The sequence below is a fragment of the Schistocerca piceifrons genome, chromosome 1, assembly GCF_021461385.2.
Source record: "Schistocerca piceifrons isolate TAMUIC-IGC-003096 chromosome 1, iqSchPice1.1, whole genome shotgun sequence".
NCBI lineage: Eukaryota > Metazoa > Arthropoda > Insecta > Orthoptera > Acrididae > Schistocerca > Schistocerca piceifrons.
Window position 1 is genome coordinate 956,826,739 of NC_060138.1, and position 576,716 is coordinate 957,403,454.

The following is a 576,716-nucleotide window of genomic DNA, read 5'->3' on the forward strand; positions in this document are numbered from 1 at the left end:
GTTACTACATAAATAATTATGATTTTGGATGGGTGACACGTTTAGCATATAATATACCAAGCAGTTCATTAACATTTAAGACATGGCATGGCCGGCTGAAGGAAATACGGCGATCTGGATCGTTGCTTAAAAATTTTAGTAGCCTTGATCGCAATAAAAAGTAAATTTGCTGATTAGCAGTTTCAGTTGATTAACAATCATCTTCAGATCATGCTTAATAAAGAAAACACATAAACTAGGAATATAAATATACTAAAACTGGAAATACGAGATGGTAAACTTTTATTAATAAATTTGTCACATGATACGGCGAGCAGGTAATGACTCAGGTTGGGATTAATAAAGGAAACATCGCATATTTAGATCTCATTTGGGAAACCAACAGGAAACCTAATTATGGATTGCCACACAATTTTGACGCCTGTACCTTCTTTTTCAGTAATAAAGCTCATCAACAAATTGCGTTAGAAGACAAGGTTGGGTTAGTTTCTCTAATCAGAAAGTATGAAAAGGTCTTATAATATAGGAAGTCACTGCCTATCCGACTGAGTAATTGGTTCGCTCTATTGTCCTGACAGTTTCAAGATACCTAGCAAACACACCACAGTACCAAGAACGTAAGAGAACGATCTACCAAGTGGTTCAAATGGCTCTGAGCACTATGGGACTCAACTGCTGAGGTCATAAGTCCCCTAGAACTTAGAACTACTTAAACCTAACTAACCTAAGGACAACACACACATCCATGCCCGAGGCAGGATTCGAACCAGCGACCTTAGCGGTCGCGCGGTTCCAGACTGTAGCGCCTAGAGCCTCTCGGCCACTTCGGCCGGCGGTACCCTAGAACCAGAACTACTTAAATCCAACTATCCTAAGGACATCACACATATCCATTCCCGAGGCAGGATTCGAACGTGCGACCGTAACGGTCGCGCGGTTCCAGACTCAACCCAATTTTATCATGGCAGAAAAACCCTGATGCAGCCTGTCTACTATTGCGGCCAGAAAGGACGGAGATGGCACAACCGTGTGCAGTGGCATACAGTTATATCAAAACTGCCGTCTGATGTGAGTTGTAGCTACTCAGACAGTTAATTCAGTGTGCAGTGGGAAACAGCGCTAATTTAAGGTATTGACATTTTTGTCTGTTGAATCAAAGTCTTTAATCCAGTAACTTAGGATACGCGTTATCTACGTGAGTAAACCTTCTCTGCTCTTAGTGATCCGTATGTTTGAATTGCTGCTGATGGTAGACCACAGATGATTTTTTCGATTTTTCTGTATTCACATACCTTGTAGCAATTATACTGTTCAATTACTGATTGCACTGCGCTGTGCTGTATTTCATTCGAAATTTATTTTATGCTATTACCATGACAGGAAATACTTGTGTGGCACACAGTAAACTAGTGGATTAGTATGAAGCGTTTTTCCATTGTTTAGTTGATCATTTGTTTCATTTTCTCTTTCCGCGTGGTTATCATAGTTACCAGGGAGGCAACCCGCTACGACCGTTGCCACCTTTATACCGATTTCAACAACTTCGTCGACGACCTCGTGGTGTGATTTCTGTCTATTAACAAATACTATTTACACATTTTTCTGTTGTGGATGAAATTTAATGAGTTGCGTGACATGCTTCCACCAGAGAAGATATCTTTTAACATAATCGTTACTGGACAACGTTGATTATATAAAAGATCATGTATTAAATAAGCTGTATTGTTTCGTATCAGGCCGGCCGGAGTGGCCGTGCGGTTCTGGGCGCTACAGTCTGGAGCCGGGCGACTGCTACGGTCGCAGGTTCGAATCCTGCCTCGGGCATGGATGTGTGTGATGTCCTTAGGTTAGTTAGGTTTAATTAGTTCTATGTTCTAGGCGACAGATGACCTCAGAAGTTAAGTCGCATAGTGCTCAGAGCCATTTGAACCAGTTTTTCGTATCAGGAATGATTGAATGTAAGAGCGAATCAGTAAGTTCGACGTTAATTAGAGTGCATATAGTGGTTCACAAGACCCTCTGTAGTGCTCTTTTCAGATAGTCCTTTGATGAATGTTGAAGAGATCCCAATTCCATCCAACTCGAAAGATAATTTAACAAGCTTTGTGTCTGTCCAGTCGATCAAATTCCATTCCCGGAACATCTGGCTAACGCTCAGACGACTGGCTAATTCGTAAAGTTATCTCGACACGCAGTAAAGGAATACAGTAGTTAGATAATAGCAGTAACCTTCGCGTCCGACTATCCTCACAGCCAAAAATAGCTGACACTGTGGTGTCGAGCACACGTGTTGTAACGTTATGTGATTGCCTTATCATTTTAAATCGTTCACTAATCGAGCAGTCGCTCGGCAACAGCTACAGTTAGCAAATAATGTTGCGAGAATGTAAAAGGTGAACGTTTTGTGACGTAGCGTGTTTATTGTCGAAGCGCCGTCAAAGATGCAGTGAGTTAATGACTTTGAAAACCGCGGCGCGAAAAAGGGACAGAAGAAGAACACTTTTACACGTTCTTTTGATGTACGAGATATTCTCGATCAACAGTTACTCAGTTATTCATTTTTTTTTCCTCTTGTCTCTTGTAACCTGTGTCGGACGCCCATGTCTTGACGCCCTATTGTAATTGTTGAAAATAGTATTATTTTAGTTTAAATTAAAAATTGAATACTAAAAGTGCAATAATGCATAGCAGTAGATTTATTGTGCGACGTGTATGTGAAAACGTCGAAGGAGTTATTTTCATTACGAGAAGAGAAGTGCCAGTCAAAACGGCATCCATGTTATATCCTTCATTGCAGTGTAAGTTCACCTATTAATTGCCATAAACTCAGAGTTAAATGGAACAGGTGTATGGACTATTTATTTAGTATAGAATCTATGTCTCACTCCTTCATGAAGTTATTTAATTTTCTTTATGTTTGTGCGAAATAGAGAGTTCACAGTCACGAATTCTTTCGTCGAAATCGGACGGAAGTAGCATGCGGCGAAATATTTTCTCCGCGCCATATTCCACTGGTAAATGCAAGATGATAAACTACGGTCCCTTAGGAAATTCATGTTGAGCTATCCAAAAATAATTATATTTTGAATAGGCGTTTACTCTCCTCTGCAATGCTACTTCTGACTGATCAGACGATCCAACAAGAAACAGCCGCACACGGTCGGCGTTCGCAAATATATTTCCATCGCTGATTGTAGCTATATGTTACAGCACAAAAGTAAACATATTGTTATAATTAGCGACTACGAACTGTATGTTTATGTATACACATTACGTAAACATATCGTTGTAGTGTGTAAATAAAGTAAAAATGAGAAGAATTAGAAAGCTTTGGCTCAGGTTTCACGCAATGAAAACCTCAGCACTCAGGTGCACTGTGTTCTTCAAACACGATTGCTTGCCCACTGCAAGAAGCAAACAGAACCCTGCTTTCTTATGCACTGTCGGCGAGACAGTTCTATTTGTTGAGCACGCTGATATGCACACGGAGTAACTGCGCGGAGACTGTGCGACCCCGTACCAAATGGTGACGTCACCGGCGGTTGCTTGCGCTTGCGTGGAAGCGTGGCCCGGGGCCGCCGGGAAGGGAGCGGGCGAGCACGGCGCATGCGCGGTGACTCTGGGCCCGGCGTCCGGCGTCGCGGCGCCCCAGTGGCGCGTCTTGTGGCGCGCGGAGTGGTTGCCGCTGGGTGAGGTGGCGCGCGAACGGTGACCGGCGACCGCCACTGCCGCGAGAGTCACGCTCGTCCGTACAGTGCCTCAAGGCGGGCCGAGGGCCGCGGCGTTGGCACGCTACAGGAGGTAGGCAAACGTCTCCACAGCGTAGAAGCGGCTCTAGCGCCCGGTCGCAAACAGGTGGTTTGTAGCCTGCTGACGCTCATTTCGGCATTCCATGAATAGAAAACAATCTTGACGAAGTGAGACTTAACAAAGATTCAGGCATTACAAAATGATGTTGCAGCCTGGATCTAGCTCAGTCCCTGATTGAAATCCGCAGAATGAGTCATAAAGTGCCGTCATCCCATTCTAATCGTTTGAATTTGTTTGTTGTCAGATATCTACAGAAATTTTTTAAATGAAATGACAATAGATAAGCACAGGTATAATTGGACGATGTGCGTGACGACATAAACTAGGATCAGAAACTGCGACAGTTAGGAATTATCAGCTAGGTATTGCATCGCTAGTGTTCTGTGTACGTTTATCGCTTCTTATTATTACTCGCGTATATTTAACTGAAATGAAGTAAGTGAGAGACGAGGACAGACGATTGCATTAAATACCGGGAATTATGGTATAACTGTAGAATTTTTCAGATATTTCGTAAGACTTCTAACACATTAACGTTCACTTACCTAGAACGTCACAAAAAGTAAAGCTCCAGGAACTCCAATGAATTTTAAATGTTTACATTTCTCTAAATCTTGCGTTCATGTATCAATTCGGATCTGCAAATTTTCCTTAGTCATTGTACTATATTTGCGTAAGCTATGCTTTGCAATGTGTAATATGAAATCCTTTCGTGTTCAGTGATTCCCTTTACAATACTTTTCTATGCAGACATTAGCAACCTCTCGAAATAGCATGTTCGGCTAATGAAGAAAATGAAAATCCTTTAAGCGATTTTAGAGCAACAACAAGAAGTTTGTTAACATATCATTTTCGTTTTCTTGACTGATGTCTGTCAATAGTAAATTCTATGAGCTTAAGGACTCATATTTCTACATGCCTTTGACTTAGAAAATACAGTAGAACTGCTGGATAAAGGGTTTTTATGTGTCAAAGATGATTTTTCCTTTACCATTATTATCAGTGTTAACAATATGAATTTTTAATTGCAGCCCTAGCAACAGTGCATGAGTTTTGTATTTCCTAGCACGACACTGATTGTGTTGTGACACTACCGTATATAAACTCCTTAAACACCAAATCCGTTACTGCTGTGTTTCGGGATGATTCTTGTATATATTAAAACTTCCAGAGTTCTTACTCTGAGTACACTGAACAGTAACAATAACACCACCATAGAAACAACGTCATCAAAAGAATGCGTGAAAGTGAGCGATTTTTGTCGGTCGTGTAATGTAAATAGAAACAAAACTTTATCCTGAACTGTGACATCTTCTTGAGTGTTGTCAGATCTTATAGCCGGTCTCACCTCCATCCTTTGAAAAGTAACAATACTAAGGAATAATACGAGGGATCGCTATATACGTGTGTATGTAGTAGAAATATAATAACTTGTGTCTGATAAGAGCTTCCTCATGCATTGTTACTAATGCAGTTGGTAATAACCTTTCACAATATGTAAGTAATTGAAACGAGGTATGGCGTTGTAGTAATCAAGTCACGTCGAGAGTGTTTGTTGTTTTTCTATACACATCGAGATCGAGGCGTTCATGAGGCAAGATTCGTACTCGGGAGGATCCGATCACATTTGTCTATGTTTTCGTCTTAAGCTGACGTCAAATTTCCGCCACCTTTCTCCTGCACAAGCTCCGCATGTAATGACATCTTAGTCGACTTTACGTCTACCATTTAAAAAAGTTGGGATCTAGTCAGTTGCTTTACATTTTAAAATTTTGAGTTAAATTATTTTTTGTTTCTACCGAATCCTTCTACCAGGTTACAGATATGTTTTAAATTTTTCAGCTGAATTTAACACAAAAATTTACTCTCAATAGGAGATCTCACTTCCCCAAAGAATGTCGCATTCAAAATTACGAGTTTCAGGGCCTAACTTATGCATCAGTACCTCCTTTAAAAAGTACGTTGAGACTAAAAGTTAACAACAATGTACGATATTTATATTTAAAAATTTTTGAGGTGGTCATGAGTCGGTAGTGTACGTTATTGGAAGTGCTTTGATATTGGTAAGAGTGTGCTAAAACTTATTTTCAGGTTCTGGACCCTACTACACATCTGTACATCATTAAAAAGTTTGTTGTTAATACAATGCAACAGAAATCAACGAGTATCTCAGAATATTTTTTTCGGATGGAAATAAGGTACACCCACGCTCCTACCCCCTTGGCAATGCGCGTTGTGGAAAATGTCTTGGTTTTGCTGTGGAGAAATCCATTCTTAGGGCGTCGGGGAGGGGGGGGGGGGGAGGAGGGGGAAGAGCTGCTTGGAGCATCAGAAAAATCGCATAAAACTTAAATCTTCATGAATCGACGGGCAACTGAACCGCGCTCTTAGCGCATCGAAATCGAGTGTCTTAACCACGTTTCTACATCACTCGACATATTGATTTAATTTTGATAGTTGTTCACTGCAGGTAGTGGCGTCTCTTCGGCCCCTTTGCATAACTACATTTTTCTCGTACTCTTGATCCCGATAAATCATGAAGATATGATCCACTCTCGAATCCCTCTTTGCCAGGAAAATGATTTCAGCATGTACATAGATGTGTATATATCATATATTGTGTATATCCTAACGTTCAGTCTGCCGAATGTTAATGCACTCTGTTTCACATTGCACCATACAGCAATAGAAGTTTCGTGTGTTGCTTAAACTGAACAAAGCACTTGTGAAACAAATTTTACTACGAAACCTTTTGCGGTGTCACCGTCTTGCAATTGACACACCAGACTTAAACGAAGTTCGATCAATTGTTATCTGGAACATGAAACTGCCACTTCAGAAAATGAAGATTTTAACGCCTCGTTCGCGACCGTGTCACTAAAGGAAGAGCTCAAGCTTAGGTTGTGGAAAAAATCGGCTACGTTCCTTTTAAAGCAACCATCACGGCATTGGTATTAGGTGGTATCAGGAAAGCATGGACAGCTGAAGCGGTTTGCAGCGTGCTAATTTGAGTACCCGACCTCAAGATTACGAGCTCCGTGTCTCATACATCGTTCGCTCAAACTTGGAGCGCACGCCATTGATGGATTGTGCAAGCAGACCAGTAACACGACCAAATAGTGGAATGGTTTTCACAAGTGGTGCTCCACATGATTTCCTCTCCTCTCACTCGCTAAAGGTAGATTAAATACTTTACAGTGGTATCTCAAGAGCGAATTGTTAGTTGGGTTTTGTATTGCAAGCGATTTTCAGCTAAACAGGAAATTATTTCCAGAATTTCATACAGGCAAAACTCTGTTAAAGAAACTTCCTGTCGAATGTACTGTCAGGTATATTTATTCGTGGAAAAGGAGCTGTCCTGCAATTGTCGAATGAATTTCATCATGATTAACCGATCAACATATCTGGAGAGAGAGAACAAAAAGACTTTCTTCGTGTAGTTGAACTAGTTAACGAAATGCGACTTTTCTTTACATCTGACGCGATGTTTTACCGAAAGATAGTGAAGCACGTGCCGTAACACGCAAAACTGCGTCGTAAATCGGTTCTCCATACTCGTAGAGTTCTTTTTATCCGCGACAGCATTTTCCATGCATATAAAATACCATGATTATGTGGCAGTATGATGTCAGTGAAAGAAGTATCTTCGCATTTAACCGGAATTTTTAATACAGAATACTCAGTCGTTTGAGAACAACACATGTGTACGTGCTTTGCTTTGTGTTACCACTCTTTTGACTACTTTAATGTCGTCCTGAATCTCTTAATACTTTGCGTTAATGTTTTCTTCTGTCTGTACGAGTAAATTTAACAGTCACCTTGTGCTGATATTTGTCATTTCACCCCTGCTGCTTCTTGCAATCAGATGCTAAATTCTCGTGTTCGTATTAAGGCGGCGCATTAACCAGACGTTTATTCTTGGAAGGGTGATTCACTTTCTGTATTATTTAATATCATTCTGTGTAAAAAGCGTCAAGTACTTTTTCCGTCGTTTTGTCTCCGTCTACGTTCCATGTGGATTAAACGTAAGTTTTTAGAAATGTCTTTCTGATGGTGTATGGATATCTGATGCTACTATAGTTCACACAGACAGTGAAGCCTTTCTTCACTCTAGCCGAATTGTTTCAGGTATTATCCTCTTTACCGATATCTTGTGCATACATCATTAGTATCAGAGGAGCATAATTTTAATATCCTTGCAGCTAATGTAATATGTAAAAAACTTCGAAACTAATTCTGAAAAACGGCAAAACCTCTTTTCTCAACTATGACCTGCCATTAGATTTTAATTGATGTCTTCTCTTGGACTTTTGTAGCGCTAATTGTTTATCTAATCACCATTCAGTTTTCTGTTTACTTGTCACCGTCCACTCGAAGTAGGTACAGCATACACCATGTCTGCATCTACAATGTACGAGAGCTGTTCACAAAGGAACGTGTCCGATCGGTCTCGAAATGGGGAGCACAGTGAAAATCAAAAATTTTTTATTCGCAACAGTTAGCCACACCTTCCATCTACCTCTCTAAATAGTCGCCGCTCCGACTTAAATATTTGTCATGGCTTTGTACAAACTTTCCAGCACCCTCGTTGCAGATAGCAGCCACCTGTGCTTTCCGCCAATTCTCTACGATGGTCGGCCTTTAGTTGTCTGTGCCAAAATGTTGTCTTGGTAGCCAGCGGTTCATGTGAGCAGAGATGGACAACGGAGGGAGCCAATTAAAGGCTGTATTGTGAGTGACCAAACACTTCCCATCGAAAACGTCGCAGGAGCGTCTTCATTGCACCTGCAGAATGCGGCTGAAGATTGTCTTGAAGAAAGAATCTGACACTGATGTTATGTGGGCTGTATAGCTTCAGACGGAATCTCGCGCCGGATTCACATACTTGGCGGGAGACACTGTTGTTTGAGGCATTTCTACGTTAACAATTTGCACTCTAGACTAAAAAGAGGGAAGTGAAGTAATCGACAGTCACACTAAAGAAACTGCCCAACACATCTGTGCAAAGTTCCATTGGATTTTCACAGTGTTTCCATTTCGCTCCTAATCGGACCTTACTTTCCTCATTCGCCTCGTATTTTCATTTCGTATTCAGGGGGAGTTTATCGGAAATTAAACTGAAATATACTTTTAAAGGAATAATTTAGTGTTACGATTGTGATTGCGTTTGATGATCGTATGGCATCCCATAAAGTACAAAAGAGCTAAAATGGATCTACGCTGCTATTGCAGTTGGCTGTTTTGCCAAAGATATTTGGTTCACAGCTTATAGCCACACCAAATTTTTTCCGGGGGGGGGGGGGGGGGTTGGCCTAGGACGATTTCGGTACGGGCTTTTTCCGCCAACAGTGAAACTGTTAACCATGCTACGATACTGACTCACGAAACACCCAAGCAGCATGAAACGGAGTGATCAGCTCCTCACTCGTAGCCAAGCGTTTTATTTTAATGTACGTAGCGGTAGTACGACACGCGACACCATATACCTACTGAGGGTGGAAGGTCTCCAAGGTAACTGTGACGATTAGTATGAGAGACCTGCGTGAAAGACGTTGTTACGCTGTGATTCCGTTTGTAATGAGTCAGAAGGATCGGTGCGCGTTTGTAAATTTCGAAATCGTTGAGGCTTGGTACTGCAATTAGCCCGCTTTTAGATCGACATTTCCAACTTCTAATTTATCATCTTCTTACCAGTTTATTTCTCCTATTACCAATGGAAATAAAACATCTGCAAAGTCAGTGAGGTGGCATTCTAGCGTAATCTTCGAATGAAATGGCGTCATGATCAGTCTATTAACCTCACATACGGGAGAATTAGAGTTCAAACCCAGTTCAAGCATCCAGATATGTAGTGTGTGGTTTGTGGTTTACCGGCTAACAACGGTAGAGTTATCAGTGTCCTTAAAAATATTAACAGGAATGAATGTGGTTAATATGTGACAATACGAGGAAGAGTACGTTCTATGCATACACCCGTACTCTCTCCCAAACTCACTCACAATCATCCGCACATTCAAAATATCTCGCATCGAGATATTATTTGTTTCTATACTTTTTTCCTATCCGAGCATGTGATCCATGCACGACGCTCTTGTCGTTGACGGGACGTTAAGCCTTGAAGTTCCGTATTTTCTCGCATCTGTAACTGTTTTATCAAGATTTAGCCATTACGCTATGCAAGAACTCGCCAACACAGGGATCGATTTAGCGAGTGACATCGAAGAACTTAGTTGCTTTCCCTTCTAGTGAACTTCTCGTTGGCGGGACGTTAAACGCTAGTCTTTCTTCGTTTCCAGGCCAGTTATTTGAGAATTATCACTCAGCGTTTCGTAGACAATCTAAATTTTTATCTCTAGGTTCAAATGGCTCTGGGCACTATGGGACTTAACTGCTGAGGTTATCGGTCCCCTAGAACTTAGAACTACTTAAACCTAACTAACCTAAGGACATCACACACACATCCATGCCCGAGGCAGGATTCGAACCTGCGACCGTAGCGGTCGAGCGGTACCAGACTGTAGCGCCTAGAACCGCTCGGTCACTCCGGCCGGCTTTATCTCTAGGGAACTGGATGGTGGCAATCTTCCAGATGTTGAGTTAGAATTAAGGCTACAAGTAACCAGAGAATCAAGTCTTTCATATAAAATGACGTATTTAATCTTATAAAATTTAGTGTGATTAAATGGAAAGCTGTTATGGAAAAACTACGCATGAAACATAAGATTAATAAAGGTCACATTTATTACTGTGAGTTGTAGAAATATCATTGCTTTTATTACTCCAAGAATATGAAGCTTTCTTTCTCCCCTGCGACTTACATAGCGAGTATTACAAATCCACTTTTACCGGAAAACTATGCGACCAAGTATTTTACGAAACATGTTTTTGGCAAATCCGTAAGTATGCATTTCGTAGTCCAAGTAAAATTGCCTGGAATATTATTAATAGGATATAACCGACGTCTTCTTAAGAAACAGAAACTGAAACGTGGTGAAATGTTATTTATCATCGATCAGAAGCGTAAAAAAGGAAAGTAAACATATCCCTCAATGTCCTTCCACCGATAATGACTTAGGATCAGAAAATATTTCCTCACGAGGACAGGATGAACAACAGATAACGGAAGAAACATATACTGTGAAAATAAGATTTGTATCTTGCACGCAAAAAACGAATGTATCTCGTGTCATTTTAGCTTAGAACATTTTGTTTCTTTTTAAGTTAGATGTAATCTTTTCATTAGATGCTAATAAATGATTGAAAATGTACAAATTTATCTGTCACTGTATCTGTTGTTCAACGTCATTTTCTGCCTGTCTCTAAGCACAGATTGTCACGCATCTGACTGACTGCGTCATATTCATAGGAAACAAAAGATTGGCAGACAATAATCGATGTTCCGGGACAGTTGTAAATATTTTTATTTTCAAGGAAGCATTATTCGTATTAAGAGACAAACAGAGTAGTAGCAGGAACTAACTTGATGACGTGGATCTACTGAATTAGTCGGTGGTGTGTGAATTATAGTAAGAGGCACATGGTGCAGAACATAGTGTGCATACAGTAAATATCCCAATGGTCATATACGTAAAAATGATATTAGGCAAAAATTTCTGCGGTATGTGTCATGAACAATAGTAAGAAAAACTTACTTTGCGGTAGCTTCGGCTTTTATCCCACACCTCGACTTCAGGACTAGCAAGGAATCTCACAGAAAACAGATAGCTATTTATGGGATTTAGTTTTAAAAAGTTTCATAAAAAACGAGTCATCATTTGCGGATGAGAGGACATCTAATACATTAGATTTTTAAGAGAACTAAATTATCAGAGTGAAAGCAGCCGGTGGTCTATTGAAACGAAAAGTGGATTCGCACTCCTTACACTGCCGTGTATTAAACAGAGGTGGTACCCAGGGCACTGGCATGTAAACGCGTAGCGTGCCGCAGTGCTCCACTTGCAACAATACCGAAATGCATGCCGTCTCTCCCTGCGTTTCGTGGAAGCAGAAAGGTGTTGCCAATCTGTCCAGCCCCTTGGTTCGCCGTACCAGGTAATATGAGCTGTCAGTCATTTAAGGAGGCATATGTTTTCTAGTAGTTCGCTGTGAATGAATTATGTTGAGCGCAATACAGAGTGCTCTAAAATAACCCTTCAAACGTCTAGTACTTGCAGAGGGAATTAAGTATACAATATTTTCAATTGGAACCCAAGACCGGAAACGTACCGTTCCCAAGCTACAGCCGTTTGAAAACGTGTTTGATAGGTAGGTACGCAACAGGGTAGGCATGGTGGGGGCTGCTTACGTCGGGTCGGTTAATGTCATTTAACGTGTATCCTATCTCTCTGACCTTATTCAAATCTGAGTGTTAAAGCAACACTCCTGTAGAAACAGAAGAATGTATCGTGGTACGCGATGTGGTCGCTGCAGAACAGACTGTAGACACCAGGTGTGATATAGTGTGTACCACATCATTCGTAGGTATAATGTGTGCACCGAACTTGGCGGTCGCCACATCGAATCTTAATTGTAGTGGATCAGAATGCTAACCGTCCTTTGAAAAGGACAACAACGGTTTAAGGGTAAACGACAGTGTTTGTGAAAACCGATTAAGTTTACTTTTTGTTTGTTTGGCTCTTAATGAATGGAGATTATAAAACAAGTGATGTACTGGGTCAAACCTAATGAATTCCTTGTAAAAGTGGTCGCATTACCCACACTTTTTGAAGTGGTTATAGCACGGAAACGATATGTTTATGGGAATGTGGTCGAATTCAAAATCTTATCTACTCAGTCTCCTCTACAAATCCTAAAAGTTTGTGAACACCCGTATAAAGAAGTAGCAAGACAAGCGGTTTCACTTGTTGAACAACCATCTTCAGATGAAGAGCTTCTAACGTAACTGCTATCATAAACAATATAATTATAGTAAACTTTATTAGATTATTACGTTTTAGTACTTATTACGTATTTAATCAAATAGTTTATGACAGGTTCGGTCACTCTACCCGAGAAGACCGATGGACAAAATAACAAACTATTTATATTTGATACAACGTTAACTGTGCATCAACGAAAGATACTAGGAACTTTCTATATCGATTAATTATGCTATTTCAGTCTTCCGTTACGAAATATTATCACTGCCCTTTGTTTGATAAGAGGACATTCAGCGAACCGAGAAACAAAAGTTGAAAAAAAAAAAGACACAATCCCATTAATGAGTCGTTTGCGAGAAACATTTTCTTGTACGTCTCAGTATTGTTATGCATTGATCCACTCCTTACATGGAGTTGCACTTGTATCACATGTTCTAAGCGTATTAGATTCGCCGAACTATGTCTTTATAATAATAAACTGGTATTAAGAAATGTTTCGTTAATCCTCGAAACCTCGAACTTATTTGGTCAGGAAGACTGCTGAGGACGGTCACTGATACTGTGGAATGGTAGCAGCTTCCAAGTGGTTGTAGTGATGGTTTCGAAGACAACCATAAGCCGCAAGTATTACGGACCGTCGGATCACGATACACACGCAGTTCAGCGGAGGTGGAATACTTTGGCTATCGTATGGCTTTGCACCGATATTGGACCTTTGACAACTTCGGTGCTAACTCATGGGGACTGCCATTTATTCACTTCTATGACAGGTTGTCGAGTGTTGTTTTGTCTTAAGAACATTGTTGGTTTCGTACCTTATATAATAATGAAAAGTCAGGCTTGGAGATAACAGCAAAATTGTTCTTCTAGCTGCCACGACATTCTCAGTTAATCGTCTCGTAGTAAGTCTAGTGATCCTAATTAAAAAGCAGTTGAATTTATTGTATTTATTTAAATCCTCCGGTATATTGAACTTAAATGTTGAGGCGGTACTAGGTTAACACAAGAAATTCGTTTTTTTTAATGAAAAGTCAGGGTTAGAGGTAACAGCAAAATAGTTCTTCTAGCTGCCACGACATTCTCAGTTATTCGTCTCGTAAGTCTAGTGATCCTAATTAAAAAGCAGTTGAATTTATTGTATTTATTTAAATCCCCCGGTATATTGAACTTAAATGTTGCGGCGGTACTAGGTTAACACAAGAAATTCGTTTTTTTGCGCTCGGCGCTTTATGATTTGACGAAGCTGGAGGAATGGTGAAGATACGAGTTCCATTTCAGGGAAGCGTGTGGGTTACTCTACCATCAAAATTTTAGTTTTTTGAGATTGCAGTAAAATGCCAAAGCCTATTGCAGGTATCGTAGTTCTAAAAGACAACAATCGACTTCCTTTCACCTATTTTTCCTGTTATGGTACCGTTCGAATAAATATGATGATGACGTATCGTTAACGCAATCCCCATGGCGATTCCGACGTTCTAGCACAGATCTCCTGTATGACAGATGTAATGACCAGTTAGAAAGCTGCAAACGGGACACAGTGATGGCGTTAATATTCATGAAATTTTGCCGTCATAATTTGAGGTAAGCCTTTGATTTTTAGCTATCCATCGTCTTCTGAAACGTCACGAACCAACTGTGAAAGTGAGATGAATGTACACCGACGGAAAAAGAAATTACAGTGCAAAGGAGGAGTTGTGCGAGCCGGCCGAAGTGGCCGTGAGGTTAAAGGCGCTGCAGTCTGGAACCGCAAGACTGCTACGGTCGCAGGTTCGAATCCTGCCTCGGGCATGGATGTTTGTGATGTCCTTAGGTTAGTTAGGTTTAACTAGTTCTAAGTTCTAGGGGACTAATGACCTCAGCAGTTGAGTCCCATAGTGCTCAGAGCCATTTGAACCATTTTTGAGGAGTTGTGCGAGATAAATGAAAGTTAGTAGGCGTATTTCTATACCTGAAAGATGAGGTCTATTCAAATTTCTCGACAGTTTGCTGTAAATACGCGCTGTAATGTCGTAAGCATTAGTTGATTTGAGATTGGACGTAGTCAGTTGATGTTAGTCAAGAATGTGTTTATGACGACGAAGACGCCGTTATCAACAGCCTACCGAGTTTAAATGAGGTCTTATAATGGGAACACGAAAAGCTGCATGTTCCTTCCGTAATATTGCAGAATGACGTGACAGGAATGTAGCCACTGTACATGACTTCTGGCAGCTGTGGTCACGGGAAGGTACGGTCTCAAGAAGGCCAGGCTCCTGATGGGCAACCGATAGGCAAGACAGTCTTGTTCGACGTATGGCTGTGGCCCATCGTACGGCGTCTGGTGCAGAGATTCGAGTTGGTACCGCAATGACACAACAAACAGTTACAAACCGGTTACTCAAGAACAATTCATAGAAAAAGTCCTGAAGCGTGCGTTTTACTGATCCCAAGCCACCACCGTTTGCGACTTCAGTTGTGTCAAGTGAGAGCTCATTGCAGACCAGAGTGGAGGTTTTTTTATATTTTCTGATGAAAGCCGGTTCTGCCTTGGTGTCATTGATGGCCGTGTGTCGGTTACAAGCAGACTAGGTGAGCGCCTGCAACCAACCTGTCTGCAGGGTAGACGCACTGTACCTACACCTTGATTTATGGTCTGCGATGCAATTTCATATGCAGCAGCAGCGCTCTCCTGGTCATCCCACGCGTTTTGGCATCAACTTTGTACGTCACTCTGGTAAATGTAAATGTCGTGTGACTAGAGCCTCCCGTGGGGTAGACCGTTCGCCGGGTGCTAGTCTTTCGATTTGACTCCACTTCGACGACTTGAGCGTCGATGGGGATGAAATGACGATGATTAGGACAATACAATACCCAGTCCATGAGCGGAGAAAATCTCCGACTCAGCCGGGACTCGAGCCTGGGCCCTTAGTTTTGACATTCTGTCGCATTGACCACTCAGCTCTGGTGATTAGACCTGTATTGCTTTCATTCATGAACAGCATTCTAGGGAATGAGTTCCAATGGGATAACCCTCGTCTGCATATCGCTGTCGTAACCCCACATGCTGTACAGATCTGTCTCCAATCGAGTACGTATGAGACATCATCGGACGACATAATGCGTGCACGTTTGCTTGCTTGCAGTCAACATTCTGGCTGTTACACCGTTTATTAATGTACGGAAGTTTCACATTTCTAATGGCTTTCCTCACGCTTACATTAACCTACTTGCAACTCACTTAAAAGTGTAACCTAGACAAATTTAATCCCATAATTTCATTGCTCTATATAAGTAACATCTTGGCGTTGTGATTTTTTAAGTGTATATACATTTCGAAACTACAGATTCACGGGGCAGAATATCCCAGATTATTTTACTGCATCGAAACGCCCCGAAAACTATGAAACGTTATTTATTGTGTTGATAGTCATCACTTACATAGTACGTCAGATGTCAACTACTGTGTAGAGAAATAAAAAGCTGTATTGCACCGTCATAAATCTGTTTTCATTTAACCGCAAACGACACTTGTTCAAATTCAAACAACGATCACATGGAGCCTGAGCCGTCACATACAACCATTAATAAATAGACAAATTCATTCAAACGCGGTTAAGCTTTTGAGGGTGATCCGCGTGAAGAACTCCCTAAAACTGAAACCAGAGGTGACGATAATGACATAGTGTAAACTACACCTACATGAACATGATTATTATTCAACTGACATATTAGCGATTTTTTTTAGGGTTCATAGAACCACATTCAGACCATTTCCGCACCATTCCACATCTGGATAGCACGAGGGAAAAGTGAAAAACAAACTATTTTCGTGTGAGTTCAGAATGTGTTTGTCATTTGCGCCTCTGTAAGTGGTAGTCACCAAAATGGCTTGGATTTCAACAGAAAAAGTTGTTGCTTGTAATTTTGTGAAAAAATCTTACAGAAATGAAATTCTTCGTCCTACCGTAACACGTTAATCTTATCTGTCCACTATCTTTTTTCGTGGAAATACAAAAGGAGCTGACCTTAGAATTTTTTCGGTATTCTCCGTTAGTTGTGCTAGGTGAGGATCCAATACCACGTAGAATACTCCAGAAGAGGACGCGCAAGCATGGTGTAGGCAGCCCCTATAGTAGATATGTTGTTTAAAAATTGATTAAAAAGGATCTCGAGCGCAAAAAAACACTTTATTTGCAACGGTTACTGATTTCGGTCAAAATGTGACTATTTTTGGGCAATTTATACCATTATGGTAGGCGGTGGTGGTGAACGGAGCAGTTGTTTTGTCTCCACGTGTTCTGCCAATAAATAGCAAACTTCGGTTCACCTACGCCACAGTAATTTCTGTGTGATGCTTCAAATTTAAGTTGTTCGTAATTTTAATCCAGAGGTATTTAGTTGAATACAGAACTTTGAAGTTTGTCTACTTTACTGCGTAACGAAAATGTAACGATTTCTTTTTAATACTCAAATTGAAGGACACACGCTTTCTTTTCGAGGTCAACTGATACTTACCGCAGCATGCAGACTTTTTTTTGCATCAGTCTGAATGCTTTGGTGTGACCTGCCCCCAGTTCCTTTCTTGTGACATTGATTTAGTTTCAGAGTAGCAATTGCAACCTACGTCTTCAATTAAAAGCCGATCTCCGTTCTCCCCGTTTTTACCCGCTCGCTATAGTAGCATGGAAGTTATCATCACATGTCTTGTCATCCTCACCCATCTCCATGGAAGTGTTTACGTATGTTCATTATTTCGCCTTTTCTGCGTATAATCTCATTTCTTTTCAATACACCTAGTTTTCGATGTCCTTTGGTAGCACGACATTTCAAAAGCTTCGGTACTCTTATTTTCTGGTGTTCCCGAAGTCCACGATACACTACCATAGAATTCTATGCGTCTATGTTTGATACAGGTAGAATTTTTCTGGTAGGAGCGTCCTCTTTGTCGGTGCTAGTAGGCTTTTTTAGTCTGCCTTTCTTCGACTTTCATGTGCTGTTTTGTTTCCAAGTAGCAGAATTCAAAAAATGTTCAAATAAAATGTTCAAATGTGTGAGTAATCTTATGGGACTTAACTGGTAAGGTCATCAGTCCCTAAGCTTACGCACTACTTAACCTAAATTATCCTAAAGACAAACACACACACCCATGCCCGAGGGAGAACTCGAATCTCCTCCGGGACCAGCCGCACAGTCCAAGACTGCAGCGCCTAAGACCGCTCGGCTAATCCCGCGCAGCAGCAGAATTCCTTCACTTCGTCTACTTTGCTGTCGTCAATTTCGAAGTTACTTTTATCGCTAATTTCATATCTGCTGCTTCTCACTACTTCCATGCTTCTTCGGCTTACTGTCAATCCATATCCTATATTCATCAGGTTGCTCATTCCATTCAACATTCCTTGTAATTCTTCTTCACTTTCACTGTGGATAGCAACGTCATCAGCGAACCTTATCTCTGACTTCCTTCCACGCTTAACTTTTGTCTCACTATCGAACCTCTCTTTCTTTTCCGTCATTGCTACCTCAATGTATAATCGGACAGTAGGGGTGGTCTTCCTCTTTTATTTTTCCCTCTTGGTTCTTGTAAATACTCCATACCAGCTGAATTAACCGCTTTTATCTATATTTTTCATAAGTTTTTCAGAGAATTTTAACCATATTACACCGTCTTATATGGTGTTACGCCTGTTCTAGAGCGGCAAATCTAATGAACGTGTTTTGATTTTTCTTCAGTCCTGCTTCCATTATCAAGCGCTACTCCCGATTTGTTTCTATGGTGACTACACCCGTCATAAAGCTAAACTGATCGTCATTTAAGAGCCCCACGATTTTCTTTTCCGTGGTTCCGTATACAAGGCGTTCAAAAATATCCTGCGTTTTGGGGAGAATGGACCAGAGAAAGACAAAAATTTCCAGTCAACAAGGGCTCTAAAATTCATACGCTAAGCATTGTTAGCACATGTTTTTCTCCTCTACTGTGAAACACATCTCTTCTTCAGCAAGCTCATTGCTATCACGAACGACCTACAGACTGTAGTAAGTAAATGAGGTCACATCCCTCTTTCATTGTCCATGCATACGGCACCTGTTGGCGTTGTTACTGTAAACAGTATTCACAATTCCGGGAAAAAGCAGCGCTTACACGAGTTGTAATGAGGAACTAGTTCGTGCTCTAGTAAGATCTTGAAGTGCTTTAATATTTCATTTTTATCTTAGCAGTTACCACCATAGTGGAAGCCTGTTAATCTATATGAGTAATGACAGACGTAATCTTTTTTCATGGTCTGGCAGATGGGAACAACCATCGAACCAGTGTGATGTATGGTGAAAAATATCCAGAACGCTTAGTTATTCAGCTATCTTTTCCAGCGACTAGCATCCTCTGGCTCTTTAGCACCAACAGCGGCAAATTGTGGCTTACCTCGCACCATTCCCAAAATGCCGTAGAAGAGAGAATACTTTACGGGCAACGAGTGGAAAAATATCCTTTAGTGTGAACTCTCCTCAATGAACAATGGTTCACCCATACGAAGTACATGTCCAGAACCTTCGTTCACAAGAATGCACTTCTGCTAGTGGGTACTGCAAGGATATAATGCAGATCCACTTTTGACAACAGTGGACTCAAGCATATCTACAGTTGCTTGAAGCAAGCCGTCACCGCAAATTTTCACATAATGTATGGGCAGGAATTATTGGTGATAGACTGACAGGTCCTTACGTACTAGAAAACAGGTTGACCGGCATATGGTATCGTAAGTTACTATAGAACAACTTGCATGTCCTAATAAAGGAGATACCATTACAAAAACAGCTTGAGATGTGGTTTATGCATAATTGAGCCCTAACCCATTCTCTCCGAAATGTCCGCGAACACCTCCTAGACACACTCATATCAGACAACACCTCACAGAAACACCCAGTGTACAATAGATTGGTCGTGGAGGGCCAATGTGTTAGCCATCTCGTTCCCGCAATCTTAATGCTTTGCATTTTTGGTTATGGCGACACTTGCTACCTTTTTTCCTATTACTTATGTTCAAACACAACATGCACGCGTCATTGATACATGCCAGTGCATCCGTGACCAACCTGGAGTTTTTAGAGAGAGTATATAATTGCCTAAGACCTAGGACAGAAGCGTGCTCTCCTTTAGTGGTGGCGCACAAGTGCAGGTCGTATGCAATAGTAAGCAGATTATGTAGTAACCTCTGCACAAGCCCCAAACCATTACAGAGCTTCCACCAGCTTGAACAGTCCACTGCTGACATGCAGTGTCCATGGCTTCATGAGGTTGTATTCATACTCGTGCACGTCCATCCGCTCGATACAATTTGAAACGAGACTAGTCCGACCAGGCAACATGTGTCCAGTCATCAACAGTGCAATGTCGGTGGTGACAGGCCCCGGCGAGGCGTAAAGCTTTGTGTCGTGCAGTCATCAAGGGCACACGAGTGGGCCTTCGGCTCCGAAAGCCCATATCGTTGATGTTTCGTTGAATGGTTCGCACGCTGACACTTGTTAATGGCCCAGCATTGAAATCTGCAGCATTTTGCGGAAGGATTGCACTTCTGTTACGCTTAACGATTCTCTTCTGTCATCTTTGGTGCCGTTCTCGCAATACTTTTTTCCGGCAGCAGCGATGTCGTTCAAACTCACCTAAATCTTGATAACATGCTATTGTAGCAGCAGTAACCAATCTAACAACTGCGCCAGACACTTGTTGTCTTATATAGGAGTTGCCGATGGCAGCGCCGTATTCTGCCTGTTTACATATCTACATCTACATCTACATCTATATTCGGCAATCTACCTGATCGTGTGTGGCGGAGGGTACCGTGAGTACCTCTATCGGTTTTCCCTTCTGTTCCTATCTCGTATTGCTAGTGGAAAGAAAGATTGTCGGTATGCCTCTGTGTGGGCTCTATTCTCTCTGATTTTATCCTCATGGTCTCATCGCGAGATATACGTAGGAGTGTGCAATATACTGCTCGACTCCATGGTGAAGGTATGTTCTCAAAACTTCAACAAAATCCCGTACCGAGCTACTGAACGTCTCTCTTGCAGAGTCTTCCACTGGAGTTAATCTATCATCTTCGTAAGGCTTTCGCTATTACTAAATGATCCTGTAACGAAGTGTGCTGCTCTCCGTTGGATCTTATCTATCTCTTCTATCAACCCTATATGGTACGGATCCCACACCGGTGATCAGTATTCAAGCAGTGGGCGAACAAGTGTACTGTAACCTACTTCCTTTGTTTTGGGATTGCATTTCCTTAGGATTCTTCCAATGAATCTCAGTCTGGCATCTGCTTTACCGACGATTAATTTTATATGGTCATTCCATTTTAAATCACTCCTAATACCTAATCCCAGATAATTTATGGAATTAACTGCTTCCAGTTGCTGACCTGCTACATTGTTGCTAAATGGTTAAGGATCTTTCTTTCTATGTATTCGCAGCACATTACACTTGTCTACACTGAGATTCAGTGGCCATTCCCTGCACCATGCGTCAATTCGTTACAGATCCTCCCGCATTTTAGAACAATTTTCCATTGTTACAACCTCTCGATATAATACAGCAACATCCGCAAAAAGCCTCAGTGAACTTCCGATGTTATCCACAAGGTCATTTATATATATTTTAAATAGCAACGGTCCTACGACACTGTCCTGCGCTACATCTGAAATCACTCTTCCTTCGGCAGACTTCTCTCCATTGAGCATGACATACTGCGTTCTGTGATCTAGGAACAAATCACACAATTGGTCTGACAGTCCATATGCTCTTACTCTGTTCATTAAACGATTGTGGGGAACTGTATCAAACCCCTTGCGGAAGTCAAGAAACACGGCATCTACCTGGGAACCCATATCTAAGGCCCTCTGAGTCTCGTGGACGAATAGCGCGAGCTGGGTTTCACACGATCGTCTTTTTCGAAACCCCTGCTGATTTCTACAGAGTAGATTTCTAGTCTCCAGAAAAGTCATTATACTCGAACGTAATATCTGTTCCAAAATTCTAAAACTGAGCAACGTTAGAGATATAGGTCTATAGTTCGACGTCCCTTCTTGAAAACAGGGATGACCTATGACTTTTCCAATCTTTTGGAACGCTACACTCTTCTAGAGACCTACGGTACACCGCTACAAGAAGGGTGGCAAGTTCCTTCGCTTATTCTGTCCAAAATCGAACTGGTATCCCATCAGGTCCAGCGGCCTTTCCTCTTTTGAGCGATTTTAATTGTTTTTCTATCCCTCTGTCATCTATTTCGATATCTACCATTTTGTCATCTGTGCGACAATCTGGAGAAGGAACTACAGTGCAATCTCCGTTTGTGAAACAGCTTGGGAAAAAGACATTTAGTATTTCGGTCTTTAGTCTGTCATCCTCTGTTTTAGTACCATTTTGGTCACAGAGTGTCTGGACGTTTTGTTTTGATCCACCTACCGCTTTGACATAAGACCAGAATATCTTAGGATTTTCTGCCAAGTCAGTACATAGAATTTTACTTGCGAATTCGTTGAACACCTGTCGCATAGCCCTCCTCACACTACATTTCGCTTCGTGTAATTTTTGTTTGTCTGCAAGGATTTGGCTATGTTTATGTTTGCTGTGACGTTCCCTTTGCTTCCGCAGCAGTTTTCTAACTCGGTTGTTTACCCACGGTGGCTCTTTCCCATCTCTTACGATCTTGCTTGGCACATACTCATCTAATGCATATTGTACGATGGTTTTGCACTGTGTCCACTGATCCTCAACACTATCTGTACTTGAGATAAAACTTTTGTGTTGAGCCGTCAAGTACTCTGAAATCTGCTTTTTGGCACTTTTGCTACCTTCTACCTTTCCTTCCTTCCTACCTTTTTTAGTATTTCTGTTTACGGCTGAAATCACCGATGCTGTAACCGCTTTATGATCACTGATTCCCTGTTCTGCGTTACCTGTTTGAAGTTCGGGTATGTTTGTCATCAGAAGGTCTAATATGTTATCGCCACGAGTCGGTTCTTTGATTAACTGCTCAAGGTAGTTTTCAGATAATAGACTTGAAAAAATTGCACAGGATTCTTTGCGTGACCTTCACCCAAATTATTTCACGTTTCCGATCTCCGTAAATTTCCTTCGATACTATTGCACTTTTGATCGCTATAAACACGCCTCCCCCTTCAGTGTCCAGCGTGTCCCTGCGGTATACATTCCAATCTGAGTTTAGAATATCATTACTGTTACATCTGGTTTCAGCCTACTTTCCGTCCCTAGTATTACGTGGGTATTGTGACCGTTTATTAATGAGAGCAGCTCTGGTACATTTCTATATACGCTCCTGCAGTTTACTATTACCACATTAATATTGTCATTCCCTGTTGCTTTTTCCTACTGCTACCTCGTCACGTCTCAGGAGGCGTCTTGACAGGCCTAGGGAGGGAATTCTCTAACTTAAGAAATCGACATGTGCACTCCACACGTACTCCGATACCCTTGTAGCCCCTTCCTGCGTGTAGTGCACGACTGACCTATTCACGGTGACCCTACATTTCTCCACCCGATAGCGGAGGTCGAGAAATTTGCACCCCAGATCTCCGCAGAATCGTCTGAGCCTCTGGTTGAAGCCTTCCACTCGCCCTCCAAACCAGAGGACCGCGATTGGTTCTGGGAACGACACTACAAATAGTTAGCTCAGCTCTGTAATTGAATAAGCATGTCTACACCAGTTTCTTTGGCGTTTCAGCGTAATTCCTAAGTGACATACACTGCTGTTATCCTGTCTTTTCCTCCACAATTTTGTACTTGGCTTCTTTCGTCAGTCAACTGAATTGTTTCTTCTGTTACCCAAGGTTTTTTGGCAGTTACCTTCCTTGTACATACGTTCGTCTGCCCAACTTATATCATTATCCTTTTTTACGGTTGTCCATTTCTCTTCAACTGAACTGCTTATTGTGGTATTATTTATCGCAGTGTCAATAGTATTAGCGACCTTCAAACGTATCTCACCTTTCCTCAGTACTTAAGTATCTCATTTCCACCTACTCTGATTCTTTCATTGCTTGTTATTCGTTCTACCGTTCATCATTACTAAATTGTCATTGGAGTTGATATGTAGTCCTAGGTAGGCCATAAAAATCCAATGTCTGATTTTGTAATCTCTATCTGAGACTGAGGTAATCCACCTGGATTACTCGCATGTCTGCTAGGCATTTGTCACATATATCTCCATTTCTTGTGATCTTTGAACACTTCGACAAACTAGAAGAACTTTTGCATGGTCGCTAAGAGCGAGGTTCTTTCAATGTTCATCGAGGTGGCGCAGTGGTTAGCACACTTGACTAGCATTGTGGAGGCCGACAGTTCAAACACGCGTCAGGCCATCCAGATATAGGTTTTCCATGATTTTCCTAAATCGCTCAAGACAAATGCCGGGATGGTTCCTTCAAAAAGGGCACGCCCGATTTCCTTCCTCATCCTTAAAACAATCCGAGATCGTATTCTGTCTCTAATGACCTCGATGTCGACGGGACGTTAAACACAATCTTTCTGCCTTGTCCTTGCAATTTTCTCTTTGGATACAAGTTTTAATACCCCATAATTTAAAGCAGTTAACTGGAAATTCATTCCAAAGTATCATATATAAGAATTACTTAAATAAAATTTAGAGCTTGTGAAAGGAAAACGGATGAGACTCACGGATGAAAAAGTGCTAACTATTGTCAGCCAGTCAGTGCATTTGTTCTAGAATTCCTCGCACGGTGATGTGCATGGCGTGCGAGGCAGAAAAGCTTCATGATTTGCGCCTCGCACTGCGGCAAAGGCGAAATGAAATACGAAATAATGGAAGAATAAATTTTGACTATAAACGTCATCTCTTCGCAGCCACGAGGCGTTTTATTACAGCTAACATTGTTCGAACCGATGTTTTATTTATTTTACTAGCGAACAGTGTCCTGTTACATTGGCGTAATTAAATTCGCAGCGTGACTCGCGGACACATTGCCATGTTGGGTTTCTGCCGTGCGTTACACGAACACGACCTCTGCTGTCATGTTTATTGCCCTATCCGCAAGTGCTGCTGAAGAACCTGTCGGCTCCGAATGCAGTTGAACGTTCCTGCCGTGCCCATCGGCTATTTTTTTTCTATTGGAGCTAGTAAGGTACTGATGTAGAGCTTCACCTGTTTTGACACAGGAGTTCCCTTTGTGATGAAAGTGAGCTATCGTAGATACAATAACATAACGTCGGATATAAATTTTCTGAAATGTGGACGTATTAACTGTAACTCTGTTCAACATCATTTTTATGTTCTTCTTCTTAATGCCGTATGTAGAAAAAAAAGGAAGAGAGAGAGAGAGAGAGAGAGAAAGAGAGAGTTGGACCACTCTGTCTTCCGAGTAATAACTTACAGGACTTTTACCTAAGACATTTCTAATAATAAATAATAAAGTTCACTGCAGTCAAAACTAGCGTAAATATTACTCCGGCTGTACATTTCTGTGGACTGTGACTAAACATTTCCCTTGTTTAGCTGGTTCATGTGTGTTCCCGTCACTCGTACTTCACAATTACTTTTTTCTTCTGAATGTATACAACATATACCACGATGAAATAAGATCTTTCTTCATAAATCCAGTTGTTAACATAATTCATTTAGTAATGAAACTGTTTAATCATATTGCAACTATATGTATTTGCAGTAATAAATGTGATTTTCACCTAACGTTTGAATATAGTTGTTAGTATTAAATTTTTCCGTGTGTATGTGCTGAATCACTGCCAAAATCGTTTATGAATTTTAATTTTTGTCGTTTTCTTCATTTGCCTCTATAATGTTTACAGCAGGGAACTGTTACGTGAGAGAAACCTTGTGAATTGGGGGTCCACTACTGTTTAATGTTTATGTTCCTTCCGGGAAGGGTTCTAGGCATTCCATATGGTTTAGCTAACGGAATATACACAGTACAAATCGACGTGCTAAAATGACTGAATACTTGAAAACGGCGTTTTACATTTGTAATTATTATAAACGAATGTACTACTGGAAACATTACGATGTACCGAAGAAACATTCTGTTTCATTTACACATTTGGTGTTGTACCTAGCGTTACCAGTAATATTTTTCTACATATACGTAAATAGGTAATTACTCGATATCGGAACAAATGTTTTTGATGTTCATATCTGCTTACAAACAACTACAGTTTATATTTTATGTACATAAAAGAGTAAATTTCGAACACATGTAAACACTTACTTCCACTGTCAAAATATCACATTATTACTATAATCATTTTACTACGAGTAAAGTCAGTGAAGAGTGTAAGCAGTTTTGATAGCAATAATGGTGGTACCCACTTTCGCTGCGAGTCTAAGATGGTGGAAACATATACCTACACTGGATGATACTGCCTCACAAGGAACGCCTTGTGTGTGAGTTCACAGCTCAATCTTTAGTAAGGCTCACTTAAAAGTGTTAACATCTATGGTAGGAAAAATTTTAGCTGCTAATGGTTCACCATACGCATCAGGAGTACGACAGAAAATGAGTGTTCCGGTGGTGTGGAGATCAACCGTCTATGGGATGTATATACTACACTTCACAAAATGGACACAGACCACAGTCATGAAACGTTCAAATGAAATTATTAACTTGCTCCATGAACACCAAATGAAAAATGATGGGCACAGTGGCACAGTGATCACAAAGCTTCGCACCGTCAGCTCCTTGTGAGTTACAAATCGTGCAGTGCTTTCAGCTAGCAACCACTCTTACAGAATGCATGTGGAATCATATTGGTATAGCAGCGTGATAAGAACTGATGGGATGTGATGGCATGCAGACGAATGCGAATGCAAATCACTCTGTCGTGGAGCTTATTGTGAAACCATCTATCTTTTAAGGCGTAGCAGTAGATAGGTACGGAAAAAACGAACGTCCTGATGCTGAATTTGTCCAGTGCTCCCAAGTTTTACCAATTGTATTGTCACACACTTTTCAAGAGGGATAGTTTGCTCTGAAGGCGTCTGATTTCATACGCTGACCGGGAATCAAGCAAAAGGAAGGTAGTAGGAGTTAGCCACAAAATTACAGGTCCATATCATTAACGTCTATATATAGCAAGATTTTTGAATATATATTGTGTTCGAACATCGTGAATTACCTTTAAGAAAACAGTTATTGACACACAGTCAAAACGGATTTAGGAAACGTCTTTCTTATGAAAGAATACTAGCTCTTCATTCACACGAAGTGTTGAGTGCTATTGGCAAGGGATATCAGATTGATTCCGTCTTCCTAGATTTCCTGAAAGCTTTTGACACTGTACCTCACTAGTGACTTGTAGTGAAATTGCCTGCTTATGGAACGTCGTCTCGGTTATCTGACTGGATTCAAGACGTCCTGTCAGAGAAGTCACAGTTCGTAATAACAGACGGAAAGTCATCGAGTAAAACAGAAGTGCTTTCCGACGTTCCCCATGGTAGTGTTATAGGTCCTCTGCTGTTACGTATCTATATAAAGGATTTACGAGACAATCTCAAAAGGTCGTTTGCAGATGAGCTGTCGTTTATCGTCTAGTAAAGTTATCGATGGATCAAAACGAATCGCAAAGAGATTTAGATACGATGCCTATATGGTGCGAAACTTGGCAATTCACCCTAAATTATGATAATTGTGAGATCAACCACATGAGTGCTAAAAGGAAACCGTTAAACATCAGTTACATAGTAAATATATCAAATCCAAAGGACGTAAAGTCAACTAAATACTTGGAATTAGAATTACAACACATTAAATTGGAAAGAACACATAGAAAATGTTATGGGGAAGGCAAATCAAAGACTGCGTTCTGTTGGCAGAACTCATAGAAACTGTAACAGAAGTACTAAAGAGACTGTCTTCACTCAACTTGTCCATATTCTTCTGTAGTATAGCTGCGTGGTCTGAGAGCCTTAACAGGTAGGATTAACGGAGTAAATCGAGAAAGTACAAAGAATGGCAACACGTTTTGTATTATCGCGTAATAGGGGAGAGTGTCACTGACATGATACAGGATCTGGAGTGGTTATCATCAAAACAAAAGCGTTTTTCGTTACACAGGACCTTCTCACGGAATTTCAGTCAACAACTTCTTCCTTGGAATGGGGAAATATTTTATAGACACCTACCTACATTGGGAGAGCCGATCATCATAATTAAATAAGGGAAATCAGTGGTCGCACGGAAATTTAACAGGTGGTTGTTTTTTCCGCGCGCTATTCGAGTTTGGAACGATGGAGAGTTGTTCTGAAAATGGTTCAAAGAACCCCTCTGCCAGGCACTTTAGTGTCATTTGAAGACTATTCATGTAGATGTGGACGTAGACATAGATGTAGAAAATCAATTTATTTTGACTAGCTGTTGGGCAATAGCAGTTGCAGTTCTGTTACACCCATTTCCCCACTTTTTCTTGCTGTGACATAAATATTCCATACTACCCTCGCAAGATCACGCACGCGAAGAACAATTACAGGGGGACAGAGCATCTCGAACTTCTCGCACCACAAAAAAATAACTTTCCAGCCAATTGACCATCCATGTTAATAGTTGGTATGATTGCATACGAATAAATTAAGGCATTGATGTTAATTGACCTTGATACAACTCTCTTGGTACCTATAATTTCCAGGTATGCTTTCGTATGCATTTCCTCTTAAAATCCCCGCCGGCCGCGGTGGTCTCGCGGTTCTAGGCGCGCCGTCTGGAACCGTGCGACTGTTACGGTCGCAGGTTCGAATCCTGCCTCGGGCATGGATGTGTGTGACGTCCTTAGGTTGGTTAGGCTTAAGTAGTTCTAAGTTCTAGGGGACTGATTGATGACCACAGCAGTTGAGTCCCACAGTGCTCAGAGCCATTTTTTTTAAAATCCCGACTGGTCGGAGTTGAAAAGAAAACGATGAGATAAGTTTGTTTACCTCATCTACAAAGTTGTTCGTAGAATCTGAAATTTGCTTTGCATCGTCAGGTTGATGCATTGTTTGAAATTTCGTTACCTTACGTCTTACAATTTTATAGCATACTTTGAAGCTACGCAGCCACCCACTGCTTCCCATGAAATCGCTGTACTCTGTGTCGGACGCAATTTGTTGGGCGTAAGGTAGTACGTTACAATCATGCACATCCTGTAAATTGTATCGATCATTCTTGAAACACGAAAACACCAGTTTTTGTAATACGTGCGCCTGGTCCTCCGTTGAATATCTGTAGTTTTTCACAAGCACTATATGGTCATATTTCTGTGGACTTATTCGAAATCTGTTCATAATTGTTTCTATACTATGCTGCCTAAGATTTTCCATTTTTATAAAAACGTTTAGTACTCATCCCTTGAACAACGATTGTTCTTTCCTGTGTTTCACCGGAGACGAGATTTGTGGCTCATTGTCCGTAAAGGATGATGTACTACGTGGTTCGACACCTGTTTCAACATCACTTTCACCTGTTAAGCACGAATCGTTATCATTGTACACCTCATGTACAATGTCCGCGCAACGGAGCGTGTACGACACTACATATTCCACCATCTCATCTTGCAGAAACGCTAATATTTCGTCTGACACTTCTCCTACTCTGCGCAATTTCTTGGGTTCCTTTCTGGCGAGATGTCGACTTTGGCAACTGTTGTGAGTGTTCCTTTCTTTACTGTTGCCATTGCTCTGCTTTGTATCAACACCACTAGCACTGTACCACTGTTGTGAGTTACTCGTCGACCGAGCACTTCAACTTCTCTCCGTAGCCGACCGTAAACATTATTGGACTTTTGAGGCCTCGCACATACTAGAGTCCTTGTGAGGTGATTTTACCAGGATCGTTGTCGATTTTGATAACTTCAGTAATTTAATACAAGGAGTACAGCGACGAATATCAAGGAATTCTCTTTTCTGGAAGTATGTAACTCATTGACGCTATCGACTACGCTCGGGGAGTGAACAGTCAGTATCGGTTTCTCATAGCGGATCCACAACCACATCTACACTCCGCAAGCCACCTTACAGTGTGTAGTGGAGGGTACTTGGTGCAACACTGTCACTTTGCCCTCGTACTGTTCCAGTCGGGAATGGTTCGCATGAAGAACGATTTCTGGCAATCCTCTGCGTAGACTTGAATCTCTCTCATTTTATCTTCATGTACTTTTGTCCTTTTCGTGAGATATACGTAAGAGAAAGAAATAAATGCTTTGAGTCGTCTGGGAACGTACGCTCAAATATCTTTAACAGTAGGCCATACCTTGATGCAGAACGCCTCTTCTGCAGCGTCTACGGCCTGAGTTGCGTAAGCAGCTCCATGACGCAGCCGGGATTACTAAATGAACTTGTAACGAAACTTGCTGCTCTTCATTGGATTTTCTCGTCTGTCAATCATATCTTGTACGGATCCTAGACTCCGTATGCGTACCCCAAGATATTTGATGGATGTAACCGTTTCCAGTGAGTGTGCTGCAATCTCTGGTAGCGGAAGAATACATACCACTCATGTGTTCATCCATACAATGACGCTCATAGTGGTAAACATTACAAATAAACTAGTATATTTCATTATACTCACCTTTCATAGCCGTTTCTCATGATGCGTACGTATTTCAATTTTAGCGCTCATACAAGAGTAACGTTAGCTGTAAAACTCATGAAGTGTAATATACTGTTCATACCGGCTTGCACATTTAAATCACGTAGAAATCGTTGGAGGCAATTACATTGCGTTACCATTCCGTGTTGCGACAGCCATGTCGTATTTCAAAATCAAGAACAACATGCACCCTGTAGCTATGTAGGACTAAATTCTGTAACCCGAATGATGATTATTTGATTTAGAGTGCCCAAGAATTATGTTATTAATCGCGGAAATACTGTGAAATCATGTTTTAAGAAAAGAGAAACTGAAGCTTTTTCTTAAAAAAAAAAACCGTCTTCGGTAGTCTACAAGAAGCCGCCTTACGATATGTATGTGAAGGTCTTGTGTACAATAATCATTTTCTCCTTTTCATGTTCCATTGGCAGATGATGCACAAGAAAAGACAATTGTCAAAAAGACTCGGCATTAGCTGTAATTTATCCAATATTTCCCTCTTTTTTAACTCCGGAGATGTATGAGATGCAGCAAATTGTCGCCGTCTGCATCTACACGATAACTGCAGAATTTACATTTACGTGTTTGGCGGAAGACTCGTGGAACAGCTTTTAGTCTGCTTGCTACACTTAGTTTTATTTAGTCATAGCATTATAAATCGCATCCGGACAGATACTCCTAAATAATTTACGGTGGTTACAGTTTCCACTGATTTACCACTGATAGTGCCATCTAACAACAATGTGTCTTCCTATCTGTTTATACGAAATAAGTTACATTTATATATGTTCAGGGCCAACAGTTAGTTGCTAACTAAGCGCCGATCTTCTGCTCGCCTGCGTTTGGCTAGAGAATTCTGGAGGTGCGAGTTTCCTATTTACAAATCTATCATTGTAAATTGCCTCACTGAGTTTCCGAAGTTGTGCATTTCCTGCACACTCCTGGCAGCGCAGTTCTATCCTTTTCTTTTGGCAAGTTTTGCGGGAAGCACACAGATCCTCTGTAACTATGATTAACTTCTGAGATGGTAAAGAAACTGCAATTTTTATGAGAAAACTTTTTTGTTGGAGGAAGCTGCGAATCAGAATTCGCTATATTACTCTCGGACATGACACTGGTTTCCCCCTGAAGGATGAACTTCGCTTGCTTTGGACGATGCATAGTATATCACTGACTTCTCTACTGATTCATGTACAGCGGAAAATGTAACTCAGATTAATGAAATCGAATCATTCTATTTTTGTCAAAGTTTCTATAACCTTACATATGTGTGTGTGTGTGTGTGTGAGAGAGAGAGAGAGAGAGAGAGAGAGAGAGAGAGAGAGAGAGAGAGAGATTCATTTTAGTTATTCAACTCGAGGAAAGAGGTTTCTTGGAATTTTAAATACAAATTATCTGTGCTGTATGACACCTTCATTGGAAAGAAATAGGAGTTACGACGATTCTCTAGAGACAAACAATAAGTTCGGAATTCATAAATTTGGGTTTGGACATCGGCTGTATCGTTTTCCCCGTACGTTATTTTAGGGAACAGATGACGTTAAATTTCTGTGATCCTAAGAGGAATGAGCAGCGGTTCCTCTCGAGTCTGATTCCACTGGATCAACCACTGAGTCACCATACTCGACGCCTGTCGTGTGTCCTTTACTCTGGAGCTCTTGCACGCGTATGCGTTGTTGCAGCTCTACCACAGAATATTGTAAAATCGCGTTCCCAGCTGTTGGCTAACATACACCCACTATCCTCGTCTGATCTTAAGGGGCCTAAGGAATCGAAATCACTCCTTATTACACGCATAATTCGACCTTGTCTGCATGATCACAAGGGAATAGATCCGTAGTGATGATAGGTTAATAGAAGTAGGTAGCACAACTCTGCTGAAATAATAGAAGACTACAGCCTATGAGAAACAGGTATAATTTCAAAAGAAAAGGAGGGACCGCAATTACATCAATAATGAAATTCATACAATATAAAAAGGCTCGAAATATATGGCAAAGGTGCTTTGAAGCAAGGCAGTGATTACATGACCGAGAGACTATGCTCGGTCAGTAGAGAAATACTGTAAATATTTATTATTAAAGTACACTTCACAAAAGCGAGTAACGGAACACATAACTATAGGTGACAGAGAGAGAGAAAGTCTTATTATGAAACACGGCGGTAGAATGAAGTAGTTTACCGCAGAGGCTGCATGGAGACGTCGGCGGTACGACGGCAATTGCAATTGCGAGTAGCCATTGTACTCTCAAATGGTCAGGTTCTCGTAAATAGAGGACAGCAGGACGATGGACTAATTCTCCGACCAACCGGTAGTACTAGATCTATCCATTGGGGTATGCAGCACACAGATAGCTATCTCCACATGGCAACTTAACGGAAGGACCACGTGCTTTGAACTGACTGTACTAGCCACAGAAACACGTGCAGACTTCAGGAGAACTCGGGTCCCAATGAAGCTGAGCTCTTGCTTAGGTTTCAGAGGAAACTACAGATTGCGCGGGAGGTCCTACTTTTCATAGTCAAACTAATACTGTTCATTTGCACTGTTTTGGACAGACTACAAGGTTATGTTGGGTCGGCTTCGTTTAACTGTCAGCACCGCTTCTCTGGCGCCCTTCGTGTAACTGTACGCGAAGTGCCCTTAAAACTAGGCATCTTCGTGAACGTTAGCGACTCTAGAACTAATAGCAACGACGAACAGCAAAATTTCTGGTCAATAATCATTTACCGTAATATGAAACATCTTATTTTATACTTCTCGTCCGTCATTACAACACCCAAAAAGTCACAAATACGACCCGGAAAATGATAGAAGAACATCTCGCCGAAGTGATCATGCCATGCATACACGGGACAGTATGGAAGGGCAGTTAACGAGATGATCAAACGCGCAGCGCAACGGAGTAACTAGGAAACTCGTTATCAGCCGTGGAATGTTACAAGTTTGTTCCCCTTTAGAACCAGCAGCAATCAGTTTGCCGTAGTACACGGACGTCCTTTTGTGTCTGCAACACTGTTAGCTTGCTGCGACAGCATCGACGTGAAGCTTTTGTGCAGTTAACAAGTGTATAGTTGTCTGAGTAAAACTTGATGCTCATTCCGCAGTACTCCGCTACAGGTGCGGCGAGAGCTCTCCACAGTCCATCGATGTTGCCACCGGTGGTCAGCAGAAGATGCACATGCCAGTTAATCTGGGTTCAGGCTGCAGCGACGCACGGATGCACGTCAAGTCTTATGAAGTGCCGCATCACGACATTGCAGCAAGTCAAGGACACGTTGCTTCACGGTCTCAACGAGGACCATTTGCGAACTTCGTGCTACCATTCTTCCACCAACAAGGCGATATCCTTTTTCCAACAACAAAATCCACGTCCACATGTAACCGGTGCCACCCATCGTGCTCTCCAAGGATTACATAAATTATCTGGGCCAGCACGATCCCCAAATCTGTTGTCCATTGAGCATGTTTGGGACTGGATGAAACGGTAACGTCTGAAAGACCGGCAGAAGATTTCTCCCAAGTGAGGCACAGCTGGAAATTGCCTGGAAGACCATTCCGCAAGACTACGTCCATCTGGTCTACTAACGTCTCCTCGGGAGATGCTTATGGCTCTGTCGATGCCATCGCTTGTTGTCCACGTCCTCAATGGTGCGTCAATAAAATTTCCCTCTGCAAAGTCGACGAATTCCTGTTCCTTTTTCATTTTACAGCAGTGTAACTCTTAGCTAGTATTAATTAATTTTAAACAGAAATATCTTTGATAGTCTTGTGAACTTTAAGCTTGCTAAACTCCTGTCCAGCTGTGACGATAATAGCTTTCCAGCCTTGTTGAGTGTTGTTTGTTAATGGATGGTGCGGTACTAACAGTTAATAATTAATACATTTATTACTTCGTATTGGTAAGCTTTACAGCATGAGCTTCTCCATTGGTCCAAGTTTTGATGTATTAAACACAGTTCTTTAATATTTGCACCCTTGGTCAGCTGACGCAGGTCTATGTGTCAATCGGCTTCTCTCTATACTTTGCATCGCGTGCCATCTGTGGTGGTCTGAAGTGCATGCTTCATCCCATCACTTACTTTCTCAAGGGATACAGGCATTGATGGTACATAAACTCGGTCTTTCATAAACCTCACAGAAAAAATCGCAGGATTTTAAATCCGGCAAGCGAGATGGCCATGGGAGAAGGTTGTCTGCAGTTGCAGCACGTTCAATCCGACACTGAAGAGCAAGACAATTAAGAAGCTCTCGTACATTTATATGAAAATGGGGCTGAGCACTATCCAGCTGCAAAATGTAATCATCATAAGGGCGTTCATATGGGGTAACAACCACGTTTCCAATATGTCCCGGAGGGAGCTACCTGTCACCATTGGTTGTTAAAAGGAACATTGGCTGGTGCTTTATCAATATAGGTGGTTTCTCACTTCACCAGGTACGGATATAGCGTGTATTCACCTTTCCACATACATGAAAGTGGCTTCATCACAGATGATGAATCTTTCTGTAACAACACCAATTTTAACTGCAGCTTCTCGTAAAAGTCAGGCCTTTTCACTTAATCTGCTGATGTAAGGGCCTATACACTAATCCCACTTTGTACAGTTTAAGACACAGGCACTTACGTAACGCGTTCCACACCATAGTCTTTGGCAGCCCTTGCTTACTTTAATACAAGACTTGCGATGACTTTGGTGAAGATCCTCACGCAGTCTTTCGACGTTCGCAGCAGATACATGAGGTCGATCAGAACTCGGTTCCTTACCAAGGCATCTGGTTTCCACGAGCTGTCGGCATCACCTACCTAAATTACGCTCGTGTGATGAGGCTTTCCTAAATCGTTCACGAAACTCAAACTGCTCTGTAACCACAGGTCTGGTCACCTGAAAATAGAGCACACAAAAAGCTTTTTCCTTGTAGCGACACCATCTTGGAAACAGACGCTACGCCTACGCAGTAAGCACGAAAAGCGAACAGCGGGTAACGCGTCAATCACTTGGAGAGTTGCAGCTGTTTATGCTGTAAAGTTTCCCCATATAAAGTAACAATTTGATGTATTATTAGATTTTGAAGGCGCAACATTCATTAATAAACGCCCTGCATTAGGAAAAGTGAGATATGTGATAAATTGAAAACACAGTTCTTGAAAAGAGTTTTAAGCTGCTTAAAGGATGTCATTCAGTTTGTAAGACTGATACTCGTTTGTTTACTACACGCATCAAAAAAAAATTTTGCTTCGCCCCAGTTCCTAGAACTCCACAAGACAGACGACCGTGGATACTGTATCACAGACACAGTCTCTTTGACAGTTCAGAGATGTCACTAAACCTGCCCAAAGATGTAAAGAAACATGCCTAGGCAGCGCGAATTAGACGGAGGGGGTCCGACAGCCAATCAGTTCCAGCCGTTCCCCCAGGATGGAGGTACACGTCTCGTGTTGTCTGTAGTTCAGCCATGCCTAGACGGTCAATACCTATCGCGTCCGCATTGTTACTTTGTGCCAGGAAGGGCTCTCAGCAAGGGAATTGTCCAGGCGTCTCGGAGTGAAACAACGCGACGTTGTCCGAACATGGAGAAGATACAGAGAGACAGGAACTGTCGATGACATGCGTCGCTCAGGCCGCCCACTGCAGTGGATGACCGCTACCTACGGATTATGGCTCGGAGGAATCCTGACAGTAACGCCACCATGATGTATAAAGCTTTTCATGTAGCCTCAGGACGTCGTGTTACGACTCAAACTGTGCGCAAGAGGCTGCATGAGGCGCAACTTCACTCTCGACGTACATGGTGAGGTCTTTCCTTGTAACCAGGGCACCATGCAGCGCGGTACAGATGGGCCCAACAACATGCAGTATTGGCATCACGTTCTCTTAACCGACGGGTGTCGCATATGCCTTCAACTAGACTACAGTCGGAGACGTGTTTGGAGTCAACCAGGTCAGGCTGAGCGCATTAGACACACTGTCCAGCGAGTGCAGCAAGATGGAGATTCCCTGCTGTTTTTGGGTGGCATTATGTGCGGCCGACGTGCGCCGCTGGTGGTCATGGAATGAAGAAGTATAATCCTTTCAAGCCGGTTGCTGTGGCCGAGCGGTTCTAGGTGCTTCAGTCCGGAACGACGCGGATGCTACGGTCGCCGGTTCGAATCCTGCCTCGGGCATGGATGTGTGTGATGTCCTTAGGTTAGTTAGGTTTAATTAGTTCTAAGTCTAGGTGACTGGTGACCTCAGACATTAAATGCCATAGCGCTTAGAGCCATTCGAACCATAATACTTTCAGGATGGCTGGCATCGAAGATTTCGACAGGCTTAAGCAGCAACTCTCGTTTTAAAATGTGAACAACATGACAAAGTGGATCCAAGTGTGTTACAAGGCACAGAGAGGAAGAATATTGAATGATACCCAGCAGCGAAACTTGGTTTCACAGATTATAAAATGGCATTCTCCCAGAAAAGATAGTCTACATGGGTTGTTACTTTGTTTCTATTACAAAATAATGTTCAGCTTTTAGTTAGCCCGGGCTTAGAGTTTTATAAACTACTACAGTTGAATATAGGACCGCACACGTATGCTGATATGAATGTGGTGCTACACTTCCTTTGCAACTTTAATTTTAATCGCTTTTCCTGTTTACGGAAGGGTTTCTCTAAACTAAAACTCCTCATGTGCATGCCTCATTTTCTCTGATACCCGACGATCTGTTTCGCAGTGTAGTGAACGCTTGACCTCTTATCTATTACCAGAAGTAATTTAAGTAGTTTTCGCAGGTCTAAACCAGATGACCACAGCCAGTCGTAGGGACAGTTCTATAAAATGTGTTTCGTAAAAGATGAAAGGGAATAGAGGATTTTATAGAATATTATGTTCATAGTTAACTGAACCTCAAGATGCACTACGACAATATCTATTCATTATATCTTTTTCAATTTCTTTATTATCCTCACCGAATATTGGAAAACGATGAACAGTGCAACATAGCACTCGTTATTTATACAAGTGTTATTTTTGAGCTAATCAGCGACACAGACATATGCCTGTATTTGATGGGCAGTGAGCTACAAATTGTACCATCTGTGCTTGTATTACACATTTAGGACGCAGACTGTAAAACGAATCAAGTTTCAAAAACTTCTCTCATGTCCCTATGTTTAAATTCTTGTTAATATTCATCCCATTATATGCTTCGATGAAGAACAAAAAGTGTAATGTCTTTAGAATATTTATTTCAACTGAAGAAGGAACTACATGTAGGGGATTTAGTGGCGTGTGGATATGAATCTTGGATTGCGATGAATTGGTAATAAAGAAACTGGAGGCGCTATAAATGTGATAGAATAAAACAGCGTTGAAAATTTAATAAACAAATGAAGTATTGTTTTTAGTATCAGCCTGAATTACTTGTAACTGGCGAACGTATTGTACCCTGATAAACGTGGTGTAATAAATTAGATGAGGAAACGGAACGACAGAAATACGTAGGAGTAAATGTGAAGTTATTTAGAAGAAAGTTAACAGAGGACTTTGGACTCAGTATGTATGTAGAGATAATGGTAGAAAATGATTTATGTGAATAAATACAAACGGATGAAAGATATTATGCTGCTCGACATTCTGATTGCCTGTAGTAAGCGCATGGCTTAGGACGCCTTATAATCGCTTATTTATACAGAGTGTAAAGGATATGATTTTAGCTGTTTCTATTGCTGACTCAAGATGGTATACTGAACAGCATTGGATTAGTATTTATGTCATTTGTAGACTAATATATATAGCTGTTACGAGTAGTATGTTTTTAGGTTGGTTAGAACTTCCAAGTGTGTGTGGTAAGAGCAAACCATCAATGCTTATTTTCCCCTTGGCAGCAGGTCAAGCGGTGATGCGTGAACACGTGGACACAACACTGTAGTCTACACTGATGTGGGTAGTCCACTTAGTGGCGAAGATATGATCAAGCGGAAAACATCAGGTCGTAAAGTTTGTGAGTTATTTGTGGGAAGATTGACGCAAAGGAAAAGCAACAAACACACTGTACATATTAAGTTACCACGTATAAAAATGTCTGCACTTATACACGTTGCACACTGTGTACACTAATACGCATGTTCCTTTGAAAATACAGCGGCATAATGAAAAGATCTGCCAAACTTAACACTTGCCCTTTAAAGTACGCAAGCAGTCTCTATGCGGTACGTGTCTTGGAGAACTTCTAACGGAGGAGATGGCCGTTTAATTTACCTTCTTCGACTAACACAAGGAAGGGTATCATTATCCCACCTTTAACAAAGTTCAGGGGTTAATAGGAGCTCCGCAAAGTGGGAGCGCGCCGTGAGCAAAGGACACCCGATCTCGCCTGGCGGTGACGTTGCGACTACCGTTCCTGAACGTACTGTGAAATGCTCGTAGGAGTGTCGGCATGAAATGTAGTGCGTTGTACTGATGATAGTCCAGAGGTATAGTTCTTGTTAACTTAAGGCAATCTTCAAAAAGGTACCATGCTACCCATATAGCGGAAATCTTTAATGGACATTCGGTTTATAGATCTTCACGTAGTAAAATGTTGTCACAGTGTGTACAACTTTTAAGTAAAGCATGGAGGAAATGGCCCAAAACATGTCAAGGCTTTAATAAGAAAGTCAAATGAATAAATTAATCAATGTACCAGTTGCTGTTTTCCGTCAGAGGAAAAAGTGGGAAAGGTGACTGTGATAACTTAGAAGTACTGTGATACTGTTCTTCGTCAAATTTTATAGGAACCTAGTTTTCGAATACTTCTGTAAACGCTAAATGGAAACAATGTTTAGTTTTAATGATTTTACTATGAAAAATACGATGAAGTAAGTGCAAAGTAGTACAGAATTGTGATTAATGTCACAATAATGATTAGTAAATTGCTCTATCAAATTAGCATATTTCTGTGCGATCTTCACTTCCATTCGATCAAATAAAAATGGTATTTTTAATGATACGCTGCACACATTTCATGGCGCATCATCAACCTCTAACATGGTTAAGAGGTACTGTTGCTTAACATTGTAGGGCTATATACCTGCACTCGGGCTTAAAGCTATAAAATCGTTAATAGTAATATGTAGAAAGGAAATATTGTAATGGCAGAGAGTTAAATGAATGATAAAAAGAGTCGATTGATTCTCTTTTGTGGTAAATGTTTATGTCCAACATGGAAGAAAACGTCCCTGAGCACACTTTCTTCACATAGCATTTATGTTGAATAGTAAACTCTGATACGCAAGTAGATTTCGTCTTTTCAGATTTCTGAAAGAAATTAGACATAGTAGCTGATTATTGACCTATAGAAGAGATACCCTCCCATCTGGTGACGTTACACCCAGCAATTTGTCGATGCGTTCAAAAAAACACCAGACATCATGAGATTCATGTGAAGTATAAGGTGGAGTAAACAAGCACGGCTATGCACTTTTCTCGTAAAAAGTATTGACAGAGGTGAAACAGGAGATAAGTGGCTGAACAAATCGTCACATTGGCACCGTACTTCATCAGAATTCCGTGCAACGCCATCGCACACGTATCACAACATGCGAAAGTTCTGAGCTCTCGCCTTATCCTCCCTTTATGCATATCTCACGCCTCTTGACGCCCCTGTCATGGAGGTGAGGACCGTGGTGAGTAGCCTTGAAATCGCGCAGTTTTCTTATGAATGGCCAAAGAAAACATTTCGGATACACCACTGCTCAGAATCAACACGAAAGGTCTCTCTCACGCAGGATGTGTCATAAAAGGCGTGAGTCAAATCACCACTTTCCGTCGGGCGTCCATTTTCACAAATTTCTTCAGTGCGATGCGTTACAAGACGATTGCTTGACAACTTTTGATGCTGTTGACCCTCCCTCCCCCCCCCCCTCCCCAGGCGATCCTACACTTCTCAAAAAGGACAACACAGCTCAACAACAACACTGAACGTGTTCTCAATCCTTCGGAGTGTAATGTGACCGCGATTTTTATTCTGGCATACAGGATTGTATCACTAGGGACCGTTCAAAACCATTTGACGAAATCTGAGTGTGGTCCAAATTAGAAATGGGTTTCGCGCCCTGCTGTGGCATGTGCAGCGAGGAGTGAGACACTGCAGATTAATGAATAACACGGCAGTGTGTCCATCCCTTCAGTACAGCAGCAACCTCCGTGCCACATGCGCACCTTTGTTGTGCACTTCAAAAATTTCCTTGCACAGACGCACCCATTCAACGCCTCCTAGGTGCCTGCGGTACAGGTAACGCTTTAGACATCCCACAGATTTCGCATATGGGCAGCGTGCACTACGTGAATGATGTAGCGCCACTCACCGTTTTCTTTGATGCATAATAAAATAATTCTGCAGGCAACTCTTGCATGGTGTTGTGTGTTTCTTTCCTATGTAACCATCGTTCTTTGCAGTACATGGTACGGGTCTTGTTTATAACGACATGTGCCTGAGGCTCTGGCTTACTTAAGTGTGGAGGAATTGGAATGTGTGTTTTGTTGTACAGAATTCCGAGATGATAGGTCACATCGATATATTGCTAACGTGCTAGTTGTCGCGGTGGCGGTTATGGGAACTGCTCATTCACTTGCACATTGTGTAACCAGGTTATAATTTGCCAGACAGCACGTGCAGCGGGGTACGGAGTAATGTCAATGGATACCCTCTCAGATGGGTCATACTTGTCCAAGAAGTACCAGTATGACAAGTTCCATATTTATCAATGGTCGATTCACTACTCTGCGAGGCGAATCAGTTATATGAACGTGTGGTTTCCGTGCTTTCCGACAACTCCGAAAAAACAGACACCACGCAGAATCTCCAGCTGTGAATCACTCACCTTCATTGCGGATGAACAATAGCGTTCGACCTCCTGTGAGAATCTCGAACATCGAGGGCATCGACGGGGACTGCAGCTAAGTGGCGCTAGGTGAGAGTGTGGGTTGACCAGGAGGCGTGTTGGGATAGAGCGGGCAATTGCGATAAACACTGTTTCCATATGGCCAGTGACAAACGCAACTGCCTAGTAAGTAGGACATTATGAGTTCGAGTCCCGACCTATCCTACATTTTCGCTCATCGCCACTGATTCCAGATGAAGTCCCTAGGAACCTGGCATCAACTGTTACTTCCCTTTCCTTCCCTTACTCCACCCCCCCCCCCCCCCCCACACACACACCGCACTCAATTTACATAATATATATCACAGCTGCGGATTCCTCCTGGTGGTTTTACGGACATGTCTCAAAGAACAGTCACCATGCTCTAATGTAAAGAAATATGTTCGTGATTCCTACCTATGTATAAGGTCAATAATCATTGAACGTGAAATGCCCTCATGCTGAGGTGTGCATATGAGTGAGAGACAGAGAGAGAGAATGAGTGCGTGCTCGTCAGAGCAGCAGTTGTGGATTTGAGAGAGGCACAACAAGTTCTGAAGAAACACAGATGAAGCACATCATTCTCCATGAAGTAAGAGAAATGTAAGTGTTAGACTGAGGTACAGAACCAAGAGCTATTACATTTCAGCGTTTAGTTTCTGTGCACAAGAATGTTTTAATTTCATAAATTCTATCAACACGATATTGTAAGCTAGCAACATGACATATTAATTAGTATTAAGTTCATATCTTCATCACAAGACTACAGATTGAAGGACATCTTTTGGCTCAAGAGTCATACTCTGAAAGGGGCAATAGACTCAAAGGACTGCCTTAAAGAAAAATTGTGGAAAATAAAATTAACTGGTCGATTTCGGTTGATGCTGGAAGGAAAGAGATAGCAAAATAAAATCAACAGTGACAAACATTCCCAAATAAAGTAAAATGAAAACTAAATAAGAGTTACAGAAAGTGGAATAATACCTGCTGCACGGCATAACTAGAAACGACTGGAAAATTTGACTGAATTACTGATATATCACATGATGGATAATCAAAAGAGATGAAAGAAGGGGAAAAATAAATAGATAATAGTTGGTGCTCCTGAAGAACGTTCCACTTTGCAACACAATTTTATGTGCAACAAATATTAAAAGTAACTGAAATATTATAGATCATTGGTAACTGGACACATGTAAAATCATTTGGTAGCATGTAATGTAGTTCTGTAGGGATTTTGAAAAAATGAACTCTACAGATATGTTACTCACTGAAAAGGATAACACTGGTAGATAAAACGGGCCCTGGTGGGCCAGTTCGTAGTGACCGACTGCCGTGTCATTTTCTACCAATAGCGTCACTGAATGCGGTTTGGAGATGTGTGGTATGAGCACACAGCTCTCCCGGCTATTATCAGTTTTCACAATCTGGTGCCACCACAACTCTGTGAAATAGCTACTCAGCTGTCATTGTGAGAGTGAATGACACTGTTCCATCACTTCCACTGGGATTCGAACCTCTAACATCTACTTGGCAATCAACTGCGATATCCACTCAGGTTCCGAGTCGGGCAGTAGATGAAACGAGTGATGGGAGGGGGTGCTTTGTGGAACAAGTAATAAGACATTCAGTGGCTTAGAGGTAGTACTCTAAATTAGTGGTAGAATTTAAAATTCTAACAATAGAATATAATATGCTTTGCTATACATGTCCATCACATATAATTTAGAATGATGAGTGTTTATCTGGATATAAAACTTTAGGCTGACATTACAAACAGAAGACTGTAAACAAAAGGAATTAAACAACTAGCCATTAAAACTGCTACACCACGAAGATGAAGTGCTACAGACGCGAAATTAAACCGACAGGAAGAAGATGCTCTGATATGCAAATGATTAGCTTTTCAGAGCATTCACACAAGGTTGGCGCCGGTGGAGACACCTACAACGTGCTGACATGAGGAAAGTTTCCAACCAATTTCTCATACACAAACAGCAGTTGACCGGCGTTGCCTGGTGAAACGTTGTTTTGATGCCTCGTGTAAGGGGATAAATGCGTACCATCACGTTTCCGACAGTGATAAAGGTCGGATTGTAGCCTATCGCGATTGCGGTTTATCGTATCGTGAAATTGCTGCTCGCGTTGGTCGAGATCCAATGATTCTCAGCAAAATATGGAATCAGTGGGTTCAGGAGGATAATACGGAACGCCCTGCTGGATCCCAACGGCATCCTATCACGAGCTGTCGAGATGACAGGCATCTTATACGCATGGCTGTAACGGGCCGTGCAGCCGCGAAGGGGTCCCTGAGTCAACAGATGTGGACGATTGCAACACAACAACCATCTGCACGAACAGTTCGACGACGGTTGCAGCAGCATGGACTATCAGCTCGGACACCATGGTTGCGGTTACCCTTGACGCTGCATCACAGACAGGAGCGCCTGTGATGGTGTACTCAACGACGAAACTGGGTGCAAGAATGGCAAAACGTCATTTTTTCGGATGAATCCAGGTTCTGTTTACAGCTTCATGATGGTCACATCCGTGTTTGGCGACATCGCAGTGAACGTACATTGGACGCGTGTATTCATCATCGCTGTACTGGTATATCACCCGGCGTGATGGTATGGGGGTGCCATTGGTTATCCGTCTCGGTCACCTCTTGTTCGCATTGACGGCACTTTGAACAGTGTTCGTTACAATTCAGTTGTGTTACTACCCGTGCCTCTACCTTTCAATCGATGCCTGTGAATCCCTACATCAGCAGGATAATACACGACTGCATGTTGCAGGTCCTGTACGGGCCTTTCTGGATACAGAAAATGATCGACTGCTGCCCTGGCCTGCACATTCTCCGGATCTCTCACCGATTGAAAACACCTGGTCAATGGTGGCCGAGCAACTGGCTCATCACAATACGCCAGTCGCTACTCTTGATGAACTGTGGTATCGTGTTGAAGCTGCATGGGCAGCTGGACCTGTACACAGCCATCCAAGCTCTGTTTGACTCAATGCCAGGGCGTATCAAGGCCGTTATTACGGCCAGAAGTGGCTGTTCTGGATACTGATTTCTCAGGATCTAGGCACCCAAATTGCATGAAAATGTAATCACATGTCAGTTCTAGTATAATATATTTGACCAATGAATACCAGTGTACCATCTGCATTTCTACTTGGTGTAGCAATTTTAATGACCAGTAGTGTACAATTGCAAATGGTTGTAAGATGACTACCCCGTTTATTTTTATCTCTCACGGCCAGGTTTACTCTCTCGCTACGTGCCCTACTAAAATCCCCACACTTGGCTTTGAAAACCATCACGCTCAGTTAGTTGTAATAGATGTGAAAAAGATTGGAAGGAGAGACTTAACTTCTGAGGTCATCTGTCCCCTAGAACTTAGAACAACTTAAACCTAACGAACCTAAGGACATCACACACATCCATGCCCGAGGCCGGATTCGAACTTGAGATGACTTCGTAGAACTGAAAGGTTTATTGTCTCTAGTACAAGGTACAGTACACGTTCCTAATCTTTCTACGCACACGTTCTGACGTTTGCACTTATTTCGACTTGCTTTTAATTTTCTTAGGTAACCAAGGTAACCACTGCTTCTACCGATCTTTGCTAACGACTCGTTTCTAATATTGATGAGTCCTCTATCCTGTGCACGAACCCTCTAGTATTTAATGGATTTATCGAACTTCTTCCTGCATGTGGGCAAGCATAGTCTAACGACGTCTGGCATCCAGCCACTATTCACCACTACTTCTCGCCTTCCCACGCCACCCATAACGGTTGGCACCAAACCGAGCTTCCCGATCACAGGAGGTTTCCCAGGCGGCAGTGCTGCTGCGCTAAGCAGCTACGTGTAATGTACAGACATCGATACTCAAGGAATATTTATATCTGTAACCTTGAATGGTCAACATTGTAGCTCAACGTTTGTGGATTGAAATTTTGTGCTGAGTGCCTCTATACATACTTGTCTATTAGTGAAAGCTATCTGAGAAATTTTTGTGTCTGAAATCTAGTGTAAGCGTTTCGGGAGCTGACTCCTCCAGAGGGCTGTGTTGGGTGTTGCAGAAGTGGGCAGGCGGCGGACCGCGGCATGCGGCCTCGCCGCTGGTGTTGGCTGCTCCTGCTGCTGCTGACGACCGCCACTGCCGCCGCCTCCGCCGCTGCCGCCGCCACGTTCGACATACGTAAGTATTTCATTATGTATTTACTGCTGCTAACAAACGGCACCTGCTCTCTCGGTACCTGTTGAAAGCTGTATGACACAGATTGTAACTGTATAGATATTCAAGCATGTATTCACAAACCTATTTTTTAATTGTGAATAAATTTGCTACAGCAAGAAGATCTGTCGTAAGACCCTACAACCTAATTAATAAAAATACCCAAACCATGTCAATTTGAGTGCCTAGAACCCAGTACTTTGGAGCAATTGGTGTTCCACCGCCAGAATCTGTTCTTAGCTTTTGAAGAAAAACTACATATAAGTATTCACTGTAACTAAACACTGTAGTACCACAGTCAGAGTGCTTACGATTTACTGTAACCAATGTTGCACTATCGACTGTACTGAACGTCTTTCTGGCAGGAAATAGTTTTCTTTTCTGAATGTGAATTGATCACCATGGTAAATTATCTGGTATCACATCGGTGGCTGCACATCCGGTGAGTGGTGTGTTCCAGATTCTAGTACTGCATCCCTACCAGACTCATCAGGTGACATATCTCGAGGCTCTCAAAGAAGGGTTCTACACCGTCTCCTCACTTGTATGCACAAAAATTTTGTTCTTCACTACTCGCATCACTGAAAAGGCCACGTCATGCTCTAGTCATTATCGCTGGTGATGTTTCGGTGTCTGCAGTAGCCGTTAAAACTTACTTCTCTGTATTCCTGATGAAATACTTTGACTACTATAGGCTTAACGATCCCGTTCGTGATCTCTTATTTTATGATATTAATCTTGTAAAACTTTGGACGCATTGTTTGCTAGAATAGCAAGCAACTACCAGCATTTTCATGGCGCATTGTTTCATATAGAGTGTCGGATCTTATGTCCACTCCCAGTATATTCATCACATTTAAAATAAATTTTGTGGAGGCGTAGCTACCAGTGCACAGGTATCCGTCTGTGTGTTTATGTTGTTATGTGGGTACTCCTCTCACAACAAGGAATGTGTTGTTGTTGTTGTGGTCTGTAGTGCTGAGACTGGTTTGATGCAGCTCTCCATGTTACTCTATCCTGTGCAAGCTGCTTCATCTCCCAGTACGTACTGCAGCCTACATCATTCTGAATCTGTTTAGTGTATTCATCTCTTGGTCTCCCTCTACGATTTCTACCCTCCACGCTGCCCTTCAGTGCTAAATTGGTGATCCCTTGATGCGTCAGAACATGTCCTACAAACCAATCCCTTCTTCTAGCCAAGTTGTGCCACAGGCTCCTCTTCTCTCCACTTCTATTCAATACCCCCTCATTAGTTATGTGATCTACCCATCTAATCTTCAGCATTCTTCTATAGGACCACATTTCAAATTTATCGTCCATGTTTCACTCTCATACATGGCTACACTCCATACAAATACTTTCAGAAACGACTTCCTGACACTTAAATCTAAACTCGATGTTAACCAATTTCTCTTCTTTAGAAACACTTTCCTTGCCGTTGCCAGTCTACATTTTATATCCTTCCTACTTGTACCATCATCAGTCATTTTGCTCCGCAAATAGCAAAACTCATCTACCACTTCAAGTGTCTAATTTCCTAATCTAATTCCCTCAGCATCAGTTGTTTTATTTCAACTACGTTCCAATATCATCGTTTTGCTTTTGTTGATGTTCATCTTATATCCTCCTTTCAAAACACTGTCCATTCCGTTCAATTGCCCTTCCAGATCCTTTACTGTCTCTGGCAGAATTACAATATCATCGGCAAACCTCAAAGTTTTTATTTCTTCGACATGAATTTTAATTCGTACTCCGAGTTTTTCCTTTTGTTTTCTTTACTGCTTGCACAACATACAGATTGAATAACATCGAGGATAGGCTACAACCCTGTCTCACTCCCTTCCCAACCACTGCTTCCCTTTCGTACCTATTGACTCTTATAACTGCAATCTGGTTTCTGTACACACTCCGGCTGGGGTGGCCGAGCTACAGTCTGCAACCGCGCGACCGCTACGGTCACAGGTTCGAATCATCCCTCGGGCATGGATGTATGTGATGTCCTTAGGTTAGATAGGTTTAAGTAGTTCTAAGTTCTGGGGAACTGATGACCTCAGAAGTTAAGTCCAATAGTACTCAGAGCCATTTTCTCTTCGAACTGTAAATAGCCTTTCGCTCCCTGTATTTTACACCTGCCACCTTCAGAATTTGAAAGATCGTATTCCAGTCAACATTGTCAAAAGCTTTCTCTAAGTCTACAAATCGTAGAAACACAGCTTTGCTTTTCCTTAATCAATCTTCTCAGATAAGTCGTAGGGTCAGTATTGCCTCACGTGTTCCAACATTTCTATGGAATCCAAACTGATATTCCCCGAGGTCAACTTCTACTAGTTTTTCCATTCGTCTGTAAAGAATTTGTGTTAGTATTTTGCAGCGGTAACTTATTAAACTTATAGTATGATGATTTTCACAGCTGTCAACACCTGCTTTCTTTGGGATTGGAATTACTATATTGATCTTGAAGTCTGATGGTATTTCGCCTTTATCATACATCTAGCTCACCAGATGGTAGAGTTTTATCAGGGATTCCAATGCTATCAGTAGTTCTAATGGAATGTTGTCTACTCCCAGGCCTTGTTTCGACTTATCTCTTTCAGTGCTCTGTCAAACTCCTTACGCAGTATCATATCTCCCGTTTCATCTTCATCTACGTCCTCTTCCATTACCATAATATTGTCCTGAAGTACATCGCCCTTTTATAGGCCCTCTATATACTCCTTCCACATTTCTGCTTTCCCTTCTTTGACTAGAACTCGGTTTCCATCTGATATTCATGCAAGTTGTTTTCTCCAAAGGTCTCTAATTTTCCTGTAGGCAGTTTCTATCTTAACCCTAGTGATATATGCTTCTACAACCCTACATTTGTCCTCTAGCCATGCCTGCTTAGCCATTTTGCACTTCCTCTCGATATCCTTTTTGAGACGTTTGTATTCCTTTTCGCTTACTTCATTTACCGCACTCTTATATTTTCTCCTTTCTTCAATTTATTTCTTCTGTTACCCAAGGATTTCCACTAGCCTTCGTCTTTTTATCTACCTGATCCACTGTTGCCTTCACTATTTCATTTCTTAAAGCTGCCCATTCTTCTTCTACCGTATTTCTAATGCTCTCTCTGAAACTCTCTACAACCTTTGGTTCTTTCACTTTATCCAGGTCCCATTTCCTTATATTCCAACATGATTGCAGTTTATTACGTTTTAATCTACAGTTAATAACCAAAAGATTGTGGTCAGAGGCCACATCTGCCTCTGGAAATGTCTTACAATTTAAAACCAGGTTCCTAAATCTCTGTATTACCATTATATAATCTATCTTTAACCTTCCAGTGCGTCCAGGCCTCTTCCATGTATACAACTTTCTTTCATGATTCTTGAACCAAGTGTTAGCAATTATTAAGTAATGTTCTGTGCAAAATTCTACCAGGTGATTTCCTCTGTCATTTCTTCCCCCCATTCCACATTCATCTACTACTTTTCCTTCTCTTTCTTTTCCTACTATCGAATTCCAGTCTCCCATGACTATTAAATTTTCATCTCCTTTCACTATCTGAATAATTTGTTTTACCTCATCATACATTTCAACAATCTCTTCGTACCGAGCGGGGTGGCGCAGTGGTTAGATATTGGACTCGCATTCGGGAGGACGACGGTTCAATCCCGCGTCCGGCCATCCTGATTTAGGTTTTCCGTGATTTCCCTAAATCACTCCAGGCAAATGCCGGGATGGTTCCTCTGAAAGGGCACGGCCGACTTCCTTCCCAATCCTTCCCTAATCCGATGAGACCGATGACCACGCTGTCTGGTCTCCTTCCCCAAACCAACCAACTAACCAATCTCTTCGTCATCTGCGGAGCTAGTTGGCATATAAACTTGTACTACTGTGTTTGATGTGGGCTTCTTGTCTATCTTTGCTACAATAATGCGTTCGCTATGCTGTTTCTAGTAGCTTAGCCGCACTCCTACTTTTTATACATTATTAAACCCAATTCCCCATTACCCCTATTTGATTTTGTATTTATAACCCTGTATTCACCGGATCAGAAGTCTTTTTCCTCCTTCCACCGAACTTCACTATTTCCCACTATATCTAGCTTTGACCTATCTTTCTCCCTTTTAAAATTTTCTAACCTACCTGCCCGAATAAGGGATCTGACATTCCACACTTCGATCCGTAGAATGCCAGTTTTCTTTCTCCTGATAGCGACGTCCCCGTGAGTAGTCAGCCCTGAGATCCGAATGGGGGACTATTTTACCTCCGGAATATTTTACCCAAGTGGACGCCATCATCTTTTAACCATACAGTAAAGGTGCATGTCCTGGGGAAAATTACGGCTGTAGTTTCTCCTTGCTTTCAGCCGTTCGCAGTACCAGCACAGCAAGGCCCTCTTGGTTAATGTTACAAGGCCAGATCCTTCACTCATCCAGACTGTTGCCCCTGCAACTACTGAAAAGACTGCTGCTCCACTTCAGGAACCACACGTTTGTGTGGCCTCTCAACAGATACCCCTTCGTTGTGGTTGCACCTACGAAATGGCTATCTGTATCGCTGAGGCACCAAGCCTCCCCACCAACGGTAATTTCCATGGTTCATGGAGGGGGGGGGAGGGCTTCTTGAATTGTTAAATTCTTATATTTGTACATCTCTTGTTATGAGAAGAGTATCTAATTTGTCATTCTTGTAACGTACCGATGATACTTTAAACTGGCAAGGAATCTCCAATGTTTAACCATAACACACTTAACGACTGAAGTATGTATATACTCTATACAGTTTACTAACTTCCTTGATCGTCTATTTTTTTTATTACTCTGCGCCACTAAACCCATACTGTCTGTTGCACTGGCAGTACACTATATACAACCCTGGAATCATCTCCAAGTTTCTCGTGTTATGACTTGACTCGAATTGACGAAACTTCAAGATTTTAGAACATTCCCGCATGGTGAAATGCGGTTAAAATAAATTATTCTAATAGTTATCAGGCATATTGAGTTATTAGGTGTAATCACTGAGAATATTTTTGGTTTGTATGTTGCTACGCTACAATTCAAAGACAAAAGAAAATAAAGACGAATTGATTATATCTGTAATAGGGATTTGCAAACAGACCAAAAAAATTAAAGTTTCTTTTGAATGTTGGTTTTTAACAGAATCGAGTATCTAGTACGATGGGGTATCGGTAGTTGCATGTTAAGGTAACTTATTATCTTCCCGAAGAAATCACAGCTCATATGAAAACTTAAGACCCTTCATCTAGTGGCAGACATGAACTGCTTATCAAAAATGATTTTATAGCTGATTTTAGAGACCCAATAACCGACAGAGGATACAGATAATTATTATAATATGTTTATAAATGTTATAGGTACAGCCGCTACAAACTAAAAACTGATATTGTACACATAAAGCAGAGGTACTGGCCCACACATGAGATAGTGGTGTTGTGAGGACACAGTAAACATTCCATTCAATTATTTCTGATATCTAAATTCGTATGTTATTTCCCCGAAGACGTTCCCTGAACATGATTTCGACGTCTGATACTAATCGTTGAAGTATATGGTTAGATGCATGTCAACAAATTAATGAAACATGTCTGAAACATCATTAGAGCGTTTCTTACGAATAGGTGGGCACGATTAATATTTGTAAAACCACCCAAAATTTCAACGAGCAGTACCGCGCAATGGAACGAGTTTACCATGTATGCCTAATATATTGTGGTTACATTTAAAGCGAAGCTGTTTACAGAGGATCAGTGTGGTCCATAATTGTCGTATGGCAGTGAAACTAGATAGAGAAAAAATACTTTCAGTTTGGCGACCAGGTGCAAATCTGACGCTGTGAATACGAGGAAGACGAGGGCAGAAAAGTTCAAACAAGTGAGGAAGTACTAATTTTCTTTTTATTATTAACCACCGCTTACAGAATTTGTTCAATTTGAGCACCGGAAACGTCGACGAGATGTTGCATTCGTAAAATAACGTGTCCAACAGTTGCTCGCAATAGTTACGGTGGAGTCTAAGCAACGTGTTCTGTATGCCAGCCTTCAGATCGGGTGGAGACCGAACATGTTCCTGGTAAAAGCGTTCTTTAACATATGCTCAGAGCCAAAAGTCACATGAATTCAGCTCATGTGAACTTGCAATCCATGGAGCTGGAAAGCTCTGGAGATAACACGTTCGTGGAAGTTGCACTAACAAGATCTTTTACGTGGCGAGTGAGATAAGATGTGGCCCTGTCTTGCATGAGAATAGTAGTTTCCACACAGCTGCGCTGTTGCAAAGCAAGAATCCCATATTGCACATGGAAATCCCAATAATGTATAGACGTGACGATAGACGTGACACGCCCTATATGTATAATCCCTTCAAAAGTTAATGGACGGAGAACAGAGATGCTTGTGTATCCGAACCACACAGACACATAAGGCGAGTGCAATGGGTCTTCGTGCACAACACGTAGTTTAACAGTACCCTGAATTCGGAATTTCTGTGTATGCACTGCACCCTACAGCGTAAAATGTACCTCGTCATTCTATAAAATACTGTCCGGCCACATGTCATCAACTTCGATCAGTGCCAGAAACCGAAGAGCAAATCCAGAACGTTGCTGCGGATCGTGAGGTTCCAGTTGCAAACATAAATAAAATCTTAGTGGTTTCGTGAAAGCGAAAAGTCAAATATAGCGTCTAAGATGGATCTGAAATTGTTTCATCATTGTGAGGCAATCGAACCAGTACCACATACGAAATTCACTACCGAATGACTGTAAAAGCCTACACATAGTGCTGTTATTGCTACATCTGCAAGGCTGTTAATGGCCAAGCATAATACGCTAGGTGCCGAAGACTTCCTACTTCTTCCAACCTTATACGATACTGCTCAGGGGTGAAGAAAAATTCTGTAACTAGTACGGGTTCCCATTTACAAAGATACAGATTTCAGATAAAAAATTACGTACGTAATAACCTTACAATTAACTCATGCTTTTGCAGTTCAATACTTGTCGAAAATGTTTTGCGACATCCGCAACAGCTCATTAATTGCTGGAGATGTCAGCAAGTGTGTACGTGTTTGTTTGCCAGAGAGGGGACGGGGTGGATGTGGAATCACCTACACAGAAAGCGAAGTCACACAATCCGAATTCACTACCACTGGCGTCTTCCAGAGATCACTTATTCCGAAGATTTTGCGGATGCAACGTCGGCACATACGTCGTGGATTCACATTTCATTCGCCGTTACGCTGGTTGGGTGCTGAGCTTTCGCACCGAGACGCTGGGATAAAGGCAGCCCACTTGTCAGTGCGGTGTCGATACTGAAGTTGTTGGAAAGAAAAACACGACCCTTATTTTGCATTCCCCTCCAGCGAGGCATTCGAACGGTGGGCACTCAGCCGTAAAACCAGAAAGATAACAGCCCGAATCTCAGTGGAGTTGTTTTTCGTCCCTGCGCGGTTTTCTGTCCTTCCTCCTGAAAGTGACAGTCCAAGATATCACCAAAGAAGGGGGAAAGCTGCAGCAGTGTCGACTTCACGTTAGCACAACATTTAACAGAAGTTAGACACGATATTCACCCATTGTACGTTATGTTTTTACTTCATTCTGCCTCTGTAACATCGAGTAAGAATAATGTTGCTGTGATGTTTCCTTACGGAGTATTTCTTTCCTGTTACAAACAGTTTAACACCAAAGCTTTCTGGTTTCACGTAAGTACATTTGTGTAGGAAGCGCAGACAGTCCGAAATTAATTACATCGCCGAGGTTTTAAGCCAATTCCCATAAATCTATTACGGCGTGTTACGGCTGACGAGTTCAGAATCGATATTGGTGATCGGTTCAGGAAAAACGACGTGAAAAAATGATTTGCTGCAAAAACTAACTCTAATAACGACCAAAATAACACTGTTCTGGGTAGGAGCTGAAGGTAGTAATCGGTACTGAGAATTTCCAGCATGTTACTGCGAGTCATTCTCATAAACACTCTTAATATTCGGAGAAATCATTCATCTCTTTCGTAGGCAGCGCTCTTAAATATGTGGATGACCATTGCTTATTTCGTCCATAAATCCGATATTTAATTAAGAGGGTGTCTAAAGGTTTCACTGTACGCAACGAAAAGCGTTAAAATACGTGCTTGTTCGTTTGCGTGTGTATGGAGAGGGACAAGTGAGAGGCGCCGTATGTCTTCGAATTAAGATGAGGCAGATTTGCATTCTGCAGCCGGTCTAACCTACTGAGTCTAAAAAATCGTGGCGCCTTGTAATTGTATAATGCACAAACATCATTTGTTGGACCTTGAAGAAAGCTTAAAGAGAAAAGCTTGTGATGTTGGTCCAAGCAGACTGAACATAAGCATATGAAACATATTTGCAGTTGCAAACATGGACGACATTCAGTTCTATAACTGAATGACGACTTTGAAAATCAATGCCGATCGGGACTTGAACCCGAATTTGCCGCTTGTCACGAGCGGTCACCCTAACGACTTCGGCTATCCGGGTTTTCGCAGTGTCGTCAGTCTATTATACAGCTGAAGGTTGTCCATATTCGTAACTGCGAATGCGTTTCATGTATTTCGTAACAGCTGCACTCTGTGCAGTGGCTCTTCCTTCGGACTTGCATGCACTGCAATATCATATGAGCAAAAGCAGCTAGTGCAAAATTGTTTACAAATGTTTCAAAACGTTTTTTGACGCAAACTCTTGACTGCTTGTCACGATAGGGTCAATGGTCAACAAGTCTAGTGACAGAGAATGTTTAATCATGACTACTGCGAGGAAGGTGACTCGAAATCGCTAACATCGTAACTGAATTTGGAGACGGCTTTAGCAAAATTATTATTAATATTCGCCTTAATTACATTTCTTTCATTAAGCGGAAAATTAGTTCCCGATTTATCTGATGTAAATTAAACATTCAGAAGAAGGCAACACTATGGACACCGCTCAACGTTCCATTCACACATATGACAGTGAAGCATAAACTGTTTTCTAAACTAAACCGCAGTAAATGGTTTAAATGGCTCTGAGCACTATGGGACTTAACAGCTGAGGTCATCAGTCCCCTAGAACTTAGAACTACTTAAACCTAACTAGCCTAAGGACATCACACACAGCCATGCCCAAGGCAGGATTCGAACCTGCGACCGTAGCGGTCTCGCGGTTCCAGGCTGAAGCTCCTAGAACCGCTCGGCCACACGGCCGGTGTAAAAGGTTCTCGCATGTATTCATGCCGTGATAAAAGTCCAGCCGATAAAATACTTACAGGTGGTAAGATGCACAATATTTAAAAAAATCAAACACACACACACACACACACACACACACACACACACACACACACACACACAGCTAAATTGTTCGTATCGTCCTTAGGAGCCGGTGACGAACTTGTCACAAGCTTCCCGCTCAGACGCACGCTGCCGATGAAGTGTTGACATTTAGGTGACACCTGTTTCGGAGCTATCTATGTCACCACTGGATGGTGTGTTAAGTTCATGCTAAATGATCACATACAGGGGTTACCAGCAATGATATCGGTGCACCGGAATGAAAGCTTGAATTTTCATATAACAATTAGGAATGCCACCTAGTCGCACATACAAAATTACCATGATCCTATGCTCACATAAATCCGTAGTAATTAAATACTGTGTGATTACTGACAGTGCGAAAACAATAGCAATAATCAAAAACTTAAAAAACCAATATCGTTAATTTACAAATGACGTAAAAATAAGAAATCCACGCTGGTGTTAGCGCGGAAGCTAAACCCGCCGTACCAAGACGATTCCCACGAAGTATCCCCATGGGAAAAGGGGAGGAGGTCACGTGCGCAAAGGCTACGGGTGTTGAGCTGTCTACAGAAATCATCTGATCCAGAGGCAGATGCAAGCCGTACTGGCTACAATAAAATTACAGGTATGAATGGGTCGCAGTAGTGCGTAAGTGAATACGGCATACAGCGTGTAGAAGATGTCTGTAATTCGCACTGTGTGTCAAGAACTACCGGAAACGGGGCATTTAAGCAAAACAGCGACAACGAAAGTCAAGTAGATGGGCTGAGTCAGAAGACCATGATTATTATTTTGGCTATGGGATGAGACAGAATCTGTAATATCGGCAACCACTTAGGGTATGCGATAACCAGGCTTCAAAATAATCCAGTAGAAATGAAATACTAAATGACCGCCATATGAGGTACCCGTAAAGTGCTGTATGCAAAGTGTACATTCGTCATGTAATGTGACTATTACACGTGGGATAGGTTACCAATAAGGCTTGGGGGTAATATTAAGGTACCTGCAGATTGTTCTATTATAAGCTACTACATGTCAGCACATACACATTTTATTTATAAACCAACCAACTTGGTAACCTGCATTGTTTTCCTCTGGCTTACGTGGACTTATAATATACCATCAAAAATACTACAAATCATGGCCAGCTGACTGTAATTCCTATTTTCGTAGGTAAATGTAGATTAACATCAACTAATACGTCCATGATTCAAGAAATTTTACTGCCTAAAGATATGAATATATAGTTTGTACGTCACCATTATACGTTATCCGTCTTCCAATTTCTTATTACTAAGAAAGATAGCATTGGAATACAACCGTTTGTCTGCTAATTTCTCCCTCCCTCTCTCTCTCTCTCTGTATATATGTGTGTGTGTGTGTGTGTGTGTGTGTGTGTGTGTGTGTGTGTGTCTGTGTCTGTGTATGACATTCTGGTGGATACATTCAGTATCTCAATAACGGTCCATTCAGTATCCTCAACGATGCCTATGACAGGATGCGATCGAGAAGACTGGTAGCAGCTGACTCCATGGTGTGCAAATCTCCCACAGGACTCCATTTAGTCTGAACTGTATTGCTTTCGAATGATGACAAAGCCACGCTCATATCTACGTCGTTGAGCGGTACTCGCCTGCATTTCCAACTGTGAAAGACAACAGAACACGCATCATAGGTTCCATTTGATCCAACTTAAGAGTGGATCAGGGCGTCCCGAACTCGATTCCCGGCGGGGTTAGGAATTTTCTCTGCCCGGGGACTGGGTGTTTGTGTTGTCCTCCTCGGCCCATCATCATTCTCGAAAGTGGCTACATTGGACTATGTACAGTATGGGAATTTGTAGGGACGCTGATGACCGCGCAGTTCGGCGCCCCACAGACCCAACATCAACATCAACTTAACCGTCTTCCTCAAAAGACATCTGCCCGAACTGTGTTCTGTTGTAATCCGCTGTTTTTTCCATTTCACGAATCGCCTATTGTGCTGACGATACGACAGCCATGGTAAATCCAAATAAAAATGAACAAGGTAAATAGTTAACGGTTATGATAGTAACGTATATATTATAATTAGGAACAGAAAGTGAGACGGAATAGGAGTACCCTGAATAAATAATCTTGTACATCAGCAACTAGAAATGAGCAGATTGCTTAAAATGTCTCACAGCAATAATTATGTTGTAAATGTGAACAGGGTTATTTCCTGGATTTTCACGAACTATATGTTTTTAAGTGCCTAACTTGTATTTTTTATTTCTTATTTAGAAAACAGTTAATATCGATAATGTTTTTTGGGTTTCTCAAAGTTCCCCACGATACGCAGCACTATTTCCGAAAACATTTAGTATGCTAAAATATTCCTCTTCTTCTGTTGTCCCATGTCCATGGAAACGTTTGGAAATAATTTACGGAATATGCAGAAGGGTAGGAAAAGTTGTGCGTTTGGTACCACATTTGAAATCTAGATGTTACATATTTTTAACAACATTGGATTTCGCTTTGCATTTTTATGGCGAACGGCGCCCACGATTAATGCGGCGTTGATATCTACGCTGTTGTTGACATATGCAAATGACTGCCCGATAAAATGTGTTTGTGATGCACAGTACACTTATCTTTTTTGAACGGACGCATACGTGACGAAACTACATATGAAAAGCTGAGTTCATAGGATGTGAGTTCGATAATTCTTTTCACGATTTTACAGGAACTCTGTTGGTTGTGGCTGTTCGATGTCTATGCGATGTTATACAGGAGATGTTATCAGTCAGCGATAGACAGAACATTTATAAGGAAGTAATTTATGAGCGACTAATTCTGTGTAGTGGGTGGAGACACTGGAAATGTTGCCTAGTTTAGAAAACTCGTTCTGTGAGAAACAAGTGGATACGTAAGGAAATCACAGCTTGTGTTTCAACTAATATTTTAATGTATGAAATAAAATTTTAGATAGTGACAGAATCGCGACAGTGAAGTAATATTTTCATGTATGCATGAATTCGAAAATATAGGAAGAAATTAGATCTGATGAGATAGAAAATATCATAAGACACCACTGGTAGAACATTTACTTTTTATGTAGTTCTATGATGTCACAAAGCTGCCTAAAGGTAGTACCCGTGAAGAAAGCACCGATGTTAAGAAATAGTTGCGTAATATGAAAAACCTCTTAATCACATATTCAAGTAAAATGCACAGAGAAATATATTTAAGTAATTAAAGACAAATATTGTAATTAGTGGGGTAAATACTATTACTATTGAATACATGAAATGATATTACGGTAACAGCACCTACAGAATTGCGCTTATAAGGAGAAGAAATCAAGTACAGTCTTCTCCCTATCTTTAACGCCAACATTTTTGCACGAAACTCAGTACTATCCAACGAAAATATTGTTTTAATACTCAATATCGCTCTCGGAATAAGCTTCCATTCTGTGGTTACTTCTATTTCTCGGAATATTCATTCTTCCAGCGAAGTGAGATCTGTGCTTTTTCCAAGAAAAGGTAATCTCAACTAAAATTCACTGAAGAGAAATATATCACTTAGATAATTTATGATATGTACTCTTCTCATAGATAAAAATATATTCACTGGTTACACGTAGACATATGATTATATGGTATTACACGCTACTACAGAATCACATGAAAATAATATCTACTGAATAGTTACATTGTTCGTTCCTACCTCATATTTAATTTGTTGATATTCAAAAGGAACCAGAGGTAATGATAAAGTAATTTTTCATCCAATAAAACTTCTCCATGTGGTCATAAACTCCCATTCAAATTCTTTTACCTTGGCTCCAAGCGCTAGAGCCTACGCTAAATCTATGTAGCACTCTTAGACTTGGTCCTCCTTCATCTGCGAATTTCATTTTCGACATATGGAAAACATTATCTCGTTGGTATGATATATTGTTCTTGCTGGTTATGCAGAGACTGTGGGCCAAAAACTATAGTAGGTGGAAACTTCATTTGTGGAAACCCTTATGTGATCATGCTTTGTCTTTATCCATTTCATCTCGCAATGATGGTTATGGGCATTTTGTATTTGTTTAACTATTATGAGTGATACTAATGACGGGTTGGAGAGGAGAGGAAGCACGGATATTGATAGACTGTTGATTATATTAAGATTATGATGAAGAGTCTAAATTCCAAACTGTAGCTTTATGCTACCCAAAAATTTGCATGCAATCCACAGAGTTTGTCATCACCCTGAAATGCAGTTCTTTTTCTTAATCACCGAATGACAGCCCTATAATTAAATGTGGAGAATTTTTTGGAAAGATTGTACGATAGCAAGAATGCCATATCACAAATAAATTTGGTTCGACACGATATTTTGTAATCCAAAACTAAGCCTGTTACCCTATAGCTATGCCCGACAATAAAACATATACAAATGTGTTTAATTTTTAGATACCCTCGTCTGTTGTCCAGTAACAGGTGCTATTAGTAATACCACTTATTTCATTATCCCATTAAGTTCATAGTTTTCTGATCACCATTATTTAGTTTATTCAATCTGTCTGCTGCAAATGAAGTGCCATCGAGCTACCCTCGTTCACAGTCATTATATGCTCGAATCCCGGGGTATAAGCATGTCAACAGCGTTCCCATTATAGCAATCGGCTCTATGCTTCAATGTACTTTCAGAAAAATCCACTTTCCTGACATGGCAATGGACGGTCTCATAGATCTCAGCTGCATAAAACATAGCTGGGAAGGTAATACATATTGCCGCAAAGTTGAATGTTTTGTAATTCCCTCAGTGACTTTTGTGAATACTGTGACCGCAGTATAATCAGAGATCCACTATGCACGGCTGCTCCTAAGTACTGGTTTGGGGTGCAGCACCCTCAATACATGCTGGCTGTGACCTACCGCAACTTCCTAGAATACAATCTTAACCAAAGTATGGTTCTGAGTGCCCACATCGCCACAAGAACCACTATGGTTACCTGTCATTTTTATACAGGCTATGATCGTACGAACCGCGATCAATTAAATAAAGACCGAGACGATTAGTTGGTCGAATCTCTTCCTAATGTTACTGGGAAATCAACGCATTCTTTTACCTACATCAGAAGTTGCCACAGTCGACTCTTTGTCCTGATTTCTGTACAGACATCATTTTGAAGTATCCTAAATACGTGTATTTGACCCGTTATTCTTACTAAAATAGGATATCTCCAGTTCCTATTGGCTTGTTTCCGTAATGCCCTCAAACGAAACTGTTGGAAAAAAAAAAAAAAAGCTGCTTGTTGCCACCGGTAGTAAACTTTGTTCTTCTGACATCAGATGTGGTTAGGCAAGTTGAAATTATTGGGCCAGCATGCCGTCACTGTATCCCACCAGAAATACAAATACACATTGACAGGATGACTGACGTTATGCATCCGGATTAGTCTATTGACAATCCACTCAGATAGTTGACAAGATTAGTCATTTCCGTAGATCATGAAACTTTTGTAGAATTGTTGGCACCGTGTACACGCAGATGGAATGTAACTTCGAAGAATAAAATGTAATATGATAAACTATGACTTGTAGGTAGAAAACCGCTGTTAAATGCAGAAGCTGACATATGGAAAGATTGCATCGAAGGTAGGTACGATAGAGATGAATAGACTGGAAGTGTGGCGTAAGTGGGAAAGGAAGTTGATTTGAAAGAAACAAGTGCTCCAGTAATCCAGTCAGTATATAACACAGGACTGAATGTTCTGAGCTCTAAGTAATCTTAAGTCGATGCCATGCTTTCAGAGTTACTGAAACCTGCGGGATGAGCAGGAATTAGGAGGTTATTTGAGTTGGTGACAAAAATCTATGACACAGATAGCCTACGATTATATTTCCTGGACTTCTTAACATTAGAGCACTGAAAAATGCACGTGTAGATTAAGGGAAAATTATCGGAGGATTACTGTGATACATTATGCTTGTAAACAACTGATCAGAATATACACCGAAGAATAGAAAGAACAATTGAAGTTGTTTAGGACGAGGAACAGTTTGCTTCATGAAGAAAAAAGTAGCACAAAATCAATTCTGTTACTCCACTTAGCAATGGAAGGCAGACTGAACAAAAATCAAGAGGCGTCCTAGTAGTTTCGGACATAGAGAAAGTCTTAATGTTACAAGGACTAACCAGTCCACAATTTTTAGAAAACTGATGCTAAACGACAGTGAGAGACAAATGCCAAACGACATTTCAAAACAAAAGTGGGGATACTTAAGGCCGTAATTCACATATGAAAAGTTTATGTTAAGAACAGAGGCCAGCCTATTGCTATTACTGTTCGACTAGTATACCCAAGAAGTAGTATACGATCCGCAGGAAACTTTCGGAAGAAGAGTAAAACTTCGAGAACAGGTGTCAGTGCTAAGATCCACATACGACGTAGCCGGATATAAGACTTGGACAAAATTTGTAGCACGGAATACGACTAAAGGGCAAAAGCGAAGCCGAAAATGATGTCTTAGAAAAAAGAACGACGATACTTTAACATCAAAATTGGGAACAACATAGTAGTGTACATAGTGAAGGATTTCAACGCTGTAGAAAAATAAGAAGGTCGAAACGAGGATGACAGCAGAAGTAGACTGATAGAGGCGGAGATAGCTGACCCAAAAAAAGTATCACTACTGATGTTAGATGTTCATGTGGCACTGAGAAAGAAGCTCCTGAAAGTGTGAATTTGGATAGCTCCATTACACAGAACTAAAACCTAGACCACAGGAAATCCGAAGAAGAACCTGCAAATATTCGAAATCTAGTATATCGAAAAATGTCAAATATTAAAAGGATAAATGAGGTAAGAAGTCAGTGGAAGATGCTTACCTTAAGAAGTGACACTCCCCACTCGTTGCTGACACAGTGGCACAAAGAGTTGTATATGCGAGTGTCTCCTATCACACAAAAGCATGTTAAGCCAGGTAAACGGCTGCGTTGTAGCAAGCGGCATTTAAAATTTGAAGAATAGAATAAAAGTTTGAGCAAACACTGGACTGCGATAGCCAGCTTCATCAAAGCTCACACGAAAAATGTATTTTATTGTAGGTTTCATCTGACTGAATCGTGTTTTTTGTTAATGATCTGCAACCAGAAAGCAATAACGACACAGCATGTTTGTGAGTGCCAACGGCCTTTCCGCAGTGCTAACGCTGTTTCCCGTCAGATCACCAAAGTTAAGCACTGTCAGGCTTGCCTAGCACTTGAATGGGTGACCATCTCGGTCTGTCGGGTGCAGCTGGCAAGCGGGGTGCACTCAGCTCCTGTGAGGCCAATTTAGGAGTTATTTGATTAAGAACTATTGGCTTCGGTCACTAAAACTAACAACGGCCGAGAGAGCGGTGTGGTGACATAAAAGAACTCCTCCCGAACAGGGCATGAAGGCCCAACGGTACCGACCGGCCGTCGTGTCATCCTCAACCCATAGGCGTCGCTGGATGCGGATATTAAGGGGCATATGGTCAGCCCACCCCTCTCCCGGCGGTATGTCAGTTTCCGAGACCAGTGGTTTGTTGACCACATACCTCTTTATTTAAGCGTCCAGTTGTGGCAAGCAACTGAAGTTGACACGGCGGTCGAGAAGTACGGTTGGACCTTTCGAGGCCTGTTTGGAAGGAATATAGAGTTTATGTTCTTGAGTAACAAATACAAAAAATCTTTTTCGTAAGGATAATGAAAGATAGTAAAAGAAGTGCTCGTAGTGTGGTCATAAGGGTATTTAATTGTTGGTTCAGTACATGGTTTACAGGGACCATATTGTCAGGTAAATCCGATGTCATATGTATCGAAAGTTACTCTTCCATATGAGGTTGAGCATCAAGTGACTTTATGCAGTGTCGTCGAGATCATCCGACTGCTGCACGGAAGACCCGAGTTCGATTCCTGAACCTACATGACTTTGTTTTCTTGGTATAAAGAATGGAATGGAACCGGCTGAGCTTCATGTCAGTACTTGACAAGCATTTTTAGCTGAATGCGCGGAACCTATGTCGAAAGCTGATGTTAATGACTGTGAAAGCGGTGCGCCGATCACAAGCCCCTGCTCTTTGAAGACTACAGTTTAGACATGAACATAAACTTCCGCATAGATAACGCCAGTAACGCTTTCATAAAACTTAAGAAAGCTCTCACAAGGACAGACCTAGACCAAAACCTGAGAGGCAGAATTGTAATATCTTATACTCCTGTGTCCTTCTGTATGGCTCTTAAGGATTGAGATAAAATATGAGAATAGCAAGGAATACCGAGGCTTTTAAATATAGTTTTGTCACAGAAGGCTTAAAATACCGTGGACAGCAATACTATCTGACATGGAAGTACTGTGAACACTACCCCAAATGTTCAAATGTGTGTGAAATCTTATGGGACTTAACTGCCTCATCACTCCCTAAGCTTCCACACTACTTAACCTAAATTATCGTAAGGACAAACGCACACACCCATGCCGGAGGGAGGACACGAACCTCCGCCGGAACCAGCAACAATAAACAAACAGCGAAAAATTTGAACAACGATTAAGAGAAGAAAAACTGCACACCTAGAACACGGAACACCAATCTTGTTGAAACTCAAACGTATGCTACTAGAGCTGATAATAAATGGTGAGACCGATGGTAGAAGAAGCAAAGCGAACAAAAATGTATTGATTAGATTGTGTAAATCTGAAATTTCCTGAATCTAAATCATGAGATTCAGTGCTGAATTTAATGTATGTAACCGATTTACTAACTCTGTCATTTATTTAGGCCCTAGCAGTGAATCTATAGGTGGTGGAACTGACGTAATACTTATCACGGAAATAGATTGAATGTCTTTCGTAATAAACCACAAAGTACACTTAAATCTTGAGTTTATCGAAACAAATCAAAAACCTGAAGATATGAGTGTACTCTGTAGTTTATTACAAAAGACAATTGGAGTTTTACATTACTAAAAAAGCAATAATGTGATTCCGATCTTTAGTATAATGTACTTTCCGAAGAAAAATGCGAACTAAAACTCTGACCTGACGAAGTTACTAAATGAAGTTGAGTTGCTTAATAACCGCGCCTCTGACTTTATGAACTGATTTGCAGCCGGACTATGATGATCACCGTGACTGTTTTGTCTGCAATAAGAACCTAAGAATTCCAAAGATCTAAGGAAGCACTGTCGAATATAAGACAGTCATACCTATCTTGAGTTTGAAGTACAATACTCTCGCTTGTCCTAATTGCCAGAGCTGTAAGCTACGCTTACGATAATCTTCAGTGTAATGTGAGCAGAGTGGGGATGGTGACACCTTGGCTCCACAATAAGAAGTTCAGCACTACAGTTGTGTGGCTGAGGATTGAAACTTTGGACCCCAGAGGACTGCACCTCATGAGAGCATAGCCGCAACTCTTGCCATCGTCTCCTGTCCACGACTTGTCTGCATCTTATATTTTCTAAGTCTCCAAAAATAAGCTTTCTCCTTTCTTCCTGCCAAGAAAATGCGTAGACGAGTCCCCTCGACAGCTAATACAGGCTGCCAGTGGCATAACTGTTTCTTTGATAAAATATCACACCAAGGAACGGGGTAACATCCACAAGCCAATGAATTAAATTACAAGCCTTATTTTGTAAAAAAAAAAATGAAAATAAATAAAAATTACACCAGAATCAGTGCTCTTTAGGCCGCCTGCTAGCCTTGCATTACAGGCCTTCAGAAAACGGTAAAAAACTGTCTACGAGTCTAGGCGCTGACGTCGTTGCGACTTCTGAACGTGAGGTAGGTCAGGGCTGTTTTGTCATGTGTTTTGGAAAATACATTAGATGTTTTTCTGCTCATGTATTTTTTTTAACAAGCTCCTACCCCCTACCACCTACTGACTGAGTTCGATCTTCTGGAAAGAAGCCTTTCTTATCTTGGCTGTCGTGCTATAAACCAGACAGTGACCTCTCTGCTAACTCATCTTTTAACAAAGTGACTTTCACCCCCAAACATGCCGAGGATGCTACAACTGCACTTCTTCGCCTTGTGTTTCTATGAAGGCTGGTATGCCGACAGCTCCGTGGCTCGTTTTGCCAGACCTTGGGAAATCTCGCCTGCCTCACTTTCACGTCACTTTTCACTTCCAAAAACTCGCCCATAAGGCAAACTGATATACCCGATATGATGTTAGATTACAGAAGGTTAAGAAGAGGAAGTGAAATCAGCTCATACAATTACTGTGATATCATGATTCCCATTAAACTAATTCAGTTCCCCTCCAGTTGCACAATTAAAAGTGAATAAATGAACAGAGGCGAGCCAAAGTGCTTGCCACAGTTTTAGGTAAAATAAATCAGTGGGCAGGACTACAAAGTGCGTATACCATATCTCATAGAACAGAAATGCATGGAGTGGTCGCCAACGTCATTTAAACGTCTGGCTTGGTAGCTGCGTGGGCTCCACGGCCTATTGCTAAGCAAAGGGGCCCAGGTTTGACTCCAGGTTGGATTAGAGATTTGCTCCGATTAGGGACTGGTTGTTGTCGTGTCCGTGCAATCGTATCACCGTAATTGACATTACACTGTTAAGTTGGTCGAATCACAGTAAGGAAGAAGAAAAAAATCGCCTCATGGATAAGCAGAAGAACAAGAAAAAGAGCAAGAAGCTGTGGCCACCTCTCAATTTCTCTACATCATATAATAGTATGGAACACCTTCAACAATCCCTTTGATGTTCTCTCAAACCTTCAGTCAGAAGGATGGTCATACAAAAACTTTACCTCAAGTGTCTTTCGCCCACACTGGAATTTAGTTGCGGTCTAACTGATATATCTGAAATTCTTACTGAATAGCAATCCTAATAGGCGGTTGTTTATTTCGGGGAAAACCTGAGATTGCTATTGATGCTGCGGTGACAGAGCTGAAGTAATAAGTACGCACTCTACTTTCAGAGACGTATAAAATTCTGCTTTGCTTTAATTGTTACAAAGATAACAGTGAAGTCAAATCATCTGTGTCCGACAGTTCAGTAATCTCGAGTCCCTTTGTTCATCTGCAAGTTACATGATGTAGTGTCAAAAAACGTGACCGCGGTTCTCGCTCTCTGCATTACGCGTGTTGTGACAGGAGTGGAAATTTCATGTGTTTTAACTCCGGAACAATCTTTGCCCATCGTAAAACCATTGCAGCCATTGAAACCAGAACAGCCACGTTCATACTTGGAGATAACCACGAGCCCTGTATGTGTGTGTGGGGGGAGGGGGGGGAGGGGCAGACATTGTCTCGTTTGAACCACCAGGGAGTGGCGGCCCGCGCTGCGCGTTTGACTCTGCACTTTCGCGGCAGCCGCTAAAGACAACAACCGGCCGGCGCCCCCCGCCGGCAGAGTCCGCGTATGACTGCGGTGGGCGGTCACCGATCGATGTTTCCAATTAACCGAGTCGCGGTGGTGGCGCGTGCCCAGCACAATGGGACGCTTTGCTGGCGTCAGCGGCGGCCGTGCCCAGCGGGTTATCGGGCCAGCCGCGGATCCGTTACACTGCACGCTCCTGCTTACCGGCGCAGGGGCTCCGCCGCGGCTGTATGTAACATGAACCCTCTTCCTGTCGAACTGCTTAGGTAGACCACATGGGAACACAGGCCACTGGCCTCTAACCTCAACATACGAGCGTTGCCACAATTTAAATCATCAGGCTTGATCTCATACTTAAAACGTCGAGAGCTTCCGATAAATAATTATTTACACAGAGGTAACAAAAGTCCTTGCATAGCGATATGCAGATTAACAGATGGTGGTAGTATGGCATACATGTGTTATAAAAGGATAAGACATTGACGGAGTTGTTATTTATATTCAGGTAAATCATGTGAAAAGGTTTCCGATGTGATAATCGCCGTAGGACGGGAATTAACTGAACGAGGAATGCTAATTGGAGCTATATGCAAGTAGTAGTAGTATGGTATTCTGCTTTACAGTAGGTCTTGTCATGAGTTAAGCCTCTATCACTTTTGTCTGTCCATAGCCAGTCTCTTCATTTCTGAATATTTGTGTCCTCTGATATTGTCCAGCATTTGATATCTTCTTTTTCCTCTTCCCCTCTTCCCCTCCAGTGTTCCTTTTATTCATTCCTTCAATAAACAGTCCCTCCTCAAACAATGTGCAATCCAGTTCCGTTTTCTCTTTCTAATAACTTTCAGCATATTTCTTTCTTCTTCAACTCTTCTTAATACTTCTTCATTCCTTACTCGGTCTTCCCATTTCACTTTTTCCATTCTTCCCCATATCCACATCTCTAGTGCCTCCAATCTTCTTTCATCTTTCTTCCTCAATGTCCAGGTCTCTGCACCATACAGTGTAACGCTCCAGATGTAACATTTGGCAAGTCTTTTCTTCATATCTTTTTTTAGTGGTCCGAAAAGTAATTTCTGTTTCCTCTTGAACCCTTCTTTTGTCATTAAAAGTATTTTCCTAATTTCTGTTGACCAATACATATGATCCATTTTTACGCTTCGCAAGTAATTGAAGTTATTCACTTGCTCTATATCCTCTCCCCTTATTTTCATATGGCATTTTCTCCCCTTTTCTCCAATTGCCTTGCTTTCGTTTCCTTCGTGTTAATCTTCATTCCATATTCGTTCCATCTCTCTTACACTCTGCCGGCCAGTGTGGCCGTGCGGTTCTAGGCGCTTCAGTCTGGAGCCGCGTGACCGCTACGGTCGCAGGTTCGAATCCTGCCTCGGGCATGGATGTGTGTGATGTCCTTAGGTTACTTAGGTTTAAGTAGTTCTAAATTCTAGGGGACTGATGACCACACATGTAGAGTCCCATAGTGCTCAGAGCCATTTTCTCTTACTCACTCTGCCATCACAACCATGTCGTCTGCAAATCTTATACATTTCGCTCTCCGACCCCCTACACAAAATCCTCTCCTTCCATCAAAACCTTCATTAATAATTTCCTCCAGATAATTATTGAACAGTGTTGGTGATTAGCAACAACCGTGTCTTACGCCTTTTCCTAGTTCAATTTCTTCACTCATCGCACCTCTTGCTCATGCTCTCTGGTTCAAACACAAATTTCTAATTAGCCGTCTATCCCTCCAGTCAACTCCATGCTTCCTTAGAATTTCGATCAATTTGTTCCATCTGACACAGTCAAAAGCCATCTCAAGATCAATGAACACAACATACACTTTCCTTTTCTTCTTCATGTAGCTCTCCCCTATCTCACTCAGGAACCCAGTGGCATCCGTCGTTCCCACTCCTCGCCTGAAGTAAAAGTTCAAAATGGTTCCAATGACTCTGAGCACTATGGGACTCAACTGCTGAGGTAATTAGTCCCCTAGAACGTAGAACTAGTTAAACCTAACTAACCTAAGGACATCACAAACATCCATGCCCGAGGCAGGATTCGAACCTGCGACCGTAGCGGTCTTGCGGTTCCAGACTGCAGCGCCTTTAACCGCACGGCCACTTCGGCCGGCCGAAATAAAAGTGTTCATCTCCTATAACGCAATTCCGGTTTCCATATAGCCTTCTGTTGAGCACCCTCATCAAGATTTTGGCTGCTTGCGATATCAGGCTCACTGTTCTATTTTCTCACACTTTTTGCTGTTCTTTTTCATTTCTATAGGTTAAGATACTTTCTGTGAAGTTCTTCTGCCATTTTCCTGTGATGTATATTTGATTACACAATTCAGTCAACTCCATTTTCCATTCTTTCTCAATAAGATACTTTCTGTAAAGTCATTTAGCCATTTTCCTGTCATTTATATTTGATCACTCAATTAAATCAACTCCCTTATCCCTTCTTTCTCCAATGACTTTAATGGATCCGCAGGAATCTCATCAATTCCCATTGCCTTTCCATTTTTCATTTCATTCATAGGTGCTTCAATCTCACTAGCTAGTATTGCATTTCCATTGTCATCAACTGCAACTTTATCTTTTTTTTCCATCCCCCGCTCTTCTTCACTTGGTCGGCTGTGTGCAGCGTGTAACCATTCTATATATTCTTCCCATCGTCTGATTCTTTCTCGGGGTTCACTCACAATTTTGCCGTCTGCTGCCTCTACTTACTTTAGTCCATTGTTTGTTTCTCTTTTCCCTGAATGTCAAATCCATTGCTTCTTTGTACATCAAATCATATTTTACTTTTTTCTCTAATTTCTCTATCTTGTCACACTTTTCGGTCAGCCATTTCTCGTTTGCTTTTTCTGTCTCCCTTCTTAATTCATTTTTTAACCTCCTGTAGTTGCACTTCCCTTCTTCTGTGCTTACAGTTTTCCATCTCCTGCGGTCATCCATTTTGGTTATCATATCTGGTGTTACCCACTCTTTCTTTACTTTTTTATTCTCCTTGACTCCAAGTTTTTCCGTAGCTGCGTTTTTGATCCCGTTTTTAAAACGATCGCATCTTCCTTCTGTGCATTCCGTTTCCTGTCCTTGCATTATGATTACACAATATGCATTCTCTAATTTTTCACAATTGCCTTTGTCTGTCAGTTTCTCAACGTTAATGTGCCCTCTCTTCTGTCCTTTCCAGGTACTTTCCAATTTAAGTAGAACCTCAGCAACTACTAATACAATGATCTGAATAAACATCTGCATGCACGAGACATTCCAATTTGGAAATCGTAAGGGAGTACAGTATTCTCATATTCACAGTGTCTAGAGCGCGCCGAGAATACCAAATTTCAGACATTATCTGTCACCATAGACAATGCAGTGGTCGATGGCCTTTACTTAACACCCGAGAGCAGCGGAGTTTGTATAGAGCTATCAGTGCTAACAGACAAGTAACAATGGGAGAAATAACCGCAGAAATCAATGTGGGACGTACGACGATTGTAACCTTTTGGATAGTAAGGCAAAATTCGGCGTTAATGGGCTAACAGCACAACATAGCCTCCAGCGCTTCTCTTGCACTCGTGACCATATTTGTAGGATTGTAGATGACTGGAAAAGCGTGGCCTGGTAAGAGGAGTCCTGATTTCAGTAGGTAAGAGATTATGGTAGGGTTCGAGTGTGGTGCAGACCCCACGAAATCGTGGACCCAAGTTGTCAACAAGGCACTGTGCAATCTGGTGGTGGTTCCATAGTAGCGTGGGCTGTATTTACATGGAATTGAGTGGGTCCTCTTGTCTAACTGAACAGGTCATTGACTGGAAACGTTTATGTTTGGTTTCCTGGGAATAATTTGCAGCCATTCATGCACTTCTTGTTCACAAACAAAGATGCACCATGTCAGGACATCACTGCTCACGATTGGTTTGAAGAACATTCTGGACAATTCAAGCGAATGAGACTGCTACACGGATCTCTCGATATAAATCCCATCAAATATGTATGAGACGTGATCGTGAGATCGGTTCGTGCATAAAATCCAGCACAGGAAACACTACTTTGGGTCTTCAGGTATCAAAACAAATTACAATACCCTTAATGGTAATGTAACAGTTCTACACATACTTCATCTTTGCTGAGCACTTCAACAAGTCGATAATTAGATGTACACACACAGTTAATTCTCATCTTCTGTTTTGATAAATTTCCACCTTTTCGCCTGTATTCGAAAAACTTTCTACGACTCGGAGTACGGTAGTGTAAATTTTAATGTTAACGATAACATATGCAGAGATGCATGGTGGATATCACTGGGAAGTCTTTAAAATTTGGCTCTCCCTCCGTTCGTCTAAACTATCATAAGCTAATTTTAGGATGGTCTCTTCAGTGTGTCTACAGCCAATTTCTTTTTCACATTTTTCCTCGGTCTAAAATTACCACAACATCAGTGGGAGCTTGATATGTAAACTCTTTTCTCTTTTTCCTCGCACGACCAGCAATCACGTAAATCACTCATTGTACACAGATGATCAGTCACTCCCCCTAGATAGCCTTTCATAATAAGGTAACTGTTGCTGTAATCTTCAGTCCGAGGACTGGTTTGATATAGCTCTTCATGCTTGTCTCTGTGTGACTACTGCCGTCAGATCCATCCATCTGATCTTCAGTACTTATTTAAAAAATCGCTACTACTCTATCCTTGAGTGAACCGTTTACAACCGAAATTTTACTTTTGTTTAGAAGACCACGCTTCAGCTAAATACCTTAGTAAGTGACGTCCGAGCATTTAAATTTGTATTCTGTGATTGACCTTGCGCGAGTCGATATGAAATCGAAAGCATGATATCATTCTTTTCTCGTGCAACTAAGCAATGGCTTCCTTTGCCTTCCACTAGGAGGTATGTGCGCGCTCTATCTCGCCAACTTAACTGGCGATGCGCGTGGGATTGTCTCAGTCGTTTAACAATGATATCTGCAGAATGGCCATACAAGGACAACTGCCCCTAGTTATGTGAGGCATGGACGCTATCAGTTGAACATCATCTTGAGTGGGTGTGTGTGATCCTCGATTCTATCTACATTTACGCGCCCAAGACCACGTTGCTCAAATATGGTGACAGACGCCTGGAAAACAGGTTTACTATTTGGTGTCTACAGAATTCACGTTCAAAGTTGATTACTGAATAGTAGTCATCGGCGCTTGTTGGACTTGTCTGGTGAGTCCCTTAGTGCTCGGAGCCGCTAATGATGTCATAATGATCTTCATACTACATATGTGTTTTGGTTTGACTTAACTCCCACTTTATTTAGAGAGTTTACTGGTTTCCATTTGGCCAAATGACATTGCTAAAATTCTTTATTGGGTTTGAGGCTTATTGTTAGTTTATCAGTATTATTTGTTCTGGTTTTGTCCAGTTTATTTTGTGCTCAGGGTTAATGCAAATTGTATTTTAATATCTGCTGTTTTAGTTAAATCGATCTGGGAAGTATTGTTTAAATTACATATACCCATTCGTTTATAGAATTAGCCTGAGTTATTTGCATTCTACTTAAAGAGTTCCAATACTATTTCTCTTATTTACCTAAAGGCCTTTCTTTATATTGTTTCTAGCTGCTCATTAATCATTTTGATCCGCTGTGCTTATGTGTTTTAGCTTGATGTACTTTTTGGAACATGTGTTAACTTAAATCTCTTCTGTGTGTTCTATTAGTGACTAACTTCGTACTATGCGGCACTGAAATTATTTTTTAGGTAGAAGCTCTTCACCATATCATGCTCTCAACTACATCTAAAAATTTCTCGAATTTCAAGTATTAAATGTTCATTGCTCAGTTTCGTACTGCCATATGACACTGCTAAATTTCACAATTGTTCAAAGAAACTGGTCATTTCTGGGTGAAGCGTAGTTTTTCTGTGACCTGGTGCCTTAATGCTCGCAGCTCCTCGCTTGTTAAAGTATTACAGTAATAAGAAATTTATATTTTCAGAAGTGCATTTGTTACTGTTGCCAATATGCATTTTATATCCTCTCTGGTTCGGCCACCGGCGCTTACTTTGCTGCCCAAATTAGAATAATCATTAGTTGCAATTACAAACGTCATTAGTTACTTACAGTGACTCATATACCAGTCAAATTCCGTATTATCGCCTGAATCATTTGGACTACATTCTATTTTTTAACGTTTATTTATATTCATGTTACAAACTCCCTCCATCCCACCCCGTTTGTGGACGGAGAGTGGCAACTTCGAAATCTTCAGTGGGAATCCCCGTTTTTTATAGCAGATTACGATTCTACTGAAAAATATTTTGTCTGAAGCATTTTCTTCAGTGGGTACACAGTCGTAATTTATGGCATCTACTCAATGGCACTTGAATATCCAATGGCATGTGGGATCAAACCTCCACACTGCGCGTGTACGATAGGCCAGCATTTCATAATTTCTAATTGGAAATCCCATTCGTAACGTTCTATTCCTCCGACATATCGAACTTGAGACTACTTGATGCGCCATTGTGGCCGTGGCTCGAGGCTAACGTTACTCTACTTTTCCAGTTAGAATAATAGTTAAAACGCAGTACCGCCAACTTCAATACGTCTTCACGGCCTGTTGGCGCTTGCTGGTACATCTTGTCTTTTAAATACCCCACAGAAAGAAATCCTGCGAAGTCAAATCTGTTCACCTAGTGGGACAATTAATAAAGCCACCTCTGCTGATCCATTGGCTATTCAAGGGTCATTCAGTATCATGTCGTAAATTACGATTATGTAACCATTTCTAGATTCCTCCGATTACAGCTCTATCAGTGGCGAAAAGAAGAAAATGCTTCGGACAAAATGTATGTAGATTTTGCGGTAGATTAGAGTGTGCGCTAAGAAACGGGAGTTCCCATGGAAGATTTCAAAGTTGCCCCCCCCCCCTCCCCCCGCACCCACTCACGGGGTGAGGTGTCGGACCGAGTGCGGTGTCGTTGGATGACCCACTCCGAGTCAAAAAAACTGGATTTATAACTTTCTCTGATCACATGTGTAGTTTTCGAGATATTTAAAGTCTTCAGTCAAAATTAACACCCTGTGTATGCTATGCCCGTCCCATTATCGGTGGGGTCAGCGTGTCTGACTGCCATGCTGTGGGCCTGGGTTCGATTCCCGGCCGCGTTGGAGATTTTCTTCACTCGGGGTCTGGGTGTTGTGATGTCTTTATAGTCATCTCAACATCATGAACCATGGACCTTGCCGTTGGTGGGGAGGCTTCCGTGCCTCAGCGATACAGATGGCCATACCGTAGGTGCAACCACAACGGAGGGGTATCTGTTGAGAGGCCAGACAAACATGTGGTTCCTGAAGAGGGGCAGCAGCCTTTTCAGTAGTTGCAAGGGCAACAGTCTGGATGATTGACTGATCTGGCCTTGTAACATTAACCAAAACGGCCTGGCTGTGCTGGTACTGCGAACGGCTGAAAGCAAGGGGAAACTACAGCCGTAATTTTTCCCGAGGACATGCAGCTTTACTGTATGATTAAATGATGATGGCATCCTCTTGGGTAAAATATTCCGGAGGTAAAATAGTCCCCCATTCGGATCTCCGGGCGGGGACTATTCAAGAGGACGTCGTTATCAGGAGAAAGAAAACTGGCGTTCTACGGATCGGAGCGTGGAATGTCAGATCCCTTAATCGGGCGGGTAGGTTAGAAAATTTAAAAAGGGAAATGGATAAGTTAAAGTTAGATATAGTGGGAATTAGTGCAGTTCGGTGGCAGGAGGAACAAGACTTTTGGTCAGGTGATTACAGGGTTGTAAATCCAAAATCAAATAGGGGTAATGCAGGAGTAGGTTTAATAATGAATAAAAAAATAGGAGTGCGGGTTAGCTACTACAAACAGCATAGTGAACGCATTATTGTGGCCAAGATAGACACAAAGCCCATGCCTACTACAGTAGTACAGGTTTATATGCCAACTAGCTCTGCAGATGATGAAGAAATAGATGAAATGTACGACGAGATAAAAGAAATTGTTCACGTAGTGAAGGGAGACGAAAATTTAATAGTCATGGGTGACTGGAATTCGTCAGTAGGAAAAGGGAGAGAAGGAAGCATAGTAGGTGAATATGGGTTGGGCGGAAGAAATGAAAGAGGAAGCCGCCTTGTAGAATTTTGCACAGAGCATAACTTAATCATAGCTAACACTTGGTTCAAGAATCATAAAAGAAGGTTGTATACCTGGAACAATCCTGGAGATACTAAAAGGTATCAGATAGATTATATAATGGTAAGACAGAGATTTAGGAACCAGGTTTTAAATTGTAAGACATTTCCAGGGGCAGATGTGGATTCTGACCACAATCTATTGGTTATGAACTGTAGATTGAAACTGAAGAAACTGCAAAAAGGTGGGAATTTAAGGAGATGGGACCTGGGTAAACTGAAAGAACCAGAGGTTGTACAGAGTTTCAGGGAGAGCATAAGGGAACAATTGACAGGAATGGGGGAAAGAAATACAGTAGAAGAAGAATGGGTAGCTCTGAGAGATGAAGTAGTGAAGGCAGCAGACGATCAAGTAGGTAAAAAGGCGAGGGCTAATAGAAATCCTTGGGTAACAGAAGAAATATTGAATTTGATTGATGAAAGGAGAAAATATAAAAATGCAGTAAATGAAGCAGGCAAAATGGAATACAAACGTCTCAAAAATGAGATCGACAGGAAGTGCAAAATGGCTAAGCAGGGATGGCTAGAGGACAAATGTAAGGATGTAGAGGCTTGTCTGCCTACAGGAAAATTAAAGAGACCTTTGGAGAGAAGAAAACCACTTGTATGAATATCAAGAGCTCAGATGGCAACCCAGTTCTAAGTAAAGAAGGGAAGGCAGAAAGGTGGAAGGAGTATATAGAGGGTTTATACAAGGGCGACGTGCTTAAGGACAATATTAAGGAAATGGAAGAGGATGTAGACGGAGACGAAATGGGAGATAAGATACTCCGTGAAGAGTTTGACAGAGCACTGAAAGACCTGAGTCGAAACGCGGCCCCGGGAGTAGACAACATTCCATTAGAACTACTGATGGCCTTGGGAGAGCCAGTCATGACAGAACTCTACCATCTGGTGAGCAAAATGTATGAGACAGGCGAAATACCCTCAGACTTCAAGAAGAATATAATAATTCCAATCCCAAAGAAAGCAGGTGTTGACAGATGTGAAAATTACCGAACTATCAGTTTAATAAGTCACTGCTGCAAAATACTAACGCGAATTCTTTACAGACGAATGGAAAAACTGGTAGAAGCGGACCTCGGGGAAGATCAGTTTGGATTCCGTAGAAATGTTGGAACACGTGAGGCAATACTAACCTTACGACTTATCTTAGAAGAAAGATTAAGAAAAGGCAAACCTAAATTTCTAGCATTTCTAGACTTAGAGAAAGCTTTTGACAATGTTAACTGGAATACTCTCTTTCAAATTCTAAAGGTGGCAGCGGTAAAATACTGGGAGCGAAAGGCTATTTACAATTTGTACAGAATCCAGATGGCAGTTATAAGAGTCGAGGGGCATGAAAGGGAAGCAGTGGTTGGGAAAGGAGTGAGACAGGGTTGCAGGCTCTCCCCGATGTTATTCAATCTGTATATTGAGCAAGCAGTAAAGGAAACAAAAGAATAATTCGGAGTAGGTATTAAAATTCAAGGAGAAGAAGTAAAAACTTTGACGTTCGCCGATGACATTGTAATTCTGTCAGAGACAGCAAAGGTCTTGGAAGAGCAGTTGAACGGAATGGACAGTGTCTTGGAAGGAGGATATAAGATGAACATCAACAAAAGCAGAACGAGGATAATGGAACGTAGCCAAATTAAATAGGGTGATGCTGAGGGAATTAGATTAGGAAATGAGACACTTAAAGTAGTAAAGGAGTTTTGCTATTCAGGGAGTAAAATAACTGATGATGGTCGAAGTAGAGTGGATATAAAATGTAGACTGGCAATGGCAAGGAAATCGTTTCTGAAGAAGAGAAATTTGTTAACATCAAGTATAGATTTAAGTGTCAGGAAGTCGCTTCTGAAAGTATTTGTATGGAAGTGAAACATCGACGATAAATAGTTTGGACAAGAAGAGAATAGAAGCTTTCGAAATGTGGTGCTACAGAAGAATGCTGAAGATAAGGTGGGTAGATCACGTAACTAATGAGGAGGTATTGAATAGGATTGGGGAGAAGAGAAGTTTGTGGCACAACTTGACTAGAAGAAGAGATCGGTTGGTAGGACATGTTCTGAGGCATCAAGCGATCACCAATTTAGTATTGGAGGGCAGCGTGGAGGGTAAAAATCATAGAGGGAGACCGAGAGATGAATACACTAAACAGATTCAGAAGGATGTAGGTTGCTGTAGGTACTGGGAGATGAAGAAGCTTGCACAGGATAGAGTAGTACGGAGAGCTGCATCAAACCAGTCTCAGGACTGAAGACCACAACAACAACAACAACAACACCAACATCATCACAGAAACGCAAGTCGCCCAGTGTGGCGTCAGCTAATAAGACCTGCACCTCTGCAGCCCAACTTCCCTGGATGGGAGCTCCCGGCCTTCAGTTCCATACGATCATTTCTTTTTTATAAAATCTGTTACCCTTTCGGCTTTGTGTTTCTGCTACGTATTCACTTACTATTCCCACAGGAGCTTACCGTTTCTCCAAAATTCTCTTCAATTTTCTTATATGTCGCATCTTATCTTCGTGCATGCTTTTACGTATTTGCATTTCCACTCTACCCATATCTTCAGTCTCATATCGTACTTGCTACCAACCTCATATCTTAGATGTCTTCATTACCTTTTTCTTGCGTTATTCACTGCATTTTCTATTCATTCCCCTTATTCAGATTCAGTATTTCCGGTTTTCATACTAGGAAATACTTTTGTTTTATTTTTATCTATTTCATTCTTTGCTGCCTTCCTTATTCGTCCCTCAAGAAAGTCAACAGTGCTCTAACACTTCTTTTGAAACACTCCACTATCAGTGGTTGTTTCAGTTTATCGAGATATCATGTCATTTTTCCTACATTTCAGCAATCTCTGCAAAATAGGGTGCACTTAATGACCGGTAACTTATGATGAGAGTTCATAGCTGCTCCGATTTACGTAAAAAAACAAACTATTACTGTACTTGATTATTTTATTATAAGTAAACTTCAGGTATGATTTACATGGCAATGGACATTAATACGAAAACATATGGCTGTAGAAACGTGTAAACAGTATGCGAATAGAGAACATGCGGTTACTCCTCGTTGATGTTGGAATCATCGAGCTCTTTACCGTTGTGGAGACTCTGTGTGGTATGGTTGCTGACTGTACAACATCAAAGAAATAGAAATTTTCCATTCCAAAAAGTCGGTACCAGAGGTATGATCTGGACTTCAGTACATTTACATGCAGTTCTACTTATTATAAGATTTATTTGATCTATGACTGCGTAAGACTCAACTCATTCTGGTATGAAATTCAAGTAGCTTTACGTAGTCATCCTTGTACCATTACATCATGTTCACGGTAACGTGAACATAAATTTCAGAAACAAACCGACCTGACCCAGAATGGAGCGGTGAGTGAGATCTTAAAAGCTGAAAGTTTCTATTCTGTTAGTTAAATTGTGAATTAATGCGAGGCCACGACAAACTTACACTTCTAGGGTAAGTTAATAAAACCAAATCGTAGTAATAAAAGAAGAGTGAAGGCAATTAATTGTTGCTATCATAGAACAACAAGTAAAGCTAAACCATACCGACACCAGACGAGCGAGTGCAATGCTCGTTGCTTCCATAAAATAGTAAGTAATTTATCCTTGTATTTGGTCATCCGTGTACAATTAAAACGCCGACACGGTGAAGTTAACCAGATGGGTATGCAACATGATGTATTTATTTTAATTGGCTACCTAACAAAGAAAAGATGTAGAACAGGTTAATGGAACTTAAATTTTAAGTCAAGTCTCCGCATAATAGGAGTTAATTCGGTGGGTATACTTCATGAATTTAACAACAGTTTAATAAAGAGCCAAGCTATAGAAATATTCATTTGAATTGGACAAGAATGATGTTAACGTAATGGGAGGTACAAAATTCACGTTGAAGACTGGTTGGGTAAGAAAGCACAATGATGCTTGGCTGTGTACCTTGCAAATTCACAGAGTTAAAGAATAAAACAATACAGTTCACAATAAATGAAATCGTCAAGACAAGTAGATTATTAAAAACACCCATTTCTTCAAGAACAGCAAATTGTCCTGAACAGCACCAGATGGTCGCTAGGACGTAATCCCTCAAAATAGCCTCCCCAGACAGTATCCGGCCGTTGATTCCGTCTCACTTCCTTGTTGCTGCTTTTCAGTTTCCCATTTCAGAAAACTCAACGACGGGGGGGGGGGGGGGGAGGGGGGGAGAGTACAACCGACGATGACGGCTCTTGCTGTTGTCAAAGTTACGGGTAAAAAATGCTGGTAAAGCCATGAAAAATCAGGGGATAGGACAAATAGCTTCCTTCCTCTTGTGTACAAGATTTATATGTCAAGAACGCTATCTAGAGCGACGCAGTGTTATTGGCTGAACCGAATTTTTAGATCGAACACAACACTCCCACCCTGATGTATGGTGCCACGGTGTCTTGCTCTTTGATGTTTGCGCTAATAGTGTCGTGCTCATTTATCCTCTGGATGCAGTAGGGCGGTTGCGGCGTTCATTGACAACAAGGTGTGCAAGCGACACACCGGCTTTAAAAACCCGAATACCACATCGCTACCTCACTTCCGCCAAAACTGCCCGTATCTCCGAGGAAGGAGATCGTAACCTAATAACACAAGCTGCGAGATGGTCGCGAATAAAACAGTGACCCGAATACAGAATAAATTTCCTTTACTTTATGTCTATGGTCACAAATTTTTATGTCATCAGACTACCGGTTTCTGTCTATAATGATCATCTTCACATCTGCTTTCCAAAAACTTGTCATTTACTGTACTGCAACCATAGTGGCATCGTCAAATGTTACAAAGAAAATCAGCACCAGCATCGTCAAATACACTCCTGGAAATGGAAAAAAGAACACATGACACCGGTGTGTCAGACCCACCATACTTGCTCCGGACACTGCGAGAGGGCTGTACAAGCAATGATCACACGCACGGCACAGCGGACACACCATGAACCGCGGTGTTGGCCGTCGAATGGCGCTAGCTGCGCAGCATTTGTGCACCGCCGTCGTCAGTGTCAGCCAGTTTGCCGTGGCATACGGAGCTCCATCGCAGTCTTTAACACTGGTAGCATGCCGCGACAGCGTGGACGTGAACCGTATGTGCAGTTGACGGACTTTGAGCGAGGGCGTATAGTGGGCATGCGGGAGGCCGGGTGGACGTACCGCCGAATTGCTCAACACGTGGGGCGTGAGGTCTCCACAGTACATCGATGTTGTCGCCAGTGGTCGGCGGAAGGTGCACGTGCCCGTCGACCTGGGACCGGACCGCAGCGACGCACGGATGCACGCCAAGACCGTAGGATCCTACGCAGTGCCGTAGGGGACCGCACCGCCACTTCCCAGCAAATTAGGGACACTGTTGCTCCTGGGGTATCGGGGAGGACCATTCGCAACCGTCTCCATGAAGCTGGGCTACGGTCCCGCACACCGTTAGGCCATCTTCCGCTCACGCCCCAACATCGTGCAGCCCGCCTCCAGTGGTGTCGCGACAGGCGTGAATGGAGGGACGAATGGAGACGTGTCGTCTTCAGCGATGAGAGTCGCTTCTGCCTTGGTGCCAATGATGGTCGTATGCGTGTTTGGCGCCGTGCAGGTGAGCGCCACAATCAGGACTGCATACGACCGAGGCACACAGGGCCAACACCCGGCATCATGATGTGGGGAGCGATCTCCTACACTGGCCGTACACCACTGGTGATCGTCGAGGGGACACTGAATAGTGCACGGTACATCCAAACCGTCATCGAACCCATCGTTCTACCATTCCTAGACCGGTAAGGGAACTTGCTGTTCCAACAGGACAATGCACGTCCGCATGTATCCCGTGCCACCCAACGTGCTCTAGAAGGTGTAAGTCAACTACCCTGGCCAGCAAGATCTCCGGATCTGTCCCCCATTGAGCATGTTTGGGACTGGATGAAGCGTCGTCTCACGCGGTCTGCACGTCCAGCACGAACGCTGGTCCAACTGAGGCGCCAGGTGGAAATGGCATGGCAAGCCGTTCCACAGGACTACATCCAGCATCTCTAGGATCGTCTCCATGGGAGAATAGCAGCCTGCATTGCTGCGAAAGGTGGATATACACTGTACTAGTGCCGACATTGTGCATGCTCTGTTGCCTGTGTCTATGTGCCTGTGGTTCTGTCAGTGTGATCATGTGATGTATCTGACCCCAGGAATGTGTCAATAAAGTTTCCCCTTCCTGGGACAATGAATTCACGGTGTTCTTATTTCAATTTCCAGGAGTGTATATATAAATAACAGCATATGCGAGAGTCATCTTGTCAGCAGCACTACTGTTTATATATATTTCACGATGCTGGTGCTGACTTCATGTTTAACATTTGACGATGCCACTATGGCTGTAGTAGAGTAGGACATGTTTTTATAAAACAGATCTGATGATGGTCCTTATAGGCCACAACCGGTAGTTTGATGATAAAAAATTTGTGCCCATAGACGTAAAGTAAAGGAAATTTAACCTAATAAGATTAACAGACTGCTTTCTTCTGATAGAATAAACTACAGAGATGTTTCCAGCAGCACATTACCGCAGCATGGAGGGTGCAAGGCTACCTACCCAAGCACACAGGTCTAGTGCCCTCACAAAATTACCACGTAATAGCTGTAGAAAATGAATTAATATAGCATAATGACATGTAACAGTAACATCACATAGGTCCATACTAAATGCCACCAAATAAACAGAGCTTAATAGCCCTCCAAGGTAGCGTCTATGCCAAGCAAGCCAACGGGGTCTACAATTCCCTTCCGATACTATTAGTTAATATTACAAAAGCACAAGAATGTCTTTAAATACTACAGTTTTTTGCCACTGATGTTACCTGCGAAAAAAGAAAATAGTATAAAATTTGTTTTATCCAGTGCATATAAACGTTCCTAATCTGAAAAGTATTAGCATAATAACGCATTATCCGTAATATGGTTCTTTTAAAAAGTGTTATATTAATTAGGAAAATTACATGAAAGTACAATCCATCCCTCAATGGAACCGAACAGAATGGCTAATGTGACACTGTGTAGAGGACTGCTACAATCTGACATCCTTTTTGAGTATGTGTGACAGTGGAAATTGAAGGATTTTGTGTCGAATATTGGGAACGTAACATACCCAAACTAAACTCCGACTTGGATGCATAAAGAATGTTCATCGCAATGTTTCGAAGGAAAGCAACGATTTTATCGTAAGATCTTCCTGAGAAGCGTAAAGAACCGTTATTCACTAAAGACTGTGCAGCTGTTCTGCTACTTTAGTAGTAAATTCCACAAAATAATAAGCTTATTGCCCGAAAATTTGAAACTGGCCACTTATGATTCTAGCAGAGCGGCCCTAAATTCTTTCAAAAAGGAAGATTAGAGTTTAACGTCCCGTCAACTGTGTGAACATTAGAGATGGCAAACTCTTTCCTTGAAGATGACATCATAAAGGTCCCATACAAGAAGCACTGAACAGAGAAACCACAAGTACATACGCCATATACCGGAAGCGGGTTGCAGAGTATAGAAGTAGGTGAACAATTCTTTTCCTTGACATTCAACTGATTCTGGTTTTATTTAATAAAACAAAAAATGAACCATACTAAATTACGCTCTTTTGTAGTTAATCTACCATCTTAATTCATAAAATTTCGATTCACTGATATTATAAGCACAAAAATTGAGAATGGGACGTACTGATCTTCTTGTTAGCAGAATCTCGGGAGAGAACATCCAAATTGAGTATGTCGGTTATTCAGTCTGGATAAAGCGTTCTCATACTTGTCTCGTTGGCGTTGTGCGGCACATACCTGATAAATTGCTCATCCGTAGTCTGACAAGCAGATTCTATGTAGGTTTGGTACCCTCGCTGTCTGCCATATCCTGTGCGTTGAGATATAAACGCTTTTCAGTCACAGTATAATCGTTTTTAATCAATATCCAGTGAGTAGTTTTGCATAATACAGCAGTGTGTATATATATACTATTAGATATTTAAAATTAATACACACAATCTCAGTGACCATACCTAACCTTTTCTAAGTTTCTTTGAATGCTAATGATTGTGGTTCTCGCTTATCACATTGAAGGACGAATGAAGGAACAGACATTTATTTAATAAAAGTTTTTTACACTTGAATTCCGTTGATATGGTCGGCTAAATTTACTGGTGATAAGTGAAATTTGGAGTTACTTTCGGTTCACTGCCTCAGCATTACTCTCTTTCCATTTAACGCGTTTTACTTGCTTTCTATTTGGAGTGGCTTTGGCCCATTACAGGATAATTAACTAAACGCTTTGCTGTACCGATCGACGGTGTTTTACCATTATCCAACTTTTTGATAACGTCAGTAAGGACGCATGCATGACTGAATCAAATCATAAGAGATTCAGGGCAGTTCGTTTCAACTCAACTGCCAGTTATCTATGTACTTTATCAGAAAACCGTTCCCACATTCGTTTGTCCCTCGAGTAGAAAATATATGAGTGTGACTACGCTCTTTGAAGCATCTACAGTACGAGCTGTATACGACCCTCAAACTATAAAATTGGTTTTAGCAGATGTAAACGAAGATTTTAGATTTCGAAAGATAGATGACTTATAAAGGAATACCGAGATTCAAATACGCAGCTATCCACATTTCACGGTCCCGCCTTCGTGGCAGAATAAATCCTAAAATTCAGTTATAACTCTTACATCTTCATAAGATCGCATCGTGCTTCTCTTATTTAGATTAGGAAACAAAGAATACACGAACATCATTTAAAAATGCCACATTTCAGGACAATATGAAAAACCAAGAGAATTCGGAGAGGTCAGGCAGGTGTTAGAACAGGAGTCATAAGAAACAACACGCCACCTTCTGTAACAACCCGTGAGAGAATTTAATTGTCCTTTTAGCGGAGTAGTGAAACATCGAGGAATCGTTGGTGAGGACACATATGGTGTTAGATGTGGTGCAGCTATAGACCAACGACTAACAGCCAGAAGGCGCTACATTTTCATAAAAACTAGGAGACTGAAATTCATTCCCAGGAATCAAAACAGTGACTTTAAAGGTCACCATGTAAAGAAATTAGAGTACGTGCGAATACAGGAAAAACACATTTACGAATAACGTGGCAAGGTCCAAACCAGAAAATCTTTACATCAAAATTTTAACATCGAGATGTGTTAATAACAATAGGAAAATTGTGACTTTTTAGTAAAAAACTATGAAGAGCTTTTCAACGTGTTGTAACTCATGTGTATAATTATACTTAACACCAGAAGAGTACTCACCTTCAGAACTATATATTGATGGGCTGAAAAATAAAAAGTTATCATAGAAGGTGGTATATTGCCTATAATATGTGGAAATGAAGCGACGAAATGACCGCTGAATGCTTACACAGAATTAGGGAAGAATGGTGATAAAAAAGGAAGGAAAAAATACAAGCAAGGCAACTGGGAACTAATCCTCATTCACCTACCGTATAAGAAAGGACAGAAAACAGATGCCAATTATAAAGTCCACTCCTTACCACTTGTCGCTTACAGGATCGTTTCGAAAGCAAGACTGCTGTATGTAGAAGAACAAGCACAACATACAACTGTCGACAAAGGAGCTTAATTCAGGAAAACCAAATACTGCACAGAACAAAAAGTCAACATTTCTTTTTTATTGAACGAGGTGGCGCAGCAAGAAGGCGCTAGACAACAGTTCAACTCCCTGTGTGGCCATTCATGTTAAGGTTTACTGAGGTTTCCATAAATCGCTTATTGCAAAATGTTTCAAGTCGACACTGACGATTTGAGTCACCGTCCTTTTCCTTGCCGACTTTGCTTCTAAAGACTACGTCGTTGATCGGACGTTATGCTGCGATCTTACTTCAATTATTTTCTTTTTGCATGGGTCTGTACTCAAGATGAACATTTTAAATGAAATCATGTTTCCAGCGAGGCTACTATAATTAAGCTTTTTTAAGTTTTTTTGCACGTCTCTTCTGGCAACATTCGATGACTTTGCCGTTTTCAATTGCACCAGGACGCCAACAAAAGAATCTTTATGCCATTTTGGTCGCTAGAAAATTACTAAGTAGTCGTAAATGAGCAACGAAACGAAAATTCTAAATAAAATAGCATCTAAACAAAATCTGCTTAATTTAAGAAAAAATTTTCAATCTAAAGACGATGACAATTATTACAAAAACACGTCTCTTTAACGTAGTTACGAACTTTATTGAATATTAAAAGGCGTATGTTTCTATAGATAGGTTAAATAATTGGAATTAGGGATACAAGGACGCTCTACCAATCACGACATCCAGAGGTATGTTCCTGCTTCTTATCCCGTCCAAATTTATTTATGCAGTTACTTCATCTGGCAAAACCAGGACCTTCAGGCCGTAATTTAACTAGACTCCTTTAGTGAGTAGGCCTAAACACTATAATTTGTGTGATACGTGTGCAATATATAATTATAACGATCTTAATAATTATACTAATGCCCCTATGTATTGTGAACAGTTTCCTCATTATTTTACTATCGAATGTGAGTAGTCTCATCTATCAGAAACGTATGACAACAGAACAAGGCAATAAATGTGGATAAACACTTGGAGGGTCAGAGGAAGAACAAGTAGGGTAAGATTAGAAGTTGAGATGGAAGGAAGAAGACATATATAAAGAGGGAAGGTGTGCCGAAGGTAATAGATGAGGCTTTAATCTCCTCTTGAATGCTGAAGGGTTTTATATAAGATGCAAGTAACAGGATGATCTTTTCCATAGTTGTATGGGTGAAATGGAGAAGGAGATGCAGAAATATTTAGTGTTGTGCAAAGGCATAGACAAGATACTAGACGAATCCGTTCTCGTTATGTAGTGGTGGAACCATGATCGGTATCAAATATGTGACATAAGGTATTAAGTACTACACTGACTAAGAAACCCATGAAGTAGACAGAACTTGTGAAAATCGCGCTGCCTGTCTCGTCGCACCCAATCTGGCTCCGTATACGGAGGGCTGATATGATCACACAACCGATTGTTGCATATAATAGCTAACTCAAAGCGTTCATTTCAAGCTTAAGTTGCCTCAAGCTGCCACAATTTGAAATACTCGCCATTAAAATTGCTACACCAAGAAGAAATGCAAATGATACACGGGTATTCGTTGGACAAATATATTATACTAGAACTGACATGTGATTACATTTACACTCAATTCGGGTGCATAGATCCTGAGAAATCAGTATCCAGAACAACCACCTCTGGCCGTAATAACGGCCTTGATACGCCTGTGCCTTGAGTCCAACAGAGCTTGGATGCCGTGTACAGGTAGAGCTGCCCATGCAGCTTCAACACGATACCACAGTTCATCAAGAGTAGCGACTGGCGTATTGTGATGAGCCAGTTGCTCTGCCACCATTGACCAGATGTTTCCAATTGGTGAGAGATCTGGAGAATGTGCTGGCCTGGGCAGCAGTCGAACATTTTCTGTATCCAGAAAGGCCCGTACAGGACCTGCAACTTGCGGTCATGCATTATGCTGCTGAAATGTAGGGTGTCGTAGGGATCGAATGAAGGTAGAGCCACGGGTCGTAACACATCTGAAATGGAACGTCCACTGTTCAAAGTGTCGTCAATGCGAACAAGAGGTGACCGAGACGTGTAACCAATGGCACCCCATACCATCAGGCTGGGTGATACGCCAGTATGGCGATGACGAATACACGCCTCCAATGTACTTTCTCCGCCATGTCGCCCAACATGGATGCGATCATCATGAAGCTGTAAACAGAACCTGGATTCATCCGGAAAAATGACCTATTGCCTTTCGTGCACCCAGGTTCGTCGTTGAGTACACCATTTCAGGTGCTCTGTGATGCAGCGTCAAGGGTAACTGCAGCCATGGTCTCCGAGCTGATAGTCCATGCTGCTGGAAACGTCGTCGAACTGTTCGTGTAGATGGTTGTTGTTTTGCAAACGTTCCTATCTGTTGACTCAGGGATGGAGACGTGGGTGCACGATCCGTTTCAGACATGCGGATAAGATGCCTGTGATCCGGACTGCTAGTGACACGAGGCCGTTGGTATCCAGCACGGCGTTCTGTAATACCCTCCTGAACCCACCGATTCCATATTCTGCTAACAGTGATTGGATCTCGACCAACGCGAGCAACAATGTCGCGATATGATAAATCGCAATCGCGATAGACTACAATCCAACCTTTATCAAAGTCGGGATCGTGATGGTACGCATTTCTCCTGCTTACACGAGGCATCACAACAACGTTTCACCAGGCAACGCCGGTCAAGTGCTGTTTGTGTATGAGAAATCGGTAGGAAACTTTCCTCATGTCGGCACGTTGTAGGTGTCGCCACCGGTGCCAACCTTGTGTGAATGCTCTGAAAAGCTAATCGTTTGCATGTCACACCATCGTCTTCCTGTCGGTTAAATTTCGCGACTGTAGCACGCCATCATCGAGGTGTAGCAATTTTAATGGCCAGTAGTGTACAACACAACAGTGGAAATCTGGCTGGACTAAAGACTGCAGTAATTTTATGTTTAAGCTGAAGTGGAAATGTTTTTCTAATTTTTTGGACATTTTGGAAGGTGTAATAGTTTGTTCTTCCCAATTTAGATCCTCATCGAAGGTTATGTCAAAAAGTTTTACCATTTTTTTAAAAATGGAAGTTGGGTACCACTGGGAAGTACTGCAGGGGCTGTTCTTCGGAACATTTTCGTTGATCAGCTTCCCTTGACAATGAGGATGACCTGTAACTTCGTAGTGTAAGACCTAGATTTTGTGCCGATCGAGGTGCAGATCAAAGATCGTCATTCCATACTTACTACAGCAGGAACAATGTCCTTAGGTCTTGCACAACACCATCATCATTTAGTTATAAGAGTGAAGACAGATGAAATATCTTTGATATACAAGGACAAAGGCAATGGAACAAGGACGGAATGGTAAGAGATTCTAGAGAGCACATTTTCCAGTAATGGCTTCTCCGACCCACGCATCACATACTGACATCTGTTTTCGAGACGGCAATCGAACAATGTTATTAAACTATTGGAGAAATACAGTTGTTTGATTTTAATACGTAATAAATTCTAAGAAAAATAGAATAAAATAAAAAAGACGCACCACGAAGAAATATTCCAAATGCGACAGGAATCAGCAGATGTGATGTACATGCACAGTCAAACAAATGACAACAGTTCCAGATAAATAGGACGAGTTATTCTAGAGAAAGAACTTCGCGAACTGAACAAGTCAATAACGCGTTGGTCCATCCTGGCCCTTACGCAAGCCGCGGTGGGTAGCCGCGCGGTCCTGGGCGTCTTGCCACGACTCGCGCGGCTCCAGCCGTTGCAGGTTCGAGTCCTCCGTCGGGCATAGGTATGCGTGTTGTCGTTAGCGTAAGTTAGTTTAATTTAGATTAAGTAGTGTGTAAGTCTGGGAACCGATGACCTCAGCAGTTTGGTCCCACACGGTCTTGGCTCTGAGCACTATGGGATTTAACATCTGTGGTCATCAGTCCCCTAGAACTTAGAACTACTTAATCCTAACTAACCTGAGGACATCACACACACAGCCATGCCCGAGGCAGGATTCGAACCTGCGACCGTAGCAGTCGCGCGGTTCCGGACTGAGCGCCTGAACCGCTGGACCACCGCGGCCGGCACACGGTTTAATCACCGCCCTTATGGAACCAGGTATTCGGCTTGGTACTGATTGATAGAGTCATCGGCTGTCGTCCTGAGGAATATCGTGGCAGATTCTGTTCAATTGCTGCGTTAGATTGTAAAAACTGGTTGGAGGGCGCTGCCCGTACTGTTTCAAACGTTCTCTCTCTCTCTCTCTCTCTCTCTCTCATTTTGTTATTGTTATTTGGAGTGTATGATGAAATCAATCACGCCAAAACATTTACTGGAACTAAGCAGCGTTAAAATGATGACTTAAAGTCTGTACATGGGATATTTGATGTCGTCAATCACTTTTGAAAATGATTTTGCTGTACTGTGGTGTTTTTCCAAGTCTTATGGATAAGTATTCTGAAAATTTTTGAAATAATCCGTAGGCTGTTACTGACCAGTGTACTCCAGGTCTTTAGATATCACGGAAATACGCTGATCGGCCTATACGCAACTGATTCTTTTGTTATCATTCTTGGGTATCGACTGAATTAAACGTTCTTCCATTCATTAGGATACGTACCGTTACGAAGAGAGGGAGTAAAGACGAGTGTAAGACTGAATTATAGTATCTTCTACGTTTCTAATCATAGCTATGCTAACTTCATTATACTCATTGTCTCAGAAGGAATTATTATGACTGCTTTCCGTACTATGTTTGTACAAACGTGGTTTAAAAAAATACTCGTCAGTCGAGAAACTTCTATCTTGTAGGTGATCAAATAACAAAACATGAAAAATGATTGCTGTTTAAGAAAAAATCTTTTAATTCCCCTGTAGAAACTTGAAAAGCAGTGCAGATTTCTGTGCTTACTATGCCAAATCGGCTCAGATCTTACCACAGTGCTGTAGAATTCGACTCGCCGCATACAGCCGAGCGTACATGTCTGATTTTGGCGTTGCGCAATTTTTGCTTATCTTTGTTACGCTGCTTCATATATGCTTGACATGGTTCTGTATTTGGATTTCGCATCAATCTTCTATCTGCAGAATCGCGTTTATTCGTTACCTAACGTAGTTCTCTAGTCAGTCACAGTGCATGAACTCTATTGACTGTGACAAAACGTTTGGGAGCATGTTTGTTGTACAGTGCAATACGTGTGCAACTTAGTTCCCTGACTTTGCCGTCCAATGTCTGCTCCTTGCCTACATCTTGTCTTGCAGTATCTGAACAGTCGTTTTTTTAGGCGTCAAGGATGAATTGCTTAAAGTTTCTGTGGGTTATTAAGTGAGATTTTTTCTAGAGGTCTGCAGTGAGCACATTAAAATTAACATTTTGTCATGAGCAGAAAATCTTTCAGCAGAAGTGTGACTGACTGAATTACTTAGACTGTCCTAATTGTTGGTACAAGGGACGTCGATAAGTAATGCCACACTTTTTTTTCTTATCTCATTCCGGCTGAAAGAATGCAGAATTTTCTGTGGAGCATGTGGAATATTCCCGCGCCAGCCCTTATAGTTTCATGAAGTTGCGATACTTGGCGGCTCTATATGTAACCTTGAGAATGGAGTCTGTAACGGAGATGAGTTCCAAGGAGATAGCTGTCATTGAGTTTTTTGGCAGGAAAATCAGAGAATCGCAGATATTCATAGGCGCTTCCAGAATGACTATGGAGACTTGGCAGTGAACAATAGCACGGTAAGTCGTAGGGCGGGGTGTCTATCACCATCGCAACAAGGTCCCACAAACCTGTCCGGTCTCCCTCGTGCCAGTCGGCCGTACAGAGCTCGTTCGAGGTGATCGACGAATGAGAGTCAAACACCTTGCCGCACAACTGGACCTCTCTGTTGGAATTGCTGACACTCGTCCACCAGTTATGGTACGAAAAGGTATGTGTCCGCTGCGTTCCTCACCGCCCAACAGAAGACCATAAAGAGTTACGAAGGTTCACCTGTGCTCAGTTGCTTGCACTTTGCGAGGCTGAGCGTGACAATTTTTTGTCGGAAATCGTCTCAGGCAATGAAACATCGGTTAATCACTTCAAATAGGAAACAACATGGCTATCCTTTCACTGGCCATACCGCTTCTTCTCCGAAGATGAAGTTCAGAGCCCTAACCTCACCTGGTAAAGTTATGGCGACGGTCTTCTGGGACTCTGAAGCGGTTATTCTGCTTGATATCCTCCCCCATGGTGCAAAGATGCGCTATGAAGTGTACTGCGCTACCCTCAGGAATCTGAAGAAACGACATCAGCGTGACTTTTTCATGACAACGCAAGGCCTCGCACAAGTCTGGACGCCTGAGAGAAGCTCAAAAAATTCATCGGACTGTTCTTACTCATCCACTCTAACACTGTCAGGGTCTCGCACCTTCCGACTTCCATGTGTTTGGCCCAATGAAGGAGGCACTCCGGTGGACCACGGTATGTGGATGACTAGGAAATTATTGATGCAGCAAGACGTTGGTTCCGATGTTGGCCAGTAGATTGGTGCCATGCTAGCATGAGCAGTAATGAGACGTAAAGCTGTCGCTTTGAACGGAGATTAGGGCGAGAAATAGGGTTTGGTGGAGAAATAAAACCAACCTGCTTTCAAAGAAAAATATGTTGCATTACTTACTGAATGTCCCTCATATTATAACTATAAGTATGCGGCTATGTGGCGGGTCATGTATTGGACCCAGAGTGCAATACTCGTCGTCAATGGAGAACATTATCCTTAGATAGATTGCAGAGCGAATTTTTCACTTAGTCCTGTATTTGTGTCGCCCGTAACGATCACATCTTCGCATTGTGGCACTGTCAAGAACAAGGCTAGTTGAAAGGTGATAAAGGATTGGTTTCTGAGTGATATCTTGATTACTCCAACTAAAAATTTCTGATAAATTTGTTTCGAGAAGCAAGAGCTCCGCTCCTGTTTCACCGTTTGCACCCCATGTACTTACTGCCTCCTGTCTTAGATCACAGCGATAACACGCACACCCACCACCACAACGATGAGTTACTCACTCGATCGTCAGAACCACATAACCAGTGTACGGAGTCGTAGGAGATGTTTGATTTGAGCCATGTCTCAGAGACGAGAATAACCTGGAAGTACAACTGGTGGAAGAGGTCGAAGAACTAATCATGAAGAGCAGTTATCGACTGCAGGTAGCCGTGAGCGACAAGCAGTTCATAGATATACCTCATTTTCATCGGCTGGGGGCTGTCCCGGGCTGAGCCTACCAGCCGGGCGGAAGGCACACAGTGCCCGGTATTCGCTAAGCAGATATTCTGCAACGCTGACTATAGCAGCGGTTGTCGCGGTCGTGATTTGATGATGTTATAAACTGACGTAAAAAACAATCATAACACCAAGAAGGTGTTAGGCGACATAAATGAAAGTTTGTAGGCGTGTCTCTACATCTGAAAGATGATGTCTGTTCAGATTTTGCGGCAGTCGAATAAGAGTGGCGTAAGTACCGCCAGTATGAGAATGCAAATCAGTTTTGCTTTAAATACATACTGTAACGGTCGTGAGCGTTAGTTACCTTTGAGATTGGACGCTGCGAGTTGACGTTAGTAAAGAATGCCTTTAGTGCGACAAAGACGTCATTATCAACATCTTACTGAGTTTGAACGAGGTCGTGTAACTATGTTACTAGAAGCTGGATGTTCCTTCTGCGATACTGCAGGAAGACTTGGCAGAAATGTAGCCAATGCAGATGATTGCTGGCAGCGATAGTTACTGGAATGTACAGTCGCAAGAAGTTCGGTTTCCAGGCAGCCATGTGGCACTACCGAGAGGGAGACTCATAGTGTTCGATGTATAGCTCTGGCGCATCATACTGCGTCTGTAGCAACAATTTGGGCAGCAGTTACCACACACTGATACAAAGAACTGTCAGAAATCGGTTAATTCAAGGGCAGCTCCGAACCAGACGCCCTGCAACGTGCATTCCACTGACCCCAAACCACCGCCATTGCGACTTCAGTGGTGTTAAGTGAGAGCTCATTGGAGGGCAGGGTGGAATCCTGTTGTGTTTTCCGGTGAAAAATGGTTCTGCCTCGGCACCCGTGATGGCCGTGATTTGGTTACAAGGAAGCCAGTTGACTTGTCTGCGTCCTTGACACGCTGGACATGCAACTGAGTTACGGTCTTTGTGGCGATTTTGTATGGCAACAGGAACACATTCGTTGTTATCCCAAGCACTCTGACAGCAAATCTGCACGTCAGGCTGGTGAATCGACCTGTTGTGTTTTCGTTCATGAAGAGCATTCCGGGAAGCGTTTACCAACAGGATAACGCAAGCCCACATACCACCCGTAATGCCCTGCAGAGCGTCGACTTGTTGCCTTGGCGTGCTCGATCACCGGATTTGTCTCCGATAGAGCACATAGGGGACATCATCGGACGACAACGCCAGAGTCGTCCACAAACAGCATTAACCGTCCCTGTAGTCACCGAACAAGTGCAACATCCCACAGACTGACATCCGGCAGCTGTACATCACTAAGGATATACGTTTCCACGCTTATATTCAACATTCTGGCGATTACGCCGGTTATTGTCGTACCGTCATTTCGCTTTGGCCATGACTTGACCCACGTATAAATTAACCTGTGATCTTGGAATGTTAATCACTTTAGTATTTTAACTAGACAAATGCATTCCCAAAATTTCATTACTCTAAATTACGTTTTAGTGCAGCGATTTTTTCTCCTTCTAGCATCTTCTAGAAGACCTATCGATGATTTTATGGCGATGGATTAGGCCTCATACCAGAAGTCAGTAGAGTAGAGACAGACATCAAGTATTAGTTGCATGTTGGAATTGTTTGTTATACCAAAACTCGAACCAGGAACCTTAGCTTTCGTGGACAGTGCACTACCAATTATTCCAACTGCTTACGAATGACAGACCAACCAAAATTTTGGATTATCACATGCTCCCACGAAGGACCATTTCAAAGCTGCTGAGCACTACGTTTGTGAGCCGGTTCGTGAAGCAAGCGTGAATAGAGCAGTTAGTAACACATTTCCCAGGGAAGGCATGTTAATCCCAGAGGGACGTAGAATATCTCTTTACCATTGTTGTGTGATTACTTGATCACGTAACGATGGCAATGTGATATTTTCTGTACTTACATATTTACATCAGCAATGTAGACTTTTCGAAGTGTCTGTCGTACATACACATCCGTGAAAATATTTTCTGTACTTACAGATTTACATCAGCAATTTAGACTTTTCAAAGTATCTCTCGTACATACACATCCGTGAAAATAAGGATCTCCGTTACTAAAATCGACGAATTCTGAGAATTTTTTTGAGTGTGTGACCTATTCTTGATATAGTATTAAGTACCTGTACTTCATCTACTGCTATAGACAAATCACCACGATGACTACTTGCAGTGTGACATCAAAGCTGTATATCATCTATTCTATGATTCACCGTAGATAGCCATTAAAGTTAAATTCTAATTATTGTAGCCTGAAAATGCCTTGAATTACTGTGTAGTTTTGTCGTCCAATAACCAAATGAGCTACCACAACTGTTAGAAAGCGGGATACGGTCCAGGAACTAAATTAACAAACGTGATCAACTACAAGTAGTAGCCCTTATTGACACCACACGTGGTTTTCGTCGTACTTTATGAAAAGATCACACTTCTAGAAAAAAGATCTTTGTCAATTCGCAGTCAGTCACGGTCTATCCTATGTGGACGATTACCGTGTAGAGTAGTGGTCTATATAATCTATTACGATTTAGTTCGTCTGATAACTTCTGTAAGTTTAACTTGACCAGTGTTAGTTTGAGCAATGCGGTAAGATTAGAGAATAATACTACGTCAGGATAATCTTATGCCAGGTTTGCGGCACGTCTGCGTCGGTCAGTAATATGACGTTAGCGTTATGTATTGTCATTTTATACAGCTGTCTGTTGATATGTTACGATACAGTTATTCGATCTGTTGATTCATCGACCATTCAAACGTGTCATACACTATCTGCGAGCGATACAATTACAGTCTACATTTAACTAACAGAGAAAAATATAGCACAATTTCCAGAAAAGATAAATGTCTTCGTTCCATTGGTCACCATGAAAAAATTGAGGCGGTTACGCATGACTTCACATTTCTGTTAACATCCTCTTTGACTCGTTACGGAAGTTAAGGATTGGTATCTTGTCCAAAGTTATCACGGATATATCTATTTTTAATGTCTTCATTTGAAGTATATGTCCGAATAATTCGTATTATGTAGACTCACTTCTTAATTAATGGGTTTTTGTTGTTGAGTTTCTCAATATTTACATGGTAATCTTCTGTTCTTTGTAAGGCGTATTAGGAAAAAGTGGTTAATAGCAATTTTAACTGCCATTCTGTGACGTCAGTCTCAGTGACATTAAGTATACCGTCGGATCTCCTGCAGTACTACGTAGAAAATCCGAAACCTGAAAACTTTATCGATATTTGGGAGTACCATTGTTCAATAGAAATATCCATTTGAACTTGCTGAGAAAGCGCTACAGTTCTACAGAACTTACGCGAAAGACCCACGAGTCACATTCTTGTGATCTCGCCTATGTTCGACGTCAAAGTGCAATAAACATTCACAGACAGCAGGTGGCAGCACTATCAGTGGGGGGGATATAAAGTGAGTCGATGTGACACAGACACAATTGTAGTCTTTATCGCAATGCGGAAATAGAGCAATTTATATGACTTCTAAAAGGCAATGATCATTGGCATTTGGACCAAGTGTGGAAGCATTTCCGAAGCACCCAAGTCTGTAAATTGTCTGTCTCCGTGGTTGAAGTATACCGTACATGACAAAATGGTGCTCTCCAAAACCGACGTCGTGGCAGCTCTGATGTAAAATGGGCCATAGAAGAAAGGGGTGCGGAGAAGTGTTCGGCCGAATGGTGGCGCAACTGTTCAGCAACTGACTGCCTACATGAACAAGGGGCTACCAACAGCGTATTCTCAACGACCATTCAGCGAACGTTGCTGCGTATGGGCCACCGCTGGAGGCGCCTGATTCACGCACCTATGCTAATTGAATTTCATCGGTGACGAACGGAGCTGTACGTCCACTGAGTGACGACAGGTGGCCTTTTCAGATGAAGAACATTTCGCGCTCCATAATACAGATGGCCGATTGCGTGTACAGCGTGAAACGTTTGAAAGAAAACACAATGGAACAATCACAGAGGTCTCCAAGCCGGAGCGTTATGATACAGCAAATATTTTCGTGGCATTGCCTTCGTCATCCCGTCAGTCGCGAACGCACAGTGCATCAACGCCAGTACGCATTAGTGTTTGGAGACGATGTCCACACCTATGTGCAATTAGTTTTTCCCCGGCATGAAAGTGCCTACCAGCAGAACAATGCAACGTGTCACACAGCCGCCAGTGTACGTGCGTGGTTCGAGAGCACCAGGACGACTTTACCGTACTCCCCTGGCCACCAAACTCGCCGAATTTAAACACAATCGAGAATCTGTGGTACCACGTCGATCGGGCTCTTCGTGCCATGAACCCTCAAGCGAGAAGTCTAGCGCAGCTGGTCACGGCACTGGAGTTTCCATGGCTCAGCTTCCGTATCCATACCTTCCCGAACCTCACTGACTCTCTTCCTGCATGTCTCGCAGCGATCGAAACTGCAAAAGATGGTTACTCACGCTTCTGACAGGAGGTCACGTTAATATGACTGGAGAATGTAGGACTAGCACATTAGTAGATTCCTGAACTAACTATAGAAATATTTCACAGTACAAAAGTAGACCTAAGATAGTTGAGAGGCCCCCGCACTGAAGCAGACGAATATATAAAGGTGAAAGAGTGAGGCCGTCATACGATGTAAATCAGCAGACAAGATAAACATGCTAAGACGCTGACGACATAACTACCTCCTTTCGACTGCAATACGTTGATCCAAAGGTCGTTTAAAAATCTATAACGCAAAACTGTGACGTATCATAATTGACAGTGTAGACCTATAGTTGACGTAATAGGTAGAAATCGTATACAAGCTTAATGTAATTAAAAGATAAATCTATGACAAAGAAGACGTATAGCCAACGCTCAAATAAAAGAAATTCCTGAATACACACCACAGGAAATTGGAATTACCGTACGAGGAAAGGTAGCAACTACTAAAAATTTACTCATTGTGCTTCTACGCTATAATAGGTAGAATAGATTAGTAAATTTGTAGGTGATTTGGGGATGTACAGGATGCAAAAACTAATACACCTCTATCAGTCATAAGGGCTCTAAGGTGTCTGGGGGCACCGAATCGAAGTGAACTTGGTAGGCATGTACATGTACGTTATCAAATGTAGCTTCAACTCCAAGCAGTGTTCATAAATCGTAGCGGTTGACGAGCGGTAGCGTGCCAGTCTCTCCACAACCCATGGCCAAGTTTGAAGTGAGTGAGAGATATCTGAAGAACGATCTGTCCAGAGCACCAATGGACGACATGTGCATCGATGGAGGCCTGGACAGCAAAAGCAACATGAAGGTTGATGTTACCTTCTTTTACACATAACGTCAGATATGTCACATTAACACGTCAAATATGTAATGGCTCCTGTCAGTTTTTAAGGAATGCAAAGAAGAGGCATCTACATCTATATCTACATGGATACTCTCAAAATCACATTTAAGTGCCTTTCAGAGGTTTTACCGAACCACCCTCACAATAGTTCTCTATTATTCCAATCTCGTACAGCACGTGAAAAAACGAACACCTATATCTTTCCGTCCGGGTTCTAATTTCCCCATATTTTATCATGGTGCTCGTTTTTACCTATGTAGGTTGGCATCAACAAAGTATTTTCGCATTCAGAACACAACGTTGGTGATTGAAATTTCGTGAGCAGATTCCGCCGCAATGAAAAACACTCTCATCCTGGAAGAGTACACGACATCACTCCTCGTGGTTCCAGATACGCTGTTGGCACCATGTCAAACGTCTAGTGGCTAGTGTTGCTGCCTCTGTATCACGGAGTCTCGGCTTCGATTCCCGGCCGGATTCGGGATTTTCTTTGCGCGGGCTGGGTGTTTGTGTTGTTCTCATCATTTCATCATCGTCATCATCATTATCATTCGTGACAGTGGCTAGATTGGATTGTGTAAAAATTGGACTCTGTAAAAATTGAGACTTTGCACGAGCAATTATGGCGGCGCAGTTGAACGCCCTACAAACCAAACATCATCATCACCATCGCAAACGGTGTTGCCGACGTGCGGTTGTCGATGGAACACAACATACAGATACTACTCCCATGCAGTCGCCGCGCCAATGTGGACAGTGAGAATGCGTGTCCTCGATTCCAGTTAATTATGGTTGGAATTGCACCTGGTAATTAATGTTGGTCCCCTTCTCGCTTTTTTGCACAATGTAGCCATCACTACGGCTGTAGTTGACCGTGGTCGACCATCTCCTCTGCATCGAGCAGCGGTCCCTGTGTTTCAGATCTCTCCCCATGCAAGTGAAATAATGCTGTAAACAATACAAAATTCCTTAGTTACACTCGTCACCCTTCATCCTTCTTCCAGTTTCGTGATTATTCTTCCCTGTGAGAAGTCAGCCAAATGCTGCCTCCGTGCCATGTTGTGATGAAGAGCACCACCACAGAAAATGGTTGAGTGCTGGTGATGGATATACATTTTCTTTTCCCGTTACTTCAACTGACTCGTGTTGTGGTCCAGTCCCATTTGGCGCTGTAGTCAAGTTGACCTCATTCCATGTGACGTCTTAATTTCCGTGCGTAATGGGGAGACCTCTGGCAACATCCCCCCACTCTTCATTTGTTTTCACCGAGTTGTTAACAGGCTATGTTACTTTATTTGCCTCCCCCTTACGTTTTGGAGAGTAATATCGATTTTAACAGACTATAGTAATAAACTGAGGCTTCAAAATGTCTAGAAATCTAGAAACTTTCGACTAGATAGAATATTTGGCGAAATTCGTACTGATTTGCAACAACATTTGAATCTGCAAGTGTTATTGCAAGTCTGGCAGACGCAAAACGCAATAATCCAGTGATAGAGATGAAGCGTTAAAACTGAGATAAATACACAGTGGAACTGTAGACAGATATTATAATAGCGGAAAATACCAATTAAATCTAAGGTGACCAAAGTTATTGAAGCTGCAATACTATTTCTTTTCCACGATTCAGTCAATCAATGACAGAATCTTATCTGGTTGTCATACATTACATTTATTCAGTAAATCAACCTAAGCTCTGTACGTTTCAGTTCTTTCCTCTTGAGAGAGGATAATAATAGACCATGAATAATTGTTTTGTATATAGACAAAACTTCTTGATCACGATTTATCATTACATAATCAATTTGAAGTAAAGATTTTTGTACCTTAAATGAAACATTTTCCTTAGAAATTAACAAGCCCCTCTCTTTCTAAAATATTCTGTTGGTAACTGTATTTAAGGTATCTTTTCATGTAAACAAGAAATGGAACTCTCAAAATCTCGTTGTATAGGCCACGGCGCCCCTCCTACTGTATGTTAAAGGTATTTTCTGTTGCGAGTATGTTTTCTACAAGCACGTCTAAAATATTTCCAGAGAGTACTAGCTGAATTTAGGAGCAGAAGACCTGCACCAAATTTTACTTCATGGTTCCGCTAAAAGTGAATTCTCTTGATGGATATGTCCCGAGCTTTTACCGTAACGACCTGTTCTTCACTCGGCACTCAAGGAGATCAGCCGATATTGCAGGAGATGCGCCAAGAGCTCTTCTTCTTCTGCGAGAAGGTAGATGCGTCTGTCTGTTCCGTGAAGATCTGTGCATTATTCAGCGGAACGAAACTCATTTTACGCCTCCCTTAACGTGCCTGTTCACTATGTTAAATTGTATTTTTCATTCATAGGAAATATCTAAAAAATGTCTTGTCTGTATTTAAATCATAAAATTCCCGGAAGATGATAACTTTTGAATTCGTAATCCAGTCTCTAGCAGAACAATGTGACTGGTGTTCTATGTATATATAAGTATTTGAAATCTGCACGAAGTGTTTTGCAATAATGGGACTTCAGTGACATATTAAATCGCAAAATAATTTAATATTTCTATTGGAAAAAAATGTCTGTGAGCATTGTCAGTCGTTGCCTAATGCTCCCTCTAAAACTCTCAACAACCTTCGATTCTTTCAACGTATGCAGTTCCCATGACCTTCATTTCCTATCTTTTTGCAACTTATTCAGTTTCAATTTACAGTTCATAACCAATAAATTGTGTGAAATTTCACGTCTGCCCCTGGAAATGTCTTACGATTTAAAATCTGGTTTCGAAGTCTCTGTCTTACCATTGTATAGTCAATCTGAAAGCTTCCGTTGTCTCCGCGTCTTTTCCACACGTATAGCCTTCTTTCATCGTTCTTAAACCAAGACTTAGCGATGATTCAATTATGTTCTGTGCAAAACTCTAACAGGCGGCTTTCTCTTTCATTCCTACTATTTTTCCTTCTGTTCCTCAGATTTTCGTCTCCATTTAGTATCTGAATAATTTCTTTTATCTCGTCCTTCATTTCTTCAATCCCTTCATCATTTGCGAACCTAGTTGGCATATGAACTTGTGCTACTGTGGTGGGTGCGAGCTTCGTGTCTATCTTGCTTACAATAAAGCGTTCACTATATTCTTCATAGTAGGTTACCTGCGTTCCTATTTTCTTATTCATTAATGGACCTACTCCTGCATTACGCCTGTTTGACTTTGTATTTATAACCTCATATCCTCATATTCACCTGACAGAAGAGAATCGTAGCCTTCCAAATGAGATGTTACAGAAGAATTTAGAGAAGTGGGTGGACTGATAGAGTAATGGATGAGGAGCGTCTCCGGAGAACTGACGAAGAAAGGAACATATGGAAAACACTGACGTAAAGAAGGATCCTAACCATAGGACATCTGTTAGGACAACATGGGTTAACTTCCATGGTACCAGAGGGAGCCGTAGGGGGTAAAAAGTGTAGAGGTTGACAGAGAATAGAATACATCCAGCAGATACCTGAGGATGTAGGATGCAATTGCTATTTTGAGTTGAAGAGGTTGGCGCAGGTTAGGAATTCGTGGCTGACCGCGTCAAAACAGTCTGAAGGCTGATGACTTAAAAAAAAAAAAAGAAACACTTGACCAGATGTTTCTCCTGCTACCGTACTTCACTAATTCGCGCTTTATCTAACTTTAAACTATCCATTTTCCTATTCAAATTTTCTAACCAATCTGTCCGATTGAGGGATACAACGCTCCACTCTCCGACCGTAGACTGCCAGTTTTGTTTCTTCTCATGACGTCATCCTCCTAAGTAGTCGTCACCCGGAGATCCGAATGGAGGCTATCTTACCTCCGTAATGTTTTACCCAAGACGGTGCCGTCATCATCATATGTGCATACAGTAGGGCTGCATGCCCTCGGGAAAAATTACGGCTGTAGTTTCCCCTTGCTGTCAGCCGTTCGCAGTATCACCACGGTAAGATCGTTTTGCTTGATGTTAAAAGGCCACATCAGTCTATTATCCACACTGCTGCCCCTGGAACTACTGAAAAGGCTACTACATATCTTCAGTAAACACATGTTAGTCTGACCTCTCAATAGGTACGCTTCCGTTGTGGTTACAACTATGGTACGACTATGTGTATCGCTAAGGCACGCAAGCTTTTCCACCAATGGTTCTTGGTGGGGGGGGGGGGGGCATGAATGCCTTTGTTGGAGAATGCCAAGTTATTTGTCTCCGGTGAGTCTTGGATATTTCTATTTTGCACTTAACAAAATTTCCATCTCGAGCAGAGTACCATGTATGCGAAACATTTGCAAAGACTGTCGCGGATCAGGCGGTTTGTTAATCACTGAATCAGCCACGCATCTGTGTTGGTTCGACTGGTTCACAAGACGGATGAAAAAAAATCTTTTATCACTTTCAATATGATCGTGCGTAGAAATCTAGAATAGACGTATTTATATTTATCTTTTATTATTATGAGGATGTACACATACGCCATGTTTGTTATTGGAGATAAATGTCTATCTCCGACGAACACTGTGTCGACAACGTAATTAATTCTGCCTGACCTGCCCTCGTTTCAAGAGATATTATGTCGTCCATTCATGAGTGTATGAGATGATGTCATAATTAAGAGTAGAAACATGTAGAGTAACTCGGACAAATATGCAGCTATTTAAAGTGATGTGGCTGTTGCAAAGCATGACTGTTGTTTCACGAAAGCAGAACTTGAGTAGCTAAGTTTCTTATGTACACGCTCAACGGGGCTTCAGATGGAACCACCAGGACAGGGAACTTGCAAGTACGAAACGGCCGAGCTGAGGCGCTGGAGGCTACCATAATTGATACTTGCTTTGTGTACTAAAGTAAATACTACAGTGTTTCAAGAAAGACTACGATATTTTATTTATTTTACATCTTATTGATTCCTCTAGTATTTCCCACTTGTGTTAACGATACTCCCCAAGGGACTCCGATTTCGGGGGGACATGGTTTAATCCGAAGGGAATAATGTAACAGTTCGATTTCTTTATGAAACTGGTTCCTGTAATCAGTAGAAAAGAAAAAGTCAGAAATCTGATGCCTGTACCTTATGTCCATCACCGCAAAAAATATCTGTCACTTTCAGTGCCGGGAAGCTATGGAGACATGACCTTCAGGTAGAGAATTTTTTGTGTGTGTTGCCAGTAATATTTAATGCGGTCTGCCATTAATTCCTTCCTGAAACCACCTCTTCATCTGAGAATACCACTTGTAGCCTGTATCCTCAATTAACTGCGGAATATATTAGAATCTCTATCTTATAGTTTTTACGTTTGCAGCACCTGGCAGTATCATGAATGTGATTTCCTGCTCGCTCCACACATGTCGTCTCACCCTACCCCTTCTTCTTGTCAGCATTTTCCATAAGTTACTTTCCTCGCCGAGTCTGCGAAGAACCACCTCATTCCTTACCTTATTAGTCCACCTAATTTTCGACATGATTGAGATATCACCACGTCTCAAACGCTTCGATTCTCTTCTTTTACGATTTTCGCACTGTCTATGAGTTACTACAATACAATGCTATATTCGAAATCACCATTCTAAGAAATTTATTCCTCAACTCCCGGTCGATCTTTGACAATAGAAAGTTTCTTTTGGCAGGACTACCCTGTTTGTTGTGCTTGCTCTTCTTTTTATATCCTTATTTCGTCCGACGTGTTTTATTTTGCTTAGAAGATAGCAGAATTTCTTAGTTTCACCTACCACTGGGCTTATCACTAGTCTCATATTCGTATAGATTATACGAGGGCAGTTCAATAAGTAATGCAACACATTTTTTTCTGCAACAGGGGTTGTTTTATTCAGTATTGAAATACACCCGGTTATTCCCCAATATTTTAGCTACACAACACTATTTTTCAACGTAATCTCCATTCAATGCTACGGCCTTACGCCACCTTGAAATGAGGGCCTGTATGCCTGCACGGTACCATTCCACTGGTCGATGTCGGAGCCAACGTCGTATTGCATCAATAACTTCTTCATCATCCGCATAGTGCCTCCCACGGATTGCGTCTTTCATTGGGCCAAACATATGGGAATCCGACGGTGCGAGATCGGGACTGTAGGGTGCATGAGGAAGAACAGTCCACTGAAGTTTTGTGAGCTCCTCTCGGGTGCGAAGACTTGTGTGAGGTCTAGCGTTGTCATGAAGATGGAGAAGTTCGTTCAGATTTTTGTGCCTACGAACACGCTGAAGTCGTTTCTTCAATTTCTGAAGAGTAGCACAATACACTTCAGAGTTGATCGTTTGACCATGGGGAAGGACATCGAACACAATAACCCCTTCAGCGTCCCAGAAGACTGTAACCATGACTTTACTGGCTGAGGGTATGGCTTTAAACTTTTTCTTGGTAGGGGAGTGGGTGTGGCGCCACTCCATTGATTGCCGTTTTGTTTCAGGTTCGAAATGATGAACCCATGTTTCATCGCCTGTAACAATCTTTGACAAGAAATTGTCACCCTCAGCCACATGACGAGCAAGCAATTCCGCACAGATGGTTCTCCTTTGCTCTTTATGGTGTTCGGTTAGACAACGAGGGACCCAGCGGGAACAAACCTTTGAATATCCCAACTGGTGAACAATTGTGACAGCACTACCAACAGAGATGTCAAGTTGAGCACTGAGTTGTTTGATGGTGATCCGTCGATCATCTCGAACGAGTGTGTTCGTACGCTCCGCCATTGCAGGAGTCACAGCTGTGCACGGCCGGCCCGCACGCGGGAGATCAGACAGTCTTGCTTGACCTTGCGGCGATGATGACACACGCTTTGCCCAACGACTCACCGAGCTTTTATCCACTGCCAGATCACCGTAGACATTCTGCAAGCGCCTATGAATATCTGAGATGCCCTGGTTTTCCGCCAAAAGAAACTCGATCACTGCCCGTTGTTTGCAACACACATCCATTACAGACGCCATTTTAACAGCTCCGTACAGCGCTGCCACCTGTCGGAAGTCGATGAAACTGTACGAGACGAAGCGGGAATGTTTGAAAATATTCCACAAGAAATTTCCGGTTTTTTCAACCAAAATTGGCCGAGAAAAAAAATGTGTTGCATTACTTATTGAACTGCCCTCGTAAGTAAGTAAATAAATGTCACCTGGCCCCAAGAACAGACAAAATGTTATCTTTTTTGGCTGGCGTGTCACAGTCGCTGTTTATTTTTCTATTAGTTATACAGCTGGCTTCACTAGGTTGACTGGAGTCTATTAGAGACATCCCCACTTTCAAATTAAAAACGCAAGTCGAGGTGGCGTAGTTTTCCTTGGTTTTCCTAAGTCACTTCAGGCGAATGTTTCAACAGTATCTCTGAAACGGAAGTACTTATTTTCCCCCACCCCCAATCCTGTTATTGGCGGGGCGTTATCCCTTCTTTCTTTTCCAGAAAAATCTGCCGTGTTCTCCACAAACTGAAGGCCGTCGCTGCTTACCTGGCAGTAGTGACGCTACGCACCTTGCTGCTGATTTATTAAAATATGACTAAATATTCGGAATAATAATATCAAGTAAATACTAAAAAATGAATATTTTCAATTCGTTTGTTTTGAATCAAGACCTTCTGTACCACACAGAACAGTATAAATAGGCCTATGCATTTTTAAGTTTACCTCCGGGGTTTCTCCGACAGTTGCATCTCGTTCTGAGTACTCCGGTCAATGTTCGTTATTTCTGACAGACATGTTGGTCCACTTCCTGTGTCGTTTATGCACAGTAGGTGCTCAGTTTGCGACGTGAACTTTTGCAGAAGCCCTGAACATTAATTCCATTTGGCGTTCGTGATATGTTTTGCATGACAGCAACTGTTACTTAACACATGGGTGAAATTGAATACTGGAATCCATTTTGGTGATCAGAGACTTTTCTAGAAACAAATTACTTCCTCAAGAGGTGCCTGCAGCGTTAAGGGACTCATTAAGACCAATCTCAGCGTCTAGCGGAGACAGTACCAGTAGATGCACCGCGTTCACTGCGCAGTTATTCGATTACGGAGGTCATTTGTTAGGCGCCCTCCAGATGTGAACTTCCTGGGGGAGGCTGCCAGATTGTCGGCAGCTCGCGTGCTCGGCGTCATGCGTGCTGTGTGTTCTCCCTTGCCCTCAGGGAGGGAGAGCGGGGAGGCGTAGCATGACGGGTCGGCTTTCACGCACCGTGCTCGCTGAGTGACGTCCTGGCGCGATCATCAGTGACACCATCTTACGCCTGAGCCTCCCTTTTAACATGTATGCCACGTCAACTCGATGACTAACCCGAACGGGGTGTTGCTGCTTGGGCCCAGATAGTGATTTTACGGTTAAAGTATTGTCTGGCCTCTTTCAGACACACGTACCAGGTAATAGCAAAATGTTTTTGTAGTGTGGTTGAGATCTGTATGGTATTCCAGAGGGAATTGTCAGTATTCAAGGATATGATAGAAACCATCATTCGAAGGAAGAACCGAAAATGCGTAAGAGTTATGAGCACTTGTTTGGAGAAGTCACACTAGCGAAGATAAACAAGTGTTCACAGGCCTTACCGTAGGCACTTTAGACCAATGTTTACTGGACATATTTTTCTTCTTTTGGTTCATTCTATTTCCTCCCAAAATATAGAAAGCAAAGAGGTCACCGTAGTAGGAGTTTGTTCCACAGTATTAAAGACGAAAAAGTGCTCACAGCTCTTCAGGTAAGTATTTATTGTAAGGTGTGCATTTCAGAGTCTATGTTTGCTTTGAATGATCGTTCCTGAATACTGACCATATCTCCTGGGAATCATTGTATACAATACCGAGTGAGGTGGCGCAGTGGTTAGCACACTGGACTCGCATTCGGGAGGACGACTGTTCAGTCCCGCGTCCGGCCATCCTGATTTAGGTTTTCCGTAATTTCCCTAAAATCGCTCCAGGCAAATGCCGGGATGGTTCCTTTGAAAGGGCACGGCCGACTTCCTTCCCCGTCCTCACTAATTCGATGAGACCGATGACCTCGTTATTTGGTCTCTTCCCCCCAAACAATCCAATCCCATTGTATACAACGTTTTTTTGGCACGAATACAAGCCACCTTGCATTACTCATATAGGCTCTTAAACTCATAACTGTCGTGGAATGTCGTACATATTCCTATCTTTCTTCCTTCCTGAGCTCGATGTTTCGTGTCCAAGTCCACGGATACACTCGATGTTGTGAGGGTAGTGGATATTTTGATGTTAGCTTCTCAACGAATATCTGAAAATATTGCGTAACATTAGTTTATTCTCCGGCTGCTGAGAAAACCTCATACGATGCCATTCACACTAGTTCACGGCTTAAGAAGATTATCGTCCATATCGGCAACTACAATTCAGTCAAACGAATACACTGAGGTAACACGTGCGACACCTACTGACTGCAACACACGTTAACTGAAGGAGCTTCTTCTGGCAGGACGACAGATGACGTTCGTGTAGCGTTAACCGTGTTACACGTCTTACTGACGAGATGTCCATTAATGCCATCATATTATGGGTGCTAATAATTGGAGTGCAGCTATTCAGAGAGATCCAGTGTGGACTGTATTCCTGTATTGCAGCGTAACTTGGTAGAGATGCTAATGAATTAATGTGGAACTGATTTACACTGGAAAAAATTAGTTCCAGTTTTGGCCACCTGGTTGCAAATCTAAAGCTGTACACTGTTTGTGTGGCGGTATGATTTCCACGCTGTCATCCGACAAGCCATAACGACAGTGAACGGAATGGCTATCGAGAAGACAGACCGTGCGCTTTATATGGTCGGCAGAAATTACAGTGCTGCACTAAGGCAATATCCCCGATTGGAAGAACCGAGGAGAGGCCCGTGTTATTAAATGGTGTAAAGAAAATGATAATGAAGTTGAAAAACACGGATGAACTTGGTGTGGCACCTGGAAACGAAAAGGGTCATATCCCTGTGGAAGTTGTTGACGAGACCTGCAGTTGCTGTAAGAGACCGTGCATCATTTGTTTCTGCTCTTACTAGTGCTCGTGCTGTGTCACAAGAGTTGTCCATGTCATGGTCAACAGTACGGAAAGTTTTGCGGTATATTTTATACTAGCATTCGTACAAGTTGCAGACGGTGCACAACTGAAACCTCATGATCCGCAGCAACGTTCTAAATCTATTCTTCGGTTTCTGGTGCGGAGCGAAGGTGATGACATGTGACCGGGCAGTATTCTACGGAATGACCAGGTATATTTTACACTACATGATACAGTAAATCCACAGTACTGTCGAATTTTGGGTACTGTTAAACTGTGTGTCATGGACCAAGAGCCGTTGCACTCGCCGTATGTTACTGTGTGGTGTGGATTTACCAGCATCTTTGTTCTCAGTCCGTTCTTCGATGAAGAGAATATGCCGACAAGGGCATGTCAGGCGTACCGTGATGTCAGCTCATTATCTAGACCTTCTTGTACAGCGTGTGATTCCAGCTATGGAACAGAGCAGATTTCATGGGGCAACAACTCACGTCGCTCTCCCAGTGAAAGATCTGCCTGATGCAATCTTCCACGAATGTGTTATCTCCAGAGTTTTTCCAGATGCATGATCTGCAAGAGCACCTGACCTGAATCCATGTGACTTTTGGCTCTCGGGATATCTGACAGAGCTCATTTTCAGGGACACGTTTGGTCTCTGTCTGATCTGAAGGCCACTATACAGGAACACGTGGCTCAGATTCCACTGGAACTGCTACGAGCAACGGTTGTTCGTGTCGTTTTAAGAATGCAACAACTCCTCGACGTCTACGTTGCTCATGTTGAAAAAGTTGTGTACGTGGTGGTTTCTAACAAAATCAACATTATACCTTTCTCACTTGTTTCATATTTTCTGCCCACGTCCCAGTCCTAAACCATTACTTATGGAAACATTTTTATACGTCTTTCTCGCGTTCACATAATGACCTGGTGGGCCAAATTGGAACTGATATTTTTGCGGCTTAAATCTTGATCTGATATTTTTGCAGCTTAAATCGGTTCTGCATTAACGCATTAGAATATGTACCAAGTTTCGCTCTCATACGATAATTACAGACCACACTGAACCTCTTTGAGTAGCTGCAGTTTAATTAAAGCTACCCTGTATACTGTTAGTTTTACCTTGAGTCATTAATAGGCTTCCAATTCTCTGGCTATGCCAATAAAATTTGCAACAATAATATTTCGACGTGACTCTGTGATCCGGTGTAAGTCTTTGAAGTGGACGCCATTTCGCCGGCTCGCATGTCGCTGACATACCCCAATAATCCTACCTGGTTAAGCGGACCTGGAATCCGAAGCACGTCCTGAGGACATTCGTATCAGTGAGAGATCAAAGCTATGTTAAACGTAGACTGAATAACCTATGGCCTGAACTCAGTTCGATTATTCAGATTCATGGTTTCCAGGCATGCTCTTCACACTAAATCACCATGCCTGATCACATTTATAATATGTTGACTCACATGGCTCAACGTTGCGCGGTCCAACCGCTTCCGATGTCAGCTACAGGCTTCTACGACGAGTTATTTAATGCACAGGGACATTTTATTTCTTATGTAGTGCAGGATGAGACCGTGTGTCGCTACGCCGCCGATGCATAATCGTAGTCTAACCAGGAACGAAACCGACAATCCTTAATCTCCATGCAATTAATACTCTCGCTCTTTAGTCCAGTTCTTCAATGGCAGACACTTTTTGCAAACAGGAAGTAGAACGAAGACTATTTTGAGCTTAGATTGCTGAATTAAGTTGGTGGGAAAGAAGTTTGAGATCTTGTGAAAGAAGTGAAGACTCAGAAAACTGGTGTTCAAACAGTTCGTTAATCTCTGGTTGCTATTTATTTCTTTTACTCACATTTATAATGATGATTTCTTCCGAAAAGCCCTTCCAGAGCACAGAAGTCTTTAGATAACTGTCTGCATTAACGTTCACACCACAAACGTTAATGTATGTTAACATTCAGTGTTCATACCAGGCATGAAACGCTGTCAGAGGTAACATGCCCACCAAGAATCATAAGTGTGCGTACTCAAATTTCACTTCAGTATTTGTCATTAAGAGATTTAATTGACTGCAATAAGCTTGTAGCTTTCTCAGTTAGGTTCTATAAATATTTATCCAAATTAAATGCCTTTAATAGGATATCTCGACCCATAATTCACGGACACTGAATCTCAAATTTTCTGTAGTAATTCTCATTGTTGCCCTTGAAATAGCTAATTATTATGAATTGAGTTAGACAGTTTTTAATATATCACTGAAAATTGAATACGCGTGACGCGCCCATTAATCAAGTTCATTCAGTATCAGATATATTACTATGGCTTCATACCACACACTATGCGTAAAAACTTTTTACGTCTTTATAATTCATTTAAAGCTTTCCTAGACTTCACCCAAGCTCTAACAAATTCCATTAACGTTGAGTAATAAATCGTCCTTTGAATTTTAGTCCCAAACAGTTCTGAAATTAGTTGTCGATCGAACGAATGTTTTCAATGTTTTAATGTTAAAGAGCGGTGAACTCATCAGGCGTAACTTATAACACAACGTTATGGGCCTTCAGTTACAATACTAGTGACAGCTGAAAAGATAGTTTATCAAAGGCCATAAACAGGAAGAGTCATTCACTCCTACCCATGAGTTGATGATATTCGATATCACCGATGCTCTGTACAACACTGTGTGGAGTGATCAGTTTGGGACAAAACGGAAACATGACTACCTAATGAGTTTGTAAACGACAGTTTGATCAGATATCTTTAAAGCAGTGGTTCTGATTGCGTACTGTGCGACTTTGGCATGCGACAGTCTATTAGAGATGAAGGGATGGAAGATGGCATAGCGATCTCATTTCAGTGTTACTAAATAATTACCATATTAGAGGGCTAAAGTATCCTGCTTAGTTGCCGAAAGACGTTCAACCAATAAAGTACTTACACTGGGAAGAGAACTACAAGTAGTTGGTGGTGAGACTCGTTTCGCCCGCTTCGAGTGATTTCCCTGTATGCTCAGTGATCAACTAAGTTCATTCCGCTCGTACGGTCACACGCGTGGCGTATCTAGCCCATCTTCAAAGGAGACAGTAAAAGTACAACAATGTTCTGGTTAACAATGAATAGAGACAGCCAGAGAGTGATTGTCGTGCAGTTTCTGCATCATACATGCCACTGGGAAACGTTAGAACCCTGTCAGTTCTGAGGTTGCCTCTGAGCAATCGACATACCCCTGTCGATGTCAGAATGACTTGTACCAGTTGATGTTATCGATAAACAGATCGCTGCCCATAAGCACATGTGAATTTAGTTACAGATGTTGCACAATGGATAACTAAATGAAATCAATTAATTATGCACGTTTCACCCTAGCATACCTGAAACATAGGTGCTGCAACTCACAAAGGTGGCAAAAATAGGGTGTTCATCAAACTACTGAATGAGCCAAATGGTCTCTATAAGGCCTTACTTATCACAAGTCCCCATAAACTTCTAATTAAACACGAAGTATAGACATGACAGAGAACAGTTATGTTCATGAAGTATCAACACAGGCTACAATGAATCAAAGGACCAACGCCCTGGTAGAAGTCGGATAGTGGATATGGAATGAAGAAGTTAGAATCAGCACTGTCATTGGGAAAGCGACTAAGTACTCTGAAGTGGCACAATGAGTGAAGATTATTAATCAAGAGGGAAGGAAAGAAGAACAGAGAGAATCACGAATGCATCTAATACCTTGACTAAAGGCATTTCGAGCCTGTAATTGCTAATGAGGGTACTTCAGATTTAATTGCAAAAGTCCTAACAGTAATCTGAAGTTTTAGCGTGTCTCCAGCAACTACGTTTGCGAACGCTATTGTTGTTCACCATACTTAGAGTCCACAGTAGCAGCAAGTAGCTGCTGTGCTGCTGCTGCAAAACTCTGTGCCATTTGACTCCTATCAAAGCCTGCTCTCCATCACGTCCTGGAATCAAGATGTCCCGAACTGTGATCGCTCCCAGCAAGAAGTGAATTGTTACTCTTCCTTTGCGAGGATATGTCTTGTGCATGATTTTGATCGTCAGTGACAATGGCTCTTCCGAGCACCGACCAATCAGATACGTTTCTAATACTGGAGCAGTCTCCCTTTTACACTCATTTTCAGTGAATCACTAATGGGGATTTTGAGTGCTGGAGCTCGGAAACAGGCAGCATTTGTTTCCCGGTAGCTGTCTTATTTCTTGTTTCAGCCTATTAGGCCTCCGCTATACACGCACAGACGAGCCACGTTCTCCCAATCCAGAATTTATTTATGTTATCCAATGTTATCTGCTCTTACTATTCTCTAACAAGAGTTTACAACCTCAGTTAGCTTGGAGTTAGCCAGAGGGCTACCGCTGCCACGCTCCCAAGCGAAAACGTACAGGATGGCCTATTCTCATTCCTTCTCATTTATCTCTTCACTGTACCGTGCCCAGCGTTTCGCAGGTTACGGAACTTCAGCAGGGCTCGGGTCCTTACGATTCTGCACGCCTTGCCACTCCTAGCTTTCTGGAAAGAGTCGCGACGTGCTCGTGGCGTCGGTGGACATGCCACGTTAAAACCAGTCTTTTACTGTTCGGTTGCTTCCCGTCGCTTAGTATACAAAACCTCTGGCAGTATGAGATAGTGTTGATGGCACTTGTCTGGTGGTCTCTCGTCACACAAAATACAGCTACCAGTCAAAATAGAAGGTGATTTTATCTAAAGCACGACCAATTTCGGGCTCGTTCCCATTTTCAGGAGGTTTGAATTCAGTTAAATATTTTCAATCTCAGTCTCACCTATAAGGTGTCTTCCAGCTAAATAACTTTGATAAATCTGCTTTTCGAACACATCTCAAAGATCGTGGCCATTCAGCCACAACCATTAAAGACTACCTGCTGATACTACACATTGTCTGCTGATACTACACATTGTCAGCAAAGGAAAGAAAATGAATCCTTTTGAAGAGGTTGACATTTACATCCATATCTCCAACTCACCTTACCTCATTCTTAATGAACAAGAAGATATGGGAAATAAGTTATTTCTAAATATCAGTAATGAAATTTTTAGAAAAGGGAAAACGAGAACTGTAGCTCAAATTAGAACTTTATATAATTTGCCAGAAACCATTCTACGTATTATAAATAACAGTGTAGTTCCATAGCCGCGCAGGATTAGCCGAGCGGTCTAAGGCGCTGCAGTCATGGACTGTACGGCTGATACCGGCGGAGGTTCGAGTCCTCCCTCGGGCATGGGTGTGTGTATTTGTCCTTAGGATAATTTAGGTTAAGTAGTGTATAAGCTTAGGGACGGATGCCCTTAGCAGTTAAGTCCCATAAGATTTCACACACATTTGAACAATTTGTAGTTCCACAATCAAAGAAAAAATTCATTTTCATAATTTGTAATACCCGTAATGTTTCTGTACGGTAACATCTCTGAACTTCTTATATCTAAGCTCTTTGACTCTAACTGTCTTCCAATGTAATCACGTCAGATGTCGTGATTGCATATGCTTCCGAAGTTATCAACATCCACTGTATCAAAGGCATGACATGGAAGTACCAATAATTACCACGGTGAATAATTTACAGTTAATGTGTAAAAAATCGTGATATTTTTGTAAAAATGTCATGAACGAAATTTGTAAATGACGTGGATATTCCAGCTGTATGTATATAGTATAATATTTTAAAAAACTCTCTGACTGGTTCAGTTGAGTCTATTTAGTCATCATCACTTTATTTGTGTTTTACTTTAACGATAGTCTGTAAGACTGAGCATTGAAACATGTAATTGATTGTAAACCTCCTGAAAATGGACATATGCCCTTAACGGGTCGTTTGTTAAATAAAATCGCCTTCTGTTGTGACTGGTACTGGTTATTATTTTAAACCCCGTAGAGGGACAGTCACGGAGCTCAACTGCATCCATTATGGGCAAAAGTCACTCAGTGCACTGAGTCCATCGGTTTCCTACCTGGCCTCTTGCTTCTGCCGATGTTGCTAGTACGTGCCTTTTGACGAGGAAACCTCGGGCCTAATGGCCCGACACTGGCAGTCCCGGCTCTGCTAGGCTTCGCTCAACATGCGTTCAGTAAGACTCTCGACCACAAGTCTGAGTAATCCCGCAGAAGAAATAATCAGACGTTTGGTGGTTAGATATGGCAACCACTGGAATTAACTTTATCAATACTTCTATTTTCGTTTCTCAATGGAAACGAATTTAGATTAGATAACTTTATCAGTTTAATGGTGTATGATTGTGACACATGGCAGTTTTGAAGAAATGGTTGCGTAGGACAGTATTGTCGAAAGGGCCAGTGTGGTGGCGAAATTTTTCCTATCAGGGGAAAAATGAGGAGCAAAAGTTTCTTATTGGGTATTGTAATAGCAGTAGTCTACAGAAATGGCATCCGGAATCAACCTGTGAACCGTATAAGAGGGTCATCTGGTGGTTGCTAATGTCCTACTTCTCATCTAGAGGGGCTAGCTTGCTCCCTAAATGCAATTAAATATGTTGAGGCGCTTGGGTCCGAGAACTGTGGCCCTAACATCACCACGGACCGTCTGTAGTCTCCAATGTGCTCACCTGCTCCGAATGAAGGAAGTTTAAAGCCATTCTGGAGGGAATAATTTATAATTGTTGTGTAGCATGTTGATATGCATCATGTACAGCCACGCAAAAGTTCATTTGACGTCCTGTGTGCGACTTGCGGAGGGACATCTTCACATAGCACGTACAACATGTTGGTAATGATTGGATTTACGCTACACATAGCATTTGTATCACTCCTTCACATGTCGCAACCGGAAATCCCCTTCCAAACATTCTCAATTTGGATTTCCTCTGCCCCACTCAGCCTCTATAACCTCACGAGCATGGACATGTGCATCGAAACCTTCTCACGCTTGTGGTTGGGGATGAATTCACTGAAGGCGCGGTGACCAAAGCCGATGTTTGGCTGGCAGTGATTTCAGCTGACTCCGGTGCAATTTGACTGGTAGAGGAAGGCAAGTACGTTCCTTGGTTCGATGCAACAGCTGTCGCAGGGACACCGACTTTTCCAGTAGCAGCTAGTAAGACAACATACTTGCTACCGATTAGTTAACTCTCCACAAATACAAAATCAGTTATACAGTTAGGATTTTGTCTGTTACTGGGTAGTGTGCAGACATCAGTGGGAGTACATAACGAAAAATTTATCTTACGACAGCACATCACAAACGCAGTTTCAAAAGCATTTAATGTGATGCACAATTTAATCGCAATAGCAACTACCTGTTGTGAGTTCCTGCAGCTGTCCTACGCAACCATTTCTTCAAAACTGCCATGTGTCATAATCATACACCATTAAACTGATAAAGTTATCATAAGGCTATATTTATTAAGGGGGCGAACCATCTGTATATCACTGAACGGGACCTTTAGGTAGAAGAGTAAATGAGCAATACTATTGTCAAGAGCAAATATAGCCAGTAAATGGAACAGATTTGCTTCCGAAGAAGACACTGATAGTGTAACACACATTCACTGCTGCGTAGATATTTTCATTGTAATACAAATGCAAAGGTAACTGGGGGTAAGAAATCAGCCTAACCGTATTTAATCTTTAACGAGCCACTGGAGACCACAGACCCCTTACACCAAGCTACTCAGAAAACATCCGCAGCTTTGTCGATTGAGTTGGGGTTCTTCCTGTATACCCCACATACAGTTTCAACACCATCATTGTTCTATGTACGTATTGTACTACTTACAATAACCACATTTCGTATTGACGTTAATTGTACTGTATTAGCCTGACAATTGTAATTCTGAACATAAATCACTTTCCTGAAGTTACGTTTTGGCTTCTTTAATCGGTACCTCCATGTCGGTCCCTTTCCGAGTCACAGAAAGAACTGGTAGCGCGAAGAGTGGTAATGTTGATGTGCTCTGCAAGTGGTAGTGGTTGATATTTTCTGTAGTATATTTTACAAAATGGTTGTGGTTGATACTTCCTTTAGTATATTTTACACGTGAAACATCTCGATAGATACTGAAGCTTACGTTATCTATGGGTAGACTTCGAATATGATAGCATTCTCTTAATATAAGGAAAGAAGAGGCATTGCAGACACGTCATAGGTTAGATTCACAAATGAAGGTCAAATGAGCTATTAATGAAGTGACAAGTCCAATAATCCTCCGATATTGATCCTGTAATTGATTGCATGGTTTCAAAATACTGATACGAATTTTTCACAGACGAATGGAAAAGCTAGTAGAAGCCGACCTCGGGGAAGATCAGCTTGGATTGTGTGGAGATGTTGGAAAACGCGAGGCAATACTAACCTCCTATACTTATCTTTGAAGATAGGTTAAGGAAAGGCCAACCTATGTTTCTAGCACTTGTAGATTAGACTAAGTTTATGACAATATTGAGTGGAATACTACCTTTCAAATTCGAAAGGTGGCATAGGTAAAATACCGGAAGCGAAAGGCTATTTTCAATTTGGACAGAAATTAGATGGCAGTTACAACAGTCGAGGGGCACGAAAGGGAAGCACTGGTTACTTACCTAGCTTACTTATTTGTTACATACTTATATTCTTAGTTTCTTTGTGTGTTTTTGTGTACTTGCATTGTTTAATTCATAAATTTCGGGCGTATTATAATATTTGAGAGTTGTAGCATCGCGCTTTAGTGTTTACTTCGTAGATTCTTACTTAAATTGCGTGTGAGTTTCGTATAGGAGGTGTAATTTCGAGTTTGTTACTGTAATCGTAAATTCAGGCAGATTGTAGCGCAGTCGTTAGGCATTTGTACAGGTTAGTTAATACATTCTTTGCGTGTTTCTCTTGCGATATCTAGGCACTGACTCGTGTTTCAGTAACTGTTGTTCAACATCGATTAGAATGGACAGGGACTGTGTGGTGTCACCGCCAGACACCACACTTGCTAGGTGGTAGCCTTTAAATCGGCCGCGGTCCGTTAGTACACGTCGGACCCGCGTGTCGCCACTGTCAGTGATTGCAGACCGAGCGCCGCCACACGGCAGGTCTAGAGAGACGTCCTAGCACTCGCCCCAGTTGTACAGCCGACTTTGCTAGCGATGGTTCACTGACAAATTACGCTCTCATTTGCCGAGACGATAGTTAGCATAGCCTTCAGCTACGTCATTTGCTACGACCTAGCAAGGCGTCATTATCATTTGCTATTTATCTTGTGATGCATGTACCGTCAGACCGATGTTCACCAATTATGGATTAAAGTTAAGTATTAAGCTACGTACTATTTTTGCTACTATAACGACCTTGCCCCGTTCCAGCCCTCACGCCATCCTGCGTGAGCTTAAACGCGTGCCCTTCGGCCTCCCGTCCTAGTGGATTGGCTGTCTTGCCAGTCCACAAAAGACTGTGATTGCTGTGTTCAGATTAGGGCTGCAAGCGGCGCTGACTTCGGTCGCGCAGCTTGAGGCTGTTGCCAATGAACACCACTGTGGGGAGCCGGACTTTGGTATCATGGGAATATCAACCTCGTCCCGTCTGTCCCCAGATCGGTCTGCCGCTGTGGTTGCCCCGCTTGCTGCCCGCAGTGGGGCTGAGCCCTCGCCTGTGGTTGATTGGGAGGTCGTTCCAAGGCGTGGCAGGCAGCGAAAGACGTCCCCGGAGACTGATCAGAAAGCCTCTCCGGTGCGTCTGACAAACAGGTTTCAGGCACTGTCTCTGGCTGAGCCAGATGCAGCTGCCTGTCCTGTTTCAGAGGATGATTCTCAGTCTTCAAGGTCCGGGCAATCACAGAGGGTGGGCTTATTGGTAGTTGGGAGCTCCAATATTAGGCGCGTAATGGGGCCCCTTAGGGATATGGCGGCTAAGGAGGGGAAGAATTCCAGTGTACACTCCGAGTGCATTCCGGGTGGAGTCATTCCTGATGTGCTAAGGGTCCTTCCGGATGCCATGAAGAACACAGGGTGCAGCCAGCTGCAGGTGGTGGCACATGTCGGTACTAATGACGTGTGTCGTTTTGGATCTGAGGAAATTCTCTCTGGATTCCTGCGGCTATCTGACTTGGTGAAGGCTGCCGGTCTTGCTTACGACATGAAGGCAGAGCTCACCATCTGCAGCATCGTTGACAGAACGGACTGCTGACTTTTGGTGCAGAGCCGGGTGGAGGGTCTGAATCAGAGGCTCAGACGGTTTTTACGACCGTGTTGGCTGCAGATTCCTTGACTTGCGCCATAGGGTGGTGGGGTTTCGGGTTCCGCTGAATAGGACAGGAGTTCACTACACTCAGCTGGCGGCTACACGGGTAGCGGAGACTGTGTGGCGTGGACTGGGCGGTTTTTTGGGTTAGAAGACCTCGGGAAAGTACGGGGTGGGCTGCAATCTCAAAGGGTGCATGGCAAATACAGGACGTGCTTGGATCAAGGAACAGCCGGAATTGTAGTTGTAAATTGTTATAGTTGTGCTGGGAAAGTCCCTGACCTTCAAGTGCTAATAGAAAGCACAGAAGCTGAAATCGTTATGGGTACAGAAAGCTGGCCAAAGCCTGAAATAAATTCTGCAGAAATTTTTTCGAAGTCTCAGGCGGTGTTCAGGAAAGATAGAGTAGGCAGAATTGGTGGTGGAGTGTTTGTGTCTGTCAGTAGTGGTTTATCTTGTAGTGAAGTCAAAGTAGATATTCCGTGCGAATTGGTATGGGTGGAGGTTATACTTAACAGCGGAACTTAGTTAATAATTGGCTCCTTCTGCTGACCCCCAGACTCCGATGATATAGTTGCGGAACAGTTCAGAGAAAATTTGAGTCTCGTAACAAATGAATACCCCACTCATACGGTTACAGTTGGTGGGGACTTCAACCTTCCCTCGATATGTTGGCAAAAATACTTGTTCAAAACCGGTGGTAGGCAGAAAACATCTTCCGAGATTGTCCTAAATGCTTTCTCCGAAAATTATTTCGAGCAGTTAGTCCACGAACCCGCGCGAATTGTAAATGGTTGCGAAAACACACTTGACCTCTTAGCCACAAACAATCCAGAGCTGATAGAGAGCATCATGACTGATACAGGGATTAGTGATCACAAGGTCGTTGTAGCTAGGCTCAATACCGTTTCTTCCAAATCCACCAGAAACAAACGCAAAATAATTTTATTTAAAAAAGTGTCACTAGAAGCCTTCCTAAGAGACAATCTCCATTCCTTCCGAACTGACTATGCAAATGTAGACAGGATGTGGCTCAAATTCAAAGATATAGTAGCAACAGCAATTGAGAGATTCATTCCTCATAAATTTGTAAGAGATGGAACTGATCCCCCGTGGTACACAAAAGAGGTCCGAACGCTGTTGGAGAGGCAACGGAAAAAGCATGCGAAGTTCAGAAGAACGCGAAATCTCGAAGATTGGCTAAAATTTACAGACACGCGAAATTTGGCACGGACTTCAATGCGAGATGCCTTTAGTAGGTTCCACAACGAAACATTGTCTCGAAATTTGGTAGAAAATCCGAAGAAATTGTGGTCGTATATAAAGTACACAAGCGGCAAGACACAGTCAATACCGCGCCGATGGCACTGTTACCGACGACTGTGCCGCTAAAGCGGAGGTATTGAACGCAGTTTTCCGAAATTTCTTCACCAGGGAAGACGAATGGAATATTCCAGAATTTGAAACACGAACAGCTGCTAGCATGAGTTTCTTAGAAGTAGATACCTTAGGGGTTGCGAAGCAACTCAAATCGCTTGATACAGCCAAGTCTTCAGGTCCAGATTGCATACCGATTAGGTTCCTTTCAGATTACGCTGATACAATAGCTCCCTATTTAGCACTCATATACAACCGCTCGCTCACCGATAGATCTGTACCTACAGATTGGAAAGTTGCGCAGGTCGCCGCAGTGTTTAAGAAGGGTAGTAGGAGTAATCCATCGAACTACAGACCTATATCATTGACGTCGGTTTGCAGTATGGTTTTGGAGCATATACTGTATTCATACATACGATCTATTAGCCGGCCGAAGTGGCCGTGCGGTTAAAGGCGCTGCAGTCTGGAACCGCAAGACCGCTGCGGTCGCAGGTTCGAATCCTGCCTCGGGCATGGATGTTTGTGATGTCCTTAGGTTATTTAGGTTTAACTAGTTCTAAGTTCTAGGGGACTAATGACCTCAGCAGTTGAGTCCCATAGTGCTCAGAGCCATTTGAACCATTTGGAACGATCTATTGATACGTAATCAGCATGGTTTCAGAAAACATCGTTCTTGTGCAACGCAGCTAGCTCTTTATTCGCACGAAGTAATGGCCGCTATCGAGAGGGGCTCTCAAGTTGATTCCGTATTTCTAGATTTCCAGAAAGCTTTTGACACCGTTCCTCACAAGCGACTTCTAATCAAGCTGCGGGCCTATGGGGTATCGTCTCAGTTGTGCGACTGGATTCGTGATTTCCTGTCAGGAAGGTCGCAGTTCGTAGTAATAGACGGCAAATCATCGAGTAAAACTGAAGTGATATCAGGTGTTCCCCAGGGAAGCGTCCTGGGACCTCTGCTGTTCCTGATCTATATAAATGACCTGGGTGACAATCTGAGCAGTTGTTCGCAGAGGATGCTGTAATTTACCGTCTAGTAAGGTCATTCGAAGACCAGCATCAGTTGCAAAGCGATTTAGAAAAGATTGCTGTATGGTGTGGCAGGTGGCAGTGGACGCTAAATAACGAAAAGTGTGGTGATCCACATGAGTTCCAAAAGAAATCCGTTGGAATTCGATTACTCGATAAATAGTACAATTCTCAAGGCTGTCAATTCAACTAAGTACCTGGGTGTTAAAATTACGAACAACTTCAGTTAGAAAGACCACATAGATAATATTGTGTGGAAGGCGAGCCAAAGGTTGCGTTTCATTGGCAGGACACTTAGAATATGCAACAAGTCCACTAAAGAGACAGCTTACACTACACTCGTTCGTCCTCTGATAGAATATTGCTGCGCGGTGTGGGATCCTTACCAGGTGGGATTGGCGGAGGACATCGAAAGGGTGCAAAAAAGGACAGCTCGTTTTGTATTATCACGTAGTAGGGGAGAGAGTGTGGCAGATATGATACGCGAATTGGGATGGAAGTCATTAAAGCAAATACGTTTTTCGTCGCGGCGAGATCTATTTACGAAATTTCAGTCACCAACTTTCTCTTCCGAATGCGAAAATATTTTGTTGAGCCCAACCTACATAGGTAGGAATGATCGTCAAAATAAAATAAGAGACATCAGAGCTCGAACAGAAAGGTTTAGGTGTTCGTTTTTCCCGCGCACTGTTCGGGAGTGGAATGGTAGAGAGATAGTATGATTGTGGTTCGACGAACCCTCTGCCAAGCACTTAAATGTGAATTGCAGAGTAGTCCTGTAGATGTAGATGTAGAAGAAGGAAGTCAGAAACGGTTCTACCCTATCCCCGATGTTATTCAGTCTGTACATTGAGCAAGCAGTAAAGGAAACAAAATAAAAATTTGATTAACAATTAAAATCCATGGAGAAGAAATAAAAGCTTTGAGGTTTGCCGATGACACTGAATTTTAGCAGAGACAGCAAAGGACCTGGAATAGTAATTCAACGGAATGGATAGTGTCTTGAAAGGAGGATATAAGATGAACATCAACAAAAGGTAAACGGGGATAGTGGAATGTGGTCGAATTAAATCAGGTTATTCTGAGGGAATTAGAATAGGAAATTGAGACACTTCAAGTAGCAGATGAGTTTTGCTATTTGGGAAGCAAAAGAACTGATGATGGTCGAAGTAGAGGGAACATAAAGTGTACACTGGCTATGGCAAGAAAAATGTATCTGAAGAAGAGAAATTCGCTAACATCGAGTATAGATTTAAGTGTCAGGAACTCTTTTCTGAAATTATTTGTATCGAGTGTAGCCAGGTGAAACATGGACGATAAATAGTTTAGACAAGAAGAGAACAGAAGATCTTGAAATGTGGCGCTACAGAATAATGCTGAAGATTAGATTGGTAGATCACATAACTAACGAGGAGGTACTGAATAAAATTGGAGAGAAGAGAAATTTGTGGCACACCTTGAATAGAAGAAGGGATCGGTTGGTAGGACACATTCTGAGGCATCAAGGGATCATGAATTTACTATTGGAAGGAAGCGTGGAGGGTAAAAATCCTAGAGGGAGACCAAGACATGAATACGCTAAGCAGGTTCAGAAGGATGTAGGTTGCAGTAGTTACTAGGAGATGAAGAGGCTTGCGCAGTATAGAGTAGCACGGAGAGCTACAGAAAAACTGTCTTTGAACTGAAGACCACAACAACAACAATTGATTTCCAATACAGTTGAAGGTGGTAATATTCTTAGCAATTTTATTTAGCGGCGTTTATACAACAGACAGAAATTGTATTCTTTGTACCAGTGAATTCTCTTCTTTGAATGCACCTGGTTTAAGAGAGGTACGTTTTGTAAATCCCGTCTCACTATTTTGTTAACTCTGAATTGTTTGCCTACTTTTAGTTTCGTGGGATTAGGCATATCCGAAGCAGCAATGCACATTGTCACTTCTCGATGTTATTAAGTTCAACTTTTCTTCCATATTTTCTTATTCACACAAAGTTTCCACCTGCATATCGGCTGCTGTTACGGTGCAATAGGTATAGAAGCTAAAAAGGTGTCTCGTATATGTATGCCTGGAATCATGTATGCACTATGGGACTTAGCTTCTGAGGTCATCAGTCCCCTAGCACTTAGAACTTCTTAAACCTAACTAACCTAAGGACATCACACACATCCATGCCCGAGGCGGGATTCGAACCTGCGACCGTAGCGGTCACGCGGTTCCAGACTGTAGCGCCTAGAACCGCTCGACCACTCCGGCCGGCGCCTGTCAAGAAGTTCTAATATTCAGGGAGATGAGACAGTCACTAATCCGATTTAAGGACCGCGCCCGGTTCATAATATCTCTAAGAATGCTATAACGCAATATGAAAACGAAAGTACGTCAGTAAGCATGTTCATAACTTGAATCGACTGTCAGTATTATTTTTTGCTTTTCCAGTACTCTGTTAAAGCCACTACAGATATTCTGCATCGGCCTATATTTCACGAGAAACAGCAAATATATACTTAAATTCCTGTTTATCACGAACAAATATCTTTGCTCAAAGAACCAGTACGGTTTCAAAAAAAATCATTCTCATAAAACACGGATTGCTTTATTAATACATGATGTCGTGCTCACAATAGATATGGGACGCTGAATGTTCCAAAGAAACATCAGGCTCAGGTGTAGTATAACGAAGGGTATTACTAAATTTAATGTCCTCATTACACATAAAAGATTTATCAGACAGAGAGAGCAGCACTGTATGATTGTTTTCTGGAAATACTGTTGTGTATAGGCAAGTGTCTCGTTTGGCGATTGAAAGGAATTGCAAAAACACAACAACTGCAAAACAAAAGAAAACAGACTTGGAAAAACTATCTACTTCGTGACATTAATGATAAGTATCATCTCGCAAGTGAGCTTCTGTAAAGTTTGGAAGGTAGAAGACGAGGTACAGCTAGAAGTAAAGCTGTGGGGAGGGGGCGTGAGTCGTGCTTGGGTGGCTCAATTGGTAGAGCACTGGCCCGCGAAAGGCAAAGGTCCCGAGTTCGAGTCTCGGAAGCTTTAGTATCGTAATGTGTTGATACATGTAAGGAAATGCTTCCAACAAGGAAAAAGAACCCGCTGACTTCTGATCATAAAATTAGTGGTGAACCTCTTGACTTCGTCAGATCATACAAGTATTGAGGGGTAACACTAAGAAGCGCTATGAAATGGGACGACCGCATAATGTCAATGTAATCGAAGGCTAGTGGAAAACAGATTTGTTGGAAGGATTCTGAGATAATGCAATGCGTCTGTAAGGGAAACTGCATTGAAAATATTAATGTGACCTGCAATATTATACGGTTTTGCTATTTGGAGTCCTTGTCAGGTAGGCATGGCAACAGACATTGAATGAATTTAGAGATGCTCTGCTGCGATCGTAACGAGTCCGTACAGCCTGTACTGAAGTGTAATAAAAATCCTCGGATAACTTAAATGGGGACCCTTCAAAGGAAGAAGAGGCTTTTGTTAAATCCAGAGTTTCTTTATTCGGAGGCTCCTGTGGCCAATATGTATCCACCACATGATACCTCGGTTAGGGAATCGCGAGAATAAGCTAAGAGACACCAAGGCACGTTACAAAATAATATCGAGATTACTGATACCGTGCGCTGTCCGCCACGCATTTTGCAGTGGCTTGCGCAGCATGTATGGAAGTGTAAATGTAGATGAGATCCAGATTCGGGAGATGTATCGCGAGCATTTCTGACAGAGAATCTATCCACTTTAAGTGCGACCGGCCGTCACACGAGAATGAAAAACATATTCCTGGAACAACGGAACGCTCGCTCGGCTGTATCGGCGGCGATGATTAATGTGCTGCGCCTGATGAGGTCACGGTGAAGCTCAGGCAAAGGGCGCGCTTCCGGGAAGCGGCGGACAGTGAAGGCGAAAACCATATTGACACCACGCCTTCCGGCGAAAACCATATTGACACCAAGCCTTCCGACGTGAACGTCCTGAGCCAATACACAACGTTCGCACCTAAGATCGTCCGAAGCTGTCACCATGTCGTCTTTTTTCTTTCTTTCAACCAACTATCTTCTTTTGATAGTGGATGTTATGAGGCGTCGGTTGAGCATGTAGCATGTACCTGGGATGCTACGTATTCTATCCCCGGCGACCTACAGTTATAGAAAACTACCCATAAGATCACGCACCCGTTGTGGCCGAGCGGTTCTAGGCGCTTTAGTCCGGAACCGCGCGACTTCTACGGTCGCAGGTTCGAATCCTGCCTCGGGCATGGATGTGTGTGATGTCCTTAGGTTAGTCAGGTTTAAGTAGTTCTAAGTTCTAGGGACTGATGACGTCATATGTTAAGTCCCATAGTGCTCCGAGTCATTTGAACCTCTTATTTTTTTTTTTTTTTTTGATCATGCGAATGAAATGAAAACAAGGTCGTGCACCAGATAACACGTTATCTATTATTATCTGCGCTAGCATGAAAGTATGGGTCCCCACCTCACACGGACATATTGATAATGATAGCCATCAAACTATGTAAGGACGCAATGGGTCGATCTAACAATCTGTTTCTTGCTAAAACACATCAAAAATGTTTTATCCGCAGAGTTAGCAATGCAATCAATTATTAAGGGAATATGAGACTGTAGAAAGTATGACGTCTTGGTGCAGATGGGCAGATGCATGGCAGAAACCATAAGAAACTGTGTCATGAATATGGCCAATGAGTGCACAAAAAGTTAATAAGTTAGTGAAAGGTCACAGAAAGGCACGAAAAAGCATCACACTCTCAGTTAAGTGCATGATGGTGAATGCAGCTAGCTGTTTGTCAAAATTAGATCAGAAAAACGAAACCCCGATGCAAGATAAATTACTTCGCACTCATGTCGTCTCGGCACAAACCTATAATTTTAATGATGTGTAAGAGCAGAAGATGGCTGCAGCAGTGGCTGAGAATTCAAAGTTGAGCTCCGGCATCTGAGTTCTGGTCTAAGTTGATCTCAAACTGCAGCTCTGAAACTGAGTGAATTGCCTGGAGCCCTGCAAGGGGGTGTCTTGTGGTGCCCCTGGAGCGAGAGTGTTCTTGCTATCCTCTGCAAAACTTAGCTGGTTCTGCCAGCATCAGAATCTCACTGGCCAGTTGCAAGAGATTTAATGAATTTTTATCAATGACATTTGACTAGAAATGCTAACAAAATCCCTACTATTATGGATTGTTCTGTGCTTAATTAAAGAAGTATATTTCTCTCTTAGTGTGGGGAAGAAGGCAGAAAATACCCTCCACTACAAAACGGATTTCTGGTTACTGACAACGAGAAGGCGTCCATATAAACAAGTGTGAGAAATCTCCCCTGCTAACAAAACAATTACTACGAGCCAATGCCAGATCGAGTTACTGAATTTGGAAGGAACATACCAAGTGGCCTCCTCCAGGCCTAACAGCTGGTCACATAACTGTAGCCTCGTGTCTTCTCCCGTCCTTCTGATGCGTATCTTTGCTAAAAGGTATTTTTATTTTTTTGCTTCGCACAAAATGAAGGTGTACAACGGGCTGTCTGCCCTCGCTAGTTGCTTCTGCTGCACTTAGTCGGCTGACCGCTCTTCCCTGCGTTTTCCTGCAGGAGACTGACTTCCAGCAGATACATCTTTGTGACCCTTGCAGTTCCCTGAGAGCCCCTTCCCTTTCAACAACCAGCTAAAAGCGGTCAGTCTTGCTAAACTCGGTCAGCAAACTGCTCTCCCCTGCGTTGACCTGCATGAGACTCTGGCTTTCACGATAAACATCTACGACCCATGCAGTTGCTGTAGTTGCAAGATTCCCTCAACGTGCCAAAATTGCAATCATTATCAGTTGTTATTGCTTGCAGTTTTCACGCAATGATGGTTATTTGATACGATTCATTATTTGTATATGTATATTGGATTATTAAACAGATCATGCTACAGTATATGCAGAAATCTGACTCATAGCAATGTACATTTCTCAACTTCCTCCGAAGAAGTTTGAACACAGCCGCGCGGAGTGGCCGCGCGTTTTGAGGCGCCATGTCACTGATAATGCGGCCCATCCCGCCGGAGGTTCGAGTCCTCCCTCGGACAGGGTGTGTGTGTTGCTCTTAGCATAAGTTCGTTTATATAGTCTACTTACCGATGACCTCAGCAGTTTAGATTCGGTCAATCTATTATCTTCAAAAAGTCACTGAATATCCAAGAAGTAGATATTTTCGTGATCTGGTTGAATATTACTATAATTTTTGCAAGACGGAGTTTCCACTTACATAACTACATCTGTACAAAGCCTGAGATTGTAGCAGGTACTGTCCACTAAACCATTAACGCATAACATGAACAGTACTTATCGTACTTCACACTCTAAGAATACACCAGCTACTACTTCAGTGTCTGTGACTTCGATGCGTTACCAAACGAAAAGTTTTCGAAAGTCTAATAACTCTGAATAAAACTTGTTTTCTTTCTCCGTGGTGTTCGTATTATGTCGCGTATGACAGTTCACGAGTAAATATTATGTAACTTAACAATCAAAGTTCCAAATGTTAATTTACGTGATCTCTAAGCATACCAAACTCAGAACTGCTACGTAGAAGCAAGACAGTAAAATCAAGGTTTCACAAGATCATTTGACACAGGCAAACACTCGGATGCACTGTCACCGGACAGGAATTCACCCTTACCAGTTTCAAAGAAATTGTTCTAGCATTCATCATAAGTAACCGAGCAAAACCTAAATCTGAGAATCAGGAGGGGATTTGATCCTTCTTCCTCTAGAATTCTGCTCCAATGTCTTGACGACCAGTAAAAATTATGAGTCAGATGGCTGTTTATTGAAACCCATGATGGTTGTCTGAATGTCACCCAAGGGACACAAAGAAAAAATATTCGTGTCAGGGCAAACATGTGATATAAACGGTGTCAATGGATGCTCTCATCCTTGCTAGACAACCGGATGTATTTTCACTTCCTCTTTTCTCGCATTATTCCCTAAAGATGAGGCATTGGCTAAAATGTTTACCTTGTCACTTATCAACACTGAACAGCGAAACCTAATCGTCCATGAAAGAGTTATTTGGCTTAATAAAACAGGTATATTCATAATGTTTGATGTACAGGTAGTGTATGGCTCAACGTATTCAATACTTACCATTTCCACACATGTTTATTTGAGTATGGAATGGGAGAATCGGGGCACCAAGTGGTTTTGCTTTCTGGCGTAGTATGACGCAACGAACACTATGCGCCAATTATGGAGCTTAATACATACAAGTATGCAGCGTAAAGCTAAGTTTAGATTACTTTAGTTACACTCTATGTGGTCAGAAGTAACCGGACCCCTGGCTGAAAATGACTTAAAAGTTCTTGGCGTCGTCCATCGGTAATGCTAGAATTCAGTATGACGTTGGCCCACACTTGGCCTTGATGACAGCTTCCACTCTCGCATGCATACCTTCAGTCAGGTGCTAGAAGGTTTCCAGGGGACTGGCAGCCCATTCTTCACGGAGTGCTGCACTGAGGAGAGGTATCGATGTTGGTCGGTGAGGCCTGGCAGGAAGTCGGGGTTCCGATATATCCCAAGAGTGTTCGATAGGATTCACAGGACCCTGTGCAGGCCAGTCCATTAGATGGATGTTATTGTCGTGTAACCAATCCGCCTCAGGCCGTGCATTATGAACAGGTGCTCGACCGTGTTGAGACATGTAACCGCCATCCCTGAATTGCTCTTCAACAGTGGGGGCCAAGAAGGTGCTTAAAACATCAATATAGGCCTGAGCTTTGATAGTGCCATGCAAAACATCAATGGGTGCAAGCCCCCTCCATGAAAAACACGACCACACCGTAACACCACCGCCTCAGAATTTTACTGTTGGCACTACACACGCAGACAGATGACTCTCACCGGGCATTCGCCATACCCACAGCCTGCCATCGGATCGCCACATCGTGTACCGTGACTCTTCACTCCACACAACGTTTTTCCACTGTTCAGTAGTCCAATGTTTACGCTCTTTACACCAAGCGAGGCGCCGTTTGTCATTTACCGGCGTGATTTGTGGCTTACGAACAGCCGCTCGACCATGAAATCCAAGTTTTCTCACGTCCCGTCTAAACGTCATAGCAGTTGCAGTGGATCCTGATGCAGTTTGGAATTCCTGTATGATGGTCTGGATAGATGTCTGCCTATTACACATTACGACCCTCCTCAAGTGTCGGCGGTGTCCGTCAGACATCAGACGAGTTCGCCCTGAACGCTTTTGTGCTGTACGTGTGCATTCACGTTTCGACTTCACTACCACGTCGGTAACAGTGGACCTAGGGACGTCTATCAGTGTGGAAATCTCGCGTACAGAAGTATGACACAAGTTATACCCGATCACCTGACCACGTTCAAAGTCCGTGAGTTCCGCGGAGCGCCACGTTCTGCTCTCTCACGATGTCTAATGACTGCTGAGGTCACTGATGGGGAGTACCTGGCAGTACGTGGCAGCACAATGCACTTAATATGAAAAACGTGTGTTTGGGGGTGTCCGGATACTTTTGATCAAATAGTGTTCGTGGATGTGACAAAGGGTTAAAGATACCTATTGATCCAGTTTAGTCCAAACCTAATGTTACTCACAACACAAGTATATTGCTGGACGTACCATCATACGACGAGAGGTGGGAACACCTAATGCGCGCAAGGACATTGTCGGATACCATCGTTTCGGTGGTCCAGGTCTTATGGTGTAGGGAGGCTTAATATTGAATGCGCACAATGAATTAAGTCGGGTGATGCAGAGGGAATTAGATTAGGAAATGAGACACTTCAAGTAGTAAAGGGGTTTTGCTATTTGGGGAGCAAAATAACAGATGATGGTCGAAGTAGAGGGGATATAAAATGTAGACTGGCAATGGCAAGGAAAGCGTTTCTGAAGAAGAAAAATTTGTTAACATCGAATATAGATTTAAATGTCAGGAAGTCGTTTCTGAAAGTATTTGTATGGAGTGTAGCCATGTACGGAAGTGAAACGTGGACGATAAATCGTTTAGACAAGAAGATGTGGTGGTGGTGGTGGTTAGTGTTTAACGTCCGTCGACAACGAAGTCATTATAGACGGAGCGCAAGCTCGGGTTAGGGAAGGATTGGGAAGGAAATCGGCCGTGCCCTTTCAAAGGAACCATCCCGGCATTTGCCTGAAACGATTTAGGGAAATCACGGAAAACCTAAATCAGGATGGCTGGAGACGGGATTGAACCGTCGTCCTCCCGAATGCGAGTCCAGTGTGCTAACCACTGCGCCACCTCGTTCGGTTGGAGACAAGAAGAGAATAGAAGCTTTCGAAATGTGGTGCTACAGAAGAATGCTGAAGATTAGATGGGTAGATCACATAACTAATGAAGAGGTATTGAGTAGAATTGGGGAGAAGAGGAGCTTGTGGCACAACTTGACTAGAAGAAGGGATCGGTTGGTAGGACATGTTGTGAGACATCGAGGGATCACCAATTTAGTATTGGAGGGGAGTGTGGAGGGTAAAAATCGTAGAGGGAGACCAAGAGATGAATACACTAAGCAGATTCAGAAGGGTGTAGGCTGCAGTAGGTACTGGGAGATGAAGAAGCTTTCACGGAATAGAGTAGCATGGAGAGCTGCATCAAACCAATCTCAGGACTGAAGACCACAACAACAACAATGACCTCCAAATCTCTTAACACTTTAAAGTCATCAGTTAACGTTACTGCGACACTGTGCTCCCATGTGTGTCTTTTCAGGAGCGAATTCGGCCGTGACACCACTTTTATGGATAACAATACGACACCGCATAGAACTGCGTAGGTGTAGGAACTCTTGGAATGAGAGGATACTCGGGCGAATGGACTGACTTGTTCGTTCCCTGCCTTAAATCTCATCGAGCTCCGTGTGGGATGGCGCTTGGAGACGTACTGCAAGACGTCTACATGCATCTACGAACTTCTAGAAGTTGTCGTCCACGCTGATGGAGAAATAGAACGCCCTGTCACAAGAACTTCTTACCAAAGTCGTGGCCAGAATGGGAGCACGCTGTACTACTGTCGTGGTGACCACACACCCTATTTGAAATATGTCCAGCCATTTGCAGTGTCCATGCGATCACCAAAAATAGCGATGACACCACTACGATTATTGTCATTGAATAAAAGTGTCATGTCAGATTATTTCACTCCATTTCTGTGCTAAACTGTAGCAGTTCTTTCTAATTACGATCCAAGTTTCACCGAGCTGTGTTACATGGCAATAACCCTTCATGGGAATGATACTTTAGTCTTAAATTTTGCACAGAAGTTTATAGAGATCAGATCACTGAAAAAACTCAGTGCCCGACTATCGACCTATATGTCCGCTGGAATTAGTTTTAACTTCCGTGAAGTGAGTGAGAAACTGTTTCAAGCTGCTGCTGCGCTTTAGAGGAAATATTTTCAGGACTGTTCTCGTTCAGACGGAACTGCTGCAAGGTATTTAGCGCATCTGCCATTAATTTCGTTTATTACACTGGAAATACATTATAAAGGAATTCTCATCCGTTGAAATATGGTAATTAATCACGCAAAAGCGCAGTGCTTTCAAATTCCGAGACAACTCAATTTGTCAATCACACTCAGAGGAACTCAATAAAAGGCTACTGTTGGTGAATTTGCATCGCTCATTTTTTATTCCTATAATTAGTTTATTTTTAGAAATGTAATTGCTTTTCGCGATAACACTAAACATTCACACCAGTTTTTATTTTAGACAGTGAAGGAATCTCTTGATGGGAGATTATTTATTAGGTGTCAGGGAGAAAGGGCCCGTAGGAATGTTCCAATATCCATTATCTGATGGCATCGCAAATTGAAAACCCGGCCATCAGGTGGAGCATCAGGAGTGAAAGGCAAAGCAGGGTGGGATGAGGTGGGTGGCCGGAGGGTGGGGGGAGGAGGGGGGGGGGGCGTGAGGTATGAGGGGAAGAGGCCTGTGGTTGGGGAACTGCGCGAGAGCTCACGCCAGCGCACACCAAGCCCAGCTAAGCCGCGACTTACCTGGCGCGACGCTTACTTCCTGAGGCGAAAATACTGTATCGTGCGGACCTAAATGAAACGATTCTTTCGTGCTGCACTTCTCTGCGTGTCAAATACACTATTGACAAAAATCTCAAAACCAGTTTCAATGGGACGCGATTCCTCTTTCCATGCAATATTTTGTATTTAAGAGTTGGAGTTTTGTTGGGGGCCTGTTAACCACCTACGCCCACGGAATAATATAATGTTATTAGCTATACTACGCAACACATAAATTAATGTGAATTTTTAATTATACAGCAAGAATTTACAATGAAAGAGAAAACGTTGCCTGTAGAAGGGACATACAATCTGTAGCGGAAAATTTCTCTACCACTGGTTTTGTTTGATCACCGGTTTAATAACTAACGTCAAAGTCTTTCGTTAACAGAAACAGCCTTCGGAATCTGCATGTAGCTGTAAGAGGTAGCAGAGCACAGGTGTCGGAAGAGACACGCAGGAAGTTCACGTTCAAGGATAAGTATGCTGCAGTCACACTTCATTCGTCCAAGTAGCTCTCCTGGCTTTTTAAAGTTCACGACTGTAATTTGCCGTGCTTTTTACATTAAGTAATTGCATGAAACCTACATATGTGTAGTGTTAAGCCTCTAAATATTGGTTCGTGTGAAACCTATACATCTTATGTTTATCCACAGACATGTAAAAGAAATATATTTCTTTGAACAAGTAAGCATAAAATATGACATAGTATGTTCAAAACGACTACGCTTACTGGCAGACATTTCACGTCTTCTGTTCAGCTTTCCCCGCACAACGGGACGAAGGTAGTTTGGAGATGATAGTATGATGGTAAATCAGAACGTAATGGTGTGGAGGAGCTTCAGAGATACAAGAAAAAAATAATGAAGCAACATAAGACTTGGAATTAGGAGACGAAGTCATGAATAGACGTCTTACACAAGATTTCTAGTAATAATGCTAGCGGAAAACGTGAGATGGAAGAATCATGCTGAATTGCTAGACAAAGGATCAAAGATCTTTTATATTTAACGAATGGTAAGTGACGCTTGCAACACTGAAACCGTACTATCTGCACACTGGAGATATGTGCATATATTGTTACAGTACGATGTATGTTTTGGGAAACATTGGTTAAAATAAAAAAAGAGGAATAAGTTTACTGAATGGGTTTACCAATAACTACTGTGCAGTTATATTTTTAAAGCATGTAAAATCATGTCTGTTGCTCGATCATACGTACTAGATGCAACGAAAGTGTAAGGCCAAACCTTTAGGACACTTATCTTACAAACAGAATGAAAAGAACAAGCAAGATCGATAAAAGATTGAACTCATTTCCTGAATCTCTTACAGTAGAGTAATCATTAACTACAGACCGGAAAAAATCCTACCAATACACCAAATGAACGTCTTGTAAATGTGAAATGTTCAAAATACTGTATTTAAAATGCTATTACGTATCGAATGATAAATAAAACCGTCAAACATTTATAATAACCTGGTCGGAGAGGTGAAGATGTTTTGAAAGCCCAAATGTTTGAGGAAAAGCTGCTTCTATTTGGTGGATGCGGATATTTTGCAGCTTGACACCGAAGACCTAGAGAGGGTGCACCAAAAAGACTGGTCAATATTGAGGGATATGGCTACCGAAACAGACCGCATTTAATTTGCAGTGTTCTGTATCACTCAATACATTGTCTACTATAGAGTTGTACAATAGTTAATAAACATTACAACATGCGTTTTACGAAGTATCTCATGAAAAACTATTTTCGCATGTAAATGTTCGCCATATACTGGTTCGTGGGATAATGATACGTGCAGAAAATCGCTGTGTACTCGTTGCAGGACTATGCTGTACCATTTCAACAATGTGTTACTGTTCAGGCGCAGATTATTGAACTACATGTTCAGCATAAAAATTGGAATATGGAAGAATACCTTTTCACGCTATGGGCAGAAAACTCTGGTAAACAATCTACGATCGGTAAATCGCCGACGGTATTCGTCAACTGCAGCAGGATCAGTGCCATCGCAGAAGTCGCAACCATTCCTGCATATTCTTCATTAGTCTACGTGTGTGGCGTTATAGCCAGCTAGTGTACGAACACAATTAACCCTTGTTTCTCTCAGTTAAAATCTCAATCCTTCGCACTACTTCACACGAAACACATCATGGGCAACTGTGTGACCAACGGGCTAGTTTAATGGCAGAAAGACATCCCGAGCAAGGACGTTGGAAGCAACGAGGTAGGATGGGCTAAAATAAAACGCCCAAGACGCTGGGCGAGTAAGACACATACTTGAGTGCCACTAGCCCAAAAACAATTGCGTATTAAATGCCTTCCACATCGGAACCACATCCAGACTAAGTGTTTTGCTCCAGATGAGCGTTCCTGCCATGTCTTTGAATACTGACCAGCCCTTTTGAGACACCCTGGCGCTCAGCTCCCCTGCTGTGTAAGTTGAGTTGGAAAAGCCGCTGATGATAGTTTGTGATAAGAGCACATCAGGAAGTAATTACGGACTTCTTTATCACAACGATTTTAGCTTATGATGACGAGAAATGAATTAAACAAAACGATTTTAGCTGATGATGACGAGAAATGAATTAAACACTTTTTTTCAGATGAGTATTCACGGTCTATCTGACCAACTAAATCAGTCATAGCGTCCTATTTGCCTCTCTGCCGTGGATTCACAATTTTGTATCATTCGTGGGTCATTCCCCGACAGTGAAAAATATCATCTGGGACTGCAAAACAAAGGTACAAGTATTTCTGAAGTACGTGACATGGTCGGTTGCAGGCTCTGAAAGAACTCATAAATATGTCCCTTCAACTGTAGTATTGACTCTACAATATTCCGAAACGACACTTTCGTACGAATTTATGTACTGTGCTATATATTAATAGATCTATGTTGAGGCAGGTTATTACATTATACTATATGGTGAAAATCATTAATTTAGGAAAAACTTTATCAAAATGAAAAATTTCTAAATATGTAGGAGGACTGCCGTTATTGTTGAACTACACTGTTCCTGCCAGCCGTAAGCACATAGTAAAAACACTAATATTTCTAAATGCATGCGTTTAATTTCGATGAAAATTTTGAATTACATGCTTTCTGAGTAACCTCTAGGTGTGGCGGTATTTCCGGACATAGGTTCATTATACCTTTATTTTTCCGTATTCTCTCATCGCCTCAATTCCTAGAGTTTATACACGGTAGAAAAAATCACTCTGTATATAAAGATTGGTACCAAAGAGCTGGAAAAAAAACCAACTTTGTGATGTGTCGTACAGTATAATTTATCTATGGCCACCTTGGACCATTAGCTTTTATTTCAGGTGGATGAACGTTGTATCTGTCCCACGACTAAAGTATCAGTTGCGGATTATGACATGCGTATTCGCATTGCAAGCAGCTGACCAAACGTAAAGAATGCTTACCTCTCAGGGAATGTGAGTCTCTAACTGTAGCCTCCGCTCTGCCCGCAGGTGACTGCGACACTCCCCTGGGACTGGAGTCTGGAGCCATCCCGGACTCGGCGCTCTCTGCCAGCTCCAGCTACGTTGGAAGCGTCGGACCGCGCTATGGCAGGCAAGTTGCGCTCCACAGCCTCAGTCGTACTAATAAGCGATGCAGTGGCAGGTCTTTTGTTTGTATAATCATGTATGAGTGTTTGCTTAGAAATTGAAACGTCCCCTTAGAAAAATTATATATGACTGTGCTTAGACTGTCACACAATATTTTTAGCGCAACGCAATCTGACTTTCAATAATCCCTACAAAAGAATGGCCCTGACTGACATTAACCTATACCTTTCACAAATCACTTACCTCACAAAAATCTTCGTTACTCGAACTACTGCAATATAGCGAGCGCCACTACTGCCAGCTAAATAAAAAAGAGTCTAACTACTGAAGGCACTAACTACTAATAGGCATAGTTAGCAAATGAAAGATTTTAATAGAGAACAAACAATGTATTTACCTTAATAGTCATAATATATATAGCAGTTCATGCCAGTCTTACAAATTTCAAAACTCCGCCATCTCTCTCCCCACATCCACCACTGCTGGCGGCTCACCTCCAACTGCGCAACGCTATGCGCTGTTCACATCCAGCTGCCCAACACAATGGCAGACAACAATGCAAACTAGCCACAGACTGCACACAGCACAGCCAGTGATTTTCATACAGAGCGTTCGTAACGTTGCCAATCAGAAAACATAAACAGCCTACCAACAAAATGAAATAATACTTGACACATATCTGCAATTATGCTCTACTAACAGAGAATCAAAAATCCAGAGAAAGAGATACAGAAAATAGTGAAACAGTTTAAATGTCTGACTTCTTCAACAGTTATTTTTCAATAGGTTTATTGAAGAAATACATAAGAATCTACGTATCAGTAACACCAAATATTTTATACCATCGACATTTCCTATTTCTCTGCCTATATCGAGTCATGGTCAGTAATAAATATCCGAAAATTATCGAGTCATGTCATCAATGGCCATCTTCATAGCTGTACAACAAATAACGAAAGCAGATACACTGATATGAACCGTGTAGATTTGCACAACATGAATACGAAAAGACACTTGTGGTACGTGGCCAGCTGTCAGTGGTAGCTTGGGGAGTGGAAGGACCGAGCAATGGGAAACTGAATGTCATTCGTGGCATTAATTCAGTTTATTAGGTCTCCAAGTGCTGCGTGATACTGAAAAACAATGGAAGAATGTGACAACACCTTTATAAAGACCATCTGCTTCAGCAGAACACAATCATTTCGCTTCCCAGTGACACATCGGGAGACAGAATTCAAATCCCGGCTTCGCCTGCTAGTATAGACTCGACACAACATACGCTGTTCGGGGAACGCAAGTACCTGGCACTTCTAAACACATACCCAAGGTTTCTTAAAACACACACAACAAATGTATGTACACGAGACAACACAGACTGTTAATAAACCATGTAATTTAGAAAGTTAAATGAGTTGCCACTGATCAAATGGTAGCTCTTTCAAATACCCGGTATTAAAGTGGTGACACAAAATGTAATCGAAACCCTTTCCTTGACGTAACACAAGAGGAGGAATCAGAAGGAATGGTACATGTGTGAGGGGTGATAGAAATGGTGATTCTGAACAAAAACGTTATTGACTGTCTTATTCTTAACGGTTTCCAAGTAAACTAATTAAAATAATGGGGAACAGGTCAAATGCAAGTGATAGTAAATGGAAATTTGTGATCTAACGTTTTATTTTATTGTTTACATTTCCTGACAAAAGATGTTCAAGAAGACCACCGTCAATTGCAATGCATTTTGCAGCTCTTGTAGACATCTGCAGAGTTGCTGATACGAGCTCATTCCTACGGTCCTTTACGTGAGCACGTGGATGTAAAATACGAGCGAAAAGTCCCTCCTTTATGTCCACTCTGCACTTGTAAACTTCGTTCTTAATCGAGCTCCACAAAGAGTAATCTCATGGAGGAAGTTGTATTCGAATGTGGATGCCGGGGAGGAAGGACATGCGACTAATGCCCGTGATTTCCAAACAGCTTTAGTTTGATACAGCTAAGGAAAGTGAGTATGTTCATTTGAAGTTTCCTTCATTCAGAATCACCAATACTACAATCCTCAAAGCATGTAGCTTTCCTCCAGACTCATGCTGTACGCAACATAATCAAAACGACGGGCGGGTTCCCAGTTTGCACGGTTATGTACCACCCACACAGTTCAATGAATAAAAACTGTCAGTACGACAATATTCGAGACGGTTCCAAATATACTTCTACAACCATTTCTTAATGCAGGAACATTTTGCTCAGCGATATGCAAAACAGAAATATCAGAAAAGTTATTAATACCGCATAAACTAATCTCAATCTGGCAGTAAAACTACATGAGAAAGTCTAGTTAACATCTGACACGCAATAATAGCACGATTTTAGCAATCCCCAAAAGCACAGTATTAAATACTGAGAACAAGAAAAACACTCACTAGTAAATATGCATCACTAGAGACTGGATTGTAGCGGTAATCTAGACATTGAACCATTGAACATTTCAGTTTAACACTGATTTAACAAAACCGCAGCTTAAACGTAGATGACACAACGGGACACAGTTATGAATGTTAACAGGTGTTAGCCAGATAACATCCCTGCCAAAACTAGATGACAAAGAGTGATTATTTCATTCCAGATCACACAATTCCGTCAAGCAACCACAACTTTAAATTTTTTTCAAATACATTACCACCCGGCATAGTCATTCTGGGGGGCCTTGCCGGTGGTAGCAGTCTCGCATAGGTGTCATGGCCGTACTCCTATGGCCGACGAATATGAGCCAACAGTTAAAAACAGAAATCGTCTAGCACTAACTGAACTGGAATGAGATTTTCACTCTTCAGCGGAGTGTGCGCTGGTATGAAACTTCCTGGCAAATTAAAACTGTGTGCCCCACCGAGACTCGAACTCGGGACCCTTGCCTTTCGCGAGCTACCGAAGCACGACTCGCGCCCGGTCCTCACAGCTGTTTTTCTGGCAGTATCTCGTCTCCTACCTTCCAAACTTTACAGAAACTCTCCTGCGAATCTTGCAGAACTAGCACTCCTGAAAGAAAGGATATGGCGGAGACATGGCTTAGCCACAGCCTGGGGGATGCTTCCAGAATGAGATTTTCACTCTGCAGTAGAGTGTGCGCTGATATGAAACTTCCTGGCAGATTAAAACTGTGTACCCGACCGAGACTCGAACTCGGGACCTTTGCCTTTCGCAGGCAAGAGCTCTACCATCTGAGCTACCTTTCTTTCAGGAGTGCTAGTTCTGCAAGGTTCGCAGGAGAGCTTCTGTAAAATTTCGAAGGTAGGAGACGAGATAGTGGCAGAAGTAAAGTTATGAGGACCGGGCGCGAGTCGTGCTTCGGTAGCTCAGATGGTAGAGCACTTGCCCGCGAAAGGCGAAGGTCCCGAGTTCGAGTCTCGGTCGGGCACACAGTTTTAATCTGCCAGGAAGTTTCACTAACTGAACTTTCCGTGGATGCTTGGCACAACATGTTAATGATATTAAAATGGAGACCCTTCCTGTTGTTTGCCGAACATTACGAAGTATTTCCTATGTAATACAGTCGTAAAGGGTCAGAACTTCTACAAAAATTGTACGAATACAAGAAAGAAAAGTCAAGAATTAAAAGAGAGATATGCTAGCGACATCAGTTTTTAGTTACAGTCTTTAAGAAAAGTAGCCGTCCACTAACATAATGACCGATGATGCAGCACAGCCCTTAATTTGTCCTTATTGGCTTTGGAGCTCAAGTCACAATTCATAATCCTTTCTTAAGTAAGTCGTAAACTAACCCGGATGTCGCTCGTTAATATAAACCACCATCAGTTGTTTCGTAATCAGAGTCAAATGCCAACAGAACTGAGAGCAGCTAGCTGTTCTTGTGAGTAGGGTCTTAACATCAATTACAAGGAGTTACTCGTACTAAAGATGCTGTCACCACAGTTACATTTCTCTTCGTGACTGAATGTGGCTTCTTAGCATTCAGAACGCGTAATCTCTGCTACATGTAAATTCAGTTTCACAGTTTCTCATCGTGACCTTCAGTTTGCAAATTTAATGTTTGGTGAACATAATTAAAACTGTCGGCGCGAGCAGTACCACAACCGTACCGAGAGAAATAACCCATGGCTGGGTGAACAACAGTCTGTTGGAGCGTGACGAGTGACGGTAGTTTTTTCACCAACACCGTTATTTGTGTGTAATTTGCAGCACAAAATCTCTCCTTTGGTAATATAAAATTTCTGTCAAATTATATGTTGTCAGTGCGAAAAAATGTTGTAAGTTGTCCCGCATTCTGATTTTTTTCCTTTGCCTTTTTGTAACTGTGCCAGCATTTTCGCAGAATTGGTCTAATTTAGTACGTCAGCAATACTGTCCACAGGAATAAGTCTAGGAATGCAAGGCTTTACAGTTTTTAAAACATGCAGATTAAACCACAGGTGTTCAACACTTATTGGAGAGCGGATATAAAATAAAAGTATGAAATGGAAAAAAAATGTTACTGAGCTTCACGAATTATGAAAGCGATCGCCTTCCTTCAGAAAAATGTATAACTCTAGTTATTCACAGATGTTGACTGGAGGAAATTATTTTACCACATACCTAAGTCTAAAATCAAAAAATTCTGGAGACTAAAACAGCAGTAGAAACAAAACTAAATCATTGTCTTACAATTTCAATTCGTCATTAGTTAACTTTAACATCTTCGTATTTCAACCACTTAACTGTAAAACGGAGTAAGGAGTAAATGGCAACGAAATTTTATAATATCGAATGCCCTATTCTGAATGGTTTTCGAGATAGGACACATTTAATATTACTTTTGTACATTTTTCTTGAATAATTCGAAAACAGCACCCTCCAGCGATAACGTTTTACAGTACAAAATTAACCTATATTAAATTTCGTACAAAAAAGGTACTATTCATTTTTTTTTCTCTAGGACTAGTGGTTTGTGCGAAGAGAGCGCGAGACTTGAAAAACTCGCTGGACCTGCATGCGCTGTAGCTTATGTAGTTTTTGTAGGCCAATTTGAGGTAGATTCCCGATTTGATATACCACAAGTGTCTCGTATCAAACTGTTCGTCTCAACTTACTTTATACTAGTGTGGTACATTGTAAACAGTGACAATGTTTCATAGTACAGAAAATAAATAACAATGAATATTAAATGTGTTCTATCTCGGAAACCATTCGGAGTAGGGCATAAGTCCATATGAAGCTTTTTATTCACTATCACTAATACTATCACCTCTCAAGACATGTACCTTTCCTCCTGACTCACCCTGTACCCACAAACACACACACACACACACACACACACACACACACACACACACACACACACACACACACTGTTTTTCTCCCTTTCTCGTTCTTTCGTTTCTTTCTGTCTAGCACACTGCACTCCAGCACAGTCTGTTTTACTCTTCAGTATGCTAAGTCCCACAAATTTCACATAATAGAAACGCTGTATCTACACTTCATTCCACGGAGAGGTAGGGCAGTGTCAACGATACGATGACGAGAGGAATGCCGTATTGCAGTTATTGATGATAAAGTGCTGCACACTGTCAGGACTAGGTACGGGAGATATGATAATCGACGTCCGGTGTAATAGAACGATGGAATTAAGTCGGTATTGCCAACGGAATTAGGTGCTTACAGTAATAATGGTAAGCCAGTCATCTCATTATTTACAAAAAGTGGGCATGTGCGTCTGTCTTACACAGAACGATACCGGAGTACGCTAATAAATCAGTAACGTGGGACACATCAAATGATTAATCCTTTCCTAGGCATTTGTTTTGTCCACGGATAGTAAACTATGATAGACATGAGCTAACATCCTAGGATACGTTTGATGATGACTAGGTCCACAAACCTCGTGAAATTTTTAGATGAAATCACTGCGTTTTAGATTGTTAAAACACTATTTATTGCGAATGCAGCTTCGACACGTAGTAAACTTCAAACATTGTGGAAAATTGTAAACCATTTAGTAATATAAAGCTGTCACATGCTGTGTGAGAGCAGTTGCATGTGGTGTTGTAAATTTATCTCCTGTTCCATATATCGTACACGTTAGACAGCTGGTAAAATAATAAAATGATAAAATGATATAAATACTAAGTTCGAATTTCATGTAGCAGCTTTCTAATGTATATGGTATATGAAAGAGCAGATAAATTCACAACACCACATGCAGTTCCTCTTACACAGTATGTCACAGCTTTATATTACTGAGTGAGTTATTACAACATCCCTCAATGCTTGAAAATGACTACGTTTTGAAACTGCATTCGCCATAAATAGTGTTTCAACAGCCTAAGGCGAAATGATTTCATTTAAAAAGCCTGGGGTAAGGTTTACGTAGGTTACATCTCAACATCAAACTATTTTACGAATTAGAGATGCAGATCACTGCGAGCGATCACAAATGAAATATTCCTTTACTTTCATTCAATAGCTTTCGGGTAATTTCAGTGTCATCTTAAGATGCGGCAAAGAAAATTTGCATATATAGTTCTAATAAGCCACTCGATACTAGAGTTTGCTTCACTGTGACTAGAAGATGGGAAACGAATGCATCGCTTTATGTTTTATTTAGTAGCAAGCAACGTGATAGAACTAAATTCTTTAGTTACTTTCGGCCGAACTGAGATCATCTGATCACTCAGCACAGTTTGTCATCCAGTCTCCGTCCCCGTCCCCTCTTTTCCTTTCACCATATTTTTTAACTGTGCTTACAATTATATTAACAGCCAGAAATCTATCAAAGAATAATTTTGGTGTTATTTTATTAGGTTAACTTTAAGGTTTCTGAAGGTAATTTTTTAATCGATTACATGCATGCACAGGGATGACCCTTTTAGTGTACATCAGTTCTAGAGCACGTGATAGGTGCTGACCAGTTTCTGTTGACACTCAGATTATCCGAAAATGATAACGGATAAAGAGTAGCCCGTGGTTCTTAGGCTGATAGGCAGTTGCAATGGAAGGCGATGACGATGGAAGCTACTAGTTGCATGTTAATACAATAACTGCCCATACCAATAAGGGAAGAACTTAATTTGTCGGCGTAACTTATCGTATAAAAGGCGATACATTAATGTGTTTCATATCTTCAAGTCAGTAAGAAGCAGCCTTTAGTATCTGACATCATGATACAAAAATGAGAGTATGACGTCGGTATGCCACATCTGAAGCCTGAGATGGCTCGATAACTAATTAATGGGAAAAAAGTAAAATATTTCCTAATGGAGTAGTAGCAGCTAGTTATATTGATATTTCATGTACAGTCACGGGGTGTAATATCCGGAATCGATAAGCTACATTTTAGTTTTCTTCGACAATTACTCACACAGTAATTTCTTTAACACGGAGATTTGTACTAGTCCACCCTCCGGAATAGGCTCTAGGCCTTCCATACAATGTAATTTCCTATTCTGTTGATCACCCCCCCCCCCCCGTGGGATCGAAGAGGGAGGAAAGCTCATTACTCTGCCTGGAGTCAATCGAGTTGTCGGCGGTGCTTCCGTGTGTGCGATGAGATCGCGACACGCCCACGACGTTGCAGGGATAACGCCTCGGCGGCAGAGTGCAGCGCGGCGTGACCGAAGTACTTTGTACCGCCGTCAGGGCGACAAACACCGCGACGGAGAGCGCCGCCTGATCGATTATCGTCACTCTGTTCGATTGCGTTCGCCGAAAAGCGCCTCGCCTTTTTCATCCTCCCTCGGCCGGCCGCTCTCGGCCGTCCTCGCCGCACACCATCCGTCTGGGGGAGGCGCGGACGTGGACGCGGTCACGCGACGGTTCCGCCACCGCGCCTCACCCTCGGACCGCCACACACTGGCTTCACACCCTCCTCCTCGCCACAAAGCAGAGGTTTGCCCTTTCATACGACGGTGCATCACACATTAGAGGCCGAAAGAAGTTTCCTTCGGCAAAAGTGCCCTGCCAGCGCTGTCGACAACCCTTCGTCATACTGTGCACATAACAGCATTACAGAAACTACGTCGCTTCCACGGCTGTTGCCACGAAAAAAATAAAAAGAGTTCTGGATACGTGTCTCTGCCGTCATGGGCTTTAATAGAGCATTAGCAAGTGTCCTTCACCAAGGCGATGGCTTGCCTTCAGATCTTGGATAGTGCAACTTCATCGTGCTGCTAAATCCAATTTATTACGAACGTCATTGAACTCTATTTTGACGCGATAGTGAGATCGAAAATGCGTGGTCTGACCTCTTTTATTAACTGTAGTTTTTTATCTTCTGACTAGCTGATACCGGGCGTTGCCCGGGTACAAATTATTCCAGTTCTATTTGTCCATCTCCTTCCCTCGCTCCTCTCTCTGCCTATTTTGTCTTCTCTACCTCCTACTCTCCTTTTCTCTCTGTCCTTCTACTCCTAATCCCCTTCTCTGTCAGTTCGTGGTCACCCTAACTCTGTCAATCTCATCCTCCACCATATCTGTGTGCATGACTTCCTTCCCCGTCTCCGTCTGTCCACGTATTGCTCCCCTTCTTCTCTCCACGTTATCACCCTCCCCTTCACACCCTCAGCATCATTGTATTTCTTTCCAGGTAGTCAGTAATAATTGTACCAAGTTTCGTTGAAATCGATACAGGGGTTAAGGAGGATATTTTTACCCACACTTCGTCAGAATGCGCACATGTCACATGTGTTTCAGACATACGTAACACATAACACACACATTGTTACACATATTTCATTTGTTTCTCCAGCTAATTTCGCCCTGCAGTTTCATTTTCACGCAGTTCAATCTCTATGATATTTTTTGTATATATAATAAATGATATATACGAATGCTGTCTAAACAATGTCATAAATAGTTAGTATTGAAAAAGCAATAAATTTAAACATTATGCTTTGTGATGCATCTATACTGCATAAACAGCGACAAACGTGTATCCATTCATCATTTTGTGAGGGTTGTCAGCGAGAAAAAGTTTCAGAAAGGATTGAAATTATATTTAAACTTTACCTGAGATAATTAGTGCCCTAGTTCCTAAATAATTATTGAATACAGTATGCTAATTCGAGCATCGTGAACTACACCACGAGTTTATTACCACAGAGCAATTCTTTTCAGGCATTAAATGATGCGTGTACGAAGTTTGGTTGAAACCGGTCCTGTGGTTTAGGTGGAGATGTGGAACATACCTACAAACATATACACATAAGTATGTACAGCCGGCCGCAGAGGCCGAGCGGTTCTAGGCACTTCGGTCCGGAACCGCGCTGCTGCTACGGTCGCAGGTTCGAATCCTGCCTCGTGCATGGATGTCTGTGATGTCCATAGGTTAGTTAGGTTTAAGTAGTGCTAAGAGTGAGATGTTACATAGTACTTAGAGGCATTTGAACCTTTTGAAGTAAGAACATCCATTCTTTGTAAGACGTACACTATATATCGAAAGTATCCGGACACCCCCAAAAGCAAACGTTTTTCATATTAGGTGCATTGTGCTACTACCTACTGCCAGGTACTCAATATTAACGACCTCAGTAGTCATTAGACATCCCGAGAGAGCAAATTGGGGTGCCCCGCGGAACGCCTGGACTTCGAACGTGGCCAGGTGATTGGGTATAACTAGTGTCATACGCCTGTATGCGACATTTTCACACTCCTAAACATCCCTAGGTCCACTGATTCCTGTGTGATAGTGAAGCGGAAACGTGAGGGGATACTCACAGCACAAAAGCGTATAGGCCGACCTCGTCTGTTGAGTGACAGAGGCCGCCGACAGTTGAAGAGGTTCGTAATGTGTAATAGGCAGACATCTATCCAGACTATCACACAGGAATTACAAACTGCATCAGGTTCCAGTGCAGTTAGGCGGGAGGTTCCAATGACAGTTAGGCGGGAGGTGAGAAAATTTGGATTCCATGGTTGAGCGGCTGTTCATAAACCACACATCACGCTGGTAAATGCCAAACGACGCCTCGCTTGGTGTAAGGAGTGTAAGCACTGGACGATTGAACAGTGGAAAAACGTTGTGTAGAGTGGCCAATTACGGTACACAATGTGGCGGTCAGATGGCACGGTGTGGGTATGGCGAATGCCCGGTGAACGTCATCTGTGAGCGTGTGTAGTGCCAACAGTAAAATTCGGAGGCGATGGTGTTATGATGTGGTCGTGTTTTTCACGGAGGGGCTTTGCACTCCATGTTGTTTTCCGTGGAACTGTCACAGCACAGGCCTACACTGAGGTTTTAAGCATCTTCTGTGCTCCCACTGTTGAAGAGCTGTTCGGGGACGGCGATTGCATTTTTCAGCACTTTCGAGCACCTCTTCATAAGGCACGGCCTGTGGCGGAGTGGTTACACGACAATACCATCCCTGTAATAGACTGGGCTGCACAGAGTCCTGACTTGAATCATATAGAACACCTTTGGGATGTTTTGGAACGCCGATTTCGTGCCACGCCTAACCGACCGACGTCGATACCTGTGCTCAGTGCAGCACTGCGTGAAGAATGGGCTACCATTCCCCAAGAAACCTTCCAGTATTTGATTCAACGTATGCCTGCGAGAGTGGAAGCTGTCCTCAAGCCTGTGTGTGGAACAACACCATACTGAATTTCAGCATTACCGATGGTGGGCGCCACGAAATTGTTAGTCAGTTTCAGTCCAGTGTCCGGATACATTTGATCACATAGTGTATGTATTCTAACTGTATGAGGTCAACGAAAAGTGTGCACGTCATTATGGTGACGTACTGTTATATTCCCACATCTCCAGAACACAGCACTAGTCCAGTGTTAAATACATCTCATTCATGAAGGCCGCTTACAACAATGGCCGAAAGACTGGCCTATAAATGTACACCACGAAGCATTCTCAGAAACTGGAAAATAATTTTTTCTATAGTGTCAGGACTTTTCCCAGATAACACAATAAAATTGTCACAGTGTTTCCAAAGGAGCAGATGCGGAGTTACTGATCGTCTTTTGTTGTTAACTACCCGAATTTTGTTTGAAAGTCTCTGGGATATGCACCCGCATTGCAAGAATTTTCAACGGTCTAACATCGTAAGTTGTCTGATTACGTCCGCTGATCTACAAGCAATCATGAATTTTACTAAAAATAACGGTCGATTATCAACTTACAGGTGACTATGGTGATAGTGATTACGGTAGTTTAGAAGATGTTCTGAACAGACTGCCATTAGTAGTACGAGACGGGACGTTTGGCAGACTTGGATAGTAGTATTTCAGTTTAACTGTAAAATTGCTTTTCACAGGGAAATGTTCTTTAACTGCCTGTTCTTTCACCCTGATGAATGTGAGAAAATCTCCAAAGTACTTTCTTTGGATTTGAGGGATTTTACTATTTTACCTTGCTCCCTCTAACAAACTGCCCCCCAGAAAAAATATATGGGTTTTCCGATCAGTCTGTGTGTTGCATTTCATTTATATTGCATACTCCTACAAATTCAGTGACAGATGACGAAGACCATAACAATAACACTGCGACAGAAGCGGTTAGCTAAAGGTATGAGTTCCCCCAAAAGGCGCCCATCGTCCAAAGCAAGAGGGAAACAGCTAAAATTATATCAGGAATGGTGGAAGCGCAGTTGTTACGTTTAAAATAAAACCAGATTTCAATGTTCGTAGGATTCATTTAAACGTAAGTAAGATTAAATACTGATTAGTTAGAATATTGTATCAGTAGTAGTTTGATCATCTATGGCACAAAAAACAACGGCAAGTGTCTGTGTGACAAATTCTACAGTTTCTTCGTCCTCTCCTGGAAAAAGGTGTCCATTTCCTTTTGGTGCTAACTCGGATTACCTCATGTCATTTAAGCGATGCTGTTCAAAAACAGAGCAAAGAAGACTCCTAGACTCCTAGGATATTGAGCGCAAACTGACGGAAAAGCGTTGGACAGTTCAGCGAGGTACTATTCAGGTAACACGAGAAAAGTGGCGTAATGCATCAAGGATAAAATAAGATTATTGTGAAATGTAGAGTATAACATTTTCTTCTGGCAACGATCCAGATCGTGTACAAAGTACATTTGTGTCGAATCTGTTGTCATATAACTATAAAATCATAGAACAAGTTATGAGGTATACTTCAAACTTTTTGGTTGTTATACGAGGTATGCTTATGTTAAAGATGTACAAATAAAGTCTTTAATTTTAACAGTACTTCCGAAAACATTAGCAGTTGCCGGAAACTGAGAAACATGCGACACTATCCTCGAGCAACGGCAATATGTATCAATATACACAATGGAATTATGAGGTTTCTAAGAAGAATAAAGAACTATGAACGGAAATTTACGATCAGCAAAACGAGGATAATGGAATGTAGTCGAATTAAGTCGGATGATTCTGAGGGAATTAGATTAGAAAATGAGACACTTAAAGTAATGACGGAGTTTTGCTACTTGGGGGCAAAATAACTGATGATGGTCGATATAGAGAGGATATAAAATGTAGACTGGCAACGGCAAGGAAAGCGTTTCTGAAGAAGAGAAATTTGTTAACATCGAGTATAGATTTAAGTGTCAGGAAGTCGTTTCTGAAAGTATTTGTATGGAGTGTAGCCATGTATGGAAGTGAAACATGGACGATAAATAGTGTGGACAAGAAAGGAATAGACACTTTCGAAATGTGGTGCTACGGAAGAATGCTGAAGGTTAGATGCGTAGTTCACATAACTAATCATCAGATATTGCATAGAGTTGGGGAGAAGTGGAGTTTGTGGCACAACTTGACTAGAAGAAGGGATCGGTTGGTAGCACATGTTCTGAGGCATCAATGGATCACCAATTTGGTATTTCAGGGCAGCGTGGAAGATAAAAATCGTAGAGGGAGACTGAGAGATGAATACACTAAACAGATTCAGAAGGATGTAGGTTGCAGTGGGCACTGGGAGATGAAGAAGTTTGCACGGGATAGAGTAGCATGGAGAGCTGGATCAAACCAGTCTCAGGACTGAAGACCACAACAACAACAACAACAACAACATGATCAGAAATATTGATATCTGAAATTAAGTAAGCTTATACACGATAACAAGGAGTCAGAGGAAAATTAGAGAAAGTGAAGTAGATCGTGAGAGATTCAAATAAAAAATCAAACAAAATGTTAAACAAGCAACTGGAAACTGGAAGGCCGACGAAGAGACAGAAACCGTTAAGGGCAATAACCAGCCTGAAACAAGAAAATGAAGATTAAATGAGAAATACTGTTCCTACACTCCTGGAAATGGAAAAAAGAACGCATTGACACCGGTGTGTCAGACCCACCATACTTGCTCCGGACACTGCGAGAGGGCTGTACAAGCAATGATCACACGCACGGCACAGCGGACACACCAGGAACCGCGGTGTTGGCCGTCGAATGGCGCTAGCTGCGCAGCATTTGTGCACCGCCGCCGTCAGTGTCAGCCAGTTTGCCGTGGCATACGGAGCTCCATCGCAGTCTTTAACACTGGTAGCATGCCGCGACAGCGTGGACGTGAACCGTATGTGCAGTTGACGGACTTTGAGCGAGGGCGTATAGTGGGCATGCGGGAGGCCGGGTGGACGTACCGCCGAATTGCTCAACACGTGAGGCGTGAAGTCTCCACAGTACATCGATGTTGTCGCCAGTGGTCGGGGGAAGGTGCACGTGCCCGTCGACCTGGGACCGGACCGCAGCGACGCACGGATGCACGCCAAGACCGTAGGATCCTACGCAGTGCCGTAGGGGACCGCACCGCCACTTCCCAGCAAATTAGGGACACTGTTGCTCCTGGGGTATCGGCGAGGACCATTCGCAACCGTCTCCATGAAGCTGGGCTACGGTCCCGCACACCGTTAGGCCGTCGTCCGCTCACGCCCCAACATCGTGCAGCCCGCCTCCAGTGGTGTCGCGACAGGCGTGAATGGAGGGACGAATGGAGACGTGTCGTCTTCAGCGATGAGAGTCGCTTCTGCCTTGGTGCCAATGATGGTCGTATGCGTGTTTGGCGCCGTGCAGGTGAGCGCCACAATCAGGACTGCATACGACCGAGGCACACAGGGCCAACACCCGGCATCATGGTGTGGGGAGCGATCTCCTACACTGGCCGTACACCACTGGTGATCGTCGAGGGGACACTGAATAGTGCACGGTACATCCAAACCGTCATCGAACCCATCGTTCTACCATTCCTAGACCGGCAAGGGAACTTGCTGTTCCAACAGGACAATGCACGTCCGCATGTATCCCGTGCCACCCAACGTGCTCTAGAAGGTGTAAGTCAACTAACCTGGCCAGCAAGATCTCCGGATCTGTCCCCCATTGAGCATGTTTGGGACTGGATGAAGCGTCGTCTCACGCGGTCTGCACGTCCAGCACGAACGCTGGTCCAACTGAGGCGCCAGGTGGAAATGGCATGGCAAGCCGTTCCACAGGACTACATCCAGCATCTCTACGATCGTCTCCATGGGAGAATAGCAGCCTGCATTGCTGCGAAAGGTGGATATACACTGTGCATTGTGCATGCTCTGTTGCCTGTGTCTATGTGCCTGTGGTTCTGTCAGTGTGATCATGTGATGTATCTGACCCCAGGAATGTGTCAATAAAGTTTCCCCTTCCTGGAACAATGAATTCACGGTGTTCTTATTTCAATTTCCAGGAGTGTATTTAACAATGAGTTTCATAACTCGTGCGACTCGGATGTATGCATGCTGGATTCCTTACGTTTTAATCGACAGAAATTGAAACAATTAAGGCAGCAAAGGTTTTGTGTCTGAGAAATGCAACTAGTATTAATAATTTTATGTTTTGTGCATAGCTGCTGTTCAGCAGCTGCGGTGTGAATCCTTTTCAACAAAATAAAAACTAGCCGTCAGCTGCACAAGAATTTTAATTTCACTTCACCAGTTTCAACACATCAATGTGCCACTTTCAGAAGTTTGATACCGGCTTAAAGCATAGGTAAACCAAAGTCATGTAAAGATCGAGCTGTATAATTTCCTACAAAGTATACATAAAAAATAACAGAAGTTTGTTAAAATCTTATGTATTGTAGTTGAACACCATGAAACTATTATCAACATGGTTAACACCCAATATACGATTGCTGAGCAACAGAAGAATCATATATCTCCGTTAAAGTACAACAAACTGTGACACGTCGCAAAACGTACATATTTTGTTACTAATACTTGTTCTTATTTCAATTTCCAGGAGTGTATATTAATACAGTAATTTATTAAAATTCCATGTAAATGTTACGAGGGAACTATGCAATTCAGAAACCAAGAATAACAAGTAGTAGAAAGCAGCATTAATTTTCAGCAGCAAAGTTGGTAGAATGTGGTACGAAGAGAACATGATGCATATCTCCATCGTTATGATAAGATCCCCGTGGTATTCATACTGCAAAGGAGATTCGGACATCGCTTTTAGCTCGCAGAATGGAAAGAAAATTTAAAAAAAAGTTCCAGAGGAATCAAGCTCCCTTTTTCCTCAGTAGCATAAATACAACCGTTGAAGTGAAGAAAAATAGTTTTATATTTCCTATTTAAGTTATTAATACCTGATCTTGTGCTTTCGATGAACTGAAAATTGGTCACCTGGTAGCATAAATACAACCGCTGAAGTGAAGGAAAATAGTTTTCTCTTTCCCATTTAAGTTATTCATACCTGATCTTGTGCTTTCGATGAACTGAAAATTGGTCACCTGGTATAGAAATTTTGCAATATTTGGGAATCAACTCGCAGTTCTACGTATTTTATGCCCTACTCATATTTAAAATTGAAGAAAGGCTCTCTTTATTTAGTTAACATAGATTTCATAAGCCAGATATAAATTCCGTTCTTCTACATATTTATCAATAAAATGAAAGAGCGGGGTACGTCATATTCGAATATATTTCGCGGGGTTAATGGCATTTTTCAGAGAATGTAAAAGAGAAAATATATAACAATGTACATCGAAACAAAATCAAAAGAGTAGAAACGTAAAACAACAACGAATTAATCAACTGTGTGACATTCAAGCTGTACGCACCGAAATGGAAAGGGTCATACTCAGGAAACTGCTGATGTTGTAAGAGAAACATCCATTGGTATTATTTTCAAAAATTGCATTAATCGAACAGAACGCTGTCTACAGCCAAGGTGAAATCATTTGAGCCGTGTGGGAAACAGACTGAATCACGGAATTTGGAGAGAGAAGAAATATAATATCTTTTCAGTGAGACTCAAGGAATCCGAGTTCTGTTCATTTCGGTAGAACAATAAACATGAATAGGGTTATTCACAAAGATATGAAATTTTTTAATATGTTGTTCTACAAGTAAAAGAAAAAGTCAATATAAACATAGCTCCACAAATGTTTGCTTACGGAGTTACTGCTAATAAAAGGTTTTGCTTGAAATTTAGCAATCGCTGACATGAAGCCATCGCAAAACTGTACGACGGTAATGTAAACCATGTTTTCCATTTATTTTGTTGTTACTGATGTGGTGAATCTAATGAAACATGTCCCAGACGCGTATCTGCAGTAGCTTTCCAGAACATCCAGAGAAGCAAAGAAGTAATTTCGTAAAAGTTTTAATTTATTAACTACCTGGCCCAATCTGTTTTTTAAATTCCAAACAATTTGCCGTAAATAAACACCAAACTGGCACATTCCTCTGTCGAAAAAAGGCACCCCTATTTCATAAATAATCTACAAACTACAACCGTTACTATGTGGTTTCATTTAAATGCACTGTTGTTATTAAGTTCTTTCACTGAACAACTGTTTATAATGTTAGGAAACGACTAAACACCTCACTGACGGTTGCCAACAATGATATAAACGTCTTTACATTCTTAATGGAAAGCAATCAAATTTACTGGTATAATAACTTTGCTTCTCTAGATGTGCCGGGAAACTACTGCAGATACACGTCTGGGATATGTTTTATTAGATTTACCAGACCAACAACAACAAAATAAATGGAAATCGTGCTTTTTCACCTCGTACGGTTTTGCGATGGCTTCATATTAGCGAAGTTGCTAAATTTCAGGCAAAACCTTTTATTAGCCGCAACTCTGTAAACAAAAATTTGCGGAGCTATGTTTATATGAACTTTTTTCTTTAGTTTTACTTGTAGAATAACATTAACATATTTGCATATCCTCGTGAATCACCCTGTATAAATATGAAAAAGTTTAACTCTTTCCAGAATGATTGAAATTAACTACTGCTTCCAGACGGAACATAGTTGCAGTTACTTTCCAAAATTGCTGACTTAACAATTCCGGGGTTTTCCGTGCTACCATATATACCGAAGGAAAAATGCAGTAACCTCAAATAACACGTGCATACCGAGGTGTTATACTCGTATTGTTAGTGATTCACTTGTCACGGTCATAGGCGATCATATGCCACTCAGGAGGACTGTCTGTGCACCTTCTGTTCTGTTTCGTTTCCTCAGGCAATTAGTGTGCTGAGTTTAGAGGTGAACAGAGTTTCCAACATTGATTCTAGGAAACAACCAGCCCCGACGACGAGTACGTGTTCCTGTTGAACAGCTTCAACTATTTGAACGGGGCCGCACTGCGGGCCTGCTGGAAGCTGGTTGGACATATCGACGGACTGCTGCACATGATGGGCTTACCGCTGCTTTCAGCATTGGTCTGCGAAACATCCCCACATCTGTAGACAAAGTTCGGTACGTCCACGTAACACTGACTCAAGTCAAGAGCGACTCGTCGTCCGAGTAGCGGTGGCCGATCGAACATCGTTAAGGGACGATATGCAGACACATGCTGCAGGTGATGTGTTGTCAATGATCTTTGGGAAATGCCTGTTTGCAACAGGATTAAGGTCACGTTTCCCTCTGGCGAAGGAACCACTGTCAACACGACACAGTCAAACGTGGGTATTCTGGTGACGTGAAAGAGTTGAGTACAGCGTAGAAAGCGCTCTGTTGTCTTTAGTGGTGAGAGAAGGTTCTGTCTATGTGCGAGTGATGGACGTACATGTGAATGGTGGAGACCTGGTGAGCTGCCTATTCCAGAGTGCATTTGCCCACGTCACAAGGGCCTCATTGATGTGAGTGGTCGTCACTTGCAACTCAAGGTCATGTATGGTATTCCTGCAGGGTAAAATAAACAGTGCCCCCTACACTGCACTGGCTGTTACTGCCGTGCTACTGTCAATTCTTTGACAGGAAGGTGATGTGCTTATTCAACAGGACAGTGCACGTCCACATACAGCTTGTGCGACAAAAAAAAAAAAAAATTGCAATGGCTCTGAGCACTGTGGGACTTAACTTCTGAGGTCATCAGTCCCCTAGAACTTAGAACTACTTAAACCTAACTAACCTAAGGACATCACACATATCCATGCACGAGGCAGAATTCGAACCTGCGACCGTAGCGGTCGCTTGTGCGACACAATGTGCTCTTCCTAGTGTGCAACATCTGCCCTGTCCAGCAAGATCACCAGATCTCTCGTCAACTGTTTGTGTGATATGACGAAGCGAGAGTTTACTCGTTCCCTGTGGAGTGCAAGAACCATTGCTGAATCCCAATAAAAGGCGCATGATGCGTGGGACAGTTTGACGTAGGATGCCATTCAACGCCTTTTTGAGTGTTTTCATGCGGGAGTACACGCCTGCGATACCACCATAGGAGGGTACACTGTGTGCTGATTCAAGATTAAATGAAACACACATGTCGTAATTAATATGACACGTGTGTTTCATTTAATCTTAATTTTTCATGCACTCTTACAATTATGAACTACTGGGCACCTTACTGAACATAAGAATGACGTTGTCCTTGAGGGTGTTACTTTTTTTTTTCTTTTTGTCGGTCTTATACTTTGCACATGTATTTAGATACAGGTGATTGACACTACCGATGAAACAAGTGAACTAACTAAAATGTAGATGTATATGTCGTATGACTAGGGCCTCCCGCCGGGTACACCGTTCACTGGATGCAAGTCTTTCGATTTCACGCCACTTCGGCGACTTGCGCGTCAATGTGGATGAAATGATGATGATTAGGACAACACAACACCCAGTCCCCGAGTGGAAAAAATCTCCGACCCAGCTGGGAATCGAGCTCGGGCCCTTAGGATTGACATTCTGTCGCGCTGACCACTCAGCTACCAGGGGCGGACAGTGAACTGGTTTCGTACTGATGATACAATATTTAATATGTGTGTTGCACAAAATTAGCCGATGGCATAAGCTGTTAGTAAAAATCATAAGTTTACCCATACACTACCTGTGGTGTCACCGCCAGACACCACACTTGCTAGGTGGTAGCTTTAAATCGGACGCGGTCCATTAGTACATGTCGGACCCGCGTGTCGCCACTTTCAGTGATAGCAGACCGAGCGCCACCACACGGCAGGTCTAGAGAGACGTACTAGCACTCGCCCCAGTTGTACGGACGACGTAGCTAGCGATGCACACTGACGAAGCCTCGCTCATTTGCAGAGCAGATAGTTAGAATAGCCTTCAGTTAAGTCAATGGCTACGACCTAGCAAGGCGCCATTAGCAGTATATTGTCTGAAACTATAGAGTCTCACTTGTACCGTCAATAGCGATGTACCAAGGATGGATTAAAGTTAAGTATTCCAGAAGCTACGTACTTTTCTTTATAGCATTCACTAAGTATCCTGTTTCAGACCTCACGCCATCCTGCGTGGGCTTATAGCGTGTATTTCGGTCTCCTCAAACCACACTGTGTCGGCACTTCTGTAGACACATCACTACCAAACTGCTTTAAGTATTTTTGTTAATGCTTTGATTTTCTGTAAGTTAGAGTGTTCGCTTCAGTGTAAAGGAATTTGCAACTATTTGACGCACTTGTAATCTATCGTCATAATGTCCCAATATTCAATACTCCATGGCGAACTTCGTGCATTAATACCAACATTAGTGACACAGTGTGCACCTCTGGGTTTCCTGATGTGCAGGTGACTTGAGGAGCACAAAATATGCAAATGGCTTCTTATCCTGCAGCGAAATGATGGTTCTGCGTGGTATGAAGGTGGTACTGCTTTTAAGTCTCAAGGGGTGTCCTACTCTCATATTTTATATCTGCTAAATTAATCGATCTGTGCTATACACAAGAACCAGACGAACTGCTCCATTTAGGATGTGGAGGCCCTGACACGTCTGGTGATTTGCCCATCCTTCGGCGACTGTTGTTTAGACGGTTAGCATGTCTAATTGCTTCATCTAAAAATTGTATCGGAGATACATTTCAGTGTTTATATTGTACGACGCGCATTCGAAAATTAACAGTCGCTTGGTTATGATAAATACATTCACTATGGTGCTTTTCTTGGCTGTTTTAGTTTGCCATTTTTCACTTTTTATATGAATTATATGTATTAGCCGCTCATTAGACATTCACTTCAGTCCCTCTACCTAGAAATTCTCTGCTTGCGAAACGAACTATTACTGCCTTGAGCTCCTTGTCATTTATGAATACCTGTTCGTCGAGCCCTGGTCTGAAGCGGTGATAGTCACCAGTAATACCGCGAGGAAGCTGATCGTCTCTTGCTTCTCGATAGCGATCCATAAACAACGTCTGCTTGAAATTCTTTGCCCTTTGTGTTGGCTGATAAGTATTACTGGTACCCACTGTTGTGACTTGGCAAGACAGCCAAGTCACTACGAGGTGAAGCCGAATGGCACGCGTTTAAGCTCACGCAGGCTGACGTGAGGTCTGGAACGTACGTAGCTGCTGGAATAGTTAACTTTAATCCACAATTGGTGAACATCGGTCCGACGGTACATGCATCACAAGATAAATAGCAATTGATAATGGCGCCTTGCTAGGTCGTAGCAAATGACGTAGCTGAAAGCTATGCTAACTATCGTCTCGGCAAATGAGAGCGTAATTTGTCAGTGAACCATCGCTAGCAAAGTCGGCTGTACAACTGGGGCGAGTGCTGGGAAGTCTCTCTAGACCTGCCGTGTGGCGGCGCTCGGTCTGCAATCACTGACAGTGGCGACACGCGGGTCCGACGTATACTACTGGACCGCGGCCGATTTAAAAGCTACCACCTAGCAAGTGTGGTGTCTGGCGGCGACACCACATTCCTCCCCCGCAAATCGGCGTACCGTTGTGTTATAAGGCTTCCGCCCGCCGTGGGGAGGACCCCATGTTGACGTATGCGACGAGGTGGGGAGCCTAACAACAGGCGAGGCTGTGCCACTCGCACCCTGCCATTAGGTCCGAGGGGAGCTAGGAAACGCCTGAAAACCTAGTCCAGGGTGCACGCCAACATGCGGTGTATGCGCCCGTAAAGAGACAGGAGGGGCCGAAGGGTCGACCTCCATCGGATCGGGGTACCCGACGGGCGAAGACGCCATGTGGTCCGGAGCGGGCAAGAGTTCCATGTCGGAGGACCGCCGGTCACGGGAAGCGATCGGCCGCGCGTGACCCAGGGAGGCGCCCGGCGGTTGCAGCGACGCGTCCACTGCGGGCGTCGCCGGCGGGAGAACAGGCGGCGGCGGCGCGTCGCCTTGGGGCAAAATGGAAGGCAGCGTCGGTAACACCTGGGGCTGAGGCGAGCCAGTAGATGGGTCCCCAGGGCGCTGACCGGACGGCACCGTCGCTGAAAGCAGACGGGGAGCGGCAGAACCCGTGCGACGACAGAAGCGCAGCTGATTGAGATGCCGACGCATCTCACCAGAGGCCCCCAAAACCAGATACATAGCGCGGCCGAGGCAGCGAAGAATGCGCCCTGCGAGCCAACGCCGTGAACCTCGATAGTTGCGATAGTATACAACGTCGCCTGGGGCAAAAGCAGGTGTCTGCCGCTGCACAGGAACCTGATGCGGCGGATGTAGCAAACATCTGTGACTTGAAAGTCCTGACCAAACGTTCAGCGGCACCGTTTGACTGGGGCGAAAACGGCGCGGACGTCAGATTTTGAATACCATTGGCCTTGCAGAATGACTGAAATTCTGCGGACATGAATTGTGGGCCATTGTCGGAAACTATAGTCTGTGGAAGATCTTCAATGCAAAAGATAGCGGACAATGCTTGGATGGTGGCAGAAGACGTCGTGGAAGACATCCGGACAACAAAAGGGAAATTACTGAATGAATCGACAACAACCAACCATCGAGCATTCCAGAATGGACCAGCAAAATCGATGTGTAAGCTTTGCCAAGGGGAAGTGGCTTTTGGCCATGCAAAAAATTTCCGCGGTGGTGCGGATTGTTGTTCGGCACACGCCATGCAAGAAGAGCACATATTCGTAATCGCAGCATCGATTCCGAACCAAGTACAGTGCTGACGAGCAAGTTGTTTCGTTCGCACTATACCCCCAGGTCCTTGGTGGAGAAGCCGTAAGACAGAGGACTGTAACGGGTAAGTCACGAGCAAAAAACACACATTTGTCCTTCCGCAAGCGAAGACCATTTTGTCGCAAGACCGGAAATAATGTCTTTCCGGAGATCACAATATAGTCCAGATAGTTTGCTGCAGTAGGGACCGACGCACAAACAGTTTGTGGATATTGCTGAAACAATGCAGGGGCGGATGCACACCCGAATGGCAGTCGTTTGAATCGGTACAAACCAAGATGCGTTTTAACCACCAAGACGTGCTGGGATTTGTCGTCCACCTGTATTTGCAAGTACGCATCGGCTAAGTCCAACTTCGAAAAATATTTACCAGGGCACAATTTGTCAAAAAGACCTTCCGGGCAGGGTAAAGGAAAAGTTGCAGTCACTAGTTGGGGATTTACTGTTGCCATGTGATCCATCTTTGTGCGCAAGCACAGCACCGATCCCTAAATCCGATGCATCCACCATCAACAAAAGGGGTTTCTGGGGATCGAATGGCGTAAGGCAAGTATGGGAAAGCAACGCCGATTTCAACTGGCGAAAGGCGCGTTCGCATTCCATCGTCCAGACGAACGGAACACCTTTACGGCGCAAGCGATGAAGCGGAGCTGAAATGGAAGAGGCGTGGCGCACATATTTATGGTAATAATCAATTTTTCCCAGCACACTCTGTAGCTGCTTCAAATTCTGCGGCGAAGGCAAGTCTTGTATGGCACGGAGGTGCTCGGGACTGGGATGTATGCCTTGGGCATTGAGTACATGGCCCAGATAGAAGCCTGCACACGTTCAATTACACCTTGTGATTCCAAATCGCGTAATGTTCCTGCGACCTCATCACGCAATGCGTGGGGAACATTACGCGCTCTGAAAAATTTCGGTTGCGCATTTACTTTCAGTTCCAAATGTGCTTTATAGTTCTTAGCGCAACCAAGGCCGGGTGCAAAAATGTCTGCAAACTCTTCACATAGACGAGAAACACTGTCTGAAGGCACAGTCTGGTTCACTGATAGGATCTGATTGACTATAGACAAGTTACACAACTGAAATAAATCCAACCCAAACAAATTCACAGCAGAAGAAGAACGAAGGACGTGAAATGAAACAAGTTTTGTTTGTCCCTTGTACGTTGCAAGAAGGCTGCACTGTCCTAACACAGGGATTGCTTGTTCTGAATAACTACTGAGCTTAACATTTGCGGCACGGAACAGGGGTATTCCCAGCTGTTTATACGTGTCGTGATTGATCAAGGAAACTGCAGCTCCGGTATCAAGCTGGAATGGTATCACGTTGCCATTAATGTCCAAGTCTACAAAAAGTTTATTGTCCTGCTGACGACAAGAGCGACTGTCTCGTGCAACGTGAACTGACACTGGTACAGAATCACTTGCGACTTGACGGGATTTCCGTCGATGTCGACGCACACTTTTTGTGGGACAAACACAGTCACTGATAGAGGGAGTGGCACTGTGTGGAGTGGAATGAACTACATGAATTGCCATGGGCGAAGGTTCACGAGCCTGAGTATTCTGGGTTCGATTCCGATTCCGGCGCCAAGCAAAGGGCCTGGAATGGTTGTGAGTGTCCGATCTGAGCTTTTTCTGGCAAACACTTTGAACATGTCCTTTTTTATTACAGAAAAAGCAAATAGCTTGGCGTGACGGGCAATTCTCACGCGAATGTCTAGTAGTACTCCATGGGCATGATTTCACTGCATTTGCTTGCTTGTGCCGCACATGTGGGGGAGAGCTTTGGGGCAGCTGCGCGGACGGGCGCGAGGGCTGTTTACTGTTTCGTGCAGCACGACTGGCGGGCCGGTTAACCTGACACACGGGCGGCGAAATTTCAAATGATTCCTGAGCAAAGTCAAGTGTGTCTTGCTGATCCAATATATCCATCACTTGTTGAAGGGAGGGATTGACTAGTTTCAAAATGTGTTCCCATATACGTACATCAGAAACGTTCTGTGCAATTGCATCACGTACCATAGTATCTGAATAAAGGAGTCCACATTGACACTCAAAAGCACAATCCCTAGTAAGGCTTTGCAAAGTTGCAACCCACTCCTAATTAGTCTGACCGGCCGTTCGTTTTGTACGAAAGAAGGTATTCCTTTCTGCAACTACATTGACTGATTGTTTGAAATATGCATCTAATGCAGACAAAATTTCTTCGTAGGACAGAGTTGCTACGTCGCATCGGGGAAATAATTTCACTATCACACGGTACGTGGACACGCCGACGCACGATAATAAGAAACGCTGCCGCTCGTTACCTTGAATTCTGTAGGCGGCGAGATGGATTCCAAATTGCGTGACCACTCCGTCCAGCTTTCCAGTGCCGCATCATAAGGACGAAAAGGTGGCGGAACTAAGTGTTGTGGCTGCGGTGGCGGTGGAGCGGCGGCCGCCGCATCGTTTTGCATTGCACGTTGACCCTGGATGACCTGTCTAAGTGCATCCGACAAGGCCTGCATCTGCTGATTCTGCAAGCGATAAAATTCGGACAGTACATCTGGAGATGATGGCGAAGCCATGACACAAGTAAACCAGTCTAGCAATACGAGCGCAAAATCCTCATCGTCAATTGTTGTGACTTCGCAAGACAGCCAAGCCGCTATGAGGTGAAGCCGAAAGGCACGCGTTTAAGCTCACGCAGGCTGGCGTGAGGTCTGGAACAGGACAAGGTAATTAATATAGCTGGAATAAACTTTAATCCACAATTGGTGAACATCGGTCCGACGGTACATGCATCACAAGATAAATAGCAATTGATAATGGCGCCTTGCTAGGTCGTAGCAAATGACGTAGCTGAAAGCTATGCTAACTATCGTCTCGGCAAATGAGAGCGTAATTTGTCAGTGAACCATCGCTAGCAAAGTCGGCTGTACAACTGGGGCGAGTGCTGGGAAGTCTATCTAGACCTGCCGTGTGGCGGCGCTCGGTCCGCAATCACTGACAGTGGCGACACGTGGGTCCGACGTATACTACTGGACCGCGGCCGATTTAAAAGCTACCACCTAGCAAGTGTGGTGTCTGGCAGTGACACCACACCCACCATGCGCACATTTTGTGACATTTAAGTGCAAGTTTCTCTCTGATAATCGTGCAAGTAGTGATCCGTCCAACATGATGAAATTCATGAGTCACAGCAGTTGTCAATCGTCCAGCTGGTAGCAGGTTACGGCCCCTCCACAAACATTAAAGTCATTTAAAACCTAGGCATCGTTTACTGACCTTTTTATCACTCATTACTCAAGGTTCATAAGCTAGGCGCAACTCCGATGAATTTAAACTGTAGAGAAAATCGATTTTCAAAGCCACTGTCATTTGCTTTAATCCACAGTCAATCAACAATTTAATCAAACTAATCATTGGAAGGCGCTACATTCTTACAACTTTTGTTCTGAATAGAGAACATTATGATATAAGCAAATGGTTTTGATATTTGGAATGTGTCTTGCACACGCACTTTGCCAAGAGCATCAAATAAAGCCCATAGTGAAATTAAACGTGAAGTTTCATAACTTTTTCGGCTGAAAATAAAGAAAGTTGAATGTTGTCACTAATTTAATTCACTGGTTAATGTTATTCTCCACGTATTTACACCCAGCGTACTCTCTGCAAAACCATACAGAGCCTCTGGAAGCTGTTCGCTTTTTCTTTATATTGAAATAAAAACCATCAGAGCGCAGGGCAGAAACTGTAGGACAGAACGAACAGCAAGCACGTAAAGTAGACTATGTACCAGAGCAATCGTTGGTACTACTCGGGAGTAGAGAGACGGCATCAGTTAGAAACGTGATGCTGCTGTAGTCGACGCAACTAAATTTACCGACCAGAGTCAACTGCCTCGAGGCACGCAAGCTGTCACTTATATTTACACTGTAAGCACGAAACAGGTAACGTGGTCGCCTTATTCGCTTCATGACATCTCGTAATTATTTGAGAACTTAAACAGTGTAGATTCATGGCAAAGCACGCCCGAACATTCCCAATTTTAATGTTCAGATTAATCCACTCAGAATATACCGAACCCCTAGATTAAAGCCCTTACAGTGTCCACAGCAACTGACAGCCTACTACAGTCTTCTGGTTTAAATAAACGACTTCAGATCTACACTGATTGATACGGTTCCCAACACATCTTAGATCTAAAAATACTTTTTTACGGAAATTTTTCTAGACTAACAGATATTCGAGACAATGGAATAAACTGCAAAGGGAGTAAAGTAAACGGTTTTACTTGTTTTCAGAAACCTCAAGATACACTCCTGGAAATTGAAATAAGAACACCGTGAATTCATTGTCCCAGGAAGGGGAAACTTTATTGACACATTCCTGGGGTCAGATACATCACATGATCACACTGACAGAACCACAGGCACATAGACACAGGCAACAGAGGATGCACAATGTCGGCACTAGTACAGTGTATATCCACCTTTCGCAGCAATGCAGGCTGCTATTCTCCCATGGAGACGATCGTAGAGATGCTGGATGTAGTCCTGTGGAACGGCTTGCCATGCCACTTCCACCTGGCGCCTCAGTTGGACCAGCGTTCGTGCTGGACGTGCAGACCGCGTGAGACGACGCTTCATCCAGTCCCAAACATGCTCAATGGGGGACAGATCCGGAGATCTTGCTGGCCAGGGTAGTTGACTTACACCTTCTAGAGCACGTTGGGTGGCACGGGATACATGCGGACGTGCATTGTCCTGTTGGAACAGCAAGTTCCCTTGCCGGTCTAGGAATGGTAGAACGATGGGTTCGATGACGGTTTGGATGTACCGTGCACTATTCAGTGTCCCCTCGACGATCACCAGTGGTGTACGGCCAGTGTAGGAGATCGCTCCCCACACCATGATGCCGGGTGTTGGTCCTGTGTGCCTCGGTCGTATGCAGTCCTGATTGTGGCGCTCACCTGCACGGCGCCAAACACGCATACGACCATCATTGGCACCAAGGCAGAAGCGACTCTCATCGCTGAAGACGACACGTCTCCATTCGTCCCTCCATTCACGCCTGTCGCGACACCACTGGAGGCGGGCTGCACGATGTTGGGGCGTGAGCGGAAGACGGCCTAACGGTGTGCGGGACCGTAGCCCAGCTTCATGGAGACGGTTGCGAATGGTCCTCGCCGATACCCCAGGAGCAACAGTGTCCCTAATTTGCTGGGAAGTGGCGGTGCGGTCCCCTACGGCACTGCGTAGGATCTACGGTCTTGGCGTGCATCAGTGCGTCGCTGCTGTCCGGTCCCACGTCGACGGGCACGTGCACCTTCCGCCGACCACTGGCGACAACATCGATGTACTGTGGAGACCTCACGCCCCACGTGTTGAGCAATTCGGCGGTACGTCCACCCGGCCTCCCGCATGCCCACTATACGCCCTCGCTCAAAGTCCGTCAACTGCACATACGGTTCACGTCCACGCTGTCGCGGCATGCTACCAGTGTTAAAGACTGCGATGGAGCTCCGTATGCCACGGCAAACTGGCTGACACTGACGGCGGCGGTGCAAGAAATGCTGCGCAGCTAGCGCCATTCGACGGCCATCACCGCGGTTCCTGGTGTGTCCGCTGTGCCGTGCGTGTGATCATTGCTTGTACAGCCCTCTCGCAGTGTCCGGAGCAAGTATGGTGGGTCTGACACACCGGTGTCAATGTGTTCTTTTTTCCATTTCCAGGAGTGTATGTATGTTTTCCATGTGTGATATGATTTACACGAAGAAAACAGAAAGAATGGAATACGTTGATCCTCTTACACGCTACGTTATGGTATGAGAATTATAGCACATTGATGAACAAATAATTTAAATGTAGCTAGGTTACAATGAATCAGTATTACAGCTGGTTTGTTCAGCTGGGTCGTTCTTCAGAGTCTTATCGACAAAAGCCACTCGTAGTTCGCTAGGAAGTTATGGTCTCGCAGCTTTCAGTTGACACCCTAATTTTGTAATTCGTTCCGCGAACATAATATTCGAGCAGTTCTTTTCGTTTAACTTTTCTCTATCGAAAGTGTTTTTTTACTATTGCTTCTGGTGAATCTTGCACATATGTGTAATCCTCACTGCATAATAGATTTTTATCCCATTTTTTATCTCTTGTTGCTGATAAGTTTTTAGATTGTAAATTTTGTTCGTTTATTATCTAATCTTTCAGTATACGCTAAAAAAGCTCTACTTGAGCGTACATACACTCATGCTCATAAATTAAGGATAATGCTGATACATGATCAAACAACGCTCTGGTGGGCGGTTTGCGGGTTTCAATCACCTCGGGATATGACCATGCGGTGCATGTGACCTGCGGTCGTCACACGACGACGCTGGCAGCAGTCCACATACGCAGAGGTGTGTTGGTGCATGTCAGAGGACGGTACAGCGAGTAAGTGTGCAGACGTTTAAGACGTGCTAATAGTGACTGTGTGTTCAAAATGGCTCAAAGAATACATATTGATGTCGTTATGAGGGGTAGAGTACTAGGGCGACTGGAGGCTGGTCAAAAACAGCAGGTCGTAGCACGGGCCCTCCGTGTGCCACAAAGTGCGATCTCAGCATTATGGCAATGATTCCAGCAGACAGGAAAAGTGTCCAGGCGCTACAGTACGGGACGTTCACAGTGTTCAACACCACAAGAAGACCGATATTTCACCATCAGTGCCTGCAGACGGTCACGGAGTACTGCAGGTTACCTTGCTCGAGACCTAACCGCAGCTACTGGAACAGTTGTCTCCAGACACACAGTCTACAGACGACTGAACAGACATGGCTTATTTGGCCGCAGACCTGCAAGGTGCATTCCACTGACCCTTGGTCACAGGAGAGCCGGTAAAGGCTGGTGTCAAGTACACAGTACATGGTGATTGAAACAGTGGTCCTAGGTTGTCTTAACGGACGAGTCCAGGTATAACCAAAACAGTGATTCTTGCAGGGTTTTCACTGGCGTGAACCAGGAACCAGATAGCAACTACTTAATGTCCTTGAAAGGGACCTGTATGGAGGTCGTGGTTTGATAATATGGGATGGGATTATGATTGGTGTAGGTACACCCCTGCATGTCATTGACAGAAGAACCGTAACATGTCAGGTGTATCGGGACGTCATTTTGCACCAGTATGTCCGCCTTTTCAGGGATGCAGTGGGTCCCACCTTCCTCCTGATGGATGATGACGCACGGCCCCACCGACCTGCCATCGTGGAGGAGTACCTTGAAACAGAAGATATCAGGTGAATGGAGTGGCTTGACTGTTCTCCAGACCTAAACCCCATCGAGCGCGTCTGGAATACTCTCGGTCGACGTATCGCTGCACGATCCAGAGTACGCCAACCCGTTGTGCGACCTGTGTACATGTGCATGGTGATCATATCCCATATTGATGTCGGGGTACATGCGCAGGAAACAGTGGCGTTTTGTAGCACATGTGTTTCGGAGTGGTTTTCTCAACTTATCACCAATACCGTGGACTTACAGATCTGTGTCGTGTGTGTTCCCTATGTGCCTATGCTGTTAGCGCCAGTTTTGTGTAGTGCCATGTTGTGTAGCACCACATTCTGCAATTATTCTTAATTTATGAGCATGAGTGTGATTCAAACGTCTGTGTCTGTTCGCTAGATTTCTCTTAATTCTTTGCTGGAACCAAGCGTAAACGGAAACATCACTCAGTCCCCTTGGACCGCCTCGGGAAATGCATTATGTATCAACATAATGTGACTTACAACTGCTTGGGCTACGAAAGGTACTTCATAATAAAATACAGTGACGGGAATCGAATGTGTAACGCCATTAAGCAGCTGACCGTTATTTATCAATTTTTGTGGACAAGTTCATCACATAAAGGCTAATGAACTATTAAACTTTCATTCCTGTCAGACGTGATGTCCATCATCAACATCAGAACGAATACAATCTTATATTCCGTGTGATGTGGAAGCAAAAAAGACTCCATATGTCATCTCTAGGAATTTCTTACAATCGCCTGACATGCTGTGTCATTCTTTAGGATTTCTGGCTGTGCGTTGTTATGAGGGCATAAATAGACTCTTTTTCTGAATTTCCTGGCAGACATAAAGTTTTACATTGTCTTTCGCGGTCATTAATCTTATCGACTGAGTTATCCAGTCACGACCCGCTCTCGTACGTTTAATTCTACCGGTACTTCTCTGCTATTTCCTAGTGAGTTCTGTCTAGACAGAACAGGAAAGGTCATTGCACATGAAATGCGATGTTGAGAGTTCGAGACCTCATCCTAAGTAAAATCATAGTCTGAGGGCAGATTTCTAAGAAGCCCAATTCTCTCCTGAATGAAATATCCGTTCTGAATGTATAATTTTGTTACACCCTTTACTTCACCAAAACCACAATTGTATGGACGACTTAACTTCACAGGAGTCTTGGAAAATAAGTAGAAAGAACTTGCGAGAATTTCAATAGGCAGCGTTTATCTTTCCATCCTATATGCTCTTACGTGGGAGCCATTTCTTCAGATTTGCACGAATCGAAGGTCAGTGACCAGACATCAGCTTCATAAAGCAGTATGGCATAGTACTCAAACAGACTCTAAAAAATCTGTCTCCAAGATTAGAAAATTTTAGAGCATTATAAGTACAAGAAACTTCGAACTTATTATCGGAGTTTATGGTAGCTTAGTGCATAGTACACATGTCACACAATCACTAGTTCGACTTTCACTAACAACAGCGTTTTTTCACATTTATGTGAATTCGTTATTTATTATCAAATTCAAATCTTAGTTAGCAAATACTGAATTACATTTTTAATGAAAATAAAATCACAAACTGGATGAAAATAGATTAATATGTGATACGGACATGAGAAATATGTTATTGTTAAACGAAAGAGAATGTATACGTTACCAATGTCGTTCAGTCATTAGATACATAAATCTGATTTATTTTATATTTAATGTTTCGCAGTTTTGCCGCAAATTTTGATTTATTGCGATTACTCGTAATTTTATGCGACTGCTAATCAAAAATAAATGTATGTTTCCTTTATTATCGTTAAATTTTTGTCAGTTAACATATCCACTTGATAAAACACACACTAATAGAAGTTTTTCACCACATCCGTTACAAGCTCTCATAAACATTGATGCTAAATGTGTAGACTGCATTTGTAACACAGCCCCTTAGTTTGCCACTCAACCCACACGAATATGTAAACAACCATGCATGCGCAGTGCCTATGCGACGGAGCGATTAAGACGGCATGTCAGTTCCAGTCATACCACCAGGAAGGAGGTACACTGCTTGTGTTGTCTGTAGTTCCGTCATGCCTAGGAGGTCAGTTTCGAAGTTTGATCGTATCCGCATTGTTACGTTGTCAGGAAGGGCTGTTATCAAGGGAAGCTTCCAGACGTCTCAGAGTAACATGGAGGAGTTACAGAGATACCAGAACTGTCGATGACTTGACTCGTTCAGACTGCCCAAAGGCTACTACTGCAGCTGTTGAAAGGACGTCATGTTTCGACTCAAACCGTACGATATGGGCTTCATGACGAGCAACTGCATTCCCGACGTCCAAGGCGAGGTCCAACATTGACTCCTAGACACCATATGTACAGCGCGGTTAAGATGGGTTAGCGACATGCTGAGTGGACTCGTCAGAACTGGCATCAAGTTCTGTTCGCAGATGAGACGCGCCTCTGCCGCCAAACAGGCAATCGTTAGAGACATTTTTGTAGGCAGTCTGGTCAGCCTGGACGCCTTAGACACACTGTCCAGCGAGTTCAACAAGATGGCGGTTCCCTGATGTTTTCGGGTAGCATAATGTGGAGTAAACGTACGCCACAGATGATCATTGAAGGCAATCAAACGAATACACTATACAGAGATGATATTCTAGCGTGCAATCATATAGGTAGCAGTACGTTCCTCCATAATAACGAAATCGCTAGATCAGAATGGCCAGCATTTTCTCAAGACATAAAAACTACCGAACTTTCCTGGAGTACATTGAAAAGGGCTGTTTTGGGACGAGATGACCCAGCAACCTATAAGAGAGATCTACGCCGAATCGCCGTTGAAGAGTGGAACAATAAGCACCAACAGTGTCTTGATGATCTAGCTGACAGTATGCAACAACGAACACAGGTATGAATCAATACAAGAGGACGTGTTACTGGGTATTAGGAGTACCAGTATATGCTGCAATCTGGCACACAAATTCAGAAAGTCTAAAATATTATTGTATAATTTCCAATTTTTCGCTATCATGAGCAATAAAGAGAGCTGAAATGTTGGTTTTGTATTTGTCTATTCAATTTTTATGTGAATGGTCAGGACCTCCTGGAACCACGGTGATGCAACACTTTTCCTCATATGTGTATAAACGTAATTTAAATAAAAGTAAAAAAAGTGCTAATAGTGAGATTCAAATCAGCAACATTACAGTTACGAGACTCACACTAACCACTCTGTCTTTTTTCTAGCATATCTGATGAACTGTTGCTAAGTTCAACGTTAAAAACATTGTAGGAGTATGATATTTATCGTTTAAGAAACAATATACTCGTATGCTACCGTGTTCTGGGGCATATCAAAATTAGAAGAAAAAATAACTTCATCTAGATCCAGGCCAACTTTTACAGGATGCACTAGGATCAGAATACCTGGTCACCCATTTCTTAAACTTATTCATCTTTGGCGCAGGTGAAAAAGGATTTAGAATCACTCTGTAAAGACTTCGTCAATAAACACACCGTGCTTATAGTGGGTGGCCGAAGGAATAGCACTGAGAGAGATACAGGTTCAGTATAAAGCAGGGGTAGTAATTCATTTTTGCCTATCGCCCAATGTTCTAAGTCTGTTAGTAGCAAAATTTTTGTTACCGCCGGCCAGTGTGGCCGAGTGGTTCTAGGCACGGTCTTCCACCGCGCGACCGCTACGGTCACAGGTTAGAATCCTGCATCGGGCATGGATGTGTGTGATGTCCTTAAGTTAGTTAGGTTTAAGTAAGAGGGCAAAAACTGTAGAGGAAGACAGAGATTGGAGTACGTCAAGCAAATAATTGAGGACGTAGGTTGCAAGTGCTACTCTGAGATGAAGAGGTTAGCACAGGAAAGGAATTTGTGGCGGGCCGCATCAAACCAGTCAGTAGACTGATGACCAAAAAAAAAAAAAAGTTATTCTAAGTTCTGGGGGACTGACGACCTCAGCAGCTAAGTCCCATAGTGCTCAGAGCCATTCGAACGATTTTTTTTTTCAGTTAACCACCAGTTCGACAGTTATGGTGATTTGTAGAGCATGAAAGTAGCTTTAGGTTCTACAATTAATATCGCAGATTTGCAGCATGTTCAAGCATATAATGATAATTATTTACTAAATGCTTTGTTTCAAAATTTTATAAACACCCAACGAAAATATCTCTAACCCCCAATTGTCACTACCCACAATGAAAACTGGAACGCCCACTAGTGGACGATAGGGAACAGGTTAGAATTTGCCCCGCTAAAGATTACATTGGCATCGAGATACACCGTTCCTGAGTTTATACCTGTTCTTAGACGCTACGTTAGAACTCATTTGAACTCCTCTTGTCTCAGGAGAGTGAATTTGGATTTTGAACGTCTGCTTATGTCTTAGGTAGGGTCAAATATTGTCGTTGTTCGTGGTGAGATTATACTAGGCATGGCCTTCACTTTATGGCAAGTGAAAGAGAGAGAGGGAGAGAGAAAAAAAAAACGGTTCAAATGGCTCTGAGCACAATGGGCCTTAACATCTATGGTCATCAGTCCCCTAGAACTTAGAACTACTTAAACCTAACTCACCTAAGGACATCACACAACACCCAGTCATCACGAGGCAGAGAAAATCCCTGATCCCGCCGGGAATCAAACCCGGGAACCCGGGCGCGGGAAGCGAGAACGCTACCGCACGACCACGAGCTGCGGACAAGAGGGAGGGAGAGAGAGAGAGAGAGAGAGAGAGAGAGAGAGAGAGAGAGAAAGAAAGAGAGAGAGAGAGAGAGAGAGAGAGAGAGAGAGAGAGGTAGTTTCGTGCTTATGATAAATCCCTTCCCTCGAAAATTTCCTCTCTTCATACCTACTCTGTGATATCTCAGATAACTTGTCACTGATCTCATTTGTACTAAGATTGCAACACACGCGAGGCGCCAAGTTGTTTCCACCGCTCTGAGTGGAATGCATAAGTTTCGAATAATGTTCACCAACCTGCAGTCTTCTATGGTTGTTGTCCCCTGTGCAGGAAACAGCTCGTAGGTCGTGAGTGTTACCTTAAGGCAGTAATAAACTGTTAGCGAGGAACTGGTACAACAGTAATAAAATTAGAATTGGTTTATTTAAACTCGATGCCAGTCGCATTTTTTTTATTAGCAGAATACTAGAAACCGCACAATTCTAGTTCACATTATGAATCACAAATAATTTTATTCTTCACCCTTCCTCAGAGAATAAACAAAATATGAACTTTGGGTTTGCGTAATTACTATCGAACTAGTTCTCAATTACATGTCCCAAAAACCAGATACCGACCGTGACAGAAAACTTCTCTGTTCTCCGAGACTACCGATCGAGCTCTTACATTTACAAACCAGAGATTGCTAAATTAAGTATCAACAGTAGCGGCCGCGGTGGAGACACATCTCTCCTCCGAGACTGCCGAACCGGCTGTCATTTTTAAAAACAAAGATTGATAATCAAGCCTTAACTGATCCAGACCACTGCAGACAACATGTCTGCCCTCTGAGACTGCCGATCGAGCTGATCTTAACAGCCGGACTACCTCTCTCGGCATTCAAGTTGGGCGCGACCCGAAGATCTCCAAAGTGCTTCGTCTCCCTTTTCGTTTAGCAACTGCTTATTATTCTGCTATTGATTGCCGCTTTTGAAGTAATGGAATTACAGTCTCCTATTGAGAGATACTCTTATACGAAATGCAAGTAAATTCACTGATTAGTTTTTCTAATATTAATCACAGAAATTTGTCATGTTGACGCGCTACTTCCGAAACGAAAAAACGACCGGTCACCCATACCTCACACCACACTACGTCATATTCCCACTGCTGCTTTCGCAGCTGTCTAAGATGAGCTTCTTTTAGCTGAATACTGTGGGTACAAAGGTAAAACTATAAGACATCCCCTACCTTCTGAGACTTCCAAAAATGTTCTCACAGACAACCATCAGTTTAGGAAACAAGCAATTTTTTACTCCCATTATTATAAGTTCTTCAATTATCATCTCTCTGAAGCCATACAGTTCCAGTATACTTGGATTCATTACTTTTTTTCAAATCTTGAATCTGCTTGATATGTTTCTCATTCTCAAGTGATTAATTAATGTATATAATCATAGACTTAATTATTTTGTGATTTGAAAAAGCTTATTGTTACCCTCCAAAATTCATGTATAACCTTAGTTGCACTTTCTGTACTAATTGCATCATTCCAGTAATAGTAAGTCCGCAGCTCGTGGTCTCGTGGTAGCGTTCTCGATTCCCGGAGGGGTTAGGGGTTTTCACCTGCCACGAGATGACTGGGTGTTGTTGTGGCGTCTTCATCATCATTCATCCCCATTACGGTCGGAGGAAGGCAACGCCAAACCACCTCCATTAGGACCTTGCCTAGTACGGCGGTGGGGGTCTCCCGCATACTTCCCCTAAACTGTGTCAAGAAACAAGGGGCTTTTGACAGTAATAGCAAAGAATTTCAAGGTACCGCTACCCTGCACCTTTATGTTGTTAGTTGCCTTTGTTAACTTGCAGTCTATCATTTCTGCTTGAATACTCTATTAATTCCTAACCAAGTTTCAATTACAAAATTTTAAACTGCGTTTAAGCTAATATCGTCGCTTTGCCGTCCATTATGCCGTCCATTGCTATACCGCTACTACTGGCACATTTCCTGCGTTTAAATTCGATGAAACATTTATATCATCAGATGTCTTCATCATACCATTCTCTGCATTTTACATTTGAATGCATTATAAAGACGTCCACACGGTTACAAATAAAGCAAACACGATATGTACACATTTCACAAATACGTGAAGATGGAAGATCATCATATTCACCTTTTACCAGAAAATGTGCAAGCAGGCCACAACAGCAACCCATATTGATAATTATGTTGTCCATGATGTGGTCTTGCATTGTGAAGCTCCATACTACCCCAACTGGTGCTGAGTTCAACAACCTTTAGTCCATTCTCCCATCTCCAACCTAGCGTACAGCTCCAGTACAATTTCATGTAACAATAAAAATGCCTAAAATTAGTTTTCTGGTAAGTTTAAACAAATTTTAAATAAACGCATTTTCATACACTTTTCCATTATAAAGACATAATGCATAATGTTTTGTTTTGATTTTGGCGGTTGATAAACAATTCCTCTGTTTACATTCTACCACTAGAGTGATTTGTCATTGTTTTTGTTTTGATCGCACCTGTATCTATTGTTTACAGACAGCTAGGGTACCGTTCATCGCATTCTTGAGAGCTCGGTGCTTGCTTGCAGAATGTATTACTACTGACCCGCATTGTTAATGACTTTGCTTCTACCCGACGTCTCCTGCTAAGCTCTTTAAATCTTACATACGGAGGCTTACAACTGCGATTCAAAGGTAGACTGAGAGAACTTTTAGACCCGTGCTTCAAGCATAATGCACAAACACTCATTTACCAAATCGGTGCTTCATTTCACAGAATGAGGTATTACTCCTTCCATATTTGAGTGTCGTAGCTGCTAAATAATGTCCTAGTGGAACTGTATGCGTGTAATGATTAAAGAATTTTCCACTGACTTTGTTACACGAGCATTATTTGACTTTATAAAATGTAGGGGCTAATTGCCTTATTTTTAGGTAGACCTTTATGGGAAATTCCTTTCATACCTAAACCAGTGCGCCATTGCTCTCTATACTTCATGTTACGTGGCTTTCTATTTAAACCCTTTCTGCTACGTTTATTTCTTTTATGATATTTCGTGTCAGTGTTGTGTCTCATGTCGCAAATGCGTCTTCTCACTCGTCCTTCATAAAATAGTTGACAGAAACCACTTCGCCTTTTCCTCCCTCTCTCTTCATAACTGATCGGCCGACTTTCTTGTCACCTAGTAACCACACCCCTCCATTCTCTCTCTTCGTAAATAATTATCCGACTTTTCTATCGCCTAATATATAACTTTCCACTCGTCTACCTTCTCTCTCCGTAAATAATTGGCCGACTTTTCTGTCGCCTAGTAACTATAACTTTCCATTTACCGTAAAGCTCTATACCAGGACTATTCCTAGCCTACCGGTGTATCGTAATTTATTATAAAGGAAACTACGTCGCCGTTTCAGTTCATACTAATGAGTAACAACATGTCTAGTTTGATGCAATTTAAAGACAACATTTACTTATTTCCATTATTTTTTCCAGCAGAATGTCTTTTATTGTACATTGTCATATTTTATTACCTGGTTTAGCATTTTCGTCCTCTTCTGCAGCCATCACCTAATTTTTAAGCGTTGTTTCATCTATGTTACAGGCAATAGCCCTCGTCTTACTTTCCTTTTCCTTCAATGTTTTTGAACGTACAGGTTTCTTTATCGTTGTTGTAAATGTATAAAAGCTGTTCCACTACGTACATTACGATAAGTGTTTTGTTATGTATATTAATATGATACTGGCGTCTTGTAGCTACATATTGTGTTTTCTTGAAGGTGTATCCTGTACATCGTATACTATGGCTTGTCCACATGTTTTCCGTCAAACGACTGTTTTCCACCCGCGCTCTGCAGCTGTTTATTCTACTGGGTTAATTAGTTTTTGCTATAGCTTATTTCTTTGCTGTCGTATCCTGTTTAAGGAAATTCTCTCATCTTAACCTTTTTAGTGAAAGCTCTTAAAGAAGGCAGATATAGTTCTGAATGAAAGAATGGGGAGAACTAAGAGTAGGAAAAGAAAATGAAGAATGATGTCGGTTAACTCGGGCAAATGGTAATCGCCAGTTGGGTAGGAGTACAAAGGACGTTACTGCACGCTAAGGTTTAGTAGTCATTACATATTTTAATGCCAACGGTGTTGTGGACTGATTTGCTTGCTCCTTTTTTAATGTTGGCTACCTCCACTGCATCAGGGTGAGCTCTCCTAATGATTTGTGTGGTCCTTCGTGTATCTCACAGAATTTTTTGATTCCTGAGTTTAATTTGGAAGATCAATGTCTTGACGTGATCAATACCAATTCGTCAACTTGATATGTCGTTTTCTTAACCTGCTTCTTGTATTTATTCTTTCTGTTAGCTGCTTTTTCTATGATCTTAGCTAAAGCTAAATCCCTCTTATCAGTAAGTGATATATCATTTCTGTCTAGGAAACTTACTATCTGTTCAGTTACATAGGTACCTTTTCCCCTATTCACTGTTATTTTGGTGGTATTTCCGTGGTGGAATTCGGCAATTCATTAATAATTCTAAGGAACTGTTAAACCTAATTCATGCAGTCGTGACGTTTTCTAGAGCTGTATGCTTTAATCAAACTATTTAGTTATCTCATAACACTTTCACCCATATCTGACCGAGGATGGTATTTAGATATGTATGTAGTAGGTTTTATGTAAACATCCCTCAATATACTGTATTTTTCCGACACTCGGATATAAGTGTACTCCATTGTCACTGATGATCCTATTTGGTTTACCTACCTTCGTTACCTGGTCATCCTTGATTTTAATTTAGACTAACTTACCTATTGTCTTTCTCAGTGAATACGGTATTACATGTTTCGAGAGCATGTACAACACAACGAAGAGATATTTGTACCCTTCATGCGAGGTAGGAAGGGACCGTAGAGGTCAAAGCATAACTTTCCCAGTATTTTTGTTGGGATCATGATATGCATTTCCGCTGTGCTTTTAGAGTTTAGAGCTTTTGTTTACTGACACACATCAGATGATTTTAGAATTTTGTGTATCCCTCTTTTCTGATTTATTTGGCACAAAAATGAGCGTATGTGAAATGTATGAACCACACAAGCGTCTGAGTTTCATGTTCCAGCCAATACACCTTTCACTGGTGTTTTCTGTGGGTCTGTTCTACAATAGAATCCATCTCGCTTTACGACGTAGTACTCCTTACCTTGTCATTCGCTTTTACACTCCGCTCAGCTTTCAACATTTTAATGGTGTCGTCCCTATTTTGTTCTACATCCACATCTACATAGATACTTCATGTCACACAGTACGGTGTGATGGGAGGGTACCCTCTACCACTACTAGTCATTTGTTCCAAAGAGTGCGAGGGAAAAATGGATATATACACGCCACCGTATAAGCTCTAATTTCTTGTATCTTTAGCTCCGTGGTCGTTTTTTATATTGGCGCAGTAGAATCATTCAGCAGTCAGCTTCATATGTCGGTTCTCTAAATTTCATCAATAGTGTTCTTCGAAAAGAACGGCGTTTCCCGTCAGGGATTCCCATGTGAGTCCCCAAAGCATATCCGCAATACTGACGTGTTGTTCAAACATACCAGTAACAGATCTAGCATCCCGGCTCTGAACTGCGTCGATGTCCTCCTTCAATCCGACCTCCGACCTGCTATGGATCCCAAACACTCGAGCAGTATTCGAAAATCGGTCGTACCAGCGTTGTATTACCAGTCTCCTTCACAAATAAACCACCTTTCCTTCAATTCTCCCAATAAACCGAAGTAGGCCATTCACTTTCCCTATCGCAAGTCGTCACATGCTAGTTCCATATCATGTCGCTTTGCAACGTTTCGCCAAGATATTTAAACGACGTGACTGTGTCAAGCTGTACACTACTAATTCTGTATACGAACATTACAGGTTTGTTTTCTCTACTCATCCACATCAACATACATTTTCCACATTCAGGGCTAGCTCCCACTCATCTCTACATCTTGTAACTTCTTCCAGTCACTTCAACTTTGGCACCTTACTGTACACCTCAGCACCATCAGCAGGTAACCGCACATTTATGTTTTTTTTTTCCTTATTGTTATTTTGAAACCTGTAGTACAGGCAGGCCGGCAGCAGCATACGACGCCGCTCTTTGGGCACAGAGAAACACAGAATTACAAATGAAGACATTTAAAGTAAAATCATGGTGGACATATAAACGGAGACAAACACTTTTTAAAATACAAGGTGCCGTTCACGGGCGTAGAGTCCAAGATAAAATTGTTCAGACACTTGGACACAGACAGAAACGAAAATTGTCACACGTGAACGTAGGTGCACAAAACGAATAACACTGAACCACTTAAGCACAAAACGACGGCACACACAGAACATGAGGCGTTGATCTCCGCGCGCAAATGTTCACTAACTGTGTACGAGTCCGAGGCCCTGCCAAGAGAGGAGGAGTGGGGGAGGGAGGGAGAGGGGAGAGCAGATGCCATGGGCAGGGGAGACGGGGGGAAGGGAGGAAGGGGGATGGGAGGCCCGGGGGAAGAGGGGTGGAGGGAGGGGACGGGGGAAAAGGAAAAGGAAGGGAGGGAGGGTGCCTAAAGGAAAGGGCACAGGAAGTGGGGGGGGCGGGGAGGATCAAAGTTGATAGGAGGGGTAGATGGAGGGGAGGAGGACATCATCAGGGAGGGGGAGCTGGCGGAAGCCACCTTGTGAGAGGGTAAGGAGGGTGGAGAGATGGAGACAAGGTGGGATGTGGGAATACAGGCGCGGCAGCGGTCGGGGGTGGGAGAGGACGGGTGAGACAAGCAGATGAGGAGGATCGAGTTTGCGGGAGGTGTACAGGATCCGTATCCTTTCAAGGAAAAGGAGGAGGTGGGGGAAGGGGATGAGATCATACAGGATCCACGTGGGGGAGGTGAGACAGATGTGATAGGCGAGGCGGAAAGCATGGCGTTCAAGGATTTGGAGGGATTTATAAAGGGTAGGGGGGGCGGAGATCCAGACCAGATGGGCGTAACAAAGGATAGGGTGGATGAGGGATTTATAGGTGTGGAGGATGGTGGAGGGGTCCAGACCCCACGTACGGCCGGAAAAGAGCTTGAGGAGATGGAGTCGGGAGCGTGCCTTGGCTTGGATTGTCTGGAGATGGGGAGTCCAGAAGAGGCGACGGTCGAGGCTGACGCCAAGGTACTTAAGGGTGGGAGCGAGGGCGATAGGACGGCCATAGATGTTGAGATAGAAATCAAGGAGGCGGAAGGAAGGGGTGGTTTTGCCTACAATGACCACCTGGGTTTTGGAGGGATTGACCTTGAGCAACCACTGGTTGCACCAAGCAGTGAACCAGTGAAGATGGGATTGGAGAAGGTGTTGGGAGCGCTGCAGGGTGGGGGCCAGGGCAAGGAAGGCGGTGTCATCGGTAAACTGGAGAAGATGGACAGGGGGTGACGGCAGCGGCATGTCCGCCGTGTATAAAAGTTACAGAAGGGGGGAGAGGACGGAGCCTTGTGGCACACTGGCGGAGGGGAAAAAGGTGTAGGAATCTGTGTTGTGGATAGTGACGTAGGAAGGACGGCGGGAGAGAAAGGAGCCGATCAGACGGACGTAGTTAATGGGAAGGGCGAAGGTTTGGAGCTTGAAGAGGAGACAGGAATGCCATACGCAGTCATAAGCTCGTTTGAGGTCCAGGGAGAGGAAGATTGCGGAGCGACGGGAATTAAGGTGGTCGGAAAGGAGATGAGTGAGGTGAAGGAGAAGGTCGTCAGAAGAGAAGGACGGCCGAAAGCCACACTGGGGAACGGGAAGGAGGCGGTGCTGGTGGAGATGCTGGTGGATGCGTCGGGTGAGGATAGATTCCAGGACCTTGCTGAAGACCGAGGTAAGGCTGATGGGACGGTAGGAGGAGACGGCGGACGGCGGTTTACCAGGTTTAAAGAACATTAGGATACGGGAGGTTTTCCACAGGTCGGTGTAGTAACCGGTGGACAGGACTACATTGTAGAGCCTGGCCAGGGTGGAGAGAAAAGACACAGGAGCTTCACGAAGGTGACGGTAGGTGACACGATCGTGACCAGGAGCGGTGTTGCGTTTTGTGCGGAGTGTAGCAATGAGATCCTGTGTAGTGATAGGGGCATTGAGTTCCGTGTGTGCAATGTTGTCAAAGTACTGGAAACCAGGTGCGAGGGGAGGGACAGAGGTGTCAGTTCGATCGCGGACATCTGGGAAGAGGGAGTAATCGAACTGGGGATCATCGGGGATGGAAAAGACATCGGAGAGGTAGGAGGCAAAGTGATTGGCCTTACTAAGGGGGTCAGCGAAGGGGTGATCATCATGGAGGAGAGGATGGTAGGGGGAGGGTTTAGTTCCGGTAAGGCGACGGAAGGCTGACCAGAACTTGGACGAGTTGATAGGTAGGGTAGCACTTAAACGGGCCGCACATTTATGCCCACCCCGTCCGCTAAATCCTTCGTGTATGCAGAGAACAACAGCGGTCCCATCACATTCCTCTGGGGCACTCCTGACGATACCGTTGCCTTTGATGAACACTCGCCGGCGAGGAAAAAATACTGAATTCTATTACTTAAGAAGTCTTCGAGCCACCCAAATGTCTCTGAACTTACTCCGCGCGCCTGTACCTTCTATAACAGTCTGCAATAAGGTGACATCTCAAGGACTTTCCGGAAATCTAGGAATATGGAACGTGCCTGTTGCTCTTCATCCATCGTTCGCAGTATATCATGTGATAAAATTGCAAACTGAATTTTGCATGAGCGATGCTTTCTAAGATCATGCTGATGCATGGAAATAAGCTTCTCAGTCTCAAGACAGTTTACTATATTCAAAATTAGAGTATGTTCAAAGATTCTCCTGCAGTTCAATGTCAGAGAAATTGTTCTGAAATTTTGCACATCCATTCTTTTGCCCTTGGTATTTACAGCAGTCAGCTACGCTTTTTCCCAGTCACTTGTGATTTTGTGCTGGGCGTGAGATGAACGACAAATACAAGCTAGGTAAGGGGCCAGTGCCGTAGATTACTCTTCATAAAACCCGATTGGAATTCCATTCGGACGTTCCACTTCGGTTTTACAAAGAGCACTCTACAGCACTGTCCCCTTACCTAGTTGGTATTTGCCGCGAAACTATCGACCAGAACAAAAATAACTGGAAAAAAGCGCAGGTGACTCCTGTATAGAAGAAGGAGCATCCATGTCCGGAGGCACAGGCTCTGCGGCTACTACAACCGTTATGAAATACGCGAAATGTATTCATAGTTGCGAATATGAAATGACGTCAATGAAAATTTGTGCTGAAGCGCACAGCTTTACGAGGGCGGCCGCCTTAATTCTTTTTTTCGTCTTACCTTTAATTTTTTTTTTTCCAAAAACATATAATTTAAAAGAAATTAAAAAATAAATAAGTCAAAATTTGGTGTTAAAAAGGTTCGAACCAAAGGCTCTTCTAATACCAATCTATGGTGGTAGGCCCTTGCTGTGTGTGACAGCATTGCACTTAATTAGAAAACAATATAACATAAATTATAATCAAGCTGAGACTACCCTTCGGATAGTACAATATAAGAACGACGACCACTCGAAAATATCAGAAAATAAAAGCTTCTGGGGCTCAATTCTCACAGTGTGGTCTTGGGTATGTCTTCACGGAATACATTATTGTTCAATTGTCCATTTCGAGATTTAGATCAATGTCCAACAGAATCAACTTCCCTTGGCCGTTACTATCCCGCTGTGGGGAGAATCCATGAACACACTATTTAAATAATTAGCGAAGGTTTGCCGATATCTGGAAATGGATTGTAATTCATCGTGTCGTTCCTGTAAGGAAGACCCAAACTCAAGCACCTCTTTCAGACCATCCCGAGAAAGGTGGTACACAGAAAGTCCTCTGATCCAGTTAACCTAACGAGTCTCTGATTGGGGAAAGTAGATGCACATTGAGGTGCCAGCTAGAGAAATCCTGTACAGTCTTTGTCTAGTTTGAAATTTTTGGTTGACGACGAGGTAAAAGGTGGCGCGAATCTCCGTCATAAAATATCTTTGATGGATCGCTGTCCACACCAAAGGCCTCGCCACTCTTGGGTGGCGCTTTTCAACCACATCCCTTTGATGATTCTTCGTCGTCACGCGCCGTAGGGCCGTTGTAAGGGGGAGGTTCGAGTGCACATAGCTATAATCGAAAACAAATGTTCTGATGTAGGACAGAACAGGTGCGATGTGAGCTAGTGCAATAGGGGTCAGGCAGGACGGAGGCGCCAGTTCATCATTGAGGGGACCGGTGAAACTATGTCGACGATGAGTTCACATCTTGATCATGGTGTCGATGTAAATGGCCGTTGCACTGCTCCCACGTTGATAAGTCCTAGTCTTCCGCTGTGACGGAGGTGAGGGCGGGGTGGGGGGGAGTGAGGGCATTATTTCGGATCTTGAAAAGATGTCCATTACTAACAAAGTAGCCAAGGCCGCCTGGACCCGCTGTGTTATCACTGGACTCATCGATAGGATTTGAGCCAAATTAGGTGTCCAGGACGCCATGTGGGTGTTAATGAAGGCCACCCTTTGTATCATATCTAAAACTCAGAGGTGATGGCCTCGCACACCGATGCAGAGAGCTTGTAAAAGGCGTTTGCAGTTCAGCTCTATTCTGTCCTTGCATCTCATTCACACCACAACACGTTCAAGCCTACAGCGGGTAAGGGTGAGAATCTTCGTGTTGCCCCAATTAATTTCCTTCTGGCAATCGGGAGATGGTAGGGGTGCCGTAAGAACTCGTAGAAGTGCATATGTCGTAAAGGCGGTATGGCATTCAAGCAGGCCCGCGTGCTGGATATTAGTTGGCTACATTCCTGATCTTGTGGGAGTGCGACATTCGGTTTCCATAACCACCGACTGACCGTGCAGTTGTACACACTGTGGTCTGAGCAAGTCATGGGCCAGCGCTCTTCTGCTAGAACTGTCATCGCAAGGCCAGAGGAGACATAGATACGATCGGGTCTGCTAGCTGAGTGTTCACGTAAATAAAGCCAAGGCAATCACCGTGTAATACCTCCGAAGTGATAACAAGAGGTGCGGTTCGTGGCATGGAGTATAGTTTGGTTGTTGGTCTTTCTGGGACAGCACACTATTTAAGTCTCTGCCAATAATAATGTGGTTATAGTGGCCTAAGAAGAGAAGCGTAAATTTTTCTGCTTAAAAACGAGACCGGTCTCGCCTTTTATCTGTTCCAGAAGGGGCATAGATATTAACAACTCTAGTCCCTTGTATATCGAACACCAGTCCCCGAGCCGATGGCAAATATGTCATATTGGTTACCCCTATTCCATCTCGCACAAGGGCTGCCACTCCACTGCCTCCCGTAGCAGCAGAACTGACGTACGCAGTAGACCCGCAGCAGTCTGGGAATGTCTGCAGTCGAACTTGCTGCATCAGAGCAACATCCACGTCCGCCGCCATCAGCATATCGCGCTGCGGTTGAAGTTTGGTACATGTGCTGATCATGTTGAAATTGGTGGAGGCTACCTTGTAGGCTTGCATCTGGTGCGCAAGTAGTGGCACGTCCATAGCAAGAGGGGAGGAGGTGAAACCACAGCGGCAGATAAACCAAGCCGAGCCGCCCCTTCACTGCACAATACATTATAACGTTCCCGTGCCACCTAGCCAACATTCGCCTGTGTGTTCCCGGTCATATTCGGGGACAGCATCATTCGCCAAAGCCACAGGGTAAGTGGTACAGTCTTCAGAGTACTCCCAAAGGGATGTGGTGCCTGCCACTGTCAACACACATCGCGTTGGTCGGCAATCAGCGGCTGTACGTTCGAAGAGAGCGAATCTACGGCCAGCCCGGTGGAAGGACACGCCTCAAAATCCAGCGTGTAGGCGTTCATCGTGATGGTGAGAGATCACATCCTCTCGTGACCGTGTGGTGGATATACTGGCTGAAATCATCTGCGACTTGTTACGCAACTTTGGGGACCGCTGTTCCCGAGAGTGCGTCTCTGTGTCAGATGACGGGTTTGAGCCCATTGCATCACTTACAAACCACCGTATGTCTTCTCTTCTCTCCCTTCCAGACTCGGGGGAGAGGGGGGGGGGGGGGGAAGGCACGTGCAAGGGACTGTGTTAGGCGTTAGCTGCCCCCCGTCATTACATCTTGACATCACCGGTCGCAGAAGATCCTGTAGACGTTTGGGTCCACCCAATTGACTGCGATCCTTTCGGAGCGCCGCTACATGCGTGAGAGGTAAAAATCGGGGTGGTTAGGGACATCAGATCCGTTCTTGAATCTGGACAGTCCATCGCTGCAGACACACTGATCGAACGTCCGCAGCTCGTGGTCGTGCGGTAGCGTTCTCGCTTCCCACGCCCGGGTTCCCGGGTTCGATTCCCGGCTGGGGCAGGGATTTTCTCTGCCTCGTGATAACTGGGTGTTGTGTGATGTCCTTAGGTTAGTTACGTTTACGTAGTTCTAAGTTATAGGGGACTAATCACCATAGATGTTAAGTCCCATAGTGCTCAGTGCCATTTGAACAATTTTTGAACCCCCATTTTATAGATGGCGATCCTAATCGTGCAATGTATGCTTATTTCCTACGTATTGTTCTACCGATGTTACTACAAGATGTTTCACTGCATGACAGAATGGTGATGTACTTCCAACATGATAGATGTCCGGCACATAGCTCGCGCGCAGTTGAAGCGGTATTGAATAGCATATTTCATGACAGGTGGATTGGTCGTCGAAGCACCATGCCATGGCCCGCACGTTCACCGGATCTGACGTCCCCGGATTTCTTTCTGTGGGAAAGTTGAAGGATATTTGCTATCGTGACCACCAACAACGCCTGACAACATACGTCAGCGCATTGTCAAAGCATGTGCGAATATTACGGTAGGCGAACTACTCGCTGTTGTGAGGATTGTCGTTACACTTATTGCCAATTGCATTTAGGTTGACGGTCATCAATTTGAGCATTTATTGCATTAATGTGGTATTTACAGGTAATCACTCTGTAACAGCATGCGTTCTCAGAAATGATAAGTTCACAAAGGTACATGTATCACATTGGAAAAACCGAAATAAAATGTTCAAACGTACCTTATTTTAATTTAAAAAACCTACCTGTTACCAACTGTTCGTCTAAAATTGTGAGCCATATGTTTGTGGCTATTACAGCGCCATCTATTACAAAGCGAAAAAAGTGGTCCAACTAAAACATTCATATTTCTTTACGTGCTACACGAATATGTAAAAAAAATTGGGGGTTCCTATTTAAAAAAAAACGCAGTTGATATCCGTTTGACCTGTGGCAGCGCCATCTAACGGGCCAACAATAGCGCCATCTGGTTTCCCCCTTCAAGTTAGACAAGTTTCGTTCTCTGTAGCTTTTTCGTTTGACGCTTATTTCGCCAGATATTTGGCCCGGTCACGATCGATGGAGCACCCTGTATATACGTACTTTCTCGTTCCACTTGCAATTAGGGCGACGGAAAAACGAATGCCTGTATGCCTCCGTACGAGTCCTAATTTCTCGTGTCTTACCTTCGTAGTCGCTAGGTGAAATATATATTTTAGGCAATAGGATCGTTCTGCAGTCAGCTTCAACTGCCGGTTCTCTAAACTTTCTCAGTAGTGTTTTTTGAAATGAATATCTTCTTCCCTCCAGGTACTCTCATTTGTGTTCCCGACGCATATACGTAACACTTGCATGTTGATCAAACCTACTGGTTACAGATCTGGCAGCTCGCCTCTGAACTGCTTTGATGTCTTCTTTCAATCCGACGTGGGGCGGGTCCCACACACACGAGCAATGCTCAAGAATACGTCGCCCTAGCGTCCTATATGCCATCTCCTTTACATATGAACCACTCTTTCCTAAAGATCTCCCAATAAGGCGAAGTCGACCATTCTCCTTTCCTACCACAATCCTCTCATGCTCGTTCCATTTCATATCGCTTCGCCAAGTTACGACCAGATATTTAAACGACGTGACTGTGTCAAACAGGGCACTAATAATGATTTCCTCCCTTCACACCTCCTCTGTGTTATCACAGATGACGTGTCACTGATCTCATTTGTACTAAGATAGCAATATGAGCGAGGTGCCTAGTCGTCTTCCTCCCTTACGTGAAATGAGTAAGTTCTGAATAATGTTCACCAACTTGCAGTCTTCTCTGGTTGTCTTCCCCTGCCCAGAAAACGGCTCGTAGGTCGTGAATCTGTTACCTTAAGGCTGTAATAAACTGCTGGCGATGAGCTGGTATTGTATTAAGATTTAAATATTGTTTGAACGTGGTGTCACTTGCATTTTTATTGGAAGGACACGGGAAACTGCCAATTGTAGTCCACTTTATGGATCACAAATAATTTCGATTCTTCACATTTGCACAGAGAATAAACAAAATAATGAATTGTGGATTTGCGTAGATACTATAAAACTAGTTGTAAAAAAACGGACACTATTAATTAAGTTCTTAACCGATACCGACCGTGAAAGACAAGTCTGTCCTCCGAGACCACCGACCGAGCTCTTATATTTACAAATCAGAGATTTCGAAATTAAGTCTTAACTGATCCCGATAGTGGCATATGGTATGTCTGTCGTCCGACACTGCTGATCCAGTTCTCTTCTTTACAAACCAAATATTGTTAATTAAGCCTTAACTATACCGACGGCGACAGATAACATGTCTGTCCTCTGACTCTGCCGATCGAGATGAGCGAACCACCTCTCCGGCAATCCATTTAGGTGAAACCCGAATATCTCCGAAGTGCTTCGTCTGCCTTTTCGTTTATCAAGTGCTCGTAACTAACACTTTGGTAATAAAGGAATGGAAATGCCGGGTGGCTTTCGAGTTGGCGCCACTTCGGCGACTTCCGTATCGATGGGGATGAAAATAACGATGATAAGGACAATACAGTACCCAGTCCCTGAGCAGAGAAAAATCTCCGACCCAGCCGGGAATCGAACCCGGACCGATAGGTATGTCATTCCTTCACGCTGACCATTCAGCTACCAGGGGCGGACAATAAATAAATGATAAGCCTGCTACTGAGCGATGCTTTTATATTAAATGCAAGTAAATTCACTGTTTACTTTTTCTAATGTAAATAACAGAAGTTTATCATTTTGACGCGATACTTCCGAACACAACAAAAAATCGCGGAGAAGTTCAAAATTTAGGCGGTCTTAATTAGGTCACTCGTACCGTATAAGCCATTTGTCACCCGTGCCTCACACCACATTACGTCGTCTTCCTACTGCTGCCTTCTCAACTGCTCTAAGTAGAGCTTCTTGTAGCTGAATATTACGGCTACAGATCCAGAAATATTACAACCTCAACAGGAAAGGGAACTGTAAACTGGCTAGACCAATAGTAGAAAACTTAGGGTGGAGGAGGAAACGTCATGCGTGGTAAAATACCAATGGTTACACGTATCAGAGCAGCACATTTTTTAGGATACGAAGTACAGAAAAAAAACAAGTTTTAAAAAATAGGATAAGATTGAAACATACATCTAGTTTCAGAAAGAAACTAAACACCATAATTCTGGTGTATTCCATCACCATAAACGGCTGTTGATTAAAAATTTTCAGCAGTCAGCAGAAATTTTGTTTGCATACAGTTTTATCTCAGTCAGTGTGAAGTACCAGCTATCGAAATATTCGAGGTCTAAGCAGTAAAATTAATGAACTTCTTACCTGAATCGTTGAATTAGAGCCATCAAACGTACTTGGCATAATGTACCTCTCTGAACATCATGTGGTCTCTCATATATATGGGTAAAGTATTACAGGATTTTTGTTAGTATCTTATTTTTATAGAGCAAAAATGGAGAAAGGAAGATTTGTAGCACTCGTCAGGAACCGTCATAAAATTAACAACATGGATATCCATAAATTTTGCATAGAGCAGTATGTGCAACGGAAGCATAATCTGATACTAAATCCTTCGCAATAGTAAATGTATGCCGAGAACTTGCAGGTAATTTTAATCTGTTCATAAATCATCTTGAACCTCTACTGGGCTATTTGACAGCAAGAAATGAATAGATAATTGTTGCTATTGATTTTAATGTCGATTTTCTTGAAAACTCTTTCACTAAGAATTTATTACAGTCAGTAACATTATCATTCAGTTTAATTTCTACTGTAAACTTCCCAGCTAAATTTGCTAATTGTTCAAAACAGCTATATGGCTAATGGACAAAATTATTACAAATGCATTAGTCAATCATTCTCCGACAATAACAATCAGTTCCTTGCGATAACTGTTAATGAAGAACAGAATATAAATTCTGCTATATCCAAGTTCAAGAGAATAGTTAGTAACCAAAAATTGATTATTTTAGGAAACTTCTCACAGACACAGACAGACATGATGTACATAGAGCTTATGGCACGGACGAAAAATACCCTTTCGCTAATCATATCCTTACTTTACGTGATAACATTTACCCCAAAACTAGCTCAGATTAAACCAAAATTTACAAAGAGAGATGGATTATGCAAGGAATAAAGGGAAGCCTACCTTGTAAGGCAAATACAATTAAGTATCTGCCTGTCAATAGCAGCTTTGATAGTGATGCTATAGCTCATTGCAACACATACTGGAAAATATAGTAACTCGGACATCAAAAGAAATGCATTGCGAGAAAAAGACCAAGACTTCACAGAGCAAAATAAACAAAATATAGGATATAATGAAGGAGACAATGGCAGAACCAGAGCTGAAAAAGAGAACATAGCGTTAATGGCAAGTGATACGTTGCTAACAGGTGTGCGTGCAATGTTGCAAAACTTTTAGAATGTTATTGAAAAGATGAGGCTGTCAGGTTCGACTGATGCTGTCATGGAATATCTGAGAGCAGTCATCACAAATAACGTCAGAATTATGAATATGAGCCCCACTACAAGCAGGATTAATGTATTCCATAAAATCTTTAAAATAAAAATATTGTTTTGTTGTGATGAGATATCAACAAAGTAACTGAACAGTGTGCCTCTGAGTTTATCAGCATGTTATGTTATCTGTGTACCCAGTCGGTTATCAGTGGAACATTTCCTGGGTAGTTGAAACTTGCTGAAGGTAAGCTTTTGCACAAGAATGGAGAAAAAAGACCGTCAAATTTCCGTCCGATTTCACTTTTGAAAACTTTCTCAAAAATTGTAGAAAAGTTAATAAACAACCGACTTATTAACCAACTGACAACCAATAATACACTGCCGGAGACAAAATTAGCACACCTGAAATGATGACATCGACTTTGATCCGATGATGGCACATGCCTCCTGGTGGGGAAGGAGATATAATGATAATAATTTGAACGTCGTCCGCCAACAGACAGCGTAGTGGCATAGCTGCCACACCACCATCTGTGTCTGCTCTTTAATAGGGAATGGTTACAGCCAGAAGGCTCAATGTGGTGCAAACGTGTGCACCAAGAAGGCAGTTATTCCACGGAGATGCACTTGTCGGTCCTACAGCCAACTGAATGAGTTTCAAGGGGGTCGAATTGTGGCCTCACGAATGACGGGATTGTTCCATCTGAGAAGTGACGCCATAATTTCACGTGCTGTGTCAGTTGTGCAACGATGCTGATATCTATGGTCACGTGAACATTCTCAAACCCATAAATGAGGTTCTGGACGTCAACGCAGAACAGATGTCCGCCAGGATAGTAGTATTGTAAGGACAGCAGTAGCAGATCGTACAGCTACCACAGCACAAACAAAAGGGCTTGTGAGCCCACGTGTCAACACTAACTGTTGCAAACCGCGCATTAGCAGAGGGACTACGTGCTGGCAAACCTCTAGCCTGTGTTCCACTCACACCACATTACTGAGTTACACGGCTCGCCTGGAGTCGACAGAGGGTAACTTGGAACAGCGCGCCGGGGTCTTCAGCTGTCAAAGCAAATTCTGACAGCACGTAAGTGATGGTCGTTTGCGTGTACGACGTAGACTCGGAGAACGCTGTCCCTTAGAGCGTATTCATTCAGGACACATCGGTCCCATCTCTGGCCTTACAGTCTGGGGTGCGATAAGCTACCTCTCTCGTTCATCTTTGGTGTTTCTGGAGGGGACGCTAACTAACGCTAGGTACGTGCAGATGGTTGTTAGACCCGTTATTTTGCCGTACTTAAACAAGTAGGTGATGTGTTAATTCAGCTGGATAATGCCCACACTGCCCGCGGAAGTCATCGTGCTCTACAATACGTGCAGGAACTTCCCTGGCCAGTACGATCTCCGGACTTGTGTCCAGCCGGGCATGTGTTGGATACAATAGCACGAGAAGATTCTATTGCGATTCGTCGACCAACAGCTCTTACCGAATCAGGTGATGAGGTCGTACAGACACTGCATAACATATCCCAAGACAACATTCGCCATGTGTACGATCGACGGGATAACAGAGTCAGAGCCTGAATTGCCACATTGGAGGAAACATCACGTAGTAGTATGTGTGTTTCAGCCTGGGTCGATACCTGTACAACTGCCAGTGCTACTCATCTGTAAATGTAGTCACTTCGTGTACTCCATATGCACTGTTGCAACAATAAAATTGAGTGAACTGGAAACCTTCAAAAGGATGTACTAACGTTTCTCCGCCAGTGTATGTTGTCAGTGTAACAGTTCAGATTTTTGAAGATCTCCGATGTTGAGAAGGCTATGTACACAAACAGAGAGATTGTTCATATGTTATTAGACAATAAATTAAATATTATGGGTCTATTTTGTAATCTGCAAAGGCATTTGACTGTGTAAATGTCAGTACCATTTTAAGTAAATGAAGATATTGCGGTGCTGCGTCTCTGAAAGGCGACGAAGGGTGTCAGTAGGAGAGAGACGTGTATCACACATCATCCAACAAGGAAATAATTACATGTGGTATCCCAAAATTATCATCTTTAAAGCCCTTATTTTTCCATGTTTATGTCAATGACTTCTTATCAGTAAGAGTACCAGATGCGAAGGTTTTTTTATGTTTTCCGTAAATAAAGACCGCAATAAATAGCAAATCAAATATAGTATTAGAAAGATTAGTTAATGAAAATGTGTGATAAGAATTTTTTTGAGGTGTGAACTGAAGAACATTCTGCAGAGGCCCGTTTAGGTACCTAGGGGTATTAACTACTCCTTCCCAATATATTTAGTTCTTAACGAAATTCGTCGTTAGTACACTGGTGTCCAAAATTCAGTCACCGGCCAGGTTGGCCGAGTGGTTCTAGGCGCTACAGTCTGGAACTACGCGACCGCTACGGTAGCAGGTTCGAATCCTGCCTCTGGCGTAAATGTGTGAGATGTCCTTAGGTTAGTTAGGTTTAAGTAGTTCTAAGTTCTAGGGGACTGATGACCTCAGAAGTTAAGTCCCATAGTGCTCAGAGCCATTTTTTGAACCAAAATTCAGTCAACAAACCGTTATTTCACAACCCCGTGTCCAATTCATGTTATAAGCAATCAAACTCACAACAGATGTCCGTAGGGTCGTATTCAGCACGGCAGATGGCATTCCGGTCTACTGACAGACCCGGCAACGATGACTTCAGGGCACCTATAAATTGGAGTAGAGTTCCACGGGTATATCCACACTCGCTGAGTACACAGTCACAGAAGGTGCAGTACGGCACGGAAAAGAAGCCTACCAGACTCTGCGGTGGAGGACCATAGGCATAACGGATGCAGGACACTCGCAAACTGATGTGGCTCGATGGCTTAATTTGAGTCGTCCTGTTCAATCTCGGATGTGGTTACAGTTTATGAAGCCCGAAAGGTGTATCCCGAAGACCAGGGCAGGGCCCACCACGTGTGACATCAGGAAAATTGGACCGTTATTTAGCTGTAAGGATAGAACGATATCGCCTTGGTACTGCACGACAACTGTTATCTGACCTCACAGCATCCACAGGTCTTGTTGTATCGAGGCAAACGGTATACAGAAGGCTTCAGCGGAGTGGCCTTTATGGTCGGATACCTGCTTTATGTGTACCTCTGACACTCTTCGCAGAAGAGAACACCTACAGCGGAGTCGCCAACATGCCTCCTGGCAATCGAACAGTGGGCCAATGTTCTTTTTACAGACGAGTTCTGATTTAGTCTGGAGAGTGATTCTCGACGGATTCGCCTCCAGAGGGAACGTGGAACACGATTTCAGAACCCAAACGTTGTGAAAAGAAACCGATACCGAGGGGGATCGCTAATGGTGTGGGCAGGGATTGTGTTGACCACTCGAACACCGCTTCCTGAAATTGCACAGGTGAATCGGCAAGGTTTAAATGCCGTCAGGTGCATTGATGACATATTGGGACCTCATGTGCTGTTGTTGCGAGGTGCTGTGGGCCAAGACTTCGTACTGATACACGAAAATGCTCGACCTCATACAGCACGGATGGTTGATATTTCCTTGCAGACGGAAGATATTGTACGCATGTCGTGGCCCGCTCACTCTCCCGATTTGAATCCCATAGAGCAGGCTGGGATGCATTAAGGAGACGGGTTGCATCGCGTCAGCATCCACCAGCCACTCTCCAAGACGTGCAAGCAGTTCTGCAGGGAGAATGGGCCTTAATGCCTCATCGCGACATTCACGTGCATTCACAGCATGATCCGTCGTTGTTAGGCCTGTATTGCTGCCAGAGGTAGTCACACCTCATACTGAGCGCATTAACCAGGTGTGTGAGAATCTGTTACGAAGAAGATTTTTGTGTACCATTATGAATTTTGCATATTGTGTATTCTTTAGAATGTTTCTACTTTTCTACCACCTGTTTATACTATTTTGTGGCTAAATAAACGCAACCTTGCAAAATTTCCGTTTGTTGCTTTAATTTTGGACGCAGGGGTATAGGGGTATATATATATATATATATATATATATATATATATATATATATATATATATATATATATATATATAATTTCAAATCAACAACTCCATTCACACAATCAGTACTAGAAATAAGAAAATAAGAATAAACTTCACAAAGACGACTCAGTTAATGAAATCAGTACTGGAAATAAGACTAATTTTCATAGAGATTTAAAGTCATTTACTTTGGTCCAGGAAGGTGTCTATAACTTAGGAACGTTTATTTCCAACAACTAGGCAGCATGTATAAAAAGTTTAACTACTGATAATGTTCAGTTTATCATGAGCCTGAAAGATTTGTTGGTGGCCAACTCCTTCTACTCCACTGATGAATTTGTCATCAGAAGTGACTGATGTGTATATATTGCTAATAATATCGAATAATGCAGTTCGTCTCACTGTCTGACTTCGTTACGCATTCAGTCCAGTAATGCCATCATTGTAAATAAATTTTATGAAGCGAATGTTCTGCTTGATGATGCATGGCTGCAGCAGCGTACGAATTATGATACGCACCGCAGTGTATTGACACTTACATGTTTTGTGGCAAGCTTGTACTAACTTTTAAATGAAAATGCGTTTAAGATTTTTGTACTTATGCCACATCAATGAGTACCATTTAACTTGGGATCTTTAGAAGGTACATTAGCGAGTCTGTTGTTCTTTGTAAATAGTTATAATGTACTCTTGTTTTCTGACATATTCTACGACCTTGAGTATCTTTCTACTATGAATTTATTGGAACGAAAAGTACATCAAATGTAATTTGTAATCTAATGTATTACTCGAGCACTCCTACAGAAAATTCCCCCAACTGCACTAATTTTGTTTCCTTGTAAGGGACTCGAACCTTTCTCATTGTGTTTAAAAAATAACAACTTGTTTATTTGCTACTTTCTGTTCACGTAAACATAAAGAATGTCTCCTTACCATTCTGATTTGACGCAGCTCTTCCATTTGCACTTTTTAAAGTATACATCTCTCCTACAACTTTGTACGATATAATAAAAACAACTAAATTTAGTATAAAACGAAAAATATCTTGTTCATATTTTAAAAAGAATTTAAAATTTGAAAGATCTTCTTACTGAATAAATAAAAGCGTTTTCTACATATAGGTACACACAAATTTCATTAACATTATCACCATCATTCGCGTCTTGCTCTTCTGCGATGATGACAGGAGATCTTAGTTTAAAGTGCAAAGTCATGAACCCTATGTGGAGAAATAAGATTGTCTTCTTGTTGAACACAGATTTCGTGATCTGTAAACCAAACTTAGTCCCATACGATTTTAACGTTGTTGCAGACAAATCTGTGCTCTTCGCTACCTACAAGATGAGAGAAGGTGCATTTGGGAGAGTCTGATAGCTGTATTCCATTTTCCTGTAAATTGTTTGATATTTTTCTGCCCACAGTGCGATACGAAAAAGGCCTTATTAGTCATGGGAGGACTCACTTGTGTATGTTCTCTTATATTGTTTGCTGATCACAATTTGTTTATTTTTGTTCGACATTGTTTCCTTGTTGCCGTTCAGTTAATTTTCCTTTCCCAACTTCAGTATGGATTTCTCTGGGATTCGTGCATGTATGTAGTTGTAATCGATAAAAAATGGTTTGAGGCATCTAAATCCTTTCGGGATGTTGTGCACATCTATTGGCATTCCGTTCCTCCTTTATTAGATGTGCTATGTGGTTGATGGGTTGTGGTTTTCTTAGTTACAGGTGCCGCTTGTGCTCTTGCTTTACTGGTGATATCAGCTAGGTTCAGAACTCCTGTCTTGGTTGAAACTAAAAGTGTCATATTTAACTTCGAATGTAATGCCCTTGGCAGCCTAGTAAGGCTGTTTCCTGCGAGGTTGGTAAAATGTAGTTGGTCTTATATTTGGTTTAGGTATTTACTTAGGTCTTTTTCTGGATTTCATGCAAGTTTCTCATGTTTCTGAGGACACTGTCATAGTTAGCGTCGATGATGTGCTGTATGTTGGGCCTGAAGTCAATGCCACAACATTGCGTGGTCGTATACTCAGTTAGTATTCCTTTGTTCTGAATTTGTATTCCTCTGCCACTGCACGTTATGGCATATAGTCTATTGAGCTTAGCTTCCAATGCGAGTTAATACTTGACTATTATTCGGAAGGCTTCTTGTGTATACCATACATTTGTGTCTATGAAGTCCACGGCATCGTTTATGGTATGCATGCGATTTTTTGTGATTTATATGCAAACGCAATTTTTTTTGGTCATGGTAACAAGCAGTAGTTCTGTTCAGTAGCTCTGTTAACAAGGGACAGCCACGTCATATCGAGTTTTCTATCTCTATTTCCTTACTTAGTTGGCCATTTATTAGTATTTTGGGCGCACTGTTTTACAAGATGTTGCGTATTACTTCTGTAACCCGGTTAGAGCCACATTTGCATTTTATAGAGAAGAAGACGGTGGTCTACTTAAACAAATGCCTTGTACAGTATTAGTGAGACGGTGGCACTTCTCGTTCTCCATAAATCCGCTGTTGCATTTCGTTCTCTGCAATTGCATGCATTTTCTAGTATTGAAATGTTGTCACCCAAACTCATTTGCTGTTGCCTTGTCACTGTGTTCATTGTTTTCTTTAGCCTGGTTGGCAGAATTCTGCCGAATATTTTCACCCACTGTTTCAGAATTGGGATTTTCGGGTCTGGCACTACCAGTGCTTGCATCTTATCTTTAGGATTTTTTTTTTCTTTTTTACATTATAGTTGTGCCACCATGTTTCCATTTTTTGGATCTTGTTCACCAGTAGGCCTTGATGTTCCGTTGGTATTAGCACCTTATTTCGGTCTTCTAACCGACGCTCACATTGTCTTAGGAATACTAGTATTTATGCATAATAATTCGTTGTATACAGGGTGAAGCGAAATTCGCCCGCTCGGGCTTCGCAGCGCGACTCCTCACATGCCAGTGATGAAAAAATGTCTGTCACAAAATTTCGTCCGGCGAGTACATTCGAGAGAGAAAGGAGTTTAAAGAGTGGCAGTCTGGCAACACTGTAACCACACGTACAGTAACTATCTCTGTCAACACAGATCACTTGCGCTGTACAGTTGTAGCGCCGGATAGTGTTTTGGATTGGCACGCAGGAGGTTAAGGGTTCGATCCTGTGTTCAAGCTTATGTTTGTTATTTGATAAATGTAGTCCAGGTGGTACAGTATCTGGCATCTTAATCGTCAACAGCGATTGCAGCGGGTTCTCTGGAAAATATTTGCACTTACATACTACAATCGTAGAAATGGAAGCGTGGACAGCTTTGAAAGAAGCCCTTTGCACGTCGTGGGCTCTAATTTATTCGCAAAACTTCATCTACTAGATGCGAAACCTGTTTTCTTTGTACCTTCCCCTAATTGTCACATAGATTAGTGCCTCTTTCAGGTCCATTACATTTCGATAGAGCCTTACGTTATCAGTAGGACTAGCAATGTGCTTTGCAAATAATGTCCAAACTCGGTCACTATTTCTATGTGTTATCACGGTCCCATTAGTTGTTTCAACAGTCTATTTCTTATTTGTCTAACCATGTATCTGTTGTGTTTGGCTTTACAAAATGTTGTAAATTTAGGATACATGTGGCATAAGAAACGGTATATGTTACAGTATGAAATGTCAGAATGAAATAAGCAAATAAAAAAAAAAAAATGCGCCCCAACCCAGGGTTGCACACTCGACCTCTTGTATGCTGACCCAAAAATCTATCCACTGCGCAAATCGCACAGCACGGCCGAAATGCGCTGTCAGAGGTAGTTAACCTTTATGTGGTAACAGTGTTGCCAGATTGCCACTCTTTAACGTCCTTTCTCTGCCAGATGTAACAGCCGGACGAAATTTTGTGAGAGACTTTTTTTATCACTGGCTTGTGAGGAGTCGCGCTGCGAATTCCGAGAGCGCGAATTTCGCTTCACCCTGGATATGTTGCAGCTGTTTTCGTCTTTTCTTTGAATATTTGATACAGTTCTGCAGGCAGTCCGTCTGGACCTGGGGAACTGTTCTTGGGGGTCTATTTAATCGTGCACATCAAATATCCTTCGTCGATCGAGGTTGTCCGGATGTTTACTTGCTTGTATTTCAGATTTCCTTCTTCAGTTTCGAGTGAACTCATTCCATGATTTAGGGCTGATGGGCTTTTTTGCCCATTGACGCTTAATAATATCTGCAGATTGTTTCTTTAATGTTGTGTTTTTCTCGTGATTGTTGTTTCGTTGCCTTATTTAATTTCTGTTATTATTTTTCTTCGCCCTCTGTTGTATTTTCGTAAAGGGTCGTGCTCGCAGGTTTCTGCCTTTCCGCTGGTGCGTACTGTCTTTGCCTTTATTTGATGTCCCTACAGTTATTTTTATTTTAGGGCCAAGAAGCTCAGTTTTAATTTATTTATCTCCTCATACTTCCCTACTGTTGAAGCATCAAGGCTGTGTAATTTACGTAGACATCCATAGGGGACCTGAGTAGTTTTCTTTTGCAAGTGACCTCTTAGTCTTGAATATTTCATAAACAATCCCTTTTATACTTCGCTTCGAAAATCTTAGTCACCGCTTGGTCGTCGTACCGTCGTGTCATATGAGTTAAATTGTTCTGCACATTCATCACAAATGGAATGACGTCTTTTATGGAATTCTTCAGCATTTGTGTGACATCTAGTTCCCAGGGGTTTTAGCGTTGTAAGTTTCAGTTCTAGATGTCAATTCTATTAATGTGTTCTGTATAGATATTGTGCATCATACTTCCTCGTGCAGTAAAGGTCTTTCAAGATATTCTGCCGAGACGACTTGCCGAAAGATTCGTAATGTGAGTAAATCCTGGTTTTGCCGTTTGTCTGATCTGCCGCTATCTGCCAGATGGATTTCTTTCACTAAGAACGCAAAATCTGAAGAAAGAGATCAGTATTCAACGGCTCGTCGAGAACGGGGTCACTAGAGACGGAGCACAACCTCGGACTAGGAAAGGATGGAGAACGAAATCGGCGATGCCTGTGCAAAGGAAACCTCCTGGCATTTGGCTTAGGCGATTTAGGGAAATCACGGAAAACCCGAATCAGGATGAGCGGATAAGGGTTTGAACCGTCGTCATCCCGAATACGAGAAAGTGCTGGTTGGGTGTCTAGTCTTGGCTTCTGGCGCACAGCTGAAATCAGCTGCTGTTGTTGTGAATTCCTTGTAAGGTCCAAAGAGCGGGACTATTTCGCTTTTGTAAAAGACCTCTCTTCTGTGGCATTGGCGTTTTGCAAGTGGGGCTTATATACTTATATTAATAACTGAGTAGTGATTCTAGCAAGCTCGATATCGTTGAACTCGGCAGCCGTTAATGATTCTTGGTGAATAACGCAATCAGCCATAACGGAAAAATTTGTTGTTGTCTATGTTACCTGCGATGCCTCTGCTACTTGTCAGTTCTTTATGATCACTTCTCTGGTGGCTGTAGATGTTTCCAACTGGGACCCCGCCCCCCACCGCGATTGTTAATGACGCTGAACCCCGCTATTGGGTCAATTCTCATACTCGTTCCTTCTTCTACCATTAGAATAACAGGCATCTGACGTGCAGGAAAGCTTTCAGTTTTTCTAGCTACGAAGGAGTTTGCCAGCCGCTGTGGCCGTGCGGCTCTAGGTGCTTCAGTCCGGAACCTCGCTGCTGCTACGGTCGCAGGTTCGAATCCTGCCTCGGGCATGGTTGTGTGTGATGTCCTTAGGTTAGTTAGGTTTGAGTAGTTCTACGTCTAGGGGACTGATGACCTCAGATGTTAAGTCCCGTAGTGCTTCGAGCCATTTGAATCTTTGAATCATTTGAGCAGCCGCTGTCGGAGTTCTGTGTCTGATCACCACCAAGACAGACGCCGTAGGCAATGCCTTCATTGAATATGCGCTAACGCGCTGACAGACCGGCGATTGGGCTACGTATCTTTGTATACACTGCGCGCGAACGTCCGCTGTCGATCCGCACGCACATCGGCATCTCCATAAACAGCGCCCCATTTAAGAGATAAAAGCCAGACTGACTGTCAACAAAGTCAGCGAGACCAAATCTATATACTCAGACTGGACTACCGAAATAAAAACAAGACCGTGCCCATCATTCATTACTATCTCCAGATATCCGCAGATGTGAACGTAAGACGGGGTAGCCATGTGCCAATCAATATGTAACTTTCTCCACTTAAAACCTAGAATTCAGACGCGCCTGACCAATTCTCACCGCCGTCCTTTACAAATTTGCCATCTGGAGCAATCACCGAACGGATCTGGTAGGCTGACACCTCAAACGGAAGTTCAAAGAAACGTATAGTTCTAATACCGAGACCAGCGAGGGCAGAAATAGCTTTCCCGTCATAGTGTTTGAATTTAAAGACACCAGTAGAGGATTCTGCAATTTTATCGCTAAGTTCAGAATCTTTCATCTTTATATACAGAGTACTGTTAAAGATTAAAATATCGACAGGTTATTATACCCATTTCTCAATTACTGTATAATTGGGTCTGGAACAGATCCAGTCGAACGTAAATTTTATTGTGTGTTTCCTACAGGGCAGTGTTATTTTTACTTAAGAAACTTCGAAGCGAATGTGTAGGGTTATCACAGGAACGTACGATTGAAAAAAATGCTTCATATGGACATTTCGAATGGCTACCGAGATAGAACACATTCAATGTACATGGTTATTTTCTGAATCATTCAATACATTGTCACATTTACTCATGAACACGTGTATGACAGTTAATAAATATTGCAACATGCGTTTCACAAAGTACGAGTAATAATTGAAACTTACAAATTTTTAACACGTCCACTTCTAAACGTTACATCACATTACAGCTGTTGCACAGCTCACAATAGTTGTTCGATTACCCCACGGTCTACTTCAGTGTATGTGTGCATGCTTCCGAGAACGTGTTGTGTTTTTTGTTTAAGTACTTCTGCACGTTCGCTAGTGAGGGCAGGAGCATCTATGATGCGACCAAGCAGTTCATATCGCTTGTTACCCTTTCGTTCGTACACTTCAGACTTCATCCAACTCCATAAACAAAAATCTAATTGCCTAAGGTCTGACGATCTTGGTTGCCATTTAATTGTGCTACCACGACCAGTCCGGTGATTAGTTTTAGTGTGTGTGAAATGTTTCCTTATACATTTAAGAAAATTTGAGGCTCTGCTTTAGGGCAGGAGTAAATGGAGTCCACGTGGCCAACGGAACGTACCCAAACGAACTTGGAAATTCGTTTGCACTGTAGTTGGTGATTATTAGATGACGAATATTACGTGCGTTGATGATTCCGTTCCATGTAAACGTAGTTTTGCCAGTGAATAGTTTTAATAGACGAAAATGACGACTTTCATTTAACCTGTAATATAATTCAAGTCATATGGCACTGCCGCCAATATGAAGCTTGTGGACCTGCCGTATGTGAAATGGCACAAGTTTTTCGAATATAATGTTCGCCAATCACGTATTCGTGCGACATTAATTGGTGCAACAATCGTCGTGCTCTGGTACTAGAACTACACTGCACCATTTTAAAAACGTGTTGCTATACCTGCATCTGTTTTTGAACCACACGATCAGAAAAAATATGGGAACATTGAAGAAATGTGCTGAAACTCGCTTAAACACTTTACTATCAGGAATTCGACGTTTCGGAAAGCGCCGACGGCAATCTTCGGTACCAGCAGGAGCACTGTAATCGCTGAAGCCTTAAACGTACTCCATATCTGCATGTTATTGATTAGTACTGATGTGTGGCATTGTAGCCAGCGCGTGTCCAAACACAGTTAAGCGATGCTTCTCTCTGACGTACTCTCAGACACTCGCGCTACTTCACTCACAACGCGCCATGGACAACTAGGTGTTCAGTGGGCTAGTTTAATGACTGGAAGACATCCCGAACAATGAGATTGAAAGGAACGAGGTAGGTGGAATTAGAGAGTTTTTTTGGTTAAAATACATATTTTCACGCCACTTGACGAGAAACAGATGTACATCAAATGCGTTCTATCTCGGAAATTAATCGGAGTACGGCGTATGTCCACATGAAGTTCTTTTCTTCAAACGAACGTTCCTGTCATATCCCTGAACACTGAAAATTCCTCTACGGAGACCCTGTAGAGATACGCCGTGAAAGGAACTCATACTCAACGCAAAACAGAAAACGTCCGCTGCAGAACACCTCGCCGTGTAGCAATTCCTCAGAGCTCTGTCGCTAAAGACAGACTCCGCTACTGATAGCTTTAATAACACAATGACTCTTCATTACATAACTAATTTTCTTGCTCATTTTCAAAGGCGATTTTTCCGAGAATTTCTGGTTTTCACTTACATCGTCTGTTTTGTAAAATTGCATCCACACATCCTCTAATCACACAGTAGTTTACAGCAAGTCAGCCAAATAGGCTGTGTAAACTACTCAGCCGGAAACACTTGGTACAAGCGTTTTGTTGCAAAAGTGCATATATAGTATATGAAATGATTACGACTACAGATCAATAGTACAAGCGGTTTTGAAGTACCAGGAGTCGACCGAATCTGAAACTCCCATATCGGTACGTGGTGTGGGCTCCACGGGCGGCAATACAGATGCTGATTGTGGCATCCAGTCTATCGTACATACGGGGAATACTGTCCTGGGATGAATTATGCCACGTAGTTCTCTAAGAGTTGTAGACTGACGAGCCGCACGAATCACTTCCCGTCCCAACACATCCCACAGGTGCTCGACTGTAGACAAGTCTGGAGATCGAGCTGGCCAGGGAAGTTGCTCCACGTCTATAGAAATCGCTGAGTATCACGGGCAATATGTAGGCGAACATTATACTTTAAAAAGAGATGCACATCACCTTCCAGTTGCAAAAACGACAAAAGATGGGGTCTAACAACATTCTGCACGTACAGAGGGCTGTTTAGCGTCCCGTCCAGAAACATCAAAGAAGATCGAGAGTTGTAGCGTACTGCTCCACCCCCACCCCACATTAGACAATAAGACCTGGGATGTGGCCAGTGCATCTTGGACGAAAGCACTCTACGACACAGCGCTCACCAGGTCTACGTCGTATGCCTAAACGACCATCACTTGCAGGCAGAATCTGCTTTCATCGCTGAAGACCACTGCGCACCATTCCATCTTCCAAGTTATCCTCTGTCAGTACCAGTCCTGCTGTGCACGTCGATGCTGAGACGTGAGTGGAAGACGGACTAGAGGTGCGCGTGCCCGTAGTCCCACTGCTAATAACCGTTTCGCAGCCGTTCGTGTTGGCACGTTAAGGGCTCATAAGCCCTCTTATGTGTGCTTTGCTAGCTGCACGATCTGCCACTGCTGCCCTTTCAAGTCTCTTCTGCGTGGACGTCTGTGCTGCGTGGACGTTCCGTACTTCACTTTTCGGGTGTGAAAAGGCTCACGTGACCTCTGATATCAACATCCTTGCACAAGTGACATAGCACATCCAACTTATGTGTCAGTTCTCCGAAAGGACCATCCCACAAATCCAAATTCGCATAGTTGGCTGTAGGAAGCACGAGTGCGTCTCCATAGCATGGTTACCTGCTTCCTTCACACATCTGTAACACACTATATCCCCTATTAATGTGTAGACACAAATGGCGCTATGGTAGCTATGCCACCACACTATCTGTTGGTGGACGACGTTGAAACCATTACGAGTACATCTAGTATCCCACAGATGGCACATAGCGTCATCATATCAAAATCGATGTCTTCTTTCCAGGTGAACTAATTTTCTTTTTTCCTGCTGTGTAGATTGAGGGTCAATCTGTAAGGTTTCCTTGGAGATACATCTGTGTGTCATTGTCAATTTGACGTGTTCATACCAGTGCGGAAGTTACCTCGAGACTCTTCTTGTGCCCGCGGCAGGTTGCGCAGCGAGCGCGGCGGCGGCGCGTGGTGCCCCAAGTCGCAGGTGTCGCGCGGGGTGCGCGAGTGGCTGTCGGTGGCGCTGGCCGGCGTGCACGTGGTGACGGCGGTGCACACGCAGGGCCGCTACGACCACGCGCGCGGCCAGGAGTACGCCGAGGAGTACTCCGTCGAGTACTGGCGGCCCGGCCTGCGCGACTGGAGGACCTACCGCCGCTGGGATGGCAAGCAGGTGAGGCGCGCGCTCGCCAGTTCTGACGAAAGCACAGGTGGACTTTTAAGGCCAAAGCTGACTTCTGAGCCGCTGCTTACTTATTTCAGCAAAATCTTACGTACCGAGAGACCTTGGTCGATATATAAAACCATTCAATAACGTTTCGTCCCCATTTCCGGGAGACATCGTCAGAGATGGACCAACAAGTGGATTTGCTGGCCATCTTTGAAGATTTCTCAGCGGATCGGGACGAAAAGCTATTGAATAACTTTATTAACCACCATGGCCGCTCAGCGGAAGTTTTGAATGATGTAAACACCGCCTCTTCAACCTACACTGTGTTATATATATTTTTACCATCACACTTACTTACCCACGGAACGAGTCAGTGAACGGTGTAAAGAATATCGATTAGAGAATTTATAAACAGAAGGAAGTACAGAATTAATAAATATTGTCACTTCTTTTGAAGAAGATAACGAAATACGTTACAGCCAAGAGCTACAAAGGGATATAGAACAACAGAGAATACAAGAAACAAAGAGTTAAAATAGCGTGACTTTCAAATAAAAAATTTCGGGTTTCTTAGGTTTCCAGTGCAGAATATGACTCTGTACGGAAATACCATGGACAGAAAAGATATTAAGATCGCAAAATATGAGAATGAACGAATGTTAGATACGGATAAAGAGGTGAATAAGCTAATCTGCTCCGAGTTAACGCAGTCGTCAATAGACAAAAAGAAAATACAAAGAAAGCGCTGCTGCGGGGCACTCGCATATAAAGAATAGGAGTTTCCCACAAGGTAACCTTTCAGTTTAGCAGAGGTTGAAACTATCGCTTCAGTTTCAAAGTTCTTTTATTATCACACGACCAGTTTCAGGCTCTCATAAGCCCATCGTCAGGTGCCGAACTTGGTGCTGTGGACCCTGAGCGCCGCAGTGGACGTGTAATAGGCGCGGTGTGCTACCTATGAGCGCAGAACAGGGACTCCTCAAATTTTATGTTCTGCTGGAAGCCCATTATGTACACTACGTAATCAAAAGTATCCGGACACCTTGCTGAAAATGACTTACAAGTTCGTGGCGCCCTCCATCGGTAATGCTGGAAATTAATATGGTATTGGCCCACCCTTAGCCTTGACCGCAGCTTCCACTCTCGCAGGCATACATTCAATCAGGTGCTGGAATGTTTCTTGTGGAATGCCGGGAAATCAATATGGTATTGGCCCACCCTTAGCCTTGACCGCTGGAAATCAATATGGTATTGGCCCACCCTTAGCCTTGACCGCAACTTCCACTCTCGCAGGCATACATTCAATCAGGTGCTGGAATGTTTCTTGTGGAATGGCAGCCCATTCTTCACGGAGTGCTGCACTGAGGAGAGGTATCGATGTCGGTCGGTGAGGCCAGGCACGAAGTCGGCGTTCCGAAACATCCCGAAGGTGTTCTATAGGATTCAGGTCAGGTCTCTGTGCTGGCCAGACCACTCCGCCATAGGCCGTGCATTATGAACAGGTGCTCGATCGTGTTGAAAGATGCAATCGCCATCCACGAATTGCTCTTCAACAGTGGGAAGCAAGAAGGTGCTTAAAACATCAATGTAGGCCTCTACTGTCATAGAGCCACGCAAAATAACAAGGGGTGCAAGCCCCTCCATGTAAAACATGACCGCACCATAATACCACCGCCTCAGAAATTTACTTTTGGCACTACACACGCTGGCAGATGACGTTCACCGGGCGTTCGCCATACCCACACCCTGCCATCGGATCGCCACATTGTGTACCGTGATTCGTCACTCCACACAACCTTTTTCCACTGTTCAATCGTCCAATGTTTACGCTCCTTACACCAAGCGAGGCGGCGTTTGGCATTTACCGGCGTGATGTGTGGCTTATGAGCAGCCTACTCTCGACCACGAAATCCAAGTTTTCTCACCTCCCGCCTAACAGTCGTAGTACTTGCAGTGGATCCTGTTGCAGTTTGGAATTCCTGTGTGATGGTCTGGAGAGATGTCTGCCTATTACACAACACGATCCTCTACAACTGTGAACCATCTCTGTCAGTCTACAGACGATGCCAGCCTGTAAGCTTTTGTGCTGTACGTGTCCCTTCACGTTTCCACTTCACTATCAAATCGGAAACAGTGGACCTAGGGATGCTTAAAAGTGTGAAAATCTCGCGTACAGACGTGTGACACAAGTAACACTCAATCACCCGACCACGTTCGAAGTCCGTGAGCTCCGCGGAGCGCCCCATTCTGTTCTTTCACCATGTCTAGTGACAAGTGAGGGCGCTGATATGGAGTACCTGACAGTAGGTGGCAACACGATGCACCTAATGCGAAAAACGTATGTTTTTGGGGGTGTCTGGATACTTTTGATCACGCAGTGTTTGTAACCTGCTGAATAATGCACAGCTTTCCGTACAGTCCTTAAAGAAGAATTATCTGAGTGCAAATCGTTGTTTTGGCCTTTCTACACTGAATGAATTACGCAGTTTCTCCAGAATGAGATAACACAGCTACCAGCTGGAGTGGCTGGCGCTCGATGAACCGCAGTTCACTTGCGGGATGGAGGTGTCCGGTACAGATATGGCGGTGTACCTCCCGAACTCTGAAGCGAAATGGAATGGTGAAAGATATTGGGTACATTGTATGTTACAGACCCACTTCGAATACAGAATATTTATTACTTTCAGCACACCTCGCGAAAACAAAAAGGAATTTTACATTTTCTCTGGAACACCCGTAAAATTTCTGATAAATCACTGAAGTTACTTCGAATCATTGTAAGATCTCTACATGAGAAATGAGACAAACGCTTATAGTATTGTTACTTTCATCGAAATAATGACTTATAAATATCTCAGTTTTTTTAATTTTTATTATTTATTTTATGGCCGTCATTGGACCACTCTAGTCAAAAATACAAAGTTGTAAACAAGTTGTTACACAGGGATACAATTTGGTTCAACAATATCTTAATATGATATTTAAATATCTCAGTTATTATCATATTACTTAATATTGGCATCTGGGTTAACTGAACAACGTTAGTAGGAGTGAAATAATACTGTTTCAACAAAGCAGCTGTTCCATGGCGCAGGGAGGGAGGGAGATGATTAGAGTGATGTATTCCAGACGTAAACGACAATCTGCCTATGTGAGACAGCCATAACGATTGTATTCTATACGACTGTAGATGGTCGAGTGTCTTCAAGATGGTGTTGTGTAGACTGTACGGACACTTACTGTAGAACTTCGAATATCCGGAAACCACGAACGCTTCATACTGCAATGGACAAATTGATCCCATTTCTAACGTCTTAAATAACAAAATGATTTTCAAACTAGGCGCCACTTATCGGCTGGTCATATAGGTACATGAAAGATGTAAAATTAAGTTTCTATAAATATCATATTCATATATTGTTTAATGTTTCTACTTATAGAATCTTTCGTCATGGAATTTTAATGGAAGCGTTTATGCTGAAACTCTTCGTCAAAACATTTTCGAGAGGTCAATGGCCATTGCAGCACTTTTGAAGTCACTGTTTGTTGCGTGATAGTCACGTGGCGAAAGTAGGAGAACGGCTGGGAGGAATGCGAGGGGTGTGTGACTGAGTGCCCAGCAGTTCACGACGGGCAATAACAGTAGGACTGTATGTGTGGGGAATATGCCCCTACCATTAAACGGCAAGTGCATTGCGATTAAGTGACCGTGATATTACTCACTGACGCTGTGCTTTCTCCCACATTACAATTTTATCCCAAATTCAAATCTTTTCATCTATCTTGAGTTAAAATCGTGATCATGGGCCATTGTTATTTCAGTATTTGATCACAGGAAAAAATACTTAAAGTCCAATTACGTAATTATTGTCTTAAATTATACAAAAAGTTATACTGTATTGTACCTGGCAACTATCGCTGTAAAACTGCGATGTATTTTTAGCCACTACATTGTACGTACGTAGTTATCAATGTTCAAATCATTTATGATCGATGTAGTATTGTTGCGATAAAACTGCGATGTATTTTTAGCCACTACATTGTACGTACATAGTTATCAATGTTCAAATCATTTATGATCGATGTAGTATTGTTGCGAGCGTGTGACTGCATTCTGATTGTGGTGACATGAATGTAAAAGTGAATATGTTTCTTTTCGTGTCTCTGCTACGTTTCATTTCCTCTGCTATTGCTATGTCGTGAGGAAAAGGACTTGTGGTGATTTATATTACATTTTGTGAAAAGTGTTTTAAAAAGTTTCCGGCTCTCTTTGATACGTTTCTTGTGTGCCATATTTTGGAGGGAATAATTGTACACAATTTTTGTTGGATGTGTGGTTACGTAATGGTAAATTCATGACCACGTCCAGTCAAAATATTATGTTGATGAAAAAATTGAAACAAACGTGTGTTGCTTCGCTGCAGGAACATGAGTAGTGGCAATATCTCAGCATATTTTAATTTTCAGGCAGTTTAGCGTTATTGTGTCACGGTATTTCTCCCGTTACGCCAACTGTACGTTGCAATAGAAATGTCAAAATTAATTCGTGTAGAACTTTATACGTTGTTTGAGAACTGTTCCGCTATAAACCCGTCCTATTGTGGTGCTCGCAGAGATGACAGATACAATTCCGTAAGGGCAATCTGACATCCAGTTCTACTGGCATAACGCAAAAATTCATAATGGGAAGGGCGGGAGAGCCACTGAATAAAATATGCAATCTTTACTTCAGTGGGCAAACGGAGACACCAACCGAAACATAACAGGGGTTTCAGGTACCAGATTTTTCCGTTCCTATACGAATGTGCACATCCCACGTCTCAGAAGAAGAAAGTACGCCCAAATGCGACAAAGTAGATCCAAGAATGTTGTATACCCTACACGTTCACGCTCATCCAGCTCGTCTGGTACTGTATGTTGTTCGTCTGCCATTCGTTCATCACTGTTCTCCGACGGCCATTGTTGATGCTTTTTGATTAGCAAAGAGTTTACGTGAAGGGAGATTCCCTACAAACAAATGCTTGCTCTCTTTCACGCCATCCATGATTGTTAAAGGCACTGTTGTCAGGAAGCGAACGTGTGAGCTTACACAAAATTCGCACAGTCTGAGATGATGTACAGTTCTGTCAATTCTATTATGTTTGTACTGACATGTACATAATTTGTGATATGAAGTACGAGGGACATTCGGTAATTACAGAGACAGATGGGTGTTGAAGAAAACAGCGTATTTTTGAAAAATGAGGATTTGACTAGCTCACAACATAATCCCCACCATAATAATACACTTGTACCAACAATGGACTAGTTTGTTTATACCTGATGCAAAGAAGACTTTGTTTTGTTGTTAAAGCCACTGCCCCTCAGATTCTTTCATTCCACGATTTGTCTTTCGGACTCAGGTACAAAATGGTGTAGCTTCAACAAACGTTAAAATGTTGTTAGAAAAAGCTTACCTTACCTTTCACAACGTCGTTTCAACCATGTACAAACTCAATCTCTTGTTTCCTCGCGCTGTTATTGATAACTCTAAGAACTGTGTCAACAGTTACAGCAAATCTTTTTTCCTATATGTCCAACCGTAAAACATCTATGTTCATGAATAAATTCGCAAATGTTAGTTTCAAGAAAAGGAGTTGACACTGCAACTGGCTGGAAAGGACGTAGCTCGTCAGTCACTGAGGTTCGACTGTTTGTGAACTGCTCTATCCACTGATAAATTTCCTCGTTCATATAACTTTACTATACAGTAAAATCATTCGAGAAAATATTTCAGCCGATTTTTCATTTTCAGAAAGCAAGATACTGAACACTGTCCTACTAATGTTTCAAGTTGACATGCCATTGTTAAATGCAATATTGTGGCTATAAACAAAACAGGTTTAATCCGTTAGCTGTAACCTGAGCTGAACTAATATCACTAGTGAAAAACTGAAATCATGAGAGTACGAAATTCCTCGTACAAACTGATTCGTTTCTACATCACTTTGCTTCTTCAATTATTGAATATCCTCCGTACATTTCTTCCGTATGTGACACTCTGGTTAAGTGCTTTCAACAAATATCACTTTTGTTGCTCCAGCTACATGATCATTAGCAACAACCGGTGAACAGTCACAATATGAAGTACACAGAAGAGAAAAACCATCATGTTTGTACGTATACCGTAAAACTCTCTCTTCGGTCAGCAGTGAAATACTGCTAGATCACTCATTATCTTTGCCGGCCGAGGTGGCCGAGCGGTTCTAGGCGCTACAATCTGGAACCGTGCGATCGCTACGGTCGCAGGTTCAAATCCTGCCTCGGGCATGGATGTGTGTGTTGTTCTTAGATTAGTTAGGTTTAAGTAGATCTAAGTTCTAGGGGACTGATGACCTCAGAAGTTAAGTTCAATAGTGCTCAGAGCCATTTCAACTCATTATCTGACGAGAAACATGGTTTATGATTTATAAATAGTTCGAAATGTGGCGGTACGCCACATAATGTGATAAATAACTTCGCAAATTTAACAAAACTGACTTCGTAACGAAATAAATACTAGCACAGAAAACTAACAAAGACTGTAATCAGTTAATATGATCTGCGAATGTAATTTCAGTCTCTGCTCCTTTTGCAGAGCGATCATTCTCTTCCCTTTTATTACTTGGTAGTGTAAGAAGCCATTTTGTGACGAGGCACGAAAACGTGTAAGTTTCATGTAATATTTAGCCTAAATATAATCAAATATTACTTAAAAGTGTTGTAAAATTTTACATGGACCAACTCCTATGTTTACGAAGCGGAAAAATCAATGTTTTTATGCGAATTTTGTAGGGGAACACTGGCGCAGAGGTCAGCGTCATTGTTCTAAATGGCGACGGGTCAGAGTGGTAATAAATATCTTAATATCTGCTTGTTTTGACTAACAAAAATGAATGTAAATGTTGAGGGATTGTTATGATTAGCGGTTCTTCCCTTGAAATAGTGGAAGTAATCTGTCTTTTCAATATGGAACCTTAACTGAGTAAAGAAACTTCTATTCATTTTCTTTTGATCGGCCCTTAACGGTAACTGCGAGAATCCCTTCATTTACCCACATTCTCAGAATTAATATTGCTCGTGGTATCTTTTAACATAATAACATAGTGTCGGGCAAACTAACTGCGAGAAATACAACAACCGAGTAACAGACGTAAATAATATTCCAGTTGTGAAATGGTTCAAATGGCTCTGAGCACTATGGGACTTAACTTCTGAGGTCATCAGTCCCCTATAACTTAGAACTACTTAAACCTAACTAACCTAAGGACATCACACACATCCAGCCCCGAGGCAGGATTCGAACCTGCGACCGTAGCGGTCGCGCGGTTCCAGACTGTAGCGCCTAGGACCGCTCGGCCACTCCGGCCGGCTCCAGTTGTCAAGAAGGCAGAATAACACTAACTCCAACTATTCATAACATATAAACGCCAATACGTAAAACAACCACCACAGAAGACGAGACAGATAATCCGTGATAATTTGACGTAACAGTCATGTGAGTGTTATCGATAATCCGAGCGAAAACAACATTGCAATAGTACTGAAATATTACACTGTGTCTCCAAGATGGTTTACTTTACTCGTGAATGATTTACACTGGTACAATCTTTTTATATCATCTTAATGTTTGATACAATGCCTCTTTTCAGCTATTACGCCAGGAACGCACAATTTCAACGTTTCGTCTGTATCATATATCGCGATAACTCCTCCCGCCCCTCTCGGATGTTCATAACATTTCTATATTTTTACACATTAATGTATTCTTCACACATATGTGGGAAAATATTTTGAGAATAAATTTTAATTAGACTCCAGTAACATAGAGGGTCATTTTGTAAAACCGGTTCCATGAAAATATCCCTGAGAGGATAAAGAGCAAAAAATTGACGTATGGAGGGAAATTCATTACAAGGGGGGGTACAGCCACTTAAAGTTGGAGACAAAAGATGTCTTACATTCTAGATATCAGCGAATGAAGAAACAGAACACACCACGCAAGTGGGAATGTACTATCTGTGCTAGTGTTTTAGTTCCACACTAAAGAGGGCAGTAATTTTGCCAACGACGGGGATTCGCTCGCATATCAGTAATAATCACCATCCACTTCACTGCTATTGCTCACTCACTCTGGTACGGACGTGTGTCGTGTACTGTAGAACTGAGTCACGATGGTCCGTTGTACCAACTAGAAACAAGCCTACATGAGTCTTCGCATAACGACATGAAAATGGCAGTGGGCGGGTGGCAGCATGGCTGTAACCTGAAAAGTATTTCCACCGCACCACGAACTGCTTGTGAGTGAGTCATCTTTTGTGTCAAACACGCTCGATTAAGGGTATGGGTAACCAAGAAAGGCTTGTACGGTCGGTACATAAACAGTTCTAGGACTAACATGTACTGAATACTGTAAAATACGACACCAGTATCACCAAACGGTAGGTGGTCTGCCAGCATAGTATGAATCACGCTACCCATACCACTTACCGAGTTTGCAGGCCTTATTGCTGATGGTCTTGGCTCTGGTTTATTGTCCAGGTCAGCAAGGTGCAGGAATTCCCGTCGTCTGTCCTGTTCATAGAAGAGGCTACTTTGATGACGAACTATATCGTCAGATTTCACGACGGATTATTGGAGACTGCCTTGTGGGATCAGTCATCCCTTCACAACAACTTACAGTCAAGGCTTATCTGCACTTTCTATGTCCCCCACTGAGAGAAGTGACTTTGATGGTATGAATGGCCATGGTGGTACAGCCCACTTCCGCATTTCCTTGCGGAGGCTACTCAACAACAACTATCCCGGCCGATGGATCGGACGAGATGGTCTCATCCCACACCCCACTCCCCCACACCCCACTCCCCCCTTAAGATATCTGCCTGTGGCGGCACCTGAAAGAAGTCAAGTGTGCGAAGCTCATCGCGGACATGTAGACACTGTAATAACGCATTCATTATGGATGTGACGCCATTTGGTTGCAGGATGCCGCCACATTTCAACGTGTACATGCCATGCTTCTGTGTCTTGTTGGCGCATCCTTAAAGGCCCATGGGACCACCTCGAACACCTTGTCTAATGATGGTCGCATCACAGCACGTCCTGCACTGTATTGTACTGCACTGGTATAACGACTTAATAAATAGCCAGTAGAATAGACACTGTGCTTTCCTGGTCACACGACGAGATGACAGTTGTCTTCTCATACACTCAGAAGTTAGTTCGAAAAAAAAAAAAAAAAAAAATGAAATTTGTGGTAAGGTCTTATGGGACCAAACTGCTGAGGTCATCGGTCCCTATGCTTACCCACTACTTAATCTAACTTAAACGAATTAATGCTAAGGACGACACACATCCATGCCAGAGGAAGGACTCGAACCTCCGACGGGGGAAGCCACGCGGGCTGTGACAAGACGCCTAGACTACGTGGCTACACCGCGCGGCCTGGGGCCAATTCCTTCAGTTTGTCCCCTTTCGCCAGAATAAAACTAATAATATAGTTTTCAGTAGCCCAATATATCACTCCTTTCTTGTTTACAGGAATATAGTGTCATTATATCTTTTTGCCTATTCTGCCAGTTCTCAAATATTCCACATAAATTTGCTTTTGTTTCTGTATAAATCTCCACTCTGCCTGTATTGTTGCTCATGCGATATTGAAAAAAGGAAGGAAGGAAGTGTTTGACGTCCCATCGAAGATGAAATTATTACATACGGAGCTCAAGGCCGAACTGGAATGTCAATGGAACTAACCCGGCATTTGCCTTAAGCGATCTGGAGTAATCATGGAAAACCAAATGGGTGACCGGATAGGCGACTGGAACCACAGAACCGCGTCACGTCATTCACTGAATGATATCTCAAAATGAAGAGGACATTACGATGTTGACCTGGCTGTAAATTGTATACACGTGCACTACCACATACGGATAGTTTATTCTCACACACGTAACGGGTTGATAGGAGCAGTCGATTCCAATATATGGCCATGTCTACAGTCAAATTTGTATCTGATGTGCGCATAAGCTGTTTCACACTTCATGCTGTAGAAGAAAGTCGATAACCGTCATTAATTTCCCTGTAATGGGCAGCGGCCGAAACGGCGTTCAAGGAAAGCGGTTGAATATTTCGTAGGTTATTGTTACCAACGAATGAGGAACAAATGCTTGAGGTCATCGTTCGTTGCGCTTTGACATAGCCATATCCGCGTGCAGCGCCAGATCGTTCGACTGGGGCGCTTTGAATCGCTTTTATCAGCCCACACGGCCCGGCGCCGGACATTCTGCTTCCTGTGAATGCAGCTACTCGCAGTGCAACGGTATTTCGGATTTTTGCGTCTCGCTGCGCATTTATGGAATCAAAGAACCGAAGCCAACGGACCATGAACAGAAACGGACAGCGGAATCTCGTTCTGGAACGATTGGCACCAGTGAAAATACCCCTTTACCCCCCAAAAAATCAAAAATTTTTCAGCAAAGCAAAAATAATAATTTTGTTTTTGCTCCAGTAGAGACATAATTTTTATCAACTCCCTACAAGTGAGTGGGTTAAATCCTACATTCCATTAATTTATATGCATTGTCCATTCATTCGCTACGTAACACATACAGAACAATACTTTTTATTGCGTACAACAATGTGCTCCACAACATTTTATTTTCTCCCTAGTACTGGAAACAGTCTTTCGATTTATTTTTTTCCAAAGTTAGTCTCGAGTAATAATTCGGCTGTTTATTGGGTACTATTCAGCATTTCGATTATGTAAAAAATTTAGTGGCCTTATCCACTTACACCTTGCATGCTTTCTAAATCTGGTTACTGGATATTAAATTTAACAAAATGACTTTTGTAAAAGTCTCATTTGAAAACATTAGATGGAATTCAGTTGAATGTTTTCACAAAACTTTATAAAACAGAAATGTTCCAACACTGAGTGGAGAAATAATGAATGAGTTTGTAGCTTGCAATAAACGAATTAGGTTCTAATAGTGTTACACTCTTGTACCTTTAAAGAGGGTGGAGGCGAGGAAACGGCCTGCCGGTTTTCACTGCCGAATAAGTGAAATCCTGTTTTATTTTAAGTAACAGTACTTTATTGCGTTTTTGATATGTGCATACCTTAATTGGGTTCGCAAAATAACGTCGTTGAGATGATGTCCTTCTTGCCGGGCCCAGATTTTGATCCTCTACTGAATGTTACGCATGGCTGTCTACAAAATTTCATTCGACACAGCGTCGATTCTCCGACGAATAGAAATCTTGAGGTTATCAATTGTGCGGGACTTGCTCACGTACACTCCTGATTTCAATTAGCCTCACAAAAAAGAGTAAAGAGATCGATACAATGGGTAAAGGTGGAGGCCAAGAAACGCCTTCGTGTCTTGAAATAACATGTCCTGGAAACATCTGAGAACCACTCCCATGGATGCTCTCACAATGTGAGCTATGGATTTATCCTGTTGGAACCACTTTTCTCTCAAATTCACTCGACATCTTTCGCGTTCTGGACGAAGAAAGTTGTTTATCATTTCGACATATTGCGCTGATGTCGCAGTAACTGTGGTTCCTCCCTGTGGTATCGATAGCTACGATGCCACGGCGTAAGTGCAAGTTCTTAGGTTGCCACTAAAACACCGATATTGACGACAGCACACTCTAGCAGGCGCTGTCCAGATCTACGAGCTCCGCTCCGAATTCAGCCCATTTTGATCAAGAGCAGACGGCCGGGACACTTCGCTTCAGTTTCCCTTCAAATAGAGACTTTGCACTCTTACGACGGGTCTAAGGTTTCGCTCCAACGTGCTCCTCTGTACAAAGTTATGCATGCCTCTATTTATATTCATGCAGCAGTAAGCCACTTTTACTTACTTGAAGTACCGACGTGTTTTACCTCACCTGCTCCTACTCGCTTCCTTCATTCGGCCAACCTTTCGGTTTTCAGGAGCAGACCCACGCACCACCTTCCAGGCGTGATACAAAACTCCCTCTCCAAGAAACTAAGATGCAACGATCACTATCTTTGAGAACACTGTTACTTTTGAACTTTAGAGAGGTTTTCGGTGTAGTTCCTGTGGGTTCTCCAACGCCCACTAACGACAGTTCTGTGCGTTAACGCAAACATCCAGATGAAAATGGGCTTCATCACTCATCAGTGCAGGGACATCTGCATCTTCCATAAGAATAGCGTACATTATGCCGTTTCACTTAGCTGCTGATCAGTCATTATTTTGTATGGGTGAAAATTGAGATCACCATGCAATGTGCAAGAAGCAGACAATGCGACATATCGAGCGGTACAGCTCGTCGCCAGGCAAATCGTTTCCGACTAGCAGTAACTGCCGTTCCCACTCTCTCTACAGTTTCCGAAGTTTGAACAGTATGGAGAAGAAAATGGTTCAAATGGCTCTGAGCACTATGGGACTCAACTTCTGTGGTCATCAGTCCCCTAGAACTTATAACTACTTAAACCTAACTAACCTAAGGACATCACACACACCCATGCCCGAGGCAGGATTCGAACCTGCGACCGTAGCAGCAGCGCGGCTCCGGACAGGAGCGTCTAGAACCACACGGCCACCGCGGCCGGCTACGGAGAAGACTTGTTCATCATGTATCCAGTACTTCTAAATCCTGCAACCCATCAGACCACAGTGTTTAGATCCGGGACTGCATCTCGACATCCGACGTAAAACTTTCAACGGAAAAGACGTTGAACTGTGCCCATTGAATCATTGTTTCTAAAGAACTGCTCAACCACGATGACCCGATGTTCTCTGCTCCAACACTCCATTGCCACTGAAACTACATTGTCTGAGTTGTCTCCCAGCTGTCGCTCAATTTCAGTATCCCCACTCGTCGCCCAGCAGAGACGACGCAGAATAACGTGACTGGCACACCTGCAGTCAGCAGGGAAGGTGAGCGGAGAGTGGTAGAGGCGGGATTTGTGGGCAGGCGCTTTAGGGAAAATGCCGGCCACTGGAAGGGAAGTGTGCAATTCTAAACTGAAGACTACGATAACTTTTTTTTTTTAAATACTGAGTGGAACCCCTCCACACCCACGCCCAAAGGTGGCTATTGAAAAAGATATATTGATACCTCTGCTTCGATTAGCATCTAAAAAGAGTTCCGCTGAAAATGCTGTGATTTGTAACTTCCGGACAAGCGTCATAAGTGGAGAATTTTGAGTAAAACCTTCACATTGCCCTTTCTGCAATGTTAAAATTTGCTTCTTTTGCCATAACACAACGGAATTTGCACAGCGCCAAGCTCACTAACATGTTGAGCAGAGACCACTGCGAGAGAATTGTGAAACAGTGGTTTATTAAGTGATTAACTGAGGAAAAGGAAGGTCAGTAGTTTCTAAAAAAAGCACAATCTCTTTACAAAATAAATGTGTAACTTATTCTGTTACGTTGTTCTAGAACCCATAGCATTTTTCGTTTCATCAGCTATCGATGGCCCTTAAAAACTACATTCTTTCATTAAAAAAATGTCTGCACTTAGTGGAATAACACAGTAGATAATTAAGTGTTGCGTAATAACCATATGGCAAAATACTCTCCTAATTGCATGCTATCATTTGCCAAAATCTCATTTCGATATCTCGAACCGTTTATGAAATATGAGGAATGCTGTGGATATTTCATTCTGGCTTTCGCTGGCGTGGCACTATAGCAAACGAGTGCTACATCAGATCAATTTTCTCGAGATTGGTGTCAAAGAGCGACCTCCACCGAACTTTAAAGAAAAATACGAGGTGTCAGCTAAATCTCATACACAGCAACATGTTATGTTACATGCTACAAACGGGAAATCATAGCGACTCCTATTTCTCATTGCTAACTTTTTCGAATTTCCCGCTGTGTCTTACTTCCTTCTAAATATCACAATAAGTTACCGAAATGATGGTCACATCGTCATGAACCTGACATACAAAACTATACACCACACAAAAATGAAATTTATTTACCAAATAGTTCCTGTAAAATCATTTTAGAAAGATTTATAATGTTGCTCTTGCCTGGCAGAATTTACGAACACTTTACAGTGTTCTCCAAGTGTAATGACTTTATTTCTTCTCTGGTGGGCTACTTTTTCTACCGTTGTGTGTCACGCATCTTTTATTGGGTCTTTAGCTGACGATCTGTTAGCTTATTTAGCTGTATGAGATGTTTCAGTTCTGATATAGTGGAGACCACACAACTTAGTCCTGTCCTCTATAGCATGAGTATCTTCGTCAGCGGGGGTCTTCAGATATGACTGTTGTTTCAATAGGATTTGGAGCTACTACTTACGGGATTGTTACCGGATTGCAGTTCCCCTGGCGATAATGAATGATTTATCCGTATTCACAGCAAAAACGATTGCTGTTACTATGATTAATTTTACTTTGCATTATCTTACTCTCATTTGAAGACCCGCTGACACAGAGGACAGAATCTTTTATCTGAATGTAGACAGTGGAGAATGGGAGTCATTAATTGGTCAGTCGCGTGAGCCATTTTTCTGCATTTGAGGCGGAAAACAGAACTGGTTTTATAGTAACACGCGGAAAAAGCTAAGGGAACTGCGAGTTGCTATTTCAGATGGAAAGAGAATGATGGGCGGGGGGGTCAGAAAGAAAAGATAATACTAGAATTAGTGACTGGTTGGCTCTGAGCACTATGGAACTCAACTGCTGAGGTCATTAGTCCCCTAGAACTTAGAATTAGTTGAACCTAACTAACCTAAGGACATCACAAACATCCATGCCCGAGGCAGGATTCGAACCTGCGACCGTAGCGGTCTCGCGGTTCCAGACTGCAGCGCCTTTAACCGCACGGCCACTTCATCAAAATATCGTTGAAAACTCCATAAAAATATTAGTATAAAATAAATCACTTCAGCAGATCGTAGGCTTTTAACCCGAAGTCCACTAATTGTTCTTAATACCAGGTTCTCATACAAATGAGCAAAAATTAGTCTGATGTTGGAAATTTTATTGTTTCAGTGAAAAGATATATAAAGGATCTGTTTGTGATTAGGATTGATCATATTTTTAACACTATTTTAGATTTAAAAAAAAAAGACGAAAATGGCTCCCGTAATGGTTTTATCAAGGCCTGCGAGTCTGAAGTGCGCAGACAGCGTGCAGTGTAGTCCTTCAGGAGTTATCTGAAATCAAAAATGGATAACAGCAGTAGATACTACATTAAATTTATTGGATCTTATAACCAACCACAATTAAATAACCTTTGGCAAGTCGTTTCTTGAGAAAAACATGTTTATAAAATTTAGGGAAAACTTTTGTATGTACTATTGGTTCCATTTGCCTAAAAAACCACATGTTATATAATTTTGATATCGCTGAACACAAATCTTAAATTAGGTTTTCAAAATACTAAATGGCTAATCCAATATGGCGGACGAGAAGTTACGTTTTAACCGATTTTGGTCACAAATTGACAAAAAAGTGTTTTCATTTCTTACGTTTAGTCAGCACTACCAGGACCATATATCAACACTTCCTCTAAGTCGAACTACTGCTAGAGAGCAATTCCCCGTTCTTCTTGGTGAGAAAAACTGATCTGGCTGAGCTGGATATGCTGCATCCAGCAGCCTGCTCACGTTGTTTGTCAGATTCTTCGGTTGATATGTTGCATGCATACTGCAACATAAATCTTTTGTGAACGTCCATCATAGCACGACAAGTTTTCTACCTGACGTGGGCGTCTACGACTGAGAGCGTCCCACGGCCACCGTGACGCAGCTTCGAGGAGTGGGCTCTAGAAACTTTTGTAGAGCTTGGATTAAAACCCTTTTCGTCCCGACATTCTACACACATATACTTTTCAAAAAATGCAATAAAAATTGTAATTTTCGACCGTTTTGAACGAGAACCTGGTGTCAAACAAAAAATGTGAAGTATAAACCTAGAGTTCTTTGTTTAGTAAAATATTTGTTCTTAATTATCATTTTAAACCATTAAACGTAACATTACTTCTCTAGCGGTGGTGAGGGAAGAGGGTGTATAATTGCACACTAACGTATTCTCCAATTAAACTATGTGGATCCAGTTCGTAGCTTTCACAAAGGGCTACACGTATAATTATGCTGCTTCTAAGCGTATATTTATTGTGGATCCATTTCTCAGCAGTCAGTCTCAAGTGGCTAAAAGGAAACGCGGATCAATTACGCTGGAGCATTTTCTAAGATAGATAATGGCGTCTCTGCAAACCCTGTCAAGAATTTATGAGCGACGGAATATCTTAATCCAAGTCGATCGATTTCAAGTTACTAAGTGAACCGTCTCCATGGACGAAGTCACTGACACACTGACGTGCTCTCGTGCAGTTGCTTTGGTTCAAATCTAGGTTCTGAAAATATTGGTATCTCATCGTCAATATTTCGACCTGAAAGGAGGAGCCGTGGTGTGAATCAGATTCTACTGCAAAGTCTTGGATTAAATTCCAAAGCTCTCTACAGAACCTCTCTCAGTGAATGGATGGGACATTGGTGACGATGATAACAACGTGATGATGATGTGAAGATTTTAATTTTTTTAGAAGTTGTCATTATTTGTGTGTAGCGTAATATCAACAGCAACAATAACTGGTTTTACGTGAGTAGGATTTGTTGTGAATAGGGGGATAAGTGAATTACTGTGAACAGTTCAGTGGTATGGTTATTCTCACGAAAACAATAATTATTCAGGTATACATGCCGATATCACAAGCTAGAGGTGAAGAGATGGAGTAAATATATTAATGTATTGAGCTGGTTATTCAGTATATAAGAGGAGAATGAAACGCTATAGTAGGGCACAGAATGGAAAATAAAGTTACGAGAAAATGTAGGATTGACAGCAGGAATGAGAGAGGAAAGAGACTAATTGAACTCTGCAATAAATTTGGGATGGTAATACTGAATGCACTATCCCAATGCGTCGGTGTACTTGGAAACTATCCAGAGAAATAGGAAGTGAACAGAGTTTATGAAATCAGACACTGTATTGTTGAACGTACCTGGAAGCCGATATAGATTCACATTAAAATTTAGTTATGATTTTGAGTAGACTGAAGTTTAAGACAATCTTTTCGAAGAAAAAGTAGTGAGAGAAATGGGGTACTGAAGCACAGAGAAATTATAAGATGGATTTGAAATTATGCGAGGCTGTAGACACTGCGGTAACGAGGATCACAGCCGGCAGTTCAGTGGAATAGGAATGGTCATCTCTGAAAAGGGTCATCACAGATTTTGAACAGACAGACATTGGTACAAGGCAGGCCGCTGTGGACGAGCGGTTCTTGGCTCTTCAGTCTGGAACCGCGCTGCTGCTACGGTCGCAGGTTCGAATCTTGCCTCGGGCATGGCTGTGTGTGATGTCCTTAGGTTGGTTAGGTTTAAGTAGAGATGTTAAGTCCGCCGGCCGCGGTGGTCTCGCGGTTCTAGGCGCGCAGTCCGGAACCGTGCGACTACTACGGTCGCAGGTTCGAATCCTGCCTCGGGCATGGATGTGTGTGATGTCCTTAGGTTAGTTAGGTTTAAGTAGTTCTAAGTTCTAGGGGACTGATGACCACAGCAGTTGAGTCCCATAGTGCTCAGAGCCATTTGAACCAGATGTTAAGTCCCATAGTGCTTAGAGCCATTTGAACCATTGGTGCAATTAAGTTAACATCAAACAAATCTTTTGAAGGAAAGGAACTACTTCAGCTGATTGACAAAAGAAGGAAGTACAAAAGTGATCAGCGAAAGACAGGAACTAAATAAATACGTAATACAGACACACCAGAGTGAAAGTGATACAAAAATGTGGAAATGTTGTAAATCTAAAAGGAAACTGTCGTCGGAAGGACAGGTTTAACATTCAGAAGTGTCAAACCAACCTTATGTCAAATTAACATCATGAGCGAGAACATTAAAGGTTTAATGGGAGTTCCAATATTATAGGCAGAGGAAAGTGCGGGTGGGTGGAAAGAGTCCACAATGGAATGAATGGGTGAGTAGAAATAGTACACTCAAGGTTTCGGCGATGGGGAGGGCTGCTCTCGTGACGTCGAAGAAGAGTAAATGGAAATCGATTTGGAAGACACTGGGATCCAGTATTGGACTCAAAGTGTAACCGAGCATTCGAAATGAATAAGGCAATAAGTATAGATAAAGCTTTTGGAATATTTCAAATCGTTGGGGAAAGTGGCAACCAAACGACTATTCAACTCATAAAAAATCTATGAGACTACAATCAAAGCATAACACGTTCAGAAAAATATCGTCTTCTCGAAGATAACAATCTCACATAACTGTGAAAAATACACTCCTGGAAATGGAAAAAAGAACACATTGACACCGGTGTGTCAGACCCACCATACTTGCTCCGGACACTGCGAGAGGGCTGTACAAGCAATGATCACACGCACGGCACAGCGGACACACCAGGAACCGCGGTGTTGGCCGTCGAATGGCGCTAGCTGCGCAGCATTTGTGCACCGCCGCCGTCAGTGTCAGCCAGTTTGCCGTGGCATACGGAGCTCCATCGCAGTCTTTAACACTGGTAGCATGCCGCGACAGCGTGGACGTGAACCGTATGTGCAGTTGACGGACTTTGAGCGAGGGCGTATGGTGGGCATGCGGGAGGCCGGGTGGACGTACCGCCGAATTGCTCAACACGTGGGGCGTGAGGTCTCCACAGTACATCGATGTTGTCGCCAGTGGTCGGCGGAAGGTGCACGTGCCCGTCGACCTGGGACCGGACCGCAGCGACGCACGGATGCACGCCAAGACCGTAGGATCCTACGCAGTGCCGTAGGGGACCGCACCGCCACTTCCCAGCAAATTAGGGACACTGTTGCTCCTGGGGTATCGGCGAGGACCATTCGCAACCGTCTCCATGAAGCTGGGCTACGGTCCCGCACACAGTTAGGCCGTCTTCCGCTCACGCCCCAACATCGTGCAGCCCGCCTCCAGTGGTGTCGCGACAGGCGTGAATGGAGGGACGAATGGAGACGTGTCGTCTTCAGCGATGAGAGTCGCTTCTGCCTTGGTGCCAATGATGGTCGTATGCGTGTTTGGCGCCGTGCAGGTGAGCGCCACAATCAGGACTGCATACGACCGAGGCACACAGGGCCAACACCCGGCATCATGGTGTGGGAGGCGATCTCCTACACTGGCCGTACACCACTGGTGATCGTCGAGGGGACACTGAATAGTGCACGGTACATCCAAACCGTCATCGAACCCATCGTTCTACCATTCCTAGACCGGCAAGGGAACTTGCTGTTCCAACAGGACAATGCACGTCCGCATGTATCCCGTGCCACCCAACGTGCTATAGAAGGTGTAAGTCAACTACCCTGGCCAGCAAGATCTCCGGATTTGTCCCCCATTGAGCATGTTTGGGACTGGATGAAGCGTCGTCTCACGCGGTCTGCACGTCCAGCACGAACGCTGGTCCAACTGAGGCGCCAGGTGGAAATGGCATGGCAAGCCGTTCCACAGGACTGCATTGCTGCGAAAGGTGGATATACACTGTACTAGTGCCGACGTTGTGCATGCTCTGTTGCCTGTGTCTATGTGCCTGTGGTTCTGTCAGTGTGATCATGTGATGTATCTGACCCCAGAAATGTGTCAATAAAGTTTCCCCTTCCTGGGACAATGAATTCACGGTGTTCTTATTTCAATTTCCAGGAGTGTATTTAACAATGAGTTTCATAACTCGTGCGACTCGAATGTATGCGTGCTGGATTCCTTACGTTTTAATCGACAGAAATTGAAACAATTAAGGCAGCAAAGGTTTTGTGTCTGAGAAATGCGACTAGTATTAATAATTTTATGTTTTGTGCATAGCTGCTGTTCAGCAGCTGCGGTGTGAATCCTTTTCAACAAAATAAAAACTAGCCGTCAGCTGCACAACAATTTTAATTTCACTTCACCAGTTTCAACAGATCAATGTGCCACTTTCAGAAGTTTGATACCGGCTTAAAGCATAGGTAAAACAAAGTCATGTAAAGATCGAGCTGTATAATTTCCTACAAAGTATACATAAAAAATAACAGAAGTTTGTTAAAATCTTATGTATAGTAGTTGAACACCATGAAACTATTATCGACATGGTTAACACTCAATATACAATAGCTGAGCAACAGAAGAATCATATATCTCCGTTAAAGTACAACAAACTGTGACACGTCGCAAAACGTACATATTTTGTTACTACTACTTTGTACGACATCTTTATCGTCCAGTGCGTCTCCCTGCCTATGGCTTTAGCCTCTATTAAGTTTCAGAAGATTATAGATAAATACATTGAAACCGGTAAAGTGAAATTAAAATTTTTGTGGAGCATCCCGTTTATTTTATTTAAAACATGATATCAATGGGTTGTGTTGTGCTGTCAGTTAGTTTGTCGGTCTCTTACGAAGTGAAAGAGGAAGCAATTTCTCGTCCGCTACTGGACTACCTGCAGGTCGGAAGGACAGTTTCATGACATATGCTATGTGATCAAAAGTATCAGGACACCCACAGAAACATACGTTCCTCATATTAGGTTGCATTGTGCTGCCACCTAGTGCCATATACTCCTTATCAGCGACCTCAGTAGTCATTAGACATAGTGAGAGAGCAGAATGGTGCGCTACGCGGAACTCAAGGACTTCGAACGTGGTCAGGTGATTTCACTTGTGTCATACGTCTGTACGCGAGATTTCCACACTCTTAAACATCCCTAGATCCACTGTTCCCGATGTGATAGTGAAGTGGATATGTGGATATGTGAAGGGACACGGACAGCATAAAAGCGTACAGACCGACCTCGTATGTTGACTGGCAGAGACCGCCGACAGTTGAAAAGGGTCGTAATGAGTAATAGGCGGACATCTATCCAGACCAGCACACAGGAATTCCAAACTGCATCAGGATCCACTGCAAGTACTATGACAGTTAGGTGGGAGGTGAGAAAACTAGGATTTCATGGTCGAGCGGCTGCTTATAAGCCACACATCACGTTGGTAAATGCCAAACGACGCCTCGCTTGGTGTGAGGAACGCCGACTTCGTGCCAGGCCTCACCGATCGAAATCGATAACTCTCCTCAGTGCAGCACTGCGTGAAGAATGGGCTGCCATTCCACAGGAAACCTTCTAAGCCTGACTGAACGTATGCCTACGAGAGTGGAAGCTGTCATCGAGGCTATGGGTGAACCAACACCATATTGAATTCCAACATTACCGATGGATGGCACCACGAACTTGAAAGTCATTTTGAGCCAGGTGTGCGGATACTTTTGATCACATAGTGTATTTGAGCAAACACTGAGGTGGCGAAGCTCATGGGATAGCGACGTAACACATACGGATGCCGATAGTATTGCTTGGGCAAGGTAAAGAAGGGCAGTGCGTTGACGGAGCTTTTGTATGTCGTCAGGTATTTCATATGAAAAGGTTTCCAAAGATATATGGCCACACGACAAGCATTAACAGACTTTGAACGAGGAATAGCAATTGGAGCGAGACGCGTGGGACATTCCACGTTGGAAATCGTTACGGTATTCAATATTCCTAGATCCACAATGTCAAGAGTGTGCCGACAATATGAAATTTGGGCACTACCTCTCACTACTGACAACGCAGTCACTTCACTTAATGGCCGGCCGGAGTGGCCGAGCGGTTCTAGGCGCTACAGTCTGGAATCGCGCTACCGCTACGGTCGCAGGTTCGAATACTGCCTCGGGCGTGGATGTGTGTGATGTCCTTAGGTTGGTTAGGCTTAAGTAGTTCTAAGTTCTAGGGGACTGATGACCTCAGAAGTTCTGTCCCATAGTGCTCCGAGCCATTTGAACTTCACTTAATGACCGAGAGCAGTAGCGGTTGCGTCAGCGGTAACACACGAGCAACACTATGTGAAATAACCGCATAAATCAGTGTGGGACGTACGACAAATGTGTCCGTTAGGACAGTAAGACGAAATTTTGCCTTAATTGTCTGTGGCAGCAAACGACCCACTCGAGTGCGTTTCCTAGTAGAACGACGTCTTCAGCGCTTCTTCTATGATCGATCGTAAGCATCTCTGCTGTACCCTACGCGACTGGATACCGTGACCTGGTCAGATGAGGCCCGATTTAAGGTGGCAAGAGCTGACGATAGGGTTCGGGAGTTGCGCGGATCCCACGAATCCGTGGACTCAATTTGTCAACAAAAATATTTATGTTCGGCTAATTGGAGGCAACTTGTATCCACTTATGGACCTTATGTTCCAAAACTATGATGGAATTATTATGGATGAAAATGCGTCTTGTGGTGTGAAGAGCATTCTGGATTGTTGGAGCGTGTGATCTGGCCAGCCAGATCGCCGAGTGTGAGTCCCATCGAACATTTATGGGACATAATAGAGAGGTCAGTTCGTGCACAAAATCCTTCACCGGCAACACTTTCGAAATTGTGGTAAGTTCTATGGGATCAAACTGCATAGGTCGTCGGTCCCTAAGCTTACACACTACTTAATCTAACTTATACTGACTTACGCTAAGGACAACATACATACCCATGCCCGAGGGAGGACTCGAATCTCCGACGGGGGGAGCAGCGCGAACCGTGAAAAGACGCCTCGGCGGCGGCGCTGCCCTGCGCGGCTGCTTTCACAGTTGTGGACGGCTCTAAACAGTGCATGGATCAATATTTCTGGAGGGGATTTCCAACGACTTGTTGAGTGCATGCCACGTGGAGTTGCTGCACTACGCCAAGCAAACGGAGGTCCGACAAGATATTACGAGGTATCAAATTACTTTTATTAACTCAGTATATGTGATGTATGTGTCTCAATGTTACTGTCATAAATTCATAGTACGATGTAGAAAGAATACGTATAACGGGTGGAGTACGTGAAGGAGATATTGTTTATACATTCGTTTCACATGCCCAATCTTCTGCCACACTGTCATGCGTTAATGCTAGTATTTAAAAATAATGTAATTGTTGATAACTTGTGTAACCAGTATTACAATCCTATTAAATACAAATAATAGTTATGATCTTTTAAAAATAATTTAGTTTCGTGACGGAAACAGAGTCGAACGCTTTTTTCCTTACCTCTCAGAAAATTTCATTTTTTCCTTTAAGTGGATAATTACCCTAAGGCTGGGAACCACTGTATTAAGAGCAGGGTAGTCGTATCGTCACATGTCAAGCAGTTTTATAACACGAGTAGTGCCAAATTACACTGAGAGCCAAAGAAATTGGCATAGGCATGCGTGTTGAGATGCAGAGATGTGTAAACCGACGGAATACGGCTCTGCGGTCTACAACACTTGTGTAAGACAACAAGTGACTGTCGCATGTGTTAGATCGGTTACTGCTGCTGCAATGACAGGTTATCAAGACTTAAGTGAGTTTGAACGTGGTGTTTCAGTCGGTGCACGAGCGATGGTACACAGCATCTCTGATGTAACGATGAAGTCGGGATTTTTCCATACGACCATTTCACGAGTGTACTGTGAATATCAGAAATCCGGTAAAACATCAAATCTCCGACATCGCTGCGGCCGGAAAAAGATTCTGCAAGAACGAGTCCAACTACGACTGAAGACAATCGTTCAACGTGACAGAAGTGAAATCTTTCCTCAGACTTCTGTAGAGTTCAGTGCTGAGCCATCTACAAATGTCAGCGTGCGAACCAGTCAACGAAACAGCATCGACAGGGGCTTTCGGAGCCGAAGGCACACTTGTCTACCCTTGATGACTGCCCGACACAAAGCCTTACGCCTCGCCTGGGCCCGTCAGCACCGAAATTGGACTGTTGATGACCGGAAACATGTTGCCTGGTCGAACGAGTCTCATTTCAGATTGTATCGAGCGGATGGACCTATACGGGTGTAGAGATAACCTCATGAATCCATGCACCCTGCATGTCAGCTGGGGGATTTTCAAGCTGGTGGAGGCTCTGTAATGTCGTGGGGCGTAGAGTTGGAGTGATATGCGACCTCCGATACGTTTAGATACGGCTCTGACAAATGACACCTCATCACCTGCCGCCATTAATGTCCATTGTACATATCGACGTACTTAGGCAATTCCAGCAGGACAATGCGACACCCCACACGTCCAGAATTGTTATAGAGTTGCTCCAGGAACGCTCTTCCGAGCTTACCCCACTTCCGCTGGCCACCAAACTCCCCATTATTGAGTATATGTGGGATTCCTTGCAATGTGCTGTTCAGAAGAGATCTCCACTTCCTCATACTCTAACGGATTTATGGACAGCCCTGCGGGATTCATGGTGTCAGTTCCCTCCAGCACTACTTCAGACATTAGTCGAGTCCATGCCATGTCGTATGGCGGCACGTCTGCGTGTTCGCGGCGCCCTACACGAAATTCGGCAGGTGTACCAGTTTCTCTGAATCTTCATTGTAGATTTACGTTCTGCAATAAAAATACTGTGGTATCTACACATTTGTACAAAACCAAATTTAGACAAGGCACATTATTTAGTGCCAAATACGAACTGCTTTGCTTTCCGCATTGTTTAAAGGTCACTAAAATGTACCATCGCTTTTTTACGACCTGGAGAAACACTTACTGGAGCGCCGTTAGAACAGCATCCACAAAGATGAAATGAAGAATTTGTCTTCTGACGAACGACAGTGAATTTTCACATAGCTGAAGGCGACCGATCGGGAAACAACAAAGTTTAGGTTTAGGAGATTGGTGACAAAATTTTTGATGGTCGACATCACTAGTTATTTGAATTTATTTAGTGCCTTAAGGCAATTGGAATCCCATTTGGTACCGGTTATGGAGTATGAGACAGATGCTATCAAACCAAAAGCTATCCTAAGGAAAAACTGGTTTCGGTTTCATGACATGGAACATTTCCAGTACCTCAAGGCACTCGTTTTGAGGAACATACGTGACGGATTAATTTTAAGTATTGGAAACATTTAACAAGAGATGTTCCAACAAATTGAACGACTGAAGAAGGATTTAGACAGACCCTTCTCACATTTGGTTGCTTATATTCCTTGTTATTTTTCACTTGAGTTGATAGGCGAACTTGGTAAGAGTTAGCTCAGTGATCTGTTGTCCTGTCCAGAAGTTCGCAAGCCCTTTATAAAATGTTACTCCAAGAACGCTATCCTAAAGTGCGCAGACAGGCCACTAAAGTAATTTCAATGCTGGACTCAACGCATATTTGTGAAAGTCTTTTTTCTGTTATGGAATTGACAAAGTCCCATCATGTTCGGATTTAACGGATTTTAGTATGCGTCACGCCATGTATTTGACTGTGCGAACCATAGTTTCAGACATATTACACTACTGGCCATTAAAATTGCTACACCAAGAGAAATGCAGATGATTTCGGGTATTCATTGGACAAATATATTATACCAGAACTGACATGTGATTACATTTTCACGCAATTTGAGTGCTTAGATTCTGAGAAATCAGTACCCAGAACAACCACATCTGGCCGTAATAACGGCCGTGATACGCCTGGGCATTGAGTCAAACAGAGATTGCATGGCGTGTACAGGTACAGCTGCCCATGCAGCTTCAACACGATACCACAGTTCATCAAGAGTAGTGACTGGCGTATTGTGGCGAGCCAATTGCTCGGCCACCATTGTTTGGACGTTTTCAGTTGGTGAGAAATCTAGAGAATGTGCTGGCCAGGGCAGCAGTCGAACATTTTCTGTATCCAGAAAGGCCCGTACAGGACGTGCAACATGCGGTCGTGTATTATCCTGCTGAAATATAGGGTTTCACAGGGATCGAATGAAGGGTAGAGCCACAGGTCGTAACACATCTGAAATGTAACGCCCACTGTTCAAAGTGCCGTAAATGCGAACAAGAGGTGACCGAGACGTGTAACCAATGACACCCCATACCATCACGCCGGGTGATACGCCAGATGAAAGAAAAAGCATTAGCTGCATATATGCTCCGGTGCAGCATATTCTGGCTTCACATGTGAAACTCTGCTCTGGCTATCATTCATGCTTTTCGGGTGATAACTGAATTACCGGCGGAATACATAAGAGCAGGCATAACTGTGCTGTCACTGATTACAGCAACGCGGCCCATAAAACATGCGATATTATGTTACATGGTTTTTCGAAAATATTGAATCTGATGCGAATTCATTCACATTAGTAAGAAAATAGAATGTGAACCTCAAGAAACAAATAGTAATAATAAAGTTAAAACTAATACCCACGTTAAGTCTTACAGAAATAGAAAGTCTTACAGAAATAGAAATAGTTGGCCCAGTTTCGTCCTCAGCAACGGTAGCCTCAATGGAAAAAGCAGTAGCTTTCGCATTTCCACTGTATGTTATAAGTACCGTTCAGATTCTGTACTTCGATTATTGTGGAGCGCACGAAGACAAGACTGCAGACTCTGAAAAAATAATTTCCTAGTCATAGTGGGATCTAACAGTCATTATGTAAGACTTACTATAGAAACTTTTGATTGTGTTCACGGAACTCCTTTCTAAAACTTTTACAGAGTTAATCTTCTTCCTACAGTGTAGTTACTATAATCTTCAAAAAACAGGAGTATTCTCACGGTTTTTAAGGTTGTGGCCGTATCTGATTTTCAGGGAATTCGTCTCGTATTTGGGGTGTATCGCGTTTAACATGGTTCAAATGGGTCTGAGCACTGTGGGACTTAACTTCTGAGGTCATCAGACCCCTAGAACTAACCTAAGGACGTCACACACATCCAAGCCCGAGGCAGGATTCGAACCTGCGACCGTAGCGTTCGCGCAGTTCCAGACTGTAGTGCCTAGAACCGCTCGGCCACTCCGGCCGGCTCGGGTTTAACATGTATCGCATATGATTTCCATATAATTACCTTTGCGTTTTCTTCAACATGTATTCCCTAGATTGCGCAGGGTGGCGTGATACTAACTGCGAACCTAGTCTCACATTTTTGTACCCTGCAACCAGTAATATACATGTGCGCCTTTGAAATATGAAACGGAATTGAAACTTCGACATTATGGTGACTCAGCAAATCCTTTTCACATCCATGACACAAGGCAGAACGATTTCTTTGTCTACTACGAGGTTTCTTGGAAATTTCAGAAACTGTTGCATTGAGAAACACCCATACCATTCTGTCAACATCCAGAAGGTTTCTGAAATGATTCTTTTTTTTTTTAATGGATGGCCCAAATTTTTGTTTCGATGTCACAAGCAGCAGAAACAGTGGCTAACTCAGCTCCTTTATTTCACTTTCTATGGGGTCTATAGTTACTGTGACGCCAAGGTACTGACCACTGTCACGCCGATAATAAGCTGCTGGTCACCTGCAACCGAAGTATCACACCGGCATAGGTATTTGTTCGACTACAAACATTGTATTAAAAGTAAGAATACATACTTCTTCCAAGGTTTTAAATAGTTCTCCTCCAGCTCTAATAAAAGATATTTCGTTCATGTTTGGAGCATAGAATGGCAGGACAAAAGATACTTGTGTCCTCTCAAATAATCGCACGCGATTACAAAACTGCATTCCAGTCAATTATGGTTCAAAGTAGGCATCAATGTTGTTGTTGTTGTTGTGGTCTTCAGTCGTGAGACTGGTTTGCTGCAGCTCTCCATGCTACTCTATCCTGTGCAAGCTTCTTCATCTCCCAGTACTTACTGCAACCTACATCCTTCTGAATCTGGTTAATGTATTCATCTCTTGGTCTCCCTATACGATTTTTACCCTCCACGCTGCCCTCCAGTGCTAAATTTGTGATCCCTTGATACCTCAGAACATGCCCTACCAACCGGTCCCTTCTTCTTGTCAAGTTGTGCTACAAACTCCTCCCCTATTCTATTCAATACCTCCTCATTAGTTATGTGATCTACCCATCAAATCTTCGGCATTCTTCTGTAACACCACATTTCGAAAGCTTCTATTCTCTTCCTCTCCAAACTATTTATCGTCCATGTTTAACTTCCATACATGGCTACTCTCCATACAAATACTTTCAGAAACGACTTCCTGACACTTAAGTCTATACTCGATGTTAACAAATTCCTCTTCTTCAGAAACGCTTTCCTTGCCATTGCCAGTCTACATTTTATATCCTCTCTACTTCGACCATCATCAGTTATTTTGCTCCCCAAATAGCAAAACTCATTTACTGTAACTCTAACTGTATCCTGTAATTTATTATGTAATTATGCCAAAGATGCGAAGACAACTTTCTTGTCAATATTGTATTCAGTTGCTCAGCATTACCCAGTGAAGTTACATCACTCAGTAAATTGCAGGACCGGCAGGCTACATTACCTATAAACACAAGACGTTGACAGTTAACTGAGAGATCAAACATGAAATTGTCACCCTCATGCAAAACAAATCGCGGATCATGACTGAATTACTGTGATCTCTAAAAGTCTCATATCTCCAGTTGCTGAGATTATTGGTAGATCGAGAAGATCTTATCGCCAACACTGTGCATGGCAACTATGCTGTTACTTACTGACTTGCGAAGCATGTCTGCCCTCCCTCCGCCTCCTTCGCCTTGTTTCCCTCATTCAACCATTTCCAACTCGTGAGGGCAGGGTGCATGGGTTGAGGATTTCTTTCAACCAAACATTCCAGCAGCCAAGAAATTGGTCATAGGGATTCCCAGAGGTCCAGCATGCACGTCACAGCGAAGAGAAGCCTCACAAAACATTGGGCAGACACGATGACTGAAAATAGTTTACATTATATCTGCTACAATTTCATGTGAGTGACCTCCCGAAAGCCCCGACAGGTGCTGATTTTTTTTTTTCAGTATTTTGTCTCTGGATGTGTGTATCTGATACACAATTTCTTGTGAGTAGCCTTCCGAAAGCCTGGTTCACAATCTCTCTCTTTTTTTCGTTTTTAAAATCTTTCACACCCCCTCTGAAGAAAATGGTGGGCTGCAGGAGAGCGTAGCCATTTATAGCCAATAGTTAAAGTTCGTGCCGTTCTGACACCACCCATGTAGGACAATTAGGTGCTTATTTAATTTTGTAGGATTTTTAATTGTATATAGATGGATAGTTAAGGGGAAGATGTTGTCCTTTAAGTTTCCTTCATACCAAATCCCGGCATTTGACTTGGCCGAGGGAAAGACCTCTGTTGAAGAAACGCGACCAGGGATTGGTTGCCGGTCTTTCGGCATGTATATACGTTCATATTATATCAGTGGTCTAGACAGTGTTACACTGTTGTCCTCTAATTATGTTGACGTGAAAATTTCCATCTAATTCTGTAGAATTTGAGAGACTTGATAATCTACTTGACGTAGAGAATATTGTCTTTTTCTTTAGGAATTGACTAAAGTAATTTTTCTCAGTAAGTTGTTCTTTCTATATCGGGGTGCTACATTACCCCAAGCACTTGTAGGTGTTCTTGGTCTGTTCACAATTTCATTGAATTCTTTGTTTTCCAGAGGATACTGCGTATCTGAATTTCTGAAAATTAAACGTTGTATGTGCATGCTGCAAGAGTGATGTAATTCCATATTTACGCAGCGTGTTGAGTCTGAACCTGGTACAATGTTCTTTTCTTTTGTCTAGCATGCTCTTGTGGTTAAACAGTTTCGTGAAAGAAGTATGCTGGAAAGTCATTGCGTAGAAATTGATCTGATAATTATTTTAGACGGTGAACACACGGTAGGGCAGGATCTCCAATGTTTAGCTTTTCTTTAACACGGTCATTCTACTTTAACCCTGATATTATAAATCTCTTTCAGTCTGACTAATTAGAACATAACTTTTAAAATGTAGCACAACCGCTGAAAACTAAAATTGTTCACGGTCAGTAAGAGAAATGCACCCAGATACAAGAGCACGATCATCGCTTAGCGGAACGAAGAAATGAAGTTCGTACCACCGGTTTCCCCAGTGACGTCAGAGGGTTCTAACCTGTGGCAGCATATTACCGAGGAGTAGCTTACTTGTTCATGTTCTACCTTCCTTTTTGTGCTCTAAAAATTATCAAAAAGTTCATCGTACAGTCTGGTTCGTCACTTTCATGCCCCACGGATGAGTAGGTTGATGAATAAAAGATAGTTGGTTTACATACGTATCGTACTTAGTTTTTGTTACTTTCTACGCAGGTGGTAGAATAGTTTTGCAATAACTTCAGTGTGTTTTCTAAATGACTGATTGTGTTTCACCTAAATACCATCCTCTCACTTCTAACGATTCTTATGACAGTATTCCGAACGGTTCGGCAGCATTTTAAAAGACAAACATGTGCTCACATTTCTTAGCAGCATTCTTCTAATTCTCTTCAGTCTTTTTCTCCACCTCGTTATTACAATGACCGCAGACGCTAAGACAGTACTCAAGAATAAATAACGGTCTTAACAAACATCCCTACGCTCAGACGGAAAACGAATCTTTTGCTTCCCGTGGTCAAGATTTCTGCGATCTATAACCACTTTGTAAGAATACCGTGTAAGACAGAGTTCCGTCTTCTAAGAAGATTTCGTTGATGCGTACTCTACGATGACGATTAATGATTCGTTGCATATTACAGCGGACTTCCTGACATTAACCAGTGAGGGACTTCCACTGTGAAGAATAAAGAATAGTGCACAATCAGTGTTATACTTTAGACATACTGCATTGTGCTGAAAATTCAGACATGTCAGAAGGGTAGAACATTTTTGCGAGTGGGAGAAAAAAAATTACAAACGGAGTTGCACAGGATTCAATTTTGGGTCCACTCTTACTCATTATATGTGTAGGACTTTCCACTTAACATTCATCATACGAAATTGGTATTTTTTGCGGATAGTACTAGTGTTCCAATAAATATCATTAGAGAGAAAGCAACAGAAAAGTTGCTAAATGATATTCTCCGAAGAATTATTAAGTGGTTCTCTAAAAATGGTCTCTCTCTAAATTTTGAAAAATCTCGCTCCATTCAGTCTGTACAACGAATAAAGTGGCACCAACAATTGGTGTAGCACAGGATCAGTAGTCAGTAAGTGGGACAGAATGCCCCAAATTTTTGGATGTACGTATTGATTAACACCTGCACTGGAACAAGCATATTACTGAGCTTCTGAGACAATTAAGTTCAGCTACTTTGCTCTTCGCTTGATTGCTAATCTTGAGAAAAGACATATCACCTTCATGGCATATTTTGCATACACTCCTGGAAATTGAAATAAGAACACCGTGAATTCATTGTCCCAGGAAGGGGAAACTTTATTGACACATTCCTGGGGTCAGATACTTCACATGATCACACTGAAAGAACCATATTCACATAGACACAGGCAACAGAGCATGCACAATGTCGGCACTAGTACAGTGTATATCCACCTTTCGCAGCAATGCAGGCTGCTATTCTCCCATGGAGACGATCGTAGAGATGCTGGATGTAGTCCTGTGGAACGGCTTGCCTTGCCATTTCCACCTGGCGCCTCAGTTGGACCAGCGTTCGTGCTGGACGTGCAGACCGCGTGAGACGACGCTTCATCCAGTCCCAAACATGCTCAATGGGGGACAGATCCGGAGATCTTGCCGGCCAGGGTAGTTGACTTACACCTTCTAGAGCACGTTGGGTGGCACGGGATACATGCGGACGTGCATTGTCCTGTTGGAACAGCAAGTTCCCTTGCCGGTCTAGGAATGGTAGAATGATGGGTTCGATGACGGTTTGGATGTACCGTGCACTATTCAGTGTCCCCTCGACGATCACCAGTGGTGTACGGCCAGTGTAGGAGATCGCTCCCCACGCCATGATGCCGGGTGTTGGCGCTGTGTGCCTCGGTCGTATGCAGTCCTGATTGTGGCGCTCACCTGCACGGCGTCAAACACGCATACGACCATCATTGGCACCAAGGCAGAAGCGACTCTCATCGCTGAAGACGACACGTCTCCATTCGTCCCTCCAATCACGCCTGTCGCGACATCACTGGAGGCGGGCTGCACGATGTTGGGGCGTGAGCGGAAGACGGCCTAACGGTGTGCGGGACTGTAGCCCAGCTTCATGGAGACGGTTGCGAATGGCCCTCGCCGATACCCCAGGAGCAACAGTGTCCCTAATTTGCTGGGAAGTGGCGGTGCGGTCCCCTACGGCACTGCGTAGGATCCTACGGTCTTGGCGTGCATCCGTGCGTCGCTGCGGTCCGGTCCCAGGTCGACGGGCACGTGCACCTTCCGCCGACCACTGGCGACAACATCGATGTACTGTGGAGACCTCACGCCCCACGTGTTGAGCAATTCGGCGGTACGTCCACCCGGCCTCCCGCATGCCCACTATACGCCCTCGCTCAAAGTCCGTCAACTGCACATACGGTTCACGTCCACGCTGTCGCGGCATGCTACCAGTGTTAAAGACTGCGATGGAGCTCCGTATGCCACGGCAAACTGGCTGACACTGACGGCGGCGGTGCACAAATGCTGCCCAGTTAGCGCTATTCGACGGCCAACACCGCGGTTCCTGTTGTGTCCGCTGTGCCGTGCGTGTGATCATTGCTTGTACAGCCCTCTCGCAGTGTCCGGAGCAAGTATGGTGGGTCTGACACACTGGTGTCAATGTGTTCTTTTTTCCATTTCCAGGAGTGTATTTCCACTCAGTAATGTCGTACGGGGTATCTTTTTGGGATACCTCATGACAAGAAAGAAAGTATTGATTGCAAAACAGCGAGCAGGAAGAATAATATGTAGTGTTCACCCACAGACGCCATGAATGGACCCCTTCAAGGATCCAGGCGTTTTAACTGCGACGTCACAACACATAAATTCGCTTACGAAATTCGCCAAAAATAATATATCGCAATTTTAGAAGAACAGTGATGCACTCTAGAGAAAAGTGATCTCTATTGTCCGTTGTTAAAGCTGTCAGTGACCCAGAGAAGGGTTCAATATGCAGCAACAAAAACTTTTAATCATTTGCCCAATAACATAAAATGTCTGACAGGTAGTGAAGTAGGTTATAAATGTGATACATAATCCTTTCTCCTGGACGACTCCTCATATTTCTACTTTAATTTGATTTACAGTAAAAATAATGTTGAGTGTAGTTGCAAGAGTAGGACTAAAATTAATGAAGTGTTCATTAATGCCAGCCGCTGTGGCCGAGCGGTTCTAGGCTATTCAGTCCGGAACCGCGCTGCTGCTACTGTCGCATGTTTGAATCCTACCTCGGGGATGGATGTGTGTGATATCCTTAGGTTAGTTAGGTTTAAGTAGTTCTAATTCTAGGGGCAACGGCCTTGCCGCAGTGGATACACGGGCTCCCGTAAGATCACAGAAGTTAAGCTGTGTCGGGCGTGGTCGGCACTTGGATGGGTGACCATCCAGGCTGCCGTGCGCTGTTGCCATTTGTCGGGGTGCACTAAGCCTCGTGATGCCCATTGAGGAGCTACTCGACCGAACAGTAGCGGCTTCGGTCAAGAATACCATCATAACTACTGGGAGAGCGGTGTGCTGACCCCACGCCCCTCTTATCCGCATCCTCCACTGAGGATGACACGGCGGGATGGTCCCGGTAGGCCAGTCGTGGCCTGAAGACGGAGTGCTCTAATTGTAGGGGCTCATGAGCTCAGATGTTAAGTCCCATAGTGCTTAGAGCCATTTAAAACATTTTTTTGTTCATTAATGGTAACACTAAACATGTGTACATATCCTGTAAACTGACTCATTCCACATCATTTCGACGAAGGAATCGTTCAAATGAACTATGGAACACGCAACTAACTAACTAACGTTTGATGAGAAGTAACGAAGAATGTAAACTGGGCAAGTCGGTGAACATCGTGTCGAAATGGGAACCCGCGCGACGAGCTGTGGCGTCCGCATCGTTAGGCGCGGTATAGATTTTGTAATTCCTTTCGATAAGACCCGGCAGGTGATTTACGGAGTGGGGTGAGGTCGCGGCAGGCAGGGCGCGCGTCCTGGCCGCGTCATTACGGCTCCGCTGATTGTACGCTCGCGCAAAGTGAATCGGGATTCCGCGCGACCGCCGCTCGCAACACCCTCAATGGGAGCCTGTTAGGCCGCGCCGTTTATTACGGCCACCAATAGGACTGCTGCTCGCCAGAGTTATGAGTGTAATTATTTCGATAAATTTCGCCGCTATTGTGTGCTCGGTCGCGCTGATCAGTATCACCTCGGCGATACTGCGCCACTGCTGTGCTTAAAACGAAATTAGCCCCTTGTTTCCCAGCACGAGGGACCGCAGAACGGCAGCCAGCGACCCGTTTTCTCCGTTACTGGCGGACAGAAAAGTTATTCCCACAAATTAATACGGTGCCATTAGCGTAATGAAACTCTTCTTCGATAAAGGCGTGCGAAAAAAAAAAAAAAAAAACAGAGACTGTAGGCGATGTACGACGCTTCAAGCATATATGAGATTAAAATTGGACCACATAAGCTTTTCAGTACTTTCTATGTCGAAAGAGCCCCTTGCCGTGATGAATCGAGACGCATTTTCTGTGGCGACACAAAATATTATTTTCTGATGGGAAGTATTTAATGCGACGTATCCCTTCCACGTCACATTAATAGTCTTAGGTGAGGATTATTTAGTTATGTTTCAGTACACATCCCTTTCATCTAACCGTAATAGTCTCGTTCCTTTCTTTACAATGTGGCATTGTATTATTTTGTATTATATTGAGCCGGGGACATAGAAACGACGGAGAGGGTTCGTCCCCGCCGTAGACCTAAGTGGTTCACAACCCCACAACAGTCTACAGCAGTCTACTCATCCCACCGCCGCCCCACACCGAACCCAGGATTATTGTGCGGTTCGGCCCGTCTCACACCGGATGAATGCAACCACAATGTTTGCGTGGTAGAGCAATTATGGTGTACACGTACGTGGAGAAAGTGTTTGCGCAGCAATCGCCGAGGTAGTGTAACTGAAGCGGAACAAGGGGAACCAGCCCTCATTCGCCGAGGCAGATGAAAAACCTCCTTAAAAGCGATTCATATACTGGCCAGCACACCGGACCTCGACACTAATGTTCCGGACGGATTCGTGCTGGGGGCCGACAGGCCTTCCCGCCCGGAAAGCAGTGCGTTAGACCGCACGGCTGACAGGGCGGGCAAACAATATGGCATACGGAAATATTATATATCAGTACTTGAATATGAACGGCATTAAATAAGTAATGTAACACGTTCTTTTTTCTGCTCTGCCAATTTCGGTTGAAAAAAAAAATGCAGAACCTGTTGTGGCACATCGCGAAATATTCATGCTTCAGGCCCTAAAGTTCCAATAGTTGGTGTCACTATAGGTAGCCTTCAAAATGGCTTTTGTAACGGAAGTGCATTCCAAACAGAGAGTTGTCATTGAGTTCCTTTGGTGAAAAGCCGGAGCATCCCAGATAATCATAGACACTTGTAGAATGTCTACGGAGACCAGCCAATGAACAAGAGCACGGTGAGTCGTTGCGCCAGCTGTCTGTCTGCATCGCAACGAGGTCGCGCAAAACCTGTCCGATCTCTTGCGCGTCGGCCGGCTGCACACAACTGTGACTCCTGCAGCGTTGGAACGTGGTAACACTCTTATTCGACGTGATTGGGGGATCAAAAACAAACACCTCCCTGCCCAACTGGACGTCTCTATTAGTAGTGTTGACACACTCGTCTACCAGTTGGTGTACTCAAAGGTGTGCGACCATTGGGTTGCTCGCCGCCTAACTGAAGACCATAAAGAGTAATGAAGGACCCTCTGCGCGGAATTCCTTACCCATTACGAGATTACGAGGCTGATCATGACGATTTTTTGTCCAGCATGGACACAGGCAATGAAACGTGTGTTCACCCTTTAGACCTGGAAACAAAACGGCAATCTGCGGAGTGCCTTCGAAGAGAAAGTTCAAAGTCGCAACCTCAGTCGTTAAACTCATGACGACGGTCTTCCAGGACTCGGAAGGGCTTATTCTGTTTGATGTCCTCCCTCGTGATGCAACGATGAACTCTGATGTGTATTGTGCTAGCCTCAGGAAATCGAAGAAACGGCTTCAGTGTGTTTACCGCCACAAAAATTCAAACGAATTTCTCCATGAGAATGCAAGGCGTCACAGCAGTCTGCGCATCCTAGAGGAGCTCACAGAACTTTATTGTATTGTTCTTTCTCATCCATCCAACAGCCCGGATCTCACACCTTCGGACTCTCATATGCATGGCCCGATGAAGGATGCACTCAGCGGGAAACCGTAAACGGAAGATGGGGAGGTTATTGATGCACCAAGACTTTGGCTCTGACGTCGACCAGTAAAATGGTACAGTGCGGTCACACAGAGCGTCCCAGCAGAGCGGCGTTAAGACCGTCCCAATGAACGGAGTCTGTGTCGAAAAAGAAAAAAAGAGGTTTATAACCAAAATAGTGGGGAATAATAGATTGTCTTAGCGTCCTAAATACAATGAGCCTGCTTTGAGTAAAAAATGCGTTTCATTACTTAAAGAACACCTTTCGTATTTTCTCACTATACCTCAGTTTTCTCTTTCTTCGTCTCAAAATGCATGTTGAAGCTCAGTCAGGTACAAAGTGTCTGGATAGTAAGACTACCTACTCTTGTGGTTTCCCTTTCTTTCGAAATTGAAATTTGGTACTTCTCAAAACACTGAAACTGTTATTGAGTCATCATACTTCTGACAGTTTCGATGCAGCCCACCACGAATTTCTGCCTTGTGCCATCCTCCTCAGCTCAGAGTAGCCCTTGCACCAAACATCCTTAGTTATTTGTTGGATGTATTCCAATCTCTGTCTTCCCTTAATGTTTTTAGCTTTTACAGTTTCCTGAAGTGCCGTAGGAGTTACTCCCAGATGTCTTAAAACATGTACTATCGATCCATCCGTTCTTAATGTCAGTATTTCCCACATGTTCCTTCCTTCGACGATTCTGCGGAGGAACTCCCTTTCTTATCAGTCCACCTCATTATCGCCATCCTTCCACAGCATCATATCTCAAACGCTTCTATTTTATTCCTTTTAAGTTTTCCCACCACCATACTCTACTGTTCTCCAAACGTACATTCTCAGAAATTTTTGTTCTCGGGTTAAGGTTTATGTTTAATACCTGCAGGAATGTACTCTTTCCCTCCGCTGATCTGCTTTTTATGTCCTCCTTGCTTTGTCCGCCATGCGTTGTCTTACTTCCATCGTAGCAGAGTTCCTGAACGTCGTCTACTTTGCTGTCATCAATTTTGAGGTTACGTTTGTCGCTAACCTCTTCTCTGCTTTTGTTTAACTCTTTAATCTTTCTTCAGTTTACTGTCAATTCATATTTTGTATCCATTAGAATGTCCATTCCATTCAACATGTTCTGTAATTCTTCTTCACGGTAGCGCGGGGTAGCAGTGTGGTCTCGGGACGCCTTGTCACGGTTCGCGCGGCTGCTCCCGTCGGAGGTTATAGTCCTTCCTCGGGCGTGGCTGTGTGTACTGTCTTTTGCGTAAGTTAGTTGAAGTTAGATTAAGTAGAGTGTAAGTTCAGGGGCCGATTACCTCAGCAGTTTGGTCCCATAGGACTTACCGCAAATTTTCAATTTTTCTTCTTCACGTTCACTGTGTGTTTTTGGTATTCACACATTTTTGTCCAGTCTACATATTTTAGCATTGATTTCTGTATACAATCTTCATTTACATGCTTCTTTTTCTATTTTTCTGATGTCCTTTGTCGCCTGTTTGATGTAAACCTGAACATCACTGGCGGCATGTTGCAAACGTATGATACATCCCACTTGACGCGAACTTTCTTGACCTTATACGTCGGAAACTCATCCTTGTTTTAAGCAGACGTTATGCAACAGTCTATATGATTTATCCCCACTTGTCTCAGGAAAGTGAAAATCCTATCCCCCGTTATGTTGTCGATTGCTTTCTGTAGATTTACAGATTCTAGGGATATATCCTGACTTGTGTTTGTTTTGCTTCCCATTATTAAGTGCCTTTTGCTTTTCTGAAATCAAACAGCCTTTAGCGTAATTGTTCTTTACTTTTCATGCTATTAATACGCATACCAATCATAGAAAATTCCGAAATAAATTTTGCAAACTGGGTAAATCAGGTGGGATGAGTGAGATGTGTCAAGAAAGGAAGAGATTATCATAGGAAAAATCGACACCTTGTTGAAGAAACCTGAATGTAACTTCCTTGAGGCTACAAGGACGAATGTGAACTAATGAAGCAGGGACGGCAAGTCTCTATTAAGACCAATATACGGAAGGAAAAAATCGAATGCGACAACCATGGAGTTTCAAAGCGTAACACCGAAGGAGGAGACCGTCTGTATGGAAGGAGTAGGTCATCCAGGAGCACCAATTAGTTTTATCTTGCCTTTGCGCTTATTACGCCAGAATTACGTTGGTAGCAGTGGAACCATTCAGGCGTAAATCTGAAATATCTGTTCTCTGATCACAAAACGAACGTAGTCTTCCCTCTAGGCAGCCCCATTTGAGTCAAGGAGTATTTCCGTAATACTTGCCCGATAATCGTACCCTTCGGTATAAAATCTAGCAGCACGTGTCTGAGTTGCTTTCACGTCTTCCTTTAATACGGCAGTTGTGGACCGCAAACGCTCGATGATGTCTGAGGCTAGGATCCCACAATAATTCTATAAGATGTCTCGTCTCTACCTGCAGTCACACAACGACGGAACTTTCCCGTAAATTACAGCATCAACAGCAAACAGTCGTAGATCGCTGCTCACCCTATAGACCAGATCGTTTATGTATGCAAAAGATAAGAGCGGTCGTCTCACCCTTCCATGGGGCACGCTTGACAGTACTATTGTCTATGATGAACTCTCATCGCCCAGGCCAACGAACTGGGCTCTTATTAATTAAGAAGTCCTCAGATATGTGAGTGATCACATATCTGGGGAACCTATTCCATAATCTCGGACCTCTGTTAACAGTCTATTATTGAGCACTGTCTTAAAGCCTTTCCGAAAATTTAGGGAGATGGGATCCGCCTGTTGGGTTCGCAGGACATCGTCAGAGGAGAGGGTAATCTGAGTTCCACTTTCTAAATTCCTTTTAAACCCAAGCTTTTCTGTCTCAAAGAAATTTGCCACGAGAAGAATGTCGATCTGTAATTTTGCATATCTATCATTTACTCTTGTTATGTACCACTGTCATGTGCACTTTCTTTCTAGTCCGTTAAAACTTTTCACTAGTCGACAGATTCGCGATGAATCCAAGCCACATACAGAACGAATGCCGAAGAGCACTATCCGTAAAACTGACCTGAGATTCCATCCGGACCTAGCGACTTACTTGTTTTCAATTCTTCAGATGGTTCAAATGGCTCTAAGAACTATGGGAGTTAACATCTGAAGTATTTAGTCCCCTAGACATAGAACTACTTAAACCTAAGTAACCTAGGGACATCACACACATCCATGCCCGAGGCAGGATTCGAACCTGCGACTGCAGCAGCAGCAGCAGCGCGGTTCTGGACTGAAGGGCCTAGAGCCGCTCGGCCACAACGGCCGACTTTCCAATTCTTCAATTACTTCTGAACGCCAGGGATATCTGTTTCTATGTCCTCCTTGCGGGAGACTGTGTGATGGCGGGAATATGGTACGTCTGAACGGTGTTCTTCCGTTAACTATTATTTAAGCAAGAAATTTCAAACTTCGTACTTCCCTTTGATGTCTTCTATTTCCACATCGGTTTAGTCGACGAGTTACTGATTCGAAGCCATCGATCCTCTTAGCGATATTACGTAGCAATGGTGTTTCCTCGAGTTCTCGGCGAGATCTTTCGGTAATGTGGGATTATGGAAGTTAGTGTATATTACGTGAATCGAGGAGCGAATTTCTATTGTCTTTTACTTGTCTATATTTCTGATTCCTTTTCAGATTACAAACTGCAACGGTCTCTGTTTCCTCCGTATTTTCTGCATTAATTCCTCAGAGCACAATTTACAATCAGTTTATACTTTACACATAACTCCTCTACGTCTTTCATACGTCTTAGAACTAAGTAATGTCCATTAGCTGTCTAAGGATCGATGATAGTCCTTTCGTTCACTGAGTTTTGTGAGGCATGTTGCAGGTATTATATTTCAGACAGGGTGAAAGATCTGTGATGTACAAATCGACTTAACGGTAAAGCAATAGCTGTAGTATAAAGACATTAGAATTAGTGTGAAAAGTCTGTGAGATTTTTTAGTATTTGTCATAAGCGACATGGCCAAAATTTCGTCACCTTAGTACTTTATGATCTATATAAGCCCCCTAAGGTTATGGGAAAGGCTACAGATTGGCATATATATTTCTGAAAATATCCTATACTTGTATGCAAGTTACAATTAAATTGTTATGACATATTAAATTTACCGCTGCAAGAACAGAAGTGCCAAAAGAAATGTAGGTAATTTCGTTTCCCAAAGAAATGTTCTAAAGTACAATTAATTTAAAAGTATTGTCAAAAATTTTAACAACTATAAATCACTCTAAACGCCATGAATGAACAATTTTTCATGTCATTTTCAGCCTTCTACAGATGTGGCAAATACGAATTTGTATGTCTGTGTAGGTGAAGAGCATGCTTCTTGCTAAAAAATCAAGTATTTCATGCAACGAATCCGTTTCTCTCCTCTTGCACTTTCCCTTACGAAAAAGTAAAGTAATCTTTAAAGATAGCAAATAAAATCAATTTTTAATGACAGTTCCAAATTTCGTCCCCGTGACGAAATTAAGAACAGCATGAGGGGGGAGGGGGTGTGGGCGAACATTCGCACATTTATAATAATAGCCACTAGAGCAACATAAATCAAACCCGTCACTATAGAGATTATACAGCAGAAGCTACAGCACCCTACTGAAATACAGCCCAAAGTTTGAACACGAATCAGTGCTCACAATAGGAATTGTTAATGTTGCTGCTGCACTAACTTACCTCAGCATAAAAAATTGAATTTCGTCATACACAGAAGCTACATACGTTGCATACAACACAATAAAATGGACTCAGATCACGCACGTGCGGGCAGCTAAACATTTGTTACCCTGTGAAAGCCGGAAATTCGTAGGGGGACGAAATTAGGAGCAGGGACGATATTATGACGCTTATGTTACCTGTCCAAAAGCAATGTCATAGCATTAAAACACAACTGAAATCCCACGGAATGTGTCAATGGATGTCGCCATACTATCGATAGGCCACAATACACCTACGTCGAGCTGGGTCGCCGCGAGCGGTGAGCAGCAGAGATCATCGAAACAGTGTCCCCGAGCAGGAACAAGTGGCGACGAGCAGATGTTCAGCAAAAATCCCACGACTAGGTGATAGTGCTTCCAAGCCAAGAACTGGCTACTCCGTGATTCCCTTGAGCAACATGTAACCGACCCTCCACTCAGGGAGTAAAACGATCTGTCGTGTCTATTCTGATGTTCATCCGTCGGTGTGTTTCCTAGCCCCCGGTTCACCCCACAAAAGTGTTTTATTAACATTTATTGAACACGCTGAAGCAGAGAGTTAATGACACATAGCTCCTGATCTTTTCACTTTTCCAGAATCACACATGAAATAACCGGAATTAACACTACTTTAGTTACGGTGGCGGTAACCTAAGTAAGTGAGGCTCGAATAAATCTCTTGGCCGAAATGATATCGTAGTTCAACTAAATAAAACTCGATAGGGACAGGCGGATATTACTATACTCAGATAGTGACCAGGTCCTGTCGCCATGAGCAAATAACTCAATCCGTCCGATCAATATTCACATAGGAACCAGTATAGTGCGGAGTCGTGGTCAGTATTTCAGCCATCCGTGGAGAGGAACACATTTGCTGCTCAATAAACTGAGAATTGGCCTGTGGCCGCTTAGCCTAAGCCGTCCCACTTACGGGCCCACGTGATCGCCCGATCATGTTGCTCAAGGGAATCACGGAGTAGCCAGATCTTGGCTTGGAAGCACTATCACCTAGTCGTGGGAGTTTTGCTGAACATCTGCTCGTCGCCACTTGTTCCTGCTCGGGGACACTGTTTCTATTGCAGTCAGTCTGCGCCTTGATGTGAGACCAGCCATACAAATTCGTAGCATTTCCTTCGACTTGGTTGTTGTACATCTTATACACTCAGACCGATTTTGCGTAACTGTTAAGTATCCCCTGTTAATGGTCGTAGCATTACGTTGCCTTCAGTGTTAGAAAGAATGTCATGTCCGCAATAGTTCGGTCTCAGCATCTAGTGACGACTACCACGCCCATAATGATGCACGCATGGCAGTCCTCACGTAGATGCTATGTCCGAAATATTACGGGGCTGACATTCTCTTTAACACTGAAGGTAATTTAATACTGCGGACACGGCACTCCAGGTGGTAAGTGTTAAGTGTGGGTCACTAATCAGTACATATCTCGCACATGTAGGCTTCTGCTGGTGGGTCCCTATGTAGCGTATATACTCCACGCAATAGTGGCTCATCTATGTGTGACATTTCAACTTCCAACTGACTTCGTTGACGTAATATTTTTCTTGGTTGTTGTACTGGATTTAGTTCGTTTGGCTTGACTGTACTAGCTTCGTAATATTAGTCTTGTCCATTCTCTCTAGGTGAATTATGCCCTCTGCTCTGCCGTCCTGTGTGCAATATCTCGTACTTCGCAACTGTAAATATTTAATCATTTTATTATTCCTCTTCCTCTGGAAGCGGTTGTTGGACTGCTGTTGGTCGACCATCTCCGATTACGCACTGTCAGAGAAGTCTATATATCGTACTGACTCAAAACAAACACTGAATGACCATAGGTCTGTCCGGAGCATGTGGTGACGGATCGTCATAGTACAGTGCGTGCTAGTATTATATCTATGGGGCTTGTCCCTCATAGTAAATGTCCTTAGTGTCGGGTTGCCTACATGCAAGGCCAATTTGCGGTGCGGTGCGGTGCTTGATCTTAAGCCACGCTTCTTTCTTGGACATAGGCCATTCAAAAACCTCCAAACCAACACACACACATCACGCACTCACACACACACACACACACACACACACACACACACACACACACACACACAAACAGCTCCATGAACATCTACAGAGCTCACAAGGCTTTGTATGCATTCGCTTAATCCATACAGTCACTATGTACAGTAGAGTAGGTCAACTTGATCTTTGCACTCCACTTGTTACAAAGTGCAAATTACCTGTCTCAGTGTTATTACCGAGTCTACATTGTCGGCATTATTGTTCTTTAACAGTGTGAAATCAATATTATTCACTTATTAACACTACAGATAAAATTTATAGGATAAGGTGCACTAGGCAATAGCTATAGTTCGATTCTTGCAACAAAGTAAAATAGCGTTCTAAAGAAGCAAAAAATTGTCTGTGTTATTTGGCAGAATACCTAAAGAATTGTTTTAGAACAGTACAAAATACATGTGGGCTCACTTATTTTCACTACCGGCGTAACTTTCGGGCTATGGTATATGTAGAGCCTAGAACGTGATAGTGAACTGTCAAATTAAGCGCTACAGTTTTACTTTCAAATCTAAATGGTCTGTAATATTTATTAAAATACCTAAAGATATTGATACTGAGACCTTTGACCAAATTCGCGCTATGTGAACGGTTGTACGAAGATCGATCTTTTAACTGACGTTCTTAGAAGTTTTTCAGTAATTCTTCACCTCACTAACTACCATCTTCCACTAGAAAATGTAATTGATGTTATTACCTGACTAATAGAGCTATTTTATTACTTTAGATCTCAGGCCTGCTTGAGATTACGTTACTGGTGGTATAGAGGTAGGAAGGCTGTGAAATTTACTTCAAAAATGGCTCTGAGCACTATGGGACTTAACATCTGAAGTCATCAGTCCCCTAGAACTTAGAACTACTTAAACATAACTAACCTAAGGACATCACACACATCCATGCCCGAGGCAGGATTCGAACCTGCGACCGTAGCGGTCACGCGGTTCCAGACTGTAACGCCTAGAACCGCACGGCCACACCGGCCGGCGTGAAATTTACTGACCAGAACTATTGTGGCAGGGCTCTCTAAATGAATTTACGGACCTTATCTTCTTTTCTTTCCTTCCCATTGTCACCTTATAAATATACCAAAATCTGTAGCGTTTCTAGCTAGTGGTATCACATTTTCCTATACTTTACCAAAACAAACAAAACTAACAGTAACTCAATTTGTAGATATGTTTAATTCATTGTATCACTTAAACTGCTTATTTTCGTAGTACGCGTGTGTAAGAACAAAATGCACATAATACGATAAGTTAGTCTCTGACCAAATCTAGTGTATCTGAACGTAACATAACCTTCCATCAACATAGCACCTGCTCGGTTTGCTTCAAGACTATGTGTCTGAGGTGTAGTAATGTGTATGGACAAGATTCGACACAAAATAAAGTTTGATCTTTGATCGTGAACGAAAATTAGATTTTTGTACCAAAGTAAAATAGCAATCAAATGGAACCAAATACTGCCTGTATTACTTACAGAAATATGTAAAGTTTCCTTATATAGCTGTACAAAACACACGTAGCTCAGTTGTTGGCATTACTGATATAACTTAAAGGTTAAGCTCCACAGGGACTAGGAGTTTATGTTGTCCTCATCATTTCGTCATCATCATCATCATCATCATCATCATCATCATCATTCGTAAAAGTGGCCAAATTGGATTGTGTAAAGAATGGGACTTTGTACGGGCGCTGACAACCGCACAGTTGAGCACAGACATCATCATCATCAGTAAGGTCCATTTGGTGACGTCAGTAGCTTAAAACGTTTTCACTCCATTTGGGGGCAAGGGACAATGGACCTTCAAATTAAGTATCGCACTGTTATTTCCACATTTAAATTCTCTGTCGTATTGGTCTACCAGTGGCTGTGCTGTGCACTTGTTCGTGTGCAGTTAACACGCGCTCTGCGTGAACACAGGGGCAAGCTGGCCACCCGCTTCTCTCCCCTCCCCAACATACCGTCTCTCCGCTCCTTCCTCTGTAATGCGTTTTGTTTCCTTGCTTGATTTATTGAATGAAGGCATAAGGTTAATAGGAGTGCTTGAAAGAAATCATGCTTTGAAAGAGTACCTGTTACCTACGATACGTTTATTTAGTTATCACAGGTGGAGCTTACAATACTTTTAATGTCTGGATCAAAATTTCTACATACAGACAAACGCAAACAGTTACGTAAATTTTCATGACTGATGTTTGCTCTTAACCGAGACTTATTAAATTTCATAACAGAAAAAAATCGCTCACAAACGTATGTAGAGCCCGAATAACCACTTGCATGACGTCCCCCAGTTTTGCTGCTTTTGCACAGGGTACTTCTTGGGGCAAAATGCAGAGAATGCTGTACAATGATTATTTTGTACGCTGAGACTTTTTCTTAGTAATCCAACAAATCCCATTTGTTCCCTTTTCATTGCAGGTGCTCCGTCTGTTGTCACTGACACCAAACGTTCCCAGTTTAAGCCAGCTGAATCGACAGCTTCTTCAACGGCTTTTAGTATGTCCGCGCCGGAGGTCGTGCTTTTAAAGATATCATATCTAAAAAATATCCTCTGTTATGTGCACAGCAGTGTCCACGCCGCGGACATAAATCACTAATTGCGTGGTGTCTGAAATATCTGTGGACTCATCAAGTGCGATGGAAAATGCAATAAACTCCAGCACTGCACTACTTAATTGACGGTAAATGTCACCTTCCATGGCACTTACACGACGACTTAGAGTCTGCCGAGAAAGAGTGACCGCTCGATACTGATTTGTACTCAGTGGGAAGAATAAATCAGCAGCATTATTGATGCACTCCTATATAAACTCACCTTCAGCAAATGGTTTCCCATCTCTCGCTATATTACGCGCAATCTGATAACTAGCACGTATCGCTGGGCTATCATTGTTTTCGTCCTGAAAAACTGAAAACAGTGCTCCATAAAATGTTAAATCAATTAGATGAGAGACATGACGAAAGAAAGTCGCAGATCTCTCATGACACCAGCAACTTAAGTCAGATTCATCTAATATCGCCAGATCGTTCTTCTTAAGGTCAGTTGAAACGTCCCCTTAGAAAAATTTATACAGGACTGTGCTTAAACTGATACACAATATTTTTAGCGCAACGCAATCTGACATTCAGAAATCCCTACAAAAGAATGGCCCTGACTAACATTAACCTACGCATTTCACAAATCGCTTACCTCACAAAAATCTTGGTTACTCGTACTACTGCAATACAGCGAGCGCCACTACTGCCAGCTAAATAAAAGATTCAAACTACGGAAGGCACTAACTACTGATAGGCATAGTTAGCAAATGAAAGATTTTAATAGAGAACAAACACTGTATTTACCTTAATAGTCATAATATATATAGCAGTTCATGACAAATTACAAAACTCCACCATCTCTCTCCCCACATCCACCACTTCTGGCGGCTCACCTCCAACTGCGCAACGCTACGCGCTGTTCACATCCAGCTGCCGCTGCCCAACACTACCACGGCAGACAACAATGCAAGCTAGACACAGACTGCACACAGCACAGCTAGTGATTTTTATACAGAGGTGGCGTTACCAATAAAAAAACCTAAACAGCCTACTTACATAGCCCCCATGCTTCCCACAACAAAAATTTACAAATTGTTTTGGGCACTGGCCAATACATATTTGTTAAAATTTTTTTCACAATTACAGTAACAGAGAAATCAAATGCACACACTTATTGATACAATGTTGGTCAAATGCTAAAATTTTCTCACAGTCCATAAAGACAGTCCTAATCATTCATCACAGTAAAACTGCCGTTTCTTTTCTTAAAGTCTGAGCAGTAAAAGACAATGCACACGGAAGTAGTGGATTTCCATGCAGTCTTGAAGAAGTAGTGCTGACTCTCGACGTGCCACGACAGAGGAAACCCACAGCAGAGTCATTCGGCGTTTTGAAGAATATTGGTAAGTAGGTCATCACAGAGTAGACCCACTGCAGTCCTTGTAGAAATAATGGTATTGGTGGGCCACCAGAGGTGCAGACCCACTGTAGTCCTGGTAGAGATTGTGGTATTGGTGGGCCACCAGAAGTGCTGACCCACTGCAGTCCTTGTAGAAATAATGGTATTGGTGGGTCATCAAAGGTGCAGACCCACTGTAGTCCTTGTAGAGATAATGGTACTGGTGGGTCATCAAAGATGCAGACCCACTGTAGTCCTTGTAGAGATAATTGTACTGGTGGGTCATCAAAGATGCAGACCCGCTGTAGTCCTTGTAGAGATGGCCAGCAGCCATCTGTTGTGACTGTGCAGGTGCACAATCACCATTGAAGAGTCTTGCGGATAATATAGCAAGTCCATAAACCACCACTTGTGCACTCACAAAGTTTTTAGAATTATCCTTAGAACCAGCAATGCTGTTAACCAGTCCCTTGCTGAATTATCAACTCACGTGCAAACACTAACAGGCCCTACTTCTCACATATTACCCATATACTATGACCAACAGAAACGTGTGCAGTGAAATGGAACTTACAAGTTACTTAATTTGATGAACTGGTGTCAATTACAATTTTATAACATAAAAATACAATAACAAAGGTACAAAATACATCATTAAAGAACATAACAATACAGATAACATTTGTAGTAATACAGGCTTTACAAAAGAATAGAAATAAACATATACATCAGTGTTACAAAAATAATGACATAAGTAAATACATAAAATATCAGATTAACTTTTGAAACATCAACTTCACACATGAGCATTAAAACAAAACAGAATAAATAATGCCTAAACATTTTTACAAAGAAAATAACATATTATTAATGCAAATTATATTTGACAGTAACAGAATTCCTCATCATAGTTCATGTAGCTGAGTATGAGAAAAATTCTACAACATAAGTCTTATGAGGTAAACATATAAAGACACAAAGAACATAAATATACAAGAATACACAAACACAGCGGAATAACAGAGGACAGGGTTTGTTTTACTGCAGTATCTTGCAAACAAAACTTTCTTTACTTCTTGGAGATCTCCCTTTGTTCTTCATTATTTCAAAAAGTGCTATCTATACCTGCTTTCTGTATTCTATTCATATTTCTTTCAAAATAATTATTTCTCAGTGTACAATACTCATTTTGGCCCAAATATTTTTCATATAACTTCTCAATGCATTTTTTCCCTATTGTCCATAATCAGTTTCTTATATAGTCTACCCCCTCATAAGCTAACTTAAATCTACTAAGCTCATATGCTAAACTAAGGGACGAGGCAATGCAGCAGCACAAAACAAGTAACACAAACATCAATGACAAAAAATTCAAACTGGCAAAGCAATTGCAATATTACAACTACTATAAGGCACTGTGCAGCAAACAAGAAAAATAAATGCGTAGTAAACTGGCTTAACAGCGTAATACAAAGTCAAATTCAGTAACATTATGCCTGGCAAACAGCAGCTTATATCTAAACATGACATAGCTCTAGCAGAAAAAATATTACACTGAAAATGACCATGTCTAATACCTATGTCACATCTTAACACTAGAGTGATGAATCACAATTTATTCTACAAAAGAAATTACCAAGTCATTAAAAATAGTATTTATGCAATTCCTGTAAAGGGAAATGTCTATTTGTGCTCTCTTTTCTAAGAAAGTTTATCAGAAACGTATTCTTTACTGGATCTGTAGACAGAAAATAGTGATATTAGTACATCTATTAAATTTTATAATAAGCAATGCTGCAGTGCAGCTAGAAACTAGATATTAAAGAAAATGAGCAAATATGTACAAAGGAAGGCATGAAACATCATTCATTAGCCATATGGCATTTCATAAGGTAGTAAAAATTTCTCTCAATTCTCGAGAAAGACGCTTGTCATAATCAGGTGTGCAGATGTAAGTATCTTTCTAAGTAATGAGTGTGTCGTATTTGCGGTGCTTTCTACAAAGAAATGTCAGTAGTGAGGATAATGGCCTCCCTTTTTTTTGTCTTTTCTACCTGTGCCTCTGAAAGGCACACGCTAATGGCTCTTTTTTTTTTTGTCAGGCGACTGTCGCCCAGCTGGGTGCCCACGACGCGTTACGTGCAGGTGGTCACTTAACTTTCTTACCGAAATATTTACGACACCAGTTTCCACTACAGTGACAGTCTCATATAAAAATATTTCACAGGTCAAGAATTTGCGTTGCAAATGTGTAGAAACAAAATCCTATGAATATAACAGTGTCCAAAAAATTTTCAGTGGCATTGTGATACATTCACACATGATTCACACATGTTCACACATTTCATAATTCTAAAGTATGATTCTTGGTTTCCAACATCCTTTTCCATAAGTCAGAGTCCCTAATCACTATTCATTACTCCTTACCTTATTACACATATATATTCGTCGAAACGTCAATCTTGCGACGACACTTCAATATTTCATCATAATAAATACATAGCATAATCAAATTCCTCATATAGCATCAGCTTATTGATCATAAACATACCTCAACAGCATAATACACATCGTCGTCGTAAAAAACATCATACCACCTCAGTCCAATCTCAAAATCGTCGTAGCTTCCTCCAATAATTTCAAAACCTAAAAAAATTCTCTGCTCATTTCAATAGTGTCATCTGCCTCAAACGTACTTTAAAAATCGTGATCCCATACCAAATACATCATTCAAAGCTCTCATAGTATCAAAATGGTTCCGAAAAAATATGAACGGTTTCCAAAGTACAGACAAAATACAGTTTCATAAGTGTGAAGTTATCCAACTGTGTAATTGCGTAAACATCTGTCACTGACGTAGTAAAAAGAGTGTTTGTTTCTCTGTCAAATAATCAGATAGCTGTGTAATTCTGTGTTAGAGAAATATGGTACCGATGTGTAAAGTTGTATAAGCAAATACCATATTAGCTAGGGCTCCTTGTGCTTGCCAAACACATGATACACAAAGTAAGCGTGTACCCCCCTGAGGATTAATGTAACTATACCCTCAGGTGTTACAGATTACAACAATGGAATGAAATGTATTACGGAAAACCTTTGTATTATTTCACTTCAAATATCTTTAAATATAAATGATTTAAGTACAAAATTAATCACTCAAATACGTGTCCTATAGCGCTAAATGTGCGTCTTGCTGTAAGATAATCTCTGTGGAAGTGTCGTAGTTATTGTCCTCCGAAAGCTAGGTTCTGCAGAAGCCAATGTACTTACCTCATGATAAACAAAAGTGAAATGCTTTGCGTATAGATATCGTAGTTATTACGCTTATTGGCGTGATGAAGAGAGTACTGTACAGTAACGTATTGTTGTGCCATGAAAAAGGCTGTCTCATTGTTGCTATACCACAAAAGTTACTACTAAAACATGTTTTACTTTCCAGAATAATGCAGAAAAACTGTGCAGATATAAAACAGATACACCGCAAAAGCAACATTATAAATTGTGACTCATTAGTAGCATCGTGATAAAATCGTGTAGCTGTCACATAAACTAACCACTGTGTCGTCTGGTATCTCACAGAAAGTACTTTAAATCCAGAATGTATTTTCAAATAAACCAAAATGTTGCATTAAAAACTCATTAGCAGTACTAGTATGTGTCCTAAGTATGTAAGCCTGATAGTCGTTACGTAATCATGCAACTAACAAGCAAGAATGTACACACACAATAACACTGTGACGTCTGTTCACTATAACAATGCATTCGTAATTTCTGTTTAAAAATGTTCCCTAGGTTCTAGACTGGATATTTAACTTCAAACATTGTTGCATGTTAACAGTTTCTTAAGTCTGACAAAGCATACTAGAAATGTGAAGTAAAAAGTTTTATACCAAAGACTAAGTTAAAAAGCAGATTATCTCTCAATAAATGGTTTTACATGTGAAATGTGGTGTAAACCTTTACTCTTCCTAGTACGCAGAGTTTCAACTTCAAAGCAATTATCATGTGGTATACGTCGGATTCTGTATGGTCCATTGTAAACTAGAAAGAATTTGTGACTTAAGTGTTTCTTCTTATGTGACAATGAATGAGCTTTAATGAGAACTTTCTGACCAATATACAATTTCTTTGCATTTGCTTTACCGTGTAGTTTTCTCCTTTCGTCTGCTGCAGATTTTATATTTTTAAGAGCCAAATCAATTATGTCTTTGTGTCGAAGTTTACGTGTATTCGGGAGAAGTACAAGCTCTCTGATTCTGTTCGGTGGTTCTTCATTCTTCAGTACAAGAGTAGGTGGTAAAGCAGTGGAATCATGAGGCATTTCATTCAGCACGTTTTGAAATAAGTGTAAATATCTGTCCCATTGCTGATGCTTTCTGTGACAATAAAGTCTGCAAAGCTTATTGATTTCTTTCATAATCCGTTCAGAGGGGTTACAGTGTGGTGAGTACAATGAAATAAAAACAGGTTTGATTTTATGGTTGCGAAGCATGCGTGACCAAACAGCAGATCTGAATTGCGGTCCGTTATCTGAAATGACTTTACTAACGTGTCCAACTTCACGTAATAAATTTTTAACAAAGGCGTTGGATACAGACCGTCCAGTGGCTTTACGTAACGGAGTGAAAGTAACAAATTTTGAAGTAAGTTCAACAGCGACTAGAACGTACGAAAATCCATTCGATGTTCTGACAAGGGGTCCCAATAGATCAACTGCAGCAAATTCTTTTAATTTAGAAGGAATGATAGGAAACAACGGAGCACGATGTTAAATAGCAGATGGTTTAGCCTTTTGACAAAGTTTACAAATAGACAGGACTCTTCGAATTCTCTTTTCCATATTGTTAAAATAACAAGTCGTTCGAAGAATATGATAACATTTTCGTGGACCAAAATGTGCGTAGCTGAAATGAATGTACCAAATGAGCTTATTAACAAAATCGTCAGGAATGCAAAGTACCCATAGCTTGTAATCAACAGTGCAGCGTTTGAACAGTATGTTGTTTCTAACCAGATAATAATGCCGAATCTGTGTGTGTGTCTTTTCATGCCATTTGCTTTTGATGTCTTTCCAAATCGAATCTTTATCTTGTTCATGAGCAATGTCCTTTAAAGATGTGGTGATGAAGTTTTGAAAGGGACTTTCTGAATGTAAAGAATACTGAAATTTTTCTCAAAGTTGCCTTCTGTGTTACTTTTCTCAAGCCCAGCCGGTGCGCGTGACAGCGCGTCCGCAACAATGTTCTCCTTGCCGGGAATGTAGACTATTGTGAAGCGGAATTCTTGCAGAAACAATGCCCAACGTTTTAACCTGTCATGATTTAATTTTGAAGACATAAGAAATTGTAAAGCACGATGATCACTGTATACTTTTACGTGCTTACCAGAAAGAAAGAAACGGAATTTGTTAAATGCCCAAACGATAGCTAAAGCTTCTAATTCAGTAACGGAATAATTTTTTTCAGATTTTGTTAGCACTCGGCTAGCAAAAGCAATGGTTTTCTGAACAGTAGTGTCATTTTCTATGGCTTCTTGAAATAAATGGGCACCAAGACCGACTTTAGAAGAACCCGTGCTAAGGCAGAATTCTTGTGACAGATCTGGATGAGCTAGTATTGGCGCGTTAAGTAGCGATTCTTTCAAAGAATTGAATTCCAGCTGTGCTTGTTCGTCCCAGTTCCAAATAGTATTTTTTCCAGTGAGAGAATAAAGTTTTGGTGTAACGAGAATTTGCATATTCAGAAAACGACGGTAAAAATTTACGAGACCTAGAGAACTGCAGACTTATTTTTTTGTGGATGGAACTGGAATGGCTCTGATTGCTTCTAACTTTTCAGGATCCGGCTGAATGCCTTCAGAAGAAATAATACGTCCCAAAAACTTCACATTTGTCCTACCGAATTCAGACTTTTCTAAGTTAACTGTAATTCCAGATTCTGCAAAAACATGTAACAAACTGTTGAGGATGCGATTATGTTGTTCCCATGAAGCTTCTGCTATTAGAAGATCGTCCACATATAAGGTGATGTGACGTTTTAAGAACTCGGGTAATATGGAATTTAGCTCGCGAATGAATGCGGCTGAAGAAATGTTCAAACCAAAGGGAAGTTTCCGAAACTGATAACAAACGCAAAAACAGAGGAAAGCTGTGTATTTTCTACATTCTGGATGAAGTTCGATCTGATAAAAGCTGGATCTGAGATCAATGGAAGACAACACTTTTACACCATTAAAATTTTGAAGAAGTTCTTCCAAAGTTTGCGGCCTGTCTGTTTCAGGAATAATGATAGTATTGATTTGTCTCGAATCTAAGACAAGCCTGATCGATCCATTTTTCTTCTCAACAACATGTAATGGATTGTTGTATGAGCTTACTGCAGGCTCAATAATGCCCTCGTCAAGCATAGATTGTATTTATGTTCTAACACGGTCCCTATAATGTGCTAGAATTACATATGGTCTAACACAAAATTTAGTATGCTCACGAACACGAAATTGGTATTGAAATCCCTTGATTGTTCCTGTTTTATGAGTAAAAACTGTGGAATGTGCTTGTAAAATCTCAAAAAGGTCCTGCCTATCAGTGTCATTACAATTCACAATTGTTTGAATTTTATTCTGAATTAACTCATTAATTTCAAATATGCCGTCGATATCATCCCTGTCAGTACTTGCGGAATGATTGTTAGTGTCTAGTTCCGTAGAAAATTCCGAACTGTTGTCTAACAGAAGGTAAAGCCGATTAATTTCTTCGTCATGGTTTGAGAGCCAATCTTCAAATTTCAAAGCTACTGACTTACCTTCTTTTTCTAAACTTATTTCCGCATCGTGAAAGTTTAAGATTGCTTTGTATTCATTCAAAAAGTCTGCTCCCAATATAATTTCCATCGACAATAATGGAACAATAAGAAAGTTCGTAGAGAAGCTGTGGCTTTGGCAAAGGAATTCTAAATTGGTTTGTTGGCGTATATCTACACTTTTTCCATAGATTGCACCATGTAATTTAATCTTACATAACGGAAGTGTGGGGCAATCGTTCGATTTGTTGCATTTTCTAAAAGCTGTTTCACTAATTACTGAAATGGGACTGCCAGAGTCAAGTACTGCCGTAAATTTTACGTCATTTACAGTAATGTGAATCACAGGATATGCAATATTGTTATGTTTTACATCGTGTTCCTGGAGTAAGATGTCCCTAATGTCTTCCATTTTTACGTAATTACTAGCTACGGCAGCTGCGTCGTTAGTTTCATACGTACGTTTTGTGGCTGCCAGCGGTATGAGTCATTGCCTATTGTCTCTTTGTTGGCGCGCGTCGTTATTGGGGTTTGGAGACCTAACTTCTACAAATTCACTTTGTCGAGAGGTCCCTGCTCTGTTTGAATCCCGCCAGTTCTGATGCAATTCAGGTCTGTCGTTACGATCATATCGTCTGTCGTCATGTCGGTAGTTCCTGTAGTTTCTTTCTTCTCAGTTAAGTGGTGGAGAATTTCTCCCTGAATTATCACTGCACGGTGGACCGTTGCGTCTAAAGTTATTCTGTCTCCCGTAATAATAATTGTTTTGGTTCCCATATTGGCTGTTTCTCTGATTGTCTCTGTGATAGTCATTACTGCGGAGAGGTGATCTTTCGCTGTAATTATTACTACTCTGCCAACGATTGTCATACGGGTGGTGTCTGTTTTGGTCACGATTTGTGTGGTGAGAATAGCCTTGTCGCATCCAGTTATCGTTTCTGTCTTCACGGAATTGTGACGGATGTGACCTGTAGTGATTGTTTTCCTGTTTTCGCATCCCGCGACTGTCTGTGTCAATTTCTAATTCTTGTAAGAGTCTCTGAAAAGCTTCAATGTCGTCTTTGCAACGTCCTGCCAAAATAATATGTCGTAAATGTTCAGGCAATTTGATTAAGCAAATGCGAATGAGTTCTGAGGGGCTGTATGGGTTTGACAGGTACTGATTCTTGTGCAACATGTCTTCAAAATATTTCACAAGACTGGAAAATTCAGATTGTTCGAAATGTTTCATCATTATGATGCCATGTTTTACTCGGTCTTGTGTGGCTTGAGACCAATATGCTGAGAGGAAGGCATGGTAAAACTCTCCTTCACTGTGGAAATCGTGAATGACCGATCGCATTCTTACAGCTGGTTCATTCTCTAAGTAGCAACACATAAATTCTAATCTGTGCTGTAATGACCAGTTGGGAGGAAAACAATGAGAGAATTGATGGAGCCACGCTTGTGGATGAATGTCGTTGCCAGAATTCTTAAATGTTTTGAATTTACGTGTGGTAATGAACAGCTTATAGTCAAAGTCATCATGTCGGCGAGTCGCATATCGGTCATTGTTACGTCGGTTCGGCGGTTCCATTTCAAAATTCAGTGCACCTTGCCAATTTCTTTCATAATTTCCGAAATGCGCTGTGTTATTATTTTGTGGCTGTTCCGTATTTCTATGTCCCTCTTCCTGTATTGGGGCGCGAGTGTCCTCTGAAACACGTAATTCTTGTATTACCTGTGTCAGCTGATCTTGTACTTCCCGGACTTCTCTTTTGTGTTGCGTATTAATTTGATTCTGATTTTGTTTGAATTTCCTAATTTGTTTGCACTCTTCTGTGTCATTCAGATTATCATCTACCTTCGTAGATAAATTAGTGACCTGAGCCGAAAGTTCGGCTACTTTCTCCGATAGTGAACACATTTCCTCAGTGTGTTTTTCTGAACCAAGTTTCAGAGTGTCCATTTGTGTTGAAATCGAATCTACTGTGTCCTTTAAGTTTTCTTGAGTTTTTGCAAGTTGCGTAACCGAATCGGTAGATGCAACTGAGTCAATTTTAGCTTGCAAGGTGATGTGATTTTCATGAACAATAGTTTGCAGTTCTTTTATGGCTGCTTCGTGATTCTGTAATGCATTTTCATGACGCGAAAAAATAGGTTGTAAATGCTCATTGTGTTTTTACGTCATTACAGACTTTTTTACATTTCGATTCGATGTTATGTAACTCAGTAGTTAAATCTTCATGTGTGTGTTCAAGCGTGGTGTCTAACTTTTGAAGATTTTCTCCCATTTGTTTCTGATTTTGTTCGAGCGTTGTGTCTAACTTTTGAAGATTTTGTTCCATTGTGTGTAGCTTTTGAAGATTTTGTTCCATTGTGTCTAACTTTTGTAGCCTTTGTCCCATTTGTTGCATTAAGTGTAATAACAATGCACTGGTGTCTGAAACATGTTCCTCAGTGCTTTTCGGCAGTGAAGTTGCACCGGCAACATTCACATTTTGACAAGCAGAAAATGTGTCTTGACTTATTTGAAAAAACGGTGAGGACCCAAAATTTGAATCTGCAGTATTTGCAAAATTGTGTCCTGTCATTCCCGATTCCTGAGGCGGGCTGTTTCCGACCGATCGATCGATAATGCTTCCCTGTTCACTAATTGTTTCACTGTCTACACCACTGTTTGACGACCGCTCCATTTCTCTATGCACAATTACCAAATTACTACTTTGATCATTAGTTAATTCATTACTCGGTGGCGCTAACACACTGCTTTCGTCTTCACTGTCATTTCTCAGTTTACTTTGGAGCCTAGTGTTACGTTTTTCACACGCCATTATTGTCACAATATTTCACACGACAACACAGAAAAACACAATTTGAAGAGCAAAAATAGGGGAACACATTAATGTAGCACTGAAAATAATATCTACTTAATTGCAGCTGCGAAATAGTTGGTGCAAATCTACATGCATGCCACAACTGTTTTACTGTACAACAATGAAAGACTGCAACTACAAAGGAGATTCTCTCTACAATTACGCACTAGCAATAAACAATAGCTACACTAATTACACAAACTACAAGAAAAAATCAGAAGATTGCAGTGAGGTATCCTCGGCTAAGGGTCGACATATGAAACGCCCCCTTAGAATAATTTATACAGGACTGTGCTTAAACTGATACACAATATTTTTAGCGCAACGCAATCTGACTTTCAGAAATCCCTACAGAAGAATGGCCCTGACTAACATTAACCTATGCATTTCACAAATCGCTTACCTCACAAAAATCTTGGTTACTCGAACTACTGCAATACAGCGAGCGCCACTACTGCCAGCTAAATAAAAGATTCAAACTACGGAAGGCACTAGCTACTGATAGGCATAGTTAGCAAATGAAAGATTTTAATAGAGAACAAACACTGAATTTACCTTAATAGTCATAATATATATAGCAGTTCATGACAAATTACAAAACTCCACCACCTCTCTCCCCACATCCACTACTTCTGGCGGCTCACCTCCAACTGCGCAACGCTACGCGCTGTTCACATCCAGCTGCCGCTGCCAAAGACTACCATGGCAGACAACAATGCAAGCTAGACACGGACTGCACACAGCACAGCCAGTGATTTTTATACAGAGGTGGCGTTACCAATAAAAAAACCTAAACAGCCTCCTTACACAGTCAATTTCTCCATCCGCTCAGAATCCGACAATAAATTGTACTCGTCCTTGTGAAATTTATTATAATGAAGTTCAATACTAAACTTCTCCTGACCAGCGAGAGTACTGCCGCATATTAAGCATTTCGAATCTTCACATTTCTGCACGAAGAAAAAATCATTCTCCCATTCCTTTTTAAAAGATAGCTAATCTCCACTTCTCCGTTTCCTTCACTCATTCTGCATTTTCCGGTTCTTGAAATACAACGTTCACTACGTAGTGGTCGCTTCGCATCGACATCCGCAGCTTAGCCTGGTACTACACTCCGCCGGCCGGAGTGGCCGAGCGGTTCTAGGCGCCACAGTCTGGAGCCGCGCGACCGCTCCGGTTGCAGGTTCGAATCCTGCCTCGGGCATGGATGTGTGTGATCACTTTAGGTTAGCTATGTTTAAATAGTTCTAAGTTGTAGGGGACTGATGACCTCAGAAGTTAAGTCCCATAGTGCTCAGAGACATTTGAACCATTTTACTACACTGCCGCAACCTGCCGGTTATCGCCACTGCCGCGGACGACGATTGCACGCGAGCAGCACACGTGCAGCGCTGTGCGCTCATGAGCCGCGTGCAACGTTTGCCCGCTCTGGTCTATAACAATACAAAACATGTGTGACTCATGTCGTTACATCACCATCTTAATGATACACGTAGATCGTTGTAAATAGGAAACATTTTTATAAATTTTTGCTAGGTAACGAATAAGGATAGAAATATTCTTGTCCAGTATCTCTTTTTCCATTTTGTGTAATCATCACTAAGAAAAGAACTATTTTTTTATTTTTGTTCGATGAAGTTTTAATAGGATCCAACTTAATTTTAAACTTATTATTTAATTCTACATCTACATCGTCTAATTTTTTCCATTCAGTAATTTGATAAATACAAAAAGGTATGTTCTCGAATCCTAATATAACAGTCTAACTTTTTTCCTGTAAACTTTCTCTTCTGTCTACTGAACAGTTCGGCATGTGCCTTCTTGCAGTTATTCTGACTGAGAGCATTTACGGTTTTTTATTTTCGCTTTTTACGTCGAGCATTACACTATTGTTAAAACGTTCAGCACTTTCTTGAGTGTACGAGCCAACTCTTCTCCTCCACTTTTTTGCAGAATTTTCATTTTGAACTTTAAGTCTACAACCTTAGGAAACGAATGACTGTTAAATGTAGTTCCTCCATCAGTTTAACAGTTTTCGTGTACCTTTTCTGCAGTAAGATAGACTTAGTCCAATTCGCGATATTTATATACAACATAAACATCCTTTTTAAGCAGATCCAAAGTACAATAGATGTTTATAAACAGATATTTCGTCTATTCTTCAGTGTATCAAACGGCCTCAGAGTCTGCATTTTTCGCGAGGACTCCCACTTATAGCTACTTTCCGTTGGTATTTACACTAAATGCCGATTTCTTTCTCTCCGCAGTTCTACTCAGATTTTTCCACATAGCGCGTTTAGAGTAATTTGTAGGCCTTGTTTGGACATCTACAATGCCTTCTTCTTTTTTATTTGTATTCTTCCTTCACAGCAAGTTTTTCACGAAGTAGTTTGCATTTTCTGACCTTGAGCTTTTCCAAGTCCAGTTTTCTTTTTCGTGTGCATAACACATTAATTGCACTGAAGGAATAACTTTTGTAATGGAGTATGGTTGAAGTCTGTGAGGTATATATTCATTCTTTTTCTTAAGACCTGAAGAATAACATTATTTTTGGGAACCAGTCGTAATTCAGCATATCTGTATTTGGTGATATTGTGGAGAAAAATTAAGTAAATTGCCAAAAAACATTAAAAAATACGTTTCTCCGTCTGTAATATGACACTTCAGTATAACACATATTTCTTCATTGGACTCTGTGTTAACATTTTCCACATACTGTACAAGTAAATAACAAAAACTAGGTGGCCACGAAGTCTTTCGTGAAGAAGTCCTTTCACAACATTTTCACAGTTTCACGTTAAATGACTTTCTCCATCATCATCCACGGGGTTTGTTTCCACTGTTGTGAAACTGGTGAGGTTTCCGATTTTATTCCGAAAGGGCGGCATCTGATTGGGTGGATTACGTAATGGTGATATCACAGACAAGGCCCGCACTGAGATGGCTCCATCTACATCCATTGATTATGTCTGCGTTATTCAGCATCGCTTGCAGCTCTAGCACTCCAACTGGGTGATAAACTACGAGAAGCCTTCTTCTGTCCTCTTTCTTTATCAAGTGCACGTTTCTGTGCATTGCTATGTGCATAGGTGATGTCTCTATTGATGTTTTTATAATTTTTATCACAAAGCCTAAGTTTCACTGCTTGTCTAGCCCCAGAGTCCAAATAAGGCATGGGCAAGAATCCTCCTATGTTCAAACATAATCTTGCGATAATTTAACAAGTCGTGTATAGCAACAGCCGATTTTTAAAAATTACTATATTTCAGACGATGCCGATGTCCAACATAACTGCTAAAACTATTGCCGGCCTGGTAATTTCACGTTTTTAGTCAAGGAACACACGGAAGTTTCTCGTAGATACATCTCTGGACACTTTATAAAACCTATAAAATAGTTACCCATGTCTTTTCCACTCCTGGATTTGTTATTTGACATTTTACAATTGGAGCTCATCCACAATAGACAGTTCCAACTCTCTTATCACTTTTCTTAATAACATTGCTATTTCCTTCATAGTCGTCTTGCATACAGAATTCGTGGATTGATTGTAGGTGGTCACAGGTCTCCATTTTATTAAAAATCGCAGCAAAATTGTGTGTTGTATCCAAGTCCACAAGCTAAATGCCGTCTACAATATCCCAGGTAGCTCATCCACTAGTAAAGTCATTTGAACATCAGCTAAGTCCACTTTATATGGTGTAGTTCCAGGATTTTTATATTTCATCGATATTGTTTCCAGCGATTCCTTACAGATTTTTTCCAATATGCTTTTTGCGGTTACATTGTCATTCTTTTGTTTCTACCTTCAAACCATATCTTACAGAGATGAACCTAGAGAATTTACATCGATAGTGGTTAAATGCACCACATATTTCCTTCCTTAACACTGCAGATTGTTCCTTCTCTCTTTGTTCTTGGCAGTACACCTGACAACAGATTTTAACCAGCATAATATTGTCACAATATGGTTCTGTAATGGGCGTGAGCATATTAATTTATTTTTGTGTAGCCAATGTCAGTATGATGATTGTCTAGATTCCACAATAACAACCACAAAGCAAATTGTTCATCTATTGGTTTCGTCTTCTTCCCTAAAAATTCAGTTAAACTAGAGCTGTTGTTGAAAGATAAGACTGTTTGGACTACAAAAATGACTGAGTTTGTATGTAAAATTTTGTTTACTGAGAATATTTATTTTCCCAAAACAAAGATAGACATAAATTATGTTAAACAAGTATTTATTATGTACCGTAAACAATTAACAATTGAAACTTCCTGGCAGAATAAAACTGTGTGCCGGATCGAGACTCGAACTCGGGACCTTTGCCTTTCGCGAGCAAGTGCTCTACCATCTGAGCTACCCAAGCACGACTCACGACCCGTCCTCACAACTTCAATTCTGTCAGTACCTCGTCTCCTACTTTCCAAACGTCACAGAAGCTCTTCTTCGAAACCTGCACAAGACATCCTTTCTTCCAGGAGTGCTGGTTCTGCAAGTTTCGCGGAAGATCTTCTGTGATGTTTGGAAAGTAGGAGACGAGGTTCTGACAGAATTGGAGCTGCGAATACGGGTCTTGAGTCGTGCTTGGGTAACTCAGATGGTAGAGCACTTGCGCGTGAAAGGCAAATGTCCCGAGTTCGAGTCTCTGTCGGCACATGTTTTTATCTGCCAGGAGGTTTCATATCAGCGCACACTCAGCTGCAGAGTGAAAAATCTCATTCTGGAACTAACAGTTGGTTTAAAACCACAGTATACAAGGATCCTGGGTGGCAGAAGTGAGTCAAGTACTCTTGCCCTAAAAACGTGGATAACGCAATCTGAACTGATCTGACGCTGAGCGGACTTTGATTGATAATCTACAGAAGTTTCTCAATATGGGTGCTGCTGAGAGCAAGTGGCGATTGAGATCTGTATGCTCTGACAAGGAAGGAGCGGCAGCACATTACCTGCGTCTCTGGAAAAAGAAGAAACATCCAGTTATTGGCTTTTTAAATTTTCGCGGAATGGGAAAATGTTTTTCTTTGAAGTCGCATCGCTTCCCACAGCAACAAGCTAAAAGATGCAATCTTAAAGATCCTTATCTAAATCGCCTCTGCCTTGGAGCTTTTTAGTCCTTGATATTAGGTTTAATAAAGATTTTATCTCTAAACGTTTCTCAGACGCCAGAGTTTCTTGTACAATCGAGTTGGCCACTGGATGTGGGTCACAGGCCTATTTGCAGTATTGGCGACCATGAAAACTTGTGAATTTTTAATATGCGTGGCTCTGCACACAATACCCGGTGTACGGCTCTACAGTGTCGACGTTTCCCTTAAGACCGTCACTCTCGGCCCAGCTTTCGGCTTGCCCCAATGCAGCTGTAGTGGCATTGTTCTGCTGGAGACCTGTCTCAAGAAGGGCCTGCTTGGTCTGCCCTATATGGCTGTGGGCCTGTCCGGCAAGATTTACTGAGGGATGGGCTCGCCGCCAATTGCTTCCAACTCCCAACATGCCATTTCTATGAGCTAAGAACCATCAAAATACTTCATGCTTTTAGCGCCCTACCATGCTCCATCAACGTCTGCTCAGGCCATTAACTTTCAAGTCTCGCTCAATGTGCGTCAGGTTGTAATAAAATCTTTAATAATTTTCCATATACGAAAAAATAGGTGATAGAGTAACTTGTCCCCTCTGACTGCCCTCTACCTGCCATTGATTTCTGCATGGGTAGTGTCTCACTTGAATAGTATTTAGTTTGACACAAACAAGAGGAAATCATTGAAAATAGTAGGAGAATCTCACCCTGATAATGGATGTATGTGTGAAAAATGTTAACTTTGCCTATCAGGATTGCCTACTGCTGAAACACATCCTAACTTGACCTCATTCATTCCAGGGGTCATTCACTCACATGAGGCTGTAGGCCAGCAAGGTTAGATATAAATTTTGCTGTGAGTAGTATGAATTATGTTAGACCCAGTGGTCATTGCTACATCACAGGCTTCCGATAAACATTTAATTGGCGGTTAAAAGGCCTTGCAGCAAAGAAATGTACTCATTCACACCATATCCTGTGGTCATAGGTGTTTAATGTTCCTAATCATTTACAATGTCCTGGAGTATGAACCGTTCTCTGCTCATTGATTTACCCCTGCTCTGTCACTCATTTGGGGTGAATCATCAAACACATACATTCTTAAATTCTCAATGAACAAGGAAATCACTTGTGTAATCTGTTTGTCTTATTACCAAAGTTGTGTAAATTTGCGTATTATTTTCTATGACATGAAAACAAATATAGGCACAGAATCAGGGCATTATGGCATTAATAAATGTGCAGAACAAACATAGCCCCCAGAATCAAGACAGTTCAACTGATACATAAAAAAACAAAAAAGATATTGCATAATGGTGTTACAGAAAGGCATCCATTCGTTCCCTCCACAAGGGTCCCTGGGGAAACAGATTTTACTATTGAAAATGTCACACGAATTGAGAACATGGCACTTATGCACACACACAAACCGTGACTGGTAGGACTGGAGAATAACAGTTTGTGCCAGAGTGGAATGACCTTTCACTCAGCGCATGACGTGACAGAGATGGCGGCAGACATCTCTGTCATTCCCTGTCGTCTCGGGAAGCATCTGCTGTCTAGGTGGCAACTGGCATCTTTGACAGCTTACGGTCCACAGCTGGACCCTTGGCCTCATACTGGTCAGGCCGAAATCAGCCATCAGTGACTGGCGTGGCAGCATTGCATTTGACGTGCAGCCCGCCCCCTGGTGTAGAAATCCATTCTGAGTAGACAACCAGGCTGTGTGATGCAGGCACATCACCTTGCAGATCTGTTCAGTCATAGCAGGCAGTCTGGTCCCCTGCACCTAGTCTGCAACAGCTGATTCATTACGACCAACCGCTCCCTTTGCTGGCTGGTGTGGGTCATGACATCCAGTCTGCTGTATTGGTTCTGGAGTCTGCACAGTCCTTATGTGTGGTCAAGTGCCATATTCTCTCACGTATATCATTACCTCAATATATTAAATTTACAGAAAAATATACTGATGAATACAAAATTTTTATCTTTACTTAATATATATATATATATATATATATATATATATATATTATTACTAATAACACAAATAAAAAAGTAAATTTGATGAGTGCAGGGCCGTATTAACGTTGTATGGACGTAAATTATGTGGTGTGAGATGTCTTTGTGTGTGCTCGTGTTTTTGTTAGGTTTTTCTTTAGTTCTAATCCTGTCACGCACTCTAATTTTATGCTGGCGCTACCTCTATATTTCCACCACCATGCAGGAATAGCAGTATTGTTGTGCTCGAGATTGTCTTGACAATGGACTGCTCTGTCTGCCCTTTATGGCTGTGGAACTGTCAGGCAAGATTTATTGAGGGATGGACTCACCTCCAGTGTTTTCCAGCTCCCAACATCCCGTTCCTACGAGCTAAGAACCATTCAAATACCTCAAAGCATGAGGTATTAGTGCCCTAGCAGGCTCCATCAACGTCTGCTCAGGCCATTAACTTTCAAGAGTCTCGCTCAAGGTGTGTCAGGTTGTAATAAAATCTTTAATAATTTTCCATATACGAAAAATAGGTGAGAGAGTAAGTTATCCTCTCTCAGTATGCCAACTTACCGTTGAATTTTCATAACGTTTCTCACCTCTGTGACACCTTCTCGGGATCATCCTTTTGAAGTTCATTTATGCTAGTTGATATAAGGTCAGGGCAGGATACGACTTGTATGCTACAATTACATACTCTGCGCTCTTCGTCAGTGGCCGCATTGTTGTCTAGTTTGTTAATTAACAAGACATTCAATCTGCTGGAATGTTGATTATTGAATTATGTCGCGCCATTTGAAAAGTGCTTTCAAAGTACGAGGGGCGTTCAGAAAGTAAGCTCCGATCGGTCGCGAAATGGAAACGACTATGAAAATCCGATAAAGGTTTGCACAGATGTGTTGGGTAGTGTCTCTAGTATAACCCCAGTTAGCATCACGTAGCTCTTCTCATTTCTGAGCTCGCAGTGAGTGCGTAAAGATGCCTAGAAAATAGTGTCTGCCGCCAAGTACGAGGGCCTGGTGAGAAATTTCGCCTGAAGCTATGCAGCTAACATTACATAACTGTCGTGCTGTTTCTTCTTCAAGACAATTCTCAGCCGCATTCTGCAGGGGCAATGAAGATGCTCCTGCATCGTTTTCAAATGGAAATGTGAGATTACCCACAGTACAGTCCGCAATTGTCTCCCCCTGAGTTTCATCTCTGGCCACATGAACCGCTGTCTTTGAAGACAACATTTTGACACAGACAACGAGGTGTAGGCCAGCGTGGAGAATTGGCGGAATGCACTGGCGGCTGCCTTCTATGATGAGGCTATTGAAAAGTTGGTACAACGCTATGACAAAAGCCTAAGTCAGAACGGCGACTACGTAGAGAAGTAGCTGAAAGGTGTAGCTAATTGTTACAAGTAAAACATTTCTGATGTTCACTGTGGTTTCAATTTGGCAATCAATCGGAGCTTACTTTCTGAACAGGCCTCGTATTTTGGTCTTTCGTCACTGCCTCAAACGCTTTCTGAATGTGAAAGGTCCCTTCTTTTAATTTTATTATTAAACTAGCCGTCAAACACGGCATTTCCTGGATGTTCATTTTTACCAATTTTCTATTCGAAACTAAAACGAAAAATTAATTGCGTTTGTAGTGAAATATCGACAAAATTTCCTTTCCATGTATTCGTGAAAACGTCTTGGAAATTGTGAAACAGTTTCTATGCGCTGGATGCAGTAGCTTCGCGTGTTTACAACACGAGATTGTGAACGAGTCTATGGCAACGCCTCTTCAAAGTCAGCTATAAGATTGTCTTAGTAATAAAAGATAAGAATATTAAAACTTTATGCAAGATGCGGAGTTTTTTCGCACATATGTGTGATTATGGCGCCATATCGCTGAAAACAAATGTCGTACAATGTAGTTACATTCAGCTGCGTCTGTGGACACTGTCTGCGAAATATGAAGCGAATTGAGTTAGTAGCAAAGGAGTACTAAATTTAAACTTCATGCATAATGCGACGCCGGCCAGCGTGGCCGAGCGGTTCTAGACGCTACAGTCTGGAACCGCGCGACCGCTACGGTCGCAGGTTCGAATCCTGCCTCGGGCATGGATGTGTGTGATGCCCTTAGGTTAGTTAAGTTTAAGTAGTTCTAAGTTCTAGTGGACTGATGACCTCAGCAGTTAAGTCCCAAAGTGCTTAGAGCTATTTGAACCATAATGCGACATTTTTTCACGTATATGATTACATCATATCTCCTGTTCTGTGTGTCATACAATGATATAATTTTGTAGGTACCTTCAGCAGAATACGTGGATACTGCCTGCGAATTGGTTGCGAATAGAATTGGTAACAGAGAAGTAATAAACTTAAACGTCGTGCATGATGCAGCAGTTTTTCACGCACATTATTATTGATGACGTCGTACTCCTCAACTATGATAGGTGATCTTTACTCCACAGCAATTGTTGCCTGACAGTAAAGGATATGTGTCCCACGTATGGTTTAGGAGCAGTTATGGAACACACACACACACACACACACACACACACACACACACACACACACACACACACCAACACAGACATGCACCACACGCATACACACATACACACATACATCCATTGTTTTTGTACTATGTACGACTGTGCATCTAGTAGAGATTTTATCTGTTACTATGTATGATACTAAGATTTTCCTTGTTTCTTCGAGCTAGTCACTGCAGCTCCCTTTATTCGTTGGGTATGACTGCTTAACATTGCTCCATGAAATTCACTGCGACTGTTTTCTTATATAGATTAAATAATCCTAAATTTAAGGAGGAGGTAGGGTAACAAGAGTCAATCCAGGCAGGTCATTGCCTGCATGGGCAAGCTTGTACCAGTTGATGAAGCAGATGTCCAAGAGCGTGCCAGATAACGAAGGTATTGCTCAGAAACCTTCCATTCCATCTGCATACATCATATGTTTTACATTGTACGTTTTTCTATTTCATTTATTTGGTTTGTACCATCCTCACGAGGCATGCAGTGAAGCTAACGCCCCTGCTACACATGACAAGTTGAACAGCCGTGTTGCTGCGTGCTCGCTAAAGCGTTACGGTTACAGAGGACTTGCGGTGTTCACTATATGGCACATGTAGCTAATTCAGTGCTTCTTTCTTCAATAAATATATTTGATTCGAAATGAACATAGTAACTGACGTCGCAGATTATATATTCGTTAGCATATTTTTTTTAGATTAAGAAACTACTAGATAAATCTAAGGAACAGGTTGTTTTGAAAACGTCTGTGAAGCCAACATCATGCACTTTTTTTGTTATTCTCGGTGTGTGAGCTGTCGCATATTTCTGGTTCAAGAGCGCTTTTCTGAGTCCGTTGTAATGATTGAAGAGGATATTCTAGGGCGCTAATCTTAATCAGTTCTGTTTCTACTCTACAAAAGTTGCTTACTATTTCACCCTTTATCAGATGTCAATCATGATAAGTCACAGCTAAGAGTTACCGTCATCTTCCTTCTGAAAAAAATTATTTATTTTGGGTAATCTTGAGATTTCACTACTTTAAAAACAGTTTTGTTTGTGAACTAGGAACGTGCATCTACGAATCGTTTAAAATCAGAGAGGGACGCAAGAATACTTGCGTTGTAACCTTCAATTCTCAGAAAATACCTTGAATTCCACTACCATCGTCAGGAGAACTTCATTAGCAGTTGATTAAATTACAGCTGTTGAACTGAAAAATGGTCATAATGTAAAATACAGTAATTCGGCGTGTGATCTGCTTGAAATTGTCACAGAAATCCTACTGCGTAGGGCAGGATGTTTAAGGTGTGATTTTAGCGCTTTCGATGATTGCCATATTATCGGTGTTCTAAGATGTCACTCAATCATATGGCTTTTCAGTACAACCGTGTAAGGATTCCACCATAAGTACGGAACGAGCTGACGACAGACGTCACCGCCGTCTTATATGGTTGGTAAAGAGATGCGCCTCGGTGCTTATAAATTCAGTACCGAGCAAGTGCAGTCAGAGCAGCCACACGATTAAGAAACTCCTTCCTTTGGCAGTTGGAAGCAGGTGGCTAGCAAGTGTATCTACCCACACCTTGCGTCATGAGGCAGAGAGGTCAGATGAGGTGAAGGAACACATTGCTGAAATCATGGGGGAATGTAGTGTGGACTAAAGATTCGCGGGATCCATTGGTACATAGACCGCAGGGAAGAAGTACGACGACCTACACATGAGGCGATTTATAGTGCTTATCAACAGCAAATCTGTCGGGCACGTGTGCGACTATTCGACAGTGAGGGATGAGTACATTAGCTGAAATGGAGCCACCTATCACATACATGGCAATCTACACAAGATCTTCTCAGTTAGTTTGTTCGTACAGGGCACAACGAGGACAACCTGTACCTACAGCTGGACGAAGAATTATGGCATCTCTGATGATTTTTGTCGCTGGTTCCACAGAAATGAGAGAAGTAGCGTGAACCACCCCGAAAGGTTCATCTTTCATCAAACGTACTGACTGTGTCAGGGACTCTTTCGACTTCAAGCTTAAATCACTGACTATTAGTTGCGTGTAGCACTTAAAAGCTGCTGATCTAAGCAGCTACTGAAATTTGATACGATGCCACGACACCTTAATCTGACAAACTGGGTGCCACAAGCTGTCGGGCATGTATACAGGGTACTATGGGTATAAATGCAGATATTGTAAAGTGTTGTGCCTTAATATGTATACACTTTAGTGTGTTGGTTGTTTTTTCCCTGCGTCGGACGGTCTTCCCACGGACATATGACAAAATTTTACGACCTGATGTTTCCTGCACGGTCGTAACTGCACCTGTTAGTATAGACTTAGAAGTTTTGCGTCCATGCGTTCACACGTTAACACCTAACGTCTTTCCCAGAGGAAAATAAACATTAATGGCTCGCTCTGACAAATTGTACTTGGAGGTAACACCAACCCTAAAAACATACGACTTGTAGTAGCTGTAATTACACAGGCCAAAGAAACATTTTTTTTGAAAAAGTCTTACTTTGATAGCTGACCTTTATAGATTTTTATGAGCTGAATCGAAATCTAGCATTAGTTTTTTTGTATCACCCATAGTTTTCGAACAATGTGCTTTATACTATGTAGTATAAAAATCCTATGCTATGCGGTAAACAGGGAAATTAATGAAACGCATTGTTACAACTTAAGCATGGTCTGTATTTATAGTAAGCTACTTAAAAAGTGATATGTGTTAATAGAGGTTTCACTTGTCAGCTGTAACTGGCTTGTGTTTTCTTTCTCTTTTTTCTTTGAAGCTTCTTATGTAGCTTTTTCTACGATGAGTCGCTTGCTGAACTTCTCGGTGAAGTGACCAACAGTAGTCCCCCATCATGTTGGGCTTCCAGCGGCCTTGGTAGCGTTTTTCCATCACTTTAATGTCATGGTGATTACGCTCTCCTTGCCCCTCACTAACAACTCCCATATTGTCCGGGAAGTAATGAAGGCAACTGTTCAAAAATTAAACTTTCAGGCTCATTAAAAATCCTAAAGTTTTAAATTTCTGTTACACAGTCTGGAGCCGCGCGACCGCTACGGTAGCAGGTTCGAATCCTACCTCGGGCATGTATGTTTGTGATGTCCTTAGGTTAGTTAGGTTTAAATAGTTCTAAGTTTTAGGGGACTGATGACCTCAGATGTTAAGTAACGTAGTGCTCAGAGCCATTTGAACCATTTTTTTTTCTGTTACATTGTAGTTATAATAGAAACACATTCTGGATGTTTTTCATGTCCTAAGTACTTTTTAATGACTTGCTTGAATGATTTACATGCTTCTTTCTCATTTTAAGGTCATTATGGATTCAAAATTAACATCAAACATCAATTTTCTAACGTCAGATCTGACAAAGACGCCTTCTTTTAGTTTACCTTCTGAAAGGTGTGGAAAATTTTCGCAGAGATACTTAAAACATCGTCCATATCTAACCAAAGCCCTTACAAACTGTTTCATTAGGCCTAACGCTACACGTAGAGGTGGTAGGAGTACGTTTTTTGGATCTACAAAGTTTTTGCGTAGAATAAGGTTTTACGGACTCCATCACAGGTCAGTTCTTTCTGCACCAATGCTACTGTCCCATTCACACAAGAAACATGGAAATTTGGTAAAGCCACCTTGCTGATCAAGGAGCAGGCATGTTACTTTTAGATCACCACGTATCATCCAACGATGAGCCGAATAGCGTATTTTATTTAGCACTATTTCTAGGTTTTCATAGCTTCCTATGTACAGAATGTCCAACAGGGATAGATGCATACATGTTACCATTGTGTAATAAAACAGCCTTTGAACTAGTTTTGGATGAATCAATAAACAGCATCCTGTCTTCCCTTTTGTATTCAATACGAAACTCATTCATCAGCCTGGGAATGTCTGAGCAGTACACTAAATCACCTTCTTGTTGAACAAAATTGGAAAATTTCTGCTCTCTCTTTCTATGCATGTATATGCTGGTTCAAACTGCCTATAAATTCTTTTCTTTTAATCTAGAGCCAAGCAATTCAGCTTGTTCTTTCATTAAGCCCAGATCCCTAACCAAATCGTTAAGCTCGGTCTGAGTAAACAGTGAAATTCATCATCATCTGGTTCATCTAAATCACATTTTACACCAAAAAATACTTCTGCTGGAGAAGAATTTAAATCATCTGGTGGTTGAGGATCCGGCAGATCTACACCATACCCTACTCGTCCGATGGCGGACGGAAGGTTAGCGTAGCTTATTACCTTCTTGTATTTCGAATTGTGACCAGTAATATTAACACAGCAAAAGTAGCAATCATCGGAATGATTTCTTGGCTCCCTCTATATCATAGGAACAGCAAATCTAAAGACTTTTTCATCCTTTTTGGACCATTTCCTCAGATCTTCAACCCACACACATAACGTACCATATGCAGCGCCCAAGATTTATCTTCATCACCAAGTTTAGATCCAAAGTATGATAGATAAATCTTTTGCACAAAGTCTGTTATCAAAACTGGACATGATTGTCTGTAATGTTTCTTTGGTGTTTTCTAATTACAAATTCACCACAACTATAACAAGAACTGTCAGCAGAGTTTTTACAGCCACGATTACACATTGTACTGAGCTCATGTACAGGAAATGGGAAAGTGTGGTTAGGTAGACAGTAAACAAAACACCACCTGTTAACTCAAGCCGGCCGGGATGGCCGAGCGGGTTCTGGTGCTACAGTCTGGAACCGCACGACCGCTACGGTCGCAGGTTCGAATCCTGCCTCGGGCATGGATGTGTGTGTTGTCCTTAGGTTAGTTAGGTTTAAGTAGTTCTAAGTTCTAGGGGACTGATGACCTCTGCAGTTAAGTCCAATAGTGCTAAGAGCCATTTGAACAATTTTTTTTTGTTAACTCAAAAATAGAAACGACCTTTGTTTGCCAGCAAATGTTTTTCAGCAGTGCTACCAGTCATTTACATTCATTACACTTTCTTTTTAAATTATTTTAACTATATAAAAGCTATTAAATTCTTTAAAAAATTACTTAATTTAATAAATTTAACTGTAAAATGTGAAGAAATGGTGGGTAATACAGTTGTTAAGTATTATGTTTTGATCTCCCACCCTAAAAACATGAGAATAAGGTATTTTCATCAAAAAAGTTTTTCCATCGTTGGCCGGTATTATTAGTCTGCATTGCTTAGGGACCAAATTGCTGATGTCATCGATCCCTAGACTTACACACTACTTAAACTAACTTATGCTAAGAGCAACACACACACTCATGCCCGAGGGAGGGCTCGAACCTCCGGCGGGAGAGGCTGCGCAATCCGTGACATGGCGCCTCGATCCGCGTGGCCATCCCGCGCGGCTATTAGTCTGCAAATGGCATAAACACTGAACAAACATTGTTCAGTACCCTTTCCTCAGTCTTCAGTAGAAATATTTGCACTTATATCCATTACACACTACATGTATAAGCGATAAAATAACGTTGGTGCAAGCACAGAAACTAGACTCAACAAATATATCTCGATCAGATTTGTACTAAAACTGAAGGTATTCCATGTCAAGTTTAGGCGAAGAGTCACTCTTTGCCCCAAAATGAGACGCCGGCAAAGTGAGACTACTCATTATTTTCTAGTGTCATGTCTGAATCTGTTAAAGCAACCACTGTATTTCGTGGATGACATTTGCCCGCAGATCCTGAGCGGAAACAGCGACACGGCCACGGTGGTGACTCACCGCCTGCTGCCCGCCATCTTCGCCAGCCAGCTGCGGGTGCTGCCCTACAGCGTCCACCGCAGGACCGTCTGCCTGCGAATGGAGGTCTCTGGTTGCCCTGCCACTGGTAAGGCATGGTGATCTGCATGTAACTGTTACTTAAGGAGCACTGTTTGAAGCGCTGTGACCTATGATTTTCTTCCCTGTATGAAGCATGGGTCTGTTTTACAATACACTAATAGCGGGGTCAAGGTGGTTGGTAGAGGTAGCACCTTTGCTTGGGGTTGACTCAGTACTGGTCCTCACCATCCCAGGGATGAGCTGAGGAGGTATGTAAGACCTTTGCCTCTGAGGAAGCTACGTCCAAGACCGTCCGTGCGTGGTGAAGAGCCACATCCTACACGAGGTGACCCTGTTAACGCAGAACACGGCGGATCTATAGGAGAAAACCTTGAAAAAAAATCTCACATTCCAAATCCTCAATGCGTCTGTACTCGAGTCGAGCGGCAGCGAGGTCAGCGTCTGTCCATCTAGTAGGTGCGGCTGTATTATATGCTCCAGGAACTGACAATCCCTGGTTCTAAACACCCAGTGGAAACACTGGACCAAAACTTACAAGCTATCATGATTCGTGAGAGTAATGACAGAATTACCCCAGGTGGTAACCAATCCACTCGTCGACAGACGACAACTGGGTTTTCGGATTCTGGGGAACCCGGGACATCACGATCAGAGTTCTCAAGCAAACTTCGTCCCAAGGTTCCCATGTACATTGGTACCTTTAACATTCAGACCCTAATTCAACCTGGAAAATTACACAACTTAGTAACAGAGCTAGACCAACAAAAAATTAAGATCTTAGCGTTACAAGAAACTAGATTCACGGATGAAAATACAATAGACTATGGAAACTATCGCATCTTCAAGAGCAAGACTGACAAACGAATTGCCAATGGTACGCCACTCCTGGGCATGGCATTTGCGGTGCACAGAAATATATTAGGCTCAATTAGAGAGGTCTCTTCCATAAATAATCGCCTCATGACCATGCGTATCCAGTGCGCCAACACGAAATACACATTGATAAATGTTCATGCACCCACAAACATAGACAACAAAAAACGCCAACTACAAACTGAAAAATTCTGGACTAAACTTGAAGATGTCATGGCCAAAATTCCCCGGGATGATATCAAAATCTTAATGGGAGATTTCAATGCACAAATTGGCAGAGAGAAAGAACACCAAAAAACTGTAGGAAAATATCCAGCACACAGATTCACCAACAGAAACGGACTGAGATTTATTGAACTATGCCAACAAAATAATCTACAAATAATGTCTACATCTTTGTGAAAAAAACCTAGAAAACAAAAGACCTGGAGGTCCCCCATACAAGAGATCGGCGAATATCAGATTGACCACATTGCCATCTCCTATTTCGTACAGAAAGAGATCCATGATGTCCAAGTCCGCAGAGGGGCGAACATTGACTCAGACCACTACTTAACACCCATTAACGTGAAATTCACCCCAAAAAAATTCTATCCGAAGAAAACACACATGATGAAATTTGACACACGAACAATCAAAGAAACCAATCTGAAGGAGGAGTGGGAAAAGGAACCAGCTGACTCTTGGGAAAAATTTCGAACAAAAATTACAAAGAAGGCAAAAGAACTGATCCCATTGAAAAAGAACACAAAACACCCCTGGTGGGACTCTGGATGTGAAAAGCGCTGGAAGAAAGAAAGAAAGCCTTTCTGAAGTATAACAGTAAAAACTCCCCAGAAAATCTAGATCACTTCCACAACACCAGAAGACAAGTGGCAAAAACAATCAGACAAGTCAAGAGGAAGTACCTCAAGGAACAGTGTGAGTCTATTGAAGAAAATTTCCGTAACTATAATGTACGAGACTTCTATAAGACCTTTGCTGGGAGAATCAATGGATACGGCTCACGAAATCTATGTTTCAGAAAACCAGATGGAAAACTAGCGCTCACAAATCGGGAAAATTGTGAGGAGCTGGCGAGATACTTTTCCGGACTCCTCAATTGCCCTGAACCTTCTTCAAGATTCCCTCAAGAAACTGCTGTCTACACAAATCCAGAATCCCCACCACCTACACTAGAAGAGATCCAAAGACATATTCATAAACTGAAAAACAACAAGGCATCCGGAGAAGATAATATCACTGCAGAACTACTTAAAAATCTTGGACCAAATTCCCTCAAAGAACTCACTCAAATCATCACAGACATTTGGCAGACAGAAAAACTACCAGAAGATTGGAAATGCGCCCTAATTCATCCACTGCATAATAAGGGAGACATGGCAGATATAAACAACTATCGAGGAATCTCCCTTCTCCAAGTCACTTATAAAGTCCACTCAGCTTGTCTTCTTCAACGAACACAAGAACAACTCGAACACAGTATTGGTGAATACCAAGCTGGCTTTCGCCCTCACCGATCCTGTGCAGAACAAATTTTCAATTTGAAGACAACACTAAAATACAAAGCAGTCAGAAACAGTCCGATCATTTGTTCCTTTGTTGATTTCGCAAAGGCTTATGATTCAATCGATAGGCAATCTCTCTTTATTATCCTTGAGGAGCTAGGACTCGATCCGAAAACCCTAAACCTTATCAAAGAAACGCTCACAAACAAAACTTCTAAGATAAAATTCCTGGGTGAAATATCAGAGCCCTTCCTGATCAAAACCGGCGTCAGACAAGGTGACGGCTTGTCTCCACTCCTCTTCAACCTTGTCTTAGACAAAGTCATCCGAGAATGGGAAAAAGAACTGAAGAATCAAAATTACTGGAAGCCTATACAACTAGGAAGATCGAAAGATGGTATTAAAATTTCATGCTTGGCATTTTCAGATGACGTGGCCATTCTAGCAGAAAACGAGACCACAGCAATTAAACAGATAGACATTCTCAAAGAATGCGCCGAAAAAGTTGGGCTACAAATTTCCTTCCAAAAAACCAAATTCATCTGCTCAAAATTTGAAACTCAAAAACTGACTACAAAATATGGACAAATTGAGAGAGTTCCATTCTTTAAATACTTAGGCGAGGTCCTAGAACCCACAGGGGGAGACAAAACTGCACAAAAAGTTCGACTGCAAAAACTGAAAAGAGCATACTGGAAAACCCACAACATCTACAATAAAAAGTGTCTCTCCATTCACTCAAAAATACGACACTACAATCGGCGACGACGATAACAACGTCTACGAACCATTGCAAGAAGCAGTGCCTCAGTGGCTATTCACTCACACAAGAGTGAATGCGCTGGCAGGACAGTGTGCTCCTTATATACCATCAGTCCTGGCGCACGCAGCGGATGTGGACGGCTGGGCGCCCATTCAGAAGCGCCTTATCACCTGCAGTTGCGCAATCGGCAACTTGATTTTAGCCCGCCGCGAGCCTAGTAATACTAGAGCTCGCGGCTCCTCTCTCTCACACACTCCACAGCGCTCTCTCTGGCACGCTCAAGGTCACGCGCTCTACTGTGGAGCCATCTATTGAGCACCCAGAGAGTTGCCCAGAGAGCATCCCAGGGTGCCCCAGAGAGCTACAACACCAAGAAGAATCGCTTCTCGGCTTTTCGCAAGATCAATGTGTAGTATTGTGGCCCTTAAAAGGGCCTTTTGTTGAGAACTGCTTCAATGGTTATACACTGTACAGTCGCCCACAATGCGACAATCTTCGAAAAAAGGTGACCCACTGGCCTTAACCCATAAATGAAGATTGGAATCAGAATTTATCTTAAAACGTCTACGACAAGTCAAAGACAAACTCCCATGTGGCATAATGTAGGAACCCTCACCAGAGATGATAACCTCTGATACAGGTATAGTACGGTAGGCCAAAATTTCACGAGTTTCAAGTTGCTTGTCTACAAAACACTTGTAAATGTGGACGGTACTCTTGGTGCTTCCGCATCTTCCTCGAAGGGAAAAAAGAACGAAGTACGGGGAGTAGGTAAAACTGCTCAATTTGTTCTTTTAAACGGACCTACATTGTTTTGTGGGGCGAGGTTTAATTTTTCTCTAATGAAAACTTCAACTTCTTCGAGTGCTTGTCTACAAAACACTTGTAAATGTGGACGGTACTCTTGGTGCTTCCGCATCTTCCTCGAAGGCAAAAAAGAACGAAGTACGGGGAGTAGGTAAAACTGCTCAATTTGTTCTTTTAAACGGACCTACATTGTTTTGTGGCGCGAGGTTAAATTTTTCTCTAATGAAAACTTCATCTTCTTCGAGTTTGGGTAATGGATGGGTAACTGTCGCTTTCGTTGCCTGTAACAGTGCAGGGAGAGCTGGTTTGGAATCCTTTGAAACTCGTGAAATTTTGGCCTACCGTACTATACCTGTATCAGAGGTTATCATCTCTGGTGAGGGTTCCTACATTATGCCACATGGAGTTTGTCTTTGACTTGTCGTAGACGTTTTAAGATAAATTCTGATTCCAATCTTCATTTATGGGTTAAGGCCAGTGGGTCACCTTCTTTGGAAGATTGTCGCATTGTGGGCGACTGTACAGTGTATAACCATTGAAGCAGTTCTCAACAAAAGGCCCTTTTAAGGGCCACAATACTACACATTGATCTTGCCAAAAGCCTAGAAGCGATTCTTCTTGGTGTTGTAGCTCTCTGGGGCACCCTGGGATGCCAGCGAAACACTCACACTCCATAGAAAAGGCGACCTGGAAGGCATCCTGAAAGAGAAACGCAAAATTATCAGAAAGATTCTTGGCCCAAAAAGAACTGAAGATGGATACAGGTTACAGTCTCGGAAAACTACAGAAAAATTATCTAACCTCGCCGCAGACATCCGGAAAAGAAGACTAAAATTTTACGGTCATATCCACAGACTCCCAACACCCAGACTCTCCCACAAAATTTTAATATACATTGAAAAATTGAAAACCATACCCTGGATAAAAGAAACCAAAACAGATCTAGCAAATGCACAAATAAATTCTTCAGAAGTTATAAACAGAAATGTATACAGGCAAAAATCAATAGTAGGAAAGTACAACCCAAGAATGAAGTTTGCAAGAGACAGGGGACAAAATGGACAGAGGAAAGAAAGAGAATTCATGGGGAAAGAATGAGAGAAGTTTGGAGAATTAAAAAATTGTATCGGAAAAGCTTTGCGTGATCCGTATGGATCCAATCGCACATAATAAAAATAATACACTAATAGCCTTTAACATTGCAACACCATGGAGGGGACATCCAATAAATGTCAATTTTTAATGAGACGTACTTCATACTTGGATATTCAAGTAATTAGCTTTTCAGAACAATCGCACAAAGTAGTTATGAATAACGAGATGTAAGTAGTGTATGTAAAGAAACACTACAAGGTGAGTTTCTCAATTAGAAATCCAATGAGAGCATTGGTTAGCGTGCTATCCTTCCTGTAGGAAGGAAGACCGTGTACGAGCACGTGTTAGATTTCGACACTGACAGTTCTTTGCCTGTGGAGACTGCAATTTGTCATACCGCGACATTGTACGGGGGTCACTCCATAAGAAATGCACACTATTTTTTAAAAAAAATCCATCTTTTATTCTACATGTTTGAAAGTTTTGCAGTGTGTAGATACATCCTTTAGAAACAATGTTTTCATTTCTCCACATAATTTCCATCACTCTCAACTGCCTTACGCCATCTTGGAACAAGCGCCTGTATACCCGCACGGTAAAATTCTGGACCAACCTGTTGGTGCCACTGTTTGTCAGCCGGCACTACGGAGTCATCATCTTCAAACCTTGTTTCCATAGAGATGTTGGTCACATGGAACTATGTCAGGACTGCAAGGCGGGTTTTTCAGTCTTGTCCATCCGACTTTTTTGATCGCTTCCATGACTTTTTGACTTACATGTGGCCGTGCATTGTCGTGCAACAGCAAAACATCCTGGTTTTGCTAATGTGGTTGAACACGACTCAGTCCAGCTTGAAGTTTCTTCAATATCGTCACATATGCGTCTGTCAGCAGTCACAAATTCGTTAACTCTCTGCACATTGTCTGGAGTGTGTGCAGCACGAGGCCTGCCACTGCGAGGACAATCCTCAATATTGCCGTGCCCCCTTTCATCACGTAAACTGCTTGCCCACCGACTAACTGTACTGCGATCGACAGCAGCATCTCCATACACCTTTCTCAACCTCTTGTGGATGTTTCCCACTGTCTCGTTTTCACAGAACAGGAATTTTATGACAGCACGTTGCTTTTGGCGAACGGCAAGCGTAGCAGCCATCTTGAAGACATGCTGTAACGGCGCCACTCACGGGAAGAGGTTGAACTAAGTTTGAAAACAAGCGGGAAGGATGTATCCACACACTGTAAAACTTTCACACATGCAAAATGAAAACTGTATATTTAGAAAAATAGTGTGCATTTCTTTTGGAGTGACCCTCATAGCTCGCATAGGTCGGGATCCATGAGTGGCAAGCAAATACTGGAAGTAATGGGTTCAGGATGAAAACGGTCCCACGCAAATATTTCACTGGAGGTCAGACCTTTTATTCACTTTACAATACAGATTCTTACAGTCGCCTCACGTAGCTTCACTATGGATGTTAGCTTATTTGCAGAACGCAGATATCAACACGGACTGTGTCACGATGTATAGACCACCAAGCAGGACGTATTCGTGTGTGGAGGATTCTGGCAGAATTAACGTTTCCATATTTCATTCGCAGTCGCGTTAAGGACCCAGCACGTTGCGTGCTGGTAAAAGATACAATTCGGTGCACAACAGGATACCTACAGCTTGATTAGCCGCTAATTCTGACAGTAGCATTAACACTACAGATGTTTTAAGGCCGGTAGCAGCGCCCTACCTTCGAGGTCTCCCTGACATCATCTTTCAACAATATAACGGAAAAGCTAGTTTTGGCCGTGCTTTTCTGAGCTTGCTCGATGCGGAGGGTGTTCGACCGTTGCCTTAACTACCACATTGTCCAGAAATCTCATCCACTGAAAACATGTGCTCATATACCACCAATAGTCGGCCTCTACATGTGATGTAAACCTGAAACCGCATAGAATGGCAAAACTTCTCACGGAGTCATTCGTTGCATGAGGACGTTTCGGTCATTGAAACAGCCAGTGATCTTGGGTAGGAATAGAGTACATTCTGGCGATGGGATTTATTTTCTGTGTTCCTCTTGTGCCAGTAACATGAGAAATGCTACAGTACAGTCACAATTACAAACGTTAAACACATAAGAAATAATTGTCATACCAATTGAAAGCCCTGCGTCAGTGTTGAAGGCATCATAAATTTACACATTCACATGTACACGTAACACGATGAGCAAAAGCTTTAGTCTATATAGGTGCACAAGATCATTTGACACAGTACTGCAACACAGATTTCTATAGCGCCGTTCCTGAAAAGTATTGTTGGTTTATAGACATCAAGCAACTGCATCGTTTCTTCCTTACAGATAATTTCTTAAATAAATTTCTTCCAGCTATCTGAAAGTAAACATCACTCTTACGACACGATATATTTAAATTAATAGAAATCTTGGAGAGATAGAAGGGACGACAGACACCGCATTAATGAGATACTCTTACTGTACAGAATCGTAGTCATCTAGGCCGACATACTTCGACGCTCACGTGCTGTAATAGTTTCGCAAAATCAGTGTGCTCTCACTGAGATGTCTTCGACGACAGTAATACCTGTTCCCTCTTCCAATCGGCATAATTATCAAATATTTTCCCATAAACTCGTTGTCCACTTAACATTTCTTCTTTCTTGGCATAGTTCCAGAGAACGTCATCTAAGAACGGATTATTCTTACTTATGTCAGTGTTTATAGCATTATGAACACTCTTTAACTTTTAGAAGTTTGGTACCTAAAAAAATGGCTCTGAGCACTATGGTACTTAACATCTGAGGTCATCAGTCCCCTAGAACTTAGAACTATTTAAACCTAACTAACATAAGGATCACACACACCCATGCCCGAGGCAGGATTCGAACCGGCGACCGTAGTGGTCGCGCGGTTCCAGACTGAAGAGCCTAAAACCGCTCGGCCACACCGGCCGGCGAAGTTTGTTACCTGTTCCATCTAAAGTGGTAATCTTTAGAGTCAACCATTGAGTCTGGAGTTGAGGATATCACAGCTGTTTAGATATTATGATTGGAAAATGTGTATTTAATTTGTAAAACCTCGCCAGAAAAGAGATTAAAGTTTCTTTGAGCCGTTTAGCTATTACATCATCTGAGTCGGGGGATCGGTAGAAGGAGCCATTTATTATTTTGGTACGGCTGTCGAGAGTAACCTCTACCCATAGTAATTTGCGGGAACTGTCTATTTCATCTTCACTACAAGATCAACTATTACCAACAGATACAAACACACCACCACCTACTTTGATTAATCTATCCTTTCTAAATATTTCGGCAGAATTCTACTGCGGCTATAGCCAGCTTTCTGTTCCTATAACGATTTCAGCTTCCGCGGTTTCTATCAGCGCTTGAAGCTTTGGTACTGTCCCAACACAGCCACGACAATTTACAGCTACAATACCGATTGTTGCTTGGTCGATTCTCGTCGTTTCTTTGCCCTATACCCTTTGAGACTGGGCCCGTTTTGATTTTTCCCGAGATTGTCTAGCCTAAAAAACCGCCCAGTCTACGCCACACAGCCCTTGATACCCGTGTAGCCGGCTCATGTGTCTAGTGGACACCTGACCTACTTAGCGGAACTCGAAACCCCACCACCGTATGGCGGAAGTCGAGGAATCTGCAGCCTACACGCTCGCAGAACCGTCTGAGCCTCTGATTCAGACCCTCCACTCGGCTCTGTACCAAAGGCCCGCAATCGGTCCTGTCAACAATGCTGCAGATGGTGAGCTCTGCCTTCATCTCGCTAGCAAGACTGGTAGTCTTCATCAACTCAGATAGCTGCCGGAAACCAGAGAGAATCTCATCCGATCCATAGCGACACACGTCATTAGTGCCAACATGAGCCACCAACTGCAGTTGGCTGCAGTCTGTACCATTCATGACATCCGGAAGGACCCTTTCCACATCTTGGATGACTCCCCCGGTATTCACACGGAGTGCACATTGGCTTTCTTCCCGTCCTTAGCAGCCATATCCCTAAGGGGCTCCATCGCCCGTCTACCATTGGAGCACCCAGTGACACGCAGTCCCACCCTCTACGCTTGTCCGGACCTCTCAGGGAGACTGGCCACTGCAACAACAGGCGAGGCCGCCCTTGCTGGCTCAGAAGTACTTTCAGCAGTGGGCAGTACCTCAAATCTGTTACGGAGGCGTAAGGGTACAGCCATGCGGCCAGCACCAGCTTTCGCCTTCCGCCCAGGGATTTGCGATCTTCCACCGTTCGCCAATTACTGTCAGGCAAGTGTCGACCGGCAGGAGCGTCCGAATCTAGGGGCGCAGTGGCATCAGAGATCCCAAGCGATGCTACAGGTTCCAGAGGCGCCAAAGCGCTCGCCTCGGGAGTCCCATTGTCACAACAGCACAGGGCAACGGCCTGGAACCTGTCGACCACTGCCAACACAGCCTTCAGCTGTTTACGGACAGTGGCCTATTCCCCTGAATCCGTACACAACAAGCGCAGTCCCTATCCATCCCTAGCAATTTTTTCCCCTCTCTTTTATCTCACAAACCGTTCAAAACAAACAGATGACTCACGACTGCGTGAATTTACAGTATGTGGGTACAAAAACGCGATTCTACAACTCTCAAATACTATAATACGCCCCAAATTTGTGAATTAAACTGTGCAAGTACCGAGAAACACTGAAAGAAATTAAGAATTAAACTATAAAACAAATAAGTAAGCTAGGAGTATGACTTGCTGCTGGCTGCTGCTTATCCAACGGCGGCAGGGAGGCGGGAGGTATATAAGTAACCTGTGTTGAGTGTTACTTAATGTAGATAAATAAATTAGTGAAATCAATGTGAAGTGAAGTACAGGTTGGAAAATTAATGAAAAACTTAGTACCCGTGGTCTAGGGGTAGCGTCTTTAATTCATAATCAAAACGTCTTCGGTCACGGGTTCGATCCCCGCCACTGCCTAAATTTTGATAAATAATCAGCATTGGCGGCCGAAAATTTCCGACATAAGAGGTCAGCCTCATTCTGCCAACGGCCTTGTCAAAGAGGGCGGAGGAACGGATAGAGGTTCAGGGCACTCTCCTGTCCTAGGGGTGGGAAATTGCCCCTAAAGGCGGAAGAATCAGCAATGATCAACGACATGAGGATGCAGAAGGCAATGGAAACCACTGCATTAAAGACACGTAACGTGTATCCACAAGACATGTGGCCTGTAGTTGAAGATTCCGGAATAGTCCCCCATTAGGATCTCCGGGAGGGGACTGCCAAGGGAGAGGTTACCATGAGAAAAAGTTTGAATAATCAGCGAAAGGATAACGTTCTACGAGTCGGGGCGTGGAATGTCAGAAGCTCGAACGTGATAGGGAAATCTGAAAAGGGAAATGCAAAGGCTCAATCTAGATATAGTAGGGGTCAGTGAAGTGAAGTGGAAGGAAGACCAGGATTTCTGGTCAGATGAGTATCGGGTAATATCAACAACAGCAGAAAACGGCATAACAGGTATAGGATTCGTTATGAATAGGAAGGTAAGGCAGAGGGTGTGTTACTGTGAACAGTTCAGTGACCGGGTAGTTCTAATCAGAATCGACAGCAGACCAACATCGACAACGATAGTTCAGGTATACATGAAGACGTCAAGATGAACAGATAGAGAAAGAGTATGAGGATATTGAAAGGGTAATGCAGTATGTTAAGGGGGACGAAAATCTAATAGTCATGGGCGACTGGAATGCAGTTGTAGGGGAAGGAGTAGAAGAAAAGGTTACAGGAGAATATGGGCTTGGGACAAGGAATTAAAGAGGAGAAAGACTAATTGAGTTCTGTAACAAGTTTCAGCTAGTAATAGCGAATACCCTGTTCAAGAATCACAAGAGGAGGAGGTATACTTGGAAAAGGCCGGGAGATACGGGAAGATTTCAATTAGATTACATCATGGTCAGACAGAGATTCCGAAATCAGATACTGGATTTTAAGGCGTACCCAGGAGCAGATATAGACTCAGATCACAAAATAGTAGTGATGAAGAGAAGGCTGAAGTTCAAGACATTAGTCACGAAGAATCAATACGCAAAGAAGTGGGATACGGAAGTACTAAGGAATGACGAGATATGTTTGAAGTTCTCTAACGCTATAGATACAGCAATAAGGAATAGCGCAGTAGGCAGTACAGTTGAAGAGTAATGGACATCTCTAAAAAGGGCCATCACAGAAGTTGGGAAGGAAAAGATAGGTACAAAGAAGGTAGCTGCGAAGAAACCATGGGTAACAGAAGAAATACTTCAGCTGATTGATGAAAGGAGGAAGTACAAACATGTTCCGGGAAAATCAGGAATACAGAAATACAAGTCGCTGAGGAATGAAATAAATTGGAAGCGCAGGGAAGCTAAGACGAAATGGCTGCATGAAAAATGTGAAGACATCGAAAAAGATATGATTGTCGGAAGGACAGACTCAGCATACAGGAAAGTTAAAACAACCTTTGGTGACGTTAAAATCAACGGTGGTAACATTAAGAGTGCAACGGGAATTCCACTGTTAAATGCAGAGGAGGGAGCAGATAGGTGGAAAGAATACATTGAAAGACTCTATGAGGGTGAAGATTTGTCTGATGTGATAGAAGAAGAAACAGGAGTCGATTTAGAAGAGATAGGGGATCCAGTATTAGAATCGGAATTTAAAAGAGCTTTGGAGGATTTACGGTCAAATAAGGCAGAAGGGATAGATAACATTCCATCAGAATTTCTAAAATCATTGGGGGAAGTGGCAACAAAACGACTATTCACGTTGGTGTGTAGAATATATGAGTCTGGCGTATTACCATCTGACTTTCGGAAAAGCATCATCCACACAATTCCGAAGACGGCAAGAGCTGACAAGTGCGATAATTATCGCACAATCAGCTTAACAGCTCATGCATCGAAGCTGCTTACAAGAATAATATACAGAAGAATGGAAAAGAAAATTGAGAATGCGCTAGGTGACGATCAGTTTGGCTTTAGGAAAAGTAAAGGGACGAGAGAGGCAATTCTGACGTTACGGCTAATAATGGAACCAAGGCTAAAGAAAAATCAGGACACTTTCATAGGATTTGTCGACCTGGAAAAAGCGTTCGACAATATAAAATGGTGCAAGCTGTTCGAGATTCTGAAAAAAGTAGGGGTAAGCTATAGGGAGAGACGGGTCATATACAATATGTACAACAACCAAGAGGGAATAATAAGAGTGGACGATCAACAACGAAGTGCTCGTATTAAGAAGGGTGTAAGACAAGGCTGTAGCCTTTCGCCCCTGCTCTTCAATCCGTACATCGAGGAAGCAATGATGGAAATAAAAGAAAGGTTTAGGAGTGGAATTAAAATACAAGGTGAAAGGATATCAATGATACGATTCGCTGATGACATTGCTATCCTGAGTGAAAGTGATGAAAAATTAAATGATATGCTGAACAGAATGAACAGTCTAATGAGTACACAGAATGGTTTGAGAGTAAATCTGAGAAAGACGAAGGTAATGAGAAGAAGTAGAAATGAGAACAGCGAGAAACTTAACATCAGGATTGATGGTCACGAAGTCAATGAAGTTAAGGAATTCTGCTACCTAGGCAGTAAAATAACCAATGACGGACGGAGCAAGGAGGACATCAAAAGATCAGATTCGCTATGGCAAAAAAGGCATTTCTAGCCAAGACAAGTCTACTAATATCAAATACCGGCCTTAATTTGAGGAAGAAATTTCTGAGGATGTACGTCTGGAGTACAGCATTGTATGGTAGTGAAACATGGACTGTGGGAAAACCGGAACAGAAGAGAATCGAAGCATTTGAGATGTGGTGCTATAGACGAATGTCGAAAGTTAGGGGGACTGATAAGGTAAGGAATGAGGAGGTTCTACGCAGAATCGGAGAGGAAAGGAATATGTGGAAAACACTGATAAGGAGAAGGGACAGGACGATAGGACATCTTCTAAGACATGAGAGAATGACTTCCATGGTACTAAAGGGAGCTGTAGAGGGCAAAAAGTTTAGAGGAAGACAGAGATTGGAATACGTCAAGCAAATAATTGAGGACGTAGGTTGCAAGTGCTACTCTGAGATGAAGAGGTTAGCACAGGAAAGGAATTCGTGGCGGGCCGCATCAAACCAGTCAGTAGACAGATGACCAAAAAAAAAAAGTTTAGTTTAGAAGAATTACGCACTGGCAAACAGCGGACAGAGCAGCAGTGGCAACGGCCGGCGCTTGTAAGTCAACATGTTGAGAATCCGTAGCCCTCCCCACATAAGTGGAAGCTGTCGATTCAGCCGTCAGGGCATCGTCTCACTAGCTCACGTGTTTCTCAATTGACACATGTGATCAAAGGCCCTCGCCTGCATTCCAAGAGCCAATGACCGACGTTAAGAAGTTTCATCGAGAAGCTTTTCAACGTGACAGAAGAGGCAATGACCGTGAAGTCGTTCACCTCCAGCGAACTGAAGTGAGTAAATACGCGAGGCGCAGTGGGCCCGACAAGAAGAGTAGTTTTCAATTCAGTTTCGGAGCTGAAGACTTATTTTTACGTACCCGGGTGAGTCGTGAGGACGGGAAGGAGTCAGCTTCACATCAGCAGTCACCTGTGAGCTCGGATGAAGATCGGACAGCCGAAGACTGCCAAGCTGGAATCCGTTGTTCGAGTCCGGAACATTTGCCTTCCCACGCCGCACCGCTCCGCTGGCTGACGCACAACACTGACACACGCTGCCGCTTAGAGAAGAGAAACACTGGGACGCCACATCCAAGGTATCACCATCCGATTCACGACTTTGTTCTCAATAATTAAACGGGCCACCGCACGAGGCACGTCTCCAGTCAACTGGGCGAGACGGCGACACGAGATACACACCGCCAGGCGTAATCAAACGCCGCCACTGCCGCAGAAGAGGGCTTCGCAAACGACACAACTGCCGCTCTCCCAGCCGAACAATCGAGTAAGGAAACAGTTGTACAAAACTTTCAATAAAAGTTATCTAATGTAAAAATGCTGTTTCATTCTACCTCATACCCGAGCCAAGGAAGAACCCACCCTGCCCACATGTTGTTAAGAGAGAAAAAGTAATTTATTTAGTGTTTTCACCCTGACATAATGCTTTAGAATCAAATGCCCTTTGCAGTAATGCTCATCCTGAGAACTGACGAACTTCAGAAGAGGAAACCCAGTTACACCTGCCACGAAATCATTTTCACTGTTTGGCAACTATAATAGAAAAAAATGAGGAACGAGATTTTCCTTCTTGTCGTAATTTTTGAGGTTCGTGAGTGACGCATCAATATTGTAGATAATTTTACTCTCGCTTCGAGAACTAGTTGAAGCTCTAGAAATAACTAGAAGGTGTTTAAAATGCAACTACAGTTTTAAAATATAGCAACGAAAAAGTTCGTCGTTCTTATGACAGTTCACGGCACCAGACAGTGGATAATTACATGGATGCGCGTGTGGTCACTTGGGTGAATCCGAAGTTCAGTATTCCAACAGTCAACTTAAAGCAATAACTCTGAAAGCTTAGAGGACTGTCTAAATAACCAAATTTGTCTCATTTCTTAATCGTCCATAGTGAAATTGAGAAGGTAACTTTTAAAGCTTGCCAATGTTATACTTACTGAGGAATATATTTTTTACTTACAATGGCAAAGAAGAACATAATTAAAACGTCCCCAATTACGGTGCAGCAGTTAAAAAACTTCAAAAGTACGTATTTAACAAAGGAAAACAGAAACAAGTGTGGCATGTAAATCTGAAATAATTTTACCAGTCGCTGTTAACAGTTCAGTATCCTAAATGCTTTCATAATTTTGGAATTGTCCAGGCCCATTAAAGGCTAATTAAATACGTAATTAGTGCAACAGGATTGTCATGAGCTATGATGCTGGCTGTTTAGTTGTTTTCAATCCGCTATATTTAGACCAATCATCGTCATGTGTGGATGCGATTTCACTGTGCCGACAACCCGGGTGCGATTCTCGGGATTACCAGGGATCTTTCCTTGGTGGGAGGATTGGAGAGGGGTGCACTGAGCCCTCATGAGGCCAACTGAGGAGCCACTTGAGTGAGAAGAAGCGGTTCCAAGATCAAACAAGTAAATAACAGAGAACGGTGTGCTGAGCCCCACATCCCTCCATACCGCATCCTATGGCTCCATCGACAGAGGGTGACACGGCGGTCGGTCTGTCCTGATCGGCTCATCAGGGCCAGAAGGCGGAGCTTTGGGTTTGCTGATGTGTCTTTGTAGGCTTGCAAAATATCTATCGTAAAAATTATCCTAATCCCCTGTGACCGGCTGCTACAGCAACCAGTTTCGCCGGCCGCTGTGGATAAGCGGTTCTAGGTGCTTCATTCCGAAACTGCGCTGCTGCTACGGTCGCAGGCTCGAATCCTGTTCCGGACATGAATGTGTGTGATTTCCATAGGTTAGTTAGGCTTACGTAGTTCTAAGTCTAGGTGACTGATGACCTCAGATGTTAAGGCCCATAGTGCTTAGAGCCATTTTAACCATTTGAACCAACCACTTTCGAGTTATTTCAAAATAAAAACAGTGTTGGCTGCGAAATTGTTTAACATATATAACGCGTTTCACCATTTTGGGGCATCATCAGATTGTCTATAAAAACAATAAACGAACCAGTTAAGAAGGTAACAAATAGAAGGTAGGGGATGGTCCTTTTTGCACGAATAGGCAGATAAAATGAAGTGAAAGTAATAGAAACTTCAGTAAAAGTAACTGGATATGAACATAATCAGTCGTAAAGTCTTACAAAAGGGAAAACTGAAGCAACAGTGAGTGTATATGCAATCCATCTGTCATAAAAAACGTATAAAATGCAAGGTGTGCCTACTTAAAAGAAAAGAAAACCGCCAGTGTAATATCAAGATGGGACAGAAAGATGGTGGAAAAATTTCATAGACTTTCACATGTTACCTTGAACACACCAGCTGACTCCGCCGTAAGAGTAGAAATTAGGGCCACGCTTACAAAATAAACGTGGTATGAGCCACACACAGCACAATGTCCATTTTTCGAACGCACAGATACTATTGTGACGGATCGAGATGCAAACAGCGCAATTAGTGTGACAAAAGGTGCACAACTGGCCCGCATGACTTGCGTAAGGCTCATTCATGAAATAGAAAATTTATATAAGACTAATAAATTAGGACACATATATGCAGAGCATCGCTATCTCATAAAAAGTACATTAAGGTACCTCTGTATAAAGAAAAAAATAGATAAAATGATGACATAAAAATAGGAAGCCAAAATACGTCGTTAAACTAGTCAAACTGAGTAAAATAGCTAAATTTTATATCCCTTCCACCAACAACCTAAACATCAAGGTGTCAGAAAAGGTGCCAGTCGTAAGCATGGCAAACTATTGGCAAAAGCCTATTTATGGTCATTAGAATAAAAATATAAGTTATGGAATATAAAAAAGTAAAATTGTCTACCGTAAAATAAGGTTATTATTAAGCCCCGTTTGATACACGACTCTACCATCTTAATACATACTAAAAACAAGTATCTTAGATTGTTCAGTATATCGCAACCATAATGTTATCAAAATAACTATGATATTCGAGTCGTTATAAATGAGACTGTAAGTCACTTACTTTTAAAGTTGCATAACGGATGCCAATTTTTTATATGCTTTCGAACAACGTCGCTGATAGTCTAGAGGTTAGCGTACGCGTAGATATGGCTTTTGCTAGCGTACCCTGGGCCATGCTCTTTCAATGCCAGTTTCTACAGTGCCTCTGAAAGAGGGAGATATTTTGATGTCAAGTTCGAAATTGGCTTCTGGCCTAGGAGCCACTGATCGATCGCGTTTAACGCACCGCAAGTCACGGTCGGTGCACGCCTATAAATCCGGCGATGGCATGTGCGGCTCTAATTTCATTCACAGCATGTTAGTCCCTAATTTAATATCGGCGATAAATCTCGGCCTAATTAGTTCCTCAGATGGCGAGTGCCGTGGCCGCGGCTGATCTATGGCGGCCGGTCACGGCAGAACCGGCCCGGGCAGGCGAGGGCCCCCAGTCCGGCAGCCGACGCTGCGGTTCACCGGGTTGGCCTCTAACCTAGCCCGCCAGCTCTGCAATGATACAGACTGTCTGTCAAACGACGGCCGAGACGCAGAACTTTACGACGGGCAGTCCGCAGTCATCTCGTGAAGAGTTTGTTCGTAACGCCTGCAACAAGCGATCATGAAAAGTTATGAGAGTGGGGTGACCCACTGTATAGCTAATTAAGTAACCAAATTTTTCAGTTTCGATCACGGGAGAACTACATTCTGTTTTAAAAAAAAGTAATCAGTCGCACCGGAAAAGAATTATCCGAATACGACCGAAATTTGTATGCCCGTTGCACAAGTACAAACAAAACTGTGATTAAAATTTCATAGAAGTTGAATGATTTACTTAACAGAAATAGCTTCACAAATTGGCCAAGTCAATAATGCATTGATACACCTCTTGCCCTTATGCCAGCAATTTTTCGGTTTGGCATTGATTGATAGATTTGTTTGATGTCTTCCTGTGGACATCACTGCAAAAACTGTTCAATTGGCACGTTAGATCGCCAAAATCCCGAGATGAATGTAGGGCCACGGATGACAACCAAAGGGGTCCTACAAGGAAATGGAATGGAGTATTAGACCAACACATCTGATTGTCAGTCCGTGTGGAAGGCAAAAGTCAGGTTGGTATCCCACCTCCGTGCGAGGCGTCTCCAGACACGTCTGCTGCTTGGAACCTCATTAACTGGAGTAGAATTATCTTCAGCGATGAATCCCGCTTCGAATTGAGCTTTGATGACTAGCGAAGAGGTTTATGGAGACTTCCAGGGCAGCGGTGGGATACTAGCGTGACCGTCACCCGTCATACAGCGCGACAGCCAGAAGTCATGGTCTGAGGTGCCATTTCACTTCATAGCAAGTCCCCTTTAATTGTCATGCGCGGTACTTCGAAGACATTCTACGCCCCATTTTCTTGTCCTTCATGGCGAGGTATCCTGCGCTGGCAATTTAGCAAGATAATGCCGGCCAGTGTACAGTGATAATTTCTACTGCTTCTCTTGTGCCTGCCAAAAGCTTATCTTGGCCAGCAAAGTCGCCGAATCTCTCCCCAGTTGAGAACATTCGGAGCATTATGGGCGGCGCCCTCCAACCAGTTCGGCACTGTGACTATATAGCACGTCAGTGGGGCAGAAATTGGCACGATATCCCTCAGGGGGATAATCAAGAAGTATGTCAGTCAACACAAAACCTGATAACTGTTCACATAAGGCCTAGAGGTGGACCAAAGAGTACTTAACTTGTTCAGTTTGTGAACCTCTTTCTCTCGAATAAATAAGCCATTTTTTTTAAAAATTGTAATTTCTAGTTTGCCTGTACATGTGCATTACATCTACTGATTACCCATTACCGTCGCTTTCGGATAATTCATTATTGGTGTGCGTAATTTATGTCTAAGGGTGTGTTAAACTTACTATAGGTAGTGCTCTGACGCGAGCAAACTTTATTTTTGAAGACAAAAAACATCGTTTACTGTGACAAATACACCAAAACCTAATAAGTAATTGAGCACTGAGTTTCAGTTTTCTGCTTTCGCTACACCACACAATTTCTGTTAAATACACACCGCAAGACTTCGGAGACAAGTAAACAGAAAGAAAAGAAAAATCAAATTATCAACTTCTATGGAAACAGACTTCATTCTATGCCACAGATCAGTTTGTCGCCACCTTTGAAGCGAAATCATTAACAATATTTCAAAATAAATAGTGCAGAGCTCCTGAATGTGACAGTAAAGGAACGTATGTAACTCAAAAAAAAAAAAAGAAAATGAATGAAGAGTCGTCCACACAACGCTAGTAATTCCTATCATTTTGTCGCCCCAACCAAGAGTGGTATTTCTGACAAAATGATTAGCAGCATTTGAACATAAAAGGTGAAACTGCGCTGTACAAATATAAAGCTACGGATAATGAAGTATTGTTATTTCCCCGGCAGTAATGTCACCAGACTTGAAAATGCTCGTATCGTAGCCCAGAAAGAGGCGAATATGTCCCGGGCAGAGTTAGGAATGTAAAAGAAGGGAACTAGGTTTTCTACTTATGTAGCAGCTTCAAAGCCATTTAAATAAAATATCTAGGCATGTTCGTGCTTGTTTACTTGTTACTATTAGTAGCCATGTCATGTAATACAGTGCAACGTGTCAAATGATGTCGTATAACGTGACACATGTCACCATGTCATCCAACATGGCTTTTGTCATGTCCTGCAGTATGACAGAATATGGCATGCATTCCCGCTCTGGGATACATTTTACTATCAATGCATCTCCTACTTTCGGACACTTCCTACTGCAGATGCATCTCTCTCTGCAGAAGCACGTAACTGTGTGTCTGCTCTTTTTTATTTTGTTTTTATATGCCTCACCACGCCTGTGACAGAAGTAAGGTTTGGGGACAAATTGTCCTTTTGGAAAATAAATCAGCTACCCGCCACCCCAGAAAAATAAATGTTTTATCGTTCTCCTGCAGCAAATCCGCTCAAAGAAATTTTATCCTCCTAGAAAAAATATTTAACTATTCCATGTATGTTCTTCACCAGATGATATGATATAACGTTTATTATTCCTGGAGAGTCTTCGGGATTTTCGGCACAGGATCAGAGACTTTGGCATATAAATTTCAAAATGCTGGTATGCCAACGCCCTACAGCTAAGATCACTACGCTGGAGAAGTAGGGTTGGTTCATATAAAAGTGCGAATATGTTAGGATGTTTTAATTAAATGTCTTGGAAGCCGCCACATAATTCGAAAAGCTAGTTCCCTTCTTTTACATCCCTAAAGCTGCGATGAATATACTCGCATTTATTGTGCTATGATAGAAGTATTTTTTATTCTGGCTCAAGACTTGGGATTTTATCGTCTTTCGAACCGTGGTGCTCGAGTTGGGTATCGTTAGTCTCGCTTCTCTACGGTTGCCTGCCTGGTGTGCTTGAACCTGTCCAATATCGCCTACTGTGTCCTAAGAACACACACGCCTCACTGCCCTGTCAAGGTCACATGGCTGTTGGAGGTCTTGTGTTCTATTTTTCACATATTTTTTATTTATTTTTATTATTTTGTTTGATATTTTTTGATTTCTTAACATATTGTTTCTTCTGTTTTAAATTATTGAAATATTTTCTTTTACAGATACAATTTATTCATTAACGCATGAGACTTCTCAAAGATATGAAAAATAGCCACAAATATTTAATACAGTGCACTAAATAACAGAAAACGCTAATACGATACCGAACGAAATATTAAGTAGTGTTCTAGATTTATGGTAATCATATATCTAAATAGTTTATATTACGTAAATAACTTACGAAATTACCATATAACATAGATAAAATTGTTTTTATGTTACGTAAACAACTTACGATACTACCTTTTTACACTGATAAACTTGAGCGATTCCAGCAAAAAAGGATAAATAAATGAATAGCATACATCTTACTATTGTCTCTTATCTTAAAGTTCTTGTCATTGTTCATTTAAAACATGCAATAACAAAACCTGAAAATGAAGAAACCACCGCTAGAAAATCTCACATGGATAATTTTGGCGCGAAATGTTGCAACGACCAATACGTATTAAGTATGAGTATGATTGGTTGAAATAAGTGGAATAACTATGAAACAATGTATGCACGATAGCTGACGAAAATTGACGAAGTTCAACTTGTTTTGCCCGTAAATAAATTTTAATCAAAACAGCTTAGTAGTCTTTGAAGAAGAAGCAGTAAAACATTTTCTGTTGGTCTAAGAATAGCACGATCTTTTTTATGATGCTTAGTTTTATAGCAGTTTTCCGATCAGTTTAATTTTCTGCGTTAGTTTAATTTATAAAGTTTTAAACGCTAGATCGAACAATATATCATTTTGTACAGGGCTTTAAATGCTCAGTGAAATAGAATATGATTTTGCATAGGGCTGGGCATCAATCTAGTTTGGTGTATGCATTGTTTTGCACGTCCATTGATTTTTCGACGAGTTTATGCCACTGGCGAATAAAATCCTTGCATTACAAACAACGAAACTATAATCAACTGCAATAAGCAGCTTTTTTAAATTACATCCAGATGCAGTGCTTAAAATCCAACGCATTTCTACGAAACTCGGTTTGATGCGAAACGCTTGGCCTTAAGCGAGCAAAACGCGGTCGAATAAAGATATTTGCAAACGCATCTTACCATTATCGTAAGGCTATATTTTTTATTATCATCTGTATCACTTTAAACTGCCGCAGTACGTCCGATTTGCGTAAAATCGGAAATACGTGAATTTGACGTGGAACTTTAGACCGCTCTATTGAGACAACGAATAAAGCTTTCACAATACAACAGGACGACCATTAATTACATGTAACTGTATAATTTCTTACAAAATTTTAAAAGATTCACCCAAGCCTGAAGCGCAGGAATGGTGCGCGTTAAGAACTCACAAAAAACTAGGTTTTTGCACGCAAAATCCGAATGAAGCTGTATTTTTTAAAGCGAGTTTCCTATTTTATCGTAAGAGTGCGTTTTTTATTGATTTGATTCATTTTAATCCGATTCCTCTTGTTCAGTTTCCGTAAAAACGATTTTTAAGTGTTACGTTTAGCTCCACTTTAAAATCTAGTACCTTGACAATGGATAAAAATTACTAGATAGAAAATATTTGACTTTACCAATTTATGTACTTTCGTGCAAAGTTATAACCGATACGTACATGTTTAAAATACGGAAGTGGGGCGCTGCAAAAACTTCACAGAAAAATTTGATTCTTGCACGTATAACCCAAACGAAGCAAGAGCTTTTCAAGCGGTTAAAACTGTATGTCTTGTTCACCGATGAACCAAATTCGAATATTGAGTCTCCCTCCTGCCTGCAGTTACTTAAGGGTGAGTGCACCTAAAATCCGAACGGTACACATAAAAATGGTGCCATTAATTGAGCACTAATTTCAGCCCAATGAAAAACTCTAGAAAAAGGAGGAATTAATTGATTCATACAATTTGTGTAGCCGCCAGCTCCGGTTCGTTATTCAATCCTTGCTTAATATACTGTAAGATAGCTGCAGTAAGACAGAGGTTCTAATGGCTGCATAAATGGCAGCTGCTCCGGTCTAAACCTAAAACTTTTCATCCCACGTTCGTAGCTCAAGTAGAAACCGAGCACCAAGCCCACCCACGGTCCCCCCTCTCGCGAAACCGCGATTCTGTCGCAGCCTCTTCGTACATATTTGTTACAGAGCTTCTGTGGTGTAACTAAATCGCATTGTCTCTCTTTTCGTCGTTTCAATAGCGTTTGTGGTCGGGTATTCATTTGACCAAATAGCTTAGGCTATTCTTGTATATCTTATGTGAAACTGAAGTTCCGTAACAATTTGTCGGAATAATTCTATTAATTCCCAGTTGATATTGGCTAATAATGATAAACAAAGAGCAAACAAAATATTATGTCAAAGTACAACATTTATTTCAAATACTTTCAACCATGGCACTTCCTGTTTTGGATCTGTAGGATACTATATTGGTGAGAGGGTGTCTAGGCATGTCGTGGGCCCCAGAAAACAGTGCAGTCTTTGCCGTAGTGCGGAAACGGACCGATTTCCAAAAGCGCATGATCGTTGGCTCTCAGGCGAAACGGTAAAGGTAATGTCAGTCATTTAGCTTTTTAGCCCACAGATCACGCATATAAAAACAGTGCACAACTAAGCAATTGATTGCTAGTACTACTTTAGAGTGACTTTATCTTGTTTTATACGACCCTTGGGCGATTACGATTTTCTTGTAACTCAATTTAAGTGTATTCTGACTTAAGGTTTATAATGAAGAATTACGTTTATTCTTTTAGTAGATATTAGTCTCTCTTGACCATCCTTTGTTATTGTTTTGTGCTTTTTATTAATAATGTTCAGATGCAGTTGTTAATTTGGATGAGCTTGGGGACGTGAATAGAATCTGAATATCGTAGAACATCAATGAAAAATTTGTACGATACGCTCTAGTTGTAGGATATTCATTTTGCTGTAACTATTTGTTGTTGTCGATTAGCTGTTGTTTCCACTCGCCACCTCCAGAAGGTATTTGTAAGTCAAGGGGCCACTCTTCCAATCGGCTCATTTACATCTGTTCCGCAACTTTAAACAACTGTGGGTACTCTTGGTTTTTCTTCTTCCACATTTCGAGAGTTAAGAGGTATATCACACACACACACACACTCATTCAACTCACAAATCAGGTGAGACGTTAGAATGTTACTGGACACTGCACTTTTCTTTTGTGATAGATGTCTTCTTAGTGGTTTACTGTGGCCCACTAGTAATTCGTCTCCTGTGCCACGAGTGGTTCTAGGCGCTTCAGTCTGGAACCTCGCGACCGCTACGGTCGCAGGTTTGAATCCTGCCTCGGGTATGAATGTGTGTGATGTCCTTAGGTTAGTTAGGTTTAAGTAGTTCTAAGTTCTAGGGGACTGATGACCTCAGCCGTTAAATCCCATAGTGCTCAGAGCCATTTGAACCATTTTTCTCCTGTGCCAGCCTCTTCATCCCTCGGTAGCAGGTGCAATCTATGTCCTCAGTTATTTGTTGAATGTATTCTAATCTCTGTCTCTCTCTCTACAGTTTTTAAACTCTGCAGCTCCCTCTAGGACCATAGCAGCTATTGCCTGATGTCTCAGGAGATGTCCTATCATCCTATAACGTCTACTCTTCAGTGTTTTCCATATGTACCTGTCCTCGCCGATTCTTCGGAGAAACTCTTCATTCCGTCCTTACCACTCCACCTAACTTTCAACATTTTTCTTTAGAATCACATCTCGTATTCTTTTAATCTGTTCTCTTTCGGTTTTATCACACTCCACGTTTCACTGCCACACAATGTTTTGCTTCAAATGTTCGTCATCAGAGGTTTCCTCCTGAAATTACGACTTACATTTCATGCTGGTAGACTTTTCCTGACAAGGAATGATCATTTCGCCAGTGTTAATGACTTTTGATGTCCTTCTTGCTCCATCCGTCATGGATTAATTTCCTGTCTACGTAGCAGAATTCCTTAACTTGGTTAACTTTGAGGCCCCCAATTTTCATGGTCAGTTTCTCGGTGTTCTCATTTCTGATACTTCGAATTTCTTTAATCTTTCCTCGATTTTCTGTTAATTTATGTTCTGAATTTATTAGACTGTCTATTCTACGCAACAGATCCTGTAATTCTTCTTCACGTTCTCTGAAGATAACAACGTCATCAGCAAATCTTATTATTCTTATTATTTCATCTTTCATTTTAATCTCGTTCTTGAACCTTTCTTTTATTTACGTAATTGCTTCTTCGATTTATAGACTGAAGAACAGTAGGAGCGAAAGACTGCATCCCTGTCTTACACCATTTGCGATCCGAGCACTTGATTCTTGGCCCTCCAGTCTCATTGTTCCTTCTTGGTTCTTGTACATATTGTATATTACCCGTCTGTCCTGATAGCTTACCTTCATTTTTTGCAGAATTTCAAACGTATTGCACAATTTTTCATGTCTAACGCTTTTTCTAGGTCGACAAATCCTATTCCCGTGTCTCGATTCATCTTCATTGTTGCTCCCATAATGAACCACAATTTCAAAACTGCCTCTCTTGAGTCTTCATCGTCTCCTAAATCGAAACTCATCGTCTGATCGTCATCTAACAAATGCCCAATTTTCTTTTCCATTCTTCTGTATATTATTCTTGACAGCGACTTGGATGCATGAACTGCCAAGCCGATTGTGCGATAATTATCGCACTTATCGGCCGTTGCTTCTTTTAGACTCGTGTGGATGATATTCCTCCAAAAGTCTGATGATACGTCGCCAGTCTATACACCAACGAGAAAAATAGTTTTTTTAGCAACTTCCCCGAATTGTTTTAGAAATTCTAATGAAATGTGATCTATCCCTTCTGCCTTATTCGATCGGATGTTTTCCAACGCTCTTTCAAACTCTGGTTCTAATACTGGATCTCCTATCTGTGCCCTGTCGATTCCTGCTTCTTTTTCTATCACACCAGAGGAGTCCTCCCAATCATAGAAGCCTTCAGTGCTTTCCACCGATTCGCCGACTCCTCGAAGTTTGATAGTGGAAGTCCCGTTACGCTCTTAATGTTATCACCATAGCTTTTAATTTCCCCGAAGGTTTTTTTGGCTTTTCTGTGTATTGAGTCAGTCTTTGTAAATCTATCTTCTTTCTGTTTCTTCACGTTTTTCATGCAGCTTTTCGCCTTAACTTCCCTGTAGTTCCTATTCATTTCTTTCCCAAGTCACTTGTATTTCTGTATTCCTGAATTTCCTTGAAAATCCTTGTAGGTACTCCTTCCGTCGATAAACAGAAGTATTTCTTCAGATACGACTTCTTCGCAGTTACATTCGTTGCGCCTATGATTTTACTTTCAACTTCTGTGGTTGCCCTTTTTCGAGACTTCCATGTCTTTTCAGCTGAACTGTTATCGCAGTATCTGCAGCAGCAGAAAACTTCTAGCGTCTCGTCATTCCTTAGTACTTCCGAATTCCACTTGTTATCGCGTTGGATCTTCCTGACTAGTCCCTTAAGCTTCTGCATTACTAAATTGTGATACGGATCTATACCTGCTCCTGGGTACGCCTTACAATCCCATACGTAATTTCGAAATCTCTGCTTGACAATGCTGGCCTGTGTGGCCGAGCGGTTCAGGCGCTTCAGTCTGGAACCGCGCGACCGCTACGGTCGCAGGTTCGAATTCTGCCTCTGGCAGGTTAGTTATGTTTAAGTATTTCTAAGTTCTAGGGGACTGATGAGCTCAGATGTTGAGTCATAGTGTTCAGAACCATTCGAACCATTTTTTTTTCTTCACAATGATGTAATTGAACTGGAATCTTCCTGTATCTCCCGGCCTTTTTCAAGTATACCCCCTCCTCTTTTGATTCTGAATAATGTTGCAGAGCTCAGTGAGTCTTTCTTCTCTCGCATTACTAATACCAACTACATATTCTCCCGTAGCCCTTTCTTACACTCTATTCTCCTACAACCTCATTCAGATCCCCCATGACTTTTAGATTTTAATCTCTCTTTACTTACGAAATTACCCGTTCAGTATCCTCATATTCTTTCTTTATCTCTTCATCTTCGGCTTGCAACGTCGGCGTGTATAACTGAATTATTGTCGATTCTGATGAGAACAACCCAAAGACTAAACTGGTCACAGTTACGCACTCTCTGCTCTGCCTTCCTGTTCATTACAAATCCTACACCGGATACATAATTTTCTGTTCCTGTTGTGATTACCCTATACTGGTCTGAACATGAATCGTTGTCTTATATCTTTTTCACTTCACTGACTTCCACCACATGTTTACTGGGCCCCAGCAGTTTCAGATTTTCTGGCTTTCCTACCACGTTCTAATTTCTGACACTTCACACCCAGACTGGTAGAACGTTACCCTCCCGCACGTTTTACTTTCTTTTTCTCACCTGAGCAGCCTCTTTAGAGATCCGAATGGGGGAGTAGTTGGGGGTCTTTTGCCCATAGATCATGACATCTTTATAATTTTGAAGCCACATGACCTATGGATACTCATTGTGTGTCTTAAATGCAGTAATTTCCGTTGTCTTCTTCATCATTATGCCGTTCATAATTGTTGATTCGTCCGCTTTTTATGCGCGGTTTCCCACTCCAGGGGAAAGAGAGTGCCTTGAACATCTGTCCGCACCTCCACCTTCTTCGACAAGGCCTTTGACGGAATTGATTTGACTTCTTTCGCCGGAAGTCCACTGCCACCATTGCTGATGATTTTGTTTTTTTGAGTCATTGTCCCACTGACTGGTTTTATGCGCCCGCCACGAATTCCTCTCCTTTGCCAACCTCCTCATCTCAGAATAGCACTTGAAACCGACGTCTTCAATTATTTCCTGGATATATTCAAATATCTGTATTCATCTACAGTTTTTATCCCCTTTCAACTCCCTCTAGTACTAAGGAAGTTATTCCTTGATATCTTGCCAGATCTCCTACCAACCTGTCCCTTCTCTATGTTAGTGTTTTCGTTATATTCCTTTCCTCGGCGATTCTGCGAAATAAACTCTTCACTCCTTACCTTATCACTCCACTTAATCTTCAATATACTTCTGTAGCACCAAATTTCAGATACTCCAATTCTCTCCTGTTTCGGTGTTCCCACAGAGCATTTTTCACTACCATACGACGCTCAGAAATTTCCTTTGTGAATTGAGGCTTATGTTCATATTAGTAGACTTCTCTTAGGCTGGAATGCCATTTTTGCTAGTCCTAGTCTGCTTTTTGTCCTTCTTGCTCCGTCCATCATGGGTTACTTCGCTTTTCTCTGTAGGAGAATTCCTTAACTTCATCTACTTCGTAATCACCAATCCTGATGAAAAGTTTATCGCTGTTCTCATTTCCGCTACTTCTCGTTACTTTCGTCTTTCATCGATTTACTCAGCTGTTTTTCCGAAGGTCTTATGGTATATCGCCAGACTCACACTTTCTACACATGAATGTTAATAGTCGTTTGGTTGCCACTTTGCCCAAATATTATAGAAATTCTGATGGATCTTTTTTGATTTAATTCTTCCTACGCTCTTTCAAACTCTGGTTCAAATACTGGATCCTCTATCTCTTTCACATCTACTCCCGTTTCTTCTTCTGTCACGTCATCAGGCAAGTCTTCCTCCACATTGAGGCGTTCAACGCGTCTTTTCGTCCTATGTGCTCTCTTCTCTGCACTTAAGAGAGGAATTCGTCGTGCACATATAATGTTTTCATCTTTGGTTTTAATTTCACCAAAGGTCGTTTTGACTCTTTCATATGCTGAGTCAGTCCTTTCGACCACCGCTTCTTTTTCGATTTCTTCAAATTTTTCATGCCGCTGTTTCCCCTTAGCTTCCATGCACTTCTAATTTATTTCATTCTCGAGTTATTTATATATCTGTATTCCTGAATTTTCCCCGAACATTTTTGTACTTCGTCGATCAACTGAAGTATTTCTTCTGTTACCCACGGTTTCTCGATTTTTATTCAAAGCTCCCACAGTGTCGAGGTTGGAACACGGGACTCAGGATGTTCTGATAACTAGTCAAAGGCGTTACCGCTAATTATCGCTCCACCGTGTCCTATGGTGGTTACTAGGGATAACGGATAATAATGACAAATTAGCCACTTTGGAGTCGGTTCACAAATCTGAGAGAGAGCTGCCGTCGAACAGCTGACGGCGTGGTTAAATTCGTGTCCGGAAGATCGCGCAAGGCCGTCTGCAAGGTCATGCGGCGCTGAGGAGCGACGCCGGGGGCGACGGTGGGCGGTGTTTAGCCAAAGTGCCGCGCCCGCCACGGCCTGAATTATACATGAGTAGAGCGCGCGGGCAGCCGGCTACAAGAGCGCCCTAGGTGCGAGCTGTGAGAACCGATATTGCCAACTTATTCACGGAGAGGCCGCGCGGAACAGCGTAACGACGCTGGTTTAATGCCGAGGCCGCCTGAGGCAGTCGCTGCATTACTTGCTGCCAAATAGATTGTCAGAAACTCTCGATGCTTGTCTTGCTCCCGGTGAGATTTTGCTTGGAGGCGCCCTTAGTAGCAGCATTGCATTTGCTTTTCCCTCTCCAAATTTTTGTAAATATCTACAATTCAATCTTGTGTAAATGTGATTGGACTGTGGTTGTTCGATGACGTGAAGAAAATTGATACCAACAGTCATAATTTTATTCAATTATTTTACTTATCTGCCAGTTTTGGTGCCTGGCTCCTGAACCAGTCGACAATTGGTAAATGAAAATTCAGTGACAAATGTATGTCATTCATTTTATTTTACAGTCTTGATTTTTTGGTCTCACTTTTCATACTTTTTCTAATGCATATGTATAGTAATTTTTTTTAAATAACGGCAATTGATGTTACATAACAGATTCTAATTCTGCTGCAAGCCTGATGAATTTGTCGAGTTGTACAGGATCTGAAGAAGGTTCGAATGAGGCACCGAAATTGGTAGCTAAATAAAACTATTAAATAAAATTAGTGCTATTGGTTGTTATTTTCTTTACCTATTTCCATTAACTGTTCTCTTCAAGTCTTGTAAATACGGTTCAAAAATTGATAATCGTCTCTTAGGTAAGTATTACCATTAACATGCACGTCATAGAATTTGTATGATACAGTGTTCGGGTAATAAGTCGTATATGTTTACAATAGGGGCTAGTAGCTACTAAAGCTATTATAAAAATAATTATGTGCAAATAAAGCAATTACAGACATTTATAGAAACAAAATCTGTTGTCATAGAACATCTTTCTCAAAGTGCAAGTTACATCAAAATCTTGGTGATGACTTAGAATCAGTTATTGGCTGCAAGAAATAATACGTATTTGGTAATACACCTGCATCTCCACAGATAATCCGCAAGCTACCGTGAGGGGCTAACGGAGGGTACCCTGTACCACTACTAGTAATTTCCTTTCCTGTTCCACTCACAAATAGCGCGAGGGAAAAAGGTGTGTTCACTAATTTCTCTAGTCTTATTTTTGTGATACTTACGGGCAATTTATGTTGACAGTAGTAGAATCGTTTGGCAGTCAGTTTCAAATAGTGTTCCTCGGAAAGAACGTCGCTTTCCCTTCAGCGATTCGCATTTGAGTTCCGGACGTATATCCGCACCACTTACGTGTAGTTCGAACCTGCAGGTAACAAATCTAGCAGCTCGCCTCTGGATTGCTTCCCAGTACCCCTTCAATCCGACCTGGTACGGATCCCAAACACTCGAACAATATTCAAGAACAGATCGCACGCGCGTTCCATGTGCTGTCTCCTTTTAGAGATGAAGCACACTTTTCTAAAATTCTCCCAATAAACTGAAGTGGATCATTCGCCTACCCTACCACAGTCAGCTAGAGTGAACTATAAACAAACAATAGGTGGATAAGTACGAGGGGCGTTCGATATCTAAAGCAACAAATTTTTTCTTCTGAAAGCAGGCTGACTTTATTCAGGATTCCAGTACACCATATTATTCCCCATACTTTTGGCTACGAAATCATGTCTTTCAACATAATCGTCGTTCAGTGTGACAGCCTTACGTCCCTTCGTGGGAAGGTCTCTATATGCGGGCATGGTGCCGTGCTAGTCGTCGCCGCCGGAACCATTGTCGTTCTGTATCAATATCAACTGTCGCCATTAGCCTCATAACGCCAACGATTCAGCACAGATGGTCCTTCGTTACTCTTTATCGTCTCCTATTAGGCGGCGAACAAACTAGCGGGCACACACCTATGACTACGCCAACTGGTGGACCAGTGTGTCAGCACTACCGACAGAGACGTCTAGTTAAGCAGCGAGGAAATTGATTACGATCCGTCAGTCACCTCGATTAAGATTTTCCGCTCGTTACAACATAGCAAGAGTCACAGTTGCAGCGGTCGGCCGGTAAGCTGGATTCGAACGGTTTTGCGCGTCGTTGTTGCGGTGATGACAGACGCCTCGCTCAATGCCTCACCGTGCTTTTCTTCACTGGTAGGTCTCCATAGACATTCTACAAGTGCCTAGGAATATGCGCGATGCTCTGGTTTTCCGCGAAAAGAAACTCAGTGACAGCTCTCTGCTTGGAACACACCTCCGTTACGGACGTCATTTTGAAGACTATGTATAGCGCCACCATGTGTCGGAAATTCATGAAACTATAGAGGCTGAAGGCGGAATATTCCATGATATCCCAACAAATTATCGGTTTTTCAACCTAAACTGACCGAAATAAATGTTATACAACTTGTTGCCCCTCGTAGCACTAACTCACTGTTTATCTGTTGTTTGGCCACGGAGTAAAAGGGATTTCAAGGAAAATCTGTTTTTAGGTCACTTGTCAAACAACATAACGACAGCACTGCTTGCTCACTTGTTGCTGGTTAATGTTTTGATATCGGTAACATCTGATGTTTGTCGTCTTTGAATATGTTTTAGTGCTACACGTTCACTGTGTGTGTGACCTTTCTGCATACACAGTCTTCTGGTTTCTGCAATCATGGGGTTTAAATGTTTTTGCACAGTCGTCTCTCGATACATGTGAACCTTGAAAATGACGGAGCGTTCAGGTACCCAAGTATCCTCAACCCTCTAGCAAGTTTCCCGGGCAGCAATACCGTAAAGTGGTTTAAATATGTCGTATGCCGAGATAAGTTAATATTTCTGGAGTTGTAGAGAGACACATGAAAATAAAACTTTTGAAAAGGAAATGCGAATGATAAATTAAACGTCAAACAAGGTAAGGTTTCCTTAAAAGTGGAGAACACCTTTTTATTTTGTTACATGGAAGAGGCGATGAGTGAACCGAGGGAGACGTTCGGAATATGAATTAAACTGTAAGAGGAGTGTCATGGCCCATAGCCATGTTGAAAATGAGTAAATGACTACGTATAACTACATCGCTGACTTTTATGCCAATTGACTGGCTGACGAATGATCATGTATACGTCACTTCCAATATCAAATATAGTGTCAACGTTCATTCCGTCTGGCACTCGGAGCTTACGTCACGTTGCGTCAAAACCCACCCTCCTTCTTGCAACAGCGTCCTCGTTCCATATACTGTTAAGCACTGGAAGGTGCGTGAGACAAATTATGGGACGTTTTTCTCCGCATATTTTCACAGAAATTTTTGTATTATACAATCCGAACTCTCCCTCAGCGCTAATACATCACTCTCGCATCTTGTTTTCTCCTCTTTTTCTTCTTTCTTCAACTGACGTCCGTCAATTATTTTCTGGATGCATCCCGAACTACGTCTTCACTTTCTCTACAACTTGTACCCTCTACAGCCCCCTCAAGCTCCATCTAGTACCAACGAAATTATTCCTTGCCAAGTCCGACTTTTATTGCCATACAATGCTGTGCTCCAGAAGTACATTTGCAGAAATTTATTCCCCAAATGAAAGCCTAATTTTGATACTATTAGATTTCTCTCGCCCAGGAATGTCCTTTCTGTCTGGGCTAGATTACTTTGATGTCCTCCTTGCTCCGTCCATCATGGATGATTTTGCTGACTAGGTAGCAGAATTCCTTAGATTTGAGTTCCTCAGTTCTGATGTTAAGCCTCCCACTATTCCCATTTCTGGTACTTCTCATTACACTTGTCTTTCTGCGAGTTACTCTCAACATGTTCTGTAGACATTACACTGTTCATTCCATTCAACAGATCCAGTAATTCTTCTTTACATTCACTAATATCATCACTAATATTCTTTCATCCTGAATTTTAATTCCACTCTTCAAACTTCCTCTTACGTCCGTAATTGCTTCTCCGATACATAGACTGAACAGTGGTGGCGAAAGACGGCCTCCTGTCTTACACCCTTTTTAATCCGAACACTTTGTTCTTCGTCTTTCATTCTTATTTTTCTCTCTCGATTCTTGCACATATTTTATATAACCTGTGTTTTCATGTATCTCCCTCCTATTTTTCTCAGAACTTCGAAGAAATTGCACAGATTTATCCTGTAAAACACTGTTTTAGGTCGACAAATCCTATGAGCTTCTCGTGATGTTTTTTTATTTCCGCTTCATCAAGCGTCACGTCAGAACAACCTCTCTGGTGCCTTTACCTTTCCTGAACCAAACGGATCTTATCTAACAGATCCTCAGGTTGCTGTTCCACTCTTCTCTGTATTATTCTTGCCAACAGTTTGGATGCATTATCTGTTAAGCTGATCGTTTGATGATTCTCGCACTTCTGGCTCTCGCAGGCTTCGGAATTGTGTGGATGATGTTTTTCCGAAAATCAGATGGTAGTCTCATACATTCTACACACCAGCGTGAATAGTCCTTTTGTTGCTACTTCCCCCAATGATTTTAGCAATTCCGGTGAAATGTTATCGACACCAAGTGCCTCATTTGATCTTAAGTCTTCGTAAGCTCTTTCAAATTCTGATTCTAATACTGGATTCCCTGTCTCTTCTGCATCGACTCTCGTTTCTTTTTCTGTCACGTCATCAGACAAATCTTCCCCCTCATATAGGCCTTCCATGTATTCTCTCCATATAGCCGTTCTCTCCTTTGGATTTAATAGTGGAATTTACATTGCACTCTTAATGTTACTGGTCTAGATTTTAGTTTCACCAGAGGTTGGTTGAGTCTTCTATGTGCTGAGATAGTCCTTCCGATACTCATTCCTGTTTCGATTTTCTCATACACTGTAGTGCCAAAGAAACTGGTATAGGCGTGCATATTCAAATACAGAGATATGCAAACAGACAGAGTGCGGCGCTGTGGTCGCAAACGTCTATATAAGACAAAAAGTGTTTGGCGCAGATGTTAGATCGGTTACTGCAGTTACAATGGCAGGTTATCAAGATTTAAGTGAGTTTCAACGTGGTGTTTTAGTCGGTGCACGAGCTATGGGACACAGCATGTCCGAGGTGGAGATGAAGAGGGGATTTTCCCGTACGACCGTTTCACGAGTGTGCCGTGAATTACAGGAAACCTGTAAACCACCAAATCTCCGACATCGCTGCGGCAGGGAAAGGATGCTACAAGAACGGGACACACGACGACTGAAGAGAATCGTTCATCGTGACGAAAGTGCAACCCTTCCCAAATTGCTGCAGATTTCAATACTGGGCCATCAACAGGTATCACCGTGCGGACCATTCAAGGAAACATCATCGATATGCGCTTTCAGAGCCGAACATCCACACGTGTGCCCTTGATAGCTGCACGACACAAAGCTTTACGCATCGCCTGAGACCGCCAGCACCGACAAAGGACTGCTGAAGGTTCGAAACTTGTTGCCTGGTCGGACGAGCCCCGTTTCAAATTGTATCGTGCGGATGGATGTGTACGGGTATGGAGAAAACCTCATGAATCCATGGACCCTGCATTTCAGCAGGGACTGTTCAAGCTGGTGGATGTTCTGTAATGGTGTGGGGTGTGTACACTTGGAGTGGTATGGGACCCCTGATTCGTCTAGATGCGACTCTGACGGCTGACACGTACGTAAACATCCTGTCTAATCACCTGCATCCATTAATGTGCATTGTGCATTCCGATGGACTTGGGCAATTCCAGCAGGACAACGCGACACCCCACACGTCTAGAATTACTACACAGTCCCTCTTTTGAGTTTAATTACTTCCTCTGGCCACCAGACTCCCCAGACAAGAACGTTATTGACCATATGTGGGATGCTTTGCAATGTACTGTTCAGAAGGGATCTCCACCCCCTTATACTATTACGGATTTATGGACAGCCTTGCAGGATTCACGGTGTCAATTCCCTCCAGCTCTACTTCAGACATTAGTCGAGTCCATGCCACGTCATGTTGTGGTACTTCTGAGTGTTCACTGGGGCTCTGCACGACATTAGGTAGGTGTACCAGTTTCTTTGGCTCTTCAGCGTATTTTTCTTGTAGCCATTCCGGTTTAGCTTTCCTGCGCTTCATATTTAATTCGTTCCTAAGTGACTTGTATATCTGTAATTCTCAATTTTCCTGAAAATGTTTGCGCTTTCGGAAATGCATTGTACTCCACACCTCTACGTCAATTAAAATAAGGAACATGATCCTCGCTTTGTCCCACGAGATTGGGTGACGATTGTCACTATATCTTCTCACTAACAGATGATCTGTAGCTGTCGAACTACTTTTAAAAAGACTCTTAGATCCCACAACGAGACTGAAAAACGAGCTTCGAGAATAATCACCACAATGTCTCATACTTGTTTATAGCAACACCCGTCGATAATGTCGTACATAAATATTAAAGTATAACAATATCTATTCTAAAAAAGTGTCACACTTAAAATTTCCACGGGATGAAGCAGGATTTATGGTCCTGTATTAGAGCTCTCTAAGTCCATCTCGTTAATGAAGCAATACCTCCATGTATGAAGTTGCTGCACGTTCAGTTGTACTCCTACCGAGTACTGATATGCTCTGAACCGCGACACTCACCTAGAAAGCTAGCTGACAATCAAGGTGAACATCATACCCGCGCACTTGAACGCACCTGCAGTTTCACTCAAAGCTTTCCATACAGGGAGAACAACTTTATTTTTAACTGAGGTTCGCTCAGTCCCTACACCGTACTCACATCTTGCAACATCACATCAGCCCCACAGAGTACAGACTTCCCTCCTAGACGAACGTGGGCTTCTCACTGCTCTTATAAATACACTTCGAAACACCATCTTTGGACATGATGGCATAAGAATTCCCTCCGACAACCTGAGATCACTGCCATCCATCCTCGATTTTGCAAGGTCCAAAATTATTTTACCATAGATTCCTTTCTGTTAGTCAACACTGGAAGCAGGCTACAATCAATTTCATTGGCTTACTGGCAATTTCATTGGCCTTCCTTCCGAAGATGCGGCTTCCTGCCACGACTTTTTAAAAGTTTCTATCGAAGATGAGCTGGATAATACCTGCCTTCAATGAAAGGCACAAGACCTTAAGGCAGCCTCGCAGATACTGACGAAGCCTAATAACACAGATTACGGAGAAGTATGGCTCATCATTTCGTGGCGGGACAAGGCCCCATCTCACTAGATACTGGAAACCGGATCCGGTTTCCGCAGTAGCAAAAGGATGAGTTCGAGGACCTGGCATTACTTTTTCATTTTCAGCACTATATTACAGTAGTAGTGCATGTGACTGTCATACCAGATTTACCTTAACACATCCGAACAGTTTCTAGCTAATAACAGATGATAAGCACTCATCATGGTACTAAGCAACAAAGGTGAACAACACGACAAGTACATTAATTTCTTCGGAGTGATCCTTCGACATTATCACCAAATTATATATCGTTTCCAGAAGGTATAGAATAAGGAGTACAGAGATACAATACGTCTGCCGTTCAAACATTTCGTCGTATGAGAAATGTGTTCCTGGTGGTAACACACATTCTCTTATGATGTTTACCAAGTACGAGAAAAACACTTGCGCTGTTCTTCAGAACTTTTGGTAGGTCAAAGATATTAGCACAGTGTCACTTAACCAACATCCCTTTGTTCTTTAATTTGTGTCGTGTAAATCATGTTAACAAGGTCTTAAAGCAGACCTTTTTGGTCACACCTGCAAAATATCTTTGATGGTACAGTTTCTCATCATTGTGAATCAGCTCAAAATAAGACAATGAAAGAAAAGTTATCAAGAAAATTAATTTATGCCAAATTACTTGCTCATTAACTATGGAGGAGAAGCAAGGCAAAGAAAGCTGTTTCGTATATTACCTCCATCTCTGCATTTTACACTGCCTCGTCAAAATGGCTTTCATAATGGCACAATTATAGCTCGTAAGGTCTCCTTCTTGAAGCTCGTGTATGAGAAGACTTCCACGTAAAGCTTGGGTACAATTGTATATTGCCGAGTATGACTCCTCAGTCTAAGGGAACACGTCCAACAGAAACAGTTCCCAGTTTACACAAATGACTGTTGTGGGATCGTCGTTGTGTACCCTTTTCATGGTCATTATAAAACTGTGGAATTTTAATTAAGCTGTTTCTATTGCTTTTTTTCAAGCAACGTTGGCGTTTAGTTCTACGTTATCAACCACAATTAACACTTACCTGTTGTAACCTTTTGTATGATCGGCTATCAGCACGCAGATTTTTTGACTGTTTTTTTTTTATTTCACCAAAGTTATTACTAACATAAAAAATCTTGCAACGGCAAGCAGTCAGGCGACGCAATCGTTGACACTGACTCGTCTGCCTACATAGTGACAAGACTTTCTGCACCCGACGATGATCGAGACGTCGTTATTGTTCTTAACATGCATTATAAACTACTTCTGGTGCACGAACAATCAGTAATTCAAAGAGAGACTGGTTATTGAAAGTCGCCTTTAGTGTCAAGAGATGACAAACATCAGTTGTGTCACTGCCGATTCTGAGAGGGAACTGACGAACGTACGACACATCTCGAGCCATACTCCATGTACAGTATTAGTAATATTTGCGAAGAACTTTTCTCTTGCCGATGAGAAATTCTTTGGAAACGGTAACTAATGTTCAACACAAACTAGAGTCACGCTTGAAGCGACAGGGGGCGTAAACTGAACATTGCCTTTGAATGCGGTAATTTTGAGCCTGAAGATGAACTGCTTCTTAGTACCATCAGTCGAGCAAATGAGGCTGAAGTATATGATAGTTCTGAGAGAAAGAGCGAGAGAGACAGAGGTACAGAGCTGTAAAAATGTAAATCTGAATATTTAGGTGCTGTGACTTGTTACTAAAGCCTCCTAACACTTTCATGTCTTTGTGAAATCTTGCATTTTTTCTGTTAATATATTTGCGTTTTCTCTGAATGTGAATAGCCGGCCGCAGTGACCGAGCGGTTCTAGGCGCTTCAGTCTGGAACCGCGCGACTGCTACGGTCGCAGGTTCGAATCCTGCCTTGGGCATGGATGTGTGTGATGTCCTTAGGTTAGTTAGGTTTAAGTAGTTCTAAGTTCTAGGGGACTGATGACCTCAGCTGTTAAGTCACATAGTGCTCAGAGCCATTTGAACCAATTTTAAATGTGAATAGCTCTCTCAACCGACGTCACGTTGACTTAGAACTTCCTATTCGCAGGTACCGTACCTCAATCGTTTGCAGAATCACTTTGTTGGCGGTCTGTGTGTCTATGTGACCGGCAAAAATCTTCTTTCTCAGTTCTGAAATGATTTACCAAGTTAAAATTTCTGTCGCATCCTGAGTTCTGTGGTTTCTTGGCGATGTAAAGCATTGAAGTTTGTACGTCAATGTAATCAAAAGACACGGCTGTTTATGTCACAAATTTTAACACGTGCAAACTCTCTCATCAAAACCTGTAGTATACTTCCCGTTGGCCTGGAATCATGAAATTTGTCCGGAAGGCTGCACTGTAAAACCAAAGGAAAAATTTCGGTAACTATAAATCTATAATTATATCACATAAAAATTGTCATTTGCTATCTGACTGAATGTCAGTGCATCTATTAAGACCCATTTTTCTCGGGAATGGGTTGGTCATCAAGTTCAAATGTACAGCACTTACTGAGGCTTATAGTCCCTTGACGCTGTTCAAAAGTGAAGCTCCTAAGTCAATGCAATCAAACGATACGGCCATTAATTTAACGTATTTTGATGCTCGGAATCTTACTCATCAGAACCAATGGGGTACTTCCCGTTGATTTAGAATCATGAAATTTGGCAAGAAAAAAGGTCTCACAGTGGAACTAAAGGAAAGAATCCGAAAATTGTTAATTGCAATTATATCACGCATAGAATACTCCTTATGTCATTTTTTATCCAACGTCAAATTTGAAATTAAAGCAATTTGTAGCTCTGCATTCAGGCCGACTGGGTCCTCATGATAAAAGTCAAAGATCAGGCAAGGGACGACATTATTGCTTACATCAAGCGTTTCCGAATTTCTCCGTCATCAGATTTGAAAGAGTGGTTATGGCACGTAGATATGGCTTTTCAAGTTGCATGTGAAACAGCCATTCGCAGACTAGTCGCTCGTGGATATCTGATAGTGCATAAATTCCGGAACGCGTCATATGAGCAATAGAGTCATTCCATGCCTGATGCTTGGCTTTTTGCCATTGCGACCCCGTCATCCTGAATGGCGAATTACTGATTACTATAATAATGGTCGCCTGCTTCTTGCATGACTTTCGGTCACATATACATTATTGATGTTAAAACATTCTCGAAAATCTTAGTATCTCTGGGACCCGTATCTTGCTTTTTTCAACGTCGTTAACAGGGAAAAATGGTCGAGATTGTCGATTCCTGGTATGAATGAACTGTCTGTATATACAATTAAATTTGTGTGGAACCTCAGTGCGCGAGTCCTATTCGCACCTGGCCTGCTTTTTGTATTAATTTTTGTCTCAGTTTTTAAATATTTTGTAGTGAATAAAGTACTGCACTGTGATTCAGAAGGAGCGTGTTTTATAATCCGTCCAGCTATTATTAAGATTTTCGGTTTTGTCTTTCTTTTTCTAAATCACTTGAGCCCAAGTTGTATCCTCCCCACTACTTGTTCAGCTCGTATATGGACTACATCTGTAATTTTTAACGATCCCGTGTTCGACGAGACCTTAACCTTGAGTCTTCGTAACATTTTGAGACATTCTTTACACATCTGCTCCTGATAAACATTTATGTCTTCTGCTAAACCATGAGATTACCACTAAGATTCCTTTTTGTGTATTTGTGTTGTACTTCATTTTATTGCCATACCTTAGATGCGTCTGTTGTTTCAGTATCAGCTTACCGCTTGTCAGTAGTAGACCTTGATATGATCAAGAACTGTAACGCAAAGTACAGAAAACAGTGGAATGCTGTTCATCGACTCTGATCAGACTGTGTCCTCAAACAGTAGGGTACTGACAAGTAAATAAATTGAACTATGAGTGTTTTGAGTAGTGATATTGTGAAAAGATTGGCTTGTTGTCACGCTTCGTAAATGGGCCTGAGTTACTAACGTCAGTTCTCTACACACAAGTTACAGTTAAACGAAAACTATGGGAATTTGAAGTACTACGGCCTTTAGAGTTCGTATGTTTTTCTGACACTTGATCTGTATCCTCTTACTCCGTTTCATCAAGGCCGAATTTAGGAGATCAACGTATATGATTAGCAACACAGAATTCATCTTAAGAACGCAGAGATCATAAACAGAAACTTTGTCGTTATGTTATGCATTTTTTTCGAATTATTACCCCACTCTCAACACAACGTCGCAGGTGGAGTGGATAAAAGCGGTAACTACATTGATCACTCTCTAGATGTTTACCATCAAAAGTACGGTTTTCCAGCCCTGACAGATCTTACACAACAGAAAAACAGGGAAGCGAAACTCGACCGCATAGAAAAGAAGGAGAGAGTATTCATAGAATGACTAATTTATTTATTTGTTCTTTGCACATATTCTCACTCTCAGAAGAAAAAAGAAAGCAAAACAACTTTCTAATTTCAAGTGATACCGTTAGTTCACTGTGCAGGCAATTCCACATTTTGCCTCGCTTGATTCTACTTACAGCTGATATGAATAATTCGCGAAGAGTTATCAGGGTATTCTTTGTGCGCGCTGAAAGCACCCACATGTGCGCTGTACGCGCGGCACGTAATTTTCCTCCGGTTTTTGAAGCAAAGCAGTGTTTAACGTTTAATGTGCCCTGATCCATGCAGTGCACCCTATAACACCGCTTCCCAATTTAATTCGCGAAAAAGCGTCACCTAAGCCGGTGCGTGCTCTCTAACCAACACACACGCACCCAAATACGCACACATACGTACACACACGCTCACGGACACACAAGGCATCGACCGACAGCGGGCTGACCCATGGGACACCGCTAAATGGGTGCGGCGTGGACACGGCCCCCGTCCAGCGCCGCGCATTAATGTTACACCGCGAAAACAAAGCGGTTACTGGAGCGCGCCGATCGACCAGCGACATTACCCAGACCACCTAGTTTGGTATTCTGTACCAGCTTCTCGCGTCTGCGGTGCTCAAAATGCTCCACACTAGTGAACAGTCTCATTTTAACTGAGAGTGCCTACCTTTGATTTCGAAAATAGGAGAGAGGTTTTATATCGTAAAGCGCAGGCACTAAAGGTAAAAATTTTCATCTCTAAGAGAAAATTCCAGAGGAAAACACGAAAGAGGACAAGTGGAACTATATTGAGCTTTTCAGAAGTGCAACATATACAATTATGAAAAATGTCTGAAGTGGCTAAAGGTCCCGCATTATGTGTAAGATCTAGAAAATAAGTCATTAACAAATATAAGTGGTAACAAAAATATACGAGAAGCCCATCGGGTTATCCAATTGCAATCGATTGTGAAAACAAACAAAAAAATGTTAAATGGATTAAGTGTGATTCTTGTGTGTTTTGTATGCAAATGTATACATTCAGAGTATACAGAACAGTAAGTTATAAAAATTATGTTGTTGTCATCAGTCCGAAGACTGATTTTATGCGGCTCTCCATGCTATTCTATCCTGTGGAAGCCTCTTCGTCTCCGAATAACTACTGTAGCCTTCATCCTTCTGAATCAACGTACTGTAATTATCTCTTGGCCTCCCTCTATGACTTTTACTCCCACACTTCCCTACAGTACTTAATTGGTGTTCCCTTGAGGTCTCAGTATGTGTCCTACCAACTGATCCCGTCTTATAGTCAGGTTGCGTCACAAATTTCTTTTCTCCCCAGTTCTGTTCAGTAGCTCGTCATTAGTAACATGTTGTAACCATTTAATGTTCAATGGACTTCCGTGTTACCATATTTCCGTAAGCTTCTATTCTCTTCTTGTCTACATTTTTATCGTCCATGTTTTACTTTCATACATGGCAATACTCTACACAAATACTTTTAGAAAATACATATTAAATCTCTGTCGGCCGGGGCCGAGCGGTTCTAGGCGCTTCAGTCTGGAACCGCGCGACTGCTACGGTCGCAGGTTCGAATCCTGCCTCGGGCATGGATGTGTGTGATGTCCTTAGGTTAGTTAGGTTCAAGTAGTTCTAAGTTCTAGGGGACTGATGACCACAGATGTTAAGTCCCATAGTGCTCAGAGCCATTTTACCCCACGAAATGGGCTAATGCCTCGCAGTGCAAGTCTTTGTCCCATTTGAGTAAAAGATGGATAAAAATGGATGACTGCGTAATAGAATCACATGAAGTAACCTTTTGTTAAGTTGTCCTTATGTAGCCTAGTTACCCAGCACAGTAATAAACTGAAATTTCTCGTTAATTCGAACATAATGCTGAAAAATACTTGTGCAAAAGTAATACTTTCTTCTCCACGAAAGGGCGATTAGTAGTGCAACCTGAAAGGGTTCAATAACTGAGGCTAAGCTGTCTCGTACCTAACAAATAGTGTTGTTTGGCAGGTCCTCTGATTTTTCCTACTGGGTCTTGTTCTTCGGATACTTCTTCGCCAAATAGTAAGTCCATATCTATGTCTGAGGTACTGCTATTATTTGAGAAGTCTGAATCTGACTGCAGAATAATGAACTGGTTGTTCAATCTGTTTTCTGCTTTCCTTGGCACTGACATAATGAAATTAGCTTACATTGTTTGTTTCTACAGCTCGCTTTTTATTTCTTTGGCTCGTCCTTCCTTCTGATTAGGGAGCTTCTATTTTAGAATTCATTTGCTTTCCATTTGTTCTTTACTGGGTGTCGAAGCTTGCAGCACAGATTTCAATGTTTGTCACAAAGCTTTCCCTAAATCTTTATTTTAGACAGCAGACTTATATATTCAGGCCCTTATGTCAAGCACTTTGTTTTCTATTTGGTCTTTTGCGGGGCTATTATTGAAAAATTGTAACATTGTAGGAGCTGTGGGAAATAACTCCAAAGCGCCTGGAAGGATTTGCCCTATTTCACTAGCTTCTGACAAATGCACCATTGTTGAGTTTTGGAGCCAGCTGGAACAATAATTATTTCAATGCGAAAGTGGAGCTTAAATGCAGTAGTGCCAACAAGTTAGTCATTGATTGTGCTTTTCAGACGAAACATTACAAAGTGTTTGAGTGAAACATCTGAAACGTTACATGCAAACAGTAGAAAACAGACTTACTTCATTTTTTTTTTATCTCTGGAGTGACTTGCCGGGACGAACTTTCATGCAACAATAAGTTACAATCAGACATACCTGTCACGTAGTTGTCAACTCCTGAATCGATGGCAGTAAATTCAGAATCTCTATGGGACGTTACCCCACCTACCCTATTGGCGAGCACTCTGCCTTCCTTAAATAAATATGAAATCAATCATGTTGGTACATACAGAAGCTCGCTAAAGTGTCTGTAACCTCCGGTATTGTTGCAAGAACGTAAGATGCAAGGCAGCTCGAGACCTAATTCCATCTTCCAGTAATCCATTAGATAATTTGCCTGTAAACTCCGCGAAGACTTAAGCTGTTCTCGTACGTCTTTCCGTCAGAGTCAGTCGATCAATTCTATCATCTTCTAGTGGTATAGTCCTTCAAGCATGACTCGGAATGTCACCACTAGTTTTCTGGACATAGCCCTTCTTCCACTTGCTTATGCGATCTGTCTTTATGATACTTCCACACCCCCCATGCCAATGATGCGACCTTTCTCAAACCCCAAAAGACGGCTACTAGCTGCATGTACATTGTGTCTGGGCAAGTTGTGTTGCGATCTCCACCTGAAAAGCAATTAACGGATTTTTGTTTTATTTGAATGAAATGTATGATTCAGAGAAAAAGAGAATTTGCCCATAACTGCCGCTTCTTGAGTACAGATCACATATTCTAGAAATTAGCGGACTTTCGAGTTTATAGACGGTTTCACGATATAATTTTTGTTCACACTACATCGACGAAGATCGTAACATGCTTGTATCAGGATTCCAAAATAGTCTGACGTGGAGGTATCAAATAAGGCGTCTCACATCTGCTCACAGTTTATAACAAGGGAAATAGCGCTGATCGCTTACTACCAAAGGCAAATTTGAGTAACGCTTCTATGACTGACAGCTTCTGTCCGTCAATGTGCATCAGATGATATTAAACACGACTGAAGCGCATGCATTGACAGATGTTATTTATTTCAAATTTTGGTGACCACTTACGTGTCTTAGACACGAGTAGTAGTCATAGCCCCCAGTTTACTTTTCATATGGTTTCCTAGATATCAACCAGTTTTCTGTTGCGTGGTGGAAATCGAGCTATAATAAACATTTTGGCGGAATAGTGAGAGAGGTGGATCGCTCTTCAGTCCTGCAAGACTTCGCTTTTCCTTCATTCCCCTAAATTACTTAAATCAAACGAAAATATGTTTTCTCTCATAACTTCACGAAAAACTACGATTTCCATCCTTCTGTAACGGTATTCTGTCTCTAATGACCTCACTGTTGACGCTAGGTGAAACTCAAACCTTTCCCGTTTCTCAAAGAAGCAATACTACCTCTATTGAGGGAGACTGGTTTCTATCTGTCGAAACCTAAGTAAAGATTTGAGTAAACCTTTGGCGTGCAACTGCTTTGTGAGATTTCTTCTGTATCCATGATTCTACAGTTGCTGATTGCTGTCATATTCATTATTTTAACAGTAATAGCGTGTAGATGTGGTTGTTCACGTTACCTATATGATCCATATGGGAAAATAGCCCATATAAACGATGTGTCTCACATAAGCGGGTATTTATAGCCCTTACTCTCATTCTGGTTGTAGCTACATCCTTATTTGCTGTACAGAACAATATCTCACAAAAGTTATAGAAAGTCATCAGTTTATCACGTCATCAGTGATCTGCATTCCTGAAAGTGAAAACTGAAGATTGGACATTAAATCCTAATATTCCATCCGTTCTTCGTACAACGATTCCGCTGAATTTTACAGCTCTTGGATTGATTAATGCTTGTGGATGTTGCTAGAACAACGGAACCTATTTTGAAGATGAGGACACTGAACAAAAAAATACTCTGTCGCAGAAGAAATCACACAAATAACGTGTAAGACCGATTCTGTCATTAATATTTGCCACGATTTGGTAAGGTTTCTCCTAATGTGCCATATACAGCTGAAAGTACTCGTTAATGGTTAGATCCTACAAGGGATTTTGGTTGCTTTGTTTTTTCCGGTGATGGAAATAGCAGTCCCAGACATTTAAGATGGAACGAAGCTTCGGTGATTTAGCGGCCCAGTCGAGGGGTTACAGCAGGCCCCATCTTTCGACAAACCAGTGTCGTAGATGTGCAGCCCTGTGACCACACGCAACACAGAAGACGAGAGATTTTACGTCATATTCGCCATGAAGCTGTAAAGAAATGGCAGCACTTGTTCACGGGAAGTGTTTACTTAAACATCCTTCTTCGTAGTTACAGTATTCTGCATGAGTGGGCGCAATCTATGGCACGAAAAACTCTCCTACAAAAGCACGGAACCATCTCCGGTCTGAACTAAACCGCACACTTCGCACTGAATCCTTCATTAGGCACCTGGTGCACTCAAGGCCTTACTTCAATGTGAACTCTATCCGCATGCCCTGACGGGCTCAACGATACCGACAAACCGCCGTGTCTTCCTCCGATAATGATGTATTGTACGCGGTATGGAGGAGCATGAGAGTTAGCGCCTCGTTCTATAGGCCGTTGTCAGTTTCGTGACTTGAATCCGCTAAAGAAGTTCCTCAGTTGGCGTCACGAGTCCAGGTCCATCTCAATGCAATCCGTTCACTTCGGTAAAATACCCGAGAGTACCGGGAATCGAACCTGGTTCTTCCGAGTGACAGTCAGCCGCGTTGATCACTTACACTCAAGGCCTAGCATCCATTGTAAACATGCAAAATCGCGGCTTGGTATACCACAGTACACTTTTACAATCCATCTACTGCCTTCTTCCAGCGGTTTGCCTCATGAAAGACTTTCAACCTTATCTAATAGTGTGAGCAATGGTCTTTTGCAGGTACCCGACTCTTAATGTCCTTGCAAACAGTTACCTTCCTGTGAGCGCTTAATTACAAATTCCCTACAGCAGCAGTTCTTGCCCTCTTATCTGACTTATCCACCTATTTATGGTAGAATTTTTTACACATTACGAACTAAAAACACACGAGGCTTTGCAATATTCTACAGTATTTATTATTTAACTAATAACCAATAACCAGTTTTCGACTATTAGGCCCTAATCGAGCGGGATTATGTCTAAGTAGAAATCCAGTTATTGGCTAGTCAAATAATATTGTATAAGAGGCACTCATATGAAAATGATACAGATGACCATAACTGTCTGTCACTGTGGAATAATATAGTCAATGCCTTCGCGGAAAAATGTCTGCGGTTGCAACAGGAAACCATGATTTTACCCAGACATGCACCTCGTCGTCCGAAGCAAATCGAAGGCCACGAATGTCTTCAGGGATCCGAAAATACGGAAATCCCAGGGGTGGAGATCGGTTCTGGGTGCAGGACATGTAAAGGCTTCCCAGCGAAAATCGTGCGGCGTACTCGAAACAACTTGACAACAAATCGCCCGTCCACATGTTGGGAATCGAGTGCATCGAAGGAGTTTCGCTGGGAAGCCCTTACTGATTAAAATCTTTAAAAATCCTGAATATAGTCCCGATAAATCCCTACACGATTTCTTTATTTTTAGAGCCCCCAAGGAAGGCACTCATGGCCTTCGATTTTCTTCAGACGAAAAGGTGCAGACCTGGGTACAACCTTGGTTCCGTAGACAACCGCAAATATTTTTCCATGAAGGCATTCGCTCTTAGTGGGACAAATGTATTACTAATTATGGCGATTACTTTTGAAATAATATAGGATGTTACAAAAAGGTACGACCAAACTTTCAGGAAACATTCCTCACACACAAAGAAAGAAAATATGTTATGTGGACATGTGTCCGGAAACGCTTACTTTCCATGTTAGAGCTCATTTTATTACTACTCTTCAAATAACATTAATCATGGAATGGAAACACACAGCAACAGAACTTACCAGCGTGACTTCAAACACTTTGTTACAGGAAATGTTCAAAATATCCTCCGTTAGCGAGGATACATGCATCCACCCTCCGTCGCATGGAATCCCTAATGCGCTCATACAGCCCTGGAGAATGGCGTATTGTGTCACAGCCGTCCACAATACGAGCACGAAGAGTCTCTACATTTGGTACCGGGGTTGCGTAGACAAGAGCTTTCAAATGCCCCCATAAATGAAAGTCAAGAGGGATGAGGTCAGGAGAGCGTGGAGGCCATGGAATTGGTCCGCCTCTACCAATCCATCGGTCACCGAATCTGTTGTTGAGAAGCGTACGAACACTTCGACTGAAATGTGCAGGAGCTCCATCGTGCATGAACCACATGTTGTGTCGTACTTGTAAAGGCACATATTCTAGCAGCACAGGTAGAGTATCCCGTATGAAATCATGATAACGTGCTCCATTGAGCGTAGATGGAAGAACATGGGGCCCAATCAAGACATCACCAACAATGCCTGCCCAAACGTTCACAGAAAATCTGTGTTGATGACGTGATTGCACAATTGCGTGCGGATTCTTGCGTGCGGATTCTCGGTCAGCCCACACATGTTGATTGTGAAAATTTACAATTTGATCACGTTGGAATGAAGCCTCATCCGTAAAGAGAACATTTGCACTGAAATAAGGATTGACACATTGTTGGATGAACCATTCGCAGAAGTGTACCCGTGGAGGCCAATCAGCTGCTGATAGTGCCTGCACACGCTGTACATGGTACGGAAACAACTGGTTCTCCCGTAGCACTCTCCATACAGTGACGTGGTCGACGTTACGTTGTACAGCAGCAACTTCTCTGACGCTGACATTAGGCTTATCGTCAACTGCACGAAGAATTGCCTCGTCCATTGCAGGTGTCCTCGTCGTTCTAGTTCTGCCCCAGTCGCGAGTCATAGGCTGGAATGTTCCGTGCTCCTTAAGACGCCGATCAATTGCTTCGAACGTCTTCCTGTCGGGACACCTTCGTTCTGGAATTCTGTCTCAATACAAACGTACCGCGCCACGGCTATTGCCCCGTGCTAATCCATACATCAAATGGGCATCTACCAACTCCGCATTTGTATACATTGCACTTACTGAAAAACCACGTTCGTGACGAACACTAACCTCTTGTTGCTACGTACTGATATGCTTTATACTAGCACTGTAGAGCAATGAGTCGCATGTCAACACAAGCACCGAAGTCAACATTACCGTCCTCCAATTGGGCCAACTAGCGGTGAACCGAGGAAGTACAATACATACTGAGCTCTAACATGGAAATTAAGCGTTTCCGGACACATGTCCATATAACATCTTTTCTTTATTTGTGTGTGAGGAATGTTTCCTGCAAGTTTGGCCGTACCTTTTTGTAACACCCTGTATAAATGAATACGTGGTTCGGACATGCCAGAAGAAACTTACACCACGCAGATCCGCTGCTGTGACACATTCTACGTAAGCTGAAGGCGGAAGCGGAGGAAAGGAAAGGAAATGGAAGGAATTATTGATGTATTTGCGCCAGAACTTTGTACGAACCAGCACCGACGAGTGAAAATTGTGGCGGACCGATACTCAAACGAAGGATCACCTGCTTACTAGGCAGTGCCGTTAGCCAATGCGCAATCTCGACACAATAGTATTAAAGCGGTTGCGCGCACTATCTCTGTGTGCCTCCCGACCGATCCACATTCCCATCTAACGCCATCTATTCGCAGTCCCCGTCCATACTCCCTATGCTCACTGCTTTCAGATTCCCACAGCGGATCTGACGCAACTGCGCATCTACACTGAAGGCGGTGGACTCATTCTCCAGGCGAATCAGTTATACTATATGAATGCAACTGACAACCATAGTTCCCTCCCTTTCGTTTACTTTTTTCTTTTTTCTTTATTGTATTTCAATTCCCCATCGGGGCGGGCTGGCAGCAGCATAGGCGCTGATCTTCAGCCGAAAGACATAGAACAAAACTATAGAAGACATTTAAAAACAGCAAAGGAGAGAATAAGGTGAACATATATATATAAAAGGGGGAACATCATGGAAGGCAATAGACAAAAAACGAGGTGACTGTGAAATGGAGATAAAAAACTGTTTAAAAGTAGCACACACAAAAAGCCACACACTGCGACGGTTGAAAGAACACAAGGCACAGTACGACAGGAGCATAAAGGTAGCGACGGATGGCATAGCACATAACGTAACACTGACGGCGAACCTCAAGGCAGTTCACAATTAAAATCACACCTCTAGACGCACACGAGAAACAGCACTAAACACAACACTGATGTGGCACACTGATGATGATCAATACAGAGGATCTGCCAGCCGCTAGGAGATGAGTGAGACCTGAAGAAGGGAGGGAGGGGAAGAGATGGGGGAGGTGAGCGGGGGGCGCGTGGAAGTGGGCCTGGTAGGGAGGGATGTGGGAAGGAGAGAGGCAAGGATGGGGTGCAGGGTCTCAGGGGAGGGGGGGACGGGGCGTTTACTTTCTACCCCCTCCATCTTCTACTAACATAGTACGTATGACACTGCGGGTTCCGTGTGGTGTCTGCTCTTTCGAGCATGTCCGAAATAACTGACACCACGCATTAGTGCAACTGATTCACCTGGATGAGAAATGAATTCACTGCCTGCTGCGTGGACTCACAATTACGTCCGGCTTCTTGCGGGAATCTCAAAGTAGCGAGCATGGAGGATATGGAAGGGAAATGCGGGTAGGTGGCGCTAGATAGAAATGTGAGTCGGCCTGGGGGAGCACCAGGATCGTCTGCGGAATTGCGATAAATACTGTGTCCTGATGGCGCAGGGGCTAATGCAAGAGCCTTGTAAACAGCGATCGCTGATGCGAGTATCGGCCCGGCCCACATTTTCACTCAGCGCCGCTGACTCGGCATAAAGTCTTGATGCAGCTCTGTCCTTTCTTTCTCTCCCCCCCCCCCCCCCCCCCCCGCTCCACCTTCAATTAACATAATTTTCCTGATTCATAGTTGTTATAGCGTACGAAACTGATTGTAATTTTCGAGGCAGCCATTCTTAGCATAATCTTGTTTCTTGTTACTACTACGTTGCATGTTTTTAAAGTATGTTCTCTCTTAGCTAGTACTATTCCAAGCATAATGGAAAGATGTCTGTATGGTGTGAAAATTGGTAATTGACCCTAAATAATGAAAAGTGTGAAATCATTCACAAGAGTCCCAGAAGGAATCCCTTAAACTTCGGTCAAATTTAAAGGCCATACATTCTACTAAATACCTAGGAATTATAATTACGAACATCTCAAATTGGAAAGAACGGACAGAAAATGTTGTGAGGAAGGAAAACTAAAGACTGCGTTTTATTGGCAGAACACTTAGAGTAAGTAACAGATCTGCTAAAAAAGACTGCCTACACTACGTTTGTCCGTCCTCTTTTGGTGTACTGATGGGCGATCCGGGATCCTTAACAGATAGTATTAGCGGAGTACACCGAGAAATTTCACAGAAGAGCAGCTTGTTTTGTATTGCCGCAAATAGGAGAGAGAGTGTCACTGACATGATACAGGATATGGGGTGGATATTATTACAAGAAAGGCGGTTTTCGTCACGGAGGAATCATCTCACGAAATTTCAAAAATGGTTCAAAATGGTTCAAATGGCTCTGAGCACTATGGGACTTAACAGCTGTGGTCATCAGTCCCCTAGAACTTAGAACTACTTAAACCTAACTAACCTAAGGACATCACACACATCCATGCCCGAGGCAGGATTCGAACCTGCGACCGTAGCAGTCGCGCGCTTCCGGATTGCGCGCCTAGAACCGCGAGACCGAAATTTCAATCATCAACTTTCTCGTCCGAAGGTGAAAATATTTTGTTGATGCCGAACTACACAGGCAGAAACGATCATCATAATAAAAGAAGGGAAATCAGAGATCACACGGAGAGACATTGGTTTTGGTTTTTTTCCGCGCGCTGTTCGAGATTGGAATAATGGAGAGTTACTGTGAAAGTCGTTCGATGAACCCTCTGCCAGGCAATTAAGCGTGACTTGTAGAGTATCCATGTAGATACAGATGTAGATGTATATAAAACAAAGGCACAACACAACTTTATGTTCGCTGGTGTGCTAAAACGGTTTTTCCACTAAAGAAAAATATCCCTGATAGAAAAGCATTTTTAAAATAGCTGTTAGTATTGTGAACAGGCGAAATTACTTTCGTCCAGCCACAGCTGTGGATTCGTTGATTGCTCTAGGAGCAGGTTCATGAAACTACAACACATGAAATATGAGTTTGTTTTATTACATAAGTAAGTAAAAGTTTTAGTTAACTTTGACAACCTTCATTGCCACAGAAATACCGGATAGTTTACAATTGTTAAGGATTAGGAAAGCATCACTTGATACAGTACTTAACAAACTGTTCCACATTTAATTGAACGAGTCCAGTCCTGTGATGTTGACTCGCTCAGATGAGTTCACGAACTGTGCGCGGTCTTTCTACCTGGACACTATACTGACAGCAGCTTGAGGGCTCTGCTTTGCTGTGAGGGTGAAAGGGGGGGGGGGGGAGCGTGGTCTTTACGATTGACTCTCATATGTCGTCACGGATTGCAGCGAGCTGTCGCTAATATCTGTGGTTGCCAACTTTGACGTGTCAACGCGATCATTGTACCATACTACACACAGTGAAACAGTCTCAATGAAAAGTCCAAAATTACATGTCGAATTTCCTACATCTGCTTCCACAATTCTTAAATTGTCTGTTTGCTATAGTAGTATTCATATTCCTGTTTCAAGTACGCCCCGTTCCCTATCGACGTAACGGTGATGCGAGGCGTGTTCTCGGTGTGCGTGCCTGCAGGAGGCGTCGTGTCCTACTCGATCCCAGAGGACACGGTGGCTGTGTCGCAGGAGCTGTCGGACGCCACATACGACGGGGAGCACCGCGGCGGCATGCTGGTGGCCGGGCTCGGCCGCCTCGTGGACGGACAGCTGGGCGCCGACAACTTCCGCATCGACGTCGGATACGGCAGAGGTAAGCGGCGAAGCCACGCGAAATTAAAATCAGCTTTACAAATGCAACGGAAGTGAAGCTGCTCGGCCGCCACTATAGTGACGTCACTGAACTTACATATGGAAACACCCAGATTCCGGTGGCGCAAGTCGAGTGACGTCACTTTTACTAAAATTTGTGGTCACCTTAACTCTGTGACGCCACTTTTATTGCCCCACTACTGACTAGTCTCATTCGACTGACGCCTAGTGGCTGAGCTTCGAAACGTCAGCTCCTTATTCTGATTTTCGTGTTAGTAATTTCGCCGCGTGCTTGTATTGCAGTACCAGAAAATCTCTCAATAATCTTCATAAACAATTGTACAGTTTCTTGAACTGTAAGGGCAGCATTAAAAACCTATCCAGTGAACCTGAAAAGACAATAACAAGTTAGATGGAGGGTATATAATATCAGCTAGACTGTAGCTTATAATAAAGGTACATGAACATTCAAATATCAGGTACAATGACCTTCAGTGTACTACCATAGCGTAATGAAAACCATCGATATAAAATAAATTTAATATCTACTATATCTGTGATGTTTTATTTAATTAACTGATGTAGGTGTGGAATCAAGGTATTAGCTTTCAGGTGAGTGACGACATCGTAAAAGACATCCACGATTTAAAACAAGAACTTTTAAATTGTAATTTTGAGGAGTTTGTAGCTGCAAGGTGTTTCTCAATCCAGCTCATGTCTAGAAATGTACCTTCTGGATTTAAAATAAGTTTGATGATCATCAAAAATGGCTCTGAGCACTGTGGGACTTAACAGCTGTGGTCATCAGTGCCCTAGAACTTAGAACTACTTAAACCTAACTAACCTAAGGACATCACTCACATCCATGCCCGAGGCAGGATTCGAACCTGCGACCGTAGCAGTCACACGGTTCCAGACTGCGCGCCTAGAACCGCGAGACCACCGCGGCCGGCGATGATCATCATTTCAAATCTCGCGCTTCGCGTTATTCGCAGAGCACAGACAAAGATTTTCTGCTCTACTAGAGCCTATGGCATGGGCAGTGTTCCATCACTCTTCGTTAGGCTATCTTCTACATGACTTAGAACGTCCCCGTCAAGGTCGAGAGTGCGGCGCGTCTGTGGAGCACCGTAGTCATCCCTCACAGTCGCGAACGCGCCAGTTTATCGTAGCCCCTCTAATGGGACAAACATTGTGTGTGACGTCATAACTGCAACAGGGTCTTTCGACGACGCCCTCATATCTGTTTGCGTGCGTTCTATGAGGCGGCAGACACGAAACTAATAAAATCTCAAAATTAATTCATTTTTTAAACGGTACATTTTAGGACATTGCTTCCTTGTCAAAACTAAACCTAATAAGTCATCTCTACAGCCCGTAGTAGCTTGCAATGGGAATTTTGAAACACACTACACAGGCTGAGTCACTAACTATTGCCACCTAGAATAACTCAGAAAATGTGATGCAAAGTTTGTGTGACAAATGTTGCATTGGAGAACGGGGGGCATAATATGACATTGGTTTTTTGTTGCTAGATGGGGCGCTTCAGAGATATGAAGGTCAACTTTGTTTTTTAAATAGGATGCTATAGTTTGGTACCTATTTTCTGATAGCAGCTATCGAGACCAATCCAATGATGTCCAACAGTAAGGTCTTTGAAGGTCAACGAAGGTCACAAAGGTGGCATGAACGTCCATTTACAGAACGTGTTCGAAGTGATGACAACTGATATCAGTGCCGTGCTGCAATCTTCTTATCATGGATTGAGTGTTATTCCTTAGCACCTTGGCACTTTTCGAAGTACATGCTCTGACAATTCTCTCTCGTTTAACGTGCAAATAGTAAATATTCGCTGAATACGGCGTGTCCATCTAACGTGCCGTTGACATGTAAACACCGTTAGACGGTTTCGCAATACAACACTTATAGGAACGGTAAGACTAGTATCGTCGAACCAGGAGAATGTGAATGATGTATTCCTTCGAAGAACAAGTCGATAAACTTCCTATCTACGTAGAATGCCAACGAAATTCACTGAGAGCTAGAGACTTACACGTTGAAAGATATCCTCAGCGTACTCACCATACACGTCGTACGTTTACATATGTCTATGATAAACTGAGAACAACTGGATCTTTAAAGCATCGGAAACATATTCGACAAAGGAAAGTTACTAACGAGGAAACGGAAATTATTAGTCTTGCCACTGTGGTTCGAGATACTTGTGTTAGTTCGCGTCAAATCGCAAGGGAATCTGGCGTTAGCCAGAGTAGTGTTGTTGTGTCCTGCATCGCCATAAATATCATCCTTACCATATCAGTCTCCACCAAATATTAACTGGTACGGATTGTACGTGTCGCATTGAATTCTGCCGATGGCCTCAACTTCACAGTCAGAGGAATGACAAATTTATTAATTTGTTTTTATTTACTGACGAGGCTACATTCACTAACCATGGAAATGTTAATTTGCATAACATGCAACTGAAAATCCATATGGGCTGCGGCAAGTTGCACACCAAAAATCGTGGTCGGTGAATGTATGGTGTGGGATTCTGGAGGACAGAATTATAGGCCCTTATTTCATGGAAGGAAATATTAATGGTAGGAAGTACACCACATTCCTGCAAGAAACATTAGGTCGTTATTGGAAGAAATACCTTTAGGAAGACGGAACAGAATGTGGTATCAGCACGATGGGTATGAGGCACATTTTACGCTGACGGCTACAAATAAGTTGCAGAGACCATTCCCAAATCGTTGAATTGGACGTGGACGAGAAGTGTCGTGGCCGCCTCGTTCGCAGACTTCACGCCTCTGGATTTTTTCTTGTGGGGATTCGTAAAAGACAGTGTTTATAAAGACATTCCAGCTAAGCCTGAAGATTTGCGAGAGAGAATGGTCAGAGCATGTGCTTCGATAAGTGCCGATGGGCTAAGGAATACCACTCAGTCCATGATATTGCAGCACTGCATTGATACCAATGGTCACCACGTCGAACACTTCCTGTAAATGGACGTTCATGCCACCTCTGTGACCTTCAAATAAGATACTGTTACACATTACTGGATTCGTGTCTATAGCCGCTATCAGATAATTGATACCAAACTATAGCATCCCATTTAAAAAAAAAGTTGACCTTCATATCTCCGAAGCGACTTCATCTAGCAACAAAAAACCAACGTCATATTATGGACCCCGTTGTCCCATGCAACTGTTGTCAAACAAACTTTTCAGCTCCTATCATACTATCGGAGTTATTCGAGGTGGCAATAGTTAGTGATTCACCCTGTATGATGGAGAGGTGACAGGTAATCTCCAGATGTCAAATATCGAAGTGACACTAGACTTTTACTCAAGCCGGTACTGTATCTCTAATATTAGCATCAGGCTTTTTAAAATAACCCGATACCAATCTCTACAAGTACTCAAAATCAGGGTTAGTATGAAGCTCAACAAGTACTCAAAATCAGGGTTAGTATAAGTATATGGTTCACAAATCGATCTTTATCTTCGAGAGTTACTTTGTCTAAGTGTGTGTGTGACATCCTAGTGTTATTTCTGCGCAAAATCCACTTCCAAGTCCTACATGCTTTCTCGGTTCCATGTTGGGTTCAAATGGCTCTGAGCACTATGGGACTTAACATCTGAGGTCATCAGTCCCCTAGAACTTAGAACTACGTAAACCTAACTAACCTAAGGACACCAAACACATCCATGACCGAGGCAGGATTCGAACCTGCGACCATAGCAGCAACGCGATTCCGGACTGAAGCGCCTAGAACAGCTCCGCCACCGCGGCCGGCTTCATGTTGGGTTCTTGGTTTATTTATAAAGCCATAACCTAAATGGCACTCGTCTGGTGTGAGACGTGGCCCGGGGAGGGGTCCACTTGGGGCCGAACCACACAATAACCCTCGATTCGGTGTGGGGCGCCGGTGGGGTGAGTGGACTGCTGTAGCCTGTTGTGCAGTTGTGAACCACTACGGGCTACGGCGGGGACGAAGCCTCTCCGTGGTTTCTAGGTCCCCAGTTCCATACAATACAATACATGCAGTTACCATTGTTAGCAAAGTGGTTATCGCCAAGCGTTATCGTGCGTCTTTTTCCTTTCGATTCTTGCTGTATGAGGCACAAGCAGGCTGCTAGCTTCTTGATGTACAGAACGTCTAATTATAAATCAATACTTAAATGTAAAGCTCTGAAACCGGGAGTAGGCCTATATATAAAACGTGCAGCCCATACTTTATAGGCCGGTATTTTTTTCCTCGATACACCGATATTTCTCTGGATATACCGGGTGCCGATAATGATAATTTCTTAAATCTCGATGTATCAGATTCCAGATAATTTATAAAAAATATATAGGCTCCTATTTTGGAAACAGCAACACGCTACGCCGCTACCGACCAGCATCCATGTCATTTGTTGTGGGGTCACTTCAATTGTAGTGGAAATCCGACATAACACAGAAATAGCTGTAATGGCGTCACTGGGGTAAGGTAGCCGGGTCGCGTGCCCTACCTTGGCGCCACTTTCGTATGGGGTGCAATTTTATTATGGACAAAAATATTACGAATGGCAGAAGAAAATGGGATGAAGGAGTTCGACGAGGAATCAGGAAAACGAAGATTAAGAAGTAGATGTGGAAGATGAAGAAGAAGAAGGAAATGAAGGAATTTATTGGATGTCCTATACTGGCGGCAATGTCAATGGCGACAATGTTTGAAATCATCAAGAGATAGGGACTGCGCTGTGTTGAGAAACAGTTTCACAGTTATGGAGACGTGTTAGTCATTTTTTCGACCACTACCTGTAATCACTATGTTTTGCCACTTGAGACAATCGAAGGAGGTTCAAAGAACATAACAGTTATTGGAGTAGCATTCCACATCTAAACTTGTTCATGTTGAATAAAAACCGCTGGAGTTGTTATAAACCCTTTATTACACTACTGGCCATTAAAATTGCTACACCACGGAGATGACGTGCTTCAGACGCGAAATTTAACCGACAGGAAGAAGATGCTGTGATATGCAAATGATTAGCTTTTCAGAGCATTCACACAAGTTGGCGCCGGTGGCGACCCCTACAACATGCTGACATTAGGATAGTTTCCAACCGATTTCTCATACACAAACAGTAGGTGACCGGCGTTGCCTGGTGAAACGTTGTTGTGATGCCTCGTGTAAGGAGATGAAATGCGTACCATCACGTTTCCGACTTTGATAAAGGTCGGATTGTAGCCTATCGTGATTACGGTTTATCGTATCGCGACATTGCTGCTCGCGTTGGTCGAGATCCAATGACTGTTAGCAGAATATGTAAACGGTGGGTTGGGGAGGGTAATACGGAACGCCGTACTGGATCCCAACGGCTTCGTATCACTAGCAGTCGAGATGAAAGTCATCTTATCCACATGGCTGTAACGGATCGTGGAGCCACATCTCGATCCCTGAGTCAACAGATGGGGACGTTTGCAAGACAACAACCATCTGCACGAACAGTTCGACGATGTTTGCAGCAGCATGGACTATCAGCTCGGAGACCATGACTGCGGTTACGCTTAACGCTGCATCACAGACAGGAGCGCATGCGATGGTACTCAAAGACGAACCTGAGTGCACGAATGCCAAACGTCATTTTTTCGGATGAATCTAGGTTCTGTTTACAGCATCATGATGGTCGCATCCGTGTTTGGTGACATCGTTGTGAACGCACATTGGAAGCGTGTATTCGTCATCGCCATACTGGCGTATCATCCGGCGTGATGGTATAGGGTGCCATACGTTACACGTCTGGCTCACCTCTTGTTCACATTGACGGCACTTTGAACAGTGGACGCTACATTTCAGATGTGTTACGACCCGTGGCCTTACCCTTCGTTCGATCCCTGCGAAACCGTACATTTCACCAGGGTAATGCGCGACCGCATGTTGCAGGTCCTGTACGGGCCTTTCTGGATACAGAAAATGTTCGACTGCTGCCCTGGCCAGCGCATTCTCCAGATCTCTCAGCAATTGAAAACGTCTGGTCAATGACGGCCGAGCAACTGGACCGTCACAATACGCCAGTCCCTATTCCTGATGAACTGTGTTATCGTGTTGACGCTGCATGGGCAGCTGTACCTGTACAGGCCATCCAAGCTCTGTTTGACTCAATGTCCAGGCTTATCAAGGCCGTTATTACGGCTAGAGGTGGTTGTTCTGGGTACTGATTTCTGAAGATCTATGCGCCCAAATTGTGGCAACGGCCTTGCCGCAGTGGAGAAACCGGTTCCCGTCAGATCATCGAAGTTAAGCGCTGTCGGTCGTGGCCGGCACTTGGATGGGTGACCATCCGGGCCCCCATGAGCTGTTGCCTCGTAATGCCAACTGAGGAGCTTGTCGACCGAATAGTAGCGGCTCCGGTCAGAGAAAACCACCATAACGACCGGGAGAGCGGTGTGCTGACCTCACGCCCCTCCTATCCGCATCCTCACATGAGGATGAAACGGCGGTCGGATGGTCCCGATGTGCCACGTGTGGCCTGTAGATGGAGTGCTTTTTTTTATGCACCCAAATTGCGTGAAAATGTAATCACATGTCAGTTCTAGTAGAATATATTTGTCCAATAAATACCTGTTTATCATCTGCATTTCTTCTTGGTGTAGCAGTTTTAATGGCCAGTAGTGTAAATTCACAACAGGTATCAAAATTTAAATTACCTCATCAGGTGAAGGTATTATAGTATGTCAAGCCGCTTTTACATTCACATCCCATTTGTGAAATTTTGCAAGAAACGATAGTCATGGATTAAAACGCGGCAGTGGAACATGAACAACAGTGAAGCCACCCCGGGACGGAACGCTGCGACTGTCATACACGAACTACATGCACGAGTTTATTTTGCTCAAACGGTTTCAAGTGTTACGGCTTTACACTTATCATCAACGAAATAACAAAAGAGCAATAGGGTTATTGTTGAACGAACATGAGCCTATGAGTTGTTCTACTAACTGAAAAGCATCCCTTTTTACGGTCTTCTACGAATTCCTTTCCAGTGTCGTTTATTCATCTCAGAATAGTACTTGCAGCCTACGTCATCAAATGGCTCTGAGCACTATGGGACTTAACATCTGTGGTCATCAGTCCCCTAGAACTTAGAAATACTTAAACCTAACTAACCTAATGACATCACACACATCTATGCTCGAGGCAGGATTCGAGCCTGCAACCGTAGCGGTCACGCGGTTCGAGACTGAAGCGCCTACAGCCGCACGGCCACACCGGTCGGCCCTACGTCATCAATTATTTGTCATATGTGTTCCACTCTCTGTCTTCCTCTACAATTTAAACTCTCTGAACTCCTTCTAATGCCCTGTACGTTATTCCCTAATGTGTCAACATGTGTTCTATCATCCTGTTACTTTTTCTTGTTAGCTTGTATGTTTTTCCATTTGTTACTTTATTCAGAGAACTTCCTGATTCCTTATCATAGCATTCCACCTAATTTTAAAAAAATGGCCCTGAGCACTATGGGATTTAACTAAATGATTCAAATGGCTCTGAGCTCTATTGAACTTAACTTCTGAGGTTATCAGTCCCCTAGAACTTAGAATTACTTAAACCTAACTAACCTAATAACGTCACACACATCCATGCCCAAGGCAGGACTCGAACCTGCGACCGTAGCGGTCGCTCGGTTCCAGACAGTAGCGCCTAGAACCGCTCTACCACTCCGGCCGGCACCTAATTTTCAACATTCTTCTGTCGTTCCATATCTCAAATGCTTTGCTTCTCTTCTGTTCCATTTTTCTCACAGTAAATGGTTCGCTACCATACAATGCTATGCTTCAAAAGTACATTCTCAGTAATTTCTTACTGACATCCTATGTCTGCTAATAGCAGACTCCTCTTCACCAGGAATGCCGTTTTTGCCTGTGCTATCCTGCTTTTTATGTCTTCCTTCCTTCGTCCGTCACAGGTAACCTTGCTTCCAGGTAGCGTAATTCCTCAACTTATTCTACTTCGTGATCACTAATTTTGATATTAGGTTTCTCGCTATCTCACTTCTGCTACTTTCATTACTTCCGTTTTTCTACCGTTTACTATAAAACTATATTGTTTGCTCACTAGCCTGTTCATTTCATTCAACAGATCTTGTAATTCTTTTTCACTTTCTCTGAGGATGACAACTTCATCAACGAATCTTCTAAATGATATCTTTTCACCTTGAATTTCAATCCTATTCTTGAATCTTTCTTTAATATCCGTCATTGCTTCTTCGGCGCACAGACTGAACAGTGGGGGTGAAAACCGCATCCCTGCCTTATCGCCACTTAATATGAAGAGTTCGTCCTTTGCCTGCCATTGTTACTGTTCCCTCTTGCTCTTCCCTATTACTTACTCCAGTTTCTCTCCGAATTTCGAACATCTTTCACTATTTTAAGTTGTGGACCTCTATTCCAGGTCGAGAAATCCTAAGAACGTGCCTTAATTTTTCTTTAGTCTTGTTTCCATTATAATATAGTACGACTATGGGATTTGCAGCAGAAAAATATTATGTAGTTGTTACATTGTCCAGTGTCCAGGCGACGGTGGTGGTAACCATTGTTCGTTAAAGCCCAATCTTCCTTCTGCAAACGCAGTTTTATCTTCACTCTGCTGCGGTATTTGTGGTGACGGCGCTTATCAGATTCTGTTACTTGAGGAATATTATCGCCTGGTGCTGGGAATAGAGAGAGAGGGAGAGAGAGGGGGGGGCACGGGTGTGGAGAAAGCCATTTTGGATAGGTAAAGGAAATTCCACATTCATCGACCATCGACTATCTTACTCTGAGATCACACAATATCGATTCTTGACGTGTGTACAACCGCCAACGTGAAGAATATTATTTGTGGATGTTCACATGTTTCTTCCACTCAGTGATGTCTAAGAAATGTGTTAATTCAGCGAATCTTTTCTGTTATGTGTGTGACGAGTTGAGGACTAAGTCTCAAAGAGATCCCAGTTTACCGATCGTAAAAATGGCATACAAGTTGTATTTTAAATCAAAGGGAGATGCGGAAATGCTGCAACATGACGTGACATGGACTCGAATAATGTCTGAAGTACTGCTGCAGCGAACTGACACCATGAATCTTGAAGGGCTGTCCACAAATCCTTAAGGGCACGAGGAGTGGAAACCACTTCTGAACAGCACCTTGCAAGGCATCACAGATACGCTCAATGTTCATCTCTGGGGAGTTTGGTGGCCAGCGGAAATGTTTAAACTCAGAAGAGTGTTCCTGGAGCCACTCTGTAGCAATTCTGGACGTGTGGCGTGTCGCATTGTTCTGATGGATTTTCTCCAGCCCGTCGGAATGCAGAATGGACATTAATGAATGCAGGCGACTAGACAGAAAGCTTACGTACGTGTCAACTGTCAGAGTCGTATCTATATGTATCAGGGGACCCACATCACTCCACCTGCATAAGATACACACCATTACAGAGCCTCCAACATTTTGAACAGTCCCCTGTTGACATGCAAGGTCCATGGATTCGTGCGGTTGTCTCCTTACCCGTACACGTCCATCCGATCGATACAATTTGAAACGAGACTCGTCCGACCAGGCAACATGTTTCCAGTCATCAACAGTCCAATGTCAGCGCTGACGGGACCAGGCGAGGCTTAAAGCTTTGTGTCGTGCAGTCATCAACGGTACACGAATGGGCCTTCGACTCCGAAAACCCATATCGATGATTTCTTTAAAGTCATTACCACCATTAGACTGTTGCTCGTTAGCAGTGTTACATTTACATTTACACTGTCATGATTTCGGCTTCAAAGCGCCATGATCAAGTGTTTCAAGTGTTATACAGTGCCTAAGATGGCATACTCTCGTATTTAAAATACACTATTAAACACATTGTCTAAGGGTCGATAATTCTGGTAAAGCCTACTGCTTTGTTTCACCGAGTATACCATCTTGCGTCAAGATGGTATACTCAGTGAAACAAAGCAGTAGGTTTTACCAGAAATATCGACCCTTAGACAATGTGTCTAATAGCGTATTTTAAATACGAGAGTATGCCATCTTACCTTGAATGGAGAACCCCTCAAAGTGGTAGAAAGTTTCACTTATTTAGGGAGTGAAATATCTAGGGATGGAACAATAACTAACGAAATTAATAGGAGGTTACAGAAGGAGGCAATTTCTACCAAACAATAAAACACCTGATTTGGAATAATGAAGTTTCAGAAAGAGCAAAATTCCTTACGTATAAGAATTATTACATACCTGTTGTCACCTATGATGGAGAAACATGGACAATGACATAAAGGTACTGGAGCAGACTGCAAGCAGGGGAAATGAAATTTCTCAGAGCAGTTAAGGGAGAAACAAGAATGGACAGAGTAAGGAATGTAGAGATTAGAAAGGACCTTAACCAAGAAAGTGTGAGAGAAGAAATTGAAAGAAAGAGATAACGATGGTATGGTCATGTTAAGAGGATGCATGGGCAGAGACTCCCCAAAATTATGGAAGAACTAAAGATGGATGGGAAAAGACCTCGAGGGCGCCCAAGAACACGGTGAAAAATGGGAGTGAGATTATCTGTAGAAGGAGAGGTGTGACCTGGCAGCAAGTGGAGGAAGAAAAGTGGTGGGAGGACCGAGCCAAATGGAGAGGACTCATCAGCACCCAGACCCGGCAGTACCTGGAGCGGGATTCGGATATAGATAGATAGATGCCATCTCAGGCACTGCATCACACTTAAAACACTTGATAATAGCACTTTTAAGCCGAAATCATGATAGTGTAAATGTAAATGTAACACTGCAAATAAACTAGAGTCTAATGGCGTTATTGACTTTAAAGAAATATATTATGACTGTGGCCCCCATTATGGAAAATTTATTACACTTGTTGGTGGCCCAGTGTTGAAATATGTAGCAATTTGCAGAAGCGTTGCACTTCTGTCGCATTGAGCGATTCTCTTCAGTCGTCGTTGGTCCCGTTCTTGCAAGATCTTTTTGAGGTTGGAGCGATGTCGCACATTTGATATTTTGCCGGGTTTCTGATATTTACGGTGCACTCGTGCAATTGTTGTACGAGAAAATCCTCATTTCATCGCTACCTCGGTGATGGTGTGTCCCACCGCTCGTGAGCCGAGTGTAGCATCACGCTGAAATCCACTTAAATCTTGACAAACTGCCATTGCAGCAGCAGTAACCGATCTAACAACGGTACCAGACGCTTATTGCCTTGTACAGGCGCTGCCGAGCACAGTGCCATATCCCGCCAGTTTACTATCCAGGAATTTGAATATGCAAGCCTATACCAGTTTGTTTGGCCCTTCAGTGTAAATGGGCTGCTCACAAAATGTGGGAAGCGTCAATATTTGGAAGAATGGTGCCTGCTTATAGATTCCTCATAGAGTAGTCTCAAAGGTGTTCTCTTACATAATGGAAACGAGAAACCATCGATACCAGTGGCTCATTCCATTCAGTTAAACGAAATAAGAGAACATAAAGCTACTCCTGAATTACACTGGCTATTCGAATCATAATTGGAAAATCGATGGAGAAATCAAAATTATGGGCCTACTTCTGAGAATGCTACTAGTTACAAAAAATGATGCTATTCCTTGTCTCACATAGATAGTAGGGCATGAAAAGACCATTACGTAGTCAAAGAATGGTCCTCTACATAAATTTTCAGTCCTGGTGAAAAAATGTGTCGCATGAGCCCCTTGTTGAAAAAGAGAGTTTACTGTTACCACCAGTATTAAACTTGTGCTTTATGAAGAATTTCGTGAAATCGACGGACAAAAATGGCCAGGATATTCAGTTTTGACTCTAGAATTTTTCTTTCCATTAGCACTGTCGAAAGGAAGAATTTTCATTGGGCCTCAGAACCGTTCAAATGGTTCAAATGGCTCTGAGCACTATGGGATTTAACTTCTGATGTTATCAGTCCCCTCGAACGTAGAAATACTTAAACCTAACTAACCTAAGGACATCACACACATCCATGCCCGAGGCAGGATTCGAACCTGCGATCGTAGCGGTCGCGCGGTTCCAGACTTTAGCGCCTAAAACCACTCGGCCACCTCGGCCGGCCTCAGAACCGTAACTTGGTGGAAGTTTATTACCAGATACTGAGAAGTCAGTTTGGCTTGCTTTTAAACATGTATGATACATTTTTTGGGGAAACGTAATATCTGAAAATTACCGGAAATGACGAAACACATGCTGGACTATGAAACTTCCTGGCAGATTAAAACTGTGTGCCGGACCGAGACTCGAACTCGGGAAGCTGTGAGGACGCGGCGTGAGTCGTGCTTGGGTAGCTCAGTTGGCAGAGCACTTTCCCGTGAAAGGCCTAGGTCCCAAGTTCGAGTCTCGGTCCGGCACACAGTTTTAATCTGCCAGGAAGTTTCATTTCAGCGCACACTGCGCTGCAGAATAAAAATCTCGTTCTGGAAACACGCTGGACTGTTAGAACGCTATGGGGAGCAACATGTCTCTGACAATATATTTCCTTCATTCCTATTTGGATTTATTGCCACCTAATCTTAGAGATGTGAGCGATTTCACGAGGGTATAGCTGCCATGGAAAGAATATAAAGGAAGATGGTCACAAAACCTTTTGACAGATTACAGCTGAACACTCCTACAAGAAGTCTCACCATCCACCAACAAACGAAAAGTTTCCACCTTATAAGTAAATTTCAAGTTTAGTATCAGCTTTCTCGAACTATTTTCATTTTAGAATTTTTTTTTTAATATATACAATTACTTTTGTTAAATGATCTGTGTCGCGGACTGCGCGGCCCTTCCCGTCGGAGGTTCTAGTCCTCTCTTGGGCATGGGTTTGTATTAAGTGGTGTGTACGTCTAGGGAACGATGACCTAAGCATTTTGGTCCATTAGGAATTCACATACATTTGAACATTTTTACATGAACTGTGTGTTAATTCCTGTATTGTTATAAAGGCGATTCCAGGTTTCTTGAAAGTGGCATTATGTGGCGCATTTTTTCCAGCAAAACTAATACCGGATGGAATATTCCTGATTCCAATTTCGCAGTTAGCGTCTTTAATTTGATAAAGAACACATATTTTCATCTTGTGGCAAGATACTCAGCTCGGATTTATTGCACTGTGAATTATCTAACCGATCCTCAGTTAATTCTCTGGTTCTTCTGTACATTATTCTTGTCAGCAACTTCGATGCATGAGCTGTTACTCTGATTGTGCGACGGTTCTCACACTTATCAGCTCTTGCTTGAGTGGATAACGTTTTTCCGAAAATCTGATGGTACATCCCGAGTCTCTTAGATTCTACATACGAACCCGAAGACTCGTTTGGTTGCCGTTTCAATGTTTTTAGAACTTTATCTATCCATTCTGCCTTATTTGACCTTGTTGAGTCCTACAAAGCTCTTTTAAATTCTGACTCTAATGCAAAATGCCCCTCTGTTGTATATCAGTTCCAGTTTCTTCTTGTATAACGTCATCAGAGAATTTTTGCCGCTAATGGATGACTTCAGTATACTGCTTCCACGTATCCGCTTTCTCCTCTGCTTCTAACAATGGGTTTTCCGTTGCACTCTTAACGTTGCCGACATTGCTTTTAGTTTCACCGAATTTCCTTTCACATCTCGATATGCCGAGTGAGTGCGCCCGACTAACATTTCTTTTTGGATTCCTTCATATTTTTCCTGAAGCCATTTCGCTTTGGCTTCTCTGCGGTTCCTGTTTGCTTCATTCCGAACTGATTTGTATTGGTGTATTCCGGTGATCCCCTTGTAATTCCTTTTTCCGTCGATAAACTTAATTATCTCTTTTGTTAGCCGAAGTTTCTTTACAAATACCTTTCTATTGCTTTTTTAATCTTTCCAGTATATGTGGTTGCTCATTTCTTAGATGTCCTGTCCGTTAACGAACTTCAAAAGCGCCTTATCCTTCTTCAGCACTTCAGTATCCCACTTCCTTAGACACTGATTCTTTCGTAAGGTTCTCTTAAACTTCGTTCTACTCTTCATCATTACTAAATTGTGGTCTGAGTCTTTATCTGCTCCTAGATGTGCCTTACAGTCCAGTATCTGTTTTCTAAATCTTTGTCTGACTATGATGTAATCCAGTTAGAATCTTCCCGTGCCTCCGGTCCTTTTGCACGTGCACCTCCTCCCTTAATGATTCTGGAGCGGAATATTCGCGGTTGCTAGCTCAAATTTATTGCAGAACTCAGTTAGACTTTTTCCTCTCTCGTTCCTACTACTAAGTCTCCCGTAACCGTTTCTTCTACTCCTTCCCCTATAATCGCGTTCCAGTTCTCTACGATCATTAGATTTTCATCTGCCTTTACGTTCTGAATTACCGGTTCATTGTTCCCATATATTTTCTCTATCTGTTCATGTCGTGCTTCAGACGTCGAATTGTTTACTTGAATTATTGTTGTCAGCGCCGGTTTTCTGTCGATTCTGGCAATAACAATACTACCACTGAACTGTTCACAGCAACTCTCTGCCGTACCATTCTATTCATAACGAATCATGCTCCTGGTCTACCATTTGGTGCCGCTGCTGACATTGACCTATCATCTGACCAGAAATACTTGTCTTCTTTCCATTTCACTTCATAGACCCCCACAGTATCTAGAATGAGCCATAGCATTTCCCTGTTGAGATTTTCTAGCTTCCCTACCACGTTCAAAATTCTGACAGGCCCTGCCCCGACTCGTAGAATGGTACGATGTTGTTGTTTATTCCATCTTTTTTCTCATGGTCACCTCCCTCTTGGCAGTCGGCTCCAAGAGGTCCGAAAGGGGGACTAAACCTAAGTCTTTTGCCAGTAGAGAGATCATCCTGACACTTTTTCAATCACATGCGACATGTCATTGATTATACATTAGGTGTCTTTAATGCAATGGTTTCTGTTGCCTTCTTCACGTTCTTGCCGTTTAGCATCTCTGAGGGCAAGAGGGTACCCTGAACTTCTATCCACTCTTTCTCCCTCTTTGATAAAGCAGTTGGCACAAAAAGGTTGGTTGTTATACCGGGAGTGTTCGGTCTCCTTGCTGATGACTTTTATTCAGAATTTAAGCAATGATTAGGTTCGAACACAGGCCGTATTGATTACTAGTCAAAGATTCTACTCGTAAGACTACGTGTCCTTGATTAAGGGTTATAGGAAAAAAGTGTAGAGGTATTTGTGATGGGGAGAGGGGGTTATTAGTTACACTTGTTTCATGACTGACTAGAGGCTATCATCTCCCTGTGCCATCCACAATCGGGACACTTAAACTAAATTTTGTTATTTTCAAGTGAGGAATCACAATGCTGTGCTGCACCAAGTTTACTGTTCAGCTACCTGACATTTTTCAGCGCTGATCTCTCAAGTGAGTCACCCATCCATGGTTCACGAACTGAGCTTCTAATGCCCACTGAGCCCTTCAACATTTAAGACTTTCTTAACCACGGCTTCAAGACATGGTCGGATAGCAATTCTACGCTACATTTCACAAAATGTGGTTTTGATTTCATGTGACGAGGATACGGAAAATATGGAAACGAGTCAGTGACATGTGTGTGCTTGAGTTGTGTACGTGGGTGGCTAAATCGACAGAGCAGCATCAAGTCTCGATCCAACAGCAGTATTTCAACGTTTCACAGAAATTCAGCCAAGTGTAAAAGAATTTCATCTTACTACATTCCTTTTCATATTGTCACTGAATCTCGGTGGATGATACATACAACTCACTAATTCATTAGCATACGTATCTTTGCCACACAGAATAACACATTGACTGATACAGATTTTTCCCAATTTTCCCAATTATCCAGTCATATGTTCTTTGCACTTCCTTTATTCTTTTTCCAAGCCCCTATTCATGCGCCAACAGCCTTGACGCTACATTCTTTCCCCTTACCAAATGAACTGTCATTTTAGGACAGAGTAATGCTGTTAAACACCGTTCACACGACCCAGAGTGCTTAAACTACCTGTATTAGTCCATTCCGTCCAAGTAAGGGCCTGTGAGTATCAGACTGCAGTCGCGAGTCTGCACATCCGCAGCCAACAGAAACATTAGTCACGGATCAGTGAGCTAGCATATGATTGTCTGCTTATAGAATTGGCACAAAGGAAATTACATTTGCGGCGGAGACAGCGTAGATCGGCCACCCAAGTGATGTATGACTGCCTCTGCGGTTTGCAGTGAAGGAACTGCCTCTGTGTGCCGACATCATGGAGTCTCACTTACAGTACTAAACAGTCATGGTCTCGTAACCTAAAATTTCGACTGCATAGAGACGCTGTCATTCAATCAATTAGGCTGCAAGTCGAAGGTCTTGGAGGACAAGTAAAAAATGGTTGGAGCTGTGGACGTTGATGGCAGCGAATGATCAGATGACACAGTGCACACACCAATAGCTTCCTTGGAAGATGTCTGCTCGTCTCGCAATCTTTGATCATAACAGAGATAGAAGGTGTTAACGTCTTTCAACTTTTAGCTAGCAAAAACCGCAGCAATTCATGTTTTTACCGAATGTTACTCGGGTATTTCCGTCTCTTTTTTCTCCATACGAAATCCATATCGTCGTATCAGCGATGCTTTGGTTCGGGCAAATGCAGTATTTTTGACAGACGCAAAGGCGCTGAAGCTTGGACTATTAAGGACGTGAGATCCTTGTATTCGTCAGTCACTTGACGATATGACATCACGGATACTTCGGCGACGTAGGAACACAGTTCTCAGTTCCACTGGAGATAAAACACAATGGTGGGAGCGGCATGTAGTGAGATCAATGGCGAACGGCTTGGGCGTTTGTTAAATATTTCTATCAAATTTCTATCTATTACGTGCGTAGTGGTCAGCGAATAATTGCACTTTTAATGGTGAGTTCGCAGCTGATGACAACTTATGTTGTATGTCCTTTCGGATTGTCCGAAAGAACAGACACCATGCATTCATGAACCTGATTCGCCTCGATGGGCAATGAATCCACAACATTCAGTTCGGATGCACATTTATGTTAGACCTCTAGCAGGACTCCACAATTGCCGAGCATAGAGAACATGGAAGGGGATTGCAGATAGGTGGCGCTAGGTGAGAATATGCTTGGGCCGTGAAGCCTGCCGAGATAGTCCAAGCTTTGGCGAAAAACTCTGTGACCGGATGGCGTAATGGCTGACGCAACTGCCTAATAAACAGCAGATTCCGGGTTCTAGTCCCGGACAGCCACACATTTTCACTCGTTGCTGCTGATTCCGCATAAAGTCCCGATGGAACTGATATCATTAGTTCCTTCCCTTTCGTTTCCTTTGGCCACCCTCCACCTTCAATTTACATATTAACATTATGCCTTCTGATACCTTATATTTTATCTATGAATTGCTAGCGCATGTTAAAACCATCCAGATACGAAAATCAGTGCTCTAAACTCTACCGCGATAGCTTGTACCCGGGATACCATGGATTCTTATTTCTTCATTATGAAGTATTCCTTTTTTGTTTACGAATTCTACACGAATATTTCAGCTGATAAGTAAGCAACAGCAAATCACTTTTACTCTTTTCATTATATAATAGGAAACAGACGATGTTGTATGTGGATAATGACCCGAAAATAAAAGATACATGAACTCGCTCTCGATGTTGTTAAACATTCATCACGAATTGCTTCATCTGTCATTTTCTTCGTTACTCTTTGTTCTGCTGGTGTAGCTTCAGACTGAAAGTGTCCTTAACCGTGTGGTGCGCCATTTCAACTACAGTGGACGGCTTTTACTGGTCGCTTCCTTGGCGTTTTCAAGCAGTAATAAAGCGGCAAATGCATGCAGAGCACAGCATCATTATGGAGGGCACACTGCGTGGACTACGTGCATTTACAAACTCAGGACTGATAGAAAACGCCAAAGAACCGACCTGTAAAATCTCTCCATTATGGTGGACACGGCGCACCATAGGGTTAAGGACAGTAATAGACCTTACTGTTTAATGGAACTATCTCTTTCAAAGGAACATACTGTTTACCTTAAATGCGTTGTAATAACTACCAGTAAAGTAGGTTTGCTGAGATACAGCATCTTTGCAGAGTAAGTTTGAGTGCTTCAGAGTAAACATTTCTCTGCCTTCCCCACAAAACAGGTATCCGTTGGGTGTTGATTTGGGTCATACAGTTAGCAACAGAGAACAGTACATTTTCTGCGACGATTATCCGGATGAAATATGGGAACATATCACAGCATTCAGTTTTCCACTACTGTACACGTGACAAGAAGTTACATCGCTGTCTGAGCTCGAAAGCGTAGTACCAAGCAATCTCCCAAGTTCAGGAAGTTTGAGCTGTTAAGGAAATAGAAATTGCTGTTATTTCTACTGGACCTTGACAGGAGATCTGGGACTGGGTGACAAGCGGTGAATGAATACTACGTAGAACTAGAATCGGAGACAAAATTGAGAGAGGCAGGCGCATAAATACGACCATGGTTTGAGACGTAAAAGAGTCGAATCTTACTGAACTTTTACTTCGAAGTCACCCTACGAATGCTGGTGTCTTACGGAGTAGTGATAATAAATGGATCGGAATGTTACAGATTGTTGATGGAACGAAGATTTCGTTTATTGCATAATGAAGCCCGTCTACAAAAGGTGCCTGCTTCTCAAGTACTGCAGAAAGTTCGTCGGATTTGAAGATTCGGAGCACCCACCACGTACTAGAATCCTCATCAGATGACTAGAGGAGCTGTAAGCATAGTGAGTGAACAGTTCGTCGGAATCGAATCAAAAGCTCGTACCTTCATCAGTAAAGCATATAGGCAAAATGGTTGGTAACATAAAAATTTTAGTACATTTTCGTTATTAATGAAAGTAAATGGGGGACCGATCCCATTTCTGCAAGAAAGGAGAGCTCGTTGGCCGTTATCTTTATTGTATGCTGGGTAGTTTCTTCGACAATTGGTTGTGATATATGAAAATTGTATGCCATACCGAGACTGGAACTCCGATTCCTGCGGTTTCCATGTGGCGCGTAAATGTATGTGACTTGAAAACAGTGTGGCGGACCGGAATTATAGTTCGAATCCTAATCTGCCAATTCGGCTCAAGTTTAGTATGTCAATTACAATCGCGTTAATAATAAAATGTACTTCTCCAGAACTAATTTTTATATTTTGTGTCTTCATTTTTCCAGTTTGTATATTGATGAAAAGTATCGACTTTCGGAAAAAAGTTAGACAGAACTCTTACTGGTGAAGGATCACCTTGCTCCTTCCACACCACCCCAGTGAAGGGATAGCATAAATATTACCAACTATGTAGTTGCACGTACGAAGAGATAAAACAAATTATTATTCGAAGGCTCCACTTGTGAATGATCTGGACAGATCTGGGTACAATTTGAAAGAGCAGTTATAACACCCCTACTTCTCCTCGGCAAACAACCGTACGGTGATTGGCGGAGGCTACCACGTACCAACACTAGTAACTTCATATTCTGTAATACCCGCAAGTGGAGCGAGGAAATAACGACTGTCTAAAAGCCTCCAAAGGAAATTTAATTTCTTGCATCTTATCCTCATGGCCCTTACGGAAAACGTAGAATCGCTCTGCTGTCGGCCTCAAATGTCGGTTTTCTAAATTGTTCAATAGTGTCTTGCGGTAAGAACATCGTCTTCCCTCTTCGGAATCCCATTTGAGTTCAGGAAGCATCTCCGTAATACTTGCCTGCTCACCGAACCAGCCGGTAACAAATCACGCAGCCGCCTCCTTAATTGGTTCGATGTCTTCCCAACGCTAGAATAGTGCTCAACAAGTGGTCACATTAGCGTTATATAAGTCGTCTTCCTTATTGAAGGGCTACACTTTCCCAAAATTATCTCAATGAAACGAAGTCGAGCATTCGCCATCCCTACAACTAACCTGACGTGCTCATTCCATTTCATATCACTTTGCAAACGTTACGCCTAGATATTTAATCGAAAAGACTGTGTCAGGCTGCACCCTAATAATTCTGTATATGAAATTTGTAGGACTGCTTTTCCCACTTATGTGCATTAACTTACATTTTACTACATTTAGAGCAACCTGCCATTCATCACGCGAACCAGAAGTTTTGTCTAAGTCATCTTGTATCCTCCCACAGTCTCTAAACTTCGCCACCTTTCCGTACATCACAGTGTCATCAGCAAGCAGCCGTAAAATGGCTGTTCGCCCAGTCCGGCAGGTCATTTATACATATAGAGGATCAAAGCGATACAATCACACATCCTTGGGGCACTCCTGACAGTACCCTTGTCACTGGTGAACCTGGCACCCTTGTCACTGGTGAAATCTCACCGTCGAGGACCATGTACTGAGTCCTATTACTCAAAAAATCTCTGCAATGGGGCATCGTGTCAAATGCTATCCGGCAATCTAGGAATATGGAATCTGACTGTTGACCTCCATCTATCCATAAATTGTAGGATATCATGTGAGAATACAGGTAAGCTGAGTTTCGCACGACAGATACTTTCTAAATCCGTGATGATTTGTTCGAAGAAGCTTTTCAGTCTCATGGAAATTTATTATATTCGCAACCAGAATGTGATCACGAATTCTGCATTAAACTGATGTTAAGAAATTGGTCTGTAGCTACGCGGATCTTATGTACAAAAGTCAGCGTACAAGAGTCATCTGCGCCTTTTTCCATTGCCAGCCGTTGTGCCCGAGCGGTTCTAGGCGTTTCAGTCCGGAACCGGGTGACTGCTAAGGTTGCAGGTTCGAATCCTGCCTCGGGCGTGGATGTGTATGATGTTCTTAGGTTAGTTAGGTTTAAAAAGTTCTAAGTTCTAGGGGACTGATGACCTCAGATGTTAAGTCCCATAGTGCTCAGAGCCATTTGAACCATTTGAATCTTTTTCCATTAGCTTGGGACTTTTTGCCTGCCGAGAGTTTTACGAAAAAATGCAAGCTAAGTAATCTCTGAAACACCAAACTGGGATTCTATCTGGACCTGGTGATGTATTTGTTTCAACCACTTCAGACTCTTCTCTACGCCACGGATGCTAATTTACATGTCCTCCATGAAGGCGTTTGTACAAGAGTCAAACGACGGTATGTTTGCTCGATCCTCATGCGTAAATGGTTTCTTAAACGATAATTTTAAAACTTCAGCTTCCCTTTTGCTATCTCTTCGTGCCACACCAGACTGGAATAAATATCTATGGGGAGAAGCATTCCACACGCTTACTGATTTTACGCACAACCACAATTTTCTCGGGTTCTCGACAAGATCTTTCGCTAATATGTTACAATGGAAGTTCACACGTTGCTCTTCTTAGGGACGCACAAATTTTTACGAACTTGTGCCTATCAATATTTTCGCCTTCTTTTTCTGTCGAGAATGCAACAATCTCTGTTTCCTAATCATTTTCCGAGTGTGGATATTAACGGAGGGTTGTTTTCACTTTTAATCCACTTACTTGGGCACACACATCTCCACAGCGCGATATACAATCAGTTTAAATATTGCCCATGATCCTTTTACGTCCGCCGTTCTGGAGCTAAGCAAAGTCCATTCATTGTCGAGGTGGGATGCTAATAACTATTTATCTCCTTTTTTCTAGCATAAACACTCTCCTGGGCTTATTGGCGGATTTATTAACTTTAGTAACCATCATTGTTACGATGACGTCATGATCACTAATTCCTGTTTCTGTTCTGAGACTGGCTGTAAGGTCAGGCCTATTTGCAGTTATAAGGCCTGTTGAGTTTGAATTCCCTCATTAGATGTTGAGGGCAGTTTTAGGAAACATGTACAGAAATACTCCTCAAGACTGTCTGTCCGTACAGCCTGCAGTGAATCCATAGACGTTCTAGTCTATACTTGCCTGCAGCTTACGGTCTAGTGGCTATATAACACTGCAACAGCATTTACGTAGCTTACGTAATCAACTACCAAATTTGGTTTATCACTTATTATGCCCCAACAGAACAAATAGTCCTGTCACGGAAAAGCCACGTATAACACTACCGTCTGCTACTGCTATACCATAACCTCGAAACTTGAGGCAGTTTGCAAAACAGAATTATTTTGTTAGAGTGACAATGATATAAAGCAACAGAGCAGTGTTACCCTCTGAGAGGAATTTTATTATGTTGACCGTATTGTACCTAACGGAGTGGCTTATCGGAAGTAGTCAGAATTACGCAAATATTTTAACACTACGAACAAAATTGTGCCTATCTGCACTGTTCAACTGATAAAGAAAACGGTCGCCAGCCTAACTAGGCAAGAGAATGGTTAACATTCTCGTTCAAGAAAATAGTTATTAATAACTCTAATGGAAAAACCAACCTATACTTGGCCACAAGCGAGTGCAATGAACTCTGACACATACATATGTTTTAAGATTGAAGCTAACAACTGGGGCAGCACAAACTATTTGCAAAATTATAAGAGATACCGAAACACCCTATTACTTTCAGGCTTTAAAGAAATTATGGTTTTTATAATTAGTGGTCTTCCCATTACTTGTTACCCAGCATTAATACAATAGACAAACTGTGGATCCTGTTATATTATTAATATGCACTTCCTATACACAAGAGAGACATACACTTAACAAACATGAGTATATAACGTTTCACAACTGCAGTTTTCCACTTTTACTACAGCGAAACACAATGTTGACAAAATTGCAAGAAACTGATTCACCTTTTTGAATTTACTACAGATATCAAGGTGATCATTTGCTAAACAAAACTTTAGAAGCCTCAGTCTTAAGAACTTTTAATTTTGCAGTTGGCAACAGCACTTTAATAAGCAGTTTTAATAGGAAAATTATTTTCAGCAAACACCATTTACTTTAACTCACTCTCTTGCCACGTTAACTTTAACTTCCTTTTTACTAAGTTCAAGAGGCATTAATTAGCATAACATTGGTCATAAATGTTCTTTCAGTAGGGACACTCGGTAATTACTTTAGTTCAAACGGAGAGGAACCTGAGAGGTGTTATGATAAGGAGGAAAATCAAGGTAGGTACATAAATTCAGATATAAATTACCTTATATTTAAGCACATTAGCACATCCATTACGCTGATCCTTCACTGTACATCATTATAGTATTACGTTACAGTGATTGCGCACCGTGGTGGCAACTGCTTGTTGGTAGGTGGATTCGCGGACAGAATTGCTGGACTCTGTCATTTCTTGGTGGCGACGACAGATACAAATTCCAGAATAGTTCCAGCTATTTATCCATCCATCCGAGGCATTGGAAAGTAGCAGAAATCCTCTGTCGGAACCAGCACGATATGCAACATTTACATGACAGTGCACAGTTTGGTAGCTCGTCCCCGACTCGTAGCTCGTCCCCGACTGACTATCAGTTCCACCTTTTCTACATAGGCCAACCACAATTTGCGCGTGCTACACAGTTCCGTTCCCGAGGGGAACCACTACACCATTTACATACAAACTAACTAAGAACCCTAAGTGAGGATCAGCAATTTACATAACACTAACCAAATGCATTAAATAAAGCAAAACATTTACACATATTGACATCTCTACAAAAAATTATTCACACAAAATTACAATTATATACAGTAAGTCTTGTTCCCTCAAAATGGGACGAAGAGTTTAAATGAAAGATATGCTACACAGCATAGAACCAAACCATGACATCAAAGTTTGTATGAAGAAAGCAGTATACAATTTTATGTTATCAATTCAATCACACACATTTACAGAAGCACAGCAATGTAACATTAAAAGAAACAAAAGCAAAATAAATCAGTACAGCATTAGAGCTATGGTGTTACAGCTAGGGTTGCTGCTTGTGAATCACGGGCTCTCTGGTTCGATTCACGGCCGGGTCGGGCATTTTTCCGCCCAGGGACTGGGTATTTGTGTTGTCTTCATCATCTCATCATCATTCAGGAAGTGTCGAGATTGCAATTGCGAAGATATGGAGCAGTAAACTAGGAAACTTTGTTACGAATACTTCAGAAATTTACTGTTAAAATTTTGACAGTCGAAGTGTCTCTGCATCGTACGCGCTCTGATTTCACCCCCTGCATATCGACCAGAGAGCGTCCGTCAGAGGACCTCAGACTACCACCTCGCGAAGAAACCCAAATGTTCCCTCTACAAGTATGGCGCCAGGCCACTATCTGCTTCCTTTGTGTAGTGCACACCTGACGTATCACGGGGAGTCCTACATATCTGCACCCTAGAACGCAAGTTCAGAAACCTGCCGTAATGACTGTCTCAGAAATGACGGAGAATCTGATTCAGACCCTCCTCTCGGTTCCAGACAAAGTATTCCAATGAACTCTGTGTACAATACTGCAAGTAGGCTATGTTCCTATGCTTAAAATATGGTTCGGATTGTTCTGATTGATTACGACATTCAGATCGCATTTACAGTCAACATTCGCACAAAATATCTGCTATTTTTGTGTAATTAAAGCAGAGAAACCATTAAAAAGCAAGATTTGGTCACATGATCGGAAACACTCTGCTACTGGCTAAGCTCTGGGGTCGTCACAGACTAGGAGTAATACGAAGGTATATGTGTGTTGCAGCAGTGTTAACAGAAGTTACTAGTTTTCTACGTAATTTTTCTGCAAATAGTTTAGCCATTTTGTGATGGAAAACGCTTTTACAACTTTTAAGTTCAATTAGGAACGAATTTTGTGAACACTGACAATGGAAACCTTACGAAAGTTTATGTGTTTATGCTCCATTCATTTTGATTGGCAATATATGCAAGGACGGACATTCTTTTCCCGCTCCCTGCAACATCAGTAAACTGTCTCAAAACCAAGAAATTGCATACCTTTGGCAAACGAGTCCGTATCTTTCAGTGTCGCCCATCAGTCATGAACTACGATACAAAGCACAATAAAATAATTGTTGTCAAATCTTAAGATTTATTTCCGCTATACAAGATACGCAGCAGACACGCCGCCCGTTAAGAAGCGCTCCATTACGCAACGGATAGAGCAAGTGATTGCAGAGAGTAAAAAGTTCTACCCAAAATACGAAAATACTGTCAACAAATGGTGGGCTGTGTTACATATAGCTTCACATTAATCTTAATCTGGGAAATGTACATACGAGGGTAGATGCATGTACTTTGCGTACAAACAATTTGCTGTTTTGAAAAGCATTGTTAGAAGTGAATGTATCACCATACCCCCACAGTACATCGAGGTGTAGAACGATGAGGTTTTCTATGCGGAGAACCTAACAAACGACCTAGGGATAACTTGTTATTACATCTACAACTACATCCATACTCTGCAAGCCACCTGACGGTGTGTGGCGGAGGGTACTCTGAATACCTCTATCGGTTCTCCCCTCTATTCCAGTCTCGTACTTTTCGTGGAAAGAAAGATTGTCGGTATGCCTCTGTGTGGGCTCTAATCTCTGTGATTTTATCCTCATGGTCTCTTCGCGAGATATACGCAGGAGCAAGTAATATACTGCTTGACTCCTCAGTGAAGGTATGTTCTCGAAACGTCAACAAAAGCCCGTACCGAGCTACTGAGCGTCTCTCCCGTAGAGTCTTCCACTGGAGTTTGTCTATCATCTACGTATCGCTTTCGCGATTACTAAATGATCCTATAACGAAGCGCGCTGCTCTCCGTTGGATCTTCTCTATCTCTTCTATCAAACCTACCTGGCACGCATCCCACACTGGTGAGCAATATTCAAGCAATGGGGGAACAAGTGAATTGTAAACTACTTCCTTTGTTTTCGGATTGCATTTCCTTAGGATTATTCCAATGCATCTCAGTCTGGCATTTGCTTTACCGACGATCGACTTCATATGATCATTCCATTTTAAATCACTCCTAATGCCTACTCCCAGATAATTTATGGAATTAACTGCTTCCAGTTGCTGACCTGCTATATTTTAGCTACATTATAAAGGATCTTTCTTTCTCTGTACTCGCAGCATATTACACTTGTCTACATTAAGGTTCAGTTGCCGTTCTCTGCACCATGCGTCAATTCGTTGCCGATCCTCCTGCATTTCAGAACATTCCACAGTCTACAACTTTACCAACCGAGCTACCAAATGATGCGCAATGAAGCGGATATAACGAAAATTTTAACTATGAGTTTAATTTCCTTGAATGACGATACCCTTTTTTGTAAGAGTGGGAAAGCTTATATCGGAGGTACATTAACGTTAACTTCAGGGTGCAAGACTTTATTAATTAAGTAAGGCAACTTGGGCATCGACGTTGTGGCATTTTGCCGGTACAGTGCAACCACTTGTTACGCACCTTCTCATTCTCGGCAACATTGAAAAACAATTTTTCAAACGTTTTTATGGAAGTATTTGTACAGTGCGGTTCTACGCGCCATTTATAAACCATTTTCCGAAAAGTTAATTTTAAAACATGGCATCAATGTGAATTAGCTTTGCGACAGTAGGATCAGCGAGCTAGACTATGACGTCACAGGCATCACATGAGTCGAATGGAGCGTTTTAGTAGGCTTTCAAATTATTTGAATTTCATTACCGATTCTATAAGAGAATACTGAAATTCAAGAGGGAAAAAAGCAGATTGTGAGCATAAAATGACATAATTAAACATTTAAGACGATTTCCAGTAAACAGTTACATACCTTATTGTGAGCCTTGCTTGCTTCAGGCGAGCAGAGACATCAGTTTCCACAACCTCAGCCTGGTGCCCCGCCAGTTGGCCGTAGGAACTGAGGGATGTCCACAGAACCCAAGCATTGGGCATCATTGGTGTCTACATAAGAAAAAAGTTACAGATTACTTTATCCTACACCCCTGATAGCGACAGGCATGGCCTCCTGCAAGTCTCCGATAAGTAATCCCGCAACCCTTCCCCCCTACCGGCAGACACACCGTTTACACATGGGAATTATTTCCGGCCGTGGACGTCATTTCCCTAAGGAGTTCCTTAACTTGCTCCCGATAGCTATTGGACCTCTCCCCATGTGTGCCTGCTCGGACTCTGCTGAGCGAGCCTATGGTGTGGATGGCCGAGGCCAGCCTCCGCTGCGACTCTCCGCCTCGAACGAAGTGTTGGCGCAACAAGCTGCCACTCATCCTGCAGTGAGCGCGGATCCACCGCGTCGGGCACTCTGAAAGGTGCCTCGACAGCAGAGCCCTTGGGTGAAGCAAGGGAGACCTGAGATGGCCCATACTACCCGCCAGTCCCTCCGCTGCAGTCACACCCTGAAGCAGCACCATGAAGACCGCTGACCGTCGCCATGAGCGTCTTCAACTGTTCGGGAACTGCGGACAGCTCGTCCTCCATCCGCACACAGCAAGCACACACACTATACGTCCTACTACTGGTACCTTGAGAATTGAACTACGAAAACAAATAGAGAAAGCTAAGCTTCTATGAAGATTGGTAGGTAGGAGACGAGGTACTGGCAGAAGTAAAGCTGTGAAGACGGGTCGTGAGACGTGCTTGGATAGCTCAGTTGGTAGAGCACTTGCCCTCGACAGGCAAAGGTCCCGAGTTCGAGTCTCGGTCTGGCACACAGTTTTAATCTGTCAGGAAGTTTCTTTTCAGGAAATGCTAAGTATGTGCGTGCCTAGTCACCAGGTGTTTCGCCAACGGAGGCTGGCAACTGAGAGCTGTGATCAACGGTTAATGGCCGTCCAAAACCAAACAAATGTCGACATCCCGAATCAAAACATGACCGTTGCTAAATCGCTTTACTGTACCTCTCAAATACAAAAATACGCAATGAATTTCAGATTTAAACTGTGCAAGCTCACAAAAACGTGCAAAGAATTTCATAACTAACCTGAGAACACAAACAGAGAAGCTAAATATGCTACTTGCTACCCCCCAGATGATTTACTCACAAAGACTGACGGCTGATTTATGCTCTCACATTTCTCAAGCTTTTCCATAGCTTTCAAGTATTCATCAACGTAAAGATTTATTTTGTCAACTGTCGCACTAAAAATTCTTTCTGACACTCGAATTTCACATGAAAAAGCCAATCAGCATCAAACTTTTAGTTTTTGTCCATTTAAAACGTACAGATAATTCGAATAGTATGCCAATCTAAGAAGATTCATTAATTAATGTGAGCATGGAAACACTCATAGTGTTCAAACTTTAATACACAGCATTTAAGATTTGAAGGGTGCCAGGTTTTATTCCAGTTTGCAATATTGCAAAATGGGGCACATCCACTTGTTCTGATATAAATGAATACTGTTATATTCCTTTTGCAGTTTGCTTGGAACTACAATCACCTACCGCAAGGGTGGCCTGGAATTCGGCTCACTGGCAATGTCCTGTCACCAGTGCCGTAGCGCTCAGCCCGGCTAGCATAGTGTGTGATGAGGAGAAACCGCAAATGCGCTGCATTTAGATGGCATTGACGTTACACTGCCTAGCACTTCTTTTATATTTCACATTCCTTTAAAACACAGATCAAAAACAAAATGTCAGTAATGTTTAATTATGGTACCCTGCAGACATATAATTTTTATTTGGTACAAATGACACAATCAGACATTTTCAATTTCACAGGTTTTCGCACTCATGTTGTCACGTAATCGTGACTTATTGAGTTTTCTTAATCGGAAAAACGTCCCTCACACACAGTTGTTGGGTAACATATTGTAGCACTTTGCATCCTCATAATGGAGCCGTGGAAACTCTACCTAAGGAAATCAATGTTTATGTCCAGGATAGTGTTAACGCAAAATGATTTATTTCTAAAACTGGAATTACCTTGCAGGCCAGTCACTTCCATCTGCACATGGACAGGGGCGCTTTCAAATGAAATGGCAACCACCCGTGGAAGCAGCTCGAAAACAGATGTAAGATTTATAGTGTCCTCATAACCTTTATAAAACTATTCTAGTATTTTTTTCAAAGCCACAGTCAATTCTTCAAATCCTGGGTTTTCTTGAATGCTAGTGGGGTTATGGAACTGGACTGTCTGTCAATATGCGTCCCTTCTGCAACACGATTTTCCTTTTAAATACATCCCCTTCAAGTCAGAAAGAAGTTAGCTTGAAATGTCTTACATATGAGCAGCGTACAGTGAAGTCCACTTAAAATGCGAAGTCTAAAATCCTTTATGGATTTTCTAATTTTCGTTCCTGCACTCTATTTCCCTACATAAGTTTAGCAACAGCATGTTTTAAATAGAAAAATCGGTCAATGCATGCCCCTTGAGCAACCCAACAAACCCTGCAGCAACATATAAAGTCTGCATACTCTTCATTCAATTCTATCTAAAACTGTTGCATATGACAGTGGAATATTGCGTCCAGCTTCAGAAATGTTGCTAATCGCACCACCAATTTCTTAATCTCTTCAGTACTCCATGCCTGCAAATTCGGCACAAAAATCTTCTTGATGTACAGAACAATGAATCCCGTCTATCCATTGTTTTTATCTTTTTCTCTTTCATTACCAACTAAATCTTTAAATTCTTTGTGCGTGATGTTGTAACGTCGTTTCATAGCAAATCAGCAGTACCCTTCGCTTATGCGACTGCATAATATTTATTGAGAATTCTCATCCCTCTCTTCTGTCATTTCCACTCATTATGGCTTGTACCTATAGTTCGCTAGACTGCCTCTTTTTTTACAAACAGCCACTAGACCTGTGAACGTCCTTCATACCATGAACAAATATCGAATGGAAAAACGATGCTGACACGACGATCCTGCCGGACTGAAGAGAGTTGTGCTGACCGAAAAATGTCACCGCGCAATACTCAGTGAAATATCGTACTCTTCCGGGTACTTGTGAGAGGGACTGAGAAAAGCCGAAACACCCTACGCGATGTCCCGCTCGCGGCCCGCACGCACTGCACACGTGAAGTACGGCAAGCCGTAGCAGGCGTATAAAAATAATTTCACTATGTTTCGCCAATAATCATTATTCAAGCAGTAGCTTGTGTTTTGCTGATTGATGCGATGCAGTTAGTATCGCTGAAGAAATTTTGTTTTGTAGAGTAACGTGACCTGATGCCAGGGTACCATACCATCTAAAACTTTCTAGCCCACTAGTGAATTTTTGCTGGATTAACGAAAAAAGTCTGGAGCTGACTTCGATGTCGTCAAAGATGGGGAAGGATGGGAAAGGAAATCGTTTGTTACCGATGAAAGAAATCATCCAGGCATACATTCTGAGCGATGTAGTGATATCAAAGGCAACATAAATTACATTGGCTTGACGGGAATTTAAAACCACCGTCGTCCAGAATGAATGTACATCGAGTCATTTTCCTATATCTGTAAGTACTAGAGAAGTGTTTGATTTTAGCTAACACTCAATTGCTTATTACTTAGTTTTAAGACTTTCATTGTTTATACAGGGTGTTACAAAAAGGTACGGCCAAACTTTCAGGAAACATTCCTCACATACAAATAAAGAAAAGATGTTATGTGGACATGTGTCCGGACACGCTTAATTTCCATGTTAGAGTCCATTTTAGTTCCGTCAGTATGTACTCCAACGTGATCAAATTGTAAATTTTCTCAATCAACATGTGTGGGCTGACGAGAATCCGCAATTCTGCAATCACGTCATCAACACAGATTTTCTGTGAACGTTTAGGCAGGCATTGTTGGTGATGTCTTGATTGGGCCCCATGTTCTTCCACCTACGCTCAATGGAGAACGTATCATGATTTCATACGGGATATTCTACCCGTGTTCCTAGAACATGTGCCTTTACAAGTACGACACAACATGTGGTTCATGCACGATGGAGCTCCTGCACATTTCAGTCGAAGTGTTCGTACACTTCTCAACAACAGATTCGGTGACCGATGGATTGGTAGAGGCGGACCAATTCCATGGCCTCCACGCTCTCCTGACCTCAACCCTCTTGACTTTCATTTATGGCGCCATTTGAATGCTCTTGTCTACGCAACCCCGGTACCAAATGCAGAGACTCTTCGTGCTCGTATTGTGGACGGCTGTAATACAATACGCCATTCTCCAGGGCTGCAACAGCGCATCAGGGATTCCATGCGACGGAGGGTGGATGCATGTATCCTCGCTAACGGAGGACATTTTGAACATTTCCTGTAACAAAGTGTTTGAAGTCACGCTGGTACGTTCTGTTGCTGTGTGTTTCCATTCCACGATTCATGTGATTTGAAGAGAAGTAATAAAATGAACTCTAACATGGAAAGTAAGCGTTTCCGGACACATGTCCACATAACATATTTTCTTTCTTTGTGTGTGAGGAATGTTTCCTGAAAGTTTGGCCGTACCTTTTTGTAACACCCTGCATAAAATGTTAGTAATCAATACTGCTTATAGTCCGCTACAAAAATGAGACACTTTCAACTAATATTTACAAAGGTATGTGAGTTGTTGAATGATACAAGAAAATGTGTGTTAACTATATTGGGTGCTCCACAATTTCCATGACAGTCTTGTAGAGGGTACTGGATAAAGTTTTGATATCGAACTCATGCCCGGAAATGTACTGTTTAGATCTAAAATAATTTGAAGATCGGATCGTTTTCATATCTCCCGCTTGAAATGGGACCTTCATCAGCTGTTTAGATAAAATAAGTTAAACTGTAGACGCTCATGCACTTACGTAGTGTAGCAACCAAAATATTGTGCACTTATGGATACTTTGAAGAGTACTACTAGTTCACTGTAGAAAATAATGTATCCTTCATATTTGGTTGCGTTTCGGCAGTCGTTGTCTTCAGTGTGATTCTTGAGGTCCTCGCGTAGTTTTAACAGCGAGTGCTGAAACTAGAAATTACCTTTTTCAGGAAGTACTGAGATACGAAGATAAAAACACATTAAGAACAGCATTTCTTGCTTCTGCCAGTTCAGACCACAATTTTTCCAATTACGAAACAATTGCCTAACAAAGAACGTATAACCACAACATAATAATCATACATTGTTGCTCTGACAAGCGTGAGGTACGACTGAGACCTGGAGATTAAGGCTGAGTGTCTTTGGCGCCATGCGCTGGTAATTATAGTACATTGCATTTTCTAGAATATACTACAATAATGCTATGAAATTCAGTGGCATATTTAATATACCATGTTACAAACAGTGAAGAAAAATGTACGAAGTGTCCTATTGGTTCTTAAGAAATGTGTAAATCGTGCTTATTGTAGTAAAGAGTTTATGTGATACCATAATAACAATAAAAGTATCAAAAGTATTTTAGTTGAGACAGCCTTTTAATATTTTAAAAAAGTGTATTTTTAAATTCGTGACGACATTTTTGTAAAGTTAAGTACGTTGTTACAATCAGGTAATCTAATGTTAACTGGTGAATAATAAAATGTTGCAGAATACATTACGGAACAGATTTGGAAATTCGTTAGTACACGTGCTTTCATTGAAAATAATCATTATTAATTGACAAAAAATTACGTGTTTCTGGCACGCTACTCTTCTTTAAAACTGAAGCGTGAGATCTGAAAATAATCAAGTCTTCAAAGTTACTTTTTATCCAAACGCTGATTTCCCGCCCGCATCTCGTGGTCGTGCGGTAGCGTTCTCGCTTCCCACGCCCGGGTTCCCGGGTCGTTTCCCGGCGGGATCAGGGATTTTCTCTGCCTCGTGATGGCTGGGTGTTGTGTGTTGTCCTTAGGTTAGTTAGGTTTAAGTCGTTCTAAGTTCTAGGGGACTGATGACCATAGATGTTAAGTCCCATTGTGCTCAGAGCCATTTGAACCATTTTTTTTGCAATCTGATTTCCCGAACATGGGTTCATTATTAAAACCACCCCCAGGAGCCTGTAACGGGAATCGTGGAGAACGCTGTATGAAGTTGTCAACTATAATTACGTTAGTACCAGTTGTATCAGTAAGCCTAGTCAAATAATTTTTTTAAATGTTGGTGTAAATATGCTTCAAAGTAGGCAACATACAGAATCATGAAACAAGATTGGCTAGAAGTTATAAAATACCATTACAACATAATTTCCCTGCACGTAATTGGGACGTAGCTATACCACCTGTCATCCAATGGACTTCAATTTTCAGTGGCTTAGTATGTGTCTCTCTGCTGTCTCCGACCTTAAATCTCGATACAATCTTCCGCACAACAAACAGATATTTTCATACGAAACGCATCTATTTAAAGGTACCATGTTTTGGACAGTCCGCCGAATATTTTGAAAATACTGGTTAAAGAAAAGTAAAAGACTCAGATTACTGATCATAGGCTTAATTATTATTTAAGATTTTTATCGCAAATCTTATCTTAAGTGCTGCAACTGCAAGAAAATAATGTCTTTGGCGAGGTGTTGAAATCTGCCTCTCCCTCCACAGTTTTGTAATATAAACTCATCTTCTACACAGGTAACGGCTGGGTGGGCTGGACCAACGACTCCTACCCAAATGGTTTCGTGGAGCTCCTTTTCGAGTTCGACCAGGTCCGCAACTTCAGCGCCGTTCATATTTTCACCAACAACTTTTTCAGGAAGGATGTTCAGGTGAGTCTATGGTTGTCGACGTCTGGATAGTTACTGAGACATATGAAATGTAGATAGTGCTGTTTTACATACGAAATGTAGGTAGTGCTGTTTTAATGCATAGCATTGATTCTTCATAACAAGAATGTAACAACAGTAATAACAATGTAAATACTGTCGTATGCCTGGCAGTTTCGTGCAAATTTCTCGATCTCTTGTCACTTGCGTGTCTGTGTCTCTGTTTGCATGATCAGCCAGGTTTCCATGGGTCTCAAGTTTTGGAGAGGATCGTACAACACAGTGCATAGAGGCCAAGGAACTCGAATTGCTGATGTACTTGTTAGTAGCCATAAGCGATTGCCACTACTGTACGAGAGCTTCAGACATGCAGCCAAAAATACTTATCAGACTGATATGTCGCTACACATTTTTATAGTGTAATTACATACGATTATACACCATAATTAACAAAATTTTTGCTCAGGTGACGCTGTCACGAATAAACTTTGGAGAGAATAATTCGTAGGACAGACATGACCAGCCAACGGTTTAATGGATGCAAGACAGAATACAACGCTGAAGTAGGCACAAGTGTTTCTGAGGTCACCAATCAATTCATATTGTAGAAAAGGAGGCTCTGTAGAAAGCGACCCATATGTTCTCCCATGTGGACTGCATGACATAGCCAATAGGATTGCAGTGAACACGGGGTCATCGAGATTCGACAGTGGATCAGTGAAATACGTCAGCTGGTTGGATGCCTCTGGTTTCTGGCTGCTTCAGGTCGCTGGCCGTGTCGTGATTCTCCATCATCCAGGTGAACAGCTGCTCGGAACATGGTCTGCATCACGGATGCAGGCTGGTGGGGCAGTATTGGGTTATGGGGGACATTCACCTGATTGATCTTCCATGGGACTTGTGCTAGTAATCTAAGGCACCATTAGCGCAGTGGACTACATGGGCGTTACTGCAGACCACATTCATCACCTCGAGCGTGCTTTCTTCCCCGATGGCCTTAATGCTTGATCTCTTCCGCTTTAGTAATGGTTTTTTCCAGCAAGATAACTGCCCATTTCTCAAGGCTACAACCGTACAGATTTGCTTGAGGAGCATAAGAGTGAGCTCACGCTAATGTGTTGATCACCGAAGTCACCTGATTTGTACCCAATGTAGCTCATCGTCGGCCGCTGTGACCGAGCAGTTCTAGGCACTTCAATCTGGAACCGCGCTGCTGCTACGGTCGCAGGTTCGAATCCTGTCTCGGGCATGGATGTGTGTGATGTCCTTAGGTTAGTTAGGTTTAAGTAGTTCTACATGTAGGAGACTGATGACCTCAGATATTACGTCCCATAGTGCTTGGAGCCATTTGAACCATTTTTTTGTAGCTCATCTCAAGCATCATAGAGTGTCATCTATGCGCTAACAAACCACAGGGCAGTATTTGAAAACATCTTTCTGGCTATAAAGCCGTGTTATTATAAAACAATGAAACAGCTAAACCAGCGACATTTCGACCGTCTTTGCGGCACTCCTCTTCAGGGTAGCTACCAACTTACACAGGGCCGTAATTTATGAGAAATGCGTGACATGTGCTCAGAAATGTCGTCCACTTTCCTCCGAAAAACTAACAAGAATTTGTGAGATGTAAGACGGACAAAATCGCTGATTTATTGCGTTCAATTTTTTTTTCTGTGGCAAGGTCTTATGGGACCAAACCGCTGTGGCCATCGGTCCCTAAGCTTACGCACTACTTAATCTAACGTAAACGAGCCTAAGCTAAGGACGACACTTGCAGCCATGCCCGAGGGAGGACTCGAACCTCCGACGGAGGGATTCAGAACTAAGCAGGTGGTCATAAGGTTTTGGGTCATATGTGTGTAAATACACACCCTCTCCAGCAAATTCAGCTAGGTGCAGGAAACCATGTGTCCTAAATACTCATGGTCTGTTGCTGTTATTTGCAAAGAAGAGCCTACTGTGATTGAATATGGATAAATTACGTTAACTATCAGCAACAAAAAAACTACCAATTTAAGTAACTGTTATATAGTGACTAAGAAGTACTATAATTTAATGGAACACGCTTTTGAAACAGAATGCAGCCTACTCAACCCAAAAGTTATGATTTTAGTTGCTTTTAGATTTCATGTGGACGACTGAATACTTATTCCTTCCTGATATGTGAATAACAGCCTTCATCAGTGAAACCCATCTACCTGCTCGTACACCCTAACACACTGCCTGCTAGCTTATAAGACGTGGAAGGAAACCAGAACCAGATCAAATCCTCGTGGCAGGTTCAGAGGTGGCCAGTTATCAAGTGCTACTGAGCAACAGCACACTGTAAATACCGCACTCAAATTATGCAATTTCTCTTTGAATGCTAGACGGAAGTTACACTAAAATAACACCATTTGTCTTCGAATGCGAGTCGGCAGTCATACTATAATTACACCGTAACTCTTCAGAAGCATACTGGTATGCAAATAAAACAGACGAAAACATGTTTTGTAGTGCTCCTCCGCGACAATTAGAAACCTTTGTCGAATGTCGAAATGGTGGTCAGCCCCACTGCAGTGAACTCAGATAAAAGACACATCTGTCTATTTTCTACTGCACGTGCTCTAACATGTCATCCTACCAACACTATGAGTACTATGTTGCTCACAGCACCAGGTCAATATATTTCTTTGAAAGTGTATGTAAAGCATAAACTATAAGGCATTTTTGAGGAGCAGTTGCCTTATGGCGCTGTGGGTGAGTAGTCTAGAGTGTGAACAGGGAATTCGGCAAATCGAGTCGATTCCCGTTCTTACCAACCGCTTTTTTCATTTTATTCTATTCCTTGCAACGTTAAACTATTAATTATCAGTTTAGATATATTTAAACAGTTCAGTTTACAAACATAAACTTAATAAATTCAATTTACTTATCATTACCACTCTGGTAGGTCAAGTAAGTGGCAAAAATATTGTAAGTATAGGAGGAAATTTAATATTAAAGTTTTTACTGTAGATCATGTGTTAAAAAGGCCATTTCCAGCCGACCTTTGGAGGTGTACTGACCGTAGAAAATGTTAGTTTTTAATTAAATTTCGGATCAGAAGATTATAAAGTAAGAAGTAAGACTGGTTTAGTAGTATGCAAGACGGCCCACGTGTGTAGCGTGTGACAGAGGGAAGATAAACGCAATATGGGGGCAGATAATGCCTCTGAAAGCAGCTGGACGCTATTCGCTTCTTCGAGACTGGTCAAACACCCCTGCAAGCAGTCGCATGATACCTCGACATCAGTGCCAAAGATAAAGGTCGAATGAATGATAGGCACTTTCCAACACGGTAATGAAAGAACCCTCGGTACAGTTTGGAATGAAGGTCAAAACTAAAGGCGATCTCACGTCAAGGAAAACTTCTAAGAGAATATTCCCGGCAAACATCGCAGAGGGCCGTATGCATCCAGAATCACTGTAGAAGGGAATGGAATGACAGAGAGAGACAGATTAAACAATACTTACAGCATGATTAACAGCCTCGACCGCGCAGGGGTCAGCTGATCGCCGTTCGGCGCTGCTTGCTCTGCCTTCGGTCCCATCGGCTGCCACAGTTACGTCGACTCAGGCTACAGTAGGTGACTCTACGGGCAGGACTTTCTGTTTATCGTGCGCTATTTTCCATACCTACCCATCAACGGACGGCCTCCCAAGACAACCAAATCACCTACGCCGATGGGCAACGCTGCGATCAACCGGCCAGGGACTTGATGGCAAGGCGCGGACTCAAAACGTCAGACCACGACCGCGACATCACATCTAACGACGACAGAAAGTGACGATCAGCTGTAGGATCTGACTTCCAGACATCTCAAGTTAAAGATGACGACGCCCAATTCCAGCTCGTCTGCTGAAAGCAGTCCGGTGTGAATCGAAAGAACTCTCAAAATGTCAACAATGGAGCTAAGACACAACTGCCACTGCCCACAGCCTACGCATTCGACCTCTGCAGCCAGAGATCGACACATGGACCACACCACTCAACCAGCTACGAACGGCACTAACCAAGCAGGCCAACCGGGTCTCTCCCAAGCACCACCTACCAGGCTGGTGAGGATCCACCAATCATGATTTAGTACACGGGAAAATACCTGTTGCTTAACGCGGAAGAAACAAGTTACTGGAGCATCAAGGCCATACATAGAGGGGACACGGTAAAATATGATTTCGACTTGTTGACGGACCAACGGACGGCACTAAACTTCTTCTTGGAGTTGAAAATTACTTTTCATACTCACCATCTCCCTGCAGAGAAAACGTTAAATGTTTCCACCAATATTTACCAGCCGAAATGACAGTTCAGAAGGTGGAAACTGAACTACACTAACTTGGCTTCTCGGAAGCATCAGTACATCAGTTCATGAACCTGGATCAGAAGACCGCATCACCTTGCCAGCCAGACTGACCAGTGTCTCCTTCTGTGACCCATGCTACACTCTGGACACCAGAATTCGAGTTGAAATCTTCTATCCAAAAGAGCGGCCTCCGTAACGCAAGCGGTGCCAGTGATATTTTCACGTCGCTAGTTACTGCACCCTCACGGCGAGGTTTGTATAATTTGGAGGCCACCATCAGCCAAACAACGGCTACAAGTTTGCAAACCGGAAGCGTACTTGGTCAAACTGTAATGGGGAACACCTGACCACATGGAGTGGGTGCAGCACATTTCAACAACCATTCTTCTAGAACATGGTACAGTATCAAATAGCGAGGGAAAGCAGCCCAGGTAGCAGTACCAGTACCACCATCAGTGAACGACATATCAGACTTCCCCTGTCGTCCATCAAAACTGTCAGTCTGGATGTGTGCCTTTCGAAATAACACACAAACGAGAGGACGACGACCTGATAGTACCTAACAGCCAGACAACTACTTTGCATCAATTATGTCCAGCATCACAGGCTTTCTGACGACCTTACAGCAGAGGAACATCCTGACCATTCTAAAGAAGACATTGCAGAAATTCTGTGCAGCATCAACAGTATCGATGAAAAACATAACCCTCTTTGAGGGAGCCATGAAGATCTTCACCCCAAGCAATGGCCCACAGACGTTCACAGACTGAAGACCTGATTTTTTTGTACAGACTACGCCAATGTTCTTCAAAGCAAAAAGCCTGAACTCGAAGACTTTATGCTCCACCACCATGTAAACATCCTTCTCCTAGAAACACATCTCCGACCAGTACAGCCATTCAGGCTGCGCTTTCACACCAATAGATACAATGGCTGCGATGGGGCATTGTCATCTATATACAAAGAATCATAACCCAAACTCCAATCGCCTAGACACAACTAGGAACACTTCACGACTCGGCGATCGCCATTACCACTGCATATGGCACTATAACACCCACTGCAGCCTCCCTCAGTCTTAATAGGACGTTTTTAGAGAACGATTTTACTGTTCTATTTTATGGCTTCGACGAAATACTTCTAGGGGCGACCTCAACGTGAAGCCCTTTGCGTGGAACTCTAGGTAGACGAACCCCCATGGAAACAAGCAGTACGCAATGGAAGGACGCCTTGAGGCGATTACCTTTGGTCTTCATGAGCCAACTCATATCCCTAACAACCCCAACCATTGACCAGATGTCTTGGAAATCCCTATGATGGATAACGTGTGTCCGGACCTTTAACTTCAGACCACACTCCAGTGCTCGGTGTCATTGTGGACGCTGTGGACAATCTCCAGCCATCCTGGACCATCAATACCAACTGGCAACAGTACAGCACATAGCTCAACAACACCGTTCGACCAACGGAGGGCATCTCTACCACTGCCAACGTCGATGCGGTAATATCCACTCTCACTGGCAAACTCCATAGGACGTACTGACAAAACACCATGAGATCAAAAGGCCGTACCTGGTGATAAAAGGAGCTATCTTCCTTGTTTAGTGACCTGAAGACCTTGAAGAATATAGGCAGAAATGCTGCAGCGCCACCGAAACCCGACAGACTGACGGACAGGAGATGAAAAGCATCACCCGCGAATTACTACATTGTGTCGTCGGACATCCCACCGAAGTTTGGGAAGGCAGGATGGTCCACTTCATGCTTCAATCTGGCGATGAATAGTTGCTTGTCCATTGAAGAACACACTCCAGGACCCTGCCGGCCTTGTCTATGACGCACTGGGCATGGCAGAAATGTTCACCGAGGCGTATAAAAGCGAAAACGCTGTCGATATCCTAGCAGATAACGCCGTAGTACAGACAACGCTGAAGACAGGGTACACCGACGGCTGTGGAAACTTCAGTTGTATCACATCCAGGATGGCATTCCGTTAACTATGCCTGCAAAGATCAAGAAAATCCTTTGACATCTGGGCACTCACTCAGCACTGGGACCGGATGGCGTTACAAACTCCCATCTGAAGCTGTTACCACGAAAGCAACTGGTCCTCATTGCTAGGATTTTCAGCGGCTGTCTACTACACCTGCACTACTTTCCATCCTGCCAAGGGCCTGCCAATCCTCAAACAGGGCAAAGACTAAAGTCAATCAGGAAATCACCAACATATCAGGCTCTCATGTACCACACACTATGCAGCTACAGAAACTCCTTCTCACCACCCAAGACGTCATACGGCCAGACCAATTTGCCTTCGAACATTCCCTCTCTGCTGAGTACCAACTGCTGCGTATCGCAGAAGTCATCGCCTACAACCCAAACCGTACCATCTACACAGCAACAGTGTTCCTGGACGTGGAGAAGGCGTATATTAGAATCTGGAATGGGAAATGTCTCCTTAAATTACTGAACCTTCATATTGTCCCGGATTACCTAGTCAGTTATTTCCAGTTTCCTTACAGACCATAAATTTTTCGTCACGATTGTGGGGCGGCTGTCTACCATCAAGGATTTGCAGGAAGAAATTCCACAAGGTTCAGTGCTGTCCTGCACACTGTTTATAATCTGTCATTGATCTACAATGCGCAATTCCCCAACAATACAGTCCTGCCCACCAGTAGTCGGGAGCTACCACCTTCATCATGAATGCAGCAAAATCTCAACCTCGCGGCCAACTGGGCGGGTAACCAACTCATCCAATACAACTCCAAAACACGAGGATTATAATACACACATCAACCAAACTTTTGCATCACCGCAGTTCCCTGAACTCCTGATGATAGACGTTGACTATGGATATTGTATCACAGTCACAGACCCTTTGACTGTTCAGCGATGTCAGTAAACCTGCCCAAAGATGTAAACAACCATGCAAGAGCAGCGCCTATTAGACGGAGCGGGTCGGACAGCCGATCAGTTCCAGTCATTCCACCAGGAAGGAGGTACACGGCTCGTGTTGCCTATAGTTCAAACATGCCTAAACGGTCAATACCGTGGTTCGATCGCGTCCACGTTGTTACTTTGTGAGAGGAAGGGCTCTAAATAAGGGAAGCGTCAAGGCGTCTCAGAGTGACCCAAGCGATGTTGTTCTGACTTGGAGGATATACAGAGTGACAGGAACTGTGAATGACATGCTTCGCTCAGGCCGCCTAGGAGCTACTACTGCAGTGGATGACCGCTACTTACGGACTATGGCTCAAAGGAACCCTGACAGCCACGCCACAATGTTGAATAATGTTTTTCGTGCAGCCATAGGACGTCATGTTAGACTCAAATTGTGCGCAATAGGCTGCACGATGCGCCGCTTCACTCCCTACGTCCATGGCGAGGTCCATCTTTGGAAGCAGGACACCATGCAGCGCAGTACAGATGACTCCAGCAACATGCCGAATGGACCGCTCAGGATTGACATCCAGTTCTCTTCACCGATGAGTTTCGCATATGCATTCAATCCGTCAATCGTGGGAGTCGTGTTTGGAGGCTACCTGGTGAGGATCAACGCCTTAGACACACTGTCCAGCCTGTGCAGCAAGGTGGAGGTTCCCCGCTGTTTTGGGGTGACATTATGTGGGGCCGACGTACGCGGCTGGTGGTCATGGAAGGCGCCGTAACGACTGTACAATAAGTGATTGCTATCCTCCGACCGATAGTGCAACCATATCGGCAGCATATTGGCGAGCCATTCGTCTTCGTGGACGACAATTCGCGCCTCCATCATGCACATCTTGTGGCCAGACATGAACCCTATCGAACATGCCTGGGATGGATTCAAAACGGCTGTTTATGGACGATATGATCCACCAGCCACTCTAAAGGATCTACGTTGAATCGCCATTGAAGAGTGGGGCAGTCTGGACCAATAGTGCGTTGATGAACTTGTGTGTAGTATGCCACGACGAGTACAGGCATGCATCAATGCAAGAGGACGTGCTACTGGGTGTTAAGGTACCGGTGTGTACAGCAATCTGGACCACCACCTCTGAAGGTCTCGTTGTACGGTTGTTAAACATACTATGAGTGGTTTTCATGAGCAATAAAAAGGATGGAAATAGTGTTTATGTAGATCTCTATTCCAATTTTCTGTACAGATTCAGGTACTCTCTGAAACGAGGTGGTGCATTTATCATTTATTTTTTTATTTTTTTATGAGTGTATTTACGCGTCACAGACCTGACCACCGGGAGAGGCTAGCGTTGAGTGGAACAGAAATAACTTGAACAAATCACGTCAAGTATCAGAGTGCATTACGACAGCAAGGTCATTTTCAAACTCTACCAGACCGAGAAGAGAACGAAAACCATAATATTGATCCATAAACTCTTTCCCCTTCGCACACATATGATCGTCTGTGCAAATCGCAACATCTGTGAAGCCACAGCTCTTCTGTCCACGTTGTCACGTTGTATGGATGCTCCACGAGGGGGGGGGGAGGGGGAGGGCATACGGGCATACAACATCACACTCCTATAGGTTTTAAAAACTCGATACCTTTGGCTCATCTTTGGGGCATCCATGTGATCCAGAGTCCGTGACTTAGACCAGGAACTCGAAATCATGACTATCCAGGAACTTATTATTCGCCTCACACCCAAGTCTTTGGACAAAATGGACGCACTGCGGCCTTCTGAAAGACACCTGCACTACACAGGGCCAGTTTCCCCACACACTGGCATTGGACGCGGGTACCTCGAGCCATCACTGAAGTGCCAAAATGAAAGATTAAATAAAGTCAAATGAAATCAACTGACACCTCACATTGCCGCAACTCCCACCCCAGGAGGCTCAACGACCTCTCCGGGCCATTCTTATGTTCAACTAAATAGTAAATTACCCTTTTACCTGTCACCCAGGAAGTCCAAACAGCAAGGAGCAAGGTGGCAGCATTTCAGCACAAAAAACGTTCTCAGCTCAAGAAAAGTTTCGGCGAGCGTTCCGAGTGCAGTGACACTCCTCAGCAGCACCTGATCGACCAAGTCACTTTACCTACGAGAAGACAGTGATATATATACTCTGGTAGACACACGGCAACTGCAAGCTACGTAGCAATTTTCAGTATTTATTGGAATAGCACTTAATAAAGGCAGGTTGCCTGTCTCAGTCTCAAACAACTAAGAGAAATTTCATTGAATTTCAGGAAGACATTACTGATTGGTACATCTCTGTTGTAGTATAGAGCCAGTGGCTCTTGATTGATAGTAAATTATTTCAAAGTGCGAGTAGCCAGTAGTTAAATGGTTCAAATGGCTCTGAGCACTATGGGACTTAACTGCTGAGGTCATCAGTCCCCTAGAACTTAGAACTACTTAAACCTAACTAACCTAAGGACATCACACACATCCATTCCCGAGGCAGGATTCGAACCTGCGACCGTAGCGGTCACGCGGTTCCAGACTGTAACGCCTAGAACCGCTTGCCCACCCCAGCCGGCGCCAGTAGTTAGTAGTCCGAGTGGCAGTGAAAGCAGTCGTCTTTCAAAAAGGCCTTTCGTAGTGACTGTTGAAAGCATGTGATTCTATTAAGAGGTATTTGGTCTGACACTTCTCAAAACAAATGTCTTGATAGAACAATAAACAAATTGACTAAAAGTAATTACTTGCTACTTCAGCAGATTAATACTGCATTCCATGAAAGGTACTAACATGTTGCAACCGAACAACTACCTAGCAAAAAGATTTTCTTCCTCTCATCTCCGCTATAAATGCTGACAAACAACCCAACTAAACCCATATTGTCGTTAACGTCCTGATTGCGACACGCAGATGACATCCAAAGCAAAGAAAAAAGAATTCGTACATGGAAACCATGCCGGGACGCGACGCAGGAGGAAGTGAGATTGGGAGAGTTAGGTAGATCTACTACAAATGCAAAACTAAAAACGTCAGTGCATAGGATGATGCTTAGTGATTTGGCTGAAACCACGTGGGCAGAAGCAGATAGATGTTCTTTCAAGTTCCTAGAATATTTCGGCTGAGTGGGAGGTAGGGAAAGGTAAAAAGCTATCTGTAGGGTTACGTGTAGCGTATGAGGAATATCTGAGCAGTAGGTGATATATCGTCACAGTAGATCAGCGGTTAAGTGCTTCAGCAGGCCAATGAACGGCTCAGATTCTATTCGTGCTGTAAAGAAAGATTTTATTTTTTCGTTTTATTTTATTCTTTGAAGTGTTAAACGGTTAATTATAAAGTTTAAATATATTTAAACAGTTCAGTTTATATACGTAATGTTTATGTAGTCAGTTTAGTTGTGATTAGTAACCATGTAAGCAAAAGGTAACAGGCCACCACATTGCAGCACATGCATAAAATTCTACACGAGGTGCCACTGGACAGGTTAAAAGCCATTGGCGCCGCGCGTCGGCCAGCTTAAGTGGGGTTTTTAGGCGGTTTATCGTGCTCGTTTAAACAAAAATCTGGATAGGTTTCCAATCTCCACGCCAGACAACGCGATGCTCAAATACTTAAAATATGTTAACACATGGAAGAAATTTACCCGATTTACAGACAGATGGCGGGATGATGTCTCATCCTCGGCTTACCTGACGAATTTGTATATAGAAAGGGCAGCAGTCCAACAATTTAAATAAATTAGCGAAATCAAGGAAGACAGAGGACTCCGTAAAATGGGAGTAAACACTGGAATGAGTCATTAAAGAAACTGATTCCACGCCGGCGAATCCAAAAGCAAATAATCCAATTTCTGACAATTTAACTCTTCGACGTTCGGTGGTAAGCTGTTCGATTTACGAACTTTCTGGAACAGTCCCTCATAACGCAGTTAAACCTTAGTATTGAGACATACCCCTGTTAAATACGTTACAACTTACGTCACGAGGGATATCAGTTGTGTAATGAGGACATAAAATAGACGGCATGAAGAGACATTCTCTCCCACGACTGATGCCCTGTTAGAAGTGTCCCTTCATGTATTCAGAGGATCCGCAAAGTTCCGTTTGCGTTTACTGAGCGCAGCTAAATGTGCCCGGTGTGCGCACGTAGAGCCGGCTGGTCGCACTTTGCAGTCCACGCGCACCGCAGCAGTAAGTGAAACGTGGGCCATTATTCTGCCTGGGGGGATAACAAAGGAATTCGTTTGCATCGCTAACAACAGGCTGCGAGCTGCACCTGTCACTTCATTACACGACATACGAAAAGTAATTACTTGGGCAAATTTGTTCGCCGCAGTACACGCGCCGCTGTTCCACCTACTCGTCGCGCCACCACGCGCCCGAAATTAAGCGAATTAGTTACCCGAAAAATGGCTTATGCAGGTAACACAAAAAGCAAAGTTCTTTTATGTTTCTATTTTTCTTTTCACTCAAATGTAGATACATGGGTTCAGCTCCGCAGACTGTTAATAGCACGCCTACGGCAATCTTCAAATAGAAGTAATGACTGAGATTTCACTGAGGCATCGGTGAAAGGGTTTTTATTTCGATTGATACTGAAAAAGCTACACGATCACACAGATAATGTTGTGAGGAAGTCGAACAAAATACTTTATTTTATTCGCAGAACACTTAGAAGATGCAACAATTGTGCGAAAGAGGCTGCCTACATAGCACATGTCTCTCCGCTTCTGGAGGATTTCTTACCTGGTATGATTTAAGAGGACATAGATAAATATTGTAGAGCATGTCAAGAACATGATATGCGAGCTATGATACCAATCATTGAAAGAAATACGATTTTGGTTGTGGGGTGATATTCTCACGAAATTTGAATCATCAATTTTTTCGTCCCAATATTTATTTGACATCCACCTACACATGGAGAAATGAGGGTTGTCATAAACTAAGAAAACTAAGAGATATCAGAGCTCGCACAGAAAGATTTAACTGTTCGTATTCGCAGCCTGTTATCTGAGAGAGGAACGGTATGCAGGTAGTCTAAAGGTGTTTCGATGAAACCTCAGCAAGAAACCTAAGCGTGAATTACAGAGCAGCCATATATGTATAGAAGTAGGTGTAGATGATATGGATAGCATAAACGTTAAGCACTTGTGTTAGAGACAGACATGAACACGATCTGATAAAAACTGCAGGCCGAATTACTCCTGAGGCCATTCTGAGTTAAAACATAGAACATGTTGTGCTAGTGTCGCAGCATACACTCATCATTCGACACCACAATGGCGACTTAGCTATTACAATATTTTCACAGATAGTAATTTCAGAGTTGTTTACAAGGTGGTGTCCGATAAATGATGATTTTCGAGACATGTGCCACACTGCAATTATGTCTTCTCTCCAATAACATTACAATTATTTTAAGACAATTTAGGTAATATTTTAAATCGCAGATTTGAAACAACTTTATGTGTTGGAAAAATACAGTTCATTTTTTAAATAAAATTTGCAATGAAATGTACACTGTCATTCGTTGCATGTGAACTTATAATAAACAGTCTTATTTAATAACATAGTCTATGATGTACTTCAGGTTATTCATCAACACACACTTTTTGCTCTAAGTAATGAATTACGGGTTAACGTGTCAGTGTAGCTGCATAGCGGATTACTGTAAAATATCGCTGACTTCAGTGGTACAGTTTCCGAGGCTGTTCCTTGGATTCAGGTACGAAAATGTACGATATTTCAGAAAAAATACGGACTATTCCTTGATATCCATCTCGGTTACAATGATGTGGTCTGGGTGATACAGTGATTAAGACGCTGGAGCTTTATGCTGCACGAATGGTGTTCAGATACTCGTCTCTTCCTTTTTATTTCTGTTTTTAGACGACTCACTAAATTACTTGTGGCAAATGCGGGGGGGAGGTTTCTTTATCATTTGCATGGTCGGCGCTCCAACACCGAAAGACTACAGGATATTAAACGTGGAATACGTCGTAGCAGTACAAGACATGAGAGTCTCCCAATGTTATGACAGATTTCTAAAAAAGGAAATGAAGGAAAAATAGCGAGCACCACGACTGTACGGGTATCAGGATTCGCTCTATCGTCGTTCTCAGACTGTACTTCGGAGACAATTATGAGGATTATACCTGACATTTGCGTAACATAAATGTTGATAAGAATGTTCGAAACTGAATCTTGTTATGTCTGCGTAGCTACCTCCATACATCCTGGATTTCACATGCTATCTTGGCTGTTCGTTAAGCTTGAAGTAACTAATAATATGCCACTGATAGCTTTGTTTGCTGTAGGGATGTGAAAATGATAAAGACAAAAGTGTACCATACTAGTGAAACTGCATTATTTATTGCTTTCAGAAAAATAATTTTCCAGTAATAGATATTAAAATAGTTTTTTTTCCTCGTGAAAGAGAAAAGGTCTATTCTCTACAAAACGTGCAGTACTGCTGGCAGACAATTTATTTAATTGTTTTACTTGCTAAAAGTAAGCATATGTTTTAATCTGAGAATGAAACTGTTCTCACATTAACCGTAGTTCAGTGGTGGTGTACACATAAATATCATTCCTTACTGAGGTATTGACGTACGTGAAGTAATGTCTCGTCCAAGAAGTGCCTACGAGAATAATTAACTGAAGACGCCTTCGCAGAAGGAGATAACGGCTCGTAAATGGAGCTATAAACGGCATTCTGGAATTTATTGCTTTTATAGTACACAACTGATTTCACGGAGAATTTGTAGGCGCCATTGGTCTGGCCACTCGTTTGGAAATTGCCAATTTAGTGATAGGCATCTGTTTGGGTCGGGGTGGGGCGTTCACATCGGGAGGGGAGACGAGACGATGAAGCATTAGAGAACACTGGGGCGCTACTCAACCTCCAGCAAGTATACAGCACCAGCGAGATGCAGTACGCATGCCAACATACACGTAGTGGAAAGTGTATCATGTGGCCGCTTACACCTTCAGGTCTGGTTAGCCAAAGGTACTAGTAAGGCATCAAAAACTGCTTCTTTTTGGTCACTAGGAATGTATTAACACCCAATAATAGCAAAGGTGTCTTAAGTTCGTGCAGCGTATCTTCCAGCCTTCTAATATAGATTCATAACTAAATAAATTAGCCTGAAAATAAAGTTTACGTACACACCAAGCTCCAGGTAGATGTTTTACATACGCACGAAAAAAGTGGCAGTATAGTACAACAGGAAACAAAACGAGAGTTAACTTAAACGTGAAGACTGTCAGCTGCAGAGCTTTTTGCATCAGTCACAAACGATCCCAGATTGTTTCTGTTCCTTATTAACAATTTCGTCTGCCTATCTAAGCTTACGATGTATGGGTTGCCTTTTAAGATATTACAAAAACCATTTTTAAAATACAAATCGTATCATTGTTCCTTAAAATATAAGGTTTTATAATTTATTCATTTTAGCGTGGACTATAACAAATTTTGGAAAACCTTTTTTCCTCTTTGATATTCGTTGTACAAAAACACTATTTGAAAGGATTCAGTAATAAGCTGAGATGATAAAATGGTTGAGGATTCCTTTTTGCTTGTCACAAGAGCAAAAATAAATTCTTCAGGCGATTAGTCAGTTGAATATGGGCAATGATATATTTGTTAGATGTTTTTCGCTGTCAAAAAAATGTAATAAACTGGCCGACCGGCTGAAATTGTCTTGCCGAAGAACGAGGAGATACTTTACGGCTTTTTATCCTTATTTACTGGATGACTAGTAGCATACGAATTGTTGTGTACTACTCGAGATTACCTATTTTTTGATACTCTAAAGCAGTGGCCGCGGCATATTTAGTGTAGCCGAATAAATAATCTACCATTTTCTTGGAAGCGTTTCGCTGCAGAACAAGACTTGTTGGATTCAGTTCATCTTGGGACACCCAAACAACTGAATGTTGCCGCATAATAGGAGTATATCGAACATTCATCTGCCTTTACGATGTTGAATAAGAATTTTATCCACAATACAACTATATCTATATCTACATACACAGACCGCAACCCTCTATTCGGTTCAAAGGGGGTACACTCTACCGATACCAGTCATCCCCTTTCCTCTTTTACTCGCAAACGGATCGAGGTAAAAACGGCTTCTTGATGATTCCGTATGATACCTAATTTCTCTTATCTTCTCTTCGCCACCTTGAGAAAAATGCATGTTGGCGGAAACAAAGCCGTTCTTTAGTCAGCCGGAAATGCCGATTCTCTAATTTTACTCAATAGTGTTTCGCAATAAGAACGTCGTCTTATCCCCAGTTATTCCCTTTTGAGTTCACAGAGAATAGCCCTAATACTTGTGTGTTGATCTAAACTACAAGTAAGAAATGTACCAGCACACCTCCGAATTACTAACAAGAAGTCTTCTTTTAATCCAATCTGGTGTAGATCCAAAGCACTTGAGCAGTACTCAAGTATCCGTCGCACTAGTGTCCTATACATTATCTCCTTTAAACAATGGTGTGCAAAACTTACAGATCAAAGTAGCTTTCACATGATGTATCACAGCCAAGTAACATACAGTAGCTCTGTGGAAGGCGGACCATACGAAGGTGTGAACTTCAGTAGGGGCAACTGATTATTTCCAACTTATGCAAAGTAGATACATGTTATAAGTTTATGGCCCTTCTAAATAATCAGTAGCACGTTCCCAGCGACGTGGTAGTCGTTGTACACCCTTAGTAGTGTTTACTGTTCGTGTGGAACCGTCTGTTGCCCGGCAGCTCTGAAGTGAATATCATGGGGTGGTTCTTCAATCAAGCCGAGGTCTCAAGCGATTAATTCCAGGGAATGTGGTGGTGTGATAAAGCACCTGTGACTGATTTGTTCGATCTATGGGGCTGAAAAAGCTTTGCCCTTCACACTCTCCAGACTTAAGTCCCTTAACTTGAGCCATGTGTTGAAGGAAGCGCTGCATGGCATTCACTTCAGATCCGTTACAGAGATTGGTCAGGCAACAGACCGCACCACTCAAACTACCAACACAACTAGCTCTGCCTATTGTTTCTCAAGAGGGTGCGTCAAGAATCACTACTCAGACTGAATCTGCTTTCATCTGAGGACAGAACGCTACCCCATTCCTCTTTGGTCCAGTTTCTTGGCCCGATTCCAAATGGTCCCGCCGATGTACGGGTGTCAACAAAACTCAACGTACTGGTCGTCGGGTGAAAGGACCACACCAGTGCCGTCGGCATGCCACTGTGGAGTGTGTAATAGCGTCTATCGCAGTCCTATTAAATGTGGTTGCAATTGCACCCGCTGACGTGGGTCTCTTAGTGACTGTTGGAGAATGTAGGCTTTATGTGCTGCTGTAGCTGACCTTGGTCGACCACCTCCTCTCCTTCGGGCAGCAACACATGCTGTTCGGAACGCTTCCCATGCACGTGAAACAGCGCAGTAAGCAACACCAAACTCCTGGACTACACTTGTAGCACTTCGCGCTTGCTCCAGTTTCCCGACGATGGATGTCCGAATTAAATCACTCGGATGTAGTCTCCGGGCCATATTGTAGTGAAGAATACCACTACAGTGCACCGGAACTGCTCGGTGATGAATACACAACGCCTTTTCCCGTTTCTTCAACTGCCTCGTGTTGTGGTGCTATAGTAACGCTGACCTCATGCAGTGTACCGTCCTGCTTTCTGTTCACGACTGGGAGACCTCTGGCAACATGCTATTGCACGTTAATTCATTTCCAGCAAGTATTTAATATGTTATACTACTTAATATATCAGGTCTTTACGATTTGCATAGCAGTGTTGAGTAGTAACACTTTCCTAGAATTTCTTCAATAAACCTAAGTCGACCGCCCGCCTTTCGCATTAATCGACCTTACGTTATCTTAGCATTTCATATCGCTTTGCGAAGCTACTCCTATATATTTAACCGACGTGACTGTGTCAAGGAGCACGCCACTAATACTGTGAGCGAACAGTATAGGATTGTTTTTCGACTCATCTGCATTAACCTACGATTGTTTTACATTTGGGAAAAGTTGCCTCTGATCACACCAAATATTTATTCTGTCCTAGTCATTGAGTGTCCTCTTACAGTTACTCAAAGACAACAGTTTCTATTACTCCACTGCGTCTTCAGTTAAGAGTCACAGATCACTGCTCACGCTATCCGTTAGATCTTTTATGTATGTAGAGAACAGGAGAGGACCTATCACTCTTCCCTGATGCACCACAGACAATACCCGTGTGCCTGATGAACACCCACCTACGAGAAAAATGTACTGGGTTCTGCTACTTACGAAGTGTTGGAACAGATCACATATCTGAGAACAAATTCTTCATGTTCAGACCTTCTTTAGCAGTCTGCAGTGAGGCAACAGACACATTTCGGAAATTTAGGAGCTTGGCATCTGTCCGCACCCTTATTCGTTGTTCGTAGGACGTCGCGTGAGAAAAAGGGAAGCAAATATTCACCCGAGGGATGCTTTCTAAATGTGTCCTAGTTTGTAGATAAATGTTTTTCTGTTTCAAGAAAATTTATGGTATTAGAAATTAGAATAAACTCAAGAATTAAGTAGCACACGTAATTTTACAGGTGAGATCTTTTACCCTTCTTATATAGAGGAGTCACAAGCGCTTTTACCCAGTCGCTTGTGACTTGTCACTGGGTGATACATTCTCGATCAATGAAAGCTACGTAAAGGGCCAATGCCCAAGAGTTGTCTATGTAAATCTGAACTAAGATTGCAGAAAAAAATGGTTCAAATGGCTCTGAGCACTGTGGGACTTAACATCCATGGTCATCAGTCCCCTAGAACTTAGAACTACTTAAACCTAACTAACCTAAGGACAGCACACAACACCCAGCCATCACGAGGCAGAGAAAATCCCTGACCTCGCCGGAAATCGAACCCGGGAACTCGGGCGTGGGAAGCGAGAACGCTACCGCACGACCACGAGATGCGGGCAACTAGGATTGCAAACATTTCGTATTAACAATAATGTGTTTGACCTAAGATCCTTTTGATGGTGGCTGAATGTTACAATACTCCACTTTCAACACAAGTCTGAAACTGTAGCCTAAATCGTTTCGGAGATATTTTTCCACAGTGCTGCAGACTCAGAGCGATCGTGTCTGATTTTGGCCTTGCACATTTTTATTTCGCTTCGCTCCGCAGTTTAATCCGTACTTCATAAAGATTAGGTGCTGGATTTCACTTGTAACGTATGCACTGTCGAATCACATTAATATGGGCAACTGTCAGAAGGTTTTTGCAGCGCGGAAAGAGAGTCAGATAGATTCTCGAAGGTACCGACAGGAACATGGAACCATGCCGACTCCAGTGCCGGCTGCGCTGCGTTTCTCTACATCTACATATCTACATCTATATATATACTCCGCTAGCCCCAAAGGCATATCTTCCCCCCCCCCCCCCCCTCCTGTTCCACTCACGGATCGGGCGAGGGATATTCGACAGTCTAAAAGCCTCAGTACGAGCTCTAATTTTCCTTATCTTTGAATGGTGATCATTGCGCGATTTGAAAGCTGGTTTTAATAATATATGCTCTGCATCCTCGGTGAAGATCGGATTTCTGAATTTATTTCATCGGTTGAGCGTACATGGCGAGAATAGCCCGATCGAGGCTGTCGCACAGTTTCTCCATTGGATTAAAATCCTGGAAGTTTGGTGACCAGGAGCTTCTGGTAAAATCATCCAGGAGCTTTACGAACCACGCACGTACACTGCGAGGTGTGTGACACGTTACACTGTCCTGCAGGTAGATGCCATCGTGCCGGCGAAAAACGAGGTGCATGTAGGAACAGACACCTTGTCCACGGATACCTCCATATGTGTACCGAACCATAGTGCCTTCCAGAATAACGAGATCAGTCTGGGAATGCCGCGAAAACATTCCCTATCTGATACCGCTCCGTCCTCTGGCCTGGACGCTTTAGACGATTGCAGTATGTTTGCTTTCAGACGTTTCACGAAGTACACGCCAACCGTCATCTGTCCGATGGAGCAGAAAACGTGATTCATCTGAAAAAGCCACCTCTCGCCACTGAGATGTCCATTTGCGGTCCTGGCGTGCGGATGTAGTCAGCATAGGTGGACAAACCAGGCACCTGCTGCTGAGGCCCATCCGCAGCTACGTCAGCGAAACGGTCGTTAAGGAGGTCATGTTGGTAACCGCTTGGATCATGTGTGCTGTCAGTTGTTCAACAGTTGCACCTCTATTCGTCCATGCTCATCTCCGCAGTCATCGTTTAGCCCTGTCTGTCATGGTGAACTACAGTTGTCTCGACGGCGGTTTTTGATAGCGCCGTTTTGCCATGCGCGATATACTATAACCGGGGCTATAAGCGAAATCTTTACAGACTTAGCCGTTTCGGAAACGCTTCCACCCTTGCCCCCCCCCCCCCCCCCCCGGAGGCCTAAGGCTGTGTCATTTCGTACACGCCAGATAAATCGTAACGTTTCCGCATTACGACAGCGACTGCACTGTTTTCCATGTCCCTCCAGACACGATTTATGTGCCCTCCACTTCTAAGCTGTGCCACCTACCATCTGCGAGTGGTCATTGCACGTGAACTCTATAACATCGGCACTGGTCACATTAATGTGCCTGGACTGTGTATGTCCATAATCTTGTTTATTCTTTGTTTGCAGTCAGCCATGTAGCAGGAGCTCGTGTTGCTTTCGTCTGTGATGGAATATCTTGGTTCCTTAGAGCTATTTCTATCTTTGGGAGATATTATTCCTATTGTGCCTTACGAAGTTTATTTTGTCATGTAACTACCGTAACTGTGATTCTCTGAGAAGGATTTATAACGTGTCAGTATTCAGTTGTCTGACAATATGGAAGCATCTCGTGAATCCGGGTGCTTTGAAAATCCATATTTTGGACGACCTCCACCAGCATTAATGGGCGTTGCTGATGAGATCCAAAGAGGAGCTATCATATCGCATGTAGAATCGAGACCTTGTACTGTCGTACTTCCTTGCTCGTACTGAGTGTCTTCCCCATTTCCACTTTTCCTCGTCTTTGTTTTTGGAATTAATCTTTAAAGTACCCAATTTAACAACTCCACTCGTCAGTACAGCCGATGGCGTGATGATTTGGGCTGGTTGTAACACGCCGGCGTTGCATGTGGAGATGTTCACTTCATATACACGTCGTGAATGTTCTTTACATTTGCCTTGCGTCTTCTACACTTGAGTACCTAACGCGACAGATATAATACGGCAGTGGGCCCGTTCATAGCACTCACCGTAACAGTAATGAGCATAGCTTCAGGTTCCATATGCTGCGTGACCATTGGCGTTTTACTTCAAAAACAAAGAGAAACAAAGAAAAATTGGGATGCCATGATACTTTTTATTTACTGTAAGAACAATTCTTGTGGAATGAGTATCACACGTAATCCTAAGCGCATTAACAATTATGACACAAATGAAGCTGAGTGAAACACACACTCACACTACGTGCCATCCTCCATAGACGTCCATACTCAAACTGGCGCCATTCTTTCCAGCCATCTACCAGCCAATGGTAGACGAGAAAACGGATTTCTCAGTCGTATCACGTGATAGACTACGCACCCAGAGTTTGATCACATCTCCATCTACATAAACAATACTACTCTGCAATTTACACTGAAGTGTCTGGCAGACGGTTCTTTCAACAACCTTGAGACTATATCTCTACCGCTCCACTCTCTGACAGCGCGTGGGAAAAATTAACACCTCTTATTTTATTATGATGGTCACTTCTCTTTATGTAGCCTGGCAACAGCAAAAGGCGTTCACATTCAAAGGAGACAGTAGGTGATTGAAATTTCGCGAAAAGATCTCACCGCAACGAAAAACGTGATTGCCATCTCAACTAGCTTATCATATCCATGACACTCGCTCTCCTCGTTCAAAGATGGTGCAAAACGAGCTGCCGTTGTTTGAATTTTTACGATGAACTCCGTCAGTCCCATCTGGTAATGATCCCAAACAGCATAGTACAAACAGAGACGGTAAAGCGCAGTGTAGGCAGTCTCCTCAGTAGACTTCTGAGTGTTCCGGCATTAAAATGCGTTCTTTGGTTTACTTCAGCAAAACATTATATATGTGATCCTTCCCGCTTAACTTGTTCCCAACTGTAATTTCTAGGTATTTAGTCGGATTGACAACTTTCAGAATTATGTGATTTGTCGTGTAATCGAAATGGTTCGGACTTCTTTTTGTACTGACGTGGAAGACCTCATACTTTCCTTATTGATACACAGTTTCTATTTTTCGAATGATTCAGATATCGTGTCTAATTCAAGTTGGAATTGGTTTTGGTATCTGCAAAGAATCTAAGAGTGCTGCTCAGATATTCTCCTAAATCGTAAATTACGAACTGCAGTGGGCCTATAACACATCCTTGGGGAACCCTGAATATCAATTCTATTGCACTCCATGATTATCCTCCGATTACCACGTGCAATAGGCATTCTGAGAGGAAATCACGGCGCGAAATGTATCAACAAGTTTAAGTTATCCCATATTGCAGAACACTGCATTATTTGGTTGGAATATCTGTCTCCCAGTAAACATCGTAATATTTTGAGGTTTGGCAGATCTTAGCTAAAAGTCAATTAGTCAAAAGGATTACAGTATGTCGCTTCCAGACGTATCATTGTCTTCGCCTATAAAATTGGATGAGTATTTGGTATCGATCGCGGCTCTCTAGGAAGTACAATAATGACTCGCGTCTGGGTCTTTATTTCCACTTTGATCTTCCTATGCCATCTCTTCATTGCGATGAGATGGGCTTGAAGCCTTCGAACGTTAGCTGTATCGTGACAGTCACTGGTGAGAGTGGCTGTATCGTCTGCATATTGGGCAGTCATTGCACTGTCCGTGCACGGGATGTCATTCACATCCTATGATCCATTGCACACCAATTATATCGTGTAACTAAACTCCCTTTACAAATTTTCACTACCTGCAGTGGGAAGAAGGACGGTTAAATTTAGCATAAGACTTCATGTTCGGAAATATGTTCGGAAACGCGCCGTCTTCCCGCTAGATGCAAAATACCACGATTCACGATGCTCCCTGGCTTCCGCTGCTCATCGTCTAGGTCCGCTTATAGGTAGGACTCGAGAAGACGAGCATCGGCGTCAGCACTGATATGGTACCTCCGTACCGTGTTCCAGTACAGATGATCAACACTCCATTGTCGTCCAGCATCCGCCGCAGCCGCAACGCATGCCAATAGGTATTCTTCCGGTGCCTCAGGGTTTCGTAAATGAAGGATTTCATGTGGCGCCACAGGTAACAGTCTCGTGGGTTCATGTCAGGAAGCCGTGCAGTACAAGCTGTGGGGATGCTGTTGCCCAAATAGATGCAGATGATCTCGGACAACACATGAAACTTGAGGTGGTGCGCCAATGTGCTGGAAGCGCATGTTTTGATGCACATGCAGTGGAAAAACTTCCAAAAGTCCATGCAGTACGCAGTCAAGGAATCGCATGTACGTGGCACCCATGTGTGGAAGAAAGTGTGGCCCAATAACTTGTCCATCCAGGAACACTACCCAAATGTTAAGACCGTATCGTTCCTATAATCCCATGACTGTTGCGGGTACTGAGATCATCTTCCCTGGTGAACACGATTTTATCAGTGAACAGGATCCGTCATGGGAGTTGAGTTCGTGCACGCAACAGTGCAAGAACCAACTCCAAAAGTGGGCTCGTGGCGCAAAATCCTGTCGCTACATTGAGTGGTGTACCTTCTTGGGAGATGCTGTGGGTGTAGTTACTGCTCATGCAGTAAGCGTCATACAGGTTGGTGTTCCATATTGTGTCTTCCCGCTATGTTCCTGGACTTCGTCGTCGCCTCCTCTTGCACTGCACCGAGTGCGGCCTCTTCAGACTCGGCAGTGCTGCACAACCGGGAAGAATCACATTCGGCTCTCCTATTAGTGAATGTACCCGTGTCCGAGGCCTGCTGATACGCCACACCAAAGAGGTAGTGCAAAGGCGTCTGATGTTGTGGAAAATGCTCCACATACATCTGACCGGTAGTTCACGCATTGCAGCGAGATTTACTAGGCAATAACATCTTGACGGTGTTTGCTGCAGACGGTCAACAGCAACACACTAAAAATGAAATACTTTTACTGCTTGCATTTTGGATTGTAGTGAAAAATTACTTCTGTACAATAGTACACTATAAACGAAGACCACAAGCACAACAGCAGGTACAAACATCTATTGGTGGCACAGTATGACAATAAGGCTCAAGCACAGCAGCAGGTACGTTTACATCTACATCTACATCCATACTCCGGAAGCCACCTGACGGTGTGTGGCGGAGGGTACTTTGAGTACCTCTGTCGATTCTCCCTTCTATTCCAGTCTCGCATTGTTCGTGGATAGAAAGAGTGTCGGTATGCCTCCGTGTGGGCTCTAATCTCTCTGATTTTATCCTCATGGTCTCTTCGCGAGATATACGTAGGAGGGAGCAATATACTGCTTGACTCTTCCGTTAAGGTATGTTCTCGAAACTTCAACAGAAGCTCGTACCGAGCTACTGTAAGGAAGCGCGCTGCTCTCCGATGGATCTTCTCCATCTCTTCTATCAACACTTTCTGGTACGGATACCACACTGGTGAGCAATATTCAAGCAGTGGACGAACAAGTGTACTGTAACGTACTTCCTTTGTTTTCGGATTGCATTTCCTTAGGATTCTTCCAATGAACTTCAGTCTGGAATCTGCTTTACCGAATATCAACTTTATATGATAATTCCATTTTAAATCACTCCTAGTACCTACTCCCAGATAATTTGTGGAGTTAACTGCTTCCAGTTGTTGACCTGCTATATTGTAGGTAAATGATAAAAGATCTTTCTTTCTATGTATTCGGTGCACACTACACTTGTCTACATTGAGATTCAATTGCCATTCCCTGCACCATGCGTCAATTCGCTGCAGATCCTCCTGCATTTCAGTACAATTTTCCATTGATACAACCTTTCGATATACTACAGCATCATCCGCAAAAAGCCTCAGTGAACTTCTGATGTTATCCACAAGGTCACTTACATATAATGTGAATAGCAACGGTCTTACGACACTTCCCTGCGGCACACCTGAAATCACTCTTACTTCGGAAGACTTCTCTCCATTGAGAATGACATGCTGCGTTCTGTTATCTAGGAACTCTTCAATCGAATCACACAATTGGTCTGATAGTCCATATGCTCTTACTTTGTTCATTAAACGACTGTGGGGAACTGTATCGAACGCCTTGCAGAAGTCAAGAAACACGGCATCTACCTGGGAACCCGTTTCTATGGCCCTCTGAGTCTCGTGGACGAATAGCGCGAGGTGGGCTTCACACGATCGTCTTTCTCAAAACCCATGCTGATTCCTACAGAGTAGATTTCTAGTCTCCAGAAAAGTCATTATACTCGAACATAATACGTGTTCCAAAATTCTACAACTGATCGACGTTAGAGATATACGTATATAGTTCTGCATATCTGTTCTACGTCCCTTCTTGAAAACGGGGATGACCTGTGAACTTTTCCAATCTTTTGGATCGCTACGCTCTTCTAGAGACCTACGGTACACCGCTGCAAGAAGGGGGGCAAGTTCCTTCGCGTACTCTGTGTAAAATCGAACTGGTATCCCATCAGGTCCGGCGGCCTTTCCTCTTTTGAGCGATTTTAATTGTTTTTCTATCCCTCTGTCATCTATTTCGATATCTACCATTTTGTCATCTGTGCGACAGTCTAGAGAAGGAACTACAGTGCAGTCTTCCTCTGTGAAACAGCTTTGGAAAAAGACATTTAGTACTTCGGCCTTTAGTCTGTTATCCCCTGCTACAGTACTATTTTGGTCACATAGTGTCTGGACATTTTGTTTTGATCCACCTACCGCTTTGACATAAGACCAAAACAAGTACAAACCTGTCTGGACAGATCACAAAATCAAATGAAAACCCTCTAAAACTACTTTGTGGGTGAATGACGTACGTAATGCTCTATTCGGTGGCGCTGAAAATGCTAGAATTTTTTACGTATGTTGTGGTATTTTGCGTCTAGCTGCGTTACGATACGTGTGTTACTGTCCTAAACTTAACTGTCTTGCTCCACATTACAATTCCTCAACCCCTGTAAAGATGCCTTAGTTATAACTTGTACACACTGTCTTACATGGTAGTATGTGGTGGACAACATTTTACTGTCGAGTCACCATTGTGTCAGTGGCAAATGTCTACCACTGAATCGTTTACGTACAACCTAAAGATATGTGAGTGTATGGAATTGCGCTCACTTCTAGGTGTTTAACATACAAGTGGTTACCATTGGTCCAGACATTCATGGGCTATTCCTGCCACTAAATAAGCGAGGTCGAAGATCCCGCGACGAACGCCAACAGCGAGCACGTCAAGGAGTGGTAACGAAAACCTCGAAAGTTTTATAGAATAGAAATTATATTGGGTTGGATGAATACTGAATTAGTGCCCGCAGCTCGTGGTCGTGCGGTAACGTTCTCGCTTCCCGCGCCCGGGTTCCCGGGTTCGATTCCCGGCGGGGTCAGGGATTTTCTCTGCCTCGTGATGGCTGGGTGTTGTGTGATGTCCTGAGGTTAGTTACGTTTAAGTAGTTCTAAGTTCTAGGGGACTGATGACCATAGATGTTAAGTCCCATAGTACTCAGAGCCATTTGAACCATTCTTGAACTGAATTAGTAAAACGAATAAATGAAAATGAAATATGTGTCACGTATGTCAAGAACAAGACATTATAAGCTGTAATAGTGCATCAGGACAGTAGAAATAAGACTGACTAAAAAATTCTTTACTTTTTAAATTCTTTGTAGCCTTTCAGTTCTATTGTTACAACCAAACTTTTTCGGATAGTGAATGGCTTAGCACATCGACAAAGTCATAGGCACCAAAGTGACAGTACCACAATTAGGAATGTCTCAGCCACCGAACCGTGGTATGCCGCAGGTGTTCGGCCGCGCACTGGTGTCGTTCAGCATCGGCGGCTCCGAGTTCCCGGGGCGGCCGCTGAGCTTCACGTACATGCCGGACCTGGCGCTGGAGAACGCGCGCACCGTCACCATCCGGCTTCACAGCCGCGTCGGCCGCTTCGTCCGGCTGCGACTCTTCTTCGCCGCCCGCTGGATCATGATCAGCGAGGTCTCTTTCGAATCTGGTGGGTAATCAGAGTGGACGATTTTTATTTCTTCGGATAATTGCATAGAAGTCTGTTACACTGAAATTCAACCACGTTGTAATGATTTCGTTTTATATAGTTCCAGTGTTCGGAAATTTCACTGAGGAACTCGATATCGATTACGGCGACGAGGAAATTGTTTTGGATTCCAGAGAGGTCGTTGAGCCAGTCAGCAACATAGAAACAAGTAAGTATTTTCATATTTAATTTGTAATTAATTTTATGTGAATCTTCATTCCTTTCCGGTGCAATGACTGCTCCATTAAATTTGGGTCGTGCAGCCGCATAAACTCCACCTGCTATTCTAAAATTTCGGCTGACGTTGGAATCAGGTAGTTTGCAGATACGAGTGCTAATGGCCATGTATGTGGTGTAGTCCCTTGGTAAAGATAAATTACAATATTTTTTTAAACCATCTAAATTCCATCCTCCGACGAATCTAGTGTACAACGTAAATCTAAATGGAAGGATGCCTTCCATTTCCAGATGTTTTGGTTAGCTGCAAAAAGGGTGGCGCTTTGGGACAAGCATGTGGAGTTCTATTTACCTGCAAATAGCTGCCGTCACCCTTCCCAGACAATGAGTGTTGTCAGAACTTTGGTTCACTGAGCACACGTCTTTGCTGACGAGAACAGTTTGCAGGATGAGCTTCTACACTTAGAGATTTAGAAGCTGGTGAGTATTCCCCCACACAAGATAGGAAAGGGCAACCGATAAAAATGAAGATGGACCTAAGGAATGCAGACGAAGAAATAGAAAGATATAAAGCTAGGTCTTTTGTGCCATATGTGGAAAGCCTATCTTCAAAAATGTGGCGGATTGTCAGGAAGCACCAAGTAAAAGTGATTTTTCGTTCCCCCCCCCCCCCCCCCCTCCCCTCCGAACAAAGCAACAATTTCGGGTTCCGTTAAAGATGAGTCGATGCTCCGGAGGGATGCGGTTTACAAGATTCACTTCCAGTGCGATTTTTCATACATCGAACAGACGACTCGAGCAGTTCGTGACAGCCGCACGGAACACTTTAGGTGCCCCTAGTACTTACAGCCCATTAAATTGACTTTGCACAGTACCGCATCGACATCGGTCACTCTATGCTGTACGAAAATGTCGAAATTCTAGTGTCCACTTAACCTTCTTTTTTGGACTTAATGCTGAAAGAAGCAGCTGCAAGAATTTGATGAAGAATTTAATAATTAAAGATAGTAGTTTCAGCTTGGAAAAGTCATGGAAGCCGACAATTTCTTTAATAAACTTGCAAAGCAGTTGCGACAGCGCAGCTCTTAATGATACACTGACTTTCCAGTGTGGCTCGTTCCCTGTAACGACGGATTCATGCAGACTTATATGCCACCGATATACGTCTCTGTTGCTCGAGTATTTGTGGCCGCATGCGCAGTGCAGCAATACGCTGGTTGGAAAGGACGGAGCGTATGCTGTAGCATCAGTCGTTCGGCTCACTCTGAACGTGTGCGAATGACATTAGAAGAAGAAGTGAAATTTACACTGTTGTACGCCGAAATTTGATGGTGCATGCCATTAAATGTTTTTTAATAGTCGGACATTACCGTACCATGGATTATGATAGCATCTTTCTTGCTATGTTGCAGGTCATAAGTGGTTATATTTACCGCAATATCATTTCTTTTGCAGACGAAGTAAGAAAACAAATTAAAGTAATAAAGTGTCCCTCTAATAACGAATATAAATGTCATCCGGTCTACAAATTAAAAGTAGTATCGTATGAATTTCTGCAGTAAAGGTATATACACGTTTACGTGTGATAAGTTCTTGGGCAGACATCAAAAATGCAAACATCCTGTGATGTACACCAGTTGCGAAGTCAAAAGATTCTTTTAAATAATAAGTGCTATGAAACGAGATAGATATGGACTCGTTATCCTTAGCGTTTTATGGATAAAAATCTTATTATTAAACAGTCATCTCAGTTGAACTAATTTTAATTGAATTGTTTTGCATCACTTCTTAATCACTGTATTTATTTATTTATTTAATTATTACGTTTATCCACTCTCTTCATGTAATCGTCTTCAGGCCGTCGCAGACATAACATGTTACAAATAACGGACAATAGCATCGTTTATGTTTTCTGTGAAATTTTCCTGTGATGTGGAGCTTCTTACAGCTCTAAACCATATTAATGGGGAAGATGTTTTTCTATGTTTGGTTGGCTCTAAGCACTATGGGACTTAACTTCTTAGGTCATCAGTCCCCTAGAACTTAGAACTACTTAAACCGAACCAACCTAAGGACATCACACACATCCATGCCCGAGGCAGGATTCGAACCTTCGACCGTAGCAGTCACGCGGTTCCAAACTGAAGCACCTAGAACCGCACGGCCACAACGGCCGGCTTTTCTGTGTTGGGTGTCACGTTACAAACTGTAACTTCTCGTATTATAAGGGCCGATCAAAAAAGATCCCTTTCGAAGGCCACACTGAGCCCTTACCTGCATGTCGATGCTTATAGACCAGTATTGGAGTGTCGCAGGGTTGCATATACGCTGCATACTCTAATAGCAAATATACGTACTTCAACGTCTCGATGAGAGTGATAATAGTTTCCTCGATCGCCTCGTTTTCGCTCTCTTCACCTACCAAACAACCTTTCTCCATTTAGCTGCTCAAATCCCCCTTCATAGGTGTATTCACGGATGTTTTCATAATCCACTTGTTCACAGCCAGAAATCGGTATTCCAAACGAGAAAAGTCATCCTAATTATAACAGGATGCATCAAGCTTAATTGTTTTTCGAAAATTAGCCGAAATGCACTCTGGCAACACACAATCTCATTACCCGGAACTTGTGGTATTTTCTATAACATTAGATTAGCAGTATTTGTTAACCTATGTAGGATACGTACCATCCATACACTGGTCGCTGAGTTTGGGACTATTGCCTATAAATTACCGAACTGAATCGAAAAAAAAAAAAAAAAATTACGTTTCGCAGTACGCTGCTGTTGTGTCCGTGAGAGAAAGCAGATAATGCTGAATTGCAGAGGTTGCTTTACATACCAGTTTTACATACTGTCATGTATATCAGCAAAAGATTAATGGCCGTGTAGACGTGCTTACAAGCTATTGATGGACCCCGGCGCGGATGCAGTGCCATTTATCACTGTGCGTCGCATCTGACAGTCGCGGTGACAGCCGAGGTGGACGTCGGCGAAGGAGGCCACGTGGAGGTGGTGATCGGCGTGCTGACGGCGGTGATGCTGCTGCTGCTCGTCGTCTTCGTGGTGATCCTGGCGCTCAGCAGGAGGCACAAGATGCAGGCCGGCTCCTCCCCCACGCTGCTCAGGAACCCCTTCAGCGGAGTCACCCTCAACATGAAGGTGAGCCGTTAGTGCTAATATCGCCATTTTACATTCACACAAAGTGGCAGCTTACATTCATTTATTACCACCCAACGCATTCCGGGCTCTTGTTGCAACAGATCTTTACATGTCGGGTGTGCTCGGGCAAAAACATTTTCAACAAGTACGAGTCCTTATGGTGTGGACAATTCCCTTATTACAGTGCATTGGTGAGTACTGACTTACCTTAATACTCGTATTTACGTGATATGCTTTTATCTTCAACACTAATTAAGAACTTTCAGTGATTCACGTGTTACGAGTGTATATTCCAAAACAGCCACGTTGCGCCTTGTATTATAATCTATATACAGCTTGCCCAGAAAACTAAGGCAGATATGGTAACACTGATGCGAGAAAACGCAGATCTATTAGTAACTGACGTCGTCAGGCGATGTGACATCACACCAGAAAAGTTAGCCATGATTAATGAGTGTCACACACGTTTAATTTGAATTTTTATAAACAAGTTACCTAATTTATTTGGAGAAAGCGTGATATGACCCATGTCAGACAGATACCACTTCAGTTGTTTTCGATAAGCAACTATGAACTGATGTGTACCTTTTCCTGATAGAAGCATGATGTAACCAACACAACCATTGAATAAACTGATACATATATATCAGTGAGTTATTTCTTCGACAGATACCGCTACTCCAAAGACGGTTATTCGTCTCCATATCCACATCTTCAATGTAAGTATCGATACCTCAGTAAATGGCAGATGACTAATAAGTAAAGACCGAAACGCTGTTACCTTTACAACAAAAAGACCTCATGATTCGCTTAGGGAAAGATAATTGTAGTGGGAATTTTTCTGCTTTACTTCCGAGTACAAGTGGCATACTTTCTTCTTTTTTGTCTGAAGGTCATACAGCCAAAGATGTATACTTCAGCAGCCACTCTACACAAAGGTAATTAGTCATTTTATTTTGTCATTCTACAATGTGATGATAATGTTCTTAACTCTTAAATAATACGTATTAGATAAGAGAATACTTTCGACCGACCTTATAGCTTGTGCTGATTCGTACAGTAGTGAGCGAGAATTTATTTTTCCGAAAACCTGAGCTGATTTGCACCATAAATTTCAATTAAAGTTTGTGTCTTAGTTTGGTGCAACTGTATTTTTGTGTAATATTTTGCACTTGGCATTGTGGTCGTGAGAAAGATTCGCTAATAACTTACTTGAGAATGTTTTCTGTTTCTTTTGTATAGTTTTCTCTTGAGAACGGATGACGAGGTTTGCCACTATCCTAATTTTTTATTGCACTATGTGATGTAAGTGTATCCTGAATAAATTGGTAGTTTCGTTTGCAGATAGTGTCTTGTTTATGTGATATTACTGTTTACAATCAGACACAAACCTCAAAATTATGGTAAGTGTTGAAAATACCATCTATTCAGCCTACCGCGCCAGATTCATTGTGTCCCACAAGACAGGCGTGTCGTAGGTTGTGCCTAGATAACTCATTCTGTAAGAACATTGCCGAAGACCAGGTGGAGTTCCTGTTTGGAGTTCCGGAGTGCCAGCAGTTTTAATTTGCCTGGAAGTTTAAAAAGAGAGCGCACTCTGTTTGACTGACACATTCATTGCGGATAATGTCGTATTGATATTCCCTGAATATTTATAACTGCCAGACTTACAATACGGCCTTTCGAGGTAATTAATTGTTAATCTGTTGAGAGTGGCCCAGGGGCTAAAATCAGTTGTGAGAATGAATTCGTTTTTATGTAACTTTAAGTGATATTTAATCAAATTGTTGACGAAAATTACAGATATCCTCTGTCTAATTCGATAAACACACTGGAAAAACAAGATCAACATTTTCCTGCATGTCAATTGCATCCTATGAGACCCCAGAATCATCTTCAATGAGTGCAAGACTTTTAGTGTTGCAGTTCATTTTAGAATTACGAGAGAAACGATAATCGTCAGAATTTAATCACTGTGATTAAAGGTGCGTACCTGGGCTATAAAAGACAGTTTAGCGCAATTAAAAATAATCGTATAAACGAAACACAGCCTCAAGCATGGATGATGTGCTACAGACAGGTCTCACCGAATTCTTACTGATGTCTATCAAATATCGTTCACATTCGTACTTGGACGAAGCTTTTGGTAGTCGGTAACACTTTCCGGTGGTATATTGATCACTGACGGCGTATCTTCACCCTGTACGGTAGGGCACCTACATGTGCAGGATTGAGAAATATTTCTGGCACACAATGTCCCTCTAACTGATCTCTGGAAGCTTTTCACAGTAGAGCACTCGTTCTGGTATCATGCAACCATTTAGTTGTCGTAACGAAGCGATATGTGGAAGAGAACAAACATATTGCAAGTGTACATTTGCTCGATGATCGTCTTTCAGGTACATTTGTAACATGAATGCCTTCTAGGGAGGCACGACTAACAGTGTCGGTACGGTCGTAGGACAGTAAACAACGACACAGCTACGGAGCGCACTATTTTGTACTGCCGAACATTGTCAACCCCACGAGTTATTCCATCATATTTGATTTATCTCATGTGTTACACATCTAAAATTACCCCGACCGTCCCCACGAACATCCGGGTCCAGGTAAGATAGTACCATTTAGTTCCACCATGTGTGATGGCTCTACATCTACATCTACATCTACATGGTTACTTTGCAATTCACACTTAAGTGCCTGGCAGAGGGTTCATCCACCAATTTTCATACTACTTTTCTACCATCCCTGTCTCGAATGGCGCGTGGGAAAAAGGAACACTTATATCTTTCCGTTCGAGCTCTGATTTCTCTTATTTTATTATGATGATCATTTCTCCGTACGTAGGTGGGTGTCAACAATATATTTTCGCATTCGGAAGAGAATGTTGGTGATTGAAATTTCGTAAATAGATCTCGCCGCAAGGAAAACCGCCTTTTTTCAGTGACTGCCATCCCAACTCGCGTATCATATCAGTGACACTTACCCCTCTTACGCGATAACTCGAAACGAGCTGCCCTTCTTTGCACTTTTTCGATGTCGTCTGTCAATCCCACCTCGTAAGGATCCCACACCGCGCAGAAATATTCCAGCACAGGTCACACCAATATTCAAGAAAGAATATAGGAGTAACCCATTGAATTACAGACCCATATCACTGACCTAAATTTGCAGTAGGATTTTGGAGCATATACTGTACCCGAACATTATGAATCATCCTGAATAAAATGACTTATTGATACATAACCAACACGGATTCAGAAAATATCGTTCTTGTGCAACACAGCTAGCTCCTTATTCCCATGAAGTAATGAATGGCGTCGTCAAGGGATCTCAGATCGATTTCATATACCTAGATTTCCAAAAGGCTTTTGATACCGTTCCTCAAAAGCGACTATTAGTCAAACTGCGTGGATATGTAGTATCGTCTCAGTTGTGTGGCTGGGTTCGTGATTTCCTCTCAGAAAGCTCACAATTCGTAGTGACAGGCTGTTTCTTTAGTGGGTTTTTCGCATCCTCTAAGTGTCCTGCCAACAAAACGCAGTCTTTGTTTCGCCCTCCCCACAATATTATCTATGGGGTCTTTCCAGTTTAAGTTGCTCATAATTGTAATTCCCAGGTATTTAGTCGAATTGACAGCCGTAAGATTGGTGCGATTTATTGTATGCCCAAAATTTATCGGATTTCTTTTAGTACCCATGTGGACGACATCGCACTTCTCTTTGTTTAGTGCTAATTGCAACTTGTCGCACCATACAGAAATTCTCTCTAGATCATTTTGTAATTGGAATGGATAGTCTGATGATTTTACTAGACGGTAAATTACAGCGTCATCTGCAAACAATCTAAGGAGACTCCTCAGATTATCACCTAGATCATTTATGTAAATCAGGAACAGCAGAGGGCCTATGACACTACCTTGCGGAACGCCAGATATCACTTCTCTTCTGCTCGATGATTTACCATCTATCACTACGAACTGTGACCTCTCTGAGAGGAAATCACGAGTCCCGTCACACAACTGAGACGATACTCCATATGCACGCAATTTGATTAATAGTCGTTTGTGAGGAACGGTATCAAAAGCATTCTGGAAGTCTAGGAATGTGAAATAGATCTGAGATCCCTTGTCGACAGCACTCATAATTTCGTGGGAATAAAGAGCTAGATGTGTTGCACAAGGACGATATTTTCTGAAACCGTGTTGGTTATTTATCAATCAGTCATTTTCTTCGAGGTGATTCGTAATGTTCGATTACAGTATATGCTCCAAAATCCTACTGCAAATTTAGGTCAGTGACATGAGCCTGTAATTCAATGGGTTACTCCTATTTCGTTTCTTGAATATTGCTGTGACCTGTGCTACTTTCCAGTCTTTAGGAACAGAACTATCGTCAGGTGAGCGGTTGGATATGATTGCTAAGAAAGGCGCTATTGTGTGTGCATACTCTGAAAGCAACCTGATTGGTATACCATCTGGACCGGAAGACTTACCTTTCTTAAGTGATTTGAGTTGTTTCACAACACCTGAGATATCTACTTTTACGTCACTCATGCTAAAAGCTGTTCGGGTTCTGGAATATTTACTTCGTCTTCTTTCGTGAAGGAATTACGGAAAACTGTATTTAGTAACTTCGCTTCAGTGGGATCATAATCGGTAACATTTCCATCGCTATTGCGCAGTAACGGTATTGACTGTTTTTTGCCACTGGTGTACTTTACATACGACCAGAATCTCTTTGGGTTTTCTACCATATTTTGAGGCAATGTTTCATTGTGGAGCCTATTAAAAGCATCTCGCATTGACGTCCGCACTAAATTTCGAGCTTCCGTGAAACTTAGCCAGTCTTGGAGATTTTGCTCCTGGAGAAACTACAGGGTTGTGCGCGAAATGTGTTACCAATTATTTCCATCACAATTTACGACGCACATTAGATATCCCGCTGGGATCTCTACAGCACTACCAGCAGAGCTTGGAAAAACAAATTAGTTACGAAATGACGTGTAATTCACGATACTGCCGCTAGGAGAATAGTAAGCAGCAATGGCTGACAATGGAAGATGACGACACAGCAACGATCGACGATTGTGTTACTTTTTCATGAAACGAAAAGCCTTGTTGTGACTCAGAGGCGTTTTCGACAACAGTTTAACACACGATGGGTCCCTTGCAAGAAGACCATCCACAGGTTGTACGATAAATTTGTACAGGAAGGAACAATATTGGAAGCGAAGCGACCTCGGCTTAAGCCTGTATGTTCGCCGGAGAATATTGAAGCGGTACGAGTTGCTGTACAGAGAAGTCCCGGGAAATCGTGTAGAAAGGCTGCAGTGCAACTGGGAATATCCATACGCTCCGTTCAACGCATTCTTAAAAGTGACCTCCATATGTACCCATGCAAGATGACCTGTGCACGGAAGCTCACTGAAGAACACAAGCAGCAGAGATTACTGTTCGCTCAGTGGGCGGAGGATAGGAAGAAACTCTCAACAGCGTTTGGTTTTTAGACGAGGCGCATTTTTATTTAGACGGTGTGGTTAACGAACAAAATATGCGCATTTGGGCCACTGAAAACCCACAAGTGGTTCATGAACGACAAAATTATGCTCCGAGGATTACAGCGTGGGCAGCAATTTCCAGTCACGGACTAATTGGACCCTTTTTCTTTGAAGAAACTGTGAACAGCGAGCGTTATTTGAGCATGCTTCGCAATAGCTTCATTCCACAGCTTCTTGCTACTGCCTTCCCCTCTAACACGAGGTGGTTCATGCAGGATGGAGCTAGTCCACATACTGCAAACACTGTGTTGGAGTTTTTGCTCGAGCATTTCGACATGCGGATCGTTTCACTCAGGTTTCCAGGTCGCTTCAATGACGGACAAAATTGGCCCCCCAGCAGTCCAAACCTCAATGCACGTGACTTTTTTCTTTGGGGGTACTTAAAGGAAAAAATTTCCCGAAACGTCCACGTGATTTAATGGAGCTCAGAAGACTTATTCTTCATGCTTGCAGTGAAATTACGTAAGACATCTGCCGTAGGGTAATCACTAACTTCAGTGTTCGTTCGAAGGAAGTTAGGAAACGAAATGGTGGACATATTGAGCATGTGCTCAGTTAGAACAAATCTACATGGACGGCTCTTCATTGTAGCATATGTTCCTTTCAGATTGTATTGACAATAAAGTTTGTATCCAAAATCAAAATGGTAACACATTTCGTGCTGCGCCACCCTGTAGTTCATACAGTGACTCAGTATTTGTCCGTCGGGCTGACAAGTGAGTATGCAGCAGTGTGACACAGCGCGCAGTGTTGCCTATAGCGTGGGCGCCGCCCGCCTGCCCGCAGGACCTGCTGCTGAGCCTGACGCCGGTGGCGAGCAGCGCAGTCCTTCCGCGAGACGCGCAGCACAGCCCAGACGTGCCGTCCGTCACACCGGACACCTCCAGCCGCAGCCGCTACTCCACGCTGCGCTCGCACGCCGGTAAGTACACAACTACTGGCCGCCTGATTTCGAAAAACAGCATCATCCTCACCCAAGGACAATGCAAAGTGTTCCTCTAACGACTTACAAGGGAACCTCCCCATCGCACACCCTTCAGATTTAGTTATAAGCTGACACAGTGGATAGGCCTTGAAAAACTGAACACAGATCAATCGAGAAAACAGGAAGAAGTTGTGTGGAACTATGAAAAAATTAAGAAAAATATACTAACTGAATAGTCCATGCGCTAGATAGCCAACATTAAGGATAATATGAGCTCAGGAGCGCCGTGGTCCCGTGGTTAGCGTGAGCAGCTGCGGAACGAGAGGTCCTTGGATCAAGTCTTCCCTCGAATAAAAAGTTTACTTTCTTTATTTTCGCAAAGTCATGATCTGTCCGTTCGTTCATTGACGTTTCTGTTCACTCTAATATGCTGTGTGTCTGTATTTAGCGACCGCGCCGCAAAACCGTGCGATTAGTAGACGAAATGACGCGCACTACAATGGGAACCGAAAACATATGATCGCAAGGTCATAGGACAACCGATTCCTCCACAGGAATACACGTCTGATATATTCTATACGACACTGGTGACGGCACGTGCGTCACATGACAGGAATATGTTGTCGACACACCTAACTTGTACACTTGGCGAATGGGTAAAAAGATTCTTCTACCTTGCCTGATTTAGGTTTTCTTGTGGATGTGATAAACACTCCCAAAAAAGTGATGAAAACATAAGAGTTTGTCACATAAACTGCATCAAATGAATGCAACAGTTTCACAGTCGCACAGTTTTCCCTGTGCTCTGTCAAAACATATATTTTTAATGTTTTCAAATTTTTCCGTGTGTAGACCGTGAAATCCTGCATATGTCCAAGCAAATCTGAACATTTCCTGGAATTTTGGAGAGCGAAGTAGATTGTGTGTGAGTACTTTGATAATAGTCTGAAAATAAAAATTAAACTTTTCACTCGGGGGAAGACTTCTCACGCTAACCACAGGACCACGGCACTCCTGAGCTTACATTATCCTTGATGTTGCATATCTTGCGCATGGACTACTCAGTTTGTATATTTTGCTTATTTTTTTCATAGTTCCACACAACTTCTTCCTGTTTTCTCGATTGATATGTATTCAGTTTTTCAGGGCCTATACACTGTGCCAATTTATAACTAAATCTGAGGGGAGTGCGATGGCGAGGTTCCCTTGTTAGTACCACTGTAAATTCTATAAAAAATTATTGCGATGACCCACCGATTTTTATCTGTACTTTTATAAAGTTCAGTAACACTTCCATTCCTAAATCCTTGGATACACCGCCCGTTCAAAAAGTTAGAAAGTGATTTTATTCCTGGCGTAAACATCGATAAGCCAAAACATTATGACCACTGCCCACCGTGAAGTTGGACGCCGTCTGGTGCCATTGCGTGCTCATGTCACGGTAACAAAAGTATGTAAGCGAAGCAGACACGGCCGGGAAATCACCCTAGCGAAGATATGAGCTGCAGATGGCTATACCCAATGAGATAAGTGACTTTGAGAAGGGCAAATTATTACTATGCAGAGCCTGCGAACGAGTACCTCGAAAACGGCGAAGCTGGTCGAATCTTCTCGCGCTACTTTAGTATGCATCTCCGGAAAGAGGTAGAAGGACAGTGAAACTACCACTAGGTGCTAAACGGTTTCATGATTCTTCACAGAATGTGGGGTTTGGAGGCTTGTCCACTATGAAAAGTGTGGGAGTTATAGATGTGTGCCACCTCTGCCGAAAGAGCGCAATGCTGGTGCATGCACAAGTGTTTTGGAGTTCACCGTTCATCGTACTCTGATGAACGTGGAGCATCGCAGTAGACCACTCCTACGTGTTCACATGTTGACCCAACAAAGTTGTCATTTAAAATAGCAGTGGGAACAGTACCATTGGGATTCGACCGTCGATCAGTAGAAAAATGTCGTCTCTTCGGGTAAACCACGTTTTTCCAACACTTTGTCGATGGTCGTCTCCACAAACGCCGTCATCGAGGCGAACGGGGCTCGGGGAGCTGTTTAATGCTATGGGAGACATTTTCCTGCGCTTCAGCGGGACTTGTGGTAGTAATTGAAAACTGACAGCTGCGGACCACCTACATCCCTTCGTGCTGGATGTCTTATACTTTCAGCAGTATAATCGTCCGTGCCTTGGAACCAGATACGTGCTGCAGTTCTTTCGGGAGAGTTATAGTGAAATAACGTTGATGTCTCAGCTAATACATTCGCCTCGTCTAAACCCTATGGACCCACATGGATCGCTATGGGGCGCCACCAACGCGTACTAAAATCAGCGGACTGTTATTTACGGGAAGTGCGTGACCTGTGCGTAGACGTATAATGCCAACCAACAAACTGTCGGATTCCTGATACGCAGAATCAGTGAAGTATATCGTTCCACAGCCGGTCAAACAAGCTATTAAGCAGGTGGTCGTAATGTTTTGGATAATCAGTGTAAGAGACGTCAGCGCAGTAACAACGGTGGCACCTGAACTAACAATTGTAAAGGACGGATGTGCATTCGACAAGTCAGTTGTGAACAGACAGTGTTACGTAGTGAATTTGCTCCTGCAGTGTGTCAAGGTTGTTATATCACAAATCACAACGGAGCAACAAACTGAACAACTCTACATCAAGTGTCCAAAAGAACCACCAGAACGTTTTGAAGAAGAGAAAAATGTGTGCGAAGTTTGTCTCACGCACTTTGACTCGGAAAGGAGAAAAGAACCGCTTACATCTGCCGCGTCTTCACTGAAATGTAAAACGTAGACAAATCTTTCTTGGAAAAAATCGTCATGGCTTATAGGACTTTGTTTTATTAATACCAACCTATCGCAAAACGTCAAAGTGAAGAATGAATCTCCTATGTTTCGGTAAGTCCTAAGAAGATATGTCCAACGAAGATGCGAATGTGACCTTCGAGCTGAACATCATTCCAAAGAAAGGCTTTTGTGCCAGATCCTTATGGTCCTACCAACGTTGTGTTCATTGCATATAATTGGGGGGTTGGGGGGGTGGGCATGAATGGGGAAGTTCGGCCGCCGAGTGCAAGTCTTATTGCAGTCGATGCCACATTGGGTGACTCGCGTGTCGGTGATGAGGATTAAATGATGGTGAGGACTACACAACACCCAGTCCACTAGCGGAGAACATCTCCAATCCAGAAGGGAATCGAAACCGGGCAAGGAAGGTAAGCACGTTACCATTCAACTAAGCAGGCGGACAATTGGGGGGGGGGGGGGGGGGAGACTATGCAGAACATTTGAAGACTTAAAACAACCAACCTAACTTTTATTTTCATTAACCCAGCGTCTAAACTTTATGGATTGACGGTTTATATCACTTGATTCAGACAGCTTGTCACACCTGATGACACTTTACTCAGGGATGCTGCCAGATAATATTAATAACTTGACACTACGTTTCAACAGACCAATTGACCGCTATCGTCAGCTAAGTGTGCTGATGCACAATATCGTCGGAACTGAGTTTCCAACAGAATCAGCAGCTCCTTCTACTCTGTGCCGGCCCACTTCGCGTTCCAAGCAGCAGTGGTGCTGTCCTCCTGCGCAAGTGAAGGACGAAGGCTGTTCGTAAAGTAACGTATGATCGGTCGCGTAATGGGGGCCACAGCAAAAATAAAAAAATGATTTATTTGCAAAAGTTATCTACATCTTCCAGTCACTTCTCTACATAGCCGTCACTCCGACTGAGATATTTGTCATAGCATTATACCAACATTCCAGTACCATTGTCATAGCGGGCAGCCGCCTGTGCTTTTCGCCAATTCTCTACGCTGATTTTCAGCTGTTGTGTATGCCAAAAAGTTTCTCCATAGCCAGTGGTTCATGTGAAAAGAATGAAAACCAGAGCGAGCCGAGTCCGGGTTGTGACCAAACACTTCCCACCGAAAACGCTGCAGGAGCGTCCCCTTCATCTGTGCAGCGTGCGCCCAAGAAGAACAGTCATGAAGAAGGAACTACAAGACAGTTACGTTATGTAGGGGTTGCATGAAATCAAGCAAGACAGTCAGAGGCGCTCGTAATTTGGGGGGGGGGGGGGGGGTGGAGACACTATTGCTCTGGTCATTGTGGGCTCAGAACTGAAAAGAGCGACGTGACGCGATCCACAGGCATGCTAGAGACGCTGTCCAACATACCTCTGCAAAGCTTCGTCAGATTTTTACTATAGTTTAAATTTCGCTATCGGTAGGATCTTGCGTTCCGAATAGTCTTCATAGTAGAAAAATGGCGTGAAGAAATAGGGAAATCAATGTATCGCTAGTGGAACACTAATTGAAAGAATCTGCTGGTCGAAATGAAGACCGTTGTTGTTTAATATCAGATAAAATGTGAACTTACTTAAACGGAAACCCTTATCCCTATTAATATTATTATCAGATAGTCCAGTCTCAATTGATTCCTTTAGAGCATATTCTCAGTAGCAGGAAGCAGAAGCGATTATTTGTGTCTGGTACGCTTTTCACTAAATATATTGGTTCAAAATGGTTCAAATGGCTCTGAGCACTATGGGACTCAACTGCTCAGGTCATTAGTCCCCTAGAACTTAGAACTAGTTAAACCTAACTAACCTAAGGACATCAAAAACATCCATGCCCGAGGCAGGATCCGAACCTGCGACCGTAGCGGTCTTGCGGTTCCAGACTGCAGCGCCTTTAACCGCACGGCCACTTCGGCCGGCCCAAATATATTGGAGCGGCAAGCTTGGACGAAGATACAATCTTCGTCATCGATTTAAATACTGAATTATTACAACTTAAATTTGCAATGAAAGAGCCAAGTAAAGCTGTTGTGTAACTTCTGATCATTTTAACACATGTCATGTCCTTAGGAGGAAGTCAAGAATTAGAGATATTGCAATGCAGTATTATTTTAACGTCAACGTATGAACAGGGCAAATTGAAAATAAAGATTTCAAACACGATGCAAGATGTGACATTAAACACGCACAGAATAAGAATACAGATGAAAGTCTAGGTGGGGCTGTAAACAGACACTAAAACCGAGGCGAATAGATCTTCGTCTGACAAAAGCTCAGTCACACAATCTTATTGGAGTGAATCATAGCTCGTAAATAAATAAGACATTAGGATTCAGGGAGCAGTGCTGAAAGGTTACAGTAGATTTGTGTGAATCAGAAATAACAGCATTATAAACGAACATCTATTCATTAGGACACTAAACGAATTCATTTAAACAACGAGTAGTAAAATTTTGTCTTTCGGTTAAAAATTAAAGGAGAAAAATTCAAGAATGTCTAAGGATAAAATGGATATGGTAACGAACATGAAGTGTAGGAGAAGTGTAGAAAAAAAAGAGGTTGTATCTTGAACTGGTTAGGTACCGAAAACAAGACATTCAAATAAGGAAGAGGCTGCTGTCCGTTGTAGAGAATGTACGATCTATTCTACAAAATATCAGTATCTTTGGCATTTGTATAACATGTAGCATATGTTGCCACCCATGTAGTTTATCGAAATCCTGACTATTTTTACCTGGAGTATTTTTAAATCTAGTGTATCGTACTAAACATCCACCCACCACAGACGATTTAGACATTTATAACTATTTACGTGTTTCCAATCTTGCAACTGACCGCCACAAAAACTAGTTGCACTAATGCAGTTCGCTTGTTGTTCCATCTTGTTCGATTCACGGATGCACTATTTAACGACTCTATCACAACAGTTCCATTTCGCTGATCATTTCGGCTGCAAATCTAAATATTTTCTCTAATGAAATTATAACCTTTTATGAAAGCCTTTGATATTAGCTATTCCATCATTTAGGTTGTATTTCCTTTTCCCAGTTCATAATGCACAATTCCCCCCCCCCCCCCCCCCCCCACACCTACTCTTTTCTTTATCCCTGCCAAAAGCGAAAAGTTCCTCATAATTACACGTCAGAGAGCAGAAATGACTGTGAGCAGTAGATTCTCTGCGTTGTCGAGCCTCTTTGAAAGTCGATTAATATGGCTATTAGCAGTTTACTTCGTCACATAGTACAGTGATATGGCGTATGTTGATGTAATACGTTATTCGCACTTGTTTCAAACATTATAGGCGGAAAAGAGTGTTTGTTCATAGAAGCATTAGCATGTCCTTTTTAAAACCTGTCTATTATTACAGTAATTTTGGAATAGGGAAAGACTTATCAAATACTCTATACTTTTCTCTTTTCTTATTCCATTCGCGCGTATTTATTAGGAAGGGGGTGTTTGTTCATTCATTACAGCGTAGCAACTGTTTCCTTTAATGTTACAGTCATTTACTTAAACTTACATGAAAGAATGCAATATTTATCAGGACTCGTACTGGAACCTAAAATTTAGACTTTCAAGATATCTGTGACGCTAGCAGTCTTTATAGTTATCCCTAATATCGAAGTTAGTTGTACATTACCGTGGCCGTTTCGTGTGAATCATTCGTACAAACATCTAACAGATACCAAAAATGAATATGAATTCCATTCTAATAAATAACTTCCCAAAATTTTTCAAACCAACTGTTCAACAAGCGAATAGAGCCACGGAGGACGACAGTTCAATCCCTCGCAGGGGCATCATGATTTAGGTTTTCCGTGATTTCCCTAAATCGCTTCAGGCAAATGCCGGGATGGTTCCTTTGACAGGGCACGGCCGACTTCCTTCCCCATCCTTCCCTAATCCGATTGGACCGATGACCTCGCTGTTTGCCTCCTCCCCCAAATCAATCCAATCCAATCCAGAGCCATGGAAACACATCTGTCTATTTGCCTCCGTATGAGCCGTCATTTCTCGTATCTTATCTTTGTAGTCCTCACGCGAAATGTGTGTTGGTGCCAGAAGAATCGTTCAGCAGTCATATTCAGCTGCCGGTTCCCTAAATTTTGTCATTAACATTCCCCGAAAAGGACTTTGCCTTCCCTCCAAGGATTCCCATTTCATTTTTCAAAGCACCTCCGTGATGGTTGTTGTTCGAATCTATCGGTAACAAATCCAGCAACCCACCACTGAATTGCTTCGACGTTTTCCTTTAATCTGATCTTGTACGGATCTCAAAGAATGAAAAAGTACTCAACAATATCTCACACTATCGTCTTATATGCGCCCCCTTTGCGGATGAACCGTGTTTATCGTAAAATACTACAACAAATCGAAGCGAACCAATTAACTTCCCTACTACAATCCTTGCATGCTGTTTCCATTTCATATCGCTTTGCAACGCTACTCCCAGATAGTTAAACGGTGTGACTATGTAAGCGGTGTACTACTAATCCTGCATTCTTACGTTTTTCTATATTTAGAACTTCCTGCCATTCATCACACAAACTAGAAATTTTATCCAAGTTATGTTGTATCATCTTACAGTCACCTCTACACATTACAGTACACAGCAACATCATTAGAAAACAACCGAAGATTGCTGTCCACATAGTCCACTAAATAATTTACTCATGTAGTAAACAATACCGGCCGCGAGGGTTTAGCCGAGCGGTCTTAGGCGCTGCAGTCATGGACTGTGCGGCTGATGCCGACGGAGGTTCGAGTCCTCCCTCGGGCTTGGGTGAGTGTGTTTGTCCTTAGGATGATTTAGGTTAAGTAGGGTGTAAGCTTAGGAACCGATGACCTTAGCAGTTAAGTCCCGTAAGATTACACACACATTTGAACATTTGAAACAATGGCGGTCCTGTCTCAATTTCCTGAAACACTTCTGACGATACCCTCGTCTCTGTCGAACACTCGATATCAAGAACAACATATAGGATATTTTTTGCTTAAGGAGTCTTCAAGTCACTCACATATCTGGGAACATATCCCATACGTTCAGACCTTCGTTAACAGCGGCAATCGGGCACCGTGTCAAGTGCTTTCCGGAGAACTAGAAATGTGGAATCTGCCTGTTGCCCTTCATGCATAGTTCGAAGAGTGTAATGTCAGTAAAGGGCAAGCTGAGTTACGTACGAGCGATGTTTTTTGAGCCTATCATGATTCGTGGACATAAACTTCCAAGAAAATTGATTATGTTCAAACTGAGAATACGTTCAAAGATTTTGCAGCAAACAGATGTTCGGTATATTGGTCGTAATTTTCCGCGTCAGTTCTTTTGCCCTTCTTATAATTATACAGGAGTCACCTGCGGTTTATTCTAGTCCCTTGGGAGTTCGCGCTGAGCGAGAGACTGACGATAAATGCAAGCTAGGCAGGGGACCATTGCCGTAGCCTACTCTGTGTGAAACTGAATTGGGATTCCATACGGACCTGGCAACTTATTTCTTGCAAACTCTGTCAGTTGTGGCTCTACGCCAGGGATGCTTATTACTACGTCGCCAAACGGGACTCTGTTCCATGGTCAAGCGACAGTATGTTCGTATGAATACTTATATGCGAAATTTAAAAGCAGCTTTCGTTTTCTTATCTTCATCTATCACAGCACCCAACGAGTGAGTGGATGGAAGCCTTAGATCGCAATCAATGATTTTACATAAGACTATAATTTTCTCCGGTTCTCTGCGAGCTCTTTTGCTGAGGTATGACGGCGGTAGATGTATGCTTCGGGCACAGATCTTTTCAGAGACGCACGAATCACTACTACTCTTTGCGTGTCGTCATCTGCGCGCTCTGTTTTGAACCGAAAGTGCAACGGTCTCTGCTTCCTCAGCATTTTACGGATTTCGTTGTTGAACCACGGTGGGTCTTTTCCGTCTTTATACCACTAATTAGGCACATGGTTGTCCAGACCACGAAATACGATGTGGTTAAACCCTGCCCATATTTCCCTAGGTCCATCTTAATTGAAACTTCACTCTCTAAATGCGATGCTAAGAAATTAGTCTCTGTTCTTTGTAACAAGAGCACTCCCCTTGCCCTGTTGACCAGTTTATTAACAATCGTAGCCGCAGTTCTTATAACGCCATCGTGATCACTACTCCCCGTCTCTACACTGAAGTTCTCCGTTGGAAATCTCGTAGTGACATTTCTTTTCAGTTGGCATAAATTTGTGTGGTAGTTGCTTCTTAGATTGGTAGAAATAAATATCAGTAGATACTTGATGCTAGGCGTCATTCGAGTGAATGCTCAATGGTGGTAGAATAAAAACAAGAGATGCGACTTTTTCTCGTCTATTACCGCTTACGTCCGGGAACCGCTTCGCAAATGAAGACTCAGACAGAACCGTTGATGATGTGTTTAATAACGTATTTTTTCTGCTCTACCCGGAAAATTCTTTCCCAGTCAACGAATTTTTTCGAATCCAGTAGGGGTTTCCTCTGAACGAATGTGTAACGAACCATAATCGCATAGCCCAACCATCAGACATGTAGAAGTCCAACAGATTGAAGCGGACTACTGCTGCCAGATGGCTCGTGCCGGGAACCAAAAAGATTTAATATGGTATTGCAGTGCCAGTGTCGATAAGAAAAACGATGCAATGTTCCTTCTGACGTGCATGCGTGTCTGAAGGAACATGTATTGTAGCGACTAGTGCAGATATGAAATATATGAACTGCTTGCGAATATCAAGGGAATGGCGACACTTAAAATTTTTGCTGGACTGGGGCTCGAACCCGGAGTTTACTTCCTCACCGCCTAAGCCTTCACGTAATTAGCTTGTATCAGTATGTACATGCCCAATGAAGACCGTAAACTAGCTTTTGTTACACTAGGATTTTTAATTAACGCTACATTATGGCCCTACAGATTTCAAAAGGGTGTTGGAATGGTGACATTGTAATTTAATTTTGTGACCAGTTGAGATACTTTTGTAATGCAAGATAAAGTTACCATAACTTCTATTATTTACTATAAATCGTCACACAAGACGTTCGCAGCCCGTGGTCTAGTAGATGGCTTTGCTGCCTCTGGATCACGCAGATCCAGGTTCGATTCCCGGCCGGGTTGGGGATTTTCTCTGTCCGGGGATTGGTATTTGTTTTGTGCTCCTCCTCCTCCTCTTCCTCATCATTATTCGTGACTGTAGCTAGATTGGACGGTGTAATAATTGGACTGTGAGAAAAATGGGACTTTTCACGGGCGCTGATGACCTTGTAGTCGAGCGCTCCACAAACCAAGTATCATCATCATCGTCACAAAAGACGAGTGCAGTACTTGCATTAAAGTATAACACGAACATTCTATTCACTGACGAATTATCAAAAGAATATGAAACAGTTACAAGCAATTAAGGTTGGTGGAGATTCAAGACAATGAACCGATAGGTATTTTACTACATTATTAGAACGCTGATTCGTTTCCACGATCTGAAGACAGTGACTGCCAAAATTTGAGTTCCTAAAACAATATATGTAAGAAGGGTGCCTTCCTCCTACTTATCACTCCAACGTTTATTGAGTACATTGTGACCAATACACGCCGGAGCCCACTGCAGATCTTACCAATCTCTTAACAGCTTCGTTGTGTTGTCCGCCAGTGCTGCTGTCAGGAGCCACTGTATCGGTTACATTGCTTGTGAATGCCGAAAAGCTACCTGATGCAAACTTTACATCATGCTGCACTTGGAGTTGCAAAGTGAAATGACTACTTCTCACACCGAATCCTGTGAGCTGAATTTTCAGTGTTCTCTCACTAGCAGTGGACGGAGTTTCTTCCTTAGTTCCTCCTGTCTTCCCTTGTCAAAGTCACCTCTTCTTCTAGAGCCAGAGCTAGCTAGCCTCTCACGACCTGTCATCTAATGACAAGTGTCAGTTCTCCTGGAGCGTCCTCCTACTTCTCAGTAATTTTCCTAAATTATTACGTCACTCCAGGCTGACCAAAGAAATTACATACTTTTTACCCTCACAGGCCTACAGCTAAGGAAAGGAACTTGTTTCGGCTCTCTCTTGTCAGTGCCAGTACTTCAGATGGGCGCGCTATTGTATTACAGCGCGTTATTTCCTATGACCCTCCAATATATATAGGGTGTCCCATTTATCTTGACCACCTGAAATAACTGTTTGTCCAGATGCAAATTACAAAATGTTTCAAGGAAATGTTCTTTAGCCGTCAGAGGACGTCAATCAGCATGATTACATCCGTCGTTGCTTTGTTTTTTTACAAAGATATGAAAAGCGCTATCACTTTTTTAAATGGCACTATGTATTTCTTATTCGGCAGTTCATTTTCTCTACTAAAGACCTATTGAAAAATTCATAGCAGAGTACAATTCACTGAAACGCAACGTTATTAATTACATAATACAAACTGACTTTGAGCCCTTGATCACAAACTTGTCTACTTGCTGGAGTTGTCAGAAAACAAATGAAAACCAAGTGAAAACATAACACAAAATTGACTTTGACGCTCTGGTACCATTGCCCTGTAGTAGAACATTCAAAGGTGCTCATTGTGGTGACCCTGAACACCGATACACTGGGGCACTCATTGAATGAAAATATTATTTAGTGCTTCTAGTGTTGCCTGCTGAAGAGAATTACAAGCAAGGACGATACGTTCCTGCATGTCCTCTGGAGTTGTTGGAATATCGCGATAGAGAACGTCTTTAATGCACCCCCAAAGAAAAATGTCCAGAGGATTTAAATCAGGAGACCTAGCAGACCAAGTAACTGTTCCTCATCTACCAGTCCATCTGGCTAGATACCTCCGGTTCAGAGCATGAACCCAAGGCATTATTTGCTGGACATCCATCGTGTTGATACCACATAAGCATTCTGGTTCTTAGCGTCACTTCATCCAGAATAGGAGGAAGAATTCGTCTGAGGAAGCTGGCATACACTGTGGCGTTTAGACTACCATGGATGAAATAAGAGTCAATAATTGTAGTACCAAGCATCCCACACCAGTCGTTAACTCTCCACTGATGCTGATGTTCTACCTGTCTAAGCCATCGTGGGTTGTCGCTGGACCAGTAATGCAAGTTCCTTGTTTTTACCTGTCCTTTGTTTGAGAAGCAACATTCATCGGTAAATAAAACATTGGAGAAGAATTTTTCGGGTTGGCGAGGACTTTCTGCTGTGCCCACTGACAGAGCTGTACATGATTCTGGAAGTCATTCCCACGCAATTCTTGATGCAGGTGTACATGGAAAGGATGGAACCGGTAACATGTAAGAATATGATGTACACTGGTTTTAGGAATGTCAATCTTGTATTAATGCTGTCGTGTGCTCACATGTAGATTCATATCAACGGAAGAGAGAACATTAACTTCGGCGCCTTCGTCTGTGCGAGTGCTACGGCGATTGCGTTGTCGTGGGTTGAATCTTCCCGTTTCCTGCAGCGTCGCAAAGAGACAAGAAGACATCCGTCGAGAATATTCTTGTCAGGATATCGGTCTCTGCACAGTTCCGCTGCTTGCATAACATTTCGCTTACTTTCAACATCAACAATAAAAGAAACGTTATGTTGATGCAGCTTGTAGCAAGGACTGCCTTTACTGAGTCTCTACCCCACACAACAGTATTTAAAAGGACTAAACTACTGTACTAAATGTACCCGTACATAAGGAAACAGAGTTGCAGTTACTGTTCTGCTAACTTACATACCCCATAGATGAGTAGCATTTCTACCTTCTCTTCGTTGGTGTACATTCTACTCACACAACTCTTCAACTGTCGATGGTTGATGGAATTACGGGTGTGCATTCTACTTATGTTTACATTTGTACTCTGTCAATGCCAGCTCGTGGGTGTGTTCCATTACCCCGAGTACATGCATTAAGCACTGGGAGCGTCAACGTCAATGTTGTGGTATGTAATGAATAACGTTGTGTTTCAGTGAATGGTACACTGTGATACATTTTTAATAGGTCTTTAGGAGAGGAATTGAATTACCTAATATAAAATACAGGGTGCCATTTAAAAAAGTTATACCGCTGTTCATATCTTTCTAAAAAACAAAGCTACAACGCAGGCAATCATACTGGCGGCTAAAGAACATTTCCTTGAAATATTTTGTAACTTGCATCTGGACAAACAGTTATTTCGGGTGGTGAAGATAAATGGGACAGCCTGTATATAGATATATACCTCTCACTCAGACCTCGTCCGTCATGTTCGCCGAACTCTGTGACTGAGCGGTTCTAGGCGCTTCAGTCCACAACCGCGCTGCTGCTACGGTTGCAGGATCTAATCCTGCCTCGGGCATGGATGTGTGTGCCGTACTTAGGTTATTTAGGTTTAAGTGGTTCTAAGTCAAGGGGACTGATGGCCTCAAATGTTGTCCCATAGTGCTTAGAGCAATTTTGAGCCGCCATGTTCTACTGAGCGCATGTTGTTGTTGTGGTCTTCAGTCCTGAGACTGGTTTTATGCAGCTCTCCATGCTACTCTATCCTGTGCAAGCTTCTTCATCGAGTACCTACTGCAACATACATCCTTCTGAATCTGCTTAGTGTATTCATCTCTTGGTCTCCCTATACGATTTTTACCCTCCACACTGCCCTCCAATGCTAAATGTTTGATCCCTTGATGTCTCAAAACATGTCCTACCAACCGATCCCTTCTTCTAGTCAAGTTGTGCCACAAACTTCTCTCCTCCCCAATCCTATTCAATACCTCATCATTAGTTACGTGATCTACCCACCTTATCTTCAGCATTCTTCTGTAGCACCACATTTCGAAAGCTTCTATTCTCTTCTTGTCCAAACTAGCTATCGTCTATGTTTCACTACCATACATGGCTACACTCCATACAAATACTTTCAGAAACGACTTCCTGACACTTAAATCTATACTCGATGTTAACAAATTTCTCTTCTTGAGAAACGCTTTCCTTGCCATTGCCAGTCTACATTTTATATCCTCTCTACTTCGACCATCATCGGTTATATTACTCCCTAAATAGCAAAACTCCTATACTACTTTAAGTGTCTCATTTCCTAAACTAATTCCCTCAGCATCACCCGACTTAATTTGACTACATTCCATTATCCTCGTTTTGCTTTTGTTGATGTTCATCTTATATCCTCCTTTCAAGACACTGTCCATTCCGTTCAACTGCTCTTCCAAGTCCTTTGCTGTCTCTGACAGAATTACAATGTCATCGGCGAACCTCAAAGTTTTTACTTCTTCTCCATGAATTTTAATACCTACTCCGAATTTTTCTTTTGTTTCCTTTACTGCTTGCTCAATATACAGATTGAATAACATCGGGGAGAGGCTACAACCCTGTCTCACTCCTTTCCCAACCATTGCTTCCCTTTCATGCCCCTCGACTCTTGTAACTGCCATCTGGTTTCTGTACAAATTGTAAATAGCCTTTCGCTCCCTGCATTTTACCCCTGCCACCTTCAGAATTTGAAAGAGAGTATTCCAGATAACATTGTCAAAAGCTTTCTCTAAGTCTACAAATGATAGAAACGAAGGTTTGCCTTTTCTTAATCTTTCTTCTAAGATAAGTCGTAAGGTCAGTATTGCCTCACGTGTTCCAACATTTCTACGGAATCCAAACTGATCTTCCCCGAGGTCGGCTTCTACCAGTTTTTCCATTCGTCTGTAAAGAATTCGCGTTAGTATTTTGCAGCTGTGACTTATTAAACTGATAGTTCGGTAATTTTCACATCTGTCAACACCTGCTTTCTTTGGGATTGGAATTGTTATATTCTTCTCGAAGTCTGTGGGTATTTCGCCTGTCTCATACATCTTGCTCACAAGATGGTAGAGTTTTGTCATGATAGGCTCTCCCAAGGCCGTCAGTAGTTGTAATGGAATGTTGTCTACTCCCGGGGCCTTGTTTCGACTCAGGTCTTTCAGTGCTCTGTCAAACTCTTCACGCAGTATCATATCTCCCATTTCGTCTTCATCTACATCCTCTTCCATTTCCATAATATTGTCCTCAAGTACATCGCCCTTGTATAAACCCTCTATATACTACTTCCACCTTTCTGCCTTCCCTTCTTTGCTTAGAACTGGGTTGCCATCTGAGCTCTTGATATCCATACAAGTGGTTCTCTTCTCTCCAAAGGTCTCTTTAATTTTCCTGTAGGCAGTATCTATCTTACCCCTAGTGAGACAAGCCTCTACATCCTTACACTTGTCCTCTAGCCATCCCTGCTTAGCCATTTTGCACTTCCTGTAGATATCATAGAGCGCATAGAGCCTTAATTATCCGTAACTTTCACAGATTCTGCATTGTGTCCACAGGTACTGCTCTCCTGTCGGCAGAATGGTCCCGTCTTTCCTGCATTCTCCATCCCAGGCTCATTGTTATCCGCCTTCCAGCACCTTTAATGTACTTTACAGCCTCCTCACTGCGGAAAAACGCTTTGGGAAAAAACGATTGAGCAACGTGGGAGTGGCGGTCACCTTGTGCAGAATTCCAACGACTCCTCTGTGCCGCCCAGATGGCCTTAGCGTCATCTTTTTCCGCTTTTTGTCAGCTCGTCACGAGCGTACCGTCATCCAGTTTATTAGACAAAACAGCCTTCGGGGAACGCTGTCCTGACTGCGTTAAGTTAATTGTGGCTTTCGGTTCACTTTGATCTGCTGTTTGTCTGTGAAACTGCCAGCCCAGCCAAACATAATTCTTAATAAATAAGACGCCTACAAGTATTTTATTTGCTGGCAATCACTATCCGGTAATCATTAATAAAAATAAAGGAAAAAACTATTTTCAAAATCAAATTAATTTGATTTACATATCAGTTGCACATCGAATATCGACGATCAGAAAGTTTGCAAAACCGTCAATTTCATTGTATTTCAGAATTTCCCGCTTCACATGAGCGGTCGCGTTAACCACTTGGGATGACTGTGAACTACTCCCAGCGAGACCCAAACTTCCATATGTCGTTATTTCTGGGTCATAACCCTTACTCGTACACACGTTATGTAATTCCCACACAGGGGAGATCATTTTAAGTAAAAGTCGCTTCCAAATATTAGCGGATGAATACAAAATTGCAGTGCCTGTGGTATTAAGAAGAACGCGGCAATGTTCCTTCGGATCATGCATGCCCGTCGGAAGGAACAGGCACTATGTCAACTACAGCCTTTCTGTAATACATAAAATGTGTTCACAGTAGCGAATATGAACAACCATCAGCTGTGTAAGGGAATGACAACAATTACAATTTGTGATGGACTTCCCGTTCCGTAATTCCTTTTTGAAGTTCCTACTCTCTACAGCCCCTGTACCACGCAAATTATCTCTTGTTGTCTTAACATTAGTTCTACCATTCTTTCACACATGCTACTTTCATCGACGATTCTACGGAGAACCTCCTCATTCCTTATCTTAAAAGTTCACGTAATTTGTCAATATTCTTCTGTAACACCACATCTCAAACACTTCAAGTCTACTTCGTCCTGGTTTCCCATCAACAGGAGGATGAAATTTCAATGTCTTGATCACTCACGTTACTCATTGTAGTACCACGTCTCCATTTTCCCACAGCCCATGTTTCACTACTGTACAATGCTGTGCTCCAAACATACATTCTCACAAATTTCTTCCTCAAATTAAGGCCTTCCTTGACCTAGAATGCCCCTTGCGCCAGTGTTAGTCTGCTTCTTACGTCCTACTTGCTTCATCCGTCGTGGGTTATTTTGCTGCATAAATCGCAAAAGGCCTTAAGTTCGTCTACTTCGTGATCACCAATCCTCATGTTTAGCTTCTCACTGTTCTCATTTCTGCCGCTTCTCATTACTTTCGTCGCCCTTCAATTTGCTCTCAGTCGAGATTCTGTATTAATTGGATTGTGTACTCCATTCAATGGGTCCCGTAAGTCTTCTTCATTTTCACAGAGGACAGCAACGTCAGTAGCGACTTTTATCTTTGATATCCTTTCGCCCTGAATTTTAATCCTACACTTGAGCTTTTACTTAAATACCCCAACTTCTGTAGTTAAGCTTGCTTGGTCGCATAAAAATTCATACAGCAATTCAAGAATGACTTTATTGATCACAAAAGAATTAAACGAGCGCATGGCATCGTTGGCCGGGAGGCCCCATGCGAGGAAGTTCGGCCTCCAAGTGCAAGTCTTGTTTTAGTCGACGCCACATTGGGTGAATTGCGAGCCGGTGATGAGAATGAAATGATGATTACACAGCACCCAGTCCCCGAGCGGAGAAAATCTCCACCTCGGCTGGGAATCGAACACGGGCCCACTTGCTTGGGAGGCGAGCACGTTACCATCCAGCTAAGCAGGCGGACTATTGATCACAGAATATGAACAGCACGTTTCGGAATCATTCCCATCTTCTGACATACGAGTGCAAAAGTAGCACACGCACAAGAACGTTACCAGCTGTGTATGGAACATGAGATGACTACCTGTCTAGTAGTGTGTCATCTCACGTCACACAACTAGTAACGCTCTTGTTCTTGAGCTATCTTTTTCTCTGCCTCGTGATGACTGGGTGTTGTGCGATGACCTTGGTTAGTTAGGTTTAAGTAGTTCTAAGTTCTAGGGGACTGATGACCGTAGATGTTAAGTCCCATAGTGCTCAGGGCCATTTTTTTCTATTAGCTATCTTTGCAGTTGGATTTCTGATGTTAGAAATATGTCATTCCGAAACCCGACATGCATACTTTGTGATCAATAAAGACACTCTTCTCTTGGTGTATGGCCTTTTATGCGACCTAGCCAGCGTAACTACAGATCTAGGGATATTTGCTAGAATAGTCGCTAGCCTCCTACGTGACATACTTTTATTACTTTGTTTTATTTTGTCATTGCGTCCTCGATATATTGACTGAACTATAGGGGCCGAAGACAACATTTCTGTCTTACGCCCTATCTCGCATCATTTACGCGTTAATAAATAATTAAGTTTTTCATTTAAATCAGCCTCTTATATCTGTCCCGTGACATGGCGTCGAAAAGGTAGCCAGTCTTTGCCTGTGTCGTAAGACCGAAATAGCAATAGCAGAATGAAACTTTGTACAGTAGCAAGTGGAACCGTAAGTCTTATAAAGCAAATGGACTGACTGTAGTACAGTCTGCCTGACACAGACAGTAACGCTAGTGTGTTGACGCCGGTGCGGCCGGCAGAGGACGTGGACGGCGGGCTGCTGGGCCTGGGGCTGGGCCAGACGCCGCTGCACGCGCTGCTGCCCGCGCAGACCGCCAGCGCCGCCGTCGCGCCACTCGTGCCCGTGGTGGACCTGCCGCCGCCCCCGCAGCTGCCGCAGGCAGCGCCGCTGCCGCCCCCGCCGCCGCCTGAGGAGGACGCGTCCGAGGCCAGCACGGGCGCGGCGTCAGCGGGGGCGGGCCGTCAGTTCCACAGCCTGCAGCCGCCCCAGCACCGCACCGCCACCACCGGCCGCGGGCGAACCTCCCCCCGGCCACCTGCCTCTACGGCACCTGCAGCCACTGTTGACCGCCGCCGCTGCCACACCGCCCCCAGGGAAAACAGGAGGGTGAGTACGTGCTGCTCGTGCTACCGTGCTTAAGGGGAGTTAAAACAGAAAAATAGTTTTTTTCACGTGTCCGGATTTTTATCTCATTATAAAATTGAAAATTTTCAATGTATTCGCTGTTTAAAAGTCCATAACTGGCAAACTAATTGACGGAGTTGTCTCATCGTTGGTAGTCTAATAATTTGTAGTTCCGGCAATTGCACACAAGCGTTGTATTGTTTTGTCAGATGACAGTCGCCAGATAGTCAGTGTTTTGTTGTTCTTAGTTGCACCTGGTTACTCGAGTAAACATGGCTGGCGCAAGGCTTACATCCGATTAAAGGAAGTCAGTTCTGAAGTGGTATTTTAAGTACGAAAACATTAGTGAGGTACAACAGCAATATGAGTATCAAACAGAGCCACCGACACGTTTAACGATTGGTCGCTTTCGAGACAAATTTGAAGTCGAAGGCTGTGTTAAAGATGTACACAAACAACGATCTGGACGACTTGTAACAGTAACAAGTCCAGCTAACTCCCGTCGTGTGTTACAGCAATTCACTCGCTCACCACAGAAGTCTGTGAGACAGTGTCCCCGTGAAACTGGAGTGAGTCGCTCAAGTGTTCGGCGAATTTTGAAGACAGTAAAGTGGAAGTGTTCCATCCCACGATTGCTAAAAGCAATGAACGAGGACGACCCAGATCGTAGAATGGAGCGCTGCGAGTGGTTTACTAACATGGTGCGCAACGATGAACAGTTTTCAGAGACGATTGTGTTGTCTAATGAGGCACAGCTCAAACTCAATAGTACAGTAAATCGCCACAATTGCATCTACTGGGACGCCGAAAATCCGAACGTCCATGTAGACAAAGCCGTGAATTTGCCAGGAGTAAATGTGTTGTGTGGGTTGTCTTACCGGGGCTTGATTAGGCCGTTCTTATTTGACGGCACAGTTGTCTGTGAGGTGTACCTTCAGAAACTTCAGGTATCCATTTTACCTGCCATCCGGGACTTGTATGGAGACGGAAGAGTTTACTTTCAACAAGATAGTGCCCCAACCAACTACCAAAATCGTGTTAGGGCGTATCTCGACGAAAATCTACCAGGAAGATGGATAGGCCGTGGAGGTGCTGTGGAATATCCACCACGTTCCCCAGTCCTAACTCCTCTGGACTTTTACCTGTGGGGAACACTAAAGGATGTCGTTTATCGACAAACGCCACGCACATTGGATGAACTTCGAGAATCCATCGTACATTCATGTGCAAATATCCAACTGTACACGTTCAGTCAGTAGTTCGTGCTGCAGTTCGGCAGCATCGTATGTGTGTGGATATTAATGGCTACCATTTCGAACACCTACAGTGATATCTTTAAGTTTTAATTTAAGTTGGACTTTAAGCTAAACTTTCACCAAAAATGGGACAACTCCGTCAGTTAGTTTGCAAGTTATGGACTTTCAAACAGTGGATATATTTTTGGACCCCTATGTACATATATCACTTACAAACAACAAGGGAAGTATTTGATTTTCTTAAATATAATCTACACTGCTTGAAAAAATTAAAATTTTTACGTGCATTACTTCAAGATCTAATATAGAAAGCTGTGGACTGCTGTGTTATAAAGGCTAAATTATGTGTTTGTTACGTGGGGATGGGTACCAGGTTGAGGAAGTTTAAACAAAGTTTGAGAGACAAGAAATTTTCTGATGGTAAAACCAAAAGAGGCAGGCTGAGAGAAAAAAAAGATTGATGAACAACAGCAGTATTATGGGATGGCCATCAGAAATAATATTGAGGATTTGTTGAAAATGAAGCAGGCAGTATGGGCTACCTTCTTCCACAGACTGTCAACTGATGAAAAACCAGTTCACCACCTTCGCCCTCCTGGACCAGATTCATGGGGCAATTACCGCATAGCCCAGTACTCAGACGGTTCATTCAGCCATAAACTTTCCACACCAGCAGCAGTCATGGACATCATAAAACTTTTTTTAAAGAGACCTGGAAAATACTGAAAGTATCTGGATGGTCAGACTCAAAATCCCAATAAATCGTTCAGTTATCTTATATGGACTCGCTTACCAAAAAATGTTTTTGTTGGAATGAAGACACTAAAGGGAGGGTGGGGGGTGAGTGACACTGTTATTGCTTTTAATGATGGCAACATTGGTAGCGTGAAGTGGCTACAGCATATGGCAATTAATCCTGGAACAAACTGCATCAGAGAACTTGAAAGGATGGACAAGGTTCGCATTGATAAAGCAGAGTATGCAGCACATTTGACCACTAAGGAGTCCAGAAAGAAGATAAAACTTTGAAAAAGATCAAGAGGATGATATACAGTATGGAATATGGTGCATTGTGCTTCTGAGTGACTGAAATTAAAAAATTAAGCGTATATTGTGATCAGCCTTTTGAAACTTAAGAAGCCGTTCCTGAAAATTTACATTTTTCGTTGCATATTTCCCTAAATCTCAGAAACCAGTTCGAGTATAGTATTCATATTTTCAGGGAGTAATAACATACATGTCCTGTGTCTACTGAACTAAAAGTAGAACATAATGTTATGTATTATTAAAATTATATATGATAACCTACAAAAAAGTACACAAAATTTTAACCGTGTACTTAAAAAATTGTATTCCCAAAAGCAGTGGCTGAAATGCAAATATTGTAGTTACGTAGACTCAGAACATACAGTTTAAAGTCCTGAAAAATTTCATGTCTATGGCTACGGTGGTTCCAGAAATACAAGGAAACCAAGTCACCAAATTTAACATTGTCGGGATAGGGCGTTCCAACTCTCCTTAAATGTAACCATAGTCATCATCATCCCGTGACCACACGCTCTGAAATCAACACGTCGCTGTAAGGAGCTGCCTCCACACCCGTCGACAAAGTTCCTTTTTCTTTCAGTCTTGTGATGAATCGTGCTGGGACAAGATGTTTTCCAATTTACCCATCAAGACAGTATTCGTGTATGAAGGGAACATGTTTCCTGAAGTAACAGTTCTGCAAAAAATTTAATATTACACTTTCAAGCACCCATGCCACATAATCAGCCAAACGGATCTACTAGCTACACATCGTGCTTATATTCAGTGATCGCCATTGTATCATGACAGTCGTTCAGTGTTTACACAGAGCAGCTGGGTATGTGTAAGGAAGTCGCTGTCGTCATAGTCCTAGAAAGAGCTGTAGAGGGATACCATTATAGAAATAGATCAAAATTGGAAAATATTCACCATATAACTAAGCACTTTGGGTGTAAATGCTACACTGAAGAGGCAGCATAAAATCATTCAGAAGACTACTAACACAATTTCGAAAATTTAAAGTACATTTATGACCATATCCCAGATCTTTGAGTTTGTTTTGTAAGGTAGAGATTTCTTGAAGTCGATTGGTAATGAATTGCATCTACAATTTAACTTTTCCACAGATTTGAAGTTTTATCCACCTTTGCACAATAGGATCTCATCTCATTTTATCCATGACATCGACACTTATTTGCTCTTGGTCTTATATATCCTCGTAGCATACTGGTGCATGATGCAAATCCTCTCTTTGCTTCCATTGCTATAAGACGTGTTATTTTATTAAGGACAGTGACAGCAATTTCTAGGATCAGCACTAAACAAAGTCAATACTGACGTATCGTGGAGTGGCTAACAATAATATGTGATTTCATGTTGACAAAACCACAATAAATATCCTCCGTAGCCTGTCAAATTATATACAAGATACATTACAGTTTCGACGTGTGGTCATTTTCAGATGCCTGGAATAACAATACAGTGGCGCTCTCTATACGTGTGACGTACTGAAAAACCGTTTCGTGATACGTGGGGACTGATTTTGTATGAGAGTCACTATTCCATTCTAAATAGAGGGGTTGCTGCTTGGGCATACTTCTACGTTACCGATTTGCAACCATAAACATTTACTTTAAGTATACGATTCATATGTCTTGTATTTCCCTTTTTCTTCCCCTCAAGTTCATAGTTATATTACTTATAATAATAAATAATAATAATAAATGATAATTATTTTAATATGGAATACGAAGTCGTACGCAAAGATAACGGCTCTGAGCACTATGCGACTTAACATCTGAGGTCATCAGTCGCCTAGAACTTAGAACTAATTAAACCTAACTAACCTAAGGACATCACACATATCCATGCCCGAGGCAGGACTCGAACCTGCGACCGTAGCGGTCACTCGGTTCCAGACTGTAGCGTCCAGAACCGCACGGCCACTCCGGCCGGCAAAGATAACGGATTGTAAAAGAAGTTTCATTGGAGGTCTATGTTGTAATTAAAGTAATGATCCTAGAGAAGCAACACCTGTAGTTCCTCTCGATTAAGCAGTAACGCCTTAACCTTAGTTTTTCATTTCAGCAGAGAAATAGTTAATTTTCTTCCAAGCAGTCATAAGATGTGCTGTTTGAGACTTCCTCGATGTAATAACTGCTTGATTGGTTCACGGACGTCGTGTCGAATTATGACGTGAAAGTTGCACAATATTTCAACGAAACAACTGCTCGTCATCTTCGGTGCTCAGTGAAATGTTACTGCAATAGCTCGCCAATACACTATGTAATCAAAAGTGTCTGAACACCTGGCTGAAAATGACTTACAAGTTCGTGGCGCCCTCCATCACTAATGCTGGAATTCAGTAAGGTGTTGGCCCATCCTTAGCCTTGATGACAGTTTCCACTCTCGCTGGCTGCTGGAGGGTTTCCTGGGTAATGGCAGCCCATCCTTCACGGAGTAGTGCACTGTGGAGAGGTATCGATGTTGGTCGGTGAGCCCTAGCACGAAGTCGGCGTTCCAAAACATCCCAAAGGTGTTCTACAGGATTCAGGTCAGGACTCTGTGCAGGCCAGTCCATTACAGGGATGTTATTGTCGTGTAATCATCCGCCACAGGCCGTGCAGTATGAACAGGTGCTCGATAGTGTTGAAAGAAGAAATCGCTATCCCCGAGTTGCCCTTCAATAGTGGGACGCGAGACGACCATACCATAACACCATCTCCTCCGAATTTTACTGTTGGCACTACCCAAGCCCGCAGATGACGTTCAGCGGGCATTAGCCATACCCACAGCCTGCCATCGGATCGCCACGCTGTGTACTGTGATTTGTCACTGCATACAAGGTTTTTCCACTGTTCAATCGTCCTATTTTTACGCTCCTTACACCAATCGAGGCGTCGATTGGCATTTAGCGGCGTGATGTGTGTCTTATGAGTAGCCACTCAGCCATGAAATCCAAGTTTTCTCACTTCCCGCCTAACTGCCGTAGTACTTGCAGTGGATCCTGATGCAGTTTGGATTTCCCGTGTAATAGTCTGGATAGATGTCTGCCTATTACACATTACGACCCTCTTCAACTGTTGGCGGTCTCTGTCAGTCAACAGACTAGGTCGGCCTGTACGCTTTTGTGTTTTAGTGTACCTTCGCATTTTCACTTCACTACCAGTTAAGGTATCTGAACTCCGATTCCGCCACTGCTGCTTCCCATGCCTTGCTGAATTGAATTCCCGAGTATCTGTTAATCAGGTCGTTATTCAAACTCTTAGATGTCTTGGTCCGTATAAAAGAAGACGATGCCCTTGGTAAGAGTGCGTTCCGTAAGTCGACTCACATTTACCTATATAAACGAGCTACGAGTTGTTATCACCTGTCTCAACGCTGTGGCGTATTACGAACTCCGTTCATAGGGCTAGAGTTACCTCAGATGCAGGGAGTTTATCAGCAGAGCTTAGACATCTTCGCTCAGCGTTTGTACAAAACGGGTACTCTGATAAGCAGATTCGTAATGTATTTCAACCTGCCAGCACTAAACCTCAAGAACAGCCAGAAGAACGCAGAAATCCATGATTATGGTTTTTTTATACTACGTTGGTGGCGTGTCCTTTAAGATCGGCAGGCTGTTCGAGATACATTTAATAAAATGTGTCTTCCGCCCTCCTGTCCGAGTCCAAATGACGCTGAATTCTGCTAAAGACAACCTAGGTCTAAGGAGACCAAGAATACATAAAATCCTGTTCCGACATGGGCAATATACATTGTCCAAACATGTCGCAGACTTATTGATAGCTGAACTAAACACAGGCGTGACATCTGTGTTTAGTTCAGCTATCCTTAAGCCTGCTGTTGCTGAACACTGCCGGCCGGAATGGCCGAGCGGTTCTAGGCGCTTCAGTCCGGAACCGCACCACTGCTACGGTCGCAGGTTCGAATTCTGCCTCGGGGATGGATGAGTGTGATGTCCTTAGGTTAGTTAGGTTTAAGTAGTTCTAAGTTCTAGGGGACTGATGACCTCAGAAGTTAAATCCCATAGTACTCAGAGCCATTTGAACCATTTTGCTGAACAGTGTCTTGTCACGGGAAATACCATAAACTACGGAGAGCTAAAGATCTTGAGTCCTCCTCCACGTACTGGGACTCCATCATTAAAGACGGAATCGAAATACGTTTGAGTAACGACCTGATTAATGGAGACACGGGATTCCAACTTAGCAAGACAAGGGAACCACCATTAGCGGCACTAAGGCACAGTCGGCCGCAGGCAAACGAACCCGAGTCAACAGAGACGGGGAATCGGAGTCCACATACTTAAACTGGGCGCCAACACTCCGCCCAGTCGTGTGCTGAACTGCGATTTGGGGCCGCACTTTTGACGCGTCGCGTATGCAGAGACCATGGCCCCTTTCTCGTCAGGGCGCACTGGATGTCGTCGTGCTCTATGATTCGTTTCCGATGACGTTTTAGTCCCACCCCTTGGCGAATGCGCTTTTGTAGCGAGCCAGCGCATATACGGCCAGACACTCCAGCAGGTCCCTGAAGATGACAAGCAGCTATCTCCTTGAAATACTGTGCAGCTTTCAGAACATTATTCGACGTGACACCTGTGAACCAATGAAGAATTCACACAATACTCCGAAGATTATGAAGGGAGACATTAGAGCACTACCAAGTTCAATCGCAAACAGTCGTACAACACTACGGAGAGCGGATAAGCAATAAGCTTATCTGTGTGCATAATTAAAACATTTTAGATCAAATTTCTAATCAGTGAAAAACATCCAAAGCAATGTCCATTTATAATCATCTGCTACTCGAAGCTTCTGATACCAAACCTTCTTAGCTGAAATATTTGCACAATTGCTGCATTGTGATTTTATCTCCATACAGCTCATTTCGGTAGAGTAAAACACATAGCGCTTCATCGTTTGTTACGATCTCGTCTGTTAATAAAATTGTAAGTAATAATCGCCGTTCATGCCAAATGCAAATCACTTCCTTGTAATTATCTACTTACTCCTTAAATTCATAGCTATTAAATTTCAGTGTTAATCATGTTTGTATCGCTGTATGATGATCGATGTACCAGTGACTTTTTAACGCATGTAAAGCAAATGTCGAAGTGTTTCTTTACAAACGTTATCAGTTGGAATAAAATGATTCTGAATAATGCAACGATTGCTAACTTCTAATTGCCGCACGGCAGCCACTGGTTTGATACTCTTCAACACCAAATAATTTATGTTCATGAGGAAGCCCAGTAAAACCTGCGCCACTGATAGAGGAACTACTCCTTTAACCATTAAAATTACAGTACCATGAGGGCGGCATGAAATTAATGTCAAATTGGTGTCAAGTATAGCACATGCTTCAGTAGGCTAATAATTAGCGTCCCAGCATAACAACACAGAGAATGTAAGATCATCGCCGTCTACGTTCTACGTACAGCGTGTTTCAAAGTGTCTGCATCAGACGTCTAGGAATCATAGATCGTGTTATCAGAAGTAACTTTTGAAAGAGGTAAAACGTTCATCGATGCTTCCCGGCGATGCTCAGCCTGCTTTAGCGCTCGCCGGCCCTGGGGCGACGGGAATTCACCGAATCACCAAGGTCTACTAGTTAGGTTTGGTACCTAACCCAGAAAATTGATTCTGTGATTTTCAACAAACCTTAAGAAAAGCTGCATAAAAAGTTCTCGGTTTACTTGCCACGTCAAATTTGGATAACATCCCAAGCTTTCGATGACGGAGGTAGTCATCGAGAGTTTGGGATGTTATACAAATTTGAAGCGGCAAGTAAACCGAGAACTTATTATGTAAGCACTCCGTCGCGAAAGACTTCGTAACCTTAAGAAAAGTTTCTCTAAGCAGAGAAAGATGTTTTAGAAATAAGTAAGAAACATTTAATTTGCTCAGCCTGCCCCATTTCACACAGAGCAGATTACTTAATCTTAGGCAACACAAATCGTAACACACACCGCGGGGTGTTTACGCTCTGCCAGCTGTCTGGGGCATAACGAATACAAAAGGATGACTAACGTCGCCAGGAAGTGTCAGCGAACACTTGTCTCCAACAAAAGTTGTTCTGCTTTACGTGATGCAAAGATTTTAAAACATGCAGTATAAGGAAATGTTGCAATGCAAACTTCACATTCGGTGTTGATTGTGACAAGATCGTATTATCCTTCGAGGAAGTAAGAGAAATACCCACAAAACATGATGGAATTAGAAATCGGCAGGATCTCTGTCTATCGAGACGGCTTCTTATCGTTTCAAGGAGCTCGTATTGTCGAAATCTATGGACTGTTATGTGAATCAGACAGGTTTGCGAAGTCCATAGTCAACACCATTAATTGCGCCTCGTGACTAATGCTTGAGAGGACAGACAGGTTGTTTGCCCGACTTTGCAGTGTCGTACAGTCGTGTAATGTTAGTTGAGTCCGGAAACGGGCCTGTATTCAGCAAGACAAGTATACAAACGGACAGACAGTGCGACGACGTCTGCATTACCACAGACTGCCAGCAGGGCGCCCATTGCTGCAGCTGCCTCCGATGTGGCCACAAAGAGATGCACGTCTGGAGTGGTGCGCCTACAACAACTCAGAGAACAAGAAAGGCAGCGTGTCCTCTTTTCTGCTTAGTGTTAGTCGGATGTATCGGTGTGTCCAGATTTCGATAAGAACTTACGTTGCCAGAGGGCATTTATCATTGTAATACAAGCCCAGAACATGAAGCTATGGAGTGAAGCGTCGTGCCATTTGATACACAACCCCATTACCTCTGGTTCTCATAGTTGCTAATTTGAACAGTAGGCGTTACATTTAAGCCCTGTTAAGTCCACTTACAACACGCTATCTTGGAGGTCTCCGAGACATTGTCATTCAACAAGATAATGCATGATGGCACGGTGCCCCTGCTTTCTTCACCTAAGTGTTTGCAGAGGGGATTCGACTACTGACTTGTCCATCACGTTCTTTTGATCTCTGACACATTGAAAATATCGTGTCATGCGTTCAGCACAAACAGTGGGTCTTCCCCCCTACTTTTTATTTCTTTTGTGTTACGCATACTTTTCACGTACTTATTAGTCGATTACAATGTTATTGCATCTCCGAGTGAAGGCACTTCTGTCTACATATCGTGAGTCGGCGCATAATGGCGGTTAGGAGGGAAGGAAGGAAGGACCGTACAACTACAGTTATGCAATGAAAACTGCACTAACCGTGGTGGTTAGAGTCATGAAGGTGATGAAACCTGTCAGAAGGGGCAGACATCAAGTTATTCATCTGCTGTATCTCTTTAGCCGGAATGAGTTTCCATATCACTGTCGTCGTCATCATGGGCTTTATCTTCACTTACCAGAACAACTTTGATTACTATATTGCGTGTTGCTTCTTCGATTGGCCCATCTTTGCGCCAACTTTAATTTTTAATTACTTTTAAATGATCGTTGTTTATCTATTTTAGGTAGTTAATAGAAGGAAATTTTTTGCAGTATTTTTGTTTCGTTGTATTCCAGATCAGTTCTATATGGTTAATTTCACTGCTGTATGGTGGGAGCTCGGAACAGTACATCCCTTAATCTTCGAAGCGGCATCTGCTTCAAAAACAGGATTTTGCTTACAATAGCATGCGGTTTATAAAAGCTCATTTCTTCATTTCTTGTTAAGCTCGATTCAAAATTAATTTGTTCTGAATAAGCCATCCAGTTATTCTCTTTCTGCGAATTGAAGCGGAGAGGACTTATTTGTCTGAATAGTATGATACAGTGCATTATCAAGAACAGCAGTACTACAGCTGGTACGATGGCTGTCCAGAAAGTAAGTTACGATCTGTCGCGAAATGGAAACGACCATGAAAATCCGAGCTTTGCAAAGATGTGTTGGGCAGTGTCTCTAGTATGACTCTAGGTAGAATTATGTCGCTCTTTTCATTCCTGAGCTCTTAGTGAGCGCGTAAAGATGTTATAGAAAATAGTGTCTCCCTCTAAGTACGAGGGCCTGCTGAGAATTTTCCCCTGAAGTTATGCAACCAACATTACATAACTGTCGTGCGGTTTCTTCTTCAAGGCAATTCTCAGCCTCATTCTGCAGGGGCAATGAAGATGCTCCTGCATCGTTTCAATTGGAAATGTTTGGTTACCCGCAATACAGCCCGTAATCGTCTCCCACTGAGTTTCATCTCTGCTCAAACGAATCGCTGGCTATGAAGACAACATTTTGGCACAGACAACGAGCTTTAGGCCAGCCTAGAGAATTGGCGGAAAGTACTGGCGGCTGCCTTCTATGATGAGGGTATTGGAAAGTTGGTACAAAGCTACTACGAATGTCTGAGTCAGAACGGCACTACGTAGAGAAGTAGCTGAAAGGTGTAGCTAACTGTTACAAATGAAACATTTCTGAATTTCACTGTGATTTTCATTTCGCGATCAATCGTAACTTACTTTCTGGACAGCCCTCGTATGTTAGGAATCAGTTTCCACTCAAACCGTTTGTGATAATTATAACCGGAAAGATTGTTTTCTGTAGCCTGATTTTTGTCTCTTTTGTTGCTGGGAAATTACATAAATTTAAAATTAAACTCTTTCTCAACTGAATTTCCAGTGTCCCTGTGGTATTGATGTGTAACATTGCCCTACACTACTGACCGTATTGCCTGCAGACCCGCTGCACCACTTCATAGTATACTCGTAATTGAACTGAAAGCATTGACAATGTAATGCGCTTGCCTTAGTCACGACTGTACTTGTTCACTGTAACCTCACCGCGTGTTTCCTACAACGGCCACGCGAAGCCAGGTGCAGTAATATCGTGGTTAGCTAGTAGAACGCGTTCCAGAAGCCAGCATGTTGTCCTAGTTACCCCGAAGTCGGCTGTATAAGTGATGCTTTAGCGAGATGTTTGCGTGCTCGCAGGCGCCGCCGGCGGTGACGTGGAACATCGCGCCCAGCATGGGCCGCCCCTACAAGTGCAGGGAAGCGGAGCTCACAGACATCCCGCGCCGCTGCCTCAGGGTCGTCGAGAAGGTCGGCTCCTGCCACGCCGGAGAGGTAAGTCGCCCTCCCTAACGCTGTCACAAGCATCTAGTGAGAATTTATTCCTCAAATGGCTGGCGTACACAATGTAGAACACTAAAAAAAAAAGGAGAAAGTTCTCTTAAATATTGCACCTGTCTTATTCATGTGGCGTCTCCATCATAGCACATTTTCACTTACCTCGCGTTCTCCTAATTAACTAACTGCACGTGGTGGTCATTTAGGGAAGCAGATGATGACGGAGTCGACTGAGAACAATGATTCTATGTTTTATTGCGGCTAATCAAGAATTACGAACATTTTTAACTACACACAGCTGATCCACATTCTACATGGCACCATATGTTAACGATTGCATTCACAATGAAACTTATACAATAATCGACCGCGGCGCATATAATCATTTTAAGAACTCATTAACAAAGCGGCTTAACAGTGCCGGCTAAAGCAGTGCATCGACGTAACTCCCAGACCGCTCCGCTGAAACTAGAACACTCGTGCTCCTGTTAAGCGACAACATTTACTCACCACTGAAAAGTATTGCCTGCGATTACAGATTATTTTCCAACACCTGACCTTGTCTAAGCCATAGGTAGCTATAACGCACCACACATGGCGTGGCGCAGTGGTAACTATGGAATTTAAATTAACAACTGATTTCAAATATCTTGCCGTTTGATGGTACCGTACCCTCGCATACGCCCGATGGCTCGAACTAAGGAGGCACAGGAAAAGTATTTTGCCACGTAAGTGATTTGGCATTGGGGTAGGGGGTATCTCTAAGAAGTAATTTGTGTGAGGGCTTTTGGTAGCATTCTAATGTCGCGAAGGCTCGTAGGATTTCGTAGGAAGGAAATGAAGCTAAGGCTCTAATTGCGAAAGAACGAGGAAGGAAATCAGCGGAATCCTTTTCAAAGTAATATCCGGCATCTGCCCTTAGAGATTTCGGGCAACCACGGAAAATTTAAACCTGTAATTGAGTGGAATAGTTTCCCGTGACACCTGTACATTGTCCTGTGGCATCTTGTACAGTGCTGCTCTTGTACGTTGTGAAGTTTGAGCCTATTGGTATCCGAAGAAGAACTTGCGTTGAGTGTTCCACAAAGTTCAACGCAAGGTTTAGCTTGAGTACCACTACTCAGATGAAAGCACCATATCCAGTGAGTTCTTGTGACGTGCAAGAGAAGGATGACGCAATTATTCGTCAGGTTGCTCTCAATGCAGCAGTTGGCTCGTGAGCTGTGCTACCGCAAATAACTCGCGAACGCTTTGCAGGACACGACATTATGCGACGAGTCAAATCACCACCCATACATCTACATCTACATCTACATGATTACTGTGCAATTCACATTTAAGTGCTTGGCAGAGGGTTCATCGAACCACAATCATACTATCTCTCTACCATTCCACTCCAAAACAGCGCGCGGGAAAAACGAACACCTAAACCTTTCTGTTCGATCTCTGATTTCTCTTATTTTATTATGATGCTCATTCCTATCTATGTAGGTTGGGCTCAACAAAATATTTTCGCATTCGGAAGAGAAAGTTGGTGACTGAAATTTTGTAAATAGATCTCGCCGCGACGAAAACTTCTTTGCTTTAATGACTTCCTTCCCAACTCGCGTATCATATCTGCCACACACTCTCCCCTATTACGTGATGATACAAAACGAGCTGCCCTTTTTTACACCCTTTCGATGTCCTCCGTCAATCCCACCTGGTAAGAATCCCACACTGCGCAGCAATATTCCAACAGAGGACGAACGAGTGTAGTGTAAGCTGTCTCTTTAGTGGACTTGTTGCATCTTCTAAGTGTCCTGCCAATGAAACGCAACCTTTGGCTCTCGTTCCCCACAATATTATCTGTGTGGTCTTTCCAACTGAAGTTGTTCCTAATTTTAACACCCAGGTACTTAGTTGAATTGACAGCCTTGAGAATTGTACTATTTATCGAGTAATCGAGTTCCAACGGATTTCTTTTGGAACTCATGTGGATCACCTCACACTTTTCGTTATTTAGCGTCAACTGCCACCTGCCACACCATACAGCAATCTTTTCTAAATCGCTTTGCAACTGATACTGGTCTTCGGATGACCTTACTAGACGGTAAATTACAGCATCATCTGCGAACAACCTTAGAAAACTGCTCCGATTGTCACCCAGGTCATTTATATAGATCAGGAACAGCAGAGGTCCCAGGACGCTTCCCTGGGGAATACCTGACATCACTTCAGTTTTACTCGATGATTTGCCGTCTACTACTAGGAACTGCGACCTTCCTGACAGGAAATCACGAATCCAGTCGCATAACTGAGACGATACCCTATAGGCCCAAAGCTTGATTAGAAGTCGCTTGTGAGGAACGGTGTCAAAAGCTTTCCGGAAATCTAGAAATACGGAATCAACTTGAGATCCCCTGTCGATAGCGGCCATTACTTCGTACGAATAAAGAGCTAGCTGCGTTGCACAAGAACGATGTTTTCCGAAACCATGCTGATTGCGTATCAATAGATCGTTCCCTTCGAGGTGATTCATAATGTTTGAATACAGTATATGCTCCAAAATCCTACTGCAAACCGACGTCAATGATACAGGTCCGTAGTTCGATGGATTACTCCTACTACCCTTCTTAAACACTGGTGCAACCTGCGCAATTTTCCAATCGGTAGGTACAGATCTATCGGTGTGCGACCGGTTGTATATGATTGCTAAGTAGGAAACTATTGTATCAGCATAATCTGAAAGGAACCTAATCGGTATACAATCTGGACCTGAAGACTTGGCCGTATCAAGCGATTTGAGTTGCTTCGCAACCCCTAAGGTATCTACTTCTAAGAAACTCATGCTAGCAGCTGTTCGTGTTTCAAATTCTGGAATATTCCATTCGCCTTCCCTGGTGAAGGAATTTCGGAAAACTGCGTTCAATAACTCCGCTTTAGCGGCAGAGTCGTCGGTAACAGTACCATCGGCACTGCGCAGCGTAGGTATTGACTGCGTCTTGCCGTTTGTGTACTTTACATACGACCAGAATTTCTTCGGATTTTCTACGAAATTTCGAGACAATGTTTCGTTGTGGAACTTATTAAAGGCATCTCGCATTGAAGTCCGTGTTTCAGTCCGGAACCGCGCGACTGCTACGGTCGCAGGTTCGAATCCTGCCTCGGGCATGGATGTGTGTGATGTCCTTCGGTTAGTTAGGTTTAAGTAGTTCTAAGTTCTAGGGGACTGATAACCACAGATGTTAAGTCCCATTGTGCTCAGAGCCATTTGAACCATTTGAATTTGAAGTCCGTGCCAAATTTCGCGGGTCTGTAAATTTTAGCCAATCTTCGGGAGTTCGCGTTCTTCTGATCTTCGCATGCTTTTTCCGTTGCCTCTGCAACAGCGCTCGGACCCGCCTTGTGTACCGTGGGGGATCAGTTCCATCTCTTACCAATCTATGAGGTATGAATCTCTCAATTGCTGTTGCTACCATATCTTTGAATTTGAGCCACATCTCGTCTACATTTGCATAGTCAGTTCGAAAGGAATGGAGATTGTCTCTTAGAAAGGCTTCTAGTGACACTTTATCTTCTTTTTTAAATAAAATTATTTTGCGTTTGTTTCTGGTGGATTTGGAAGAAACGGTATTGAGCCTAGCTACAACGACCTTGTAATCACTAATCCCTGTATCAGTCATGATGCTGCCTATTAGCTCTGGATTGTTTGTGGCTGAGAGGTCAAGTGTGTTTTCGCAACCATTTACAATTCGTGTGGGTTCGTGGACAAACTGCTTGAAATAATTTTCGGAGAAAACATTTAGGACAACCTCGGAAGATGTTTTCTGCCTACCACCGGTTTTGAACAAGTATTTTTGCCAACATATCGAGGGAAGGTTGAAGTCCCCACCAACTATAACCGTACGAGTGGGGTATTTGTTTATTACGAGACTCAAATTTTCTCTGAACTGTTCTGCAACTATATCATCGGAGTCTGGGGGCCGGTAGAAGGAGCCAATTATTAACTTAGTTCGGCTGTTAAGTATAACCTCCACCCATACCAATTCGCACGGAGTATCTACTTCGACTTCACTTCAAGATGAACCACTACTGCCAAACACAAACACTCCACCACCAATTCTGACTAATCTATCTTTCCTGAACACCGTCTGAGACTTCGTAAAAATCTCTGCAGATCTTATTTCAGGCTTTAGCCAGCTTTCTGTACCTATAATTATTTCAGCTTCTGTGCTTTCTATTAGCGCTTGAAGCTCAGGGACTTTCGCAGCACAACTACAACAATTTACAACCACAGTTCCGACTGTTCCTTGATCCAAGCACGTCCTGTAATTGCCATGCACCCTTTGAGATTGCAGCCCACCCCGTACTTTCCCGAGGCATTCTAACCTAAAAAACCGCCCAGTCCACCCCACACAGCCTCCGCTACTCGTGTAGCCGTCAGCTGAGTGTAGTGAACTCCTGACCTATTCAGCGGAACCCGAAACCCCACCACCCTATGGCGCAAGTCAAGCAATCTGCAGCCAACACGGTCGCAAAACCGTCTGAGCCTCTGATTCAGACCCTCCACCCGGCTCTGCACAGAAGGTCCACAGAAAACAGAAAGAATCAACCCAAACAATAATGTCAGCTAACAACAGTTATGCTGCAGTGATATTTTCTTGTCCTGCGGAACATGGATACTGGACTCTGAAACGTGAATAAAGAACGCTAGCGGTATGACGACTTCTGATAATATCGTATATGCTTGTAGGAAATGACGAAAAGCGGTCGAGACCACGGGTTCCTCTCATCAATAGAGTTTTCGTCTCCCAATTATGGTACATATATGTGAGACTATTTTTCAAGGAAATAAATCTGACACCTGCTGCCGTCTTCAGCTGAAGTAATACACAGGCATTTGCGTTTAGATTACGTATGCCTACAATTATCTGTTTTCAGCTTCAGGACCCCTCTTGACAACCGTAAGCCCACCGTGAAAATGTATCTCAGAGATTGTGTTAACGCTTCATCCCAAAGAGGTGTTCCAAAGAGTTTCTCCGAGGAACAATTATAGTAACGTCCACCCATCTCCGCCGAAACAGCATAGTTTTTATTGAAACTGTAGCAGGACTTCGTTTCACAACATCTAAAAAACTAAAAACTGAACTCCGCCCGAACAGGCCATGAAGGCCCAACGTTACCGTCCGGCCGCCGTGTCATCCGCAGTCCACAGGCGTCACCGGGTGCGGATATGGAGGGACATGTGGTCAGCACACCGCTCTACCGGCCGCATGTTAGTTTCCGAGATCGGAGCCACTACTTCTCAATTAAGTAGGTCCTCATTTTGCCTCACAAGGGCTGAGTGCACCCCACTTGCCAACAGCACTCGGCAGACCGGATGGACACCCATCCAAGTACTAGCCCAGCCCGACAACGCTTAACTTCGATGATCTGACGGATGGTCTTAGTAATTCCTGAAACATTTTAAAAATGTGATAAATAAAAATGCATCAAACAATCTGGACAACATCACTGTCGGAAGTCCAGAATGATTGTGGATTCATCAGATATTAATTTCCTTCATTAATAAATCATTACAAATTTACTAGAGAAAATGTGAGTCAACCCCATAAAAGTGCGCACTGGTCGCCTTGGAGTGGTGTAGATGCGGAGGACCTGGTTCGAGGAGTCCACATGAATGTCAGCCGATTACATTATCACATAATCCATGACAATGAAGTAATGTCTATGTGCTAGTCGTCAGTATGGAATCAGGTCAGAATGAAAGGTACAACGTAGAGATGTGATACACTGGCAAACAGCTATCGTCTTCAGATTTACCCAGATCACTATCAATGACATCGCCTGATGTGTTATCACCGCAGACTGCCAGACTTGTCCATAGGGACCTTCTGTACTACTCACAGACATATATCATGGCATAAGAACATTGGTCCTAAAACGAACCTAAAAGATAGGGACTCGAGACGCCGTCGTTCAGTGACATTTACTTTCGAACTAGACAGAAATTGCTGCTGTGGATGAAGCCAAGTCAAACTTGCCAATTTCCAAGTGACTGCTGCGAAAGCAGCTACCAGCCCCAATATATCTGTCGATTCGGCTAGCGCACAAAAGGCCATTAAACACAGCAGAACAGGAAATTACAAATCTTTAATGGACCAAACAATACATGAACTGGACAGCAGAAGATTGGAGGTATGTGGCATCGGATACACTAACGGCACAGCGAGGAGTTTAGCTCGCAGTGCATGGATCCTATAGTTCCACGTCGGAGATAGTTTTGCGATGCTCTGCGTGTGTTTCGTTGCATGACGTTGCTCCATGCATTCAGGTTAAGGTGAGCAGGATCAGGAAACTTACTCGTGGGCTTCTGTGGTCACTGTCAGTTTGAATAATTGAATAAAATCGTTTTAGTTTTTAGGCTGTACCATTATAAATCATTGAAACAACTACATCACTAACGTTTCGGTCGTCTTTCTAGCGGTCCTCTTCAGACAGTTTAACTGTCAGGTTCTGGGGATGGTATTCCCTGTATACCGCTTTTTTCGTTAGTCGGGGTAATAGCGACGTCGCTTTCTGGAATAACATTGGACAGTTATAAATAATTGGTACTATGGAGGGCTGACAGCTTAGTAGGCAACTGCCTATGCTAAAGAAACGGTCATAGAAGAACCTCTTAGCATCAAAGTCTCGCTGCGGGAAGAAAAAATACTCATGGATACAAGCTGCCGATTCGCTCTTGCCTGATAATCACCTGACAGAGTAGCACTGGCAATATTGTACCGTACAGCCACGCTTCCCTAGGAAGTGTTTACTTCGATCTGCCAAATATCATCCTGACTGTGACAAAAACAAAAAATAAGTGACCATGAAGAGGATACTTGCAAAGACGGTCGAAACGTGGGTGGTGTAAAGGTTTTGGTATTTTATAATGACACGACCTAAAAACCTAAGCTAATTTATTCAGAATGAACTAGGACGATTATTTCAACATTCTCGAGGAAAAAATACTGCCTTTTCTTCTACATCTTCACGGTAAATGTCAACGACCATTGAAAGATTACCGTCAAACTTCCATGCCTAGGGACGCCAGATGAAAGTTGATGTCGTCAAGCCCTGAATGAAAATTGCGCAATGGATAACTGGGGAGGGGAGCTTGAGAGCGCTACCTAGAGGGCGTGCCCTTTTTGTACCATACTAGGCAAGGGGCTGGAGGGCTCACACGCTGATGTGTCGGTCCCTGCATTCTATTTCTTTTATTTTAAATGAATTCCTTTAACTTGACTTCTTTGTGATTTTTCAGGTGTGTTAAAGATTGATGACAATTGATTACCTATTTATTTTAAACATTATCACTCGACTTTACAGCGATCGGAACAATTGTTCGAGTTTACAGATATTCAATTTTACAACTTATAGCTCGGGTATATTATATAGTAATCTGCAAGCACATTTCTACGGGCAAGACGGAATTGCGTTGGCCAAATGTATACCACCAAAGTCTCCCAATATTTTACATGGGACATCCTCTATGTTAGGAGGATATCGGGCAAACTGGGGACCAGATACATTAACACAGGGGGTCAAATTTCCGGAATTAAACGAGAACATTCATTTCCTTACACAATCCAAAGCTGGAAATAAAACAATTAGTACAAATATTCAAATACCTCTCTTCCATGCGTGAACATCGAGACAGACGCACTGAGGGCACGTCTGCTCACTTACCCGTCTTCTGTAACACTCCCCGAATATGGCGGGCACCCAGAAGTCGTCCTGGGCCCCGGTGGAGCGGATGGTCGGACAATTTTGCCGTGACCAACCTCTCCATCCCAAATATTGTGGCTCTGGGACGTCTTTGACATTTACCTGCCTGTGCTGTCTCTCTGATCCCCTACCCAGATCTATATCCCAACTAGGATTTGGCCACGCTTTACGGAAAGGTGTGAGGAGGATTAGGAAAGTTCATATGCAGATTCACATTCAAGTACAAGAAATGCATAACACACGACGCATACAAATATGTATTATGAAGCCTGACACATTTATTTCCACCCGTCCACATGGGTTCTGTTGCACCCGCGGCCGGCCGCGTCGTGTAATAAAATCGGCGGCGGAGCCGGCTCTGTATTTCCCGGTGCGAGCGAGCAGCGAAACCTTCTGCTTATAGAGCAGAAACTACTGTACCGTTTCACCATGAGCAGAAGACTGCACACGCACTTTCCTGACTGGACCAGCACTCAAACACCTCCACAGGTCTTATAAATCACCCGATCTCATTGTCAGTCATAATGTCTGAGACAGTTTGGAACAGCTGGGGAAACTCAGCCGTCAAATTTCCTGCATTTTGCTAGCTCTGAGCATGCTAATCATCTGCGAGTGTCTTCAGCTGGATGCAGTCCACCAAAAGAAAATTGCACACTCTCTTTCTCCCCGAAGTGAAACTATTATCAAGGTTAGAGGCCGTGATCCCCTTCGGCTACCAGTCTATCGTCCGAAGTGCTTATTAACTGCATAATCCTTTATGTCAAGAAGTTTCTAACGCGACGCGATTGGTAAGTACGGAGTACTCGTCGCAGGTGTTCCTGTGCGAGACGGAGGGCCTGCAGGAGGTGGTGCCGGACTGCGGGCGCACAGTGGCGGTGAGGACGCTGCGCGCCGACGGCAGTGGTGGCGGCGGCGGCGCTCCCGGCGCCTCTAGCGGCGACGCGCTGCGCGAGCTGCGGCTGCTGGCGGCGCTCAGCGACGCGCACGTGGCGCGCGTGCTCGGCGTCTGCGTGTCGCCCGACCAGCCCGCCTGCTGGGCCGTCGTGCAGTACCCGGAGCTGGGCGATCTCGCGCTCTACCTCCAGTACCACGCCGCCACCAGACCGCCGCTCAGGTGAGGAAGCGCGTACTCCTCCACCAGGGTGCCCCTAAGTTCTCTATGAAGCAAGCGACGTTTTCATATATACTGGATCCTTATCAGGCCTCTACACCTATACTCTGTAAGCCACCTTATGGTGTATTGGATAGGGTACTTTGCAAACCACTGTCACTCCTCCCCTTCCCTATTCCAGTCGAGTATGATGTGAAGGAAGAACAGTTGTTGGTAATGTTTTAATGAAGACAATAAATTCCCGGCGTTAGTCCGCGAACATCATGAATACTTTATGAGTAGCACAGTCTAGATCGCTCGCAAAATCTCTCTATTTATTACAACGTTTGGCATCTGCCATCAACAGTTATCAATATACTTTGAACTTGCGAAACAAGGTTTAGTGTCAATATTAAAATCTGTAGGCGGACAGGCAACATGCTGAAGATGCAAAATAGATCCGCAACGTGTTTTATAATTTTAAAAAAATGGTAGTAGCTCCATCATAAGCTGCATTGGGAGGTATCTTATTTTATTTCTTGATGGTGACTAGCTTCGGACTCTCGTTTCCATTTCCAAACCATCAGTACCGTAATTGTGTCAATACAGGCAATACGTATATACAAAAACTACTCCTGCAGTGACGATCGGAGCGGCACTACGGCCAACTCACCAACAGTAAACAGACCGCACAGGACGGAGATTAGAGAACCGACCTCCACAAGCCGAAGTCAGAATGCTATAATAGAAACAGCATGAAAATCACTTAGCAAGATCCATCAGGGTCTCGATAAAGTATCTCTGTGCGACACTCTAGTCACGTCAGAAGTAATTTAAATCATTTTCAAATCAGAGATTCACAGCAAGGATTCCATCAATCAGAGATTCACATCATGAATTCCATCTTCAGTTGACCTCTAAATCCTCCAACTGATAGAATCCTAAGGAGCCGCAAAGTGAGTGACTTATCTTCAGACTGCCCCTGATGGACAGTGTCTTTCATTTTCCCACGCTTTATGTCTCAGGGCACTGAAATTCCTGTGCATTAGCAACTGCATCCAAAGAACTTTTGATGCTGAGTAATCATCCTTTGACAGTCTTCGTACTGTGGGGCAGGAAACGTTAGGCATGTTGAGTTCTCATCCTCTTCCTGGTACTTGTTAACTCCTTTAAACAGAGCGTAAAATCCCTAAGATCGGCTTCAGAAAAGGGGCATCAGTAATTTGTTCCCCCATCCTCACCGCTTCATCTTCCTCGAAATCGTCCTGAAACATCGTACTTGACCCATCAGCAATCACGTAATCAGTATTTCTCACATGTCTTACTTCGAAGTGAAACCCGTATATGCCGGTAGCCCATTTCACTATTCCCCCATCATGCCTATGACGTGCCAACACCAGCTTAAGACGCGCCTATCGGTTTAAAGTTAGAACAGCCTGTGCACCAAACGGAAGCGGAACTTACCCAATGCAAATAAAGAAGGCATAGCTTCCAACTCATAATCAGAATACCTTTTCTCCAGAGCAGATAATCAACGAGAGTTGAAGGAGGGAAGCTGCTACATCAGACAATCAGGCACCAATATGAAAACTGAACGACCTATCGAAATATGAAACAGCCAACAAGGGAGCACAGACTAGGGTGTCCTTTAGACTTTCAAAATCCGCTTGTTCCAAATCTCTACACTCAGCCTTCCGTACCTTTTTTTCCGTAATTCCTTCAAGGGAATGGCTATTGGTAAAACACTGGGATAAAATTTGTAAAAAGCTTACCATACCGATAAACTTTCCTACTTCCTTATAATTCATAAGAGGTGGATACTCTCTTAAAGCCTGAGTGCAAACTGGATCCACTCTGACCTCCTCTTGTGACGCAATATGCCCCAAAAACAATGTATATGGGAGTATAGATTTAAGTGTCAGGAAGTCGTTTCTGAAACTATTTGTATGGAGTGTAGCCATGTATGGAAGTGAAACATGGACGATAACCAGCTTGGACAGGAAGAGAATAGAAACTTTCGAAATGTGGTGCTACAGAAGAATGCTGAAGATAAGGTGGGTAGATCACGTAACTAATGAGGAGGTATTGAATAGGATTGGGGAGAAGTTTGTGGCACAACTTGACTAGAAGAAGGGATCGGTTGGTAGGACATGTTTTGAGGCATCAAGGGATCACAAATTTAGCATTGGAGGGCAGCGTGGAGGGTAAAAATCGTAGAGGGAGACCAAGAGATCAATACACTAAGCAGATTCTGAAGGATGTAGGTTGCAGTAGGTACTGGGAGATGAAGAAGCTTGCACAGGATAGAGTAGCATGGAGAGCTGCATCAAACCAGTCTCAGGACTGAAGATCACAACAACAACATGGGAAAACAATTTCGGTGTTATCGGTCTTCACGGTTAAAACAGACTTCCTCAGTCGAGCGAAGATATCCCTCATATACTGAACATGTTCATCCCTTTTACTACTAAAACTGACTAAATCATCTATGTAACTGTTTATAAACTTAAACTTAATGACTAAAAATGACAAATCTAGCAGCTAAGAAAAGCCAGCAATACTCGTAGCTACGCTGAAATCAACACGACTGAAATAAAAAAAATTATAACCCGCGGCAGAAGCCTTAATAGGATTAAACCCTCATGCGATGGAATTTGGTAGGAGATGCAATGGCGTAAAAATCTGATCCCCGGAAACCAACGGAGTTTGATGGTGAGCTACACGCGATTGAGGTGCAGTGTGGTACAAACCTAACCTCTAGAAAACCAATGAAAGCATATATGCAGAACAGGTAATGGTATCGAACGAAGGACTAAATTTCTCTTCATCTCTCGGTAATCTAGCACTGGTCTAGATTTACCTGATGGTTCCGGTACCAGAAAAAGGGCGCAGATTACGTTGATGTCTTTAAGCACCCATTAAATTGCCCTAGGTGCTCGGAGTTCGGCGGCGTTCTTCAGTTGTCAGTATTATAACTGAATATTTGTTGTTGAGTGAAGTAAAAAAAAAAATCTAGTAAGCTGTACCCTTCAGTCTTGTTTGACTTTGGAGATAGTTTGACAATATTCAAGTGGAAACCTGTTGTCCCGAGCATCGGGATGCGAAGTATTACAACATTTACTTGGTACTCTTCCCTGCATACATTGACCAGTATTCTTGTTGTAGTTCCTTACTTTCGTAATAAATCTTATTTATCTTAGATTCGAGACTTATATTAATATTCTAATTGCTTATGATGCACTGTTTTGCCTTAATAATCTGTTGAAATATCCCTAAGTGCAATGTTGTACTGTCTTTTTGTGAAGTCTTATTCATCTGAACAAGTTTTTCAGTGCCGTCACACACACACACACACACACACACACACACACACACACACACACACACAAGAAGTGGCAAAACGGCCAAATAAAAATAATTTTTTATTTTTATTCTGGGTCAACTCTGTGACTCTGTAACTAGCTGTCTGGACAATATTGCTGATGTAAGCCAATGTTTATTTACCTCAAATTAGAATTAGAGGTCATTATCAGCAGTTAGCAGGTTATAAAATTACAAGATTGCATCATATGAACCGTTTAAAATTTGTATAGATGCTCACATATGGTGTATCGCTACCTACAGGTCAGCATCAAGAAGTGTGATCATTCTGAACTACATGTAACACACAACTGGATACGTATACATCCCTGCATATTAAAATGTACCTATGAAAATGATTCACGTCATCTGAAACTTTGCAACAGGTCTACTAGAAAGACTACCTACACTACTCTTGTTCATCCTCTTCTGGAGTACTGCTGCGTAGTGTGAGATCCGCTTCGATAGTACTGACGGAGGACAACGAAAAAATTTAAAGGAGTGCAACTCGTTTGGTATTATCGCGAAATAGATGAGAAAGTGTCACGAATACGGTATCATGAATTGCGGTGGCAGTCCTTAAAACAATGACGTTTATCGTTGCAGGATCTTTTCACGAAATTTCAGTCACCAACTTTCTCCTTCCTTTTTGTGGCGCCCACCTACAGAGGAAGAAATGATCATCGTAATGAGCTAAGAGGAACAAGAACTCGCATTGAATGATTTACGTAATTGCTTTTTTTCCTGTTCGCTGTTCAAGAGTGAACGATAGAGAAATAGCTTGAAAGTGATTCGATAAACCTTCTGGCAGATACTTGAGTGTGGATCGCAAAGAAGTCATGTAGATGTAGAAGTGAAACTAAAACTCAGCAAATTAGATATCGAAGAAAACGTGTTAATGGCCTCTAGCTCTGTTACTCCCAGAATACGAATGTAACTGTCAAAACGACACATTGGGTTATGGGGAATACTTTCCACCATGACAACAATATTCACTTAATTTTATTTTTATCTCCTCGAAAGTCCAGCCAGGAGTGTTAGAAGAAAACGGATCTTTTGCAAAACCCTCACAAGCAGTTCAACTTCAATAAAATTTAAGCTCACGCGATCCAAAAGGGCCGGACAGAGTGGCCGAGCGGTTCTAGGCGCTGCAGTCTGGAACCGCGCAACCGCTACGGTCGCAGGTTCGAATCCTGCCTCGGGCATGAACATGTGTGTTGTCCTTAGGCTAGTTAGGTTTAAGTAATTGTAATATCTAGGGGACTGATGACCCCCGAAGTTAAGTCCCATAGTCCTCAGAGCCATTTGAACCATTTGATCCAAAAGGATTCCAGAGTGTTGCTGAAATTCGTGTAGGTGCACTTCCCCGATGGCTGGATGGCATGTTGAGCAGCCACGTGCATCTCTTCATAACTTGAAGCGAAAGATTTGAGACTCTCTCGGTGGTAAACTCCCATCGGTAGGCCACGAACCACATAAAGGGAACGGTTGGAGATGAATGCAACACTGCGTCACTTACGTGAACTGCAACTCGAGGAAACACCCTTTCCCACATCTGGCATAAACTCTTGCTGGTGTCCATCCGACGTACAACCTATTATTAACAAATGAGACCAATACAGACCCTCGGAATCTGGCGTAGGCGGGCTTGGCGTTGAGTTCACATCTCCGCATACGCGTGCCCCTCTAGGGATGCCGAAGAATCAGTCACGCTGTGACGGAGTAGCAATGTCTCTGGCGCTCTCGCAATTTTACAATAGGAGCCGGTACGCGGCTCATTGAGGTTTTGAGTTTCGGACACTGACTATTTCTTCCAACACGACAATGTGATGTACACGATTATATTCGATTAAATGTCATATCACTACCTTGTAGATGTTCATGCAAAGTTTTTGTAACATAGATGAAGTTAACGTTTAATAGGAACGTGTACGGAAATTTACTTCTGCCGCTACATTTGCCAAAGGCCTCCGCTCCCTTCACTCTGTCTGTGTTATCTCTTTTGTTAAATATTTGTGACGTCATTGACAAGAGCTGTTTCAGCAAGAATGCTAGAAAATACTTACCCAACAACAATTTTTAAAGCAGTTGGATAATTTTTCACAATATTCGCCAAAATGTCTGTATTCACTAGTACAAGTTTTATTTATTATTCAATTATTCGATGGGGCTACGCTTTATAGCATATAATAGCGGTAAAACTTAGGAGGCCCAAGGGTTACAAGTGACAGCTTAGTAAGTGTTCTTACCAGTTACCAGAACACGGTGACTTTACAAACATTGTTCAAATGCTTTCATCATTATGCTCTTGTGCTGAAGATTCTACCAAATTAATGAGCACTACTATAAGCATACCTTGGTCGTGTGAGAGATGGAACGCTGCAAATAGTTGCTTCAGAGGCAGGTGAGTAAGGACATACAGATCAGTATTATGCGTTGGGTAAACTATCATTTATTTGACTGGGAAATATATCTGAGTGTTTACTGTAGGCTCAATGTAAGACATCTTTGCCAAATACAGAAAGTAATTCTCACATTCAGGAAACTTATCAAGTTTGTCAATAAACCGTTAAAATAGAATATTCATGACGGAATATTTGATAATTAATCTGTTACTGTTACTGCCAATATAATTAAAGCTGACTGCAGCTCAGAAAAGATAGCAATCACTGTGACGGACGCGTCGAATATCTGAAAGTGTAAAATAATACTAGTTTTAACTGCTGATGGTGTTAACCAACTGGCGTTGGTAACATATGAATAAGATGGGTGGTACCTACTACGTATTATCCAGATGGATATGTAAATTATGGAACTGAATATTTTTAATAGTTTTGGCTACAGTTGTGAACGATATAGTACATTTCTGTAAATGAGGTACACTGTCTTATCTATCTCGAAATACTGTCATTGCTGTGTATAACTATGCTTACATAGAGCCACGCGAATTACATAACCAATGTTCCTTTCACTCCATGTCCCGTCTTAAATATTGTTTATAACAGACATCTTTTCCAAATTCAATAAGTGTTTGGTGTCACTTAAATATCTTTTGACACTGTGGTAACATGTATTTCTCATCTTTATCAGCTTAAAATGTTTGTTATAGAAACTGTGATGATAGTGATGTGTCTTCCAGCTATGGGTGCCTCATGTACATGGCGACGCAGGTAGCCGCGGGGATGAAGTACCTCGAGTCGAGAAACCTCGTTCACAAGGACCTGGCGGCCAGGTAAACATTCCTGAAAGTCTTGTGTGTAGATGTAGGTTATTTACAAATATGGCTAAAAGTAATTTTCTTCTAGGTATCACAGTGTAATGTCTTTTTCCTTCTTTGTCGTCTTCATTCTAGTTTTTGCTATCCCGTATAATAACCTAACCGGCACATTTCTTAGCATATTGATAATAATTTTGGAATGCCATTATACTGTTACTGACATTTGCACAACAGAGTGTTAAAAGTTAATGCGATCGTCTTATGATTTAATAGCTTGAAACCATATTTGATATTTCCTGCTAGGGAATGTCACTGTTATTATAGCAAGTAGTTATAAATTCAAGGGTGATCTCAGTGTTATGCTGGAGGAGAAGTGATTAAAAACGAAGGTTTCTGGGACTTTTTTCAGAGTTTTGATTTATTAATTGTTTATAATTAATGGTTTCTCTTTCCACGCCATAGACAACTGTTTTCCCTTCGAGCTACAAACATACTCAGGACACAAATCTTTGAAATACAAACCCTAGGATATAGGAAGTCTTGATTCGTGAACTACAAAAATAGTTCGTTAGTGAGCAAGTAACTTGTAATGTGCTGAAGTATAACCTTACTACGTTTTTTCTTCGGTCTCGATTTAATATATTTTATAATGCGATGATACACATCGATCTGTCAAACAAATTATATTTCCTTGGCTACTATCTTCCTTCCCCTGGCTCGAGTATATGCACAGATGCGGATTGAGTAACTAACGAGTGGACGAACGGTTTTGTCGAGGGCATCGCCGGCATATGTGGTGGACGAGTCCGCTGACGCAAAACCGTAGGCAAATATCCCGGCCAGCCGCTTGTCATCCACTCTAATCTAGTCTGTGAAGCCTTTGTGTACACGCCATTTGTTTATTCTTAGTCCTCCCTTGCATGTTTACGTTTCTCGATTTTGATTACATCCTGGACGGATTTATCGCCCTTTACGATACCCTTCGCTGTATACTGTACTTCGTTTCTGGTCCACATTTTGTACGCAAACTGCTATTATCGACGGTACGGAACCGCCTTTTTCTGCTGCCAGTGTTCGCGACACTATCTGTTCGCGTGATGACGAACTTGGTTTCTATTTACACTGGTGCGCCAAACATTATGACCATTAGTTTAATAGGTATTGGTCCATCATTACAACGATTCTATATTTGTTCTATCTGCTCTAGATGAAGCTTACAAAAATGTTCAAATGCGTATGAATCCCTAAGGGACCAAACTGCCGAGGTCATCGGTAACTAGACTTACACATTACTTAAACCAACTTATGCTAAGAACAACACACATACCCACCTCCGGCGGGAGGGGCTCCGCAATCTGTGACATGGCGCCTCTAACCGCGCGGCCACTCCGCTCAGCAGATGAGGCATATTTGACGGCCAAGACATCAGCGTGAGTTAACTATCATGCTTCTCAAGCCACTGTCGCACGATTCTGGCTATGTAATGCAGACAACTACCCTGCTAGAAGACGTCATTGTCTTCGGGGAAGACATCAGTCATGAGGGGATACAGGTGTTCTGGAACAACGTTCACGTTGTCCACAGCTGTTATTGTGCCTTCAGTTATTACCACAGGTCTCATGGATGACCAGGTGGATGCCTGCCACAACATAATACTGTTCCTACCAGCCTGTGTTTAGCGTGATAGATGTTTCGATCAACCGTTAGCCTGGATGAAGGCATACCAGGATTTAATCACCGATCTTTTGTAACAGGAAACGTGCGGCGATCACGCAAATATTCCAACTTGCGGATCCAGCCCTCACAAACTCCTTCATTTAGCCGCGCGAATTCACATCGAAAGGCCTTGATACGACAAATTCGCGCCAGACACTTTGTTGTTTTTGCCCTGACCAGTATTCAGCCAGAAACAAATTTTTAAACTCGTCGAAAGTCAGGTTCGTGATGTTGAGATTTAAGCCCCAATGCTTGGCATCGCCAGCCAACATGTCCACAACGCCATTAATATTTCTCTCATTACTCCATTATCTGGGTAAAACTCTTTCACAATTTTTAATGAAATCGGTCGCGTGTATACTGGGGTCGTACCGCTCCTTTTTCGTCAACAATTCCGAATTATGTGCACAGATTGGCACATAGCTGTGTTTTTCGTCAAGTTTCTTTTCTAATTCCGACACTCTCGTAATGACTTTCAAGTGGTTGTCGCAAGCGATTCCACTTCCCTCTTTTTCTCTTTGCAGGTATTAGCCTCATTCCTCACTTTAGTATCTACCTCGGATACTAAAGCCTTTAAAGTTTCCACCTTCTGTTGATCCTCTTTTTTCAATAATTGAATTTCTTCTGTCACCTTATTCTCGATGATCGGAGCAACTGCTTTTCCTACACTTTTCTCGATTCTGCTAATTTCGGAGTTAAAACGAGTATTTATGCTCACAATGTCCGCCTGAAGTCCTATCATTTCCTGTTTAAGACTGCCGATTTTGGTATTAATCACAACAATATCTTCTTTGATTTTATCAACTTTTTTGTTAACAACTCCAACATTGTTGTTAACAGGATTAATAGCTTTGCTCTGATTGTCTAGCCTCCTGTCAATTTTTTCAGACTGAGCTTCTTGCTTGGCAGACTGAGCTTTAATTTCTGCCGATTGAGTATCTATCTTCCTAGACTGAGCCTTGATTTCGTTAATCAAAACATTCAATAAATCAGTTAAAATCCCGGAAACTACCGGTTTTACTTCCTTAGCGGGTTCCTCTTTATTGTCTCCCCGTATTCGTCAACAAGGGGTTCAGATTTGATTTTCACTTCCGATTCCGAAACATTTTCTTAAGTTTGGAATTCCATTTCTGCTCGCGTCTGTCATGCTAGCCGCCTGCCCCTAAACAATGGGTTCCGCGGTGCGCGTTACCTAATGTTGGACTGATTGTTCCGTACCCAAATCTACCGAATTTTGGTAATTGTGGCCTTTATTCATTTTACTAATTTTCAATATAAATGCCAAATCTCAAATATAATTAGGATTCCTCCCACTGCTTATTCTCGCTGATGTAACCACCTGTTCGTAACCAGTACTTTGTTACGAGATCCAGAACAACCTCAAATCCGAAGATTGTCCTGTCACCAGTTCGCCACGTGTAACCTCCCACTCACTTATCGACCTTAATGACAGTGAAAAATCAAACCGCTTGTACCTAATGGAAATTTAAGAAAATCAATCGTCACCGAAGTTATTCCGTCGGTAAAGAGGGAGGAAAGGGTTACATCTAAACGAAAGGAAAATGCCAATGGAACTGGTGAAATTAATTTTGAAAAAGGGCAAAGTTAATGAAGAAAGTAAATGTGCGGTCGTTACGTTAACAATTAACTGGCGTTAATATTTGAGATTTGGGGAAAATTATGGTCGCCATTCCTATGGACAACTACTATAATAACTGAAAATGCACATATAATTTGCACTAAAAGCGTGGCAACTGAAGATTGACACGTGTTGTGTGAAAACTGAATGTTAGACCGAAGTAGTAAATTTCGCTACATTCTGACTTAATTTAGCAAAAGACTTAATAAAACCGGAAAATTGAAAGTTAATTTAGTGACTGAAATTAATAGTGAGCTTTGTTTCTGAAGCACATCGAAATTCAGTAAAATACGGTTAGTCTTGGGCTACGTCAACGATCATTTCAAAAGATACTTGAACCTACGCAATTTAGAAATAAGAGATTTAACTTTGAACTTGAATTAAATGATTCTGAACAATTAACAATACTAAAATTTAGTACGTACCAACCTGAGCTGCAGTCACAGGTAAGCTAAAATATGGTAAAAAAACTCGCACTCTTAATTTGTGCTTGTGTAATCTAAATATTGTAGCCAGCTGTGAATACTTTAACTGAACTTTGAAATTAAAGCAGTAAAATGGAATGATATTACTTTAATGCTGGCGTATGAATTTCAACGACCCTCGGGTTCATTCCGGAAAAGGAAGGGACCCTGCTTGGTAATGCAATTGGGACAATGAGCAACAAAGGTTCATGCTAAGTTCCTGTAATTTTGTGATGCAACAATTTTAAAAGCTGAGGTCTGCCATACAGTTCTAAAACTTTACGTACTGTCAGTCTTCCTTGTTGGTTGATTGAAGGTTCGAAGTCTTCGATCGAGGAGGTGGCGACAGTAACTTATTGTCGGCCGTCGCTGTTGCAGAAGCTGGATTTTGACGCACCTTCTTCTCGACACGGTCACCAGGCTAAACGGGCTCTTGATGTGAGCCAGTTAATGCTTCCCGTCGGCGACACCGTGTCAGAAACTATCATATCAAGTCGAGCGCAATTACATGCTGCCAAACCCCGGAAGCGCGGCAACTCGCGGGAGCGTCACTCAACACACCTGCTCCACCGCCCTACTCGAGCCAGACTCCCGCTCTGCCCGCGCTCCACGCGGCAGAGCCAACACTACCAAAGATCCTCAACAATATGGTTCTCCACACGACCTATTGATGTAATCGTTCGATAGCATAGTTTTCCCTAGGCAGGACCCACCTTAAAAATACAAATAGTATTTACAAAACAAACCAATTATACATCGAAGAAACAGTTACAATATGTAAGGACACAGAAATGTCATATCTTCAGGTAACAAAATAAGGAAAAAAATTTATAGTACAACAGATGGAAATAGGAGGATATGCATTACCGGCGTTACAAGCACACCGCTCGGCTGAGATGCTCGATTTTGGTGAAATGTGTAACAGAGTAAGGATGCAAGTCAGGGTTAACAAATAGTAAAGTAATACCCGTATTATTAAGAGCAAACACAATTCATTTTTCTTAAGAAACTGGGCACTTGCCAGGCATCTAGATATTCCACTGCAACTACTATCTTAAAAACATGTATTACTCCTAAATCATTGTAAAAAGTGATTATGATACTAGAAACCAGTTCTAGATAGAGGACACTACAACCAAGTGTGTAATATCCTGTTCATTTCGTAAAAGAGCTCCCATTATCGTTGTTGTTTCTGAAGAAACTTCAGTTAGTATTTTCCTCCATTGACGACTTCTCCTGTTTCGAAATTTTCATTCGTGCCGCTATTCTGTGTATAACATTCAGTTCGGATGCTAGTGGTGTTGAACACCTTCCCTCTGTCACAGCCTATTATAGAATAAAGCGTCTGTTTCATGTTTCCATTTACATCTTTCCGACTAGAATTCTACGTGATGCTCCAAAACACGTCGAAAATTTCGCTTGTCCTCACAGTTTTGCACATCTTACTTCACGTTATATAACGCCTCTACCTTGCATCGCCATCCAGTCACTCTTAAGCTTCCTGCTGTAAGGACTTTCTTGTTCCACTGAGTACCACTGGCATCATTTAGATCATAAGTAACTTGCATGGGGTACATTGACAGTGTTTTAATGAGCTAAATAAAAACATACATTACCGCTGTTGAACGTAACAGTCGTGTCTCGGTTTATCAGTCGAATCAAGGCGTCGTTCTGCGGCAACGTTTCGATAAGTTCGCTATTCATAATCTTCAGGCGAAGATGACGTGTAGGAAACTTGTCGAAACGTACTGCAGAACGACTTCTTGCTACGGCTGATAAACCGAGAGGACATCATCATCGAAATTCGGTGAGAAAGCCTGCACTTCCAAAGAGCCATCATTCTATTCTCATAAATGTTACATTCAAGAAATACAAAGATATTTTAATTGGAGTCACACTGACCTCACTGGTATTGTGTGCAAAAAACTACGAACAAATTTTAATGTGTTGCAAACATAAAACTGAATAAAACATCATTTGATTGAGGGAGAAAGTAATAAATTTTAAAAATAATAGGTTTGGAAGTAAGGGATGTATAATTTTCCATTATGCTTATGGATGATATTGACACCAGTGGTGCTAGGAAGGGTAGAACAACAGCCGAGGCAAGAGACTCCAAAAAGAGTACAAAAATAAGAAGGAACGGAACATCATTGGACAAAATTTACTCGGGGGGAGAAAGACCACATATTTTGAAAATATTAGTTTGGATATGATGGAAGACATTTATTTTCACTATTCTTACGAGGTCATATTAACCCCTGTGATATTAGGATGATTAAACTTCGTCTTTGTGTGACTGATTTACTGTAAATACGCTTGTTGGCACATGTCTCGCTTTATGCCGAGTGAGGAATGATTAGTTACGTTTTATCTCTTTGGATGTGGCCGTAGGAACTGCCTGCTGGGCCCCGGCTACGCTGTGAAGGTGGCGGACCTGGCGATGAGCAGCGACCTCTACAAGCGAGACTACTGCGACATCGGCGGCCGGCCAGCGGCGCCCATCCGCTGGCTGCCCTGGGAGAGCATCCTGCTGGTACGTCCGCGTTCACCCGCCTGCCTGCCGCTGCCGAACACATCTTCTGCTGTACTATCTGTGCGAGCAAGCGAGCATGCCGCAACACGGACTGAGTGGTCACAGGTCATAGAAGGATAGTCCCATTTCCAAACGTGCCATGTATGAGACCAGAATGTTACGTATGTCGCGAGTGTAGAGGCGAAGTCTGAGCTGTCTGTTAGATACTAGTGTGTGGTGGACGTAGCTGTACGTGTCCGCGGTTCGTGGTCTTGCGGTAGCGTTTTCGCTTCCTGCGCTCGGGGTTCAGCGTTTGATTCCCGGCGGGGTCAGGGATTTTCTCTGCCTCGAGATGACTGGGTGTTGCGTGTCTTTTATCATCATTTCATCCTCATTCACTCGCAAGTCGCCGTAGTGGCGTTAAAGAACTTATGGGGCGGCGGCCGAACCGCCCCGTGAGGGGTCTACCGGCCACCAATGCTATACGCTCATTATTATTATTATAACTGCACGTCACTGGGTAACGGACTCTGAACGCGATTGATAGTCGGCGGACGACGCATAGTTCGTGGTATGGCGGAGATTGTACACGAGTTCATTTTTCATTGTTAACAGAGGTTTGTAGTAGATTTTCAGTATTGCACAGACTAGGTTTCGAAACGCATAAACAGCTACACAGAAAGAACACAAGTGTTTGTTGGAAGAACATCACGTTGCATAGCAAAGCCATACAAAATTGTCCATGGTCTGCTGTGAGACAGATCAAGGCAAATTTGAATGAGGCACGTCAAGAACTCATTTTTCCCCAGAACTGTCCCGCATACGTTTCAGTAACCAACGTTAGACTAGTGACCTGTGACCACTCCGTGTCAAATAAATTGAAAGCAAGCTGCCTACAATTAGTAAATGAGATACGCACACGTGCGTGCATGCAAACAAGGCACTAAATAGTTTTTACCTTTATAGAATAAATGAAGGAAAAAATCACAACACTAAGAAGGAGATGTGCGATATAAACGAAAGTTGGTAGGCGTGTTTCTACGAGTACATCAGAAGGGTGAACTCCATTCAAATTTGGTGCAAGTCGCATGAGAGTCGCACTAGTAAGCGCCACTTCGGGGATGCAACTCAGATTTGCTTTAAACAAACGCTGTACCGGTCGAGGGCGTTAGATACCTTGGAGACTGGACGTTCTGATCTGAATTTAGCTACGAATCACTTTAAGGTGACAAAGACGCCATCATCAGCACCCCACTGACTTTGAACGAGGTCTTTTAATAGGACTACGAGGCGCTGGATTTTCTTTTGCGATACTGCAGAAAGACTTAGCAGGAATGTAGCTACTGTACATGATTGCTGGCAGCGCTGGTCACGAGAATGTACTGTCGCAAGAAGTCCGGACTCCAGACGGCCTCGTGGCCCCACCGTGATGGAGAGACCATCGTGTTCTGCATATGGGTCTGATGCATCGTACTGCATCTGCAGCAGCCATTTGGGCGGTAGTTGGCACCATAGTGGTACAAAGAGTTGTTGTAAATCGGTTACTTCAAGGACAGATCCGCGCAAGATGCCCTGTAGAAATCTGGTTTTCCCTCGCTGCCAGTGAAGGCCGTGTGTTGGGCAGAAGGACGCCAATTGAGGGCCTGCAACCAACTGTCAGTGTGCAAGACACACAGTACTTGCACCTCGAGTTGTAGTCTGGGGTGCCATTTCGTAGGACAAAAGGAGCACTTTCACGGTATTCTATGCATTCTGGCTGTAAATTTGTACGTCAGTCTGGTGATTCGACCTGTGGTGCTGCCATTCATCAACAGAATTCCAGGCGGTGTTTTCAAGAGGATAATACTCGACCACTTACTGTTGTTGTAACCCAACATGATCTAGAGAGTGTCGAAATGTTGCCTTGGACTGCTCGGTCCCAGATCTATCTCCTAACGAGCACATACGAGACATCATCGGACGACAACTCCACCGTCATCCACAAAAAGCATTAACCATCCCTGTGCTGACCGATGAAGTGCTACGGGCGTGGAACTCCATCCCACAAAACTGATATCCGGCACCTGTATAATAACACAATGCATGCAAGTTTGCATGCTTGCGTTCAGCACTGTGGCTCCTGCATCGATTATTATAGTACCGGATTTTCACATTAACAATCGCATATCTCGCGCTTGTATTAACGTGTGATATCAGAAAGTTAATCATTTAAAAGTGTTACTTAGACAAATGTATCCCCAAAATTTCATTAGTCTACATTAATTAATTTTTCGTGTTGCGGCCTCTTTCCGTCAGTGAATTAAAAACATCCACGTTAAAGGTATAAAAATATTTGCTTTCTTTAGGGGAAACCGGAGCACATTTGCTCGGGTTTCTTTTCGCAATTTTTTTTAAAAATGTAGAAGTTTGAATGTTGATGTAAGGCCTAGTTATCATGATTGTCGGAATTGCAGGAGTACCCGTTCTTCATTTCTTTTTGACTGGTTGTATCGTTTGAAGCAGTAAATACGATGGCAGTTTTCATCACATTCATCAGTTATAAGTTATAAATTATAAGAGACAGCAAGACGAACTGCATGAGACATTCGTTAAGACGCTTCGGAAGGATTAGTTTGTGAGAGGAGATTAAGAGGAACAAAGACATGCAAGATGATAGACGACACCAAAAGAAGCTGGTATTACGCAGACCCGAAGAGGGTGGCTGAAGACCGTAGAGCGTGGAGTGTTATAATGAGAGGACATGCTCTTGGGCAGAACACCAATCATGACATCACATGTAGGGCTTCCCATACTTTTCGTTATTCTTGCTTTTATCAATTTCTTGCCATTACCACTCTTTGCTCTTTTAGCATTAATTCTTTCTGCTAGAGATCCGTCAGGTTCAAACAGCATTTTAGAATTTCTGCCGTTTATTCTCCTGTGGCTTAGCCACGCGGGGTATCCGAGCGGTCTTAGGCGCGTTGTCACGGTTCGCGCGGCTCCCCCCCGTCGGAGGTTCGAGTCTTCCCTCGGGCATGGGTGTGTGTGTTGTCCTTGGCGTAATTTAGTTTAAGCTAGATTAAGTAGTGTGTATGCTTAAGGACCGATGACCTCAGTAGTTTGGTCCCATAAGATCTTACCACAAATTTCCAGTTTTCTCCTGTGGCTTAAAATTGTTTAGACCGAAGTTTCAAACTGCTGTTGTTTTGAAGCTTTCTTGACTGGAGTATCAGTTTGGACGGCAATTAAAAATAGTACGTAAACGTGCCACAACAGATCTGCGTAAACTTGCCCCATGGTCACATTTGAATTACTTTCGGAACTGCAGCAGCATCTTTCGTGCTTTCGAATTATGTAGATCTGGTCTGAAAAGGAGAATAATCTCCTGTGAACCGAAAATGTATTAATCTGTTTTCTGTTCCAAACGGTATGCTTCCTAGGAGCTTAGATATTTGAGTAACAGAATTTACTCACCTTGCACAAAAAGACATGTTTTCTTCGCCTTAAAACGTCCTCTTAACTGGTCCCCTGAAGTTTGCGAGGGTCCTCAGTAGATGGCAGTACAAATCTTCCGTGTCTTCCGTGGTCGGTAGCGTCCGAGTGAGAAAGGTTCCTGAGAAAAGTGCTCTGGGAAAACGTGCTCCGTACGTAAACGTGTCGCGTTTCTCCCTTTACCTCCATAGGCAATAAAGGCAGACATAAAATGATGTAGCTACACAACTGTTTTCCATCCGTCCACCTCCACACAAAACTGTCACGTGACTCAAAGCAATGCGTTTTTTAGAAATACACTGATCACAACAGTTATTTTTTTAATATTAAAATGACGAGAAACAGTGAAAAGATTTTGACATTTTTATCTTCTTTCACGGTCGTTATGTTGTGTGAAAGAGCGTAGTTTGTAAGTAGTTCTGCAGTTGCATCCTTTTAAAGCTGTTTTTATCGCCATCGGTAAGCTTGCGACAGCATGCCCCACCAATACGTTCCAAAAGCGTTGCGCATAGTAACGGGATTTTTCCGGGACTTATATCTAGAGTTCTGTTGATGAAACAAAGTTAGGGTCAAGTGTTTTGGATAGCCCTTGGCCTAGGGACCACATGTATACCCAACACAAGTATCATCGTAGTGTAACTATCTTGTAGTATACGGTTAAGGTTTGAATATTACACACTTCCTGCAGCTTAGGCAACCAAAGCCAATCAACTGGGTCTTTTTACATTAAATGTGGTATACTGCGCGCCTTACGGGGATTATGGAAGCACCATTCAATTCATGGGCAGTTCCTGGGCACACCTGAAAAAAGCGTTATTCATCCTTTTTACCCATCAGCAGACGGTATCTAAACAACGAATGGCAGCATTTGGCTCCAATTCTGACAGTATATTCTCTAGGCATTTGTATAGAAATGCCATATTCCGTATTTCAATAATATTTGTTTGTTAGAGATATACACCGTAAAAAACATGGTTTCTGGGTACCAAAATTGTGCAGCGGCTTCGAAGACGACTGTGCACAGCAAATGGCTGAAGTTTTTATGATATATTCGTAAGACCCTGACTTCGACAAAACTTGAAATTTTTTTGATATATTTATCCGTTTCCGAGATACAATGGTTCTTCTAAGTTACCCTACCTGTACATAAAATCCGGTTTGAGCCGAAAACGTAGTTTATAAAGAGGCTTAACACGGAGAATTGTCCTGCAAAGTGTCTCCTTTAGCATCAGACAGGTTACAGAAACCTCGTATCGTAGTAATGAAACTTGCAAATTTTTTATGCCTGTAAAATCCGATCTGAGATGTAGAATTAATTTTGCGTTATTTCAGTTTCATGTAAGTGAACTGTCAAATTTTACCTGCGCATACAGTTTTCTTCTTATGAGAGACATGCCCTGCCGAAGCAGGGAAAAGGAGGGAACCAGCGAAAAAATGCACTGCCGGAACACAAAAAAAGGGGAGTAAACTCTTGTAAACACTAGCTAAAAAGTGAGTACCAACTGCTTCATTTTACGTTCGTCAGTGTCTTTATAATTTTCTGAAAAATTTCGGTGTAAGAAAAAATTCGGTTTTTTTATATTGAGAGAGAAGCAGACAGTAGCAGTGGGAGAGAGACGAAAAATTAATAAATTCTGGTAGAAAGTGATAGTGATACAGAAATAGCGAAGGAGATATAGGCAGTGTGAGAAAAAAGAGGGACGAAGTAGCACTGGAACATAGTTAAGAGTGACAGAACACTGCTAGGAACAGAGTGAAGGAGACAGTGTCAGTGAGACAGGAATGAAGAGAAGGAGAAAGTGGAAGTGGGTGAGAGCCAGCGATAATGAGAGACAAGGTCAATGAAATTGACAACGAAGAAGAGAGAGAGATAGTGACAATGACAAGAGGCGCCAGCTATATGCTTTTATAGCCTACAGAGGTACAAAACACAGATACATTTGCAACTTTTGAAGTGTTCATTTCATCCATGCCTCGGAGCTTCTGTAGCGTTGGCAAAGTAACACTCGCAGCCGCGGCCAGAATCGATACACTCTACGTGGTGTGCAGCGCGCGAGACAGATAACGGACGTACTGCTCCGTGGATTTAATCGGGAGCGTTTATTAGCCAACTCGGGTTAATTCTCCGCTGTCCGACATTACGAGTCGTTCCAAATAAGCCCGGCCATCCGCGCTTCGATCGGCGAGACTGGGTTAAACTTATCGCAACTCCAAAAGCAATTAATCAAATCTCCATAACTATCCAATTACATTCGGAAAAAGATTCCAAGATACGACCACTGGACTAAAATATGTTCACGGCTACACCACCTTCAATCGGCTACCAGTAACCCCCAGAGATAATGATCACAACAACAAAGCAGGAGAAGAATACCACTTTTAAATCTCGCCGGTGGCAAATATCGTTTTTTGAGTTTCTTTCACTAAAACACAACTGCTCACCTAGCTACTAGTTATACCATATGATGCAACGAGTATGCTTGTCGGACACGAGCACGCCCACTTTAAGTAAACTCTCGCCCAGAACAATCCAGAATTCAATCCGAAATCTGCGCCTGCGCACGGGAACGCATTTTCGTAATCTCTTAACTTTCCACACGCCCTATGAAAACAGCACATTCATCCCAGAGGCCACACAATTTCCGCACCGCACGAGAGCTGCCGGAAGACCCTCATGATCGCGAGATCCAAAACGCTCACAAAACTATACTAATGTGCAAAACCTACGGGGGAAAGTAAGTTTTGCAAGATTTGCCAGTGCCAGGTAACACAGCCCGATAAAACTTGGACCATACGTAGAAAGAAGTGCGCGATTAATGAAGGTCCGTTGGACATTACAAAAGAGAGAACATTGTTCTTACTAGGTAGTGTGTTCGCCACGGAAAACAGTGCATGCCGTGCGACGTGCTCCCTTGCTAGCCACGAGGTTAGTAGTCTTGTGGTAGGGCGTTAGGGCGTTCCATTCCTCAAACAGCAAGGTTTACAATTATTGGACGGTCATTGATGCTTCAGGACGTCTCTCCACCCCATCCTATACCTACTCGACGACATTTAAGTCAGGGGAACGGGCATAGCAGTCCATTCAACTGATATTCGCTCCTTCCAATTGCTCCTCTACCTGCTCATATCGGTGCGATCACGCGTTGACAGCTACAAAAAAGAAGTCAGAGGCGAATAAATACCTGAAAATACGCCCATGGGAAAGGAGTACAGCTTGGAAATAACACTGAGCAGTGAGTGTACAATATTCAAAGTTATGGAGGTCAGTACGACCAGGCGACATTATCCCTCCTGGCACCATAACGCCTCGACAATCAAAACCATAACTTTCGACAGTGTTTCTGGGTGGATTACGTGCTCTGCTCTCTCGTCCAGCATCACTACTCAAACTGAATCAGCTCACGAGCTTGCGACCACACTCCTCACTGGTGAAGTCTCTGTGCTCTTGGCACCGCAGAAAACGGTGTCCGCGATGTGCAGGTGTCAACGGAACACAACGTGCGGGTCGCTGTGCAAATAGAACAGCCACCCATATTCGCCGTGCTATAGTGGAGAGTGATATTGAGTGCCGAGCAGTCCTGTTAAATGCGGTTGCAATTGCATCCGCGTACTTATCTCCAAATCTTGCATTCGGCCCTGGCTTTAGTTTCATAGATGACAATTCGTGACGACGTCGAATAGCGTGAGCGGAGGAGCTGTTGGAACTAAAGCGTATTCGGCGAGGGGACTGGCCTGCCCTTCCCCGATTTACATCCCACCCAGAACGTGTGGCACACGTACTGCAGCAAGTGATTATTCACCTCAGCGATTATACAGCAGTTGTCAACTGCGTTGGTGAAGAAATGGAACAAATGTTACCATCGTTCTTATGTTTAGCACAGCAGTGTGTTTAGTATTAAGGCCTTTCAGGCGAAACCGAGTCGGAAGCAGAAAGAAGTCATTTTTTTCGCCGTTTGCTGCTACTACTTGTATCGCGTTTGTAAGCTGCTGCATCATGCGGTGAATTATCACGTTTATCTGCAACGGATATTGGTAAACACCGGGAACAGTAGGAAACGTTCCGTATCTTAAGTCGTCCTCGCATGTCCTGAACACTAGGCACTGTATTTTCCATATATTCCTCTTCATTTCTTAATGTATCTGTCCACCCAATTTTCAACATTCTTCTTCGAGTCTCTTCAGTTCGGTTGCACTGTACATGCTTGAGCATTATCCTGCAAAATGATGGCCAGGTCCTGCAGAAACTATCATCACTTCTGTCTCTAAGCTGGTCGTAGATTGTGTTCCAAAAATGGACACCACAGAGACAGAAGTGATGACCGTTTCTGCAGGACCTGACCATCATTTTGCAGGACAATGTTCAAGCACGTGCAGTGAAAGCTGTTACTGATTTGTTTGACTGATGGGAATGCTGTGTGCTATACCACCTACTGCACTCTCCTGACTTAAGCCGTCGTGAGTTCAACTCGATTTCTAAACTGAAGGAAACATTTCATGGCATTCGCTTCAGAACTGCTACAAATTCGTCGGGCAATAGACCGCGCCCCTCGAAGTGTCAAAACACTGGCACTGCTAAGAGTATCCTACGGCTTCCACATCGCTGGCAACGGGTTGTACAAAATGCTAGTAACTACTTTGAAGGTCAGTTAAACGTTGAAACACGTCTCTATTTTGTACGAGCTGTAAATAAATAGTTGCCACTATCAAAGTTCCAAGTCTCGTATAAGTCAACAAGTGTCTGGCACAGTTGTTAGACAGGTTACTGCTGCTACAATGGCAGCTCTTCAAAATTTAAGTGAGTTAGAACGTGGTGTTATAGTCGGCGCACAAGCGATGGGACACAGCCTCAGCGAGGTAGCCATAAACTGAGGATTTTCCCGTACAATCATTTAAGGAGTGTACCGTAAATACCAGGAATCCGGTAATACATCAAATATCCGACATCGCTGCGGCCGGAAAAAGAGCCTGCTAGAACGGGACCAACGATGACTGAATGAAATCCTTCAGCGTGTCAAAGGTGTAACAATTCCGCAACTTTCTGCATATCTCAATTCTGGGCCATCAACATGTGTCAGCGTGCGAATCGTTTAACGAAACATCATCGATATGGGCTTCAGGGCCTACGCCCACTCATGTACCATTGATGACTGCACATCACAAAGCTTTACGCCTCGTCTGGGCCCATCAACACCGAGATTGGACTGTTGATGACTGGAAACATGTTGTCTGGTCAGACGAATCTCGTTTATAATTGATCGAGTGGATGGACGTGAATTGGTTTGGAGACAACCTCATGAGTCCGTGGATCCTGGATGTCGGCAGGGGACTGCTGAAGCTGGTGTAGGCTCTATTATGGTGTGGGGCGTACGTGGTTGGAGTGATATGGGACCCCTGACACGTCTAGATACGAATCTGACAGGTGACACGTACGTAAGCATCCTGTCTGATATCGTGCATTCATCAAGTTCATTGTGCATTCCGACGGACGTGATTAATTCCAGCAGGACAATTGCTACAGAGTGACTCCAGGAAGCTCTTCTGAATTTAAACATTTCGATTGCCCACCAAACTTCCCAGACATGAACGTTCTTGAGCATATGTGGGATGCCTTGCAACGTGCTGTTCAGAAGAGATCTCCACCCCCTCATACTCTTACGGATTTGATGTCAGTTCCCTCCAGCACTACTTCGAGTCCATGCCTCCTCGTGTTGCGGCAGTTCTGCTAGCTCAATGAGGCCCTACATGATTTTAGGCAGGTGTACCAGTTTCTTTGACTTTTCAGTGTGTAAGCATTATAGAATCCGATGCACCAAATGTACGTTCTCAGCAATTTCTTCCTCAAATTAAGGCTTACTTTCGATACTAATACACTTCTCCTGGCCGGGAATTCCCTTTATAGCAGTGCCAGCTTAGAGAAAACCTCTTATCATGATGTACACAACAATCAAAGAAACGAGCGACCAGGTTCATAAGTTACACAATTGCTATTAATTCATATTTTATGAAAGTAAAAACCCTTGGATGTATCTGCTTGCGTTTCTTCTATGAACTTGACTCAGACAACATTCTTATATCCTGGAAGTAAAATCGGTAAACCACAATTATTAACAGAATTTAATATCATACATGAACGCAAAACACGAGTAGCGCTGTACTTTCATCATTTCAGTAGCACTTGTGCTTCAGAGTGAAAGATCCGGGTTTATATCTTCCAGAAAGTTGATGTTTTGTGAATACTTTCACTTCAGGATCGCTACACGCCAGCGAGCAGCGTGTGGTCTTTCGGTGTGACGCTCTGGGAGATCCTGAGTCTGGCTGGTGAGCGGCCCTTCCAGCACCTGTCCAACGAGGAGGTCATCCAGAATGCCGAACACATGTACTACGGCGGGGAGCTACAGGTACGTTTCTCTCATTATTCCATTAGGTACACCTTACCCCTCGCAGCCAACTCCCATTCCGTTTCCTGAGCATAGGCAGGTACCTGAAGTCTTTGTTTTACTATATCAGCAGATAACGTACAATTGACGTCAGTAAACTGTTAATAAGTACTTCTGCAAGCTTTCCAATTGCAATATCAGTTTAGATCACACGTTTGATGAAGATGAAAACAGGAAAGAGTGACTATGGGATTGTGTAACAAATGCGTAAGAAACTGTAAGGTGTCAGAAAAGCAACACTTGACATTTTGTATCCAGTAATCAGTCTTCTGACTGACCGCTACGATTTCCTCTCCCGTACCAACCTTTTTATCCTAGAGTAAAGTTTATAACATACGTCCTCAATTACTTAGCTGAATGTATTCCAATATCTGTCTTTCTCTACAGTATTTACACTCATACAGCTTCCACTAATGGCATGGAAATTATTCCCTGGTGTCCTAATAGATGTCGTATCATTCTATCCCTTCTTCTTGTCAATGTTTTCCATACATTCCTTTCCTCGCCAATTCTGTGCAGACCCTTCTCATTCCTATCTTACCATTCTAACCGATTTTTCAATGCCACATCTCAAATGCTTCGACTCTCTTACGTTCTGGTTTTCCCACGGCCCATGTTTCACCAAACATACAGTCTCGGAAATTTCTTCCTCAAATTACGGCCTATGTTGGATACTAGTTGTGTTCTCTTAGCCAGGAATGCCCACTTTGCCATTGTTAGTCCGCTTTGTATGTCCTTGCTCCGTCGGTCATGGAGTACTTTGCTTCCTAGGTAGCAGAATACCTTAACTTCTTCTACTTCGTGATCCGCAGTCCTGCTTTTAAGGTTCTCAATGTTGTCATTTTCACCGCTTCTCATTACTTTGGTCTTTCTTCGATTTACTCTCAATCCATTTTCTTCACTAAGTAGATTGTTAATTGTCTTCAACAGATCCTGTAATACTTCTTCACTTTCACTGAGGAAAGCAATGATATCTATGAATCTTAACACTGATATCCTTTCACCCTGAATTTTAATCCCAATCTTCAGACTTTCTTTTATTTCCGTCATTGCTTCTTCGATGTATACACTGAACAGTAGGGTCGAGTGACTGTATACTTGTTTTACACACTTTTTAATATGACCATTTCGTTCGTGGTCTTCCTTCTTACTGTTCCCTCTTGGCTCTTGTGGATACTGCGTTTCACCTGCCTTTCCCTACAGTTTACCGCTATTATTCTCAGAATTTCTAACAACCATACTACATTGTCAGATGCTTTTTCTAGGTCGACAAATCTATGAACATATCTTGATTTTTCTTCAATCTTGCTTCCATAATAAATCGCAACCTCAGAACTACTTCTCTGCTACCTTTACCTTTCCTAAGGCCAATAGGATCTTCATCTAACAGATCTTAAATTTTTTCCCTTTCTTCTGTACATTGTTCTCGTCAGCAACTTTTAAATCACATACCAAATCCAGTTGTTCCACTACTTTCTGAATCCTCATGCCATTGATCATTGCTGACTGTTCCGCCTTTCAGAGTCCGTTTCCCACTCCAAGAGCAAGAGGGTGCCCTGAACCTTTGTCCACTCCTCCGCCCTCTTTGAGAAGGCCGTTGGCAGAACGAGGGTTACGTCTTATGCTGTAAGTCTTCGGCCGCCATTGCTTATGATTTTTATTCCAAATTTAAGCAGTGGCGTGCTGATAATCCTGTTAGAAGAAGGAAATAATGCACAGATATTTCAAGAAAGTGCAGCGTATTTTGTAAGATTATATGTGTAGAAACAAGCGATAAACTTTGTCTTAACTGGAGCACTACAAAATTTTTATTGTTCTAAAGAACCTTTGGATTTTGGAAGGGTATATATTTTATATGTTTGAAGATACTATCTGGGCACACTTCTTTATAATTACAATTAGGATACAGAGCTTACATTAAAGATTCACAAGTTTTCAATTATGCTGACAACCATCAAACTCCTTCCATACTTCCATGAGCTTCGCTGGAGCTGCTTACAATGCCGTTGCCATGCAGCCTCGCAGTTTACCCAGTCTTGAAAGGGGGGGGGGGGGGGTTGGACATAGTTTACTTCTGCCAGTACCTCAACTCCTTCGGCGCGTCGTGACTCGTGCTCTGGTAGCTCCGTTTGTACAGCTCTTGCACGGGAATGTCAAAGGTCCCGGGTTCAGATCCCGGTGTAGCACACAGTTTAAATCTGGCAGCAAATTTCCTATCAGCGCACACACCACTGAAAAAGTGAAAATTCACTCTGGATATCCATATACGTGATTCCTGTCGCGAAATCTTTTGTCGTGTCGTGAAACAGCTTAAAAGACAGGAAGCCAAGTGGAGACTCTCTGGGCTGAACTACAGAATACAGAAAGGAAAGCTAAGGTCTGTTACTCTGATTTGCACGAAGCCACGCGTTGTGCTCGATGCCATATTGAAACCGAATAGAAGCGAAACGATAGCAGTTTACCTCCACGGCTCTAAACGGACATTCCTAGGAAACAGATCTAATCTACCTTGGCTAAATGAAAACTTTTAAGAAATGAAACGCTACTGAAACAAGGTGAGAGAAATCTTTTGTTCAAAGTTCATCATGGAGCTTTTACATTAATTACTGTTCGTGTTAACATGAACAAGCTGTGAAATACCACTGCTTTTAGCTCCAGATGACAATGAAGCTACTTTGTTTTGTATATATCGGTTCTTTACTTGCTGAACTTTTAATTTACCTCTTAATTTTTCTTTTCTGGGACTGTGAACTAATAAGTCAATTTCGCTTTCAACAGACACAACTGTTATTGAATAATCTGCGGGAGTTTCAGGGTATGCATCATTGCTAGAAATTTCATTCAAATTTTCAACCGGAAATTAATGCATTGGCATTACTTAGAATGGAGCCACTAGCCCTATTAAAATTTAATTTAGGCAAATATGTTGAATTAGTACCAAATCTTTAAGATCATTCTAAGTTCTTACGTAATATGAATCATACTAACATATTACGTAATAGGTGAGTCAGATTCGTTTAATAAATGACGACTAATAAGTTCGTAAAAAAAAATTTTCCCAATTTTGTACTGAATGTCAAATGCGTTCAGATTTTCCATTCAGTAACTGTTGGCGTCGAATCATCATCATCATCTTCTTCCAGAAAAATATACTGCAATAAATCACTGTCATTAGTTTCAGAAATGTGCATTTGCTTCTACGAACTATTCGCGACTGTTTTGCTCCATTAACTGTAAAATAATGAAAGAATCTACTTTTATGTACGGAGTTGTCGTATATAGCTTACTAACACTTCCTGGAAAATTATATACAATCCCTATTTTTTGTATGGCTTTCCTGTTCATGCCTTTTGTAAAAGTATTAATAAATACACTCCTGGAAATTGAAATAAGAACACCGTGAATTCATTGTCCCAGGAAGGGGAAACTTTATTGACACATTCCTGGGGTCAGATACATCACATGATCACACTGACAGAACCACAGGCACATAGACACAGGCAACAGAGCATGCACAATGTCGGCACTAGTACAGTGTATATCCACCTTTCGCAGCAATGCAGGCTGCTATTCTCCCATGGAGACGATCGTAGAGATGCTGGATGTAGTCCCGTGGAACGGCTTGCCACGCCATTTCCACCTGGCGCCTCAGTTGGACCAGCGTTCGTGCTGGACGTGCAGACCGCGTGAGACGACGCTTCATCCAGTCCCAAACATGCTCAATGGGGGACAGATCCGGAGATCTTGCTGGCCAGGGTAGTTGACTTACACCTTCTAGAGCACGTTGGGTGGCACGGGATACATGCGGACGTGCATTGTCCTGTTGGAACAGCAAGTTCCCTTGCCGGTCTAGGAATGGTAGAACGATGGGTTCGATGACGGTTTGGATGTACCGTGCACTATTCAGTGTCCCCTCGACGATCACCAGTGGTGTACGGCCAGTGTAGGAGATCGCTCCCCACACCATGATGCCGGGTGTTGGCCCTGTGTGCCTCGGTCGTATGCAGTCCTGATTGTGGCGCTCACCTGCACGGCGCCAAACACGCATACGACCATCATTGGCACCAAGGCAGAAGCGACTCTCATCGCTGAAGACGACACGTCTCCATTCGTCCCTCCATTCACGCCTGTCGCGACACCACTGGAGGCGGGCTGAACGATGTTGGGGCGTGAGCGGAAGACGGCCTAACGGTGTGCGGGACCGTAGCCCAGCTTCATGGAGACGGTTGCGAATGGTCCTCGCCGATACCCCAGGAGCAACAGTGTCCCTAATTTGCTGGGAAGTGGCGGTGCGGTCCCCTACGGCACTGCGTAGGATCCTACGGTCTTGGCGTGCATCCGTGCGTCTCTGCGGTCCGGTCCCAGGTCGACGGGCACGTGCACCTTCCGCCGACCACTGGCGACAACATCGATGTACTGTGGAGACCTCACGCCCCACGTGTTGAGCAATTCGGCGGTACGTCCACCCGGCCTCCCGCATGCCCACTATACGCCCTCGCTCAAAGTCCGTCAGCTGCACATACGGTTCACGTCCACGCTGTCGCGGCATGCTACCAGTGTTAAAGACTGCGATGGAGCTCCGTATGCCACGGCAAACTGGCTGACACTGACGGCGGCGGTGCACAAATGCTGCGCAGCTAGCGCCATTCGACGGCCAACACCGCGGTTCCTGGTGTGTCCGCTGTGCTGTGCGTGTGATCATTGCTTGTACAGCCCTCTCGCAGTGTCCAGAGCAAGTATGGTGGGTCTGACACGCCGGTGTCAATGTGTTCTTTTTTCCATTTCCAGGAGTGTAGATTACATTAAACATTATTTCTGTTTATTTTGCTGCGTAAGTAATGTAAAAACTAAAAGTATGAGATGATAATTTTGAAAGTCGGACTGGAAACTGTAACCCCAGGTTTACCGTCCTGCAGTCTTTCCATTACGCTATGCGCTCCTTCAAGCAGTGTTAACAAAGATAGCTTATCTCTCCCGTAGCTGCTCCAATAAAAGCTATTTTTCTTTAAACGCCTTGCCACCAGGAACTCCCTCTTCTGTCCCTTCCATTTTTGGTAAAGCCCTGCATATACATTATGAATTTGGACGAAATCGGTATGACGAGTAACCACCGTCTCCTTGTGAGCTGCACGCTAGCAGTACGTGGCGCACTCAGGCAGCGCGTGCAAATAAAATATTTTACCTTCTAATGTTTCCATTCTGAGTGAGATTGGCTTTCCTTCCAACTTAAAAAACTATTTGAATATATTAGCGACATTTTGTGTACAGCAATGTGTACTTAAAACGAACCACAGGTAAAAGCAGCCAACGATCACATTTTCCAGTGCCAACATTTCAAATTTTATGCTATGGAGCACCTGGAAATTAAGTTTTACAGTGACTGTAACCCATAACGAAAAAAGTGTGTACTTCATTATCATGCTGTGATATGACACTATAAGCCACAAAAGAAGTCACTTTTATGTGCCTATTAATATCCTCCGGATGGAATGAGAGATATCATATACAGGAGCGAAGAAGACCCGCATATGTGAAACAAGTCTTTTTTAACTTTTTAAAGGAATACCGGAAAACTAACCACAGGCGTTGATGTAGGTTTGCTTCGTTTGCATGCAGTACTTTTTACAATTTAATGAGCTTCAACTGTTTACAGAAAGAAAGTCGGAAAACTCATTTTCTTCACGTATTTCTATTAGGTGCTTCTTTTGAATCGCTGTTTGCTTTCGTGTGCGGCCTTCTCTCTTAATACTCGTCATTATATGTTCCTAGCTTTTACAGTACGTAAGACAACTATTTACTTGTAGATGAGACCAGCGGGTAAAACGCAAAATTAATAAAATTAATCCGTTTGCCTTTGGCTTCAAATACAGCTGTCACCTCGGCCTCAGTATGGCAGACTTTTCGCATGCGCACTGAAATTTGTCACATGCACTTCATCTGAGTTTTCACTTTGTATATACTGTATTCTGTGGCTGAACCGTGGTACGTAGCTGCTGTGTAAATTGCCTCATTGAGCAAGGAACGCACAAGCTCGCAAGCTAGCTGCACCAGGGAGACACCTAGCAGCAACTACACGAAGCATCAACTCAGAAGTAGCGCCAATTATGTACGATGAGTACAGCAAAATTTCTACTCCCATTCACATAGACGACATGCTCCTGTAAAAGCGGATGAATCTTTTTGAAACACCATTATTACAATGTGGCCTTGGCATTGATTAAATGGTCAGCACATATCCACACGATCAAATCATTTACGATGACGTCACTGATATTTTGATTCCCTATGTCCATATTACCAGCCACATATGTAATGCATTTCTTTCCTATCATTTGAACTTTTCAACATAGTTTATTATGTACCGTGCAATCGCTTTTCTCTTAATCTGTACCATGCATAGTTTCACTTATTTTCTATAATGATGTGTGAGATACTTTGTAATGGTTTCTAATAACTGTTCAAGGTTCTGCTGCCGAAACCAAACTTGTGTCCTGCGGAAATCTACGATCTGATGTGCGATTGCTGGAAGAGGGATGAGGACGTTCGGCCCACATTCAAGGAACTGCACGCCTTCTTAAGACTGAAGAATGCTGGGTACAGACCTGGAGAGTGATGGCCCATTTCCGTCGATTACTGACTGCTGGTAGCTGACACTTTGTTCAGCCATTATGTCTATGGCTGCCTTAGTTTGATTTGAAGCTCTTCATGATGTTTGACTGATATGAAACCAAGCGTTCAAAAGTTCTCCGATCCCAGGAAATTATTTCTACATTCAGCCAATTGCGCCATTCCACGAACAGAACTGAAAATGTCGCATTCAACGCCTGGTCTAATGCCAAAATGAAAAGGTGATGTTATGCTACAGATTTTGCGAGGCGATAGAGCAATTCATGTGATGGAAGTTCTAACAATTTAATAACATTGCAGTCTTAGGCATACGGGTGTGAAGAGTGTTATGTTTTCTGTTTGAGTGATAGACATTAGACTAAATATTTAGATCGATTTGAATGTTGTGGCAGAGGCTCCGATGTGTAACATATCCCTATCAATCCTATAATTCATAAGTGACAAAGTCGTTGTTTACCACAGTTCACGTTTGTGGCTAGTGCTTCCAGATATCTGAATAAGTGACGTGTGCGTTACGACATTCAACGACCGTGCTATTCAGATAAAGACGTATTTTGTGTGCTATTTTGGTAAATGCAATGTTACAAACTTTCTGAAAATAATCCAGGCGAATAAATGCATCCAGAAGTACCCCGGCACAAGTAAACAGAATAACGTAAAATCATCAACGCTTTTAATATAGTGAATCATACCTATAGCACCCCACGTAATGAGTAGCAACGAATATAAATGATTTTGCAACTCAGTGGATACCATTGTACATACAATTGATTGCAGAGTAGTGCTGTACAAATTTTGCGGGACAATCAGAGGCTTCTTTAACCTAATCCTTCACTCTGTACCTTCTCCTTCTACCTCATTTCGCCGAAGTGATCTTGTGATAGTGCTAATTCTAAAGCTGACAAGTAGAGCAAGAATTTCTTCCGCTGAGATAACCTATTTATCCTGTAATAACCTCACAAATTTTTATGAAGATTTTTCTAATACGTCTCGTCTTATTTTTGTAATTGTACTTGGCGTAATTTACTAAATCACGTCTTCTGACGTGTGTATCCAATGTTACTTATTTCAATCGGCTATTTTCGACATAATAATGAAATATGTGGTTCCTCAAGCAAAAGGAAATGCCAATGGTACTATTTCCTGCGCACCTAGCTTCCCTTACGCTTTCACGATGGGTTATTAAAATAAAAAGTTAAGAACTGGGCATTAATGCATAGCCTAGATAAACGAATAACACTCTCTACGGATGTCGAAGGAATTAAAAACTACTGAGCATGTTGAATCAGTATTTACTTTTGTAGTGGCTTACGCAGTTTCACTGATTGTATCATCTTTGTTGAAACAAAGTCAAATGCTGACTTCTCACTTGGCGAATCGTTTTCCACAACTTTCTTTCCACATTCTGACGAAAAACGTTCTACAAAAAAGCAGTCTCGTTGTCTCGAAGTAACTCTACTTTTAAAAACGTTCAATGTGTAATGTGAAGAGTATTTCAATTCAGTGTGTCGATTCAATGATTTTAAACGTTGTTAAATATATTTCCACACAAGTAGTGCTAAGCATGTACTTTATGTTACTGCACGTCGATTGTCATCAGTGTAAACTAAAATTTGTTTCTATGAACTAGTTGTTGTTGTGAAGTGTTGAAGACTGCACGTAAACCACAGTAACAACGACATCAGTAGGTGTGTGAGCTATACGGAGTTATGAGCTCTAGTTAAAACTAAATAATCAGCATACGAGGAAATGAAAGTTTCTTTACGGAAACTTAAGCCAGAAATGTAGATTATCTTTTCTTAACATAGATTTTTATAAATGAAACTACGTGAGTTAGACAAGTATTTATTGTAAGCAGTATTAATGAAAGTTGTTACCATCAAACTCTTATTGATCAGTAAGTAAAATTTTAATTTACGAATTTAGTTGAAAGTTGATCAGCAGTAGCAGAAATTATTTGTCACTGCACTAATGTTCTGCTTATTTTTGTATCCCTAACGTGTGCTTGATATAAAATAGAGTCCTTGTAGCAAAATGGTGTAGTGCAAGGAGTCAGTAGGTTAGCGAGCATGTAACAGAAGTCTGTCTGTTGGAAGTTGTATTGTGATATTTTCTATCGTGAAAACCTGTGAACACATGTCAGAATTGTGCAGACTTTTATATATAAATGATAAACAAGACATTATTTGACTTTTTTTCCCCCACACATTCCACCCTACTCTACTTCTTTTGAGTTACCAAGTTGCTTAAACTGCTATTGCGTGAACTGCTCGTGTACATCTTTTATGAAGCAAGCACAAATAATAATAAAGATAATTTGCGTTATCGGTTATTGTCTGTTCTGGGGTACACAATTCATACATTTCAGTTTCACTTCAGGAAACAAGTGAACTATAGAAACAAGAAAGCCGAGACGATACGATATGGGATACGACACATTATAGAAAGGATCGCATGAAGCCACTCACTCCTGTTTCCACTGGGATGATGAAGATATGCAATAAGGTACACGATACCACTCGCCATACGACAAACGAGCATATAGCATGAATTACGTTTCCCTTTCAGTTTCAGTGGCATTTATGAGCTCCTCTGAAGAGGACGTCATTGCGACTAATTATTATTTAAAGTTCAAAAAACTGGAAAACAAGTAGTAGTATTGTATGCACCCGTATAATCCTACAAATATCGAACATAGCTCGGCCGTGATTTCTTGTGAGGTGTCTCAACACGAAATTTCAGTTAATTCTGTAGAATGAGTCCATATAGTATCTATATTTTGGATCAACTAATTTCATCTGCTCTGATAAAACAGAACACAAATTTTCGAGCTGCTATATCTTCTGCTGAGGAGCTACTTATTACAATAAGGTAAGTTAGTGAAAGTGTGTGAATGAAGTCAAAAATGCCACCAAGGAGAGTTCTCTCTCTCTCTCTGTCTCTTTTCTTTTATAGGCCACCTAGTATGTTGTATTCAGTGTGGTACACATATAAATAATGGCTACAAGTTAATTAACCTAAAATAGTACGTCTATAAATGTTCAGTCTCGCAAAGTATGTTTTAGCTTGAGTAGTATTCGGAAGATACGTAATGCGTTTACCATCGATGGTGTCAAATTGGGTGGCTGGGTAGACAATATTTTCGACGAAATGGAAGATGTCCGTGACGATAAGGAAAATCCCGACGTTCCCTCTCGGCTCTGTTCAGCTGCTCATTAAGAAGGAGCAGGACTCTAGCTTTGAGATCTCTTTTACGCTTGCCACAAAGTTCTCAGAAATCATGGAGCACATACTGAAAAGACATCTAGTCAGAATCATCAGCTCATGACTCCCGGTGTCTATTAGTTTCAGTAAGCTTTACATTTCCACACTCGGCTTGTATCAGCAGAATACGAATAAGAGAAAAAAGGCATCTCCGCACTCCATATAGCAGGCTATAGCAGACGGCAGTGTGGTGCGTAGCTGCACACCTCATCACGGACAATCTCCAATATAATGTACCTATAGAATCGAGAATGGAAACAGGTATGTCTCCATCCAGCTGCACAAACGATTTAAATTTGTAGGCTATGTTTTGTACGCAGCAATCTACGACCTATAACCTACCAAACGGAAATTGGCCAGCGGCTACATCCTTCCCTGCAAATTTTGCAAAACATACCAGGTGGATCACTTATTTACGAAGTATCACAATAACAGTGGGCAATAACGAAAAGAAATTCAGTTCAAAAACAAGCTGTGATGTTAGACTATACGACTATTTTTGAAAAATCGTTTTATCAAAATCGAAGGAGAAAGACTACATAACGGAGGACACGCATGAATTCCTCGATACTAGTTTTTAATTTTTTACCCAAAAAGTAAAAGTTTTCCTAAGGAAGTAACTACAGAGACGGATGTAGCTTTGTTCCATATACATAAACTTTTTTTGAGCCACATTGGATGACTTGAAATTTCCCTCGCCTTGAATCGACAAGTTGTGTGAAGTGACAAGCAGTCCGTGTTGCACCAAGCAATACGATGGAGACCCGTGTCAGTATCGTTTCACTGTCGTCAGAATGTGAACCAGATACGTCGCTTCAGCTATCATTCTAGGCGCTGTGCAAGCGGTTTGCTTCTGCTGCGTATCGGGAGGCCATCACGTATCGAATAGCATAATGCATCGCCTCAGTATGAACAGCACTTGCGTATTACATTGGTGAGTAATATGGTACATGACTACATACACGACTCGTTTCGATCAGATGGATTTTTTTTTCATTTTTGGTTATTAATTTTGTTTTACAATTAAAAAAGTGGCGGGCAGACAGTAAATGAACCACTTTCAAAGACATGAACAGTTCCTTGTAATGTTAACTGCAGCTCAAGAACGCCTGCACAGAGTTGCTTGCAGAGATTATACATTAGAGGAATTTTACTAGTCGCTAAATATTTGTGAGAAACCATGAGAAAATCATTTTGTATTGATGTCGTTTAAAGATTTCTTTGCCGTAGTGTAATTTTGACTGAGATCTCTGTCAAAGAAAACTTTAAACGATAGCAATTCAACATGATTTTCTCTTACCTTCAAAGGTTACCAGCACTGTTAACACGAAACATCATGATCACTTGCTTAACAGAGTGTCGGTCCACTTGTGATAAGCGACAAAACAGCAATTCTGCGTGGTATGGATTCGATACTTACTTTGCTATGTTCCATAGGTAGGCCTTTGCGGCTGTGTTTACATGGAATCAACTGATTCCTTTGATTCAACTAGACAGATCATTGAATGGAAATGGTTGTGTTCTGCTAGTTAGAGACTTCATGTTCCCGGAGAATGATGGAATTTTTACGGATGACAATGCACCAGCTCACCGGGCCACAGTTGTGGCTGGTTTGAAGAACATTCTGAAAAAAATGGAGCTAACGATTTGGCCACCGAGATCGCTTGACATGAATCCCATCGAACATTTGTGGGAGATAATAGAGAGGTCAGTCCGTGCACAAAATCCTGCACCGGCAACACATTCGATATTATGGACGGATATAAAGGCAGCATGGCCCAGTACTTCTGCTGGGGATCTCCAACGTGATGTTGAGTACATGCCACGTAGAGCTACTTCACTACGCTGGGGATAAAACGACCGACACGGTATTAGGAGGTATCCCACGACTTTTGCCACCTGAGTGCAGGCTCATATCAGGTGCTTGTATACCCCAGATACTGCATCACCAACAAAAATTTGTAGCACTTGTGGATTTTCTATGCCTCGTAGATACTTCACATCAGGCAGACGTTTTGAATTGCTTTCAGTTGAATTCCACAGCTGAGTCTGTTTAAAAATCTACAAATTACAATATTTTCCATATCTACCACTATGCACATAAACAAAAGGTACTTACTATCTGTAACACCTATGAACACAATTGAGTAGCAGTCTTTATAATAAAAGTACATACATCGATTTTCTACAGGACTAGCAATGGGGACGTGATTCATTTCTGATGGCCCTATAAAATGAGGAAAGTTGCTACCCATTCGAATCCATTTTCTACAGACTACCACATTTCCTGTATATGGGGATTTATGCACTTGCTTTTAAAACCTTCCACGATGCTTGAAAAACATCTCTGTCACTTTTGATGTTGAAATTTCTACTCTGAAGGAGTAATGAAGGTCGGTGAAAATACATTAATATGCTAGATATCTGAAAAACGAAAAAAAAAATTTAGTCTCTGAGGAAGGTACAAATTATCATTTTGTGTTTTTCGGCAGCTAATGTAGACGGTACTTAATATTATGTTATTTAGGCCAGAAAACGCCAAAGCGATTGAAACATCTACTTGACGCCTTCACCAAAGATGAAAAGAGGGCAAAAGAATGGAAAACTAGGCACGTCAAACAGGTCAGCGGAGCATCTGTTGGGTCCTTCTAGGTGATACTTTATTTTGTGACGCACAGTGTTTACACTCACGGAAAAAAAATCACAACACCAAGAAGAAGCTGTGCCACATAAACTAAAATTGGTAGGCGTGTTTATGCATATGAAAGATGATGTCTATCCACATTTGGTGCCAGTTGCTAGTAGTGCCACTATAACTGGCTCACTAGTAAGCACTCGTCGACATGATAACAATAAAACTCCAATTTCCTCACAGTTCGTTTCAAACAACATAGTGCGCTTAAAGCAAATAAATAATTTCAATGACACAGTAAAATTTAGTGAACTGGTTTGACGAAGGAAAAACACTGTCAAGAATAGGCTGACCTGTACGAGGGCAGAGGGGATTTTACCGCCGCGGTGTGCGTAAACGGTCAATTTCTGTGTGTGCACCCAGCCCACGTCCAGTGGCACGCCTCACTTCTTTGCCGCGTCGAAGGTAGCCGCAACTACGTGTGTAGCGCCGTTGTCGTCGCACCGTTCGAGTGAGTACCTGCACTGCTGAAAATTCGGTCAGCTCCCTATTCAAGGTGGGTGAAGTGGCTGTATGATCCAGCACGGAGGATACAATAATATGTTTGTCCTCTCTGGCACTTTACAAGAGATTCGCCATTCGACAGGCACGAGCCTGCCGCTGCCGAATTCCGATATGGCTTTGGTACACGTTTCTCCTTCTTGTACAAGGCGTAACACAATCATCTGAAAAACACACAGCACTCAAATGCTATTACTGAATGGAAAACCTATAATCCTTCCTTATACAACGAAGAACAGAAATTGCATCATCAAAAAATAATTAATTTTGAGTAATGAAATTCCCGGAGTACACTCGTCTAGTAACATATTTAAATGATTAACATTGCAAGATCGCAGGTTAAAGTACGCGTGAGACAAGCTGTTGCACATGTAAATTACAGGTAGATTAACGAGCGGTGATACAGCCATAAAGTTGAATTTAAACGTGCTTCCATTGTTTTGTACAGGTGCAGGAAGTCACCTTGTGGGATGGAGTTCGGTGCCTGCTGCTCTTGTTCGGCCGATACAGAGACGGTTAATGTTGTTTGTGGATGGTTCCCGGGTTCGATTCCCGGCGGGGTCAGGGATTTTCTCTGCCTCGTGATGACTGGGTCTTGTGTGATGTCCTTAGGTTAGTTATGTTTAAGTAGTTCTAAGTTCTAGGGGACAGATGACCATAGATGTTAAGTCCCATAGTGCTCAGAGCCATTTGAACCATTTTTTTGTTTGTGGATGACGCCGGAGCTGTCGTCCGATGAAGTCCCATATGTTCTCGATTGGAGACATGTCTGGTGACTGAGTAGCCCAAGGCAACATGCCGATACTCTATAGTGCATATAGAGTAGCAACAGAGTTATGTAGTAGAGTGTTATCCCGTAGGAAAACAACACCAGGAATGTTGGTCATGAACGATAGCACAACAGGTCGCATCAACCAACTGACGAACAAATGTGTGTTCAAGATGCTTGGGATAACCATGACAGTGCTGCTGGTGTCTTACGAAATCTACCCCATGTCTCAACTCCAGTACTAGGTCCTCAGATGCCCTCCTAACAAACGCTAGGCCGTCACTAGCACCGATACAGAACCGACTTTTCTCAGAAAACACAACAGACTTCCACAATGCGCTCTAGTGAGCTCTCACTTATCACGGCTGAAGTCGGAAATGGCGGTTGTTTAGGGCCAGTGGTATGCATTCTACTGTCTGGCTCGGAGCTGTCCTTGAAGTAACATATTTTTGACAGTTGAGTCAGTGTGTTGCCGACTGCTGACCAAATTGCTGCTGCAGCTTCTGTAGGATGCGCCAGAGCCGTACGCTGAACACGATGCTCTTCCCTCTCGGTGAAGCAGCGTGTCCGGCCCGATCCCGACCTTCTTCCAACTGTACATTCTCGTGACCACCTTTGCCAGTAACCATTACAGTGGCTACATTCCGGCCAAGTCTTTCTGCAGTATCGCGAAAGGTACATCCAGCTTCTCGTAGCCGTACTACACAACCTCAATGTCAGTGAGGTGTTCGCAATGGCGTGTTTGTCGCCTTACGGGGGGGGGGGTTTACTATCTTTTGGTTGAAAAAATCTATTTTTTTAAATTGCATTTTTGGATCCACAAAAGTGTTTAGAATCCACCCTTGAAACGGTTTTTCCGAATACGGCACGGATATGTTGGTTATTCGTGGTTGAACAAAAAAATTCACCTGCCTGAAATCGGCCTTTTTTCACGCACCAGTTCTTTTTCTTTCGGAGGAAACACACAAAATTCAAATGAACGTTTGAACGCGTGTGTTTGGAAGTTAGACCCCAAGCATTTGCATTCTTATGCGAAGGCTGTGGAGATTGCGACTTTCCTGGCACTGAGGTTTTCCGTGATTTCCCTAAATTGCTCCAGGCAAATGCAGGGTTGGTTCCTTTGAAAGGGTACGGCCGACTTCCTTACCCATCCTTCCCTGTCTGGTCTCCTTCCCCAAACAACCCAACGCCCCCCCCCCCCCACCCCCCCGCCTGGCAGTGAGCAGCTTCAACGAAGGGTTTTCAGCAATTCTGAAGACCATGAAAACGATGGACGTCACCCTGTCACCCTGGGACTCTATACGACGCAGTTCGCCAAGCATTCGGATGACCACCGGATTCAAGTGGCTGAAAACCGCTTGTCACCGGCCGCACGAGCGGCTCTGGAGCAGCGCAAGATGGCCCAGATCGAGCAGAACGCCCTCTATGAGGAAGAGGAAGGACTAGTTTATGGACACGGAATAGCAAATTGAACGTAAGTTGCTTAATATTGCATTATTTGTAGGCAAAACTTCAAACGCGTTTTTTCTCGAAATGACTTTCTTATCGCGCGGTATAGTAACTTCAAATCTACTGAACCGATTGGCACGATTCTTTGTTTCCGATGAAGCTAACTAAATTGTCTAGGAGTTGAACCACTTTTATTCCGATCCATCAACTATAACCAATTATTGATTGGCGACTCCAAGTTGTCTTGTGCACTACGACCAGATAACAGGTATACTTGAAAAAAGAGACAGCATTGGTCGTATATTTTTTACTATTGCAAAATCGATTTTCTGTCACTGAGTGACCATCTTCAGTGCTAAATTGTATAACTTAAATTGGGATGCACTGTTGTCACTAAGCTTACGGCAGTTCACCAACACCAACTGCCGTACGCTTAGTGACAACAGTGCATCCCAATTTAATTTATACAATATAACACTGAAGATGGTCACTCAGTGACAGAAAATCGATTTTGCAATAGTAAAAAATATACAACCAATGCTGTCTCTTTTTTCAAGTATAACCAATTATACTTGGCCGACGAAATCGAAAATCGATGAAAAAACCCTATTTTTTTCAAATGGACGCCATTTTGTTTTCTATGGTCCAAATAACTTAAGCGAGTTACAGCTCCTAAATAATCTTATATACTATGATAACGTCAACTCAGTTTTGATTTCAGACGAGCCGGCTGATCTCTGATATACCGCGCTTGGAGGTCTACACCGAAACTTTGTTTCGTTCCGACGGCACTTCCACCTTTGCTCTTCGGCATTTCCGGTCGAAAAAATTCCAGTTTGTAGATGAAGTACAATACATATTTTGACTAATTTTGACATTGATATCTATAATACATCCCGAGAAAAAAATTCTCAAAGAACTTGCTTTTCTCTGGCCAGAGATAGTAAACCTCCCCTTAAAGGCATTCCTGACTAATATCAGTTCACCAACACCAATCTCAGATGTAGCTAACGCTCAAGACTGTTTCAGCGTATGTTTAAAGCAAACGTAAGACATCATCCTTCATATTCATAAACACGCCTACCAACTGTAATTTATATCGCACAACTCCTTGGAGTTGCGATTTTTTCCGTCATAAAATAAAGCAGCTCCAAGAAGAACCCCACCGATGCTCTGTTCACCGATGCTCTGTTAACTGAGAGGTTATGTTGCAAACTATCAGCTAGGTCAATGATTAGTTTTGCTCGATCAGCTGCCCGCTCGGGGAGCATGGGTGGTGCCATGACGTCGGTTGATGCAAGAGGATCCGAAACGGCCAGTACAACAGCGGGTAGCGTCACAAGAGCAACAACTGAACGTCCACTACGTCCTGGTGTCAAGATCGACTGCGGGTTGTCCAGCTAGACGAGTTCGAGAGAGTAGCATCGTGGGGCCCAGCTAGACCGAGAGTCACGCATCATAGAGCTGCAAGAGACGTGGCGATCCTATCGTCGTAGTGTGCTCCTCTTCGGTCGGACAGAAATAACCACTGCCCATAGTTCGCGGCAACAAGCAATCACACATGCGTGGCATGTACGACCGATGAGCACCACAAGGAGGGAGGACCGACTAATTGTCCGTCAGACGTGTACTGTTCCAACAGTAACTATAGTGGCCATTCAGCGGGCTGTCCTGCCTGTTGTGCATCATCCTGTAGGTGTTGGCAGGGGTTTGCATAATCAGCGCTCGCCGCACGCCGACCTGCCACTCACACTCACGAAGAGTTATGCCCGACTATCCTTTTGTCGGCAACGAGGAATACGGGGACCTCTAGCCTACCAACGGATCATATTTAGTGATGAGTCCCAATTGTGTCTTCCACAAGAAGATCACCAGGTACCTGTCTGGAGACGTAGTGTCGGGCGCCACGAAGAACTAGCAGCTTGTGTTCTTCCATCACACCCTCCGCCTGCTTGGCGTAATGGTGTGGCAGGTATTATCACTTGGTGCCCGTTCAGCGTCAGCGTCCCTCCGTAACAGCCGCACTCTACGTGGGGAAGATCCTGCACCTGGTGGATCTGCTATTCTGGAACGCTCACAACCATGCACTATTTCAACAGGAATATGCTCATCTTCATAAAATTGCCATCTCCCGACCGTGCCTCGCAGCTATGGATACCCTTCAAAAGCCAGCTGCTTTGCTGAATGTCTCCCCAATCGACACTGTTTGAGGTGCCACGGATTGTGTCATCAGGACTCCATCTACCGCCACCAGTCTGCACTAACTACGAGCGGTGCAAGCGGCATGGAATGGAGTGTCATAGGGATACATCTGAGGTCTGTACAAGTCGCGACCTATAGCCGCTTGTAATCATAATCACGGGAGCCCGACACCCTACCAACAAGTACTATTTGTGGCCGTGTAGTGCAATAACAGTTGGTCTTTCAGAGTGCAAAGTGTACTCATTTTGTATTTGTGGTACCACCTACAGACCTGCCTAGAATGATTGCAGTCGCCCTTATCCTCTGGGTGCAGCTCTTTTCATATCGGCAAGTGTACATAATGTAGATGATGAAGCTACCTGCTTGGTATGAACTGAAACACTTATCCAAGCTTGTCATTCACTTTATTCCAGTTTTACATTTATTGTGTACTGTCGTCAAAGTATTGCAACTTTAGTAGCCTACAATGAATTATAGTGAAGCCAATAGTAAAGGGAAGAAGGATATGTTACTGCAATGCCTGTGTTGTTAAGAAGAATGAAGCAATGTTCAGACATGCATATACACTGCAGAGCTAAAGAAACTGGTACACCTGCCTAATATCATGTAGGGCCCCTGCGAGCACGCAGAAGTGCCGCAAAACGACGTGGCATGGACTCGATTAACGTATGGAGTAGTGCTGGGGAGAACTGAGACCATGAATCCTGCAGGGTTGTCCATAAATCCGTAAGACTACGAGGGGTTGGAGATCTCTTCTGAACACCACGTTCCAAGCATTCCAGATATGCTCAATAATATTCATGTCTGGGAAGTTTGATAGCCAGCGGAAGTGTTTAAACTCATAGGAATGTTTCTGGAGCCACTCTGTAGCAATTCTGGACGTGTGGGGTGACGTCCACCTGGAATTTCCCAAGTCCGTCGGAATGCACAATGGACATGATGGATTTACCTTTGGAGGTGCTGTGTCCCATCGGTTGTGCGTCGTCTATAAAACCTAGTTCAGACGCTTTTGAATCTTGATAATCCGCCATTGTAGCAGCCTTAACCGGTCTAACAACTGCTTCAGACACTTGATGTGCTATATACATGATCTGATAGGAAGCTTCCGTACGTGGGTACGTGTCACCTGTCAGAGTCGTATCTAGACGTATCAGGAGTCCCATATCACTCCAACTTCACATGCCCTACACCGTTACAGAGCTTCTACCAGCTTGAACAGTTCACTGCTGACATGCAGGGTCCATGGATTCACTAGGTTGTCTCCATACTCCTACACGTCCATCCGCTCGATACAATTTGAAACGAACCTTGTCCGACCAGGCAACATGTTTTCAGTCATCAACAGTCCAATGTCGGTGTTGACGGGCCCTGACGAGGCGTATAGCTTTGTGACTTGCCACAATCAACGGTACACGAGTGGGCCCTCGGCTCTGAAAGCCCGTATTGGTGATGTTTCGTTGAATTGTTCGCACGCTGACACTTGTTGATCGCCCAGCATTGAAATGTGCAGCAATTTGCGGAAGAGCTACACTTCTGTCACCTTGAACGATTTTATTCAGTTGTCGTTGGTCCCGTTCTTGCAGGAAATATTTCCGACCGCAGCGATGATGCAGATTTGATGTTTTACCGGATTCCTGATATTCATGGTACACTCCTGAAATGATCGTACGGGAAAATCTCCATTTCATCGCTACCTCGGAGGTGCTGTGTCCAATTGCTCGTGCGTCGTCTATGAAGCCACGTTCAGACTCTTTTAAATCTTGATACTCTGCCATTGTAGCAGCCGTAACCGATCTAACAACTGCGTCAAACACTTGCGGTATTATACAGGGTCTTACATAAAGGTACGGTCAGACTTTCAGGAAGCATTCCTCACACCCAAATAAAGAAAAGATGTTATGTAGACATGTGTCCGGAAACGCTTAATTTCCATGTTAGAGCTCATTTTAGTTTCGTCAATATGTACTGTACTTCCTCGATTCACCGCCATGATTTCATACGGGATACTCTACCTGTGCTGCTAGAACATGTGCCTTTACAAGTACGACACAACATGTGGTTCATGCACGATGGAGCTCCTGCACATTTCAGTCTAAGTATTCGTGCGGTGACCGATGGATTGGTAGAGACGGACCAATTACATGGCCTCCACGCTCTCCTAACCTCAACCCTCTTGACTCTCATTTATGGGGGCTTTTGAAAGCTCTTGTCTACGCAATCACGATACCAAATGTAGAGACTTTTAGTGCTCGTATTGTGGGCGGCTGTGATACAATACGCCATTCTCCAGGGCTGCATCAGCGCATCAGGGATTCCATGCGACGGAGGGTGGATGCATGTATCCTCGCTAACGGAGGACATTTTGAACATTTCCTATAACAAAGCTTTTCAAGTCACGCTGGTACGTTCTGTTAATGTGTGTTTCCATTCCACGATTAATGTGATTTGAAGAGAAGTAATAAAATGAGCTCCAACATGGAAAGTAAGCGATTCCGGACACATGTCCACATAACATATTTTCTTTCTTTGTATGTGGGGAATGTTCCCTGAAAGTTTGGCCGTGCCTTTTTGTGACACCCTGTATAAGCGTTGCCGACCGCAGTGTCGTATTGAGCCTGTTTACATATCTCTGTAATTGAATACGCATGCCTATATCAGTTTTTTGGCGCTTCATAGTATGTCCGAAGGCTGTGACTACAGCCCTTACGCAATACATCATATGTCACCTGCTTTAGAGGATGACGACAATGAAAATTTGTGCCAGTCCAGGACCCAATCCCGGATTTCCCGCTTTGCGCGAGCTGTCCCATTAATCACTTTGGCTATTCGAGCACGTCTTAAGGTGAGACGCAAACCTCTATACGTCGTCGACCCTGCGTCACAACTTGTACACGTACACATATGTATGTATGTCTGAAGGAACACAGCACCGTTCTTCTGAACAACATAGGTACTGCACTATTGCTTTTACTCGCCCAAACCAGGCAGCGACTTTCAGTTAAAATATGCTCCCCTGTACGGGATTAGCATAATGTGTGAGCAAGTGCAGGTTGTGCCGCAGGGACGACGACATGTGGAAGTTTGGGTCTGGCTGCGAGGCGAGCACATCTAGCCAATGTGGTTAAAGCGACGGCTTGGGTCAAAAGAGATATCAGGGTTCGAGTCCATTGTCCGGAACAAATTTTCATTGTCGTCATTCTCTTACACAGGTTATCGTTGTTCGTATTCGCATCTGCAAATACATTTTATGTAAGAGGAAAAGTTCGGATACTACCTAATTATGGACGCTCACGATGGATTTATTAATGAGGTAGAAAAATATTCCTTGATAGTTAAGAAGATATCGAGTGTAAAGTCTCTTCTCGATAACCTCTCAATGCACAGAACAGTCATACATTGCGAGAAACTTGTTCTCTTTAAATCAATTTTCTCGGTTTCCAAGCACCATTGGTAAGACACAGCAGCAGGGCAGCTCACATCTCTGATAGAATTCCACATTAATAATGTACAAGGAATGCCGAATAAGTAATGCAAAACATTTTTTTTCTGAACGCAGGTTGATTTTATTCAGGATTCCAGTATATCTTATTTTTCGCCACTCTTCTGGCGGCAGAACACTAATTTTCAACACAATATCCCTTCCATGCGACAATTTTACTAGGAGAGCCTGTATGCCAGCATGGTACCACTCTTGTGGCCAACTTCGGAGCCAACGTCTTGCTGCGTCAGTAACCTGCCTCCCGCGGTGTGCATTCTTCATTGAGCAAACAGATAGAATTCGGGAGGTGCGAGATTCGGGCTGTAGGGTGGGTGAGGAAGCCCAGCCAAATGAAGTTTCGTGACCTTCTCTCGGGTTCGCAGACTTGTGTATGGCCTTCTGTTGACATGGAGAAAAGAAGCTCATTTTCATTTCTGTGGCTACAAACACGCTGAAGTCGTTTCTTTAATTTCCTGAGGGTAGCACGCTGTACTTCCGAAGTGGGCACTGCACCATGAGGGAGGACATCAAACGGAATAACACCTTCAGAGTTCCAGAAAACCGTCGCCATGCTTTTACCGATTTAGGTGTAGGACGAATTTTTTCTCCGGAGGAGAGGTGATGTGGCACCCCTTAATGTATAACCGTTTAGTTTCTGGTTTTAAGTGATGAATTGATATTTCATCGCCTGTGACAACGCTCTGCAAAAAATTTTCACGATCAGCCACGTGACGAACGAGCAGTTCTGCACGTATGGATCTTCGTTGTTCTTTATCGTCTTTTGTTAGGTGGCAAGGAATCCAGCGGGCACCCACTTTTGAGTACCCCAACTCGCGGACAGGCGTGTCAGTACTAACAACAGACACATTCAGTTTTACAATGATGCGCATGAATGTGGTCTGTCATTTACCCGGATGAGAGTGTCCGCACGTTCGGACACTGCAGGAGTCGCAGCTGTGTGCAGCAGCCGGCACGCGGGAGATCAGGCAGGTCTACTCGACCTTAGTGCGATGATGGCAGAAACTCGTTGTGCTTTTTTTGTTCACTGCCAGGTCTCAGCAGACATTTTGAAAGCGCCTATGAATATTTGCGATACTCTGGTTTTCCACGACAAGAAACTTGGTGATAGCAGTCTGCTTGGAACGCACCTCCGTTACAGACGCCATTTTGGAGCTTTGTATGGTACCGCTGCCTATCGGAATTTCATGCAGCCGTAGGGGCTGTAGCGGGAATATTCCACGACTTTCCACAGCAAATTTCTTATTTGTTCAACCGAATTTGGCAGAGAAAAATGTCTGTTGTGTTATCTGTTAAGCACCCCTCGTACATCCACATTCGAAGGGACCGCACTGTGCTCGTTTTCCTCGCGGGCTGTGTAGTCTTGGCGAATGTTTTCTGGTTGGACGGCAGCAGTGGGCAGCGCCACGGCCGGCACAGTATCCCGGCTCCGGTCAATTAATCACGCCGCGGCCCGCCGGTGCGCCGTGTTAATTTAGGCTGCTCGCCACAGCGCCGGTTTCCCGTGGCCGGAGAGGAACCGCAGCGGGGAAAGCGCCGCAGCGCCACTCTCTCTTCCGGCAGGCTTCTCTGCAGCGGCCAACGGAGCTTCCGGGGCCATCGATCATGCAAAACTCAATTCGTGATCTTCGCCAGTGATAGCCAAGTCCCATGCAGAGAACCAATCAAGCGGATACGATGATTCTAGATTTTCGAACTGTGTTCGGTTTCGTATCAAGCCGAGACGTGACAAATAAATCAGTAACAAATAGGATTAGAAGAAAACAAGAAGACTCGACTAGAAAATATTGACCCCAGAAAACATCACGTTAATACTGTTAACGATGGAAGTCCACTAGTTTCTTAAAGAATGCCATATCCACGTATTAATGAAGGAAATAAATTTCTCGAATAAGTTTGCTGTTATTTTGGATATTTCATGAATAAAGCTGTCTGGATCACGTAGTAGGAAGGGCATTCAGTGCTTAATGCTGCATATTTTTTTTGGCAAATTTCGGTTGACAAAATGAGGAATTTGCTGTGGGACATCATGGAATACCGCCGCTTCTGTCCCTGTTGTTTGTTCAAGTTCCAATAGCTGGCGGCGCTCTAAGTAGCCTTCAAAATGGCGTCTGTAGCGGAGGTGCGTACCAGAGCGAGCTCTGTCATTGAGTTTTTATTTTCATTTTTTTAAATTTTTTTTCTTGGGGGCGGAAAACCGCAACTTCACAGGTATTCGTAAGTGCTTGCCGAATATTTAGGTATATCTGGCAGCGAGAAAAAGCACGATGAGCCGTTGGCCGAGCCGTCAGTCATCGCAACATGGTCACGTGCTGGTCGGCTGCACACCGCTGTGACTCTTGCATTGTTAAAACGAGCGGACACTCTCATATTAAGTGATTGACGGATAACACTCAAATACCCCGCTGCTCAACTGAACGTCCCTGTTGGTAGTGCTGACATATTCGAGCACCTGGTGGGGCCCTGAGAGGTGTCTGCCGGAAAAGTGTGTGAAATCTTATAGGACTCAACTGCTACCGCTCGGCTAATCCCGCGCTTCGACGCCTAACAGATCAACATAAAGGGCAACAGAAGACCATGTGCGCGGAATTTTTTGCGCTTTTCGATGCTGATCGTGACAGTTTTCAGTCTAACATCATTACTAGTGGTGAAACGTGGGTTCAGTACTTCGAAACGGAAAGGAAACGGCAACATGCGAGCACACAGGCTTTCCAAGTGATGTTGCTTAAGGCCGTCGCATTGAGCGAAGATTACGTTTAAAAGTAGCGATTTGTTGCAAAAAGAATGGAGAATAATATAGTATATTGGAATTCTGAATAAAACCAACCTGCTTTGAGAAAAACCGAGTATATTTTTCTATTTATGTCATTTCAGGTACTGCCATCCAAAGATCAAAATTTAGAAATTACAGAGAAACGTTAAGTATCGTTATCAACAATAAATAAGTCTAAACATAAATAAACAAATGTATCAAGCGATCTAGGCAGGTATGTTCACAAAATAGGCTACATCTGGCTGAAGTCAGACTTGAGTATTCAGCTGCCGCAGAGTTAAGGAATTTCGAAGAAGCTGATTGCAGCGTTTCACCCGCTGCTCCATATAGTCCCAAACATTAGCTGTTGGACTAAGATCAGTCGATCTAGAGGGCCTCATGAGCAGTATTGTGCCTCATTATTTGGCAATCCTGCGGAGGATTATATAGTAGCAACTCGCTGCAACAAATGTCAGGATTATAATGGTGGGGCACAGAACTGCATCAGGATAGAATTCAGTCGACCTCACTATGGAGGCAGCATGCATGAGAAGGTAGATTGTGGAAAGAGCGAACAGCCACGCGTGTTTACCGTGTTTGAGAAGAGTAAGATCGTGTAATGTAGATGGAAATGACGCACCTACATATCAGATCTTCCTGGAGGGACTTATCCTACACATTGAGTACGGGTGAGAGACTTATACTTCTTGATAACACAGCATTATGAGATGAGAAGATGCACTGCTTGACAAAAATGTGAAGTAATTAGAATACATGGTCGGATGTCAATTTAACATTGCACATGGATAGAAAATGGGTGGGTGTCTAAATGAGTAGAGGTTCAGTTCTCTGTGACAGTAACAACAGACTTTTCAGTTCTCTGTGACAGTAACAACAGACTCCAGAGTCCACTGGTGTTGTTCTTGTTGACTGTTGCTGCTGGGCCTGGTATGGTATGTATTGGGCGTAAAACGGAACTCGAAGGTGCCACGTACTCAGAGTCAGGGCAGGCTGGTAGGGTTGTGCAGTGTTCCGATTTTTGGGACGTTCAGATGTGACTTTGGACCAATGTTGGACTGCATGGGAGCGTGAAGGCGGGCATACTCGTCGTCACTGTACCTGCCGACCAAGTCTGGCCACCATCGGAGATGATCGCTGTATTGCTCAGCAAAGACATCGTAACCCATTCACATCAGCGCCTGCCCTCCGAGGACAAGTAACTGATCTCTGCAACATTCTGCGTCATCGCCCACCTCTATCCGGAGACTAGCAGCAGCTGGATTAAGGAATTCTGAACCCATGCGTAAGCTGTCGTCGACACTAAGATGGATCCGTCGGATCAGTCTCTCATACTCTGAGTCTGTTCAACTTCATTTTGTTGTGCTGCCACTAGTTATCTATGTGCGGATGTAGTATTTAAAATGATATTTTTGTACTTGTGCCTTGGATAAATGAAGTAGTCGCTGGTCATCAGGACTGACATCGTAGTGGGACTCGTCACTGAAGACAGTTCTACTCCACTCAACGAGATTCCAGGCCGGTGTGTGGACACTTCTCGTATAGGAGTGGGATACAGACTGACTGTCACCCGCCATACGACATTACAGCCTGGAGGTAGGATCCCTTTGACGAAAGAGTTCACTGGTGAACAATCGGGTATTAGTGTCCAGCGGGCACAATATTTCGGCAAGCTACTACATAGCCATCATCAGGTGCCCTGACGAATGACCGCAGAGACGTCGGCGCCGGCACCGGGCTTTCATCTCCTTTCCCCCTTCAGATGATCCCAGCGCGGTCCTCGCCCAGGCGCGGAGCGTCCAGCATCCGTTCCGTTCGCGGTCTGCACCCAGGTTCGCGTGCGGCGACATCTTCTTAGTATCTCTGCCTGTTCTTCAAGTCAGTTCGTGTGGGGATGTCTTCTTTCTTGCTTGAATCAGATTCAAAGAGGGTTCCCAGGCCTTACTAAGGATGTAACTGCTCTCTCGATTGATCAGCGGTTCCCGTACCCGAATTTTAATAGATTCTTTAATGACACAGTCTCAGTATTTGGACATCTCTGTTAGAACCTTGGTTTGGTCGTAATTCATTCTGTGTAATTTCGAGAGGCAATGTTCAGCAACTGCCGACTTGTTGGGCTGGTGAAGTCTGGTGTGACGTTGACGTTCTTGGCAACGATCTTCGATAGTCCCCCCCATTTTGATGTGTGACGTTGACGTTCTTGGCAACGATCTTCGATAGTACGCACTGTTTGACAGGGATCTGGTAGACTCCGGATTTCCGTAGTCTTAGATCGTCCTTGACATTACCAAGCAGTTCCTGCGTCTTAATTGGTGGGCGGAATACAGTCTTCACTTGAAGTGTTTGAAGAAATCGACCTATCTTACACGATAAAGCGGCACTGACCGGAATACATGCTATGCCACCACCCTACTGTCTTTCCTCTCTGCTTTCTCCGGTTGTACGGTCGGCGTGGGATGTAGAGCTCTCGGAATTTGTTACTCTGTATAGTCATTTTTTCGGAAAACTGACCTCAGATGTTCAAGTTCTTGGTTAAGGCTCTTAATGTCAGATAGATCCCTGTGAACCAATGTTTTGCGGACGCCGTTCCTCTGCGCTAGATTCTGGCGGCTGCTTGCGTGTAAGTGTAGGTCGGTGTCCATATTCCTACGGTACACGCTGTGGCCCAATGTGCCGTCCACTCTTCTTTTAACCAGGACATCCAGAAAGACGAGCACTCCACCCACTTCGACTTCCATGGTAAACGTGATGTTCTGCTGTATTGAATTGAGATGTATGAGGAAACATTTCAGCTGGTCTCTACCATATTATGACACAAGACAAAGGTGTCGTCGGCATAGCGGAAGAAACAGGTAAGTTTCCACTGCACTGAATCCAGGGCTTCCTCCTCGAAATATTCCATGAACAATTTGGCGACGTTTGGTGAAAGTGGACTCCTGACGGCTACTCCTTCCGTCTACTCTTCGTATCCACCATCGAAGAGAAAGTATGTAGACGTCAGGATGTGCATAAAAAGGTTGGTTGTGTCTGTGTCAAATTTTTGGCCAATAAGTTACAAGGATTCCTCCAAAGGCACCCTCGTGAAAATAGACAACATCGAAATTGACAAGAATGTCCGAATCACGATATCTGAAGTTCTTAGAGACCCGACAAAATCCACTGTGTTGTGAATATGATGTGGACATTTTCCGACGTAAGGGCTAAGCATTTTGCAAGTAAGTACGTCGGAGCGCCATAGTTGCTGACAAACGGACGTAAGGACACTCCCTCTTTGCGTACCTTAGGGAGTCCTTAAAGTCTCGGTGGAATACATGCTCTCTGTCTTAGCTTCTTCACAACATCGTCTGGTTATCCTAATTCTTTGAGAAGAGTCATGGTCTTCCTCTCAACTCTCTTGGTAGGATCAGTGTTGATCTTCCGATAAGCGCTGTTTTCTAGCAAGCACCGCACTTTCTCAGTGTAATCCTCAGTGGGCAAGATCTCAGTTACATTTCCTTTGTCGGCTGGTGAGACCACGATATCTGGTTCTTCTCCTAGCTCTCGTATGGCCGCCCTCTCCCTGCTACAGATGTTCAATTTCACTGGTTTAGTTCGCGTGAGAGCACGACAGGTTTCGCGACGTACTTCTTCAGCTGCTTTAGGTGGAAGTCGTGCAGCAGCCTGTTCCACTGCGGTTAAACAATCTAACGAGATTCAAGTACGAGAACCGCTGATCAGTCTAGACAGAGGTTACATTCTTAGTAAGTTCTGGGAACCCATTTTAAATGCGATTAAAAGGAGAAACAACGCATCCCACCACGAACGGAATTCGAGAACAGGCAGAGATACAAAGAAAACGCCGCCGGCACGCACTCCTGGACGTTCGGAACACCTGGAAAGGGGGGGCTGGCGGGAGGAGATGAAAGCCCGACATCTGCGCCTCGGCAGTCAGTTCGTCAGCTCATCTGATGATGGCAACGTGGCCGCTTGCCGAAATATTGTGCCCGTTGGACACTAATACCCGGCTATTCACTCTTTCGTCATTAAGTGCATCGGGAGAAACAGAAGAATCACGTCACATAGCTTTACGGGGAGGAGATGTACTGCAGCATGGATAGTCTTGACAATCTGCGCCACCGGGGAAACCATTTACTGAGTACATCTGCATTCCTTACAGGATGCCGTGAAGAGCTTGTGGTGCCCAAGTTCGCCTAGGTAACGCATGGCATCATTTCAGCGGCAGCAAAAAGAATCAAGAAACGTGCCAACTTGGCCATGGTTAGTGAAAGAATAAGTTTTATTCGTTGGTGCCTAGACACGACACGACTAACAGATATCTAATTATTTACTATATCATTTTTCTCCTGTTTTTAATTTAATGATTTCTTTGGCTGTTTGAGTAATTTTTCCTTACTTAATTTATATGTGTTCTTTTTCTTATACTACATCTACAGCTGGCCAATCAGGTCAACATCTGGACGCAGGAGTAGTCTAATTAATCAACAAATTACGATGTTTGTCCAACAGAGCGGTATTATCCTTGAGAGTGGCTGACAGTTGTAGAGGATTTCCTTTAATTTCTCTTAATGCATTATTCATTTATTCTGGTTGTTAGCGGAGAGTGAAAACAGAGGGCTCACAATTTCTGCTCTCCTTGGCCTGTCTTCAGAAGCAAAGGCGGCTGACTGGACGTGCCCTAGAGGGTAGACCGGTCACCTGAGTCCTGTAAGTGGTGGTCAACAGTCATATTCACTGCGGCAGAGAGCGGCGTTCGTCTTTGACAGAATTAGTCACACTCAGAAAGTAACGCATTTGCGTACTGATTGCAGCGAACTCGTCCTGTCCTTCGCTATTTGATGAATATTGTCACGTACAAGAAGGTGTAATTAGCTGAATGACGAACACTACCTTCACTTAACGAAGGTTTATTCAACGCTTGCACATATAAGAGCGCCTCGGGCCACGGAGTTAGATTTAGTATAGTTTATGATCAAGAAACGTAATTTTTATAAATACATCAAACCCTCCCCACTCCAACAAGAAAAAAATGAGAGCCCAGCTTTCGACACTTATCTTTTCTAACTTCCAATAAAGTAATTCCTTGCAGGTAATACACGAATAAGAGACGATGTTGGCGGCTTAGTCTTGTGACGATCTGTAGATGAAACAACCAATTCCTGCGGGAGATTTATTTCATTGTCTCCAGGATATTGGAAGAAATAAACCACTGAATGATCGGCAGGGTTGTTCGTTACGCATTTCTTGTTTTGCGCTTTGCCAATTTCTTCACGCAGTATCATACCTCCCTTCTCATCTTCCTCTGCGTCCTCTTCCATTTCCATAATATTGTCCTCAAGTATATCTCCCTTGTATAGACCCTCTATATAGTCCATCCAACTTTATGCTTTGCTTTTTTTGCTTAGGACTACACTCTACAAGTGGTTCTCTTCCCTCCTGAGATCTCTTTAATTTTCCTGTAGCCAGTATCTGTCTTACCCCTAGTGATATATACTTTTACGTCCTTACATTTCTCCTCTAGCCATTCACACTTAGCCAGTTTACACTGGCAGTCGAGCTCATTTTTTAGATGTTTGTATTCCCTTTCGCCCAGTTCATCTATTGAGTTTTTATATGTCCTCCTTTCATAGATTAAATTCAATATCGCTTGTTTTACCTGAGGATTTCTGCTACCCTCGTCTTTTTACTTACCTGATCCACTGCTGCCCTCACTATTTAATCTCTCAGAGATACCCATTCTTCTTCTATTATATTCCTTTCTCCTTTTCTTGTCAATCGTTCCTAACTCTCCCTCAGAAACTCTATACAACCTCTGGTTTTTTCAGTTTACCCAGGTCCCGTGTCCTTAAATTCCTCTCGTTTTGCAATTTCTTCAGTTTTAATCTCAAGTTCATTACTAATAACTTGTAGTCAGAGTCTACATCTGCCCCTGGAAGGTCAGCCGCTGTGGCCGAGTGGTCCTAGGCGCTTCAGTCTGGAACCGCGCGACCGCTACGGTGGCAGGTTCAAATCCTACCTCTGGCATGGATGTGTGTGATGTCCTTAGGTTAGTTAGGTTTAAGTAGTTCTAAGATCTAGGGGACTGATGACCTCAGATGTTAAGCCCCTTAGTGCTCAAATCCATTTGAACCATTTCCACCTGGAAGTGTCTTACAATTTAAAATCTGGTTCCTAAATCTCTCAATCTGAAACTTTTAGTTATCTCCAGGTCTCTTCCACCAATACAACCTTCCCTCATGATTCTTTAATCAACTGTTAGCTGTGATTAAATTACGCTCTGAGCAAAATTCCACCATGTGGCTTCATCTTTCATTTCTTTCCCCCAATCCATATGCACTTACTACTTTTACTTCTCTTACTTTTCCTATCGAAGTCCAGTCTGCCATGAAAAATTTTCGGCCCCTTTCGATATCTGAATAATAGCTTCTATCTCAACACACATTTTCTCAATTTGCTCCTCATGTTCGTACTACTGTGGTGCGTGCGGGCTTCATCTCTATTTTGGATAAAATAAAAACGGAACTGGGAAACAGACGTGAAGTCATCCCATGTATGAAGTGTGTTTTGGTGTGCAGTCCAATGCAGATATCACAACAGTTAACGAAGATACAGTCCGTTTCAGAAAGTTAGAAAGTTAAAAAAGGCCTCACCACGAGTGATCTCAGTGTTACCACAATCCTTAGGGTAGACCCCTGTAGAAATGAACTCAGATACGACAATGCGTTAAGCACTTTCAAGACACGATGCAACTTAGGGAAAGCCAACTGAAACCACCTAGATAGTAGTTTCCTCTTTCTGTGCATGGTAGGAGTTAACAACATGGACACGAAAGCTCAAGAACTTTTCACTGCAATACAAAAGAACCCAAGAAATGTTAAATACCAGTCATCAGGCAAAGACTGAAACCACAGATCAGGAGGGTAAAATGACGCAATCTGCCAGACCCCCTGCGGAATAAAGAGCTTGCAGACTAGGCACAGTTTAGACAGCAGTGTAGACAGCCCCTGTGGCAAGCAAGAAATGAGAACTGAGACCGGTTTGTGGTAGATACTCTAAATTCTGGTCCAAGGGAACGTCGAACAAAATGATGAAATCTTCGATAGTGTTATCAACTTTAAGACGAGTAGACGGCAGCATGATAGGAAACAGGGGTAAATTTGCACAGTTACTCATTGTCACCCTTTTTCCAGCCGGCACTGCAGAGGAGTTTAGTGAACATACAGAATAGCGAAACAGAAGTGGGTAACGGATTTGTCATCGATCTTGACTGCATTAATAATCTAAAATAACCAGTTTCGTAGCGACGTGTCCTATTGTCAGATCTGAATGTACCGATTGTAAGATTAGCCCTTTCAGCTACTAATAATATTTGCTCAGTTCCTCCTGTGAAGCCGCGCGGGATTAGCCGAGCGGTCAGAGGTGCTGCAGTCATGGACTGTGCAGCTGGTCCCGGCGGAGGCTCGAGTGCTCCCATGGGGATGGGTGTGTGAGTTTGTCCTTAGGATAATTTAGGTTAAGTACTGTGTAAGCTTCGGGACTGATTACCTTAGCACTTTAAGTCCCTTAAGATTTCACACACATTTGAACATTTTTTTCCTCCTGTGACGTGGTACGTTAATTTTGCTAATAATTGAACGAGTTACTCTTATGACCGATAAAATAGATCTGAGGATGATTCGTGTCTAACTGAAACCGGAATTTTTAAAATATGATGCATTCATGACAGATAATAAATCTTTTTTTACATACAGTGACTGTGGACTTTCTCCAGTGGCATTATGTAAATTTTGTAAAAGTGGGAAAGCGTAAAATGGAAACGGGGCTGTTTTTTTCATTTGCACATGAGAAGATGAGAAAAAGAGTCCTGAAACTGAAAAGGAATAAATAGCCGGTACATGGCAGCACCCCTGCTGAAGTTTTATTTGGCCTTCGTTTGCGTATTAGTTAGTTTTGTGCCAACTCTACAACGCGTGCTTATTAAAGGGAAGAATATCATTAACATTTCGGAAGAAAGCAAATGTAATAATATTTGAAAAAAATCTCGTGACAAGAATCGCGTAGCTCCCAAGTCTTACCCACCAATTTTCGTTCTTGATATCTTAGGATAAGCATTGGAGGAGCTGAAACACGGTCGACAAAATAAGAAAGGACTTCATAGGATGAATTACCAACAGTATGAGTTCATAAGTGGCGAATTCACAGAAGACATTGTAAATAAGGCAATAAAACTAGTAAGAATCCCTCCCCTCTGCATTATTATTTCGTAACCATAATGGAAGATATCCCCGGGCGTTTTATTACTTACTGTGGCCAGCCCTTTCTACCACTTGAGGGTAACGGACTGCCCACGAGCGTTACACAAGTTTTTTAGCAAGTGTTTCAAAAACAGAGAGGCAACTCTGAACTCTGTCGTGTCCAGGAAAGATCGTTAGGAAAAAAAAATAGAATTCCAATACTTTTCCACTAATACTCGCCATGGTATTAAAAATTCTGCAATAAAACCAAAACGCTCCGTGTGAAGAGAAAATACAGACGTAACGTGGGAGAAGTTGTAACAGTCCCTCGAGAATTACATCAGTGTTGCCAAGAGGTTAAATTCCTCATTGTGCAAAGAGCAGGTATATGTTGCGATGAGAGTGGAATGAATGTGTGATTTGTTGTGAGGCATCATGGTATGTTTCTGCTTCAGCCCCTGTAGTTTCATCAGTTTCCGATAGGTGGCGGTGCTATAAGTGATCCTTAAAATTGTAATCTGTAACGGAGGTGCGTTCCAAGAAGAGGGCTGTCCCTGAGTTTCTATTGACGGGAAACCAGAGACTCGCAGATATTCAAAAGCTTAAATGTTTATCTGACACTACAATAGTGAAGCCATAGTCACAATACATAATGTTTTTTCTTTAAAAAGAAATGGTTACATTACCAGTTTCGAGGAACTACGTCATTATCTTCAAACGTAAAACGGCAGTTGCAAAATACATAATTTGAATTATGTCCATTCATCTGACAAAAATTACGGGAAGTAATGAGACCAGGCAAGCGAGGCAATGGCGGCACAACCAAATCACTACAAAATCTACCCATGCTTTTCCAAACATACATTCCATGTCCTAATGTAGAATATATAAAAACTACACTAAGGTGAAAAATTGCCAAGAATCCTTGCAATGTGTCCTGCTGTGACACAATGATCGTATGGCTGATATAAATTCACAGGTCGTAAGTGTATCAACACAGCAAGCTTCTATGTGGAATGCAGTACATAATTTTACTATGTTCCATAAAACATCTCAAAACACAATGCACTTTCACATGTCCGATCTCCCGCTTGCAACTATAACACCTGCCATGCTGGAACATCCGGACACTCTCATTCAAGGTGACCGAGAATCACAGTCAAACACGTGCCCAGACTCACCCCTGTGTCTGAAGTTTAATAGCACAAGGTGAGCAATTCATCATATGCAGTTAACCTTGTGATTCCTATTCCACATGTAAATGCGTAAATCACACAGACTCCGCAATTCCCATTCCACACCTCGTTACAACACACAGTTACTTCCATACTCCGGCCAGTTGTCCGCTAGCATTGACCAAATGCACGGTGAAAATTGCACCACAGTCTCATTGCCGTATATCCCGATTAACGCATCCACTACACTCTGTGGTTAAAACTCAAGACCAAGAGACCTCTTCCTGTTCCCGCCGCGTTCCACCACTGGCCACCACAACGCAGTCGTTCAGGTGCGGACGGAACGGACCCATGCAGCAGAGGTATAATGCTGTATGGTTGGGCACTGCAGCGGTAAATTTAACCTGTGGCGCGTAGGGTGACGCTGATAATGACACACCCTCACCCCCCCCCCAACTTGGAGCACCGGAACAGGGGGGAGGACACGAGAAGGCCAACACTGATCCGTCGAAATAGCTCCCGCCAGTAGCAGTCGTGGGTACATCTAAATGAAAGCAGAGTGTCACGATTCTACTCAAGGACATCTTCACACGAGCTAGCACACGAGCGGCCAGAACGCCAGCTTGTCTGGTGTTGAACTTTAACTTGCCGTCTGCGACTGTCAGAAGGCAGTCAATGTGCTCTTAATTAAGCTTCACAAGGAACAAACCGAGCTCTGCAACCTTGGAGCCGGTACCGGACGCTCTGTCTACACTTTTTTATAGCTGTAACCTGGGACCTCTGCGAATGGCTTAACCTGTGATAGGTACAAACGTAGCATTCGCTTAGATGAAGGATCTCTTACAGGTAAGGTAACCGGGGTTACAAACTGCAGAACTTTCCTTGGTCCCCAATACTGTGGCAACAATTTTCCTATGATTCCAGAACGAGATTTTCACTCTGCAGCGGAGTGTGCGCTATATGAAACTTAAAACTGTGTGCCGTACCGAGACTCGAGGAAGTGCTCGACTATCTGAGTTGCCGAAGCACGACTCACGCCTCGTCCTCACAGCTTTGCTTCCGCCAGTTCCGCGTCTCCTACTTACCAAACACAGTTTTAATCTGCCAGGAAGTTTCATATCAGCGTACAATCCGCTGCAGAGTGAAAATCTCATTCTGGATACATCCCCCATGCTGTGACTAAGCAATGTCTCCGCAATATCCTTTCTTCCAGGAGTGCTAGTTCCGCAAGGTCCGCAGGAGAGCTTCTGTGAAGTTTGGAAAGCAGGAGACGAGGTATTGGAGGGAGTAAAGCTGTGAGGAGGGGGCGTGAGTCGTGCTTAGGTAGCTGAGATGGTAGAGCACATGTCCGCGAAAGGCAAGTTTCGAGTATCGGTCCGGCACACAGTTTTAACCTGCCAGGAAGTTTCAATTTCCCAATGGTTTCGTCCGCTCCCTTATTTGCAGCTTGAAAATTGCGGAACCACACCCTATTCCCCTGACGAAGTTAGCTCGCTCGCCTACCAGCGTTGTACCTATGCTTCGTCTGTTCCTCTGATTTTTGGCCGCTCTCTTTCATGCAGCGTCGACGTTCTCCAGAAGCAGCTCCTTAATGTTGGACAGTGGGCTGTTAGTCTTGAAGGAGAACATCAGATCGATCGGGGTTTGCTTGTGAACTTGTGGATGGAAGTGTTGAGGCCATGGGCCAACTTAGGTACTGATGCGTCCCGCATCGTTTGGTCATTGTCATGGCACTCGCTCAGAGCGGACCGTAAACTGCGGTTCATTCTGTCTGAGAATGATGGATTAGGGTAATCCAGGGTGGTTGTGGTGTGACAAATCAAAGTAGAATGTGCGGAACCCTGTTGCAGTAAAGGTCGGAGTGTTGTCTCAGACAAGAATCCGACACGGACGAAAGGACCCAAAAATTGCCTCCTACGACTTGATGATTTTTTTCGTGGTGGTCCTCGGCATCGGAGTCAACTAACAAAGGTGCGTAGACGCATGAACGCCCACCAGAACATAGAGATTGCCCTCACGTGAGTGCGGGAAGGAAGCAACATAATCCACATATACCCTTTCCATAGGCCGTTTAGTAATTTCAGTCGTTAGTAATCCTTGCCGAGGCCAGAGCGTGACTTACTCAGTGCACAAATTTCGTTCTTCACAACCATGCGCAGTATATCCTTATCCAAGCCATTCCATACGAAATGTTCCCATATTTTTGTCCATGTCTTAAACAAACGTTAGTGACTCCCTACTAGTATCTCGTGGTAATATTTAAAAACAGTGAGTATCAGTTCCCTGACCTTCACAGTTCGCTGACCATCTTTTCCTTTCAATGAGAAATACAAAACTGCTCAGTTCAGAATGCACGGTTTTACATCCACACCGTCACTGATTCGTTCTTTCCTCCACCTTAACTCGTTATGCTGCCTCTTTAAATCACTGAGTAAGCTAGTACAGTCAGATAGTATGACACCCACTATTTCTTTTCCAGGACTTCGTCCACTGAAACTCCCTCGTCCTCGAATATCCTACTTAGCCCTCCGGCCAAGACATATTTAGAACCCCTAACGTGTTTAACAGTGAACTCAGAAGCTGACAAACGTGCGCTCACCGCGCTATTTCATGTCCGCCGCGGTGTGCCTGTAACCCAGCTTAGGGCCCGATTATCAGTCTCCAGTAGAAAGGACCGCCGTTCAAGATACATTCGGAACTTTTCTGTGGCAAACAGTACTGCTGACGCCTCCAGCACGTAAACTAATACATCTTCTTAAGATGTGTAAGCGGCTTAGAAGCCTAGGCGAGGGGATTCTGTCTGCCCACGCACTCTAGTAAAAGTGCAGCAACTACTCCTGTGGCCAAAGCGGCTGCATGAAGCATGAACTCATTTAAAGCCTTGCATCGCTAGCACCGAACCACCCGCTGACGCTGCCTTCAAACCTTCAGATTGGTCAATCCGTTGCATATTTGAGACGCACCATATAAAATCGGTAATGGCAGTCTATAAACCATCAGGAATATTTTTGATAATATTTGAGTTTCATATAAATGCATACGTTTTTGACATGCTTGAAGAGAAGCTTCTATAAGAGCTGTCACTAGTGATCGTAGTTTTAAGCCAGAGATTCGACGCCTTTCTTGAGCCACTTCGTAGGCTATTCGAACAGCAAAAGGTCGTCAGAGGCGTTCTATTGCTGCTCTGGTTTACCGTAGACAAAGCGTTTGTCGCAGAGCAGATAGCTGCCGCCGCTAGCCATCCGCTACTGTGTCATCAGTGGCGTTTAAATACGAGCTCCCGACACAGGAGTTTACCAGCTTGCAGGCACACAGAGATCGTGGCCTTGCTGACGGCGGTGCGCTGACTGTGACAACAGATCATTCGCGCTCACAGCTTCGCTCGCCGTCACTTGTCAACTCGCTCACCTCGGCCCACGCTGCAGGTGGGATTGTTCACAGCAGCAGTTCACGCCGTGTCAATTGCAATGAAACTGATAAACGGTGTGTAATCTGACGCATTCAGCGGCATTGCCTGGTTAATGTTTGCAGCGACAGTGCATCTCATGTCTACAAAATTGCCAGTCTTAAAAACTCTCTGACAATAAAAAAATCCAGATATCTCCAAATGATTATTTATTTCTTTTCCTGCTACAGTCGCGAATTGTTCGCAGGATGGAAATTACTGGCAAGTGTCCATGTGGGCTCGAATATCTATGATTTTACCATCATGGTGAATTGGTGAGGAACTTTTAGAAGTTCCATTTAATTCAAGATTTATTGTATATTTACTGCGTCTGGACTACATGAAATGATTACATTTACAGATGAAGTTCTCGTTCTGTTCAAGTGGTTTTGAGGTACCAGGTATCAAATGGTTCAAATGGCTCTGAGCACTATGGGACTTAACTTCTGAGGTCATCAGTCCCCTAGAACTTAGAACTACTTCAACCTAACTGACCAAAGGAAATCACACACATCCATGCCCGAGGCAGGATTCTAACCTACGACCGTAGTGGTCGCGCGGTTCCAGACTGTAGCGCCTAGAACCGCTCGGCCACCTCGGCCGGCTACCAGGTATCGACACATACTGAAATACCCGTATTGGTACATGGTGTGGCCTTCACAGGCAGCAATCCAGATGCTGACTCTGGCATCCAATCAATCGTACAGATGACGAATACTGTCCTACGATACGTTATGCAACGCCTGCTCGACTTGTTCACGTAGTGGTTGACAGGTCGTACGAGTCACTTCCCGTCCCATCATATCTCACACGTGCTCAATTGGAGACAGGCCTTGAGATATTGCTGGCCAGAAATGTTGCTGTCGGTCATGCGGAGCCTGTTGAGTTTCACGGGCAGAGTGTGGGCGAACATAATCCTGTTGGAAAAACACATGAATTTCCTGTCGCATCGCAAGAACGGCACACAAACTGGTCTAACAATGTTCTGCATGTACCAAGCGGTGATTAGAGTCCCCTCCAGAATCACCAAAAGTGCACAAGTGTTGCAGCTTATTGCAGAATGGACAATAAGGCCTCAAGTGGGGCCAGTGTCTCTTGGACGAATGCACTCTACGGTACAGTGCTTTCCAGATCTACGTTGTACGTGCTCTGGTGGCTGTACGATCTGCCACTACTGCATTTACAATACTATGATACTGGAGGGTGCCTGTGCTGCGTGGACGTCCAGAACCTCATCTACAGGTGTGAGAGTGGTCACGTGACCACTAGTATGAGCGTCGTTGCACAACTCATGCACCACGACCAACTTGTGTGGCAATTCTCTGAAAGGACCATCCTGCCACTCGCAAGGCCACAGTTTGACTCCTTTCAAGCTCGCTCAGCTGACTTTTGGAAGCAGCAGTGTATCTCCGTGGATTGGTCGAGTCCTTGTATCACACGTTTGCATCACACTCAGTCTTCTAGCTGTCAGAAATTCCTACTAACGGGTAGACATAAATGGCGCTCTGGTGCCTACGTCACTACCTTATCTGATGATGGCCGACGTTTGAGATGTGGTACGCCACTCTCTCACTTTAACTACACTGTTGGTCAGATTCATATTCATTGTTTTAGGTCACGATCTCCGTCTGCCTTAGTACTACATTTGGTATGTGTGGTTTATGACATTTTTACATGAGGAAATTTTGGGTACCCTGTTCAGATAGCTGCATGTGTAGCCCGTAGAGAACTTGTACTCGAGGGGCCACAGTGGAGGCCACAGAGATCAGGGAGAAAGATGGATTCTGGACCTTAATTTTGTGTCCAGCGAGTAATTTGGGGAAGCAGCGCTCTGTGAATTGTACCCGCAAATACACTTTGGACCATGACACTCCGCACACGAGGATGTCGGCTCGCAAAACATTTTACCTGAAACAGGCGACAGACTGTCATGAAGGTAGCAATTGATGAAAAGTCGGTGGAGGAACCCATTTAAGAGGGACTGCTGTAATCTGAGCATTTGTTGAAAAGGTGGGATGGTCATTAAATTACAGGCATTCTCATATTAGAAGCTGGGAAGATACGAACACAGTGGCTGGTGCATGTGTTTAGTGGAGGCTAGACTGTAGCTCCGCTGCCACCTGGACGTTGCAATGTTCTTTCAGAAAATGGAATGATTAGATCTCTCCAGGGAGGGACTGTGGTGTCATCTAGGTGAACGTTTTTTGCCAAAGCAAGGCAATGATTGCTGTGAGAACGACACTTCCCTGGTCTAAAATCTTCCTTTTGCAGACAAGAGAGATTCCGGATTTCCGATTTGCTCCTCTAAGAGTATGCAAAACAGAGGCTGGTTCCATCAGCATGGCAGCCTCGGTGCTGTGTCTGGATTGGCTGCCAGGTCAGAGCAGCCAAGAAAACAATGGTTCAAATGGCTCTGAGCACTATGGGACTCAACTGCTGAGGTCATTAGTCCCCTAGAACTTAGAACTAGTTAAACCTAACTAACCTAAGGACATCACAAACATCCATGCCCGAGGCAGGATTCGAACCTGCGACCGTAGCGGTCCTGCGGTTCCAGACTGCAGCGCCTTTAACCGCACGGCCACTTCGGCCGGCTATATGCAGCCAAGATTCAATGAGTAGATGATGGTGCAGTTGGTTTGTACAATGTGGAGGTGGTTTTTTTCTGCTAATTCGGCTCCCGTACCGAGGCTTCATGGAAAGTGATCGTGATTCTTTGCTTTCTTCGTCTTCTGGTCTTCCCTTGGTGGATAACTTCAGCTCTTTCACTAGTGGGTGGGATTTGGGGTGCACTAAGAGCCGGTGGCAGTTTCCAGCCGTACAGACAGTAGAATGGCATATCGTCTCGGACATATCACGAGTCACGAAGGTGAACTTATTCGTCCTGAGTCGGCTGTCTGACATCTGAAAATTCCAGCTCTCGCCGTCGTGCTTGAGAGCCAAATTGGTAGCCAAACCAGCGAACGGGTTCACCTCACACTGAAGCCTACCGTGATTTCAGGGACCTGAAAGGGTAGTTTCCCACGTTCTAATATTCAGAACTCCAGTTCGCTTAGTTAGCAAGTTTTAGTGGACGCGCCAGAACATTATACCTGCTGCAGCGCCGCTCATCGCCTACAGTGTGCCGTTTTCTACTGCCGTCTGAATCAGGGTGAAAGGATTAAGAATTGCAGCATCAGCGTGGGGTTGCTAACTGATATTCCTAGCTTCCTGTTGTCTGTGAACCACAGTTTGTGGTGCACTTGATCGTAGTTGATTCCACTTGAGTAGAATTGGGCCTCAAGATGAATTCACTTAAGCGAAGTCAGATTGCGTTGAAAGATGGTTAAGAGAATTTGTATAGTTTCCATCTCAGTATCTGTTTTGCCAATCAAACACCATCCCTTTTTCTGCTTTATGTTTACCATTTTTTGTAAGATTTATCAGCTCGATTGTAGTCATAAAAGGATGAATAAATCGTGTCATTATTTTTGTAAACTTAAATAGGCCATTTTTGTCATTTATACTCCTCCAGCCGTTCACTGTTTTTATTTTATTGTAGTTGTACATGAAGGCACCAGTAATTCAAAATGAGGTAATTCCATTATTAATTTGAGTTCTGTATGTGAGCGCTGGCATAGGCAACAAAATTGCCACGAGTAAATTCATGTATAAAAATTAAGGGTGTAGCTCACGATTTGTAATTGTTGAGAAGATGATACTTTTCCTTATGCAAAAATAATAACATTTAGCATCAATTGGACATATATTTATGATTAAAGCAAGCGACTGCTTGCACGTTGAAACCATTATCAATACATGTGCCATCCCACAGGTTGCATATACCGTCATCTGATCACAATCGACGTCGTCCTTCCATGTGTACTTAATTTTTCTCCAGCATGTTACGGCAATTCCCTAGGCAGGCTGCTGATAGTGACCGACCAATGGTGTGGGATACCACAGAATGTTGCAGCAAATCCTCTACTTGTTCTCTGATGACAGGCGCGGATGTGAGCATGTTACAATGAGCTCTGTGCACATTGCGCCGATTCTCCCTTCTGATGATCAGACGTGGTCGACGAGAAACTTGACGACGAGCTTTCCTGCTGTCACGTTTCCGTGAAGCCCAGCAACGGGCCAGTACCACACCCGAATGCTACGCAAATCCGGATTTTGCGCGATTCAACCAGCCAGCCACGCAGATAGCCACGAGACCCCACTAAAACTTTGTCTGGTACGTGTACGTGTCATCCCCGTGTCCTTCACAGTGATCACTCAACATCCAAAGGTGTTCACATTTTTATATACCCTACCACGCCTGAAAACAACATCAAACACGAACAACAGTAATTTACACTGCTAGCCGCTCTAGCTGTTGCAGAATATTGCCACTCTATTCATGTTCATACCCGCTGATGCTGTGTACATGTATGAAGATGTGGGATGCTTCCCTGTTTCTTTTCAGATAGTGGATATCGAAATCTCTGCTCCACAAAAAAAAAAAAAGTAAGTTGGAGGTTCCCTGCTGTTTTGGGATGACATTATGTGGGGTTTTGGGATGACATTATGTGGGCCGATGTACGCAGCAGGTTGTCGTGGAAGACGCTGTAACGGCTGTACGATGCGTAAATGCCAACCTCCGACCGATAATGCAACTATATCGGCAGCATATTGGCGAGGCATTTGTCTTCGTGGACGACAATTCGTGCCCCAGTCGTGCACAACTTGTGAATGAGGTCCTTCAGGATAACGATATCGCTCGAGTAGAGTGGCCAGCATGTTCTCCAGACATCAACCCCATCGAACATGCCTGGGATAGATTGAAAAGAGCTGTTTATGGACGACGTGACCCACCAACCACGCTGAGAGACCTACGCCGAATCGCCATTGAGGAGTTAGACAATCTGGACCAACAGTGCATTGATCAACTTGTGGGTAGTATGCCATGACAAATACAGGCACGAATCAATGCAACAGGATGCGCTACTGGGTATTGGACGTACCGGTGTGTACAGCAATGTGGACCACGACCTCAGATGGTTTCGCTGTGGGGTGGAGCAATGTGTGATTTTCATAAGCAATAAAAAGGGCGGAAAAGATGTTTATGTTGATCTCTATTCCAATTTTCTGTACAGGTTACGGAATTTTGGGAACCGAGGTGATACAAAACTTTTTTTGATGTGTAGAGAATCGTTCAGCCTTTAGGTAACGTTCTCGCGGTGGCTAAACGATCCCGTGAAGACTCTTCATTGTCTCAGGCTTTCACTTGATTTTTCTGCTATTAATATTATGTGTTCAATATATTTTCAGTCACTCTAAGTTTGGGTATTTTACGCAGTTATTCCTTTCAGGGATATCAATCCAGCAGTGTAACTGAACAGTCGTTGGTATCTTTATCTATCTGTGCTCAACACGTTACATGTACTTATGCTCATAGCAACTGCCAGACCCTGCACGAATATACTGACGATTTCCTGCATGTCTTCTGGCGTTTCGCTACCGTCTTCTGCCGTTACATTCTTCTCGCATACTAGTTGTGCCTTCAATCTGGTTTCTCCCCGATTTGGTTCAGTGCTTCATAAGTTGTCTTCAGCATTCTTTTGCAGCACTATATTTGAGAAGCTACGTTTCTGCAGAGTTTGTCGTTCAAGTTTTGCTTTTGTAATTCCACAAAAGGCTACCTAACACTTCATACGCAAGAGACACCATGCATTTACGTAAAATGTACCAACCGTTTCAGTTCGTGAACAGTTCCACATATCCAAACGAGGTTTTCGTCAAATGATAATACACTTAGGGATACGTGCTTTATTATGTGATAAAAAGTTTTAACTCTTGTATTGATCCAGACACCGAAGCAAGTGAGAATTTTAAATAGAATGAGATATTATTTCTATTGGCATCCGAAATCGCTTGAAAAGACGGGTACAGTTATACAATTCGCAGAAGAATCCGCGAAAAATCAGCTACTGCATAGGAAACACGCTCATGCTAGGCTACCTCGCTGTGTCAAGCCTTTCGTCTGTTTACCCATCTGCTATGCAGATCTAGTGGGAATTGGGTTGTCTGTCGACGGGTCATTTCTGCTTCAACATTCATTACATGCAGACTTTTACACCAACGAGAAGTTAGATATGCTACTTTTATACGGTGAAGACGTCTTACGTCGACATAAATTAGACTCTTACTATCTCTCACTACATCAGACACTCAGAGGACGTGATTTCTAAAGTCTCATAGAATATTGTTGGTTTGCTGTGCAACGCTTGGAAGATGACGCTTAAGTTTTCAAACGTGTACTCATCACCTAGAAGTGGAACAACGGGATAAGCGACTCTATTCCAAGACGACGGCATCACAGCTCACTGACGGCCGGAGTGGCCGTTCGGTTCTAGGCGCATCAGTCTGGAACCGCGCGACCGCAACGGTCGCAGGTTCGAATCCTGCCTCGGGCATGGATGTGTGTTATGTCCGTAGGTTAGTTCGGTTTAAGTAGTTCTAACTTCTAGGGAACTGATGACCTCAGATGTCAAGTCCCATAGTGCTCAGAGCCATTTGTGCCCAACTCACTCTTCGCGTGATGCCACACAAATACTTAATGAAACTTTTCCTTGTCGTTGGATAAGACGGAATGCTGCAGTGTAATGGTTGGCCAGGTCTCTTGATTTGACTCCTCTTGATTTCTATGGGGAGCAACGAAAAGTGCAGTCTGTCAAGAAGCCCGTCGAATCACCACAGCATGGAACGGCATGTCATCCAATGAATTTTTATGTGTTTATCTGTCTCTCGAACGGCGATTGCAAATGTACCTTGCGGTCGATGGTAAATATTCGTGCACATACTCTGTTGAAGTGTAAAACAACTTTTAGTAAGAAAAGTATTTATTTTGTGGGTGACATGTTAAAAATGGCTCTAAGCACTATGGGACTGAACATCTGAGGTCATCAGCCCCTAGACTTATAAATACTTAAACCAAACGATTCTAAGGAGATCACACACATCCATGCCCGAGGCAGGATTCGAACATGCGACCGCAGCAGCAGCGCGGTTCCGGACTAAACCACCTAGAACCACTCGGCCGCCACGGCCGGCTGGTGAAATGTCGTCAATAAGTCTGAATGAAATGTTTAATTTATTTAAAATGCAATCTATCTAACTGCAGTTTCGAGTAGTATTTATATAAAAATGTGTCCGACAGCAATGGTCTTTAAGAAGTCGGTTCTTTCGCATCTAAGGAAGTTAATACAGTAGTTTCCTTTTCCCCTCGAGCAGGGCTGTTTATTTTTCTGAAGTGTGAGTGACCGACGTTTCTATATAGGTTTTGATAAGTAAGCAGCAACGGGGAGTATTTAAATGGAAAACTGCTTGACGAAACTGTAGTTGTGTCCACAAAAACGTGGTAACGTATACACATCCGAAATAGTTTACCCAAACTCCATCTGACATGAAATAGTTTCATATAAAAATGTTGTAGTTGAACTTGTGTCTATGTCGTATAGGAAGTGAGATTTTATCTTACTAGCGGAGGTGAGAATTGCTGCATATACCTACGGAGCTTCGCATGTGAGCGGTTTATACACTACAGTAGCTGACTCTGGCTACGCTGTTTTCCAGTTTCAGTACATATTTCAACCTAAACATTAACAAGCATTATATCACTGTATTCCTCCCTTCAAGCGCTTGCGGAAGCTGTTAAAGAAAGTATATCATTCTATTTAAAAAAACATGCTTGCTTCAATATTTCGATCGATGCAAGACAGTTTATGACATACCAAAGTTCATGCCCCTAAGCGAATTACCATTTGCGGAAAACTTCGTTTCGATAGCTGAAATCGTCCAGGAAATAAAAGGAGTGTTATATCTGAAGTGACTCGCCCTGAACATAGCATATCTGTGAGCATGACTGACGTTAACATCGTCAGTGGGAATGCAAAACAGGGTCCGCACCTCTTGCGGGAATATTGGAAACGATGCGAGTAAATGTGGTAAATGGACAGGGGCACAACTTCGTGGTATGCGATGACTTGAGAGTTTGGGTCGGAAGGAAAACGTTTAAGGATAACCGAAGCATTTCAGGCGACCGCTCACGTTAAGCGGGAATTCCAAATTCGAGTCCAAATTAGGTACAAATTTTCAGCATTCGCCGTTGAAGTACTTCTATACCCAATTACGACTGAAGTCTGGAAATAATTTCTACTGGACTAGGGATCTGCTACGACTTCCCAAAGGTAGCGCTACGGCCAGAAGGCTTGTGTACCGTAGTGATAATAAATTGAACACACAAACCCTCCTTTTGAATGCCTCTCTTTATTAATGAAAACGGTTTTAAAATCCACTCAGCAGTTCCTAAAATTAGCTTTCACAGACAGACTGAAAGATGCGATGGCGGACTTAAAGCTATCAAAGTTCAGCCAACATGCGCGAAATATTTATAAAATGTATACAAAAACCTTCCTCGTGGGCCTGTATATATATTAATAAAAAACCATATAAAAATTACTACCGTTGTTCCTGTGATAAGCCTCTACTACGAGACTGAAAACCAAGGTAGATAATTTTAACTTAACACTATCAATACTTTTGTTTCTTCAAAACGCTTTCTATTACCAGTCTCTATGTTGATCCTCTCTACTTCATTCATAGTCAGTTATTCATGGTCAGTAATTTCCCAAATAGCAAAACTCGTATTTTACATTTAGTGTATCATTTCGTAATTGAATTCTCACTGCTTCGACTGATTTAATTCGAGTCCACTGCAACATTCTTGTTTTAATTTAGTTGGTGTTCATTCTTATTAAACGCATTTACGGCTTTCGCGGCACAGTGACAGCGCCACAGACATAATAAAAACAGTCTCGCTACCTATATCGTCGTTTCTAGGAACAATTTATTGCTGCACGCACGCATCGAGACAAGAATGAAGGCTTTTGAAGTTATCTCAAACAACACTGTTAAATCGTACCATCTGTTCCAGCAGGTCGTTTACTGTTGTTGGATGTAATGCACACCAGAGCAAATAAAGCTCTATAATCTCTCACAAAAATGCTCGTTGGACCTTTATCTTTATAGTTAGTGGAGTTAATTAACGCCTTCTAAGTATTTCTACTTCTTTTAACGAAATTCCACAATTTGGTACTTTTAAACCTTTTCTTTAGTCATGAAAGCTAATTTTCAACTGAGGACCTTACAATCTACCTTTTCTTACGAATAAATGATAACTTGCATCCTTTGCCATTAATACAGAAGACCACATGGTCAATATCAGCACCGACGGTTACCGTCAACAGTAGAGTATGAGAAACACTCTATGATACGTGTCTTACACGTACCCTGTGCATTTGTAAAACATAGGACGACCACGACCCGTGGCCTGTAAAATTACTATTGGATGAGATCAACCGCCAGCAGAGGTGCCCAGAGGTTTACGTGACAGGTACATGAAATTCCTATATAGACTCGATTGAACACGGAGGCATTACGCGTCTTGTATGTGGAAGTTAGTCCCTTCTAGACACAATACGGAAGGGCGACGTGGAGCAACCACATGGAATTTCTTAGACTGACGAATCTCAGTTACAGAAATATAAATAAAATAATGAAAAATTCAGTGTAATGAGACGAAATCAAGTTGTCAGCTCCCCAATGGGACGTTTTGTTTGTAGCTCCGTTACGCTTTCGAGTAATTCGACAGGCTGCAATATTTTACTTAGTGTTATGCAAAAATGACCATTCATTTTATATTCACTGCAGTATAAAATGCTGTTTTAGACTATTCCTTGCATTGCGGGTTTCAGCTTCACTCAACTATCAGCTTTCTAAACGTTTTGGGAAGATTACTGCCAACAGATGTTAAGCAATATATAAAATGCATATTTGAACCTTAAGCTGTCTTCCTTTTAAACCGAAATTGTAACGGTTTCGGTCTTGGGCCACCTTCATGGATGAAAGGTTAAAATGGTTTAAGCCGCCATATTGCATTGTTTAAACTTTGAGTTCACACAGCTGATGGTTCAAATATGCATTTTATACATATCCTGTTTCCGTCTTTCCCATGTCATATATCAACGTACCTACCAACGCCTCGGTCTTGCATACCAAGAAAGAATTTGTTTGGTCCATCTGCCGTCCATCCTCTTGGCCACATGTCATGCCCACGTCGATTTCATTTGCATTACAATCACAATTAAGGCTTACAGTCCAGTTTGTCAATCTGTTCTCCGCGAATTACAGTGTGCGGGGGGAGGGGGGGGGGGGGGTACGTTGATCAATTCGTATGGAGAAAGTCCAAATTACCTGTCAGTTCCCTAATTCACAACCTACAGGTTTGTTTAACTTACGTCTTGTGAAGTTGTCTCGATGTCCCAAAGAGTCTTCTTCTCCGCTGGTCGTGGTTCCATACGGCCATACAATCAACTGTGAATAATGAAATGGCAAGAAGGAAAATTTCGATGTTACTTTAGTGAAAGTCTCTAAATAAAACATACCGCCTTGGTTTTTTAATAGAAAAGTCAGGGAAAAAACCGTCTTTAGAATCAATCTAACGGTAATACTTGATTGTAAGTTTGCAGATCTCTACATTACGTGTCGAACATCACTTGAAGTTTATGCAATTTTCTGCACACGAATTTAATGATATTTCGAGGTCGCACACTAGCGAACTTGCATATAAACGTTCTCTGCGTAATACCAGAATCTGCAGAGCATACAGCCGCGCGGAGTAGCCGCGCGGATTGAGGGTTCATATGACGGACTGCGCGGCCACTCCAGTCGGAGGTTCAAGTCCTCACTCGGGCATGGGTGTGTGTGTTGTTGTTAGCATAAGTTAGTTCAAGATAGTTTAATTAGTGTGTAAGTCTTTGTGTATAATGCCGACAGTCGTATATAAACAGTTAAGCCATTCGGCTGGTCCCGGCGGAGGTTCGAGTCCTCCCTCGGGCATAGGTGAGTGTGTTTGTCTTTAGGCTAATTTAGGTTAATTAGTGTGTAAGCTTAGGGACTGATGACCTGAGCAGTTAAGTCCCATAAGATTTCACACACATTTTTTTACTTAAACCATTAAGTTTCCTATAATTTACGTCTATGGTCACAAACTTTTTGTAAACCGATTACCGGTTCTGGTCTTTAATGACCATCATCAGATCTCTTTCATAAAAACAAAGTCGTAATGTACTGCAGCCATAGTGGCATCGTCAGATGTTGACGATTCCACTATGGCTGCAGTACATTAGGACTTTGTTTTTATGAAACAGACCTAATGTACAAAGTCCTAATGTACTGCAGCTATAGTGGAATCGTCAACATCTGACGATGCCACTATGGCTGCAGTACATTACGACTTTGTTTTTATGAAACAGACCTGATGATGGTTATTAAAGACGGAAACCGGTAATCTGGTAACAAAAAGTTTGTGACCATAGACTTAAATTAAAGGAAACTTATTACATATACGGGTCACTGTTTTTTCGCGACGATGTCGCAGCTTGTGAAAGTTAAAAAATTAAATTTGATTGGTCCGTGCACGGCTCGTGTTCTTGCCATTTATTGTTTGTCATCTTCTATTATTTGTTTTCTTATTCCATTTACTGACGTCACCAACTTCCTGCCTTACTTGCCCATGAGTGGCAGCAGCAGCGCTTATCGATAAGTGCACTGACGTACTATCTCTGGAGCGACGGATACCATATACGTCGTCGTCTGTCTGGAAGTTCGTTGGAGACGCACCAGCAGTGAAGTCGGGGACGGACCAGGAGGGCGGTCGGGACGCAGCAGCAGTGCAGTCGGGGACGGAGCCCCAGTGAGGTCCGCACAGCCAGTACCAGCAGGGATGACCGTTGGTTGGTCGTTCGGTCGGTCGTCTCATTGACGGCGTGTATTTGGGTCTGTTCCGTCCTGTACAGAAATGTCGGTTGTGTTCCCTCTGCATGGTTGGGTCCGAGCCAGTGCCTCTTGGACGTCGTCCGTCCGAAGGAAGTCAGTTCAGTTGGGAGCAGCAGTCGGGCACAGAGTTGGCAGTCAGTAGCAGGCAGGTGCGCACGACGCAAGTACGCGCTGGGACCGTTGCCGATGCAGACGCAAGGCCGTTAGTCGGTCGGTCGCCTGGTCGTCGGATGGCGACGTATGGACTGCTGAGCACTGACACCAGTATCAGTCGGGGAAGAGTTCGCAGTTGGCAGCCAGCAACAGTCGGGTGGGAATGGTGTTAGTATTCGTCCGGACTGCTGTCGACGAAGGTGGGCTGCCGTTGGTCGTTTGCTCGGCAGGTCGTCTCAGTCCACGACGTCTCGGATCCTCAGGACAAACACCATTTTCCGAGTGTGGATATGGTTGGACCTTGTTGGTTCGTTTGAGCTGAGCAGAGACGCAGTTTCCACAGCGCGAAGCCATGCCGGGGCTTTTGGGGGCGGGCACACGCTGTTGCATTTGGAGGTGCTAGCTGTGTCAGCGACTTTTCGCCTTCTTCCGAAGCAGAATCCGTAAGCTGAGTTTGTGGTGTCACCGCCTGACACCACACTTGCTAGGTGGTAGCCTTTAAATCGGCCGCGGTCCGGTAGTATACGTCGTACCCGCGTGTCGCCACTGTCAGTGATTGCAGACCGAGCGCCACCACACGGCAGGTCTAAAGAGACGTCCTAGCACTCGCCCCAGTTGTACAGCCGACATTGCTAGGAATGGTTCACTGACAAATACGCTCTCAATTGCCGAGACGATAGTTAGCATAGCCTTCAGCTACGTCATTTGCCACGACCTAGCAAGGCGCCATAGCATTTGATATTTATCTTGTGAAGCATGTACAGTCAAGAGAGATGTTCTCCAATTATGGATTAAAGTTGAATATTACAGCAACTGCGTCCGTTTTTCTAAGTTCTCATTTTCTTGTAATGTTCCAGACCTCACGCCAATCTGCGTGAGCTTAAAAGCGTGCATTTCGGCCTCCTCTAGCAACACGGTGTTGGCTCTTCTGCCAACACTTCACATGGCGATGAGGATGGGATTTAGCGTTCGTATTGCCCTAATTTACTTGTGTCATGGCTTCGCCACAATCTCCAGATGTACTGTCCGAATTTTATCGCTTGCAGAATCAGCAGACGCAGGCCTTATTGGATGCTCTTGGACAGCTCATCCAGGGTCAACGTGCAATGCAACACGATGCGGCGGCCGCCGCTCCACCGCTCCCGCAACCACAACTCGCTGTTGCACCACCTTTTCGTCCTTTTGATGCGGCACTGGAAAGCTGGACGGAGTGGTCACGCCAATTTGGATTCCATCTCGCCGCCTACAGAATTCAAGGTAATTAGTGGCAGCCTTTCATGCTTGCGTGCGTCGGCGTGTCCACGTACCGAGTGATAGTGAAATTATTTCCCCGACGCGACGTAGCAACTCTGTCCTACGATGAAATTTTGTCTGCATTAGATGCATATTTTAAAGAATCAGTCAATGTAGTTGCAAAAAGGTATACATTCTTTCGTACAAAATGTAGGGCCGGTCAAACTAATCGGGAGTGGGTTGCAACCTTGCAAGGCCTTACAAGGGATTGTGCTTTTGAGTGTGAATGTGGACTCCCTTATTCAGATACTATGGTACGTGATGAAATTGCACAGAACGTTTCTGATGTTCGTATAAGGGAACAGATTTTGAAACTAGTCAGTCCCTCCCTTCAGCAAGTGATGGACATATTGGATAGGCAAGACACACTTGACTTTGCTCAGGAATCATCTGAAACTTCGCCGCCGTGTGTCACATTAACCGGCCCGCCGGGCACGCTGCACGGAGCAGTAAACAGCCCTCGCGCTGGTCCGCGCAGCTGCCGCCAAACTCTCCGCTACGTGTGCCACGCAAGCCAGCAAATGCAAGTGATGGACATATTGGATAGGCAAGACACACTTGACTTTGCTCAGGAATCATCTGAAACTTCGCCAGCCATGTGTCACATTAACCGGCCCACTGGGCGCGCTGCACGGAGCAGTAAACAGCCCTTGCGTCTGTCCGCGCAGCTGCCGCCAAACTCTCCGCTACGTGTGCCACGCAAGCCAGCAAATGCAGTGCTAAAATCATGTCCGCGGAGTGCAACTAAACATTCGCTTGACAATTGTCCGTCACACCAAGCTATTTGCTTTTTCTGTAATAAAAAAGGATATGTTCAAAGTGTTTGCCAGAAAAAGCTCAGAACGGACACTCACAACCATTCCAGGCCCTTTGCTTCGCGCCGGAATAGGAATCGAGCCAGGAATACTCAGGCTCGTGAACCTTCGCCCATGGACATTCATGCAGTTAATTCCACTCCGCCCAGTGCCACTCTCTCTCGCAGTGACTGTGTTCATCCCACAAATAGTGTGCGTCGACGTCGCAGGAAATCCCGTCAAGTCGCAAGTGATTCTGTACCAGTGTCAGTTCACGTTGCACGAGACCGTCGCTCTTGTCGTCAGCAGGACAATAAATTTTTTGTAGATTTGGACATTAATGGCAAGGTCATACCATTCCAGCTCAGTACCGGAGCTGCAGTTTCATTGCTCAATACAGACACGTACAAACAACTGGGCACACCTCCGTTGCATGCCGCAAATGTTAACTAGCTATTCCGGTCAGAATATCCCTGTGTTAGGACAGTGCAGCCTTCTTGCAACATATAAGGGACAAACAAAACTTGTGTCTTTTTATGTCCTTCGTTCTTCTTCTGCAGTGAACTTGTTTGGTTTAGATGTATTTCAGTTGTTTAACTTGTCTATAATAAATCAGGTCCTATCAATGAACCAGACTGTGCCTTCAGACAGTGTTTCTCGTCTATGTGACGAATTTGCAGACATTTTTGCCCCGGGCCTTGGTTGTGCTACGAACTATGAAGCACATTTGGAACTGAAAGTAAACGCGCAACCGAAATTTTTCAGAGCGCGCAATGTTCCCCACGCTTTGCATGATGAGGTCGCACGAATATTACACGATTTGGAATCACAAGGTGTAATTGAACGTGTGCAGGCTTCTCTCTGGGCCTCACCCTTAGTAATATTGCCAAAACCTTCCGGAAAATTGAGACTTTGTGTGGACTTCAAGGCAACAGTGAATCCACAACTAGTGATTGCAACTTTTCCTTTACCCCACCCGGAAGAACTTTTTGACAAACAGTGCCTGGGTAAATATTTTTCAAAGTTGGATCTAGCAGATGTGTACTTGCAAATACCAGTGGACGAAGAATCCCAGCGCGTCTTGGTGGTTAACATGCATCTTGGTTTGTACCGATTCAAAAGACTGCCATTCGGGTGTGCATCCGCCCCTGCATTGTTTCAGCAATATCTGCAAACTGTTTGTGCCTCAGTCCCTACTGCAGCAAACTATCTAGACGATATTGTGATTTCCAGAAAGACAGAAGAAGAAAATTTCGCCAATCTCAGAACATTATTTCAGGTCTGGTGACAAAATGGTCTTCGCTTGCGGAAGGACAAATGTGTGTTTTTTGCTCGTGGTTTACCATATCTGGGACATGTACTTAATGCCCAAGGCATCCATCCCAGTCTGGAGCACCGCCGTGCCATACACGATTTGCCTTCGCCGCAGAATTTGAAGCAGCTACAGAGTGTGCTGGGAAAAATTAATTATTACCACAGGTATGTGCCACATGCCTCTTCCATTTCAGCTCCGCTTCATCGCTTACGCCGTAAAGGTGTTCCGTTTGTCTGGACGACGGAGTGCGAACGCGCCTTTCGCCAGTTGAAATCGGCGTTGCTTTCCAATACTTGCCTTACACCATTCGATCCCCAGAAACCCCTTTTGTTGATGGTAGATGCATCGGATTTCGGGATCGGTGCTGTGCTTGCGCACAAAGATGGATCGCATGATCGCCCTATTGCCTTTGCGTCCAAATTGCTATCGTCTGCGCAAAGAAATTATTCACAGATCGAGAAAGAAGCTTTGGCTCTCGTATTTGGTGTTACTAAATTTCATGATTTCTTGTACGGTCGTCACTTTACCATCATCACCGACCACAAACCCTTGACGTCGCTTTTTCATCCAAACAAGCCTGTACCTCCACGTACAGCGCAGAAATTTATTCGCTGGTCAATTTTCCTCTCGCAGTACCGCTACGATATCTTGTATCGGTCCACTGCTATGCACGGAAACGCTGATGCGTTGTCCCGTTTGCCTGTTGTTGAGGATAGAGCATTCGATTCTTCCTTACTTGCTTGCATGTTCATTGATGCGGAAACCGATGACGTGGTCGAATCGTTTCCGATTGATTTTCGTCGTGTAGCTACAGCCACAGCTGCTGAGCCTGTCCTTGCTACCGTTTTGCGTTTTCTTGCTACTCAATGGCCTTTGCCAAAGTCACGGATCGAGGATCCGTTGGTTCGCCGATTTTTTGCTCACAAGGAGAGGCTTTTTGTGCGACGTGGTGTTTTGCTGTTGCGTTCTGATAATGATCAGTCCAGGGTCGTGGTCCCAAGTTCGTTACAGTCCTCTGTCTTACGGCTTCTCCACCAAGGACATTGGGGTATAGTGCGAACGAAACAACTTGCTCGTCAGCACTGTACTTAGTTCGGAATCGATGCTGGGATTCCGAATATGTGTTCTTGCATGGCGTGTGCCGAACAAGAATCCGCACCACCGCGGAAATTCTTCGCATGGGCAAAAGCCACTTCCCCTTGGCAACGCTTACACATCGATGGTTGGTTGTGGTAGATTCATTCAGTCATTATCGTTTTGTTGTCCGGATGTCTTCCACGACGTCATCTGCCACCATCCAAGCGTTATCCGCTATCTTTTGTATTGAAGGACTTCCACAGACTATTGTTTCCGACAATGGCCCACAATTCATGTCCGCAGAATTTGTCATTCTGCAAGGCCAATGGTATTCACCATCTGACATCCGCGCCGTTTCCGCCTCAGTCCAACGGTGCAGCTGAACGATTGGTCCGGACTTTCAAGTCACAGATGTTGAAGTTGAAAGAGTCGCATTCTCGGCAGGACGCGTTGTTGCTCTTTCTGTCTTCGTATCGCTCTCAGCCCCGAGATGGTCGCTCGCCGGCAGAGTTGCTCCACGGTCGTCCTCATCGAACCTTGATGTCTTTGCTGCACCCGCCACATCAGGTTCCTGTGCAGCGGCAGCCACCTGTTTTTGCTCCAGGCGACGTTGTATACCATCGCAACTATCGAGGTTCACGGCGTTGGCTCGCAGGGCGCATTCTTCGCTGCCTTGGCCGCGCTATGTATCTGGTTTTGGGGGCCTCTGGTGAGGTGCGTCGGCATCTCACTCTCGCCTCAGTCCAACGGTGCCGCTGAACGATTGGTCCGGACTTTCAAGTCACAGATGTTGAAGTTGAAAGAGTCGCATTCTCGGGAGGACGCGTTGTTGCTCTTTTTGTCTTCGTATCGCTCTCAGCCCCGAGATGGTCGCTCGCCGGCTGAGTTGCTCCACGGTCGTCCTCATCGAACCTTGATGTCTTTGCTGCATCTGCCGCATCAGGTTCCTGCGCAGCGGCAGCCACCTGTTTTTGCTCCAGGCGACGTTGTATACTATCGCAACTATCGAGGTTAACGGCGTTGGCTCGCAGGGCGCATTCTTCGCTGCCTCGGCCGCGCTATGTATCTGGCTTTGGGGGCCTCTGGTGAGGTGCGTCGGCATCTCACTCAGCTGCGCCTCTGTCGTCGCCTGGGTTCTGCCGCTCCCCGTCTGCTTTCAGCGACGGTGCCGTCCGGTCAGCGCCCTGGGGACCCATCTACTAGCTCGCCTCATCCCCACGTGTTACCGACGCTGCCTTCCATTTTGCCCCGTGGCGACGCGCCGCCGCCGCCTGTTCTCCCGCCGGCGCCGCCCGCTGTGGACGCGTCGCTGCAGCCGCCAAGCGCCTCCCTGGGTCACGCGCCGCCGATCGCTTCCCGTGACCAGCTGTCCTCCGACATGGAACTCTTGCCCGCTCCGGACCAGATGTCGTCTTCGCCCGTCGGGTGCCCCGTTCTGATGGAGGTCGAACCTTCGGCCCCTCCTGTCTCTCTACGGGCGCATACACCGCATGTTGGCGTGCACCCTGGACTAGGTTTTCAGGCGTTTCCTAGCTCCCCTCGGACCGAATGGCCGGGTGCGGGTGGCACGGCCTCGCCTGTTGTTGGGCTCCCCACCTCGTCGCATACGTCAACATGGGGTCCTCCCCAAGTCGGCGGAAGCCTTATAACACAACCGTACGCCGATTTGCGGTGGAGGAATGTGGTGTCACCGACAGACACCACACCTTGCTACGTGGTAGCCTTTAAATCGGCCGCGGTCCGGTAGTATACGTCGGACCTGCGTGTCGCCACTGTCAGTGATTGCAGACCGAGCGCCACCACACGGCAGGTCTAAAGAGACGTCCTAGCACTCGCCCCAGTTGTACAGCCGACATTGCTAGGAATGGTTCACTGACAAATACGCTCTCAATTGCCGAGACGATAGTTAGCATAGCCTTCAGCTACGTCATTTGCCACGACCTAGCAAGGCGCCATAGCATTTGATATTTATCTTGTGAAGCATGTACAGTCAAGAGAGATGTTCTCCAATTATGGATTAAAGTTGAGTATTACAGCAACTGCGTCCGTTTTTCTAAGTTCTCATTTCCTTGTCATGTTCCAGACCTCACGCCAATCTGCGTGAGCTTAAAAGCGTGCATTTCGGTCTCCTCTAGCAACACGGTGTTGGCTCTTCTGCCAACACTTCAGAGTTATTAGTTACATGTTCTTAAAACTCAACTGTTAACGATTTGTTCTTTATTTGTGCATTGTTGTTTTCTCAGCCCATGACGGGTGTGATAACAAATCGTGTGTTGTCTTGTCTACAATCTGCAGCTTCCGGTAGTGATTTGACATTTGTGACTTGTGTTTTTGGATTCTTTTAAACTCGTCATAACTGGTTTGATACCTTGATCTTGGTGAGGCCCAGTTTGAAGTTGTTAGTATCTCGGTTACACTTCATCGGCCTATATTTTCCATTATCTGTGCAGTGTGGTCTGACCTTTGGAAATCGGTCAGATTGTCGGTCGGTCTTGAACCGTCCCTTGGTTTTGTCGCCTTCCGAATAAGAAGTTGTCGGTCAGGCTGCCTGTCTCACCTAAGGGCGCGCTAGTGTTGCTTCCCAGGCCGACCCTTGGAACTTTTGAGCTCCGCTCCTTCTCTTTTACATAGCCATTTCCTTTTTATTTTAAGTACTGTGTGTGGCCTTCAGCCGAGTTTTAGCTTATTTAAATTGCAAGGCTGTTCTTTTAGGCCTTAAGCCGTTAAATTGTTTGCTGATATGCGGCCTTCAGCCGAGTTTTCAGCCTGTTTAGAATTGACATTGAAAATCTTTGTTTTGGCCATAAGCCGTAACACTGTTCTTCCTTAATGTGTGGCCTTCATCCGAGTTCTATGGGGAGATAGAAGCGACGCCTTCAGTACATTTTTATTGAAGAATGTTTTTTAAAAAAAGAAGCGAAAGTTCCAGAACTCCTGTATTTCCATTTCTTGCTTAGGCCTTGGACCTTGGATATTCGTATGTGGCCTGCAGCCGATTTAAATTAAATCAAAGGAGCTCTTTCGTTAAAACCTTGAGAATTATTAATTCTTGCTTATGTTATTGCGTGTTTTAACAAATAAATTTATATGTTGAGTACAACTGACAGCAACTTATTTTGGCCCCTTTCCACAAATATAGCCTCATCCTCTCTGTCCCGCTATCCCAGGTATTTCACTAATAAACGAAGTTATGCGATTGCCATCAAGCCTCGCATTGTGAATCACCATAGTCTCTGTGTTGCCCAGTAGGAAACATCTACTTTTTGCTAATGCGTTCGCATGTTTATAGATTAGGGATTGCTATCGGTCCTAACTGCTCACAAGTGTATAGTAGCGCAAACCATTCTACACTGTGTGATGAAATGTTGTAAAAGCTGGGTCGACAAGGGTAATAGGTGCCACACTGTAGCTGTAACATCGATGAATCACATTTGTATTTAGTCAACTCCCACGAATACCGGAGCTTAGATATTTGTAGGCAAACGAAGTGGAATAATCATATAGGTTGAATTGTAGGTAAGACGGCCGACAGACTTTGTTTGGTAGGAAATATATCGCTTGTGTGTCGGGTCTTAGAATATCTCTCAAGTGTGTGGGACCCATACCATATGGCACTAACAGGGTATATCAATGCATACAGAGAGTGGCACCATGAATATTCACAGGTTTGTTAGACTCACGGGAGAACGTCTCAGAAATGCTGAAGAAAGTGAAATTGTAAGCTGTTGTAGATTGGCACCAATTATGCGACGATAGGATACTCACAAAGTTTCAAGAACCAGTATTAATTTCAGACTCTAGAGATATTCTTGAGTCCTCAACGAACTGCTCCCGTAGAGATCTGGAACACATGACCAGACTGATTATATCATGCACAGAGGCATTTAAGACATCAACTTAATCACGCTCCATACTCGAGTGGAACGCGAAGAGATCCTAACATGTAATACGACGACGCTAAGTAGACTCTGCCATGAACATCACAGTTATTTGGAAATGGGAAATTTGTGGTAAGTTCTATGGGACCAAACTGCTAAGGTCATCGGTCCATAGGCTTACATGCTACTTAATCTAACTTCTACTTACGCTAACGACATCACACACACACCTGCGCAAGGGACGACTCGAGCCTCCGACGGGGGTGGGTGCGCTAACTGTGGCAAGGCGCCATAAACCGAACGGCTACCCCGCGCGGCCACAGTTATTTGCACAATGTGTACTGAGATGTAGGTGTACAAGATAACAGCCATCAAACGCAAGAATGCGGTGTAGTTTGAGCACATTTCAAACGAGACGTACGGCTTCATGTACCTCTCTTTGAAGGAAAGATAGAAGTAAGAAGTGAACCTGCTCGGAGAGGAGTTCCATAGTCAGATTTATCTAGAGTGGCTCAATATCGTAACTATTGCCCCATAGATCAGGAGAGGAGATTAAAGAAAGATTCTCCATATTTTTTGCCGTCCTTCTGTAAGTAGATAGGACTCGGAGCAGAATAACAACGTGAAACAGGATGTATTTTTGGATATATTCAGGTGACGACGGTTTTACCGCTGTTTGTTGACGTTAAGATGACTTTTAGTAAAAAGAATGTTCTTATTAATGTAATCTGCTTACTGAATCTTATTCTTGTTTAGCTTCAGTCTTCTCACCTGTAAGCCTAATAATGGGAAGACAGTATAGATGTTGGGAAAGGACTGCTGGTAATTCGTTGCTGCCTCTTCGGTCTAACTTACTTTTTTTACAACAAGCGGAAAAAATAAGAATACAGCTGTTGTTGACTGATACTGGACGGACTATGAATAAGCAAGCGTTCTGTCATACCCTTTTAATAACCTTCATAAGCGAAAAAACGTGCAGTTTCGAAATTTTGCCAATAATTCTGTTCAGAACGTTAAGAACGCTAAACAGTTTCTCCCCAACTGTCATAATGATCACAGACCCATTTAAGGATCTGATTTCCTATTTTATTAATAAGCAATCTGAAGGGGCAGTGACTTATTTTTTATATTTTACATTATCATTCCAAATAGCGTTGACACCAGCAAGTGAGTTCTTCATGCAGTTTCAGCAGTCTGCTTCCAATGTCTGACTTCCAATATATTCTCGAATCATAGTAGTGATTTTTGTGCTACTTTATTGTGTTGTGGAACTAAATAGGACAGTTATTGACAATTTATAAATCCAGTACATCTTAATTCAAGGAAATAACTATAAAACCAAACAAATGAAATACTACCGGTAGCTTCTGTGCTGAAAATGTGGCATGAGTGTGAAGGTGTAGCCACTTGTATCAAAATCCATCTGTGAGTTGGCGCTGGATAACATGATAGAGTCAGATATACTGCCTTGGTAGCACGTACTACCTAGGTAGTTGCGCTATAAACATACCCTACAACAACTTCGTCTGACGCCAAAACTGAAGCTTAGCAAATAAATACAGTAGAAAATTACAGATGTTTTTGTGCTGCAATTTAGCAACGAAGGTATAGTCTTATTCCGTGCTGGGAAAATCGAACACTCCACTACGTGGATTAAACTCAGGTCAATTTTGACAGTACGCTACTAATATACGCTCCTGGAAATGGAAAAAAGAACACATTGACACCGGTGTGTCAGACCCACCATACTTGCTCCGGACACTGCGAGAGGGCTGTACAAGCAATGATCACACGCACGGCACAGCGGACACACCAGGAACCGCGGTGTTGGCCGTCGAATGGCGCTAGCTGCGCAGCATTTGTGCACCGCCGCCGTCAGTGTCAGCCAGTTTGCCGTGGCATACGGAGCTCCATCGCAGTCTTTAACACTGGTAGCATGCCGCGACCGCGTGGACGTGAACCGTATGTGCAGTTGACGGACTTTGAGCGAGGGCGTATAGTGGGCATGCGGGAGGCCGGGTGGACGTACCGCCGAATTGCTCAACACGTGGGGCGTGAGGTCTCCACAGTACATCGATGTTGTCGCCAGTGGTCGGCGGAAGGTGCACGTGCCCGTCGACCTGGGACCGGACCGCAGCGACGCACGGATGCACGCCAAGACCGTAGGATCCTACGCAGTGCCGTAGGGGACCGCACCGCCACTTCCCAGCAAATTAGAGACACTGTTGCTCCTGGGGTATCGGCGAGGACCATTCGCAACCGTCTCCATGAAGCTTGGCTACGGTCCCGCACACCGTTAGGCCGTCTTCCGCTCACGCCCCAACATCGTGCAGCCCGCCTCCAGTGGTGTCGCGACAGGCGTGAATGGAGGGACGAATGGAGACATGTCGTCTTCAGCGATGAGAATCGCTTCTGCCTTGGTGCCAATGATGGTCGTATGCGTGTTTGGCGCCGTGCAGGTGAGCGCCACAATCAGGACTGCATACGACAGAGGCACACAGGGCCAACACCCGGCATCATGGTGTGGGGAGCGATCTCCTGCACTGGCCGTACACCACTGGTGATCGTCGAGGGGACACTGAATAGTGCACGGTACATCCAAACCGTCATCGAACCCATCGTTCTACCATTCCTAGACCGGCAAGGGAACTTGCTGTTCCAACAGGACAATGCACGTCCGCATGTATCCCGTGCCACCCAACGTGCTCTAGAAGGTGTAAGTCAACTACCCTGGCCAGCAAGATCTCCGGATCTGTCCCCCATTGAGCATGTTTGGGGGTTGGATGAAGCGTCGTCTCACGTGGTCTGCACATCCAGCACGAACGCTGGTCCAACTGAGGCGCCAGGTGGAAATGGCATGGCAAGCCGTTCCACAGGACTACATCCAGCATCTCTACGATCGTCTCCATGGGAGAATAGCAGCCTGCATTGCTGCGAAAGGTGGATATACACTGTACTAGTGCCGACATTGTGCATGCTCTGTTGCCTGTGTCTATGTGCCTGTGGTTCTGTCAGTGTGATCATGTGATGTATCTGACCCCAGGAATGTGTCAATAAAGTTTCCCCTTCCTGGGACAATGAATTCACGGTGTTCTTATTTCAATTTCCATGAGTGTATATATATATATATATATATATATATATATATATATATATATATATATATTCATCCAAGGGATATTTTTCAAAAAAAGGCTTTCAGCTGTATAATGGCGATACATTTTCTTCTTGTCCGTTATCTGTTTACTGTAAAAGGGGAATGCATGATGAAAAGTACTTCTCAATGATGCAACGTATCATATTAAATTAAATTCCTTCTTCTTGCTAGACTTACAAGTTTGCGTACAGTGAAATAAAGTATCACCTCTTCATAGGGAATAAATTAAAATGCTTTTCTCTTCCACTAAGACAAAATTACATAACTTAGTATTCTAGTGTATGTATAAATCCCATTTACCACTCAATCTTTTTTTGCGCTTTTAAACTAAACTGTCTTCTGCGGCTGGATGAGTTGTATGTAAGTGCTCATCTTAGAATTTCTTTGAAGGTGGTTTCTGCAGAACAGGGGTTGACAATTTTTTTTACCTACCGTCTACTTTTGTATCTCAGCTAGTAATAAAATTTTCTAACCAATCATCAGTGGCACAGCAAGGTAATTTACAAAGTAAAGAAGTAACACTACATTATAAAATTGATAAAGCAGTGTTACAAACAGATTAAAGCATATAATAATCGGATAATTCCTGGAGGATCGCTGCATACGGAACAGACTACGCACCCCTCGTAGTTTCGGCAAAGACCAACTACCGTTGATCAGTGGACTCCAGGACATAATGAAAACATCTACATTTCGATCGAGGACGTTTCACATAAGCTCGGGGGAATGAATGAGGTAAATCTATAAATATCCCTCAAAACCTTGTTCAGCGTAACGATTAGTTTTTGGAGTATGCTAAATAGTCAGATATTTCAAAATGTTTGAGACGTTTTACTAACCGTGTGTTCTGTTGGGTGTGTTTTCATTTTAGAGCGGCCATTTTAGCTATGAAGGTCATGAATTTACAATGTGCGGTGTCTCTCCGCTACAGATCGGAATATAAGCCGCAATAAAATCCGATACATAAGCAACACACCTTTTTCATTAGGGATACGTCCCACGTAAATCAACTGATCGTTTTAAATAAGTGAAAACATTTCTGTTTTGTTTGTATTTTCATTCCAATGACTTAGCATGCACAATGTTTTAGATCCCGACGACCCGAATGACGATACAAAAGAATAAAAAAGGTATCTTCATATAAGAGTAAGGAGTGCGAAGACGTATATCTGAAAAGAGAAACAAAGATTAGTTATGTTGTAACGTTCATTTAAAAATTTTGGTGTTTTCGCCAATGAATATGCAATGCGTAATGTCTGTCTTGCGCAGACTTACTGTGTGATGTGTTATTGACCAAATGACTTAATCTGCAAAACCAATAAGCAATTCTCATAATGAAATCAATCCCTCTGAAATGTACCCATTCTCGTGAGCACCAAATTTTATGGCCCCGTGCAATAAACTGATAAAATTCCCTATGCAAATACAATGAAACAAATTTCCCTTAGCTCTAGTCGCAACGGCTGTAATGTTGGTATTCTGTTCTCTCCACAGTAGGCACAGAAAATATTCAATCTTGGCACACCGAAGTGCAATGCTGGCCATAAAATAGCTTCATACAGATGATATCAGTAGATTGACTGATAAGTAAATAATCTTTCAAACGTTCAGTGAAAATACTGGGTATTTTCTCGGCACTGTGCAGTGCTGCCCGCATTGAACCTGTTACAGACATTAATATTTTTCCGATTCTGACACGTTAATATTTTTCTGATTCAGTGTGAAAAATCATTTCCTTTAAAAAATCTTCATTTGATTTAAATAAAGACGACATGGAAGAGGATGGGGTACCCTAAGGTCAGACGCTTTATTTTGAAAATTTTATTCAAAATAAAGTTTCTCCTTCACAAAGTCTGATATGTAATATTTTACATTAACTTAAAAATGAGTGAACTTCTCAACTGTTCTATAATTCTCACTTGCTGTCGTAGTTAAAACCACTTTGATTGTTACATGCCAAATTTCTGACATCGTTTGGCAAAATAGTTTCCTAAATTTAACTTCTCTGTATCAGGATTACAAAACACACAAAATATTACAAATCGGGTACACCTAATCAACCTATACATCAAACCTGATGGAAAATGCTTGGTTCCTACATTCAAGGGCCAACACTGTAAAAATTAGGGAAAGCCACATTGCACTGTTACATACTTAAAACCAAATATATTAACTTTCATTACCTTGCAAATTTGTTCCAGTTCCTTTACTTTTGAGTTTCAGTGTCATTCATCACTTCATTTTATGGAAACTGTATTATGCTGCGTCCACAGACCAACAACTATTTGGTTCAGTGGTATCTACAATACAATCTCTTCCACATATGACGCTTGTTTCAGATCATTTTTCATGAATTATATTACAAAATCGGACTCCAAGTACAAGTGGACCCCTCACAATGTTGCGCAACTTGTAAGTTTTAGTTACAAAAGGACTGCATAATTTTTAATATGTTTTGTGTCGGTTGTGGGCGAGAAATCTCAAAGGATCCAAATGAACTGAGATCGTAAATGTTATTTTTTGTCTTTTATTTACTATTTCACCAGCATTTATTCAGTGTGTTAACTAAAGATAAATGAATTATATTTCTTAGTTACAATGTTTTCAACTATCAGTGAGCAAACTAGCTATCTAAACAATAAACTACTTAGATACATCAATGATATATTCAGAAAACTACTGATAACGCTTCATATATTTTCCTTCATCGCAGAACGTGTTTGCAACCAAAATATATCTATTAAGTACGTACATACTCATACATAGGTTTTGACTCAAACACATGGGTAGATATTTCAGTTTTTAGCATGCAGCATAAGGGATAGAGATCAAAATGTAAAGATCTCAGACATTACGTTTAAATGTTGCATTGAGAACGCCAAAAAATTGTTTGTCATTGACAACCGGTGCGTTTGGTTACACAAAAAAAATTTTAATAAAAGAGCACCATGGCACTTTAAACGTGCGATTTTGAAAATGTGTGCCATCTCTCCCAGATTTACCGTAATTGATTACCAAATACTTTGCGTAAAGATTTTATGAAAACTGAACGAAACTGTTTCGAAAACCCATAGCACTTACCACCCACCACGAAAACTGGAGCGCCCATTAGTGGGCGATAGGGATCATGTTGACTACCACTGCTTTAGAATGCTAGGGTGACCGTTGATATTTGTCCCTGTTCTTGGTTCTATATGACTGCGTTTGTGTATGTTTTGTATTTAGTTTCATGTTTCGTATTTGTTAGTATTTCCCATCTTTGCTCCTTAAATGGCCCTGGGATCCTTTGCGTATTGCTTCATTATTTCTTATTACATATGGTGTGTAATTACAAATTAACAATGTTTATTTCGTACTTCAGTGCGTAGAAAGGTTCGAATATCTAAGTAAATCAGTTTCCAGTTCGATATGCTTTGTACTTGTTCGTGTAACATATTTGCACAATGTATTTCCAGACATACATGGCTTTTGAGCATCCAGCCATTCTGTGGTTGGTGGTGTCTCTCATATGGCAGAATTCACAGTATCGTTTCTGCTCTAGGGTTGAAAGATCTTTTGTGAAAATTTATGCGGCAGAGCATTCGCGCCAAGCTATATACTGTTCATAGAGATTTTTCCATGTAGTGTCCAGTGGGTCTCCAGGATTTAAAACTGAATGGGTGGTGTCACTCATATATGGTATAGTAATACTTCGGCAATAATGTTTGCACTATGATTGCATCCTGTCTCCATTTCCTATGCAACCTGCTGAACAATTTTAGTAGGGGTGACAACATCCACTGGTATTAATGTGAAAGCTTTCTTGAAGAGTTTTGTTCTTTACACAGGACATGTCAGCATATGCTCGATGTTTGCTTTGAGGAGTGCTCATGGTTTCTATTCGAAGTCTGCTAGGTTGAGTGATTTTTCCTTCATTGACCAGGAGAAAGAGCATCTTTCTCTAATGGAAACACAGTGTATAGAGTTTTACTCAGGCAATAAATTCGTTTTCCACTGTGACGCGTACCATTCCTTCGATAGTAAAGGCTTCTCGTATCTTGAACACATTTTCTTTTACGTATTTGTCCCGAACCTTATCGATTCTTGCTTTATAAAGTGCTCGTCTATTATTTTTACTCTGTGATATTCCACAAAGGCATGAGTGCCTGGGTGTATACAATCCATTAACCACTCTTGTTTGGTTTTTCTAATAAGCTCCAAATTCCAAAATATCGTCCTTGACTTCACTTCAGTGTTGTTTTTGACTATTATGATTAAGTCACCTGCGTACACGTTTGCTGTAAAGATACTGTTCCTAATATTTTTCCATTCATTAGGTCTTCGCGGTGTGCGTATTAAGACACTAAGGACGTTATTAAAAAAATCATGGATAACGGACACTCTTGTTTGACAGATCTTTGCACTGGAATTGCACTGGATGTCCTTCTGTTAGGTAACCGTTTATTTTCAGCCTTGCAATCATTTGGAAATAAGCAATAAGATTCAACCTATTGTTGATTCCAGGAAACTAAACTAAAGCATTGCTTCTCTCAAGAGTTAATGGCCTACTTTGTCAAACTCACCGTCTAAATCAATAATTTTCCATGGACATGTGAAACCACAGGACACCAAAATAACAAAAATGCAAGGACCATGTTACGACACAGTAACACAGAACCGCAGCAGCGCTCTAGGTAGCATGGCAGTGAACTCTGAATACGAGAAATGAGGCGCGAAAGTCCTTATTATTGATTGTCAAAATACTATTATTAAACGCTGTTCTTCATTTATATAGTGGCGCAGGTAAAAGTGCCCCGCCTCCCCTTTGAATTTGAATGCAGTATTTTGACTTACGATATAAACAGCTTCAAAAATGGACCGTTTTATGCGATAGTCGATTGTCAGCGTTCTTCTGTCAGGATTTCAGTATACTTCATCAGTGAAGTTAGACGCTTCTCTTTGTGGTGTGAAAAATTACTGTCTCGATAGAAGAAAGAACTCAAATTGTGGAAGCATATGTGAAAACAGAGGACTACCAGCGAAGAGAGAAACACATAGTCTGTATAAAAACTGGAGTACCTAAGGATCTGTGCAAAATGTAAAACGACTAAGGATTCTTTCAGTTCAAGCACCAGAAGTCGTTGAAGATGTTCGCCGAAGAATGTAGGCAACAATGCAAAACATATCTCTATTTTCCATTACAGATCTGTATATTATGTTGCCAATTAAAGTATAAGCAAACTTTATATCTATTTAATATTACTGAAAATAGATTTAATTTGCAACTGCATTCAACAGATCTACTGATACACTGAGGTTTGTAACCCTGATAACTTTACCGTTGAAGCATGTGTCATTAGATATCATGATAAAGACGATATCCAGGTTGGTCCCTATTACGCTAAATAGTTACTGTTGTAAATATGAATTACAATACAGTATGCTGAGCGATAGAGTGGGGGAAGGTTTCACCTGCACTGAATGTTGCTACAACAGTATGTTGAAAGTTAACCTAGTTGGAGGACTTGTTTTGTGTGACTTTTGAACAAAGGATAACGTGTTACTGACTTGTTACCTGAGAAAACAACCTTTGTCAGTACGTCAGTAACAAATACTTTTTAATTATAAAGACAGTTGTTTACTGTGCAGAATATTTACTGCCGGAAAAAAGAACAAATACACTCAAGGCATTTTTGATCAACTCAGATTCAACAATTACCAACATTCGGTAGATTCCCGTTCGTCACCCTCAGTACACTGTAATTTAAAACTGAGCATTCTTTCTTACAAATGCTGCAAATGCAACAATAGTTACGCAAATATGGAAACATGCAATTAAGGGGCACAATTAATTTTAGCAGAAATCAATGCACATAGAATAATCCTCCCACTGTAATGAAAATTTCAAAACAAATAATTCACCAGTGTCATATTTTCATCATTGAATGAACAACTGTAATTTAGAAAGTACAGTTGCATTCAGCACTGTGATCAGCCACGGTAGCCGAGAGCGCTGATGCGCTGCTTCTTGGACTCGGGTAGGTGCGCCGGCCCCGGATCGAATCCGCCCGGCAGATTACCGACGGAGCCGGTATGCCAGCCAGCCTCGATGTGGTTTTTAGGGGGGTTTCTACACCCTGCTAGATGAATAGCGGGCTGGTCCACAAGTTACGCCTCAGTTACACGACTCACAGATATTTGAAAACGTTCGCACTATTTCATGACTTACACTAGACGAAGACAGCTGGGGTACACTACTTCCATCCCAAGGGGGTGTGGGGTGGTGGCAGGAAGGGTATCCGGCCACCCTCTACATTTAACCCTGCCAAATCCGTCATAACAAAGCCGACCCCGCGTTCGAGCGGGACACAGGCCCGAGAAAGAAAGAAGAAAGAAAGTAGCATTAAGCACTGTGGAAGTACATACACACTATACCATACAATCCCATGTTCAAATGCAGAATATATTTGCTGTGGTACACAAGAGTAAATGGCAGAATAAGTACTTTTATGCCACTAAGATTATAAAGCATACTCATTGGCAAGGAACACCATCATTCAAAGCAGAATTACATACTTATTCCGTAATAAGATCAGTAAAGTTGAATACCGACCATGTACACAATTTTTACCACAAAACTCTCTATTAAACATCTATGAGAAAGTATGAAAAACGGATGTTAAGATGAAATAATGTGGAATACAAGCAACATGCTTACATAGCAATTTAAACAGTACAGTACACATGAAGTCGTAATCAGGAACAGAATAATATGAATCACGCTTCTATTTTAAACCAAAACAAAAATGTAAAACTTTAAATCACCCAATAAGAAACCATGAAGAGTGATAGATAAACTTGCAGTACCCCAAGCGCTCTAGCAGTGAACCAAGATCTTGTTACTTGAAGTCCCTATATGAGTTTCACCCCTTTGTGTGAAATGTAGACCGATTCCACTGAGGATGTCTCTAAGAGAAACTCATGTCAGACCTGGCCCAATAATTTCATACAGTGCTTTCTGGGACAACTTTTACTATTATGTTGTAATCTGTGAAATATAGTGTGACTCGACGAAGGCGGATATTGTGGGCACTGTTTTGACACACGTATTATTATTCCTGGATATTTAGCAGTGTGTAGCTCCCGGTTTTCTATCTTATCTTTCGTGAACTCTAAACATTTTTCATGTGTGATTTTCCAGTATTTGAAGTATAATTCGTGTGGGATGCCTCGCAATTCACTGTGATTTCTGTAACATTATTTCTTTCTTTTCAAATTTGAGGACTCATCGCTCAATCAGCAGTGTTACCGAGGACGCTAGTGTTTAGTTTCCAGTAGCTCTTGACTTCCTTAGAACTTGATCAGACTTGATTAAAACTTCACTGCGATAATTGATGCTGAGCGGTATCACTTCATAGCGTCGACATCGATATTCTCCCAATCGTAAGATGTTAACTTTCTCGACAATATCCTTCTCACGGACAACAGTCGTTTCATAATACAGGAGGCCACAGTTTGGAGTGTTTCCCTCGATGTCCATGGTTTGTAGTACACAGTTTAAGTCACATTCCAGCATCGTCTGTTATTTGAAAGTCTTAAACAACAGCTGAAAATTTCCGCGAGATAAGTTTGTCGAGCTCCTTTCGTATTCGACCGGCATGGGGTATAAATTTTACGAGGGTACTATCATTGGTTACTCCTTTTTTTGTCCCACCTCGAGGATGAAATTCAGTTCGATTCATATCCTGACCCTTCTGCGTTAAGATGGCATAGCTGCGTATGGTTTCCCCAAAATATTATAGATATTGCATCTGCATGTAAGAGAAATATTGTAATATACTACTTATAGTAGTAACGCCTTATCGATGTCATTAATTTCGAGGAATGCCCTTAAACTTCCATTTGGACGGGCTGAAAATATCCGAGATTTGGAGGGTTAGGGTAGTAATAACTCTATCGACGTTCTTAAATAAAGTTATTTAGTTTAGTTCAGTTTAGTTTAGTTATGTCATGTTCCGTAGATCAGTTTCAGGATTATTTTATCGATACGATGTGGAACAAGTCAGGTTACTAGCTATATATACACACAAGAATAGTGCTTGTATTAATATTACTGAAATTTTAGTTCTACACATGCTACTACATTTAGAGGTAGATTTTTTTTACAAGTTCTGAAACAGAAACTCGTCCATGCAAAAGAAAGAGTTGTTCAAAAGAAATGATTTTAAGCTAGATTTAAAACTTGATCTGCTACCTGCCCGACTCTTTATGTTGGTGGGAAAATGATCAAAGATTTTAGTTGCTGAATAATTAAATCCTTTTTGAGCAACTGACAGTTTAGATAACGGACAGGAAACGTCATTTTGTCCTGTAGTGTTGTACGTTGAACATCACTGTTCTTAGAGAATTGAGATTGATTATTTATAACAAATTTCGCTAGCGAATCTATGTACTCTGATAGGTGCCTACGTGGCATCCTTGGGTGAACACCACTAATTGTTCTCACTGCTCTCTTTTGTGCAATCAGTACTTTATGTCTAAGTGGTGAGTTACCCCAGAAAACTATTCCATAAGACATCATTGAGTGGAAATATGCAAAGTACGTTAGGAGGCTGATCTGTGTATTACCAAGACTAGTGATTATACGAAGATCGAAAGAAGCCGAACTTAATTGGAAGAGCTACAATCTTTGTTTGGTTGTTTCAATCTAGTATCTGTTGTAAATTTTCCAACTCTTATGCAGCAGGATAGCAGGTCACTTATCGATAACATTTTCATAGACATTTCTCAGGCAGAAACAATTGATGTGTACCCAGTTGTTAATAGGCTATCTGATCATGATGCACAGTTAATGGAAATAACACATATAGCACGTTACGGGCTTCAGGCAGGTTCATACAAAGCAGGGAGGCTTATTGAAGCGAACAGGGTCAGAGTTTTAAGAGCAACCTAGAAGAGGTAGAATGGGATGAAGTATACATAGAAAATGATTCTGATACCAAATACAATTGATTCCACCGTAAATTTGTATCAATATTTGAGAGCTTCCTTGCCGAAACGTTATGCAAAAAAACCATTACAAAGTCAAGTAAGCCATGGATTACTAAGGGAATTATCGTATAAGAGGAAGAGGGAAATGTACAGACAGGCCAGAATAAGTCAAGATCGGACGTTACTTGCTTACTACAAAAGACACTGTAATATTTTAAGGAAAGTCATTAAGAAGTCGAGAAGCTTATATGTTCTGACAGAAATTAATAATGTGGATAATAAGATTAAAACTATATGGAATATTGTCAAACGGGAGATAGGGCAGCCTGACACTGCACAACATACCATAGCAATAAAGCTAAATGATGATGTTGTGAGTGATAATTTACAAGCTGCATGTATTTTTAACAATCACTTTCTTAATGTAGCAGAAAAAATTGGGTTAAAGAGTTCAGTTGAAGAAGCTTTTCTGTTCCATTCAAAACTAAAAATCAAGGCTCCACTCCTCGAGAAGAACATGTTACTTGCAGAGAACTTGAAACTTTCCTTCAACACAGACGATACTTCGCAACAAACTAGCGCTCCGCTGCATACAGCCATAGCGTAATTCTCCAAGCCTCGGCGCCTAAACACGGACCGCTATCCAAGACTCATTACCCACCCCCACAGCTTTAATTCTGCTAGTGACCCACTTGCTTACGAAATGCAAGGGTCACGTTTGAGCCTCGGTCTGGCATACAATTTCAGTCTTTCAGGAAATTTCAAATCAATGCATACGCCGATGCATGGTGAAATAATCATGGTGGAATTGCTTTACACATTAATAAACTACTGCTGTCTAAACTCATTATCATCTCGGGAGATTAAATCCTACGATTCGACGAAATTTTCTCCCTCATTTATGTTTACATCGACGTAAAGCTGCAGACGAGGATGAGAAACTTCAGTTTCGGGCTCACTGTGCGACAGGTCTCCCAATAAGCATTATCTTGGTTTGGGTATTTAATTAAAAACAGAATTTATCTGACAGCTTTGCATACGTGAATCCATCAGGTTCGCGATCTGATAAAATACCATGCAGGCCATTTAAGCGGACACGTTGCAAGTCGTCTGAAACAAGACCGACTGATAATATAAAACCGTTGTTCCAACACGTATATCATACACTGAAGATTTGTGTGTCTGTAACTCACACATTTGAAAACGGACAGTTACCTGCGCTTATTGTCTACACTGTTGGAATGAAAGCCAAGAATGTTTTGGGGTTACATTGTACTCTAGTATACATTACGCGTTTTCCATTTCCACTGCACCGAATTAAACGAGCGTCCCTCAAAGAAGGGAAGGTGTGTTAGAATCGTCACCATCACAATATTTTGGCTCATACCGCATTGGCTTGTTCCGGTTTATCAGCCGTCATCTATCTACGAGTGTCCACTTTGCATTTTCATTTCCATGCTAGTATCTTAAACTTTTTCATTCTTGTATTATTTAATAGTTATTATTCTTCACTTACCGACTCCGAAATTTGCTACTATGGTTAGAATTTAGGCTACATAAACTCATATTATCATGTCACAGTCGACCGTAACTGTATCTCTCCACATGGGCCAACGCAATGTCTCTCCTGTACATGAGTTTAAAACAAATGTTTTGGAGATTTCATTGATTCCCATATAAGGCGTTAGCTGTTTGCTTAAATTTTTAGAGTTGCAACTGTTGAAAGACGTGCGTTATTTGTACCTATTTTGATCATTCAAAAACAGCAATAATTTTACCTCTCTTATTGTTAGCTGAATCACAGCCATACTAAAAACATAGCCGTTATTGAAAAACCATTTTTATATTCGGTGCTGACTTTTTAAAATAATTTCAAAGGAAATGAACATTGTATACACCTTTTTGATATGTATAGGGTACAGTTCATCAATCTAAAATTAACAGAACCACTGCATACACAAGCCAACAAGGCGTACGTTCCAGGTCAGTCCATTCTGACAGCACATTTCCCCTATTTGAATATAGTGATTTTGGGAAAAGACAAATGCGAGTAGTCGGATGGGGTTTTAATTGCCGTCCTGGGAAATAATAGACCTGGGCCTTATCACTCTCACCAGAGGCAGTCACAACTAAAGTCATTGTGTTTGTAGTATAATGAGTCTAGAAAATAGAAAGACGTAGGTTCGTTGAACACAACAGGGTTATAAACTGCAGCCTTGCGTTGCATGTTTAACGGTACAAAATAGAGATCTCCAGTGGTCTTAATGCCGAATAAATGGGCAGGCGATGTTTGAGATGGGGCACATGCACTGATGGCAGAATGTACCCGTAATCCATCAAAGCAGGGTGTTCGGAAGTTCCCGTTACGAACTTCTAGGACATGTAGACAGGATTGAGTATATAATATTTTGAATAGGAACCCATGTCGCTAGGAAGATGTGCGACAAGGTAGTGGAGGGCTTTTACGACGGATCGAATGATATCATTTGACGTCTATCGTATCTCTCTGATCTGGTTCGAGCCTCATTCAAGGGTCTGTAAATGATAGAACTGCATGACTGAGTACACGTTTGCAGAATGCACCGACACGATCCGTCTCAATGGGGAAGCTCAAGGTCAAGGAAGAGATACTCGTCGCCTTTATCAAGCTGGCTCCATCGCACACACTTTTCGCCACCATTACCCAAAGGCTTAGAGGAAAGGTGTTTTCATTGGCGTAACTGTAGTACTTCAAGGAGTCGCCACACACCCGAACTGAAAGAAGCCGTACTGCATCATGTTGAAGAGAACCCGACAATGAGCACATGTAGACATTCTCTGGCTATTAATGAGTAGAAATGTAAACTAAGTCGTGTGTGGGTCGCGATGCCACCATGTTCTCAAATTATTGTAGCACGGAAACCATACCTTTCCGGAAATGGGTTCCAATGAAAAATATTATCAATTCACTGACCTCTACAAATCCTAGAAGTTTGTAACGGGAGTTTCCGAACACCCCGTATCCCCGTATATATCAAGATATCATAGAGGAAGAAAACGCGGGCTGGTTGATTGCGCATGGTATGTTTGGCTGGAAGGCGCAGAGAGGCAGGCTCAAAGGCCTAATTGGGAAGGGTTTTCTTTTCTTCTTGCACAGTGTCACAATTTCCTTGCGAAGGATGTGAGCTACTTGTTAAGTATAGCTATCTGCAATAGGTATGTGTAGTACACCACCATACTTTTGTTTTATAAAGATGAGAGGAGGGGTAGGGTGGAAGCCTGTGTCAGCATACAGCCTACTCCTTTGGAACAGCACCAACACGGCGACAGTCCTTCACTTTCCCATCTGAGGTATGTGGCATTGTTACATTTACTCAGTTAATGAAACACTGCCGGCAAGCTGGGAATTTAATTCAGAATACTGGAGCAAAGCCTGATCACCAAAAATAAATAAATAAATAAATAAATAAATAAGTAAATAAAAGAAAATGTTAGCCGGTGATATTTTAGTGCACCATCAGCATTAGAATCGGTTTAATTCTCAGTCGAATGACACCGCGTTAGCGATCTCGTCTACGGAAGTCGGTACAAATTGGGGACAAGAACCCATGTCCGGGAAGGTCGAAGCTATAGAGGTTAACGGCCGCATCCAGGACATCTCAGTCATGTAGGTCACAGCGCTGACGCCTCCACCACCGGTGCGTTTGACATTCTCTACGGTGCTGTGAAAGGCCTTGACATGTTACATGCCATCTAATGCCCTCGTGGGTTTCACGCTTATTGGGAGGAGCACTGCTTACTATCAATCCGCGCACAAAATCCCCCACTGGTGCCGTCTGGGTGGCCTAGCGGCGTGTGTTAATCCCTGCAACTTTGACGCTCTGCATCTTCATTGGATGACGTTTCCAGACATGGATTCTTTTCGAAGATTTTTTCCTCGAGATACCTCCTACAGTCTCTAGAAATCTTTCGGTTGAGATCGTACACATACCGCAGATGACAGAACGTTTACACCCATCAACGTCATGTGACAACTACTACTGACTCATGGATGATACGCAGTTTAGGGTCTTCACGAAATGCTAACAGGTCAGGAGACATAGTATTTTTCTGTCTCCAGTTGAAATCGATCACTGGGGACTGAACGCACGCCACAGGTAGCGGTTAGAGATGCTTATTGAGAAATCATTTAAACTGAAATTTCCATTCCTCCTCTCTTTTACTTCTTGGCCAGCTGATTGCAAGAGCCTCTCTCTCTCTCTCTCTTTCTCTCTCTCTCTCTCAGGACAAATGCCAAGACCAGAAACACTATTAACTTCTCACTGGATCAGATTTCCCTTAATCTATTTTCAAATGTAATGTCACTAACAGACGTGACGCTATCTGGCTACTAAATTACCTCGTCGCTATGACGGTGGCTCTTACACTGGAGCCTTCAATACATAATCTGCTATTTTACAATTCTTTTTCGAGAACTAGTTGCCGTAGGGTTACTGCACAGATTCTGTTTATGCCTAGTATCGACACAAACAACTTACTTATATTTGGGCTTGGTCTGTGATTTATCGTGGAAGTCTTGAGTTCTGGGTGAGCGAAACAAAGAGATCACTGCCCACTCGTGGACAAACTGGAGCTACTCTTATGCTCGGTCGTGCTTGGTGTTCAATGCCGTAGCTCTACGGCTGAGGTAGTAGCATGTAGCTTGGTTGTGTGTAGGAACTGCACACTACAGGGTACGTTTTCGTTAACGGATGTACGTGTGATTCATGCTTATCCTTTCTTTGACTCTGGTCTCGAAATTGCTTTAACTTCCACGTGTTGAACTCGCCTCCCGCATTTGTTCATCGGCTTTTTGCGCCTTTATGAGGCTAATATATTTCGAGAATCGATACAGAGTTTTTGTTACCGAGCCATCCGAATGGCGATGTATTAAATTTAGTTACACTTTCTAGAATAAAACTTTTGTAAGTGTCTAGCGATTTGTATTGGCTCCATCTTTATTAAATTTTCTCATACTTCGCTTGTACACAATGCCTCAAACCCTTTGGATCAAGTTGAAACAGGTCGTAGTGGGACCACAAGCGATTTTATTGACTTAGGGAACCAATGGTCGGACTTACATATTTATTGTGATGTGACATACACAGCGTACACCCCATAACAACAACGTAGTTCATAGTAATTGTTCAAAGCGCCGACCGCCAGTCTCAGTGCATGTATTGCCACTGCGTGTGGAGTTCTGACGCACTGTCGTAGAGATCCTGTGTGTCTGCTGTACAATGTAACAGGCAGCTAGTGATAGTGTACACCCCTGACTGCCAAACAAACTGTAAACAACTTAGCTCATAACACGTGTGACATGTAACGACCGCATACATCGCACCGGCGGGTTACCTGTACCGCAAGCACACCGCTATCCCTGGTCTCAGTTGTCCATTGCATCTGACAGTTTGTGATTTGTCCACAACGACATGTGTTACTGTGCACAGTGCAAGACGCGTAGTCAAAGATGGGACATTACTCGCCATGAGAGTTGGCAGGCATACATTTAACGTCAGTCGTAATGCTTACATGGCAACGGCGCATGAACTTTTGGCACAGGATGTGCAGCAACGTTAACTCCAAATAAAGATTTACTATGCCTTACATTTCATATGGTAGGAGACAATAAGGCGCATCTACTGTATCATGACGCGACAGTTTTACGTTCTTAAATACTTATGAGCTATAAAATATTGTTTGTTTCGTTTCCTCTCGCGCCCTCATGTGCGACTGCACGAGTTATGAACTGAAATACAAAAAAAGACTGTTCGTGTATTTCAGAACGTATGGTTGATGTTCTACAATTTGACTACGCCATTGTCTAGGGGGCAACCAGTCGTATTTGTCGTTCCTACGCTTGATAAATGATCACAAAATTTCAATGATTAAATAAATCTCTTAGTCCGCAAGATCCGGGTGATCATAGAGGATGGTATTATTGATAGTTGGCAGCTCCAGTGTTATGTGCGTTGTGGGACGCCTTAGGGACGTGGCTGCCAAGGAGGAGAAGAGAGCCAATGTGTACTACGCGTGCCTACCGCGAGGAGTCATTCCAGACGTGGAACGGGTCCTGAGGATTACAGGTAACAGCAACCTGCAGGTGGTGGCTCACGTCGACACCAATGATGCGTGTCGCATTGGATCGGAGGAGATTCTCTCTGGTTTCGAGCGGCTATCAAAAGTGGTAAAGGCTGCATGTCTTGCTGGCAAAATGAACGCAGAGCTGACCATTTGTAGAATAGTCGATAGGACCGATTGCGGACCTCTGGTATAGAGCCATCTGGAGGGTCTGAATCAGACGGTTCTGCGACCGTGTAGGATGCAGATTCCTCGACTCGCGCCATAGGGTGGTTGGGTTTCGGGTTCTTCTGAATAGGTCAGGAATCCACTACACGCACAAGGTGGCTACACGGGTAGCAGGGGCTATGTGGAATGGTCGAGGGTCTCAGGAAAATACAAAAAGGGATTCACTCTCAAAGTGTGTAGTTCGAATACAAGAAGAACGTAGATACGGGAACCATCCGTATAACAGTTGTATATTGGCGTAGCTATGTTGGAAAAGTATCAGTGCCCCAAGCACTAACACGAAGCACTGATGCTCAAGTCGTTACAGGTACTGCAAGTTGGCTAAACCTGGCGATAAGTTCAGCCGAAATTTTTGCGAAGAACCTAACGGTATTCAGGAAGGATAGGCTGATGCCGAGGTTAAGGGCTTAAAACTGAATGTTTTGGAAGAAATGCAGATCCTTAAGCATCTGCAACATGATAAAGACAATATCCTTAACGACCAACTCCTACCAAGAAACAGAAATTTTTTTGAAGGTTTCGCACCTTTAATTTGTTCTTCATACTTGCAAATCTGATGATCTGGGGATTTTCACATGCGTGCGCTGATTGGCGAGCGCTGTTGGTCAAGCTGTTCATCCTTTTTTTTTTTCTTCATTTCCTTTACGATGGTGATTTTAGCCCGTTGAACACCTCACGTTTTATCCCTATATCTTTATTACCGCGACGTCTTTCGATTACGTCCCCTCACCCCCCCCCCCCCACAAGTCTAACTATTGGCTTTAGGAATAGTTTTTAAGAGTTCCTCCTGTTGTCATAGGTAGCTTCATATATGTTTCTTTCCTAGCATAAGCAACCGTGTGCTGATATTTTTAAGCTTCATCTCCTATTTAGCTCGTCACTTATTCTATCCATTCTATATTTTGATATACGTTGATCCACGGTGGGAATATAAGGGCTATTTAGCCACGACCCACGTATAAACTTTCACGTATTCGTATGTGCATGCGCATTCAAGTAACTTCCCTTGTCCTGCGCATGTGCATAGGTTGCGGGTCGGCGGTGAAGGGGGCGACCATTTGTAGCTGCTGTTTATGGCGGGTCATGGCCCATCGAACATAGGCCGGTGTGCGGTGGAGGTTACACCGTTAAGTTAAGTAACGGTTTAGATTTTGTACATATGTACTGTTTGTGTTTTCCTTTTTTTTCGTTTATAAATGTATTGCTTTGGTGTTCTTTTAACCATTGACAAAGGCCTTCTTAGGCACTTGTGGGTTTTATTGTTCTGAAGAAGGTGTAGTTATCTGCGCCGAAACCTAGGTTAACACTAGGTGCTTTTTTCGCAATCGAGGCGGGTTTCTTGTTTTTTAATATATTAACCAACGATTGCTGACGCTCTGCGATGTTGAAGGTTCTTAAACAGTTTGCGGTGGCGTGTCTGTTACTGTTAGAAGTAGTTTATCTTGTTGCCATATTGAAGTAGATAGTTCCTCCGAGTCTTTCTTGGAAACCGGAATAAAATGATAATTGGATCCTTTTGAAGACGTCCCTACTCAGATAATACAATGGCTGAAAGTGTCAAAGAATATCTGGGTTTAATTTCCAACAAATATGCACCTCATACAAATATGGATGATGGTGACCTCATTTCACCCTGATATGTTGGCGAAAATACATGCCTAAATCCGGAGGTACGCATAAAACATTACCCGAAATCGTGGTAAACGCATTCTCGGAAAATTATTTCGAGCAGTTAGTTCATGATCTCACGCGAATAGTAAACGGTTGCGAAAACACACTAGACCTCTTAACAACAAATACTCCTAAGCTAATAACGAGCATTAAAACAGATACAGGGATTAGCGAACACAGGGTTGTCGCAGCGATATTGAATAATGTAACCCTATATCATCCAAAACTCAAACAAATATCTATTCAATAAAGCAGATAAAAATTAACTTTGCGCCTTCCTGACAGACGATCTCCATTCTTCCTAATTTAGAATGTAAGTGAAGATCAGATGTGGCTTGAATTCAAAGAAATAGAATTCCACAGCAATTAAGAGATTTTAGGCGATAAATTGAACTTCGGAGCTGATCCCATATGGTACAAAAAATGGGTCATAACACTTGCAAAAACAACGAAAAAAGCACGCCAAATTTAAACGAATGCAAACTCTCCAAGATCTCGAAAATTAGCGAAGACGTCAATGCGAGATACTTATAATAGTTTCCACAATGAAACTTTGTCTCGAAACATGGCAGGAAGTCCAAATTAATTCTGGTCGTATATAAAGTATGCTAGCGGCAAGACACAATCAGTGCCTTCTCATCGTGATATCAATGGAAATACTATCGACGACAGTGCTTCCAAAGCAGTATTACTAAACACAGCCTTTCAAAATTGCTCCACCAAAGAAGACGAAGCAGATATTCTAGAATTCGAATCAAAACCACCTGCAACGTGAGGATATCCTCGCAGTCGTGGAGCCACTTAGTAATAGCAAGTCCTTCGGTCAGACTGCATACCAAGTACATGTTAATGCAATATTCATTCTTAACAACCATATACAACCGCTCTCTCGACGAAAGATCCGTATCCAAAGACCGGGAAGTTGCACAGGTCACCCCAGTATTCAAGAAAGGCAGTAGGAGAAGTCCGCTAAATTACAGGCCCACATCGGTAACGACGATATGGGGCAGGATTTTAGAGCATATATTGTGTTCGAACATTATGAATTACCTCGAAGAGAACGGTTATTGACACACAGTCAATATGGATTTAGAAAACATCTTTCTTGTGAAACAAAATTAGCTCTTTACGAGCACGAAGATTTCAGACTGATTCCGTATTTCTCGATTTCCAGAAGGCTTTTGACACTGTACCACACAAGCGGCCTATGACACAATTGCGTGCTTATGTAATACCTTCTCATTTATGTGACTGGACTGGTGATATCCTTTCAGAGGTCATAGTTCATAGTAATTGACGGAAAGTCATTGAGTAAAACAGAAATGATTCCTGGCGTTCACCAAGGTAGTATTACAGCCCTTCTACCGTTCCTCAACTATATAAATGTCTTAATCTGACCAGCCGTCTTAGGCTGTTTGCAGATGATGCTGTCGTTTATCGTCTAGTAAAGTTATCAGTAGATCAAAACAGATTGCAAAACGTTTGAGATACGATATCTGTATGGTGCGAAAATTGGTAATTGACCGTAAATAATAAAAAGTGTGGGCTCATTCATATGAGTGCTGAAAGGAATCCGTTCGACATAGGTTACACGATAAGTCAATCAAACCTAAAGGCCGTAAATTCAACTAAATACCTAGGAATTAGAGTTACGAGCAATATAAATTGGAAAGAACACATGGACAATGTTGTAGGGAAGGCAAACCAAAGACTGTTTTTTACTGGCAGAACACTTACAAGATGTAACAGATCTACTAAGGTGACTGCTTGTTCATCCTCTTTTGGAGTACTGCTGCGCAGTCTGGGATTCTTAGCACACAGGATTAACGACGTGCATCGAGAAAGTACAAAGTAGAGCAGCACATCTTGTATTATCGAGAAATAGGGGAGAGGGTGTCACTGATATGATACAGCATTTGGGGTGGACATCATTAAAGCAAAGGCGCTTTTTGTTGCGGAGGAACGTTCTCACGAAATTTCAATCAACAACATTTTCCTCCGAATGCGAAACTATTTTGTTGATGCCGACCTACATGGGGAGAAACGATCATCATAACAAAGTAAGGGAAATCAGAACTCGCACGGAAAGATACAGGTGTTTGTTTTTGCTGTGTGCTGTTCAAGATTGGAATAATAGACAATTATTGTCAAGATGTTTCGATGAGCCGTCTGCCAGCCACTTGAGTGTGATTTGCGGAGCATCCATGAAGATGCAGACGTAAATGTGAATATGCAGGCAGGGTCAAGCGGTGAAAAATAATTAATGTTATAGCTCACTGAACTCTTGATTTAAGTGAAACTGAGTTTATTATCCTTTTTTTAACGCGGAATCAAACAAATGCCTAAAATAATTTATCCATTCTACTCGGTGTTGAGCTCCGTGGCTATGGATTACGTATGGTTGGCAACATGGGGGATAGAAGTAAAAAAATGTTTCTGCCATGCCGAGTCGGAAAAACAAGAACTAGAGTAGAAAGGCAGCTGCAACATCCAATTTGTTGCCGATATTGTATCTATGTGGTGAACGGAAGACCCAAGTATGTATTACACTAACAGAAGATGTGCGAAATCCATATTGGCTTGAATAGAAATACAAAAATTGGTATCTGTAGCTGTATTTATTCAAACAAAAAATAGATTAATGTCTGTTTAACACAACAGCAAAGTAACGACTATGCAAGAGCTAACAATAAAAAGGAACCAAAGTGGTAATTCACGCTAACTAACGCGTGGAATCTCGGAAACTGTTCAGAGTTCATTAACTGTAAGCTTTAAATTATAAAGTAATTCCACATTGGTTAACCAGTGAAGCCCAAGGGTTCAAATAACACCCAAACACAGGCGCCGTCTCCATGGGGCCTGAGGGGGCCAGAGCCCCCTGAAAAATTCGTTTCTGGGGCAGAGCCCCCCTCCCCCCAAATAATTTAAGAAAATTATTAGGTATATCATTTTTTGTAAAGTCACTAAATTATATTATTATTTCTCATTTTCCTTGTTTGACGATATTAACCTTTTAAAATACATTCAGCAATGAGTTAAAAGAAATAATTATTATGGTAGTAAGCAGCTTAACTGAAAACGAGTGGTGTGAATCATGATAATGTTACTGTGCTGCGGGCACACGTAGAATATGCCCCGGTGCGCGAACCTTCGGGTAAAGTCTGGCGCCGGTGGGCCAGCGCGGCGGCCGCGGCGACATCAAAAGGACTGGAGCAGAAGCGCCTGGAACCCTCCTGATCGCATCGCCTTGACACTTCGAGACATTACGATGCCGCGGCTATATAAAGCCCAACCAGCAGTCGCAGTCATTCAGTGTGGATAGTTTCGTTCAGTGCACGCTGCAGACGTGTTTAGTGTTCCGACTTTAGTGTCTAGTGGACTATTTTATATTATATTTTATTCGTTTACTTTAGTCTCTTAATGTATAGTGAATTAAGTTTGCAATGGATAAATTTGCTACCAAAAGTTGGAAGTTGATACTGCAAGTCAACCTCCAACAACTATTGTGTCATCAATTGCTTCATCGTCTTCAGGCAAGAACCACTCACAGCCAAAAACTGGACTATCTGGTAAGGGAATATCATTTCAGAAGTCTTGGTTGACCAATCATACATGGCTAGAATATGAAGTATATACCGAAAAACTTTCTTGCATAACCTGCAAAGAGGCAGATGCTAAAAATCTATTACAATTTTCTTCAAAAAAAGAAGATGTATTCACTTGTGTAGGGTTTTATAACTGGAAAAATGCTTTGGAAAAATTCCGTCTTCATGAAAATATGTTTATGCATAAAGAAGGTGTTCTGAATCTAAATTCTATCACCAACCGAAGTGTGGCCTCCCAATTGAATGAACAGTGAGATAGTGATATGAAGAAAGGTCATTTAGTTCTGTCAATTTTTACTACCTTTCAATTTCCGTGCCGTCAAGGACTAGCAATTAGAGGGCACAAAGATGTAAACTCAAATTCTTTTTCATTATTGGAACTCTGAAAGGATGACATACCTGCGTTTAATGACTGGTTAATGACTGGGTGTTGTGTGATGTCCTTAGGTTAGTTAGGTTTAAGTAGTTCTAAGTTCTAGGGGACTGATGACCATAGATGTTAAGTCCCATAGTGCTCAGAGCTAATGACTGGTTAGGGCGTTCGGGGTATAAGTGGTTGTCCCACGATATTCAAAACGAGATCATTGATCTACTAGGAAAGTCTGTGTTGAGAAAGATAATGGCTTCAATCAAAAAGACTGAACATTTTTCTATTATGGTTGACGAAACAAGTGATTCTTAGATTCACGAACAAGTGTCATTTTGTACTCACGCTGTCGATGATCTCTTAGCCTTCAACGAAGACTTTACTTGTTTATACAAGACCACCAACACTGAATCACAAACTCTGTTAAGTATTTTAAAAGACGTTTTTGCTCCTCTTGAATTGTCAATGGATAACTCGAGAGGACAGTGCCTCGAATATGAGACGTAAGTTCAAAGGACTAAAAAGGTTAGTTTTGGACATACACTCCTGGAAATGGAAAATAGAACACATTGACACCGGTGTGTCAGACCCACCATACTTGCTCCGGACACTGCGAGAGGGCTGTACAAGCAATAATCACACGCACGGCACAGCGGACACACCAGGAACCGCGGTGTTGGCCGTCGAATGGCGCTAGCTGCGCAGCATTTGTGCACCGCCGCCGTCAGTGTTAGCCAGTTTGCCATGGCATACGGAGCTCCATCGCAGTCTTTAACACTGGTAGCATGCCGCGACAGCGTGGACGTGAACCGTATGTGCAGTTGACGGACTTTGAGCGAGGGCGTATAGTGGGCATGCGGGAGGCCGGGTGGACGTCCCGCCGAATAGCTCAACACGTGGGGCGTGAGGTCTCCACAGTACATCGATGTTGTCGCCAGTGGTCGGCGGAAGGTGCACGTGCCCGACGACCTGGGACCGGACCGCAGCGACGCACGGATGCACGCCAAGACCGTAGGATCCTACGCAGTGCCGTAGGGGACCGCACCGCCACTTCCCAGCAAATTAGGGACACTGTTGCTCCTGGGGTATCGGCGAGGACCATTCGCAACCGTCTCCATGAAGCTGGGCTACGGTCCCGCACACCGTTAGGCCGTCTTCCGCTCACGCCCCAACATCGTGCAGCCCGCCTCCAGTGGTGTCTCGACAGGCGTGAATGGAGGGAAGAATGGAGACGTGTCGTCTTCAGCGATGAGAGTCGCTTCTGCCTTGGTGCCAATGATGGTCATATGCGTGTTTGGCGCCGTGCAGGTGAGCGCCACAATCAGGACTGCATACGACCGAGGCACACAGGGCCAACACCCGGCATCATGGTGTGGGGAGCGATCTCCTACACTGGCCGTGCACCACTGGTGATCGTCGTGGGGACACTGAATAGTGCACGGTACATCCAAACCGTCATCGAATCCATCGTTCTACCATTCCTAGACCGGCAACGGAACTTGCTGTTCCAACAGGACAATGCACGTCCGCATGTATCCCGTGCCACCCAACGTGCTCTAGAAGGTGTAAGTCAACTACCCTGGCCAGCAAGATCTCCGGATCTGTCCCCCATTGAGCATGTTTGGGACTGGATGAAGCGTCGTCTCACGCGGTCTGCACGTCCAGCACGAACGCTGGTCCAACTGAGGCGCCAGGTGGAAATGGCATGGCAAGCCGTTCCACAGGACTACATCCAGCATCTCTACGATCGTCTCCATGGGAGAATAGCAGCCTGCATTGCTGCGAAAGGTGGATATACACTGTACTAGTGCCGACATTGTGCATGCTCTGTTGCCTGTGTCTATGTGCCTGTGGTTCTGTCAGTGTGATTATGTGATGTATCTGACCCCAGGAATGTGTCAATAAAGTTTCCCCTTCCTGGGACAATGAATTCACGGTGTTCTTATTTCAATTTCCAGGAGTGTACAACCAAAAGCACGTTATGCGCACTGCACTGTTCAGACAGTCTCCGCCATCTTACGTCTGTGGGGGATGTTATGGCTTCAGCCAAGGACTTAATAAACACCATAAGGGAATCCAACAAAAGGATGGGACTTTTCAGAAGGATACGCTGTGAGAGCATCAACGACCAAGCTGGTCAACAATCCCTTTGCCTGACTCGATGGACGATATGAGCTTCTAGTATCTTGAGAATATTCAAAAATTTTGAAGTACTTCTAGAATTTTTTGAAACATTTTCTGCGGAGGACAAAACAGAGGCAGGTTACAAATGTGCAGCCTACCTTGAGTCAATGTTACAATTCAAGACTTATTTCTTTTTACGTCTTTATTTCCATGCAATGAATCCAGTAGAGGATGTCAATGAAAAAATTCAATGCCCTCATCTCAGTGTTGCTGATCTGGAAAAAATATATGAGAGCTTGATTTGTATATTGAATGGAAGGTGTGATAGTTGGTACACTTTTGGGAATTGTGTTTAAAGGAAAAAACTTCAGAAGTTGATTATCCTTCGCTTCCTCGGAATCGAAGTGCACCAAAAAAGTATGAAAACAACGAAACCAGCTCACCGCACACTTTCAAAACCACAAAGGAATACTCCAAGGCTATTTACACTGAAGTTTGTGAAATGGTGCAATCTTGCATTACTGAGCGGTTTGCTTCAACTGGACTCACATAGGTCATTGCAGTTGAACAAGAGTGCTCGCTTTTAGTAAACAGAGGTGAAGCAAATTTGTAAAAATTAACTGAGTTTTTCAAAAATGACCTAGACACTCAGAGACTGGGCTTACTCTTGAATATGTTAGCCGATATCGCTAGTAAAAAAAATCACTGTTCTTAAAAAACATGCGTGATGTAAGAAGGTACATTACACAAGAGCCTGCCGTTGGAGAAATGTTATGTGAAGTAGTGAAGTGCATTAAGTTTTTCCAACTAGTTCCAATCGCGACAGCAACAGCAGAACGGTCATTTAGCGTCCTTAGACGTCTGTAGTCATATCTCCGATCAACAATGGGACAGAAGCGATTGAACCACTTGGCTGTTCTTCATGGCCACCAAGATATTTTGGATGAATTGGATATCTGACCAGTCATCTACGACTTCATTTTCAGTAATCCATTCAGACGGTGAAGATCTGCACCTTTCTAAAGACACACTGCCCCTAATAATGGCATTTAGAGCAATATCAAAAATCTTTATAAAACAGAGCATTAAATACATACATAATGTTAAATTTTCAGTTTCGAAATATTAGTGGTAGTTTTGTACCGTTTTAGTATAGTATTGTATCACTTATTTTCAAATACTTAAATATTTTTAGGGTGTAAGATCCAATTAAAGCCCGCTATTTACATACTTTCTGACTGAAGGTAAGTATTAGGCATACTGTATTAACCTTATTAACTGTATTAAAGCATTAACTTTGGATATTGTTTTTATTTAATGAACCCTGAGCCTCATTCAAAGTAAGATTAAATTAGCTCTTTCACTTATTAAACAAAGTGCTATTACTGTGCGACAGCAATATTTTATGTTTTATTCTCTTAAAGGCAGTTTAGGATTTATTTAAATATAATTTCAGTCTTTTCAAAGCTATATATTCACTGCTCTGTAATAGTCTATAAGAAAGAATATTACTGTAAATTAAATAGTTTTTACGAAAATACAGTGCGTGTTTATTTTTATTTTATTTTAATTTTTTTTTTTCTAAGCCAAAAAATGTGTCAGGCTTGTCGAGTTTGCCGGTATGTCGAGTTATCGAGAGTCCAGTTTTCGAGGTACCAATGTTGATCATATGACTCTAAAACGCTTAAAAAAGCTTTAAAATTCACTATTTTTCATGTAAAATTTATAAAATATCTCGGGCAAGACCCCCAGTATGTGTGTCCCTCCCCCCAACCCCCAATACAGCGCCCCTGCTCACAAAGCATCATGGAAATGTTTCAAAATTCTGCGCTGTTCATTTAACGTGAACTATTGAGAAGTCACTCGCTAAAATATGTCTAAGTAATTGCTACCGACGTGCGCGAAAAAACACATCTCCCGAAATTAGCACTCATAATTTTTTCGTGCACTACGGAAACACGACCTAACAGTCGCTCTTAGCTACTTTATTGCTCGACTTCACCCAGGCGAACAATCACTTAAGACTGCAGACTGACAAAATGGACGCCTGTCATTGAAGCACTCGCATTGCCTCTAGTCAAATAAACACTCTTCTGTTTCCTGGTACACACAAACTATTTATTTTGCTCTATACATATTTATGATACATCAGTTAGCATGTACATTTACTGATCTTTCAACTGCTGTTTCAGTTTTCTGCTAAGTTAAGTAGTATGTTTAGTAGTTGATATTTTTCTAGTGCAAAATTCTTAGTACTTAATAAAAAAGCTAATATTACAAATATCTAAGCTACTTTGCTTTGGTAACGCTACTTTCATTATTAATCACTTCACTAAAAAGTCATCCTTTTTGTATAGAATACGTATTCCAACCTGTAACTTTAAACACGTGATGTTCATAAATTATACCATTATACTCGTATTCTGACAGAATTTCATGAGTCCTAACCATAGACAGTTAGGTTACGAAAATCGCACATTGTTGTGGAGATATTAATTATCTAAATTTATTTTGATGATAAAACAGTTGACGCCGATTATCTTATAAGCACTCATCTTATTTGTCTCTAAGCAGTCGTCTTATTTTTCTCATTGTGACTTGTTAGTGGCTTATCTGTAACTATTCTGGATCAGTTTTATTCAATTTAGGTTTACTTAGCTCTTATATAAGTGAGAGATTAGTTATGGCGAGTACTCTTCCATGCCTCACACCAAAGGCTACCGCAACTGGATTTTCGCAGCCGCTGTGTCAAAACACCATTTTACCTGTTCCTCTCCTGCAGATGTGGTATCTCCCATAGCCTCTGAGACTCAGAGCGGCCTCAGTTTGTTAGTGACACTTGTGTGACCGCCTTAGAGCCCAGCTTACAGTGACCGGCACACTTCCTTAGCTGTCAAAACACACACATACTTAGTAACTTCTGATTCTCCTGTCACACAAGAACATGCACACACAGCCACGTCTAGTTCTAACAGTTACATTCACTTCTATAAGGCTGTACCCTCTTAATACCCTCATTTGCTACTGTAGACGCTCACTGAATGGTGTGGGAAGTGTCACTAAACACTGTGATAACCGCCTCCCAGAAAAAGCACACCCATATTAGCATAAAAATATTTAAGCACACGTATGAGCTAACTTATGTGACAGAACTGTTCGCCGCGCGTGATTAGCCGAGCGGTCTGGGGCGCTGCAGTCATGGACTGTGCGGCTGGTCCCGGCGGAGGTTCGAGTCCTCCTTCGGGCATGGGTGTGTGTGTTTGTCCTTAGGATAATTTAGGTTAGGGACTGATGACCTTAGCGGTTAAGTCCCATAAGATTTCACACACATTTGAACTATTTTTGAACATTTCAGAATTGTTTACTATAACTGTTATCCTAAAAATATTTAAATATCTGCGTCTTCGTAAATACCAAAGAGAATTTACACATCTGTAAACTAATATACACTCCTGGAAATGGAAAAAAGAACACATTGACACCGGTGTGTCAGACCCACCATACTTGCTCCGGACACTGCGAGAGGGCTGTACAAGCAATGATCACACGCACGGCACAGCGGACACACCAGGAACCGCGGTGTTGGCCGTCGAATGGCGCTAGCTGCGCAGCATTTGTGCACCGCCGCCGTCAGTGTCAGCCAGTTTGCCGTGGCATACGGAGCTCCATCGCAGTCTTTAACACTGGTAGCATGCCGCGACAGCGTGGACGTGAACCGTATGTGCACTTGACGGACTTTGAGCGAGGGCGTATAGTGGGCATGCGGGAGGCCGGGTGGACGTCCCGCCGAATAGCTCAACACGTGGGGCGTGAGGTCTCCACAGTACATCGATGTTGTCGCCAGTGGTCGGCGGAAGGTGCACGTGCCCGTCGACCTGGGACCGGACCGCAGCGACGCACGGATGCACGCCAAGACCGTAGGATCCTACACAGTGCCTTAGGGGACCGCACCGCCACTTCCCAGCAAATTAGGGACACTGTTGCTCCTGGGGTATCGGCGAGGACCATTCGCAACCGTCTCCATGAAGCTGGGCTACGGTCCCGCACACCGTTAGGCCGTCTTCCGCTCACGCCCCAACATCGTGCAGCCCGCCTCCAGTGGTGTCTCGACAGGCGTGAATGGAGGGACGAATGGAGACGTGTCGTCTTCAGCGATGAGAGTCGCTTCTGCCTTGGTGCCAATGATGGTCGTATGCGTGTTTGGCGCCGTGCAGGTAGCGCCACAATCAGGACTGCATACGACCGAGGCACACAGGGCCAACACCCGGCATCATGGTGTGGGGAGTGATCTCCTACACTGGCCGTGCACCACTGGTGATCGTCGAGGGGACACTGAATAGTGCACGGTACATCCAAACCGTCATCGAATCCATCGTTCTACCATTCCTAGACCGGCAACGGAACTCGCTGTTCCAACAGGACAATGCACGTCCGCATGTATCCCGTGCCACCCAACGTGCTCTAGAAGGTGTAAGTCAACTACCCTGGCCAGCAAGATCTCCGGATCTGTCCCCCATTGAGCATGTTTGGGACTGGATGAAGCGTCGTCTCACGCGGTCTGCACGTCCAGCACGAACGCTGGTCCAACTGAAGCGCCAGGTGGAAATGGCATGGCAAGCCGTTCCACAGGACTACATCCAGCATCTCTACGATCGTCTCCATGGGAGAATAGCAGCCTGCATTGCTGCGAAAGGTGGATATACACTGTACTAGTGCCGACATTGTGCATGCTCTGTTGCCTGTGTCTATGTGCCTGTGGTTCTGTCAGTGTGATCATGTGATGTATCTGACCCCAGGAATGTGTCAATAAAGTTTCCCCTTCCTGGGACAATGAATTCACGGTGTTCTTATTTCAATTTCCAGGAGTGTATGAACAATAAATTAGATTATAGTACAATAAAGCTCCTGACCTCCCACACTTTTATGTGCATGCATGTGTACGACTCATCTGACAAACAGAATTTATTTGGTCATATTACCACAATTAAATTAGAAAAGTTACTTATCAGTTCTCTGTGTATTGTCTTCCTGTAATGACTAATCAGTTCAACTAGTTTCATCGTTTCACTTTGTGTCCATGTATATCGTAGGATAAACAAGACGCTATTCACAGGGCACCTGATGTCTTGTTAGGTACGTCACAGGATCATGACATGTCGCAACGCAATCGATGATGCTGTTTCGAACTTCACTGCCAGCCAACTGGCATGATATGAGCAGGAAACAAAAACAATTCCATTAGTCGCATATCATTTACTTGCCAAAGACCAGTCACATAAAAACTCATACCCTCTGTAATCCAGACTAATTATTCAGTAAAATTTGACACGGTTAAATAGCACTTTTCACAAGCAATGCATGCTAAGAACAAACTTCAAGTCTTAGTAGCAACAACTTGTTCCATTCAAGGACAGCATAGCACAAGCGCTGAAACTGTATTACACTGAAGCAAACGCTCTGTAGTCAAATGACACCAGGATGAGGCGTTGGCCGGCCGGAGTGGCTGTGCGGTTCTAGGCGCTACAGTCTGGAACCGAGCGACCGCTACGGTCGCAGGTTCGAATCCTGCCTCGGGCATGTATGTGTGTGATGTCCTTAGGTTAGTTAGGTTTAAGTGGTTCTAAGTTCTAGGCGACTGATAACCTCAGAAGTTAAGTCGCATAGTGCTCAGAGCCATTTGAACCATTTTCTGAGGCGTAAATAATACTTAAAATTTTATTAAAGTGATTTGTGTCATGAACAAGTGCCAGCAAAACAAAATAATTTTTACTTCAAAGATTCCAAAAATTGTTTGTGGTTCCCTGTTAATTTATTACAACCCCAATATCTCACATTGAAAACAAAACAACAATGAACTAATGCAACCCTCAGTGAATAAAGCCTCAGAAAACGATACAACTCATAAACATATCTACCCTGGCACGTTATGTTACTAGCTTTAAGTCACTTCAGACCACATTTTCTCAATCATTTGACTTGTTGTCAATTAACAACTGAAACCTCATGCACCAGAATGTTTTTCATGTGACCAAAACAAAATTACCACTTATCGAAATGCAGCAGCATGTGCATAGCCTTGCAACCACTACTACATATCTCACACCTCTCTGCCCCTTTTTACACTACAATTAAACACACATTAAATGGTGTAAAGTAATTACAGGTGTTGGAATCTACTGAGCAGCAATTTTAACCTATCTGTCATTAAAAATTATTACCTCCCACAACTAAACAAGATGTACTTAATTAATGTGATACAAAAACAATCAGCCCATTCAAAATTCTTAACTCCTACACAAAATAAATTGTTACTCAAAACTGTACGGAACTCAGCTCCACTTGAAAATGTCCCTCCAAAATTCTAAATTAAAGACAAGAAAATTATCATGCACACCATTTTAGTTTGCTAACATACTGCCTACAAGCAGCAGCTGCTTCATTATTCTGACAGAAAGCTAAATACACATACATAATAATTTCACCAAAAATTGAAAAGGAAAAACTATAAATTATCTCTAATCTACCATACACACTGGTAGACACCAGTGGCAGCTCTCCACTTATCAGTTTCAAACACAAACTGGCCACAAACTCCTTCTCAGTCAAAGCACTCTTGAACTTCACTTCCTTCCTCTTACCCCCAGTGTCCAGTACCTGGTCTTTACAGTCAATATTTTCCTAACGTTTACTCAAAAAATCCATGTTTATAATTACATTTATGCTCGAGAGTAGTATTACATACAATGCATGATTGGATTATTATCTATTATTATTCGTATCTAACAATACATTTGCCTTTACTGGCTTGCTATAATTGCCAGTATTATTTTTATTCTCGCCTCTATGACTGAAAACTCAACTACTTTCCTATTCTTTATATGTTCATACTAATTTTGTGCTATTCCACAAATTGAACTCCCAGTATCAACCAAAGCCGTTTCACATACATCTCCCAATTTACTATTTGTAACAAGCTGAACCTTTTCAATAAAATTATGTTATAATTCTGTTTCTGCCAAACAATTTTCCTCTGTCTCATTTAAACAGCCTTTAATCATGCAGCCCATTTATTTTTCGCTAAAGGGTTAAAATCGTCATCCCCTGTTATTAATAAATCATAAGCCTCTTCAAATTTTGAAATTCCTGTGGTTAACCCCTCTCTGAAGCTTCTACAAATAAGTGTGCCGCCAGGCTCTTCATTCATATCATTTGCAACAGAGTTTATTTCATTAGTACCCAAATATGGCTCACAGTTTCTGCCACAAAAGAAACATCGTCTGTGGCTATGCTTAGTGCCTCACCAGCACTACCACCATCAGAAACATCTGACACAGGTACCACTGCCTGCCCACAAATAATCCCAACCACATCACTATAGTCTGCATCTTTATGTACATCTGCACTCATTAAACACTAGGTTCTGGTCCTACTGCCAGTGCATTATTAACACTTACTTCAACTGAGGTAGATTACACTTCACCTAATCCAATATTATCACTGTTGCCATTCACATTCTCACTAACACCTTACTTAACAAAAAGGCCTAACGAACAATATTTTCTTCAACATTCTTAACAGTGTCATTTCCAGCATAACGAAGCCCTTAATATTGATTTTCCCTCTTTAATTCTTTCTTTCTTTCCTAGATTGTCTCTTAATTAAATTCATTCTATGTTGCTTCTTAAACCAGCCTCCCCATAAGTGTACATCGTACGTAATTGTCTGCATTCTATGTATTTTCTGTTGCTTTAACTCTTTACTTTTGTTATTGCAAAACTATGATTTTTTTTCTTATTACCGTTATCCTACCTCATGTTCCTATTCCTCCTATTATTTTCTGTACCAAAGTGAGCCCCAGAGGGAACAGATTCTAGTTTTCCAGATTTCGTCCCTGTTCCCCTCCTCCTCCCTCTCAGCTCAACTAACCTAGCTCTCCTTGTAGTGGCGTTGTTTCATTCATATAGTTATTCTCCTGTGACGACTTGTGGTTGGCAAATCACCCCCCACCCTCCCCCCAAACTCAAGCGCACACGATGTGGCCTGTGGTTGAAGCTTCGCACTTGAACATTAGCAAGATTTCCTCGACTCCACCTTACTTACAATAAAAAAATCGTGAGAAGACAACTCCTTGCATTACTATTTTATTGTCAATATGTCATTATCAAAAGGAAAAGAACAACAAAAGATCAAAAGACTCAAGGATAAACAAACAACTTCAACTAGCTGCTGTACAGAGCACAAATCACAAACGTCCATTTTAGCAATGGATTACTCATCAAAAGGGTACATTCCTATTTAGGTGTATTCTCATTCACATTGGCTAACGGCCTTTCCGCAGTGACAACATCGGGTCCCGTCAGATCTCCGAAGTTAACCGGTGTCGGGCTTGTTAACACATGGCTGCCTGACCGTTCAGGCTGCCGAGCGTCGCCTTGTGAGCTTCATGCATGCCTGTGTTGAAGGCGTACCCTAGCCACAACAAGGAGCTATCCGACCAATATCGCTATGCTGGAAGGCAATCAGGGCTGCACTCAAGTTAAGACCACTTGCTCCTCCAGGGAAGGGTTCAGATAGTATGGTATGGTTTTACTATGAGTCACCCCTGCTTCGGAGCAGGAATTGTGAAATACAGCAGTTTTAAGAAACGTAGCGTCATCAGAAATCAGAGTCCTACAAGGCCCAATGACAGCAAATATACTAGGCAAGTACCTCATAAACACTTGGGCAACAACCAGCAGAAAAGCATGAACGCATATGTACGCAAATGAAGATATTGCAGTTGCCCTCTCTGGTACACGGGATTGACCCTACGTAATCAACACATAATTTTTACTTCGTTCCCCTTCCCACTTCGAAACAAAGTAATCCTTGTCACGTATTCAACGAAGGTTTGCTGATCCCGCATGTTAGCACTAGCTCCTTGATCTCTTTATTTATTCGTTTCCAAACAAAATTTTCTCTAATTTTCAATCAATTTTTAACCATTCCCAATTGGTCCCTGCCAGGTGTTTCGTTACAATACTTGAACACTAAAGGAACCAAATCTTCTGGTAGCTAAATTTTCTCGCCTCCTTTACAGTGCAGTACAATACATTTCCCTTCAAGCAATAGGGCCTGACGATTTCTCCTTTCCCTATATTGTCGTTAATGCTATTCAGCTCAGAAACTCCACCCTACTGAGAATAGTACGATACTGATTAACTAATGACCCCAGGGTGATACTCCTGTGGTTTCTTCATCACTTAGTCCTTCCTACGTGTCTCGATTAAGCATCTGGCTCAGGACATCTACCACTACATTTTCCCAGAACGGATTCATCTGACCTTAAACCGAAACGCTTTCTGACCATGTAACGATTCTTCGCACCCGGCTTGGTGTTGCCAACAACCAACTGAGAGCCTCACTATCGGTCTTTCGTGTTTCAAATACAGCTCACATTTTCCCAAAACGAACAATACTGCCGAGGCCTCCAGCTCGTGTACAGAATACTCGACTTCCAATGGCGAAAGTCTATGCGATTGATAAGCTTTTGGCTGTCTTCCGGACACTCCTTGCTGCCAAACGATGGATACCACTCTGGACATGCATAGCCAATGCAGGAACTGCAGGATCAGTGAATATAGCTTTCCTTAAGGACTCAAGAGAAATTTGTTGTGACGAACCTCACCTACGTCCTCAATTATTTGCTTGACGTATTCCAATCACTGTCTTCCTCTAGTTTTTGCCCTCTACAGCTCCCTCTAGTACCATGGAAGTCATTCCCTTATCTCTTAGCAGATGTCCTATCATCCTGTCCCTTCTCCTTATCAGTGTTTTCCACATATTCCTTTCCTCTCCGATTCTGCGTAGAACCTCCTCACTCCTTACCTTATCAGTCCACCTAATTTTCAACATTCGTCTATAGCACCACACCTCAAATGCTTCGATTCTCTTCTGTTCCCACAGTCCATGTTTCACTACCATACAATGCTGTACTCCAGACGTACATCCTCAGAAATTTCTTCCTCAAATTAAGGACGGTATTTGACATTAGTAGACTTCTCTTGGCCAGAAATGCCTTTTTCGCCATAGCGAGTCTGCTTTTGATGTCCTCCTTGCTCCGTCCGTCATTGGTTATTTTACTGCCTAGGTAGCAGAATTCCTTAACTTCATTGACTTCGTGACCATCAATCCTGAAGTTAAGTTTCTCGCTGTTCTCATTTCTACTACTTCTCATTACCTTCGTCTTTCTCCGATTTACTCTCAAACCATACTGTGTACTCATTAGACTGTTCAGTCCGTTCAGCAGATCTTTTAATTCTTCTTCGCTTTCACCCAGGATAGCAATGTCATCAGCGAATCGTATCATTGATATCCTTTCATCTTGTATTTTAATTCCACTCCAGAACCTTTCTTTTATTTCCATCATTGCTTCCCCGATGTGCAGATTGAAGAGTAGGGGCGAAAGTCTACAGCCTTGTCTTACACCCTTCTTAATACGAGCACTTCGTTCTTGATCGTCCACTCTTATTATTCCCTCTTGGTTGTTGTACATATTGTATATGACCCATCTGTCCCTATAGCCTACCGCCGGCCGGAGTGGCCGAGCGGTTAAAGGCGCTACAGTCTGGAACCGCACGACCGCTACGGTCGCAGGTTCGAATCTTGCCCCGGGCATGGATGTGTGTGATGTCCTTAGGTTAGTTAGGTTTAAGTATTTCTAAGTTCTAGGGGATTTATGACCCCAGAGGTTGAGTCCCATAGTGCTCAGAGCCATTTGAACCATTTGAACCTATAGCCTACCCCTACTTTTTTCAGAATCTCGAACTGCTTGCACCATTTTATATTTTCGAACGCTTTTTCCAGGTCTACAAATCCTATGAAAGTGTCTTGATTTTTCTTTATCCTTGCTTCCATTATTAGCCGTAACATCGGAATTTCCTCTCTCGTCCCTTTACTTTTCCTAAAGCGAAAATAATCGCCACCCAGCACATTCTCAATTTCCTTTCCCATTCTTCTGTATATTATTCTTGTAAGCAACTTCGATGCATGAGCTGTTAAACTGATTGTGCGATTATTCTCGCACTTCTCAGCTCTTGCCGTCTTTGGAATTGTGTGGATGATGCTTTTCCGAAAGTCAGATGGTATATCGCCAGACTCATATATTCTAGACACCAACGTGAATAGTCGTTTTGTTGCCACTTCCCCCAATGATTTTAGAAATTCTGATGGAATGTTATCTATCCCTTCTGCCTTATTTGACCGTAAGTGCTCCAAAGCTCTTTTAAATTCCGATTCTAATACTGGATCCCCTATCTCTTCTAAATCGACTCCTGTTTCTTCTTCTATCACAGCAGACAAATCTTCACCCTCATAGAGGCTTTCAATGTATTTATTCCACCTATCTGCTTTCTGCTCTGCATTTAACAGTGGAATTCCCGTTGCACTCTTAATGTTACCACCGTTGCTTTTAATGTCACCAAAGGTTGTTTTGACTTTCCTGTATGCTGAGTCTGTCCTTCTGACAATCAAATATTTTTCGATGTCTTCACATTTTTCCTGCAGCCATTTCGTCTTAGCTTCCCTGCACTTCCTATTTATTTCATTCCTCAGCGACTTGTATTTCTGTATTCCTGATTTTCCCGGAACATGTTTGTACTTCCTCCTTTCATCAATCAACTGAAGTATTTCTTCTGTTACCCATGGTTTCTCCGCAAATACCTTCTTTGTACCTATGTTTTCCTTCCCAACTTCTGTGATGGCCCTTTTTAGAGATGTCCATTTCTCTTCAACTGTACTGCCTACTGCGCTATTCCTTATTGCTGTATGTATAGCGTTAGAGAACTTTAAACGTATCTCGTCATTCCTTAGTACTTCCGTATCCCACTTCTTTGCGTATTGATTCTTCCTGACTTCTTCTTGAACTTCAGCCTACTCTTCATCACTACTATATTGTGATCTGAGTCTATATTTGCTCCTGGGTACGCCTTACAATCCAGTATCTGATTTCGGAATCTCTGTCTGACCATGATGTAATCTAATTGAAATCCTCCCGTATCTCCCAGGCCTTTTCCAAGTATACCTCCTCCTCTTGTGATTCTTGAACAGGGTATTCGCTATTACTAACTGAAACTTGTTACAGAACTCAATTAGTCTTTCTCCTCTATCATTCCTTGTCCCAAGCCCATATTCTCCTGTAACCTTTTCTTCTACTCCCTCCCCTACAACTGCATTCCAGTCGCCCATGACTATTAGATTTTCGTCCCCCTTTACATACTGCATTACCCTTTCAATATCCTCATACACTTTCTCTATCTGTTCATCTTCAGCTTGCGACGTCGGCATGTATACCGGAACTATCGTTGTCGGTGTTGGTCTGCTGTCGATTCTGATTAGAACAACCCGGTCACTGAACTGTTCACAGTAACACATCCTCTGCCCTACCTTCCTATTCATAACGAATCCTACACCTGTTATACCATTTTCTGCTGCTGTTGATATTACCCGATACTCATCTGGCCAGAAATCCTTGTCTTCCTTCCACTTCACTTCACTGACCCCTACTATAACTAGATTGAGCCTTTGCATTACCCTTTTCAGATTTTCTAGTTTCCCTACCACGTTCAAGCTTCTGACATTCCACGCCCCGACTCGTAGAACGTTATCCTTTCGTTGATTATTCAATCTTTTTCTCATGGTAACCTCCCCCTTGGCAGTCCCCTCCGGAGATCCGAATGGGGGACTATTCCGGAATCTTTTGCCAATGGAGAGATCATCATGACACTTCTTCAATTACAGGCCACATGTCCTGTGGATACACGTTACGTGTCTTTAATGCTGTGGTTTCCATTGCCTTCTGCATCCTCATGTCGTTGATCATTGCTGATTCTTCCGCCTTTAGGGGCAATTTCCCACCCCTAGGACAAGAGAGTGCCCTGAACCTCTATCCGCTCCTCCGCCCTCTTTGACAAGGCCGTTGGCAGAATGAGGCTGACTTCTTATGCCGGAAGTCTTCGGGCGCCAATGCTGATTATTTGTCAAAATTTAAGCAGTGGCGGGGATCAAACCCTGGACCGATGACGTTTTGATTATGAATCAAAGACGCTGACCCTAGACCACGGGTACAACTCTATTACACCCATAACGCGCCCAACAGTAATAACGGCCGTGAGAGGTTAGGACTCGTCAGCAATCGGGATTTGGTAACAGGCCTCATTTAAGTGCAATATTGTAAAGGCCTTTCCCTTTATACCACGAGAAACACGAATACCCATCGGAAAGGAGTACAGACTACCTATAATCAACAACGGGACCCTCCGTCCCTCCGTCCCACACAGCCTTGGGCACAACAAATAAAGGACAGGAACTCAGCGATTTGGATAGCATAGGGGCTCCTTGTGTAATGTTTCATCAGCAGTCCTATGCAGTGCTTGCATTCCAGATAGAGACATCTGTATGGTGGACACCTTTTCCTTTCTTTCTTTGTTAATAAGACGCGTGCGTTGTTTGTTGCAGACTACCACCCGTTCATCTCAGAGTACCACTTGCAACTTACGCACTCAATTATTTGCTGGATGTATTCTCTGTCCCCCTCTACAGATTTACCCTTTACAGCTTCCTCAAGTACCACGTAATTTATTCCGTGATGTCTTCTACATCTACATCTACATGGATCCTCTGCAAATCATATTTAAGTGGATGGGAGAGGATTCATCGAACCACCTTCACAATTCTCTATTATTCCAATCTCGTATAGCGCGCGGCAAGAATGAACACCTATATCTTTCCGTACGAGCCCTACTTCCCTTATTTTATCGTGATGATCGTTCCACCCTATGTAGGTCGGTGTTAAAAAAAAATATTTTCGTATTCGGAAAAGAAAGATGGTGATTGCAATTTCGTGAGGAGATTCCGTCGCAACGTAAAGCGCCTTTCTTTTAATGATTTCCAGCCCAAATCCCGTATAATTTCTGTGACCTTTTCTCCCATATTTCGCGATAATACAAAACGTGCTGCATTTCTTTCAACTTTTTCGATGTACTCCGTCAGTCCTACCTGGTAAGGATCCCACACCGCGCAGCGGTATTCTAAAAGAGGACGGAAGAGTAGTGTAGGCAGTCTCCTTAGTAGGTCTGTTACATTTTCTAAAAGTGCTGCCAATAAAACGCACCCTTCGTTAGCCTTCCTTTAGAACATTTGCTATGTGTATTTTCCAATTTAAGTTGATCGCAATTGTAATACCTAGGTATTTAGTTGAATTTACAGCTTTTATATTAGACTGATTCCTTTTAGTACTCATGTGGATGACCTCAACGGATGTCTTAACGGATATCCTTTCATCCTGACCATTCTTCTTGTCAGTGTTTTCCATAAATTCCTTTCCTAACCGATTATGGGGAGAACCTACTCATTTATTACCTCATTAGTCCACCTAACTGTCCACATCCATCTGTAGCACTACATCTCAAATGTTTCGATCCTCTTCTGTTCCGGTTTTCCCACAGTCCATGTCTCGTTGCCATGCAATGCTGTGCTCCAAACGTACACCCTCAGGAACTTCTTCCTCAAATTGAGAACGATGTTTGATATTAGTAGACTTGCCTTGGCCGGAATGTCTTTTTTCCAGTGGTAGTCTGCTTTTCATGTCCTCCTTGATCCGTCCCCAGTCGTTATTTTGCTGCCTAGGCTGCAGAATTCCTTAACTTCATCTACCTCGTGATCACCAATCCTGACGTTAAGTTTGTCGCTGTTCTCATTCCTGTTTCTTCTCATTACTTTCGTCTTCCTTCGATTTACTTTCAATCCATGTTCTGTATTTATTAGAGTGTTGACTCCTTTCAACAGGTCCTGTCATTCTTTTCCACTTTCACTGAGGACAGCAATGTCATCAGCGAATGTTGTCATTGATGTCCTGTCACCTTTAATTTCATCCCACCTTTCAACGTTTCTTTTTTTTTCTGTCATTGGCTTTTCGACGTATAGATTGAACAGCAGGGGCGAAATGCTACATCGCTGTTATACAGTAGTTTTAATCCGTGCACTTACTTCTTGTAAATACTGTGTATTAATGGTCTTTCCCTATAGATTATCCATATTTTTCTCAGGATTTCGAACATTTTTCTACTTTTTACATTTCAAATGCTACATCGCTGTTCTACAGTAGTTTTAATCCGAGCACTTACTTCTTGTAAATACTGTGTATCAATGGTCATTCCCTACAGATTACCCATATTTTTCTAAGGATTTCGAACATTTTTCAACTTTTTACATTTCAAATGCTTTTTCCAGGCCGACAAATCCTATGATTGCGTCTTGATGTTTCTTCACCCTTCCTTCCATTATGAACCGCAACGACTGCACTGCCTCTCTATGTTGCTTTTACTATTCTAAAACCTAACTGACGGTCGGGGATGCATGAGCTGTGAAGCTGACTGTATGATAACCACGTCTTGAAATTGTGGGAATTCTATGGATGATATATCTCCGAAAGTCAGATGGACATCGCCAGTCTCATACATTCTACACAGCAACGTTAATAATCGTTTTCTGGCCACTTCGCCCAATGATTTTAGAAATTCCAATAGTATGTTTGGTTTTAAGTCTTCCAAAGCTCTTCTAGATTGTGATTCTAACAGTGCATCCAGTATCTCTTCCCTATCGACTCCTGCTTCTTTTTCTATCACATCATCAGAAAAGTACTGCACTTATAGAGCCTCTCAGCATACTCTTTCCACCCATCCGCTATCTCTGCGCTTAACAGTGACATTCCCATCGCACTCTTAATGTTTCCCTCACTCCTGTTAATTTCATCGAAGGGTGTTGCGACTTTTCTATATGCTCAGTGGGTCCTTCCAACAATCATTTCGTTTTCAATTTCTTTACATTTCTCACGTACCTATTTCGCCTTAGCTTCACCGCACTTGCTATTTCTTTCTTTCCTAAGTGACTTGTATTTCTTTATTCCTGTATTTCGCTTAACACTTTTGTACTTCCCCCTTTTGTCGATCAGCTGAAGTATTTCTTGTCTTATCCACGGCTTCTTCACAGTTATTTTCCTTGTACCAAGATTTTTCTCTCCAGCTTCTGCGACTGCCTTTATCGGAGACATCCATTCATCTTCAAATGATCTGTGCTGTTCACTGTCGAAGAATCTATAGTCTCGGAGAACTTCAAACGTATCTCTTCATTCCTCAGTATTTCCTTATCCAGTTTCTTGCACATTGTGTCTTCCTAATTAGTCCTTTAAACCTCAGCCTTCTATTCACCATCAGTAAACTGCGATCTGAGTCTACATCTGTTCCTGGCTACGCCTTACAGTATAATATCTGATTTCAGAACCTCTGTGTGACCATGAAGTAATCTAACTGAAATCTTATTGCATCTCTCGACCACTTCCATTTATTCCTCTTCCTGTTCGCTATTACTCACAGAAATTTATTGCAAAGCTCAATTAATCTGTCTCCTCTCTCATTGCTACTACCAAATCCATATTCTCCCGTAACCCCTCCATCCTCTCCTTCCCCTACAAATGCAGTCTGATATCCCACGACCATTACCTTTTCATCTTCCTTTGCGTACCGGATTATCCGTTCAGTATCCTCGTAGACTTTCTCTATCTCTTTACCTTCTGCTTATGACGACGGCATATATACCTCAACTGTTATTGTTTGCGTTGGTTTTCTGTCAGTTCTGATGACAACAACACTATCACAGAACTGGTTACGGTAGCACATTCACTGTCCTACCCTCCTATTCATAACAAATCCTTATCCCGTTATACCATTTTCTGTTGCTGTTGGTATTACTCTATATTTGTCTGACCATTTCACTTCCATTTCACTTCACTGACGCTCACTAAATCTATATTGAGGCTTAGCATTTCCCCTTTCAGATTTTCTAGCTTTCCTGCCACGTTCAGATTTATGAGACTCCACGCCTCGACTCATAGAACGTTATCGTTTCGTTGGTTATTCAGTAGTTTTCTTATGGTCGTCTCCTCCATGGCAGTCCCCTCCCACAGATCCGAATGGGAAACTATTCCGGAATCTTTCGCCAATGGAGAGTTTATCATGACACTTTTTCAATTACAAGCCGGATGTCCTGTAGATACACTTTATGTGTCTCTAATTCAGTGGTTTACATTGCCTTCTGAATCCTCATGCCGCTGATTATTGTTGATTCTTCCACCTCATTGAGGCAGCTTCCCCCCTCAAGGGCAAGAAAGTGTCCTGAACCTCTATCCGCTCCTCTGTCCTCTTTGACAAGGCCGTTGGAGGAATGACGTCTAATTTCGGACATCTTCGGCTGCCATTGCTGAAGATTGTTATTCAGAATTAAACAGTGGCGCCGGCTGGAGTGGCAGAGCGGTTCTAGGCGCTTAAGTCTGGAACATCGCGACCTCTACGGTCGCAGGTTGGAATCCTGCCTCGGGCATGGATGTGTGTGATGTCCTTAGGTTAGTTAGTTTTAAGTAGTGCAAGGTTCTAGGGGACTGATGACCTCAGATGTTAAGTCCCATAGTGCTCAGAGCCATTTGAACCATTTAAACAGTGGCTGTATTCGAACCTGGAAGCGAGGATGTTTTGATTACTAATCAAAGACGCTATTCCTATATAACGGGTGCCTATGGTAGACGCGTTAATGGGTGTTACATCTTTTTTTTTTCTTTTTTTTTTGGGTGGGAAATTCCTGAGATCATAAATGGTAATATCAGAACACACTGAGTTTATTACGTTCTTCTGGCCCCATAATCATTCACCATGTGCTTACAGAATTAAAAAAACCTTTTGGCAAGCGAACTCGAAGTTAAACCTTCGTTGACTCCATTTTGGGACCAATCCAACCTCACAGATAAAATCACAAACCAAGGTGGTACGGATAGATTATGGGCGCATTAACTGGAAACGGCCACATAAAATAACCGATCCGGATCTTAATCCGATTGTTACTAATATTTGCATTTGCGCTGAAGTGTCTAGCTGGCAGATCTTAATTCCTTTCAACAATTTACAATGCAGCCGAAGCGTTAACCACTCATTCCTCCTCGATTAGGGAGACAGAGCTACCGGTATCGAAGAGAGCACAGATAGCCCCCTTTTTTATGGACACGAAAGGAACACCAGCTTACGATGGCCGTAAGTCTTCTGCAAAAGCCCCTTTATTGCGATCCACACATATGGTACCAACAACTCTCTTTAAAGCTTCCCCTACCTGTGAAATTTATGGTAATATGTTCACTTGCTTTACACTTAAAATACACTCCTGGAAATGGAAATAAGAACACATTGACACCGGCGAGTCAGACCCACCATACTTGCTCCGGACACTGCGAGAGGGCTGTACAAGCAATGATCACACGCACGGCACAGCGGACACACCAGGAACCGCGGTGTTGGCCGTCGAATGGCGCTACCTGCGCAGCATTTGTGCACCGCCGCCGTCAGTGTTAGCCAGTTTGCCATGGCATACGGAGCTCCATCGCAGTATTTAACACTGGTAGCATGCCGCGACAGCGTGGACGTGAACCGTATGTGCACTTGACGGACTTTGAGCGAGGGCGTATAGTGGGCATGCGGGAGGCCGGGTGGACGTCCCGCCGAATAGCTCAACACGTGGGGCGTGAGGTCTCCACAGTACATCGATGTTGTCGCCAGTGGTCGGCGGAAGGTGCACGTGCCCGTCGACCTGGGACCGGACCGCAGCGACGCACGGATGCACGCCAAGACCGTAGGATCCTACGCAGTGCCGTAGGGGACCTCACCGCCACTTCCCAGCAAATTAGGGACACTGTTGCTCCTGGGGTATCGGCTAGGACCATTCGCAACCGTCTCCATGAAGCTGGGCTACGGTCCCGCACACCGTTAGGCCGTCTTCCGCTCACGCCCCAACATCGTGCAGCCCGCCTCCAGTGGTGTCGCGACAGGCGTGAATGGAGGGACGAATGGAGACGTGTCGTCTTCAGCGATGAGAGTCGCTTCTGCCTTGGTGCCAATGATGGTCGTATGCGTGTTTGGCGCCGTGCAGGTGAGCGCCACAATCAGGACTGCATACGACCGAGGCACACAGGGCCAACACCCGGCATCATGGTGTGGGGAGCGATCTCCTGCACTGGCCGTACACCACTGGTGATCGTCGAGGGGACACTGAATAGTGCACGGTACATCCAAACCGTCATCGAACCCATCGTTTTACCATTCCTAGACCGGCAAGGGAACTTGCTGTTCCAACAGGACAATGCACGTCCGCATGTATCCCGTGCCACCCAACGTGCTCTAGAAGGTGTAAGTCAACTACCCTGGCCAGCAAGATCTCCGGATCTGTCCCCCATTGAGCATGTTTGGGACTGGATGAAGCGTCGTCTCACGCGGTCTGCACGTCCAGCACGAACGCTGGTCCAACTGAGGCGCCAGGTGGAAATGGCATGGCAAGCCGTTCCACAGGACTACATCCAGCATCTCTACGATCGTCTTCATGGGAGAATAGCAGCCTGCATTGCTGCGAAAGGTGGATATACACTGTACTAGTGCCGACATTGTGCATGCTCTGTTGCCTGTGTCTATGTGCCTGTGGTTCTGTCAGTGTGATCATGTGATGTATCTGACCCCAGGAATGTGTCAACAAAGTTTCCCCTTCCTGGGACAATGAATTCAGGGTGTTCTAATTTCAATTTCCAGGAGTGTACTTTACTGAAGACAACGCTGATTACCGCCTGCGAGTATTATTTGCTGTTCCTAGCCACCCAGGGGTAAACTCTTTTCCCTGCCCCTGGTTCATAGGCACTCCACCTAGCACAGGGCTCACCAACTCTTCTAAATGGTGCCTGTTTTGTGGCCGCTCGCAAAACCAAGCCCTAGATCAATCACCTGCTCGCGCTTCCTTTAAAATTTATAAGTTATTTACCTATTTTCAGACGTAAGCTTCAAGCACCATCTTTCACCCTTTACATGTTGTCTTAGAGTTCATTATAATGTTGCGGTTCCAGATAGTCTTTGCCAATAAGCTTAACTGGTTACTGTAGATCAACTGATGAAGTGCAGTGAATGGCAGACTAAGCCACATAGCTCCAGTTGCCCAATCGCTATAGGGCGCAGCAGCTGATAACATCGTTTATCACTTAATCTATGCTGCGAATCAATTAATCCATGCTGCCAGTCCAATAAAATTCTTAATACCCTCATGCCCTCATCACTAGAATCTAATGATGACACCCCAGTTTTAATGAGTTATGATTGCAAATAGTGACTCGAATTATTTATATATGACTGAAAAACTGATAGATTGGAAATAACATCTTGGGTAACTGAGAAATGTAAGAACACGTGAGACAGTGCAGACCCAACGACTTATCATAGGTGGTTTGTAAGAGCCCACGTGTATAGTATTCATACATTTAGAGAAAGATTTGACAATGTTAGCAGAAATACATTCCTTCAAATTTTGAAGGCAGCAGGGATGAGCGAAAGGTTATTTACAACTTCCAGAGAAACCCGACTACACTTAAGAGTCGAAGGACATGAAAGGAAAGGCATGGATGAGAAGGATAAAGAGACAAATTCTAGTCTATCCTCTGTGTTACAATATTCAATCCGTACACTGAATAACCAGTGAAGAAAACTTAGGAGAAATACTGAGAGAGATCTAAAGTTCTGGGAAAAGAAATACAATCTTTGATGCTTTGGAGATAGACACATGGAACATTCCATTTCAGAAATTGTTAGGGAATTCAGTATTCCGAGATCCACAGTGTCGAGAGTGTGCCGAGAGCAAAAAATTTCTGGCATTACCTCTCACGACGAACAACGCAGTGGAGAAATCAACGTGAGACGTAGGACTAACATATCCTTTAGGGCAGTGTGGCCGAACTTGGTGTTAATGGGTTACGGCAGAAGACGACCGACACGAGTGCCTTTGCTAATAGCACGACATCGCCTGCAACGCCTTTCCTGAGCTCGTGGCCGTATCAATTAGACCGTAGACGACTGGTAATCAGTGGCCGGGTCAGATGAGCCCCGATATCAGTTCGTAAGAGCTTATGGTAGAGTTACAGTGTCTAGAGTGTGGCGCAGACACATGAATCCTTGGACCAAGTGCTTGGCTCCATGCTGATGTGGACTGTTTTTACGTTCATTATTGACTGCGAAGGATTCTGCTCGGCAACTTGGAGACCATTTGCAGCCATTTATGGATCACGTTCCCAAACAACCATCTCATGTCACTAAATAAGTCGAGTGAATTATTTGGCCACGCAGAACGCCCGACATTCAGTCCCATCGAACATTTACGGGGCATATTTGAGGGATCAGATCGTGCACCAGATCCTGCACTGGCAACACTTTCGCAGTCAAGGACGGCTTTAGAGACAGAGTGGCTGAATACTTTTGCAGGAGACTTCCAATGACTTGTTGAGGCCATGTCACATCGAATTGCTGCAGTACGTCGGGCAAAAGTAGGTCCGATACCATGTTAGGAGGTATCCCATGACGTTTCTCACCTCAGTGTATGTCGAATAAGTGATTAGAGACACTGAATACATTGAGGGGAAAGAAATTTATAGCACAAAAAGACTAAAAGAAAGGGTCGGTGTAAAGGACACATCGTAAGTCACTTTACTAATTGAGAGAAGTGTAGAGGGTTACAGCTGTAGAGGAAGACAAAGCCATGAACATAGTAAACAAGTTCAAATGAATGCAGGTCGCAGTAGTTACTCAGAGATAAAGAGGCTTGCAAATGATAAAGTAGCTTGGAGAGCTGCATGAAAGCAGTCTTCAGGCTAAAGGTCACGGGAACACCATCAACAACAAAAAACATTTTATGACACCAAAAGCAAGCGACAAGTAATTTTTATCCTCGTCCGTTTCCTCCTGAACGTCCCTTTCTCATTCAGAGAGTGAGACAGTGTTAAAACGGGCTACCTGTCTCAACTGCGGGCGCAGCTTGCGGTGGATATCTGCGTGAAGTGAGAGGCCACAGTGTCTCTAGGGCAGGGATAGCGGCAGGCAGCTAACCGACTTGCTCTTCGCACCTAATCCCGCGGTCCGTCGAAACGCCGCCCATCGACCGGGAAGCGCCTTATTGACACACATTCGGCGCCGCGCTGTTTTCCGAAGGCGTCGCCGGGCGCGGCGCGGCGCGCGGCCGGTTTTGTCGGCCTAAAAGCGTCCGCCATTTGTCCCGGCCGCAAGCTACTTTCCGCTCGTCCCCTCCCACCCCCTCTCCTTCTCGCCCTCTGCCCCAATCCTCCTGGCCCAATGCCGAGCCGCACTCCCGTCAGGGAGTAGAGACGACGAATCTTTTATTCATTTCTTTTCAATCGAACGTAAAAGCGTGAAACTAGTTTACTTGGCCGCGTGCAGCTTGTGGACTGAATGCACGGCACATTTATCGGTCGCCCCTATGTCTTTCGTTAGTACTTCTTTTAATAAATAAAGACACCTTGGTGCAAAACATAGTACGAAAACAACTGACAATGCCAGACTGAAGCCTCCGTGTAAATGTTTTACTTCTTTCGCCTTCAAATCGAAAACGGTCGTCCGTATATATAATCGGATACTTTGGGAAACTTGAGTGACAAGCTTTCTCGCTTAATCAAGTCGACAAGAAAACTATGTGGTCGTATAGCTTACACAAGTACCTTTGTAAAACTTATTTTACAGCAAATAAGGTCGACCGCGTGGAACTGAGGCGTTAACATCTCGACTTCCTGTGGTGTATCGATCGCCATGGGCAATTAGATTAATTCGTAAGAGCTAGTTATCTGATGGACGCTTGCACAGTCTACGAGCGGGAGAGGCGGTGCAATGGTAACAAACTGCACTTGTATTTGGTTCAAATCCCCATCCGTTCATCGGGAGTTAGGGAGGATTTCTCCAAACTGCTGGCGACTAATGCCAGGACGTTTCCTTTGAAAGAACAGTGCCGATTTCTGGCTCTACGATCTAGTGCATCGGTTCTAACAATTTCGCAGTTGAGTGCATGTGGAACGCTAATGCGCCTATAGGCCACATTCGGGTTTATTCACACAATACCTGTACGTAGATTTCTCTATGTCAGACAGTCTCAGTGGGCTCATATAAATGTGAACCACTTGTAAGACATGTGGGATGTCCTAGCCGTACTACTGGACATAAAACTTAAGCACTATTAGTCCTGTCATGGAAGGAAAAAATGGTTCAAATGGCTCTGAGCCCTATGGGACTTAACTACTGAAGTCATCAGTCCCCTAGAACGTAGAACTACTTAAACCTAACTAACCTAAGGACATCACACACATCCATGCTCGAGGCAGGATTCGAACCTGCGACCGTAGCGGTCGCGTGGTCCCAGACTGAAGCGCCTAGAACCACTCGGCCATAACGGCCGGCTCGTATAGGGACTGTGGACACAAAAGCACATTTATTCATCAATAAATTCCCAACAAATAACTGTCTGAATAGTTTATAAAAATTTTCAAATGATGGTGACGGTGGCACGCAACGAACGGTGTAGCTTCCAAACAAACATCCCTACGGCGTTGGTGGACGTTGCGTTCAAGCAGTACATTAAAAACACGTATGTATTAAAAAATAACGCAACGTACAACCATTCAATATAAGGGAAGGAAAACTGCTTGAAATTTATGAAGCCAGTCATGGGGTGGTGAAAATTACATTAAATTAAATTAGGTGAGTTTAAGAACCAGCGATAAAACGTAATGTTCACTACAAGGGTTATGCCCGGGAGTGCCTAGCAAATTTTTTAACTGAAAATCACTTTATGTTAAGGTAGAATTTTTAACGCTTGCAACTTATTCAAACTCAATTTAGGCTCAGAATAATCAGCTGACAGTGAACCATAAGGCGTTACAAGCTTGCTGCAGTGTATTGTAACTACCTTCTAGCACTATAATCATTTAAATTCACAATGAACAACAGAAAGTTTAACGGCGTTAAAATAAGTAGACCAACACAATAAGAACGTTCTAAAGATATTGTGTCAAGAAACACAAAATGAATTTTAAAGAGTTAAGCCTTTGTTTTCAAAATAACAAAGTCTTAAACCAAGATAACCCTTAGGGGCAGTCATATTCCTGAACTTCAAAGCCGAGACAAACACCTGAACGTTCAGAGCCGCTTTGTTCTCCATCAGCAAACACATTGTGGGAAGGCTACACAGCACGTGACTAATATGGGGAGTACCCTACAAATCCGTCTGTTGTTTCTGATTGCCGATGAGCAGCAGCTCTATTGATATCCCATATCTGGTAACCATTCACAATGACAAAGGTGCACTACTTTGGCCGTGGAACATCATGCATCTGACTGCCAGAGCGCCACCGCGCGACTTCCGCCGCCTCTTCCTTCAACTCACAACAACAGCAACAACAACAACGGACTCAGCGGTGCAGACGCTACTCGTCCGGAATCATTTCGAGCAGTGCTAGCAGACGGGACCCAAAGACCCATTAGCCGGGCCGTGCGTGCTCCTTTATTTCGCAGGGTCGGGATTCCACCGTCTCCCTGGGGGGCAGCAGGATAGCTCAGCATCGACCGCGGCCCGAGATCTTTGAGCATCGATCACGAACCAGCTGAACAAAGAGCCTATATGTTTCTTTGAAGTGCGTTTGCAGTACCTTCAATAGCGATGCCCTTTGTATAAACGTGGAGTTTCATGCCCAGTATGTAGCTACACTCAGATGTTTTGCTTTAAATGCTTCATTACAACTAATGAAATCAAATCATCGCTTGCACAACAATAATTTCTGCTCGGCATAGCCTTCTGGCAACAGTGAAATGAAATGAAATGATAGTATGGCATTGATGGTCGGGATGTCCTAGTCGGGTTCGGCCACCAAGAGCAACTCTTAATTCTTTCGGCGCCACAATGGGCGACTTGCGGCCAGCGATAAGGATGCAATGATGATGAGGACAACACAACACAACACCTAGTCCCCGAGCGGAGGAAATCTTCAACCCGGCCTGGAATCGCACCCGGGTCCAGTGCGTGGAAGGCAAGCACGTTACCACCCAGCTAAGCAGGCGGACTCTGGCAATAGTGAACTGCTTCTTATGAGACTTTAGTTTAACTATTGGTTTTAGGTGGGATCTTTTTCAGTCGCTTTGCTTTCGAGACATGTAGTTGGGTAAGGTTGCCAAAGATCTCTTGACATAAGGAAGAGTAGAGTTTAACGTCATTGGAGACGTCCTTTGAAAGTAACAATCCGGCCATTTACTTTACACCATTGAGCGTAATCGTGAAAAACACGGATTTGGAGGACCGGAAGAGATTTGAGCCGCCGTCCTGCCGAAAAGAAGTCCTGTGCCTCAGCAAAAAAATGGCTCTGAGCACTATGGGACTTAACGTCTGTGGTCATCAGTCCCCTAGAACTTAGAACTACTTAAACCTAACTAACCTAAGGACATCACACACATCCATGCCCGAGACAGGATTCGAACCTGCGACCGTAGCAGTCGCGCGGTTCCGGACTGTGCCTCAGCACTGCGCCACCTCAGTCGTTTTGTAGACCTTAAGAAGGCATCTGATAATACGACGTTGGACAGGTGCTACTGAGCACAGCCTAACGGTCAAGCATGAACCGAATAGAAACATTTTTTTGTAGAGTGTTTCTTGAGCGAAATTGCAGAGTGCACGAGAGTAGCTATCCTCACGTAAATTGACGCCCTAAGGCCAAAATTTGTCGTTTGAGTGTTTACATTCTTTCCCTGGCCCCACTCGAAGGGAAGTTGTGAGAAGCTCGTCAGAGACCTGACCTGCCGTCTAGCGGACACAGTAATCAACCTAGAGGGTCGATAAAAGTATGAGTTACAAGGTAACGTACGTCACAGTTGTATGTAGTACAATTTACGCCGTAATGGTGCCTGTCACATATCAATGGAACGAAACAGGCCTTCTTGCTTCTGGACTGAATCAGTTGCAAGATACACAAAACTACACAAGGAGGACGATAATCTTAGCTATAATAGCTCCAACTGCTGCAAATAAGAAAAAGGGCATCATACATTTTTTGCTCAGTGAGTGATTTCTCTAGTAGTTGTAACACTTTACATACCTTCTTTTTATTACGTTTACATGGTATGCTCCTGATTGAACGTAAGTGGAACTGAATTGGTCTGAAACAGGCTCATTGTGTAGCAGATTTACTTTGTCTCTGACAATGAGTCAGTCAAATGGTCTTTTTCTTACTACACGATTTTGAAACTTCTAAGTTAACACGCATAAGGATGTTAAGTTATGCGTAGTACTTAATAAAACTGTGTATATTCTGTGCTATACGCAAATAGCATAAAACAATTCCATCCTCTCGGCTGTGTTACGTTTGCATAAACAGAAGCATGAAGCTGCATTCCGAACGCACTTAACGAATTCTACTTACGGTTTTGTCATAGTAGCAGAGTCACGCTTCTGTGAGAGGCGTCACAGACACCAAAATGAGCTTTTTCGCCGCTGATCAGTTGCGGCTTTTCGTGATTTCTGTTTCATCTGTTGTATATACTATACCATATAGCTGAAACAGCTTCAACCTATTTTCGTAAACTTGTAATTTATCTGTTTATTTTTCATCGTACTTAGGTCAATAACACAGATTTATGTTATGTGTTAGTGTATTGGGAGTAGAAGCTACAGCTCAAACGCAAAAGATACTCTCAGCTGTAGTGACTTCCGCTAATGTTTCAGCAGCAGAAAAGAATGAACAGAGCCTTCAAAATTTTGTTGCTCTCGTGTTTCGTGTAACATTCTGTGGTGTCACCGCCAGACACCACACTTGCTAGGTGGTAGCCTTTAAACCGGCCGCGGTCCGTTAGTATAAGTCGGACCCGCGTGTCGCCATTGTCAGTGATTGCAGACCGAGCGCCGCCACACGGCAGGTCTAGAGAGACTTCCTAACACTCGCCCCAGTTGTACAACCGACTTTGCTAGCGATGGTTCACTGACAAAATACGCTCTCATTTGCCGAGACGATAGTTTAGCATAGCCTTCAGCTGCGTCATTTGCTACGACCTAGCAAGGCGCCATTATCAGTTACCATTGATATTGTGAATCATGTACCGGCAAGACCGACGCTCTTCATTAACGGATTAAAGTTAAGTATTCCACCAGCTACGTCCGTTTTTCTAAATTCTAATTTCCTTGGCCTGTTCCAGACCTCACGCCAGCCTGCGTGAGCTAAAACGCGTGCCTTTGGCCTCCTTCTAGTAACACGGTGTTGGCTCTCCTGCCAACCAAAACACATTCATTAGCGCTGAGTAATGCATAACTTAGTCAAGTATTCGCTTGCCAGAGTACACGCAATATTGGGATTCGATGGCTGAAGTTCTGGCTTGCGTGAGTTTCACCGCTTGTAGACTCAGAAGTAGCAGAGTGACAAAAAAGATGAGAACGCAGGAACACTCTAACAAAAAGTTATCAACTAATTTAAAATGGTAACGTTGTCCCAAAAAAATGATATCGTGATTTTTTGAATATAATAGAAGTAACACATCTACCTCCAGGTGGGTACGTAGTGGAGGACATTATTGTATTTACTTGTTTATAGCTGATTATAGCGTAGATCTACTAGGTACCTAGAAACTAGGATAGAATGTAGTATTGTAAATGCGTCAGGATTGGCCAGGAGGGGAAAGCAGTAGGCACCCGTCGAGATGAAGAATAAAACATATTTTAAACTGTACGAAGTTTTAATGCCGTAAAGAAAAGCAGGCCTGAAGAAGCTGCCGAGACTGAATGGGCAGCCGCCCAAGTGAGCAGGTGAGGAGGGCGTCTGATCGGTTTGGAAGCTGCCAGCGGAAGAGAGTGAACAATGCGTCCGCTCCCGGCAGCTGGCCGCGGTTCCACTCCCACTTGCCCACCTCCACGCCTCCCTATTGGTCGATCAGATCGTAAGACACGCAGTTCCGTAGCTACCTCGTCAGCTACACGTGAGTGTGGCTGCTGATGGCTCAACACGTGAGTTTCAGGGTGGGTCTATCCGCTTTTGGGCATTATGACTGAGACGCTGCATCTTACCGCCAGGAAGAAGGCACTGACGATCATCAAGTGAAAAAACATAGATCAAACTTTATACTAACAAATCCATTCAGTATCGACCCCCACTTATAGTATTTTGTTGTTTCTTCAGTCCGACGACTGGCTTGATACAGCTCCCCAACTTAGCCCAGTCTCTGCAAATCCCTTCTTACTAGCATAAATCTATATCTATTTGAAATTTTTTCTACATTCAAAACTAGGTCTCTCTAATTTTATTCCAGCATACTTCATTACACTACCGAATTTACAATTCCTTAATGTCTCAAGATTCGTCCTATCAACCGACTCCTTCTTTTAATCAAGCTGTGCCATAAATGGATTTTCTCCTCAGTTCGATTCAGCACCTCTTCGTTGTTTATTCGATCTATCCATCTAATCTGAAGCATTATTCTATAGCACCACGCTTCCAAAATTGAATTCTCTTCTTGTCTGAGACACTAATCTTCCACGTTTCACTTCTGTGTAACTCTACGGTTCTGACAAATATCTTCATGAAAGACTTCCTAACGCTGAAATGTACATTTATGATCTGTTCCTTTTCATATCTCATTTCCTAATCTAACTCCTTCAGCATCGCCTGATTCAGTTCGTTTGAACTCCATTGCCCTGAGTTACTGTCGTTGATATCCATGTTATACATTTTCAAGACCCTACCAGTTGCAGTCAGTTGCTCCTCTAAGTCCTTTCCCATCTCTGACAGTATTACAATATCGTAGCCATACCTTAATTTTTTTTCTTTGTTCTCCCTGAACTTGTATTTCCTTTCGATATTTAGGCTCGGTTTGCTTCACAGCTGGATCAGTACACAGAGTGAATAACATCGTTGATGGGTTACAGCCTTTATTCTCTTCTGAACTACGTCTTCTCTTTCATGGACTTCGGCTCTTATGTCTGCTGACTGGTTACTGTACAAGTTTAGATACGTTTTTGCTCTTCGTATCGTATCCAGTTATTTTAAAAATTTCAAAAATAAGCCCAGTCTACACTGATAAGACCACTCCCCAAGTCTACAAACTCAATAAACGTAGGTTTGTCTTGCCTCATCCCGTCTTCTAGGATAAAGTCGTAGGGTCAGAATAGTCTCGTGCGTTCCTGTATTTCTCAAACAAACCAGCGCTCTTCCCCGAGGTTGGCATCTACCTGCTTTCCCAGTCTTCTGTAAATAATTTCTGTCAATATCTTCAACCATTACTTATTAATAAGTCGATTCGGTAATACGCGCACCTGTCAGCACCCGCCTTCTTTTGATTTGGGATTACTTCATTCTTCCCGAAGTCTGAGGGTTTTTCATCTGTCTGTTACATATCCTGTCATGTCTGACTCTCCCAAATATCTGAATAATTTTTTTGGAACGTAGTTTACTACCGGCCTTCTTTCTGCTTCAATCTTTGAGTTTTCCTACATATTTTTCTCACAATATTATATCTCTCATCCTTTACTCTTTCTGTAATGTAGTCCTCAAATTTGTTTCCCTTGTACAAATTCTCCGTATACTGCTTTCATCTTTCAGCTTACGCTTGCTTGCTTTCCATCTGAGCTCTTGATATTCACACAGCTGTGCCTCTATTCTCCAACAGTCTCTCAATTTTTCTATAGGTGGTATCTCTTTTTCCCCCTGTTATATATTCCCATACAGCCCTGCATTTGCCGTCTAGCCATTCTTGCTTAGCCATTTTGCGCTTTCAATCAGTCTAATTTTTTAGACATTTCTATTTCCTTTCGCCTGTTTAGTTTCCTGGATTGGCATACCTTCTCCTGTCTTCGGCTAGATTCATTATTCGTATGTTTTCCATTGATTTTTACTATGGTTTTCTTTCTACTTATTTAATCATCTGCTGCCTTCCATATTTCGTCGCTCAAAGGTACTCATTCGTCTTCTATGAGGATTGCCCAGAAAGTGATGCATCGCAATTTTTTCTTCAACAATTCTTTATTGAACTTAATGAGAATTACACCCACGAAAGAATGTGTGCTGTCTACACATTCTATTTTTCCATGTAATCCTCTTCCCGTTCTATGAGCCTCCTCTAGCGCGAAACAGGGACGTGTATGCCCTGTCGGCACCAATCCTTGTCCCTGTGGCGGAACCAGTGCTTCACTCATCGTACTCAAAATGTCATCCTCTAAAGGCCCAGAGAAGTGGAAGTCCGAGGGGTCAAGGTAAGGTGTGTCAGGTATGACAGCCGTGGATGGCCTCCCCGACCGCTGCAAACCGTGGATCTCCGCCGAACCGCCTTCTGATGGCCTCACACTCAATGCCAGTGACTAACTGTACTTCTGTCGACAGCAGATGATCTATAGACTTTGCAAAAGCGTTTCAGAATATTCCCTACAGTTTCTTTCTCTGTAGTTAGATATTCAGAGACGGCAAGTTTCTTGTAATGTGCATCACCTACAGACGCCCTTTTGGAACTGTCCTGCAGGTACGCTGCCTGTCGGAAGTGACGGAAACTTGGCGCGCTCACCCAAGAGACCTAAAATAATACATACGTGAAGTTTCGCATTGGTAACATTGTTTTTGGCTCAGATAAAAAATGCTGTGCAGTACTTTCTGGGCAAGCCTCGTATTATATTCTTTTCCCAAGGTTCAGCCCAGCGTTGTCTAATGCCCTCTGAAACTCTCAACAACCTCTCGTTCCTTCCATTTATATGCATAATTACCCACCTTTCTGCAATGTATTCACTATCAATCAGCAATGTATGACCAATAAATTATGCTGGGACTCAAATTTTACCTCAGTGTACGTACAAAAGTAGAAATTTTTTGTAATATTTTATGTGGTAGAAGTAAACGTCAGGAATCATTTAAAAGTATAAGGATATTCGTAATAAAAGATATGAAATAGAAGAAGATTGCAAATGGTAAACTAGTAGTATCATTTAGTAACTACGAGTATTATAAAATAGGTTACAATTTTCAGCGGGTTGATGTTAAGATAACACAGCTAATTAATTAAATTAATTTATATTCTCACTACTTATTAATTATTACTAATTACTATCTTGGCTCCTGACTTTCTGCATTTTACTGTGAATTAGATCCGCCAAGCTGAAGGACGTTTGCACTAGCCTAGAGTTTCAGAAGACCATGACGAGGCTAAATAGTTCAAATATGGTAACTTTCCAGTTCCTTAAAAGTTGACACCAATCCGCGGTACGTTCTGACTGTATCACTTTGTGCTGCCATTAGTGCTGTACGTCCTCCAGCTGCGAAGATATCTCTGTGACTCCAGTGCAGACATAGCCAGCAACAACGGCGAGTGTCCAGTCTTCTTGTCTTCTTTAGGCGTTTTACTGTAACAGGTTGCGGCTGGCAGCTCAAGTGTCCCAAACATTGTAATTCCCCAACGCTCATGATGTCGGCACCTGGGGTCAGCACACATGTACGGCGCGATCTTCATTAATATGGAGAGGGATCCATGGTCCATAAGGAGATTGCTAAGATACCTCGACGTTAGAATGACTTAACATGAAGTCTTCCCGTCACACTTGGCGAGAACCTGTAGAAACCTCATTCCAGCATCAAGTCCTCCTCCCATTCGCGTTTTGTGCACGATCTTCTTTGGGATTTTCTCTTTTCCCTAACGTCTCTGTCACGTTTTCTGTGTTACCTCCTCATAACCAACACCGTGCAATCATCTGTCTAATTACTAGAATATGGGAAATATTCCTAATATCAGACCGTAGTTAGCGCCTGCTCTTTGTAATGGTCCTAAAAAAATTTTGGTCAGTGCTAGAGATGACAAGATTGATCAGGAAACCTCCGTACGACCCTGTGGCTATTACGGATTTCTTTTCCCTATTTTTTTCTTATTCTTTCTCGAGTTGTAATTTGATATGTCCAGAGAACAAGTACTAGTTACTAGGACACATTAAATAAAATATTAATAGCTCCAGATCCTCGATAAGCTGCCCTACAATCAGCAATCAGTACGACTGGATCAGCAATATGGAGGTGTGAAGAACATCTTGTTCATTCCCCAGCACCAGTGAATGAGTATGTTTGTGTGCGTCTGTGCGTGAGTGGAATGGGGCCGATAGGAGGGCAGGAGCGGGAGCGTGGGAAGGAGGCCGGGAAAGGCTGCAATAAATTCCAATCCCAGGCACCGTCTCGCGAACGCCCAGATCCCCAGCTATTCATTCTCCCTGTCCGACATTAGAGGCACCTGCTGAAAAATCCATTAAAGTGTCAAACGGCGAAATTTACGAATTGTACCAAAATATAACCGAAAGTTATTTCACAATCTACGTCATCGAAATGCGACAGAAGCAAAAGGTTCAGAGGGGACAACACTGCTTTTCCTGCTGTGAGGGGCTCCGTGCAAATGCATGCCTTCCTCAACATAGTATTACACTACTGAGGTATGATTTTTCTCATGTAAGTTGAAACGAGTGTGAAAACAAACTCGTGGACGTCTTCATCTTTATTAAACTTTTCATATTTTCCTTTTTTCCATACTGGGTAGAAAGACGAAACTGGAGTAAAAGAAATCACGAGTGGGTTGGGCAGAAACTATTGGCATTCTCACGAAGGGATTGTCGCTAAAGTTAAAATCTTCCGGGTTGTTAGGCCGCGACATATTTCCTCTAAAATAATCGACGTTTCGACCCCTCTGCTCGGGATCTTCTTCAAGATCTTCCGGTGTTCTAGTAATAATATGACGTGGCCTAAGAATCCATACGATTTTAACTTTGGTAACTTAAGTTATCAAACAACTTTCCACGAGAAATTCACGCAAAAATTAAAATTTTAATTAGCTCCTTAAGCCTGCGACATCAGAAATCTCATCACATATGTGTAAGGTTTCTGACAGCTATAGTAGTTCCTTACAGTGGAGATGAATGTTCGCATGCACCGTAATGAGCACGTAAAATAAGATAATCGACATAACATTGACGTCAAAATACATAAGAATTTCCCACAAAAATATTGTGAAAGAAAACTCTTCACTAACAAATAACTATTTCTTGATTAGTAGGTTACCGGTTACAGAAAACTTCGCTCTAACGGACTTGGTATGAAGAAGCGAGTGCTCATCCTGATGTAACAATTTTCTAATCAAATGTTTTTTAATTATAAAGCGAGGAATAAAAGGCGTAATTACTGCACCATTATCAAATGTCTTGTCTACAAGAAGGAGAGTGGGATAGGTCGGCGTTGGTGGTATTTGTTGTAAGGTCTTATGGGACCAAACTGCTGAGGTCATCGGTCCCTAAGCCTACTTAATCTAACTTAAACTAACTTAAGCTATGGACAACTCACACACCGATGCCCGAGGGAGGACTCGAACCTAGGACGGGAGAAGCCGCACGGACCCTAACTAGGCGCATCAGACCGCGCGGCTACCCAACGCGGCCATTGGAAGGGAGATGGGGCAATAAGAGAGTGAAATAAAGGAATCTTTGACAATAGCCTGCAATTTGTTGCATATATAATGACTATCGTTGGGGCGGGAGTAAAGGACAGTTACCAGTTTAGGTAGTTGATTACAATAAAGGAGTAGGAAACCTAAGAGGAAACCGCCCGGACAGCCGCGCGCGTTGGAACGCTGCTTCCGGTATTCGGGAAGGTGCGCCAGAGGTGTTCACGAACGGGAAGGGACAAGGATTGTGGCCAAGCCCAGGGTTTCGTCCCCTGCCCACCGGCCCGAATCTGACCACTCCCCTTCCTGAAACAAAATAATAAGCAGAAAAAAATGTAAGCAGCAGGTCTTGGGTTCGAATCTGGATCCATAATAAAATTTTAAAAAATCGTATTGAACGACGATGGTTTGTGCGACGGAGAGCGTTGATGTGGTTTTTAGACTGGTTCCCACATTACCGGGCTGGTACTCCATTACCAGGCTAGTGCACGAGTCGCAAACATTTCGGAAAGTTTCGCATTCTAGCACGTGGGTATCACTACATGCAGATAGTTCGGGTATACATATTCCCAGGTAGGGATAACAGAGTCACGACAGGAAGGATATCCACTCTTAAATTAACTTATCCTGTGGTAACCAAGCTGACCACTCATAGATGCGAGACAAAGATTTAAAGAAGAAAAAAAAAACCATGGGAGAAGGCGGTTCACTTGTAGTTTGGCTAGTGGCCTGCCATGGAGTACTGAACTACAGGCAGACAGCAGGGAGCCGTACACTCTGTTACTCGTAGAATGGTGAATCACAAGGGAGAGGCGCAAAACTGCTGCGCTGAGCTTGGCAAGGCAGTGGCTATCATGTGACTCCGTTCTCACGTCCCTTATTGGCAAAACAGGCTGGCAGGGACACACTAGCGCAGTGGTTCCGAAAAGGTGGTCCGCGGACCCCCAGCGGTTCGCGATCTATGCCAGAGGGTTCCGCAAGATGCTATTAGAATAAAAAAAAATATTAAATATATTTCGTATGATAACAGATTTTTTGTTTTGTTTTGGCCGCTTCCTGCATGAACAGAGCTTTAGCGAAGGCTAACTTCTGCCTCTAGCGGCTACCTAGAGCCAACTGACACAAATACTGCCTAGCGCAAAACTAGAATTAGAGGCAAATAGTTAATAACAATGATGGCTAAATTGAAAAACTTTCAAGCTCAATATTTTTTCAGTAATGAATATGTCAATGTCTTTTCTAAGTACCAAAAATAGAAAAGGTATAAAAAGACTTTTCATTTGGTTTTTTTAGGTACTTGGTACTGTGATATGACAAGGTACCAAACATGCTCGATGAGGGGGTCCTCGAGAAAATTTTGTTGGGAACCCCTGCACTAGTGTATTGAGCAAAGGGCTGAAAAACGTACCAAGCAAAAAAAAAAACAACCATGATGCTTATTCCCAGGTATGTAGGTCACTGTGAGGCCGAACGTTGAGACCCTACGCCTGTTGCTTGGTGACAGCTAGAGATTTGAAAGAAAATTTTCGATAACCAATAACACACTAATAAACTACTCCCGGAAACCCAGACTGGCTATGTACCCCGTGGAGGTGGCCACCGGAGTTGTGGTGCCACACAATTCTGTGGAGGGGTTTACCAGACGGGATCCAAAACTAGGGGGATCTGTTACGTTTTTCTGAAGTGTTGTCTAGCGAAAAATTAACATGTACTTCAAATTTTCCGAAAGACACTCACGAGTGATTGGTGGTTCAAATATTGTTAGGAGATCAAATAAAGTCCCACTTCTGAACTGTAAATCGTAAATTGTTGATTAAAATATAACGTAGTAGCGTATTTGTTCTCCAATAGTGAAACATATGAGTATTGCGCAAAACTGTATATGACATTAAAAGTAGCATGAGTGAGTCTGCAACATTATATGTTTGTAATTCAGTAAAACAAGTAACCCTATTTTTTTAAATAAACGATTTAGTGACATACAAATCATCTCGCAAAATGCACATAGCTTTATATTTATTTCCTTTTACATACTTGTATAAAGAAATGCGAAATACCCACTTCTCATCTGAATAGCCTAGCATACATGCAATTCATATTTAAAAAGAGCCTACCAGTTTTCATTCACAAATATCCTCCAACATGGCTAAAATTTCTTCAACAGAATGTAAAATATAACTAATATTCCTTGACGCATAAGCCTTCTTGCATTCGCTCGAGTCGAAATACAAATACACAACTGATTATGATTTCTGAGATTTCTGACTATCTTCAGTTCTCGTAAGATAATTCTTACTAAATTAACACAGGTTAGATCACTGTAATGGGTCTACCCTAAAGGGAGACAAAATATTTGTTTAGCATAGCACTTAAAATGACTAAGGTCAGTGGGATACCATTACCCTACAACAATAAGTTACAATACTCACGCATATTAAAATCGGAATGCAATCAGAATGTTGCTGTTATTAAATGCACAGTTGTCGAAACGCAAGTTTAATATTTTGCTAGACATGTTTAAGACTTAACTGAAGTTTCAGCCAGAACTGAAAATTCAAATACACAGCGGTGCTATTATCTTAATATAGCACATTGGTGAATTGACACATGGATAAAACAGGGGGGAGAGGGGGTTAAAGAATTATCGCTCCCAACGGTTAAGTCACAGGAGAAGGGCACTATTAAATACTTCAAGAAGGGAGGTGCAACGTCTTAGCACCCTTGTTTGAAAAGGCGAGGTAGGAAAACCGTATAGGCAGAAGGATTCAGCGTGAACTATCTGGGAAGCAGGCAATGACAATCCCCATCACTAAAAAATATGTGGTTGTGTATCCTCAGCAGTGTGAAGAAAGCATTCCGCTGAAAATGTTCAAGCTAGTTCTGGCTTCAGGTACGAAGGAGTAATGAAGAAATTAATATCAAAACATTAGATATGAAACATGCGACTCGTATCACCTTTAACTACTTCAAGAGAAAGATACTAAAAGTTAACAGACATTGAAACGAATAAACTATTGAACCGTGCAAAACGTAACAAACAAAATTTCTGGTGTAAAGTAGGGTAGGCAAAGTTCCGCATTCTGGTATCACACAGGCCACTTGGGCCAGACCGATTGCCGTATCATCCATCGTCATGGCGTCACCGGATCCGGTACGAAGTGGCATATGGTCATCACACCGCTCTTACCTTTGTTGTCACGTTTCATGACCTCGAATTCGCTACTAATGCGTCGACTAGCTACTCACATGGCCTCAAGAGGTTGGGTGCAACACGTTCCATTCCTCGCACCAAAGGAAATTTCCCGGCAGCGCCGTGAATTGAATCCCGGTTCCTCGCATGGCTGTCAGCCGAGCTAACTACTCAGCAAGGAGGTGGACAAAGTCCTAGCTCATGAGTTGGGGAGGAGGAGATTAGTGTTTAACGTCCCGTCGACAACGAGGTCATTAGAGACGGAGCGCAAGCTCGGGTGAGGGAAGGATGGGGAATGAAATCGGCCGTGCCCTTTCAAAGGAACCTTCCCGGCATTTGCCTGTAGCGATTTAGGGAAATCACGGAAAACCTAAATCAGGATGGCCGGAGACGGGATTGAACCGACGTCCTCCCGAATAGCTCATGAGCTTACTCGAGTAGTAAACGGTTGTGAAAACATACTTGACCTGTTGGCAACAAATAATCTTGAGCTAATAACGAGCATCATAACGGATACAGGGATTGGTGAACACAGGGTTGTCGTAGCGAGACTGAATATCCTACAAAAATAAAAGAAAAATATACTCATTCAAAAAAGCAGATAAAAATTCACTTGACGCTTTCCTGAGAGACAATCTCCACTCCTTCCACATTAACAGTGTAAGTGTAGACCAGATGTGGCTTCAATCCAAAGACATAGTATCGACAGCAATTGGGAGATTTGTACCAAACGAATTAACAAACAACGGAGCTGATCCCCCATGGTACACAAAACACGTCATATCACTGTTGCAGAAACAACTAAAAAAACATGCCAATTTAGAGGAACCTCAAATCTCTAAGATTGGTGATCTTCTGCACAACCTCAAAATTTAGCGCGGACATCATTGCGAGATGCTGATGACAGTTTGTACAACGAAACGTTGTCTCGAAACTTGACTGAAAATCCAAAGAGATTCTGGTCATGTGTGAAGTATGCTACCGGCAAGGAACGATCAATGCCTTCTCTGCGGGATAGTAATGAAAATACTATCGATTACTGTGTCAAAGAAGATTTACTAAACACAGCCTTCCGAAATCCTTCACCAAAGAAGACGAAGTAAATATTCCAGAATTCGAATCAAGAACAGCTGCCAACATGCGTAATATTGAAGTAGATGACATTGGTACTGATGCAAATTAAATCAATAAAAGCAAGTCTTCGGGTCCAGAATGTATTCCAATTAGGTTCCTTTCACAGTATGCTGACGCAATAGCTCCATACTTAACAATCATATACAGCCACTTGCTCGACGAAAGATCAGTACCAAAAGACTGGAAAATTGCATAGTCATAACAGTATTCAAGAACCTCTGGGAGTAGCCCATTAAATTACATGTCCGTATCATGAACGTCGATGTCCAGTGGGATTTTGGAATTATACTGTGTTCGGACATCATGAATTACCTCGAAGAGATCGGTCTATTGAAACACAGTCAACAAGGATTTAGAAAACATCATTCTTGTGAAACACAAGTAGTTCTTAACTCACACGAAGTGTTGAGCGCTAACGATAAGGGATTTCAAATTAATTCCATGTTTGTAGATGTCCAGAAGCCTTTGGCACCATACCTCACAATCGGCTTGTAATCATAATGCATTTTTGTGGAATAGCACCTGAATTATGCCAATGGATTCGTGAGTTCCTGTCAAAGAAGTCACAGTTCGCAGTAATTGGCGGAAAGTAATTGAATAAAACGGAAGTAGTTTCGGGGGTCCCAAAAATACAGTAAAAGACCCTCGTCTGCTCCTTATCTATGTAAACGATTTAAGAGACAATCTGAGCAGCCATCTTATTTCTTTGCAGATTATGCTGTCTTTTATCGAATGAGAAAGTCATCAGAAGATCGAAAAAATTGCAAAACCGTTTAGAAAAGATATACGTGTGATGCGAAATTTGGCAGTTGACCATAAATAATAGAAAGTTACAGAATGTGAAAAATGGCATATTAGTATGTCTTCAACGAAGATGCCACAAACACTGCTAAAAATTCTAACTGCATCTAAAGGGATAGAGAGAATGATTTACCCCCACCCCTGAATGAAATAGTTCAAAGAGTGATTTGTGATCAGTGACCATATGGGAATAATGCCAGACACGTGTATAAAACAATCGAACATCGTCTGAACAGATCGTGAAGGCCCAACGGCAGTGACCGGTAGCTGCGTCATCCTTAGCCCTTAGGCATCACAGGATGCAGATATAGACGGGCATATGGTCAGCACACCGTTGTCCCTGCCTACTAGTTTTCGTGACTGGAGTCGCTACTCCTCAACAAGTAGCTCCTCAATTGGCCTCACGGGGGCTGAGCGCACCACACGTGCCAAGAGCGTTTGGCACATGCGGACGGTGACCCTCCAAGCGCTAGCCAAGCCCGATAGTGCTTGACTTAGGTGATCTCATGGGAAGCAGTGTTAACATTACAGCTAGGCCCTTGGTATACATGTATATATGGAATATTTTATTGCAGAGATTATTGATGTACATATTCGTCTAACTTCTAGTAATAATTTTTGCCACAGTCAGCAATTATGAAATAAAACATGCACTGGGGGAGACAGTAATTACAATGCATGGGGTCCCCGGGCTACCACTGCGACTTCTTACAGTATGTGACATTTCACCAAGCAAATATGCAGCGATAGAATCAAGAATATATGGTGCAAGCTCTTTCGGACATGTTCAAAGGATCAGACAGCACACACATTATAGTACTCGTAAAATAAAGATAGTAGGGCAAAGTTGGAGTGGCCCACCCTGCATTGTTTTCAAATTTATTGATTATGTTGCATGAAATATGGCGGCCAATGTAGCAGTGACATCATGGCAGGAAGTTCCAATGTTGGCAGGGAAATAGGTCAATTGGGCAACCTCCACTATCCTAACTCTCCTCCCCTCCATAATCCCCTCTTCCTACCCTACCCTGTCCAATCGCCCCTCCCCTCTATTATCAGGAAATTGGTGGCTAAAGACATCACAGAGTGAGCTCTGTGATGGACTGCCAGATAGTAGGGACATAAGTCTTTCTTTTGCACCCATTGCTCCGCTCCCCGTCCATCTGGAAATTGGTGGGAAAAGGACTCAGTCCATGCTGGGATGCCGTATATAATGGATATAAATATGCATTGTTTATTTAAACAATTTCAGTTATCATAGACAGCAGCTCCATCCGGTTAGTTCGCCATGAGGCCTGGAGTCTAACTGACCGAGTCCACAACACACCACCAGAGGGAGCTGTTGGAACTTCCCTTCACGCCTCCCGTGACATACTTGACGGTCTTGGGAGGAAATGGTGGGAAAAGGATTCAGTCTGTGTCTACTTACTGGTCTGAGAGGACAGACATAATTGTATACTGTGTTCAGTGGACGATATGTCTGTGCTGGTGAAGGGGGAATGTACTAGCTGTAATCATGCATCTGAGGGCTGTGTCGATAACAATGATATTTGGTGAAGACGAATACACCTCATGAAATAATGAAGATGGGCTACGTTTCTCTT

The 576,716-nt window shown here is 42.8% G+C and overlaps 1 protein-coding gene, 1 non-coding gene and 1 pseudogene across 2 annotated transcripts; all 3 read left to right on the top strand.

Annotated features, from left to right (window-relative positions):
• Positions 1-3,523: 3,523 nt before the first annotated feature.
• LOC124776806 (discoidin domain-containing receptor tyrosine kinase B-like) lies at positions 3,524-462,186 on the top strand. Its single transcript, XM_047251959.1, has 17 exons — positions 3,524-3,689; positions 133,549-133,651; positions 198,610-198,841; positions 270,633-270,780; positions 322,162-322,335; positions 355,631-355,764; positions 381,997-382,204; positions 382,305-382,412; positions 385,386-385,582; positions 391,928-392,063; positions 410,038-410,405; positions 421,616-421,750; positions 430,318-430,619; positions 437,095-437,187; positions 443,386-443,527; positions 453,226-453,375; positions 459,878-462,186. Exons 1-17 carry the CDS (start codon positions 3,524-3,526, stop codon positions 460,025-460,027), a joined length of 2,946 nt encoding a protein of 981 aa, XP_047107915.1. The 3' UTR covers positions 460,028-462,186.
• LOC124728709 lies at positions 328,579-328,696 on the top strand (annotated as a pseudogene).
• Trnas-cga lies at positions 349,762-349,836 on the top strand. Its single transcript has one exon. It is a non-coding gene; the product is annotated as a tRNA-Ser (tRNA).
• Positions 462,187-576,716: the final 114,530 nt, after the last annotated feature.

Excerpts from the sequence above, each read along its gene's own strand:
- LOC124776806 (XM_047251959.1), top strand. The coding sequence starts at position 3,524 with ATGGTGACGTCACCGGCGGTTGCTTGCGCTTGCGTGGAAGCGTGGCCC. Across the intron at positions 382,205-382,304 it reads CGAGGTCTCTTTCGAATCTG|TTCCAGTGTTCGGAAATTTC; the intron begins GTGGGTAATCAG and ends CGTTTTATATAG. Across the intron at positions 430,620-437,094 it reads GCCACCAGACCGCCGCTCAG|CTATGGGTGCCTCATGTACA; the intron begins GTGAGGAAGCGC and ends TGTGTCTTCCAG.